This window comes from Manis pentadactyla, chromosome 16, assembly GCF_030020395.1.
Source record: "Manis pentadactyla isolate mManPen7 chromosome 16, mManPen7.hap1, whole genome shotgun sequence".
Lineage (NCBI taxonomy): Eukaryota > Metazoa > Chordata > Mammalia > Pholidota > Manidae > Manis > Manis pentadactyla.
Window position 1 is genome coordinate 12,237,550 of NC_080034.1, and position 564,750 is coordinate 12,802,299.

Here is a 564,750-nt window from a genome sequence, read left to right on the forward strand (position 1 = left end):
TTTGACAAAAATGTCTTATTAGTAAGTATATTTCCATATTAAAGATTTGAAATGTGTAGTTACAGTTACATAACATCTAAAAATTAACAGAAAAGAGCATGTAAAAGCTGTTTGCTGTTGAGTGGACTGAAAGGGTGGATTGTAAAATGTTCTAGGACATCTGTTTCCTAATTCAAATGTATATCGCAGGTTTGATAGTTTTTGGGGTGTTATTATTTTTCAACAACACAATAGCTGTTTCTGTGTGCACTAAATTTCCTTTCATCCATAAACCTTCCTTTGCAAATCTGTATAACTGAAAATATCTTCTGCTTCACTTTAGTTTTTATCATTCTTCAAGAAGTTAAAATATTTAACCTAATATCATTATTTTAAGTATTTTAATTCTGAAATAAATAATACAAAGAATATAACCCACAAATCATGTAAACAGCCACAGTGAATATAAATATGTATTATGTTAGCTTCTGATTTTTTTTGATAAATAGAACAAAAAAGTAGAAATTCTCTCTATTACTCCCATTCATTCATTTACATCCCTCCTTTTCCCAATGCATTGTAAATATGTCTAATTATAGGAAATATTTTGTATGATTTGTCTTTAAACTTACATACATTATAATTACATAATTCATACTGTCTTCAAAATTGATACAGAGGGATTTCTTTTTAACTACTAGGTTTTAACTCATTTTATTAATATATCTCCTTTTAAATGCCTATGTCTCATCAGATGGACTTTAGTGTTTTTTTCCATTTTTTTCTTCTTTACAAAGAGTGATCCAATAAACATTGCTATAGTCTTTCTACTGTATATTTACAATATTTATGTAGGTGATATATCTACAGCTATGAGTTTAATCATACATTAAAAACATTTCATTATTTTTTATTTATTTTTAATTAAGAAAACATTTTAAATTCTCTTAGGCATTCTCTAACACACCACACAGTGGCTACACCAATTACTGTTTTCCCCAACAGGGTATGAGAGTTTCCATTACTCTAAAACTTTTCAAGTACTTACTACTTGTTGTTTGCCTTTTTTTTAAATTATTGCTATCTTTAATGGTTATAAATTTGTCTCACAATAGGTTTATTCCCCCTCCATTGTTTTTGATTACTAGTAAGACTGGAAAACTTACTGGTAATTTTAGAGACTTATTCCTATTTAGTTACTATCACTTGACATTTGTCTATTTGATGTCCTGTTTTAGTGATTTGTTGGAGTTCTTCACACGTTGTGAATAAAAATTCAAACAACTATGTTAAAAGTCAGCTGTTTATGTTTTAACAAAGATTAAAAGGGAGTCTTCATTACACACTCTCCAAATCTCTAGCGACTGCTTTTCCTAATTTGATTCTGAGATCATGCAATGCAGAAATATTAGTTTTGCTTTCCTTCAGGGAGCTTTCATCAGAGATTTACCAGCATCTCCTGGATATGCAAGAATGAATTTGTTCTTCGTTTGCTTAATCTCTGTTCCACATCCTGTCTTTGCTCAGCTCTGTGGCAGTAGTAGGAGGGGTCTGAGTTAAGAGTTGCAAAAGAAAGTAGCTTAGAGGTTACCTGGGAAAAGACTCCCCTACTAGGCAGAAGTAATTGATTCTGTATCAGTGGTTTAATGACACTATTAGGCATGCACCCTATTAGTAACCCAGGTGTAATAGTCTAGAAATTTGCTACTTAACTTTTTCATGTACACTATGTGTGGGCTATATAAATTTGTTCTTTAATGATGTTTCCTGGATATTTTAAAACCTTTTATGAATGTGTGGATTTTATTGAAGCGGATACACTAATATTGCTAATAGAGAATTCTTCATGACCTATTTGTCTTGTTGGTATAGTCCTAAACTTAAAGGGAAAAAAATGAATAAAAAACTCTCAATTCATTTTAATTATTGAAATTTGAGTCACCTATACAAGTGTGTTAAGGAAAAAAAAAAACACTTCTGTGTGTTTCTCCTATACTACTTAAACAAAACACTTCACTAATGACCAGTCTGCTATTAAAAAAAACATTCAAAGTGAATAGAGCAGGGGGATTATGCTCCCCAACTTCAAGCTCTACCACAAAGCCACAGTGATCAAGACAATTTGGTACTGGCCCAAGAACAGACCCACAGACCAGTGGAACAGAATAGAGTCCAGATATTAACACAAGTATATATGGTTATTTTATATATGATAAAGGAGCCATGGACATACAATGGGGAAATGACAGCCTCTTCAACAGCTGGTGTTGGCAAAACTAGACAGCCACATGCAAAAGAATGAAACTGGATTATTGTGTAACTCCATGCACAAAAGTAAACTCAAAATGGTCAAAGACCTGAATGTAAGTCATGAAACCATTAAAAACTTAGAAAAAATTAGGCAAAAATCTCTTGGACATAAACTTGAGCAACTTCTTCATGAACATATCTCCTTGGGCAAGGGAAACAAAGGCAAAAATGAACAAGTGGGACTATATCAAACTAAAAATCTTCTGTACAGCAAAGGACACCATCAGTAGAACAAAAGGGCATCCTACAGTTTGGGAGAATATATTCATAAATGACATATCCAAAGAGGGGTTGACATCCAAAATGTATAAAGAGCTCATGTGCCTCACCAACCAAAAAGCAAATAATCCAATTAAAAAATGGGCAGAGGAGCTGAACAGACACTTCTTCAAAGAAGAAATTCAGATGGCCAACAGGCACATGAAAAGATGCTCCACATTGCTAATCATCAGATAAATGCAAATTAAAACCAGAATGAGATATCACCTCACACCAGTAAGGATGGCCAACATCCAAAAGACAAACAACAACAAATGTTGGCGAGGTTGTGGAGAAAGGGGAACCCTCCTACACTGCTGGTGGGAATGTAAATTAGTTCAGCCATTGTGGAAAGCAGTATGGAGATTCCTCAAAATGCTAAAAATAGAAATACCATTTGACCCAGGAATTCCACTTCTAGGAATTTACCCTAAGAATGCTGCAGCCCAGTTTGAAAAAGACCCATGCACCCCTATTTTTATTGCAGCACTATTTACCATAGCCAAGAAATGGAAGCAACCTAAGTGTCCATCAGTAGATGAATGGATAAAGAAGATGTGGTACATATACACAATGGAATATTATTCAGCCATAAGAAGGAAACAAATCCTACCATTTGCTACAACACGGATGGAACTAGAGGGTATTATGCTCAGTGAAATAAACGAGGCAGAGAAAGACAAGTACCAAATGATTTCACTCATCTGTGGAGTATAACAACAAAGCAAAACCTGAAGGAACAAAACAGTAGCAGATTCACAGAACCCAAGAATGGACTAACAGTTAATAAAGGGAAAGGGACTGGGGAGGATGGGTGGGAAGGGGGAGAAAAGGGGCATTACAATTAGCCCACATAATGTAGGGGGGGGGGCACACGGAGAAGATAGTTAACACAGAGAAGATAAGTAGTGACTTTATAGCATTTTACTATGCAGATAGACAGTGACTGTAATGGGGTATATGGTGGGGACATGATAATGGGGGGAATCTAGTAACCACAATGTTGCTCATGTGATTGTATATTAATGATACCATAAAAAATATTCAATGTACATTATGGGATTTACATCAAAATAAAGCTATTACCAAAAAAAAATATTCAATGCCCCTTCGTAAATATGGGTTGGCAGATAGATACAGGGGTCACTGTGATGGGATTTTACATGGTAGGGAGATTAGACTCAACTATGAAAACAGCATGGGAAAACAAAAGTGGAAATCTATAGCCAAGGGGCAGAGTGGGGTCAATGAATGGAAAATTGCTGAAAGGAAAGATCAGGAGTAACAGGAATTCTGGCTAAATTGATCTTACAGGATTCTTGCAGGAGCCAGACCTGAGGACGATAAGAGCCCTGATAAGATCTCAAGGGTGATCAGATATCAAATAGAATTCTTGCTGAAACTGGATTTTACAAGTAGGTGCACAGATATATCTAGGAGAAGGTGCTGGAGCCTGATTAAAGTTTGGTCAGGCAAAGAATCTTTGTCACTGGTAACCAAATGTGGTTTGTTTGTTTCTATACCAAGCCATTCTCTGGGATACTAGCTAGGTATCTCATAATTCAATTTTGACATTACCTACATGGAATCAGCCCTCACCAGTTAACTGCCCTATATTTTATCAATTTAATATTTAATCTCCTTCTCTTCTATTTTACAAGGAATTTTTTTTTGGCCATACAATATAATATTATAAATGTGGGAGCTATTTCACAAAAATCACTTTTATACACTGAAATAATAATAAGTATTATTTATTTCCTTCCTTGGATTCAATAATTTGCTAGAAGGACTTAAAGAACTCAGGAAAACACTTTTACCAGTTTATGATATAATAAAGGGTATAGATGAACAGTCAGAGGGAGAGATACCTATGGCGAGGTCTAGAAGGGTCCCGAGTGCAAGAACTTCTGTCATAATGGTGTTGGGGTACACCCCCCACCTGGTTTGTGGATCTGTTCACCCACCTGGAAGCTCCCAAACTCATTACTATTGGGACTTTTATGAAGGCTTCGTCGTACAGGTATGACTAATCACTAAGTCCATTTCCAGCCCTTCTCTTCTCTCTGAAAAATGACAGGATGGGTCTGAAAGTCCCCACCTTACAATCATGGCTTGGTCTTTCTGATGAGCAGTCCCCATCCAGAAGCCCACAAAGCCACCTTATTCAAGCAAAAGACATTTCTGTGACCAGGAATTGCCAAGGGATTCAGGAGCTTGGTGTTAGATGCCTTATCACTAAGGACATTAAAACGGTTTTAGGAGCTCTGTGTCAAGAACTGGGGTCAAAGACAAAATATGAGAACAAAAGATTACCCTAGCACCCCTAGGTTCATGGGTTTTTAGGAGCTCTGTGTCAGGAACTGAGGGCAGAAACATATGTTTCTGATATAAGAAAAAAATATATGTATATATTTCTTATTATTTCACAATGTATAAAAGTAAGGTTTGTGAAATTTCCCTGATATTTGTAATATTATATTCTTTGGCAATGAAAATTATTTGTAAAATGGAAGGGTAATAGATCAAATGTTAATTGACATAATTTTTCAGTTTTACCTGTTCTCTTATACATATGTAGTAGTTTGAAAATAGTATTATGAAGTGTTATTTTAGAATATAAAAAAGTTATTCACCTGCCTTTGAAAAGAAAATGTACTATGTTTTGATTGTGGAAACTATTATTTTGTTTCTTGCATGAAGGTTTTGTTCTGCTAGGGAAGTTATTTACAAAGAACGAGGTTTTCGTCCTCAGTGGTGTGCCAGCCTTTCACCTTTCCCGGAGCCTCATCATCACCATCTTCCTCCCTTGTCCCAGGTTTCCTCGGGCAGTCGTGCTCACACTGCATTACAACTTGAGAATCAGTCAACCAAAACGTGGCAATGTGGCCGCAGTGGCTTCAGACAAAAGAGAGGCGATTTTCTGCAATGTGTTTTGTGCTTTCACATGTTCCAGAGAGTTAAACATCCATAGCTAAAATATTGAAGGGAATTTGTCCTCCAACTTCAGCTTAACAATTTCAAATTAAGTTGTCATTTCACTATCCATAGAGTTGTAGTATGGATTAACGGGCAATCATTCCAGACCTTTCCAAATGACTTTCCTATCATGCTTTAGAACTTAACCTGCTGAATGAAAAGAGCATATACTATTTCTTCATTATTATAGAACAATCATATGTGTAAGCTTTTTAATAAAGAAGGAGGTGGAAGACAATGTCCCAGTCAGTATCATTTTGGCAACAAGTATATATTAAAAACTACATATATTCAAATTTGGTTTCAATTTCATCGCATGAAGTTAAAGCGTTAAAGTGTTTCCAACTCATTAATATAACAATTATTCATTTATTCCTGACTCTCAAAATTGACTACTGAATCTTAAAACAGGTATTTGTTCTGCTCTTTGTTGTATTTTTCACTTACTGCACCACTGACTGTTTTGAAGTTACTTTTTAGTAAGCATTATTTCTGTATGCTTAGCTCTAGATAATGATACATCTGTCTATTGTTTTCCTTCAAAATCATCTTATACGTACTGGAAAAGATAAGCAAATATGATATCATCCTGGAAATTCATCGTCTGCTTATTTAATAAGTTGCATAATTTAAACAATGAGTCTAAATATTTCCATGCTCTTTGCAACTGATCGTCAGTGACTTTTGCTTAAAAATTAAGAAAATAAATAATTTTAATATATAAGGAGATTTTGCTAAATATTGACTGGAATATCTTCCTATTTTATAGCTATATCACTGGATGCAAAATAAACAAACAGCAGCAGGAAAATCCTCAGATAAAATCAGATTACACTAACCTTGCAAAAAAATTATTTAGGGATTTACCTACATCTCATGATTGGTTCAAGTAATCAATTTGTTGGTCAATTTAAAAGTGCTACTAAGCAGGAAAATATGAAAATTAATATAAGAACTTTTGAGACTCAGATTTAAAATATATAACTTGACATTCCTTAGCTAACTGGCTGTGTGATGCTCTAGTCAACTTAGAATACAGTTTGCTTGGGAAAGATTCTATTATTATCTTTTTTAGAAAAAATATATAACCTTAATAAATGAAATCTATGACTTCAAGTTGCAATGTCTAAAAAAAATTAATACTTAACTTACAAAATAAATTGATGCAGAATTTCAAGTTTTTTCATTAAAAAATTTTTACAGTTATGATCATTCATTAGATTTTTTAGCAACTCACTTTTATCACATTCAAAACATTTTTATATTAAAAGCTCCATTTTTCCTTCTTATAATTCATTAGTTTGCATGATACAACTAAAAACCAACAAGTTCAACAGGCATAAACATGCCTGGGTATAAATACAACTGAATCTTGGTAATCTGACACATAGGTCTTGAGGCCATGTAAGTACATTAAAAAACCTGCAGGAGTCTCCTAGCTGTCACTGTGTGATTTCCTACAGGCATTGTTAGTATGTTTCACACAGGGAGTTTAACATGCATAAAGTTTTTGGGGCCGGATAAATGGAAGTTAATAATTTCTTGAGGGTGATACTCATTTTTTTTTTTTAAAAAAGGAATTACTAGTCTCAAGAATGGTCATTTTTTCCCACTTGTCAATTTTGGTATTAGCATTTCTCCTTGGAACAATTAAAAAATGTCAATAGTGACTGAATTTAGTGGTATTTGCCTCTATGTCAGTAGTCTTAGGAATACTGTTCAGAAATGTTGTACCTTATTCAAAAATTAAAAGTTTCTCTTTTGTTTTTCTCCCAGCAAATGGTATTAACTGGAACCCTTGATCCCTTAGTGAGCAGTTCCTAGAAGACACATTCAGCCCTACTAGAGACAAGCCGCCCTGGGAGATCATTTCCCTAGTCTTCAAGCCCAGAGGGGTCAGGGGGTTACATTTCAGACTGTGGCCTTTGATCCCCCATAAGCCTTTACTCTGTCGGGCTGTCATGAAGTGTCAGCAGTAGGTGAATTCTCTAAGGCTTGGGGTAATAGGTGGTACTGCAAAATATACCGTCACATAAAATTGGCAATAATTAAATACCATGTGAGTCAAGGGTATGATAGAGGAAATTATAAAGTTTTCCTCTGAAATTTAATCTTTGAAAATCAGTTTTCCCTGGTCTTGAATAGCCAGTGAGTAAAATGGTGTTTTACTGCCAATAATCCCCCACATTTTGTAGACTGTTGCCCCACCTCGTTCATGTGTATCCTCAACACAGCACCCTCAGAGTGACTCCAGGGTCGCCAAGGAGTTTCTTGCACTTAACTCATGAAGAATTCTGGAATGTCATCACGAAAATAATTCAGGCCTCGCGATGATATCCTCCCGGCTGCACCCCAGCCTTCTGCCAGGTACCTGTACCCCATTATGTGCCCTGGGCCATTTGGACAGCTGTCACCTCTCAAAAGAGTTAGGTCTGAGAGGATGCGAGGGGAAATTCCTCATTCCCACTCTTATATTCTCTCAGTTAAGTACCAAGCAGTGCAGTTTTGCTGCAGTGTGTTACAAAGAGGGTTTAGGGAAACACAGCTTTCAATTTTTACTTAGAACCTTCTGACTTCATAGGATTAAAACAGGAATCAACTCAGAGGCTGAACCTGGAGACAGTCCAAATGACATACCATATGTCATGCTGAGAATTGGCCCTTTTATGAATGGATTGTGCTTAAAAGCAAAATGCGTGTCACAGAGGCAAAAACTGGCACATCCCTTTCAAGCCATCAGACTATGGCTATTCCAATCATTTTAATAATAATGTCCTCAGTGTGAAAATAGATATATTACTCTCATTTATCCAGACGCCATTAAACATTCCCTTTATTTCTTATGACTTTTACATAAAACCACTTCAAAATAAAATGCTAAAAATGTAAAAATATACATCATCGCAGACCTAGTCCTGGACAGATGCTCATAAAGCAAGTTTTTTATTGTATTTGCTTTCATATTGATCTACATAGAAGGTAAAGATTTTAGAGTCAGTGTTCTAACGAAATGTATTTTATATGGGCTCACTTTGTATATGCCGCAGTTTGTGGGGACAAACCCTGAGAGGCAATGGGCAGGCTCTAGATTGTGTTAAATTTAGGCCAAGGGCCAACTTGAAAGGGTACTTGGGACTCACCCAGTGTTTCTGGTCAGCTCTAATGCATTGGTTCTGTAAATTTAACTATTCCATCTAAAACCCTCTAACATCAGGCTTCTTTCTCTGTCCCTTCAAACTGTGAAGTTCCCAGAAGTCTTCCCTGCTGGAAGTGTAGACGTCCTATTGCCCATTTATCCACCTCCTTAATAGGCTCACCCTTTATGCCTCCACGAATGGGTCCTGTATGTGTGGGCCTCGGAGGGCGAAGACTCTGCTAATCGTCACTTGCCTTTGTTAAGTTCGTTAGTGACCATGCTATCCCTATTTGAAAATTCCTCAGTGCTTTCTCTTGGAAGTTTGGGCAGGTAGTTAGAGTGAGAAGCTTTTCTCCTGTGATCCTAGGTCAAGATGCAACACTGTGTAGCTGGATGGATAGCAACACTTGGACCTCCATTTAGTCTTTCCCACATCGGTCCAGTGAAGGCTACTTAATTAGTGGATCTGTTTCTAATTCTAAAAATTCTGGTTTCTTTTCGCCCTTGGTTAACTTCATCTTCTGAGGAAAACACCTAATTTCCTTAAAAATTATATGAGCCTAACTTCCTGAATAAACTCAAGATTTTGAATACCGAATGAAAATCACATTAAAAATGATTGGTCTTAAAAAACAAATCCTACCATTTGCAACAACACGGATGGAACTAGAGGGTATTACGCTCAGTGAAATAAGCCAGGCGGAGAAAGATAAGTACCAAATGACTCTACTCATCCTCGGAGCATAAAAACAAAGCAAAAACTGAAGAAGCAAAACAGCAGCAGACTCACAGAACCCAAGAGTGGACTAACAGTTGCCAAAGGGAAAAGTACTGGGGAGGGTGGGTGGGAAGGGAGGGATAAGGGGAAAAAGGGGCATTACAATTAGCACAAATAACATGGGGGAGCACGGGGAAGGCAGTATAGCACAGAGAAGACAAGTAGTGACTCTACAGCATCTTATTACGCTGATGGACAGTGACTGTAAGGGAGTATGTGGTGGGGACTTGATAATGGGGGAAATCTAGTAACCACAGTGTTGCTTATGTGATTGTATATTAATGACATCAAAATGAAAAATAAAATAAATAAAAAAATAAAAATTATTGGTCTTGATTTTAGCCTACACAAAGACTGAAAGATGAATATCTGAAAGATAAATGTTAAAAAGATAATTGCTACATTTAAAGTCATGAGACATGCACTCTAACTCTGCTACTAATGAACTATTTGATTCTAGAAAATCACTTCTCTCTCTAGAACTCAGTGAATTCACCTACAATAGGTTTGGGTTGGATCAGTATTTTTCAAGTCAAACATGTTCTGAATTATATAACAGAGAGCCCAGGAGAGCAGTAGAAAAGACATGAAGAGAACAGGGAAGAACAATTTGCTTTGGCTGGTCCACAGACAATGAGTTGGACTGTATGGTCTGTGGAGCTCTAATACATGTAAATGTCAATTCTATGACAGTACTAACCCATTACTGGCTTATCATTCCTGATAACTGACATGAAGGTTTATTACTGATTATCTACTTTCTCTCATAATGACGTTTTTTTAGAGAAAAGAAAGCCCTTTGAAAAAGAGCTTTTGAAAGCATCAGTAATAGTTTGTAACTACATGATAGAATGAAGTTCACATTGGCTCCAAATTCATGACCTTGTTCTCCTGAACAATGTGCCCAGGATAAATGGGTTAACAGAAAGAGGGCAAAACTCCATTATTTGTATAACATTTCAGAGGTATTACTAAAAAGTATATTTGTCACTCATCATTTTGTTTCGATTGTTAAGTGCAACATAAATTGAACACATTTATTAAAACATAACTATACCATATCAACATTTTCACAAGATATCATGGAATACACATACCAGTGATTTGGGGAGGAGACTGAATCGTGAATCAAGCTGTCACGCAACATCTATGACAATTAGTGTCTCCAGTCTTCTACAATGCCCTCACAAACAAACGGATGTATTCTACATTACTACATATATGTCCGTAATTGTATTATAACATTATAATACTATAATGTTATATGTATAAATTTCTATTTCTCTCTCTTTTCTCTTGTGGCTAATGTTTATTAGGTTGGCCTACTAAAATCTAAGTATATTTAGCTACTTTGGTTCACAGGAGAACTCTTAACTGCATGGGTGCTGATTTATACTCTCCTTCATTCACAATTTGTTTTCCCTCTTTTCTATTTGTATTATAGAGTTGAAGAAGCAATATAACTGTAATTTTGCTCTCAAGAGGATATACCATATCCAATTGCAATTGAAATTCAAGTTGATTATTCCAATGCATATGCAGTTCATTCACAGTTGAATAGACATCCATGGAAACACATCCCTCAGGAACACTGGCATGACAGTACTACCAGGGTACTTCACTGACTGGGGCCTTTGCTAGTTGTCAGTGGTGGGGACTTTATTTCTTGAACAGATCACCGAGTTCCTCTGTCACACAAACTATACCAGTAAACATTGCATTCAAGATCCCTGGAGCATTACTCACAAAAGAAGGGAAACCTGGATAGGTCAGCATGAATCTACCTATGCTGCTCAAAAAGAGAATGCAATGTATACAGATTTTTATTCCTGGAAAGGGCTTGAGAGATCAACATTTTACAGATGAAAAAATGCAAATCCAGAGACACTGAGATGCCTTTGGTCAGACAGCTTATTAGTGGCCACACCAAGCCAAAAACCCTCGCCTTCTGATTCTTAGTCCGTAGCTTTTTCCACTTCACCTGCTTTACATTCATTGTTCTGACTGTGGGTCAAAAGTCCTACTGTGTGAAGTAAGTAGTACCTTACAATATACCGAGCATTTCTCTTTTTTTCTTTTATTTCTTATAAACATCATTAAAGAAAAAAAAGCTCTGATATTGTTTACAAACTAAATGACATGGAAAGATTGAGGACAGTCCTTTCTAATTATGTCCACTGTCCGCTGTAAATATGTTCTAGCGGCTGACTGAAGAACATGTAACTGCCTGGGACTGCAGTCAGATGTGTGCAGTGAGCCTCATGCAATAGTTTTGCAGGGTGTGCCTCTTTCTCCCTCCTCCTGTGTTCTCCTCTGTGCTAAATCTCACGGGCATCTGGAAATCAAGAATAACGTGGCATTTTTCCCTTTTGTGGCCTCCTCTCTTGTTGCTGTATCTCTTCACTCAACTTTCTCTCCACTTCATGAGCAAGCCCTGGAAGGGAATCGCAGGCTGGCGAACTTCCCAAAGGTCTTCCCCTTAACCGTGCTGCAAACATCTGGCATGTGCGCAGGTGGAGTCAAGAGTCCCTTCCCGACCTCTTGGCTCTGAGACAGTGTCATTCTCAGAAAGCACACACCGGCTCTGTGGCCTGCTATGCCCTTCGCCCGCCATTCTAAGGAGGAACATAAGGACCTTCATTCGAAGTCCCATTTGTGTTCTACTTTAATTTGCACAAAGTCATTTTTTGATGGAAAATTTGAAATAAATCAATTTGAAAATGCTTCTTCTCATAAAATAATTATCCCCGGCTGCCTAGGAGAAAGGTCTGTGGATTGAAAAATAAGTGAGAAGCTTGCAATAATTTTCTGAATCGGAGACACTGAGTCAGCATGAAGCTTGCCATTTGAGGTATTTTTCATGTTAGTGAGGCTCCATCTGACTCCTGAGCGGCTGGTAAGTCTGGGAACACCTCGGGGATGTGAACTTGTAAAATTTTGTTTCCTGTCAGTTATTGTCTTGTCTTCCTTCCCTGAATTTCTTTAAATGTTTTCCAGTGTTTCAGGAGGCAAATGTACACAGAGTGTGCATGAGATTAAAGGCCAGGGGTCCTCTATTTGAAAGACCATGTTCGGTGACGTTCTTCCCTCTGTTTCTTCAATGTGCTGGCTTCATCTCTTGCCCACGGTTTGCTCTCTCTCTTTTACCACTTCGTTCACTTACTTAATTCTAATATTTTTTTTCCTTAAAACTCACAAGGTTTTGATTAATGTAAACAAAGGTGGTAAAAACAGTACCAGCTTTGAAAAATGTACAGGCCCATTCTAGATTGTCTTTTAAGTAAACTTGTACCATAAGGTGGATTTAGTGACAATGATTAGAGAGGAAGAACACTTCTAATCCTAAAAATAAACTTAAAAATTTACGAAAAACTAATGTTCTAGTTGTTTGTAATATTGCAAATAGCTAGGAACAACAAATGCTGCAAAGATACAGAGAAAGGGGAACCCTCCTACACTGCTGGTGGGAATGTAAACTAGTACAACCATTGTAGAAAACAATATGGAGGTTCCTCAAAAAACTAAAAATAGAAATACATTTGACCCAGGAACTACAGTCCTAAGAATCTACCCAAAGAAAACAACTTTTCAGATTCAAAAAGATATAAGCACCCCTATGTTTATCGCAGCACTGTTTACAAGAGCCAAGATGTGGAAGCAACCTAAGTGCCCATCACAGATGAATGGATAAAGAAGAGGTGGTACATATACACAGTGGAATACTATTCAGCCATAAGAAAGAAAGAAATCCTACCATTTGCAACAACATGGATGGAGCTAGAGGGTATTATGCTCAGTGAAATAAGTCAGGCAGAGAAAGACAAGTACTAAATGATTTCCCTCATTTGTGGAGTATAACAGCAAAGCAAAACTGAAGGAACAAAATAGCAGCAGATTCACAGACTCCAAAAAGGGACTAACAGTTACCAAAGGGGAGGGGTGAGGAAGGGGGGTGGGGGGAGGGAGGGAGAAGGGGATTGTGGGGTATCATGATTGGTGCACATGGTGTGTGTGGGGTCATCAGAAAGACAGTGTAGCTCAGAGAAGACAAATAGGGACTCTTTGGCATCTTACTACATTGATGGAAAGTGACTGCAATGCGGCATGGGGGGGACTCAATAATAAGGGTGAATGTAATAACCACGTTTTTTTCTTGTGAAACCTTCATAAGAGTGTATATCAATGATACCTTAATAAAAAAAAGAAAAAAATATTGCAAATAGCATTTCTAGCTATATAAAACATGTTCTTCCATAGCCTCTTCAAAGGTGGCTAGGGACACTGAAACCCTGACCCTGTATTCGCAAATACATGATATACCAAACTAAAATGAAAAACAGAGTATGAATATCCATCTGATCATACACAGATGTCTAATTTGTTTGCTGGAATATGGAATGGTGCCGTCAATACAGTGTAAAATATCTGTAATAAAAAAAGAGGTGTGCATGCATAAGGACACAAAGTCAGAGAGAAGGATGTCCCAGGAGCTTATTCTTAGGAAGATAAAAGAATTCTATTTCTATTCATTCACTCCAGAATTTATTATAACCTTTCCACAGAGAAGAATTCAGCAGAGAAGCTATAGTTACAGTTACCTTATTTCCATCATAAATCCCCCTTTTTGAATGATTTATAATTTGGCTATTTTTATTTGCTTTTCCCTGCAACTTGGGCATGTAAGTACCTAAATTCTGTAACATTATTTCTCTAAATTTAATTTAAATCAGGTCACTCTTTCCTGTTTTCTTCTCATCAACAAGAGAGGCACAAAATATGTCACATGGTATATCACAAATACTACGTTTCTGAAATAGCGCAGCTGTCAACAGGAAGCAGATAATAATTATGTGAGCATCCTTTTAAAAATCTCTGCTGGATAAAATGAGTATGTGGAGTGTTCAGAGTAGTTCAGTCCTCTTTCAAAAACCAGCTTATTTAAGTCAATGAAACATATTTCCAAATAAAATCTGCAGCCCTGCAGTCATAATTATAATTTAAGACATCAAGAACTATAAAAATCACATGAAATAACAATTATATCTCTAAAAAACCTGAGTGAATTGCATCTTTCTCAAAGAGCCAAAACATTGCAATTATTTCTTTAAAAAACTACGGGTTGAATAGTATTGTTTATTTCATTTGGAAAATATTTATTTTTCTCTCTAGAAAATTATATTGTACATATAGAACCAAGCAGAGAACAGATATGATCACAATCTTACTTTAAGTAATAGTTACGTTTAACTTTCTACCACAGCTCAGTATTTCTGCACACACTCTTCAAGTGCCATAAATATATCCACTAAAGTCAGTTTTTGTATTAAAAAAAACTAGTTAAATGCTTCATTAGGTTTACTTTTAACTTTGAAAAGCATATATAGCATACTTTCATATATAAAAAATTGGTGTTGTAAAGTGTAGTGGAAGACAAGCGTTCTCTCTTACTTATCTAATCACCTCTATGAGTCTCTGTTGCCATCTTTACCTCTTCCATTTATATTTCTTTTTCAGTTTGTCTTACGTGTTCTTCTATTCTTAATTTAACAGATCTTACTGAGCAAACTCATGCCATCTGCTGATTTCACTTAACACCTGTGTTGATGACTCTTGAAATTATGACCTCTTGCATTCCATACACTTTATCTTGTGGCAGAATACACATACTTCCCTGAAGGTTCCGTAGCACGTGGAACTCGACTGGACCAGAATGAATCCTTTATCTTTGTTCTCCAAAGTCTCTCCTCCCATATCCCCACCTTGTCTCAGAGAAAATCATAATCCTGTATTCTATCCCTCAAGCCATTCACCTGAGTGCTTTTATTTCTGGGTACATGTTCAGTCATTGGAACTTGAAAGTTTTAACACATTTATAGAAAAAGAAAAGTTGATGTGATGCTCTAACACCTTGCATAAACCTCTACATACCTCAAACCTCAGTGTGTTATCTTGTAACTGAATCTTTAAGTTGTGTGTATTCTCATATTCCTGAAAATACTCTGGTGCTTCTAAAGTACTCAGCTCAAAGAACATGTTCAAAATATTTTTGAATGAAAGTATTTAATGTAAAATAACTTAGCAGGTTTAATTGTATATTTGAATCCTTGTCTTTGTTTCAACTATTGTTTGTTAATGTTTATTTTTGTGATTTATTAGAATTTGTTTTTTTACTATATTTCAGTGTTATTTATGTCTTATTGAATAACAGAAAGGAAGCCAGGTAAGTTATGACTTAACTCATTGCTATGAATTATTGTTAGTTTCCAACCAGAGCAAGAGTATTTTATTCCCCCTTTCCCTATTAGCTTATTCAAACTACAATTGGCCTAAACTGGGTTCATTCCTCTTCTAGTCTAAATCCATCCTTGAATATTTCAACTAAAAATTTATCTCCCCTTCATTGGAAGTATATTATTGTGAATATTTTTGTTTTAGTCAGTTAAAATATCTATTGCCTGTGTAAATGACTGCTTCATAAATAGATCATATGCTCATTGGAAATAGGATACAGGAAGGCTTAATTTGTTTATACACTTTGTAAACTTTTTCTGTGTATACTGAATTGATAGTATGTAGACAAAAGTGCAGGCATTTAATAAATCAGTTTAATTATTAAAATTTTAAATTTATGTGGTTACTATTATAAATATTTTTATAAAAATACCTTTTTATTTGTAGCTTTAAATACAACTATGTGGTGCCAAATTACTGAACTATGTTAACAATGTAGTCAAATTGAACATGTGTTTGGGGATTAAATTTAATCAATTAAACATTTAATTTTTCAAATGCTAATGCTGAAAACTTCAGTAAGTTAAAAAATATTAAGATATAAATGCTAGCATTGAGTTTATTTGTTGCTTTAGATATAATAACTTTATATTATTATATTGTATTTTACATCCAGAAAAATTTGCTTTTTTTGTCTGTTAGTAGCATATTGCTTCAATGACACTAGTATTTTTATTTTTTAAAGTTTTTTAGTTTTATTCAGGTATAACTGACATAAAATAAAGTGAAGTTCTGTAAAGTATACAATTTGATATGATTTCACACATTCATAGACCCATGAAATCATGAAAATCATTAAATGAAGATAACGAACATATTCATTATCCCCAAAAGTTTCATTGAGATGCTTAGTAATCTCTCCCTCTCTGCCCCATACCATTCCCAGATACAGAGACATGCTTTCTGTCATTATAGGTTAGATTACAATTTATAGAATTTTGTGTAAATGAAATTATATATATGTACTCTATATTGTTTGGCTTTTATTATTCAGTATAATTATTTTGAGATTTATCCATGTTGTTATGTATGCATATACATCAGTGTTTCAATCTGTTTCATAACTGAACAGTACACTATTGTGCAGTTTATACCAGGAGTAGTTTACCCAGTCATCTTTCAATGGACCGCTGGGCTATCCCCAATATCAAAAACACTTCTCTGTGTACTTGTTGCTTTAGCCTTTAGGTCTTTTGCATATCCATGTGTCTTTTAGAATCAGTTTGTCAATCTCTATAAAATTATATATTGGAATATTGAGAGAACTGAATATATAGATCTATTTTAGGAGAGTTGACATATAGCAGTATTGCATCTTCTGAATCATGAGCATGATACATCTCTATTTATTTAGGTCTTTCTCAGCCCTATTTTGTAGTTTGCTCTGTACAGATCTTTTATGTCTTTTGTAAGAGTTTTGTACAATGTTTCTTATTGTTTTTTGATACTCTATATGGTACTGTTTTCATAATCTCTTTTTCTACTCATTTCTTTATATTCATTTTGTATCTTCCACCTTTGTTCAATTCACTTACTAGTTCTGGTAGCTGTTTTGTAGGCCTGATGATTTTCTACCTAGAAGATATCTTCAAATAAAGATTGGTCCTGTCAATAATCTTTTTGAATCTGAATGACTTTTACTTCATTGTTGCCTTGCTTTATTATATCACTTTGCTAGTGTAATATCAAATATAAGTGGAGAGAGTGGGCATCCTTGTCTTTATATATTCAGTCTTCTACAATGAAGTATGTATTTGTTCTTATAGAAGTAAAAATGATATTAATTGTAGAATTTTTATCATGAAATTCACATCTATTCTTAATTAATTGAAAGTTTTTATCAGAGATAGATATTAGATTTTCTAAGACGTTTTGTCTTTATCTATAGAGACAATTATTAAAGTTATATATATTTTTTGTACTGTGATCAGTTACATTGACTTTTTAGATGTTAAACCAACCTTGAATTCTTGGGCTAAAGCCCCTTTGGTCAGGATGTATTATCTTTTTATCTTTGGATTCAACTACCTAATGTATTTAGAATTTTTATGTCTATGTTTAGGAGGGATATAGATCAGCAGTCTGATTTTCATGTATGGACTATTTCTTCTTTTGCTAACAGAGTAAAGTTAATCTCTTAAATGAATTGGTAAGTATTCCATCATCCTTTATATTAATGGAAAAGTCGGCATATAATTTGTAATACATTTCTGTAAACATTTAGTAGATTTCAACAGTAAACCCTTCAGGAGTTTCCTTTCTGGGAAAGCTTTTAAGACCAAATTAATTTTCTTTATCAAATATGTGATTATTCAGGTTATTTCTACCTGCTTGAGTGAACTTTGTCTTTGTGTATTTCAAGGTATGGTTTTATTCATCCTTAGTGTATCATTAAATGTCTTATTTCAAATTGTTCAAAATATTCCTGTTATTATTCTTTTATTTACCTGAAAAATCTACAACAATTTCACCTCTCTCATTCCTAAAATCAGAATGTGTTCAATTTTCCCTTTTCCTCTCTCTTCTCTCCTCTCTTCTCTCTCTCTTTCTCTCCTTCTCCCCTAGTCAGTCCCGCTACAGGGGCATCAATTTTATATACAAGAATCACTTTTGGCTTTCATTGAATTTTCTCAGTTACTTTTTTGTTTTCTGTTTCAAAATGTCTGTTCTGATCTTTATTAATAATTTTTTTTCTGCTTACTTTTATTTGCTCTTATTTTTCTAATTTCTTCAGGTTGAAGCTTAGGTTATTAATTTAGTACCTCTCTTATTTTCTAACAGAGGCACTAAGTGCCATAAATTTCTTAAGTACTGCCTTAGCAGTATCCCATGAAGCTCTCTTTTTAGGTCCATAAACATTTAGGATTACTGTATCTTCTAGTTGAATTGCTATTTTATCATTATGAAATGACTTTATTACAAGTATTATTCTTTAATATTCTTACCTCTATTTATGACAGTAGTACCTGATGTATACTTGGTTATTAACACAAGCATTCTAGCTTGTTTAGTGTTAACATAGTGTATCTTTCCTACTCTTTGTTTTTAGCCTCTTTGTGTCTTTATAATTAAGCCAGATGTAGGAAACATGTAGTTGATTTTGTGTTTTTAACCAATTTGACAGTATTTGCTTTTAATCAGTGTCTAAACTATTTCCATTTAATGTGATCATTGATAAAGTTAGGTTAGTTTTACCACTTTGCTGTTTTTAATTTGACCCCTCTGTGCTTTTAAGATGAGAAAGCTCATAGAAAAAAAAGAATATTATGCCTTCCATAAATCTATCATCCAGTGGAAACTACATTTACAGCTTTGGTGTATCATTTCATTTCTAGAAAATATGTATGGACAGGAGAGATTTATTTTAGTATATCATTAGTAACATTCTATTTTTTCACAAAATATTTCAAGTATTTCAAAGTATTACACAAAAATACTTTGAAAACATATTCAATGAAATCATAAGGTCACACTTTATATTATTACATCTGGCACAAAAAATAAGCATTAAAACTTTTTATTTTCTTGTATCATCAAATTATGTCCAAATTCTCCTTAGCATATGTAATGTTACAAACCAACATTCTGCCACCTAATTCATACCTCTCATACCTTCCTGTTTCTGTAGGATAAATCCTTAAATGCTAAGTTCCTAGTCAAATCTTTGAACTTTCTAAACTTTCCAGGGGTTTTATTTATTTAAAAAAAAAATCAGCCATTCTGAAAGATAAAAATAATGAAAATGACTGTAAGGCTTGGAGAAAGAAGTAGGAGAGCAGGTCTCTGCCTTGAATATAAAACAGAAATAAAAGTCTGAATTCTCCCTTCCTGACGCTTTTGTAGTAGAGACTAATGACCAGCCAGTCACCCCAGTCAACCTCAGAGTCAAGAGTCGAGATCAGCATTTTTGTTGTACTCCATGGTCATATCCAAACCTTGTTCTCTTATTTATTTTCAATTTTCCTGTTCCTTTACAATGTATGTTTCCTCACTTTCTTGAATCCATATTTTAAGTTATAACTTAGCCTGCATATACCACAAAATTCACTAAAGAAATTGGTCTCTGTTCCTGTCCTTCATCACTATTCAGCTCACTTGTAGGGTTTGAGTCCTTTTACTGTCATGGAGATGATCTATTTAAATCCTTTCCTCAGTTTATTTCCTCAACTCTTATGATCAACTCCTAATGGCCACATTTTGCACATTTAAAAAAATCTAGATTTAATGTAAATTTATCTCTACAAATGATTTCCACATCTCCACCTCCAAACACCTCTCTTGATAGTCTTCCTTCTAGATATACTTTTCAAAACACTGGAATCTCCTTTTTTAAAAAAATTTTCTCTGTGCCATCTGATTCTATTATGTTGTCTTCCCTTTCTAGTCATCCTACATTCTGCTCCATCTTCTGACATGATCCTGAGCTACAAAAGCATCTTGGAGCCACTTTTTCTTCTACTCTCCACCTCAGAAGCACAGCAAAACCCCTACCCTGAAACCATGCTAAACCCAACTATTTGTCTCCTACGCTCCTAAATGATGTCATAACGCAAACAAATGGATAGACTGATTCTGCCATAAAGGCATAGTCCCAAACATCAGCAGAACCTTTAAGGCCAACTAGCAACCCATTTACTTTTCCCTAATCAGCTACAATATGCTTCCCCAATGAGGATTATTCTAAATCTTAATGAATGTTCATAAGCACCATGCCCAACCTCCATTCTATCATTCATAGCAGACAACTGTGCTTATTACATGGGGAAAATTAGGACTGCTGATGTGTTTCCTTTAATGTTCCTCCTTCTGCCTACAGAAAAAACATCAATTCTGCAGGCCTGCTGCTAACCCTCTCCTGCTCAGTAGGCTTTTTCTCCTCTGCTTTATTGGTAATCTATGAGGAAATGGAAATCATATTTCTGAGGTTGATGTGAAATACCCTGCAGTTTAGTTGTTAGAATTGAAATATGGAAAATGAAATATAATGAATATACGGCTAAGAGTAATCCGACTCTCTGCCTTTGCCTAGAGTTGAATATACATTTTAAGATTTCATAAGCATTGCCAATCTCCTTTCTTTTAAATGACTGCAAAAGAGATGTAATTTCGGAGATGGAGTAAGGAGGTCAATAAATTTGGCTTGGCCAAATTCTGTAGAGCTCAAAATCTATAGAGACCCTGTAGAGCCACTCCAGAAGAGCCAGTGGCTCAGGCCCCAGTCCTCGGGGGCAACATTCAGTGGGAACAATGAACCATCCTCTTACGTGAGTTGAGTTTTGGATGCTTGCTTTTTTCTTCTCTCAAATCTTTTATTAATTATATTGAGAGTTTCTGAATAGAAATGATGAAAATTTAACTATGGTTCCAAATTTATATTATTTTCCCTCATTTTTTTGCATATTTCTGTGTAATGGTGAATGAGAGCAGGTAAACACATCTAGATACCCAAACTCCAAACTCAGAAGTCAGGAATTTGTCCTTTATTTTAGGTTATAGTAAATTTATTCTGAAAGAAAATGCAGTTTCAGATATATATTGATTTTTTCACACAAGTATGTAGGTAATTCTACTGATTCACCAGATATTTTACACAACATACATAATTTAAAAATAAAAGGACGTGACAGTCTCATGAACTAGCATTTCTTTGACTACAGTAAATATGGATATTTATCTAATTTGAATGTGGTTTTTATTTTAAAAAATTATTGAAATATAATTGATGTACAATAGTATAAAGGTTTCAGATGTACAACATACTGGTTTGGCAATTCTATACCATTATTAAATGCTCACATGTTAAATGTAGTTACAGTCTGTCACCATATAATGATATTACAATATTATTGGCTATATTTCCTTTGCTGTACTTCTATCCCTGTGACTAATTTATTTTATAATTTTAAGTTTGAACAGTTTTATCTCTTCACCTATTTCACCCATAACTTCCTGGACAAGGTAACCAGGAGTCTATTCTCTCTATGAGTCTATTTCTATTTTGTTTCTTTGTTCAGTTGTTTTATTTTTCAGATTCCACATAAAAGTAAGATGGTATGTATTTGTCTTTCTTGGTCTGACTTATTTTACTTAGCAAAATACTCTCTAGGTCTATCCATGTTGGCACAAGTGGCAAGATTTCTTTATTTTTGCCTGAGTAATATTCCATTGTGTATGGGTACCACATCTTCTTTATCTCTTCATTTACAAATGGACACTTAGGTTGCTCTCAGATCTTGACTATTACAAATAATGCTGCAATAAACGTAAGGGTGCATACATCTTTTCAAATTAGTGACTTTGACTTCTTTGGGTAAATTCCCAGAAGTGGAACTGCTGGATCATATAGCATTTCTGTTTTTAGTGTTCTGAGAAAATGCTTTTCATAGTGATGATGTAGGACAGGAACCTGGGATGAGTATCATAGTTAACTTTTCCTGCCTATGATGAAGAATGCTGAGATATAAACAGCATAGCAAGAACAGGAAGAATTCCATCTTCAAGTTAAGGTTCCATTTTAAAAACCAGGAAGATAGGAAGTAAGATTCCTAACATTCCTTAGCAAACAGACAGTAACTCAACCCACTTTGCGGTGAGTGGTCTTGATTTATCTGTTCCCTGAGGGAAATTGCTGTCCTGGAGAGGAACTGACCAATTTCTTGTGTTAATTTTGCAGAATTACCTGGAGGACTGATAATAGAAGGAACTTAATGTCTCTCACTGGAAAGGCATTTTGTGTCCACTTTACAAGTCTATATCTCTCGCCCTCTGAAAAATGCTGAAAAGTCAGAAACCCCAGAATTTTAGCACGACTCCTGAGGACCCTCGCACTTTTCCTCTCTTTAAGTGCATACCTTTAAATAAAGCTTTCTCACTGCTCAACTTACTGCGTTGTGTCTTTTTGCTATTTCATTCTATTTCCAAGTCCCCATTTTACCCCTGATAAGTAGGGAGGGGCTGTTGAGAGCTCAGGTTTGGGCCTGCAGGTTCTGTCGCCTGGCTTCCTTACCTACATTCTTCCCACCTGCTCAAGAATTCTTTCTCCTTTAGAGTCAAAACCCTCCTCATCCAGGCTGAGGTTTCACCTGCTGCGCAGGGAGAGACTCCCAGATGTAGTTGCCAGGCGACAGCGGCTACACCAATCTACATTCCTACCAACATCATGTGGCTTTATTTTTAATCTGGTTCATTAATAAAATGCATAACCACAAGTTTCTGTTCCTATTTTCAAAGTAAACTGAAACCAGCCATAACTCTTATTTGAGGAGCAAGTAGGGTAGCACCTTTCACAGAAATCTTGGGTCTATGTTGGGGTCTGAGCTTTATCATCAGCAAGCCATCACCTTGAGTAAGTCAAATGATCTCTAAAGCATTCAGGTTCTTTATGAATGAAATGAGGAAGCTGGCCTGGGTAGTCCCTGGGGTCCTATTCAGGCATACTTTTTATGATTATATTTCCTTAAATGTCTTCTGTGTAATAGCACCACCAATACACAAAGGACACTGCTATGAATAGAGCAAGAATATTTTTACTAGAATTATAACCCAGTGGTATAACCAGAAACACTGGAGAAATTTCAAGTACAGTTAATTTTTTTTGCTTTGTTTGGTGACAGTGGCTAAGATTCCCATTTTCTTTAGTCCTTGATGATGCTATAGTGACATAACCTTAGATAAATAATTTATTATGTTCTGCAATATCTAAAAGAACAATTTATTTTTAAGAACATAAAGGCTGTAAAGTACTACCCATCATACTTAATCATCAGTAGGGAACACTTAAAGTCACAACACTATATTTTAATTAAAAGAAGCCTGATGTAGAAATTAGATCTAATTTCTCAGTATATTAATAATTTCCCAATATTCAATTAATAATTAAAGTTCTCAGTTTGCAGAGTAAGTGCTATATCTAGAATATTTGCATAATTTAGTGAATAAATAATTTCTAAATGGCAACGTTATATTATGATGTGTGTGAGTAAAAGATCCATTCAAACTGCAAGATGGATATATGGATTTTATATAACAGAGTATGAAAAGGTTACAGGTATTGGTTCGGATTCTATATAGCAACCAGCTATCACTTATCAATGTTGGTATAGTACCAAAGAAGGATATACACAATTATATGGAAATATTAAATGTACCTCCCTTTTCCTTTTTATCTGGATAAGACTATATTTTCTTCATATTATTCAGCCAAATATCATATTGAAATAAACTGAAACATGTAGAATGCAGAAGCAGATATGTGAATCCAGCTATTTTTATTACTTATTACAGAGATTTACAAAAACTCATAACAATTCCATGAAAAATAAAAAATAAAAATCTACATTATTTATATAACATGAATTTATGAGTTATTCTGAAATGAATTGATATTTTTAATTATCTCAATTTTATTTTCTAATATAGTAAATATCAATATGTACCATAAAAAACTCACTGACATTCTGACTTTTTTTAGAATATAAAGAAATCTTGAAGCAAAGAATTTCAGAACCACTAACCTACAGTATAAAATAATATTTTGCATAATGGGAATTTAATATGCAGTGTACAGAACAAAGAACCTGACAAATACATAAGGGAACCATGTATATTAGCTCTAATTATGCAGCATATATGAAAGGTATGAATAAAAATGCACTAAAATATTAATATTTGCAAGAAGAACTGACACAAACAGGCAGCTCATGCAGTTGCTGTGTAACACATAATGGAATCATTTCTGACCCAGGAGTTTCATGTCTCTGATAGAAGAAATGTAACTGGCAGGCTAAGTTTTAGTTTGCAAATAGAATAAATTTTCCTATCTTTCATAGCTCTCGACCCTGGTTTCTGTCTTTTCATTTAACTACTTAGATATATTTAGAATAGCTTCTCTGAAGTCTTCATCTGCTAATTCCAACAATGCTGTCAAACTCTGAGTCTGTTTTTATTGACTTCTTTCCTACATTTATGGGATGCAATTTCCTAGTTCTTGTATTTAGTAGTTTGTTTTTTGTGTGGTGAATGTTGTTGACATTATATTGTTGAGAGTCATTTCTGTTTCCTTTCTTGCATGTATATTGAGGTATTTTTTTTTTTCCCCTAGTGAAAAACTAATTTACTGTGGATCACTTTGATCCTGTCACATCTTGATTATGTCCATACTCTTAAAACCGTGGCCTTGTGGAATCTCAGTTACATGGTGAGGAGATCAATTAGACTTCTCCAGTCCAATCTGTTAGAAGTCTAATGTCTCTTGGCCCCAAGCCACTTCTGGATTCTCTACTCAGCTCAGATGTTTGCATAGTCCTTTTTTTTTCTGCTAGTTTTAGTGGAGTCTAGCCTAAGTATGCATAACTTAACAGTCTGCCAAGAGATTCACGGGTATAATTATAATGATTCTTGGGCCCCTTTTATGTGCAGCATTCTCTTCACTTGTACCCAGCTCTACAAATTAGTCTTGTAAACTGCCCCAAACTCCCATTTCAATTTCCTATACTTACCCAAGACTGTTGCTCACTGGGTGGGCTCCACTTCTTGCCCTATGGTTTGGAACATACAAGCTTTTAATTTAGTTCTTATAGAAGGTTATGTCCAGTTACTACTCAGTTGCTGGAATGTATTCAGTGTTGTCCATTGTAAAATGGTGTAGTTTTTTTAATTAAATGAAAAGGGTTTCAGGGGTCTAGATTTTAGATTACTGTCACTGACATATTTTGGAACATCTATGTCAAAGGTAGTAAACTTCCCAAAGGTGGGTCAATTGGAATTAAATACGAGCTCTATTTTGGCTATGGTCTAACTGTACAAAAATGTATCTGTAGACATCATATTAAATAGATTTTAATTAAAAGAATTTTAACTGAGGTGTGAAAAATGATTTTATAGAAGCGTATCTGAATTGCTTCTTGGCCTTTTGGCTAAGATCAAGTGTAGAATCTGTTCTTATCAGTTTAACATTTGATATGTCCTTTATCCGAGAACAATATATTAAATGGATTTTTGCAGCAGGAAGTTGGAGTAGGAGCTTTCTCCATCCGCTTCACGCATTGGCCTGGTATTGCAGTACTTCCAGGAACGGTGCACCCTCCCTTCTTTTTGATATCGTTAATGTACAATTACTTGAACATTATGATTATTAGACTCCCCCTATTATCAAGTCTGCCCCACATACCCCATTACAGTCACTATCCATCAGCATAGTAAGATGCTATAGAATCATTACTTCTCATGAGTGCTAACCGTAATGCCCCTTTTCCCCCCTTATCCCTCCCTTCCCACCCATCCTCTCCAGTCCCTTTCCTTTTGGTAACTGTTAGTCCATTCTTTGGATCTGTGAGTCTGCTGCTGTTTTGTTCCTTCAGTTTTTGCTTTGTTTTTATGCTCCACAGATGAGTGAAATCATTTGCTACTTGTCTTTCTCTGCCGGCTTATTTCACTGAGCATAATACCCTCTAGCTCCATCCATGTTGTTGTAATGGTAGGATTTGTTTCCTTCTTATGGCTGAATAATATTCGTATATGTACCACCTCTTCTTTATCCATTCATCTACTGATGGACACTTAGGTTGCTTCCATTTCTTGGCTATTGTAAATAGTGCTGTGATAAAAATAGGGGTGCATATGTCTTTTTCAAACTGGGCTCCTGCATTCTTAGGGTAAATTCCTAGAAGTGGAAATCCTGGGTCAAATGGTATTTCTATTTTGAGTTTTTTGAGGAACCTCCATACTGCTTTTCACAGTGGTTGAACTAGTTTACATTCCCACCAGCAGTGAAGGAGGGTTCCCCTTTCTCCACATTCTTGCCAACATTTGTTGTTGTTTGTCTTTTTGAATGTTTACCATCCTAACTGGTGTGAGGTGATATCTCATTGTGGTTTTAATTTGCATTTCTCTGATGATTAGCAACATGGAGCTTCTTTTCATGTGCCTGTTGGCCATCTGAATTTCTCCTTTGGAGAAGTGTCTGTCCAGATTCTCCACCCATTTTTTAATTGGCTTATTTGCTTTTTGTTTGTTGAGATGTGTGAGCTCTTTATATAATTTGGATGTCAACCCCTTATTGGATCTGTCATTTATGAATATATTCTCCCATACTGTAGGGTACCTTTTTGTCCTACTGATGGTGTCCTTTGCTGTACAGAAACTTTTTAGTTTGATATACTCCCACTTGGTCATTTTTTCTTTTGTTTCCCTTGACCAGGGAGATACGTTCATGAAGAAGTCACTCATGTTTATGTCCATGAGATTATTGTCTATATTTTGTTCTAAGAGTTTTATGGTTTCATGACTTACATTCAGGTCTTTGATCCATTTTGAGTTTACATTTGTGTATGGGGTTAGACAATAATCCAGTTTCATTCTCTTACATGTAGCTGTTAGCACCATCTATTGAAGAGGATGTCATTTCCCCATTGTATATCCATGGCTCCTTTATTATATTTAATTGACCATATATGCTTCGGTTTATATCTGGGCTCTCTATTCTGGTCCACTTGTCTATGGGTCTGTTCTTGTGTCAGTACCAAATTCTCTTGATTACTATGGCTTTGTAGTAGAGCTTGAAATAAGGGAGTGTAATTCCCCCTGCTTTATTCTTCCTTCTCAGGATTGCTTTGGCTATTTGGGGTCTTTTGTTGTTCCATATGAATTTTAGAACTATTTTCTCTAGTTCATTGAAGAATGCTGTAGGTATTTTGATAGGGATTGCATTGAATCTGTAGATTGCTTTAGGTAGGATGGCCAGTTTGACAATATTAATTCTTCCTAGCTAAGCGCATCCACTTTTTAGTGTCCTCTTTAATTTCTCTTAAGAGTGTCCCGTAGTTTTCAGGGTATAGGTCTTTCACTTCTTTGGTTAGGTTTATTCCTAGGTATTTTATTCTTTTTGACACAATTGTGAATGGAATTGTTTTCCTGATTTCTCTTTCTGCTAGCTCTTGGTTAGTGTATAGGAATGCAACAGATTTCTGTGTATCATGTATGCCACAATTTTGTTGAATTCAGATATTTGATCTAGTAATTTTGGAGTGGATTCTTTAGTGTTCTTTATGTACAATATCATGTCATCTGCAAACAGGGAAAGTTTGGCTTCTTCTTTGCCAATCTGGATGCCTTTTATTTTTTGTGTTGTCAGATTGCCATTGCTAAGACCTCCAGCACTATGTTGAATAAAAGTGGGGAGATTGAGCATCCTTGTCTTGTTCTGATCTTAAAGGAAAATCTTTCAGCTTCTCACTGTTAAGTATAAAGTTGTCTGTGGGTTTGTCATATATGGCCTTTAATATGTTGAGGTACTTGCCCTCTATACCCATTCTGTTGAGAGTTTTTATCATGAACAGATGTTGAATTTTGTCAAATGCTTTTTCAGCATCTATGGAAATGATCATATTGTTTTTGTTCTTCTTTTTGTTGATGTAGTGGATGATGTTGATGGATTTTCAAATGTTGTACCATCCTTGTATCCCTGGGATGAATCCCACTTGATCATGATGGATGATGTTTTTGATGTATTTTTGAATTCAGTTTGGTAATATTTTTGTTGAGTATTTTTGCATCTATGTTCATCAGAGATATTGGTCTATAATTTCCTTATTTTGTGGTGTCTTTGCCTGGTTTTGGTATTAGAGTGATGTTGGCTTCATAGAATAAGTTTTGGAGTATTCCCTCATCTTCTACTTTTGGGAAAACTTTAAGGAGGATGAATATTTGGTCTTCACTAAATGTTTGATAATATTCAGCAGTGAAACCATCAGGTCCAGCAGTTTTGTTTTTAGGCAGTTTTTGATTACCAATTCAAGTTCTTTGCTGGTAATTGGTCTATTCAGATTTTCTGTTTCTTCCTGGGTCAGCCTTGGAAGGTTGTATTTTTCTTGAAAGTTGTCCATTTCTTCTAGGTTATCCAGTTTGTTACCCTATAATTTTTCATAGTATTCTCTCATAATTCTTTGTATTTCTGAGGTGTCCGTAGTGATTTTTCCTCTCATTTCTGATTCTGTTTATGTGTGCAGGCTCTCGTTTTTTCTTTATAAGTCTGGCTAGGGGTTTATCTATTTAATTTTTTTGAAGAACCAGCTTCTGCTTTCATTGATTCTTTCTATTATTTTATTCATCTCAATTTTATTTCTACTTTAATCTTTATTATGTCGCTCCTTCTACTGACTTTGGACCTCATTTGTTCTTCCTTTTCTAGTTTCATTAATTGTGGGTTAAGACTCTTCTTTTGGGATTATTCTTCTTTCCTAAGGTAGGCCTATATTGCAATATATTTCCCTCTTAGAATGGCCTTCGCTGCATCCCACAGATTTTTGCGTTGTTGAATTCTTGTTGTCATTTGTCTCCATACATTGCTTGATCTGTGTTTTTATTTAGTCATTGATCGATTGGGTATTGAGGAGCATGTTAAGCCTCTATGTGTTTGTGGGCTTTTTTGTTTTGTGTAATTTATTTCCTTTGTGATCTGAGAAGCTGATTTGTAGGATTTCAATAATTTTGAATTTACTGAGGTTCTTTTTGTCACCTAGTATGTGATCTATTCTTGAAAATGTTCCATGTACACTTGAGAAGAATGTGTATCCTGTTGCTTTTGGATGGAGTGTTATGCAGATGTCTGTTAAGTCCATCTGTTCTAGTATGTTTTTCAGTGCCTCTGTCTCTTTACTCATTTTCTGTCTGATACATCTGTCTTTTGGAGAGAGTGCTGTATTGAGGTCTCCTAAAATGAATGCATTGCATTCTATTTCCCCCTTCAATTCTGTTAGTATCTGTTTCACATATGTAGGTGATCCTGTGTTGGGTGCATAGATATTTATAATGCTTATATCCTCTTGTTGGACTGACCCTTTTATCATTATCTAATGTCCTTGTCTCTTGTAACTGTCTTTGTTTTGAAGTCTATTTTGTCTGGTGCAAGTAGTGCAACTCCTGCTTTTTTCTCACTGTTAGTTGCATAAAGTATCTTTTTCCATCCCTTTACTTTCAGTCTGTGTATGTATTTGGGTTTGAAGTGAGTCTCTTATGGCAGCACATAGATGGGTATTGTTTTTTTTTTATCCATTCAGTGACTCTGTCTTTTGATTGGTGCATTCAGACCATTTATATTTAGAGTGATTATCAATAGGGATATACTTATTGCCATTGTAGGCTTTAGATTCATGGTTACCAAAGGTTCAATGGTAATTCCCTTGCTATCTAGCAGTTTAATTTAACTCATTTCATATGCTATTACAAACACAACCTAAAGGTTCTTTTTCTTTTTACCCTCCTTTTTCTTTGTCCTCCATTCTTTGTATGTTATGAATCATATTCTGTACTCTTTGTCTATCCCTTGGGTAACATTTAGCCTTAGGAATACTTCCATCTATAGGAGTCCCTCCAAAATGCAATGTAGAGGTGGTTTGTGGGAGGTAAATTCTCTCAGCTTTTGCTTATCCAAAAACTGTTTCATCCTTCCTTCAAATTTAAATGATAACCTTGCTGAGTAGAGTATTCTTGGTTCAAGGCCCTTCTGCTTCATTGCATTAAATATATCATAGGTTTCTGCTGAGAAGTCTGATGATAGCATGATGGGTTTTCCTTTGTATGTGATCTTTTTTCTCTCTCTAGCTGCTTTTAAAAGTTTGTCTTTATCCTTGACCTTTGCCATTTTAGTTATTATATGTCCTGGTGTTGTCTTCCCTGGGTCCCTTGTGTTGGGAGATCTGTGGATATCCATGGCTTGAGAGACAATCTCCTTCCCCAGATTGGGGAAGTTTTCAGCAATTACCTCCACAATGACACTTTCTATCCCTTCTTCTCTCCTTCTTCTGGTGTCTTTATAAAGCAAATATTTTTCCACTTGGATTGGTCACACAGTTTTCTCAATATTCTTTCATTCTCAGAGATTCTTGTTGCTCTCTGTGCCTCAGCTTCTTTGTATTCCTCTTCTCTAATTTCTATTCCATTTACCATCTCTTCTACTACATCTAATCTGCCTTTAAATCCCTCCATGGTATGTTTCATTTCAGATAAGGAATTTCTTAATGATTGAATGTCCAACTTAAATTCATTCCTGAGTTCTTAAATATTTTTCTGCACCTCCATAAGCATGTTTATGATTTTTATTTTGAACTCTCTTTCAAGCAGATTAGTGAGCTCATTTTCATTTGGCCTTTTTTCTGGGGTTTGTAAGATTTTGGTCTGAACCATGTTCTTTTGATGTTTCATATTTCTGTGTGGTGCCCACTAGTGCCCAGAAGCTCTAGTCTTAGGAGCTGCTCAGCCCCTAGAGTGAGGTTGGGGGTCATAGAGGAGCAGAGTTGGTGCCTGAGAGGAGGTAATATCTGTTTCCTGATTCCTGTCTGTGGTGCCCGTCTCCAGTGTCAGAGCCAGTGGGCCGAGCACACAGGTGTAAGCCTCTGTGCTTGGCGTCTCTAGCTATTGTAGACAGGGCTTCCCTCTGGCTGTCCTGATGCCAGCACAGTGACTGCCGGTTTGCAATTGATGCTGGCAGGCTAGGGAGAAGGCACAGCAGGCTGCGTGTCACAGTGGGGGGCCTCAGAGCTGAGTAGGTAGCCAGGGGGATGGAGCACCTGAAGTTCCTCAAAGTTCCCAACCAGCTGAGCAGAGCACGCCCAGACAACCTTGTCCATATCTCCCTTCTCCCGTGCAGCAAGCTCCATGCAAACCCCATTCCTTCAGCAGCCTTCTCACTGTTAGGAAGCCTCTCAGACCACCTGGCTTTCCTCTGACACAGAGCGGTTGGATGTGGATCCCCTCCTCCACAAATGGCCAGAATCTCATTCTCTCAAGCACTCTGCCTGTCCGAGCTCCCCAACATCCAGAGCACCACACAATATAGGTTTCTGCTCACAAAGCAGATCTCCAGGGCTATGTGTTCAGCAGTCCCAGGCTTCCACCACCTCCCCTGCTCCATTTCTCTTCCTCCCATCAGTAAGCTGGGGTGGGGGAAGGGCCTGGGTCCTGCCGGATCAAGGCTTTCATATGTTATCCTGTTTTGTGAGGTCTGCTCTGTTCATGAGGTCTGTATACAGTCTGGTTCAGCCTTCTTTCTTTTTGCTGTTTTATGGTTAGTTGTATTAACTATATTTTTGTACTATTTGTGGTTTTGAGAGGAGTTCTCTGTCTCACCTCTCACACTGCCATCTTGAATCTGTGTCGGTGCATCCCTATCTTTCACTGTGGTAACAAAAGATCATGATTAGGAACATTTTTCTGTTCCTAGATAGAACTGATGTTTTTCAGATTCCAGTGTTATCTTCCATTTGGGACATGGGGCTTGAATTATTTAAATCACACACAATTTGTGATCAGAACATTCAGAGCAAGACTATAGATGGGACTCTTATGGATTGAAAAAGAAAGGAATGGTGAAGAGGTTGATTGATGTTTGATTCAAAACCTTTTAAATATGCTTTCTGATTTGTAAATTTACCAAGAATGTTTTGAGAATAAATTCCTGGAAGAAACAAGGAAGTTCTATGTAACAGAGGGAAGGAACTTAGTACAAAAACAAGAGCCTACTGATCTGAAGAAGGAAAAGAATCCTTAATTGACAGAGACTGCTTTGAAAGATACAAGGAAAACCCAAACCAGTTCAAGTATATTGCATTGAACTCTGGCCTTAACCTGAATATCTGATACTCTTTCCACTTTCAATGGGTACCTCATGGTCCTGCCCATTGAATAAATACTGGTGTCTGAGTAAAAGCAAATGTATTAAAATAAAAATGCAGAATTAAAATTTCCATCAATGTTATCACTTAAAGCATACACTTCTATGAGTGAAAATTTCTTTAAATGCCACTATCTACAATCAATTTAATTATCTAAAAGTACCTGGATTATTTCATACTCTTTGCTCTCTATCCTCTATTACAATATGTTTAATGTTTTCTACATGTAGAACAAATTACTTTCAGGAAGAGCAAGAATATATCCAAACATTTAAAGGAAAATGGCAAAATGATTTATATACCTGTATGGTTTAAGCCTTATTTACATATAATTACAGGTATCTATTTGTCTTTAAAAGAAAAAGTGCATGTGAACATTTCAAAGCTCATATTTTTATACTATTTCCATTTTCCCTTCTTTAAGAGCAATTTGAAATAATCATAAAATAGAATAAACTTATCATACTTATCAACATTGGGGCTACAATAATAATGTTAGATGAAGAATATGATATTTAGCTACTAAAAAGTGTGTTTAAATTAGCTAGTGCTCACAATTATTCCATTTTCATCACAGAAGGATACTAACCAACCAATCTCAACCATAGGGATGAGAAGATTCCATGAAAAACTAATGGGAAAAAAATGAAGGAAAAACTACTGAAACCCTTGGCTTTCTGTTAGACAACTCAAGATTCCTCCTGGTAAGAACAGGTTGCTATAGGCAGTTCTTATTCCTGCATAGATGGTATGGGAATTTGCAGTGTGAATGACTTAGATAAGGTCATGTGGATGGGGGATGATGCCAGGAATAGAAACAATTCTCTGAGGCCAACACTGTGGCTTAATCTACAAGAAATGAGCACACAATGTTGTTCCTCTCTGAAACTGTTTAGGCTCAATTAGGCAGAATGACATTGTAAATTATTTTAAATTAAGAGTTTGCTAAAGGAAACCTTTTCTCACTTTCCCCAAGGTATAAAGAACTATAAACATCGGGGTCCTGAAATATTGCTAACATATATACCATTTATTTAGAAGTGTAGCAGCTGATGTTGTGAAATAAAATGGTACAATCCATTGTGAGTAGGAAAAAAACAAGAATGTCATTTAAAAATATACAAAGAATTTCAGTGAAGTTGAAACACAAAGGGGAATATTTTAATATACATTTTAGTTGAATGTAATTTTTAAACAAATTAGATATTAAAATATATCAATTTTTTATTTACAGTATTAACAGAACCTAAAATGAAGAGAAGATACAGTGGAAATAAATCAGTTAAGTGGCTAGATATATGAATCTAGACAGTGGTTGAAAATTTCCATATATGCAGGGTGTACATGATATGCCAAAGTGTTCATTCCAGACTTAAGTATTGAAAATTTGTATTGTATAATTTGGGGTATGATATAAAAAATGTGATTATTAGGTTGTAAGGGAACTTCAAGGGCAATGAGAATTGAGGTAATTTAATGACAATGATGATGATAATTAATTTAATGACAATGATGATGATTATACCTACCACTATTGCATACTTCCTCTGTGGTAGGAATTATACTAAGTATTTTATTAGTATTTTAATAGTCACTAACTTAGTTATTAACATCACACACATTGTACAGTTGTGGAATCTTATGCCATGCAAATTTAAAAGTTTCTCCAAGATTACTCTGCAAGTGGTGAAACAAGGATGAGAATCCAGAAATCCTGCTTTTATGATCTCAGATTCCTGCTTGCATTGCCTGCTCTAGCACAGAGAACTGGAAAGCTGAGAGAGTAGATGTAACTGTCAGAAAGAAAACCATAGGCCCGAAATGGAGTCACTTATTTTAAGATCTGGCATCAGCAAACCAAGACTTACAACTTAACCCAACTGCAGTTTGAGTCCCCCGGCAATGAAGTCTTTAAAACTCCAGCCAACATGGAATTTCCTGGTCAGCACTATGAAATTTACTGGTAGGTCCCTTCAGTTCCTCTTAGGAGGGTGTCCTTGACTAAAACAATGCATATTTTGCTAATAATTTCCTTCTTTTGCGCCTTCTCTCTCTTTACAAACATTCTTTTTCCACAGCTCAACAAAACTACTTTCTATTTGCTAGACGGGATACTGCTCAATTCTGAATTGTTCAATAAAGCCAATTTGATCTGTAAAATTAAGATGATTGAGTTTCTGTTGTTTACCAATTACCAATCACATTATTTTAAAAAAAACCTTCAGGAAAAACATGTGCAATTTAATGGACAGGGGAGGGAACCTATGCAAAAAAATTGAGAATGAAATTTCACAGATGTACCTGATACAAAACTCAGAGGACATAATATACCACCATACCCATCACTGGGCAAAGGCAGAGACTGAGGTGGATCACAGACCTGCGGACGGCTGGATGCAGATGTGATCCTAGTGCTCGGCCTGCCGCCGGGAGAATAAAGGTGGGTATAAACCCTTTTACCCCAAGAAGGTTCCATTGTCATTTCTTGATCTCACTGAATCCATAGTGAACCAGCCCAGAGCTGAAACCCTCAGGTGAGACAATGACTACATAAAATGAGATGGTATTCAGATTCATCATGAATGCAGCTATATGTTTACAAACATATATGCAAAGAAATATCTGATTCTTCAAACCTCCATTCTTCTTTGGTATGTAGTGACATTTGACTTCCCAAAATATCTCCTGAAATATTTATGGTATACAATTTTTAGATCTGAAAGGCTAAAATAAACTGTCCATTAAAGTGCCTCAAAAACTGGATTGGCAACTGAGAAATTCATGTGCTAAATAACCTATTTTCCTGATGATCATATTAGCTAGATATCTGTCAAGTCTCTTTTGTTTTTACTCTTTAGACACATGTTTAATGTATTTCTTCTCTGAAACAAGGCCATTAGGAATGGTCAATTATGTGCCATACAGATTGATGCAAATCAAAACTGCAGAATGGATGTCACACTCCGCTGATTTAATCTAAGTGCATCTGTGGAAATAAAGCATTTTAATACATTTCAGCTGTTTCAGCTATAAATACCCTGGATATTTAATGGAATAGGGTGGAGGGGAAAGGCCCACTGTAAGGATAATGGAAGTTCCATGGCCAGGATTCTCACCTGACCCTGGTCTGCTTGCCCACTGTGCACATGCAATGTTCGCAGGTACATGCTTGCACATGTGTGGGCAATGAGCTATTATTGACTCTATGAAGAGCTCTACCCAGTGCTCTAGGGCTGTGAGGTGGTGGACAGGCCTGGAGGCAGAGACCAGATTGCTGCATGCAGGTGCACCCTGAGGTGGACAGGATTCTAGCATTTGACCTGCCACCATGAGAATAAAGCTGGTATAAACCCTTTTGCCCCCATTTCAGTTGTCATTTTTAGGTCTCACTGAAGCCAAAGAGAACTTGCCAGGGGCTGAAACTCTCAGGCAGGTGGACACTCACTATGAATGTCAGATGAAAGATATTTGTTATGTTAGGATATGAAAACACAGCTTTCAGGGGAATTAGAAGGCCACTGATATGATAAACAAGGGGCCCTACTGCATTCCCTTGATCTTTCCAGATCTTTTAGTAATAACTGAAAGTGAAAAAAAACTCATTGTTAATTAAGATCTGATGTAATTATTAAGGTAGGAGAAAAGAAGTTTCTGATTTTTAACTCAAAAGACTGTACTAAGTGGTCAGGCCAGATGCTATCGATGAAGCACACAGCTAACTAAATCAACATTTCTCTTTGTTAAAACACCTTTTCTTTTCTGAGCCCTTTTGGTAATGTTTGTCAAAAACCCCCTGATGTTAATCTTTTTAATAATACTTTTACAGATTTTACACTTGTAATTTATTTAGGTGAATCTGTTGGAGATGGAAGGGTTCTGAATTTGTATCAAGTTATTGTTTTGTTAATTAGCAGAAATTAAGTATCTTCATTAGTTTGTTTTTTTAGTCGTTTTTATGTCAAGTCATCTAATCTTTAAGTGAAGATCACGGACAGTAGTGATTAAGATTCAGATCACACTTCCTTCTTGGTTTATTTAAGGTCTTCAATTTCTGACATATTTACTAAAAATTCTTCTTTCTTTTAGTTCACTAATTACCAAGGACTGCTAAATTGGCAGAGCTTTACTATAAATTGAAAGACCGTATTCAGTGACAAATACAAATCAATAAGAAAAAACTAAGTTTTGCTGCCACAGGTGTTAAGTCAGCTCTCTGGGGTGTCCAGAAAATCCTCCTCATTCTGGGCCGTTGTAAAGATTACCCTTTTGGAAACAAGAGAGGGAAGGGAGGAAATTTCACTTCTGGTTGTGTAGTTTTCCACCCAAAAAGTGACCTGTGCATTCCTGTCATCTGTCTTTGCTTGATTATGTAGCTCTTAAGTTAGTGGTTTTTTCTAAGCCTCTTTGATCTGATGGTGTTGATTATATTCAAAATAGACTTGTGAAGTCTATGCATTAATTCACGTAAGGAGGGTTAGAAGACAGAAATAATTTCACTGTTTTAAAATAAAGTACAAGAAGAAAGAAAAACACGAAGTGATCTATATGTAACCTAAGCAAATAATGACAATTGCTTTAAAAGGAAGGGAATATAGGCAAGATTTTATATGTTACTGGTTATATTATTATTGTACAAATCTGAGTTCTTTGTGTGGAATGCTAAGCAATGAACAGATATCTAAAGTTGAAAAATCAGAAAGAAGTATAAATGTATAAGCTCGAATTGCAGACATAATGAGGAAAACAGATAAAAACAAATATTTAAAGGATATGGATAGAAACAATGTGTAAAGAGGGACAGATTTATTACAGCTTTTTCCTTGATCTGTGTTTATTCTTTCAGCAATACAGGACCATCTTAATTACTGTAGCTTTATAAAAAGTCTTGAAATCAATGACTGTCAGCCTTTTGACTTTCATTATTTTTCTTTGATATTTTATTGGTTATTCAGGGTCATTTGTCTTTCCATATAAACATTTTTTTTTTTATTTCTAGTATTACCATTTGAGTGTTTTTGTGATTTTTTCATCTCTGCTTATATTTTACCCATCTTTTCTTGCATGTTGTCTACTTTTTCCATTAGAGCCCTTAACATATTACTAACAGTTGTTTTAAATTCCCTATATGATATTCCCCAAATCTGTGTCATATCTGAGTCTTGTTCGAATGCTTGCTTTATCTCCCCAGGCTGTGCTTTTTCCTGCCGTTTGATATGCCTTGTAGTATTTTTGGTTGAAAGTTGTACATGGTTTAACAGATACTATGAACTGAGGTAAATAGGCCATTGGTTTGAGGCTTTATGTTAATTGGCCCAGAATGGGACTGTGGTTAATCACTTCTGCAGCTATAGGTGCCACACAGTTCAAATTCTTCTAGCATTCTTATTTTTGTCTCCACAATTTTCTTTGGCATTCCCTAAGAACTCCTCCTTAGATAGAGTCTGTTTTACTGTTTTTCAGCTGTAAATGACTGTTATTCTACAGTGCTCTACTGATCTGACATGGTGTTAGAGAAGGAAAGTGATCATTTTATGATTATATCTCAGTTTCTTCATAGACCTGTATCCCTGGGCTGTGTCCTTCACAAGCACCTTTTAGCTTTTGCCCCCTTAAGTGAGACAGGAAGGTTAGCAGGCCTGGAACCTTACAACTGCCTTTGACCTAGATAGGCTAAGCTTCGGTGTAGACTTTTCCCTGGAGAATGGTCCTCTGTTTCTGGGAAATTCTCTAGGTATATTTCACAATGTTTATTCTACGCCCCTCCTCCCCTGCAAGAGCTGCAGTGGGAATATGTTTCTCGGCCCTTCAACATAAGAACTTGTGGAGTCCTGGATATAAAACCTGTGAATGCTTGGAGGACCCCTAAGACTATAGCCTCCATGAATTTTATACTTTCTTGCTAGTCCATAGTCAGTCAATCTCCAGCAATATGTAAAAATCACCATTTAAATGTTCCCACCAGTTAATGGCTCCAGTGGTTCCTGGTTCAGGTTCACAGATGTTGACTGTGACTCTCTGTACCCACATGTCTTTCCAGATTTTGGACTGGTGGTTTGCCTGTGACCTCTGTTTTCTGGTGCATCCAAGTCAGTTATTCTCAATTTGTTCAGTTATTGTACGAATGGCAGTGATGAGTTCTAAGCTCCTTAGTGAGCTGGGACAGGGAGTCTAGATATAACTTCATCCTTTTGCATTACCTCATTTTTTATGCTATTACTTTGTAAGAATAAATTTGAAAGAAAATAAAGGTGTCTAATGGAGTAACAGGTGATGTGACAGAGAGAACGTCATATGAAAAACTACTGATCATTTCTTTCCTTGTTTCAATGTTTCTGCATGTTATGGGGACTACACATTACAGTTTTAATTCTTCTAGTGGCTATCTGTGTGAATTTCAGCAGGTTGTATAATCTACCCTGGTCTCGCTTCCTGATTTATAAAATGAGTCTGTTGGATTAGATAACTCTAAGATGCATCCTAGCTATAATTCTCTAGATTACTTAGTATATAAAAGTATCCTCACTTTCAAAGTAGATTTATTTCCTTATTCAGTCATTAATTCAGCAAGTATTCATTGAGTTTCACTCTGGGCCAAGATGAACATAACAGTCAAGGTGCCTGTTAGAATATATTCTACTATGGGAAGATAGCACATAAAAAAAAGTAAAAATTAAAAAAAAACATGAAAATGTCAGTTCCATCGTTACTAGAATAATAAAAATTAAGCATGAAGCCACTGGGCTTAATTAAAGTAAGGAAAAGGGACGGTAGTTGGTAGTTTGAGCAATCAAAAGCTATCCCAGTGGAGGTCACTGAAGCCTTCATGGCAAGAAAGGACCGTCCAATCAGAGTTAAGAACAGAGCATCCCCAGCAGAAAGATCAACAAGTGCAAAGACTCCATACTGGGAATAAGTTTAACATTTTGTAAAATAGTGAGAACAAAAAAATAAACACAACCCAAAACCTCATGTGGCTGAGCATGGCAGGAGATGTGTCAAGAGCAATAAGCAGAAGCCAGTTTACATGTCACCTATAGAACATAAATTTAGACTTATGTGGGGATCTACTGAAACAGAAAAGCAGCTAAGCTATCGCGATCTTGGCAGAGAAGAAAGTAAAGTGAAGTGGGGAGTAGGAACAGACACAGTGAAGTGCTGACATCTATTTTAGAATTAGAGGACCTGGTGGTTTTGAATGTGAGTAATGAGGAAACGAGAAGTGATAGGCGATTTCTGAGTTTTGTCTTGAGTAGTTAGGTGGATTGTGCTATTTAGTGAGACATAAAGACAGAAAGCCTAGTAAGTTCAAGAGGAAACAGACATCTGTTTGAGCTGTTAGGTTTGTGATTCCTTTAGACAGAAAAAAAGTGAGAGAGGTAAGGAAAATTGAGAAGACATCAGCAGCTCCTTTTCTAGGTGAGAATGCCTAGGATGAAAGCATCAATGAGTAACAAAGGGGAGAAGATTGTGATCAAAATGTGAGGATGCCTACTGGGAAAACATCAGAAAAAAGTAAACATGGGGAAAAATACATTTTGTAAGAGTTTCCTTATAGGGGAGTGAGATACAGGGCAGAAATAGTAATTATGAATGAGCGCAGCTTAGATATCTATGAAAGTAATAGAAATCAGAATGGACGGACCTAAAATAAAGTTTAAAACTGACATGAATATGGAAAGGACCTGTGTTTCTAAGCTGGAACAAACATGTTTAATTCGATGGGCATATAACCAATTCAAGAAAATAAAAACAAGCATAGATGTAATAAGAAACATTTACAAAAGGTGGACTCAAGCCATTGTTTTCAGGATGTCACAGCTTTCCACTACAGAGGATTTTTTGCCTCTTAAAATGAGTGAGGCCGCAGAGGCAGAAGCAGCTCAGGATTGTACAGAAAGACCATCTGGGCCACTTGTGGAGACTTCCGTCTGCCTGTGTGGGAAGGGCACCTGCACCAGGACCTTTGTGTTAACTTTTGTTACGTTTAAGTCAATGCTTTACATACCTACAAGTACCATTTGAAAGATAATATTGTTTCTTGCTCATTGCCATTCATTCAGATAAATTTGACTTTGTTCTTAATTAAAAATAAATAAGTTCGGATATACACTTAAAATAATTCACTGAAACACTGCAATTTATTTTTTTAACCAGCTGAGGGGCAAGGGAAGAGCTCTACTAAAGCCACAGGAACCACAGAGTTACTTACTGGGAAATTTTAATTCCAAATTTAGAACTTCTCATTTACCATGGTAAGATATTTGTGTGTGTGTGTGTGTGTGTGTGTGTGTGTGTGTGTTTGTGTGTGTGTGTGTGTGGCTTTTCATTACAGGAAAATTCAGAAAGATGAAAAATATGTTTCTTTCCTTCATAACCAATATATTTTTTGACAAACATATTTGTGTATGGAACAATAAAACAAAATAAAAAGATGTTTTCTTTGAAGAAAGGTGAATATTTAACATTAAAGCACTGGGACTTGAGGATATGAGTGGTTGAATATTGCTATATTGTTGGCAATGTACTTAATATATTTTCCGGGTAATTTTGTTTTTGGGGGTGGTGGTGGGGTGAACGGTAAAATAAATCAGTTAAAGGAAGGCACTGTGTCGATCTCTACTTTGGGAAATACTTTTTTTTAAAGACTGTGATTCCTTCATCTAGATTTAATATTAAGTTTCCAAAGGTGTATATAACCAAGGCCTCCAAGATGTGATCAAACCAAAGCTTTTGCTGAAGGAGATACCAATCTCCTAAAAGCAAAATTTGATGTGAGACAGATTTTTATCCCAGCCCTGTGAAGCCTAGAGGACAGGCTTCACTCAGACATATTCCACCCCACGGAACCAGCACTGTGTAATTTCCGCAGTTAGTAATGTAGGAAGTGATTCATCCTGCCAAACCTATTAAGTTATTTTCTAGAAATGGCTACATCAGCTTGGCAAGTGCAGCATATCCATGTGTTGGAACTGTTCAGTCCATGCAGCCTTTTATTTCCAAGGGGTATAGTGAGCCTGCCTTGTAAATTATGCTTTTCAATATTCTATATAGCAGTGATGCAGTCATTAACTTTTCTTTTTACATATGTTTACATTAGGACCCAAATCAGTATCATGTTAATATCTTTGTATTTATGAGTTGCAGCCCAGAGTAATTGAGATTGGTTAAGTTGAAGCTTATACAGAGTTCCCCACTTTTTTAGAGAATCATTCATCAGTATGGTGGTCAAAATACTTAACAGTGCTTCTTAATTCCTTATAGTTTCTGGATAACAAGGGGCCTTGAGCATCAGTGATACTCTAAAATATGGAAAAATTTCTTTTTCTGTGGAGTTTATAGATTTGTTTCTATAAATATATATTAGGTAAATATGTTTTGCCTAATGTAACAATAATAATCAAACATAACAATAACAGTTATTTATCTTATTAAAACTATATGTAAATTCTATAATACTAAATATGGTATAAACTTACTGCAAAAGGAGTTATTGAGGAAATGCCATTTAAAGTTACAGAAAGACTGACTAGGAAAACAAAACAGTGTAAGGTAAATCCAAAACAAAAGCATAGGAACAATTCAGGATATCTGTAGGTGTATTACAGTTTTGAACACATATATCACAGAGTCACTTGTAGTTCTCAAAGATATCTAGTAGGTAGTGTTAGGCATCTAAGTAAGTAATGTTTAACTAAATGTCAGAAGACCAGATTCTAGTCTTACCCTGCCATTAACTTATACTGCACTGAGAAGTTGTGCATATGTATCTACAAAATGAAAAATAAATACAAGTGTTCCAGCAGATGACCAAGGTCTACTTCTAATTTTGTAAATTTAAAAAATTTCTGCATCTTTAACTGTCAACAAAAAGTGAATTATTTCCAGGAAACTTTCATTCCCTGGGGGGGAAAATATTACAAATATGCAGTAGACATTGTATGCATATAGTGATTCTAAATAAGGGTAAGATTCTAGCTGCCCAGCAGCTTATAATCCATATTGGAAGCATCCTTACACAGATTATCATCCATTGTAAATGGGGGTGGTGTTCTTCATTCATTCATTCTCATTCACCAAATACATAGTGAGTGTCTATGATGTGTGCCAGGCTCTGTGACAGGGGTTGGAGATAACATGGTAAGAAAAAACAAAAACAAAAAACCATGATTTTTATTTTCATTGAGCACAAAGATTTGTGGATAAGAAATATATTAGCCAGATCATTACACAAATAAATACAAAAAGGTAAACTGAGGCAAGTATTCTGAGTCAAAGGAACACAATTATTTATGGAGGCATATTAACAACAACAAAAAGCAGACCACTGACACCTGGGGTGCTGAAAAGTTTTCTTGAAGGAAGTGACACTGACTATCAATAGAACGTGAGACAAAGGAAGAGCAATAAGGAAATTTGAAAGTTCATAAATAAAGGCCTTATGATGAGTGGGGACACAGCACATTGGAGAAACTGATAAAAGGACAGGGGAACTGAAGGCAGAGAATTTTTAAGAACAAACCAAAACAGAGTAAAGCTAGCCCAGTGTACTGCATTGGGAGGAAGTGACTGTAAATCAGTGGAAAAAGAAACAAGAGCACAGAAAGAACATTCCAAGAAGACAATAATTTTAAAAGATAAGAACTAGAAAAGAAGAACATTGTAATAATGTATAAAAGAACAATGTACCTAAAGCAGTGGTTCTAACCCAGGATTATTTTGATTCTCTGGGAACATTTTATCACAACTAGGGGGATGCTACTGGCATCTAATGGTTAAAGAGCAGAGATGCTGCTAAAATTTGATAATGCCAAGGCAATAATTCATGACAGAGAATTTTCTGGTAGAAAACATCAATACATCTGAGTTTGCACAAACATAATCTAGAATGTTGAGAGCTAAAGGAAGACAAATACGAACTGTGGCTGAAAAGTTAGGGAGTAACTATATCAGGTTAGAATTCATAAAAAGGCAGTAGGAAAACTATTGAAGTTTATGTACAAAAGTGACATGCTAGGAATTACATTTATAAAAGATTACTTTCACTAATATGAATGGATTATAGCAGGAGAAGATGGAGCCACAGAAATTATTACAGAGTGTTTCAGTAACCCAAGTGAACACCAATGATGAATTTACCAAAATTAGTAGCAGATGAAGTGGAGGAAAGTGAACAGATTGGAGAATGTTTATGAAGAGGCTCTGTGACTGATTGGATATATGGTTGAAAGATAGGAAATGACTTCCATGTTTCTGACTTGGAAAACTGGTGAAGACATCTCAAGAATGTGGGAGGCCTGTTCAAACCGTCAGAGGCCTCATTCTACCTGCTCAGGCTGTCTTCCAGAAAATCGAGATGGAGAGAAATAAAACAAAATTCTGTAGAAATGGATCCAGACTTAGGCCACAGTCAAGAATCCTGACATAAATGTTCTTCATGATTAAGCTATCACTTTATTTCAAGAGACAGACAACCACTAGTTTGCAGAAAAGAGATAATTCATTCAAATATCCAGAAATTTATTAAAGAATACATAAGTACCTTGTTTTTACTGCTGCCACCCACACAAAATATTAGATTGCTGTTCCCACCACTTCCCAAGTTTACATGTCTGTAGTCTAAATAATGAATAGGAGGAAAAGTTTAATATCTGTAAACCTCAAGCATAAAAATTCCCAAAGTACAATCTTATTGGCTTATTGTGAATGACTTATTTAATTCTTACTTTGTCAGCTATGGCTAGAATGGCTGGATCACGTGGAAGCATGTGTTTACCGCAGTTCACACTCATTGTTGTTGTTGCATATCGTATGAGGAAAGATTCTGGGTTGAGGAGATTGCACAAAATTTACCCAATTTTGCTTATCCATTACTTCCACAGTCAATGTTTTTTTGACATGTAGAGATAATTTGAACTTAACACATTCAAATTAAGTTATACCATCAAAAACACACTCTCCCTTCTCCAGTGTCACCTCCAGATAACGTATGTGGATTCAATGCCAAGAGGACAGTATATTCAGATCACACCTTCCCTAAATAATGCCCATTTCTTCCCTAGTTGATAGACGAGTGTGGCAACTCATAATTCTGTTAACTTTGTGTATCAGGCTCCTCTTTCATGCCATTTCAGATTATCATGGCCTTAACCAATCTCTTATTCCCACTAGTGCTAAAATAAGTATTGTTGAGAAAACCAACTAGCTACATGGGGATGTGATATGACAGTACATTCACTCACATACAACCTCAGAACTAGTAACCAGAAGACACTGAGCTGAATTTCTGCCATTTCCACTTTCCCAGGAGAAAGAACCTCTCTGGCTTGGGTCAGGGGTCTCATCCGTTATAGCCGAGTGTAGACTGGGTTCTATAGTATAAACAGGACTTTGGAGGTTTCCACATTGGAAGCAGTAAGTACGGAGACAGGGACAATATGCTTCTCAGAAAATAAGGAATATGTAGCTGAGAAGTCACCTGAGAATACGCCCTTAATACCCCAGAATGTCAGAAATGTTATAACATTTTATTCTGATAAGCATGAAAATATGTTTGTGAATCAAATATTGAAACATAGTCTGGTCCTAAATAAGTGAATACTGACTAGAAGATGTAAAGACTCTTAATTATTTTAAGAAAAATAAAATATAATTTCAGGACACTTAAACAATTATAAGATCCTACTTATTAAAAAAAAAATGTTTCCCTTACTGACAACTACAAATAAGTATTTTATCTGTTAACAATGATACCAGAATATAGGTAATAAAATATTTTTTAATCCAAAAAGAATTAAGTGCCATACTTCTCAGCTGTAAGAAATAAACTAATAATGGATGCCACCAATTTTTCAAGAGAAATGGATTTAGTGCAAAACAGGATAGTGTTTTTATTAGCTGGATCTCTGGCTCTCTATCTCTCATCACTTTTATTTGTATCATTTTATGTCCAAGCATAGGTCAATAATTCATAAATAGTGCTGACACCAGATATTTTTTTCAGTTTTCATAAAACTGACTGCTTTGCGCATGTTGATAACAAAATTTTATAATCATCTGCCGTAAGTTTGCTTTCATAACAAGTTGACAAAAGCTTTACTTTCCCTGTGAACACTAAATTTATCAAAATGTTTAACTGAACCAGTTGTTTTTAGATTACGCAAACTTTTGGACAATTTTTTTAAATGTAGACTTAACTGACTTCCTTCAGTCAGTCAAATTTATACTCTGGAAAGTCAGATTAAGCCTTGTATATTTTATATGAGCACAGGAAAAGCAAGCAATGTACCAAATTGTTTTCTAGCTTGGAAGAGTTAATTTTCACACTGCATTGCTTCATCCAGTATTTGTTTTAAACTAGTAATACTGAGTTTTCATTTTGTTCCTGTACACTTGTTACCATTTCTTAAGTGAATTTTGTTTTATGGTTACCTTTCAATTTTATGATCAAAAAAAAAAAAAAAAAGACAGGAAAATCAAACAAGGATGAGTTTCCTTCTCCACTGAATTCAAAGACTAAGCCCAAGAGAAAAGATCATTGCTGTCAAGGCAGAAGAAAGGATTTATACACATCTTTGTGTTTTACAAACTGGAATGAACGGCAAAGTTCTCTCTTTGATTTTAGTGAGATTATGATTCATAAACATGCATACTTAAGTAGGCCAGGTGTGCATCAATCATATTGCCAAAATTGGAAAATATACATGTGAGGCAGAAATAGTTAGAGCTTCTATGGAGTCCTATAGCATGCTTGCCAGGGCAGAGGGCCCAGCGAGCTGTTTCTCTGCCTCCTCCACTTACTGATCTTGGGATGGCCAGTTGCTTCAGTATTTTCGAGAAGCCAGGAACGTAAAAGTTCATGTAACATTTCTAGATCCTAAATGCTGGCAAGTCATTTCCTTCCCATTCTGTCCCTTCCCTCCCTTTCTCTTTCATTCTCTTTTTTTTTCCTCTCTTACTTTTCCCTTCCTCCTTTTCATTGTCTTCCCTGCTGTTCCTTTTCTTCCTTCCTTCCTCTCTCTCTCCCTCAGTCTTATTATTACATATTGTAGACCAAAGAGGTAGAAGGAATATCCTTTTCCTTATGTTCTGAATGTCTTAAGCATCATGATAAAATAGAACCAATGAGCACAGGTTTTGAGACTCATGTGGCTCTGAATCCCAGACAAACTTATGTGACCTTGGATCTGCCACTCACATGCTGAGACTTGTATTCTCTCTCTATTTGTGTACTTTGAAGATTCATGAGAAATTAAGTGATTGTGCTTAAAATGTCTAACACAGGGTTAGATTTGGCAGACAGATACGAGCCAGGAGCAGATGGAAACAGAAGCCACCCCAAGCAAACAGCCTGGAGGGCTCAGAACATCCTGCCCGCACGCCCACACTAGCCAGGCATGCGCGGATGAAGGTTCGGTGGCCGACTTGACCGCTACATGACCTTCTTTTCGGGAGCCCTTGGACCTCAAGGGCAAAACATCCAAAACGGACAAACGAATGACCTCAAAACTCCAACAGCGCATGCGCACCCGCCCACTTACTGCCAAGGAACAGCGGAGGCCGCCGTTAAACTGTCACCAGCTCTTGACAGAGTCTTGGAGAGTCCGGGGTGGCGCAGCCTAGAGAGTGGAAGTTACAGCCCTATAAAAATCCCGATTCTATAATCAAGCAGGGCACTCAGATCCTCCGGAGTTGCCCGCTTGGACCCCTTTCCAGGTGTACTTTCATTTTTCTTACTAGACTTTGATTTCACTCACTACTTGGTCTCTGGACTGAATTCTTTCCTTGGAAAAGATGAGAACTGAGGACAATCACGAAACCAGTAACATGAGCCCCTGGCCGCAGGCCAGCGCTGAATAAATGGTAGCTGGGGGTTAAGGATGAAGATGTGAGTGGTGGAGGTGGGGATGAAGGTGGTGATTGTTACATGACTTGCCTACAGTGTTTTTAAGATCTTTTGATAACAAATTCAAAGTTGAAAACTCATTGATAACTACATAGTTGCAAAGGGCTTTTACACATAAAGTAGCCAGCATCTCAGACTTGAAGAAACAAGGCAGAGAACGATGGGGGTGGGTTGAGTTTTCAAGATCAGGACATTAATTAACTGAAGAAAGAGTCTTAAAATACACTAAAATTTAGTCTGTTCACATTTGAAGAAGAAAGTCACTTAAAGCCAGGATTAGAGATCATGGTGGGGTCACGTTGATATTCTTGACATAAGATTAGAAAAATGAAAGAAAGCTGTGAACATTGTCTCCAGGAATCAGAAAGCCAGAATAAGGGAGTGGGGGGATAATTAATTCATTTTCATTAAATACGTGCTATGCAAAAATAGCTTAATAGATTTCCAGGGAAATCTAGCAGGGAGAAATACATGACACTTGATTTGAAGAACTTTCACCATAATATAGGAGAAAGGCTGGATCAAATTATTTGGCTTATATACAGAAGAAGATACTAGAACTGACTGCTCAAATAGCAAGGAATACCATGACCAGTAGAGCACAGCATTCAACCAATTGTTCTGCCAACCTTGCCCATAAAGAATTGTTAATTAGGGGAGCCTTAGGCTAAGGAAACTATGAGTAAGTTAGAAAAAAAAGACAATATATTTTCCCAAAGAAAGCAATTGTTTACAATATCTTTTTTTTGTATACACATATTAACTAGCATAGATATAGCTTATATCCTCAGATATATTGTCTCATTTATTCTTGAGTTCCAAAGCTTTTTCTCTTTGAGATTTTATTGAAAACCTTTCTGTCTTCAAACTTAAGTCTCTTCAAAGAAGAGTTAACTTTCTGTTTGGTTCCTATGTGTTTTTTTCACAGTTACATTACCAAACTCAGTTAATTGTGCATCTGTGCAATCAGTTATTTATGCCATCATAAATTTCCTCCATCTAAAAATTGCCTTCACCTCATCCTGAAAAATGATCGTTGTAGACTCCAAAGTAATCCATGCTTCAATTAAAGTAAAATTTAAGTTAATAAGCATATTATTGTTTACCTTCTAAGAAAATAGATTTTCCTCTTCCATTCTTTTTTGTTTTTTCCAGAAAATTTTCTAAAATATTAAATATATTCTGTATGATAGAGCTTGGACAGGAGAACTGCCTTTTGAATAAGCCCACAGACGATCTCAGACAGGCCTAGGTTTCATTTTGCCTGGGCGATTCTCTTCCTTTGTTCTGCTGGCCAGAACAGAGGGGGCCCTCTCAGGTTTAGCGATAAGCCTGCTTGGACTATTGAGTTCGCATCCCCTCTTTTTTTCTGTCATCTATCCTTTTTTTCTTTCACTGTATATTCTACGGATTTGAAGGCTTTTCTTCTGAGATTCACCCTGTTTATGAATTTGCTTTAAAAGTTTCTCATTGTTGTCTTGCTTCAGAATACCATGTGTAAGACGATGGCAGCAGCTCTTGCCTTCTCTGAATTCTTTGCTCTCTCTGTCCCTGTCTCAAAGACTAGTTGGCTAGTCTCCTACTTTTTTTTTTCTATAATCACAGTCTGGAAGTATGATCTTATTATAAGCCTTTCAAGCAAAGGTGTCTTCCCAGGTATTAGTCTAATAACTCTCCCAAGAGAGGTCAAAAATAGTTTAAAATCTTATTTAAAACTTTCTATTCAGCTATAACATTATGACTTTTTTATTGAAACATAAATATAAAATCGTACTAGAGAGCACTGATAGGCCCTGTTAACTTCAAGACTGCAGTGAACTATGTCTAACTATAAATCAAGCCTTCTGTTAATATGTGCCAGTGAGAAAGCACTGTTTGATTTTTGTTTCATAGACTTCTATATACCATCTTTAATGTTAAAATATTAAAAATTCCCAATCCCAGCCATCCAAACTTACTGCATGTTATATATACATTTTACAATCTTTCGTTAAACCACAGTGATACATGTATTAAAATATACAGAATCTAATTAGCTTTTTAAAGAATAAACATGATACAAATGGCTTCAACCAACCATAATCCACTTTATTTTCTTTTAACTCAATTTTAAATGCACTTATAGTTAAATCTATACAAATAGATATTGTCTTGCCAATGGGTTTCAGCCCCAGGCAAGTTCGCTATGGATTCAATATGACCAAAGAAATTGACAGCAAAATGTTCTTTGGGGTGAAAGGGTTTATTACCCGGCTTGTTCTCCCGGCGGTAGGTCAAGCACCCGCATCTCTGCCTCTGCCCAGAGCACTGGGCCGAGCTCTCTATATAGCACAATAATAGCTTATTGCCTAAAGCTGTGGAAGCGGTAGCCTAGCAACAGGCCAGTTACATCATCCAGTGGTTTGAGTTCAGTGAGGATCCTGGCCAGAGGAACCCCAACTTCCCCACACTCCACCCCTCCAGGATTCTTGCCTTACAATCTACATGCTTTCAATCTTCTGCAATTGTTCCTGTGAGAGAAAGCTGGAGCACTGTAACCAGATTCCACAATAGCAACAGAGGATAACAACAAGGAGCACTGTAACCAGTTCCACAATAGCAACAGAGGATAACAACAACTTACAGATAATAAAAATTCAGATACAACAAGATTTTGATACAGGTAACAAAAATTAGAGTAATCCTCAAGCCAGAGGAGGTTCCTAATAACAAAAACTATAAAAATCCTCAAGCCAGAGGAAGTTCCCAATCCACAAAGACCTTAGGGGTGATAAGACACATGTTTTAATGCCACCAACATAGGCAAATCTTGTCCATCAGGTAGGATGCATGTAAGAGAGTGGTCCTGTGATAAGACTGTAGCAGGAAGGGGGTCCCTTCCAGGTCTAGTATGCCATACTTTTACTCCTTTCCCCATGGGGGTTACTGAAGGGTCTATATATAGTGCCACTGGAGGTGCATGCAGTGGCCATAAGGATAAAACAATACTCCCCGGTAAGATGCCCCTACTTTCTGGCTGTTTAGGATATACTACTGTGACCTTTGGCGGCCACGCTGCTGTTATTCCAGGAATATACAGGAGGCCAGCTTCCAGGCCTTGTCCCCAAGGTGCCAGGAGAGCCAGCCATCATCAGTCCATGTGTTGAAAGGTCCAAGGCCATGTCCACTCAATCGAGTCTCCAGGGTTCAGTGCAGTTGGTGCTGGCAGCAAGATATTATTCTGGTGGCCGAACCTCGGCTTCAGTGTTTCTTCCTTGGTTTGTACTTGTAGTTGTATAGGGGAGGCAGCATATGTGTTAACATGTCTACGGGGCTCAAAGTTCCCTTTCAGGATCTCGTTCAAACGCCGTAGCACGGTCCATAAGCAGACTGAGCATCCCTGAAGACTGTTGGTATCTGACTTTAGCATGGATTTTAACAAGCCATTGTGCCTCTCTATCATGCCAGCTGTGGTAGGATTGTATGGCACATGAAACTTCCACTTGATTCCCAGCTGTCGCACCCATTCTTGCAGTGTATGTCCAGTAAAATGGGTGCCCTGATCACTCTCGATTACCTGTGGTCATCCATAGGCAGCAAAGAGACACTCGAGGCCTCTTTGGGTCGTCTGCTGGTCTGCACAATGGGTAGGAAAAGCAACCAGAAGTCCAGTAGCTGTGTCCGCACAAGTCATTGCATCCAGATATCCTTCTGACACAGGCACAGGCCCAACATAGTCTATCTGCCACCTGACAAGGGATATAGGCCCCTTAGCTATTGTCCCATATTGCTGCAGAACTCGGTGTAAGTCCCTTTTGGAGCACACGACACACTCCTTCTGAGCTCTACTAACTTCTTCAAAGGTCAAAGGCAAGCCCCACTGACAGGCTATAGCCCACATTGTCTTTTGCCCTACATGCAACAAACACTGATGTAGCCATTGGGCTTCCCTTCTAACCAATATATCTGGGCCAATTTATCTGATTCATCATTTCCTGGGGATGCCAGTGGCAAATGACCTGTCACATGGTATACTGTAATTATTTTAGTCTGGCCACAGGTCCATAAGTCTGGCCACAATTCTTGCCCCCAAAAGGGTCAATGAGCAACCAGCCAGTTGGCATGGTACCAGGTTGGTAGCCACAGGGTCAAGCCCCAATAGCCCAGCTGTCAGTGCAGACAACTATAGGGGAGGGTTCCTGGCTGACCACAAGCCACACAGCCCGCAACTCTGCCCATTGGCTGCTATTCCTCTCACCATCTTCCAACCATACAGTCTCAGTCTTAGGATGGAAAGCTAAGGCCCTCCATTTTGGGGGTTGCCCATGGCTGGAGCCATCTGTGTACCATGCATCTTCAGGTATAGGGGCTCTTCCCTCACCATAGGGACTCTCTGCTACTAATGGTTCAAAAGCAAGTTGTTTCTGCTTTTCACTAGTATATGTAACCGGCCCTAACAAGCATTGGAGTTCTTCACTCAAGGGGCTACTAGAGAGGGCACTACGCTTCTGTAGGTAAGCACCCCACTTGGCTAGTGTGGGTGTTTGTGCCACACCACTCCTTGTCTTTTACGTCCAGTCTTGTACCCACCCCAAGATGGGATGGGTGGTTATTACCTTTATCGGGGCCATTCCAGTGAGGGGTTCTGTAGCCAGCAAGGCGTGATACACAGCACCAGTTGTTTTTCTATCAAAGTGTATCGTACCTCTGCCCCTCTCCAGAGTTGTGACCAGAATCCAATGGATTGGTGAGTTCGTTCAAGCCACTGCCAGAGACCCCAGCCATAACCGTCTTCAGTCACACGAACATCCAGCTCATAAGACCTTGATGGGTCTATCACACTCAAGGCCTGCATGGCCTTGACTGCCTGTTTTGCTGTAGTAAAGGCAGATGCACATGTCTCATCCCAGTCCCACCTGATGCCCTTTCGTACCAACCGGTATAAGGGCTTCGGAATTTGTGCCAAGTGCAGGATAAACACACTCCAGTAGCCTAGAAGATCCAGAAACTCCTGTAGCAATTTTACAGTTGTGGGTGTAGGAAAGGCCTGGACTTTATCTGTAACTGTTTCTGGTATCACTTTGGTCTTACACCAGACGACCCCCAAGAATTTGACAGACAAACCAGGTCTCTGAACCTTGGTGCTGTTTACAGCCCATCCTTTCTCCTGTAGATGTTGCAGCAGTCTAGGTGCTGCACCTTCTAGATCTGAAAGAGAATCGGATGTGAGCATGACATCATCAATATAATGGTATAGTTGCACTGCTGGCGGTTTTTCCCATGTAGCCAAGTCCTGGGCTACAAGTCCATGACAGATGGTGGGGCTGTGGAGGTATCCCTGTGGGAGGACAGTGAAAGTCCATTGCTGCCCTTCCCACATGAAGACAAACTGTTCCTGACTTTCCTGCTCAATGTCAATGGAAAAGAAGGCATTAGCAACATCAGCCACATAATGGTATGTTCCTAGATCATGGCTGAGGGTATCCATCAAGCCTGCAATAGAGGGGACAGCAGCATGCATAGGGGGTATGACCTTATTCAGTTCTCTGTCATCCACAGTCATATGCCAGGAGCTATCTGGTCTTTTTACTGGCCACACTAAGGAATTAAAAGGACTATGGGTGGGCTTTATAATACCCACCTTTTCCAGCTCCTGGAGAGTTTCTACAATCTCTTTATGCCCTCCAGACAGTTTGTGTTGTTTGGTATTAGTCACCTGCCGAGGCACAGGCAAAGCTATGGGTGGGTACCTAGCATGTCCCCTCAGAACTGCCTTCACCACACGTACTCTCATTCTGAACTCACCTGCAGTTGTCTGCAACCATAGACCCTGCAGGATATCAATCCCCAAAATATACTCAGGAATGGGAGATACATACACAGCACACTCTTTTGGGGGTAGATGCACTATTCCCAAAGGAATTTGGGCTTTTTTCACTCTGCTAGGCTTCCCCCATTATCCATCTATGATAGTGGGGGTCATGGGGAACTGCTCAGGGTTACCATGAATCAGAGTTACCATGAATCAGGGTTACCATGAATTCAGCCCCTGTGTCCACCAGAGCCAGGACATGTTGTATGTTCACTGGGGACCAATGGATAGCTATTTCTACATGTGGCCTCCATTCCCTCCAGGCCCCTCAGGGCAGGTACCTCAACCTTCCCCTCAATCAAACCGTGTTCTGCAATCACCTTCCTGTGTGGGTTCAAGTGAGGTTGGCTCGCTCTCCAGCAGGAAGTCTTGCAAACACACAGGCTGGACTCATGGCTCTGTCTCTGACCTCTGCCTCTTTGGTCTTAATGACTGGAACTGCTGCTCAGGTTTCAGCTGTTGCTATTAGCTCTAGTAAGATCCTATTTGACTTCCCATCTAATTTACTTTCATCTGCTCCTGCCCATATTAAATCAACCCACATCTGGGTCCTTATAACCTTCATGGGGCCCTGTAAATTCTTCTTGTGAGTAGCAGATTTTATTTCTTTCTGGATTCTCATTGCTTCAGCCTCTCCTTAGTCCGCTACTGTATGTGTCACCTCGCTTATGGGATGCCCTAAGTGAGGGGAAAGAATGGCCACTAGAGACACAAAGAGGTTCCTGAACCTTGGTGCTGTTCACAGCCCATCCTTTCTCCTGTAAATGTTGAAGCAGTCTAGGTGCTGCACCTTCTAGATCTGAAAGAGAATCCATTTGAAGCACAATATTTCTCATCCCAGTAGTGAACATCTCTTCAAATGGGCCATAATTCTCTGGACTATAAATGATATTTCTTATGCCTAGCTCTTATAGCACCTGTTGGAGCTCAGCATATGTCTGCCATCTAACAGGAGAGGGAAGATCACCTGTATTGGGCCACACAGCAGGAGGTGCAGCCATAAGCCAATCGAGGAGGGGATGACTCCCTGGGGGTCTGATGTGCATTTTGTAATCGCTGCCTCCAGGCAGGCTGCACTGTCAGGGAAGAGAGCTTTCCCATCTCTGATGCCGACAGAACAATCCCATCCACCCCTAAGTCCCACAGACGCAGGAGCCAAGCTGATATTGACTCCAAGGGCTTCTGCCTAAACCGGGAGCCCAAATCCACCAGCTCAGCCTGAGTATAGGGGCGGACCATACAGTGCTCCACGACCTGGGGAGGGGGCTGCTCCTCTCCTTGGGGAACTTTCAGCTGATGGGTCTTTATTTTCTTTACAACCCCTGGGCATACTTTCAATACAGGAGGCACCAGTGCCTCTGGCACCACCCATTCATTCTTCCCCAGCTCCTCCATTTCTGGGGCTGATGGCACCTTTCTCTCCCCTCCCTCAAGTGCCTCCTCTGCTACAACCTTTACCTTTTCTACTGTGCCTTGTAGCAATGCCAGCTCAGTCTTCAGAAGGTCTCACCTTCACCTGAATGCTTCGCAGCTGACATTCTCATACCACCTCTGCCTGTGCTTCCCTCAGGAGTTTGTCTTTTTTCCTCGATGGCGTCTTCCTCCTTCAGAGCACCTGGCAGTGCTGCCATCTCGTCTCCAATGGCACCTTGCTGCCGGTGCTCTCCTGCTGCCTCCTCTCGCATCAATTCCATATTCTGTCCTAAGAGAATCCACAGAAGTCTGCATCTCGTTTTCTCATGCTGCCTCTTGCATCAATGCCACTTCCCTCCTCAGGGAATCTACTGAAGTTTGCAGCTCGCGTTCTTGTGCCGCCATTTCTTGGGTCTCCTCTGTAGACCTTTTTAAGACTGTGAGAATCAGCCAACCCACAGTCCCTGCTGCCTCACGGGCACTCTGCTTCTCAAAGGACCTACTTACTATACCAAGGGCCACCCCTACAGCCTCCGGTGTCACCTCCACTTGCCTCCAGTCCTGGGGTGGGGCCCAGTCCTTTAGGAGGCAAGCCGCGTCAGACCACATACCCACTGGGGGATGATCCACTGTCTCCCCATTTACAGGGGCAGCCCGCTGAAGCACCCCTCCCATAAGAGAAGCCTGTCTTTCCTTGGTCAACAATGAACCCTCCCGACTTTCGCCAATTGTCTTGCCAATGGGTTTCAGCCCCAGGCAAGTTTGCTATGGATTCAGTGTGACCAAAGAAATTGACAGCAAAACGTTCTTTAGGGTGAAAGGGTTTATTACCCGGCTTGTTCTCCTGGCAGTAGATTAAGCACTCTCATCTCCGCCTCCGCCCAGAGCACTGGACCGAGCTCTCTGTACAGCACAATAACAGCTTATTGCCTATGGGTGTGGAAGCGGTAGCCTAGCAACAGGCCAGTCACATCATCAGGTGGGTTAAGTTCAGTGAGGATCTTAGCCATAGGAATCCCAACTTCCCTACAGATATATACCTAGTTATCAAGATGAATATAAATTTCTAATTTCATATATCTGTAATATAGTCGCATTTCTGCAAGGTTAATATTTAATATATTTAGTCATGCATATTCTATGGATGTCTGTCAAATCTTTGTATCCAAATTTTTCTTCTCTTGGTCATCACCGATTTTTATAACACGTGCTTGTAACAAAAGTGCCGATCAGCTGTGACCACTTTTTCACGGAGGAGCGCCCTGGAGGGCAGAGGGCACACGAGGAACGTCCTGTTTCGTGAGGAAGATTACAACTGGATTTCTTAAACTTGTGGAATATGTCCTCCTTGAAATCTTTCAGAATATATTTTTAATTACTATTTTAATAAATACTCTAGTGTCCTAGAAATGGCAACCATGTATGATTTTATACTTGGTATATACAGTATCCCCGCTTTCTGAGAGTTTGGGCATGACACTTCATTTTCACAAAAGATCTACATTAGTGCCTGATCTTGCTAACCAAAAGAAATCCTAAGATGATTTTTGCCTTCACAAAAACACAGCAAACAGTGAAAACAGCTCTCAGTGTTTGTTTTGCATTGAGCTGCTACGGAGGCAGCACGCACCCCAAGCCTGGAGAGCTCCCCGCCAAGCCCAAGCCTGGAGAGCGCCCCACCAAGCCCCCTCCCCAGGAACTCTGCTCCGTATCTCAGCACCAAGCTGCCACCAGGACTTTGAACTGTGTCTGCGAGCATCATGGGCTTTATCTCAACTTATTTATTGTATCAGTTAGCAAAATGTGTCCAAAGGTACCAGCCAACAAAGGTTATTTTTGTCATCTGCTAATATTCATAAAGTTTTCCATATGAATTAATTGTAATTGCTCCTTCACTTTATGCCATTTTGGCTTATGAAAGATTTTACAGGAATGCTGTACTTTCAGATAGCAGGGGAAACCTGTGTATTGTTCACAGACACCATTTCATTGGGCCTCTTCAATATGTGGTTGGGCAGGAAACTTGAGGAGCATTTTGGGTATTTTTTAAGGTGATGCATTGAAAATCACTAAGGATCTGACATAAGAACATGAGCTAGTTTTAGAGCAGGACCTTGAAATAACTTTTGTGTAAGCATTGAGTGATCTTTCCATTTCTTAGGATCTTAAAAGACAAAAAAATTGTAAACAACAAAATAATTCATTTCTCAAATTGTCCCTGGTAAGAACTAAAATAATTTATATTTTTTCCCTCCAATTTCACTTCCCTTTTAATCTTGCTTCCTAAACGGCTGTTGGATCTGCACACTTCATCCCCCATTCCTCTCTTCTCGCTCCATCCTCTGGAATTAGATGATTGTGAGGTCCTCCTGCCCTGACCCTGGCAGTATTTCCCCCTTTCTTTAATCTGTTCTTCGTATTCCACAGAGTTATTTTTTTCACATGTTCATCACATGGATGTTCGTCATCACTGTTATGATAAAATCTGGCCACTCCCTAAATTTCTGAAAACAGACCTGCTATTCACTTTAAAAGAGATCAAATGTCAACTGCATATATATACATATACACACACACACACACACACACACACACACACACACACACATATACTGTCCCATCTAACAGTAGCCTTCCTATGACATGAAATGTTTTTTCCAGCAAGTTTTAATGGACAAGCCATAAACCTAAAGGTAATTCAAACCTTTTACTTTCTAAGACTAGGGAAAAAGAATTTAGAAAAGACAGACTACTATGGCTTTATATTAAACCTTAGATTTGTCAACACAGAATAATAACACCCCATAGTTATTGATTTTAATTACCTGTTATATCACTTAGATTTATAGAATACATTATGCCTACTGCATAATGCAAAATATAAATATATTAAAAATCTTTTAAATGGCACTTAGAAATACTTGACTATTTTGTTGCAGTACAAGTACAGTAACAATGACGCACTGATAAATTTTTACAGTAATTGAATTTACTGTGCTTAAAACAATAACTTCACTATTTTAAAAAATCTAGAACACACTACAGTGATCAATAAATTAGCTTCAACCACAAAAGAAACATAATAAATCTTTGTTGAATGATATAATATGTGATATTCTGCATTGTTTTCCTTTAGGGACTCAAGTCTAAGTGACACAGATGAATAATGAACTGTTCTGAAGAATCTTCTTCTAGAGGCCAAAATACTTACATAGCTATTAATTTGTGGATCGACAGAGTACAACAAAAAGGTGTATTTAGTTTCAAAAAATGAGACTACAACTATTCCTCATACCTTTTATGAAATGAAATAATGTGCAAATAGACACAAATGGATAATTACATAAAATTGACTTCTGAACAGAAGAATATTTTTTATTATGTCTATCTAAAATAAGCCTTGTTTGAGTTTGGCCTGTGGAATAAATGGGTCAGCAATCTTAAGATTGAGAGAAAGCCGTCTGGGTTGTCCCTCCTACCCCTTTTTCCTGGGAAACCCGTTGCATAAACTTTTGTAGTGAAAATATCATGCATCAACCAGATCTCAGTTCAGGAATGATACACTGCCTGCTGCAAGAGCAGCCCTCAAATTAGCCTCCTTCAAATACAGATGAAAACAAGAATCCTGCCCACTGTGGTATTTCCTCCCAGGGATGGCCCACATCCAGTGAGTGGTTCATAGGGCGTGAACACCCAACCCACCACCCAGCTTGAGAGAGGTCTGCAGGGCCATGGCAGCCGCAGAATCCCAGCAGGGACAGCCGGGGCTTCGTATGTCTGAGCTGCAGCCCAAATTCTCCCCATTGCCTGTATTGCTTTCTTCCTGTCCCTTCCAGAGGTGTTTACAAGAAGAGCAATACTAATAAACTGCCTGCATATTAATCCCCATCATATAGGCTGCTTCCCAGGAACCCATCCAAGAAAACTTATTTTTGTATATTGCATTATGCCATAGTCTTATTATGTATAATTCAAATATGGATTTTGAAGTGAGCTAGCCCTTCACAATATGAGCTCTGTAGGGCCCTGCAGTTATAGGTAGTTGCCCCAGAGATACTAAAAGTATTTTTCCTTTCAAAGACAACAAATTGCCAAAGGAACGACTTTCATTATTATTCTCCAATTCATTGTATATCTGCTATTAAGTACAGCTGACCCTTGCATAATACAGGATGCCAACTCCTCTGCAGTCAAAAATCCACAAACAACTGGATTGTATTTGGTTCTAGTTATGGGATTGTTATTAACTAAATATGCACCAAACTGCTTAATTTCTCTGGATTTCAATATTGTCTTCAATAAAATGAACATTTGATCCCAAACAGCGTAAGTCCCCTTTTAAGAAAGGTCTAGCAGAGGAATGATAATTCAGAGAAAAAAGAGGTAAGTACACAAAACATAGCCACATGTTCCAATAATAGTGTTTGCTTGAATGTCATAGAAAGAGGACTTGAGAGTGGTGGGGACAATGGAAGTTCCCCTGTGGACGCTGTAACTGATACCCGTCTCACAGCAACATCACTGGGAAGCGCAGAGCCTTGCCCAGTCTCTGGACCAATTTCTCCAGGCCACGGGTATCCAGGTTCCCCTTGGACATGAGGCTTCTCTGAAGGAAGGTAAATATTGCATTTGCGGGACCAGAGTCTGAGAAGTGGTTGCCCTTTCACCAATGCTCTCTTCCCTCCTGACTAGATGAAGAGAACGGCGAGGTGCTGGGAGAACGCGGAGCTTGCAGATGAAAAGGCCCGGGGCCCCTGCACCACGGTGTGCGTACAGGCAGGCTGCTGGCCGGAGGCACTGCCGTTACACTGTTATGTGTGTGTGACACAGATTTTCTTTTCTTCTTTTTTTAAATTGACAGGTAGTTGACCTACAATATTACATTGTTTTAAGGCAATATGGCATAGTGATTCCACGATTATGAAATGCTCACCAGGATAAGTATAGCTACCAACTGTCACCATACAAAGTTACTACAATGTTAGTGACTCAATTCTCTATTCTGTATTTTTTATCCCTGTGACTTATTTATTGTGTTTATTTTTGTTGTCCCTAAACCACTGTCATTTTATTCTGTGTTGGTGATTGCTCCAGTAACAACTATTACTCGAATAAAGTTTAAAATTAATTTATTTCAAATTTTCCCCCTTTAACTCCTACTCTCCTTTATATTATACCCAGAGACAATCAAATGTATAAAAGAAAAACTCAACAATAATTATCTGTAAATTGCCAAAATAATGCTTTTTTTTACTTTTTCATTTTATATTATTGATTTTATTTCTTTACAAACATGGCAAGCACTGGAGCCTTGTTGATTTGATTGTATCACTTTTAAAATGTATAGCTCCATATATAATTTTGTAACAGCCTTTAAATTATTTCATAAAAAATTTTCTATGTCAATGTGTGAGCAACTACAATATAATAAAGTATTTGCACATTTTTCTGTTCCATAGATTTGTCATAATTTTTTAAGTGAGTCTTCTGAAAATGAATTTTTAAGCCATTTTAATTTCCAGCTATTACATATATTATCTGAGACTAAGTTTCTTGAACAACTCTTAAACAATGTTTGGTCAAAGCTGATCAGCAGGTTGAATAGTAATTTAAATATGAAATAAGTTTCATAAAGTTGATTTTGCTTTGAAATCAGAACACTCAACTACATAAATACAACTGCCTTTAGATAAATTGTCTAACCTAAGTATCTCTTTTTCTAAGTGTGCTGTTGTGTTTTAACTACTCACAGGGTAGGCAAATAACATACAAAATTGTTCAACACTTAAACACAGTTGACATACACTGAGAGGCAAAACTGTAGCTAACTTACTCAAGGGACTTACATTATTAATTAATAGATGATTTTATAATGTACGGAATGCCATTAATGAAAAGAAGTTTAAGGCAACTTGTAATTGTGAAATATCTAAAATAAAAATCTAGATCAGAAAACAATTTGTAGGTCTAAATATTTAGAACCAAATTAATAATCTCCCAAGGAATAAAAGGTGCTAAAGGACTGAATTAAAATTTTTCTTATATTTCTATGTAGCCACAGTAAAAAGAAAAATAGCATAACTATAATTCTCATTTTCCTTCATAAAGAACATAAGCAAGATTATTTAGGAAGGAAATTCTCACTGTAAATTTTAGTGAAAATTTTTATTTATAATTTTGTTCCCATGTAGAAATCACTGAGGAACAATAGAAAATACCTGCTACTCTGATGTCATCTCAGTATATCTATCTCTTTGCAATGGCTGTGGATGACAGCCTTGAAGTATACTTAAAACATTTCAACCAAATACTTTTGAAATTCAAAGAGAGTCATTAATATTCAAAATTATATTTCAGGAAGCAATAAAAAATGCTTTCTGGGGAAGATATTTGAGGAAAGGGACTAAGGCATCGCTATATTCTTACTAAAATATTCTTCTGTCTATGGGAATGCACACCTTATGCAAAGAGCACTCCCATAGCTAATGAGTAATGGAATTAAGCTACCTCAGAAAGGATAAAGATAATTAGAAGATTATTGAGCCTGGTATTCCATTATTTTGATATATTCCAATATATCTGAAGTTGGCTACATGAATCTATGTGGACGTCTGAATGGAATAAATAAAAAGGGAATAGTAAATTTTATTCTTTTTAAATAATTTTGGACTTTAAATCAATGAGAAAATTTTAAAAGTACTATAGTATATTATACAATTAAAATTTATATCATCAGTAGCTTGTCACTTAATGAGTCAAGTTAATAATACTCTCTAAGGCTTACATTCACTGAAAAGCAAAAAAGAAGGTAAGATTATAAATATAAATTAAATATAAGCGGATATTTATATAAATACATGATAAAGGTATAAAACTTATGGTGATAAATTTTTAATCATTTAATTTAACATCAACAATGTAGAGACATTGTGAGAAGAAAGAATAAAATCAAGATTCTGAGATGCAAATGTAGAGTATAAATATACAGCCCCATGCAATGTGACTGTCCTTATCCCCTTCAAATATTTTTAGAGTGACTTCCTTCTGTGAGATACATATTACAAAGGCTGTGATGAATTAGCAAAGATATCACTAACAAATGTACCAAGATTATCAAGTAGTTGAGGAATAAAACCAAGTAGAACATGCTTAAGGAATCAGATTTTTATTCTAATAAATGACTGAGAGGAAATTAAACATAATATCTAATGATACAATGGATTTTTAGAACATGAGTAGAAAAGAGTTTTATATGCTAAACTCTCTGCCTTTAAAAATAAAAATAGTTGGTGCTATGTCTCAGGTTTTAGAAATCATTCATTACTTCTTTCAACAGTGAGTATCTAATATATCAAACACTGTGCTTATCTCTTGGAGAACAAAATTATTAGAGTTGGCCCCTGTCCCTAAATGGCTCTCGTTCTAATACAGAAGCAAGCCTACAAACTATAATCAAGGGTTTTAAGTAGTTGAAAAGATAAACATGGGGCTTCCATCAGTCACCCTCCTATCACTCCATCCATATGAGCCCCAATCCATTCTTCAGTGTGACATTTTTTTAAAGTTAATCATCCTGTGATATCCTAGCACCACATCCTCTAGTTATTAGTATCCAGTGACTTCTCAGTCAGCTAGAAGGAATCCAGTACTGCTTTCTCTTTCCTGACAGCCTCAAGGGATTTGCTTCTGGTGTAAATCTCCCTCCACATCTGACACTAATCTCTCCCTTGCCCCTTAGACACATTGTTTCTTTTGCCATTTCCAGATACATCAGATACACTTTAAGTCCTTTGGAATTGCTGTTCCCTCTGCCTGGATCTTCCATTCCTCAGATCTTCCCGTGGCCACCTCACACTAAAAATTTGGGGGTCAATTCCCATGGTGCTACACAGAAGGATTTCTACAGACCATCCTCTCCAAAGTAGTCCAGATTTTTAATGACTACTGTATTTTACTACTCTTTCTTTATATATATAACACTTATTGCTATAAATGTAAATTATATTTGTATGCATTTATTTACTTTTTCAGTTGACCTTCCCCATTAAAATCTAATGTCATGATAGCTCAGACCTGGTGTGTCTGGGCCACTGCCTTATCCCCAACTATTAGAACAATATCTGGCATATAAAGTGCTTAATTTTAAAAAATGTTGAATGTTACTGGGAAAGGGACTGGGGAGTATGGGTGGGAAGGGAGGGATAAGAGGGAAAAGAAGCATTATGATTAGCACACACAGTGTAGTTGGGGGGGGACATGGGAAAGGCAGTATACACAGAGAAGACAAGGAATGATTCTATAGCATCTTACTACACTGATGGACAGTGACTGTAATGGGGTATGTGGAGGGGACTTGATAATAGGGGGAGTCTAGTAACCACAATGTTCAATTGTACATGAATGATATCAAAATTAAAAAATGAATAAAAATAAAGCATTTGCATAGAATTTTATCAATAAAGAATAATCAGATGAAAGCAAAAAAAAATGTTGAATGTTAAGTGAATGATGAAGTCAAATAAAGAACCCATATTGGGCATAAGCTAAGTCATGAAGGATGAGTATAAATTAATCAAAACACAATCCTCCTTAGTTAATAATAATAATGTGTCAACATTATTTCATTAAATGTTACAAATGCATCGTACTCACATAAAATGTGATTAACGGGAGAAACTAGGTGGGGAGCATATGAGGGTTCTTTGTACTATTCTCAACATTTTTGTATATCCAGAACTACTCTAAAAAGTAAAGTCTATTTAAAACAAAGTTATATAAAGACATAAAAGCAGTGGTGGAACTACAGTGTCATGGCTAAATATCAACTGATGTTGAGGATGTCTCCAAACACTTCAATACAAAGCCTTGTTTTTTCACTAATGGAGGGAGACAAGGATGCCTTATGTTTAAGGTTGGGGTCCCCAGAAGTAAATCCTGAGATGACTATTGATATGATTGAGAGACAGTAGGAATTATTCCTTGAAGAGCTGGTGGGGAGGACAGAAGTGGAACTAAGAAGGAAGAACAGGCAAAGTCTCATGGTGGGTAACTGGCCACATCCCAGAGGGGAGACAGTGTGAGTCATCTTTCAGAATATCATTGGAAAAGCAAGATACTAGAGCATCGACACACCCCCAGTTACTGGTTACAACAGCTCAAGGTGAGATCAGGTACTCTCAATTTCCATAAATGCTCAACTAGGGTGAAGCAGGTAAGTTCTGGCAGCCTGAACACTACCTTGGGACAGGGACACAGATTGTAGGGAGTGCAAGCATTCTGGAAGGCAGAAAAGGCAAAAAGGGTCTAAGGAGGTATGGGTGGAACACCGACACTGATTTGGCTGCTACAGAGCCAAATCTTTGCACTACCTACTTAAATCCTATAGTTCACACAACCTAGGCTATTTCAGAAGAAAGACTCCTGGTTAGAGCAATCTGTGTAGGTCTAGTTGGCTGTGCTGTCTGCATTACCCTGGTGTCTAACTGTAGTACTACATTATTTTTTCCCTGATGTTAATAACTGTCAAACTTTAGAGTGCATCAGATGCTGTCCTTACCCATGAAGTTTCTGATTCAGTAGGTTTGGAGAGAGACCTAGAATGTATATTTATAAAAGTTCCCCAGTGACACCAATACTGCTCATCTGAGGAATCACCATTCCTTTGTTACTGGTTCCCAAAATATTTTGATGAGTATTTTTTTAACTATGAATGTGCTTATTTTGTGTAAAGAAGAATACTGGCTTTAGTAATTATGGAGTCTTATGATATTCCATCATATTTTTAAAAAGCTCACTTGATTTTAATGATTAGAATATATTTTATACTTTTGTAATACACCCTACTAATAGAAATTATTGTATAGCTTTTTTGTATATTTTTAAAAATAATTTGCCAGTACCTAAGAAATGCATGAGATTATAAATCTAAATGTGTACTGAAATAAATTCTATGTCCTACTGAAAAAAGCTACTGACCCTGGGTTATAACTGGTTAAATAGTACATTTACAACAAAATATAAAGCCGATCAGAGATCACCCCATAAAAAAATAGAAAGCTAAACCATTTAAATTTTTATTCCTCAGTGAAATTACAGCACCTCAATGAATATGAATTCTGGGTTGCTCTAGAAGGTAATAAATCTTCTATAAATTCTTAAATTAGGATTAGTGGATTAATGTAGCCTTTTATTTTCACTTGAAATACTGAGGAAAGTTCCATTTCAAGTCAAAAATAAATTAACTCAGTAAACTGTACTTTCTTACAAAAATATGTCCATAAATCAATATGCCTAAAAAATAATTTTCTACTTTTACAAATTCTAGGGTTGAGATATGAGACCCAGAGTTCCTAACAAAAAAATTACCCTGAAAAACACTAGTTCCTTTCAAATGAAAACTAGCTGTTGTAAAATTGTCCATACGTATTCATATAACAAAACTGTCAGAAGCTAAACCTTATATAGTGCCTTCTATCAACATAGATCTTTCACTGTGGTTCAGATTAAGTACTTGGACTCCTCATTTAAGAAGATGTTTTGAAGACATCTTCTGGTTCTTCTATTTATCTGCCTCTCTGACATCTGAATCTTTAGCCATAGTTCTAACAATGAGATATACTCTTAATCTTGGGTCTTTTTCTTTTTTAGAAGCAACTGAATATAGATATTTTTCCAATCCTTCAAAAATTTAATTAGTGCTAATTCAACATTAATAATACTAATTTCAATATATATACATTATTAGAATATGTTAGAACTGCTATGTGGTTGAATTTTAAACAATTTCCAGTTCACAATAGCAGTTTTAAGTGGTCCCTCTTAATCTGCCATATTATCAAACAGTCATTTATTGTTAGGGGGCACTAGCAGACATTCGATATTCCTCACAGGCAGAAAAAGATACAATTTGAGCACAGCACCATGAACTACAAAGAATATTAGAAAAATAAGATTAAGATCAGAAACTTAATCATCCTATAAAAATCCATTGTTTTAAATTTCCATTATTTACATTCCAATCCTCACACACTCTTTAGCATTTAAAAAAGATGAAGTTAAGGAAAAAATTAAAATCTCTGAAGAACCAGGCCTACTGCACTAGAAGTAATACAGGAACCCCAGGTACCTTAAGCACATCCCTTGTTAAGGGCCTCAGCGGTTTTCCTCAGGTGTACTGCTGGCCCTGGCCCTGGCCCAGGCCACGGCTGAAGGGCCAGGGTAGGTGGAGGTCAGCACAGCATCCTGGGGAAACTACAGCGCTTGCCCAGGTGCCTACAGCGGACAGAACCAGTTGGGCTAGCTTACTACGAGTGGGGCGGCTTGGTCAGGACCCAGTGCCCCCACAGAGAAGTTTCCAATCACAGAACACTCTGTCTCCCTGAAAGATGGGAATTACCCAGAACGTAAAAGTTTACAATGAGGATTCCTGCGTAGGGATTTACAGAGAAAGTCACTCCCCTTTCACACTAGCAGTCATACATTTGGTCACCTTAAGTTGAAATATTCCCTGATAATTTTTTTACCTTCAACACCTTAAACTTTTGATTTCATTTTCTCTAATAATAAACCAATAGGAATACGTCTTCTACAGCTTACACCCTCATTAATTCTAAATCTCTTCTTTATACTTACTCTAAATTTAAAACCTGGGTTGTTCCTCTATTTTAAGTATGTTCTTATAGGTCAGTCTTGCTGGCCCCAGCCCATCCTATCGCCCACTAACCAATTACAGGCTGCTCCGCACTAGCATTACTGACATGATGCCACTGGATCTAAATAGGACCATACAAAAATTAAGTTTGGAGATTGGGTTGGAGAGAAGGATATGGAGAAAGGAGGCCTTCCACGGGCCAAACACTGGCTCTGTAAATGTGGGATAAGAAGAAAACCAATGGATAAAAGGAAACAGTGTATATGAAGAAAATATCAGTGCTAAAAAGGAGGTGCTCACATTATATGGTCTTAATAGTATTTTTTGTTTACATTAATCTTATTGGAATTACATTAACATACAATCAATATATATGGAAAATTTTGAAGTTGCCTAGAAGACTTTCAAAGGTGAAGTAAAGCTTTGCCTCTTTTTCCCATGAATTATCATTGTTAAGTCTTTGTTGCCTTGAGAAATATGAGTATACAGTCTTCATTATTAAAAGAAAAATGTAAATGAGATTATAACACACATAATGTCAAGGAACATTTTTTTCATACCTAAGGCATATTTTCATATAAGTACATACAGATATGCCTTATCCTATTTAATGGCTATCATGCATTCCACTGTAGTGTGTTTCATAATCATTTATCTTTAACATTTATCACACACTCTTCAGCATTTAAAAAAGATGAAGTTAAGGAAAAAAATAAAAATCTCTGGAGAACCAGGTCTCCTGGTTCTTATAAATATTATAATTATTTAGCACTTGAATAAAATTCAAGTGTTTCTAGTTCATTCTCCCCTCAGTAATGTCAATTCTTCATTGAAGATACTTGTACTTGAGCATATTCATAGAATGAATTCCTAGAAGTTGATCTGCTTCTAGGGCCAACATTTATGGGCCTTGTAAAGTCATCTACACTAGTCCACCCCACTTCGGTGCTATCAGAGTCGGTTCCCTGACACTGAGGGCCTCAGATTAATTCTCAGTAACATTCTCTCAGGCCTTTCTGGGTAACAGGAATTTCCTTTCCTCTTACTGTCTTATTTCTGTCCTCTCACTTTCCGCTAAGTGATACATCCTCTCAGTGCCTCAGTCCCTGCTGGTGGACTGTGTTCTCACCACTAGAATGCACGTGATGTGAGCACAGGGACTCCTTCTGACTTGGTCACCATAGTGTATCGGGTCCAAGCAGCCAGGCAACAGATCCGTGTGAAATATACCGACTTCTCTCAGTATCATGGTAACATCACCCAGCAATGTGTTTCCCAGTATGAAGACAGGAAGAAGGAATAGCATGTGGAGGGTTATGGCTCTTGGTCCTTGGGCCTCCAACCCTTATTCACTAAATAATCTCATGTATTTACATGACTTTAAGGATGATTTATCCACAAATGACATTTTTCCAGCCAAATATAAACTCCAAAATCATAACAACACACTCTATAAAAGAACTCCTCCTGCACACTAAGTACCTCACAATAAATGTCCAAAAAGCAAACTCTCACTAATACCCCTTCTGTTCCTCTCACAAGCTTTGCCACATCAGTAAGTGACAACACCACTCTTGCTCAGGACAAAACCCTTGCTGATATCCTTGTCTCCTGACATAGAAACCACCAGCAACTCCTACTGCTATTCCTTTAAGAGTTTATTCTGGATTCTATGCCACCACTTCTTGCTGCCTCAATTACTACTATCCCTGAATAACCCTCTCTCATGTGGATTATTACAAAAGCCTCCTCACTTATCTCCCTGTTACTCCCTTATTTATGGGGCATATCACAGTCAAGGCATGTCCCTGGGTGAGGTTCCCCAAATCTGCAGGGCTGAGACAGAGCTGAGCAGAGAGAAAGCCAGGCCGTACCCACGGGGCCAGCAAAGCAGCATCCGCCTCGTCCACCTCTCTACATGGGGGGCTGGGAAGGTGGGGGGAAGAACTGCCATTGCCAGAGGCACAGGGCATTAGGGCTGGGCCAGGGCTCCTTGTCTTGGCCCTCGCCCTTCCCGGCAGGGCCGCACGTGCTGACGGGCCAGGACAGCCTGGGGCTGTGTGAAGGAGGCAACCCCTCATTCCAACTCCCACCTGCTCTGATTTTTTTTTTTCAGAAAAAAATATATAATGGTCTTGCACAGTTGTTAAATACCTACAGAACGCAGAAATACGTAGGAAGGGTTGAAAAAGATAGAGAATCGAGACTTCTGAGGCCTGTCTCTGCTGTATCAAGTCCTTAGAGAGTCACCATTGGGTCATCTCACCATCCTCCCCACTTTCCTTCATTCTACCGCAGACAAATGAACAGAATAAAAAAGTGAATGCTGCAGGCAAGCTGCTTGCTGACTTCTCTGTGGTCACGTCCAGGACAGAGCCAGGCCTGGGCCTCAGCGAGGTCTGACTCCTGGAGCCGGCTGCTTGCCCCCTCTGAGCTGCAGGTTCCTGCTCTGAGCAGCGACGGTGAAAACCTCCCCCAGTGATAGTTCTCAGCACAACATGGGGTCACGTGCACACCTTCTTGGTTTCTGGGAAACCTCAAAGGGTCCTAAGGCAGTGGGGCTTCAGTTGAAGAAGAGAGCCTGACCTTTCCCCTTGCTGACCACACAGTCTGGCCCTGTCTCCTCCCTTCAGCTCCTTCCCTTTCGTTGATGCTCCTGCTCTGACTGTGTCTCCTACACTGAAAGAGGCTATGTCTGGCCCAGAACCATCTTCATCTTGACCGTAGGGTCTAGGAAAGATGTGTGGACCTAGGGAAAGGCACTGAGCTGGGTGAGGAGTCTGCTGCCCCGGTACCTCTGACCTCGTGTTCTAAACTTGGGTCTGCAGATGCCCACAGGAGCGCCACAGGTGGGATCTGGAGACAGGCCAGGCCTGCATGGACCTGTGGCCCTGTTGCACAGTGGGTGTGCCCACCCCCGTCTTTGCTCATCTGGAAGGCGATACTCGTCCAGTGAAATTGCTGGAGTTGCCTTTTAGGGCAAAGTTTGTACCGACTGGTAGAAGTGACAGTTCTGTAGGAGGAACCCTGAACTGGACTTATTTTCCTCATCTGCAAAATACTGTATATCAATTATATCTCAATAAAGGAAAAATAAATATCTGCTGAATATTTAAGTGAAGGAACATTTGAGTTGATTCAGCTGAAAAATCATTACAAAATAGATTTAAAACTTAAAAATCATAATTGGGTTTATTTATTTGACATTTGTATATTTAGCATTCTAATTTATCTAGCAGATACACACTAGGAAATACACATTTTCCCAAATATTAAAAATATACAGGGTTATTTATATCATATTCCTTATGATGAATATAACTGAAGGGTTCAAGCTAGTAACTCTTAATAATTATTTGTAGAATAAATGGGCAAATTGACACATGAATGAGAAAATAAATGTGTACACTTTCTTTTCTTGCATTTACAAGAGTTGAATTTCTGATTCAAGTATTCATCCCATGTAGAGTTCCAAGTGACAGGCAGATTTTTTCAAAAGGTCACAATTAAATTCAAGAGCAATGCAAGAAAAAGTTATCCCTCATCAGTAGCTGTTTTACTTCATAATCATAGAATGCTTCCAAAAGAATGCTTTCCGGGACATTAGTGATTTTTAAGAACAATATTTGCATGTACAAATGAACCAAACAATGAATTGTTTTACTGAATTCTCTAGTTCTGGCTGTATGAGCCTGCAGGAAAGTTCTGTGGCCTCCCAAAGGCCGGATGTCGATCAGGATTTACACAGTGGGACAGGACACTAAGTGAAAGCATGCGGTACCTGCGAGAAGGCTTAGTACACTCTGGAGTTAAGTCGGAATCACAAAGCAATTAGCCAATAATGCTAAAAAGTTATGGCTAATTTAACTAATGTTTAATGGAGCCTAGTAAAACTGTCAGAGTTGATGAGCCCATGGAGATTTTGTGCAGGAACACACATTAAAGCAGGGGTCCTTATCTCCTTTTAGAGTTTAGTTAGTATCTGCAGTGATAGGCTCTTGTTGTAATGATATGCCAAAAATATGGTTTTTGTTTTTAATCTCTTTAAAATTTAAATGCAGATCCTAAATAACAAGAAGGCAGAGCTCTGCCATAGAGAATGTTGTATAGGTCATAATACCATGCTCAGGCAGTCCCTGAGAAAGCTTACTTTTCTATGACTATTAGGAGTTTTAATAGATATGAATAAGATCCTCATTAGAAAATATGCCAATAAGTATATTTGTGGTTTCTTGAATGACAGTTAAATGCAATTAAATAAACGAGTGGTTGAAATAGGATGTAAAGGAACAGAGATAGGTTTGCAGAACTAAGTCTTACAAAAAGGTTAAAAAAAATGGCAGTGTCTTCTAAACAATAGTTTTGAAGTTCCTGAGCTAAAGGGCAAAGCACTGTTCTTTATGAGCTTCATGTTTTATTCATTAAATGGTTTCAGTTTGTGTAAAAAGTCATATATGTTTTCAAAAGCTTATGTTCTAGAATAGATCTTTTATTCCAGGAAAACTCAGCTTCCTACTGTGAGAAATTCACTTGTTTCCAAAGTGCCGAATTTAAGTAATACATGAGAATGTGGACGTCTGTACCCAAGAGAGGAAAATATTCCACAAAGAACTGAGAAAATCCATCTTTAAAGAAATGCGCCAATTAGTTAAACTATTTCAGCAAAGTTTAGGATAATTCTAGTTCACTGTCAAAAGAAAGTTCCTTGCCTTCTTTTAAGAATTTCTTACTGTAAGTACCCAGAATAAGGCTTCTATGACAAATTAATTGCAGGTAAAAATATAGGTAGCAATTGTGATAACTGGTGCATTTGGAATAATGGAAGGATCAGTTTGGGTTCCATTTTCTACCACTAAACATATACTGCACCAAAATATTCAATTAAATCTAATTAATTAAATTTTCCATAAAAATGGAGACATTAATAATGATATGCAGAAATCAAATTATTAATGGCAAATCAAATTTTTCTGAAGTCATAAGAGAGGCCTCCAAAATCTGCATTAGCCAAAATAATTTTATAAATAATTCAAAATAGCAGTGAAATGTATCATCATTTCTCACATAAAAATTATGTATTTATGTATATTGAGCTTTGATTATTGAGTATGTGCAATCCACAAACCTTTATGTCAAGCATTGTGGAGAAATGAATGAAAATGTTTTTAATTTGCATTTTGGATGAATAAAAAAATTACATATGTATATTTTTTAACAAGTCAGACTGTAGTAAGAGTTTCAGTATAAAGTGAGATTCCTAGTTTAGAGTTCATGTTTTCTATCACATTATAGTTAAGGAGAGGTTGATTCAGACAAGGAGACCTATGGTCTGAATATGTGTCCTCTCAATATTCATACATTGAAATCTAATTCCGAAAGCAGATGGTATTAGTAGAAGGGACTTTGGGAGACGTTTAGGTCATGCAGCTGGGGTGCTCTACACGGGATTACTTCCTTTACAAAAGAAGCCATAGGGAGCTTGTTTACTCCTTCCACCCTGTGAGGACGCAGCAAGAAGTCTGTTGCTGGAAGAGGGCTCCCTGACCTGACTGTGCTGACACTCTGATCTCAGACTTCCAGCCTCAAGAACTGTGAGCAATACATTTCTGTGGTTTAGAAACTACACAGTCCATGGTACTTTACTGTAGCAGCCTGAATGGACTGAGATAAGAAGGAACTGGGAAGCCATTTAAGGTAGAGTTTGTGTAGAATTTTAGAAGGTGAATGTGATGGGAATGCTATATTAGGCCATTTTGATAGCAGCAACTACCTATTCACTTATTTAACAAGACAAATAGGAAATGCCTATTTCAGGCAGTACAGATGTGCACTAAAGATGTGAAAATAAGTGAATTAGAAAAAAGAATCTGCATGTAAAATGATGATGGTTTAGATAGAATAGCAGAAAAATTAAAAAATCAGCAATATGACATTTCACTTCAGCCATAAAAGTACAAATGATTTATTATTAATGGATAGCCAAGCATGAAGTTGTCAATTTAGATTTTCTGAGGACTAGCAGAAGTTATAAAAGATAAATTCAGACACATACCAGGCAAGGGAACTGAAATGTAAAGACAGTTTAGAAATAGCATGTTACATGGTAAGCACTGGAAGATGCCTAATATATTAATAGTGCAGAGATTATAAATCATATGGCTTTGAGGGAAAGATGGGAGGAGAAGGCAGGGCAAAGACTATCATACAGCTTCCTATAGACGAGCAGATGTGAGATGCACGTGGATATGAGTGAGCAGCTAATTGGAAAAGGCATATAATTCAGATAGTTTGGGGGAAATGCTCCAGTTGGTGGTAAAGTGCATATAATAGTTCCAGTACCTCCTTTATCGAGGTAATTTGATAGGCTGGGAACCCATAAGGCTGGGAACGGGGCTAGAGAGGAGGAGTCCTGAGTCTACTCAAATTGGGCTTTTTCTCTGGCCATATCTTAACATCCAGGCCTCAAATGCTGCCCTTGCACAGCAATGTTACAGACACTCTCATCCCTAAAGTTTTCCATACCTGAAACAAGGAATTATCTATAATCCCCTCCAGTTTACCCCAGTGTCCTCAGATATCAGTTACTGAGTCTTATCAATCCTGTTTCCTGGTTCTTTCTCTAAACTGCCCATTACTCAGTGGTGCCTCCCTTGTCTCTGGCAGCCTCACCTTTCCCTTGACTTGTTCCTCTGCATCAAATCTTAAGCCTTTAAATTTATTTTACAGCATATAGCCAGAGTAATCTTTCTAAAACACAAATTCCAATATAGTACACCCCCCTACACAAACTCTTGATGAATTTGTGCCAGACTTCATTAGAACACAGAACTCTTCAAGGTGTTTTGAAGGTGGAGACCCTCTTCTCAACAAATGAACAATAGTTATAAGCTATAATTTTTCATATAATAATTCAGTACATTTATGGAGCTGAGGCTCAGGGGTTGATGTATTATGATGGGTACATGACCTTCGTATCAAAAGTTACTTCTCCCGAGGCTTGCCATGGATACTAGAGATAATCAGAACTCTATATTGTCTTAAGGAGTCTCCAGTTCCATTATAACTCATCTCTCACTACTTTACTCTTCATTTGAATGAGCCTTACTCTAACTTGAGAGACTTTACATATAATTTTCCCAAATTCTGTGATTATTTTCCAACACTAGAACCATTCTATACACTATTAAGGCCTCTGTTTAAAAGTTCTTCCTGGGAAAACAGTGCTTCTCAGATCAGGAAAAAGATGGTGGCATGAGAAGTGAGGCAGAAACCTCCTCTCAAAAGCACATAAACATGAAAATACAGGAAATACAACTAATCCTGAAAGAGCAACCTGAAGACTGTTACAGATTGTTTACATCTGGGGAAAAGAGAAGACCTCACAGAAAAGGGTAAAGTAGCAAATCTGCAATCCAGTGGGACCCAAGCCCTCCCCTCACCCCAGCTCACTGGCGGGAGGAAGAGAAATGGAGCAGGAAGGGAGTAGAAGCCCAGGACTGATAAACACCCAGCCTTGGAGATCTGCTCTGGGAGCATGAACCCACATTACATGAAGCTTGTGGAGATTAGAGGGATTGGAAAACAGAGACAAGTGGAATACTCAGAGAGACTAAGATTCAAACTCCTTGAGGAGAACAGATACCCACGACTGGCCACGTTAGGACAAAAGAAAGGTGGGCACTTTGAAAGACTTCCCAACAGCAGGAGGGCTGCTAAAGGGGCAAGGATTACACAGAGCTTGCTGCTCAGGAGAAAGGACAGGTGGAAAAAGTTGTACTGGCACACTCAGCCCAGCAGGTTGCAAACTCTCAGGAGCTTCAGATACTCCATCCCACTGGCTGGAAATGCAGTGCCTAGATCCCCCACTGTGATACTCAGCCTGCTGCTCCTTCCTCCAAACAGGCACTGGTCCACACATCTGCAGCTCCTGCCATTGCATCAGGTCAGCTGGATGGCGGCATTGCCCATGGCAGGTACAGGGGCATAATGCAGAGTCTCCTCCCTGAGCACTTGGCCCAATGGAACTGGCAGTGGAGGCAGGCACCGCAGCAGGAAGCAGGAAAGAGCTCTTTCCTCCCAGCAGTTGCCTGGGACAGGTGCCTGTGACAACCACCGTCACTCAAAGGGCTGGGCAGCTCCAGAGAGTAGAGCTTCTGAGCACTAGAGGGTGCTGCCTACACAAAGTTATTATTCCATAGTAATTATTAGAAATATGAAATGTCAAAAGAATCTTGTACAAACAAGAATCCCTCAAACACCAGAAAGAGGACCAAGTGAAACTGAAATCACCAATTTTCTTGATAAAGATTTCAAAATATAAATCATAAATGTGCTCATGGAGCTACAGAAAAGTATTCAAGATCTCAGGGAAGACTTCAAAAAGAGATGGAAACATTGAAAAATACAGTATCTGAAATGAAACATACAATTGAGTCATTTAAAAGTTGATTAGATGAGGTAGAGGAGATGGTAAATGAAATAGAAAACAGAATAGGAATACAAAGAAGCTGAGGCACAGAGAGAAAAAAGGCTATCGATGAATGAAAGAATAATAAGAGAAAATATGATGAATCCAAATGGAACAATATTTGCATTATAGGGGTACCAGAGTAAGAAGATATAAAAAGGGATAGAAAATCTCTTTGAGGAAATAATTGCTGAAAATTTCCCCAATCTGGGGAAGGAAATAGTCTCTCAGTCCATGGAAGTCCACAGATTTCCCAACACCAGGGACCCAAGGAAAACAACACAAATATATGAAAGAAAATGGAAAAGATCAAGTACAAGGACAAGTATTAAAAGCAGCCAGAGAGATAAAAAAGATCACATACAGAGGAAATCCCATCAGGCTATAATCAGAATTCTCAGCAGAAACCTTACATGCCAGAAGGGAGTGGCATGATATATTTGTTGGAATAAAATAGAAGGGACTCCAACCATGAATACTCTACCTGGAAATATTATCATTTAAATTTGAAGCAGGGATTAAACAGTTTCCAGATAAGCAAAAGTTGAGGGAATTTACCTCCCAGAAACCATCTCTACAGTGTATTTTAAAGGAACTTCTCTAGATGGAAGTGCCCCTAAGGCTAAATAGCTGTTACCAGAGGAAATAAAACCACAGTAAAGGAAGTAGGTCAAGTAATAACTTAGCAAATGCAAAATGAAATCAACAACCCACTAAGTCAGTCAAGGAATACACAAAGAGTACAGAATATGACACCTAATATATAAAGAGTGGAGGAGGAAGAAATAGAAGAAAAAGAATCTAGATAGTATTTGAGACAGCGTAGTAAGCAAGTTAAGTTAGACTGTTAGATAGTAAAGAAGCTGACTTTGAACCTTGGTAACCATGAATCTAAAGCCTGCAATAGCAATTAGTGCATATCTACTGATAATCACCCTAAATGTAAATGGACTGAATGCACCAATCAAAAGACACAGAGTTACAGAATGGATGAAAAAACAAGATCCATCTATATGTTGCCTAAAAGAGACTCACTAAACCCAAAGACATACACAGACTAAAAGTGAAAGGATGGAAAAAGATATTTCATACAAATAATAGGGGGAAATAAGGAGGAGTTGCAGTACTTTGTATCAGGCAAAATAGACGTCAAAACAAAGAAAGTAACAAGAGACAAGAAGGGCATTACATGATGATAAAGGGGTCAGTCCAGAAAGAGGATATAACCATTATAAATAGCTAAGCCCCCAACATAGAAGCACCTATGTATGTGAAACAAATAGTAACAGAATTAAAGGTGGAAATAGAATGTAATGCATTCATTTTAAAAGACATCAACAAACCACTTAGTCCAAGAGACAGAACAACTAGACAGAAAATAAGTAAGGAGACAGAGGCACTGAACAACACATTAGAAAAGACGGACTTAACAGACATCTACAGAACACTCCACCCAAAAGCAGCAGGATACACATTCTTCTCAAGTGCACATGAAACATTTTCAAAATAGATCACATGCTAGGCCACAAAAAGAGTCTCAGTAAATTCAGAAGGATTAAAATTGTACCAGCTAGCTTCTTAGACACAAAGGTTTGAAACTATAAATAAATTATGCAAAGAAAACAAAAAAGCCCACACACATGCAGGCTTATCAACATGCTCCTAAATAACCAGTGGATCAATGACCAAATAAAAACAGAGATCAAGCAATATAGGGAGACGAATTAAAATAATAACTCAACACTGCAAAATCTGTGGGATGCAGCAAAGGCAGATGTAAGAGGAAAGTATATTACAATACAGGCTTACCTCAAAAAAGAAGAACAATCCCAAATGAACAATCTAAATTCACAATTAATGAAACTAGAAAAAGAACAAGTGAGGCCCAAAGTCAGTAGAAGGAGGGACCTAATAAAGATGAGAACAGAAATAAATAAAATTTAAAAGAAACAACAGTAGAAAGAATGAAACCAGGAGCTCCTGCTTTGAGAAAATAAACAAAATAGATAAACCACTAGTCAGACTTATCAAGAAAAAAAGAGAGTGTATACATATAAACAGAATCAGAAATGAGAAAAGAAAAATCACTACAGACATCACAGAAATAAAAAAACATTATTAGAGAATAATATGAAAAATTATATGCTAACAAGCTGGATAACCAGGATGAAATGGACAACTTTCTAGAAAAATACAGCCTTCCAAGACTGACCCAGGAAGAAACAGAAAATCTGAACAGACCAATTACCAGAAATGTAATTGAATTGGTAATAAAAAAAAAACCTACCTAAGAACAAAATTTCTGGACCAGATGGCTTTAGATATTACATAATGATTTCTGTTCTTGCAAAGGACCACAACATAGAAACAAAAATCGTATACATGCGGTATTAAAGTTTAATGGATGGGCGGAAGCAATTAGAAAAAATTGTCTAAAAAGTTTCTTTAGGGAAAGTCAACAATATAATAAAGATGGAGAATCAATTCTTTAGGTCCTCCTATATATTTTCATTATAGGATCCTGAGAGCTTGGCTACCTATGGCATAATGTTTCAAGGCACAGCCCAGAAGCCATGAAAAGGCAAAATTAACACAAGCACATCAAAAGCCTCTGTGTGCCGTATTTATGCCTACATTCTGTCAGAGAAAGCAAATCAGAAGCCCGACATTTAAGGATGCCAGAAAGTTTACTCTGAGTATTATAACAGGAAACTCAGCAAATTGATAAAGCAAAGGGAATGGATGTGTAATTACATTATAACTATGAATGGAGAGTTAGATACAATAAGCCAGTCTATCTCATGAATTCTGGAATTCCTGAACAACCTTTGAGATAGAAATAGGTTAATAAAAAAATAGGGCTGAAATCTGCAAAACAAAGAAGAGTTTCTCTGTCACCTTTGTTTTCCTCTTGATCTTGCATTCTGACAGTCTGCTTGTCAGTTGACAGACCATGTTTTGAACTTATTGAGCTTTCATGTGAAATCTGAAACATTTGCAAAATTCCTCCATTTTAAGCTACTACTAATTCCTCTATTTTAGGCTGCTAAATAGTTCAGGACTTCAATTATATTAACTAAAATTAGAGTTCACAGAACTTAATTTCATTAGCAGTTTTATCATTTAAAATATTATCAGAAGTTTTCTATATAGCATGTTCCTATGACTGAAATAAGTATGACACTATGCATAAATTACTATGAAATGATGTCAGAGGCAAAATTACAGTACGGTCTGGGTGCTCCATCAATAGAGTAGGAATAAATACTTCATAGACAATAAACTCAGACCAATCAAGATTTATATACTGAAGAAAAGCAGCTAATATGAAGGCTCATTAACTTTACATATATTATAAGCTGGGTGCCAATGCATTTTCTTTGTGGACTTGGAAAAAATCATTGATTATTAAAAGTGAACACTTTAAATAAGCTACTGGAAATAAAAATAATAATGATAATGATAATAAGTCTACATACACAATAATAAAGTATCTTAGGCATTAAAATGAAGCTAACAAAAAGGGAACACAAGCTTTTGATTCCTGCATTAGAAAACTGTATAAAGGATATTAACATTTTGGGATCAAATATTGACTACGAGTTAGAATGTGGTTTAATCATGCAGGCTCTAGTGTCAGTTGCCTGACATTAATTAATCTAACACTCAAGAGTAAGTATTCAACAAATATTATTTATTCTCATTTAATTACTAGATTTTATCCTCTAACCTTCTGAAGCAGGTTACACAAACTTTCCCTGGGAAGGGACACATAGCAAATATTTTCAGCATTGTGAAACATATTGTCCCTGTCACATCTACTCATCTCTGGCATTGTGGTGTGAAAGCAGGCATAGACAGTACTTAATTGAATGGGGGTGGCTGTGTTCAAATAAAGCTTAATTTATAAACATAGGAAGTGGGCCAGATCTGGCCTACAAGCCATAGTTCACTGATTCCTGGGGCAGAGGAAGTTGAATCCTAAAAAACTGTCAAAGTTCAGCCAGATCTTTCTGATTATGGAATACATTTTAATTTTACTGTAAAATACTTCTTTCAAATACCATCACTTATTCTAAAAGTTACTCATTATTTGATTGGCATTCCCCCTCCCACCCCAGCTGATCCTGTTTGGGTATAATTAGTGTCATGCTGACAATTTACAAAAAGAACAATTACTAAATATGTTGGTTTACTATAGATCACATGATCTGAACCAAATAAGAAAAAAGTTATATATAAAATATTACCAACAAAACAGACCAAAATACTAACATTGGTTGCCTTTTGATAAGAGGTCTATAGATGACTTTAATTTTCCTGTCTCTATTTTTTTTTCTGTATTTTCTGTGCATTCTGTTATGTGGACATATACTATAGTGTTAAAAAAAATTTTAGTTTTAAAGGCAGCCTGACTGAACAAAGGAAAAAACTGATGTTTCTGCTATGGCTAAAAAAAAAAGACGTTTTAAAAATATATTTCAAAGTACAGAACACATTTATTTTTTTTCACTTGTCATTTTCCTGCACAACAACTTACAGAGAAAATAAGAAACTTCTGGTTTTGTGTTTACCTTAGAAATAATTAGCATTGATACACATTTTAACCCCAATTTAGGATGGGGAGTGTAAAAGTGATTGAGAAACAAACCAGGACCCTTGGATACGGGCGACTTCGAGTCAGGCTGCTACGCTGCAGTTCAGGGAAGCTGGCCTCACTTCTCCAGGCTCGTCTGCTGCTCGGGTATTTGCTGGCCAAAGCCTCACTTTAAATGCAGTCACCATGCTAGAAATGAAGCATTTGCTCATGTGGGGCCCTCTCTCCACATATTTAATAATTTACCAAACATATTTGATACCAGATATCAGTATTACTGAAGCATATTACCTATAAAAGCATTACTGTTGTGTTTCAGCAGAAAGGTGAGCTGTCCTGTGGAGTCTGTGCTCATGGTGGAGAAAGACTCCTGGGAAGCAGAAAGATGCCCCCTCACAGACGTTATTTCTTCTTTTGCCTACAAGTTACACATGGTTATCTGACCAATTCCTTAGCCAATGGAATTTTAGCCTGATCTGTGTGTGCAACTCCTAAAGCTGACACATAAAAACTTCCTCACATACTTGCTCATACAAGCCTGGGATCAGAAAAGCTGAGGTGACATAGGAGAATGCACCTGGACCCCTAAAGTATCTCCAGAGTCTAAACTGTGAGCAGAGCCTTCCCTCTACCAACTGGGACATCCATGTAGGACTATTGGTCAGAAATATACTTTTGTATTACTGTCAAATTGCAATTTTGGGACCTTTTACTGAATTATGTATTAAAATAATTAATACATGATTTGCTACTTGGAAGTGGGGTCCATTTATAACAAAACATCCATATTTGGCACTTGATAGGCACTAAAATAAAAGATCTAACAGGATGGGGGACTCCATGAGTACTGTTATGCCGTACAGAATATATAGTGAAATAAAATGGAAGCTTATAATAATGTGAGAGACTGACTGCTTACTATGCATGTAGCTATAGGGGAAATGGTTGGAAGCCATATGTTAGTATGTATCAACTGCTTCCCATTAATTATAGAATGGGATGAGCTAAGGTAAAATGTTTGTTAGTAAAGTTGAAATAAAACAGAGACAGGCTAGAAATCTTGTTTGGAAAAATGAACCTCTAGAAAGCAACCATCAAGGAATGAGATGGGAAAGGTCTTGAACTGAAAAAAAAAATGCCCATCGAGACTTTTTAGTTGGACAAAATATTAAATGCTCTTTTCTTCCCAAACTCTCTTATTTCAGATGCTCACAAGGCAGCTGCTTCTCAGCTGAGTGAAAGAACTATGGGCCACAAGTAGGAAATAATCCTGTTAGAGGGCTCTGCTTGGGAAAGAAGGACAGGGAGGGTATAGAAATTTAGTCTCTTTTAAGATTTAAGAAGCCCAGAGTCAAAAAGTGTTTCTTATTTAACCACTCTTTATTTTATGTATACCTTTATTCTAATAACTGGAAAGAAAACAAAGGTGACATGGAGAAGGTGAGTTTATGATGTTTGGTTGTAAGAAAAATTAGGAAATCCTATTTCCCATTACTTAGGAGTAAACTTATCTGTTGAGAATGAAGATCAAAGTTTTTCTTAGAACCTTTGAAGAGAGTAGAAAATATGAACATTGCACTGGGTAGAAAAGAAGAGAGTTAAATAGAAATAAGTTCATGGCTTTATATTACTGCATGACTGGGAACAGTATGACCTACAGATCAGTGGAGATACCTTTATCTCAGTGTGTGTGTGTGTGTGTGTGTGTGTGTGTGTGTGTGTGTGTGTGTGTGTGTGTGTGTGTGTGTGTGTGTGTGTGTGTACGTGTACTGAGTAATACTCAGCAGCCCCTATGTAACACAGAAAAGGCAAACACTGATTGAATATTGGTGTTTTCTCAGGTCTGTGTGAGGGGACAACATGAGGCCTGGAAGAGGAGAGAAGGAGAGATTCCAAAACCAGCAAGAAAATGGTTCAAGTTAAATAAACTTAAATTAGTTAAGGATGGAAGGGAAGATAGTCAGGAGTTTCAAGTAAGCACCAATAAGAATAGCCAATCCTGTAAAAGGCAACTAGTGTATTTGATATAATAGAGAAATAAAAGGCAGAAAGATTATGACCAAAAACTAAGTTTGGATGATTTTAGATAGAGAACATCTCTGTCAGGTTACTCCAGGGCGCAAGCTGATGGATCTGAGAGTGGTTTTGACCATAGAGAAAGCTGATCCTTCCTCTGTGTCTAGGATCTGTGGGGCTTGGAAGGATGGGCACCATGAGAACTTCATTTTTCTCCATCCCAAGAATCCACTGATGAAGCAGCACAGAGTTAAGAGAATAAATTGGTTCTAACAGAAATAAATAAGAGGCATTATGTCAGATGAACGATTTCCACAAATTCATGAAATAGACATGTGAGAAATTGTTGACTGGTAGAAGAGAGCATGAGAAACGATCTTAGGTACGAGATGATGCTGCAGTGGAGGGGGGCCAGTCTTCCTGAGAACTCAGGTGGACTGTGCTTGCAGCAGAGTCTGGAGGTACGCAAAATGGAAACATAAAATGCAGCTGTTAAATAGGGGTTTAAAAATGGACCTGTCAGTTATGAAACAGTCACAAGTAGGACCAAAAACTATGTTCCGAAAATAATAAACCAGTCTGGCCCCTTCTCTAGCCACTCCCCTCCTCAACACTACATAGTCAGGCATTTGCATTTAACCCTGTAAAGAGCTGGAAGGCAATTCAAGAGAACTGCCAAGAGAAAACTGGGTTTTCTGGCAAAAAGTGGCCTCTCCAGTAATACCACATCCTAAGAGACTCAAAGGCCATCTCCCATCAACACACCCCAAATAGCCAAAGTCCTGGTCTACCCTATTAGCCAAAGATCTAATTTGTAAAAAAAGACATAAATGCACAACAAAGGATATCTGCAACAGATTAGCTCTAGTTATCAAAATAGTATCTCATTTAACATTACAAAAAGTAACATTTAAGAGAAAAACAAAGATTAGTTACCGACAATAAGAATATAATTAGATTAGAAAAGATAACGCCTCCAAAAAAAATCAGTAACATATGAACAAGAAAAAAAATTATTTCATCAGAGGGCAAGTAACAGTTCCCCAAAATTAAAAATACTAATGTAAAAAAATTAGACAAGTTTTAAATAAGTTATTTTGCAAAAGAAAACAAAAATATTTGTATAGATAATGCAGATGAAAATCTTCACCATAATTATGTGCTCTGTAAACTAACAATATAAATAGACATATTCCACAAATTATTAATAAAATAATTTTTCATGGATACATATAAGTAGAAATGTTACCTCTCTCATACCTTTTCTGAAATACATTAATGAAGTTAAGTTCAACTGAAGGGAGAAATGAATAAGAGAATATTGTAACATCACTCTGATACTGTTGTTCTAATTTATCAGTATAGTGAAGGTAGTCTTACTGTGGCACAGCTAGAGCAGGCCTGGAGAAAACCTGTACAGATTGTAGCAGAAGGTTGGAAGTCCCTTGGGACAATACAATCAGGAAGAAAACAATTATAAACACTAAAAAGAACAGTGGAAACACTAGTCAGTTTTGAGGATATGTTGAAAGCTTATAACTTGTTCGTAAAGGAAAAGAAAGTCAAATGAAAACCTCAAAAGAAACAGGAGTTGTAAAAGAATGCCACAGCCCAGACAGAAAGCAAATTATAATATTGCATGATTTTGAACAAGTGTTATAGTGTCTAATTATTCAGTTTAGGCTAAACTATTCTGCAGTACACACACACACACACACATTAGGCTAAACTATTCTGCAGTACACACACACACACACACACACACACACACACACACACACACACCCTTGACATCTCACATTGTCTTTACACCCTTGACATCTCACATTGTCTTTACAAGTAGAGGCTTATATGTCATCAGCCAGAGTCTGTCCTGGGCTTAGTGGTTCCAGATGCTGACTAAGAGATTCAGATTGCTTAACTATCATCATCATATCACCCGGGCGATGTGGAATGCAGATCACTATAACAGGAGAATGTTCGGAAGGTCATACGATAGTGGGCCTAGAAAAAACACTACCTGCTGTCACTGGTGCATCTGATCTCATATCCCTGATGGCAAAAGGTCTGGGAAGAAAAGGGAGCTGTTCATTGAGCAGCAAATGCTGCCACCACAGGGCTTAGAGAGTGAGAATCAATTTGAGCTCAACACCAGAAAATATCTTGTGCAAATGCTGTATGGAATCGGGTTTTGGAGCTACAGAGAAGAAAAGTATTCTGAAGCCCTACCCAGTATTATTATAGCCATAACAAGATATGAATTTTTATTGTTTATATTGCAGCTAAGAGAAAAAAATAGGAAAACAGCTTATTTATATAATTTTACAGCAAAATGTGATACAAATGTAATTTTATGATACAAAGGTAAATCATAGTTGTCAAGATGGAAGTTAGCAGGGGAGAGGTACAGTAAATCGAAGGAAAACCACTATCTACATCTTACGTATTAGGGAATCAAAAATACTGCCTATACTGGTGCGAGGAACAAAAGATATAGATCAAAGCTAACCAGTTAAGAAACTAATATAGAAATTATGAGTGATTGGAAGAATTATGTAGGTACAAAGATGACGTGTATGTTAAAGAATTAGCCTTTTTCACGGTGAAGTACAATAGATGTTTTCTAATTTGATTCAGAAAGACAAAAAATATTCGTTAAGAGGAAATCAAGAGAATTAAAAATGGAAACATTTATAAACTGCTGCTAGAGCAGGTAAAACTGAAGGGCGGAGACTCGGTTTGAAGACGGTACCTATTTATTATGAATATTTCTGAGGCACTTAGCTGATGCCTTATAGCATTTCTGTTATTGAGGATGGATTTCTAAGGTACCAAAGCTAAAGCAAGAGTGGAAGCGCCCATTTATTTTCAGGAGAACTGTTAGTGGTCCAGAGGGTCCACAGGGTCTGATTCTCAGCCCCTCTCCCACTTTCTGGTTATAAGAAAACCAAATGAAAAGTTCAAAGGAGGGTTTACAAGATTCACCAGCACTGTCAAGTCCCTGACAGAGGAATCCAGCATTAACTTTCCTGTCTCCATGGTAAAGGGGTAGTGAGGTTTCCCTCCATCTGAAGGCAAGTGAGAAGAGGCTTCAGGAGTTTAGCCCCGAAAGGCTGAGTTTGTCTGCTCCGTGGGACTGACTTCCTGCCCCGCCCCAGAGGCTGGCGGAGCTGCAGACCCACGCAGACTATCCTAAACTGCTACCCCAACCTGAGTAAGTGAAAAGGTTTGAAAATGTGCTCTAGGTCCCCTGGAACTAGGAAGTTACAAGAAGCAGCTACTTATAAATGACTCTAGGAAAAGCCTAAAGATGAGAAGACCAGATCCCCAGATTCCCCAGTGGATCTGGTGGAGATTCCAGGTTAAAAGAGGAGTCAGGGAAGGGACATACTTCTCCTCCAGAATTTCATCAGGTCTGCAGTAGCCTTAGTGGACACCAGAGAAGGAAGCTAGGCTGAGACACCTTGAGAGGACCCCGAGAAAGGGCTGCCGGATATGATCAGCCAGCTCCAGGAGAGGAGGTTTTTACAATCGGCCATCAGAGGAGGAACTGTGGGGAAGTCACCACCGAGGGTTTTGCCCAGTTCGGGGAATAGTGTGATCATTCATCTACCCCATCTGGCAAGTTGACCTGGAAGAGAAAGGGGCAGCATTCTGGTGTGTGTGCCTCGGAGACCCTGCTCTGCCCGGGCTATGGCATCACTTGTCAAATGAGACCTTGCTCTTTTCCTTTCGCCTCTTCTCATCACGTCCTTGGGGGAACTAGAAACAGCCTGGATGCTAGGGGGATGGGGCTGAAATAACCAGGACAGGCCCTGTGGCATTCCTTATCACAGCAAGTTAAGGTGCCTGGGTCAGTGCAGGGCGGAGAGATGAGTATGCGGATTTGATAGAAATGTGAAATAAAAGTTTGATTGAGATTGCAGTGGGTTTCTTAATACTTCAACAATACCTAGAATCCTTTGATGAGACTGAGCTTCTTTGTTATCCTTAACTGGTGTTGGCAAAGAGGGAAACTGATATAAACAGTGGGTAAGATAGGATGTCACACCCGTTTCATAGCAAGTAAGCTTCCTTAGGATTTCATCTTTCCCTTGAAGATGAAGCTTCTACAGTTATAACTTTGTAAATCTGAGAAGTTGCACTTTGAGTCTGTCAATTGTTTTGTTTCTTTTAATTGTTAATTTTGAGCCTTTGATTTCAAAGACGTTATGCGTTCTCTAGATGTTTTGAGGCATTCTTTGTATTTTAAATTTTTGATAGCATCCCAATTTGTTGTTCATTTCTTATTCTTATTATTACTTTAATTAGCCAGCTTCCCAGCTTTTTCACTTATCAGAATAGGAATAAGAGCACCATCCAAGTTGTGTGTGTGAATGCATGAGTGTGTTTGTGCCTAACTTGAAAATAATTCATATTTTGAAAGTTTTGGAGGATATTACATGCAGTCAGCAGCACTGTACTAATCATCACTTCCACATAAATCTTTCCTTGTAACAGCTGTATCTTTAACTGCCATGACATACTGGAGGAGGTATGTTTTTAGATCTCTTTTTATTCATCTGTTCAACAAACAGTGAACTTATTGGCCAGAACACAGAATACCAAACAAACCAAAGGGATACACTTACTGCCCATTAGATACATAAGATCATATCTAGGAGAGCTACAGATAGTAAGAAAGTACAACATACTAGAAATGAAAGCATATTTTTTAAAAACCTGTAAAGGAAAGACAGTGCATGTCCTAAAGAACAGGCATTAGCACTGAGACATTACGTAGGAATAAAAATCATGAGAAGAGAGGGGAAAGTATCACAGGTACTTCATGAATTTGTTCTCTGTGCAGATATCCTGAGATCAAAAGACAGATTTCATATTCAAGGAGCAGAAAGATTAGATTTCGTAATTCGTCACCAAAATTAAAATTTGTAAACATGTTTCTCAACATTTCTACTGTATGTGAACACTTTTGTGTTTCTAGTTGTAATAAACAATATTCACAGAGATTACTTCTGCTTCAGAAAGAGAATTTCCATGATTTTACATTGAGCTTGATCATTTCAGAAGAGAAAACCCCAAGAAATGAATATGTCATGTCATCAGAATACGTCTACGTCGGAAACTGTGTGGCTAGAGTTATCTTTGGCCCTGACAATGTAACAATGCTCATTTTTAACAACCACACTTTGATTCCTCAAAATAACCTAGATGAAAGTAGACAAAATGTGGCTGCTTTTTCTACTTCACCCATTTACTTTGTATTTGGTTTCATTTGTTGCCAAAAGAGAGAGATTGCAAATATGAATGGTTTATAACACTGTGATAATCCTTGCTAAGGAGCATTAATAAAAATGAGATCAAAACCAATAAATAGAAAGAGCAAAGAAAAAATAAAACATTAATGGTTATTAAATAAGATGCCTTAACTAAGCACAGTGAAGAGTATTTATATTTAAGAGTATTTAAATTAAGAAGTTCAGTATCAAGCACCATATTCTTGGCAGGTAATTATCAGTGATTCAATTGCTTGCTGTAAAAGAAGCCACCTCCACGATTTACTGTTGTTTACATTTATAAGACTTGATCAAGTAGGTATCAGTAAACATCTTCTGCATTCTGTATTGCACGTGAAATTTTGGTTGAACGCATTTATAAAAACCTTAATGTACTTCTTACTGACTTCATGTTTTCAAAGTCCAAAGGAGAATAAAGGGATATTCCACATGTTTGAAGGAAACAGATCTCTAGTCCTTTCAACCTTTTGGAAAGTTTAGGAAAGGAAGTCACATGCCTGAATTTCCCAGGTATTGACTCGTGCTGTACATTTTACCTTTTTAAAGGTGTTTCTTTAACTCTTGTCTGAATGAATTTTCAACAACTTATCCTATATTTGTGCTAATAAAAATCAAGGAGGACACATTATTGAGTAAAACAAGTTCATTTGTAAAACTTAGGTTTATTTTAATGCTTTTGGCCTTTAGTATTTTGTATATTTTCATCTGCAACTAGTAAGGAAAGTGTACATCATTACCTAAAAGTGAAAAGCAGAAAAAACAAGTATACCAAGCTAGAGTCATTTCAATCAAAGCTTATGAAAAATTCAGAAAGCAGAGCTGCCAAATATCATCTTTTAATTATAAAAATACATACAAGAGACATTTCCAAAATCTCCACTCTAGTTTGTATTGATTTACAATTTACAGTGGGGGAAAACTCCTCTAATAACATACAGATTCAGTGTAAAAAAAAAAAATAGTGTCTCCTGTTTTGCTTTTTATTCTGCTTTTGAAGATACTCTGTCCAATTGTATTAATAATGTTCACTGATGCTCCTGAGAACTAAAAATATCCACAGTCTTTACCATACTTTGCACACAAGGATATTTCTAACTGACCCTGTAAATAAATAACACATTCTATGGCAATGGGCTTGTTATTGGGAATTGAGATAAGATTAAGAAATTGAAAATTGCACACCCAAGTCTATCCTTGGAATGGATCGCACCTCCTGACTCGTCACATTCTGTTTTGTGTTTTAGCATCAGTCTGTGTGTTCCCTCAAAAGAGAAAATTCAAATCTTATGAAACATGCAGGAAAAAAATAGACAGGGGAGGATAGGAAAGGGAAAGCAAGAGGAGGATTCTCAGACACAGTGACCTGAAATCAGTGGAGTGATATCAAATATTGTTCAATGTTATTTGAGCAGAAAATAACTTGTGCAAGGTGACAAATATAAAGCAACTCAAAATAAAGTAAAAAAATTTGACTCTAGGCCTCTTGGTGCCAGAAACTTCTGCCTCCCTGCAAGCACAGTGTTAGCCCTGAATGTAATAAAAATGAAAAAAACACTATGATGGCTTAAATAATTAGAAATATTCAAGTTCTATACATTCATATATTTATTTTTCTGTATGCATATTTCACTAGTCAAAAAAGAAAATCATGTACAATATATAACTCTGTGCAATATTACATTTAGCAATATTATTTCTTAATAGTGTATCTACAAATCCTCTTAGTAATGGTAAATACACATTGATTCTATAAATGATTTTGTTTAACTTGACCAAGCAAACTTACCATTTCTCTTACTACCTAAATTCTTTATCTACTTGTCAGTGACTCATATTCGTCTACTTGTTTTGTGGTTGCAAAGCTGAAATTCTCAAAAATGATTGACCAGGTTCCAACATATTTAGCTAACTCCATCCTACACTTCAAAAATTTTGCCATTTTTAAAAGTTATCATATATATATACCTTTATCACACTCAATTTTAAATCTTCACTCATTGTCTACCCTACATTGCATTACTAGCAATCTCTATAACTTGAGATGTCAGTGAGGGTCAAAAATTCAAATAGAAGTAGAAGGAAAGATGAATTGCCTTCTTGTTATGATAAATGATACAATGAGACTGAACTTTCAAAAATATAAATGGTAAACAAATTATATAAGAATTCATTATCAAAGGAAAATTTTTAGCACATATATATATATATATAGAAATCAAAATTTTACATATCTCAATCATATTTCAAAATGTAGCTAAATAGGTTTAGGCTTTCACACAATAGGTGTAAATAGCTATTACATTTAAATATCAAACCAAAAGGATTTGTAATTTTTAGTGAATATGAAAGAAAAGACTAACTTGAGTAATTATCAAAGAAATGCAACTTCAATTGCATCATTGCAGGGGTATAAAATAAAAAAAATACTGCACAATTATTTCAATACTGTGGTATAAATGGTGCACTCCCAAGTTTTTAGAGGAATTGTTCAAATGGTACAGTAAGTTTGGCACGCAATTTTAAATTTGTATGTATATAATATTTTAATTTTCAACTACTTACAGACTTATAAGAAATTGCTATTTTCTATAACAATGTGGCAGTGTACTTTAAGGGCTAAGGAGTGCCTCTAAGGCTTGAGCCGGTACTACCTCTGTGTCAGTATTTACTAGAATAAGCAGGAAATCTGAATCAGTGAACATATTCATGGCAGTATGATTTATAACTAAAATTCGGAACACAAAAATATAAAATGTATTTTACATGAACTCAATAAACAGGTAGTTGAAAATTCTAAAGTTCCTAAAATTCTAAATTCTAAAGTTTACACAATAAGGAGAATTTTTATGATGCATTAAGTATAATCCTTAGACTAAGATGACGCTATTATTATTAGAACAGTTATGGAAATTTGGATCCATTCAAATAAGAATAGGAAAGGATGGTGCAATAATTGATTTGTTAGGTTCTTGCTTTCCTTTATTCTACAATGTTATAGAGCAAATATTAGAAATAAAATTTACTGATGCTTACATTTTACCAAGAGCTCTATTTATATTATTTTATTGATGCTCAACTCAGGATGCATATTAAAATAATAACATAGCTACTTTTTACTTCCTTTCCTAATAGTATGTATAACAAGGGTGCATTTTCAATTGATGGGGATTTAGATGAGATGAAATATCATCATCCATGGTCTGGTTATTATTTTCTGGTAAAAACTGAGCTTCAGAGAGATTTACTGTTTTGCTTAAGATCACATTGCCAGTTACACGGCTGAAATGATATGTGAATCCAGTTATATCTAATTTCAAAGGCTTCTTTTTTTTCCCTAAACAGGAAATTAGTAATAAATATATATGTACTAGATACCATAGACTTTCCTGTAGAGATCGGCCAGCCTGTAACTGTATATGTAACTTCTTATCTACATATCAAACAAGTTTATCTCAACACACATGCACATGCACACTACATACTGTTGTGCATATTCTTATAGGTATTTTAAAGGTATATCAGGAAAGAGTATGCTGCTAGCCATATACCTTTTCTAAATGGTGTGATAATATTTTATTCACTTCAAATCACACTTGCTCATATTTCCATATTTCCATGGATAAGTATTATGATGATATTTTTATAAATATCAGTTATGATACTTTTTGAAAGATTGTCCCTTCTTCACTGATAGAGTACCTCCTTGAATACTGACTTCTCTGTTTGTATTTGCTCCTAGATTAATGTTGGTTAACCTTTATTAAGGCACCAAATGAGGTTGAGAGTAGAATAATGATCATTCTGTCCACCTGGTTTTTGTTTGTTTGTTTTTGGAAGAGGGAGCAATGTTGACTCTTCCCCAAAAATGTCATGGCACAAAAATGCTGCTCAATAAATGAACACAAAATGAAATAATAAATTGATAATAAGCTCCCTAAAATTGGACTGCCTAGTTTTTAATTTCAATATGTTGTAACCTGAACCAAATATAAAATTAAACATAAAAAATTCCTGAAATTTATGTCTTTAATGAAGTCTCCTGAAGACAGGGATGAAGGAGATAACATAGCAGATCAAACAGCAAACTCTAAAAACAGTTATTCACTATTTTTCCCTAAGTTCTCACACAGCATGAGTATTGATACCTCTTCTCTTGGTTAAACTGTAGCACTTGCTGGATTTTTCCCTCAGCCTAGTTTAGTCTTTCTTATTCTCTACCCACTTTGTGTACTTGAAGAGTCCTATGCTTTTTAAAACGTAAATTAACTTAGCCTTTCTGCCTTCATAATTTTACTAGTTCAGATATCCAGTAGGCAAACAAAAAAGCAAGCATTCATAGAAAGATCTTAGTTTGTAAAACTATAAATAGGCTAGCATTTTTTCATTTTGTGCAAGTCACAGAATGAATCCAGAATGAATAATGAATAAATTTGGCTGATACCTTTTACTTTTATTTTCAGTTCCAACATCCATTTTTAGGGTATCTTAGGAACTCATGAAAAATCCTGGAATATTTTTCTTTCCTCTTGCAGAGTGTCCAGTGAAGAGGAATAGTTTGCTTTTTTTTTTTTTTGGAACTGACTTGGTTTTGGTAAAACTATACTTTAGAAACACAAAACAAAGCAATCTATGCCTTGAAAAAGTGCAGTGCCATCTTCATTTGAATGTTCTAAACTGAATTATGGGCTACTTTGGAGACATTGCGGCCTTGGTTCCAGATGGCCACAATAAAGCAAATACCACGATAGAGTCAAATGAGTGTTTTGGTTTCCCAGTGCACAGAAAAGTTATATTATACAGTAGGTCTGTTAGTGAACAATAGCATCATGCCCTTTAAAGGTACATACTTTAAAAATACTTTATTGCTATAAAATGCTCACCAGGCTCTGAGCCTTCAGCGAGATCTCTTCATGACCTTTTCCTGGTGGAGGTCCTTCCTCTATGTGGGTGGCCGCCGGCTGACTGGGGTGGTGGCTGCTGAACATTGGGGTGGCTGTGGCAATCTCTTAAAATAAGAAAATAGTAAAGTTTGCCACATAAATTCCTTTCACAAGTGATTTCTCTGCAGAGCGCAATGCTGTTCATAGCATTTTACCCACAGAACTTCTTTCGAAATTGAGTCAGTTCTCTCAAAACCTGCCACTGCTTTATCAAATAAGTTCACGCAATATTCTAAATCATTTGTTGTCATTTCCATAGTGTTGACAGCAGCTTCACCAGGAGCAGATTTCATCTCAAAAAAACTTTATTTGCTCATCCAAAGAAAGTACTCCTCATCTGTTAAAGTTTCACCGCAAGATGCAGCGATTCAGGGACATCTTCAGGCTCTGCTTCTAACTCTAGTTCTCTTACTGTTTCCACCACATCTGCGTTTACTTTCTCCACTGACACCTTGAACCTGTCAAACTCATCCATGACATTCAGAATCGACTTTTTCCAAACTTCTGTTAATGCTGATATTTTGACCTCTTCCCATGAATCACAAATGAATGTTCCGGATGGCACCTAGAATGGTGCATCCTTCCAATTTACTCTGCCCAGATTCAACAAAAGAATATCTATGGAAGCTATAGCCTCGCAAAATGTTATTTCTTAAATATTAAGACTTGAAAGTCACAATTACTTCTTCACCCGTGGGTTGCAGGCATGAAAACAACAGTAATATCGTTGTCCATCTCAATCACAGGTCCTGGGTGACCAGGCGCACTGTCAAAAAGTAGTCATATTTTGAAAGGAATCTTTTCTGCTGAGCAGTAGGTTTCAACAGCGAGCTTAAAATATTCAGTAAACAGTGTTGTAAACAGAGGTAGTGTCATTCGGGCTTTGCTGTTCCTTTTAGAGAGTCAACTTAGCATAATTCTTAAGGGTCCCAGGATTTTTGCAATGGGTCAGTGAGCACTGGCTTCAGCTTAAGTCAGATGCATTAACCCCTAACAAGAGAGGTAGCCTGTCCTTAGAAACTTTGAAGCCAGGCACTGAGCTCTCCTCTTTAGCTATGAAAGACCTAGACGGCATCTTCTTCCAACAGAAAGCTGTTTCAGCTACACTGAAAACCAGTTGAGTGTGGCCCCTTCATGAACTCTCTCAGCCGGGTCTTCTGAGTAACGTGCTGCAGCTTCTACATCAGCACCTGCTGCCTCACCTTGAACTTTTCTGCTGCAGAAATGGTTTCTTTCCTTAAACCTCAGGAACCAACCTCTGCTCGCAAGAGTTTGGTTTCCTTCAGCAGCCTCCTCCCCTCTCTCAGCCTTCACAGAATTGAAGAGAGGCAGGGCCTTGCTCTGGATTAGGTTTTGGCTAAGGGAACAGCATGGCTGGTTTGATCTTCTGTCCCAATCACTAAAGCTTTTTATTAGCAATAAGGTTGTTTTGCTTTCTTAGTTTGTGTTCACTGGGGTAAAGAGCGTGTAATTTCCTTCAATCACTTTTCCAGTGCATTCACCACTACCTAAGTATTTGGTGCAAAAGGCCCAGGTTTTGGCTTACCGTGGCTTTCTGCACGCCTTCCTCACTAAGCTGAAACATTCCTAGCTTTTGATTTAAAGTGAGGGCTATGGAACTCTTCTTTCACTTCAACACTTGGAGGCCACTGTAGGGTTATTAACTGGCCTAATTTCAACATTGTTCTTTCTTCAGGGAACAGGGAGGCCCCAAGGGAAGGAGAGAGATGGGAGAACAGCCAGGGGGTGGAACAGTCAGAACACAGCACTTATTAAGTCTGCTGTCTTCTGTGGGCGAGGTGGTACCCCCAAAATATTTAAAACACTAACATCAAAGATCACTGATCACAGATCACCGTAACAAATATAATAATAAAAAATCTGAAATGTGACACAGAGACACCAATTAGACTGGCTCATCTGGCAAATCCAGGATAATCTTCCCATCTTCATGTCTTCAACCTGAATCACACCTGCAGAGCCTTTCTGACTCTTAAATTAATACACTCTCAATTATCAAAGTTTAGGGCATGGACATATTAGAGGGGTCCATTATTCTGCTTACCGCAGTATTCGAACACTTCACTTATGAAATGACCTTTGCTATGAAACCCAAGAGAAAAGCTAGATTTCCTATCTATCAGAGAGGATATATGGTTTGGATATATTCTGGTTTGAATCTTAACAAAAATATAATCTTAGATGTGAAACCAAAAGATGGAAATGAGTAATAATTTTTTGTTTATTTCATTACATTTATGTTTTTCTCAGCATAGAGAAGCATTTACTGTCTTATATTGTTCCCATTTTTTTCTTTAAGTACATAGTTCAAAATGTTCTCCATTTCCTTGAATGAAACCATAAAATCAGGTAAGTGGAGGTCTTAAGAGAGGTAAAAAATATTGCACATATTTCCATGTTAAATGTATGTTTGTTAAAGAAAAGTAGTTAGAATTTCTTTAAAATTAATCCTTTTCATACATCTCAAATTACTTTTCAAATCTAGTCAGTGCAAAGCTGTTGATTTGTTATTTTAAATACAGGAAAATCTAGTTTTTTTTTTTCAACTTCTGGTGGGTTAGTCATAACAAGACTATTGCATTCATAATTAGCAATTATTTTTCACCATCTTTTGACCAACATAGTTGATCATCTTAAGGAGAGATGTGTATTCTTCTATCAAGGAAATTCTAACACATATAATTTCAAATTCAACAGTATTTATATGATAACTCTTAAAACAAATCTATTTCTCCCCTTCGTAAACAGAGACCATAATTTAATTTCAGAGTGAGGAAATATTGAAAAAACATGATTTTAATTTAAATTTTAAAGTAAATGACATACAAATATCTCATTTTCTTTAGTAGTCCAGAGTTCTGCAGTCTCAAAAATATTGTGTCAACCAATTCTTCACTCAAAATTTCACTGGAAGGCTAGTGATTTAAACAAACATTTTAAACAAATTTAAAACAATGTATTTGAAACCTGTAATATTTTTCCATGTATAATGTACCTTATTTGATTTTTCCTGAGGCAGGTACTAAATGCAGCATTGCACAGGCGATCACCCTGGGGCCCCCGAGGTAAGTAACCCTGTTCAAACCCTTGGCTCCAGAGACCCTGAACTTGCACCTATGCCTTTCCTGCCATGCAATTCCCTTCATTCTTCTAGGCAGCAGCCCTTACAAACTACTGGTCCGTAGCTCCTGCATCTGCACTGCACCCCTCGCAGCAGCCTTTTCTCATCCACTAGATGAAAGTCAGATATTTGCTTTCTATTTATAACATGCTATAGAATCTTTTTATAATGTTTCTCCTCATCTCCAATTTACTAGTTGGCTGTCTCTAGGTCCTGTAGCCATCATTAAAACACACTCTGTAATGGATCAGTTTTTTTCTTCTTCATCATAATAATTTTATCAAAATATTTTAAACAGTCATATTTAACTAAAACTGCCTGCCAGGTGACTTTGTAATATGCTATTGGCACTTGAATGAGAAGCTTGCAATATATGCATCAAGGTGACATCGTGACTTTTCCAATGACTTTATATTACAGTGTTAAAAAAGATCTGTGGATACATTTAAAATTATTCAAAAGCTATTAGGTTTTTAAATAATAATTAACTTAAATTATTTTGAATAAATTGCCAAGCATTAAGATTATTTTAAATTTTACATTAATGCAAAATGTAGAAAAAAATCAATGAGATGGATCAGAGTAATTTATTTCAATTAACAGTCACCCTGAAAGGATGTGGTTTATTGGGCAGGAATGCTCCTTCTTGAAATATCTTAAATTTATTCTTTGTGCAGGATTATTAAATCTCATTAATTTGACCTGATTAATATAGGAAGGAAAATAAACTCTTTTGACTACTTTCTCCCTCATTATTTTACTATATGCTATTGTCAATGTATTATTTTCCAAAGTTAAAAATACAGCGTGAGGTCACGGAGAAGACAGTGTAGCTCAGAGAAGACAAGTAGTGACTCTGTGGCATCTTACTACACTGATGGACAGTGACTGCAATGGCATATGGGGGGGACTCGATAATATGGGTGAATGCAATAACCATATTGTTTTTCTTGTGAAACCTTCATAAGAGTGTATTTCAATAATACCTTAATAAAAAACATGAAAAAATATATAACTCACATATGAATAAGAATGAACATGTGTCAGAATGGCACAACTACTTATATTGGCACTTTGGAATAAAAGATTACGTAATACAAAGGTTGAAAAATTATGCTACACAGGCCAAAGCCAGCCACTTAACAATTTGTTTACAAATAAAGTTTTATTGGAACACAGCCACATTCTTTGATTATGTACAATTTATGGCAGCCTTTATACTACAATGACAGAATAGTTGAGGCAGAGACATGTTCTGCGAACAGAAAATATTATCTGAACCTATGCAAGAAAAGCTTGCTGACCCTAACTTGGTACTTCAGGAAGTCATTTAAAAAAAGAGCACAAGAACATGGCATGCAAACAATTCTGTGTCCTGTGGGACCATAAAAGCATCGCCTTTGAGGTGATCTTGTCCACTGGACTGGAGTCTACAACTTAACATTTAACTTCATATCATCTAGGTTCTAATCAAATGGCAAATTGCAATAAACATTGTTTCATTATGTCATGAGGATATACTGTACTCTCTTTTGATTTCCAAGTTAGGGATAATTTTTCTTAATATCACCAAATAAAAAAATCAATCCAAATTCAATCTTCTGGTTTTTACTCTGTTATTTAATCATATCTCTGTCCTGATTTCATTATAATTGTTATGAGGGGAGTTGCTAAAGCACTAACAAAATGTATAAAATGTAATGTCTTAAAAATGCCCATAGAAATGATCCTCATTTATGATTTTATTTTTCCATCTCTTAGACTATGACATTACTTTTATATGTTTGACATTTATTTTATTCCACATAATATTATATAGTTACTTGCTATACTTGAGGCTCTTTTATTACATTATATTATAGTTTGCATCCTAACAGTTACTGATCTCTATTTATTAGATTAGGTAGATTGTTACTACAAACTGACAATTTTTATAGGTATTTAAATTTATTTTGTAAGTAATCACACAACAGGTGAAATAGTATGAGATTTTGTAAACAAGTAGCAAAGAGTCCTCTTGTCCTTACCTTAGAATATTTTTAAAGTAAGGGTTATATTTATTTAGAAATCTTTAATAGACTCCAAAGCTACTGTTCTCCTATATCAATTGTAAGAACATTTCATCATTTTCTTGCTGCCTCCTAAGCTGAAACCATTCTAACAGTGTCTTTTTATTATATCTCCTAAAGCAATAGAAATAATATTTGACTTGCTTTGTATTGCTGAAGGAAACACCACATTGGCAATCTACTGTTTTTGACTTGTTACTTAGCTTTTGCTATGACTTTTATTTACAGATTCAATCATCTATTGTTGCCAATAATATTATTCTGTTCATATATCTGGTCATTGTTTCTACAAGCCATGCTAACTTTGGTAACACATTTAGGTCAGAAGACATTTGTTTTGTCAAAAAGCTTTTTCCTGTATCTTCATCATCCTGTACCCAAATTCCAACCACCAGAAGATGATCCCAAACACCATAAAATAAATACAGGGTAAATATTTACTGAGAATTTAAAAAATCTGTATAAATACATAACATTGAGCTTCAAATTCTAGTGTGCATAATAATTCTGTGGGAAGGTTTTCATTATGCAAATAACAGGGATCGGTCCTTAGAGATTTTAAGATTAGAAGCCAGACATGTGCCCAGGAATCTACAAGTACTCAAGGAGGTTGTTTTGGAGGCTGTCAGATCCCAAATTGATAAAAATACCCTAAAGTGTGCATTTTTACTGCTACCTTCCTTCAGAACCTTAGAACACTGTGTCAGCTGTATTGGTCTCCTTATATTTAGAAGAGCGGCAAATAGCTCCAGTTTTAGTCAATGTAAAATACTGACTGTCATACACATCTTGAACTGATAAATCCTTGAAAATGAATCTTCATAGGAATTTAAATAATTGGCCCAAACTTAATTCCTAAAGAGGGGCCCCACACAGTGGAGTCATTTGTTCAGTCCTGTGGGTCAAAGTGGGGGAACCAGAAGAACTCTGCTCTCTCTCACCTGTGGTCCTGCTTAGCGTCAATGGGGGGTCAATGTCAATATTAGATTCTTTCTGAGATGGAAGGTCAGATCTGAGAAGGACCATATGTGTTCACTCTATATACATTAAATGAGAACCGGGAGCATAATCAAGACAATAAGCCAAGGACGTTTAAAGAAACAGAAGGGAGTGCATTAGAATAGGTGAATAGATTATATAAATTTCACTGATGTAGAAACTGCATCACACAGGAAGTTTACAGTGTCCCGTTTCATCAGTTTACATACAGGGCACATCTCTTCAGAGAAGAGAGTGATGGCTGAGCAGATGGGTCAAAACCCTTAAATAGAATATATCCAGAAAGCCTCGGCTGTCATATTTCTTCAGCGTGTATAAATGAAACAGAGAATTCTGCAATTCTATAAAAGTTTTTATTTAAAAAAACATATTTTGGAGGCACCAGGATGGGGAATAAAGCTATGTACATACAGTGGTTTAGAAAAGAGTCACATCAGACTTCCTAACAGAAAGTAAAACACTAGAGAGCCAGAACACAATGTAGTGACATCTACAAAGTACTAAAACAAGAAAAGAAAAAAGAAAAACTGTCAAATTAGAATTTGAAACCCAGAAGAGTATCTTTCAAAATGATGGCGATATGATTTTCCAAACAAACAAATGCTGAGAGAATTTTTTGCCAGAGACCTGAAGTACAAGAAATACTAAAGTAAATTCTACCAGCAGAAAACTATTGGCACCCAACAAAGCCTGGATCACACAAAGAAATGAAAAGCACTAAAAACTAAAAATGAGATAAACATTAGATTTGTCTTCTTTTAATTGCTCTAAAAGATATTTGAAAATCCAAAGAAAATATCACTTGGGGGTTTATAATTTATGTAAAAGTACAATTAATGACTGCTCTGAACTGAAAATTTGTTCTGTCACTCCCTAGCAGAGTAAATCATGGAGAAATTATTGAACATTCTCTGCTTCAAAATGGGATTGAAATAGTACCTTACATCATAGATTATTTTCAGAATAAAATGAACTAAATAATTATCTTAGATCATTCTATGATGCACAATAAGCTTAATAAAAAAAATTACTATTAATGTTATTATTTTATGACAGTGAATGAATGTTTTATAAATTAAAGTTTATTGAAGACCATGTTCTAAAAGCCTAATCCTTAAAGCACATAAATTTTCTAAGACAATTGTCCCACTATTGTCATTATTACGTGGGATTACATTTAAAAACAGATTCCAACTCCCCACCACTGCTTTTCTCTGAGAGAATAGGCCTAGGCTGGGGCCAGGAGTCTTAAAAACATGTTTAGTTAGTTATGATGCAGTCTGTTGCCCTTAAGAAAACACTGCACTTACTAGGTCAATACCCATGTCTATTCCCTATTATGTTTTCCCTAATTCCTACCATAATTCTCAGCACAGAACAAGCACTCAAAATCATTTATTAATTTAAAAAGATGCTCTAAATATCGCTGCAAATGGAGAGAGAGTGAGAAGGAGGGAGGGAGAGTGAGTGTAAAAGTGGGGGAGAGAGACAGGTTGAGAAAGACACCCTAAGACAGAGAGATACACGCACAAACAAGATTAAGTCCAAGTGGAAAAAAAGAATCAATATCACATCAGCGCACATTCGCCTACACACCATCACCACCAATAAAAAAACAAGTGTTGACATGAAAAATGAAATTGCTGGGTTCTAATATCACACGCTAGGGAGCATAGACTCAAGACCTAAGTCACCCTAAATTAGCTGGCATGACTTATCAAAAGAGTGCGCTGTACCTGTCAGGAACGGCTAAATTAAAATTCAGAATGTTTTATTGAAATGCTGTAGTATACATATTTCCTCTGTAATTTGACCAGAAGCTATTTTTGATTTAATAATAACAACATAGGGGAAATAGAGAAGATAAGGAAAAACTGCATACAAAAGCAGTTTGATTTTTTAGGAAGGCTGAGATTTAGCGAACAAGCACAATACTTAAATTATCATAATTATGACCAAAATCTAGATGATATAGGATTACCATATACCTAGAGCATTGAATCTCTCCCAGGCCATGTTAGTTCTTTCTCTTTTAAGATTCATGAGCACCCAGACCTTCCTTTCAAAGCATTCACTATAGAAATTCTGTAGTAGATGTTTTCTCTGACAAGCTGTTGGTGAAGTGTTTATAGAACACATATATATTTCATTCACAGCAGTATTTCCAGCTCCAACAGAGTCTTGGCACATAGTAAATCCTCAATAAGTATTCGCTAAATAGATAGATGAATAAATGAATGGTCTTTGGAGTTAGCATTTTCCGTTTTTAAAGTGAGGCCATAAGCCTGTCATGTGGTAGACGGATTTCAAGAAGTCACTTTTAGAATGATCCTAGAATTTTTTGGGTAATTTGGCTCCAGACTGGGCCTTCAAGGAGATGGTTATTAATATTCAGAATCTTAATTTGGATTTAAATAAGTTGTAGCCATTGGAGTCTTTTATAAGGCTTTGATGTGTCTATAAATAACCGAGGGAATGATCTTTGGCAGCATTGTTAAATGAGGATGAGAGGAATGAGACTAAGGAACACTCTGCCTGTGCCTCCCGCTCTGTGCACCGACTCAGCTCCTGGGGCGTGAGGCAGAGTGAAGCCCAGCTGTAGGGGTTCTTCACAGACTGGCTCACCCCTCTGTAGAAAGCAGGACCGATCTATTGAAAAACCTGATGAATGGCCAAAGGGCATCGGCGTAAAGAAAGGGGAGGAACTTTATTTCTATGTGAGAATGAAGCAGTAACCCCTAGTTGAAGGCAGTCTCAGCTGTTTTTTTAAGTTACTCATTTTCAGATTCATTTGTTAATTTGGAAAAACAAAAACTGAACTATAGGCATTCCTCATATTGTGCTTCATTTTATTGTACTGGAGATACTGGATTTTTTTTTTTTTTTAATTGTAGGTTTGTGGCAACCCTGCAAGGAACAAGTCTATCAGCATCATTTTCCAACAGCACTTGCTCACTTCACGTCTCTATGCCACATTCTGGTCATTCTTGCCAAACATCAATTGTTCATTATTATTGTATTTGTTAAGGTGATCTGTGATCAGTGATTATAACTCCTTGAAAGGTAATATGGTGGTTAGTATTTTTTGGCAATAAAGTATTCTTTAATTAAGCTACGTACATTGATTTTTACTTCATTACACATAATGCTACTGCACACTTAATAGGCTACAGTGTACTGTAGATGTGACTTTTGTATCCACAAAATTCATCTGACTTGCTTTATGGCAATACTGGTTTTATCGCCATAATCTGGGACTGAGCTCACAGTGTCTCTGGACTTTGCCTGCATTGAGCTCTTAGTGTGTGTAAGGAAGTGACTTAGATATAAAAACTAATTGAGTTGAATACTATTTATGGATTTTCTTGGGAAAATTTGTATTTTTTAAAGAGCGCAATCCAAGGTGAAGATCCCTGCCCTAAGGAAATTATACACGGGCTTGCGGAGCTGATGAGCAGAGGAGTTATTGGTGCATTTCAACCCACATGTTCCAAAACGAGCCTGCAGGATGCATCATTTCTGTTCCCTTTTCTCACATTGCAGGTCATTTTGGCGCTATCACTCAAGCCCCAATGTATAGATTCCTGAGGTGTTTCAGCTAGACTGAACCTTAGAGGCTACCTACTTCTCCCCTTGGTTACAGATTTCTCTGACATTGAATCAGCACAATGAAAATGCCTTTTATGCTGGAAATGCCTGTCCCACGCTCATTCAGCTCCATGTAGTAGGGATCTGACCATTAAGAGACACACACATTCTATCATCCCCCTTTGGCAAAAGAGAATTTCAGCTAGCTGACGTAAAAGATGTTGGAGAGAATGAAAATTTGAGGGAAGAAAATAATTTTGTATTAGCCATTCTAAATTATTTTTCCTCTCCACACTAAAAAGAAAGAGCAATAAACACTCCCTATATCTAATCATACAGGTCTCTGTGTTGCACATACTTTCTAAATTGAAATTCCTTTGCCATAGACAAAAAATTTGCTGGGACTTTTCCCTAAATCAGTCCAAGTTGTGTGGCATCAATTACTGATTGGCTTGAAATAGTTCATGCAAGTGAACTGATACTGTGCAGTTTTTACCTTTGACTGCTAGTGGGTAAAGATATTTTACTACTTTGAATTGCTATCTATGTTTATTTTAATTCATTTTAATTGAATTAAATTCTTAGAAATTTAACATCTTTTCCTTTAATAAAATAACGGAATATTTTAGATTTAAGAATAGCTTATTATTTTAACCATCATTCCACTATCTAGTCACCAGGAGGTGAATCATCTTATTATCCAGAGAATAACTTTGTGATCTCAGTCACTGTCGTATTTTCAGGGAATCACTCCATAAGTTCTGTGTATGTAAACTGTGGTGCATACCTCCTGAGATATGAGGGATTCTTCAAACTTTTTTTCTGTATATTTTCTTTCTTTTATTGTTGTACATCTCACGGACACCACAAATTCGTCGAGATGGGGATTTAAGGTTTATTCATATTTTTAACCCCAAGTGTGTGGCCTGGTATCTGACTTACAGCTAAAATTTAATATGTGCCGGTGAAAAAAATATATGATTCATACTGCATGCTGCAGACAGATAAATCTATTAATACCTCCTAACAAGTGTATCATTTATCCTTTCTCTGCTCCTGTTCTTTGACTCGCCACACAATGCCTATTCCCACTCCTCAAACATCCAATCTCCCTCCCCCTTGCTCTCTCTCAGCAGTTACAATGCTTCCCACTTCACAGAAGAGATAAAATTGACAAGGTTAAATCTTCCTTCACCCTCTGTATCTACAGAGATAACGTTTTTTTAAACACAATTAAAATGGCGTATTTGTTCCTGTTCAAGGTTACTCCCTCCCTACATGTTTTTTTCTTTTTTTAATATTGAGGTACAGTAGAACAGAAAACACTTGTAAATTTGAGGTACTTTAGACATTAAGCATTTCTGTTTTATACTCCTAACTTTTTTTGTGGAACCTCCCAGGTAGTCACACACCTTAAAACCACAGATTTAAGAAAGTATAGCATATGGAGGGATCCCCAGATATAAATACCAATCAGGATTTGAAATTTTGTGTGTTTAACAGAAGGTTGGTCATCGACTTATTTAAAGAAGTCTCAATATTACTGGACCTTTTTTTCCGTGGTCATCCCCACTATAAAGGAGGTAATGAATTGCAGGTCTGCTGAAAAACCGTCATTTACAATAATGCAAGCTATGTTTATTTAAAAAAATACAATTATTTGCTCTACAAATCCAAACTGGGAACTGAGGCTGACTCTAGCAATAAACCTGAAAGTGACGTACAGTGCAATGACTTCCTCAGTGCTGATTCAAACACAAATTAATGTAAATATATACAGCTGTAACTTTTTCTAGCAAACTTTAACCACCATTTGTTTATCCAAAACAAAAATCCTCCAAGCAATCTGGAAAAAAGTTCAATACAAATTGGACCTAAATAAGCTATTGAACAAAGACCAAGAATTTCAAATAGCCCTAAACCACACTCGAGAAGCACTGATCGCTTGTGCACGTCCAGTGTCCAATTTAAAATGAGGGATTGTTTTGGATCATGTAGATAGAGACTCAACCATGAAAATAGCAGTTTTGCTCAAGTGCCCTGAGAAAATGAAGAAATCCCTTGAAAAAATAAAAGATTAAGCCAGAGTGCTGGGTGCAAATTGTTAATAATTGTTATGGGACTTGATTGGCTCATAAATGCTTCATTTTATCATATTAACCACTTCCTTCTGAGAAAGGTGCATGTCCCATAAAATAGTTTCCCTTTGCTTCCTAGTGCTAGTGAAGAACTGAGATGGGAAAGCAGTACATGCTCAGAGAGAAAAATGAAGCTTATTGTCTGTACACTCTTGAGGAAGACGAAGCAGCTGAAGAAGAGAAGAGAAATTTAGCATATCACGAGCACACACTGGCCCTGGAATGGTGGGAGGGAGGCAAGAAGAAGCTTAAAACCTAGCATTTTGAGAATTTTTATGGAGAAATTTCAGAGCAACATTATCTAATATAGAGATCAATGTTATGAATATATCACCTTCTGTTACAATTGTGGAATAAAAAATAAAGACATTTCTGAATATACAGTGTCACTATTTCTGGGTTCTGCAGTTGGAGTCATAAGTGTGGGTCGTTTTCATATATAAGATATTGAAAGTGTCCTAGAGTGTCACTCACCTGCTGCTCCGTCGCTTACCTGCTGGGTAACTTTGAGCTAATTCCTTAACTGCTCTAATCACCAGATTCCTCAGCTCCATAAAGGGACCATAATAATTCTTATGCCTGAGAGTTGTTATTAAAAACTACTTACAGAAGTTTCTGATGTACAGAAAACACAAAATAAATGGTACACAATAGTATTGGTACTCAATGTTATCATCGAAGATATCATTAATTACAAGAACTAGAATTAGAATTATACATATGATATACACATGTTTATATACACACATACACATATAATTATACACATATAATATACACAATATTATAAATGTGAAAGTGTGAAAAATATGTACTTTCGATGAATATGAAAAGAATCACAAAATAAGTTGGAAATAAAAATATGGCTCTAGGTCAAACTGACTGGCCTAAAATTTCATGAAACTTGTAGGTATTAGTAAGCAAAAAATATATAACTCCTTTCACTGTACAGTTGAAATATTTTAATGTGCTTTTCTGTTTTATTTTATATATGTTTCCAAGCTGTTGGACCAAAGTTTGTAAAAATCAATACTGCTTGTAGTCAAAAACAATGTTCAGGTAGAAATTACTATTTATGCTACTTTGATAGAAAGAAGAAATGTTTTATATTTGTTTGAAATGGATAGAATCACGCACATTAAAAAACAAGTGTAATAGAAACAAAATAAATAATAGTTCTCATTAAAGACCCTAAATAGTTGCACACCTTAGTTATAGAGTGGACCTGTAAAAGATTAAGAAATGGAACATAATTAGCATGATCTGTTAGAATTTGTGACTGCTTATAAGATATTACAACTTACCAACACATTTTAACAAAATGAATGAAAGACATATAGTGTTGCCTAGAAATGATGACAGCACGATTATGCATGTAACTGACTTGTCTCACTTTGTCGTTTTGGGATACATATTTCAATGATAATGAATCTACAAGTCCCTGAGCCTAGATCAGCAAAGGAGCACCAGACACCTTTACTCATGCCTAAGAGCAGCCTTGATTATTTCTGCCTAACAGAAGAATCCATACACTCTGCCTCTAAGCCAAATCTTCTTGCCAAATACTGTATTCTCTGAAAAGCCAGTTGAAATGCTATCAGGCAGCAGTTTGATGAAAGGCTTTCTGCCATACCACCGGAATCCCTGCAGTGGCTGTGTCAGGGTGAGCTGCAGAAACCAGTAAATCCTGTGGCCCAGTATTTACTACAGTCACTGTTTCTGTACCTTTTCTCTTTTTATTAACAGAGGGAAGACATTGTTTTCTTCAGAGATATATTTAACTCATCTATGTTAGAGCAAAACAGTACATGGGGCTCCATGTGTGTCATGTTTTAGTAACTATCTCCTCAAGAGCATAAATTCATCTCCAGGTCACCCACAGTGCCAAGGGTATAGTTACCAGATATCTGAACGTCTACTGAATGCTTGACCTACAACCAGGCAGGCCTTACAACAACACAGAGCCTCGTGGTAACTCAGTTCATTACTGGGTAATTTCTGTCCTTCAAGTATGCTGAGCCCTTTGCCCTCTTCTTTAACTGATCTCACTGAAGCCAGCTCAGGTCACAATTCCTCTGGCCTTTAGTGTCCTGATCCTCTTCAAGGTGACAATCACAGGTCTGGTTATCTCTCATAGTCTTCAGAATCCTCCATGCTTGGGGGAAACAGAGAACCGTTGGCAAAGAACACCATGGTTGAGGTGACTGGTTTCGGGAAGTGAAATTGCTTTGTGGTACCACTGCCATGGAAGCATCCCCTCTACTTTGGGACCTGTGATTTTTTTGTGATCTGAAATAGCCTATAACATAAACTAAAATCTTTGTATGCAAAATATAAAAGAGGAAAAAACAACAGAACTCAACAAACACTCTGTTCCTTTATGGACTTTCTTTTTACGTGTTCCCTCAGCCTATAGACTGCACAGACGGCTCAGGTAAAGGAACACCTTACGGACAGACCCTCATTTTATCACCATCTGTATCCAAAAATCTTCCCTTATATCATCTGAAGACTAATGATACAAGCTAATATGCTTTCTGTCATGCTATGAATAACGATGCTTATGATCTAATGTCCAAGAAGACAGCAGTTAAGAGAAACTAAGTTTAGACTGAGAGGTATCATTGCATGTAGCCTCCATATGTGGATGTGAACCAGAAGAGCTAAGTGATTCCTCAAAGCATCATTTTTTAAAGAAGTTTGTTAAGGTTGAAATGCAGTTTTTGACAGATGTGATGCTATTTTGATGATTCTGTTTACATTTGGCTTTACCCATTTCTTTTCTCAAAAGATTGGTATTTGGTGTTCTCTGCAATGATCCCAGTTTCATCACACTGTTTTTACTTGTGGATGGCTGGTAATGTAAAACTCATATCATAGTCTGTGTTATACTTTTCTTTACTAAATCACACAACTTTTCAGGTTTTTGAAGAAAGTGCTGCAGCGCAAAGGAGCATTGCCACTCATGGTCTCCATGTGCACAGAGGTGACGCACGATCCTTCATCGTCATGTTAACCTGTTCTTTTTATCCTCCTTCCCTCCCTGCTGATGCACTTTAGCAATAACTATGATTTAAAGCACTGTGGGTCACATCCTCAAACTTCAAGCTATAAAATTATACATTTTGCCTTTAGGCAACAATCCCCTTTTTATGTTTCATTACATGGCTGCATCACCATTTTTTTCATGATTAGTAGTGACTAGCTATCCTGGCGTTATTTAGATGTGTGGAGTAAATGGAAATTTTCAATGAGAATTCCTGCCTGGCCTTGATACTGCCCATTGTATATACATATAAGAGCCTGTTCGCCCATCAGTGTGATATTTACTGGTGGAGAGGCTCCCCCGGCCCCACCATGACGGGAGTGCAGGTCTGCGGTAAGGGGTGGGGACGAAAGAGCCATCTCTCCTCCCCTCCATTCCTGGTGCATCACTGGTCAGGCACCTGCCAGTTTCCAGGGACCCGCCCATGGAGTGGCTCCTGGGGCAAGGGGTCGTGGGGAAGCCGAGCCCAACGCAGCCAGAGAGACAGAGCTTGGTCAGATGAGTAGAGCAAGAGGGAGGCGGGCACTCCAGGAGAGAGAGCTGAGCAGCCAGGTTCAGAGCAGGAGAGACTGAGCCATGAGAATTAGAGCCCTTTCATTTCCAGCCCCTCACCCTTGTTTTCTTTCAGTCTCATCAGATTTATAAGGAACTTTCCTGGGTGGGAAACCCCCTTCCTCCCAGAGCTACAAGATGGTAATTTTTTTTTCTTTTATTCCACTGCCTTCTTCCAGTTTCTCTCTCTTTTTTAAAATTTTTTTATTGTGTCTCCTACCCTTGGCTGCTGCTTCTGTACTTTTTACTTTCCACCTGAAAGGGTTAATCTTGTGTGGAATGAACCACAGTGCTCATTTTTTAATCTATAAGGGCTTTTCATACTTTACACCTTACATATGATATTTGGGTTTATAGGTTATTAGCTCCTTTTAATTGTTCAATTCTTTGTTGATTGGATCAGAAATTGTATTTTTAATTTTTAAAAATTTGTATTTTGTGTTTGATATTTGTATCTTAAATTTAGAAATTCGCACCACACTGGAAATCAACTTTCCTGAAAGACTAGTCTCTGAGTTACAGATACTTCACAAAAGAGCTTCAAGTACAACAAAAATATAGATGCATTTTCAACATGATATAATCCATATTCATTTTCTGATTTGAGTATTCTTTTTTCTTTGATTAAATTGAGACAGGTGGTAACTTTAATCACTATTCATTATCTTATATTCATCACATAGTTCTTTACTGAAATTCTTATAAAATGTCATGATTAGAACTATTTCTGTGTTTTTGTTCACACCTCAATGCATGATAGCCATTATTGCTCAAGGAAATATTTAATCTAAGAACAGTATTACTCAATGAATAGATGAATGAGTCACAATTTTGTTCATCATATTTCATTTGTGCATACTTAGAAGTAGGAAAATAGACATACGCAGAGCAAAAAAAGTTCTTTGACAGTGGAATATACAATTAAAACATGAAAATTCAGATAATCAAGGAATATCTAGAGAGAAAATTACTGTGTAATTTATTCTTTTAATCCAGAATTTGCATAATTATATAAAGTATGGACATTTGGGTACATCACTCACATAAATAAACCAAATAAAGAATTTAAAGTAATTAACAAAATCCTCATGTACATATTTCCAAATATGATATCAGGAAAATATAAAACAGGATAAATATTAGTTTTCCAAAAAGTATCTATTTTCCAAGTAACAAATACTAGGAATTAATGGTGAAAGTACCATTTAAATATATAAAATTTAGTAAGTGAGTGGAAGAAAGTGGATTATAATAATTATTTGTGAGGTGAGAGTAAGAAATGTGGCAGCTTCATTACGTGACAGTTGAGCAGCCTTCCTTCAACATGAAAATCTAGTTCATTTATCTTCTCCACTTTTGTCTGCAAAGCAAGTTACAATAATGTGACCTAAAGATGCAGACAAGAAAGCCCGAAGAAACACCTGAAGAAGAACTGAAGAAATGACCTCTCAAGTTTTAAAAACTCATTGATTCTAAATCTAGGTCCCATTCCCAGAAGAGGGTTTAGGAGAAAAATTCATTAGGAAAATAAACAAACATTTAATAGTAATCTGGTGAGTAGATTGGTAGTAGAGTAATCTGGTAGTAAATTGTTGAATATAATTTGTCCACTCAAACTATTGGAAGTTTTCATTTAATAAAAAAGGATTTTAGCTACAATATAATTTTCACCTTTTACCAGGAAATGAGTTTCATTGATCATTCTGAGTACAAAGGTCATTTCATTAAGTAGAACTTTAATAACACTTAATAAATAAGTCAAATGGGTTAAAAAATCAGATGCATTAAGTAACAACTGTGTCTACTGAATAAGAAATAACAGAAAGAGAAGGCTTTTCCAGAAAGGCATCCTACATGTTTGCTAATTAAAAGAGATCAAGGGAAAGGGATGTAATTTTCTTAAGCAAGAGCCTCTTGTAATGAATGGCAGACTCTATTATTTAGTCTGAGCACCAGAAATGGGAGCCGCACAGAAAACAAATGAAGCAACAAATTCATCATCTTACAGCAGCAAGGGGTATCTAAGGAGCAGGAGCTGCAGGACATGTCATATAAGACACATGCTTACATGAGCAGTGGAATGACAAGGTGAATAGTTGAATTGGACACATCTGAGTAATAAGCTCTAAATATCAAAGGACTTTTTGTTGTAATTAGTTATGCAAGTTCAACAGTTGGCCAAAGGAGTATTAAGAAGATAAATGGTAAACATGCCCATCTACCCTGAAGAACACAAACATCTAGCGTTCATGATGCTCTGACACCATATATATGTTGCCAACAGATGTGCTAATTAATAGAGAATTGAGGTTTGATTGGACTATTATTCTGTATATTTTAATATTTAATTTAAATTGATGGTTGAATGTCGCAATGTAAATGTAGCCCATGTGGTGAGCATAGCAGAAAATGTGGTTTCTCTAAGCTACAATAGTTGTGCATATTATGCAATCTCTAATAGAGAAACAAACAGGTTCTTTGCTTCTCAGGGAAAACTAAATGCCAGATAACATTTATCTTGCAAAGCCTCTTCTTGATGTGTGGCACAGAATTTAAGTTCCTCATTACTCTTTTATTAGGGTAATCCTGTTCCTTGCTATGGGGTAGACAACAGGATGCAGAAGTATAAAAGACATTATTTTTCTAGCACTAATAGACAAACACTTAATACATAATGCACTTAACATACTATGATTTGCACAAATTACTCCCTGGTTTTGCTCCCAGCAGACATATCTTGGCATTTCATGGAAATGAAGATTGGAACATCTGTGCTATTATTGAACAAATCTCTTCCTAGAAGTTGTTCAGTAGCAATACCATATGGAGGAAATGTTTTCACATTTCTTTCATTCATTAGACATTACATGAAAAGATCTGTACAATTACTGAGAAAGGAAGCAAGACGACATGAAACCACTTGTAACATTTATTTTTTAATGATGATATAAATATTATTTTCATCATTTACACATGCATTGTTTACAAATAACACTTATTGTTTATATTCATAAGAGACTTCAAAGTTTAAAATTGAAAACTTATAATATAATAATAATTGCTAATATTGATATTCCATCTACCATGGGCCAGGCACTGTTCCAAACACTTTACATATAGTAACTCATTTAATCAACACCTGGGGTAGGTACATTTCCTCAATTGTGAAGATGTGGAAACTGAGGCATGGAGAAGCTAAGACTAGCTGACAAATGGCAGCAATAGTCAGCAGAGACTATGCTCCTAACCACTATGCATTTGTTTCCAAAAGGGAATAATTAAGCAGTGGATGGAATTCATATTTTGAATGAAAATATATTGCCTTGTTATTAAGAGAATAGATATATGGATTTGTGTTCAAAATTATATCTTTCTAGAGTAAACATTAAAACCCAATACTTGGGTACAAGTTGTCTTCCAATCATTAGGTCAAATCCAGATTTATTTTAAAGTAAGTGTGTAAGCACATCTTTCCAAATATTTCCAGAATGTGTGAATATTTATTGATGAATTCTATCGAAAACCTCTTGTAATAACAAAAACAATAACTTCATAAAGGGGTTACACATAGTTTGTGCTTAATTTGGCTTATTTAAAATAATATAAAATTTCCCCATTTTTGATGAGTAGCTAGCTTCAGGTGTTAGAAACATCAAAATGAAGTTATAAATTATAATTCTGTGAACAATTTCTATTGTCTTCTCTTCGGTCTACAAATTATGTTTTTGTTCTATCATCCACAAATAAAAAGCGTACTTCAGGGTCAACTACTACACTTAATGTTTCATCTATAGAATTGTTTGGCCGTTATCTACATCTGTATAGAGTCACATGTGGAAAAGGAAGCATGGGCTATTACAGTCTCTCCCAAAAGCATTTCCACACTGAGCTTGTCTCAAGCAAGAAAAGATTTCTCTAAATGGTTTTAAAACCATATTTCTTACTATAGAATTATTTCAGAGGGGTCTGAACTTAAGATTAATAACAACAAAAGCATGCAGTTTTGGAAACCAGTTTTTCTCATTACTCAGTGGGCATAATCATTTTAAAAAAATGCCTTTTGCTAGGCTTTACTGTAGACCTCGGAAGTCATTAGATCAAAAGATCTGCAAATGTAACAAGCATGCCAGATGATTCTGATACAAGTGGTCCATGGAACACATTTTGTTAACACTTCTGTTAATTTGCTATTTTTCAGTATATTTAAATCCCATAGTTCTACTTTAATGATGCCCATATACATTCCAAGGCCACAGTAAATGCTAGATATTTCTTGATGCTTGCAATTAAGCTTACAACTGATTTTACCTCTCCCTCACACTTGATAGAATTTAGTGAAATATTATAGCATATGCTTAGGCTGACCAAGAAGCAATTGGTTAAGAGCTTTGCAGTTCTGCAAAAACTATGTGCCAAACAACAGTCAAATGTCTTGCGATGATCAAAACAGGGATTATAAATCCTTATGCCCCTTTACTATGAAAGAACCGATTTCTGATTTCCTTTCCTGGGCTGTATTCTGCTGGTCAGCTGCAGGATCATTGATAAAAATCCAGAACTTATGCCACTGCAAATACAAATGACCTCTCCTGGAGCAGTGTGATACTCTTATTGTGACAAATAGATATTTTAAGTAAACTGACCTCGCGAATGATACGTATTTGCGGTTATTATTGTTATAATTATTATTACTATTATTATTTTGGTTTTGATAGGACAAAGAAAGAAAAAAAATCGACCTTGTGTTTCTAAAGAAAAGAGAAAAAAATAAAATTCAGCTATCTACTCAGAGCCTAGAATAAATAAATCTCCATGTGAGGTTTCTGAAGAATTCACCAAGTTGCCCTCATATTGCCAATTTCTGAAAAATAAAGCATAGATTTGCTGGAAATTAACTGAAGCAATCTAAAAAAAATTAAAAGAAAGAAAAGCACACAGAATGGGTTTTCAGAACTCGCATTTTGCAAGTGATCTTTATTTAACTCACAATGGTTCCAGATAAAAGAATGATACAAAATGTGTAGAAGTTAGGAGAAAGAAAATTTCAGGCCCCATAGAAAACATGAAAATGTAGAATTAGAAATACTAAAATGTAGCCAAAGAAGTTTTTCCATTATTTTCATCCTTATCCTCATTAAAGGAAAGCCCACACAGCTCTAACTAAATTTCAAGAACTCTCAAGTATGTGTGTATGTATGTACCTATATGTCTGTCTATCCTTCCATCTATGTGCGTTTTTTTGAGTTAATGTCATGAAAAGAAGAGGTAAAGTTGCTCCTGCACATCACAGAATGTTGTCCTATTTTAGAAGGGAGATGGATTTCCATACATCCAATCCAACATCAAGATTCTTTGAGTTAATAACCCTTCTCCATTCATGAAAAAATATCATTTTAGGTCTACAGGAGTATCAGTTAAACAGAGTGGATCAGTTAATCACAATTATAAGCAGTAGAATTTTTATAATTTTCCAATTTTCTGCTCACCATCTAGCAATAATGAGATAGAAAGCTTTCTAAATATCGTAACAATTACTAAAGATATTTAGATAAATTCTGTCTTTGGCTTCAAGAGTGAATGAAAATCTATTGAGTCAGGGGACCCTACAGAAGGAGGACCATTTTAGTGTAAAACTAGGGCTCACTACTCTACCCCGACTCTCAGCAACATAGAAAAAACAATTCTAACTCACAAATATCAGATCAGAAAAAATATTTCTTTTCCCTCTCTTTCTTTCTTTCTCTTTCTCTCTTTCTCTCTGCCCAAACCCTTTGTCTTAATAAGATAACCTCTATTAAAAGCATTTTATGATATAAATATATTATACATTTTACCAGATAAAAATCTTTACAAATATCAGACAAAGAAACTTAAATGTACATGTAAACAAGATGCTTCCTGCCACCTGTCCAACCTCACCCTCATTTTCAGGATTTTTTAATAGACAACAGAGAAGTTCTCAGCTCTCTGAAGCTTTTTCACCCTGTAGCTGCAGATTGTCTTGGAATAAAGTTATCTGCTGCAAAACATGTAGCCTATAGCCAAGTGTTAACCTGGTTTTCTCAGCACACAGGTATCTGCCAATGAGATGAAATACTGAAGTTGAGTTATATCTGTCACAGAACTACTACAGACAATGTGTATTCCCTGAAGCATATTTTATCTATGCTCTAACCCCATAATCAAAACCTAGATTCACTTTGTTAGAGTCATATGTGAATATGTGTAGACACTGGGAAAAATGCCACATACTTTTCCAAACTGTAATATGTTAGAGTTTTCAGTGAACATAACAGATTAAAAATAGCAGTATATTTGTGAATTATTATTATTTTGCTATTTTGCTGAGAGTGGGGGGTAGAATAGTGAGTTCTAGTTTACATTAAAATGGCCCATGCTGTGTGAGGTCCCCTGTCTCAAACAGATTTTCATTCAGCCCTGAAACTAAGGATATAAATCGTCTACGTATCTCTAAAAATTGTTACATTTAGGATGCTGCAAACATAGAATCATGGACCATGTTCCACAAACATTTTCTTTCCAATGGTAAAAAGAAAAGTGCTCTTATTATTTTTAACACGATGTCAGTGAATATTTAATTATTGAAGTTACCTTTCCAAGATGAACTTTAAATTTGAAAGAGATGAACACGAAGTTACAAAAAAGCCACCAGTCCTGCTGTAGATCAAGCCTTATCTTTTCCCTGGATTGCGGAAACAAGACACTGACCTCAGACTTACATCCTTTTAATGTACCTTCCGTACAGCCTCCAAATTCACTTTGAGGCATTGCCGGCACGTTGATGATATTTCTATGGTCAGTAACTGTTACGTAATCGGTCTGGTGTACAAGGTAAAGAGCAGTTCTCAGAGAGCACACATCCTCCCTGCCTGCTTCTCCAACCTCACTTCTCAGGTCCCTCATGCCCTTCCATGCTAACGAGACCAATTATTTGCTGTTCTGTGAACACATTTCCTCTTACACTTGATTCTTTGTTCTTTATCTTCTTTCTTTGGCTCCCCACCCCAACAACAAAAAAAATCTCTTCATGTTTTACATTTATCTTACTTATAACTTCTAAGCTGCACTGGATTCTCAAGTGGGATGAATCACTCTCTCAGTTATCCCTCATTCTTGTACATATTTTTGCAGGACTGAAGCTTTATTACAAGGGGATCTCTGTCTGTCTTTCCTTACTAGTAAGGCCATCAGATGCCTAATGACAGCAAAATGTGATATTTATGTCTATGCCCTCAGCACTGAGCACACAGTGCAGAGAAAATCAATATTCATCAAAGGAAGGGGGGTGCAGTGGATAAGGAAAGAACTGTTGAGTTGTACTGGGAAAAGTTGATAACCTATTTAGAGAAGTGGAAGAATACATACCAACTACAGTCGATTGCCTCAGACACTATATAAAATATACATACTTTTTTAAGAGAAGATAAAGGCTCATTTTATCCATCCTTCTGTTCATAAAATGCTAAGATTTCAAAATAATCACTTTATTAGCTAGAACATTGGAAAGAAAACTGCAGGTTCAAGTTAGCATTGTTTTGTGTGCTTTGTATCAAATCTTGCAATCTTGAGAAAAACTTGAATTTCCAAAATCTTTGATTTTTTTCTCCTCCTATGTATCTTTAGTCCCTATCACAGAAATAGGTACCTTAGTGTAAGTAAATAACTGAACAAATGACTAAATACATTTAAGTTATCTCTGGGTTTTCAATTGAGTAATTAAAATAAAGCAAGGCTACTCCAGACTGAAGGGCGGCTCCAGTTCAGAGATTACACAGAACCATAGCGGTTGCTGTGATCACCAGTTTACAACAGTTTGTTGCTAGACTTTTTAACTTTTCAATAATCTTATCTTGAGTTGGTATTTTTTTTAGGACTTCTTTTTCAAAGGCAAGTTTTTTTATTTTATTAGTGATTGCTAACACAAGTAGGACAAATATTGGATTTTCACTTCCCTCTCTCCCCTCATAAACCACACTGAAATTCGGAGGTACTCATGAGTGCTTTGAAGAGAGAAAACATCAATAAAGGAGTTAAATGTGTTGCTTCCATCACCCCTCACTTTTTGCACTCAGATTATCTCCCACTCAATATTACCCCTTTCACCCTAATACATACTCTCCCTCTGTCTAACATAGTTTTACTCCCTAAACATGACCTATTCTAGTTCAGTTCCCAGTCTTCTTATTGCTGAACTTATTCTAGTGACTGTCACACTTGCCTCAGATCTGACTTTGACTCATTATAACCACTTTCTTTTCTTTCTGCACAGGATGGAGCCTCTTAGACCTACAACTCTTACCATTTTCCATGCCTTCAAATCACCTCCTGATAATGAACTCATTTGTGTTGAGCCAGGAATGCTGAGCAGCATTGAGGTAACATGACACTGACCTTTTATTCTTAGGCATGCCTTATGTTAAAATAGAGATAAATTCATGGAGCTCTTATAGAATAAACCAGCTGGCCTCTCAGACACTTATCAGGGGGAGGAAATTTTAGTTTGAGATATTCAAAGCAGACATAAAAATTCATAAACTCAATGGATCACAGTTAAATCGGCTTAGGGGAACTGACTCATTCATCAGACATTCAATAGATGAATGCACAAATCAGAAAACCTAATTATTAAGTTACAATGAGAAATATAACTGAAAGGTAAACTTGATAATTTGTGCCTCTGTTCACCTCACTGTCCTTATGAGAAAATTAAAAAAAAAAAGCATTCAGAACTTTTGATAATTGTACAATCAGAGCAAGTGAAGTTAACTGGAAAATCTTAATAACAAAATCGCCTGAAGTTGGCATAGTTTGATATATCCATATTTTTAATAAGGATACACACAAAAAAATTCTTTTTGACTTACTAAAGTCTCACCCTCTGATAGCAATTGAAATGCACTGATTAATATTCTAGATCAAACAAACAGCTCACATATTAACAAATTTTTCTCAAATCATTGCAATCACATTGATAAAACTTTACCATTTTACTTAAACAGTAAAACAGTTTATCTGTTTACAAAACACTTAATTTATGGAAGCAAGAGAAAGTATTTCTGTCAGGGATTTATATGTGTAAGCAACTAATATTAGGAAAAGAAAAAAATTGAAGGAAGTGTCTGTCTCTCTCTGCATACGCATTTAACTTTCACATTTAGAGCTGTTTAATCTCTGCCTATCAACTAAACCACACATCAACAGACAGAGGAATAACTGAAACTTGAGAACTTTGAGTCTTTTGAGTCTTTGGGAGCTGTGCTTGACATACATAATTATTTTTTTTGAGCAAATAAATTTATTATTACTTCATTTTATTCCAGATCATGTTTATATTTCTGTAATATGTTAGAGATAGTGTGTAAGAGGTATAGGATATGATTTTTTGTTCACAATTTTTAGAAAATATATCATCTTGTTCTGTCATTAATTGAAAGATCAGACAGCAAATCAAGTATTTAAAGAACTTGAAAATGTTGATCCTAACTTCTGACAAAGGAGTTCTCAACTTTCTCTGCATGTTTGAGTGGCTATGAGGCTCCGTGTCTAGCAGGTGTGACTAGACAGAGTGGGAGAAATAGATCAACCAAAAGACAATACAATGTAGAGCATCACTTCTCACTGAGGCTGAGTAAGCTCTGGGGAAGGATAACTCTTCTCCTGGGAGGCTTGGGGGAGACTTCACAGAGGAAGTAAGGACTCAGACTGAGTTTTGGTATGTAAGATGAAGCCCTAAGTCATGGGCATGGAGGACTTGAGTAGAGGAAAGAGAATAGGAGAGAGGAGATGAGAGACAGAGTGGAAAGGAGAGACAGTAGTAGATTTCACTATAAATAAATGGGACATGGGAATATACGATAAGTCAGTATCAATGCAGGGGTTATAAGAAGTATAGGGGTAAATTATGAGGGATCTTGTTGTCTTGTGAAATGCATCTCTGAAATTTCTTCCTGTTCTGCATCTATTACTTTTTTTTTTAAACAGCACCCATCTCAGTTTTGGAAGATTTCTCCTCCTCTGGTAACTAGGGCAGCTCACTGTAAAGTCCTACACCTGCCCAGGAAATTCATATGATAAACAGTTTCCTTCTCAGTTACTAAGTAAAATGCATTTTCTACTTCTTCACAGATGGCAAAATGCATAGATAGTATCTCAGAGTTAACTATGGTCATTATTTCCAGTACAGAAAACAGTCTGAAAGAATGGCATAAGAGAAGTCAATAATTTTTTTCCATCATCATGTTATCATAAAACATAACAATAAAGGCAAATAGTATTATTATTTGCACTATATTGAATTTCTGTTAGGTTTATGTAGTTGAATTGAATCCAGAAAAATACACCATGCAAAAGGTTCTTGACTTTATTTTGGAGGCATTAGCAAGCCTGATGAATCTGAAATGCAGATATCAACAAAGGCAGAGATACATTTTAGAGAGATTAATTTGCTGGCAGTATACAGTATGGATTTGAGAAGAATAATCTAGCGGCATGGAATCTATCTTGAAATTTAGAGTGGTAATAGAGCTTGACTTTGACAGAATAAATTAATATTCTTTTAAGAGGCAGTATTTTTTTAAATGGTGGATCTAGATTAAGAGGATGAGTTAAACCCACACAAAAGCCTTCAGTGACTCCTCATTACAATCCTAGCACTTCTATAAGTCGGCTTGCAAGGCCTTGCACAATATGATCCCTGCTTATTATCTCCACTAATTGGTAACTGCCTTCTTTGTTACACACTATGATTCATCCCCATTTGCCTGTTTGGTGGGAAGAAATGCGAACACTGGAAGTGAACCTAGCAAAGGAAAAATAGCAGATCCAGGCAATCATCTGGTCTTGGCTGATAAGAGTGGCAATGCAGTTCATCCAGTTAAAAAAAACTATCATGTAATATATATAACATGTGTATTACATATAACAAAGAAACTGTTAAGACACTGTGTTGTGTCTTCATCCCCACATACATTGGAGTGACTTCAGATATTATCAGAATAGGATTAGAGAGTAAATTTGTGAACCAGGCACCTAAACCCTTCTGAAGTGCAAGACGGCTTCACTCCCTCTAGCGTAGTTTACACTGGATCATCTTGTAACACAGCATTGTCCCCAAAGCCTTAATCTCATCAGTTCTGTGGCTTTACTGTACAGAACGCAAGCAATTTTATTTTCGGGTACAGTTTCTGTCCCTCAGACTGCCAGATGCCAGGCGAAGGATCTCACTCTCCTTAAGCAATACTTGAATAAAGTAAGCAAGGTTTTGTTTCTAGATTTCAAGCTAAAAAACTCTGTCTGCAAATGACAGAAGTTAAAAAACAGCCAGGCATTTCTTTACTTAAGGTAGTAAAATTGTGGAAAACAACACCTGAAAGGTAATTGGAGCAATTTCAAATTAAATTATTTAACAGTCCTCAATGTCCATTTTCACTCTTCAACCCCTTTTACAAGCTCTGTTGCTCCTTCCACAAAGCCTGCATGGTCACTAAATAGTAATTTTCCTTTTACTCATTATACTACAACCTATTTAATTAAAATAGCTTCTACAAGAAGTTTACAAGTAATTTCACTTGGTTTTGTAGTTACTTGACTTCGTAACCTTCTTTTCAAAAAAATAATTAAAGGAAGGAGACTTGTTTGGATATACTATTTTTTGATAACCAGGAATTGATAGAGATTATTTTTCCAGCAAATGGAAGGATCAGGAGAGAAGCAGATACATCTTCTCCCTTTTGTATAAGCTACAACGCCTCATGCCTCATCTATATATGGTAAGGGATTGGGATCATTCTCCTACTCGAGGTTAAAAAATCCATGGAAAGCTGGAAGAATTATGACTGTATTTATAGAGACAGATAACATATAACTAAAAAGAAAGTTAGTGAACTGAGGGTACGAAGAGTGTTGTATTTCTGAATCTTTAGTACTTGTGCAATGCATGCACCACACTGATTGCTCAATATAAATTTATTGAATAACTTTTGTATCAATGTTAGGTGACAATCTTATTATACATTATTTGTATTGTTCCAATGCTCCATGATGTGAATTAAATGTCTGTGCCATTTATTTCAGTGGAACTGTGCTTATTAACAATGATACCCAATTCAGTTTCCTCTTATACTGGTGCCTCAAAATTTGGTTTGCTCCCAGCTGTGCAGTTATTACATTAGAAGTTTAAAACCCAGAATCCAGTTATCTGTGAATTCAATTTCTACTATATAATATTGTAAAACAGCATAGAACAATAACATTTAAAAACTAGAAAACATCTTAAGGCACCAAGGAAATGAGCAGCAAACATTCTTAGTGAAAAAGTATAACAAATAGTAAATAATCTGTTTCAGTAATTTTCATATATAAAACAATATTATTTCTAAAGTTAAAAATAAAAGGGATTATGTAGGTGGTCCAAGAAAAGCTTAATTGGAACAACAAAAAAAGAGCTCTTAATGCTTCATATTGGATATTTCTAGATAACATGTTAACCTAAAACTGAAGTGTTCTGAGTGAATAAAATGTATAATTAAAATAGACAATTATGATTTTCACATTGAATCTTCCTTAATACAAATATTTACACTGTTTTATAAAATTATTCTAATTGATTTTGTAGGACACAAGAAAAAAATCAGACTGGCTGTACCAAATTCAGAGTTTTTATACTGTTCAAAACATGTGGCATGAAAGTTCACAGCTCTCAAATTATAGACTCTAAAACAAAAGATTAAATATCTGTAATCAGTCTTAATTATACTTCAGTACTGTATCTATGGCACCCAAACTGTGCCAAATTCCACCCAATATAATCAATTTCAGGAACTTATATTTATATAACTATCCCACATGATTCAGGCTTGGTTACATTTATTCATAGCCTATTCATATGATGCTAAAAAGAACTATAATATTAGATTAAAATGCCACATATGCTACAGCAGGTCACTTTCTTAGAAGGCAGTTCTCCTTTACATAGGAAGGGTCATCATAATTTTCTAGGCACCAGTGACATCAAAGGGAGGAATTAGTTTCATGGAATTTCACCAGTCATCAGAGCGAAGGAGGCCAGAGCTCCATGTGTAAAGCAATGTTCAGAAATCATGCAGACCACGAGGAAACCTGGGGTTAAGGATGTTTCATATTTGTGATGCCTAAATTAGGCTTAGACATACTGGTTTAGATCAGTGGTTTCCAAGTAATTTATACTTCAGATTCTTTTATACTCTTAAAAATGACTGAGGCCCCCAAAGAGCTTTTTTTCTTCTAACATAACTATATCTATGAATAGTTACCAAAATGGAAATTAAAACTGAGAAATTCTAGCATACTTATATGTGAATTCATTGAAAATAAAAGCAGTGAGTCCATTATATGTTTCTGATAGGGTATACGCTTTAGCCTATGGAAAACTCCACCCTATGCTTGCAAAAGAATAACGACATGAATGGAAACTAAGATGGAAATATTAACATAAAGGGAGTTTGGACCTCTGTACCCCTGTAAACACCTAAGGAGCCGCTGGGGCCTCCAGGCCACACTGTGAGAACCTGGGTAGCTGGTTCCCAGCCCTGACTCCCGTGTGAGCCAATGGGGAGCCTTGGAAAGACACAGATGCCAAAACAGCTCCTCGGAGAGCCTGATCTAATTACCCTTCAGGAAGCTGTAGATCCGTCTCCCACATGTTCTAATATGCTTGCTGCCAGGGTTAAGAACTACTGGTTTTGATAAACTGTGTAATGAGACATGTCTTTATCTTGATGTTTTCACATCTTTATAAATTTAGGCCATCCTCACTTTCTTCTTTGGGATTCTTTTTTTTTTTTTTTTTTTTTGGTGGGATGGTAGATATTAAAAACCCATACACTAATGCACTATATGCTATTTAATATAATATTAAGTATTACTACAAACACACTGATGAAATAAGGCCCCATGACACAATTCTTCACAGTGAATAAATAAGAAAAACATGTTAGACTTTTTTACAGGGATACAAATGGATGATTTACTAAACAGTCAAATGATATCTAAAGTTTTGTTTGGTATGCCCAGAAAAGAAATGTCAGACAAAGGTATGATTCTTTCTTGTGATTTAAATTGTAAGGCTGTTTTCATGTCAGGGAAATGACGTGTAGCTGATAAAGACAGTCGTGTACCAGCAGAATGACTCACAGCAGAGGGAAGGAAGGAATGATATTAAATCCGCAAGTCTTTGCTGTCCATCAGAGCCCGTATTTCCATAGCTCTATGCCAGTTTCAGCGAGACTGTCTTCTGAATAATCAGCTATCAACAAATTACAGTACACCATGATTTCTCATTTTCTAAACACATAATAACTATTTAAATTATTCACAAGGCTTTAAAATGGTATGGAAAAAAAACCTGGAGCATCAGTATTACTGATTTCTGAATCTTTATTTTCTATTATTTCTAAAACACAGCATTGCTGGCAACTGTTTTCAACGCTTCATTCAGACCCTTGCTCCTTTGTAAAAACAATTTCATTGCCTCAGAACTCTTATGTTTCTCAAGTCCTTTAGATCAGTCGATCTCAACGGGGGTTGATTCCTCCCCCCCCCCCGGGGATATTTGTTACAGATTGAGTCTAGTTTTTGTTGTCACAACTGGGGAAGGAGTTTGCTACGTATCTTGTAGATAGAGATAAGATGCTGCTGAACACGCCACAGTGCACAGAACGATCCCCCTTCAACAATCATCAACTGGGCCCAAATGTCAATAGTGCCAAGGGGGAGAAAACTAGATCAGATGATGTATTAACAATTCGCAGTCTTGCTAGCGGTTCATTACAGACATATAAACTGCTGAGTTGTTCCTTGAAAAAGACACATAAAATATAGTTCTATTCCTTTCTAAATGAATGGGATGAATAAAAATCATTTCTTATTAGCAAATACTCAGAGATTAACCAAAACAGCAGAAAGCCGGAAGGTGATCAACCTATCTAAAAATGATCGTCCAAAGATATCTTCGCTTATCACATGATATTAACACCTGAGTTCTATTTAACAATAGTTTTTTTTTCCTCTTTTTATAACTGAATATTTTTATGCTACAAAATCATCAATTATAGAATGCTAGCGATATTTGATTTACTTCATCAACTCTCAGGATGAGTTTGATGACAGCTGACTTCTACACAGGACGAAATAGCATCTTGTGACCTGATTGGACGGACACTGCCAGAAGAAAGAAAACTGTTTTCCCTGCAGTCCTTTCCTCAAAGCTGCCAATCCACTATTTTTTGCCAAGCATTTAAAGGACCAAGCCCCAGAATTGCCACAGAACAGGTCAAGTACTCCCGAGAGAGGAAGCATGATTCTATTATCATTTTCTGACTACCTACTCATCCAGAGATGTCCTGGGGTGGCGGAGAATAGAAGTCTTTGCTAAGTAAGAGCACAAGGACCCTAGCAAGCTGGGTCAGAAACTGTAGGAGTTGAGAGGCTTTGCATTCTCTTCTTAAACCTTCTGTTCCAGCTTACCTTTTTCTGTTTCAAAAGCTGGACTATTCTTCCTTTAAGAAAATGAATTATTGCTTCTATTCAAAGGAGTTTTAAAAAGTATATAAAGTATGACTATTTGTTTCAGGGAAAAAAAGTCATAAAAATGTAAACTGATTTGAAATGAATCTACTTAAATATGGCTCAAATAAAGCATAAAACTTTAGATACCTTCTTATACTATATGTGGGACCACTAATTCGTTGGCTGAAAGCATCAGTTAAAGTAGAGAATTATTAAAACTTGATAGATATTTAAGCCCTTCAAATGAATCAATCAAAGGAAGGGAATGTTAAAAATTGATACAGAGTTTAAATATTAAATTTTTGTGCAAAACATGCAAACATGATCATTCCCTAATCTTTCCTGCATGGCCAAATCTTTCTACTTGAATGTGACTGAAACATTAAAACTCATCCCCTGCCTATAGCATACCAAACATGTTATATACAATGGCTACTTTCATTTTTTAAGTGGAATGAGAACTTACAGACCATTAAGCATCTTAAGTGCACTATTTTTCTAGTTTTCCCCACTTATTTATTTCTAATCATTCACGATTGTCTAACCAATACTTCTATTAACCAATTATATGTACTTTTTTAGCTTTTCAAAACATTCAACTCAGTTTTTATAGCAAAACACCATTTCTCACACATATTTTAGGAGCTTATCTAATGATTCCTTCTACTTACAATAAGTAGAAAAGAATAAACGACCTTGGAGACCTGTTAATTGATTCTTGAGAAGTGGAAACCCAACTGATCATCACAAGATTAGTGTGTCTTAAGGAATAGTGTGTTACCTTGCAGATGAGATAAAATACAGGTTATGTCCCAATTCACAGAGCAGAGAATGCATTGAGTGTTGAAATATTATTTTGTGTACTGTTTATAAACAATTATAAAATGTACACTATTTTTCTTTTTCAAATATGTAAACAGTCTTACACATGATTCTCATGTCACGTCCAAAAGTTCATGACTTTATTTGCATTTGATATCGATATGTACTGTATGTTAGAAATTTACAACATTTGTAAATAAACTAGAGATCAGACTTTGACTGGATGGCTAGAGGTAGACAAATGATTGATGATTGGGTGAGGATTCTTCGGACCTGCAAAGTGGACTACATTTACATAGAAAATAAACTTAAGCTCCCTCCCTCTTACAGGAAGCAGACAGGGTGGGGACCAGACACATGCTTCAAGCTTACCAATCAGAAGAAATGCATGTTTCCATACCTTTACCTATCACTTTAGCTCTCATTCTCCTATCCAGGTTTCAAGAAAAGCTAGAGAATAATAGAGTGGGTAAAACATTGTCTGGAACTGTAATGTTTGAGATGAGAGAGAGAATTTTTCTCTTTCAAAGCTGGAATGGAGTTTCTCAAGAGACCCACACAGAGAGACTAGGAATGCTTGTTGGAAGGAACAACTGATTTGCTATCCTTTTAAATGGTCATTAAGAGGCAAGACCTGCTGGCTTGCACTGGTGCTGCTATTGAGTGAAGATAGAGTTGTTGAAGAACTTGAAAGCCTATCTGGAGTTGGGAACCTGCACATAGAGAGGGATCCTTGTTCCTTGAACAAGGAGCAGTTTCTTGACATTGAGAAGGCTTTTGAGAGTGGCTGACAGCAGAGGGAAAAGAAGGTGCTGTAATACGTGTGCCTGGGAAGGAGATTGGACAACACTTTGCCCCAAAGCCCTTAGAAAGTTCAGAAGATGACTTCACTATTTCCTTGTGCCTTCGGATAGGGGTCACGGTAATTAGATAATAAGACAGGAACACTATATATAACCATACGTTTTCCAAATGAGGAACTGCTCCTTCGAGAGTAAGTGTTGGGGTTATACATTAAAGCTGGGAATAAAGAAGCTCTCTGAAAGAATCCTTAGTAGGGACTAGGAAAGCAACTGAACACGATTTCCCTAAGGAACTGTGTACACTCTGTTTAGTGGGGTCACCATTTGTTAAGTGGCATTACCCATAAGTGAATCCAAGAAAGGGAAATCAGGATTTCAGTCCCTTCACAACCACAGGTGGCAAGGGACTTAAGACTTCTGTCCTCCTCTCCTCCTTTTCCAGGGAAGTCCCAGAACAGCTAGTGCCAGGGGAAGGCATGGGGACCCGGGATATGAGATTTCAACAAGACTCTACAGGACTAGATTTCTTATAATTAAAATAACTGAGAAGCTATGCGAACTGTTCAGCTTGTTGTGCAAAGATTGAAAAGGGTAAATAATTTAATAGATCATAGTCAAAAGTAACAATTGTTGGAAAACAAAATCATTTTATTTTCCCCACTGAGTTGAGACTGCTCAGTGATGCTAGGGTTAAGAAAAGAAGAGGAATTTTTCAGTGGGGACTATACATTTTAAGTTTATTAGTGAACATTTTTGTGTTATGGTGACTTTAATTTCCCCCTGTAATCTCAAAACTGTGCATACTTTCTTAATAAACACTTGGGCAATACGAACCTCACAGATATTCTGGGCTCCTGTACTCTTTCTCCTATTGAACCAAATTGGAGTTAACATAATTATTTACATTTCTATTATACTGTTAAATTAATTTAAAAATCAAAGAAAAGAGCAACTTTAAAACTCTTGATATTAGATGGATAAAAGATTGTACCCTTATGGGGTGAGTGGTATAGAACTGATTATTTCAAATTAAGAAATGTTCTTCACCTCCTACACTGCTGGTGGGAATATAAATTTGTTCAACCATTGTGGAAAGCAATATGGACATTCCTCAAAAAACTAAAAATAGAAATACCATTTGACCCAGGAATTACACTCCTAGAAATTTAACCAAAGAAAACAAGTTCCCTGATTCAAAAAGACATATGCACCCCTATGTTTATTGTAGCACTATTTACAATAGCCAAGACATGGAAGCAATCTAAGTGTCCATCGGTAGATGGATAAAGAAGATATGGGACATACACACAATGGAATATTATTCAGCCATAAGAAGAAAAACAAATCCTGCCAATTGCAACCACATGGATGGAGCTAGAGGGTATTATGCTCAGTGAAATAAACCGGGCAGAGAAAGGCAAGTATGGAATGATTTCACTCATCTGTGGAGTTTAACAACAAAGTAAAACTGAAGGAACAAAACAGCAGCAGACTCACAGAACCCAAGACTGGACTAACAGTTACCAAAGGGAAAAAGATTGAGGAGGGTGGATGGGAAGGGAAGGATAAGGGGATTAAGGGGCATTATGATTAGTGCACATAATGAGGGGGGGCACGGGGAAGGCAGTATAGCACAGAGAAGACAAGTAGTGACTCTATAGCATCTTACTACACTGATGGACAGTGACTGTAATGGGGTATGTTGTGGGGACTTGATAATGGGGGGAGTCTAGTAACCACGTTGTTCATGTGAAACCTGAGCATTAAACTGTATATCAATGATACCTTAATAAAAATAAAAAAGAAGAAAAATGTTCTTCAGTTAGTAAGTCTAAGGGTAGTCCCAAATGCAATCATTTGTGTTCTCTAAATCATTACATTGTTCTATAGGACACTTATTTACAACTTTTTTGCAAGTGACACTTAAACCAATAAAATGCATTTATAATTTTAAAAGTTCCCTGGGATGCACCTATCTTTCTATTGTAAGTGTGAATCTTTCTTTCATCAACCATCAAGTATTTATTGAAAATCCACTATGTGCCGGACACTGTCCCAAACAATGGTAATATTTTTGTTTTCATGGTGTTCATAAGTTTGGATAGTCATCAAAATAATGAATCAGTAGAATATAGTTAAATAAATGCTAAGGAAAAGCATGCATAGAGAAAAGCAGAGAGGAGGCACCCTGAAATCTAAGGTTTAGCCTTAGGAATTTAGGATTCAAGAAAGGAATGAGATTTTACTTGAATTTTGGAAAAGGATAAATCAGGCTGGAAAAGATTTTTTAGGAAGCATATACAAAGCTGATAGGAGAGAGACTTATATGTGTGAGATATGCTTATTTAGATGCTTGGGGACCTGTGGTGGGCATTGGGACCTGAGAAGAGGAAAGGACCAGCTCATAAGGGGTCTTGTCAGTTAACACCAAGTCTGTTGTGGTATGCAAAAGAAGACTCTATATAGATCTTTATAGAAATTTCCAGAGAAGCTTCCCACAGTTTTGTAAGCACAGCACAAGCAGACATTATTGGCCAAGAGGGCACCAACAGTCTCCTAAGCAATCAACAAAGACATTTTCAGCATGTGGAAATGTTTTACGCAGGAATTTCCCCACATCAAGCTTGAAAAATATATTCTTTATTCTAAAAAGATAGTTTATTTGCTATTCTTAAAACCTGTTTGTTTATTTTAATATAGAAATGGCTTACATTAAAAAATAAAACCCTCTCCTTGGACAGAGGTAAAGTTTATGGACTGTGTATATATTTATTTGACATGATAAACAAAATCTTTCTCAACCTGGGAGCCTAAAATGCATCTATAGGTCATTTCCCAGAATCATTGCCGATGAAGTTGTGACAGTTAGGAATGTTTTTACCACCCCATTTCATTACCATTTTTATAAAAATTCTAGAATGTGATATATAAGGAGCCCCTAAGAACATTTATAGAAATAGCAAGCAGTATTAACTCTCTTAAAAATAGGAAAAAAAATTAACAGACAATCCGAAGAATCAGTCAGTGTAATATCTTAAAGTATCTCAGCATCACTAGCAATTATTAAATGAAAATGAAAATCACAAATAACATTTCACACACATTATTTGGGTAAAAATTTCAAATCTATAAGAACTGCAGTGACAGGCACTCTATAACTTCTCATGGAAATGTAACTTAAACATATCATCCGTAGGGAAATCCCATCAGTTTCATGGTCCAACATAGACAAAATATATAACGCAACTCTTGGAAGATCTTAGAGTATCCAATTCATTATGGCATTTTACAGGACAAAATTTAACATGTATAAAGGTGAACACTTACCCATATCCTGGAGTTTAACTTCACTGCAAGGAAATCATCATCTTTGTCTTGTGAAATAAAATAGGAAAATAATCAATATGCTGCAATACAAAAATTTATTGAATTAAATAAATTTAGATTACATTTCTATATTTTCCAATATAATATGTACATATTCTAAATCACCACTATTATTAATTTATTCTCTAATTCTCCATTTACATTTTATAATGTAATGACTAACAATTTAGTGCTTTTTCCTTTTAAATTTCCCTTAATACAATAATGGAAATATTAAAAATGCAGAATCATGGTGTTGAAGTTGTCTTAAATGTTAATTATATTAACGAAGTAATCAATTTCACATTTAAAATATCATTACACTGTTAATTTTCCTGAGTAATTTCATTTTAATATTAAACTATAGACCTGTTTCAGATGTTACTACAGTTTGAACACTGTTACGCTTTGTGTAATTAGTTATGTAATATTTTATAGGAAACTGATTGCATTCTTGACATATATGATTTGAACTATTTCAATATCAATGCTCAAATCAGCTAATTTCTATTTTTAGACCAAGAATTTATATGAAAATATATAATTAGATCTTGACATTTTATTTTAATTAATTTGTATTTCTCTTTAATACTATCTAGACAATATAAGAAATACACTGACTTTCACATCATTAAAATAGTTCCTTTTATACAAAGTGTTTAAAAGATCAAAACAATTTAACAATTGATCAAGGTTTATATAATATGAAACTGAATGTATCACATGCATTTTATATCATTGTTCATTAATTCTAAATAAGCTCTGCTCAAATATATAATTCAATGCTGTATAGATTTTTACAATGAAATATGTATAGAGAAATCAAAGGTTCTTTTTGCACAGCCTGGGAATTAACACATATTTTATGGAAATCATGTTTTTGGAAAAAATGATTTGCTTTTCTTCCAATAAATGATTCAACTTCTAAACATAACTAAGTACAAAAAATGTACATTAATATAATTTCTAGTAAAAATTTAACTAAATACAAAAAAAATTAACTAAGTACAAAAAATGTACATTAATATAATTTCTAGTAAAAATTTCTAGTAAAAATAAAATTTCTAGTTTAATATTATATAAAGAATTAATCCATATATTTTGAAGCAGAAGTGAATGTGTTCTAAATCTAGTTTAAAATATGCTCATTGAGACACAGGTGCATCTGGCAGTGGACTGTTTGGGCTAACATACCTGGATCTTGAGCGACACTGTTCATTATACAGAAAATGTCAACCTCAGGAGAGTAATGGCTACATTGTTGCAGGGGTGAGAAAATTCTAAATAAAATATAGCAATTGGGGCCAAGCACAGACCCTCTATGGACATTTAAACTCATGTCAAAATGCAGTAAGATAATGTTAAAGGGCCCAATAGATCAAAACGATTGTGAAGCATTGTGACACAAGGTAGCCGGCACTGTTGGAGCACTCACACAAAAGGTGAAATAAAAATGTGTGCATGTATGTACAGAGGTATACACACATACACACACATGTAAAATGAAGTTTTGGCTTAACTAATCCACATCCACTCTGCTTGCGATGGTGGTGATTCCATTTTCCTGGTATGAGTAAGACTCCAGGCCTGGGGTGCCAACCATGGCTGCCAGTATTGGCTTGTGGTGGTGAGTGTCTCCTGCACCCTCAGAGGCCAAAAGGGGCCTTGAAGGCAGATATAAACTCAAGTAATTACAGCCAAATAGGAGGAAATACCACCTACCAGATGGTAGCTGAGAATTCTTGCTCATGTAAAAACATCTATGGACCCCTGAAAATAATTCGGAGGTATCAGCATTCCTACAATAGAGAATAGAGAGGAGAGTGTGAAAATCAGAGCTTTAATTGTGAATATACGAGCTGATGAGATGACTGCCATGTGTTTGGAGAAGGTGTATCGATATTAAGTATATTTAATTAATGAAGTCATAATTAGTAATGTAATTGGTTATATAATTACATATGTAATTGCACAATAACTACTATTCTTTTGCTTTATTAATTAATTTATTTTTCATCTTTTCTGTTTTAATATACAAACAGGGACAGGAAATGATATAATCCTTTGGAGTTGGAAATATGACCTTTGTAATAGTTAAATGTCTTGAAATGTTATACCCTTAGTTAGGTTTGGAGAGACAATTTTCCTCACTTACATGTGTAGACAATGAAATACATTCTGATCTGAACAGAAACCAGAGATGAGGGTAGACAAAATGAATCCTCTGACAATTTGTAGCTAAGGGACTATATTTAATATGGATTTGGTATTTAAATTCACAATACCCCTGTGACATAGGAACTAAAATTAAAAATTATCCTTAGAGAAGTAAATGACAATCCTGAGTATGGAGAGGAGAGAGAATTCATTGTAGGGGAAAACACACTTAAATCAAGCTGCACAGGATTCCCAAGAAAAACACTGGTGAAAATCAGATTTGATCCAACATTAAAAAATACACTAAGAAAATATTTATGACAAGCAATGTTTGAAGGGTAAACATATTGTAGGGTTTTAGATAACAAAACAGACTGATGGACTCTATGAAATAAATAGGAAAAAATGTTTTTTGCTTAAAAAAATTGAGACCTTAATAGAAACAAGGCATTATGAAAAAAACAGAAAAAATGGAAAGAAAAGTTACCAATTAACACAAAAATTACATAAATAGAAATTATGTCATTCTTGTTGAGGAGATAGATTCAATAACCTAATGATGTTAACTTTCCTTAGGTTGATTAATAAATACAATCTATTCCAGTAAAAATATTAAAGCATTTTTTTTCTAGACAGGTTGATTTTCATGTTCTATGGAAAAATATGTTAATAAAGATAAGAAGAAAACATTTATTAGTAATAAGAACTCTGAGTAATCATAAGCTGTATCTGATAAAGGAATATAGAATAAAGCCTCAATAAATAAGTAGTGTTGTATTGGTTTATGAATAGATAGACTAGTACAAAAGAAAAAGAAAGTTCGGAAATAGATCCAACTACCACTAGCAATAGAGCATTTTAATGGAGTCAGCATCTAGTGTGTGAAAAAGAGAGAAACATTTAACAAATATGTTGCAGAATAATACATAAGAAAGCATTTTGTAAGATATGAAGCTTTATAAAATTATTAATGAGTTCTGGCTTTACAAAAATAACCCTCTAAGTATAACTATTACAAATCAATTAAAATACAAATCATTCAACTTTTTTATTGCTGTGTTAATCATAACAGCAGGGAATCGAGCCAAATATTTTTTAACCAGATTTTTTTAATTTCTAGAAATAAACCTGATTTTGACACTGATTTGCTAAAACAGTGGAAACATCAACAATTTACAGTGTACACTAACTACAGAAGTTTCCAATCATCAACTGTGAAAAGCAGTCAGTTGTCCTAGATTTATGAGGTTAGTGTTTTAATAAGCAATTGTTCATTTTTGCACACAGTTTGAACAATAATAATTCAAGTGACTAAAATTCATATTGGCTTGGTGTTGCTTTTAATTGCATTTTAATGGTTCTGTTAATACATTATTTACAAAACCAGCTCTTGTACTAATAAATTTTACATAGATAATTTAGTATCTCTTTTTTCTGTTTTTCTTATATCAATCATTCCTATCTTTCTGGCATTATTTGTATTTTGTGTTATTGCTCCAATGTATTTTAATTCTTCTAGTCTCTCGAGTTTGTTTTCTATTTAACTTGTAAAAATCGAGCTTTGTTCATTGATACTGTGAGGACTATACCACAAAGAATATTTCTAAGAGAATATACTGTATTACCAATTTACTTGCAGATAGTGTCTGTTAAAGTGCAGGAGTTAGAAAAACAACCAGTTTGAATTCCTTCCTTTGGTAAAACATAAGAAGGGAATAAGAACAATGCCTAAGAAAACAGCCATAACTGTTAAAACAAGTGCTTCCACATATTCAATTAACTAGAATTTCACAAAGGTTTAGAAATCCAAAATTAGAGTTCGAACTTTCTCAGAAAATAAATACAAATATTGGTTTCTATAATCTAGTGGAAAAATCCTATGTTGGCATGTCATAACTGACAAACATCTGCAGTTTGGAGCATTCAGGGTTATGAACAAATGCCTTAAAAGCCACTTAAGGAAAGATACATTCAAATGTGTGTGCTGTTGGTTTTTAGCCCTAAGAGAAATGGCATTCATTGAGGTCAATCAGCCATTTAAAGCTTGGTTCAAGCTTCTAAGTTTATTTAATTTGTAATACATTTATAATTTTTCCGTGCCATGCTTTCCTCACAAGTCACGTTAGAGTAGCTGTACATTGAAGGAGTACTGGGTATTTAAATTCAAGAAAGATGTGAAATGATAATAATACAGTATAATTATCATTATGAGGGTCATTTTTAAACCATCTTGAGATTCAAACATTATTCAAAATGTATTTCAAAAATCAATCCCTTTAATTTCCTTTTTTGCATCAAAATGATACTAGAACCTAAGGAGAGAGAAATCAGTCTGTGAGACCGTTTTGAATCCAGTTTACTATATTAATGGCACTGATGTAAAGTTACACTTCAGGCTTGTGGTTTGAATTACTAAAATAATTAGGTTCAATATAAATGTGCTTCTTACATTTCCCACCTTCTCACATCCTTCAAGACCCAGCACCAACTCATTTCCACTCATCATTTTACCAGAACGTGGCTGCACATGGGGTCCTATTTCAGCTGCCAGAATTTTATCTGTACTTAGTAAGAGTCACCTAAGCAGGATGAAAAGTAAGTTGATTAACAAAAACTAGATATCTGAGATTATGCCTTTATAGGAAATATGGGGACTTTAGGAAAAGCAATCAAAACTGTAATTGCTTTTCCAAATTGTAGAAAGGGCTATTTTTTAATGAAGCCATATTTGTCAACATTAGCCTGCTGAATCATCTTCACTCACAGGTAATATTTTTTCAATACCTGCCCTAACTTGCTTGATTTTTAATATGCTTTACGATTACATTTTCTCATGTTTCAATTTCCATAGGCTCTGTAAATCATTTGTAAAACTGCCTAGTCTGTGTTTTAAAAAATACTGTTTCTGGTTCTGCCTTCTAGATACTTATTGAGAATGTGAAACATACATATGTATTAATTTTTCATGTGTGTGTGTATAAAGCAAATAGCACATGATTTCTCCCTCCCCTGAATAAATGCTAAGCACCTCCTATGCTATAGCTCCTGCTCTGGGTTCTGATTATTCGCCTTTGAACACAGCAAATCTATTGCCCTCACTCATGGATTTTATGTCTAGTGTGGGAAACAGACCTTAAACAAATAAACGTGTAACATAATGTCATGTAAAGGATGAGGAGAAAAAAAGCACAGTAGGGATGTCAAATTTAGCTATTAAAGACAGAGGACATCCAATTATTTGAATTTCAGATAAAGTCATGATTTTTTAGTTTGGGTAGGCCCCTTGACATACAAATCCATCATAATATAATTTAGACATCCTTATGCTACAAAATATTCATTATTTATCTAAACCTAAAATTAAATTAGGTGTCCCTCTTTTATCTGGCAATGTTAGTTCCAGAAGATGCTATTTAAAGAAAAGGGTCTCAGAAGACTTTCTGAGGAGAGGACATCTGAACAGAAACCTAAATGAAGTAGATATGTGCAAAAAAATCCTGAGAGAATAATCCAAGCAGAGGGAACAGTATGTGTGAAGCTCCTGAAATGAAAAGTCACTGCTGGGTTTGAGGAGAAACAAGAAAGCCAGCATAGGTGGCATGGAGGGAACCCGCAAGAGGATGGTATTAAGTGGGCCGGGCAACACTTGGGTCTTTATTCTAGATTTCATAGGAAGCTACTGAGCTGCTGAGAAACCAGGGAATGGTACTATTACTCTGGCTCTTATATGAAGAACAGACTGGAGGGTTACGAAAGTAGGGGTATGGAGAGGAATTCAAAGGCTGTTGTGATGATCTGAGATGAATGTGGTGCTAGAGGAAGAGGCAAGATATTGTACTGAGAATGCGTCTGTAGATCTTATAGGATGGGATGACTTGGGGTATGACAGAGAGAGAACTAAGGATGACCCTACATGTCGGAATGAGCAGTGTGGTTTGAAGATGGTTCTGGTTACTGAGATGAGGAGGAATCGTGAGAGGCACCTCTCTTTCTGAACTATCCCATAGTCAATACAACATGGTCTTCTGAAGAAGGTAGTACTAATTGACATGCTTCTCTCTATGAGAGTATTGAAAAATAACTGTGGGAGAGTAAAATCTGGTGTATTTGAATGAAAAGCTCATTATCTCCAGGTTCTGTGTGGTCTTCCCAAATCTAACAGTAATAAAGCAGTTGGCAGAAGTTACTAAGATTCATTTACATTTCTGCCTCCGTCTCTGAATTGTGAGTTTGGGGAGGAAAGTATCATAATTTTTCACCTTAGTGTCCCCATTACTAAGCAGAGTGCCCAGTACATTCCATTAGTTTGAACAAGAGTAAATTGCAATTTCTATCTGTCAAAAAAGTGAAAGACTATCAGGCATTTCCTGAGGTTAACCTAAAATGAACTCAATCTGTGTCTGCTCAATAAATTAATTGTGTGACTGGAAGTTTGAAAGCAGTCAAATGTTTACAGAAAACTTCAAATTCACATCACAGAAATCGCCTTGCAACTAAATCACCGCTTTGTTTTGTTTTCTGAATTTGTTGTAAAATATTATAATTAAATCTAATCAATACGTCTCATAACTGCCTGGTTTATGGGGTAATGGGCACTAGGGAATATTTGTTCAGAGCAACAGACACTGGAAAATATTTGGCTTATAAATCAAAAGAACAAAGTTTATCTCCAGCCTTTGATGGTGATTCCCTAGGAGAATCTTCCTTCTACAGAAAGTCACTATGTGTGGACCTAGCCTAATATAAATGGAAGAAAAGCTTGAGACCAAGCATATCAAGGTTTTATTTATGAAGTGACACTAATCAATTATTCTAAAGGTAGAGTTCTGTCCATATGCTGAGAGGGTTGCATCACATATTCTGGAGAAAACAGATAAATCCCGTGTTAAAGAATTCAGATTTAGACTCATATTTTGTCTCTGTGATGGTATTTCAAATCTTCTGTTTGTCCTTGTCTCTGAATCCTCTGACTTAACTTCCTTGGGCACTTACCTATAGCATGAGCTTTTTGAACGTTCTGGCCTCTAACAACAAGAGGACAGTTCTAGCTGTCCTTTACGCTGTCATGTGATGCCAGCTATGCTGTGCCCAAGAAGAGAGGTACAGAGGGCATGCCGATCTTCCCAACATAAAGCCAGGGTACACTGCAAAGCATCCACACACAGAAGCTGTAACCTCAAAATTCTGGATTTTCCTTCTACAGAGTTTTCAAGGTAATATCCGTGCACACTTATGCTTTCTTTTGCCCTGATATCTTCAGTCTTAAGGCCACTGGATATCAGACTCTGGAAATCCTTAGAGTGATTACATTCTTGTCCTCTTTGGCTAGTTACTACCTACCTCCCTCTTCTATATTTATAAACACTGAAACTAAAGAGAATCCACTGTGTATTATACTATTAAACATAGAGAGTTAATATAGTATGTTCTTTTTTTTAATTTTAACTTGAAATCTCTGTAGATTTAGATTCATTTGTAACAAATAATATAGAGGGTTCCCATTCACTCACTTTTTTCCAATGGTAACATTTTACAATGACCATTAGTGTAATTGGGATAATTACATTGATAATATCCTCAAATCTTATTTATATTTCACCAATTTTATATATACTCATGTGTATATGTTTATGAGTGTTTGGTCTATGCAGTTTTATGGTTTGTGCAAGTTCATTTTGTTACCACTACAGAGAAGATAAAGAATAGTTTTATCACCACAAGAATCCTTCCTATTGGCCTTTTATAACCACACCCATGCCTTCCCATCTCTGTGGTCTCACTTCTGGTAACCATTCATTTCTTCTCCATCTATATAATTTTGTCATTTTAGAAATGTTACAAAAATGAAAACATACAGTATGTAATGTTTAGGGACTTTTTCTTCACATAGGAAAATTCCCTTAAATTATACCCAAATTGTTGCCTGTATCATAGTCATCCTTCTTTATTGCTGGTTATAAATCTAATGCCATTTGTTTGCTATTAACCCACTGAAGGACATCTCGGTTGTTTCCAGTTTTTTACTATTATTAATAAAGCCATTAAGAATGGTGTATACAGATGTTTGTGTGGACAAGAGTTTTCATTGCTCTGGGATAGAATCCCAAAAGTGCAATTGCTGTATAGTATAATAATTGTGTATTTATTAACATAAGAAACTGCCAATGTCCTCTTTTCTGTTATTTTTTTTCCAGCTTTGAGATATAATTGACATATAACATTGTGTAAGTTTGATACACATATCCTCAAAATGATGTTATAATACAGTTAGTTAACACCTCCATCACTTCCCATAATTGCCATTTGATTTGTGATGAAAACAATTAAGATTTACTCTCTTAGCAACTTTCAAGTATATAATACAGTATCATTAACTATAGTCTCCATGCTGTACATTAGATCCCCAGAATTTATATATACTCTAATGAGAATTTGTACCCTTTGACCAACATCTCCCAATTTCTCTTCTCAACCAGTCCCTGGTACCCACCATTCTAGATTGTATTTCTACAAGTTCAACTTCTTTAGATTCCACATATAAGTGATAGCATACAGTATTTGTCGTTCTTGGTCTATTTCACTTAGCAAAATGCACCCAAGGTTCATCCATATTGTCAAAAATGGCAAGATTTCCTTCTTTTTTTAAAGCTGAATATTATTGTGTTGAATGTATGTATGTATATTTGTGTCTGTGTATGTATATTGCATCTTTATCCATTTGTCTATTGATGTGCACCTTAAATTATTTCCATAGTTTGGCTATTGGGAATATCACAGTAATGAACACAGGAGTGCATGTATCTCTTAGAGATCCTGACTTCCTTTTCTTTGGATATATACCCAGCAGTGGAATTGTTGGATCATACAGTAGTTCTCTCTCTGACTTTTCAAGGAGTTACCATACTGTTTTCCATAGTGGTTGTACCGATTTACATTTCCTTCAATAGCACACAAGGGTTCTCCCTTTCCTCCACATCATAAACACTACTTGTCTCTTGTCTTTTTGATAACAGCTGTCTTAACACATATGAAATGATATCTCATTGCAGTTTTGATTTGTATTTCCCTGTTAATTGGTGATGTCAAACACTTTTTTATCTAGCTGTTGGCCATTTAGATGTCCTTTTGGAAAAATGTATATTTAAGTCCTTTGCCCATTTTTCATTGGATTGTTTGATTTTTTTTCACTATTGAGCTTTATCAGTTATTTATATATTTTGGATATTTAACCCCCTTACAGACAGATGGTTTGTAAACACTTTCATTCTGTAGGTTGCTTTCTCATTTTGTTTATTGTTCCTTTTACTGTGCAGGAGCATTTCAGTTCAATGTAATCCCAGTTACTTGTTTTTACTTTTACTGCTTATGCTTTGGTGTCATATCCAAGGAATCATTTACAAGACTAAAATCAAGGACTTTTTTCCCTGATTTTTTATGAGAGTTTTACAGTTTCATGTCTTATGCTTAAGTCTTTAATCCATTTCAAGTCATTTTTGTGAGTGGTTTGAGATAGTGCCCAATTTAATTATTTTACATGTGGATATTTTTCCCAACATTTATTGAAGATACTATCCTATCTCCATTGTATGTCTCTGGCTCCTTTGTCAGGTATTGCTTGGCTATATATGCAAGAGGATACTTCTCTGCTCGTGCTACTCTTACATTTGTCTTTGCGCCTATTTTTATGCTACTAACTTAAAGCTACTAACAAACTGTTTTACTTGCTATTGACTTGCAGCATGATTTGAAATCAGGAAGTATGATACCTCCAGCTTTGTTCTACTTTCTCAGGATTGCTCTTGCTTTTCTAGGTATTTTGTGGTTCCATATGAATTTTAGCATTTTTATTTTTCATTCTACGAGAAATGTCTTTGGAATTTTGATAGGGATTGCATTCAATCTATAGATGGCTTTGGGTAGTATGGACATTTTAAAAATAATTTTCTTGCAATCCATAAACACATGATAAGTTTCCATTTATTTATGTTTTTCTTCAATTTCTTTCAATAAATGCTTATAGTTTTCAGTGTACAGATCTTTCACTTACTTGCTTAGATTATTCCTAAATATTTTATTGTTTTTGTTACTATTACGAATAGGATTATTTCTTTTTTGGATAGTACATTGTTTGTTTATAGAAATGCAATTGATTTCTACATGTTGATTTTATATACTGCAACCATACTTAATTTGTTGATTATTTCTAACAGTTTTTAGTGAAGTCACTATTTTCCATATATAAGATCATATCATCTGCAGAAACACTTTCAGTTCTTCATTTCTGATTTGAATGCTATTTCTTCTTTCTTTCCCTCCCTTCCTAAGTAAAATTTTTCATCTATTTTTATAGGTGTGTACTGGTACATCAGTATTTTTTTTCCTTTTTTTATTCTTTTTCCTGTGGTTAATGATGTTGAAAATATTTTCATATGCTCACTGACCATATGTATATACTCTTCAGTGAAAGGTCTGTTTATGACTTTTGCTTTTTTTTAATTGGATTGTTGTTCATGAATTCTTTATATATTCTATATATCAGCCCTTTGTATTATATGTGGTTTCCAAACATTTTCTTCCAATCTATAGTGTGTCTTTTCATCTTATTAAGGCTCATTACAGAAAAGAATTTTTAATTTTGATGTAGTCCAACTTGTCAACTTTTTCTTTAATGAATTGTGCTTTTGTTGTTAAGTCTAAGAACTCTGCCTACCCCAACCCCCTGAAGATTTTCTATGTATTTTTTCCAAAGGTTTTTTAATTTTACCTTTTACATTTAAATCTATAATTTATTTTTAGTTAAAAGTTATAAGATTTAGGTTGAAACTCAGTTTTATGCCTACAAATATTCAATTCCTGCAGCATAAACTGTTGTATTTTTCTATTGAATTGCTTTTTATGCACTTTTGTCAAAAGACAGTTGGTCATATTTTTGTTGGTCTGTATCTAGACTTTGTAGACCTTGTATTTCAACTGTATTTTAGACCTTGATGTTGGGTAGAGCAATTCATTCCACTTTATTCTTCTTTTTCAAGATAACTTTAGGTCTTTTGCTTTCTCTGCTTTTCTGTTAACATTTTACAATTCTCTATTCCTAAATTACTGAAAGCTTTTACCAAGAATGGATATTGGGTTTTATCAAATGCTTGTTCTATATCAATTAATATGGTCCTAAGGTTTTCCTTCTATAGTCTCTTGATATAGTGGATTACACTGCCTGATTGTTGAATATTGAGCAAACTTACATACATGGAATAAATCCCACTTGTGAATATTGTATAATTATTTTCATACATTACCAGATTCTATTTGCTAATTTAAAAAAATATGTCATTTTTTATTCAAGTTTTGTCCTTGTTCAAGAGCTTTGGAAAATATATGGTTGCCTTTTGTTTTGAATATTTTTCATTCGATAAAAATGAATTGGTATTCTGGGTTTTATACTTTAGAGTGTTTTTCTTTATTTTTAGTGTCCATTTTAGACTAATTCTTTAGTTTGTATTGCAGTAGTGTTATTATTTCTGGAAACATAAAACACTATGCTTTCCTCTATGTCTAAGGTGAGTAAAGACGTTTTTTCCCCACTGACTCTTGTTTGTCTCTTGACCACTGTATTTATTTCTTGCCTTTTAAGTTAAATCGTTTCTTTCACTCAAATTACTTTTGATAAAGTTCACTGGACATGTAAGATCATCCCATAAGTTAGAGGTAAAAATAAACAAAACCATGGATTAAAGCATATCAAGAGATAAATCTATTTGTCTTTAAATAATATTTTTCTCTTATTGGAAAATGTTTGCATCCATTATTAGGTGTCTGACTGTCAGTGCGATGGCCCAGAGAAAGTAAACGAATAGATGAGAAAGTATATGAGAAGAGACAGGAAGGAATATGGATATTAATAGGCCAGAAATACAATATCCTTTTCTCACAGTCTCACGTGGCCTACAGGCAGTCTGCTATAACTTAGGGGTCAGACAAAATGCACAGAGATTTTCGGTGTTGCTCTTAAAGTACCTCCATTTGCCTTAAGAAGTTCTGACATCAATTCTTCAGTGAAGACTAAATATGTGCCATGTGTGAACTTTAAAAACAAACTACTTTTCAACACTTCAAGTGTATTAGAACTGTCTGAGCAATTTCTTAAAGTTCACCCTTAGATAACTCAAAATGACTTAATGAAATTTTACTAACCTTTCCAAATATTGTACCTTGAAGCTAAGTATAAGAATGAGAAATTTTGGCTTGAAGGGTACTATTTCAAGAAGAGTGTAAATGCTTAAGAGTAAGGGCTATAAAAACATGTTTTTTCTTTTACAAACATAGCTACATATTTTCTTCCAGTAACATGACTATTGATTGACAAAATCCAAATTTGTATCATTGAAGAGTTTTATTATGTAAATACTTTGTTTTCCTATCGTGAAACTTTTTTGAATGGCTTATAAAATGATAGCTCCCAATACAAAATTGACCGTGGTTTAATGTAGTAACTGCCATTGCGTATGTAAGTTAGCTTTCATATAATAATTATTAAGAATATTATTATTTAATTAGGATATATAAGTAACACAAATCTGATGAAATGATTTCTCATATAACTATACCAATAACTAGAAATATAGTCATGTTATAAAATTTTAATACCTCAAAAAGATAATACAAATTTTAAAAATCTTATATTCACATTTACTTGGAAATATACATTACACAATCGAGTTATATTCAGCAAAGGCATAATCATTTCTCACTCACTAGTTGTTAAAAACTGGAGATACAAAAATGGAAAATGTTATTTTAGCATAGATATTTCCTTTTGTTCATTATTGTATTTTATCAAGAAATTTCCATAAGTTTGGACTTTATTTTTTAAGACTTTTTTTCTTCCAATGCACTTGAAAGAAAAAACTATGGAATATTTCATAAAGCATATTATTTGCTGGTCCCAGAAATGAAGAGAATCCAAAAAATATGATAACCAATAATAACAATTAGGGCATTCAGGCATACATTATTTTCATTTTCACTGAAATAACTGAGTATTTTTAAATTATGGTTATATCTTCAAAATCTGTTTAACTGGAAAACAGTTAAGTAAATGCCAGGCCTATCTGATTTAAAATGTCTAGCATTGATTAAACATTTCAATTCATAAATAATTCAAATTAGTCAAATATTTCATTTAATGAAAACCACGAATTTGGTGACACATTTAGACACATCTGTGTGATTTCCTAAAGTTCCTTCTCATATTATGTTCAGTGTGTAAATTTTGATTCATACAGAATTTAAGGCAAATGTTCTTTGCTGTCCAAGTCTCTATTTCCATCGCTTCTACCCTGACCCAGATCTACCTTTCAAACATCGGAAACATCAAAGCCGGCCTCCCGGCTTTTAAACTCTTATTCATGAGCCATCTGTAAACATCTTTCATGATATTCCCTTCATCAAAGATCATTATTTCTGAATGAAGCACCTATTATTATTTCTTACTCAGGGATGTAGAGGGGCCAGAGGACTTTTTCCTTTCCTTTCTTCCCATCTGGCGAGCTAGTTGTTAAACAGTTACCAGCACATCATTGCTTATAGCTCTTCATTATCTGACAGTGAAGATAACACTAACAGTGAAGATAATTTAGGGTCTAAGTGTGTGCCATAATTTATTCATCCCTTATGATTTAGGTAAATGAATGTTATGATCTATATCCTTGTTTTCATTACACTGCTTTGCTAACTTTTATCCCCAGTCCACGGTCACTTCTATCCCTGTATTCATCCTATATGCCGCCAGTTTGAAACATGAAATATTTAAATATACACAAATGTACACATCCTCTTTATTTATCTATAGCTTCCAAAATATGTGATAAGCCCTTTGAAAATAATGATTTATAATTCTGTCTTCTGGAGTCAAGTATATAAATTATTTTGGTAAGCATGTTAATATTGATAACTAACATTTTAAGCAAATCATGATAAATTTTAATATTTTATAGAATTTGAATAGAATACAAATGTAAAATATAGAATAAAAGAATAGAGATCCTGAAATATGTTTGTATACACAGCCTAGTGCATATACTAGAGAGAGCTGCAATTCAGTGACTGAAATAAGTTGGGTTTTAATCACTACTCTATCAGACACTAATATAAATGTTGAAGATAGAAGATATTCAGTTCTACTTTGTCTTTCGTAAAATTCAGTTTCTACTTTTATGATTTACCTAAATCATAAGGGATGAATAAATTATGGCACACACTTAGACCCTAAAGATGAGAAATATTACTACATATGCAATAGGATGATTGTAAAGAAAAAATAGAAAATACATCTAAAGTTCCTATGTGCCAAAATATTACCTGGTGCTTGGTGGCTGCAAAATCATTGTCTCCATTCCTCTAACAATTATCGGTACAGTATATCAATCTTTCAACTAACATAAAAGACGCAATTGGAAAAATATCAGTCTTTCGAAGCTTTATTAAAATACAAATTTCTACTAATATTTTCCATTCTATGACACTTATCTCTTTCACCATTCAGCTTTCGGTTATGTTAATAATAAGCCTGCCCATTTTCAGTCTCCATTTTCCCCATCTTGCAAAGGCATGAAAGGCTTCCAGTAAACCAACTCAAAAGAGGAGATAAGTAGAGACAACCTGTCATTATTGTGATCATAGAAATCTGGAAGTGATACTTAACAAAAACTGTGGCTGAGATATACCTATATATTTCTAAATACATGGACTTACAAGAAATCTTGTATAGAATGCATTGAATTCAACCTCATACTATGATCAGTTCTTCAAACTATTACTATATTACAGATTTAGTTTAACATTGTCATCAACTCTTAATTCAGAGAATTTTCACATCTAAAAATTTCAGTTATTTTTTACAACCTCTCTGTGGACAATACGATCATTCATCTCATAAGAGAAAAGACATTTCCCTTATCAGAGCTTCAGGGATGGAACTAGGTAAGAACTGAAATATCTGCTCTCTTTTTGCCTTAATGTGTATTTTAAGAATTCAGGTTCCAAGTGTATAACGGATCTCTATTTCTTTCCATATGGCCAATTTTGATTTGTATAAAGAGCCCATTCATATTCTACATAAACGTACTGACATCAATTGCTAATGGACATTTTCTGTATATCCTTGGCACAATGACAATTTAATTTTCACAGAGGCAAGCAAATACCCAGCTTGTCATATAAACATCCAGGCTTCTAATCAGCTGGTTCTTTGGAGTTGGGACATTATTGGAGAAACAACATTTTATCTTGCATACCAGATGCTGTCACCCACAGAAATATGACAGCATCATTTCTTAAACTCAAAAGACAGGTCAAGTTCCCAAAATATCATCCCGGCTCTGTATTACATTTAATAAATGTTTTCCTTTTAACTGTAGAGCCTTAAATGATTAATCAATCTCCAGGTGATTACACTGAAATGCTGACACCTGATATAGATGATAGGTCATCGTTAAGCAAGGGAAAAGGAGATTGCATTTAGAGTATTTCTACTTGGGATATAAATATTTATCTGAGCGGCATCCTCTAGCCCTAAGGGGGCGCTTGTCTCTGTTATTACCTTTTATAAATTCCGATAACTACACAACACAATGGGTTTAAATGATACAGTGAAATGATCAAGTCTTTTTGGAGGGAAACTAGTTTAAATAGGATATTCAAAAGCCTCAGAGTAAGATTTTAAACTTGAGTACCCTTTGAGTTCCCCGAGGCAAATCCAGGTCGTTCTGAAAGTTCAAGTGTCAGGCTGCCTCTAACTCCAGGGAAAAGGTTTTTATTGAGAAAGTTCTGTCAGCAGGTATAATTGTTCTAAGATGTCTTCATCTCAGAAAACTCTTTTGTAAATAAGGTATAAAAATCCCTTTTGTCCAAGAATTTCCTTTATATATTTACTCTACTCTCCTTCCTTTATTGAGATCACTGAACAAAATTAAAATAAATGAAGTAAACCCAGTAAAATTCATTAATTTTCCACAACAGGGCACAAATATTTGCAGCAACATTATGTCCCCAAATGTAACGGAAAAATTTATTTGGATGTAATATTTTGTAGGGAAGAAAAGCAGTTATTTTCCAACCAGAAAACTTGAAAAGTTTGAATAAGCTTTCATTTTCAAGATATAAGTTTAGAAAATGTTTGGATTATAAATTATATCTCTATCAAAAAAAACTAAGAGAGTTCAATGTACATATACATATTGGAGTTTTTAGAAATGCAAATGTGAATTCATTTGACAATGACTTGTCAAGTCTCTAGGGATTCCAAGTTTAATTTTCATTTGATAAATTGGTGCTTAAGAGATGAAACTTTTACAAAAAGAGAATAATACACAACTTTTGTGGGGATCTATATCCGGACAACTTTTTTTCCTATGTTGCAACATAGAACATAGAAAATATGCTTGAGGCATGTCTCAAGATGGCCATTAACTCATTTTGTCGTGTTTATTGTTCTCCTAAATATGCCAGTCACCACACTGTACCAAGTGCCAAAGCTATGTAGCTGTGAATAGATGTCTCTACCCAATTATAGCTTGTATTCTACAAGGAGAGGGATGGATAATTGAAAAATTATATATATATATATATATACACACACACACACACATATATATTATGTGATATAGTGATAAGTGTTACTGAGTAAGACAAGATCGGTTAACAGAACATGGAATGGTATGTCGGATTTCTAACATACAGGGTGATCAGGGAAGGTAATACTGATAGGATGGCATTTAATGAGGAGAATGAAATAAGGGAGGGAGTCTTGTGGATATCTGGAGAGAACACACACCAGACGGAGGAACCCTGACTGAGCCAGTACATGGGGAAATTTGGATGTTTAAGAAACAGCAAGGAAGCCAGCTGCAGCTTCAAAGAGGATGCAGAAGAGTGACTGAGGATGGGGCCAGAGAAATACCCATGGTCCAAGCAGTACCGTGCCTTATGCTCCACTGTAAGGCCATCTCTTCCATCAGTGGTGATGGAAGAGATACTGGGTGTCACTGGGTATCAATGATGTATAATTTATTTTAGGATCAAAACAACAGCAAGAGAAAGATGACTATAGGCAAAGATCCAGGCCCCATTTTGGGGAATGCTATAATCTTTGATATGACAACTGCCCCTTGTCTTGCTGAATGTGGAACGGGCAACAATAACACACAGGTCTGCAGACGGGGCGCGGGGAAGGGAGTGGCAGGGCGGGCCCTTAGTAGCAAGAATCACTGAGGGCCTGGGGGGCTGGCATGTAAAGGACAAGATAAGTCCTCACCAGGGAAGGAAGAAAAAGAGTCCCAGTGACTTACTGAACTGGGCTTAGAGACAAGCAGCATGTTTGAAGCGGTGCCTTAGGCTGTCTCTTTACAAGCATATAGACAACAAGGACTCATTAATTTCATCACCATTGTAAATATCACTCAATTTTACTTTTTTATTACTTGGGGCCTGAACTGAGAATCCATTAAATTACTAGTAGTAATTTTTTGTGGATAGGTCACCTTCATAGCAAAACGAATGCCAGCTACAGCTGGGTAGAAAGACAAGCTGTTCAAACTAGGAACAAAGCTAGAGGATCCCAAGTCCTAACAACACAGGGGAAAAACTACTAATGTAGATGCAACTGTGATGTCAAAAGGCGCAGTGCCCTTTGATGGTCAGTAGGCTCCTCATTACCCAGTCTATTTGCAGAGAATTCTCTTCCCAGTGTCTCTGATGCTATGCCTCCCCAGGTCCCTCTTTACCTTAAAATTGTGCCTTTCTGGTGTCCTTCTATTTAGTCATGATTTTTATCTCCATTCTATTTGAGCATGATTCCTGCTGCTAGACACTCCTGGCATAAACTGCCTATTCCTCCTATGAATGAGCCAGTCTTTTTCCAGAAAAGCTCATTAATTTTAGCAGTGAAGTTTTCAAATACGAATTAAGAATATTTATGCACTCAGTCCCTCTTCCACAACTAGGTCCAATTAATAGAAACCCAGTAAGCAGCATGGTTTCCAAAAGCATGCTGATAAGAGTTTACAAGTACAGAATGTTTGGGTTAATATTATGATAAATATCTTTTACATATGATTCATTCAAAATAATGCACAGTAGCTGTTCTAACATGTTCATAATGTCACCAAGTCCTAATAACTGTCTCTTTAAGTCCAAAATTATAACTACATCATTTTTAAAGAATATCACTATAATTTTTGAATTTAATAAGATAATCTCACAATACATTTTCTTCTTCACATTTCTTTCTTACCATTTACTAAAGTCAGAGCAGATATCTGACTAAAAATAAGCCTCAGCTGCTGAAACTTTTCCAGCATTGACTTCACTTAATTTGTTTATGTAAAAGCAGAGGAAGGACTGACAGCCTTTGAAGTGGGGAAAATGCATGCCTGAAAATAGTGCTACTGTATTAAATTGAACCATATGATTCAGCCACGTTTGAGCTACAAAAACTGTGATTTCATACAGTTCAACTAAAATAGAACAAGTATTGGCAGTATTAATCTCAAGCCATTCAGTCTGGAATCCTATTTAATATGAGAAAAGCCCTTAATTAATGACTGATGCCGGGATTTTCAGGTATATTTCATAGTCAGAATGATCTCTCAAAGGAATCTTACCTCCAAGACCAATATACACAAGAGGTAAATGAAATCTGCTGCGGTTCTCAAGAAGGAATAATCCTGTGGCTTTTCCCGCAGATTTCCTCTGCCTCCTACCTAGGCATGGCTGACACCATTGAGAAAAGACAGTGTAAAACCATTGCTCTAGTAAACGAAGCCCATTTGACATATAATAAGTCTGAGTTTCTGAGGGTCAACCTGACGAGACCACATTTGTAAGACATTTCAGTGGCAGATTAATGTGTAAAGTGCAAGTCTTATGATATGTGCACTAAATAGATGGATATGGTATAAACAGAGTTTAAATTCTTGATAGCATTTATCTCAGTGGCATTCAGCATTTTTAGGTTGTTTGTATACTTATATGTCAGGATGCCAAAATATTCTTGAAAGGCTGTGCAGTCAGCTATGATTTTCACAGTTGCATTCTCATGTTGCCATTCAGCAGAGGGCTTGGGTCCACTATTTGCTTATTTATTTATTTATTTTTACATCTGGCAGTGATCAGTTAATGGTTTTGGAAGATGTGCTATGATTGTACAGAATGTCATTCCCTAAAGAAGTCTGGCTAATCATTGCAGAAGTGTGTCACCAAGGTTGGGGGAAAGAATTGGCTTAGACCAGGAGGAATTACTGGCCCAGCCATTGGTATCTTGAGAACAGGTAGTTTAGAGGAAGGCCTCAACACATTTTTCAGTGAACTTTCTCAAGAATGAGCAGTTTAAAAGAGGGCATGGGTATCATCTAAACTCAATGTGTGCATTTCATCAATTAAATTGAAAGAGAAAATTGTACCATAGTTCTAAAGATGTTAAAATACAAATAAATGTACTTGGCTTCTAATCAAATGACTTATCCCCTGGACACTTAGCTATCCCTTTTTTGACTACATTAACCTTCTTGTATTACAGGAAAATAATAAAATTTTGTATGGCCTCTGTAGAGTTACCAACCCTGGAACCTGAAAGTCATTTGCATTATTTTCTCTTTTTCACTTCAAATCCCTCTCTTTCTTCAATTTGTAAAATCTAGGCTGGCTAAAGTAGTAAAATATATGTCCAAGTTACATTTTAAAATCCGTTTTCATTGCAATAAATCTGACTCTCATATTGGTTCTACACTGAGTTTAAATTTCCTTAAAGCTGTCACAGTGAATGTGAGAATTCTACACTATAGAATTCTCAGGATAATAAATACTCTATCCTGTATTCTGGTGTTAAACATCTATTTCTCTTTCTAGAATGTCAACTCCAAAAAAATAAACTGCTGTTTCCTAACAACATTCTTCCTTGCACGAGTAGATTATAAAATATTTGGTTACTGAATGAATATTTACTGGGAAATGTCCCACAGATACTTTACTATCTCCTACCCCAACAAGCCATCACGCTATTATTCAGGACACTTTTGAAGTGCTCAGGCTAGTTCAACCTTTGCTACTTCTGCTCAGCCCAGGAAAAATACAAAGGCTTCCCTGCTGCTGACCTGTCTCCGTACTCGGCCTTATGCTCCAGCCAGCCTCTAGCCTTTCAGATGAAAGGCAGGTATCCGTTGTTCCCCATACACTAGGACAGTGTTTCTGAAATTCTGTGTGGAGGAATAAACAGGGCATTTTCTTTGGTTTTTGTTTTCAATTATCACAGGTCACACTTATGTGAAATGCAATAAAAATAAAAATAGATTTCTAGAAAAAAATTAACCTGCAGAATAAGTATGCATATTAATAGAAATCTAATTATTATTTGATACAATAGGCATTCTCAAATTGTTAATGCTTATGATCAGTTTCTCTACTCATTCTTACTAAATATTTCAGGGATGGCACTTGGGATAGAAATCTTTGAGAGACAAACGTCCTCCCATGAACCCCTTAATTGCACACTTGCCCTGTGTCATATGCTAGGGCAGGCTTACACTCCTCTGCAGCGTAGAAATCATCAAACCTGGATGTGAGATGACTGTGTCTCCTTTTTGTCCCCATTTTCTCTGGGTGCTTCTGAACCCAGGCCTCCCACTGCATGACGGCATATCCTATTGAACTGAAAACTTTGCATTCGGGTAACTGTTCAGTTCCCTGTCTGATGTTCTGGTCTTTTCTGAGTAGGATGTGGTGATGGACTGAGTACTGAGCTATCCTTTAGAAAGTCTGGCGTACATTGTCTTAGCAGCTTTTTATAAAAGTGGCACTTCTCACCAATTTTCTCCAATTCTGAACTTCAATAATGACCAAAAATTACAATCACATTCACTATCCTGTTATACTAGCATAAAATTTAAACATTTAAAAGCCTTCTTATCTCTCCTATTAAAGTATCTTTGGTTACTCTAAAAATCTGGCTAAATACATTTTTGTTACAGAAGGAAATCATAAAAGATGACAGATATATATCTGAAGTCTTTACTTCAAATTTGAGACATGTATGTGTACAGTCATTGGCCACTCTACATATGGCCATGGTCATATCTTTGATCACGGATTCTTCCATAAAACACAGCACAGTTGGTTTAGAAATTTTAAAAATTTACTTTTTCTTTAAAGTAGAGTGATACTCTAGCAGTATGTGAAAACAGTATATCCAAATACTCCATATTTTATAAAATTGCTCATCTCCTCTCCAATTTTTATCATTTGCCATCTCCAGTCCAAATTCTGCAGCATTTCTAACTGGCTCAAAAATTTGGAATATTTCCTTAGCATTCAACCTAGCTTTCACAGAAAGAATTCTATTTTTTCATGTGTCTCTCACAGGTTTACCTAATAGTAATTTTTATTTAAAATATGAAAATTTTATTATAATAATCCCAAGATTTGGAGGCCAAATTTATTCTCAGATCAATACTCTGCTAGTATGAGGGGAACGATGCCAGCATCTACAGAAAGGTTTATTTGTCCAAAGACTTAGCATTCTATGTGTATTATCATCTTAATATTGGGCAATGAGAGTGAAGAACAGTTGTTAATCTGCTTAATCAGTTAAATGGAGACCAGAAATGAGCCTATCCAATTACAGTACACCATGGCTGTTAGTGCTATTTTTTTAAAAGGCAAAGGTGGCTCACTATTGGAAAAATGTGAATATATTCTACTGGTTAAATATTCACAAATATATTTATATAGTGCATCATATTTCCATATTTATGCCTAAGTACCCAAATTCCATTTGATAAAATTTATACCACTAAGAAATTTTTAACATTAGACTATGTATGATTTCATTGCATAGTACATAAGAAGCAATCTGTATGGAGAGTAAGTCCATGTCATGCTTTCGAGTGGATTATCTGGGAAACGGGCAATAAGAAGGAAGTCTTGGGGGGCAGAAGAGTTATTGTGGAGCTCTCTGAGTATCAAGCCTGAGAGGAGTGACAGCTGAAGGACTGAGGTGAGGGAGAGGTGCACTGGGGGACAGCTGCAAGAGGGCTCAGTTCATCCCCTAAGGGGCACTGAAGCTGGGACAGCCATACAGTGTAGCACGAATTAAGGCATGGGCACCATGCCTGTGTATCCCCACTTTGACCCACTACTGGATACAAATTAGTCCAGGGAAAGGGTGATCTTGAGTGAGGAGGCCTCCTTTAGCAGAGGAAAAACTCCCCGTAACTCGACTGTGACCTCACAGTAGCTGATTTTGGATATTCCCCTTTAATACTACACCAAAATTCAGCAAGTGGTAATTTCTTAAAGCTCAGTTGTAATATAGATTATGACACCTTATTAATGATTTTTTGTACTCTATTACAGTAAAATCTCTTGTTCTTCCTTACAACTTTAAAAAACCCCTTTATTCATGCATGATTTTATAAGGCCATCTTCTGATCACTCAGGAAATAGGATTCAGTGAGCTACTCAGCGAGATTTTCCAAGTGATGAGACATTCTTTATCAATATCAAAATTCACATTCATTATGATCACCATTGACTTATCAGAGAATTCTGAAGTGCTCAGAAGCTGTCAAGCTCATGGTTTCAGATACAAGTTTTCTGAAGTTCTAATTTGGTTTTGAAATCTTGAATGTTTATCATTGGTACTAAATAACGTCAAGGTGTTCTTTCAAGAAAACAGGTGCCACATGATAAAAGTGGGTAGTTCAAATGATTAAAAAGTAATTATAGTATCCTATATATAAACTAATTATGAGAAAAAATTGTAATATAAGCAACTACCAAACTTTTAATAGTCTTGTTACATAATTTTTAAAAATCTAGAAATATCAGGGGTTTATATGAGGTGTATGAAAATAAAGTGCCCTATAAACTTATATACTAGTCAAGCCCACTAGTAAATTAAAAAAATATAAATTCAACAATGCTATGAAATTTCTTTTCAATTGCCCAAATTTTGATATACATACTATATAAAGGAAAATGCACATGTTGGTGAGAATTGTATGAAAATGTGACTTACATTTTTTATGGGATTAAAATTGGTAAAACTCTTTCAAAGGCAAGTTCAAAATTTGTATCAAACTCTAAAATGATTTATTCAATTTGACACATTACTTGAAATAAAACTACACATTAAAAAGATGGCATTGTTATATATGTTCAACATTTACATGACAGAATATTATGTAGTCTTTAGAAATGTTACTTTTCAACAGGCAACTATTTTATTACATCTACCCATATGTATGGAAAATACAATGGTGTCAAATATCACCTCCTTAGTGACCCCCAATACGTATAATAGTCATCTATAACCAGTCTTGTCATGTCTTTTAAATTTGTTTTTTTGCTTTTTTTAGGTATATTTCTTCCTCAATGAAATTTATGTCTCATGAGAAAAGATGCTTATTGTTCACCCCTTTCTTCCTAGCAGATATACAGAAACTGGCACATGGTAGGCATTCATCAAATAACTGTCATATTAATGAGTAAATAAATATTAACATGATATAAATTTGGGAGCAGAAAGGTTTTACTGCTGCATAGTTTTCTGAGCATCTTATTTTGGCAAATTACTCTTCAGGACAATCTTTTATACTGTCATCACCAATTATATGCTTGATAAAGGATAATCTTTTGAAAAGATATCCAGTATCAGGGTTTTTTATTTACATCAGATTAAAAATTCCTTTATTACTCATTGTAAGGGATGTCGAATTCCGAATGCAGCTATTCCCTATCCAAAGCAAGCACTTTAAGTCTCTCTGTGGTCACTCAAGTTCTACCATGTTTTCGTTTTCGCTTTCATGTATTTTTGTTTTACTTTTTACAGGAGACAGTCCTATGCCACGGGGATAAGATTTTCTATGGCTCTGGCATGCCCTCCTGAGTAAGCTCTCTGCAATGTCAATTTATTATTGATTTCTAGGAGCGTGCTAGTGCATGTTGATGATTTAAAGCACTGTCCCTTTTTACTGTACTTTATTGTGTTTTTACTTTGCTTAGCTGCAAATCCAAATGGCACAGAGGCCTATTGTTAGTTCTCTGAAACACTATTATATAACAAATAAAATTTCAAACAAATTAACAAAGAATTCTTGTTTTAATTCTATGGTACAAAGGAAAAAAAATCAGCTTCATTTATTGCTTTGCCATTATAATTTCTTATTAATCATAAGATTATTTTGGAACTCTCATAAAGGGAATATTAAACTGTTAATTATGTCTTTGATGTCCAAGAATAGGAAGGAATATCTAAAGTTTATGTCATTGTGCCATCTGCCACTTGGCATTAAGATTTTATTATACTATTTAAAATAAATTGAAGTACAATTGATATACAATATTAAATTGGTTTCAGGTATACAACATAGTAATTTGACAATTGTAGACATTACTAAATGCTCACCATGATAAGTGTAGCTACCATTTGTCATCATACAAAGATGTCACAATATTATTGACTATATTCCCTGTTATTCTTTTATCCCCATGATTATTTTATAACTGGAAATTTGTACCTCTTCTTCTTTCCCTTCATTTACTTCACTGACCCCCACTCCCTTTCCCCATGACAATAGTCAGTTCTTTGTGTATGAGTCTATTTCTGCTTTGTCTGTGTTTTATATTGTTCTGGTGCCTTCTTTAAAACACTGTTTCATACTTTTTCCCCCCTTGCTTAGAAACTCCAATTGTTTTATATTAAGCTAAGTGTATTGTGGGGTGGGAGGATAGCAAAGTATTGTAAGTGGCCTTCCTCTTTCCTTGCAGAATTTCCATAGTTACAAGCAGAATCATTCTGGCTGTTTTTTAAAAAAAAGGCTCCTGAGCTCTGGGTCCAGTAGACGAGGAAGCTTACTGAAATTGTCAACAGTTCTAGGCAGTTGCCTCAGGGCAGGTTTTCTCGACTTCCATTAGATTAACCTTTTTTTCCAGATGATTCTTTTTGTGTGAGGACCTATATTTATATACATTATAGGATGTTAAGAAGCATTTCTCACTTTCATCCACTAGGCACAGTACCATCCCCCTACCCTCTGAATGAAAACCAAAACTGATATTGTCAGATATCAAATATCTAGCTATTGTCAAATGTCCCATGGGTAGCAAACCTTACCTCACTCCACTTGAGAAACCACAGATTTAGGTATTAAAAAAAAAAAAAAACACAACAAGAGTCAAAAAATTCATAGTCAGTAAAGGTCTTCACATTAAGGGCAAAATCAGTTAAAGGAGGTACTGTTACTGTTTTGTGGACAACCGCATTCCTCAAATGGAGGGCCCAGTTAGAGGGTCCAGGGTCCTGGTTTTTAAATTTAATGTGCATACAACTTCTCTGGGTGTTGGTTTAAAATTAAGATGCTTGGATTCCCACTTCCAAGAAATTCTAACTCCATAGTTTTTCAATGGAGTCTATCAAATAGGGTATTTGTTACTCAACCACAGCACATACAGAATCACAGGCAAAGTGAGTTAATGCATAGAAAGTAAAGGAGTTGTCAGATTCAAGATAAAAATTAGTGGGGTCCAAAAAAATGTAGGCTGGAATGGGAGGTACACAGAAAAAAATCCTGCCTTAGTGGGTAAGAAGGTCATTTTTTTTCCATCTGTATATAAAGAAGTCTCACCAAACACTTTTTGCCTCTTTCCGTCTGAATGAAGTTCCGTGAAGTGATTTAGAAATACAAATCATGCACAAACAATGATCAATTATCTTTGTGGGAAAAACGGTGGTCATTACCAGGAGTAGTAAAATATTCTCTTGACCGCACTGAAAGTAACAGATGGTGAACTGTCTTTTTTACAAAGCATTTAGTTACAAGTCCTATCTAGTCATTGACAGATCTTGATGCTGAAAAGATGTTACTGAGTATAGCATTTACCAAGCGGGGTATTTTTTCATGGGACAAGAAACCTGTGGAGGCTTTATATGGGTTTTGCCTGGCCGTTCTCAGCAAAGATCTTAACTGACTAGATCTGGAAGTACTCGGTGTTCCTTTTGAAACCTCTGCTGTCACGATCTCATGAGTTCTTTGCAAACAGTGATTACCAGACACAATCATTTCTGTCAGCTGAGTAAGGAGCTCTTCTTAAAAGAAACATTACCCAAGCTGTTTCCTTCCTGCTGCTGCTTCTACCAAATAGTTACACTGAAATTTCAACAGAGACAACGAAAGCTACAGTGAAGTGATTTTTTTTCCTTTTTAAGATATTGGATGAAGAGTATAGGAAGTTTTCCAATTCTTAACTTGTTTTTCAAATTCAAAATGTCTTTTAAAAAACAAACATCGTGAAGGCAAGGCTGTTTTTAATTTTAATCTGTTTTGTTCACTGCTGTAACCCCAGCAGGTAAAACAGTTCCTAAGGCCTAGAAGGCACTGAATAAATATTTGATAAATTGACAAATAAACAGAATCTCATTGTGTTGAATTTGAAATAAGAGTATTCAAGCTTTCTTTCAAGCATTTCTGAGCAGATGTGACTACAGAAAAATACATCCTGCCTCTATCGAAGGCCAGTTCCTCCGCCGCGTGCCTCCCTCCTCACCTTTCCAAGGCCATTGTGCCCCCTTCCCCTCATGCATCTCCATCATTTTCCCTCTCTAGTGGCCCATCCAGATGATGTACATATAGGCTGTTTTATATCCTTTTGGAAAAATAAATAAATAACAACAACAAAACTGAAAGGAAGAAAAAAACAGCACTTCTTTCTGGGCTTTATTTCATTCTCCAACTATACTCCCATTTGGCTTTCTCTTTACAGAAAGTGTCATCTGTCCTTCAGTTTTAATTCCTCTTCACCTGTTTTCTCTTGAACCCTCTCTAGTAAGGTGTTTGCTCTTGCAAATTCACTATTTTGTGCTCTGTTAAGGTCAGCAAACACCCCTATGTTGCTAAATCTAATATCCAATTTCCATTCCTCATCTTACTTGATCTAACAGAAGCATTTGACAAATTAGTTACCATGTTCTCCTTAAAATGCTTCACTTGGCCTCTAGAATTACTATACCTCCCACCACTGATTGTTTCCTCTCTATATCTTGTCTCGGTTCTCTCTCTCTCTACAACTTTTTAAATTTAGAATGCCCCATTCCTCACTACTTGGATGTCTCTTCTTTTTTATTTGTATTGACTATTTTAAAATCTCATCTCTTTTCCTTGCTTTCAACATCCCCTATGTACTGAAGTCACTCACATTTTTTATCGCAACAGCTTCCCTATGAATCCCAAGCTGCCTCCCTCAATGCTCACCATATACTCCACCAAACTTTAGTTAAACTTTCAGACTTACCATAGGGAAAATGGAAGTTCCCACAGCCAGGATGCTTACCTGACACTAATCTATTGCCCACTGCGCATATGCAATGATGTAGTAATTGGCCTACTGTGCAGGCACATGCTTCCACAGTGCAGACAATGAGCCATTATTGTCTGTGTTGCTATCTAAAGACCTCTGCCCAGTATTTTGCTTGGAGGCAGAGGTGGATTGTGGATTTCAAGCTTGCTACATGTGGCTACAGATCCACAGATGTGGACAGGATTCTAGCATTCTACCTGGCACCACAAAAAAAAAACTTGGTATAAGACCTTTTACCTGCAACATTCCATTGTCATTATTTGGTCTCACCCAATCCAGAGTGAACTTTTCTGGAGCTGAAACCCTCCAGCATGACACTTACAAAACTATCCTAATCCTCAGCTGGCACCGACCTACACAAAAGCATGTAGGAGAGCTACCAGAGCATGTCCTTGGCATGACAAGCCTCCCTCATCTACAGAAGTCTGAGTACCATTCCTTACGGCCATTCGCACAGCCGAGTGCAAGGGAACAGAATCCTTTCCAAGAGGGATATGCTTTCCACATGATTCACTGAAGCTCTGGGGGGAAGTGTGTCCCCAGCCCAGGGTGAATAAACCAGTGAAACCAGTGAGGCTGAAATAAGTCCAGGGAAAAGCTAGATGGGAGAAGCTCTTTACTGCTTGCAAGAAGCCTGGCTCTGTTCATCCCTCTGGCAGCCACTCTCACTCTCTGTTCCTCTCCTGCCCCCATGTTTCACCCCTCCCCTCCCCTCCCCATTCTGGGAGAAAATCCCCAGGCAGAGCCCCAGTGACTGACAGGCACCAGACCAATTGCACAACAGAGGGGAGGAGAGAACAGCTTCTGTCCACCCTTGTCTCCGCAGGCTGAGGGACGAAACACCTATTAATATGGAAATGGACTAAGGCCAGGCAAGGGATACTGGAAATATTACAATTTTACCCACATCCACTCACTTTTTGAAACCTCATGCACTACAGAAGCAATATTTTTTGTAATTATTCCACAGGCATAGCTTGCAGGGTCTCCATGAGTCATGCCAATTACCACACTCGCTGCATTCCGGGAAGTGCAGAGCCATGTCTTCCTTGAAAGTAGTTATAGTTCTCCCAGTCCAGATGTCGTTTACTCATCATGGTTATATTTGCCATAAGCCATATTGCTTTGTGTTAAAAATTCATTTACCAAACAAAGTTTAAGCTCGTTGAGTTTTCTGCAAGAAAAGACACACCTAGGATAAATGGGATGCTAAAGAAAGGGTTCTTATAGGCTTTTGAGCCCTAGAGTTAGTCACAGGATGCTCTTGGCAGGATTTGTCTGTCTTTGCACATTAGAATGTTGCCGGAACAGTCAGTGGTCTTGTCTTTAGAATCTATGAGTTTGCACAGAGTTATTGTTAGTTCAATTTGTTCATGGTCTTATCTTGAAACATATGGTTCTGAAGGAGTTGGTGTTAAAAGAGTTTGAGGATATGGAGTTTGTGAGGAACATTATGGTTTCAGTCTGGCATATTTTATCTGTTTTGTGTGCCATAGTGCAGTCTGTTTTGAAATAATTTAGTTTTGGTTTCAATTTTCAATTCCAACTACTGTCTTTCAGTTTATTAACACTTAAACATTAGTAACTCCACTAGCATATTATTTGCCTCAGGTTCCTAGGGGAACAAAATAGATTAAAAGAAAAACTCAAACTCTCTTCCCAAGTAGGGAAAGGTCCGTTAGCTCTTTTGCACAATATCTGCCTACTTTACAACTCTCCATGGAGGTAAACCACATACAATAGCTTAAATTTAACATGTCCAAATTTAACATCCCATCCTTCTTCACTAGAGAGCAAACAGACAAACCAAGCAAAATATAACCCAAACCCTGCTTCTCCTACAGTTTTCCACATTATATTCATAGAAAGTCCATGCTTTCAGTTTTACAAGTTAAAAAGTTAAAGCTCTCTTTCTCTCACAACTCACATTCAATTGAGTATCCTATTCAACCAGCTTTACTTTCTAAACAAATCTAGAATTCAGTTACTTTCATAATTTCTATTTTGCCTGGATGTTTGCAATATCATTCTAACTGATCTTCTGACCCAATCTGTCCCCTCCAGTCTATTGTGAATATAGCAGACAGAATGATTTTTTGAAGTATATTCAGATCATTGTTCTGTTCATCAGAAGCCACTATCTATGTCATTAACACTAAAAGCCAAAGTCCTTACAGATCTAGGAAAACTTACCTTCAGAACGTCTTTCAACTTATCTCTTACTTCTCTGCCTTCCCACAATTCCCTCCAACCACACTGACTTCCCCTTGCTTGCCTGGAATACACCAGGAATTCTCCTGCCTCAATGTGTTTATGTCTATTCTACTAACTGCCTGGGAAGCTTTTCTAGCTTTGCATACAGCCCACTACTTCGTCTCCTTCAAATCTTTGCTCAGTTTTCCCCATCCTATTCCCTAGTCTCTTCTAATATCCTCTCACTGCTTCTTTCTCTTCTTTAACACATGCATATTTTTTATTACTGCTGTTTATTCTGTTTTATTGCACAGATTGTATCTCTGTGAGGGCAGACATTTTTTTTCCTACTGTATGCATCTCATGTACACAAGACCTACAACACTGACTGGGACCCATTAATCCCTTAATAAATATTTGTTGAAACTAAAATTGGGTATGCAGGTATTTATGGTGTCAAGGAAAGATAATACTAGCCTAATCAGATTTTCAGCTTTAAATGTCAGGTTAGTGTAAAGCCTATTTATTATTATTATTTATTTTTGCTGATGTATTAGACAACATTTATCTGTGTTTTTATGTGTATGAGCATGCAGATAACATCAGTCATTGTAATCAGGTATTGCATAACATTAGAATCACAGTTTCCATCACTATCTTATGTAATTTTTCAGAGGTAAAAGATAAGATCTTGATACAAAGGAAGACTCTCTCTTATTAGATACCACAGATGTTCTGACTTTTTCTAGGTTTCCAGCACATGCAGACTCATGTTATGATAAAGTGTATAGTGCTTCTGTATGTGTTTGTTTTGTATATGTGTGTACCTGTAGATGCATGGATGAGCACAAATGTGTGACAAAATTGCTGATGGAGGCATTAGAAGGACAAAGGAAAAAGTAAAGAAACAGACCTACATGAGCAAATAAGTTCTCACTTTAGCAGTACAGAAACAGAGAATAGGGTTGCATACAGCTGTATGGAATAAAACAACGAGTTACTCTTTGATCTGACGTTTGATAGCTTCATAACACATTTAATGAGCCATCTCTTCAGCTGAACTTGGAAAGTGTCTGAGCATACTGACTATGCATTGTTGAAGGCAGAATTTGATCAAGAAGGGTCAGCAATGAAGTCTATATAGCCATGTGGTCTATAAAGGTAATTTTTCTGGGCAAGCAGAATTCTCTAGCTCCCAATCTAAAACTAGATTTCCTTCTTCTAACAGATTAATAGTAGTGTATCTATGGGCTTCCATAGAAACCATGACATATTTTAAGTATGGGCTCTATTATTCTCTGGATATAGATCTTAATGAGCAATTGCTGCTAGAGAACATGATGCATCTGACAATGCAGTGAAGACCTGGACATACTGTATATACTATATCATGGGGATTTTTCTTGTGATACATAAATCTGGCCTCAGGCCATGTCTGTACAATAGAATTATACCTCACTGAACAATCCCCTTGGTATGATTTGTTGGGACCTGTCTACACAATTCTTGAGCAGTGGATGTCTTAATGAGCCACAGCAAATTGGACCAGCCAGTTCATAGCTTCTGTCACATACTGTAGCTGCGACCTCAATTAAAGTTATAGATTGTTTCTAAGCATTGTTCATTGGTAGTGACTCAAAATATAGCATAGAATGCTCTCATTAATCCCTTGATCAGATTGAGAACATACATGTCAGACAGTTCTGCACTGAAGGTATTAACATACCTACAGGAATACTGCATAATTTGATTGACAGTAATTGCTGCCATATGCTTCCATTTATCTAATTAGTAATTGCTGCCACATAAGCTAGCAATTATACAAAATAGCACTGCTTTAGAGCCTCTATTCAAAACTGTCACTGAATCTTGGAGTACTAAGCTCTATACTCATTAGAATAGAGATCAGCTTTAGTTCTATGGAAAAAAATAGACTGAAGGTATAAATTTTCCATTCATGCTTTAAGAATACAAAGGGTTTCATTGGATAGAAGTAGGGGCAGATGAAGGTTGCTCCACAAAGGGGGATCTGGGGGAGCAAAGGTGATTCATTTACAAATGATAAAGTGACAGTGAGCCACATGTCCAGCCTAACATCTCAATAAGTCATTCAAACAGTGAAATTTTTATAGTCTGTAAATATAATGCTGATTATTTGAAGGCTTTCTCCTCTTTGTTCCTCCAGTGTCTTGGGGAAAATATAAAAAATACATAGCTGACATTTCAAGGCAATACCCAGTATAACATGTAAGACAAAACATGAAGATTGCCAGAAATCCTTGGGAATAGTTGCATAGATTCAATTTTCTTTTTTATTTGTTTTTTTGTTTGTTTTACTTTTTATGGCATCCACTTACATAATTCTAGTATATCATAGCTGTACACAATTCCATCATTTCACCATACCAATTAATATTTTATGCAACTTTCTGATTAATCTTCTAAAAAATAATTCTTGCAGTTTTCATTTTTAGAACAGTTATATCCTGATCAGTTTGGCAACTCTTGGCTAACATTGGAAAATCAGGGCCCTTATGGACCAAATATTCTGTAACTTGAAGCACGCCATTCTCCCACAAAAAAAAGTCACAAAAATGGCTTATTGTCTAGTGCATTATTTTCAATACTGAGTCCATTGTGAATTATTATAGTTTGGAACTGTGTATTTTTAACAAGCATTTGGTATTTTATTGGAAGCATTTGGAGAAAAATGCCTATTGGATCAAGCTCATTTACAATTCCATCTAAAGCTATATAATTCACTTACAATACACATTTTTCCAAATAATCTCCTTACATCACTATCAATAGGGTGAAACATTTATATGTACCCCTTATTCAAAATAACCACCAATCACCAAAGACCCCACTCATTTCTTCTCATGTATCAAATTACTACCCAGTGTCAAAAAACTATCTCAGGTATAATCTCTTGCTAGTAGTATTCCTCATCTAATTAATAAAATCAAACTAGACCTATGCAACTTTTAGACTTTTACACACAGTGGAGCATGACATTAGACAGTCTATATTGAATCAATAAATCCAGTGTCAGTTTTGATAGTTTAAAAAAAAATCAATGCATAAATTCCAGCTAAAGCTGAAGTTAATAATCCTCAATGTAGGATAGTGTTGAGTAATAATCATTGGCCCTGCAACAAGTGAGGCTCTTATGATTAGTAATGAATAGCAAATGACAATCTACATTCCTATACCAGGGTCAATCATGTCAACACACTGCAACCCCAAGAGGATGCAGCAGACTTAATAAGAACCTTGTAACACAAGCACAAGTGAATTAAATACAAAGCAGGTGAAAAGTTTTAAGAAACATGCTAGTTTTTCCATGGTGATGAAACATAATTTCAGGAAATCTGGAAGGGCAACAATAACATGAAACTTGAGGGTATTGTAAGAGATTGGATGGTGTCTCCTCAACCTTCAGTGTTGAAACCTTGACCTGCAATGTGATGATAAGTGAGGTTAAAGCATTTGGGAGTAATAAGATTTAGATGAGGTCATGAGGCTGGAATCCTTACACAAGAATTAGGACCCCTATAATGATAAAGTCTACTTTCTGTCTCAATCTCCTTTTCTCTCTTGATCTCCTTCTCTCTTTCAGTCATGTGAAGACACAGCAAGGAGTTAGCTGTCTGTAAACCAGGAAGAGAATCTTCAAAAGAATCTGGCCATGCCGGCACCTTGAGCTCTGATTTCCAGCCCCAGAACTTTGTCAAAATAAACTGCTGCTGTTTAAGTCACCCAGTCTGTGGTATTTTGTTATGGCAGCCCTAGCACACTAATTTAGCTACTGGGAAATGGTAAATCAGCCCTAGCACACTAATTTAGCTACTGGAAAATGGTAAATTTCCCATAGAAATATATGGCATGCTCTTCAATAAAATTATTAAACTGCAAAAACTGGATTATTATCTAACTCCATACACAAAAGTAAACTCAAAATGAATCAAAGACATGAATGTAACTCATAAAACCATAAAACTCCTAGCAGAAAACACAGGCAAAATCTCTTAAATATAAACATGAACAACTTTTTCCTGAACACACCTTCTCCAGAAAGGGGAAAAAAAAGCAAAAATAAACAAATGGGACTACATCAAAGTAAAAAGCTTCTCTATAGCAAAGGACACCATGAGTAGAACAAAAGGCATCCTACAGTATGGGAGAATATATTTGTAAATGACTTATCCAATAAGGGGTTAACATTCAAAATATATAAAGAGCTCATATGCCTCAACAACCAAAAAACAACCCAATTAAAAAATGGGTGGAGGATCTGAACAGACACTTTTCCAAAGAAGAAATTCAGATGGCCAACAGGCATATGAAAAGATACTCCACATTACTAATTATCAGGGAAATGCAAATTAAAAGCACAATGAGATATCACCTCACACTAGTTTGGGATGGCCAATATCCAAAAGACAAGAAGCAATAAATGCTGGCAAGGATATGGAGAAAGGGGAACCCTCCTACACTGCTGGTGGGAATGTAAATTAGTTCAACCATTGTGGAAAGCAATATGGAGGTTCCTCAAAATACTAAAAATAGAAATACCATCTGACCCAGTAATTCCACTCCTAGGAAATTACCCGAAGACAAGTTCCCTGATTCAAAAAGACATATGCACCCCTATGTTTATCTCAGCACTACTTACAATAGCCAAGATATGGAAGCAACCTAAGTGTCCACTGCTACATATACACAATGGAATAATATTCAACCATAAGAAGAAAACAAGTCCTACCATTTGCAACAACATGGATGGAGCTAGAGGGTATTATGCTCAGTGAAATAAGCCAAGCAGAGAAAGACAAGTACCAAATGATTTCACTCATTTGTGGAGTATAAGAACAAAGCAAAACTGAAGGAGCAAAACAGCAGCAGAATCACAGACTCCAAGAAGGGACAAGTGGTTACCAAAGGGAAGGAGATGTGCAGAGTGGGTTAGGAGGGAGGGAGAAGGGGATTGAGGGGCACTATAATCCGCGATCCCGATATAGGTGAGTCACAGGGAAGGCAGTGCAGTAGTGACTCCATAGCCTCTTATAACGCTGATGGACAGTGACTACAATGGGGCAGAGTGGGGAGACTTGGTAATATGGGTGAATGTTGAAATTACAGGGTTGTTCATGCGAAACCTTCATAAGATTGTATATCAATGATACCTTAATTTTAAAAAATAATCATTAAACTGAAAACAGATTAAATACAGCAACTGCAAGGAAAAATCCTCAGTTGACAGTAATGGGGAGAGGATGTCTCATTGGCCATTGAGACAGAGACACTTTTAAATAAAAGGAAAGGAACCACAGAAAATCACACCATAAAGGTACCACATCTTTCACAATAAACGAAAAAATAAATTGAAAATTAGTTTATGTACTGAGAGCAGCAACTAACTTTTGCTGACTTAACTTCATGGACGTACTGCAGAAAATTACTAGAATTACATATATTTGAATTTCCATTGTTTTGTTTTTATTTCAAGGTGTCAACCACATATTATCATAGCTGATTAAGTTGTAATGCATTCAAATTATAATTTAGATTTTGTTACTGAAGCATTAAAAAAACACACAAGTTACTATTCAATTTCTTTCCTCGCCATTAATAGATTAGTAGTTGAATTTTTTTAGCTCTACCTCTGAAAAAAAGAAAAAGATGCTTGTTAATGTGTACCTAAAAATAAATCCTCTAACATTGTAAGAACTGTTGTTTTAATTACTATAAAACTGTTTTCAAAGGTTAAATTGTCAACAGGGGTAAACATTCTACATAGTGACATCTAAATTAGTCTACTTTTTCTAAACACAAACAGCAGCTTATGCTGAGAAACATGTGAAAACTATCTGAAGATAAAGCACACATAATATACTAGGAACTAAAGGATCTATACCTGGATTATTACCACCTCTGATATTTTGTGCAGGAATTGAAAGAATCTAAAATATGCACAACCTTGCAGTCAGCATTATTCCTTGCAAAAGAAATAAGTTGTCTTTAGTTGGCAAAGTGGTACCAATAAGCTGCATAGCTATAAATCATGCATTCTGCTGTGAGAAACAAATACAGGGAGTTTGGAAATATATTCTCTATTTGGAGAAACACAAATTAAGTGCATAGGTTAAAAAGTTGATAATGTATCTGCTGTATTTAATAGGTTTCCTTTTCATGTCAAAAAGGCAAAGAAAGTATAATTCCTTTGGTCTTTTTTATGGAATATATTTCATTTGTAATATAGCTTTTCTCTTTATGCACCATGGCTCATGTGATGAAAGTGCATTGACTGGGTAAATTTTAAAAAGTATTATATTCATAAATCAGAAAAAAATTGAATGAGGACAAATTGTACTCATTGGAAAAGTTATTCATTATTAATTTCCAAAGTATGAAGCTCTAAAATAAATTTAAAAATAGGGGGAGTGTTGTAATCCGATAGGCTTCGCATTCTCAAACGTGCTGAAATGCGGTCTGAGTTTGCTGAATCTGAAAAGGAAGTTGGAATAAGTGGCACTGAGGAAAAATTCTTGAACCAGATTTTATAAAGGAAATAGTGGAGAGCAAATGATTACTATTATAGCAGGGGAGCTTTAATTGTGATGTGGGTGTTGTCTGTTTCCTTTCCTTTAATTTATTCTTTCTTTTTAAACTGGGGGAAAGTGTTAATACCACATAAACATGAGAAGTCTTTCTTTTAGACCAATGAAATGCAAGGCTAATTATCATCATTTTGCCTTCACTCTAAGTTATTAATTTACTTCTGTTCTAACACATTATTGTGATTATCAGTTTGAATAATTCGAGAGCCATGTGAATGAAGAAATTTGAGAAACATCACATTTCATTAATGGAGCTACCTATTCTCTTAATCAGTTATTTGATTAAATCTAATTCATGGCCGAAAAAAAAAATTAACCAAATTGATAAGGCTATATTAGTGGTATATCTTTTATTATAAATAGTAAAAAAATTTTCTTTGAAATTAATTTTGGGGTGTATGTGTATTTTAAGCAGAAATGGGAGGAAAGAGGAGACACTTGTGGAATCATATACTACTGGATGAAATTTTTAGCTGGATATAGTCCCTCTGATTTACTTTTGCCTTTGTTGCTTGTGCTTTGGGGTCATATCCAAAAAATCATTGCCAAGACCAATGTCAAGGAACTTTTTCCCTACATTTCTTTTAGGGGTTACAGTTTCAGGTCTTATGTTTAACCCTTTAATCTATTGAGGTAATTTTTTGTAAGTAGTGTGAGAGAGGGTCCAATTTTATTTTTCTGAACATGGCCATCCACTTTTCTCAACACCATTTATTGGCAACTATTCTTTCTACATTGAGTCTTTTTGGCTCCCATATCAAATCGTAGTTGACCATATATAAAGGGTTATTTCTGGACTCTCAGTTCTGTTCCAATGGTCTAAGTTCCTGTGTTTATGCTATTACTATACTGTGTTGATAACTGTAACTTTGTATAATAGTTTTAAATCAACATATATTCCTGCTAGCCTTTTGTTTTTTCAGAATTGCTTTGGCTATTTGAAGTCTTTTGTGGTTCTATAAATATTTTAGGATTCTCTTTTTACAGACTTGCAACTCATTTTTCTTTGTATCTCCCAGTATACAACAATGATATCACAAATATGTAATGCCTCTTTCATGCGCATTCTTGTATGTGGTATATAATGTCTATTATGGCAAAGTAAATAAACATCCACAATGTGCTTATGCCCTAGACCAGAAAAATAGGTCATGGGGATAAATTTGGGATTTCTTGGAGACAGAGACAATCACAAATTAGATTATGGCAAAATATTCATTAATATATGAATATAATTTTGACTATTATTTTGCCTGAGATAAGTCTGGTTTATGTCCATTTTCTCTTTCTATTTTTATAAATACCTTAGTTCATTCTCAAGAGTGTTCCATTTTGGACAGTAAAATTATATATTATCTTAGTTGTAAGTTAGGGTGCTAAATCAAAGACAAAATATAATTTATATACCAAAAAATATAAAAAATATATATATTTTTTTACGTTAAGGCCCAGGATCAAGTTCAGGAATAGACAATGAGAAAGGAAATGAAGAACAGTGATTCCTATTTGTTAATGGTTTTTCAAAACTTTTGAGCTTTAAAAAAAAAATCCTGAGTAAATTGAAGAGAGGCAAATTACTACAGTAAATAGCTCTTAGAAAGAGTATCTTCCATTCTCAGCAACTGGAATTGTGCACTTCACTGACCAGTGTATACTAGATGGCTTGGGCTGAGATAGAATTTTGGAAAAACAATAAATAAGATAAAATGGGCAGTTGGAGCAAGACAAGTAAAGTGTTCACTTACTAGATGAGGCAGTGTTTATTAGGGTCCTCAGGATGCTCAGACAGAGATGAGGCAGAGAATGGAAAGTATAGGTACTTAGTGCTATGCATATAATTACCATATTCAGGCAGTCTCCCTAATACTTAATATTTTGATAAACTCAATTATGGTATATTTTTTAATGGAAACCAAATGAAAACTCATACTTACTCCCTGAGCAGTATTCTTTAATTATTATCTCTAGAAATGAGGTTTATTTCTATCATGCAACAAAGATTGAATGCCTACAGAAAAGGTTGGCATAATGCCAGATACTAGGTATATAGCTGAATAAAGCAGGAATTTCTATCCTCTTAGAACTCCACATCTCATGGGGAAAATAGTCATTGGACCAATAAACAAAGCAAAAGATCTGAATACAGAATATGAAATTCCCCTTCATATTTTATTTCAGTTTTTAACCTTCACAGAATATGTCTTGAAATTGCCAGTTGAATTTAGGGATAAAAATAATTGAATGAGAATAATTTCTCATGCTGATGCTACGTATGTATGGACCAGATTTATTACATCATTCTTTATTATAACCTTGAGTTTACAGAAAGGAGAAAAATCATTTAGAAATATCCCAGCTGTATTAAAAATTCATGTAAGGAATTAAAATCAATGAAAGGTATTGGTAAAAAGAATGTAGTGAAACGATTTCCCAGGCTTCTACATAAAATAAAGATATAGATGAACCACTACAGCAAACATTTGCCATGCACTCCCAAGGCTGTATGATGTCCCAAAGAAGCTGGAGCCAATTTTAAGATATAATTTGATGAAAATAAGATATCCTTTGCCCAGAGTTAAAAAGAATATATATATATATATTTAGATTTAAACAATGACAAGGAGATGGTTGTTCAAGGAAGCAAAGCTGAAGAGGAAGATAATAAATTCTGATGCTAGTTACTGAGAAAGTTAATTTCACCTTTCTCTGAGTTCAATTTCCCCCCATTCCATTCAAACATCGATCTTACAACTTTCTAGTTTTACCAGCAAATTTCAGAACTTCTGCAGGCCAAAAACTCTGCATTTGATTCACTCAAGGCAATTCAAAGACAAACTCAGGCAGTTGGATCTCAAATCTCCCTTCCGTTACTTTTGGATGATGAAGTTTATTCAGAACTCCAAAAACAGAATACCATGAAATTAGATCCTGTACTCTGGAAACTGAACTTTTTATTGCCAGGTTAAAATTGGAAAGAGCTCTTGAGTACCAGATACAAAGTGAATCTCCATAGACAATAGCTCAGTTTGTATAGTCAATTTCTCCACTCCTACTGGTCCCTCCCTGTAAGTCGATTCACCTTCATTCCACCCCACAGGGACCTTGCTCTCTCCAGGAATCTAATAGTATTTACTATATGTAGGGTATTTAGAATATACTCTCAATCTTGCCTCTACCATTTTGTACTCACTGTTGTTTCATTTAAAACTGATTAATTTTTAAGTAGGGATGAATCTATTATTTATAGTTTGGGGACAATCTTACCTATTAAACAAGTATAGTAACTTTTGATCTAATTCTTGAAATATAAATAGCAGCTCATTTACTGTTACAAAGCTAATCAACTTCTTAAGTTTAACTGAAATCTCTTAAAAACTCTATTAACTTTCATTTCTCTGTTAATCTGGTTTATGAAATAAAATACTTGCATTCAGATCTGATTTAATATAAGCATGGAAGATTACTTGCCCTGAACACTGACTCCTCAAATTTGTAATCACAATTAAAGATATATTTATATTTTAATGATACCCATTAAGTATTTAAATACCTATTCTTATGAGTTGCCCAGTACTAACATCATGGTAACTTGTTAAGTGTGTTGATGCAAAGAAGTATCTTTTATCTTTTGATTTTCTCAAATGGGAAATTGACTAGAAAGTATATATGGACAGTTGTATAAACCTATTGGAGAGAAACAAGAATAAAGTCACAATTTCATCAACTAATGCAGAAATTTATAAACTCTGAATAATTATTTTTTCCTGAATTAAGGCAAGCAGAAAAAAAATGCTTTATAAATTGTAATAGTCTTAGTTAGCAACTAACTTGATAAACACTATTTATCCCAAAGGTCCATGCCTGATTAATTTATGGTGGTAATCTTGCAAGAAGGATTATATGCTTTCATAATGTTTCTTGTTTTAATTGAGGGGGGGTATGAGGTGTTTCCTTGGTTAGAAGAAATCATGAAGTATATTTTACCTTTAGTTTATTTTGTTACTTTGCAACAGTTCCTATTTCTATAAAAATTTTTTTCCATGTATAAATGATTTTGTTGTCAATAAGTTTGAAATGTAAAGCTTGACTTATTTTTAAACATCTTTGTCATAATTGTGAAGCGTATTTCAATGTAATTATGAGTATGTGTATTTAAAGCATATTTTATTTATTTTGGACTAACTCCAATTTCCAAATAGATAATAGAAATGCAATTAGATTTTTTTCCTCAGCACTTTTCCTAGAAGGAATGGCTTATGTTAAAATATAACAGCTAAACAAATTTGTGTGATTTTGTTCAAATCAGAGATCTGAACAGTCTGCCTTACATGGTTTGGCATGATCCTTTTAGGCATCATAGTATGGAAAGTTCTTGGTGCTATTTGATCAAGTTTTGATCTTCGAACTTGTTCAAACTGGTCTTTAATCTCTTCCATCCTTATGAGACAGGGACCGTGGGTATAGTCAGAGTAGGGTGAAGGCCTCCGGGAAAAGCAGGGCAGAATATTTACAGTCAGAGCAATGTAACAATGGGCAAAGAAGTCCCCATTGAAACTCTGTTAAGCATTATGCAAAGTCAAGGTCACACTAATTCTCTAGGGAAAGATACCTAAGAATATAGACATCTTCAGTGAGATCACTTAAAGGTCAAAAGGCCAGAAGCAACTTGGCCTGGAATGTTTGAGTGTTCTGCAAGGGTATGAGCATAACCCTTGACCCCGCTGTCAGCCCTGGCAATCAGACTGTGACCCAGCCCACCTTGAGGACAGGGCAGGTGATGCAAGTCCACACCCCTAAGTTTTTTCATGTTCTCGAAAAATCCTCAGCTGCCTATAAAACCCCCTAGACAACGCACCACTACGAGCTCTCTTGTCCCCTCCTGGAGTGAGCCAGGAGCTCTATTCTCTCACTTTATTTCTAAATAAAAGCCTGTACCTTACTCTCCTAGCTTGAGTGTTTGTGAAGCTCATTCTTCAGCTTTGTGAACAAGAACCCCGGCATCACTTATGTGGATAACTTGGAGAAAATTTAAGAGAACAGGGTGCCAGTCCCCCTAATATGGCTCACACAGGAAAGAGCAGAAATTGTATTTCACTGAAGCACAATACCCTGTCTATATTTGCAACCTCTTGAATATCAGTCTCTCCTAGACCACTTTTGCACAAGAATCTCCTTATCACAGTGGTGATGAAGTTGCAGCAACCTGTTCAGATAGCTTCCCTTACATCCAAAGTTCATTAGAACGGATCACAGTGTTTGGAAATGATGGGCTGTATTTTATGGAATAATCAATGTTGTTTAATTGATGCTTGGATGTGCTATATGTTTATGGGAAATAATATTAGACACATCTTAGTAAATATATGAAAGGGGGAAAGTATGGGTGACTCGGAAATGATTTATGACTACCAGTTTACAGACTCATTTTTTCCCCTTTTTTAATCAGCCCAGCAACCCACAATATCTAGATTAGTAACATTCCATTTTCTCTCACTTTTAGAGTGGATGATACCGTAAAACCAAACCATTACAAAATAAATTTGTAAGCAAGAGTAGTTCTTGAAGATTCTTTCTAATAAGAATGTTGAAATACTGACTCTTTCACACCTTTCTTATTCCACCCTTAAAAATCACAGTCTTGGGATTTTCATCTCAAAAGACACATTAGCAAAGCCAACTGCCAACGGGGTCAAGAAAGTGACCCTGTTTACATAAAAGTGAAATAACTGAGGGAGAAAGTTTCTGGATCTCATTTGTTGTTTGTTCACTCTGGTTTATAGACCATAATTACATGGTTACACTTTGATCCTGAATTCCAAACTTACGAGAGCCTCTTTATCAAACACAGCACTGCATTGATGCAGATATTAGCAAAGGATAGAAACTTTCATTTCTGAAAGCAGTAATGTATCCCATGTTACTGCAGTCAATTATATGTGTATCCATGTCTGGTATTGTGAAAAATGCATGGATCTTGCTGCTAATCAATCCGGCTCCACTTCTGGTTCTACCACATTTAAAACTGCCTCTGTTCAGATTTTCCTCCTCATTGCTGAGTTTCCCTATGGTGAAATTGGAATAATGTAATTTTCCTTAAGCATGTTTATGAAGATTAAATCATATAATGTATAGAAAATTCCAGGGCCCAAGGAGGCCCTTAGGAAATAACAATGTCTCCTCTTTTCACTTTATGAATGTATTTAATAATTAAAGTCACCCATTACTTTCTGGATGCTGTTAAGGGTTATATTTTTCAATTTGTTTGCTTAAAGAAAATAGTAAAATTATTTGTGTAAGATAGTAGAAAAGTTTCCTAAAGCACCTATAAGCAGTATTGGTATTCAGTAGCTGCTGAGAAGATGATAATGGACATAAGAAAGAGAGTGACACCACCAGTCAGGAGGTGAACGACTGCACGCACAGGACTAGTCTCTCCACCGTAGTAGCCATTGATTTCTCAAGTTAATGATAAGAAATCCAAGGGAATCCGTTTATTAAGGATTTTATTAACGATACTTCTGCGCCTGCATGAAAAGCCATTCCACTTGTGAAAGAGGTAATTGGTGGAAAATCAAACTGTTGTTATTTTCAGATAGATAACAGCATTATTAACAAAAAACAATAATTTGGCCATCTGGCAATTTTCCATGAAGGTTTCAAGCCACCAGTAATCATAGAAAAACTGAAATCGAGACAGGTAGGGTTTTTTTCAACCTCTGTTTTGGTTTCTTCTCTGTAGCCCTCTCTCATCCTGAGACGGCAAAGGGGAAGCACGCAAATCTCCGCCGAGAGTTGAAACGCAGTGAAGTATGCAATAGCGGCGTCCATCTGGCACGGCCTCACAGGAGCACATGTAGCAGGTTAGCTATAAAAATACTCAGGTGACAGGAGGCCAGATGTTTTGCATGGCTGTCATCTTTGAATTTCCTCTTATTTTATCACCTAACAGAACCTCAGTATAATGACCTTCATGTTCATGCATTTTCTACATTTTCTTCTGACCTCCACAAAATTAGAAAAATAAGCTTGTAAGGAAATACGACATAAAATATATACCTCTGGGCACATATATATACATAGTGAGAAAAGAATATAGCTTATATAGCACAGCCTTCTTTAGTCTTTCACACTTTTGTATGTATTTAGCTATTATCATTAAGAACTATGATCTTCCTTAGATGAGAATGTAAAAAGGTATTCAATAAAGTGAATACTCTTTTAGGGATCAGTCCACCCTTGTGACTTCACGTGAGTCTGGTCAACCTAGGAGTAATATGTGGAGTGAGTCTTGAATAGGGATGCTACTTCATTTTTGCACAGTCCTCTTTCCTTTTTCACTTTGAGATCTGTGATGAATATGGAGGCATTTTGGATCTCCGTAGCCAACTTTACAAGTCAGATCTCCTCAGCGCTCACTTCTCCTTCGTTAGCCTGCATGACGATGTATCCATTGCATAAAGGGGGTCACCTATAAAACTACCATCTGAATTGGTTTGACTAGAACAATATTAGCTCCTTCAACGAAAACAACAAACTAACCAACAGTGATCATAATTTATGGCTGTGTGTTTTCGTCATCAGGAATATATCTAGGACACGTCTATGGAGATTTCCCTCATTAATAGTGATGAAACATCTCTGGATAAATTGAGTCACTTGGTTTGATAAAAAATTCCACATGATATGTTTTGGGTTATATAAACTTTCTGAATGCCTTTCGGCTTTTCATTTCCTATACTGAAAATGGTGGCTGCAGAATTCACTGAAATGTTGAACTGAAAAATGGTCCAGCAGTCAAAGAAAATGATCCTGACAATTTCTCAAGCATCCATCCCTCTGATTATCAGATACTGCTTTTTAACTAGACAGCCAAGTCTATCAATCTAAGCAGAAAAAAATGGCTCCATGTCCTGCAGTCAATGGCTAGCTGTGGGCAGTGATTTTGCTCTCACAGAGAAATATCATCAAGGAGGAATTAGGTCGTTCTTTCCTTTAAAGTCATTATTTGAATTCCTTAGACATAGACCCACTGTCCTCCTGGCAAACGGCTGCTCCTCTCACATTTCTAATAAGTTGGCAAGCAGAGAAGAATAGCTTGAGGGACCTGGAGAGATCAGTATGTCTGCATATTGTGCTTCTCAATTTGATTGCTTACAACTGCCATGAAAAATTTGGAGAAAAATAGTCTCTTAATATCAAATACGAAGCTCTATTTTCATCATCAACAATATTTTATCAAGATAGTCTCTTGGTATCAAATATTAAGTTCTATTTTCATCATCAATATTTTATCAAGATAAATATATTCATTTCTACACAAATGTTTACAACCATTCATCAGTAGTTACATAAAAATACTACAATAGCCTTATGCTGTAAAACTATACATTATGCTTTCATTAGATTGTTAAGAGTTAATGCACAGAGAGAATTTAACTGGGGCAAATGTGCACTCTTCTAGAGAAATTTCATCCTTGGTCAAATGAGTATCCCCTTGGTTAAAATGATTTATATAACTTTTGGCATATACTAGGCTAACATATGTTTGATCATTGTGAACCTGGAGATTAAAAAATATATTATAACCAATGAAAATTGTTCAATAGAGGTTGGCTAATCATAAATACCTATTTAGTCTAGTACATTTAAAAGTCATCTTGAGAACAAAACTAATTCAATTAAAATGGAGTAAACCAGACTCCAGAAATCTGTGACAAAGAGCTACAATTAAAACCAAGAGAAGCAAAAGCTTAAAGCTTGATATTAGGGTATGAAATGGGTTAGTCTTAAGTTAAAAACTGTGAAAACGGCTGCATCTAGATTTGCCCTAAATCACATAGCTATTAGCAACAAATTTGAAAGAACAGCCTAGTCCAACTAATGCAGGTTCTCCTACCCTCTGCCACGGTATCCACCAGACAACAGTGTCCACCAGACAGCAGCATGTGCACTGCCATATACACCAGGCAACAAGTAGGGGAAAAGAAATAAAATTCAAAACAGACGCATCCCAAGTTTAAGGCGTGTAAAGGATCCTACGTGCTGATCACTTTGAATAAAGACAAAAAAAGCCTCAAGTAGGCAGCATGGAAAAGGTGGAAGAAAACTTGATAGGACAGTTATTAAAGTAACCTTTCAAATATATCAAAAATGTACGAAGACTGCCCTGTATCACTAACCAGTTATCAGGGAATAAAATGTACTACTGCATTATTCCAAATTATTTTAATCATTTAAGCTATAAGCTCCATATCCCTTTTCTCTAGATATACTCAATAAGGGTGCCAGTATTCACAATATCAACACAAACACCAACAAATACACTCTCATTTCCTACAAAATTTGTTTGTACTTTATGAAACTATGTTTTGGTCTGATTAATGTTAAATGAATAGATGAAATTTCTTATTTTATATACCAATTTTATATCCCATCTCTCTCCAGAAAGAATATATTTTCTTATATCAATAGATGCAATATACTGGCAAATATTTGTGGTTGTGTGTATGTATGTGTTGATTTCTTAAAATTTTTTATCTGGCATACATTAAAATTTCTTTCTTCCAGTTATGTATTGTTGCATTTTTTTGGACACAAATAATTTAAGATATTAATATGGCAAAATATAACTGAATTTGTAGCTTGTTATATGTTAAATATCATGCAGAAGAGTGTTATTTAGGAACATCATAATTACACTGAATGTTAACATATTGGGATTCTTAATTTGTTTCATTACCAGGTGAAGAAAGAAACTAAAAAAAACAATTTTTTGTTAGCGAAAATGGAGAGCAATCATACAAGAATAAAAATTATTGATGCTAAACAAAAACACACTTTTATGTAGGAAAATCAGTGAGGAATTTAAATTGTATTGAATGTTTCAATTGGTTCAAAATTACTCTAAAGCAAATGCTCCAAAATTAAATTTTGCATATGTAAAACCAGGTGTAATAATCCTAAAAACATATCTAAAATCATAGGCAATTAGTTTCTAGGACTAGCACCCTGGCAGGAAGACTTTTCAGAATGACAATATTATTAAATTCCAGTATTTCTTGAAGGAACTAGTTATTTGATTCACCTTTCGTATCCTTAGGAATTGAACTGGATAGTGAAAGAAGAGAGAAAGGAAAGAAAGGAGTAAGATGAGGACAGTTTTGAGTAGGTATTTTGAGAGAATGTTGACAGCTTTCTAAGTCTGGAGTCTGATTTAAGGAGACAACTTCGAGGATATAATTCAGGATAAGGGACAAAAACAAGGAGCAGACATAAGATTTCTAGCGTATTAAAATGACCATCCATTCATAGACGGTAATTCTTCATCCAAGAACAGTTTAGATTTCAAAAATCAACTTCTATTTTCATTATCAAAATATAGAAAATGCGGACACACTGAAAGAGGGAAAATTTACACAGATGGTAGAATAGGCAGGGTAAATAAAAGGGTCAGCAGAATACCTAAGATAATTGTCAACAATGATCTGGTGCCACATTTAAATTTCTGATCATATTGTTGTCTCAAAGGAGACATTATACATACATAGGATGAGGAGAAAATGTCTGTGGGATTAGCTAAGTTCACACATTAGTGAGTTATTAAAATTCATTTTTTTCAGACATGCGCCTCTTCCTTTGATTAAAATATATTCTGAGAGGTCTTTACAGTTTTAAGCTGGAAAAAAAATTAAGTTTCTTGATGTAAGCAACAACCCTAAAAGGTCTGGATAAATTCCCTATGAAGAGCTCTGAATTAGGAGTTTTCAGGCAGTTACAAGCAGATTTATCAGACATGGAACTGAATAATCGGGACAGTTCTGGAACTTGATACCTCTTCTGAATTCAGGCTGTGGGGAAAAGTACTTAATTGGTCTACAGTATTACATGACTAGTAAGAGTGGTAGCTGAAAAAAAAAGTGACTGCAATGCAAGAATATTTTATATGCATTAGAGAATGTGCTCTGCTCTGATACTGTGAAAGACCCTGCCGACACATCTTGGCCTATTAAGTATGTGGCATGAAAATATTTGTCAGCATTTGTCAACAATCAGCACAAAATTCACAGACATACACACAACGAAGGGCATCAAAAAATTGGTTTGCTGGTCTGCGGGTAAAATTGCAGTACTTCTGGAATCTCTCGCCTGGCTTTAATTCATCTCCACATCAACAGATGTTCCCAAGGGGTGGAGAGGAGTAGTTCATCTCCTTATCAGTGGGTAATTACCTGGGCGAGCAAGGGCTTATCTGGACCAGAGAGCATGGGGGGAATCTTCGCTGCTTATAAGCAATAAACTGGTTTTAAACTTTATTTCTCCCTTTGACTGATTTCAGTTTCAGCTAGGTATTTTGCCCTTCACTGGATTTACATGATCTATTTTTTTCAAATGTTTTAATTAGTAAATCTAAAGATGCTGATTGTGGTATAGAAGCTCATGGTCAGTATATTTTCTTACGGTGGAATCTTGAATTTAAACATTTATTTTTTTCTCCCAAAGGCTTGTATAGAGATACACACACCACACAATCACATCTGATATACTCATATACACAGAGACAGTCTCTCAAGTGCTTAAACAGGAATTCTATTGGATATATCTGACCAAAAAAGCTGGTTTGCCACTCTTAATTTTGAGCATGGAGCTCCATCTTCAAATGAGGAGGGACAGAAAATAAGAACAATTTCTTAAAAAAGCAAAAAAATAAAAATAAATAAAACCAGTGTTTATTTTGTTTCTGAAGATGCTAAATATAGTGCTGGATGACAAACATTATCTCACTGGTTCTCTCATGAAGAGACTGATAACTTAGGGGAACTTTATATATATATATATATATATATGTTCACTTTACACATCTGTTGATCCTTTTGTACAGCTAAGGCTACAACATTCTAGTAACTTCTTTGTCAATTTTTTTCAGAGCTTAAAAAATGCTGTGTCACTTTTTCCATGATTATGACAGCTAGACATCTCCTGTGTTCTATTACACAAACTTTTCTTAATACCGTATGTTTATAACTATAGTCTTAAGAGATGCCTTACAGAGAAATTCATGGCTGTGATTATATAATTTAGTTAAACACCATAATATATATCTTTCTTGGAGCCTCAAAAGGGATATTTACATTTTAAAGACCCTCAGGAAACCTTTCTTTTTAAAGCATTTATTTACTTACCATAAAGTTCTCTTACATGCTTACACTCCCTTTTCTTCCCCCCAATAACATTTTAAAGATTCTTCAAAATAACCCTGATGTAAACTCCACAATGCTGGTGGACAAGAGCACTGCCATATTCGTATCTAAGTAATCTTTTTCTAACATGTGGCATGATAGGTGCAGATATTTGAAAATAGCAATAATCCACAAAACAATGGAGAATGGGTCTATTCCTTAAGTTTTCATTTTAATAGAAAGCCTATGGGTACACACATCCATCACACAATAATAAAATGAAGATATAGTCTTTAGTTATTAAAAGCATAAAGTAGCTTTCCTTAGAAAGTGCCTTAAATCACCATCCATCCTTTCTAATCCTCGTTTATAATTGTGACATTCACCATTGCATTTCACACATTGCTGACTATGCTGCGTCTCTGACAGAAACTTCTGGTATAAAGTTTTGCCTGACACATACTGACATGTAATAACTACTATAATTGCAATACAGAGCAGTTCCATGAGACCCCCGAATTCCACTGTGTGGTAAATTTGCAATCACGTTCCCGCCACACCAAGTCCATGACAACCCTTGGTCTGCATTCTTTCTATTTTGATGATTACAGAATATTTGTGAAAGTAATATACTATTACAGTTGTGAAAATAATATACATGCATATGTATGTATACATGCACAGATGTCCTTTTGTGCTTTTTTCACTTAGAAAAATGCCATTGGGGTTCGTTCAAGCTGTGTGTATTAATAACTTATTACTTTTAGTTGTGGAGTGGTATTCCATCTTGTGGATGCATTATAGTTAAACCACCCACTAGGTTAAGATTAAGTATAGTTAGGTTGTTTCCAGTTTTTGATGATTATAACTAAATCCACTATAAATATTTGTATAAAGGTAGAAACAGTGGCCTTGTTTCCAGTTTTAGGAAGAAGGAATTCCAGTGTTCATCAGTATCCAGACAGGAACCCCTCTGAGTCCCGGATTGCTCCCCACCCCAACAATGCCTGAGGGCCCAGAGGCTGGCACACCCCAGCTCACACACACTAGGCCTCCAGCCAGCCAGAACATGAGGCCCAGTCAGTCCACCCTTCCCTATGTAAGGCCGGTCCACCAAGATTGGGGAGGTAGTCCCCTCTATTAATTCATAGAATCAAGCAAAGAAAGTCAAACAAAAGGCGGAGACAGAGGAATACACTTGAAACAAAGAACATGACAAAACTTCAGAAAAAGATGTAAATGAACCAGAATAAAGCAATCTACCAAGTAAAGAGTTCAAATTAATGATGATAAAGATAACCAGAGTTTAGAGAAGAGTATATGAACTCAGTTAGAACCTCTACAAAGAGATAGAAAATATAAAATAGAACCAATCACAGTTGAGAAACAGAACAGGTGAAATTAAAACACGTTAGAGGGAATCAAGAGCGGATCAGAGGGTGCAGAAGAAGGGTCAGTGATCTGGACGGAATGGTGGACACTCTGGCGGAACAGCGGAGAGTAAAACGAATAAAAGGGAATAAAGATAAAGGAGTTCTGGGACAATGTCAAGTGTCCAAACATTTGCATTATAAGAGTCCCAGAAGGAGAGGAAAGAAAAAAAGGAGTAGAAAATGTATTTGAAGAAATAATACTGAGAACTTCCCTAACCTAGGGAAGAAAACAGCCATCCAGGTCCAGGAAGCAGAGAAAGTCCCAAACAAGACAGAGCCAAGGAGGTCCACACCAAGACACATCATAATTAAAATGTCAAAGATCAGAAACAGTGAGAGAATCTTAGAAGCATAGAGAAAAAAGCAATGAGTGACAAGGGAAACCCCATAAGTCTATCAGCTGATTTTTCAAAAGAAACTCGACAGGTCAGAAAGGAGTGGCATGATATATTCACAGTGCTCAAAGAGAAAAATCTCCAACAAAGAATGCTTTACCCAGCAAGGCTGTCAATCAGAAAGGAATGGGAGATAAAGATCTTCACAGATAAGTATCAGTTAAAAAATTCACTACCACTACATTGGCCTTTCCAGAAATGTTAAAGGGTCTTCTTTAAGAGGAAACGATTCTAAATAGAAACATGAAAACAATGAAAACAAAAATTTCACTGATAAAAGCAAACATGCCAGAGGTACTAGGTCAGTCACTTAAAAGCTAGTATGAAGATCAAAAAGATAACAGTAGTATAATTGTTTACATATATAATTAGTTAAGGGAATTACTAAATTAAAAAGAAAAACATAAAATAAGGTATTGTATATGTAAAATATGGAGAAGAAAGAGTAAAAACTTTAGTGTTGTTAGAATATTGTGACCATCAATTTAATCATATTGCTCTCTCTATGTGTGTGATGTCATATAAGAACCCCATGGTAACCACAAGCCAAAATCTACAATGGATACACAAAAAACGAAGAGAAAGGAATCCAATTGTAACACTAAAAAAAGTCATAATGTGTGCAAGAAGAGCAAAGAAAAAGAAAGGATCAGAGAAAAACAACCAGGAAACATTTTTCAAAATGACAATAAGAACATCCTTATCAGTAATTACTTTAAATGTCAATGGACTAAATGCTCCAATCAAAAGACACAGGATGACTGAATAGATTTAGAAAAAAACCCATCTATTTCTTGCCTGAAGAGACTCATTTTAGATGTAAAGACACACACAGACTGAAACTAAAGATGGAAAAATATATTACATGTAAATAGGAATTTTAAAAAAGCCAAAGTAGCAATACTTATGTTAGACAAAATAGACTCTAAAACAAAGGTTGTAACAAGAAACAAAGAAGGACATTAAATAATGATTAAGGGCCCAATCAAGCAATAAGATATAACAATGGTAAATATTTATGCACCCAACAGAGGAGCAACCTAAATATATAAAGCAAATATTAACAGATGAAGGGAGACACTGACAATAAAAAAATAATAGTAGGGGACTTTAACACCCAACTTACATCAATGGGTAGATTATCCATACAGTAAATCAATAGGAAACATTGGATTTGAATGACATCTTAAATCAAATGGAATTAACAGATATATATGGAACATTGCATCCAGAAACATTGGAATACATATTCTTTTCAAGTGCATGTGGAACATTCTCCAGAATAGACAATGTTGAATCACAAAGCAAGTCTCAATATGTATTAAAAAGACTGAAATAATATCAAGCACTTTTCTAACCACAACAGTATGAAACTGGAAATCAATTACAAGAAAAAAAATGGAAAAAACACAAACACCTGGAGGTTAAACAGTATGCTACTGAACAATCAATGGATCATCAAAGAAATATAAGATGAAATCAAGGCATATTTGGAAAATAATACAAATAGAAATGCAACAGTTCAAAATCTTTGGGATGCAGGAACAGCAGTTTAAAGAAGGAAATTCAAAGCAATATAGGCCTACCTCAAGAAGCAAGAAACATCTCAAATAATCTAATCCCATACTTAAAGGAGCTAGGAAAAGAAAAACAAATAAAGCCTAAAGTTAGAAGAAAAAAGGAAATAACAAAGGGCAGACATAAATGAAATAGAAACTAAAAAAAATACAAGTGATCAATGAAACTGAGAGGTAGTTCTGTGAAAAATAAACAAAGTTGATAAATCTTTAGCTAGACTCATCAAGAGAAAAATAGAGGATTCAAATAAATAAAATCATAAATGAAAGAGAAGTTACAACTGGTACCAGAGAAATAAAATTATAAGAGTGTATTATGAAAAATTATGTTCCAACAAATTAGACAACTTAGAAAAAAATGGATAAATTCCTAGAAACATACAATCTTCCAAGACTAAATCAGGAAGAAATAGAAAATTTGAACAGACCAATTACTAGCAGTGAAATTGAACTGGTAGTTAAAAGAAACTACAACAAACAAAAGCTCAGGATCAGGTGGCTTCACGGGTGAATTCTACCAAAAATTTGAAGAAAAGTTAATAACTGTTCTACTAAAATGCTTCCAAACAACTGAAGAGGAAGGAAAGCTTCCAAATTCAGTCTGTGAGGGCAGCATCACTCTGGTACAAAAACCAGACAAGGATACTATAGAAAAAGAAAATTATAGACCAACTATCTCTGATGACCATACACACAGATCCCCAACAAAATATTAGGGAACTGAATTCAAACATGCATTATAAAGATCATTCACCATGACCAGTTGGATTTATCCCAGGGATGCAAGGATGGTTCAGGATCTATAAATTAATCAATGTGATACACCACATTAACAAAGGAGTAAATAAAAACCACATCATATCACAATAGATGTTGAAAAAGCTTTTGACAGAGTTCATAATCCACTTATGGTAAAAACTCTCAACAAAGTGGGTTTACAAGGCACATATCTCAAAATCATTAATTTAAAAAGTGTCCATCAATACATAAATAAAATTAGAAGTTGTAGTACATGATGCAGGGGAATTTTATTCAACCACAAGAAAAGAGAAATCTTGCCATTTGCAAGAACATGGATTAACCTAGAGCATCTTAGGCTAAATGAAATCAGTCAGAGAAAGAGGAATACCATATGATTTCATTTATATATGGAATCTGAGAAACAAAACAAATAAACAAACCAACAAACAAAATAGAAATAGACTCATAAACACAAAGAACAAGTGGTTAGTTACCATAGTTGGTGGGTACAGGTGCAATAGGTGGCTAGGATAAATACATACAAACTTCATATTATAAAATAAGTTAGTCACAAGGATGTAAGTATAGCAGGGAATATAGCACATAACATTGCAATATTTTTGTATGTTGACAGATGGTAACTACAATTATCATGGCGAACATTGCATAATTGATAAATCACTAAGCTGTTCATCTGAAAAAATTAGTATTGCATATAAACCATATTCCACTATAATGATAAAAATTAATTTTAAAAATCCATAGCTCATATTTTCCATGGATTTAGAGTTAGGATTTTATTATATCAAGTAAAATTTTGAAGCCTTGCAACTCTATGGATCCATTTTCTCACTACCACACATCAGCCAATTTTTATTTTATAGTTGCTGTACAGATATCTAGATACATAAATAATTCAAATGTTTCTTTATTTATGAATATATGAACCTACATATGAATGTGTAAATTTATTTTGCTGCCAATAGTCATGAATATTTTATAAAATTTAAGATAGATAATATTTCATATTTTCTAGGGATCTGCCACTTCTGGTAAAAACCTGGAGCAGGTTTCCCTCTGGCATTATTTTCTTTCAGCTGCCAGAAATTCCTATAACATTTCCTTTAAAGCAAGTCCACTGGAAACAAACTTCTCTGGTTTCCTATACTTAGCAATGCCTTTCATTTCACTTTAATTGAATATTTTTACTGGATACAAATTCACACTTACAGTATTTTTCATGCAATGATTTAAACATATTGTTCCAGTTTCTTCATCTTCTGGCTTCCATGGATTTTTATGAAATATCCAAAACCACTCACATTCTTATTCCTTATGTATTTAATGTGTTGCTGTGTTTTCTGGACACTTTCAAAACAGTTTAAATTTATATTTGCTTTTCATCCATTGAATTATCATGCATCTAGGCATGGTTTTCTTTGAATTTTAATTATACTTGGGTTTCACTGAGATTCTTAAATTTCTACATTTTTGCCACTCACTTCATAGGAAGTCTTTGGTGATTATTCTTTAAGTATTTCCTGTACAAATATCTGTCTTCTTTCCTCCTAAAACTTATTACACGTTAGATCTTTTTAAATTGTCCAAAAGATATGAGACTTTACTCATCTTTCTCAATATATATATTTTTTATAATACACAATTTTAATTCATCTATCTTCAAGTTACATAACCCTTTACTCTGTGACTTCAATTTTGCTATTAGGATCTTCTAAATTTTTTTTTCAAATATTTTGCTTTTTAGTTCTAAATTTTTCAAAATGATTATTTTTTGTATATTTTCTTTTCTGTTTGAGAATTTTTATCTTTTTTTTTTTTGCTTTTCTTTTTTTATGAAGGTATTATTGATATACACTCTTATGAAGGTTTCACATGAAAAAATAATGTGGTTACTACATTCACCCATACTATTGTGTCCCCCACATAACCAATTGCCGTCCCTGCCCATCAGTGTAGTAAGATGCCACAGAGTCACTATTTGCCTTCTCTGTGCTACACTGTGTGTGCCAATCATAATACCCATTAATCCCCTTCTCCCTCCCTCCCCACATGCCCTCCCACACTCCTCCCCTTTGGTAACTGCTAGTCCCTTCTTGGAGTCTGTGAGTCTGTTTCTGTTTTGTTCCTTTAGTTTTGCTTTATTGTTATACTCCACAAATGAGGGAAATGGTACTTACCTTTCTCTTCCTGGCTTATTTCACTGAGCATAGTATCTTTCAGCTCCATCCATGTTGCTGCAAATGGTAGAATTTGCTTCTTTTTTAATGGCTGAATAGTATTCCATTGTCTATCCACATCTTCTTTATCCATTCATCTACTGATGAACACTTAGGTTGCTTCCATATCTTGGCTATTGTAAATAATGCTGCAGTAAACATAGGGGTGCATATATCTTTTTGAATCTGAGAAATTATATTCTTTGGGTAAATTCCTAGGAGTAGGAGTCCCGGGTCAAACGGTGTATCTATTTTTAGTCTTTTTGAGGATCCTCCATATTGCTTTCCACAATGGTTGAACTAGGTTAGATTCCCACCAGCAGTGTACGAGGTTTCCCCTTTCTCCACATCTTCCCTTTTTGAGTGTTTTTTCCTTTACCGCACAGTCTAGTTCAGTATTTGTTTTATTGTTTTTGTCTGATAAATGGGTCATATAAATGTCAGCCTCTTAGACCAAAATATATGCTTCATCTTTTGTGGGTGTTGGTTTTAATCTCAGTTCAGTTTTCAAGGCCTTTGATGTGTTAAGTTTGTCCCACGCATGTGCTTTTCATGGTTTAACCTTATATTTGGCTTATGGCTTAAATTAAGTTTATATCTCAGAGCCTCGGGTATGCTGACCTGGGTATTTCCTGTACCTGCAGAGCTCAGGGGTGTGACCTACTCTTACGACGGTTCATACACAGAAGGAGGAGGTCCTTTTCCTCTGTTTTCCCTTCTCTACCATAACCCCCACATTCTCCTGCCTCCAAAGTTCCCTTTTGAGGTTCTTTTGGCTGACCATAGAGATGAGATTTCTGTGAGAGACAGCCATCCATCTCACTGCTGTGATGTGCAGACTTAGGACTGCTTTCCATGTAAAGCCATAAGATAAAGGAGAAAAACACAAAAAATAATGAAGCTCATCCCTCTGTGGTAATTTTTGTTAATCTACTTCCCTTTTTATGTGTCAAAGTACTTAAGTGATTGCTTTCTGTTTATTTGTTCAAAGTTAAAGACTTTAAAAAAGTGGTTGCTTTCTGTAATTAGTTGTAATCAGTTGGAGAGTTGTAGTGTTGAAAGCAGACTACAGTTATTAATTTTATGTAGCCAAAAAATCTCCTGATTTGTTTATCTATTTTGGGCTTCCAGGGACCCCTAGAAAGTCCTCTAAACATCCATAATATAGCTCACTATTTTTTTTTTTTTATTTTTTCTTTTGGTATCATTAATCTACAATTACAGAAAGAACATTACATTTACTAGGTTCCCCCCTTCACCAAGTCCCCCCCATATACCCCTTCACAGTCACTGTCCATCTGCGTAGTAAGATACTGTAAAATCACTACTTGTCTTCTCTGTATTGCACAGCCCTCCCCATGCCCCCCCACACACTATACATGTTAATCATAATACCCCCTTTTTTCTCCCCCCCACTTATCCCTCCCTTCCCACCCATCCTTCCCAGTCCCTTTCCCTTTGGTAACTATTAGTCCATTCTTGGGTTCTGTGATTCTGTTGCTGTTTGGTTCCTTCAGTTTTCCTTTATTCTTATACTCCACATAAGAGTGAAAGAATTTGACACTTGTCTTTCTCCGCCTGGCTTATTTCACTGAGCATAATACCCTCTAGCTCCATCCATGTTGTTGCGAATGGTAGGATCTGGTTTTTTCTTATGGCTGTATAATATTCCATTGTGTATATGTACCACATCTGCTTTATCCATTCATCTACTGATGGACATTTAGGTTGCTTCCATATCTTGGCTATTGTAAGTAGTGCAGCGATAAACATAGGGGTGCATCTGTCTTTTTCAAACTGGAGTGCTGCATTCTTAGGGTAAATTCCTAAAAGTGGAATTCCTGGGTCAAATGGTATTCCTATTTTGAGCATTCTGGGGAACCTTCATACTGAATTCCACAATGGTTGAAATAATTTACATTCCCACCTGCAGTGTAGGAGGGTTCCCCTTTCTCCACAACCTTGTCAACATTTGTTGTTGTTTGTCTTTTCAATGATGGCAGCCATCCTTACTGGTGTGAGGTGATATCTCACTGTGGTTTTAATTTGCATTTCTCTGATGATTAACGATGTGGAGTATCTTTTCATGTGCCTGTTGGCCATCTGGATTTCTTCTTTAGAGAACTGTCTATTCAGCTCCTCTGACCATTTTTTAATTGGATTATTTGCTTTTTGTTTGTTGAGGAGTGTGAGCTTTTTATATATTTTGGACATCAATCCTTTATCGTATCTGTCATTTATGAATATATTCTCCCATACTGTAGGGTACCTTTTTGTTCTATTGATGGTGTCCTTTGCTGTACAGAAGCTTTTTAGCTTGATATAGTCCCACTTGTTAATTTTTTGCCTTTATTTCCCTTGCGTGGGAAGATATGTTCATGAAGAAGTTACTCATGTTTATGTCCATGAAATTTTTGCCTAGGTTTTTTTCTAAGAGTTTTATGGTTTCATGACTTACATTCAAGTCTTTGATCCATTTGGAGTTTACTTTTGTGTATGGTGTTAGACAGTGATGCAGTTTCATTCTCTTACATTTAGCTGTCCAGTTTTGCCAGCACCATCTGTTGTAGAGATTGTCATTTCCCCATTGTATGTCCATGGCACCTTTATCATATATTAATTGGCCATATATGTTTGGGTTAATGTCTGGAGTCTCTATTATGTTCCATTGGTCTGTGGCTCTGTTCTTGAGCCAGTACCAAATTGTCTTGATTACTGTGGCTTTGTAGTAGAGCTTGAAGTAGGGGAGTGAGATTCCCCCCAACTTTATTCTTCCTTCTCAGGATTGCTTTGGCTATTAGGGGTCTTTGGTGTTTCCATATGAATTTTTGAACTATTTGTTCCAGTTCATCGAAGAATGTTCTTGGTAATTCGATAGGGATTGCATCGAATCTGTATATTGCTTTTGGCAGGATGGCCATTTTGACGATATTAATTCTTCCTAGCCAGGAGCATGGTATGAGTTTCCATTTGTTAGTGACCTCTTTAATTTCTCTTAAGAGTGCCTTGTAGTTTTCAGGATATAGATCTCTCACTTACTTGGTTAGGTTTATTCCTAGGTATTTTATTCTTTTTGATGCTATTGTGAATGGAATTGTTTTCCTGATTTCTCTTTCTATTAGTTCATTGTTAGTGTATAGGAAAGCCACAGATTTCTGTGTGTTAATTTTTTCTCCTGCAACTTTGCTGAATTCCAATATTAGTAATAGTAGTTTTGCAGTGGAGTCTTTAGGGTTTTTTTATGTAGAATATCATGTCATCTGCAAATAGTGACAGTTTGACTTCTTCTTTACCAATCTGGATTCCTTGTATTTCTTTGTTTTGTCTGATTGCCGTGGCTAGGACCTCCAGTACTACGTTGAGTAACAGTGGGGAGAGTGGGCATCCCTGTCTTGTTCCCGATCTCAGAGGAAAAGCTTTCAGCCTCTTGCTGTTCAGTATGATGTTAGCTGTGGGTTTATCATAGATGGCCTTTATTATGTTGAGGTACTTTCCCTCTATGCCCATTTTGTTGAGAGTTTTTATCATAAACGGATGTTGAATTTTGTCGAATCCTTTTTCAGTGTCTATGGAGATGATCATGTGGTTTTCATCCTTCTTTTTGTTGATGTGGTGGATGATGTTGATGGATTTTCGAATGTTGTACCATCCTTGCATCCCTGGGATGAATCCCACTTGTTCATGATCCTCTTGATGTATTTTTGAATTCGGTTTGCTAATATTTGTTGACTATTTTTTCATCTATGTTCATCAGGGATATTGGTCTGTAGTTTTCTTTTTTGGTGGGGGTCTTTGCCTGGTTTTGGTATTAGGGTGATGTTGGCTTCATAGAATGAGTTTGGGAGTATTCCTTCCTCTTCTATTTTTTGGAAAACTTTAAGGAGAATGGGTATTATGTCTTATCTGTATGTCTGATAAAATTCTGAGGTAAATCCATCTGGCCTGGGAATTTTGTTCTTTGGTACTTTTTTTATTACTGCTTCAATTTCGTTGCCGGTAATTGGTCTGTTTAGCTTTTCTCTTTCTTTCTGGTTCAGCCTTGGAAGGTTGTATTTTTCTAGGAAGTTGTCCTTTTCTCCTAGGTTTCCCAGCTTGTTAGCATATAGGTTTTCGTAGTATTCTCTAATAATTCTTTGTATTTCTGTGGGGTCCGTCGTGATGTTTCCTTTCTCGTTTCTGATTCTGTTGATGTGTGTTGACTCTCTTTTTCTCTTAATAAGTCTGGCTAGAGGCTTATCTATTTTGTTTATTTTCTCGACGAACCATCTCTTAGTTTCACTGATTTTTTCTATTTTTTTATTCTTCTCAATTTTATTTATTTCTTCTCTGATCTTTATTATGTCCCTCCTTCTGGTGACCTTAGGCCTCATTTGTTCTTCTTTTTCCAATTTCAATAATTGTGACATTAGACTATTCATTTGGGATTGTTCTTCCTTCTTTAAATGTGCCTGGATTGCTATATACTTTCCTCTTAAGACTGCTTTTGCTGCATCCCACAGAAGTTGGGGCTTTGTGTTTTTGTTCTGCTTTTTTTCCATATATTGCTAGAGCTCCATTTTAATTTGGTCATTGATCAATTGATAATTTAGGATCATGTTATTAAGCCTCCATGTGTTTGTGAGCCTTTTTGATTTCTTTATACAATTTATTTCTAGTTTTATACCTTTGTGGTCTTAAAAGTTGGTTGGTAGGATTTCAATCTTTTGGAATTTACTGAGGCTCTTTTTGTGGCCTAGTATGTGATCTATTCTGGAGAATGTTCCCTTTGCACTTGAGAAGAATGTATATCCTGTTGCTTTTGGATGTAGAGTTCTGTAGATGTCTATTAGGTCCATCTGTTCTAGTGTGTTGTTCAGTGCTTCCATGTCCTTACTTATTTTCTGTCTGGTGGATCTGTCCTTTGGGGTGAGTGGTGTGTTGAAGTCTCCTAGAATGAATGCATTGCATTCTATTAGCACCTTTAATTCTGTTAGTATTTGTTTCACATATATTGGTGCTCCTGTATTGGGTGGATATATGTGTATAATGGTTATATCCTCTTGTTGGACTGAGCCCTTTATCATTATGTAATGTCCTTCTTTATCTCTTGTTACTTTCTTTATTTTGAGGTCTATTCTGTCTAATACTAGTATTGCAACACCTGTTTTTTTCTCTCTGTTGTTTTCATGAAATATCTTTCTCCAACCCTTGATGTTTAATCTGTGCATGTCTTTGGGTTTGAGGTGAGTCTCTTGTGAGCAGCATGTAGATGGGTGTTGCTTTTTTATCCATTCTATTACTCTGTGTCTTTTGATTGGTGCATTCAGTCCATCTACATTTAGGGTGATTATTGAAAGATATGTACTTATTGCCATTGCAGGCTTTAGATTTGTGGTTACCAAAGGTTCAAGGTTAGCTTGTTTACTACCTTACTGTCTGACCTCACTCGTTTATTGAGCTGTTATAAACACAGTGTGATGGTTATTTCTTTTCTTTCTTTTTTCTCCTCCCCTCTTCTTCATATGTTGTATGTTTTGTTCTGTGCTCTTTTTAGGAGTGCTCCCGTCTAGAGCAGTCCATCTAATATACCCTGTAGAGGTGGTTTGTGGGAGGCAAATTCCCTCAACTTTTGCTTGTCTGGGAATTGTTTAATCCCTCCTTCATATTTATATGATAATCGTGCTGGATACAGTAGTCTTGGTTCGAGGCCCTTCTGTTTCATTGCATTAAGTATATCATGCCATTCTCTTCTGGCCTGTAGGGTTTCTGTTGAGAAGTCTGATGGTAGCCTGATGGGTTTTCCTTTGTAGGTGACCTTTTTTCTCTCTGGCTGCCTTTAATACTCTGTCTTTGTCCTTGATCTTTACCATTTTAATTATTTTGTGTCTTGGTGTTGTCCTCTTTGGGTCCTGTCTCTCGGGAGTTCTGTGTGCCTCTGTAGTCTGAGAAACTATTTCCTCTCTCAGTTTGGGGAAGTTCTCAGCAATTATTTCTTCAAAGACACTTTCTATCCCTTTTTCTCTCTCTTCTTCTTCTGGTACCCCTATAATGTGGATATTGTTCCTTTTGAATTGGTCACACAGTTCTCTTAATATTGTTTCATTCCTGGAGATCCTCTTATCTCTCTCTATGTCAGCTTCTATGCGTTACTGTTCTCTGGTTTCTACTCCATCAATGGCCTCTTGCATCCTATCCATTCTGCTTATAAATCCTTCCAGAGTTTGTTTCACTTCTGTAATCTCCCTCCAGACTTCATCCCTTAGCTCTTGCATATTTCTCTGCAGCTCTGTCAGCAAGTTTATGATTTTTAATTTGAATTCTTTTTCAGGGAGACTGGTTAGTTTTGCCTCTGCAGATCCTTTCTCAGGTGTTGTTTAAACTATCTTGGACTGGACTAATTTTTTTGCCTTTTCATGATGATAGCGGTGGCTGTAGGCAGGTTGCAGGTGTGTCAGCTGGGAGAAGAACGTCCTTTCCTGCTTGCTGCATGCCTTGCCCTTCTCTGCTGCCTGTGACAGTTACCCGCACTCCTGGAGCAGCTACCAGGTTAGTCCCCTAAGCTGCTGTGGGTCTGGTCTCCGTCAGAGCAGCAAGGCGCCCACAGGGAGTGACAGGCATGCCAGGTGTGCTCCTCTGTGCTAGCAGCAACCCTGCCGGGTTCTGTGTGTCAGCAGTGGCCTTTGGGTCTGGCCCGGGCAGCTGTTCATTGGGCTGGGATTCCATTCGGCTGCTGGGAGTGGGCCTGCTCCCTCTGGCTCCACTGCAGGTGTGCACGGGGCTCTTCCACGCAGGCCTCTACCAGGCTCCTCTGGCTTCACTGCCTCCGGTGAGCATGAACCGCGCCTGGGCTGTTCGGTCACACCACTGCAGGCTAGCACGAAGGCCTCTCCTGCGGTGCATAGATCTGCTCCCGGTCCCTTCTGGCGCTGCTGTCCCCAGCACGTGCTGCCACTCTCCTGCTACTGGGCCGGTGTGTCAGGGTCCGCGCCAGTTGGAGGAACACCTGGCGGGCTACTTAGTGCCAAGAGGGGCTTCAGAGCTGCACTGCCTCCCTGGGGTTTAGGGCGCCTAAGTTTCCCTGGTATTCCCAGCTGCTGGGACAACTTCGTCCAGCTAGTGGGTCCCTGTCTCTTTAAGACTGACAGAAAGCACTCGCTTTTCTTTTGTCTCAGGGGTGCCAGTTGTGGGGACCTGTCCACAGGTTTTGCTTTTTTGTTTCTCTAATATCCAGCACCCCGTGCACCTTGTGTCTGCGTTCCAAGGGCAGATTTCTAGAGCTAGTTGTCTAGCAATCCTGGGCTTTCACTCCCTCCCCATTCCAACTCCTTTCTTCCTGCTGGGTTTTGTGGTGGGGGAGCATTCGGGTCCCGCCTGGCTGTGGCTTCTATCTTACCACCTTCGTGTGAAGTTGCGTTCTCACAGATGTAGATGTATCCTTGCTGTTCTACTGCATCCACTGGTGTCTCTCTTAGGAATAGTTGTATTTATTGTATTTTCATAAATATGTATGTTTTGGGGAGGAGATTTCCTCTGAACTACTCACCCCGCCATCTTCCCATGATCCCCCTATAGCTCACTATTTAAAAAAATATATGTTCAATTATTTACTAGATTAAATGAATATACATGAAATATCCTTTAAGTAACAAAATTGTTTGTGTATTATATATTTTTTTCTGGGTATATGTTGTCTAGATATGAATTTGTATGGATATTTGAATATATAACCATTTTGAATTATTTATTGATATGTAAAACTATAGTACACTTTAGTTTTTTTCACCATAATATAAAATATGTGTGTATAGACAATGGTTATTTCACAGCATTTTAAATATGTCAGTTGTCCCAGTGTTTTCTTTTCTTAGATTTTTAATTGCAGATTCTGGAATGAGCCCCTGGTTTCTCCTATGTATGTTACATATATATATTAAAATATTTTTGGCATCTTCAGGTATCATAATTCTTTAAGTCCACATGGTAATTACATAATTACAAGCTGTCAGTATATGATTGCTGGTACTCGTAATATTTTGTAATTACGTAATTTGGCATGATTACAATTATAAAAAGAATACATGGTAATTGACTAAAATTATTTTTTAGTTTTTCAGAAACTGTGTTCTAAAATAAGACAAGGAACAAAATGTTTAATTCCATCTGCACAGGCAGTAGAAGAAAACTTATATGGATAATGCATTATTACTCAAAATGCAGGAAAATTCAAGTTTTGTCTTTGCATAATATTTGTCAGTTAACATTGTTATTTATACCTGAGCCTATGAGCAACCTATTGAAATCTGTAGAGTGTAGAGTATGATTACTCAAACTTTTGTTTAATGGAAGCAATACTATTAACTGCTTTGACTTTTTTCATTAATTTAAAGTTATTTTGGCATTTTAGAGACACAAATGATCCAAAAAGAAAAAAAAAATGATTAAGGAGACATTACCATTCATATCTGCATGCTTTTTATTCCTCTCATGAAATTCAAAGTCTAACAACAGTAACTGAGCTTTTCTATATAAATGCCACTAAACATTTGGCCTTATTTGTTTGATGAAAGCATGGTGTGCTTTTTAAAATAAGAGAAATTAACTTTTAAAATATGTTGCATGCAAAGTCAATTGCATGATTCTGGCATGCAGATTTATAGAGAGCAAGCATAGCAAATATTATTGGCTCCTCTAAAATATTACCTGCTTTTCTTTAAAAAAAATGTAGTTTATACATTTTATAGAATGTTTAGGTTTTAGTCAAATCATAGTTTATCATGATTATTGGTGTTTTATTTTCATTTAAAGTTTATTGAAGATAGTAGGACTAAACCTTTTCCCAAACCTCTCCCCATTATCCCCTTTATGGATTCCCTAAAAGAATACATAAACTGACATTTGTTGAAACCTTCCTCTATCAGATATGGTGTTGAGCACTCAGCATTCCTTACAAATGACAGTAACTTCTATCACCTCCCCATGACACTGTCTTTCTTTGACATCACTTAAAATACTCAAGATTATAGATGTACTTTTCATTGAAAAATTATAAAGAGATTTTATGCAGTATCAGGAGACATCTAGTAAATCTTTTTAAATTAATATCATGACTTTTTGGTGCTTAAAACTGATTCTTTAAATGTTGTCTACTTTCCATGAATATATCTTCTATGGTCTGAATGTTTTTATCTCCCCAGAATTCATATTGAAATCCTAATTCCCAGCCTGACAGAATCAAGTAGGGCCATTGGGAGGTGACTGAGTCATGAGGGTGGAGTCTTCATGAACAGGATTAGTGCTCCTAGAAAAGGGACTAAGAGTGTCCTTCCCCTTCCACCATGTGAGGGTACAAAGAGAAGTCTGCAGCCTGGAAGAGGGCCCTTACAGGTCACACTGGCACCCTCATCTCAAACCTCTAGCCCTCCGAATCGTGAGAAACTTCTGTTGATTATAAACTGTACAGTCTGTAGTATTTCATGGTAGCAGCCCAAATGGACTAAGACAATAATCCCTATTTCATTTAAATTTTAAAAAGTAGCTTAATATATATGCAGGATGACTATAATGAATGGAACTGGAGTGTTCCTTCTCTTTGTTTTTAATAAATACTAGGTACACATAACATGATTACAGAATTACCTGAGTACAGCACAAGGTTTTTATTTTAGAAATAATGTAGTTTTTTATTTTTTAAAGCATATGAAAGTCAGTAAAAAAAAAAGAGTTTTTTTTTTTAGCTCATAATAGGTCTAAGCCCAGACACATTTCCTGATGTGAACAATGGACTTATTTGCAAGGTCTGTAAGCAGGCAGGCATTTAACAGAGACACTGAAAAATTGGTCAGAGAAAGTCATAATCTTATAATCATTCACCTATTTTTTTTTTTAATACTTATTCCAGCCATGGAAAGCACCTTTTGAACAGCTCAACTCCTGGGTGCAAATGATCAAATGTAGTAGTTTCTAGGAAGTTAAAATTTATAATTAAATTGTGACACTGAAGATCAAACCTTCAGCCTATAATATATAACAAAAAAAGAAAAGATAATAGGACATTAAAGTGCTTTAAATTGAAAGGTGGTGAAGAACAGGACTTTTAATATAATAGATGCCTTTCTTTTTTAAATTTAATATTTGCAATGTTTAAAAAGCATGACCTTTTGATTTTCAAACATTTTTATATTATGGGGAGTATAGTTACTTTGAAAGCTTTCAGTGTTGACTTTAAAGGTGTCAATTAAGTTAATATTGATTGTATAATATTAACATGATTAGATAAGGGAATTGTGAATGTCATCTGTTTCCCTTAAAGTTTTATCATTCAACTGAAAATAGCAAAAGAAACATGACTTACAGTGATTCGACTTAAAACGTGTATTATAATTGGGTGTGCCAAATTACAACTCTGACCTGAACACATTTTGTTCTCAAATAATTTGCATATGAGCTTTCCAAAATGTTCCAGGACTCTGAATGAATTTTGGGAAGGGAAATGGTGAATCAAGACTGAAGATAGACACCTGTGCTTGGCTTTTCAAAGAGGATTTTCCTATGTTTAAACATAGGATTCAGAATTTTATTTCAGAAACAGAATGGATGTACATTTTTCCATTCCTATGTTAAGTACTACAAAAATGCTTGGACATTATATATTTTATATATATATATATATATATATATATAATATATCTCAAATCTGAGAGACAAAAGACCTCCTAGGAATATCAGGACCTGAGGAGCATCAGGGTGACAATGACACTATAAACTGGGCGGGAGAAATGTATGCAAAAGGCAGTGATGCTTTCACACCTCATTTGAATTGGAAAAATGATACTGACCATATACTGTGATAAAGAATGCACCTATAATACAACACCAATACCTAGAACAACCAATAAAAAAGCTACACAAATAAATACACTTAAAAATGCTATAGATAGATTAAAATGAAAATCTAGAAAATATTCAGGTAACCTACAGAGGATAGGAAAAATATAGAGATAGGAAAAATAATAGAGAATCAGAAAACACAGAAACAGAAAACAAAAAATAAATCAGCGCATTTCAGCCATAATATATTAATGATTATATATATATGCACATCTATACACATATATGTACATATATATACGCATATATATACATACACGCACATATAGTGTAAATATACTACTCAAAAGTCAGAGATTAGCACAGTGCCTTAAAAATATGACCCAACTCTATGTCTATAAGAAATTCACTTCAAATGTAATAATAAAGGCAGCTTGACAGTAAAAGGATGGACAAAGGTACATCAAGTAAACATCCATCTTTTAAAAGCAGAAGAGTCCATATTAATATCATATGAATCAGAATTCAGAATAAAGAATATTACCAGAGACAGAGAGGGATATGACATATGAGGAAATGACTCATCAAGAAAATCTGAATAGACAGTTTTCCAAAGAAAACACACAAATGGCCAACAGGCAGATGAAAAGGTGTTCACCATTCCTCATCATCGTGGAGATGCAAGCCAAATCACAATGAGATACTGCCTCACACTTGTTAGGGTGGCTGTTATCAAAATAGACAAAAATAGAAAGGGTTGGTGTGGGGATGAGGGAATCTTTGTATATTGTTGGTGGAAAAGCAAGTTGGTAGATCCCTTATGAAAAATAGTAGAGAGTATCCTCAAGAATTAAAAGTGCCAAAAATAAGTCAATGTTCATTTTAACATTCACAATAGCCAAGCTATGACTAAAACCTAGATTTACATCAACAGATGAATGAATAAAGAAAATGTGTCACATACACACACACACACACACACACACACACACACACACACACACACACACACACACATAATGGAGTATCAATCAGCCATTAATAAGAGAAGGATATCTTGATATTTGTGAGAACACAGATGAACCTGGAGGACAGCATGTTAAATAAAATAAGGCAAATAACAACATAATCTCATTTGTATGTGGAATAAAAAATTTGAATTCAGAGTCAGAGAGTAGAGTGAGGGTTAGCAGGAGCTACAGGGCAGAGAGATGTTCATCAAAGTGTGCAAACTTTGATTATAAGATAAATAAGTTCCAGGATGTAATGTATAACATGGTGGCTATAGCTAATAATACTATATTGTATATTGAAGATTTCCTGAAAGAGTAGATCTTTTTCATCAATCCAGGGAGAAAAATAAATGCAACAATATGAGGGGATGGGTGTGTTAATTGGCTTGATTGTGCTGATCATTTCACATTGTGTATATCAAATTATCACACTATATACTTTAAATTATACAATTTTTATTTGTAAATTCTACTTCAATGAAGCTAGGAGGAGATAAAATGACACACAAGAGAGGCAGAGCCAAGATGGCAGCCTGAGTAGAGCAGCGGAAATCTCCTCCCAAAACCACATATATCTATGAAAATATAACAAAGACAACTCTTCCTAGAATAAAGACCAGAGGACACAGGACAACATCCAGACCACATCCATACCTGCGAGAACCCAGCACCTCGCAAAGGGGGTAAGATACAAGCTCTGGCCGGCGGGACCCGAGCGCCCCTCCCCCCAGCGCCCGGCTGGAGAAGAGTAGGCAGAGCAGGAGGGAGATGGAGCCCAGGACTGCTGAACACCTAGCCCCAGCCATCCGGACCAAACCACAGACACAGTGCATGCACGGGGCCCTGGATACTAGGGAAACAGGGCAGCAAGAACGGTGACCAGGTACCAAAGGACTGGCGCCACAGGACATAAGAAAAGCGAGCGGCCATTTTTAGTTGTTGTTGTTTTGTTCGGGTGAATGCTTTTTGGAACTCTTAAAGGGACAGGGAACCCAATAAAAGGGAAACAGGGCAGCAAGAGTGGCGAGCGGGTATCGGAGGCTGGCGCCGGCAAACAAAAGAAAAGTGAGCAGCCAATTTTTGTTGTTGTTGTTGTTTTGTTTTGGCGAGCACTTTTTGGTAGTCTTAAAGGGATAGGGACCCCAATACTAGGGAAACAGGGCAGAAAGACTGGTGAGCAGATGTTTGAGACGAGAGCACAGAGAACAAAGAAAAATGAGTGGCCATTTTTTATTTATTTTTTTCACTTAAAAATTATTATTATTATTTTCTTTGTGGTCGTTGTTTTGTTTTGGCAGGGGCTTTTTGGAAGTCTTAAAGGGGCAGGGCGGGACACTTAATCCAGAGGTAGGGAATCTGGGAATCTCTGGGCACCCTAATCCCCTGGGCTGCAGGGAGCACAGAGGCCCCTTACAGAGATAAATAGCCTCCCAGCCGCTCCCGCTCCAACGCGACTCCACCACTTTGGAGCAGCTGCCCGAGCCAGGCCACGCCCACAGCAACAGCGGAGATTAACTCCATAGCAGCCGGGCAGGAAGCAGAAACCCTGTCTGCGCGCAGCTGCGCAGCACAAGCCACTAGAGGCCGCTGTTCTCCCAGGAGAGGAGGGCCACAAACCAACAAGAAGGGAAGTTCTTCCAGCCGTCACTCGTCCCAGCTCTGAAAACTATTCCTCTCACCATGAAAAGAAAAAATTACAGGAAAACCAAGATAACAGAGACTCCAGAGAAGGAGACAGACCTAACCAGTCTTCCTGACAAAGAATTCAAAATAAAAATCATAAACATGCTGACAGAGATGCAGAGAAATACACAAGAGAAATGGGATGAAGTCCGGAGGGAGACAACAGATGCCAGAAAGGAGATTACAGAAATGAAACAAACTCTGGAAGGGTTTATAAGAAGAATGGATAAGATGCAAGAGGCCATTGATGGAATTGAAACCAGAGAACAGGAACGCATAGAAGCTGACACAGAGAGAGAGACAAAAGGATCTACAGGAATGAAACAATATTAAAAGAACTGTGTGACCAATCCAAAAGGAACAATATCCATATTGTAGGAGTGCCAGAAGAAGAAGACAGAGGAAAAGGGATGGAAACTATCTTGGAAGAAATAATTGCTGAAAACTTCCCCAAACTGGGGGAGGAAATAATCGAACAGACCACAGAAATACACAGAACCCCCAACAGAAAGGATCCAAGGAGGATAACACCAAGACACATAATAATTAAAATGGCAAAGATCAAGGACAAGGAAAGAGTTATAAAGGCAGCTAGAGAGAAAAAGGTCACCTATAAAGGAAAACCCATCAGGCTAACATCAGACTTCTCAACAGAAACACTACAGGCCAGAAGAGAATGGCATGATATATTTAATGCAATGAAACAGAAGGGCCTTGAACCAAGGATACTGTATCCAGCACGACTATCATTTAAATATGATGGTGGGATTAAACAATTCCCAGACAAACAAAAGCTGAGGGAATTTGCTTCCCACAAACCACCTCTACAGGATATCTTACAGGGACTGCTCTAGATGGGAGCACTCCTAGAAAGAACACAGAACAAAACACCCAACATATGAAGAATGGAGGAGGAGGAATAAGAAGGGAGAGAAGAAAAGAATCTCCAGACAGTGTATATAACAGCTCAATAAGCGAGCTAAGTTAGGCAGTAAGATACTAAAGAGGCTAACCTTGAACCTTTGGTAACCACGAATTTAAAGCCTGCAATGGCAATAAGTACATATATTTCAATAGTTACCCTAAATGTTAATGGACTTAATGCACCAATCAAAAGACACAGAGTAATAGAATGAATAAAAAAGCAAGACCTATCTATATGCTGCTTACAAGAAACTCACCTCAAACCCAAAGACATGTATAGACTAAAAGTCAAGGAATGGAAAAACATATTTCAAGCAAACAACAGCAAGAAGAAAGCAGGGGTTGCAGTACTAATATCAGACAAAATAGACTTCAAAAAAAGAAACTAAGAAGAGATAAAGAAGGACACTACATAATGATAACGGACTCAGTCCAACAAGAGGATATAACCATTCTAAATATATATGCACCCAACACAGGAGCACAAGCATATGTGCAACAAATACTAACAGAACTAAAGGGGAAAATAGACTGCAATGCATTCATTCTAGGAGACTTCAACACACCACTCACCCCAAAGGATAGATCCACCGGGCAGGAAATAAGTAAGGACATGGAAGCACTAAACAACACAGTAGAGCAGATGGACCTAATAGACATCTACAAAACTCTACATCCAAAAGCAACAGGATACACATTCTTCTCAAGTGCACATGGAACATTCTCCAGAATAGACCACATACTAGGCCACAAAAAGAGCCTCAGTATATTCCAAAACACTGAAATCCTACCAATCAACTCTTCAGACCACAAAGGCATAAAACTAGAAATAAACTGTACAAAGAAAGCAAAGAGGCTCACAAACACATGGAGGCTTAACAACACGCTCCTAAATAATCAATGGATCAATGACCAAATCAAAATGGAGATCCAGCAATATATGGAAACAAATGACAACAACAACACTAAGCCCCAACTTCTGTGGGACACAGCAAAAGCAGTCTTAAGAGGAAAGTATAAAGCAATCCAAGCATATTTAAAAAAGGAAGAACAATTCCAAATGAATGGTCTAATATCACAATTATCGAAATTGGAAAAAGAAGAACGAATGAGGCCTAAGGTCACCAGAAGGAGGGACACAATAAAGATCAGAGAAGAAATAAATAAAATTGAGAAGAATAAAACAATAGCAAAAATCAATGAAACCAAGAGCTGGTTCTTCGAGAAAATAAACAAAATAGATAAGCCTCTAGCCAGACTTATTAAGAATAAAAGAGAGTCAACACAAATGAACAGTATCAGAAACGAGAAAGGAAAAATCACGAGGGACCCCACAGAAATACGAAGAATTATTAGAGAATACCATGAAAACCTATATGCTAACAAGCTGGGAAACCTAGGAGAAAAGGACAACTTTCTAGATAAATACAACCTTCCAAGATTGACCCAGAAGAAAACAGAAAATCTAAACAGACCAATTACCAGCAATGAAATTGAAGCGGTAATCAAAAAACTACCAAAGAACAAAACCCCCAGGCCAGAGGGAATTACCTCGGAATTTTATCAGACATACAGGGAAGACATAATACCAATTCTCCTTAGAGTTTTCCAAAAAATAGAGGAGGAGGGGATACTCCCAAACTCATTCTATGAAGCTAACATCACCCTAATACCAAAACCAGGCAAAGACCCCACCAAAAAAGAAAACTACAGACCAATATCCCTGATGAACGTAGATGCAAAAATACTCAACAAAATATTAGCAAACCGAATTCAAAAATACATCAAAAGGATCATACACCATGACCAAGTGGGATGCATCCCAGGGATGCAAGGATGGTACAACATTCGAAAGTCCATCAACATCATCCACCACAGCAACAAAAAGAAAGACAAAAACCACATGATCATCTCCATAGATGCTGAAAAAGTATTTGACAAAGTTCAACATCCATTCATGATAAAAACTCTCAGCAAAATGGGACTAGAGGGGAAGTACCTCAACATAATAAAGGCCATCTATGATAAACCCACAGCCAACATTATACTGAACAGCGAGAAGCTGAAAGCATTTCCTCTGAGATCAGGAACTAGACAGCGATGCCCACTCTCCCCACTGCTATTTGACATAGTACTGGAGGTCCTAGCCACGGCAATCAGACAAAATAAAGAAATACAAGGAATCAACATTGGTAAGGAAGAAGTTAAACTGTCACTATTTGCAGATTACATGATACTGTACATAAAAAACCCTAAAGACTCCACTCCAAAACTACTAGAACTGATATTGGAATACAGCAAAGTTGCAGGATACAAAATCAACACACATAAATCTGTGGCTTTCCTATACAATAACAATGAACCAACAGAAAGAGAAATCAGGAAAACAACTCCATTCACAATTGCATCAAAAAAAATAAAATACCTAGGAATAAACCTAACCAAAGAAGTGAAAGACTTATACTCTGAAAACTACAAGTCACTCTTAAGAGAAATTAAAGGGGACACTAACAAATGGAAACTCATCCCATGCTCGTGGCTAGGAAGAATTAATATTGTCAAAATGACCATCCTGCCCAAAGCAATATACAGATTTGATGCAATCCCTATCAAATTACCAGCAACATTCTTTAATGAACTGGAACAAATAATTCAAAAATTCATATGGAAATACCAAAGACCCTGAATAGCCAAAGCAATCCTGAGAAAGAAGAATAAAGTAGGGGGGAATCTCACTCCCCAATTTCAAGCTCTACTATAAAGCCATAGTAATCAAGACAGTCTGGTACTGGCACAAGAACAGAGCCACAGACCAGTGGAACAGACTAGAGACTCCAGACATTAACCCAAACATATATGGTCAATTAATATCTGATAAAGGAGCCATGGACATACAATGGGGAAATGACAGTCTCTTCAACAGATGGTGCTGGCAAAACTGGACAGCTACATGTAGGAGAATGAAACTGGACCATTGTCTAAACCCATATACAAAATTAAATTCAAAATGGATCAAAGACCTGAATGTAAGCCATGAAACCATTAAATTCGTGGGAAAAAACATAGGCAAAAACCTCCTAGAAATAAACATGAGTGACCTCTTCTTGAACATATCTCCCTGGGCAAGGAAAACAACAGAAAAAATGAACAAGGGGGACTTGGGACTATATTAAGCCGAAAAGCTTCTGTACAGCAAAAGACACCATCAATAGAACAAAAAGGAACCCTACAGTATGGGAGAATATATTCGAAAATGACACATCCGATAAAGGCTTGATGTCCAAAATATATGAAGAGCTCACATGCCTCAACAAACAAAAGTCAAATAATCCAATTAAAAAATGGGCAGAGGAACTGAACAGACAGTTCTCCAAAAATGAAATACAGATGGCCAACAGACACATGAAAAGATGCTCCACATCACTAGTTATCAGAGAAATGCAAATTAAAACTACAATGAGGTATCACCTCACACCAGTAAGGATGGCTGCCATCCAAGAGACAAACAACAACAAATGTTGGCGAGGCTGTGGAGAAAGGGGAACCCTCCTACACTGCTGGTGGGAATGTAAACTAGTTCATCCATTGTGGAAAGCAGTATGAAGGTTCATCAAAATGCTCAAAACAGACTTACCATTTGACCCAGGAATTGCACTCCTAGGAATTTACCCTAAGAACGCAGCAATTAAGTTTGAGAAAGACCAATGTACCCCTATGTTTATTGCAGCACTATTTACAATAGCCAAGAATTGGAAACAACCTAAATGTCCATCGGTAGATGAATGGATAAAGAAGATGTGGTACATATACACAATGGAATACTACTCAGCCATAAGAAGAGGGCCAATCCTACCATTTTCAGCAACATGGATGGAGCTGGAGGGTATTATGCTCAGTGAAATTAGCCAAGCAGAGAAAGAGAAATACGAAATGATTTCACTCATCTGTGGAGTATAAGAACAAAGGAAAAAGTAAAGGAACAAAACAGCAGTGGAATCACAGAATGGACTAACAGGTACCAAAGGGAAAGGGACTGGGGAGGATGGATGGGTTGGGATGGATAAGGGGTGGAGGAATAAGTGGGTATTAAGATCAGCATGCATAGGGGGGGTGGGAGAAAGGGGAGGGCTGTACAACACAGAGAAGACAAGTAGTGATTCTACAACATTAAGCTATGCTGATGGACAGTGACTCTCAAGGGGTTTATAGCGGGGATCTGGTATAGGTGAGAGCCTAGTAAATATAATATTTTTCATGTAAGTGTATATTAAAGATAAAAAAGAAAGAAAGAAAAGGGGGATTACTCCATGATAGGATAAAACTAAGTGTAAATCAATGATTAATGCATACTTTAAATATCTTTAGCTTTGATCACTTAAAGGGTATCAGATGATCGGCTATGGAGGTACACTTTTCTCATAATATTCCTTTCTCTTAAAAAAAAAAAACGAACACGCAGTTCCTGTGTGGTGACCTCCAATGAGTTCTACACAATGGTGTAAAGGGCAGATCGAAGTGTGGGCAAAGGGTCTGTTTGTGTTTATACAGAGGATCAAAGCCTAATTTGGCTACCCAGAAAATGAACTAAGATGCGATATGAAGAAGAACTTCCAACATCAGCACTCTCTGGAAGACTCATACCAGAAGATGATCATCAAAATACCTCAACAAAGATACAGGCGATGCTGCAGTTGTAGCTGCATTCATCCCACCGGTTCCTGGACTTGCCATTGGAATGAGGAAGGAGATATCTAAGCTGGCCTGTGCATACAGTAAAACAACAAATTTGACTGGATCTACACTGTTGGAACTCAACCAAGAATTAGGAGAAGTGCAAGTTGTAGCGCTCCAAAATCTTACAACTACAGACTATCTACTGTTAAAAGAACATATGAGATGTGAACAGTTCCCAGGAATGGGCTATTTTAATTTCTCTGATTTCTCTCAGACTGTTCAAGTACAGTTGGACAATATCCATCATATCATAAACAAATTTTCACAAATGCCTAGGGTGCCTAACTGGTTTTTTTGGCCTCACTGGAGATGGCTGGTAATTATAGATCTGCTTTGGTTATGTAACTGTATTCCTATTATGTTAATGTGTGTGTGCAATTTAATTAGTAGTTTAAAACCTATACATGCTTAAATCACTCTACAAGAAGGTATGTCAAAGAAATAATCAATCTTCCCATGTTTTCTTCCGCCTGCTACCTCTATAGCTTTTCTTCTTCCTTCCTAATTACAACCCTTAAATAGAATTTGTGCCTCATCGGATTTACTGAGTATCATAATTCCTCCAAGTGCTCAAGATACCTCAAGACAAATGCTGGGCATAGAAGCCACAGGGCATAAATCTGCAAAGAAGTAAAAAGCTAACCTTTTCAAAAAATATGGCTTTTCTCTCATTTACCGAGTTTACATTTCCCTGTATGGCTCTGGAAGATGACTGGTTAGCCAGAGACGGGTTAAGATTCCTCAAAGGAGGAACAACCTAAGACAGGCACAGTCGCAGGGGGGTCATCAGGTGAGAAATTGGGGATCAACAGAGGTGAGGCTTAGAACCTCTCCCCCCCTGTTTTGAGAGAAATCTTCTGCATCCGTGGATGTTTTATTGCCCTTGTATAGTTTGGATTAACACATAGTCTACAGGCACACACCTGATCATCTACATTTGCTCTCTTACAACACTAACCTAAGTTTTCTACCTTTATCTTACATCTACCTACCACTTCAGCATTTTATTAAAAATAAAAATAATAATTTTTAGGCTTTACAGTAAATGTATTTTTATTTTTAAAATACATTTTAAATACATTAAATACATTAAAAAAAATTTTTATTTTTAAAAATAAAAATTTAGGCTTTACAGTAAATGTGAACTCTATCTCAACTACTCAATTCTTCCTTTTTAGTGCAAAAGTAGCTGCATACCTCATGTACCTAAAAAAAAAAAATATATATATATATATATATGCTTAAATGAATGAGCATGGCTATGTTCTGCAAAAGAGAGGGGAGAAAAAAGGAAAGAAAGAAATCTGTGCATTGTCTAGTGAGTAGTAGGGTACCCCAGCTGGCACAAGAAAGGCTCCATTTATCCAAGCACAGGAGTAAAGTCTTGATAAATAAAATACATATCATGAAAAAAAAATATGATACACCAATCTTAATGTGTGTATACAAAAATAAAGGCCAGCAAAAACAAATTCAAAATTACAATTGAGAGAACTTAACCTCCCCTCTCCAAACAACTGATAGAACTTGTCAGAAAATTAGCAGGAATATAGAAGAGCTCAGTAACACCATCAACTAATAGGACTAATCAACATTCATAGGAAAATCTCCAAACCCTTGGTAACTAAATAGCAAAATTCTAAAAAACTATGAATTATACAGGGACCATCATACGACACTTCATATAAATATAAAATGTAACAAATGGTACCAAAACAACTGGACATCCACAGCAAGAAGGCAAAAAAACCCAAAAACTTCTTTCACATAAGTCTCAGATCTTTAACATAAATGCCTCATCCATTATCTCTGAGATCTACAGGAAGAATTAGAAAATTAGACATCTAAAGCATGATCCAACAGGAAAACCTGATAAATTGAACTTCACCGAAGTTAAAAAGTTTTGCTCTGTTAAAGACTCTTAAGAAAATAAAAAGACAAGGTAATGTACAGATTGGAAGAAAATATTTACAAACCATATATATGTGACTATAGAGAGTCTCTATATAAAGACTGTAAAGAATGCTATATAAAGACTAAAAGACTCTCAAAACTGAAGAGTAAAAATTAAATCCTCTTAGAAAATGGGAAGTGACATGAATAGACACTCCAATGAAAAGAAAATACAGATGGCAAATAAGCACATGAAAATATGTTAAATACCACCATCCATCAATAAAATGCAAATTCAAACCATGATAAAGATTTCAGTACACAGCAATATATGAATAGATGGCTAAAATTTTTTTAAAAAATAAAAAAAGACTGTAAAGGATATGAATAAACAGGATCACTAATGTATTACTGGTTGGAATTTAAAATAGTACAGTCATTCTGGAAAAGTATTTGGCAAGGTTTTTGGGTTTCATTTTGTTTAAATAAAATTACACATGCATTTACCACACAAACCTACAAATGCATTCTTGGGCACTAGTCACAGAGAAATGAACACATGTTCACATAAAAACCCATGTGTATACAGCTTTAATCATAATTGCCATAGACTGGAAACAATCCAAACGTTCTCCAGTAAGTGAATGGTTAAACAAATTGGAAAATCCATGCTATGGAATCATACTCAGCAATAAAATGAAAGGAATGATTGATATTCACAATTTGTATCAATGGCCAGGAAACAAAACAATATAGAGTGAAGAAAGCCACAAAATTGTAGAAATGTAGATCAAATTAGTGCTTGCTGGGTTTTAAGGAAGGGATGGGAGCACGAGGGAGGTGGATGTGGCTATAAAAAACGACATGAAGAGTTCTTGTGGTGATGGAGATGTTCTGTTTCATCACTGTAACAATGTACATGTGTTGGTTGTGGGATTGCACTCAAGTTTTGCAGAAAGGATGTTACCATTTGGTAAAACTGGAGTAAAGGGCTCAGGGCATCTCTACATTATTTCATGTAAGTGTATTTGCACATTAATGATCACAAACCAAAAGTGTGATTTTAAAAGGGTAATATATACAATGGAATATTATTCAGCCATGAGAAAAAAGAAATATTTCCATAAAAAAAAGGGAGAGGGGGACTAAGCAGTATACTTTTAAACTTGACTTTTATTCTAGGAAAGATTACAGGTTTAGTTATTTAAAAGTCTGGCTCTAATAATGTAGGAGGAAAAATATGATTTAAGACGCTTGTTTTATGTTGGCTGTCTCCCTGCAAAATGTAACCTTTATAAAGCAAGAAGTTTTGTCTGTTTTGTTCTTTCTGGTATGCCTAGAGATCATAACAATACCTGACATGTATTTTATATTTTGAATAAAAACAGGTATGCATGAATAATGGGAAATAAATAAATAAATGGACTAAAAACATTAATCGCCACTTCAGTCCTGAGGTTCTATATTTATTTTTCATGTGTCTTTTAGATTAAACATGATTGTCTCTTATTTATTGTACACAGATCAATAAAAAGGCAAAAATACATTAGTTGTCTGTGTTTCAAAACAAAAAATATTTAAGAAGACCTAAATATGGATATGTATATTGAGGAAGAGAGGGAAAGATCGAGCGAGTACAGGAGAGACAGAATGTGTGAAATAGAATAAAAGGAGAATTACTGGTAAAACACAGGTTAATCACCAGCATTTTTAAGTTAAAATTATATTAAAATATAAATAAAATAAAAATAAAAGTATTATTGAAATATTTATTCATTCTATTCCTCTGTGATCTTTTCATTCAACACTTTATTTGGATATATATTTCTCACTTATGTTTATTTAATACAATGCAATGTGTGTATGTATACTGTCAATGAGTATTTAATATATTTTTACTTGAACATAGCATTCTTGTCATTATATCCTTATACATATATAGATTTCATCTGGTATATAGATTTCACCTGGAATTTTTTGAAATGTTTCTATATTGTTTCGAATCTACATTCCTTCCACCATTCTTACTAACATGTTTAAGTATAATATTAAGAGATCTTTGATTCATATTGAATATGGTTCTTCAATCAATATTGATGTGAATACTTTATGCTTCTCAGATCAATAATCTTTTCTCTGTGATATTCTATTCACATCGGCCTCATTTTAGTTTTTTTTTTCCTTTTCTTTAGTCATGACCAAATTCTACTGTTGATGAGTTAATGGGTCTGAAATAATGAATTAATGATTCAGATTATGTCTTTATTACTAATTCAATCTTATACTATTGTTATATTTCTTAAATACTTATGTATTTTTCATGTGTTTATATAGAAAAATGCAAGTTCATATGAAAATACAAACTCAAATAATACTGAAGCATTTGAAATATACTCAAATTAAGTATTTGAAGATTTACCGTCCCAACCTTATTTCTCGACTCCCCAAGGATCTAACAAAGAAGGCATTTATTTTGAAGTTTCAGGAGTTAAGATGGTGTGACACTTATGGAAAGACAGACCAATCAACCAACAGAATAAACAGAAGAGAAGATCTCAAACATTTTGATCCCAGCATCTGTTTATTGTCTTAGGCAATTATTGAGGAGGTCAAAGAGTCTTTGCTTATATCTACATTTACTCTATTAAACTTAGAACAGAAAAGTATGTAAAATACGTTTTCAGTTAAAGATGACAATATTAGACCCATGATATATTATTATAGATAGCATTCTTATGAAAAATTGTTTTCCAAAAATAAAAGACTAAACATTTTTTCAAACCTATTTATGCCTAGACTAATAGAAGATGACTTAATCCTCCTAACTAATTTGCATTCAACTCATTGCTATGTATTATTTTGCTGGACATACATGAAGAAAATCTGGGCTCACAAAGATATGTAGTTGGAAAAGAGAAAGACTATTTTACAATTTTTCAGTGAGTTGTGAATAATTTCCTTTGTTACCACAGCAAAATATGGTCAGTGGTAGTTTCCTATGGTTAAATGACATCTCAAACCCCTGTTGGCATCTATTATATTACAATAGTGGATGAGTTCAGCTTCTGAAAGATGCCATCCCTGAAGTACATGACACATAACCCCCTCCTGATTAGGTGGTCAGTTTCATGTCTACCCAGATCAGTTTAGGAGTCCTAATTTCCATAATAAACATCAGGACTAAAAAGACAAGTGGTATTTTAGAAGGACGTTATTCAGAGACTGCAAAGTCCAGTTGAGGTATCAGTGTGATTTAAAGTTTCAGGAGTTAAGATGGTGTGACATCTCACCATCAATATAGTGCTCAGGAGAGGACTGAGACTGAGCTGTGCAGGAAGCAGCAGGTGATGGGGGGATACACAAATGAAAAGTGGGCAGAGTTTGCGAGAGGGAAGATAAAGTACATACAATGATATTTTATGGCTGAGAAAATTGAAGCTTACAAAGAGCACATAAATTGTTCCAAGTATCATAGGTAATAATTGATGAAGCTACCATTCAAAGTCACTGATAGACCTAAAATTTTATCTTCTAAAATTAGTTTCATCGTCTACCTGACTGTAATCATCTTATTTCTAAACATTGTTTTCTTTAAATTAATTAAATAAAATCCTTTTAAAAATGTGTATTACTCTAAAATTTACAAATCTAAGTCAAGTCTGCATTAATCACTTTCCACTGGAGCTATGAAATACAGCTACTAACTTCATCTCAAAGAAAACAAGGCAAAATAAAGACTGGAAGTATAAATTTATAATACTACAGCAGCCTCTCCCATCTGGCTTGCAACTATTTGTGAAAAGCAGCTAGACTGCTCTCATAACAACAGGTATGTAGTTTTCTGGTATGTAGCAGGTATATTCTGTAAAATAGAATGGTATGTGTTTAACAAGCTTCCTATTTCATAGCATAGAGAATCCTAAATTTAGAATTTTAATTAAGGGAAAAGATAGACTGGCCACCTTATGTTCCTCAAGTTAATTTTTTCCCACTACATAACAGGATGAGATTAAAAAATATATACAACGAGTCCTAGGGAATTGTTACATTCCCTGCCTTTGTTCAGTGAGTGACTAGAATTTGTATCTGCCCACTTCTTTAATTGTTTAGAAGGAAAATTCCATCAATACTTACAAACTTTTTACATATGCTTTCATATAACACAGCTGTAAATCTAATATGTTGATCTAATTTATCACATAATCGATGTACACATACAAGTAATTATTGAAAATCTTACCCCCTATATTTATTCTGTAAATAAGGAAGGTGAAGGTAGCAATTGATATAAAATTCTGCCCACATGGGGATAATATCCCATTTATTTTTCCTAGTAATTCGATAAAGTTGTAACGTAACTAACCATTTTAATTGTTCAAAGTATAAGATATTGTTTTACTACAAGAATACCACACTTTTGCTGCATAAATATATAAATAGTGGTAGATCAAGCATGATCCCTATTTATTATTCATGAGATGGTTAACTAGCTATTCAAAAATAGAGGCTATATATAAATGAATCTTTCCAGAATTGTTGGTTCGTTTTCACAGTACCTTTCAAATCTCAAGCAAAATGTTTCTAGTGGTCCACATTAACATGAAATCATTCAGAGAAAGGCATTTTGGGAAAAGGGGGTCCGATGTAACTAAACTGACAAAATACAAGTGTTTACATATCCTGTATTTTGTTTTACTCTATAAACCACAGTAGCTGCTCACTGGGGAAAACAACAAGAACTGAAAACGATGACATATCGCTTCTACGTGGTTTCTAAACCTCGCTGGGTCCCTGTCTCCTAGTTTACCTCCCTGGTCTCCCTTCTCCCTGTACAGACCCACAGAAGCTACTCTTTCTTTGTAAGCCGTCAAGTCCCACCTACACTTTCCCCCAGTCCCACCGCCCATCCAATAACTGACAACACTGACTGCTGCTTCCTGGAGGACAAATGGCGGTCAGAAACGAACTCAGCTTCCTCAGCACCTACAAAATGATCAGTGTCTGTACATGTCACTACATCACGTTGTTTAAGAAAATAACACCCTTTTTCTCCAGTTCAAAGTTATTTTCTTAAGTGTTTCTCTGTTTATAACTTCTCTTTGGAGTCCACAGTCTGCAGTCAAACACTATCAATCTTGAGTTGTATCAACAGGCAATAGTATAGTTGCCTGAATATAACTTGCGTTAAAGGAAGATATTAAAATTTTCTTTCACTGACTGTGAACTGATTTTAAAAAGACACTGTTGGTATTTAAGAATGTCATGATCTAGCTAAAATATCTCTAAAGACTCTTTGCTATTGACCAAGTTGAGGATAAATTACTCTGTCTGGTTTTAGGGCTCTACAATATTGCTGCAGCCTAGGTTTATGGACTTCAAGTATATATTTCACAACTGCCAGTCAAATATCAACTTCCTGTTTATCAGATATGGCCTTTTTTCTTGTCATAACTTTGGCCAATCCTACAGCTCCAATGCTCATTCTTACAGTCAACAAACATTTATCAAATGCAAACAAAATGGCACAAACGGCATGTAAAAGTAATAGAAGTCTTGCCACGGAGGAGATAACTATGCAGTGACAAAATATTCCTGAGTGCAGTTATTCACAGCAATAGTTGCCATCATGGAGACACACTTATTGTGGGATGAAAACAGGAGATAAACCCCAATTCTCCTGGAGGAAAAGGATGGATTGAGAACAGTTACTCAGACTAGTTAACACTTGAGCTGAATATTGAATAATTGTGGTTCAGCAAGAAAAGTGGCAACAGGCCCTGCATGTTTCTATCTATGGGAACACTTGTTTGCTTATAGTTTATATATCAAGTACTACCCACTTCAGACACTTTCTCTGTGCACCAGTCCAGTAAGCCCTCTCCCTATGCTGATCATTATTTTGTAGAATCTCTGACATATGTTAGCACTTGGCTTTGTCTCTCCTTTTTATGGGTTGACAATAATAGCATATCTCCTGTATCACTGCCTCAAAATATACTTAAGTACTGAGTTGTTTTGTGAGTTTTCCTACAAAGAAAGCATATAAAAAGTTATCCATTAAAACAGTAAAATCATTGCTTGTAGAAGGTGAAGTTGGGAAGGAGATAAACTGGAATCAGTCAATCAAATAATAGAAGAGACTTGCAATGACCAGGGATGAAGATAAGCCATTAACTGAGGGGTCTAATTAACTTTCTTCACTTGAGGTTCATTTGGACAAAAGAAACTTGAAATGATCTGCTAGATATATGATGAGAACAAGGAACATGCATAAAATAGTAGAAAATGTATTTTATTCAATCATTATTGACTGAATGGTGTGAACCAAATTTCTTATGTTGAAACTCTAATATCTAATGTGACTACTTTTGGAAAGAAGGCCTTTAGAGAGATAAAGTTTAAGCAAAGTCATAAGAGTGGGACCTTAATCTAATACGACTGGTGTCCTTATGAAAAGAAGAAACACCAGTGGCACAGGAGTACAAAGGGAAAACCATGTGAGGACACAGCAGCGGGGGAGTGGCCATCTGCAAACCAAGGAGAGGGCACCCAGGGGAAACCTACTGATCTTGGGTTCACAGCACCTTGATCTTCTTCATGAACTTCCACATCCCAGAACTGTGAGAAAATAAGTTTCTGTTGTTTCAGCCTAGTCTAATATACCAACTAACTTTAAAATAATGCCACCTCTTTCATGACCTCTCAGACTTTCTGATTCACAACAATACAACAGGAATAATACTTTTTGAACTTGGCTGGCTTTCTCTTTCACATTTTGCATATAATATATTCTTCTTCCTTGTCAGTCGAGACATTTATTTCTCTTAAGGTCCAGTGAGGAGGGTATATTGGTGATAGATGTCAAGTTGGGAGTGTGATTGATTAGTTCCGATATAACTGTAATGCTAAGAGAAATAAAGATTCAATGTTCATCTTTTGTTGGCTAAAAGAGAATTACAACGTAGAAAGAATAATCTCTCTGAAAGTAAGTCTTGTTGACAGAAATGGATTCTCTAAATCACTATAGTTTCAACTTAATCCTTCCTAAGCTAGGTCTTCCTAATGAGATACAGCATTTTATTAACAAAGAAAATATTAAGATATTACATAGAAGGAATAACCTTCCCATATGCAGTTTCGGGGAACACTGGAAAGACAGTGGGAGTCAGAAGTGAAGCAAGAAGCTAGGGGGACACACATGCCTACAGACCCAGAGAGGGTCCCAAGGAACAAGTGAGAAAAATGGAGAAAAACAGATGAACTTTTGCCCAGATTCTCATTTGATTATCTGATAGGCACCTTTATGGAAGGCTGCCCCTTCGCTCTTGATTTGGACCAGCTACATCCAGTACAATATGCTGTGTGTGTGTGTGTGTGTATGTGTGTGTGTGTGTGTGTAAGAGAAACAGAGAGAGAGAAAGGAAGAGGAGAGAGAGAGAGAGAGAGAGAGAGAGAGAGAGAGAGAGAGAGAGAGAGAGAGAGAGAGAGAAGGCAGGGAGGTAGTACTCAGAAGGAGAGGTGGTCAGAAAGAGCTTTGATTTCATTTCCCTTCATTTACTAAATGGCATAAAAGACGTTCAAATCTCCTGCATGCTCAGAGGCACCATGTCGAGAAGGGTTTAGTAGCACAGGTCGCCGTGGTGGCAGTTAAGTGATCCTGCAGCCAGTGCCTCTTGACCTGACCACTCAAGCCCAAAATCCAAATAAAAGTTATAGTATGCATGTCAGGGTCAGTGAAAGCTGAGGAAGATCCTACATGTCCTAGAGGGTAATCAGTGGATCATAGAAGAGCTGACAGAAAGACAAATTTCAGAACATTGCTTGTACAGAATTCAGAATCAGACCGCAGAAGAATCCATTTACACAATTCTGTGTCCGACACCAGAAAAAAGCCCATGGATAGAATCCAAGAAAATTATACAAGAGTTACCAACCCAATAACCAGAACACTAAGGGTTGTGGGTCCACTGAACAGTCCCTCCTATTGGACCATTACATCCTGAGTATGTTAAAAAAAATACTGAGTTATCCAAGAGCCTGCTTACATTACTCACAGGGAAGTTTGTAGAGAGAGATTAAATTTGTTTGTTTGCATTTCTCGAGTATCTGTGTGGGATAGAAACTCTATTAAAAGGTCACATCAGTTAATAGAAATAAGAAGTTACAGTTACTTCACTAAACTGGCTAGGCTATATTTGATTTTCTTAGTTTAGTATAATATATTTCTCAGTTATTAAGTGGAAAACTGTAAAAAGACTTCCCAGAAGAGGGAGTATGAACTATGTAGAGAAAACATTTAATAGCCTAGAGTTGTTTTATTATTGTGAATATCATTGCATTATTATACTTATTTGGTTTTGGAGCTGTATGTGAGAACTCTTGGAGAAGTATCTGTTAAGTATGTAAATCCTATACAAAAGTACTCAGTTCTAAATTAGAAAATTAAATTTTATGATGGAAAACGTAATTGAATGGTTTGTTAAAAAAACCTCAAAATTGAGGCGGAACCAAGATGGCGGCATGAGTAGAGCAGCAGAAATCTCCTCCCAAAACCACATATATCCATGAAAATACAACAAAGATAACTCTTCCTAGAATAGAGACCAGAGGACACAGGACAATATCCAGACCACATCCACACCTGCAAGAACCCAGTGCCTCGTAAAGGGGGTAAGAGACAAGCCCCGCCCCGCGGGAGCCGAGCGCCCCTCCCCCCAGCTCCCGGCGGGAGAAGAGCAGGCAGAGCGGGAGGGAGACGGAGCCCAGGACTGCCGAACACCCAGCCCCAGCCATCCGGGCCAGAGCGCAGACACAGTATTGCCCAGGGGCCCTGGATGCTAGGGAAACAGGGCAGCAAGAATGGTGAGAGGGTGCCTGAGGCCGGCGCCTGAGGACAAAGAAAAGCGAGCATTTTTTTGTTGTTTCTTTGTTTGTTTTTAATTATTTAATTTCTTTTTGTTGTTGTTGTTGTTGTTGTTTTGTTTTGGCAAATGCTATTTGGAACTCTTAAAGGGGCAGGGCAGGACACTTAGTCCAGAGGTAGGGAATCCGGGATCTCTGGGCACCCTAATCCCCTGGGCTGCAGGGAGCACGGAGGCCCCTTACGGAGATAAATAGCCTCCAGGCCGCTCCCCCTTCAAAGCGACTCCACCATTTTGGAGGAGCTGCCCGAGCCAGGCCACGCCCACAGCAACAGCGGAGATTAACTCCATAGCAGCCGGGCAGGAAGCAGAAGCCCTGTCTGCGCGCAGCTGCGCAGCACAAGCCACTAGAGGCCGCTGTTCTCCCAGGAGAGGAGGGCCACAAACCAACAAGAAGGGAAGTTCTTCCAGCCGTCACTCGTCCCAGCTCTTCAAACTATTCCTATCACCATGAAAAGGCAAAGCTACAGGCAGACAAAGATCACAGAGACAACACCAGAGAAGGACACAGACCTAACCAGACTTCCTGACAAAGAATTCAAAATAAAAATCATAAACATGCTGACAGAGATGCAGAGAAATACACAAGAGAAATGGGATGAAGTCCGGAGGGAGATCACAGATGCCAGAAAGGAGATCGCAGAAATGAAACAAACTCTGGGAGGGTTTATAAGCAGAACGGATAGGATGCAAGAGGCCATTGATGGAATTGAAACCAGAGAACAGGAACGCATAGAAGCTGACATAGAGAGAGAGACAAAAGGATCTCCAGGAATGAAACAATATTAAGAGAACTGTGTGACCAATCCAAAAGGAACAATATCCGTATTATAGGGGTTCCAGAAGAAGAAGAGAGAGGAAAAGAGATGGAAAGTATCTTAGAAGAAATAATTGCTGAAAATTTCCCCAGACTAGGGGAGGAAATAATCGAACAGACCACGGAAATACACAGAACCCCCAACAGAAAGGATCCAAGGAGGATAACACCAAGACACATAATAATTAAAATGGCAAAGATCAAGGACAAGGAAAGAGTTTTAAAGGCAGCTAGAGAGAAAAAGGTCACCTATAAAGGAAAACCCATCAGGCTAACATCAGACTTCTCGACAGAAACCCTACAGGCCAGAAGAGAATGGCATGATATATTTAATGCAATGAAACAGAAGGGCCTTGAACAAAGGATACTGAATCCAGCACGACTATCATTCAAACATGATGATGGGATTAAACAATTCCCAGACAAACAAAAGCTGAGGGAATTTGCTTCCCACAAACCACTTCTGCAGAACATCTTACAGGGACTGCTCTAGATGGGAGCACTCCTAGAAAGAGCACAGCACAAAACACCCAACATATGAAGAATCGAGGAGGAGGAATAAGAAGGGAGAGAAGAAAAGAATCTCCAGACAGTCTATATAACAGCTCAATAAGCGAGGTAAGTTAGGCAGTAAGATACTAAAGAGGCTAACCTTGAACCTTTGGTAACCACGAATTTAAAGCCTGCAATGGCAATAAGTACATATCTTTCAATAGTCACCCTAAATGTTAATGGGCTGAATGCACCAATCAAAAGACACAGAGTAATAGAATGGATAAAAAAGCAAGACCCATCTATATGCTGCTTACAAGAAACTCACCTCAAACCCAAAGACAAGCACAGACTAAAAGTCAAGGGATGGAAAAACATATATCAGGAAAACAACAGCGAGAAGAAAGCAGGGGTTGCAGTACTAATATTAGACAAAATGGACTTCAAAACAAAGAATGTAATAAGAGATAAAGAAGGACACTACAAAATGATAAAGAGGTAGAACACATGGACCTAATAGACATCTATAGAACTCTACATCCAAAACCAATAGGATATACATTCTTCTCAAGTGCACATGGAACATTCTACAGAATAGATCACATACGAGCCCACAAAAAGAGCCTCAGTAAATTCCAAAATATTGAAATTCTACCAACCAATTTTTCAGACCACAAAGGTATAAAACTAGAAATAAATTGTACAAAGAAAACAAAAAGGCTCACAAACACATGGAGGCTTAACAACATGCTCCTAAATAATCAATGGATCAACGAACAAATTATAATAGAGATCAAGGAATATAAGGAAATAAATGACAACAACAACACAAAGCCCCAACTTCTGTGGGACGCAGCGAAAGCAGTCTTAAGAGGAAAGTATATAGCGATCCAGGCACACTTCAAGAAGCAAGAACAATCCCAAATGAATAGTCTAACATCACAATTACAGAATCTGGAAAAAGAAGAAGAAATGAGGCCTAAAGTCAGCAGAAGGAGGGACATAATAAAGACCAGAGAAGAAATAAACAAAATTGAGAAGAATAAAACAAAAGAAAAAATCAATGAAACCAAGAGCTGGTTTTTTGAGAAAGTAAACAAAATAGATAAGCTTCTAGCCAAACTTATTACAAGAAAAAGAGAATCAACACAAATCAACAGAATCACAAATGAGAATGGAAGAATCACGACAGACTCCACAGAAATACAAAGAATTATTAGAGACTACTATGAAAACCTATATGCCAACAAGCTGGAAAACCTAGAAGAAATGGACAGCTTCCTAGAAAAACACAACCTTCCAAGACTGAACAAGGAAGAAACATAAAAGTTAAACAAACTGATTATGAGCAAAGAAATTGAAATGGTAATCAAAAACTACCCAAGAACAAAACCCCTGGGCCGGACGGATTTACCTCGGAATTTTATCAGACACACAGAGAAGACATAATACCCATTCTCCTTAAAGTTTTCTAAAAAATAGAAGACGAGGGAATACTCCCAAACTCATTCTATGAAGTCAACATCACCCTAATACCAAAAGCAGGTAAAGACCCAACCAAAAAAGAAAACTACAGACCAATATCCCTGATGAATGTAGAAGCAAAAATACTCAATAAAATATTAGCAAACCAAATTCAAAAGTATATCAAAAGGATCATACACCATGACCACGTGGGATTCATCCCAGGGATGCAAGGATGGTACAACATTCGAAAATCCATCAACATCATCCACCACATCAACAAAAAGAAAGACAAAAACCACATGATAATCTCCATAGATGCTGAAAAAGCATTTGACAATATTCAACATCCATTCATGATAAAACTCTCAGCAAAATGGGAATAGAGGGCAAGTGCCTGAACATAATAAAGGCCATCTATGATAAACCCACAGCCAACATTATACTGAACAGAGTGAAGCTGAAAGCTTTTCCTCTGAGATCGGGAACTAAACAGGGATGCCCACTCTCTCCACTGTTATTTAACATAGCACTGGAGGTCCTAGCCACGGCAATCAGACAAAACAAAGAAATACAAGGAATCCAGTTTGGTAAAGAAGAAGTTAAACTGTCACTATTTGCAGATGACATGATATTGTACATAAAAACCCTAAAGACTCCACTCCAAAACTACTAGAACTGATATTGGAATACAGCAAAGTTGCAGGATACAAAATTAACACACAGAAATCTGTGGCTTTCCTATACAATAACAATGAACCAACAGAAAGAGAAATCAGGAAAACAACTCCATTCACAATTGCATCAAAAAAAATAAAATACCTAGGAATAAACCTAACCAAAGAAGTGAAAGACTTATACTCTGAAAACTACAAGTCACTCTTAAGAGAAATTAAAGGGGACACTAACAGATGGAAACTCATCCCATGCTCGTGGCTAGGAAGAATTAATATCGTCAAAATGGCCATCCTGCCCAAAGCAATATACAGATTTGATGCAATCCCTATGAAACTACCAGCAACATTCTTCAATGAACTGGAACAAATAATTCAAAAATTCATATGGAAACACCAAAGATCCAGAATAGCCAAGGCAATCCTGAGAAAGAAGAATAAAGTAGGGGGGATCTCACTCCCAAACTTCAAGCTCTACTACAAAGCCATAGTAATCAGGACAATTTGGTACTGGCACAAGAAAAGAGCCACAGACCAGTGGAGCAGATTAGAGACTCCAGACATTAACCCAAACATATATGGTCAATTAATACTTGATAAAGGAGCCATGGACATACAATGGTGAAATGACAGTCTCTTCAACAGAAGGTGCTGGCAAAACTGGATAGCTACATGTAGGAGAATGAAACTGGACCATTGTCTAACCCCATATACAAAAGTAAATTCAAAATGGATCAAAGCCCTGAATGTAAGTCATGAAACCATAAAACTCTTAGAAAAAATCACAGGCAAAAACCTTTTAGACATAAACATGAGTGACCTCTTCTTGAACATATCTCCCTGGGCAAGGAAAACAACAGAAAAAATGAACAAGTGGGACTATATTAAGCTGAAAAGCTTCTGTACAGCAAAAGACACCATCTATAGAACAAAAAGGAACCCTACAGTATGGGAGAATATATTTGAAAATGATAGATCTGATAAAGGCTTGACATACAAAATATATAAACAGCTCACCCACCTCAACAAACAAAAAACACACAATCCAATTAAAAAATGGGCAGAGGTACTGAACAGACAGTTCTCCAAAAATGAAATACAGATGGCCAACAGACACATGAAAAGATGCTCCACATCACTAGTTATCAGAGAAATGCAAATTAAAACTACAATGAGGTATCACCTCACACCAGTAAGGATGGCTGCCATCCAAGAGACAAACAACAACAAATGTTGGCGAGGCTGTGGAGAAAGGGGAACCCTCCTACACTGCTGGTGGGAATGTAAGTTAGTTCAACCATTGTGGAAAGCAGTATGGAGGTACATCAAAATGCTCAAAAGAGACTTACCATTTGACCCAGGAATTGCACTCCTAGGAATTTACCCTAAGAATGTAGCACTCAAGTTTGAAAAAAGCAGATGCACCCCTATGTTTGTCACAGCACTATTTACAATAGCCAAGAATCGGAAGCAACCAAAGTGTCCATCAGTAGATGAATGGATAAAGAAGATGTGTTTCATATACACAATGGAATATTACTCAGCCATAAGAAGAAAACAAATCCTACCTTTTGCAACAACATGGATGGAGCAAGAGGGTATTATGCTCAATGAAATAAGCCAAGGAGAAAGAGAAATACCAAATGATTTCACTCATCTGTGGAGTATAAGAACAAAGGAAAAACTGAAGGAACAAAACAGCAGCAGAATCACAGAAACCAAGAATGGACTAACAGGTCCCAAAGGGAAAGGGACTGGGGAGGATGGGTGGGTAGGGAGGGATAGGGTGGGTGGGAAGAAGAAAGGGGTTATTAGGATTAGCATGCATAATGGGGGGGTGGGAGAAAGGGGAGGGCTGTACAGCACAGAGAAGACAAGTAGTGATTCTACAGCATTTTGCTATGCTGATGGACAGTGAGTGTAATGGGGATTATAGGGGGGACCTGGTATAGGGGAGAGCCTAGTAAACAGAATATTCTTCATGTAATTGTAGGTTAATGATAACAAAAAAAAAAAAAAATGGAAAGGGGGATTACTCCCTGATAGAATAAAATTAACTGTAAATCAACGATTAATGCATGCTTTAAATATCCTTAATTTTGATCATTTAAAGGGTGTCAGATGATTAGCTAAGGAAGTACATTTTTCTGATAATATTCCTTTCTATTAAAAAAAAAAAGCAGTTCCTTTGTGGTGACCTCCAATAAGTTCTTCCCAATGGTATAAAGGGCAGATCAAAGTGTGGGTAAAGGGTCTGTTTGTGTTTATACAGAGGATCAAAGCCTAATTTGGCTATGCAGAAAACAGACTGAGGTACGATATGAAGAAGAACTTCCAACATACTCTGGAAGAGTCATTCCAGAAGATGATCATCAAAAAACTTCAACAAATATCCTGGCGCTGTTGCAGTTGTAGCTGCATTCATCCCACCGGTTCCTGGACTTGCTATTGGAATGAAGAAGGAGATATCTAAGCTGACCTGTGTATACAGTAAAACAACAAATTTGACTGGATCTATACTGTTGGAACTCAACCAAGAATTAGGAGAAGTGCAAGTTGCAGTGCTCCAAAATCTTGAGACTACAGACTATCTACTGTTAAAAGAACATATGGGATGTGAACAGTTCCCAGGAATGTGTTGTTTTAGTTTGTCTGATTTTTCTCAAACTATTCAAATTCAGTTAGACAATATCCATCATATCATTGATAAGTTTTCACAAATGCTTAGGGTGCCTAAATGGTTTTCTTGGTTTCACTGGATATGGCTGGTAATTGTAGGTCTGCTTTGGTTATGTAACTGTATTCCTATTATGTTAATGTGTGTGTGCAATTTAATTAATAGTTTAAAACCTATACATGCTTAAGTTACTCTACAAGAAGATATGTCAAAGAAATAATCTTCCCATGTTTTCTTCCTTCTGCTACTTCTATAGCTTTTCTTCTTCCTTCCTAATTACAACCCTTAAATAGAATTCATGCCTCAGATCGAATTTACCGAGTATCATAATTCTTCCAAGGTAAAGATACCTCAAGACAAATGCTGGGCAGAAAAGCCACAGGGCATAAATCTGCAAAGAAGTAAAAAGCTAACCTTTTCAAACAATATTGCTTCTCTCTCACTTACCAACTTTACATTTCCCTATATGGCCCCGGAAGATGACTGGTTAGCCAGAGACGGGTAAGATTCTTCAAGGGAGGAACAACTTAAGACAGGCACAGTCACAGGGGGGTCATCAGGTGAGAAATTGGGGATCAACAGAGGTGAGGCTTAGAACCTCACCCCCCCCCTGTTTTGAGAGAAATCTTCTGCATCTGTGGATGTTTTGTTGACCTTGTCTAGCTTGGATTAATACTTAGTCTCTAGGCACACACCTGATCATCTACATTTGCTCTCTTACAGCACTAAGCTATGTTTTCTACCTTTATCTTGCATCTACCTACCACTTCAGCATGAAAAATAATAATAATAATAAGGGAGAAATGTGGGATTCACATATATATCAAGTATAAAATCAAACAAATATTCATATTTGACCTAATTGTTTATAGTTCATGATGTGTGATCAAAACCGAAAGTTTCTGTGATGACTGCCCTTGTACTGTTCACCATGTAAGAACTTATTCACTATGTAAAAATTTGTTCACCATGTAAGAACTTGTTCATTATGCTTCAGAAGATCGGAGACTGATGAGAATTAGGCTTGGGGTGGATTAATGATTGTGCATTGAGTCCCCTATACAGAGTTTTATTGTTGTTAACAACCATTTGATCAATAAATATGAGAGATGCCCTCTCAAAAAAAAATACCTCAAAATTGTATGTTTATTGCTAAGAGAATTTTTTTAGGTGAGTTTAAACTGGGCCCTAAGCAAACATAGATATAGCCTTAGTTTTCCAGAGCTAAAAAAAAGTGGGAAAATAATTCATTTTATCCAAATAAAACAAACAAAAAAACTGTTGGAACTTACGCTGAAGAGAAATTTCAACTCTTAAAAATAACTTCTGAATTATCTTCCAATTATGCATCAAATAAACACAAATTGATGTTTACTTGTTCATTTCTTATTATATGGCTATTTTTTAAAGATTCTTAATTCAAAAGAGGAAGCACATAATATATTATGAAGCATGTCACTTAAGTTGAGTACTCTCTGGGGAAAGTAGAGAACACGATTATTCCAACAAGTAATTAATCAGACAAAAAACAACTGCTATTTCATTTTAAATGCTACACGAGTCAATTCACATTTTATTACTAAATTGAGGGAGCTTTGAATTTCTTGAATTTGATGACAACCTTGTTTCTATCATTGATGAAGAAAAGCTTTTAATGCTGTGGTTAGGAAATGTTAACATACTATAAAAAGTCTTACAAAATCAATATAATCAACTGAAATTTCCAACTCAATTGGGTAATGTCGTTTATTATGAAAAGAAGATTTTGTGATTAAAATAGAATCTCCCATCACCACTATGGAATTTCTCTTTGCTACGACCCACAGACTCATCATCTAGCATGGTACTCTGCCCAGTTCTGAGTCCTATTGAATAAAAATCACATAATAAACTTGTTTTTGAAATTAATCTATAGAAAACAAAAATGAAAACCATATTCAGTGATTGTGTGTATTCTACATAATACAATATCAACTTGATTGTATATGTCATAATAACCTCTTATAAAAACTGAAGCATAACCAAAGATAATCTGCCCTCAAATTATTTGGAAGATAAGTTACCCAGACTGGAGCACGGTGCTCCACTCAGCATGTCAGGCTACTTCGTTTGCTGACTTCCACATGAAAATATCCAGAACCCCTGCCAAATATATCAATGTAAAAATCTATATTTGTATGTTTAGGAACAACAAGCATTATTTTAAAACATACTTCAAAATTTGTAAAGGAGACTCTTTTCCTTGCTTATTAGTACTAACTGTAAATGCATCAGATGTAAAGCACACCATGATCCCTATTTGTGATTATGCAGCCTCAGATAGAATGATTTTATTTATGTTGTATTTTCACAGAGCTGACATTAAACAAAGTGAGTTTATCTTTTGTGTGCAAATCTTAAGTTTAATCAGGAAATGCTCATCAGTCTTATCCTTAAAATATTAAGTGGCCCCGTAGGACTGTGACTTGTAAAAAAAGCCAGCAGCCACGAGGGGCACAGCTCAGTCGTGGCAGCAAGGAAATGAACGAAACAGCATATTTTCATACCGTGTGGTGCCTGATGAAATGCTAAAGGAATAATAAAGGTACTCTGTGCTCTCACATTTCCTTCCTTCACTGCCCTTCTTATATCAATGCTCCGTAATTTAACTATCATCTTCACCCTCGTCCCTATTTAAAAGTTTAGTGTTGCTAAATTTTAGTTTGGAGTTCATTGGGTTTCAGTAACCTAAAGTGGGGTTAACTTATAATTATAGCAGCTACCACAAGAGCTGAGTTAAAACATACCTTTTCTGATAAAGTCTATTATTTTTATATGTCTAGACTAAGGGTCTAGAGGTTGGTGTCTTTATTAAGAAGAGATATTTGTGGTATTACAAAGTCAAGTTTCAATAGATGTCAAATGCTCAATTTAACAGGACAGTTGGCAAGGTATCAAAATTTGTCTGGTCACCTTGAATAGACAAATTTTCCCAAACACATCCTAGAAAATCTGTAATACACAACACATATGGAAGGAACTTAATTTTTAGTTTTTTTTAAATTGTGAAAAAATAAATAGCAAAATTTGTACATTCAGAGCATTTGTTTCACTTCTTTTTCTGTCCAGATTCATAGGAATTAACAGGAAAACAGCTCAGATTAGCAACAGGATTCTTTCTTGCATGTAAAGCTTATGAGCACCATCCGAGATTCAGGACGAGCAGAGGCTCGCTTCTCTAGGGGCTCGCGTGCCCGCTGAAGTAGCTGTTCTCTTCTGGGCTCCAGCAGTGGCCTCAGGGCTGGCCCTGGACACGGCCTGAGGAGGCAGATCCACGTGCCAGCCATCGGAGCCTCTCCTGAGCTTGCTGCAAAACCTCTCTACGACTGCTAGGCTGTAAGCCCAGATGCTGCTCCACCCTACGGATCTAATTAGGCAACCTTTATATATATTTATATAGTCAATTCAACTATAATTCTAGCTAATTGGCTCTGGCTATCTAAAAGATACATGAAGCAAGGCTTCATTTCAGTGAGTTCTCCAACTCCATGAAATCTCTTCTTTACACAACTCATAGTTTTATGCTTTTGATGTGAGCATAGGGTAAAACTAAGGCCTCTGGGACATGAGTTAGAGGAGGTCCTTGTAAGGACTTAGATGAATAATGCAAATCACCTGTAATGAAGCAGCTACCCAGTATTTCCTGGCCTCACCGGCTCAAATGATGTTGAACTGCATTAATTGATTGATGGAAGGTTGTGAGTAGCAAAGTCAAATCATACATAAGAAGCAATAGCTGAATTAACTCTGACATAAGTCTACCAAGGACATGTCTACAAAAGCACGTAGGCAATGTTTTCTTCTTTGCAGGACAAAAAGGAATCGTGAACTAATATATAATGTATCCAGATACCGATGTATTGTACTATAATTCCAGGAGAGCCTATTGAGGAGCATGGTCACGCATTAAACTACATGATAAATAAGGATGGAGAACTTTGGTACAGAAATACAAGCCCTATTTATAAACCCTCCAATCATTATAAACATGAGGCTGCTATTTACCTTCAATCCTTCTATCTGTAATTTTTTCCAATGAAATTACATGGCAGATTTCATTTAGAAAATACATAGAGGGTATTGATATGATGGTTTCAGTTTTCTCTCGGTATTTAAGGTACTGCATACAGCGGCTTAAAAACATCATGTATCTAGCTCACAAATCTGCATTTCGGGCAGGGTTCACTGGGTGTCAACAGTAGCAGCTTGCCTGGGGCTGGAGGATCCCTTCCCAAGAGAGCCTGTGTACGTGCCCGGCAAGGGTGTGCTGGCTCTCAGCTGGGAGCTCAGTACGTGCTGTGGATCTGGAGGCCTTAGTTGTCCTCCTACCGTGAGGGCTGGGCCTTAAATGCTAGCGTCCCAAGAGGTAAAAGGTGTAAGCTCCTGCTCCACTAAGGTCTAGGTCTGAGACTAGCAGAGCCTCAGTTCTGCCATATTTAATGGATTCAAACAGTTCCATAACTTGATGAAAGAAAACATGACCTAGTCAGCATCCAGAGGGAGGCTTTCACCTACCTCATGATCAGTCTACCTCAAACACTAAATTGATGCTACAGCTCATCTGTTCTAGCTGACTTTTCTTATAGATATCTAAACCGAAGATCAGAGATTACAAGTGGTCTTATGGAAGTTTCACTATGATTAAGCATGGGAAAATACAAACATATCACATTTATTGACAATTTTCTACTGAACAGATGCCATGGAGTGATTTTGTATGAATTATCTTGGTGAATCCTCATAGCAATTCTGTAGGACATATATGCATTCAAAAATAAACAAAACTGAGGCAAAGAAAGATTAAATAACTTTTCCAAGGTCACACAGCTAATGAATGGAAAAGGCAGAAATGAAACCCAGACTTGCACGCTATCAACTATGATACTCTGCGGCATATGGACTGGTATTTTGAACAACTAATTTCAATTCCATTGCTAACCTTCTCTGTACCTCATTACCATTACCTAGTCCCCTAACATACCCAGAACATTTTAATAAGTTAACATAACCTTATCAGAAGATCCCAACTAGTTCAGTTCTGCTTTCTTTGTGACAATCCACCTTCTCTAAAGATATTTTTTAAATTGTGCTTGTAATTTTGATATGCTTTTACCAGCGTAATAAGAGTTACACTGAATACACTTTTCTCCAACTAAAATTTCCTCAATAAGGACACAGTTCCAACTTTTACACTCAGTCAGATAGTATTTATATACAGATGTTACAGACAAAGTGCAAGGCACTCACAACCCCTTAAAGTGAACTTCAGCTGCACTTTATTATGAGGAAACTGAGATAAGTATGTGACATTACTAAGAGGGGAGCTGAGGGCTTCTAATTCTAACTTCAGGTTATTTCCATTACTCTGCATTTTTACAAGGTGTCAACAGCTTGTAAGTATATACCAAAATGAATGCAAGTTTTGCCTTAAATCTTAGGAATATTATTTGAAATTAAATTATATATTGAAGTTAAATTAAATAATATATAAATGGATTATATTAATATTAATGTTATAGAGCATATCAATTATATATGAGTATATTTATATATAAAATATTTGTGGGTGAGACTCAGGGTATGGTCCATCCTAAGGTAAAAATTCTCTCCACCTGTGGACCTATGATACCATGAAACAGATGACCTGACTCTAAATCACAAAAGTGGAACAGGTCTAGAATAGGCATTTCCTTTCCAAAATGAAAAGTTTGAAAGGAAAAAGGGATAATGGATCTCAGACAACTCCAAAACCCAGCAGGAAAAATTTGCTAGATTTTAAGGTCTGAGGAAAATCCTCTGTGGCTTGATGGTATGTCCTCTGGGCCCAGCAGTGCAACAGCCTCACCCTCTCAGTCCAGGGAGTTACCATCAGCTCTGTCCTCTGTATCTGTGTATCTGCCTTCTAAATTCAATCTTCTTTTATTACATCCTATCTCTAGCCCTTTCTGTCCAAGCTGGCAATGTTTAAAATTCTCAAAAACCCTGTCAGTCCTTTGTGTAATTCATGGCAGCCCATGCCATTAGACAAGATGGTCCCCCAAAGATCTCTGAATAACTGCTTCTCTGTCCCTGGCTTCTGCTGAGATGATTGATTCTGTCCATGAGTCGCTCATCTATTATCTTTAACAAAAGATTTCCCTGCCACACCCTCAGTCCTGCTTCCAGACCACACTCTCTGTATTTTTGAAATCATCAGGTGCTGGTTTCTTCTTGCTGAAGAACTCATTCCTGTACGTGTTATTCCTCTTGCATTTTACTCTAAGCAGCAAAGAGAAATCAGGTTGCACCTTCTACATTTTGCCTGGAATTTTTCTCTGCCAACATTCTGTTCGTTATATGTGTATTCTCTAACACAGTAAAATATTCTCTACTGCTTCTCCCTATTCTTTTCAAGGTCTCACTAGAACTTCTTTCAACAACTATATATCTACCAAGTCTCTGAAAGTAATGTTTTATTTTTTTAACATTTGTTAGACTCTGATAATAACTGACATAACACAATGACTCATGGGCAGAGTAAAGGCAGAACTCTTTACTACTTACAGCTCTAGGTAGGAAGGATGCCACATAGAGGACTGCACCAGGAAAGAATGATAGCAAGCTGGAATTATAGGCTCCTTACCTATGGCCAATGGGGTGCATTTAGCTAAATTTCACAGGATTCTTGGGGATTCGGTATTTTTAATGATTCTGTGGGCCAGGGAACTAGGAGTTTCTCTAGATGTCTGGCATCAAGGCCTCTAGCAATTGAATTCTGTGTTTCAACCCAGGAGTGTTAGAGCCTGATAAGACAAACAGTTGAGGTGTGAATTTAGCAGATTAAAGAAGGGAATTGAGAATTTTTTAACCATAGAGTCAAGAAAGTATGTGTAAAATAGACAATCTATACTTTTTCTATCAAGGGACTTAAAATTCTTATAGCTTTTATCCATTACCCAATTCTAAAGCCACTTTGACATTTTTAGTTATCCGTTACAACAGTACCCCCACTTCCCTGTATCAAAATCTTTATTAGTTTCCAAGAAATGTTGTAACAAAGTACCGCAAACTAGGTAGCTTAAACAACAGAAAATTATTTTCTCATAGTTCTTGAGGCTAGAAGCCCAAATCAGGTTTCCTCCAGCGCCATGTTCTTTCTAAAGGAACAGAGGAAGAATCCATCCTGTGCTATCCTCTTAGCTACTGTTGTTTGCTGGCAATCCTTGGCGAATGGCTGTACTATTTCAATCTCTGTCTACATCTTCACCAGATATCCGTCATGGCTGTGTCTACGGCCTCTTATTTCAACAGCAGTCATTTCATTACAGCCCATTATAATGCTCTCATCTTAAGTTGATTGTATTCCCTATTTCCAAATAAAGTCACATCCTGATTTGGGGTAAGGGCATGAATTTGGAGGGGATATCATCCAATGCAATATGTATGTGTGCGTATATATATATATAGTTATTTCTCCATGGAAATATTTTGTCATGCAGATACTGTCAAGAATGTAATTAGACTGAAATGTCTTAAGGGTTTCATGTGTTTTTGAATAGCTTATGTCTACAAACATGTATTCTTCTTTCATTAAATCATACAGAAACTCTCACTTCAGCAGTTTTAAGGAAAATGTTCTTTTATGTAATTAAGAATCTATTATACCAAAGATAGAACCAAAAACCTCAGAGAATTTTAAAGATATTTTATAACTTAGAGGTTAAAAATTCAATCTGGAGAATCTAGGACCTGGTTTTAACTCCTGTGTCTTTTACTTACCAGCAATGTGCTCTTAGATAAGTTAACTCTATTATAGTTCCATCTTAGTTACATCATTGTTTGAAAGGAAAAAGGATATGTCGTCTGATAAATGTAGTCACCCAATACATTTTAGCTGCTATTTGTCAACCATTAAATATTTTTACTTAGTGTTTGGGAAGACATATTTATGATGATCCTTAATTCATTTGGCATTTTATTATTTTTTACATATGTGCCTATGTTAGATAATATTTATGTACCTCTTTACTGCACTTGAATCCTCAGTGATCATAACTTTAATATCATTACAAATTCTAAGAGAATATATATTGGTCCCTATAATGCACAAAGACATAAACTCAAGCTTTAGAATATATAAAGTTAACTCCTGGAGGGCTTACATTTCTGGATAGGATATAGCATATCATGACACTCCAATGCTCCCACTGCAACAACTAATGAAAAACAGATGAATTATAATAATCATACTCTAGAAAATATCAGATTAATGTGGTAGAAATAAGAATTATATGAGCTAAAATGTAATATAGAGAAAAATCCTTCCTAGGTGAGTTGATCTTTAGCCATTCTTCCCTGGGAAGATTTATGTATTCTGGATACCCAGAATTTGACTCTCCTGGAGGAAAAGAGAAACTAGCAGAGCTTCTGATGTTTTTCTAGGAAGTCATGAGGTATTAATGTTCAGAGGAGCACAAATAAGTGCACAGCTAATTATCACCACAGGGCACTTACTGAGTTCATGGCTTGGGAGGTTGGAGACCTGGGATACAATTTCTAAAAGTCAGAGTAAAATCTTCTGTAGACTCCTGTTTCTTGGGAGACAAAAATTATTCTATAAGAATGGTGCTTGGAACAAACACAGTATTGTTCACAAGAACCCAGTATTCAGGTGAGATATTTTTGCACTTGGGCAAACCACAGAAATGAGAAAAAACACATAGAAGAAGATAAAAAGGAAAAATAGATAATGTTATCACACCTCCCCTAATCCTGGGAAGCCCAGCACAGACACTGTTCCATGGAAGGAAAATGAAGTGTGTGACCTGCATCACTGCAGTCCCAACATCTGGTTGACCCAATGACTCAGGTGGCTGCCTGGTGCCCCCTGCAAACCAGGCCCGCAGCTCACCCTGGCAGCCACTGGCTCCATGGCCCCAGGCAGCACCCAAGGTGGCTTCACTGGCTGCAGGCTCCAGCCCACTCCATCATCAGCTGCCCTGGCCACAGCTCTTCTATGACACTAGGCTCCCAGTTAGTGTTTCTATACAATAACAACAAAGTATAAGAAAGAGAAATAAAGAAAACAATTCCATTTACAAAAGAATCAAAAAAAATAAACTATTTAGGAATAAATTTAACCAAAGAGGTGAAAGATCTGTGGTTTGAAAATTATAAGACATTGATGAAAGAAATTGACACAAAAGAATGAAAAGATCTCCTGTGCTCTCATGGATTAGGAGAACTCATGTGGTTACAATGTCCATACTACCCAAAGGGATCTACAGTTTCAGTGCAATCCCCATCAAAATTCTAATGGCATTTTTCACAGAAATAGAAAAAATCCTGCAATTCATATGAAACCACCAAGACCCCAAATAGCCAAGGCACCCTGAGAAAAAACAAAGTTGGGGGCATCACACTTCCTGATTTCAAACTTTATTACAAAACTGTAGTGACCAAACAGTATTGTTCTGGCATAAAATAAAGACACAGAGACCAAAGGAACAGAATGAATAGCCCAAGAAAAAACTCATGCAGATACAGTAAACAAGTACATGAAAAAGTAGCCAAGGATAGTTAGAGAGGAAAGGACAGTGTCTTTGATAAATGGTGTTTAGAAAATGGAATAATCATGTGCAGAATGAAATTGGACCCCTATCTTATACCACTCACTCAAAATGAATTAAATACTTAAATGTAAGACCCAGAACTATAAAACTACTAGAAGAAAACAGGATGGAAAAAGTTCCTTGACATAGACATTGGTAACCATTTTCTGCACAAGATAAGCAACAAATGTTTAAGCAACAAAAGTAAGAGCAAAACAAAACAAAAACTAAAAAAAAAAAAAAATGGGACTAAGTTAAACTCAAAGTTAGGCACAGTGAAAGAACCAATAAGCTGTAAAGGCAACTGATGGAACTGGACAACATATAAGGAACTCATATCACTCAATAGCAAAAAAGAAAAAGTCCAATTAAAAAATGGGCAAAGAACTTGAGTAGACATTTTCCAAAGAAGACACATAAATGGCCAACACATGCATGAAAAGATGCTCAATATCACTAATCATCTGGAAAATGCACATCAAAACCACAGTGAGATATCACCTCACTCCTGTTAGAATGGCTATTATCAAAAAGACAAGAGACAACAAGGGTCAGCAAAGATGTAGAGAATTTGGAACCTTGATGCGCTGTTGGTGGGAATGTAAACTGGTATGGCTACTGTGGAAAAAAATATGGAGTTTCCTCAAAAAATTAAAACTAGAACTACCATATGGTCCAGCAATTCCATTTCTGGATATATATTTGAAAGGAATGAAATTACTATCAGGAAGAGGTCTCTGTACCTTCTATGTTCATTGTAGCATTATTTAAAATAGCCAGGACATGAAAAATAAAATAAACAAACATCCATGGATGGATGGAAGGATAAAGAAATGTATATAAATAATGCAATATTGTTCAGCCATAAAAGAGAAAATCCTGCCTTTTGTTGATAGTTGTTGAGATAGATCTTAAATATTATAATGACAGACACACACACAAAAATCTATGTGAGAAGATGGAGATATTAACCAACCTTACTGTGGTAATCATTTCTCAATATATACAGGTATCAAAAGATGTTGTATACCTTAAACTTACATATATTATATTTAATAGTATCTCAATGAAGCTGGAAAATAGAAAATCACTGAGTTATACACTTAACTGTATGCATAATTGGTTCTATAATAAGGTAAATATAAGCCGCTTATTGCATGGCAGTTCTTACATATACAGTATTGTAGTAACCATAACCTTTTGTTTTAATTTACTAGAGCCCTTTCAGGAAGAATAGAGCTGTACCACATGTGAGCTCGCCTGTGGTGGGAAGATACGGCTACTTGAATGTGCTAACATTTCCCGGATAAATCTAATTGACCCTTGAAGAGTCTTGGTGCTCTTATTGTTTCTTATGAGCTATTTACTTATATATATTTTTAGTACTGTAAAATGTACCATTGCTTCATTTTTTCATTTTTTTATGCTTGGAAGGAAAGCATTAGTGCCAGAAACAAAGATTATTTGGTAAAGATTTGGTGTTATCAAGGTATGACTAGAAAGAAAATAAAAGAGCTATAAACGATGTTAAAGAGCTAAAAGATGTTAGGAAGTAAGATTTCTTCTTCCGGAGACATGAGGAGACAATTTTTATCGATCCTTAAAATACAAACTGAAGGACTTTTGGTATTAATTTCAGACTTGTGAATTAAAAGAGTGGCCAGCAAACTACAGATTGAGGACTAAATCCAGCAATACCCATTTATATAAGTAAAGATTTACTGGAATCCAGCCACACTCACGCCTTTATATTTTGTCCCTGGCTGTTTTTGTGCTCCAAAGAGCTGAGTAGTTACAACAAAGACTGTATAGCACACAAAGCCTAAAATACTTCTATCTGACCCTTTACATCAAGCATACTTTTTCTCTAATACAATTACTTGTAGTTTGCACTATTTTATGTTCAGTTTTAAAACATGTTTCTTCATATTGTAATGTAAAGTTATTTCTACATAAAATGGAAAATAGAGGAGAAGGTAGGTACATTTCTAAGGGACACCATTAAGATTTTTATTTGCTATGCTTTTGTGGGTCATCTTTCTTTACAAAAATTTTCTTTTTTATATATTTTTAAAGAACTCAGTGAGGGCAAATACTGTTTGATAAAAACAAAAGCAAATGTATAAAATGTGTCATATATAACATGCAATGGTACATAGAAGATTAAATTATTTTCATTTCAGATAAGACAAGTATGCTTAAATTGTGGACTTACTGCAGTTAAATGTAGACAATTGTTATTGAACTGTTACTAGGATTATCTTTGCCATGAACCTATCTACCCAGTACCCCTGCCCATATGTTAAGTATTATTCATAATCCAGAAGTCCAAGTCATGACCTTTATTTTGTTTGTGAAGAAAATGTTAGAAAGTGATATGTTTTTGTTTTTGCCATGATTCTTATTAGGCATTTCAAAATGAGATTAAGAGTATACTAGTAATAAAGAAATATGAAAATATATTTTGTTACAAGTAGCATCAGTGTTTTGGGTATAATAAATAGGCACTGACCTGAACCACTTTTTATACAGTAATAAACCATTATCTTGGCATGTACTATAGCATAAAGGAAGTGTGAGTGCATATTTAGCATCAATATTTCTTATTTCTCTTCTCTCGGTGCCAATCTATACACTGAATAATTCAGTTTGTTAGTCCGATCAACAATGGTTTAAAAAAACAGTGGCTCAAGCTGTGTGTGTACATGTGCATACAAATATCTTGCTTGAATGACTATCTGATGGATAAATTGGCTCTCTAGACTTATTCTTTATATTACTTTTCCAATACATCATCCTCTTTATAATACTAGAGAATGAGTGTTGAAAACATAAGCACATAATCAAATAGTGTTTTTTTCCCCAGAACTAAAAGGCTTTGTTTTTTGCAAGGCCATTTCTTACTAATAAACATCCATATTCTATCACAATAATACTCCTGAGAATTATTTTGAGACTAGAATAAAGCTTATATTGCTATAAAAAGTGAAAAGAAGAGATAACACCTTTAGAAGTCTTAAAATATATGCTGAAACTTCAGGGTGAACAAGATTAAATAGCTGTCCATTGAGTCTATCTTTAACCCTCCCTAGGAAATAGGAGGGTTCCCTTCTCCTATATTCATTGGTAAATGGGTATATGACTTGAGGAGACCAGATCTTCTTGTAGAAAAGTATCAATCCTCCAACTAAGGATTGATACAGATTATTCATATATTCTGGAGGATGTTTTTAATTTCAGTTCCTGCTTACCTAAGAAAAATATACTAGTGTTTTGCTAATGACCACTATGTTTAATTTTGTGAAGCTCTGTTAACAGGAAAGAAAAAGAGAAAGTCTCAGGATTCTACCTGGTCCAGGAATAAATGCCTCTCTGCTGATTATATTTATTTCTACATGAGATTTCACCATGATCCACAGAAGGCCAAAAATTCTAGAGGAATCTCAATTTATATGAAAATACTTTCAAATACATGTTGAAAGAAAAATATTGAATGAGATTATCCCAACTAGATTAGGTTACATGTCTATATTTTACATCATGTGTTTCATACTAAATTTTGCTCCTTATACTATTATACTGTTCATGGCTATCATCCTGGATTCATCATAAACTAGTTCCACTTGTTCATTTTTGCTTCTGTTTCCCTTGCCTGGGGAGATATGTTCATGAAGAAGTCACTCATGTTTATGTCCAAGAGATTTTTGCCTATGTTTTCTTCTAAGAGTTTTATGGTTTCATGACTTACATTCAGGTCTTTGATCAATTTTGAATTTACTTTTGTGTATGGGGTTAGACAGTGATTCAGTTTCATTCTATTACATGTAGCTGTCCAGTTTTGCCAGCACCATCTGTTGAAGAGACTGTCATTTCCCCATTGTATGTCCATGGCCCCTTTATCGAATATTAGTTGACCACATATGTTTGGGTTAATGCTTGGAGTCTCTATTCTGTTCCATTGGTCTGTGGCTCTGTTCTTGTGCCATTACCAAATTGTCTTGATTACTGTGGCTTTGTAGTGGAGCTTGAAGTTGGGGAGCGAGATTCCCCCCAACCTTATTCTTCCTTCTCAGGATTGCTTTGGCTATTCGGGGTCTTTGGTGTTTCCATATGAATTTTTGAACTATTTTTTCAAGTTCATTGAAGAATTGTTGATAATTCGATAAGGATAATGCAGAGTTTTATTTAATTTTGGCATCATTAATCTACAATTATGTGAGGAACATTATGTTTACTAGACTCCCCCCATCATCAAGTTCCCCCTACAAACCCCATTACAGTCACTGTCCATCAGCATAGTAAGATGCTGTAGAATCGCTACTTGTCTTCTCTGTGTTGCACAGCCCTCCCTGTGCCCCCCCCAATTATACCTGCTAATTGTAATGCCCCTTTCTTCCCCCTTATCCCTCCCTTCCCACCCATCCTCCCCAGTCCCTTTCCCTTTAGTAACTGTTACTCCATTCTTGGGTTCTGTGATTCTGCTGCTGTTTTGTGCCTTCAGTTTTTTCTTTGTTCTTATACTCCACATATGAGTGAAATCATTCGGTGCTTGTTTTTCTCCACCTGGCTTAAATAATGCAAACTTTTTGTCCACCAGACAGACAACATTTTGTAAGTTCTTTATTTGAGAATGAAGGGTCTATTCCGTGTATGTAATGTTGACTGAAAGGAAGAAAATGTCTAACAGTTATGGTGATGTAGTGAGCGTGATATAAGATATGGATTCCAGTTTAATATGCATGAGCTTATTACTCACATAACCTTTCACATTTTATGTCAAAGTAATTAAGAGGAAATAATTATATATTTATATAGGGCTGCTCCATCATACAAAGTAAAAATAGTGAATCTGAATCTCCCTCAGCCCTTAAAGCTGACCATCCCTACTTTCTTTGTAGAAGTGACAATTTATATGATTTAAAGAAAGCATCTATTCAAAAAATAGTACCAAATATTATGCCTCATTAGGTAAATACATTTCTATAAGAAATGTTTAAATGATTATTGTAATTTTTATCTTATTTATTTTCTTGTGAATAGTTTTAACTTTTACTATTGTTAACAATATTTTTAAATGTTTAAATCCTGGGCTATATATAATACATAAGTGGAGAGGTGGAGCCAAGATGGCGGCGTGAGTAGAGCAGCGGAAATCTCCTCCCAAAACCACATATATCTATGAAAATATAACAAAGACAACCCTTCCTAGAATAAAGACCAGAGGACACAGGACAATATCCAGACCACATCCGCACCTGAGAGAACCCAGCGCCTCGCGAAGGGGGTAAGATACAAGCCCCGGCCCCGCGGGAGCCGAGCGCCCCTCCCCCCAGCTCCTGGCGGGAGAAGAGCAGGCAGAGCGGGAGGGAGACGGAGCCCAGGACTGCCGAACACCCAGCCCCCGCCATCCTGGCCAGAGCGCAGACACAGTGCGTGCGTGGGGCCCTGGATACTAGGGAAACAGGGCAGCAATAACAGTGAGCGGGCACCAGAGGCCTGGCGCCGGAGGACATAAGAAAAGCGAGCGGCCATTTTTTTTTTTTTGCTGTTTTGTTTTGGCAAGCGCTTTTTGGAAGTCCTAAAGGGATAGGGAACCCAATACTAGGGAAACAGGGCAGCAAGACCAGCGAGTGAATATCGGAGGCTGGTGCCGGAGAACAAAAAAAAAGTGAGCGGCCAATTTTTTTTGTTTGTTTGTTTGTTTTTTTGCTGTTTTGTTTTGGCGAGCGCTTTTTGGAAGTCTTAAAGGGATAGGGACCCCAATACTAGGGAAACAGGGCAGCAAGACCAGTGAGCAGATGCCTGAGGCCAGCACCGGAAAATAAAGAAAAACGAGCGGCCATTTTTTTTTTTTATTTCTTTATTTTTTTAATTAAAAATTTTTTTGTCTGTGTGGTCATTGTTTTGTTTTGGCGGGTGCTTTTTGGAAGTCTTAAAGGGGCAGGGAGGGACACTTAATCCAGAGGTAGGGAATCCAGGGATCTCTGGGCACCCTAATCCCCTGGGCTGCAAGGGGCAGGGAGGCCCCTTACGGAGATAAAAAGCCTCCTGGCTGCTCGCCCTCCAACGCGACTCCACCATTTTGGAGTAGCTGCCCGAGCCAGGCCACGCCCACAGCAACAGCGGAGATTAACTCCATAGCAGCCGGGCAGGAAGCAGAAACCCTGTCTGCGCGCAGCTGCGCAAGCACAAGCCACTAGAGGTCGCTGTTCTCCCAGGAGAGGAGGGCCACAAACCAACAAGAAGGGAAGTTCTTCCAGCCGTCACTCGTCCCAGCTCTGCAAACTATTCCTATCACCATGGAAAGGCAAAGCTACAGGCAAAGATATCACAGAGACAACACCAGAGAAGGAGACAGACCTAATCAGTCTTCCTGACAAAGAATTCAAAATAAAAATCATAAACATGCTGACAGAGATGCAGAGAAATACGCAAGAGATATGGGATGAAGTCCGGAGGGAGATCACAGATGCCAGAAAGAAGATCGCAGAAATGAAACAAACTCTGGAAAGGTTTATAAGCAGAATGGATAGGATGAAAGAGGCCATTGAAGGACTAGAAACCAGAGAACAGGAACGCATAGAAGCTGACATAGAGAGAGATAAAAGGATCTCCAGGAATGAAACAATGTTAAGAGAACTGTGTGACCAAACCAAAAGGAACAATATCTGTATTATAGGGGTACCAGAAGAAGAAGAGAGAGGAAAAGAGATGGAAAGTATCTTAGAAGAAATAATTGCTGAAAACTTCCCCAAACTGGGGGAGGAAATAATCGAACAGACCATGGAAATACACAGAACCCCCAACAGAAAGGACCAAGGAGGACAACACCAAGACACATAATAAATAAAATGGCAAAGATCAAGGACAAGGAAAGAGTTATAAAGGCAGCTAGAGAGAAAAAGGTCACCTATAAAGGATAACCCATCAGGCTAACATCAGACTTCTCAACAGAAACCCAACAGGCCAGAAGAGAATGGCATGATATACTTAATGCAATGAAACAGAAGGGCCTCGAACCAAGACTACTGTATCTAGCATGACTATCATTTAAATATGATGGTGGGAATAAACAATTCCCAGACAAACAAAAGCTGAGGGAATTTGCTTCCCACAAACCACCTCTACAGGACATCTTACAGGGACTGCTCTATATGGGAGCACTCCTAGAAAGGACACAGAACAAAACCACCAACATATGAAGAATGGAGGAGGAGGAATAAGAAGGGAGAGAAGAAAAGAATCTCCAGACAGTGTATATAACAGCTCAATAAGTGAGCTAAGTTAGGCAGTAAGATACTAAAGAGGCTAACCTTGAACCTTTGGTAACCACGAATTTAAAGCCTGCAATGGCAATAAGTACATACCTTTCAACAGTCACCCTAAATGTTAATGGGCTGAATGCACCAATCAAAAGACACAGAGTAATAGAATGGATAAAAAAGCAAGATCCATCTATATGCTGCTTACAAGAAACTCACCTCAAACCCAAAGATATGTACAGACTAAAAGTCAAGGGATGGAAAAACATATTTAAAGCAAACAACAGTGAGAAGAAAGCAGGGGTTGCAGTACTAATATCAGACAAAATAGACTTCAAAACAAAGAAAGTAACAAGAGATAAAGAAGGACACTACATAATGATAAAGGGCTCAGTCCATCAAGAGGATATAACCATTCTAAATATATATGCACCCAACACAGGAGCACCAGCATATGTGAAACAAATACTAACAGAACTAAAGGGGGATATAGACTGCAATGCATTCATTCTAGGACACTTCAACACACCACTTATCCCAAAGGATAGATCCACAGGGCAGAAAATAAGTAAGGACACGGAAGCACTGAAAAACACAGTAGAGCAGATGGACCTAATAGACATCTATAGAACTCTACATCCAAAAGCAGCAGGATATACATTCTTCTCAAGTGCACATGGAACATTCTCCAGAATAGACCACATACTAGGCCACAAAAAGAGCCTCAGAAAATTCCAAAAGATTGAAATCCTACCAACCAACTTTTCAGACCACAAAGGCATAAAACTAGAAATAAACTGTACAAAGAAAGCAAAGAGGCTCACAAACACATGGAGGCTTAACAACACGCTCCTAAACAATCAATGGATCAATGACCAAATCAAAATGGAGATCCAGCAATATATGGAAACAAATGACAACAACAACACTAAGCCCCAACTTCTGTGGGACACAGCAAAAGCAGTCTTAAGAGGAAAGTATATAGCAATCCAAGCATATTTAAAAAAGGAAGAGCAATCGCAAATGAATGGTCTAATGTCACAATTATCGAAATTGGAAAAAGAAGAACAGATGAGGCCTAAGGTCAGCAGAAGGAGGGACATAATAAAGATCAGAGAAGAAATAAAAAAAATTGAGAAGAATAAAACAATAGCAAAAATCAATGAAACCAAGAGCTGGTTCTTCGAGAAAATAAACAAAATAGATAAGCCTCTAGCCAGACTTATTAAGAGGAAAAGAGAGTCAACACAAATCAACAGTATCAGAAACGAGAAAGGAAAAATCACGATGGACCCCGCAGAAATACAAAGAATTATTAGAGACTACTATGAAAACCTATATGCTAACAAGCTGGGAAACCTAGGAGAAATGGACAACTTCCTAGAAAAATACAACCTTCCAAGACTGACCCAGAAAGAAACAAAAAATCTAAACAGACCAATTACCAGCAACGAAATTGAAGCGGTAATAAAAAAAACTACCAAAGAACAAAACCCCTGGGCCAGATGGATTTACCTCAGAATTTTATCAGACATACAGGGAAGACATAATACCCATTCTCCTCAAAGTTTTCCCAGAAATAGAAGAGGAGGGGATACTCCCGAACTCATTCTATGAAGCTAACATCACCCTAATACCAAAACCAGGCAAAGACACCACCAAAAAAGAAAACTACAGACCAATATCCCTGAAGAATGCAGATGCAAAAATACTTAACAAAATATTAGGAAACCGAATTCAATAATACATCAAAAGGATCATACACCATGACCAAGTGGGATTCATCCCAGGGATGCAAGGATGGTACAACATTCGAAAGTCCATCAACATCATCCACCACATCAACAAAAAGAAAGACAAAAACCACATGATCATCTCCATAGATGCTGAAAAAGCTTTTGACAAAGTTCAACATCCATTCATGATAAAAACTCTCAGCAAAATGGGACTAGAGGGCAAGTACCTCAACATAATAAAGGCCATCTATGATAAACCCACAGCCAACATTATATTGAACAGCGAGAAGCTGAAAGCATTTCCTCTGAGATCGGGAACTAGACAGGAATGCCCACTCTCTCCACTGTAATTTAACATAGTACTGGAGGTCCTAGCCATGACAATCATACAAAACAAAGAAATACAAGGAATCCAGATTGGTAAAGAAGAAGTTAAACTTCTTCTTTTTACTATTTGCAGATGACATGATACTGTACATAAAAAACCCTAAAGACTCCACCCCAAAACTACTAGGACTGATGTCGGAATATAGCAAAGTTGCAGGATACAAAATCAACACACAGAAATCTGTAGCTTTCCTATACACTAACAATGAACCAACAGAAAGAGAAATCAGGAAAACAACTCCATTCACAATTGCATTAAAAAAAATAAAATACCTAGGAATAAACCTAACCAAAGAAGTGAAAGACTTATACTCTGAAAACTACAAGTCACTCTTAAGAGAAATTAAAAGGGACATTAACAGATGGAAACTCATCCCATGCTCGTGGCTAGGAAGAATTAATATCGTCAAAATGGCCATCCTGCCCAAAGCAATATACAGATTTGATGCAATCCCTATGAAACTACCAGCAATATTCTTCAATGAACTGGAACAAATAATTCAAAAATTCATATGGAAACACCAAAGACCCTGAATAGCCAAAGGAATCCTGAGAAAGAATAAAGTAGGGGGGTCTCACTCCCCAACTTCAAGCTCTACTATAAAGCCATAGTAATCAAGACAATTAGGTACTGGCACAAGAGCAGAGCCATAGAACAATGGAACAGACTAGAGAATCCACACATTAACCCAGACATATATGGTCATTTAATATTTGATAAAGGAGCCATGGACATACAATGGTGAAATGACAGTCTCTTCAACAGATGGTGCTGGCAAAACTGGACAGCTACATGTAGGAGAATGAAACTGGACCACTGTCTAACCCCATATACAAAAGTAAACTCAAAATGGATTAAAGACCTGAATGTAAGTCGTGAAACCATTAATCTCTCGGAAGAAAACATAGGCGAAAACCTCTTAGACATTAACATGAGTGACCTCTTCTTGAACATATCTCCCCGGGCAAGGACAACAACAACAAAAATGAATAAGTGGGACTGTATTAAGCTGAAAAGCTTCTGTACAGCAAAAGACACCATCAATAGAACAAAAAGGAACCCTACAGTATGGGAGAATATATTTGAAAATGACATATCCGATAAAGGCTTGACGTCCAGAATATATAAAGAGCTCACATGCCTCAACAAACAAAAAACAAATAACCCAATTAAAAAATAGGCAGAGGAACTGAACAGACAGTTCTCCATTAAGGAAATACAGATGGCCATCAGACACATGAAAAGATGCTCCACATCACTAATTATCAGGGAAATGCAAATTAAAACTACAATGAGGTATCACCTCACACCAGTAAGGATGGCTGCCATCCAAAAGACAAACAACAACAAATGTTGGTGAGGCTGTGGAGAAAGGGGAACCCTCCTACACTGCTGGTGGGAATGTAAACTTGTTCAACCATTGTGGAAAGCAGTATGGAGGTACATCAAAATGCTCAAAACAGACTTACCATTTGACCCAGGAATTGCACTCCTAGGAATTTACCCTAAGAATGCAGCAATCAAGTATGTGAAAGATCAGTGCACCCCTATGTTTATCACAGCACTATTTACAATAGCTAAGAATTGGAAGCAACCTAAATGTCCATCGATAGACGAATGGATAAAGAAGATGTGGTACATATACACAAAGAAATACTACTCAGCCTTAAGAAAAGGGCAAATCCAACCATTTGCAGCAACATGGATGGAGCTGGAGGGTATTACCCTCAGTGAAGCAAGCCAAGCAGAGAAAGAGAAATACCAAATGATTTCACTTATCTGTGGAATATAAGAACAAAGGAAAAACTGAAGGAACAAAACAGCAGCAGAATCACAGAACTCAAGAATGGACTAACAGGTACCAAAGGGAAAGGGACTGGGGAGGATGGATGGGTAGGTAGGGATAAGGTGGGGAGAAGTAGGGGGGTATTAAGATTAGCATGCATGGGGGGGTAGGAGAAAAGGGGGGGCTGTACAACACAGAAGGCAAGTAGGGATTCTAAAACATTTTGCTATGCTGATGGACAGTGACTGTGAAGGGGTTTATAGGGGTGACCTGGTATAGGGGAGAGCCTAGTAAACATAATATTCATCATGTAAGTGTAGATTAGTGATACCAAAAAAAAAAAAAAAAAAAAAGGCAGTTCCTGTGTGGTTACCTCCAATGAGTTCTACACAAGGGTATAAAGGGCATATAAAGTGTAGGCAAAGGGTCTGTTTGTGTTTACACAGAGGATCAAAGCCTAATTGGGCTACCCCAAAAATGAACTAAGATATGATATGAAAAAGAACTTCCAACATCAGAACTCTCTGGAAGACTCATGCCAGAAGATGAGCATCAAAAAACCCCAACATAGATCCACACACTGCTACAGCTGTAGATGCACTCATCCCACCAGCTCCTGGACTTGCCATGGGAATGATGAAGGAGATATCTAAGCTGGCCTGTGCATACAGTAAAACAACAAATTTGACTGGATCTATACTGTTGGAACTCAACCAAGAATTAGGAGAAGTGCAAATTGTAGCGCTCCAAAATCTTACAACTACAGACTATTTACTGTTAAAAGAACATAAGGGATGTGAACATTCCCCAGGAATGGGTTGTTTTAATTTGTCTGATTTCTCTCAGACTGTTCAAGTTCAGTTGGACAATATCCACCATATCATAGATAAGTTTTCACAAATGCCTAAGGAGCCTAACTGGTCTTCTTGGTTTCACTGGAGATGGCTGGTAATTACAGGTATGCTTTGGTTATGTAACTATACTCCTATTATGTTAATGTGTGTGCGCAATTTAAGTAGTAGCTTAAAACCTATACATGCTGAAGTTACTCTACAAGAAGATATATCAAAGAAATAATCAATCTTCCCATGTTTTCTGCCGCCTGCTACTTCTATAGCTTTTCTTCTTCCTTCCTAATTACAACCCTTAAATGGAATTCGTGCCTCATATCAAATTTACTGAGTATCATAATTCTTCCAAGTGGTAAAGATACCTCAAGACAAATGCTGGGCATAGAAGCCACAGGGCATAAATATGCAAAGAAATAAAAAGCTAACCATTTCAAACAATAAGGCTTCTCTATCAATTACCAACTTTACATTTCCCTGTATGACCCCGGAAGATGACTGTTTAGCCAGAGACGGGTAAGATTCCTCAAGGGAGGAACAACCTAAGACAGGCACAGTCGCAGGGGGGTCATCAGGTGAGAAATTGGGGCTCAACAGAGGTGAGGCTTAGAACCTCACCCCCCCGTTCTGAGAGAAATCTTCTGCATACGTGAATATTTTATTGCCCTTGTCTAGCTTGGATTAACACATAGTCTACAGGCACACACCTGATCATCTACATTTGCTCTCTTACAACACTAAACTATGTTTTCTACCTTTATCTTGTATCTACCTACCACTTCAGCATTTTATTAAAAATAATAATAATAAAGAGAGAAATGTGGGATCCACATATAAATCAAGTATAAAAATCAAATGAGTATTCATATTTGAAGTGACTGTTTATAGTTCATAATGCATGAGCAAAACCGAAAGTTTCTGTGATGACTGCCCTTGTACTGTTCACTATGTAACTTATTCACTATGTAAGAATTTGTTCTACATGTAAGAACTTGTTCGTTATGCCTCAGAAGATTGGAGACTGACGAAAATTAGGCTTGGGGTGGATTAATGATTGTGCATTGAGCATTGACCCCCCCTATACAGAATTTTATTGTTGTTAACAACCATTTGATCAATAAATATGAGAGATGCCCTCACAAACAAAAAAAAAAACAACAGAAAAAAAAAGTACACACTTCCAATGGTAAAATAAGTAAGTAACCAGGATGTAATGTATAGCATAAGGAATATAGTCAAAATATTGTAACAACTTGGTATGGTGATAGCTGGTACCTAGAATTATCATGTATATAAATGTTGAATCACTATATTGTACACCTGAAACTAATGTAATACTGTGTGTCAACTACCCTTTAATAAAAAATAATTATCTACAAAAAAATAAATAATTAAAAAATAAAAAATAAAACCTGTAGTCTGCCCCTAAAAAAAAAAAAAGATACAACATAATGGCAATTAGAAGAGACCTTTTGGTACAAATAAAATGAAATAAATTTATTATCAATTTCAAAAAAAAAAAAAAAAGACATAAGTGAAATGTCTAACTCACTAATTATGACATTATGGAAATCTTTCATATAAAGTCAGTGTACACAATTATTAACCTAGTATCAAAAAATTATTATTTTGTTTGAGTTATTAATTCTGGAGCTGTTGTGTCAGCTGTGTGTTGATATTTGTTTTTCTCCAAAGTATAGTATACAGAAGCTAACAAGTCATATCATAATCTGAATAATTTAGTACACAAACAAAATAAAGCAGACTTAGGGACTGTGTACAAAACTTTCAAGGCAGAAGTTTCACAGGAATTGTTTTCTACAAAAATTTCAAAGTAGAAGCTCCACAGGAACTTTTTTATACAAGAGAATTTTTTAGGGTGTTCTAAGAAGCCTGAGAGAATATTCTCTAAGATTTACTTCAATATTGTGTGTTATTTTGGGACAATCTTAAAGGATATAAACATAAATATAGATAGCAATTTTTTTAGCATGTTACAGTCACAGGACTTCAGTGCTAGTATTTGCTTTTGTAATTTACAATAAAACTGGCATAAACAAGCTGGTAAGAAATGAGTTCAGGTGGCTGTAATATGCAAATGGTAACAGCTGTGCCAAGTGAAGCAAACGGAACTCAAAGGACATTGCTCGAAAAATGTCTTCCAATTTGTTCAAATACAAATGGCCTTGAAAATGGCATATAAAAGAACATGCAAAAAGGCATCAGTACTAAACATCAAATTAAGCAACAATTTAGTCAAAGTACATATAAATACTTTATGATATAACAACATAATAACAGCTAATATTCACTGAGTAATGCCAACATGACAGGTGCCAGGAATTGTTTAAAATTCTTAAAATAGGTTTACTCAAAAGAATCAAAGATACAGAAAGGCCAGGCAACTTGTTTAGGGTCACACAGCTGAAGAGTGGAATCACAATTTGAAGCTGAGCAATGTTTTGCAGTGTTTTAATCTTAAGCACTATGCTATGTAAGCACATATATATGCAAATATATATTTACCCAATATATGTAGCAATTATTACCATGGTTGCTGATACTGAAAGATAATTTACATGAAGTTTATATCAACTGTAGAAGCAGTTGAAATTAAGAATTTTTCTCACTTTCAAAAACAAAAACTGTATGTTTTGTTTCAGAGTAAAATGGATAACAAATGGGGGCAGAAATATCATATGCATACCTTTTGCCAAAAATGTCCATTCATCAAATGGTATTGAGTAACCAGCAACTATTTAATTTTTGTTATTGAAAAAACTGTAAATAGTGATAGCCAAATTTCAAAGGTAATGTTTTCTTTGAACTTAAAGGCAATATAGGATACTGATTTACTTTTTTTTTTTTTTGACTAGGTAGGTAAACATCAATTTTCCTTTTACATTATGATTTATTTCAAAAACTGGTTAAAAATATAAACACTTCACTATTGCTTTTAACATTCAAAACAAGAACATCAGTAAATCTGTGTGAGCATATGCATAAATGTATCTGTTCTGAGTATACTTAAAGCATTTCTACATTAATAATAAATAATACTTGATTTAAAATATGTTATGACATACATTCTGGTCTTTTTTCTAGACTTCTTAATATCAAACGAACATTATGATATTAATTTAAAAGTACACATAATTCTTCTGATTTATATTGGTGAGACAGATTCTTTTACAATCACAAAATAAATTATTAAATGTTTTATAAAAGACATATCCTCTCAGAAGATTATTTGCAATAGCAAATTCTGAGGCATTCTCAATTTAAAAGAGCATTCTATTGACAGATGAATACTAATTGAATAGCTGGTCTTTTTTCTAGACTTCTTAATATCAAACGAACATTATGATATTAATTTAAAAGTACACATAATTCTTCTGATTTATATTGGTGAGACAGATTCTTTTACAATCACAAAATAAATTATTAAATGTTTTATAAAAGACATATCCTCTCAGAAGATTATTTGCAATAGCAAATTCTGAGGCATTCTCAATTTAAAAGAGCATTCTATTGACAGATGAATACTAATTGAATAGAATTCACAGTATAACTAAAAAAGAAAGTGTAATAAAATCTCTGTATGTTAACAAAAAACTAAACAAGACATTTTTATCAAAACTATTTTGTAGAAAATAGCAAATGCCACATTGGCATTAACTAAAAGAAAAAAGCATTTGAAAAAAATTATTTTTAGAAATCACAGTACAGTCAGATAATGCTATTTTATTTAAAATAAACTTGGTCTAAATTCTTAAGATTGGCAATAGATAGCCATAGAAACATAGACCACAAATGTGTTGTAAAAAATGAGTCATCAATATTTAGTATTAAGTTTTTGGATACATGAAGTTTTTTCTTTTCAGAAATGTACACATTCCAGAAGTCAGAACCGCTCTATACACAGGGTGATACAACTTTAACAAAAGGTGCTAAAGTCATTTTTCTTAAGCGAATTATTTTCTACAGTGACTCAAAGTATTTAAAACAAACACACTAGGCACTTGATAGGAGTTGTCATAGCTACTGTCTTCATTATTCATTTCAGGTAGTGTAAGAGGTCAAGTTTCTTTAAATGCTGATTATGTAAAAATATTTGATATTTAAAGACAATAAAGAGATCAAATGCTGGTTCATTCCTGTCTGAAGGATACTCTGAGAGGTAACAGCTTTATTTTATTTAGCTGCCTTTTATTGCTTAACTTTTATAGTATGTTTAAATCATTTATAGGCATGTATATACCCTATTTAGTAACAGTCTGAGGAAAAGGGAGATGGAACGTGATTTTTGAAAGGTATTTCTGAACAAATGATTCATGTCAGCCAATTGAAATATCTGATCCAATCTCTCTTGAAGCTATTGTTTCTTTAAAAGGGTAATTTGCTGTTAAAATGGAGAACTGATGCTTGCTACTGCAGTTAAAATCGTCTGCCCCTCAAGGCTCTTAGGGAAAATAGCCGAAGTATAGAGAGTTTTAACTGGTTCTTGTTGTTTCCAGTGGAGTTTTAACATTTACGTGCTTTTATTGATCTGAGGCTTATTAAATAACTCTACTAACTTTGGATTGTACAGTCTAGTGATTTATGCTTGTAATCTTTAAACAGTGTGAGAGTCCTTGGAGAATGTATTAATAATATTCTTCATAATTTGCTTTGTTTCAAACTTCCATGTAGTGTAACTTCAAAAGATAATGAATAATTTAAAATCTATAGCTTTATGCTGAAATGCATGATTAAGGAAGGATATTTCTTTAACTCACACATATTACAGAAAATGATGTAAATCAATTCATTTTTTGTGGCACATACTGCCATCTGGGCATCCTGCGTATACTCTTGCTTTTTCCCTTGATGACTCTGATTTTGGGGGAGGAGCAATGTGCCATCTGCCTAACCTCCTTGCATCCGGGTAGCTATTTGCTGTTATATAATTAGAAATCTGTTGGAGTTCTGCTTAAGCTTGTTTTCCTGACAAAACGAATTGACATGATTCTTCCTCATCCTTTCTTCTTCCCAACTTAAAGGTACACCTAGTGCCTAGACCTGAAGTAGCTTTCAGGCTACCAGAAGGCAAAAAGCATGAGGAAAAGAGTAATAGGGATGTTGGCCTCAATCATTTCTGCTTTCCTGGGATAGCACTTCTCAATAAGGTCATAGCATGTAAGTTTTGCCTCAGCATCTTTTTTTTTTCAGCTTTACTGAGGTATAATTGACAAATAAAATATTTAGATATTTAAGGTGTACACTGTGATTTAATATACATAGACCTTGTGAAAAGATTCCTATCCATTATTAACATATCCATCACTTCACATAGTCATATTTTTTTGTGTGTGAGAACATTTAAGTTCTACTTTCTTAGTATATTCAGCTATACAGCAGTGTTATCAACTACGGTAACCATGTAATACCAAAGATCCTCAGACCTTTTTCATCTCACAGCAGAGAGTTTCTACACTTAGACCATCATCTCCCTATTTCCCCAGCCTCCAGCTGCCAGCAACCACTTGTCTACTGTCTGAGTTTGACTTTATTTTAGATTCCACATATAAGTGATACCATGCAGTATTTGTCTTTCTCTGTATTCTTATTTCACTAAGAAATATACCCTAAAGCCTGTCCATGCTGTAGTAAATGGCAAGATTTCCTTATTTCTCATGACTGAATAAATTCGATTATATATATATATATATATATGCATCATTTGACATACATTTAGGCTGTTTCCATATGTTGCCTATTATAAATAATGCTGCAATGAACATGGGGGAACATAGATATCTCTTTGATATTCTGTTTTCATTTTCTTTGAATATATAACCAGAAGTGAGATAGTCAAATCATATTTCTATTTTTGAGTTTTTAGGAATCTCCATACAGTTTTCCAAGGGCTGCACCAATTTACATTCACATCAGGAGTACACAAGGGTTACCTTCCATCCACAACCTTGCCAACAATTGTTTTTTGTCTTTTTGATGATGGCCATCTTAAAAGGTATGAAGTAATGTCTCAATGTGGTTTTGATTTGCATTTCCCTAATGATTAGTGACTTTGAGTAACATTTTATATACTTGTTGGCCATTTGCATGTGTTCTTTGGAAAGATGTCTTTCATATCCTCTGCCTGTTTTTTTTTTAACTAGATTGTTGGTTTTTAGCTATTAAATTGTATGGGTTACTTATATTAGAAATATGATTTGCAAAAATTTACCCCACTCATTACATTGACAAAATTTTCATTTTGATGATGGTTTCTTTTGCTTTGCATAGCTTTTTAGTTTGATGTAGTACCACCTGTGTATTTTTGCTTTGGTTGCCTTTGATATCAACTTCAAGAAATCATTGCCAAGACTGATGTCAAAGAGCCTACCCACTGTGTTTTCTCTCAGAATGTTTATAATTTGAAGTCAAACATTCAAGCCTTTAATCCATTTTGAGTTAATTTTTGTGAGTGGTGTACACTGTGGCCAGTTTCATTCTTTTCATGCAGATATCCAGTTTTTCCCAACAGCATTTATTGAAGAGACTATCCTTTTCTCATTATATAGTCTTAGCTCCTCTGTCAAAAACTAATGGATCATACATACATGGATTTACTTCTGGACTTTCAATTGGTCTATGTGTCTGTTTTTATGCCAACACCATAGTGTTTTGATTCCTGTAGCTTTACAGCATAGTTTAACAACAGGAAGTGTGATGCCTCAGCTTTTTTCTTCTTTCACAAGATTTCTTTGGTGCTTTGGGGTCTTTTGAAATTCTACAGAATTTTAAAATTCTGTTTTCTACTTCTGCCATTGGAATTTTGATAGGGATTATGTTGAATCTGTAGATAGCTTTGGATACTACATACATTTTAACAATGTAAATTTTTCTAATTCATGTACCTATCTCTCATTTATGTGTGTCTTCAATTTATTTTATTAATGTCATACTGTCCAGTATTGAGATTTGTTAAATTAAATCTCTTTGGTTTAATTTATTCCTAAGTAGTTTATTCTTTTGATGTTATTGTAAAAAGAATAGTTTTCTTAATTTCTCTGATAGTTTGTTTTTAGTATATAAACACACAAGGAACTCTTGTGAAAACAAGAAATGGGGGGAAATTTCTCAACTTGATAAAGAGTTTTTTTCAAAAACCTACAACTATCATCATATTTAATGGTGATAAACTCAAAAATTTCCCCCTGAAGATCTGGTAGAAGGCAAGGATGGTCCCTCTTAACTTGACCTTTGGATTTGATGCAATCCCAATAAAAATTTCAGCAAGTTATTTACTGGACATTGATAAACTGATTCTAAAGTTTATATGGAGAGGCAAAAAACCCAGAATAGTCCAATACAATATTGAAGGAGAAGTACAAAGTTAGAGGATTGATGCTACTGAACTTCAAGATCTATGATAATCAAGACAGTGTAGTATTGATGGAAGAATAGACAAATAGACCAATGGAATAGAATAGAAAGCCCATAAATAGATCCCCATAAATATAGTCAACTGATTTTGACAAAGGAGAAAACACAATACAGTGGAGCAAAGAACGTTTCTTAAATAGTGCTGGAGCAACACCAGCCATGTGCAAAAAAAAAAAAAAAGACTCCAAACACAGATCTTAAAGTTTTCCCAAATATTAACCCCAAATGGATCATAGATCTAAATGTAAAATGCAAAATTGTAGAAGTCCTAGAAGATAACAGGAAAAATCCGAGATGACCTTTGGTATAGTCTGACCTTTTTATATATAACACCAAAGATGTAATTCATGAATAACTGATAAATTGGACTTTATAAACTTCCTCTGTGCAAAAGACACTAAGTGAAAAAGACAAACCACACTAGGAGAAAATATTTATGAAGGACACATATGGCAGAGGAATATCACCCATAATATATAAACAACTCTTAAAACTCAACAATAAGAAAACAGTCTAATTAAAAATCGGGCCAAAGACCTGAACAGACACTTCACCAAAGAAGATAACACAAGTATCAAATAAGCATGTGAAAACATGCTTCACATACATCATCAAGGAAATGCAAATTAGAACCACAATGAGAAACCACTACACATCTATTTGAATAGCCAGAATCCAGAACACTGACACCAAATACTGGTCAGGACATGGAACAATGGGAACCCTCAGTCATCTCTGGTGAGAATTTAAAGTGGTGTAGCCACTTTGAAAATTTCTTATAAAACTAAACATACTCTTACAATATGATCCAACAGTAGTGGGCCTTTGCATTTGCCCAAAGGAGCTGAAAATATTTACACAAAAAATTACACATAGATATTCACAGCAGCTTTATTCTTAATTGCCAAAACTTGGCAGAAACCAAGATGACCTTTAGGTGGTAAATATATAAATAAACGGTGGTACATCCGGTCAGTGGAGTATTATTCAGCATGAAAAGAATCTACTATCAAACCATGAAAAGACATGGACGGGGGAATCATAAATACATATTACTAAGCGATAGAAGCGAATCCAAGAAGGCTATGTACTGTATTATTCCAATGTTATAGTTTTCTTGAATATAAAACTATGGAGACAATAAAAACTATCAGTGATCCCCAGGGGTGGGTTGGGACGGTTAGATGAATAGGCAGAGCACAGAGACTTTTAAGGCTGTGAAAAATGCCCTGTATAATATTATAATGATGGATATATGTCAATACACATTTATGCAAACACACAGAATGTACACCACCAAGCGAGAACCCTAAGGTAATCTATGGACTTGGGGTGACATATCAATGTAGGTTCAGTCTTGATTAAAAAATTTATTTATGACCATAAACTAACAGAGGGGAAATGGAATAATCATAATAAACCAACCCTGAATTCTTAGAGAGGAAACTACTTGGTTTTGTTTTCATATCCCTAAATGTAGAGATGTAAGTGTAGAGGTGGGAGGAGGGCATGTATGTGTGTTTGTGTGTATATACATGCATATGATTCCAGACTTAGGATCCAAATGATAAAAGTTTCATAAAAATGAAATCAGTAGCATTCCATCATTTTCTATGATGCCTAGTTTGTGTGGTAGTAATCAAAAGGTAATCAGGAATAAGAAACCAAATTTCCTTAAATAGGTATCAAGCCGTGGGTAAATAATTCAAGGAAGGTTAAGCCTTGTCACATCTTGTAGGAGGTTTTGAATAGAAATCTTTTCACAGAGCACAGTTAATTTAATTTGAATTTAAAATCTTGACTCTTTATTGACCCCCTTATTCTAAAACAGATGAACTAGAGACTTAATGGATTTTTTTAAGTTAATTAGAATCTAGTTTAAGTTACACACCCACTCCCAGAACGAGACCTTTTACAGGTGTAACAGATGAATTACTATTAAATATTTTATAACAAAGAGGAATTTCTTACATATTATGAATATGTATAAAAGGTCAAGTTTCTTGGTCTTACTCCATTTGTCTAGCTAGGAGATGTAAATCACTTAAATCAATCAGTTAAGAATGATAATGTTTTTCGCCAAACATCTTTAGAATATAAGGCAATACACTGGAGAATGCTATCTACCAAAATAGCCAAGGAATCTTTGAAAATATCAAACCTAAGTATCACCTGATACACACATTTGCTACAATAGTCCCTGAGAAGTCTTAGTATTTTTATATTAAGATATTGAGGCAGCAAATTCTAGTTTGGAGCTGTGCTAAATTGTTAAGTATTAGCATTATTGTACAGTGCTAACATGGTTTTGTTGATACTATTCTTTTTCTGATTCAAATAGAACATTTTTTTCTTCTTCCACATGACAGCCCATCACATATCAGCTAATACTGAGTATTTACTAAGTGTCAGGCATAATTCTGAGGGCTTAATCTGAATCTATTCAAGTGTTTCTACCTCAAAAGGTAGGCACTGCTTTTATGAGAGAAAGGATGCACAGAGGGTCTAAGTTGCCCATTGTTTTAATCACCAATAAGTTCTGGAGTCACACTCATATCATGTGGTTGTGCTCTGAGCTTTTAAGTATTTTACTCTATTGCACTTCTTTCTAATAGGAATTTATTATCCACACTTCTTGTCTAAAGGAAATCATATAGGTTTTTTTTTTTCCAGTTTTACCACTTATTAGTTTTAGGCAAGAATATTTGACTTAATTATTAATGTTCATAAACTAAACTTGGAATTTCTCCAAGTATTCTTTTGTTTACCAGTTTTACTGAGCTATAATTGACATACATCACTGCATAGATTTAAGATGCATGGCAGAATGGTTTGACTTACATATTTTGTGGAATGATTACTGCAGTAAGTTTAGTTAACATTCATCATCTCATATAGAGACAATAAAAAGAAAAATAAATAAATACTTCAAAAAAAACACAACTTCCTTAATAAAATACGTTGTTTTATTCTGAGCTTAAGCAACCTATATCACCAATTTAGCATCTATCTCCATGCTATCTCTTAAAACTCATATGCCCCCTGCTGAGTAATACTCATTCTAAAAAATACTCTTGAACAAAATTTGTAGAATATGCTAAGATGTCATAGGAGGCTATTTGCATAATAACAAATACATTGAATCCCACTCAAAGCACTACTTTCTGGTATATTTCCATTGTGAGTTCCTTTTCTCTCCTTTCTCAAAACACTCAACTTCCCTCATTAAACTTATGTATAGACAGACAGGAAAATACCACCCACCTTCCACCCATCAACTGAATGTCCTCATGGGCTTTGATGATAGAGTATGTAGCCATTATTTGTTTCAATATGGCACAGTTAAAGGATGTCTTTTTTACAGTATTATTGAGATATAATTCAAATGTCATGCAATTCACCCATATAAAGTATGCAAGTCAGTGATTTTTAGTATATAAAGATGTGTGCAATCATCACCTTAGCCAATTTTTCATTACTTAAAAAAAAAATGACCATTAGCTCTCATTCCCCTACCTTCCCATGCAGCTCCACAGCCCTAAGGAATCAGTAGTCTACTGTGTATATAGATTTCCATATTCTGGACATTTCATATATATACTATGTAATCTTATGTAACTAGTTTCTTTTCACTAAGCATAATGTTTTCAAGTTCATCCAGTCATCAAGATAGGAATTACAGAATGCCAGTTGCAGTTTGACACAGAATACCAGTTCTCTCCATAAACAAATCCAAATCTTGTTCATATAAACAAGAAAAAATAAATTAAAATTTGGATGGAGACAAAAAATATACTATAGCCCTATAAGGTTTACAGCATAACAGGTGATTGGTATGTACAAAGGAAAGGAGGAAGAAAGTTTTTTGCTCTAGAAGAAAAATAGATAAAACATGTTTGCTTCTGGAGGACAAAGAATAGTTCCTAGGACTGAAAAAATCATCTTTGAGAAATGGGCCTAACTCTGACCATGCAAATTTGCTAAATGATTGAATGGATAAATGAGTTTTTCTAAAGACATAAGACTTCATTTTTTATTATGTAGAATCGTTAATTTTGCCAATCCACTCAAACAGTGAATGGGATTTATTGGTTTATGTAACTAGAAAGTCCAAAGTCAGTGCATGTTTCCAGTTTTGTTTGACTCAGAGTTTCAATCATATAATGAAGAACATGGCTCCTTTTCAAGTCCTTGAAAGATTTCCTAGTGTCAGCTTAAGTTTAAGTCTACCTTCTATTTTCTCGGTGGTAACTTGACTCAAGTAGTCCCATGCATCAGAGAAACACATCAAGTGAAGAAGAGAGGGAGGCAGAACAGGAGATGGAGATGGAGAGAGAGAGAGAGAGAGAGAATTTTTCTCTCCAGATTCCTCCAGTAAATGTATTTTTCTTTCTTATTTAAATGAGTTAAATAAAAGTCTCCTTCAGAACTATTTTTTCCCCTCCTCCACTGTATTTACCTCTGTTTTATGATCGACTTAGAGATGTATTTTTGACTTATAGCTGAAGTAAGATTTGAGATTTTGCTAATCTGGGAACTTAATATTTTCTCTATATTTTAATACCAACTAGCCAAGAGGCTGAGATAAAAGTTCTTGTATTATCAGAATGTCCAAGAATCCTTTCTAGAAATTTTAAATTAGATTTACTACATCTGTGTATAAAAGAGCAAGGGATTATCAAGACTGAAATACAAAATAAAATAAAGAATAAAGTATTGAGAAAAATAAGTGTTGACAAATGTTAAAATAATCAGCGGCAGTGTCTATTTATTCAATGTAATTTGAAATAGTTAATTTGCACTCAAACAAACTATATGATACAATACTGGCATATAGTCTCTCTTGAAGTGATTTTCATATCCAGAGATATGATATTTGCAAGGCCAAATACATAATTTTGGTCAAAGGAAAAAATAGTGCCAAGTTTTCCAAATTCTTACTAAAAGAAATGGCATAGGCAAGTTGTATGGTCTCGGTTAAGTTACGAAGCTCTCCCTAAGGTGTATCCCTCATCTAAAAAAAAACCACGATTTTTATCTTTACTGACTTGTTAAGCGAATTGAAATCTGTGATATATATGAAGGCTTTTAAAGGATCAGTTCTTAGTATTCTGCTTTTTCCACTGTACATGGTAGAAGCAATTTAAGATCATGTGCTTTAAAATGATATAAGTTCAAAGTTAGCTTTACACTAGATGTGACAAATAATTTTAGAATGAAAAATACGGATAGAAGCATTGTTTATGTCGCTATGTATTTGAATTTCCTTAGAGGGAAAACCTTTTGCCTAAAAAGCTTGATTCTACATAACATTCACAAAGTCAAAAGACTTATTACTGAATTGTTTAGGTATTAATTAATGAAGAATCACCTGGGTACCCAGATTCCAACATTAGACAACATTAATATCAAGATAAATTAAAGATTTAAAATGGACTGTCATTAAAATTTTAATTTTGACAGACTTTTATGTGTAAAAACTTGATTTAATGAGGTTTTATACTGTAGCCATAAAAAGTGAACTTGCCAATGATTGAAATACAAATCACTATCTATCCTGAGTATATTGCAAACTATTACTATAAGTACCAGTCTCTAAGAACTTTCAAGCTTCTAAGTAATTAACCCAAAATAAAGCATATCTCATTTTGACTACTGATCTTACTTGAGTTGAATATAAAGGATAAATTATTAGAGAAGAGTTGAATGTATTATTTTTGTTTTCTGATGATAATTTAAATGGACTAAGATATAAGTGCATGTGGCAGAAGTAAAGTGCCCTTTAAAGCAGATCTATCAGTAACTTTTATTCATCCTCATCCATCATAAAGCCAACTGTTTTCATGGCAGCACGGTCGGCATTGACTCAAAGGAATTAGTCTCTCTGTTGGGATACTATGTTGACAACATTCTCCTGTTGCTTGCCCATTTGCTTTGTTTGGCAAATCTCCAGATTGATTAATTTTTTTTAATACAAGCAATAAGATTGAACTGTTATGATTTGTCATAAATTGATCTAAGGATAAATTAATACAAGCCTGAAATGAATGACAGAATAAGCAGTTCAATGTAAAACCCATAAAGATTATTACTACATGAGTAATAAAGACCACTTTCATATTATGGCATCTGGTGTATCTAAACACTGTTCTTTTCAGTATTTCTTTCCACATACAATCAAAGTAACTAAAAGACATGTGACTACTGAATTGGGTAATGCATAAGAAATACCAAACACTTCTTTTCCTGAAATGAGTCCAAAATTTCAAATAATAATATTTTGCATTTATAGAGGATGACTTCCACGAAAGCTTTAAAGATGGGAAATTCAGTCATCCATTTGTCAATGCAATAAGGCTTGCAATGTGCTTGTAGCCTTAAGTACAAGATACTGCAGGGGAATTTCTACATCACAGCACACTAACATAAATGTGTTTGGAGCAAATGCATTTTGTAACATCAAATTACATGTCATAAGAGTGCTTTAAGTTACACACAATTTTTACAAACCTTATCTTTGTTAATTATACACAAAATGACAAACCTATGATATTAAGCCAGTAAAAGGTTGTAATTTTGTTAGAGCAAATATATTAAGTAGTCCTATTTAAAAAACAATCTAATATTTTTAAAATAATGAAAACTTCACTGTTGGATCTTTTGAAGTGTATTTTTCTTCCTCTTAACAGAAAGTTAGATTAATAAACTCACATATCTTTGTATATGACAGTAATTTGTTTTTCTATTTTTCTTTGGTTGGTTTTCATTACATGTAGATGAGTTTCAAAATATTTATATTTTAAAACTTACCATTGCCTGATTCATAGGAAAATGCAAGAGAATGCTTTGGAAAGTGCAGAATAAGCTATAATCTATGGAAAATCCCATGTGTCAAAGATTTACCTCTTCTCCTTTAGAGGGATATGTTAGAGTATTGAGATAAAGTGTATATCAAAAATTAAAGTATGTTTCAAAAAATCCTACATGGTCTCTACTTTTCATAAATATTATATAAAATAGATATTGAATATTTGGGGGTAGAAAATCCCATGTGTCAAAGATTTACCTCTTCTCCTTTAGAGGAATATGTTAGAGTATTGAGATAAAGTATATATTAAAAATTAAAGTATGTTTCAAAAAATCCTACATGGTCTCTACTTTTCATAAATATTATATAAAATAGATATTGAATATTTTCAGAAATAAATTTATTTCTACAGTCACACACGTGATGATTCCTTGATATTAAAAGGCACTGTACAGCGTCTATCACTGATTGACTGATTCAGTGTTTGTGAAAGGTAGATTCAGTAGTTTGACAAGCAAAATAAGAAAGTCTCTTAACACTGAAACTAATAGTAGGGATAATGATATTAGGCAACTAACATTTATAAGATCTTAAAATATACTAGGCATTTTAAAAATCATTTGAAGAGACTTGATATGTTCTGTAACAGCTTAAATAAGTAACACCTGGTAAATTACCATTCCAGGCCTTTAAGGGTCAAAAAAAACCAAAAATGAAATAGAGACAATAAATGCAGCAAAGAGGAAGGAAGTAGTAAAAATGCAGAATTAGATAATGAAATTAAAGTTAGATATCTATCTTAGATGCTTATGTACATTATAAACTCACCTACTAAAAGAAACACATTAAATTTAAATGGTTTAATAACTAATTGAAAAGGCAGAGATTTTCAGACCTAAATTAGTATAGAGATACATTCATAATATGGTCAATGTTAATTATTCCAAAAATTAATCTATAGATTTGACAAAAAGTCAATCAAAATCTCAGCAGCTCTTTTTTGGTAAAAATTAACAACTGATTTTAAAATTCATATGAGAATGAAAAGACCTAGAATATCTAAAACAATTTTGAAAAAGAACAAACTTGAAGGATGTACCTTACTTTATATTAATCAATAGACTGCTGTTGGCATCAACATAGACAAATTGATGGAACAATTAATAGAGAGTACCAAAGTACACCCATGCATTATATAAGCAGTTGTGTATAAGGGCACAACAAACAGGAAATTCAGTGGATAAAAATAATATTTGCAACATTATTTCAATGGTGCTAGAGTAGACATTTCTATGTTAGAAAAAAAAAACAACAACCAATATGTCATCGCATAATAAAAATGATCTGAAAATGAATCAGGGACCTAAGTGTAAGGCCTAAAACCAGAAAAATTTTATAAGAACACATAGGAGAAAAAAATCATTGTGACTTTGGAGAAGATTTAGGTACAACTCCAAAAGCACAATCCATAAAAGGGAAAACTAAAAAAGAAAAAATTAAGTAGATAATCAAAATTAAGATCTCTTCAAAAGACATTGTTAAGAAAATGAAAATGCAGATTACAGAATGGGAGATTTATAATGTATCTAGAAAAGGACTCCTATCCAGAACACATAATGAACTCTAAAAACTCAGTAGTAACAACAACAAAACATGAAAATCATGGGCAGAATATTGGAGCAGACACTTCTCTACAAGTACACAGATGGTGATAAAGCGCATGAAAGAGGATCAGTATTATGAGCCGTTAGGTAAATGTAAATTAAAACCACAATGCATTCAGACTATGTTATCTATTAATCTTTAAAATTAAAAAGACAGACCACTGACAAGAATGGGGAGCAACTGTAACTCTGCATATTCCTCATGAGAATGTGAAGTAGTACCACCTCTTGGGCAATTATCAGTTTCTTAAAATGTTAAATATACACCTATCATATGACTCGGCTAATCTGCCTTCGGTCAGCTTTCACCCAGTCCTGGGGCAGCTGCTCACGGGTAATGGACTCGGTGTACATGATCCGTGCTTATTCAGCTCCTCAGTCTGTCTTCATTCTCTTTCATAATCTCTTCTGCCCTTCCCTCTCCATGGTTTGTCTGAGTCTTTCTCCCTGTCGCTACTCCCTCACTTCTCCCCTTCCCATCTCTCTCTCTCATTTACCTGACTGGACAGGTTCTAGGATACAGATGTAAGTTAGGAACTAGCGCTAAGGTTTTAGTGGCATGCAAGGTGCGTGTTGGTCACGTGCTCTCCCTCCTTAAGAATCCCGGAAGCTGAGGGATGATGACTGAATTGCCCAAGTTATCTCGGCAGGTAAGCGGTAAGATTAGGAATAAGATTTGTGTCATTTTTCATGCTTATAATTATAAATTTCACTGATCATGAGTATGCATATTAGAATTATTTGGTGATAGGGACACAGATGAGCAATTTTTACACAATTGGTTTTATATGTTACAGAATATGAAACTATTTTTCATCTTACCATGTTAAAGAAAAACTTTTTTTACTTTTCTAATCATTTGTAAAAATGCCCATACCTGTGTTGTGCTTGAAGTAATAAAATACTTGAAGCATTTAAAAGCAAAATAGCTTGTTTCCTTAGTACACATTACAAATAATTCACGTATGTCTGAAAATTTATTTCAACTATGATTATGGCCTGCTCTCAAAAATGCTAATATATAAGAGTAGCTCTGTAAATAATTCTGAATGACCTTATTTCTCTAATTTTGTATTTACCTTTTGAATAAATCTGACAAATGTCTATTTGACTATGAGAAACCAATACTTAGAAAACTCAATGCCAAAAAGAATAATGGATTCCAACTATTTACCTTTGAAGCATTTGGTATTATCTAGATTTCCCATCTTAACCTTGGCCTAAAATTTTCCTGTTGCCTTCTCCATGTTGTATTAATAACTCAAATTTGGATAATGAAGTCACCCTCTCCCAAGCTTTCTTCAAACTGAAAAGAACAAATACACTTAAGATTTGCCTAAAAATGAAGACATGCCATAGAGACATGGCATTTCAAAAGTACTGTAGAATGATTATTTCATAATTGTTTTCACAGTTATTACTGAAAACCACAAATACCGACTGGAATACTGAGCTTCATAGCAGATGAATGCTATCTTAAAAATGTTGGCATTTGTAACACACAAATTTTATGTACTTTACCCATTTTACAATATGCAATAGTATAACTATCCCAAGATGTTGATTTCTTCCAGGAACAGTAATTACGGGAACAGTATTTTTGGCAACATGTAGTTTAGTAAAATAATTCTCGGCAGTCCACTTGCTCATCCTAATACACTTATGTAGGAAATTCTCCACATAACTGTACAAGATTAAAAAGTTGTACCAAAAAGGCAAAAAGCACTTTAAAAATAAGTATATAATATGTGAAACAATTTTACAATGAAGAGACAGAAATTGAATTCTAAAATATACCCATGTTAATCTAAATTATACAAAACAGGATATTGTTCTGAGCAACTTGTTAACATACTTCAGTACAAAGAGCTGAGTGTTTCACCATATGCTCATCTCCACATTAGTACCAATTATGGCAATTTCATTTGTTTTTAAATTTACAAAGACTATCCAAACCTCACAATTATTTTAAATGATAAGAAAAAAGAAAAAATAATTAAATACTCCATGTGTGCAAGGGTGAGTGTGTGTGTGTGTGTGTGTGTTCATGTAATTTCTGAATATTTCTTACTGGCTATATTTTCATAAACCTATAAAATGAGAATTACATATAAGGGCAATTACCATCATAATATTTACTTACAAATCAGAGTTCCTCCTTCCCACATTATGAAATTAAAAATAGCCATATAAACAAGAGAATTCAAGTTCAAATGAAACAAAAATTAAACAAATCTATTTATACATTCCAGTGTCAGCCAAACTTTCATAACCACGTTTGCTTTGGAAAATAAATAAAATTGTTTAGATTATTTATACATATGAGAGTCCTAAAGTAAAAGTTTAGGTTTCTGAAATAACATTTGAATCTGCCTGTGAATTTGCCTACTACTTAAATGCCAGTGCCTCAACCACTGTGATAACTTTTATCTTTAAGCAAAACTTTTTCTGATGATAAATATTAATAAAAAGCAATTTAACATATCTACAAGAAAAAGGCAACATTCTCAAAAGAGAAATAATGAGTTAGAAATTAGCAGAAAAGGAAACCCCAAAGACCTATAAAGATGGGGAGACAGACGTTCTCAGACTCAATTAATTTAAAAATGCAAATGGAAACAATAAAATAACACTCAACACCTTTTCCCCATGCAAACAGTCAAACAACTGATAATGCCAAATTTTTGTGGGGATACAGAGATATAAAAAGGTTCATGCACTGTGGGTGACGGTGCTTCCTGACATGACGTTCTGGAGAGCAATCTGGCAGTAATTTCACTCTGGGTACACATTATTAAAAAGAAATCTCCAGGTGTCCACAAGGAGACCAGGACAGAGAAAGGCTGTGGAGCAGTATTTGTAGTAATTATTAGCTGGAGATGATCACAGGGAGACTGTATAAGTACACTAGTGTGTGTGTGTGTGTGTGTGTGTGTGTGTGTGTGTGTGTGTGTGTGTGTAACATACTGTAAAATAAGCAGCTGAAAGAAATACTGAAGTTATACCACACATATGAATAATAGAAAACAGAGTACCTAGTGGAAAAAAAAAAACAAAAACAAAAAGAATAGGGGTCTATAAATAAAGTCTCTTATATAAATGAAGATATCCTACACAGGAAGTATCTATGTAACTGTGGCAAGAACACATGCAAAAAATATTATACATATTAAATTCTTTTTTAAGAGCGAGAGAGAAGAATGTTAGTATAAAGTTTAGATAAAAAGGAATAAATAAAACTGAGACAGGGAAAAGACAGAGGCAGCCCCTGTCTTGTTAGAGCAGGGTAAGGGGCTTCGGGAGAGAACAAGAGCAGGAAGCATCCTGAGGGCCTCAGGAATATACAGGAACAGGATGCCTGCTGCAGGAATGCCCTTGTGCTTTAAGCTACCAGTAAGGGTCCCACGAGCATGCCACATTTGGAAATATAGACAACTTTCAATAAGATTGGTCAAAACAAGGAACAGCATTCCAGCAGGAACCAATAGAAATTAGACAACTCAGCTAAGTGTGAGACATATACCCCTAGACATAGCCCAGAGGGTGGCACTCTCGTCCTCTGCTAGCGTGAGCCTGGAGTTCTGTACTATCACTTTCTCTAAATAAAAAGCATTTTTTTCTTCCTTGCCTACCTTGAGCGTTTGCAAAGTTCATTTTTCAACTCCATGAACAAGAACCCCAGTATCAAAACAGGATGAAACTAGAAAGAGGCCCTTCCTGAACCAAAGAGAATAATGAACTGAGCTGTTTGATTATTTCAGTTCTCTGCCCTTTGCTGGTGGTGGAGAGTGTGAGTAAATGAATGAATGAGTGTGACTGAATGACACTTTGCATAATTGATTAATTACATGAATATTTATAGTCAGAAAGCACAGCTTCTCTCAAGTAGGATTAATAAAAGGAAACTCACTTATAAATATTGTAGTACAACTGTAGACCACTAAGGAAAAACTAGGAAGCTTATGTTACCTGAAGTTAAGGGATATGGGCCACTCCAGGAAACTGAAAATTTGGCTGACCAAGAAATGTTCAGAACGTTTTTCATAATTATTATTCTTAATGTGCCTTATTCACAAAGTTTATACTATGATCATCAATATTATCTAAGTATTTAAAAGACTGACAGATATTTTTATGTGTGAAACCATAGTCCATGTTTACTATTTTTTCCAAAATTGGTTTAAATAAAGCATGAAAATCTATCCCTGCTTTTATAACATTGCATTCAGTAGAGGACAGGTTTCCTTTAGATTGTAAGGTTTAGCAAACCATTTCTGTAAAGGGACAGATAATGACTACTTTTGGCTTTGTGGGTCACACAGAAACTGTTGCTGCTACTCAACAGCTGTCATAAAATGAAAACAATCATGGAAAATGTGTAAATGAATGGCCAAAGTTGGATTTGCCCTTCAAGGGGTCATGTTGGCCTGAGGCCACAGTTTACCAATCTCTGCTTTAGAGTAAAACTTCACACTAATCATGACTTCAAAAGCTGACTAATAATTTAAAAAATGAATTCAATCTGCTTTATTAATAAGTAGAATTTTAAAGATGACCATTTAGCTCCTTTGGAGTGGTAAAATGTAAAACAACTAGAAGGCTTATCAACAGATGTGTATCTCCCATCCCTACTTGATCTTACAAATATCTCAAATAAATATGGGAACTTTCCAAAAGATTATAATCAGCTTTCAAATATGTGAACAGAAAAAGACAGACATAACTACAAATAATTATTAAATTAAAAAATCCAGTTGTGAGACTCATTGATTGGGAATGACTGTGTGTTTCCACTTGCCTGTGAATTTGTCTGATAATCTGGAAATTAGTCGAACTAAAAAAGGAAAAGTAGAAAGGAAGGAAGAAAAGTAGAGAAGGGGAGGAAGGAAAATTATAATGAAGCTATTTTGTAAACGTTTGATTTAGGAGGTTTCCGAATTTCCATGTTTCTTGACTTAACTTTTGATCCATCATTCTCATTCTTCTTCATGCTGAAGTGCATGACTCTTACCTAAGCACTGCCCTAACTCAAAACTTCTCTGAAGTACATATATACCTATTTTATATATGTATATATATGCTTCCTTATACGGATAGAGTGACAGCTATAGTTTTATGTATATATAATATAAAACATATATGTATATAAACTATATTAAGAATATATAATATATAAAACAAATAAAAAGATTAAATGTATGTGAAAAGCCTAAAGGATAAAATTCTACATTATTGAATAACTATAAGAAGCTTAAATAAATGGACTGTTGTAATGTGCTTATCAATTAGGAAGAATAAATGTCCAGAGGATGTCAGCTGGCTCCATATTAAGTTTTAGATTTGACTCTGTTTAATGAAAGTCTCCAAAGAGTTTTTCACAGAACTTCACATTTTGATTCTGAAGTCTATAAAGAAGAATAAGGGATCAAGATATTAGGATACTCTTAAAGAAGAGCAAAGTAGAGGGACTGCTCTATCAGATATCAAGACTTACAGTAAAGCTATGATAAATAATGAATATAGGATCAGGAGGGGATAGGCAAATGTTAAAAAAGGATAAGTAAATTCTCTACAAAAGAGAATGAAATGTTCTGTAGAAGATACAGATGTCTATATCAGAAGTAACATTTCATGAAAATCACTGAGGTACAGTAAATAGACAGCTGATACAGATGTAGAAATTGGTCAGCCATATGGATAGCACACAACTAACACTTAACCCATTGCTATACATAAAAAAGTGTTATGAGATTAGAAACTGGCTAAAAAAGTGTGATGTGAAAAGCAAAACTTTAAATATTTTAGGAACAAATATAGGGGGATGCATTTATGCCAACTGGGAAGGGATATATTTCTTAAATAAAACAAAAGGGTATAACTTTGGTTTCTGTTTCCACATTTAAAAATCTTGGAAGTTACTACTCTTCCCTAACAATAAATGAAGAGCTAAAAAAGCTAAAAGTAGATCCATAAGAGAAGTGAGGTCACAAAGTAAACTGCTGCCTCCAAAATTAAAGACACAAGCAGATGGATACAGAAAATCACAATATACCAGAGCAGAAACCTCTGCTGCAACCAGTACAAGAACAGGAAAACCTGCACTATAATTGATGAATTACCAGAGGCAAGGGGTGGACTAGTCTTAGAGTTAACAAATCTAGGGGGACTCAATTATAGGGGAGTCCCATACTTTTGTAGGTTGTACCTCCAGGAGCATGATCAGTTTCTCATAGTAAATAGGAAAGAAAAATCTCCAAATGCATGTAGCAAAGGAGGGGGAATGGAGCCATTCTGAAATACATCAAAGCACTCTGCTCCTAATAAGGCCTGTTCTCAAGAGCAACTAACCACATCCTAACCTGCTTAATATTTATCAGAACCTAAATGGCCTAGGAAAGGAATACACCACTCCAGCCAAATGTTAGCCTTCTAAAGGGGAGAAAGGAAATACCCAGCTTTAGCCCACTCTAGCCATCCTGTCCCACCCAAGTGGAGGATGGGAGAGAACTGAAAAATAGTTGTGAAGTTCACAGTGCAGATGCACAGGCTAAGAGACTGAGACCTAACCTTAGGGCTATAGAATACTCCCCCTCCCTGCACACTTCACTACCACATTACTGTAAGCCTATCGCTAGCATTTCTTTTTATGCAGTACATCATATTCAGCTATAAAGAAAACATTACAAGGCATACTAAAAGGCAAAAAACATAGTATGAAGAGACAGAAATTATCAGAAACAAGCATGGTAGGGATGTTGGAATTATCAAATCAAGATTTAAAACAACTATAATATGATAGAGGCTCTAATTTAAAAAGTAGACAGCATGTATTTACAGATGGACAGTATAAGCAGAGACATAGAAATTCTAAGAAATAATTGAAAGAAATAGTAGAGATCAAAAAGGCTTAACAGAAATGAGGAAAGCTTTTAAAGGATGTATTAGTAGACTGGATAAACCTGAGGAAAGAATTCCTGAGCTTGAGGGCACCTCGATGGAACCTTTCAAAACTGAAAAGTACAGAGAAGACTGAAAAAAAAAACCAGAATATCCAAGAACTTTGGACAACTACAAAAAAGTGTAATATATATATATCACAGGAATATCAGAAACTGAATAAAGACAAAAAGGAACCAAAGAAATATTTGAAACAATAATTACTGGGAATTTCTTCAAATTAATGTTATACAGCAAACTCAGATCCTAGCAAACTTTGAGAAAACCATATAAGATAAATACCCCAAAAACTACATATAAACATTTAATTTACAACTGCAGAAAATCAATATAAAGAAAAATCCTGAAAGAAACCAGAAAAAAAAAAATTTGTCTTAAGAGAAGCAAAGATAAAAATTACATCTGACCTCAACTCAGAAGCCATATTAACAAGAAGAGAATAGAGTGAAATATTTAAAGTAGTGGGAAAAAAGTGAAAACAAAAATAAAAATGCCAAGCTAGAATTCTGCACTGTGTAAAATTGTTCATTTTAGATAACATAACAAAAACTGAGGCAATTTAAAAGTAAATTAGTGAGGGGAACTGCATTACATTGACACTAACCAAAAGAAAGTAGGAGTAGTTATATTAATTTGAGGCAGAGTAGCCCTTAAAGGAAGGAAAGTTAGCAGGGATAAAGGAGGCTAATATATGACAAAATGACCAACTCTCCAAGTAGACATAAGATCCACAGTGGACATGTGCCTAACAACAGAGTAACGCATTTTGAGGCAAAAATTAATAGAAGTGCAAAGAGAATAGATAAATCCACCATCACAGTCAGGGACGTAAGTACGTCTCTATGGGGAACGGACAGACCCAGCAGACATAACATCAGCAAGGACATAGTTCACTCAACATCACCAAGCAGCTGGACAGAATCATCATCTACAGACTATTCCATCCAAAAATAGCAGAATATACATTCTTTTCAAATTTACTGAAGCATTCACCAAAATAAGGCACACTATGGGACATAAAAAAAACTTAATAGATTTTTAAAAATAGAAATTATACAGTGTCTTTCTCAGATCACAGTGGTATTAAACTAGAAATCATTAGCAGAAAGAACTAGCAAACCTGAAAATATGTGGAAATCAACAACACATTCCTAAATAACACATGCATCAAATAATAAAATAATTTTTTAAATATTTAAAATAAATGAAAATAAAAACATAACATCAAAACTCGGGGGCTAGGGTAAAAACAGAAATTGATAGCATTGAATGTAGACATTAGAAAAGAAGAAAGATGTAAAGTCAATCATCTTGGCTTCAATCTTAGGAAACTAGAGAAAAAAAATTAAGTCCAGAGTAAACAGAAGAAAAGTAATTATAAGAATTAGAGAAACTATCAATGAAATTGAAAACAGAAAATCTATATAAAAAAATCAATGAAACCAAAAGCTGGCTCTTTGAAAAGATAATAAAATCATCAAGCCTCTGGCCCTGCTAAGAAAAAGAGAGAAGACAAAAAATACTATTATCAAAAAAAAAAAAAATGGGGATATAACAACACATTCAATACAAATTAAAATGATAAAATAATGATAAGAACTATCCTATATCCCAAACTTTGATAACCTAGGGCAGATGGGCCAATTCCTCAAAAGATACAATTTGTGAAACTCACACAAGAAATAGACTATCTAATTTATAGTCTAATCTAATAATATAGGTCTTTATTTATTAAGGAAAATACATAACGTTCAAAACAGAAAACATCAGGCAAAGACTGGATCATAAGTGAATTATACCAAACATTTATGGAATAAATGATACCAATTCTCCACATTTTCCTTCAGAAGATAGAAGAGGAATTACTTGCTAACTCTTTATGAAGCCAGTGTCACCCTAATACCAAAACCAAAGACTTTACAAGACAAGAAAACTACACATCAATGAATACAGATGCAAAATCCTCATGAGAATAGCAAATTGAACGCAACAATACAACAGTATATAAAAAAAATTGTGCATCATGACCAAATGGATTTATCCCAGGTATACAAGCCTTGGACAACACATAAAAATCAATCAATGTAATCCATCATATCAACACGCCAAAGAAAAAGTTTCATGACCAAATCAATAGATGAAGAAAAGCTTTTGAAAAAATCTAAACTATTCATGATAAAAACTCTGAGGAAACTAAAAATAGAGGGGAAGATTCTCAACTTGATAAAGAATATCTACAAAGAAACTTACAGCTAATATCATAATTATGAGAAATTAAAAGCTTTTGCAGAAAGCACAGAACAAGACAAGGATGTCCCCTCATGACTATTCAACATCATTCTGAAATCCTTGCTAATGTCATTGTGATTAGACAAAAATAAATAAAAAGCATCGAGTTTGGGAAGGGAGAAAAACTTGCTTTGTTCACAGATGGCATGATCATCTATGTAGGAAATGCAAAAGAACTGACAAAGAAACTCCTAAAATGAATAAGCATCTATAGCAAGGTTGGAGAATACAAGGTTAATATACAAATGTCAAATATTTTCTTATATATCATCAATGAAAAAATGGAATTTGAAATTAAAAACACAATATCATTTGTATTAACACCCCTAAAAAATACTTAGGTGTAAATCTAACAAAATATGTACAAAATCCATATGAGAACTACAAAACCCTTGGAAGAAATCAAAACTTACTAAAAGGAGAGAAATTCCATGTTCACAGATAAGAAGATTCAATACTGTTAAGATGTCAGTTCATTCACTTGATATATAGACTCAGGGCAATCTCAATAAAAATCCCAGCAAGATATTTTGTAAATATCAACAAACTGATTCTAAAATTTATATGGAGAGGCAAAGGACCCAGCATAGACAATACAATATCTAAGAACAATCACATTGGAGGGCTGATACTATCTGATTTTAAAACTTACTACAAATCTACAGTATTAAGACTGATGAGAGAACAGACACATTACAAAACAGAATGTAAAGACAAGAAATAGATTCACATAAATACTGTCAACTGATCTTTGACAAAGGAGCAAAGAAAGGCAATGAAGAAAAGTAGTTCCTCTTCAATAAATGGCACTGGAACAACTAGATATACCTCCAGATATACTCTGTAAAACATGAACCTAGACACAGACATTATACTCATCACAAAGATTAACTCAAAATGGATCACAAACACGAATGTAAAATGTGAAATCTAAAACTCTAGAAGTTAACCATAGGAGAAAATCTAGATGACTTTGGGTTTCTCAAAACCTTGTTGCCTACAACACCAAAGACATGATTGATGAAAGGAACAACTGATAAGTTGAATTTCATTAAAATTAAAAAATGTCTGCTCTGCAAAACACATTGTCAAGAGGAAAAAGAAAAGTCATAGACCGGGAGACAATATTTGTACAGCACACATCTGACAAAGAACTGTTTTGCAAAATATACAAAAAAACTCTTAAAACTATAAGAAAACAAGCAACCTGATTTAAAAATGAGCCAAAGATTTTAGCAGATACCTCACCAAAGAAGATATACAGATGTCAAGCGTATGAAAAGATTTTCCACATCGTATGTCATCAGCAAATGACCAAAATCCAGATCACTGACAACACGAGATGCTCATGAGGCTGGGGAGCCACAGGGATTCTCAATCATTGCTCGTGGGAATATAAAAATGGTAGAGCCTCTTTGGAAGAGAGGTTGGCAGTTTCTTCAAAAAGTAAATATACTCTTACCACATGATCCAGTAATCACTCTCCTTGGTATTTGCCAAAGGTACTTGACAACTTATGTGGATGTCTATAGCAGCTTTATTCACAATTGCCCAAATTTGGAAGCAACCATGGTCCTTTCAGTAGGTAATTGGATAAATAAACTGTGGTACATATATATAGACAGGAGAATAGTTTTTGGTGGTAAAAACCATGAAAAGACATGGAAGAAAATTCAAATGCCTATATTCCAGAAACCAATCTGAAAAGTTATATATTGTATGATTCCAACTATATGACATTCTGGATAAGGCAAAACATGGAGACAGTAAAAAGCTCAGTGATTGCTGGGTGGGAGGGAGAAATGACTAGGGCAACTATGAGAATTATTACAGCAGTGAAAATCCTTGAAGTGATACAATAATGATGGATATATGTCACTATACACTTATCCAAACCTATAGGATATACAACAGCAAGAGTGATCCCTAGTGCAAATTGTGAGTTTTGGGTAATAATGGTAATTTTAACAAATGTGCCACTCTGGTGGGGATGTTGATAATGGAGGAATCTATTCTTCGATGGGGGCAGGGATATGTGGACTATCTGTGCACGTTCCTCTCAATTTTATTGTGAACCTAAAATTGCTGTAAAAAGCAGTATCTTAAAAAATACACAAGAATGCAAGTGTGAATGCATAATTTATATCTTTGATTACATTAAAATTAAGATAATTTCTTCAGCTACATAGTAATTAGTCTATTATATAGATTAAGCACATAAAGTTCTCCCAAATATATAAATAGGCAAAAATGAACAGACCAAATATTCACTGAATAATAAAAACAAATGCTAATAAATATTTTTAAAATACTCAAACTTATAATCGTCAGAGAAACTTAAAAGCACATCCACTGAATTTGCAAAAAGAAATAATTTCTGGCAGCACAGTCAGGAAAGATAAGGAATAATAGGAACTCTTAAACACTGCAGGCTGAGAATGAACGTTGTTATAATCACTCCAGGAGCTATTTGGCTTAGCATGTAAACATAATGGCTTCTATTCGTAACCTTTGAGGATGTTCAAGGGTTATACCTTCAAAAGAACACTCATGAAACATAGTCCATGTCGGAAAAAATACTAGAAATAATCCAAATTCCATTGGTAAAGACAATGATTTACTTTAAATAATGGAATACTACCTAGCTTTCAAAATAAATATATATTAGCTGCATCTATCAATCTGGATGAATCTCAGAATATAAAATAAATAAGTAAAAAGAATAGAGTATCCTTTCTATAACTGAATTTATGCAAAATACTATTTTTAGCTGTATTAACATATAAATAACACATACACATGAATAATAAGCATGACAGTATGACTGCTAATGTTGTTTATGAATTGTTTTTAATATTCGATAGATTTCTAGTCTTTTAAATTAAAAAATAAAATCACGTTTTATTTCCGTCAGTTCCTCTGCTTAATATCCACAGCACAAACCTTCTAACTCCGCTTCAGAAAATGTAAGTAGCCCCTATTTCTTTTTGCCAAGCTCTTCTCTTTCATATTCTTTGGCAATATATCTGCTCCCAGCATGTCAGCCTTCAACTTTATGAAAGTATCTTTCAAGTCTAGATCTCCAGTCTAAACCACTCCCTCACTAATTCTGCATTTTCAGTTTCCTGTTGGGTACTACCAGCTGGGTGTCTTCTGGCCACTTGAAGAGGGGTATTTTAGTGCATCAAGTTTATTGAGCCGTACTACAATTAGCATACAATGATATGTAAGTCTTTGCTATGTGCCCTGATTTCCCCTATAGCTGTAGTGATTTATGAACCTCCTTTGTGATATGTGTATGATGTTATATGAAGCATATATTATAAATATATAATCTCATGTATTTGTCATTGTATTTGCAAAGACTTTACCAAAATCCAAGAAGGACGTGACCCTTAAAGGGTAAAATTCTAATATTAAATGTGATAAAATAGGATCCTGTTCCAAATGGTCTGAAATCATTTTCAAGTTTGTTAAATATGCTTGCTTCTTCAAAAAAATACACAGAGTAAACTGTTCCTTTAAATCATGGTATCCTGACTTGAATATCACTGACCAAGAAGCTAGATATATTTGCATCTTCTGGTTTCCACTTTGTCCCTTTTGATCTTTCGTCTTTCAGAGTTAACCCCCAACCAAATAAAAATAAAAACAAAAGCAAATGCTTCATTTAATCTGGCTTCTCCACACACTAACTGCCCACCACTTCTCATCCTGTACTTTTCTCCCTCACTTAGTTTCTATCCCCTTTGAAAATATTTCATCTTTAACCCATTGAATTCTCATTTCAACTATGTGCTTATTGTCTTTTAAATCTTTAATAAGCTCTGAATTAAAAATTAAAGTGTTTATTCTTAATGTGCCTCTTAGTCAATCTGTCCAATGTAATGCCAATAACTATTTTTCTCAAAACTCTTATTATTTTTTTTTACTTTTTTTATTCCTGTTTATTCTTATCTTCTGTCAATAGTAGTACTCAGTGTATTTTCTGATTCTCTTATTCTGCCAGCTTCTAAAATACTGTGAAGGACTTAAAGTTTTAAGAGGATTTAAAATTTTCCTTTCCTGGGAACCAACATAACTATGAAAGCTGCAGCCCTCACTCCTTCCCTAGGAGGCTGCTATCTATATGCAGTAGAGGGACTTGGAATCCAGGTCTCTGGGCATTGTGTGAGTGACAGTTGGTGAACTCTACTGCATCTCTGAATGTCTATAATTTTCTCCGGCACTTGACTTACTATGACTCCGCAGAGAAAGAGTGAAGGTTCTGGTTTGTTCTGCAACAGAAGTGAAACAGACCTGGGCATATAATTGAGATTTTGCAACAAAAGTCTAAAACCAGTGATACTGGTTTAGGAGTCATGCAGCAGGCAGAAAACAGATAAGCTTCCATGAGGGGACGTTTTGAAGAAAAATGAGAAAAGTTATCGGGAACTGGGATGAGAGTGACCTTTATGATGCGATAGCAGAAAGTTTGACAATACCGTCATTGATGATAATGTAGAAAGTAGAAAATGTTCCGAATAAACTCAGTGGTCTGGCTATGGAGAGTTCCTGGTTTCTGCCCACTGTCCATGATAAAATCTGGAGGGAGATAATTTCAAGAGCAAACTTTCCAGTGCCAGTTAGAATTTTAAAGAAATATATAGGGTTAGGGCAGTCTTCCCAGCTAGGGGAATATTTTCAAAGTAACAAATGGCCTCAGGACAAATATCAAATAAATCCAAAGTACTACCAGTAAAACATAGCTTCTGGGAATCCAGAGTAGGCCTGGAAGGCCCTTTGTTAAGACCTCAGAAGTATTTAGAGAAGATCTCAAAAGCATTTTCAATTCAACAAAAAGGCCACTTAGAACCTAAGAGCAAGTCCCATTGACCCTCTTGGCTACACAACAGGCTTCTAAACTCTTAAAAGCATTGCCCCCTCTGCTTCCGTACAGGGGTCTGAGGTAAAGAAGGCTCACCTTCAAGATATTTCTTGGTGTGGGATCTGTCTAATGGAGTAGAATATAAACTGACAATAAATGCAGAAAATTTTTAAAGGAATAGTATCAGCTTTAATGGAAAGGCATGGAGAGAAGAGTGAAAAGTCTTTGATGCTCTAAATGTTTGCACTCAGAAAACAAAAAATTATCTAACCCAAATCAGGAGCTACTTTTGATGGAAATATAAGTATGAATCAGTGAGAAAAAAGAACAAAGAAGGCAGAATTTAGAGCCAAGGAGAATCTTTGCAGGTACTCAGTGGGTCCTAATCAAGAAATTTGCACCTCATGTGAGGCTGCATTTCAGCATTGCCAAGGAAAAGTCCCTGAATGTCTGCCTCACTGTCCCCACCTTTTTGGGTGGGGAAAGGGTGTGTCTTATAATTACACTCTCCAGACAGGAGTCATATGTTGAATGCATGCTGGGTAGATAATTTGCCTTTGTTGTTCATAAGAATAAGAGAAATGATATATATCCAAGTAACTGAACCTGAGATGTCATCCTGAGATGACAAAAGAAGTGAGAAGAAAATAGATTTTAAAGGCAATGTGGATAAAAATACTTGCAGTAGAATTCATTTAGCATTTCAAGACCAGTAAACCAGGACAGTAACAAATAAGGATCAGCATGGGAAAAGTAAATGATATTTTTCTAGTACACACTAAATGTTGATGCTTTAAATAACTTGTCATTAATCAAGATAACAACTGTGTGAGATAGATGTTAAGTTTTCCCATTATAAATAAGGTAATGGAGGTTTATATTAATGGCAAAGCCAGGTTTCTAGTCCAAATCTATTTGACTATAAAGTTTGGACTGTTCCACTTCACCAAAATATTAACATGCAGGCAGCAACTTGACTAAGACATCATGAGTCTACGGGAATTCTGTGTAGGTAAGAAAACCGAACAATGTAGAAAAAATTTTCTCCTATCAACATGGAGAGATAGCCTAAGGGACAAGAAACTTAAGGATGACACACCTGGAACCTTCTGCATTTGCAGAAACATGGCTCCCAAAGGACCTCAAAGACAGAGGGCAGAAACAATAATTCAAAATTGTATACAGGCAGAGCCTCTGATTTTATTTGTGAGGTAGAGAAGTTGGACAGTTTCCAGTTGTTGACTGTTTATCCATCACAACTTAACTCAGTATTATTAACGCCATACCTTAGAGGTTATATTATCAGGTTATATTTCACCAGATATCAGTTCTTGGGTCCATCATTCATTATTTTTCTTTCAATTATAAAATGGTGATTATATTTTCTTACAATTAGAAAATATGAAGTGCTTTCAAAAGGATATGTGTAGTGTTATGTTTGAAATGGTATATATTTGGCAAGTGGTAAATGTATGTGGTTTGAAGCACAATGACAATCATATTAATAGGCGTGAGTTCATCCTTCCAACTTAATAAGGAAATTAATCATTATCTTCACTGATAAACAGATGTTATTTTGAAACAGAAAAATATACTTCAAAGTGAACACAGAAAATTAAATGAAAATTCCTCCAACATATGATGAACCTCAAGGTTTTACAAATACCATTGAAATTAGATGAAGTTTAAAATGACTACTATATGCACCCCCAGACACAGACCGTATTAAGAGATGATTTATCAGAATGTTTCTCAGTTTCCTATAGTGCTTACTTTATCAAAGCACTAAGCCCAGTTGTCTTATCTTTACTACTGTTGCAGATTTACTGGGAAGCCTCTGAGGAAAGACTGGGGTGCAGGAGGTTTGTTCGTGAGCACCCTAGCAGCAACCCTGGTTTGAGGTCTGTGGGTGACCTTGGGCTGAGAGAGAGGTCAGGCTGCTCAAGAGTTAAAATATCCTGCCAGAATCATTCCAAATGGGATGCAATTGAAAAGATGAAATTTTGAGGCTTTTATCTCATCTGTCTGTGAATGTGAGCTGCGCCAGGAAGATGATCCTAAGCAAGGCATCTCTGGGCATTGGAGGCAATCCCTGAGGGCCAAATGAAGTTGGCCAACTGCAAATTTGGCAGTTACGGAAATGTGTTCCTCCTTAAAGGATGTGCTGCAAGATAGATCTCCGTGGAGGAAAAGCTTTTTTTGCCAATGCTGTGGATGAGGAACTAAGAAGAATGATTTGGAGAATGGGACATGACACCTAGCGATTGAATCTGGGATAAAAATGTTCTTCTGAAGATTCTTGCTCTCCGACTGAAGAGCACAGTAACCTGTTCATGACACAGGTCCAAAAAATTATTTGTAATATTGCAAAGCAGGTTTTTGACCTGCTAGACACATCAATTGTCTTAATTTCTGAGTTTTGAATAAAAAAATATGTCTGTCATTTTCTTTCTCTTTTCTGGGGTTTCTAGATAGCCCAATTAGTTTTGTTAAAGTAGACAATAACTCTCTGTGATTCAGGGACTATTAAAAAGTCTTAAAGGAGATTTTATTATGACAGGGCTATACACATTGAAACAGTCACAGAAATGTCAGCTACTTCAGCTCTTATGCAAGAGCCTTAAATTTAAAGCAGACAGAACAAGAGGGCCTTTGAAGCTGGTTTAAGGCTATCCAAGCTGCCAATGGATACAGCCTTCTAGTGCTGATGACAGGTAATAATTAACTCAGATTGTAATTATATAATCACCCGTACTAATCAAAGCCCTTGTTACATGGGTTCTGAAATGATATATAGGGGGATTTGAAAAAATGTAATATTCTGCACAGTTTGAGCTCAACATTCATTCCAGTGCAAATAATATTTTAAAAAATATACCGCTCATAGTTGTTAAATGATTTTTAAGTGAATAAAAATCCTTAATCAATAATCAGTATTGTAATGGTGACTGACTTTATGAAATTATTTTACTTTATATGATGCCAGCTGATGCTAATGAAAAATTAATCTTATTTCAAGTTTACATGAATTTTTCATGTAAACTTGAAATAAGATAACATTACCTTTTGTTTTCAATGAAGTTTCATAGGATATGCTTGTTAATAATATAATTCTCGGAGAATGCAAAAGCAATGTAAGGACTGATATTGGTAATATGGTGCTACAAGGACAGAATCTCTACAGACATGGCTATGTGGACTGTTACGGAGATGCAGATGCGGCAATCATTAGTGATTGTTACCAGATAGATTCTCCTCCATCCACGGTAGTTGGCAGTACTTCCTGACTAGTTCTGACCAATGAGATTTCTCCTTTCCAGCGAAAGGATTTAGTGGCCAATGTGAGGCTCTCCAAGACAAGGCCTCCGTATTCTGATGGTGACAGAGGTGTTGAAGACGGTGGCTGCCCCATCAGCCTGCGTCCCTCTATGGCTGCGCTGAGCACCTTCTTGTCTGCCTGTGACAAGCGTGTGGATTGATCTGGGAATAATAGATGGGTCTCTGCTGTATCAAGCCCGGGAGAGCTGGAGGTTATTACCAGGTTTTACTTAGTCTGTTCTGGCTCAAACTCATGGAAAGGCCTTGGAAGATAGGTGAAGATGAAAAGTTGAGGGGAGTTGACTTGCTAGCACAAACAGGAATAGAAAATACTCGTTATGTTACTCAAAAATGAAAATAACCTTCCATGAGGGGGATTTTGGAGTTTAGGCCATAGACTGCAAGTGAAGACGTAACTGTGAAGAATGTGACACATGTTTAAATGAGGTGCCCTGATACTCGCTATCTCTGTGGCTATTTATTTACATTTTCTCAAGTTCACTGCTTGGAATCAACCCCATAAACAGTCAAAGAAGGACTGGGAAGAGGCCCTCTCTCCTCAGGTGCACAGCACAGATTGATCAACCATTTGATGACAGACTCTAGAGGGTTGGGCCACTAAGGTGGGGGGATTACAACTAGGTCTACATGGAAAAAGAAGTCACCTGGGAAACATTTATAGAACAAAGTCATTCAAAAGGCTGGTTTAATTTTCTGGGAAAAAACAAACAGTAAAGCCATTCTTTTTCTTACATATCATAAACTAAGCTACCAAAAATATGACAAAATTGTTACTGAGGCATCTGCACATACATTTGAACTTCTTCAGTTATATTTATTTTGCATTACAGGAGACTCTATAAGTAGAGTCAATTACCTGGTCTCGATCTTAAGAAGTTATGGAAATTGTCAGATTTATTCAAGATTTACATCTGTTCACATGTCAGTATGGCATGAGAGGGAGCAATTACTGTCTTCAAGAGCAGCATTCATTTCCTCTGCACCCTCCCAATATACACCCTCTAACACAAACCAATGGACATTTTCTTCTACGGTCATTTGCTCAGTGTGGATGCCTGAATCTCAATTCCTGCTTGAACACATTCCATGGAAGTTTACAGCTGGGTTCCATGTAAATTTGGAACTTGGATTCCATGTAAATTTGCAAGTAGGTTTCCACAGTCAAATTGGATTTGGCAGGAAGAGGTGAGATTCTGAGCCTGACAAACTTTGAGTGTCCCTAATCCTCTACCTAACTTTATAAACCTGGAATGTGGGTCTTCAAAAAATGGGCCCATTAGAAATTGTGTGATCATATTTATCAAGGTATTTGCACAAGTTTATATGAAAGCCAAAACTGCATCATCTATAAAAATATGACTGTGAGAAATGTGGCACAGACATACTGTAAGTGCTCACATGTCACACATCGTATGGGAAATTATAACTGAAATTCATTTCATTTCTGAAATTTTTCTAAGTTTTGTTTTTAAAGTACTATCACATTACTTTTTTTTAATAGTGTGATTTCAGTGGGAATTTTCAAACACACAGAATAGAGAGGAAGGTGTACTGAAGTCTCAGGCATACTTCAGCAAGCATCATTAGTAATGAGTTTACTAATCTTGTGTCATCCATCTCACACATTTTCTTACTCTTACTGTCTCTCCATCTTACCCTATTTTTTGCCTACTTTTTGGCTAGAGTATGTTGAAGCAAATGCAACCCTTAACCAAGGAGCTTCATTTTATTAACTATAAGCACTATGCAGTTAGTGCAACGGCAATAGTCATACTTCCTTAATATTAGCTATTATTTCCAAATTTTCTGATTGCCCTAAAAATGTATTTTTAGAATCACTTAAGAATCAGTATTCCACCAATATCTGTGCATAAGATTAGGTTGATGTGTTTCTTAATCTCTTTGATCTATAAGCATGATCCCACTGCCCCTTTTATTTATATGATGAATAAATAAGCCAATCATTTATCCTCTTCCCACCCTATGGTTTGATTTGATTGCATCCTTGTATTATTTTAAGTATTCCTTTGCTTAATGCATTACCTGTGTACTGGTTGTCAGATTCAGAGGCTTAGATTCAACTCAGAGTCAATTTAAGTGTTATTTTGTACTTCTTAAAGCTTTGTTTCTAGAGGCATGTAATGTTTGCTTGCCTTACCCTTAATAGATTGATCAATGGCTTTCTGATACTATTGGTTCAATTCATCTATTATAAAATTCCACATCAATTTCCCACCAAATTCCCAAAGTGATCTTTATAGGTAGTAATGTTTGTTTCCTAGATTCATTATTTATTTAGGGAATGGAGAATAGTGACATTTGATTTCACCATTTTTCTACATCTCAGACATAATTATTTGGAAGATTACCTTATCAGCACTTTTGAACCTTAAATATATATATTATTTATAATAAGTCTAGGATAAATAATTGGTACTCCCACCTTCTAAAATCAACTTGCAGAGCAATTATTAGTTGCCCTAGCAACATCCAACGGTATGGCCGATAATTTTTTAATTATTTTGCAATCGTGCTCTTAGCAGTGATCTCCACCCCCTCCCTCACCGATTAGAAAACTCTAATACAGTTATTCTTATACCCCTCTATTTTTCCCCTGACTCCAACATCCTTCAGTTTTCCACTGAATTTAAGGGGAAACATGTTCCATATACTTGAGAGAATTTTGGGTGGTCGGAAGCACTGAATAATTCAGGAATATTTATAATAAGTGCTTCTGATTAACCAGGAAGCACTCAGAATGACTAGTATACAGAGTTCTTTCTCTTGGAGGTCATAACCCAAATTAACAGAGAGAACACCTTTATCCAAAACACAGACATTAGGAAAATTTATTAGTAGCTAAAAATCTGCAGAGATGGTGAATGCTACTGGAAACAGTTGCCATAGTTGATGCTAAAGGAAGGAACAATAATATGAATGTGGGCTGACGGCTTTTAATATACAAAAACCTATCATCTGGCAAAGGCTTGAAGGGCATGTATAATTTGCAGTGACTGATGTAGGATGAAATCTAAGATCAACATAAATGTTTTTTCTTAAATATATCTTGCCTCCTGAAATAAACTGAACATTGAAAATTCAAACCAGCTTATTCTACCAGTTTTAAATATGTATATTTCTTGTGATTCAATATTTGTAAGGTTTGTTCATAGAGCTTAAATTGAATATATTAGTATCTTAATTTAGAAAATTGCAATAGGTAACATTTGAAGTAACTAAAGTTGTTAACTAGGTTATGATTCCTAGCATCCTTCTCTCAAGACCATTCAAAATTACTTCACTTTCCCTATGTTTTGAGATGGGATTTGTTATATCACTGTATAACAAAAACGCCAAGCCATTGATGTATTTTGCTCAGCATTGTCTTTCCCTTGTCACCTTTTTAGGTTTGTTTTTCAGTGCAGTATTGGTCTCTTTCCTCCATCCACAGTGGTCAGCACTTTGTACACTCGTCTGGACTCCAGGAAAAACATTCAGCCACATTTCTGGCTTCCTCGGGGAACAAGTACAATGAGAAAGAAGACACTGTTATCACCTGAAAGCTCCTCAAAAGTATAAGCATTTCAGTTGGTATTTTTGCTGCACTTCATATTTTGGGATTGAGAGTTGTTCTGGCAAAAATAGGGAGATGCCAAAGGTATACTAGATGATTTGAAAAGAAAAAAACAAATCTATCCTGATTGTATATTTATACAATTTCAATGGCTCAAACAAAATAAAGGGAGAATGTTTAAAAGTAAGCGAAGTTCCAAAAATCTATCATCAGGATACACACAAATAAAGAGAAATCTGCTGATTTGATATTACACCAGCTTATTCTACCAGTTTTAAATACGTATATTTCTTGTGATTCAATATCTCTATGAAAGTAAAACTGTCAATTCTAAATTTTATTTTGAAAGAAATAATCTAATCATTCTATTCTTACCTTGAGAAAAAACCCTAAATGCTTTTTTGACACTAAGATTTCCTTTTCCTATTCATATTAGCTTTGATGTGTGGGAATCCTGACGTGTCTTCCACCAAAAGTTTCATCATCAAATTGTAAGACTTTATTATTTGGTAAATCTGTGTTAATATCGCTCTGAAAAACTTGAGCAGGAGAAGTACAATAGAAGTACAACATAAGACATCACCTTTCTTCACATACACACAGATGGGTGGCATGCTTAGTGATTAAATCTCTTTAAAAATATTTATTACTGTATTTTTCTGTTAATTAGGATAAAATAATGTATCCATGACATTTCCTTTTTTCCTTAACTTGTAATGCACGGAGCAGAATGTGGGTTCATGGGAAATGCAGCAATTCACACATTTAACTTCTGACTCTAGATTTCATGGGCAGCCAACTGATTTGACTCACTACCAAATTCACCAGTGATGAGGATATTTCCACTCTTCCAGTCATTCTAAAGCATCTTGATTAACAAATATGCCTTGGAAGATGGGATTTAGTAATAATTATAAAAGTTAATTTAGCACATATTTCTGTATTAAATCAATGTCCTGTTCTGCCATCACAGAGAATTGATTTTTACATTTTTGAAGAACTATAAAAGATGATAGCATTTTCTGTAGCTTTAGCTAGTAAATACAACACTATTTTCAGGGTACACGAATATAGAGACTCCAGTGCATAGATGCGCGCACACACACACACACACACACACACACACACACACACACACACACACACACAGTTACAGAACTAGCTGTTGCTCTCTTTTTATATCTGCACACTAAGTTAACCTATGTGGTTTTTTGGTTCCCAGAACTCTATACCTATCACATTGTATATGGACCCTTGATTTTTTTGTTCATACCAAAATGTTTTTTTCTCATCTTTGAAGAATTTTGAAATCAACTCTTATGAGGTGCCTTTAATGTAGTAATCACAGTACCAAAAAAAGCTAATATTATGATCACTATTTTTTCTATAATTGAAAATGACAAATGACCATACCCAAGGGTTGACCATGTAATCTTTAATCAATCTACTCCACTGGGAAAGAATGACAAACAATAGACTTCATTTTATTACCAAGTCCATTTAGTAACATATCTTGAAATTAATACTGAATAATATCTTTATAATGTTAAATGCTAAGATTTATTATTTCCTCATTTATGTGGGTAATTTAATGTATTGCATTATATATTATGTATGCATAAGTTAATCAGCAATGTTAATTTCTCTAGATATGTACCCACTAATCAAAGTTAAATCAATAATTTTTATTATCTTAATTTTCCAATAAAAAGATTCAGAAGGAAATTCTTAAACTTAGTTGGTGGTTACTAGAAATTACAGTAAATAGAATAGTTTGTTCTTAGTGTTCCTTTGCTAAATCTTCGAAGGGAAATAAATCCCTGACTATAGGATTGTTTAACAGCAATTACATAATCCAACTACAAAGTGCTGATTTGGGACATAACTTGAAATCTTTAAACCATTAGTAGAATACATCTGTGAGCACAGGTTGTCTGAGAATTCATCTCTGCAAATCCCCAAGTCCTTCAGGAATTAGTGAAACAAAGACTCAGCAGTTGATTCAAACACTGCCAGGTACAATTCAAAATCAAACTCACAACTCTGCAAATGCCTCCAAAATGTACCAATTTAACACTTATAATGACTAAAGAAAACTAACCAGCAGGCAGTAAACATATTGACGGCAGTGTTGATCCCTCCCCAAGCAACTCTAATTCGCTTCATTTAGCAAAGGAATGCTTCCTCATTTTGAAGTTCTTAAACCTTATTATGTTGAAATCTAAATTTTATTACACTATTCTATTATTCACAAAGTTGTCTATTAGATATTTCTGTTTTATGCAATTCTCTTTTATGCAATTCAAAGACAATACAAATCAGCTTTAGTAAAATATAAATACGAAAAATTTATTTTTAAACATTTTTGCATAAGTTTCACCAGTTCACCCAGAAATGAAATACTAGCTAGATTACTAGAGTAACATAATTAACTTTAAAAATTCTTACATAAAATGACATCTCCCAATCAATGAAATACCTATGAAGTAAATGTTTGAATTCAGCTATTTCCTATAAATGTGTTATATTCAAATATATAAAGATCATTAAGTAGTTAATGTGAACAAGCTAATAGCAAATAGTTATATTTATTAGTGTATATTGTTTTATCACAAGTAATCATACATACTATTTTTATCAAAATAATTTCACCAGAGACTAAATAATGTATTATTTACAAAACATATATATGATAAATATGCCATGAGCAATAAACTCATATTGAAAATAGTGCAATAAAAAGATTTGCTCCAAATTTTTCTAATGAATTAAAATTAAATATGATAAAATGCAAATATTTTGAGGTAATAGTGGATGACTTTTGACATGTGCACTAGCCTTACAACTATCACCCCAAATAGGATAGATTCGCTATCACTCCAAAAACTTGACTTGTGTTTCATTCCAGTCAAACTCTCTCCAATCCCCATCAACATGCAACCAGCAATATGTTTTCAGTCATGATAGATATCTCTTGCCTGTTTCCAAATTTTATATAAGTGAAATCATACAGTAAGTACTTTGAGTCTGCCTTCTTTTTCCCTCAGAATAATAACTGAAATTTCAAATGTGTTGAATGTATCAGCAGACATTTTCATTACAGACTATTTCATTGTACAGATATTAAACTTATTTATCTACTATTTTGTTGATGGACAACTGGATAGTTTCTATTCTGGAGTAATTATGAGTAAAGCTACTGTAAACATGCATTTGACATCTGTTGCTAGACATAAATTTTCATTTTTCTTGGTAAATATGTAATAGTGCAATTGCTGGAACAAAGATTAAGTGCATATTCCACTTTAAAAGGAAGGGCCAAATTGTATTCTAAAGATGTACAATTTTACAGTCCCACAACAATTAATATTAATTCCAGTTGCTCTGTGTCCTGGCCAACAATGTGCATTGCCACACTGATCATGGTCTTCCTAGTGAGTGTGAAATTGTATCTGTTTGGATTTTTAATTTGGTATTATTAGATGACTAATGATTTTGAGCAGCTTTTCAATACTTTTTGTATATCTTCCTTAGTGAAGTCTATCTGCTAATCTTGTGCCTATACTTTATAAAATTCCTCTCATTTTATTATTGACATTGTATTATTCATATAACGTATATGCAAGATTTGTCAAACATGTATCCTAAATATTCTCCCACTCATTTACTTGTTTTTCATTTTATTAATATACATTTTATTTGGTTATGAAAATATGGTAAGGAAGCATAAAATCTAAATACAATAAAATACACAGGTATTTTTGGCTCAGTTCAATGACATGAGAATTTTATATAACCAACGCACAAAACCATTTAGTGCTACTATTATTCAAAACTCTGTAATTGTGCCTTTTTCTAGTCCATTCTTTTGTCTGCGAAGACAACTACTTTTTCATTTCTGCAACAACTGATTAGCTCATATTGTACCAGAATTTTATATAAACAAATTATATAGTAAATTGTTTTGGGTCTGTCCTTGTTCACTCAATGTAATGTTAATGAAATTGCAATGGAACACTTTATAATTTTTGGCATGATGGTCACAATATGTCTACAACAAACTTAAACTGAAGAGCTAAAAACTGATAAGTGACATTGATTTTGGTCTATGAGAAATAATATTGAGCTTCTATCTTTAAAAAAAAAGTATATTTTGAGTATAAAAAACAAGCAACCCCAGTGGAACAAGCAGCTTACTAAGCAGGAATTGCAAAAAAAAAAAAATGGACATTTTTCTCAAGAATAAGGAGAATACAGTATAATAATACCTTCAAAGGACTATGAAAGTAAACAATGATCACAACATACCTTGGTACTTAACTATCATGTAGCTATGAGGGCAATTTTAATACTCTTTTTAGACAAGTAAAAATCACTAGTATTTATCCCGAAAAAGTAGAGCTTCAGGAAAAAAGAAACATTTCAGAAAAAATGCTGACAGAAATAAGTAATAAATATATGGTTTAATCAACCAAAATACTGATTGCTTAAATTTCTAATAACTAATTTGAATTTTAAAAACAAGTTGCTTTGAATATCAGTTGACTTAGATCACATTTAGTATAAAACTCATACAAAAATGAGCAGATTTCAAGCATTGTAAGATTTTCTACTGTTGGGGAATAGGAGAGAGATTTCTTAGTACTGAACACTTTTTGAAGTTAGTCTTTTTTAATGAAGGTTTAAAAGTATTTACTAAAAAATTAAAAAGAGTAATTTTTAAACTAACAAGAAGAAAAGTGAAAAACACATGATCCAAAATGAGACACCAAAGTAAAACAAATAAATGAAGCATAAAAAAAGCAAGACAAATAGAAAGCACAAATCATAATGTAGAATAAGTTCAATGTAGAATAAATTCAAATAAGTCAGAGGTTATAAGCAAGGCATACGGACTATTTTTGCTAGTTAAACGGTAGAGACTGAGATTAAGTGGGAAATCTGCATGCATAATTCATTCAAACCGTGCCAGGGCGTGGAAAAATTAATAGTAAGTGTATGGTAAAATATACTAAGCAAATACTAATGAAAAAAACACTCATGAAGCTAAGACAGAATGCCTACTTTCTACATAACTAGTATATAAAACACTTGGTTATAAGAAAAACAAAAACAAAACCAATCACAAGAAGCTTACCTACACAGCAGGTATGCAGAACCAAAATAATGTAAAAAAAAATAAATAATACCAACATTAGTTATAATAATACATATCAATAATTAACCCCAAATTAAAATGTAAAGGAGGTTAGTGTCAAAATAATTAATAATTACATACCAACTATTTGCTGCACCCTAAAAGCATTGTTAAAATAAATTGGCAAAGGATGTTTGAAAACATAGGATATGGAAAGATGTAAAAAGAAAATGGGTAAAATTAAAGGTTGGAATATTAATTTAAGGCAAGGTATAAATAAGACAAAAAGCATTCAATGGGACAGAGAATTTCATATTATATTGATACAAGATACTACCTACAATGAAAATATCAGTCATAAAATTTTATGAGCCAAATAACAGAGCTTTAAAGTATATTAAGCAGAAAGTATTAGAAATTCAGAGATATATATAAAATACACAAGTGCCTGAAGATGTTAACAAACCATTATCTGCACATGAAACATAACATAGTGAGAAAATAAAGCCATATAAGGATTCTTACTAAATAAGTGTTCTACTGTGTTGTATGGAGAAAACTAAACAAGTGGGACATCAATATTTTTTCTTTTCTGTTTCCAAAGTAGTTACATACATTTACTTTCAAAGCATAGCTTTGATGACAGGTGGGATGGGATTTTGAAAATCACAAGAAGTGCTCCTAGGTATTAAGAAGAATAATTGTTCATTGTGGATAAAGCACTGGAGATGCCATTAATCTAAATCTAAACGTGTCAGTATGATATGCTAACAGCTGGATTAGGGAAAGAAGATTCGATGTAATTTTATCAAGGCTATGTGTCTCCAAAGTTACAAATCTTTTCACTTTTGTAAAATACAAAGTTAGATGACAAAGTTCTTAAAATCATCATCACTATGAGTTGGTAGATGTGAATGTGTTTTTCTTTTCCCACAAGCTCTTAAAATGGAACAGTGCCATGATAGGAAGGTTGGCTTTATCATCTCTTAATGAGACACTAAATGATATACTATGAAAAGCTACAAGTTATAGCTGGTTATGCACACTAATGTTTGTTTTTTATATATTGGGGCACATACTAATGTACAAACAGATAAGCTTTCAAGAAGACTGTGTGTTACCATAGCTTTGCAGTTTTTCTGACATGGTATTTTTGCCCTTTTTAATATGCAGGAATAAATTCTGCTATATCTAACAAAACAAAACAAAATCACAATAGTTTAAAATAAACATTTCAGTCTATCCATACATGAAAGACAGGAAGATCAGGATGGAAGAGGGCTCGAAAGTCATTAGAGATTCTGGGTCTATTTGCTTATTCTATTGTCCTTTGTGAAGGATAATCCAAGAAAGCTTTTGACCTCAGCCTTACTATGACCTCTTTTTTCATAAAGCTTTCTGTTTCTGGGGAAAAAAAAAACAGAGTAACTTTTCTTTCTACTAGTTGCTTGCCTAAAGGCTGAGCCCCAGAAAGAAATACAGCAAAACACATCTTACCTCTCTTAAATTCCTGTGCCCCAGATGTAGCCTAGAATGATTTGATCTTCTTAACAGAAGAGGTCATGTGGCTCCTGAACAATTTAGCATTTTGGAAATGGACACGTGATCAACACTGCTTAAAGGATTTGCACAGTGTAGGTCCCAAAGTCCTTGCTCAACCAGAAGAAGGGATTCCAAAAACCATCTGAGACTGAGTTATTCACCAGTTTGCTGACCTAATTCACAGAAGCATTGAAAGAATAGTGTATGTACATTAAATTGGACTGAATTGTGTCCTTTCAAAAATTGCATGTTGAAGCTCTAACCACGAATGTGAACTATGTTTGGATATGGGGCTTGAATGGAAGAAATTCAGATTAAATGAGGTTATTAGTGTGGGCCCTGATCCTATAGGATTGATGCCTGTGTAAAAGCAAGAAATACCCAGAGCTTGAGCTCCATCATGTGCCCAAAGGAAAAGCCATGTGAGAATACAGTGGGAATGTGGCTGTCTGCAAACCAGGAAAAGAGCCCTTACCAGAAACCAGATTTGCTAGAAAACTTATCAGGGAATTCTACCTTCTGAACTGTGAGAAAATGTATCTTGTTTAAGCCACCTAGTCATTAGTATTTTGTTTTAGCAGTCTGAGCAGACTAATACACAATTGTGTGTGTATATGTGAGTGTGTATAAAATGTATATGACAAAACTATTCTGTGGTATTTATTAGAAATATTCAAGAGTTGTCTAGGAAAGTAATTATTGTATTGATATGCCAAGAACTTTTAATGTGAAGGATGTTCTTTCTAAGAATTTTTTTTTAAATTTCATCTACTATTAGATTGATAGAATAGTTGCAAAAATAGCATAGGCAAGCATCTTACTATGCTGATGGACAGTGACTGTAATGGGGTATGTGGTGGGGACTTGATAATAGGGGGAGTCTAGTAACTATAATGTTGCTCATGTAATTGTACATTAACAATACAAAAATAAAATAGCATACAGTTTCCATAACCCTTCACTTAACTTCCACCAGTTGCTTGTGATTTACAAAACTAAGCTCAGTTATCACAACCAAAGATCTGTGAAAATTTAGCATGAACAATGCATATGAGTAAATGGTAACTCGGTTCTATTTTATATTAATAACAGTTGTATATTAATAAATGCTTCATTATAAAATATTTGTGCTTGATGACTGATTTATTTCTGTTTATTCAGAGGAGTCTTGCATATAATCCTGCTTTTGACACTGTAGACACTTCAATCAACAGATTCTGAGATCAGAAACTAAGAATTATGACGTCTTAATAAGATTAAGCAGCGGGAGGAAAATGAAAACTCCTCAAATATAATGTTTTTAACAATTAGCAACTCAGGGAAGGTCATAACCATAAAAAAGCATAATAATGTATTTTTAGATGCATGTGTATTAGATGCATGTGAGTAAGGCTCGGTTCAAACTATTATAAAATCTCAGCTGTCTCTGCCTCACATTTCTCAGCATTGTCAGAAGGTCCTATAGTCACCCACAATGGTCTTAGTTTTATAGTTTATTTTAGTTGTCAAGTAATAGCACCAAGAGCTTCTGTAAAACTGTAACCTCTAGATAATATCAATTTCATAAGAGAACAAAATCAATCTACTGTAACTTCCATAGTTTCCTAACTTCTTAGTTAAACTTATTTATGAAGAAAACCAATATTACAGGAATGATAGCTAACAGTGGAGCCCAACAATGTTCAGGAGAGAACACAATTTGAAATCCACTTGTTCATGTGGCAAAATTATTGTAGTTACATATTTTATGCAAATTCAAATAATGAAAAGAACCAATCTGAAAAAACTGAGTAAAGGCATAAACTTACTGGCTAATGTTTCATTATCCACATGTTGTCTATAATATTTAAATGAAGTCATGGCTCTATAAATGCAATTATATAGACAATTAAATATCATTGTTAAAATAGAAAAAATAATTTTTAATGGAGCTTAGAATTTTCTATTTTAGTTTTAGGTTTATTTATATGGGAAAAGGATTGTGGAATATTAGTATGAGGTGCTTAAGATATTTTATTACTACTCAATAATGAATTTTCTTATTAATAATTTAAAGAATTACTTAAATTAACTTAAATTCCTTCTTCAAATGTTATTCCTAGATTAATTCTCTGTATTTACATGCCATAGTCATTATTTGGTAGTCAAAAAATTGTCCTTTCTTTGTCAGCAGAAGTTAAATATGCCATTTTGCAGCTTTTAAAGGACTGTAGGTAATAACCTTACTTGATATACTCACAGCTTTAAACAGGTGAAACAAATCATTAAAGAAAGTATGTGAGTAAAGATGTAATATTTAGAATGAAAACTTCCAGTCCACAGAACCGTTATATCACTTTGTGGAAATGACATTTCCTTTTGAAGTGATAAAATAATAAACATGTGTTTTCACATAGAGTTTGTCTACAAATGTAAAACAGAATACATAGTGAATCAAACAGAATATTAAATGACCTGTTAATTGAGGCAAATATTTACAGCTCTTTGATTAAATTATGTAGAAAAAAAAAAGGTGACTTGCTTAAAGGCTGACACTCTGATCTATATTTTAAGGCCTCTTAAAAGTGAGAAAAATGTATAATGAAATTATGTCAGCTTTAGCTCTAGGATGAAAGCTAAAGAATCTTCTTTATTCTGTTCTATTAAACATTCATGAATCTGCATTTTTCATATATACTTACAGGATTCTAGCTATTTTGCAATTGTCATGGATAATGCTGAGTAAAAGTACATTTACCACATTTCATAGGAAACATATTGCATAGTGAGAAGAAAAAACAACTAAGCCAGACAACATACATTTAAACCAAAAATCCATCTGAACTGTTCAAGTGGTCATAATCAATGTGAATCATTAAAGCTATACTGAGTCTTCCAATTTCAGCTGTAAATATGGTGAAATCACTGACTAACATTGCTTTCCTTCAGCACGTATTTTTAGTCACTTCCAAAGTCACAGTCTAGGGCAATTATTGAAATTACTAAATCCATAAAGCATTTGAAATAAAGTTTTTGAAGGTAGTCTAATGAAACATGTAGTTTACAATCAATACGAAACAGCAGGAGCAAAGTTATATAGTGATTCTCAATCATATATTGAAATGCAAATTGTAGGGCTTGCTGTGTTATGCCTCCCATTAATCTGTACATTTCAAAACTGTAAAAATGATAGGAATTTTTTCCTGAAAAAAAGAGCAACCTCAACACCCAAAAAGCAAATAACCCAATTAAAAAATGGGCAGAGGATCTGAACAGACAATTCTCCAAAGAAGAAATTCAGATGGCCAACAGGCACATGAAAAGATGCTCCACACCACTAATTATCAGGGAAATGAAAATAAAAACCACAATGAGATATCACCTCACACCAGTTAGGATGGCCAGTATAGAAAAGACTAAGAACAACAAATGCTGGTGACGATGCGGAGAAAGGGGAACCCTCCTACACTGCTGGTGGGAACGTAAACTAGCTCAACCATTGTGGAAAGCAATATAGAGGTTCCTCAAAAAACTAAAAATGGAAATACCATTTGACCTGGGAATTCCACTCCTAGGAATTTACCCTAAGAATACAAGTTCTCAGATTCAAAAAGACATATGCACCCCTATGTTTACTGCAGCACTATTTACAATAGCCAAGATATGGAAGCAACCTAAGTGTCCATCAGTAGATGAATGGATAAAGAAGAGGTGCTACATATACACAATGGAATACTATTCAGCCATAAGAAAGAAACAAATCCTACTGATGCTGGGGTTCTTGTTCGTGGAGCCGAAGAATGAAATCTGCAAACGTTCAAGGTAGGAGAGCAAGGCAGATGCTTTTATTTGGAGATAAAGTGAGAGGACAGAGCTCCTGGCTCAGGCCAGGAGGGGACAAAAGACCACCCAGGTGGTGTGCTGTCTAGGGGTTTTATAGGCAATTGAGAGACAAAGATCTAGGAATGTATACCTGCTAAGTAGTCCCAAAATGTTTATCTGAGATACTTAAGGGGAGAAATTTGAAAGAGCTTCTTAAAAATACAGGTACTGAATTGTATAGGTAACTGAGAAGAATTGGCTAATGTTGAAGACTGAACTGGAATTTGATAACTTTATTCTGACACTAATTATTGAAGTTATAAGATATTTTCAGTTTTATTTAGTAACTCAGGGTAGGTATGGCAAAGACAGGAAGATGGAATGAACTAGAATTAGGTCTTTGCCAAACTTTTAAACAGGCAACAGTGAGCCAAGGGAATTTGCAATTTCAGCAAGGGAAAAAGTTTTGGTGATTTATTTTGAAGTTCATATTAAATATACAAAGAAAGTTAGATAGTAGATAGTACAAGTCACTGATTTGACAGCAAGTTGAATATAAGGAGTTGGAATCTGAAAATTTTAAAGTGAACCAGCTATGGTCAGTGACTTGCTGGAGTAGACTGTGTACGACTTCTCCGAACTTGTATTTAGTGGGAGCATTTACCCACGTAAGTTTTCAAGAGGTGTGAGTCAGTGTTTGCTTTTTGTTTTCTGAGAATGGGTTATTTTACAATTATGATATACTCTTGACTATAAGTTCTAAGTTATGGGTATGGGAACTGGATGGCTGGCTGATAAGAGTAGAGGTAAAGAAGTAAAGATGCTGAGTTATTAGTTCACACACATCACAACTTGAAATTCTTGATCATGATGGCAGGTCTTTAGGTAAAAGAGTGAGGTTTCAACATTTTCAATAAGTTAGTAGAATCCATCTAGTGGTAAATAAAGTACTGAAATTGGATAGGGAGTGATATTAGATAGATAAGAATAAATACATCACAAATAAGAGAGATTTACATAATGTAAAAGAGATTAATGATTATAGAGTAGTATTTTCAAGTGAGGATGACTAAATTTAACATCCTACTATGGTATGTGGGTTGTGGGTGATTCAGTAGTCCTGAGAAGCCACAGATTAAATGATGTCTCAAAGGTAAAGAGGTTTCATTTGGTACAATACAAGAACTGATGTTCACTAATAAGGTCAACTATGTATATGCACATTCATCTAGCTTTCCAGAGTTCAGAGGTGAGTCAGTCCATATGTTCATTTTCCTAAGGTAAAATGGGAGGATGTGGGGCCAAAGAGAAGGCAAGTCTTGTGGTAATGAGAATATAGAAGGCCATGGATGGTCAAGGGAATCTTACATTTTAAGGAGTAAACAAGATCTCAATGCTATGAAGCATATATGTTGTCAAGTTTTTCAGAGGAGTTAATCCCAAAGCCTCATAGTAGATGTAGATCTCAGTATCTCCAACACCTTATGTAATTGTGCTTCCGAGGCAAAGTACAAGGAACCAAATGTTTGGCTCATGAACATTATGCATGCCTTGAAAAGAAAAAACAGCTGTCTCTCATAATTGCAAGAGATGCTGAAGTTTAGAAGTCGCTACCCATGGCCTTAATTGAATCTATTCCCAAGGAAGTTGTGAATTTTGTTACTTAAAAGAAGCTGTGATAAAATGAGTCATTTACAGTCTCTTATAATTTTCTCTAAGGAATGTGAACAAACTCCACTGGAAAAGTAAGGTAAGCAATTCAAAGAGATCTATCTCAAGAGTAAAAAAGTTTCCTAGAGTAACAAATCCAAAAAAAGTTATTTAAACAATTATTTTCAAATAAATATATATGTATACACATATATATATACTTTTTCTAATGATAAGCCTTGAATATTATTTTTATAGCAATTAAAGAATTATGCAATGTTGTCATTGGTCAAATCTATGATATGTATAGTGAAAATTTCTTTATTCTATGATTTTGCAGGTAGTCTTAGAAATACTGAAGAATTTCCACAGGAAAAGACTAGAGATGTGATCTACTTATCCCAAATTTCACTTTGAAAATCAAATTACTTGTGATTTACATACCTAAAACTTATAGAAGTATTTTTTTTGTCATGAAACTAAATAGATTCCAATCAGGTAGTCTTGCTGATGGATAGAAACTTAAGAGATCATGTAGTGCTTCCTTCTAATTGTTAGAAAAAAGAGACCAAGGTAGATTACACACACATGTCCCCAAAGAACAACCGTAAGTCCAAACTCAATTCTCCTGAAAAGAAATTTAGTGTTCTTTTTAATATTATGTTGCTTATTGTAAAAGGAAAATGTATATGTTCTAGCTAATATTTAACCATTATCTGCTAGGTTGATGTTCCACACCTAACTGAACTAAAATAAAACAGAGGTAAAGAAGTGGGTATCTGAGAATTAACACAAAGCTACCTAACTTTTGTTGATCTTGCTGAGTGATGAGAGTTGATGAGGCTCTTCTCCAGTGAGATTTTGACTGGTAATATTAGGGTAAGTGTTGAAAGTAAATAGTAAGAAAATCGCAGTTGAGGGCAATTGCAGAAAAAATAAATAGAAGGAAGGATAAATTATAGCAGTGATCTAGTACACATACAGGAAATCAGTATAATCTAATAATTAGTAATAATAAAAACATTCCAAGAGTCTTAGGAAATAAGAGTCCTAGCAACTACTCAAAGACAAGGACAGATTATACTCTTGGGTTGTTGGCACTGAAGTGGTAATAGGGAATTTCTTCCCAAATAGCAACCAATCCAATTGTGTCTTCAAAATGGAAAACGTAGAACCAGAAATTTTATCAGGAAAAAAAATGACAGGGTCATATCTATTTTACATAAATAAGTAGGCCACATTGGTTTGAAGTTTCTGGCTCAGAAATTTCATTGCCAAGGTAAACAAGAAGATGGCAGTAGGGGACAAGGACTTGGGGTTGAGGAACTCTTACAAAACCATTCATTTCAATCTAAGCTATTTCGGTCAGACTAACATCACATAGGATACCAGCGCAAGACCTCAGGTATGGAATACACAGCCATCCAGGCCACAGCATGAAAACATGGGCTATTTCTGGTAAAACCTCAAGCATCTGTCAACCCAAAGTGAAACTAGCATTCTGAATCTGTCTCACGTCAAAACAGACCTTGAATGAAATGAAACTGGCGGGTAAAGATAACTGTGAAATGAGGAAAACCATGAAAATGTATATTAATTAATATTTAGTGGTGCTTAATACTTTTAAAGGCATTTATTTGTGATTTAAATATACAGAAACTTGTTTATAATAGTCTTGTCAAATTAATGTTATTTTTTATTGAGGTATAATTTTGTGGTATACAGAAGAGTGGCCACTCAAAGTGTCTACATGATAATCCCAGAGCCTGTGAATATGTTACCTTACAAGACAAGGGAGAACTAAGGTTGCAGATGGAATTAAGTCCGCTTAGCAACTGGCTTTAACATAGAGAGATTATCCAGTTGGAATATAATTACAAGGACCTTAAACGCAAAAGAGGCAGAAGACTCAGTGTCAGAAAGATGAGATGTGAGAAAGGCCATCGCTGTCTGTGAAGATGCAAGAGGGCCAAGAGACAAGAAGAGTAGGCGACCTCTAGAGGGTGGAAAGGGCTAGAAAAAGGCATGTTCACTTAGAGCTTTCTGAAAGGACACAGCCTCGCTGGCATCTTGATTTCAACCTGGTGAGGCCTATTTGAAATTCTGACCCTCAAAACAAAAGATAAGACACTTGTGTTATTTTAAGAATCAACTTTGTGGTGATTTGTTACAGTAGCAGTAAGAAAGTGATACAACTTGATACAGTGAAAAGTCTACTTCTAATTACTGAGTGAGTCATGCCTCCACGATTGTGGATTTGTCTAATCCTCCCTTTTGCTCTGTAAGGGTTTTCTTCTGTCTTTTGAAACTCAATTATAGGTATATTAAATGAGGCTTATTACTGCTTCCTGGTGAATTGCCTCTTTTATCACTATGGAATATCACTTTATATGTCATCATACTCCTTGGCCTGAGGTCTATTTTTCTGACATTGGCAGAGCCACACCAGCTTCCTTAAGCTATTTGTGTGATATGCCTAGTTTTTCATCCTTTTACTTTCAACCTATGTTTCTGTGAACAGCATAAATTCAGGTCTTGCTTTCTTATTCAGTCTAACAATCTGGGTCTTTTCATTTCAGAGTTTATTCCTTTTATATTTAATATAATTACTGATATGTTTTTAAGCTTACTTCTTATTTATTTTCTATTACCCAAGATGTCTTATGCAGCTTTATTGCTATTTTCCTATTTATTCATCTAATAAAACATTTGTATTTTTCTATTTTATTTATTTCCTCTATTGGCTAGTAAGTCTCATCTCTTTCCGCACAGGCGTCCCTAACTCAGTAAAGCATAAGTAGCATTAATACTATGCCATTGTATTCCTTTCACACTGACACTTCCCAATTCTTACTTCCCACATCTGACTTCATACATGAAAATTCTCACTTTCCACTTATTTCTTCATATTTCACAATTCCACCTTCCCTTTTCCCACCCTCAACTTGCCCTTTCCTATTTCCTACAAATGTAATAAACACAGTTTAACTCAGCCACCCTAATTGTTATTAACAGATCTTTTCTATATACACATCAGAGAGATTTTTTCATCCCAGCTATTTTATAATTTCTGAATTTCTACTTAATAGTTTCCTTTTTTCTGCTGAAATTATTTATATCTTTACTTATGAAGATGATATCTCTTTGCTTTCAAATATATTTATAATAGCTGTTTTAAAGACTTAGGGTGTTAAATTCAATTTCCTGAATCTCTGAGATCAATTTATATTGCCTGCTTTCTCTTCTTGACTTTGGATAACATTTTAGTGTTTGTTTGCATGTGTAGCAACTTTTTTAAATTAAATGCTAATGTGCTGGTGATGCATTTTAAAGATTCGTCATTTTATTACCTTACAGTGAAAATTGTTGTTTGTTCTAGTAGGTAGTTCAGTTATTGCCTAGTCACCTTGAACTCATGTAGACTTGGTTTAATGCTTAATTAGGGCAGATATGTAGGAAGTTCAATGTATTTCCTAAGGTCATCTAGCTTGGTGGGTCTCAACTTACAAACACTGCTGTCTCACTAATCTTATTGAAGCTTGGTTTTAAGCTTAAGACTGTATCTAGAGTCATCCTATCTTTAGAGTAGTCATCATTCAAAGTATGGTATTTCTGGTATCTTATGTGAACGACCTGGGCATTAAAACTTTTTCTCTACTCTGGCTGGGCCACAGTGAAATGATTTCTAGAAATGCTAGTTTTGTTTTTCAGTTCACAACCTCACAGCAGCTGCTGTTTTATAAATAATATATTGCCTTGCCTGTGAATTTACAAAAGCCTAACTTTCAACCACAAACTCGGTGGGAACCCTACACAGGCTTCTTGTGTTTCTTCTACTTTCCAAATGCCCTAATTCCCAGATTTCAAATTGCTTCAGCAGCCTCAAATTCTCACCTCAGTTTCTTTAGCTTAAAGGAATGACAACACTCTGCTTTGGGAAACTGTTCACAGGCTAAGTGACTGTAGGGTTCATCTGGAGTGTTTACCTTCTATCAGGGATTGTCATTTTATGATGCCTGTTCAAGGACTAAAAACTTTGCCACATTTCTGCTCTTTTTTAATAGCTGCTGCAGGTAGGAAGGCTATTGTAATAATTATTCTCTCATGTCTAAAAGAAAATGTCCTTTCTTCCTTTTGGTCCACCTTTGTTCAATTCATTATTAAGAATTGAATCTTAAATCTTAGGCAATTTTTGTGGATTTTGTCTCTTCATTCCTGTTATTTCTGTCAATTTTTTTTTCATGGTTTTAAAGTTCTATTAAGTCCATTTACTTTTAGGATTGTTGAAAGTCTTTTTGAAAATTTGGCACTTTTATAACTGAAGTGTCTCTCTTTATCTCCACTGATACCATTTGTCTTTAAGTATGTTTTTTCTGCTAGGACTATGGCCACATTGTCTTTCTTATAACTAGTGTTTCATTACATATTTTTCCTATACTTTTACTTTTAACTTATCAGTATCTTTACATTTAAAATACAACCATTGAAGATCATGAATTTAGAGCTTATGTATTTTAATCTATTCTGGCAATCTCTCCCTCTGAATTTTGAGTACTTAGTGAATTTACATTTAAAGCAATTGCATGATTAGATTTATATGAAGCACTGATATTTGTTACTTTTGTTGTTTCTTTTTTTCTCCTCTGCTACCACTTGTGGATTACTTAATTTTTTATTATTATTATATTTTATCTCTTCCATTGTCAAATATTTATATGGCTTTATTTCACTTTTTTAGTGGCCGCTTTTCAAGTTAATAATCAGGAAGTAAGAAGGAAAAGAGGAATTGTTTAGAAGACAGAAAAAGAAGATATATAAAAAAAGAAGAAAAGATAGTTTTTTACCTAGATCACATTTATTTAAAAATTTCATCTAAATTTTTTCAGAAATATTTATACCCTAATACATACCCCAAACTGTGTTATTTTTCATAATTAATGACTGTAATTAAAATAATTATTCAGTACCACTGAGGGATTGAGCATAAAAGGAAGCCATCAAGTTTGTGTTTGAATCATAGAGTTTACAATTAAATAGTCATGTAATCTTGGACAAGTTTCTTAACTTCATTTAGTACAGGCATCCTTATCTATAAAATGAGTATTATGGTATACACTTCCTTGTCTTCATTCCTCCTGTAGTGCTCATTTTGGAATAAAGTTTTTTAAATCAATTAATTTTAGTATTCATTTTTATCTTTTTATTTCTTGTAACTATATCTATTTATCCCCCACAGTGGCTTCTCTAGGAATTACTATATATTAATTATCACAGTCTAATTTGAATTATGCCAGTTTATCTTTCATGTCTCATTTTGTTTATCATGAGAAACTTAAAACAGTACACTTGTTAACATCCATCCTTTCTTCTGTCACTATGATACATTTTCACATTATAAACCTGAAAAGACATTTTTATTTTCTTTTCACTAAATAAACCAATTTGTTTTAAGAAAATAAAAATAGATAACACTTACTGACATATATTATTTTTTGCCACTTTGCTGATATTCCTGTAGAGCTGAATTTTTATCTAGAGTCATTTCCTTTCAGTCTGAAAAATTTCCTTTAGTATACATTATGCAGGTCTGCTGACAGCTTATTGTTTTTCTCATATTTAATAATATTTGCAAATAATTTAGCAAATATAAGTGAAAATATGTTTATAGTACAAACATGTTTCTTGCCTTTATTAATGTTTACAAATAGACTGCAAAATTGGACAGGATAGGGCATTTCTAATTTGTTCAGGAGTTTGGCCAATCTGATATATTGAACACATACATATTTATGAAACCAGTCATTTCATTGGGGCTATAGGAATTCGCATTCTACAGATTATTCCTAGTTATCTGTTATGTGTGACAATATGAAAATGGACACAAGTTGTTCCTATTGATTTACTGTCCAATAAATAATTACTGTTCATTACTTATTGATTATATATTTCCATAATTATTTCCCTTGTCTCCTCTTTGTGGTTTCAGTGTCAGCTGTAGAACCCAAACAATTTACACGTAAAAATTAAAAGTCTGTTGTACAGACAATATGTATTGTCAAATAAAGTATCTCCTGGCTTGCCTATTTGCATGTGACAAAAAGATGTACTATTCTGATTACCAGCATGGACTCTACTGAACATATTGAGCAAATCTCATTAAACAGGCAGTGGGGGCTGTTTGGATTCATTATAGGTTTTAGATTGTCTCATTCTAGAAACTTAATTCCAAGAGCCAAGACAGGCATCTTAGAGGAAAAATACTCAGGGTCTAGAGTTCCAGATGAGAAAGAGACCAGGGGCTCACCAGACGATCACCCATAATTTTTCACTCATATTGGTGTTCTTAATTGCTACTGGTAGAACTTACCACTGCCACATGTTTTACTGAGAGGAAAAAAAAAAGATAATTAAATAAATTAAAAAAAAAGAGATGATTACTTAAATGTCATCCCCTTAAGGACAGAGGCTGCATCTTTCTCTTATGCAAACTAGGCTATTAACAAGGAAGCCTCAAGAACAGTCACTAAGCTAGTTTCCCCCTAATATATTCCCAGAAGGAAGACATTTAAAAAAAAAAAAAGCCTCACTTGGGTGTGAATAGCCTTTCATCAAAAGCACGGAGTGATTCTGTGTGTTCTGTCTATAAGGTCCACCAGGCATCAAGTCCTAAAGTAAGAGAAATACAACCTTCCCAACAAGGGGTTCAGTTATACTCCCCTCAGTTTTCCTTCAGCATAACTAGCATACATGAAGATAATTTGGAAATCTTAAAATACCCTATGGGTGACGTTAGAAGTAAAGACTTCCTTTACCTGGATTTCTGTGGGCACTGGCAATGTGGACATCCTCATTCCAGTTTTCGGCATGTCACTGGGATTAAAAGGCGCATGTCTCACTCCAAACCCCTCACTTAACAAGCTGTGTGGCCTTTCATGTTTCTGAATCATAATTTTCTTAGGTATAAAACCAGAGTAATATGATGCCTCTAATTCTATGGCTGTAAGGGGGAAAAAATGGTATAAGCTATTTATATGAACCTGGCAAAGGTCTGGTATATTTTAGATTTGATAAATCCCTTTCCCCTATCCTTTCATTGTTTGATGGAGGTGTTCTCATTAATTTCATAAATATTGCTCTTCATAGCTAATACTTAGCTATAGTAATCTTATCAACAAATAGATTTTTTTGGTCCTAGAATAAACAACAGATTGCTTAGGAACTTGGGAATGGAGGCCATTAATGTAGGAACTAATTGAAAATTAAGTTTGAAATAGAGTCCATTTAATTAAATGTAGTCTTTATCCTGATTTGTCAAGAAAAGGTTAACAGTATCATGTACTAAACTGCACTGTGATGTGTTAACCTGGTTTAATAGTAATTCCTTCAAAAATTCCTATCCCTTGCAATGTCCTAGGCACTTGTTACAAAGGTTATGATTGTGAACCAAATAAAAACAGACCTGTACTTTGGTTGTTAAGAGTCTAGTAGCAAATCTAAGTGGCTACAAAAATTTATAGTGTTCTAAAATACTGCTTTTCACTTAAAGGTCTATTTTTCTCTGCAGTCTGTACATTGCACTGAGATGGTAAGTGCAAAGTATTAAAAAATTGCATGGAAGGTAACAAATTGTCAACTACGTTTCTTCTTTCCCTTTCATTTCATTGGAAACTCTGACTCATTTTACCAGCTAGCAAGTGGTAATTGGCTTTAAAATTTTAATTTTTTTGAGAATATTACCTTGTGAGAGCTTTTTGATACCTTTGTGCCCAGAAGGCATTTTAACTTGTTCATGACCTAGATTTTCAAAATCTTTCTTTTGAAGTTTTCAAAATAGTTAAACCACAACTCTATTTTGTAGTACAATATTCTATCAGAAAAGCATACTCATAAGTGCTCTTACAAGTGAGCAACCACAATAACAAGAGATTATACTAAGTGTTGTCCATATTAGTGGCCTGAATTTTTATTATATTTTTAATTCATTTTAAGGCTAAATAAAAAGTTTGTTGCTTTAGAAATTAAGGAAATTAGTTTCCACTCTTTGATGTTTATATTTCTCCAATACAGTACATTATTTTTGCTGATAATCTGCCCCCAAAATTATACATAATATACAGCTTTTGTGTATATTATAATGGTAGTAAGTGTATTTTCTATTTAAAGATATATTATTTAATAGGCCTTCATTGTGATTTTAGACCAAACCCAATGGGAAAAGAATGAAAATTGTATCCAGGATTGCTGATTTTCATATAGGGCATAAGGAATTGGATGAAATAATAATGTCAGACTGTAGCTAATACAGTTATAGGCTAAAAGAATGCAAGTCGATGAAAGAAAGTTTAGGTCTCCTATACCTGTATTTTATTGATCTTTGCAAACTGGTTTCCAGGGAAAAAGTTGCACATGGGGGAAAAAAGATGAGTATCTTCTGCTATCTTACAGCCAATGAGAGAACTGTATCCATTAGACATTTACATAAGTGAATATTTGTTTATTATTTCCAATTATGGAGAAGAAGTTTCAATCAGGACATCACTAAGAATGTTTCAGAAAACCTAAATGGTTGTACCTTTAAGTATTTACACTGAATGAAATAAAAGGAAGCTAATAGAATGAACAGGTAGAATACACTAATGGAAAACACAAAAAAGAGAGGGAAGGAAGGAAGCCCATACTTGCAATAGGTAAATGGTTGAAATAGTTTTTTCCAAATTTCTATTCTGAAAGGATTGCTACACTGTCTTCACAGCAGCTCAAACACTGCACTTCATTCCCACATTATTTTTACCATCGTAACCAAAGACATGTGCAGCTTTACAGGCACATGAGCAACAAGGCAGGAAACACACCACCCTTTCCAGGAATGTGTACTGGCAACGGGGAAGCATGATGTTTTCACTTCTCTGGCTCTTGGGCATTAAAATGTATCTTCAAATGATTTAGATTCCTTTTGAAACATCACATAGAATGTAATTCCAATGACAAATGGATTTCGGTGCATCTCTTATATTTACTATCTCAGCTAAGATTTAGAGAGATTTGCTGTGTCCCTACTGAGAGAACAGGCGAGGTCTCCAGTTAGCCTAGTGAAGCCCCTGAGTGTATCGTGTGGATCTCCACATCACCCTGGGCAGACTTCAGAGTAGGCGGGCAGCCAGGGAAAGGCGGAGAGGGACTTTGGCTTATGCTGACATTCGGCTAGATGGTCGCTTTTATTCTACAAATTCCACATAGTCTGTTCTAGTGGGATGTGGAGTGAGAATATAGGTAACAGACTGGCCAAACCTGCTAGTGTAAAGATGGAGGAGAAATTGACCCAAAATTGACCCCAAGATCCATTAACACAGTAAAAATCACACCCCTCCATCATTAGCACAGTAAAAATCACACCTTCCCATGTCAAGATAGTTCCCAGGAGAACCAAATACAGTCAAAAACTGCCCCACCCGCCATGAGGGCGGAGCAGGCCCAAACTCCAGGATGCTCTGCCTTTCCCCTTTGAAGCCTCATCTCGCTTAGTGAATATTCATCTCACAGAGTATAAGAAAGGCTCCCTATTGTTTCCTGCATGACCCCCTCTGGGTCTGTCTGCACCCCAACTCTCACAGCAGTACTCTCCTTTCTTTCAACTCTAAATCTCCAGATAAACTCTTAGTGCTCAATGGCTTTTCTGTACCCATTCTTGAATTCTTTCTCACAACAAGACCAAGGACCCATTTAGAGTAACAAAACCAATGGAAGATTTATTTCCAAGGTCCAAGGTGTTTAGTATAGTCAATTAAGAAATAATCATCATGAGGAGATGGATAATAGTCCCTCCAAAAAAATACCTGGGATTCTAATGGACACATAGGCTACAAAAGAATGTTCAAGAAAAACTCCTTGAGATTTAATGGATGTGTAGATGTAGGGGAGGCAAAACTTTACCTCTATCTATTTAAGGTTTTCAGCTAGACTCTAACAGAAAAGACAGATCAACAGGAGGAAAAGCAGTTTCTGAATGTGCATAGCTCACATCCCCCAGGAGAAATCTCAACAAAACAGGAATGCAAGTGGCAGTTTATCAATGCAGCTTACACAGCATCTTCAACTAAGAACAGTAAGTTTGTAGAGAAATGACAGGACAAAAGAAGGCAGTTCTAGGCAAACTGAGTGGCGAACCGTGGGACAGTAAACGGACGGATGGAAACTAGTGGAGTAAGGTTAGTCTGCACACCAGCCAGTACCATCTCTTCCCTGATAAGAGTCTGTCTCCAATACAAGAAGGTATCTCGCCTTTAGGCAGCCTTATCCTGGGGAGCTTGTTCTGTGTTTGCTGTTCTTAATTACTTCAGTTTAAAACAATTTTTATGTCAAAGAGATATTTTGGGGTGACATATTCTAGCTTCCTTCCTAGGCTACCAAACGATGTTTAAGGAAAGTGTAGATAAATCAGCTAAGTTACATGTAAAAACCTTTATGACAGACACCCATGCATAACCCATTATTTTCACTTAAAATCTTCTTAAGAATTAAAATATCAAAGTCACTCCTTAGGAAATTGTATTTGTGAAGGACTGTGTGTCTCACATATAAATTCCTTGAAAAAAAGTTTAAAATAATAACAACATTTACTTTCACTCTTTCTGAAGTATAACTGCATTGGCATTATATTTTTAACTTTAGGACTATAGCTCATTTATAAAATGTTCATTTTTATAAAGAAAAAAGATGACATACCTTAGTCACACAAGCAGTTAACAAGAGGCAGACATGATGCTTCAGCTTTGATGTGGAGCCTGCAAGAGATGGAGGGAGACACTGAGGACCAAAGACAAGAACAAGGGTGAGGCCTGAATCCTGGGGATACACATTTACTAGTGCTTTCAATTATTTAAATCTAATTATATCATTTATTTTCATACACAGATAGAACACTTCTATAACTATTTTTAGAACATTTTCTTACAATCTGAATTGAGTTTTTGCATGTTAATATTGATAAAAAGGTAAAGATTACTATAATGCAAACTAGGCTATTTCTATTTATAGCTTTATATTAATTGAAGATTCAAAAATTACTTCTGACTTTGTATATATCTGTAATTTTAAATGTAATATGTTATGTCTTATATGGTAGATTTTTGAATTTCATTCCTTTTAAAATAGCAATAGAGTAAGATCTTTAACATAGACTATATAATGAAACATTTTGGTTGAAATTTATTTTTTTTTAATTCAAGAATGGGAAAGTCAGTTTAGATATTTTTTTCCCCACATAAAAAGTCACATCTGTGGCTTCTTATTGACAGTAGGAGTTCCCAAACATGATTTATAATCTGAATCTAAACATTGCTTTGGATGTTATGATACCTATTATTGCTGGTGGTGGGAGTGGGCTGAATTCATTTTCCTAAGTTCTTGTCCCACCACAACAAAGAACTAAAGGGCAGAGACACAGTAGTGAAGCAGAGTAAAAGTTTTATTTGAATGCACTCCTAGAGAGGAGCGGGCCTGAGTCAAGGAAGATAAAAGCAGGTTTACTTGAATAAAGCAGAGAGGAAGGAAAAATGGAGGAAAGAGCAGCTCATTAAACTGCTGCTCAGCCTGAGGGCATAATCCCTTGCCAACTCCTAAAGCCAGTGTCACCTGGCATCCAGTGTCTGCTTGGATCTGCACGGCATGGGAAGTAAGTCCCCACCACCCCAGGAGTTGGGGGAGCTGCAGAGCACCGGGTGGAGTGAGATTATGTTCTGAGAACTTCCCAAAGGCAAGGAAAAGATATTTTCAGGCAGGCTGCTGAGGAGCATGATCACACAGCTGCAGTCCTGGCCGGGTCACCCAGGCGACAGGAACTCTCAAACCCAAATAAGAGCTCTTGGCAGCCCCTCCCTGCTTATCTGAAGTAGGACAGAGAGAGTGACACACTCAAAGGAAGGTGAATGTGGGCAACTCAGAGAGGAGAGACGCTTAAGGGTACAGGGTCTGGGGTTTTATAGGGCTTTTCTGGGTAAGGGTCAGCATAGGGCAAGATGTATACAGGTGATTTATAAATTTTGGAGTTTTAAGAATAGGGTTATTTAGGTGACTGTGTTGGTTTGGGACTTCAGCATTCTCTGTCCACACAGGTTTATTTACACTTCCGAGGTCTGTCTCCTGCCCTGGTTACTAAGTTACTTGATTAGGGGCAGGAGGGAAAGGGAAAAAACAGCATATAGGTCAAGTTAAAGAATAAACTGGGCCTTTTAGCAGGTTAAAATAAATCTAAAGATGGCATGATCTAATTGATACAATGAAGACAGAGGCTGCACTCAGATACTTTTATCTGGGGAATAGGTGGACATTCTAAGTTACTCCAGGCTTTGGAACTTCAACTAATTAACTCACTAACTCCGTGAGTCCTTTCTGGCTCTCTGGTTTTATCTGATTAACACTTTGAGTCCTATTGGTGGACTTTCCTGGCCTGTTCTCCCTCCACCTGCTCATGTCTACTTTTCTGCCTAACATCATCAGTTACAGAAATTGTTTAAGATTTAATGGCATTAAAGTCATCCTATGATTTTGAGTTTTTCTGAAAGAAGTTAGAATACAATTATATATAAATGAGTTTATATCTAAATCTGTGCAAAATATTTCTAACCATAAACATTAAATAAAATTTTGCTATGGAATGAAGCATTGCTACCTCTAAAATGATACATTTCACATGATTTAAACTGCTGCAAAACACTTATATTTATTAAGACTGAGTCATATGCTATTCTATGTATCATTTCACAATGCCTTAACAAAAGAGTGTCAATAGGAAAGAGTAAGAAAATATCTCTGCTATTGACCACAGACAAATTTTAATTAAAAAGAAAAAAATCTATGTTCAGACAAACCTTGAGAAATAGCTTTTAACACAATGATAGCTTTGATAAGTAAACAAATTTCCATCTTTGGTGGATACAGCCTTAAGACAACATTTTCATTGAGAGAAAAAAAAAGGAATAAGCAAATTAGCAAAAAATAGAAATCCACCAAGAGTTGTTTATAAAGCAAATTCACTTAGAGAAAATATACCATTTCCACATTATTTTAGCATCGTTTCTTGTGTATTATAACCTGAATGTTATAATTCTATACAAACCTGTATTTAGAGTGAATTAGCCTTTAAGTGAGTTAATGACTTGCCCTGAGCTATTACTCATGGAGGGCCATTAAATTAATGTTGTTACAAAGGAAAAAAAAAATCACAAGGCTACTATATAGAGAAACATTTTTTTTGGCTCAGATTCAAACAGAAAACACATTTTTCCTGGATGAAGAAATTAAGGTTTCCCACTTTCTCCTTAGATTGCATGAGCATACACATGAGTACACATGTGCGTACACACACACACACACACACATGCACACACAAAGCCTGACTAAAAGAAATGCTAACTGAACCAAAAAGAATGCATTCTAGTTTTTAAAAAGTCACACAATAACAGGTCTGTGTCTGGGTTGAATCTCAGTGATGGGGTGATGTGTGAAGAGGGATACTTTACCCTGGGAATCCCCAAAAGCATATGTCGTGCACCACCAATGGGCTCAACAACCACTGTGATACAGTAGGACAAAGCTTTGCAGTACCACCCAGCTAACATTTTGCAGAGTATTTGAGGGAAATATAATCTTTCAAAACAATCAACTGAAAGACATAAGGTATTTAAGGACTGTCCTTTGAACTAGTACAATTACAAAAGCAAGAATTATTTGAAAAGTAAGAACTCTAAAGCCAAAAGCAGATCTACACAGGATACCTGAGATAAAAGCAATATGGACCCACAAACGATATTGGACTAGGATGAATCCATTATCTAGTTGTGGTCCAGAATTACGGAATAAGAGAAGAGTGTCAGTCTCTTTAGAAACTAGGGTCATATTACATTTGAAATAAATCTAAAACAATTTGATATTCCAAACCAAAAAATGTGACACAAAGGGCAAGGAGAGACCAAAGAGGCAGACCACTCCAGAGCAGCAGGTGGGAGGCCAACGCAATGAACTTATATATGAGGCCTGTTTGGGCAGCTACAAGACAGTTCTTCACACCCACCTATTAGAATCTTAAAAGTGTAGATAGCGACCTTCACTAGGTTTAGTCCCATATTCAGTCCAGATGGTCTCCACAACAACTCACTCTCTCAAGGCTGTGTCCTTGAACCAGCTCCTAGTGTGGGTGGTGGGTGGAACATCCATTCCAAAAAATCTCTGGTTACCTGGATCTGGCTCATGGGTCAACCCATGAAAATCCCCTCAATCACCTCTTGCAAAAGAGAAGAGCCTAAATCCCCTGGTCTGTCCTGAACGTATTTGTGGCTTGGGGTGATAATACAAATAAGAGGTCCACATACCATATACTAAAACTCCAAAATTATAAACCTAGCAATAAAGCCAAGCAATTTAGTCTTCAAGCTTGACAAATACATCTTCATAATTTCCTGGAAGGTAAGATACAAATGCAGCATGCACGTCCTCCTGAGTTCTGAATAAGAATGTGGTGGGGACCAGCCAGCTCCTGACCCCTGACGGATCCCCCTTTCTCTACCCGTGGCAGGTCCAACATCATAACCATAAGGGGGCATTTGCACATGTGTATGGACTAAACAGTTTGTCCAAGCTCTGTCCATAGCGTCTCATGGGAAATACCTCAGCCACCTCTCTCCTTCCACCCTGGCTTAGAGTTGAACAAACTGGCAGCATCGCCTACCCTCTAGGGCACCTACTGCAAGAGAGGCTCATGAAGGCCCTCGTACCATTTAGACAGAGGTTTCAGAGAGCAATCTGGAAGGGATCCAGGTGGCTGCATTGCCAGAAGCTTACGGATTCATCTTCCTGTGGAGAAGATCACGTACAGAAGAGGCTACATTTTCTCAAATCATTTGGTCTTAATTTTCTTAAATTTTTCCCTAAAATGACCAAAAATTGACATTTAAAAACTTGTCAAACATATACCATTTTGCAAATATATTATTGTACTTTTTCCACATTTGAGGAAATCCATAGTTGGCAACCATTTCCCCTAGTGATTAAAGTGAAACTACTTAATAGTTAAAGATAAACTATTAGTGAAACAACTACTGTAAAGCAGAAAAAATTACACTTCATGAGAAATGCTGATGTGTATGCAATGATAACAGATTTTCACATTAATCAAGCTACTAAGAATTAGGACACCATTTGTATAAGGGGAAGTATCTAGACTCAAAGGAAAATGGTTATCAATACCATAAATGTTTGATTATTGATAACTCTGTTTGCCACTATTGGCAAACTGACCCCAGGGCAGATCAGAAAGCACACCAGCTAAGGATCTGCACCATGTCTCTATTCCAAAATGTGTCTTCTGCTTTTGAGTGCATTAATACTAGTATATCGTGAATACACAGAGATTAGTGATTCTTTGAACACCAACTACAGAGGAGGCACTATAGACAGGTTTCTCCTAACATTTGCTAAATGAAGAAGTCGTTTTAGAGGTTGAAAAAATGAACAAACAGACTATAAGGACAGTATCTGTCATTATCTCAGTATTGTTGTGAAGATGGTACTTGGCACTAAATAAGCCTTCTCTTCATGTGAGCAATAAAGATGATGCGGTAACAACAATGATGGGCAGGAAGAAGAGCCAGTGCTAAATGTTGTGGGGTATGAAGAAACTGGAGATGATATGAACTTAATGAATTAAAATGTCAGTAAAATAGAAAATGAAAAGATGAGTAAAAACCAATTTGAAACCTACTAAATTGCAACAGCATTATTTACATATGTGAGTAGATTTATTATCCTGTAAATCCATTGCTAATAAATTGGATAAAAAAGAAGAACTGAGATCAATATTTAAAGAGAAACTGCCAAATGAAAACCACTGGAGAGAGTCAAAGTAACTTTTGGAACAGGGCTTAACCTGGTGTCACTTTATGTAGACTGTTTCTTTTTTTTTGAAATGTATTATTCTAAAGTTTAGAATTCAATCAAAGCAGAGAAAGAGAATCATTTATTCATTCTTTTTATTAAAAATGTATTATATGTCAGTCATTGTAGGTATCAAAAGACCTGTGTTCTAACAAAGAATAAGAGTAATACAGAATACATCAGGAGACTTTATGTATTTTTGTGTTTAGCTTTACTGAAGAAGTAATACTTAAAGTATGCCCCAAAAGAAGAATAAGATTTAGCTAGGAAACCAAGTGGAAAGAAAAGTGTTCTAGTAAGTGGACAGTGTGTTCAAAGGCCAGAGGCAGGAATGATATAAAAACTTGTGAGGAACTGCAAAATAGCCTTTTATGGTTGGAGAGAGTGACTGACATGGGCCTAAAGAAACTTAAAATGACTATACTTTGGAAGGCCTTGCAGACCATGAAAGTTGATTATTTTATTCTATGAAGGATGGAAATGGTTGAAAGATTTTAAATAGGTAAGTGAAATAAAGTTTGACATAATACATATCAATGTTTATCAACATATCATTTAGTTGAATATATCTTTATGAGGTCAAGAAAGTCCTATGTATTTGTCTCTGAAAGGAACAGAATGAATAGTGAAATAGATGTTATTTAAGGAAGAACAGAAATAAATTAGTTACTATAAATAATTATGCCCCAGGAAAATAGATTATAGGTCCCTCCATATTAAAAATTTCCATCCCCTCAAAATGAGATTTATGTACGGCTGCCAAGAATTATAAAAAACATATTTTTCTTATTGATCATATCAACTTTATTGATTTTCTCCCTTAAAAGTTTCCTCTGAACTTTGTTTCAGAGTATATATTTCATGTATCTGCAGTATTGGAAAAGATTTAAGAGCCTTACTTTATGTTGCTTGTATTACAAAAATCTATGTGCTATGCATATATCTCTATATGTACACAGCTATAGACATATTTAATACATATTAAAATAATCTAATGTAAATGCTGTTTCTACTATAACTGCAATTCCAACAGATATTTCTCTGAGTATTGAATAGAACTGGGCTATGTTTGGGACATTAACCACTGATATTGTTGCTTTGGGACATCAGCTTGAGGTGGTTTTATATTTAAATCATTAAACATCCCTGCTGTCATTCCATTCTCACCAAACAGCATTGGTTGCGATGTGATGGCCCATGTCCTGTGACTACAGGCAGAAAAGCAGATTTATAATGGACACATGAGTGTTCAGGCCTGTGTTGTTTTCAGTAGTTACTCCAAGACTGTGCATCTGGTGAGACAGGGAAAAGGGAGGGGCAGCCCCTGTTAGAACAGGAAAAGGGGCCTCCGGAGAGAACAAGAGCAGGAGGCGGAAGAGGGGGCGGAAGATGGCGGCGTGAACAGAGCAGCGGAAATCTCCTCCCAAAACCACATATAGCTATGAAAATATAACAAAGACAACCCTTCCTAGAATAAAGACCAGAGGACACAGGACAATATCCAGACCACATCCGCACCTGAGAGAACCCAGCGCCTCGCGAAGGGGGTAAGATACAAGCCCCGGCCCCGCAGGAGCCGAGCGCCCCTCCCCCCAGCTCCCGGCGGGAGAAGAGCAGGCAGAGCGGGAGGGAGACGGAGCCCAGAACTGCCGAACACCCAGCCCCAGCCATCCGGGCCAGAGTGCAGGGCGCTCAATACTAGAAAAACAGGGAAGCAAGAACAGTGAGCAGGCACTGGAGGCTGGGCGACAGAGGACATAAGAAAAGTGCACAACCTTTTTTTTTTTTTTTTCTGTTTTGTTCTGGTGAGCGCTTTTTGGAAGTCTTAAAGGGTAGGGCCCCCAATACTAGGGAAAAAGGGCAGTAAGACCGGTGAGCAGATGCCTGAGGCTGGTGTCAGAGAATAAAGAAAAACGAACGACCACTTTTCAATTTTTTTTTAATTAAAAAAATTTTTTTCATTTTAATATAATTTTTTTTCTTTCTTTTTTTGTGGTGGTTGTTTTGTTTTGGCGGGTGCTTTTTGGAAGTCTTAAAAGGGGTAGGGCGGGTCACTTAATCCAGAGGTAGGGAATCCGGGATCTCTGGGCACCCTAACCCCTGGGCTGCAGGGAGCAGGGAGGCCCCTTACAGAGATAAATAGCCTCCCAGCAGCTCCTGCTCCAACGCGACTCCACCATTTTGGAGCAGCTGCCCGAGCCAGGCCACGCCCACAGCAACAGCGGAGATTAACTCCATAGCAGCCGGGCAGGAAGCAGAAGCCCTGTCTGCGCGCAGCTGCCCAGCACAAGCCACTAGAGGTCGCTGTTCCCCCAGGAGAGGAGGGCCACAAACCAACAAGAAGGGAAGTTCTTCCAGCCGTCACTCGTCCCAGTTCTGCAGACTATTCCTATCACCATGAAAAGGCAAAGCTACAGGCAGACAAAGATCACAGAGACAACACCAGAGAAGGACACAGACCTAACCAGTTTTCCTGACAAAGAATTCAAAATAAGAATCATAAACATGCTGACAGACATGCAGAGAAATACACAAGAGAAATGGGATGAAGTTCGGAGGGAGATCACAGATGCCAGAAAGGAGATCACAGAAATGAAACAAACTCTGGAAGGGTTTATAAGCAGAAGGGATAGGATGCAAGAGGCCATTGATGGAATTGAAACCAGAGAACAGGAATGCATAGAATCTGACATAGAGAGAGACAAAAGGATCTCCAGGAATGAAACAATGTTTAGAGAACTGTGTGACCAATCCAAAAGGAAAAATATCCGTATTATAGGGGTTCCAGAAGAAGAAGAGAGAGGAAAAGAGATGGAAAGTATCTTAGAAGAAATAATCGCTGAAAACTTCCCCAAACTGGGGGAGGAAATAATCGAACAGACCATGGAAATACACAGAACCCCCAACAGAAAGGATCCAAGGAGGATAACACCAAGACACATAATAATTAAAATGGCAAAGATCAAGGGCAAAGAAAGAGTTTTAAAGGCAGCTAGAGAGAAAAAGGTCACCTATAAAAGAAAACCCATCAGGCTAACATCAGACTTCTCGACAGAAACCCTACAGGCCAGAAGAGAATGGCATGATATATTTAATACAATGAAACAGAAGGGCCTTGAACCAAGGATACTGTATCCAGCACGACTATCATTCAAATATGACAGTGGGATTAAACAATTCCCAAACAAAAGCTGAGGGAATTTGCTTCCCACAAACCACCTCTGCAGAACATATTACAGGGACTGCTCTAGATGGGACCACTCCTAGAAAGAGCACAGCACAAAACACCCAACATATGAAGAATCGAGGAGGAGGAATAAGAAGGGAGAGAATAAAAGAATCTCCAGACAGTGTATATAACAGCTCAATAAGTGAGCTAAGTTAGGCAGTAAGATACTAAAGAGGCTAACCTTGAACCTTTGGTAAACACGAATTTAAAGCCTGCAATGGCAGTAAGTACATATCCTTCAATAGTCACCCTAAATGTTAATGGGCTGAATGCACCAATCAAAAGACATAGAGTAATAGAATGGATAAAAAACAAGACCCATCTATATGCTGCTTACAAGAAACTCACCTCAAACCCAAAGACATGTACAGACTAAAAGTCAAAGGATAGAAAAACATATTTCAAGCAAACAACAGCGAGAAGAAAGCAGGGGTGGCAGTACTAATATCGGACAAAATAGACTTCAAAAGAAAGAAAGTAACAAGAGATAAAGAAGGACACTACATAATGATAAAGGGCTCAGTCCAACAAGAGGATATAACCATTCTAAATATATATGCAGCCAACACAGGAGCACCAGCATATGTGAAACAAATACTAACAAAAATAAAGGGGGAAATAGACTGGAATGCATTCATTCTAGGAGACTTCAACACACCACTCACCCTAAAGGATAGATCCACTGGGCAGAAAATAAGTAAGGACACGGAAGCACTGAACACCACAGAAGAGCAGATGGACCTAACAGACATATATAGAACTCTACATCCAAAAGCAACAGGATATACATTCTTCTCAAGTGCACATGAAATATTCTCCAGAATAGACCACATACTAGGCCACAAAAAGAGCCTCAGAAAATTCCAAAAGATTGAAATCCTACCAACCAACTTTTCAGACCACAAAGGCATAAAACTAGAAATAAACTGTACAAAGAAAGCAAAGAGTCTCACAAACATATGGAGGATTAACAACACGCTCCTAAATAATCAATGGATCAATGACCAAATCAAAATGGAGATCCAGCAATATATGGAAACAAATGACAACAACACTAAGACCCAACTACTGTGGGACGAAGCAAAAGCAGTCTTAAGAGGAAAGTATATAGCAATCCAAGCATATTTAAAAAAGGAAGAGCAATCCCAAATGAATTGTCTAATGGCACAATTATCGAAATTGGAAAAAGAAGAACAGATGAGGCCTAAGGTCAGCAGAAGGAGGGACATAATAAAGATCAGAGAAGAAATAAATAAAATTGAGAAGAATAAAACAATAGCAAAAATCAATGAAACCGAGAGCTGGTTCTTCGAGAAAATAAACAAAATAGATAAGCCTCTAGCCAGACTTATTAAGAAGAAAAGAGAGTCAACACAAATCAACAGTATCAGAAATGAGAAAGGAAAAATCACAACGGACCCCACAGAAATACGAAGAATTATTAGAGAATACTATGAAAACCTATATGCTAACAAGCTGGGAAACCTAGGAGAAATGGACAACTTCCTAGAAAAATACAACCTTCCAAGATTGACCCAGAAAGAAACAGAAAATCTAAACAGACCAATTACCAGCAATGAAATTGGAAGCGGTAATCAAAAAACTACCAAAGAACAAAACCCCTGGGCCAGATGGTTTACCTCAGAATTTCATCAGACATACAGGGAAGACATAATACCCATTCTCCTTAGAGTTTGCCAAAAAACAGAGGAGGAGGGGATACTCCCAAACTCATTCTATGAAGCTAACATCACCCTAATACCAAAACCAGGCAAAGACACCACCAAAAAAGAAAACTACAGACCAATATCCCTGATGAACGTAGATGCAAAAATACTCAACAAAATATTAGCAAACCGAATTCAAAAATACATCAAAAGGATCATACACCATGACCAAGTGGGATTCATCCCAGGGATGCAAGGATGGTACAACATTCGAAAGTCCATCAACATCATCCACCACATCAACAAAAAGAAACACAAAAACCACATGATCGTCTCCATAGATGCTGAAAAAGCATTTGACAAAGTTCACCATCCATTCATGATAAAAACTCTCAGCAAAATGGGAATAGAGGGCAAGTACCTCACATAATAAAGGCCATCTATGATAAACCCACAGCCAACATTATATTGAACAGCGAGAAGCTGAAAGCATTTCCTCTGAGATAGGGAACTAGACAGGGATGCCCACTCTCCCCACTGTTATTTAACATAGTACTGGAGGTCCTAGCCACAGCAATCAGACAAAACAAAGAAATACAAGGAATCCAGATTGGTAAAGAAGAAGTTAAACTGCCACTATTTGCAGATGACATGATACTGTACATAAAAAACCCTAAAGACTCCACCCCAAAACTACTAGAACTGATATCGCAATACAGCAAAGTTGCAGGATACAAAATCAACACACAGAAATCTGTGGCTTTCCTATACACTAACAATGAACCAACAGAAAGAGAAATCAGGAAAACAACTCCATTCACAATTCCATTAAAAAAAATAAAATACCTAGGAATAAACCTAACCAAGGAAGTGAAAGACTTATACTCTGAAAACTACAAGTCACTCTTAAGAGAAATTAAAGGGGACACTAACAGATGGAAACTCATCCCATGCTCGTGGCTAGGAAGAATTAATATCGTCAAAATGGCCATCCTGCCCAAAGCAATATACAGATTTGATGCAATCCCTATGAAACTACCAGCAACATTCTTCAATGAACTGGAACAAATAATTCAAAAATTCATATGGAACCACCAAAGATCCCGAATAGCCAAAGCAATCCTGAGAAAGAAGAATAAAGTAGGGGGGATCTCACTCCCCAACTTCAAGCTCTACTATAAAGCCATAGTAATCAAGACAATTTGGTACTGGCACAAGAGCAGAGCCACAGACCAATGGAAGAGACTAGAGAATCCAGACATTAATCCAGACATATATGGTCAATTAATATTTGATAAAGGAGCCATTGACATACAATGGCGAAATGACAGTCTCTTCAACAGGTGGTGCTGGCAAAACTGGACAGCTACATGTAGGAGAATGAAACTGGACCATTCTCTAACCCCATATACAAAAGTAAACTCAAAATGGATCAAAGACCTGAATGTAAGTCATGAAACCATTAAACTTTTGGAAGAAAACATAGGCAAAAACCTCTTAGACATAAACATGAGTGACCTCTTCTTGAACATATCTCCCCGGGCAAGGAAAACAACAGCAAAAATGAACAAGTAGGACTATATTAAGCTGAAAAGCTTCTGTACAGCAAAAGACACCATCAATAGAACAAAAAGGAACCCTACAGTATGGGAGAATATATTTGAAAATGACACATCCAATAAAGGCTTGACGTCCAGATTATATAAAGAGCTCACACACCTCAACAAACAAAAAACAAATAACCCAATTAATAAATGGGCAGAGAAACTGAACAGACAGTTCTCCAAAAAAGAAATACAGATGGCCAACAGACACATGAAAAGATGCTCCATATCGCTAATTATCAGAGAAATGCAAATTAAAACTACAATGAGGTATCACCTCACACCAGTAAGGATGGCTGCCATCCAAAAGACAGAGAACAACAAAGGTTGGCGAGGCTGTGGAGAAAGGGGAACCCTCCTACACTGCTGGTGGGAATGTAAGTTAGTTCAACCATTGTGGAAAGCAGTATGGAGGTACATCAAAATGCTCAAAACAGACTTACCATTTGACCCAGGAATTCCACTCCTAGGAATTTACCCTAAGAATGCAGCAATCAAGTTTGAGAAAGACAGATGCACCCCTATGTTTATTGCAGCGCTATTTACAATAGCCAAGAATTGGAAGCAACCTAAATGTCCATCGACAGATGAATGGATAAAGAAGGTGTGGTACATATACACAATGGAATACTACTCAGCCATAAGAAAAGGGCAAATCCAACCATTTGCAGCAACATGGATGGAGCTGGAGGGTATTATGCTCAGTGAAACAAGCCAAGCGGCGAAAGAGAAATACCAAATGATTTCACTTATCTGTGGAATGTAAGAACAAAGGAAAAACTGAAGGAACAAAAAAGCAGCAGAATTAGAGAACTCAAGAATGGACTAACTGGTACCAAAGGGAAAGGGACTGGGGAGGATGGGTGGGTGGGGAGGGATGGGGGGGTAGAGGTGAGGGGGTATTAAGATTAGCATGCATGGGGGGTAGGAGAAAAGGGAGGGCTGTACAACACAGAGAAGGCAAGTAGTGATTCTACAACATTTTGCTATGCTGATGGACAGTGACTGTAAAGAGGTTTATAGGGGGGACCTGGTATAGGGGAGAGCCTAGTAAACATAATATTCTTCATGTAAGTGTAGATTAGTGATACCAAAAAAAAAAAAAAAAAAAAAAAAGGGCAGTTCCCGTGTGGTAACCTCTAGAGAGTTCTACACAAGAGTACAAAGGGCACATAAAAGTGTAGGCAAAGTGTCTGTTTGTGTTTATACAGAGGATCAAAGCCTAATTGGGCTACTCTGAAAATGAACTAAGATACGATATGAAAAAGAACTTCCAACATCAGCACTCTCTGGAAGACTCATGCCAGAAGATGAGCATCAAAAAACCCCAACAAAGATCCACGCACTGCTACAGCTGTAGATGCACTCATCCCACCAGTTCCTGGACTTACCATGGCAATGAGGAAGGAGATATCTAAGCTGGCCTGTGCATACAGTAAAACAACAAATTTGACTGGAACTATACTGTTGGAACTCAATCAAGAATTAGGAGAAGTGCAAATTGTAGCGCTTCAAAATCTTGCAACTACAGACTATTTACTGTTAAAAGAACATAAGGGATGTGAACAGTCCCCAGGAATGGGTTGTTTTAATTTTTCTGATTTCTCTCAGACTGTTCAAGTTCAGTTGGACAATATCCACCATATCAAAGATAAGTTTTCACAAATGCCTAAGGTGCCTAACTGGTTTTCTTGGTTTCACTGGAGATGGCTGGTAATTACAGGTATGCTTTGGTTAGGTAACTATACTCCTATTATGTTAATGTGTGTGCACAATTTAAGTAGTAGCTTAAAACCTATACATGCTGAAGTTACTCTACAAGAAGATATGTCAAAGAAATAATCTTCCCATGTTTTCTGCCGCCTGCTACTTCTATAGCTTTTCTTCTTCCTTCCTAATTACAACCCTTAAATAGAATTCATGCCTCATATCAAATTTACCGAGTATCATAATTCTTCCAAGTGGTAAAGATACCTCAAGACAAATGCTGGGCATAGAAGCTACAGGGCATAAATATGCAAAGAAATAAAAAGCTAACTATTTCAAACAATAAGGCTTCTCTCTCACTTACCAACATTACATTTCCCTGTATGGCCCCGGAAGATGACTGGTTAGCCAGAGACGGGTAAGATTCCTCAAGGGAGGAACAACCTAAGACAGGCACAGTCGCAGGGGGGTCATCAGGTGAGAAATTGGGGATCAACAGAGGTGAGGCTTAGAACGTCATCCCCCCGTTCTGAGAGAAATCTTCTGCATCTGTGGATGTTTTATTGCCCTTGTATAGCTTGGATTAACACATAGTCTACAGGCACACACCTGATCATCTACATTTGCTCTCTTACAACACTAAACTATGTTTTCTACCTTTATCTTGTATCTACCTACCACTTCAGCATTTTATTAAAAATATTAATAATAAAGAGAGAAATGTGGTATCCACATATCAAGTATAAAAATCAAATGAGTATTCATATTTGAAGTGTTTATAGTTCATAATGCATGAGCAAAACCGAAGGTTTCTGTGATGGCTGCCCTTGTACTGTTCACCATGTAAGAACTTATTCACTATGTGAGAATTTGTTCTCCATGTAAGAACTTGTTTGTTATGCCTCAGAAGATTGGAGACTTACAAAAATTAGGCTTGGTGTGGATTAATGATTGTGCACTGAGCATTGACTCCCCTATACAGAATTTTATTGTTGTTAACAACCATTTGATCAATAAATATGAGAGATGCCCTCACAAAAAAAAAAGTATACACTTTCAATGGTAAAATAATAAGTAACCGGGATGTAATGAATATAGTCAAGATATTGTAACAGCTTGGTATGGTGATAGCTGGATCCTAGAATTGTCATGTATATAAATGTTGAATCACTATGTTGTACACCTGAAACTAATGTAATGTAATACTGTGTATCAACTACCCTTCAATAAAAAAATAATTATCTAAAAAAAAGAGCAGGAGGCTTCCTGAGGGCCCGAGGAATATACAGGAACAGGATGCCTGCGAGGGAACACCTTGGTTGTTTTTGTTTTGTTTTGTTTTTGCTAGCAGTAAGGGTCCCATGAGCATGCCAAATTTGGAAATGTAGGCAACTTTCAATAAGATTGGACAAAATAAGGAACAGCATTCCAGGGGGCACCAATAGAAATTAGACAACTCAGCTAAGCCTGAGATGCATACATACCCCTAGACGCAGCCCAGACATGGGCACTCTTACCCCCTTCCCAAATGCGCTGGGACTTCTGTACTATCACTTTTTCTTAATAAAAAGCCTTTTTCTCCCTGCTTGCCTACCTTGAGCGTTTGCAAAGTTCACTCTTCGACTCCGTGAACAAGAACTCCGGCATCACTAGTAAGCTACGAAGGAGGGGCTCTCATACAGATCTCTACATGTCTCTGGCGTCCATCAACTCAGAATCATACAGAACTGAGTGGAGTGCCAGCTACGAGCTCTATGACCTTGGACAGGTCACTTACACTTGCCACTAAGTGGAAAAGGCAAACAAACCTCACAGTGTTGTGGCAACAAATTAGTTGGGTATGCTTACGGCTCTGCCTGGTATAACATACATTTAATAAACTTTATTCACTTTTGAATGCTGTATAATTGTGCTTACTTTAGTGATTTTTTTATTTTCTATTCACTCCCGGGCCCTAATAAGGACAAACAGCTGGGCATGGACAAAAGCCCTGGGTCATGGAGCCTCTCTCTGTGGTGAAGCTTCATCATCTAGAGAACACTTTTTTCCCAAGTTAGATTCACAAACATGTAAAGGAGGAAGAAGTATATGTGGTAAAAGGTCCTATCTGTTGAAAAGATTCTAAATACTTAATGGGTCTTTTATCATTAAATTATTGAGTATAATGTAGAGATATAACATATCCATAATTATGGTGAGCAAATAATTCAGGATAGCCTTAATTGCATATTTTTTTCAAATTCACAAGTGGTGATTCACTAAAGCCACAGTTAGTGATTGTACTTCAAGAATTTCATGTACAAAAGTGCATGTTAGAAAAAATATGAATTTATATGTAGTTAACCTTGTTTTGAGAAACTATAAAAATACTGTCCACATAGATATACTCTCAAAAAATGTTAAATCAATCTAAAGCAGTGTTATTGAACTGATTTAGGAAGATGTCATGTTAGATAGATACCTTGTGAGGGCGAAATGTAAATGTCCATCAGGTACTTCTTTAGCTTAACTTCCCAAAACCTTCTCAAGGCAAGAAAATCCTAGAAGTCATCAGTGTGGAAAAGGGTGGGGAACATGTGAAATCTGGAAAATATTCCCTAAGACATGCATAAAAGCATTTTTCCAGTCTGGCAATCTACTGATCTTAGTAATCTATTTATCAAAGAGTAAGCATTTGCTCATTTACTATATATAACACGTTAACTTAAAGTATGTGAACTGGAAACAGAATTCTATTGTTCTTCTGTATTATAGGTAATATGCTTGGTAGCAGGTTAGAAAGGATATTCTGAAGTTCTGAGAATGGTCTTCCAACCAATTCCACTCTGGCTACCTTGTTGTACAGATGACATAACACAACAGAAAGCTTAAGCTCTCCCAAAGACATAAAACTAATCTATGAAAATTCATATTTTTAGTGTTATTTTCCAATTTTTGTATTCAAGTGTGACCCTAAATTTTAATCAACTTAATGACTTTACTATCTCCCTTCATATATATGCAAATATATATAAACAGTGAGAAAGAAAATGAATCATTCAAGGATTTCTCTCATGCTCAAAGAAAATATTGGTATTTTGAATTGTTTAAAAAAAGGAATTCAGTGAGAAATATGCTAATTTTGTTGTATTAAATCTTGCTTTCTTCTATAACAAGTTGTTTTATTTGGAAGCAAGTTTATTTCTTAAGCTTCACAAGTTTTAATCTTTTTTTCTAGTAAGATCATGGTTAATGATAGCTTTCATTAATTAGGTGCATTTTAGGCAGCCACAAAAATTGATGCTTTCAACTTGTTAGATCAGGCAGTCTGGAAGTCAAATAAAAGGATTTTTTAGTCTGGCTTTTGACACTTTTTCTTCTTTCTTCATTTGCCAATGCTATTTAAAAGAACATTTTTAGTAATATATTTACATGATTGCTCATAAAAATGTAATTATATTCTTTGTCTTCTAGCTCTACATTTCCCTGTCCCATTAGAGTAAATCATGGGCCTTATGCTTTCTTCTTCTTCTAAAACCACCATATTGCCATAAGCCAAATATAAGTGGGAAATTTATCTGACAAATGCATGGTGAAATTTCTGCCCACCAAATGGTTTTCAAATCACAGAATAAAAAGGAGCCTTGGGAGATGAATCTACAGATTTTTGAAACAGCTCTTTAAAAATTGCCAGAATAATCTTCTGCATGGCCCAGAGCAAGATGTAAATTAAGAAGCAATACACTATGAGTGTAATGGAGCATATACTTATAAATTCATGGTTCCATTCATCTCATGTAAACAGCTCACACATTGCTCCTCCCAGGAATAACGACACAATACTAAAGAGTTTGAAATTATAAATATTGAGACAAAATTTTCTGTGCATGACTCTAGGAATAAATTTAGAGAGATTAAGGAGTATGAGTCTTAATTGTTATACTGCTTTCTAATTGTATACTTTGTAGGTTGAATGTCAAAAGAATTGAAAGAGCTTTGGGCAAAATCAGCAGGAGAGATGTGCCTGTTGTCAGTTGAAAATAGATGTTTGCTAGAGGGTTGGCATGGCAGCGGCGTGTGGCACGGCCAGGCAGGCCTTCAGCATCCCGGAAAGAACATGCAGCTTTTAGTGTTCAAAGTGCTAGAAGCTGGATTCATTAAATAGGTAACAACTGACCTCTTCAGGAAAGGAAACTGCTAGCAGGAGACCGACTAAACAGAAGGTATCTTATGTAAGAGGATTCTTTACATTTCCCCAAATATGCTATCAAATGTAAGCTTTAAAAAGCCATCAAAATGAGGTTGGTGGTGGTGTATGTTCATACGTATGTGGCATAATTTGGAATAAAGTGAGGGAAAAAGAAGTCAACATTGAGCAGAAGCCTTAACCTAGAAAATAGACTATGGTTTCACAGATTAATTTTCAAAATTGTAAGGGATGCCCATGATTTAAATTTAGGAGAGTAGTCGTAAATATTTTGAAAGAGCAAACATTATAGAAATAAAATTTTCTATGTTATTTCAAGAAATTATCACAAGAAAATATTTCATAAGAATAGCCCATTTAAAAGATCAAAAACAGACATTTTTTTGTGATAGCCAAAACTCAAACATTTGAGATTGAAAAGACCTGGGATAGACGCTAGAAAACTAAAGATGGCAGGGTGTGTGTGTGTGAATATATATGTGTATATATTAATGGAATAAATCTAGTTTTGGTTAATATATACATGCATATATTAATGTAATAAATCTAGTTTTGGAAAGATGCAGGCTGATAAGCCTAAGAGTAATCATAAGAAAGGGAAAACTCCAGATTGGCACATTAAACTACTGTTTTGGATAATCTTAGAAAAGGAATAAAGATGGGATGGCATAATATTTAAGGTCTTGGCTTCAAGACACATCAAAAGCTCAGAAGTAGACATGAAAAAGAGAAAAGGGGAGAAACTGGAGATAAAACAACAAATGTGACTGTTGACTTGCATGATGCCAATATATTAGAAAACAGCAGCCAGTCTCATGTTTTAAAAATTGAAGTTTTTTGCTAATTCCCTTAGTGTCAACATGGCAGTTTGGTGGTGGGTGCCTCACAATTCCAAGTTTTCTGCACAGTTTACAAGAGGACTACTGTTAGAAACGGAATTTTTAGGAAATGAGGCTCAGCTCTGGGCCAAGTTGTCTGGCAATATCATAGCCTAAGGGCAGAATCACAGCCAAACAGGTTCAGGAAAGAGTCATATTGCCAGAGAGGAAATGAAATACTCTGAGAAAACTTGGTCAGATATCAGCAATGGATTTTAAACTTTGAAATAACTTAAAAATTTTATACCTCACTGGGTTCAATTTGCTAATGTTTTCTAGTATTTTTGCTCATGAGAGACACTGCTTTGTTGTTTCCCTTTCTTACAGTGTCTTTATCTAGTTTTGGTGTTAACACAAAAATGGCCTCATAGAATGAATTAAGAAGTATTCCCACTACTTCTATTTTTTTGAAAGATTGGGGAGAATTGCTATAAATTGACTACTTAAATATTTGATAGAATACATGAGTGAAACCACATTGAGCCTGGTGTTCTTTTGGGGGGAAGGTTATTAATTTGTGATTCAATATCTTTAGTAGACATAGCATTATTCAACTTACATATTTCTCTTTTTGTACATTTTGGTAGTATATGTCCTTCAAGGAATTGGTTCATTACATCAAAGATACTAAATTTATAGGAATAGAGTTGTTCTTTCCTTTATTACCATTTTAATGACTGTAAGTTCTATATTAATGACCCTTCTTTCATTTCTGGTAATAGGCACCTCCTCTTTTTTCTTGGTTAGTCTGACAAGAGGTTAATCAATTTTGTTGCATTTTCAAAGAATCAGCTCTTGGCATCATTGATATTCTTCACTGTTTTCCCATTTTACTAATTTTTACCATAATTTTTGTTTTATGTTTTCTGGACACTTACAATTCTTTTTTCTGTTTCCTTAGAAGCTTCAATTGTTGATTTTAGGTTGGAAAAGTAGACGTAAACAGGAATGTCTCTGCATATAAATTTTACTCAAAGCAATACTTTCTATTCCAACAATTCTGATACACTGTATTTTAATATTCAGCTAGTCCAAACATTTAAAAATTGATTTGAAACTTATTCTTATAGTCATATGTTATTTAGAAGTGTGATGTGTAATCACCAAATATGTGGGGGTATTTTCTAGCTATCTCTGTAATTTCGGCCATTAAATGTATATACTAGAAATCTTCAACAACATACTAACAAATCAAATACAACATAGAGAACAAATTATAGCTCATGACAGCTAGAATTTGCTAGAGGTCTGAAAGTGTGGTCCCACATCAAAATTCAATCAGTGTAACCTACCACATTAACAGGCACACAGAGAAACTGGATCATCAATCACTGGTTAGAAAGCAAAAGGGTATAACTTTGGAAGACAATTTAGCAATTTCATTCAAAATTATAATACATTTCTGTAATCACATGCATAGGTATTTATACAGATGATCTGACACTGCCAAAATCCAGAAATAGCCAATATGCTCAACTGGTGAATTGATAAACTATAGTACATCAATACAAATATTACTCTTCACTAATAAAGTAAATGAGCTATCAAGCCATAAAAAGACACAGATGGATCTTAAATGCATATTTCTAAGTAACAGAATCCACTTTGAAAAGACTATATACTGTATAATTCCCATTATGTAACACTCTGGAAATGCAAAACTATAGGACAGTAAATACAGCAGTGGTTTCCAGAGGTTCAAGGTTGGAGAGAAGAAATTTGAGTAGGTGAAGTATGTGGAGTCTTTCTAGGACAGTGAAACTATTCTGTGTGATACTGTAAAGATGGACACATGCCACTATACATTTGTCTAAACACACAGAACTTTAGAGCATAAAGAGTGAACTCAACACATGCAAATCTTAGAAAACCATTTAGAGGGTCCAGGGATTCTAGGATAGAATATAGAATGCAACAGAACAATCTGTTACAAATGCATGAAACAATTTGAATGTTATGGGGGAAGAAGTTGCTGACCCCAGTCATTTTGGAAATCAGTGGAATCTATAGGAGTAAAGGATAAAATCTATAGGACTAAGAGAAATTGTACATCATCACTACACTGTAGTTGATAAAGCTGTTTTCTCTGCATATATGGGTTAAAAAGTCTTACCACAATACATTATTATACTGAACTGAACAATTAATTAAATGGATGGCAAATGGGAGACAAGTGAGAGAAGGTTACAGATAAGCAAGGGTAGGAATTTAGAAATGATCCATTTGCTAAGGGATTAGAGATGGAGAGAGAGATGGGTATGAACTCAGGTTTAGCTTAATACAGATACAGGTGGTTACATACAGAATTATCTGTATATAAACACAAGTCAGTTACAAATATTTCTCTGTTCTTTCAGCTAAGAAGGCCAAGTTGCAATGACACCCAGCAGTAACAAATGCACCTAAAGCCTCTATATTGACTTCAGATGCAGTTCTTCAAAGTAACCAGACGTTCTTGGAGAAGTGGCTGATTCAAGGACTGGGGCAGAGAATGTACAAATTGACCTACATCATCTTGTGGTGCAAGAAAGTAAAAAGGTGCTCAAGTAAAAACAGCGATCCACATGATGGGAGTGCCCTTGAGTGACACAGGGGTAAACTTAGAGAGCTTCCAACAGCCAAAACTGGAACAATTTGGAAAACTAAGTGAATACAGTATTATTGGATTATAACTCAATGTTTTAAATCAATAACCTCAAATTTATACTGACATAAATAAATTACTAAACAAATAAGTGGGGGAGAAAAGATAGCTGTGCCTTGTAAATGAAATTAAAATAATTGCTAAGGGCAATTATGAAATATTTGGATGATCCTTCTCAAACAGTAAAATTAATCAAAAATAGGGAAAGACTGAGAAATTGTCATAAACAGAAGAGTCTGAGACATGATGACTACATGTAATGAGGTGTGTCCTGGATGGGACCTGGGAAGGGCAAAGGGTAGTAGGCAAGAGCTGTGGGAATCTGGACAGACGGTGGATTTTAGTCAATAAATAAACAAATAAATAATAATCTAGTGTCAGTAGTGGTTCATTAATTGTAACAAATGAACCATTTTAATGTAAGATCAATAATAGGGCAACTGGCTATAGTTTAAACAGGAACTCTGCAAAATCCTCACAATTTATCTGCAAAAATAAAACTTAAAAATAACCTTTTTAAAACAAATGTAAAAAACTATAATGATCTAGGTACCTTTTAAACAATATATTATATATGGTATACACTTTACAGTGATTGCCAATCATCTTTCCTTTTGGAAAAAACAAAGTTTGTCACTGAAATGCTTCTGCATTGCAGCAGAAACCATCAACAAAATGAAATGGCAACCTACAGACTGAGAAAAAAATAGCTACAGACTATATATCTTGTTAGGAATTTGTATTCAAAGTATATAAAGAACTCATACAACTCAATAGCAAAGAAATAGAACAAAAAATACTTTAAAAATGGGTAGAGTAACTAAACATTTTCCAAAGATGATATTCAAATGGTGAATACACACTTGAGAAAGTGCTCAATACAGCTAATCAGGAAAATGCAAATCAAAATCACACAGAGCTATTTACACCTGTTAGAGTGGCTGTCATCCAAAAGACAGGAGGTAAGTGTTGGTGAGAACACGGAGAAAAGGGAACACTTGTGCACTGTTGGTGAGAACATAGATTGGCACATTCATTATAGAATACAGCATGGGGGTTCTTCAAAAGATTTAATAGAGCTACCACATGATCCAGTAATTCCACTTCTGGGTGTAGATCCAAAGGAAATGAAAATTGGATTTCAAAGAGAGATTTGCATTCCATGTTCACTGTAGCATTACTGACAATAGCCAAGATATGGAAACAATTTAAGAGTCTGTCAGTGGATGATTGGAGAAAGAAGATGTGATATATGTATGTGTGTGTGTGTGTATCCATGCAAGATGGAATATTATTCAACCATAAGAAAAAAGGAAGTCCTGCCATCTGCAGCAATATGGATGGAACATGAAGGCATTATACTAAGTGAGGTATGTCAGAGAAAGACAACAATGCTGTATGATATCATTTATAAATGGAATCTAAAAAAGCCAAGTGCATAGACAGAGAGACTAAAATAGCAGTTACTAGGTGCTGGGGTATGGGGGGGGGAAAGGGAGAGGTTGGTCAAAGAGTATAAACTTCTAGCTATAAGAATAATAAATTCTGGGGAACTTATGTACTGCATAGTGATCATAGTTAATACTACTACTTATATACTTGAAAATTCTTGTGATTAGATCTTAAATGTTATCACAAGGAGAAATGGCAATTATGTGAGGTGATGTGGCTGTTAGGTGTTAATGTTACAGTGGTAATCATTTTTTTTATTAATTGTAAGTTTACAAATATATTTTATATTTCAGTTATATCTCAATAAAACTGGAAATAAGCAAAAAAAGCAATTACTAACCACTTTCTTTTAAAAAAGTGCTTGTCACTGAAATTTGGGGTTTGGGTTACCCTTTATTTCCTCAGAACATATTTCCTGCTTTCTTAAAGTTATTACTACATATATGAGATTGTCAAACTAGTTTTAGAGAAACTTGAACTATATTTAGTATTATACTATATGCATATATTGCTCTATAATTGTATATTTATTACTATGTTGTATGCCCTTTAAGATATGGTGGCGCTTAATATTTTCACAATTTTTTTGTCTTTGGACATTGAAATTCATTCATTTCATTTTTACCATGACTGCAACTGCACTGAACAGCCTTGGAAACAAATGTATGGATATCTTTTTAGTATGCAGAGATAAATTACTTAAAGGAGATTAGCTGAGACCAAAGAATTCAACATATTTAAGGGACTTTTTGTGAGCATTTACAATAATTTATATTTATACTTATAAGTGTCTCCACATATGTATATGTATATGTATTCACTGTGAACTTAAATTGTAGGCATGTGTATAGTTTTACATATATGTGCATGTATTTATATACACACATCTATATTTGTATACATGTGTAACATGAATACAATTAAATTCACATTAGTAGCATTACAATGCCCATTTTTTTCATACTTCTACAATCCTGGTTATTAATTTATTATTAATAAATGATGGTACTATAAATAGCATTTCTGTTTTGCTTTGGGGCCATTTACAATATTGAACATTTCCAAATTTATCTTAATTTGTAATATCTACTCATGGTTGATGCCATTTTTCTCTTCTGAGATGCTTTCCATTCACTTGTAAAAATTCATTTTTATAGAGTAGGAAAATTTTTGCACCTATGTTTTGAAAATAACTCAATTCTAATAATTATATTCTAAAATTCTGTTCCATATTTAAGATCAGGATTTGACAGAAACAAAGAAAATGCAACTTTGGCCAACAGTTTTAGTTTTTCTTTTGGTTTAAAAGAGATCACTCAAATTATTAACTTAGAAAATAAACACTCAACAGAAAACAAACAATAGGTCTAAGAAACAATTGTTCTTAAAAACTAACAATTGGAGTAAACTCTAAGAATACAAATACTTTTACTAACTGTAACAAAACTGAAGATGCAAAGGTAGAAACAAAAATAAAAGTGTTTTGATGGGTTTGCAATAGTCAGTTCAACTAATGCATTATGAAATCAATACAGTGAAGAATTGATATATAGAAGCCTTTAAAGGTCACTTTGATAGAATGTTTAACAAGATAATTTGCCAAATCCCAATAAGGAAAATGGAATGCATTTAAAAACTGTTCAATGCAGAGTAACTGAGAAGTTAACACACCCTGCAGAGTAAGTTAATAATCACCTGATATTGAGAGAAAACACTGGTAATGACTGGAGAAAAAGCTTGTAAATAAAAGCATATAATGTTGACTTAACAGACAGAAAACATTTTATGAATCCCATTTTTGAGTCTTTGGATTTTTTTTGCAACAACTTTTTTTTAGCGTAAAAGTATCATGTGCGACATGTTTTATTTTATTAAATCATGGTTGTCTCATGCTAGATTGAATTAATCATTTTGAACTTTCATATACATCGGGCTTTAAGACATATATTTTCACATACATTTTCTCTGTCTTCTATAGCAGAATGAGATGTTACCATACTCTCCCCAACATATCTATCAAAACCATTTTAAGCCTATTAACTGAAACAGAAATTAAAAAACAAGAAGAAACAAGAAAGACACCACCACCACCACGCAAAAACAAAAGGAGTGACTTTTTAATGGCTAACTCCAACCTTATTCTGTGATAGTAAGGCACAAGAGATACTGCAGTTTCACAGGAGGCTTCGAGTAGCTCATGATTCATATTCTACTTACCACTCTGAATTTTCATGCAGGAGACCCAAGGCCCCCTCCACCTCCTCCTCAGGCAATTCAGAAGGAAATCCTGCCTCACTGCCCTCCCCTGTCTATACCAATGGGAAACAAAGGACAAACGGCCCCAACTGGGAGAGGAGAGCCTCCCAGGTGTGTGGACTCTAGTGATCACTAGTGGGTCGTGGTGCAGATACGAAAACACCTGAGGTAAAGCGTGTTCCAGGACGGAGGACTCACTTCAGCCGCCTCCCATGTGAAGACGGCTTTGAAAGATGGGGCGAGATCCGGACATACAGTCGTGGAGCACACATTCTTCTGGAATTGCCTATCTTTACTTAGATGACTAATAGTAATGATACTCAATGGACACCTAAAGCACTTCACCTACGGAGATGAGAGATTATACTAAGTCAGGACTCTGAAACGTAAATATGAGCAGGCAGATTGGCCAAGGAAGGTAAAATGTGAAGAACAAAAACAGCGGCCACGCGTTTCTGGGTTGTGCTCCCCTCATTATTTCCCAGCTTTGACACAAAGACAGACTAAATCCAGGAAGTGCACGGTAGAGGCCAGCAAAGCCTCAGAGGAGCCCATCTTTCTAGCCATTGTGTGAGACGCGCCTCGTGTGAGTGTTTATGTGTTTGGGGGTGAAGGTGGGATGTGTAACCCTACTTTCTCTCCTTTTTCTTTCCTGGCCATACCAAGGCAGACCTCAGTCATGGACCCTCACTAATGCTGTGCAGCAGGACTAGAAGACTGAAAGCTCTCAGAGTAAACTTGTCCCTCTGCATAGAGGAAGTAGGAAAAGGATTCTTGTCGTCAAAAATAAATACAAAATGGAAACCAGACTTGAGAATTCCCTATGCTAACAAAACCATTTAAGCCACATAAGCAAAATCTAGCTTACTTTATCAACATACACAAAACAACTTATATCTTGTAAATGCCTTTGATAATAATAAAGGAAACAAGTTATCTTCTTAAAAACAATAGGATGGAACCCCATTTAACCAACCCCTTGCTATCTGGAAAGCCCCAGGGTAATAACCAGTTACTGAAAAGGGTAAGAGTCCTTATTTTCACTTTATGAGTGTCTTGCCCATGGGTATCAGCCCTGAGCAAGTTCACTATGGACTCAGTGAGACAAGGAATGACAATGGAACATTCTTGTGGTAAAAGGGTTCATCACCTGGCTTCATTCCCACGGTGGCAGGCCAGCCACAAGAATCCCATTCACTCAGTCTGCCTGCAGCAAGCGGGTCTCTGACTCTGGGTCTCTCTGCCCCCACAGCGCCTCAGTCGCTGTCCTCCATGCCCCCTACTCCAGTCTCTGCTCTCCTGCAGCCGCACAGCCCAGAGCACATGACGGAGCTCTTTATACAGACTCAATAACAAAGCATTGCCCACACGTGTGTAGTGAGCAAGCGGACCAGGGCCAGGTGAGAATCCTGACCACAGGAACCTGCACTTTCTCCACAATGAGCCATCCTGTAACTTCATGCCTCTGAAGTTATCATTCCTTGATTTTGAGAATTCCTACTTCAACAACTGTTCTTGTATGCACAACAAACTCCTACTAGATATTATTTATTGACCTGGTTGTTTTACTTCTCCCAAACATCTCAGAGACAATGGAATGGATTCTCTGGTATGCAGAAGCTTGTAAAAGACAAAATGAATCCCAAAAATAGCTCTAAAAATGTTCTTACACCATTCAAATAAAAAAACCTTTTGTAAAAAATTTTAGCCATCTGAGCAAGTAACCATGGCTTGATCTATCTGCCAAAACACAATTTGGATGGAGTGAGCTATTCTTTTGAGTTTTGTTTTACTGTATTTAGACATGGCTAAAATTTTTAAATGAAAGCTGTAAGTGTGTCTGTCTGTATATTCATGCACACCCATGTATGGGTCTTGCCAGTGGGTTTCAGCTCCGGGCAAGTTCACTATGGATTCAGTGAGACCAAGGAATGACAATGGAACACTCTTGGGGTGAAAGGGTCTATTACCTGGCTTGTTCTCCCGCGATGGGTCGAGCACTAGAATTATGTCTGAATCCAACAGCCTGCAGGTGTGTAATCCTCCTCCATCTCCCTCTGCCCAGAGCACTGGGCAGAGCTCTTTATACAGTGACTCAGTCAATAATAGCTTATTGCCCATGGGTGTGGAAGCAGGAGCCTAGCAGCAGGCCAGTTCCATCATCAGGTAGTTGAGGTTCAGATGAAGATCCTGGCCACAGGAACCTTCACTTTATCCACAGTATGCATGCTATGTATAGGTGATACTTTTTAAAGAGCTTTAATTGGTTTAAAAAAAATAAGCACTTATATAAATTAAGCATTTCTAAAACTCTCAGAAATATAGAAACTAACCCAAATGTTTCTCAAGTTCACATGATCTGGGGTAATCTTTCATGAATAAAGACTAGTTTAAGTGTTTTATTTTAATAATAATAGGTATGTCTTCAGAATTATCAGTATGGATGCAAAACAAACATACAGCTCTTTCTATCTGGATTTAACTACTAGTCAAATAAACTCCTACCTTCATGTTATAGAATGTGTCAACAAGAAAAATAACTGAAGGATGATGGTTAGTTGTTTGATGTTTTATCTAAGCATAACTTAAAAACATGTAACATAAATAAATAAAATTAAAGTTTATACTAAGTTAAACTAAATAATGCATCATCATTGAATGCTAGGTCATTTCTAAATATCATAATAAACAGATATTGACTAGCAAACATAAGTTTTAATTTATCTGCTTTTGGATTCCTAATATTTACAGAGAGACAAAGGATATTTGGGTTTATTAATAAATACATATTTTTCCATGTTGAAAAATTATACTGTGAAAACATGTCTAAATGATGTTTTTATAACTGTATATTTATAAATTTGCTAGTAAACTACAGGATATTAATATATAATATTTCAAAATTACTGGCTTTCAGGTTTTCACTGGAAAGTAAAGGTTCCTAAAAGAGTACTTACAGTTAAAATTTAAAATCAATATCTAAAAATAAAACTACTAGAAACAATAATTGTAAACAGAAACAACTTTGCATACAAAGTGTCTTGCCAATGGGTTTCATCCCTGGACAAGTTCACTATAGGTTCAGTGAGATGGAAAAAATGACAGTGGAACGCTCTTGGAGTGAAAGGGCTTACACCAGCTTTAGTCCCACAGTGGCAGGTCAGTCACGAGAATCCCGTCCATTGAGAGCGAGTCTGCCTGCAGCAAGCCGGTCTCTGCCTCTGGGCTTTTCTGGCCCCACACTCATCTAAGTCTCTCTCTCCTGGGCACTGCCACCACTCCAGCCTCTGCCCTCCTGCAGCTGTGCAGCCCAGAGCACCGGGCAGAGCTCTTTATATAGAGTCAATAGCAACATATTGCCCACACATGTGTAGTGAGCTAGCCAACCAGGGCTAGGTGAGAATCTGGGCCATAGGAGCCTTACTTTCTCTGCAAAAGTATGGGAATAAAATGGGATGTTCTATATGAACAGTATGCAAGGAAAATAGGTGTGTTTATGTTAATGAAAAAAAATAATTTTGTCCTAGAATAAAATGTTTATTTCAGAATAGAAAAGGAAACACAATAAGACAAAATTTTTTATGGAAAAGAAATTTTATGTTGGAGGTCAAAATGACTGTTTTTAAATGAGCTCAATGATGTACTGATACAATACTAACGTTTACTTTTCTCTGTTAAAATCACAAACTATCTTAGGTGATTTGCCTACTTTCAGTAAAAGTTATAAAAGGTTTTACTTTGCCTATAATGAAATCTGCCTAGGAAACAAAGATTGTGTGTCTAATGAAAATATTTCTGTGCTTTATGTTGTCTTTATCAGGTCTTTGATGATTTAGAAAAATTGAGTCTTTTAAGTATCAAGAGAGCTCAGGGTATTTTTTGTTGTTCTGTTTTTTATAGCTACATAAATTTCTATCTGTGTATTTACTTTTAAAATATTTTTAATTGTCATTTGGTTGAGCATATAACCAAGTATTGGCTCAAAGTAACCTGTAGTCCTATTTGATCAAGTGTTTTCAATCTTTTCACATTTCTAACAAACTTTTCCAAATCAAATTCTGAATAAAGGTTATTTGAACTTCACCTAACTTTGGGATTGTCCAGAGAACTCCTGGAAGATCTTGCTCTATCTCCTTATAAGGAAGAGAAATATCAATTTATTTAGGCTTATTTGAGATGTTAAATTGCATGGGAATCATTATCAGATAAAAAGTAACATCTAACCTTCTTAGATTATATTTATACAGGAACATATTATTCATAAGTGTTCAAAAAAGTATATGAATTATATGAATTCCTAAAATTCTGACATGTGCTGGTATCATATCAGTCATGATTCCAAATACTCTTTTACAAAACTGTATGTCACAAAAATAACCATTTTCTTCTCAATTCCCTCTTTTTGTGTGCACATGTGAATTCTCACCAGATCTTTAACAATGGCTATTTTTAAATCTTTTGCCATTCGGACAGTTACTGTTTTACTCTTAATTCTTCTCTGAAAGCATTGAAAATCAACCACAAGCAGAAATGCTTCATCATAAAAGAGATTCATGGAAAAGACCCTGACAAGTACTCTAGATTTTAGGTTTCTGATTACCTTAAGGTCATAGGGTAGAAATTTCTAGAACTGTAATGGAATAGTTATTGATTCATAAAGTTGCTAACCCAAGATGAAACAACTAAGAATTGATTACATACAGGCTTGTAGAAACATGAGCATTCTTAGCTGTCTTAGAACTTAAATAGAAAAATCTGCCAACTATCCTTCACACTTTGTGGAAGGGACTTGTCCTCAAGCAGCAACCTGGAAATGTCTGAGAAAGGAAGCATGGAGAGAAATACAATATTTTTTTATTGAACTGTGACCTCCACCATTTTAAAGCAGTAAAGGTTTGGTGTTCCTGCTTTTTATCATAAGTCTAGTAAAGGGAACTAGAACAGAATCAGAGCGCTTGAAATTTGTCCCTAGAAGTAGAACTGTGTCTCCACCTTTCAGATCTTAAATCAGAGAGTTGCATGCCTAGATGATGAGGGTTTGAACCATCTGGACGGCTGGATTCACCACCCAGCACTTTCGGATTTTATTAAGGCAACCAGTATGTTTCTGTTTCCTATGAACCTGATATGAGTCAGAGAATCAGCATGCAACAATTTAGGAATTTTTTCTAAGAGCAAAGGTGAATAGGTCTCACCAGAGAGCAGCTAGAGATATTACTAGATACACAGGAGTGAATATATTAGAAAGCAATGAGCCAGGGAAAAATAATAGGGAATTGAAGGTGAGAGTTTCCCAAAGTGTACTTGGTTTCTGCAGAACACAAGACAATGTTCACGCAAGAGCGTGAGGCTTATACAGTCCCCAAGGTATAGATGCCTGCCTGCACTGCCTGCTAACTGGGCCCTTTACAGCCTACCTACCTCTCCACTGTCCCTGTGCTCTAACTCTGGAAAGCTCAGAATCAGACTGGGTGGAGGACAAGTGGGCAGGCAAGAAATTCAAGGAGAGGAAACCCGACAGCCCTTTCCTGAATGTGGGCTTCATCGTTTGCTCACACGTAAGCTAAGGGTGGGGGGGTTCAGGGATGGTGGAAAAGATGCCGTGGCATGGAACCAAAGATTTTACTAGTATGTTGGACTAGACGTTTTAATTCCTGAGTACCGAAGTCTGAATCATTTTATAGTTATCAAAAATGTATGAAACCAGACAACATTCTCTGCCTAGTACAAGGGAGGATTACAATGAACTCAGCTGAATTTTAAAACAAAACCCATTTTAGGATTACAACCCATTAGTTACCCTTGTTTAGTGAAATACCATCACACACACATGCACATACTGCCATACAAAGACAGGAAGATACAGTGTTTGATTTCATTAATGTGGGACTACATTGTCTATTACATTGTCTGTTTGACTCACTAAATGTTACACTGTTTATTAGTAGCAAAGCCTATTGATGGAGAATGTTTTTGGTCCCTTTGCTATTGTTTTATATCTAGGCTTTTTTTCCCACTGAAGACTTTTTATCTGGATTCCAATTACGCCTGTGAGTGTGAGCAATATTTTCCCTTGGAGGAAAAAGTAGAAAAAACAGTGGCAAATGGTGACTTTGGTACTGGTGATGGCCAAGGTCATATCAGTCTCAGAACCGGGCATAATAGGAAGCCAAATTTGCTGTAAACCAGGTACTCTCTGGTCTATAGCAACTAGCAGCAAATTTAAGGGGAGTTAATTATTCAATAATATCAGCAGAGGCTACTTTGAAATCAGGTTTAATGGGGGTGATTAACGATCCTTACCATTCCAAAGCTGTAGGACTAAGTATGTAGATCCGGGGAAGATCACACAAACGTTTCAGCCACTTCATCAATTTCCTTGCCTTTGTCTTGATCTGTGCTGTGACTACACCTTCTAATGAGTTCTAAATGTCACAGGCCTGTCTCCATCCTCCAAGGCAATCGTCACAGTGCAGAAAGCATCTCAAAAGGGCTTGTGGAACCTGCCTCATACCCCAGTCTTAGCTTATATGCCCCAGTGATACCGAACCTCAACATTTTATCCAAGGCTCTGATACTGTGCCAAATTCTTGCCAGACAGATCTTTTAAACAACCATTTACTTTGAGTGTTATGTTCCAAGTATTGTGTGACTTGCTGGAAATAGGAAAGCAAATGTGGGGAAGGACTAATCCTCAATTATGTTGAAGTCTAACCTCAAATGTTAAACCTTGGCTGTGCAAGTGGATAAACTCTTTTGTTACAGTAGCTGTTTACTAATGCAAGGATCAGAAACCTAGCAAGTAATCAAGGAGTTGGAAATTTCAGAAGTCGTGCAAACTTCAGGGTATATTTGTTGATTCAATTGTTTTTGATACCTTCAAGAATCCAAACGTTTTCTTCCTCCCCCAGTTTTTTGAATTATGGAAATCTCAGTCAACTTTTATTGTAGTCACAGGCAGAAAAGTCCTTTTACCAAAACTGGCCTTTATTTACTCTCATTTTTTAGATAGCCATCTTTAGATGAAACTAGCCTGATTCACTTACAAACTTGACAAGGGCCACAAGAAATTGTGAGTTCATGCCAATATTGTATAATATTCCTACCATTTGCAGAAATATTGCAGTCTTGGTTGGCTCTTGGCCTGGAAACAATGTAAAACATGAAGCCACCCAACCAATTTTACAGTCAGGTTCTGCCAGGAATTGTGAGATCCTCATTGCCTAGTTTTACTTCTTCCCTACAAGTAACTGCATATTTTAGAATTTGTTGCTAGTAGAGTCCAGAGAACAGCACTTTATTTAGAATCCATTGAAATGTAATTTGCTTCAATAAACAAAAACCCCAACTTAAAGATCTTAAGCAATAGGGACTGAATCACATGATAGGGAGTTAAGGTATAGGGTGAACTTTAGGGTCATTTAATTCAGTGGTTCAATTATGTCTTCAGGGACCTATGTTCCTAGCATCTCCTCGCATTTCTATGTACACTTAGCTTTAGTTTAAGTTTGATTCTCTTTAGGTCGTGAAATATTTGCTAGCAGGAACTGGTACAATATACTTCCTTATATTCAGCTAGAATGCAAAACTTATTTAACTTTCCCAAAGCAAACCTATCTTCTTGGGACAAAATGAGTGATGGGAAATTAAAAATGATAACTAAGCTTACTGTTAAGATGTTAAACCCACAATAATTGTGTATTATGGTATAATGAGAAAAAACATTTTTAAAGGGTATATAAGCATTTATGTAATTAATTACTGTTTGGATTTCAGTAACATATACCTTTCCTTCTTAATTTATAAAATCATTTGAGATGTAGATGTGTGACTCAGAATTACAGTGCTATAGATCTAGGTTTTTGCTGCTACTGTTGTATCAGAAAGTGTCCTGGAGGCAGTGTCTCTGTACTACTCACACCCTGGTTCCCCCAATTCAGATGTTGGGACAATTTGCATAAGAGAGAGTTTGTGTCTGAAGGAGATTCACCTGCAAGCAAGAATATGTGCCCTATAGCTCTGGGGCCCTCAATAGTGTGTAGCATTAGGAATTTGCCTACTGACTTGCCCCTCATAAGCAGAATCCAGCACATGACTGGTGTGCTTACTTTATGGAGGATGGAAGTACTAGATGAGTGTGCCAGCAACAAGGCAGGATAGGAAGAAATTAGAGAGAAAATGTTTGTGGAGATCCTTTCCCAGTCTTGCTATCTGTAGAATTCATCTTTGGGAAGAGCGAAGAATGAGGCTGAGAGGACAAAAACCATAATTTCCAATATTCTCAAGTATGTCCGAAGAGACGGATATTCTAATTTATAGACAGACAAAAATAAGAGATAGACTATTGCTTTCTACATTGTTTTTCCAGATTCTACTCACTTTTGTCTTCCTCCTCTCCAGAATTCCAAGATGCTGAAGTTCATATGTCCCCTAAGTGGTGGAAGGTGTTTGGACAGTGACTATAGCTACGATAGAGCTTTTGGAATGCTTTTGCTTCTTGGAGTGGAGATCCTTAACCCTCAGTGGGTTGCCCTTCTCTTTACTTGCTTTTCTGTGGCACAAATTCCCACAAGGCAATTACAAAAAATATAAAATGTAAAGATAAATATATAGTCTGGTCATTATTGCTCATATTCTGACCCAGGAGACCTTTGATAGCCAGATTCAAGAATGAAACATTAAAGGATTTCTGTATTTGTTGACTAATACCTAAGTCAACTATCTGTGAATTAAGGCGTTATCCTATGGGGATGGGTAGTTAATATTGATGAGGATTGGAATTCTCATATAACATTTACCTTTATAATCAAAACTAAACATAAATATAAACTGGACACTCAATAAAATAACTTGTTGAATTAAGTAGCAGCTTTTAAAAATCCATATCCAGAGGATATGAAAGCTGTATAGATGGTTTTTTTGCATCTATTGAGATGAAATGCTTTTTATCCTTCATTTTGTTAATGTTGTATATCACAGTGATTTACAAATATTGAACCATCCTTGCATCCCTAGAATAAATCCCACTTGATTGTGGTATATGATCCTTTAAATGTGTTGTTGAATTCAGTTTGCTAATATTTTGTTGAGGGTTTTTGCATCTATGTTCATCAGGTTCTCACACTATACACACAAATAAACTTAAAGTGGATTAAAGACCTAAATGTAAAACCTGAAACCCTAAAACTAAAAGAACACATAGGCAATAACCTCTTGGACATTAACCTTAGCAATACATTTCTGGATCTGTCTCCTTAGGCAATGCAAACAAAAGCAAATTTAAATAATTGGGACTATATCAAACTAAAAAGATTTTTCACAGTGAAGGAAACCATCAACAAAAGGAAACGGTGACCTACTAGATGAGAAAATATATTTGCAAATAATATATCTGATAAGGAGTTAATATACAAAATATATTTTAAAACTCATATAACTCCACACCAAAAAAACATGCAATCCAATTAAAAAATGGGTAGAGGATCTGAACAGACATGTTTCTAAAAAAGGTGTACAGGTGGCCAGGAGACACATAAAGAGATGATCAACATTACTAACCACCAGGGAAATGCAAATCAAAACCACAATGAGATATCACTTCACACAAGTCAGAATGGATAGTTTCAAAAGGACAGAAATAATTGTTGACAAGGATGTGGAAAAAAGGGAACCCTCATGCACTGTTGGTAGGAAGGTAAATTGGTGCAGCCAGTATGGTAAACAGTATGGAGGGTCCTCTAAAAATTAAAAATATAAATACCATACAACTCGGTAATTCTACTTCTGGATATTTACCCAAAGAAAAAGAAAACACTAATTTAAAAAGATACATGCATCCCTATGTTCATTACAGCATTATTTACAATAGCCAAGATACAGAAACAACCTGTGTCCATTTATAAATGGATGGATAAAACATGTGGTATATATAGACACAATGGAATATTACTCAGCCATAAAAAAGTGAGATCTTGCCATTTGCAACAACATGGATGGACGTAGAAGGTATTATGCTAAGTGAAATAAGTCAGACAGAGAAAGAAAATGTCATATGATTTGATTTATTCAAGGAATTAAAAAGTAAAACAAATGAACAAATAAAAACAAAAATATACTCATAAATAAAGAGAAGAAACAGGTAGTTAACAGATGGGAGGAGGATTGAGGTGATAGGAGAAATAGGTGGAGGGAATTAAGAGGTAAAAATTTCTACTTATAACATAAATAAGCCATAGAATGAAAAGTACATCATTGGGAAATCAGTCAATAATACCATAATAACTTTATATTGTAACAGACTGTAACTACAGTTATAGCAGTAAACACTTCATAATGTATATAATTGTCAAATCACTATGTTGTACACCTGCAACCAATATAATACTGTATGTCAATTGTAGTTCAGATTTTTTTACAAAGCTATAGAGCAAAATCATCCTTGAGATGTCTTTTCTTTAATTTTTAAAATAACAGTTACTGAGATATAGCTAACATATCATAAATGTTGCCCTCTAAAGTGCTTTTCAGATGTTCACAAAATTGTGAACCACTGCCACTAGTTTTAGTATATTTTTATCAACTCCCCCCCTCCAAAAAAAAACAATATGCATCAGCAGTCATTCCTCATTCCCACCTCCCCTAATCCTTGGAAATCACCAATTTACTTTCTGTCTCTATGGATGTGCCTAATCTGGATAATTCATTTAAATGCAGTCATAAAATACATGGACTTTGGTGACTAGCTTCCTTCAATTTACATGTTTTTTCCATATTGTTGTATGTATTGGTACTATATTCCATTTCATTGCCAAATAATATTCCTTGTATGGATATACAGATCTTATTCATTCATCAGTTGATAGAAATTGGGGTTGTGTCCACTTTTTTTTGCTATTAATAATGATTGCTTTGGTCAATCACATACAAATGTTTGTATGGACATATGTTTTAAATTACCTTTGGTATATACCTGGGAGTGGAATTGCTGAGTTGTTTGGTAAATTTATGTTTTACATTTTGAGGGACTGTCAGTATGTTTTCCAAAGTGGCTGCATCATTTACAATCCTATTAGCAATGTACAGGGTTCAAATTTCTCCACATCTTCATTAGCACTTGTTTTTGTCTGTCTTTTTTAATTTAGCTATTTCACTGGGGCTGAGGAAGCATCTCATTGTACTTTGATATGCATTTCCCTGCTGACTAATGATGTTGAACATCTTTTCAGTTGCTTATTCACCATTTCTATACATTCTTAGGAGAAACATGTATTCAATATTTTGCCTACTTTTTAAAGGGATTATTTGTTTTTTATCATTATTTTAAGGTACTTCATATATATATTCTGGAACCATTCCCTTATCAGACACATTATTTGCAAATATTTTCTCTCATTCTGTGAGCTATCATTTCACTTTTTTGATGGTATCCTTCAAGGCAAAACAGTTTTTAAATTGTGCAGTTAACTTTAATTTTTGTCACATGTGCTTTTGATGTCATATTTAAGAAAACCTTGTTTAATCCAAGTTCACAAGTTTACTCCTGTTTTCTTCTAAAATTTTAGTTTTATCTCTCAAATTTACATCTATAGTCCACCTTGAGTTAATTTTTGTATATGATTTGAGATACTGTTTTAACTTCATTCTTTTGCAGGTTGATATCCCATTATCTCACTCTGTTTTGGTTTTTATTTTTAAATGGCTTCTTCCTCTATTTATTTTGGCACCTTAGAGTCAAATATCACATTAGCCATGAGAGTATAGACTTATTCCTGAACTCTCAAATTTATTCCACTATTTTTATATCATTTTGACAGCACCACACTGTCATGATTATTGTAGCTTCAGAGTAAGTTTTGAAGAAATATGAGTCTTTCAACTTTTTCTCCTGCTAACATTGTTTTGACTATTCTGAGTCCCTTGCATTTCTATTTCTTGCTTGTCAGTTTCTGCAAAAAGCCATTTGGAATCTCAAAGGGATTACATTGAATCTTGGATCACTTTGGGAAATATTACTATCTTAACAATATTTAGTTTTCTAGTCTCTCAAAATCGGATACATTTATTTCTTCTTTAATTTGCGTCAGTGCTTTTTCATTGATCTCAGTGTACAAGTCTTTCCCTTTGTTAAATGTATTCCTCAGCTTTGTGCTCTTTTCTGATGCTATTTCAAGAAGAATTATTTTCTTAAATTCATTTTTGGATTGCTCTTTGCTCATGTATAGAAATACAATTAAATTTGTGTATTGATCTTATATACTACAACCCTGCTGAACAGAAGCTTTTTTGTGGATTCCTTATAAATGTCCAAAGTTTTTTGTGGATGCCTTAGAAATTGCTACATGTAAGATCAAATCATCTGCCAATAAAGAGAATTTACTTCTTCCTTTACAGTCAACATGCCTTTCTTTTTCTTAGTAGTTTCTCTGACTAGAACCTCAAGAACAACATGAAATCAAAGTGATAAAGCAGACATGACAGGACTCTTCCTGATCTTGGGATAAAGTGTTCAGTTTTGACTAATAAGTATGATGTTAATGGCGTCTTCTTCATAGATATCCTTTATCAGGTTGAGGAAGTTTCATAGTTTTTTTGAGTTTTTGTTTTGTTTAGTTTTTATTCTTGAAAGGTAGTTTTTTTTTGTCAAATACATTTCTAAATCTTCTAAGATGTTCATGTGATTTTGTTCTTTCCTCCACTGATACAGTGAAATTCGTCAATTGATGTATGTGGAACCCATCTTGTAAGGTAAGTCTACATCACTGAGATGCTCAATCCTTTTCATTTTTGGCTGGTGCACTTTACTAGAATTTTGTTCATGATTTTTGCATCTCTATTCAAAGATATATTATTCTCTAATTTTCTTCAGATATATTTGAATTTTGTATCAGAATAATACAGGCTTCATAGAATGTGTTGGGAAGTTTTCTCTCCTCTTCTATTTTTGGGAGTTTCTGAAGGATTGGTGTTGTATTTTGTTTAAAACACAGGGTAGAATTCACCAGTAAAGTTACCTGGGACTTGGTTTTATTTCAGGCAAGTTTTTGATTATTAAGTCACTATCTCATTACTGGTGTAGTCAGATTTTCTATTTCTTCTTGCGTTAATATTGGTAATTTTTGCCTTTAAAGGAATTTATCCATTGCAGCTACATGATTCATTGCATACAAATGTTCTTAGTATTTTCTCATGACCCTTGTATTCCCTATGGTTGAAAGTAATTAACTCTATTTTATTAATGATTTCAGTGATTTGAGTGTGTTCTTTCCTTATTTATTTATTTATTTTGCTAAGGTAATTTGACATTTTATTTGTTTTCAATAAACTAATTTGGGTTTTAATGTCTTTTTAATAAGTTCAGCATCTAGGTCTCTCAAGGACAGTTTATACTGCCTTTTTTCTCTGTATATGGACCATGCTTTCTTTTCTGTCTTTTGCATAACTGAATGTTTTTTACTGAAAAATAGACATTTTAAGAAATATAATTTAGTGACTCTTGAAGTCATGTTCTCTCACTGCTTCCCCAAGATTTGTTATCGCTGCTATTTGTTATTGTCATTGCTGCTGTTTGTTTATTTAGCAACTTTCCTACATTCCGTAAAGTTTGTATTCCTTCTCACATGTGGCTATTGAAGTTTCTGCTCAGTTGGCTTAATTGTCAGCTAATGACTGGACAGTTTTTCTAAAAATTCCTTAAACTGCCTTCTAGTTTTTTCTGAGGGGCTCTATGTGTGTCCTGGAGCCTATCTTCAAGCTGTATTATGTAGCTTTGCTCTTTATTGTTCACTTCCTGCTGGAGCATAGCCTTGGCGCCTTGTGCAGAGATGAAAAATGAGGGCCTTCTCAGGCCATGCCTGGGGGTGCACACAACTGCGTAAGCATAAGGCCCTCCAGAGTCCCGGAACTGCACCTCAGACTTTCAGAGGCCCAGACGGACATATTTTTGTCCAGCTTTAAGGTTTCCAGCAGGTCTCTTGTTTGTCTTGTTATTGCCTCCTCGGTCACCTGTGATGTTGGGACATCACTGATCATTATTTTCAAGACATACCCAGGGAAAAGACAATTCACACTGAGTAACATCTCAGATCAGTTAAGCCCAATAAGGGGGATTTCCAAAGAAACTTTGGAACAGTCAAATAGTGACAATTTTGGGGGATTGGGCCTTTTGATGGAACTCCAAACCTACTGTGCCTATTCCGAGTGTGCTTGGCTATTGGCTTTTACAGTTTCTGTGATAGTGAGGCTGTTTTATTTAAGCAGTATATTTTGAGACTACTCTGATATTGGGGATGGAAAGAAAGGAATAGGACAACTGAGAATGCTGTAATACTTGCTTTTCTTTTTGCATCTGTTTTTCCTTAATAAAAGCTTCTCAGGTTACTGCAAGCCTTTGACTGATTTCCAAAGTATTGAAAGTTGATTTTGACAGTTTTTGACAAGTATTATCATTTTCTCTTAAAAAAGAGTAGAATCTTGAAAGTCTTTACAATGCCATTCTGGAAGTGCTTCCTAGTGACTTCCTTTTATAAAAAATAGAATGTGTTTTATTGAATATAGTTTATATACAATATTATATAGGCTTCAGATGAACAACTTGGTGATTTATCAATTCTATACATTATAAAATGCTCACCATGGTAAGTATAGTTACCATCTGTCACCAAAGATTTTACAATATGAGCTATATTCCCTGTGCTATACTTACATCCCTGTGACTAAATTATTTCATAATTTGAAGTTTGTACCTCTTCATCCCCTTCACTTATTTAGCCTGCCGTCTTCCCCCAACTATGATAACCAAAAGACTGTTTACTCTGTTTATGTTTTTTTTGTTTTGTTTTCAGTTTCCACATATGAGTGAAATTGTATAGTATTCGTCTTTCTCTGACTCATTTCACTTAGCATAATACCCTGTAGGTTCATCCGCGTTGTCTCAAATGGCAAGATGTCTTTCTTTTTTATGGCTGAGTGATATTCCATTGTAGGTATGCACCACATCCCCTTTATCTAGTTATCTGTTGATGGACACTTTGGTTGCCTCCATATCTTGGCTACCCAGAGAAAACAAAATCATTAAATTGAAAAGATATATACACCCCAATGTTTATTGCAGCATTATGTACATTATCCCAGTGATTAAAATACAATACCATAAAGGTAAGAATAATTTTTTTTAACTGATTTTCCTCAGTTAATAATGACTGCTATTAACTGCTACTACATGAGCACTTGATAAGTATTTGTTTAATGATGCAATACATTGTTTTTGTTGTTAATAAATTGAAAGTCAATATATTTTTGATCTGAATAAAAATGGATTGAGTATACACACCGTATTGAGAAGAGTGTTTCCATCATTTTTAGGCTGTGACTCTGCCAGTAATATGCTATCGCTTGCACCGCACTACTTCATTTAATCTTCACAACAACCATTTGCAGTTTCACTGGAGTCAGAGTTATCCAGTAACCTTCTCAAGACCTTACAGGTAAGAAAGTGGCTGAGTGGGGACTGTATTGTAAACAGAAAACAATCTATACCGAATACTTAAACATAACATAATATCGCCACTTCCTCCAACTCCTTGGATTTAAGAAGTTTAAAATGTCATAGAAAATATCAGGTAATAGATTTATTAAAAAAAGATACAGATATATTCCAGATAATGTTTTCATTTTTTTCTCTGATGTAAATCCTATCAACTTTGAATTTGGGAATGGTAGTTTACTACAACTATGCCATAGTTCAGAATAAACTAACGTCATTAGTCACCACTGAGAGGAATTTCATAACATATAGGATATTTACCTGAAAGAAAAGCAAAGTTGTCTCCTGGGTAGCAGGCATCCTTTCCTCCTCCTGCTCTGCCTACATCTGGGCTCTGAGGCCCGTATTTCTCCCTTTACCCCAGCTACCACTGTCAACACACTCCTTTGTCCTATCTTTCTCTCAGTTTTATGATTTATGCCCCTTATACCTTATGATATAATATGGCAAAATATGATATAATCTTTCATTAATTCAAATTTTATGTCTGCTCATTATTTTTAAGAGTTCACAGACTTCCCATTGCCTGAATGACAAATTCCTAACTACCTATCCCATCACAGGAGACTCCAGTACACACTCCTAATCAGCATTAATTGTTTCTTCTTTTTTGCTACTTTTATCAAATGTAGATTTACTGTTATTTGAAGCCATATGTCACAGAAGTTGAAAGTAAAGGCTTTGAATTCTCACGTTTTACCTTCAAATCTCCTTGTTCGCCCTTTTTAGGTGTGTTAACTGTTGCCTAGAAATGTCACTTTAATGAGCGTCATTTTGCTCACCTGTAAGAGGGTACAGATCATTCATTTTGACAAGGTTACTAATAAGATTAATAATATAATAATAATAATAATGTAATGCATATGCTTAGCAGAGTATGAGCTACAAAATTTCCAGTATTTGGTAACTCCCATAATTGGCAAACAACTACTATTGGTCTCTTAGACATTTTCTCTGGGAGTGCCAGCTCTACTCTTCTTGTTCTGTCTTGGAGGGGAAGTCGACTGTGGCCCTTTTCTCAGTCTCACAAAGGCAGGTCCAGTGTGAGAAACTCCAGTTTATTTTCCCAAGGCCAGTGCCCTGAAGTGTTCCAGGTTGCACATCTTCCCCAAACCAAGCAAAGGTAAGCTGGCTGCTTACATCTGTGTGCTTTCTGAAGGAGCTCACAGGTGCCATTTAAGGAGGGTTACACTCAGGCAGCCAGGCAGACCACAGGGTATCTGCCCCAGTGAGTATGGGCAGAGTGCTGGAGGTGTTTATCAACTGGCTGTGGGGGTCCTTGGGTAAGGCAGTCCTGCGCATTTTGCAAAGAGGGTCTTGGTGGAGTCTGAGTTAGTCAGTCAGTCAGTCAGATCTGCGACTGTTGAGATCCATGCACTGTTTGTATAAGCCTTCACCCCTTTTCTCTGCTTCTGGCTGTCTGTATTCAGCTACGCTGATCGTGTTAGTGTTCCGGGCGGGGTGAGACAGAAGTGGACCTTTCAGGTAACATCCTACAAGGTGGGTAATCACTTAATTCTTATGTCTCCTATAGGAGAAATAGCTGACCAAGAAGTAAAGTGACACAATTTTTTACTTTCTTTAGTGTGTCTATTCTCAAATTTTTTGCTCCACTGAGATTCAGGAACCTCTGAGCTTCCATAAAGGTGTTCTTGTCCATAGGTGGCTATTAAAATTGGTGTTGTGTGGTGGGTATGAGGGCTGGAACTTCCTACTCTCCCCTTTTGGTGATGTCACACCTTGGTGATGTCTTTTCCTCACTAAGTGAGGTATTATTTCATCTCTATCTTTTTAACCTAGCATATCTTTACTGTGGATTTACCTGTGTTTCTTGTGGATAGATCTTGTCTTCCTAGAGCTCACTGAAATTCTAAACAATTTGAAGGCTGATGTTTAGCCTGCTCCTTCACTGTGTCCTACAAAGTCTAGCACTTATTAGTCATTCAGTAAATTTTAAATAATGAAAAAAGACCAACACATTTATGTATACACATAATTACTTCTGCTTTTTCTCTGCAACAACTATTTCCAGGTATCTGCTCTGCCCTGGTGTTTGTGGAATTTCCTCAGAGTTTTGCTTCAGTGTTTTCAGGTGCTGATTTTTCTGTATTGAGAAACCTGAAACGATTATACAAAGTGTAAATAAAACCATACCATCTAAACTCAAACCACTACTGTGATGGTTAATTTTATGTGTCCCCCTGACTGGGCTGAGGGATCTCAGATGGTTGGTCAAACACTGGTTCTGAGTGTGTCTATGTTTTGTGAAGTGTTTCCAGAAGAGATCAGTATTTGAATTGGTGGACTGGGTGGGTAAAGATCACCCTCACCAATACCAGTGGGCATCATCCGATCGGTTGAGGGTCTGAATAGAACAAAAAGGCCGAACAAGGAAGCGTGTGCTCTCTGCTTGAGCTGGGATGTCCATCTTCTGCACCCAGATGTAACATTCTTCATTCTTAGACCTTCGAACTCAGACTGGGACTTACACCACCAGTTCTGATTCTCCAGCCTTCGGGTTTGGACTGGTACGACACTACTGGCTTTCCTGGCCTTCCAGTTTGCAAATGACAAGACTGTGGGACTTTCTACCTCTATAATCACACAAACCAATCCCTCATAATGCATGTCTATAGCTGTGTATTTCTCTGTATGCATATTTCTCTGTGTATCACTTGATCTCTGTGTATCTATGTATCTCTCTCTAGATATCTATCTCACTGGTTCTGTTTCTCTGGAGAAACAGGATTAATACAACTTCTAATTTCCATTTTGTCCACAATTAGAGTGTAGCTTGTATGGGTGTGTACTATAGATATTACAGAAATTTTGTGGGAAATCAGGCAGGATCAAGAGATACATAAGAACACAAAAGGATACTGAGCCCCATGTCCCCATTAGGCTGATGATCCTCATCTTTCCCTTTTCTACACGTGCTTTGCTCCTACCCTGTTTTTTCTCATCCTCAAATGCACCTTCACCCATTAACCTAGTTCTTCATTCCAACTGGTAACACCAAATTAATAATATTATTTTAAAATACTTCTAATGTGAATACAGAATCTCATGGTGCTGAACTAAATGCCTACAAGTGATTTAGTTCACAAACTAATGCTACAAAAAATTAAAATGGAGGGAAAAGACTTAGTTGTAACTATAGAATTGCTATCTCAAGTGCATTATATTTATCAAAAATAATATAGCATGCTAATAAACTTCCAGGTTATAAAATATTGAGTGTTCTTAGAACTCAAAGGAATTTAGTGCATTTAAAATTATAAAAAAATTCTATTATAGTACTCCAGTTTCCAAAGACAAATTCTCTTTTTAAATTGGGACATTGGTTGGTTTCAAACAAGAAAACACACATTAATGCATCTAAGACAAACAGTTTAAATTTAGTATATATGACATTGGACTATGAGGTATAAATAACACCCAGAATATATGTGTGCTTTCATAAGATATACATACCTAATGCATTTGCTATGAATACTGTAATATAAATAGAAACATTTTCAAAAAGTAGATTAGAAAAGAATGTGACAGCATAATCTTGTTTTTGTGCAAAACCCCACTTTTTAATGTTGAGAATTTATTATCAGAGCTTTGAGACATAAGGAAAATTAGGGAAAAAAAAGCCTAAAGTACAATAATAATTACAATGTCTCATTGTAAAACTGACATCTATTTGAAAATAATCTTTTATTGACAGTTATGTGACATTTAGAATATTTAGTATTTTATATTAGCTTAATTTGTCTTTTTCTTATAAACTTGTATAGACTTTGAAGTTTAAGTATCTATTGAGGTATTTGCATATGCTTAGGCATCAATACCACTGCTTATATTATTATCCATAAAAAGATGAGTCATCTACCAGATTACAAAAAGCACTGAGAGTTTGAAAATGGACTCATAATTAGCTAGAAAATGAGAAAAATAGTTGTTACTAGATGGTGGGTGTTTTTAAGACAAATTCAAATTATATAAAATACTTCACTGTGCTAATTATGAAGATGTAATTTACCTCCCATAAGATTAAATGTAAATAGATTAAAGAAGTCTTAACATTAAACTATGTTTTAATGCAAAGGGGTACGACATCTCTATGCACTCTATGAGTTGAAAAATATCTCCTTGAAGGACATTTCCAAGCCCCCTTTACAATATTCCTTTCGTAAACTGAGGGAGACGTAATACTGGACAGACACGAGACTTATTCCACTATCTCACAACTTAAGTCCTTAATAGTTTAATTTTAAAAACTAACTTGAGAGGTAAGCATAGCAGTAATGAAAATCTAATGATGGAAAGTGTTAAAGAAATTAATGAAGAACTTCATAAATTTTAGAATAGCTTTATGGAAATCAGGAAAAATGGTATTTCTCTGTAAATTTTAGGTTATTAACTATACAGGCAATGTGAAAGTAAACTTGAACTACTTATCCTAGGACGAAGGAGATACAGAGATTTAAGTAGTCAAATTTGATATTCAGGAGTTCAACATACATTTTAAAAATAAATGCCATTTTGACTTCCAAATTGCATAATTTCCTTTTATAATTTCATTTTTCTCTGTTGACATACCTGTTAAAATGCATATCTTAAAGTGAAAGCAACAAAAACAATGAAGTGGGAGGTTTGCCTTTAAAAATAAAATTGGAACACATTTGTGTGAAACTCTGTGTCCCAAAATATGCACTATATGGGAGAAATGTGAATTTGGCGAGAACCAAAACAACACTTTCTAACTGCTAATCATGTAAAAGCATCTGGTAGGAGAGGAGGTGACCTATAAAATCATTAGGATTGAAAAACTTCTACAGAACACCTGGTATATGCAAAGAGAAGAATGAGGACATTGTATATATAGGGAAAACCTCTCACAAAAAGAAGTAATTGATTTTCATTTGCCATTTAATCTTGTTCTTTTTGTATAATGGACAAAGCAATCTTTGGTGATTTGATTTTATTTGATGTTTGCTTCTACATTATGACATTTTAGAGAGCAGAGTAATTAATTTAATGTGTCTTGTGTATATATTACTAGATTTGTTCTTATATCTCTTGGTAAGGTTGTGTGCTATACAGACTTATTAACATGGAAATCAGGTCTTCAAAGTAGCCTATTTGATTTAGATGCAGAAGAATCTATAGGCAATTCCGACATGAAAATATTTATTTCACGCCGCACTCTCCCTCAGGTATGAGAAACTCATTTCTCACAATTCCCTCAGTGTTCTCAAGGGCAGGTGAAGTCTTCAAGAGATAGGTAGTTACAATGTAAGACACTCAACAACCTCAGTCACAAGAGTTAGCCAAGAAGAGTGAGAAACAGAAACAAAACACAAAATTTCGACTAGCAGAAAGTAATTAAAAAGAAAATCAAGTTAATTCAAATGCTTTCAAAATGTGTCAATATTTACCCATCATCCCTCTGTCCCTAACTTCCTTTCTAAGTGCAGTATTTTAATTGTAACCATTTTGCTGTGACCATTCTATTAGAAACGTATTTTCTAAATATAAAAATATAAAAAATCTTTATTCTATGGGAATTTTTATTATCCCCATTTGAATGTAAAAGAAAACCTGATATGAGCATTTCTTCTTTTCTGATTAGGAAATGTGTTCAGAACGCTATCCTGTAACAGGAGAACTATCCTGACCAATATATTACCAGTGCTTCTGAAGCATATATATGTATAAAATATATATTCTTGGTAAACCTAACGATTTTCCATCATAATTAGTCTAATAGTGCAAGCTATTTTCTAGGTACATGGATAAAGCAATATAATACAAAATCTCTAATACTGCTGTTTAGTTTCCCTAATCTCAGTGATCAGTGAGAGTAATTTCCTTCAGTTTTCATCAATGAAAGTAAGTGAACAGGAGAAATATCTTCAGAATAATTTTAGACTTGCATATATCTGAGCCCAGTATGGAATCCTTTTTTGATGTTCCTATGGGTATATCTTGTCCCTGAGAACTGGATGTTTGATCAAACTCTTGCCCCTCAGCTCTCATTCTCACCCATATAACCATGTAAATTTTCCTTATCATCTTCCACAGACCCTTCATAGTTTTCAGGGTAAAGTTGAACAATATGCCTTCTGATCATGCCTTGGTTGAGCTCTGTACACACACACGCATTCCCTCAGTGCAGTCTTCTCCAAACCATCACAGTCAACCTAAGGCAAACACTAAGTTACTCTTTGACTAGTTTTTCCTTTATAATACTATGGTTTGTAAATGCTTATCTGAAAACTCTATGGAAGCTAGGGCCTCGTTTATGTGGCTCACCAATATATCTCCAGTCTTTTGCAGAATATAGAGGAAAGTAACTTGACTGGTTTGGTATGAATTCATCTTTCAAAATGAGGTCATGTTTCTCATACTTATATTTTTAACATTGTGATAGTCCCAGGATGGATTATGTCTTCTTACTTAGTTATAATCCATTCTGTGCATAAATTTAAAATTATCAAATTCAGTCCTTTAACGGTCAGGATTGATCCTTTCCTTCATAATTCCACACCCTGTTTACTACACAGACTCCTGCAACAAAGTCTAATTATTTTACCTGTGTGCTTTCGCGTGGAAGTGCAGTCAGCTACCATCCTGAGATTAGTTGGGGGCTAGAATTGTCCAGATTTGGCTTAACTGACTCCTGTTGCTCTTTGCTCCCCCAGGCTTTGATGACTGCTCACCTGCTTTGCCTGCCTGAGCTCTGAGGTTTCATTTCAGTACAGTAAATCAATTTTCCTGTTTTACCGTTTGCAATCTGTAGGTGCTTTGGTGATTCATTGTCTGCTCAGGTATTTGGTCTTCTCACTTGCTTAGCCTAGAACACAGGTCCTGTTTGACTTGAGTTCTAATATCATAGCAGTGTTGACTTGCCGAGTCTAATTTTGCCTCAATCTCTGGTATTTTGGTTTCTCTAAAATGTATTATGTCCCTGGTTCCTAATAACATAGCTTAGGTTTTCTGATAAAAAGGAAGTTGTGATTCTCTTAAATATATTACTTTTAATATATGGTAACTCAATTCATTTTCAGATGGCAATACATGAATAATAAAAAATAATAAGATATAGTTGACCATTAGTGAAGCATTGAATAGACAATCAAATAAAACCCACTGCTGTGAAGTCTGCCTCCTATATAGGGTTGCTGGACATAGCAAACAAAAATACAGATTACACCCAGTTACATATCTCCCCAATAATTTATTTGTATATTTATTCATACCAGAATGATTTATCTGAAATTAATATTTAACTGGGAACTCTACACTTTACATGGCAACTTTACCATGATGCATTGTCTAATTTTTAAAAAAATGGATAAATTCATTTTTATAATAATTAAATGAGAATTCACAAGAATCAGAAGCTTTAGATATGGGTTCCTAAAAATAAGTCTTATTTAGCATCATTATTAAGTATTAAATGTTATTGCCAGCAAAGTATGCATTTTACATAGTTATTTAAAAAATTGTAAGGATTTTTTGCCTTCAGTGTAACTAAACTGTTGTGTTCTAAATGAGCTCTTGAAGCAATTACGTACTTTCTTTGTTTTTGGCTGATTTTTACTATCATAACTTTGTTCTTGCCCATTTCATTATTATCTCTGCCATTTTAAGCAATTTTAATTTTTGTCATAGGTGTTTTCTATTTCTTAATTAATTTCACTTAGTGGATTTTTCTTAATTCATTTTGAATTTTCATCTGCTTGCTTCTTGTTATCTATTCTTCCTGAAGAGACTCCATAAATCAACTATACATATGAGTTAGATTAATGGTTTATTGACTGATGGCCATAAGGAATATTTTAAAGATTTCTCCATAATGTATGAACTTAATTCACTGATGGCATAGGACAGGTAAAAATTTCAATGTAAAAATCCCCTGACAGGTACATTAGAGTCATTTAGTTTCTTAAATCAAATTATTAACACATATAAATAGCAGAGCTCTATCTGTTTTCAAAGGGGAAGGGATGGCTTAAGAAAGTGCCTTTATATTTAAATTACCATGTGGGAAAGTATGTACTGGATACATTTCCAAAAAATCAAAATGTAATAAAAACCTATTTCTGTGAAATTGAAAAAACAGGCATATTTGTTCCTAAACAATCCAGTTTTCAAGAATCTACACATTTAAGGTAAACCTGGATAAATATGCAGCAGTAAGTCATTGATGTATCAAAATGTAATTATAACAATGATATCTTCACAGTAATTATTTTGTGAGAGTTTAGTTAGTCTGGACCAGGAATTCCTATGAGACTAGCAATACACTGCCTGCCTGCTATTCAGAATATATTTATGTCTTATTTCCTTAGAACTTTTTTTAAATTGGGAAACAGGTAAAAAGTATATTAAAACAAAATGTGTTTAATTTAAACATGCTTTTTTATAAATGTGTTTTTTGAATGACAAATAATGTTTCAGGCAACAGTGTTTTACCATGATCACTCGGTGTCTTTTGCTGAAATACCAACTCTCAACGTTCCTTTGAAGGGAAATGGAATACTTTGTTGAAGAGATCAGTCTACTAACACAGTTAGACCTTGACTACATCCTCTATTGCTAAATGCTAACAGTCATCTTGGACAAATTACTCTCAGGCTTCATTTCCTAACATAAATTTTAATTAACAGTGCCTGCATACAAGGCTGTTTTAGGGACTAATTTAGATAATATGAGACATACTTAGTGCTTTGCTTATAGCAGTTGTGGGTAAAATTTCAATATTTCCAGAATCTTTCACCCGGCCTTAGGGTATCTCCATATCAGTAGGTATTTCCAAAGGGTGGAGAGAAGCAGATATGATATCCCCATATCAATAGGTAATTACACTGGAGAGTGAGGGCATATCTGAACCTGAGAGGTTGGGTGGGGTCCCTTCTTCTGCACCTGGGTGGCAAGAGACACGGGTGGGCGAGCAGAAGTGAATGACTGCTTGTTGGCCATGAATGGGCTTCTCCCACTTTATTTCTCCCTTCAACTGATTTCAAATCAAAGGTATTTTGCCCTGGGCTGGGAGAATATCCCCCCACACACACCTCAGAATTACAGTAATTATTCAATAACTGGTGTTAATTACAATTGTTTATTTAGCTTATCACAAGCCAAATTATTCCCGGTCTTATTTTGTCTCTCTTGCCAGTAGTTTTTTCTTTAGTTCAAGTGGATATTGTCCCTCAGAAGCCTTCCTCAGTATTTATCCCCACCTCAGCATAAGCAGTCCATTTTGACTTCCTACACCTTAGTTTGTCTCTCTTTCATGCTTCTAATCAGCTAACCAAACCAACCATTCTATTACCAGGGGATTTCTTTAATCCAACACTCATTTTTCTGTGTCACATTGCAGAGGCAGGAAAGAAAAAACGATCAGCTATGAAGCATGTGTCTGACAAGTGTAACAAACCCAGGGTGATTACATTCTCAGTGTCCATCCCTTTAGCTGAGGGTGTGTGTGAAAAGTTTACTAAATTTCTATCCCATACAAAGAGCTGCCTGGATTAACTGACACACATTGTGCAGAAACCTTTAAATAGTAACAAGATTTTATTTTGTTTTTTTAAATTACTAAGTTAAGAAATGGTCTTTGACTAAGTCAAGAGGATTGATTGGTGTTAGGCTGAGATCCCTTCTATAATCATATAACAGGAATTCAATTGAGTTGTTACCACTATTTTTAAGTTTTTTCTTAACTTTGACTCATACAAAACATCTCAATTAATTACATCTTCATAATTTATCTAAAAAAAATCACACATGGATATGATTGAATATTAGACATACAGAAAAACATATATACAACACTGCCTGTGTTTATAAAATTGCATACAGAAAAGTTTAAGATCTGAATGGAGGTGCATTAAAATATTGACCATTTTAGCTGGTCATTTGATTACTCTTCTTGATAAGTATCATGTGTTGGTAGTTTCTAAATGTTCTAAAACATATGACCTGAAAATCAGAAATAAATAGCATGATCAAAAGAGAAGAAAGAAAATATAATGCAAAGAAGGAAAAGCAAATAGAATCAAGTATGAAAAGATCATTTTTATGAAGGATTTTAAAAGGTATTAAATGGTTTGAAAAGAGGAATTGACAGGAAAAAAATAGTGGGTATGATGATTATTCAATATTAAGGTTATAATAAATGTAACCTACCCTATTAGATTTTTGCTTATATTTTTTACTCTTTTACACACCCTGCAACTCTTTCCCATGATTTTGCTCTTAAAAACCCTGCCTGTAACCCTATGGGGAATTCAGAACCCGAAGCATTAGCTACTTGTTCTCCTTGATTGGTGCCCAGCAATAGACGCCCACTTTTCTCTCGCTATGTCCAAATATCAGTGTTTGGTTTTGTTCAACATCAGATGAGCAGACTTGGTGTGTTTGGTGCTCTAACAAAAGCATTGTCTGCTCACAGGTTGTCTTGCTGGCCTCGGGTGCTGACATCTGCAATTAGTCATCCACTCTTCATTATTTAGCTTAGGCACAATCTTTGAATGCAATGATCAGCTTTCTTTCCTGGCTGTAGGTCCTAGGCCTGCCATAGCCACTCAGCTCCCTAGCCAGGGGTCCACTCCTAATGTTGGCTGAGGTTAACAAGTCCCCCCATGGCTGGCTGTGTGGCAGACTGGGTGGCACTCCACCCTGAGAGTGAGAACACTTGCTAGTATTTCTCCCCCCGCCTCTCTCTCAATAAGCAGCATTGTCCCCTTGATCAAGCTTCAGCTTCCCCACTTTGACGCAGAGCAGTGTATGCCCAGGATCTTAGGCCGTGCGCCATTGCGTCGCCTTCTTCCTAGCTACACCCGCATCTCGATCTGAAACTCAGAAGAGTAATGAGAACCCACCTAAACATCCGAGTCCCATGATATCTCTTTCTTCCTATTGTAAATTTCCTGGGGGAAGGGAAACTTCCTTCCCCTTCCAATCTGAATACTTTGATGACATACAGCTCCACAGCCCAGTCCTCCAAACACAAGTGGGAAGATAGCAAAGCTTCAACACAGTTTCTCAAGAAAATAGGCTTGTGATTTTTGCGGTAAAATTTTGAATATCACCAGCTGAATATTTTTCTACAGCTTTACTTTGGTGATGTCTAGTTCTAATCTCTCTCCAGGCAGAATGATACATTGGTTGAAACAAGGAAAAACTTGTGTATTCAAAAAGGCAATAGGAAAGTGCACATTAACTTTTGGATTATTATCCATTATATGTGTTACGACAGACATACTAGAAGAACCTGTTCAATTGCCATATGCTATCCCACAAAGGTGTTATACTACAATTTGTTTAAAAATTGCCATAATTTTCCAAGTTTAATTTATTTTCAGGGTTTTTTTAATCCTGGTTTAAAACAACTTTTACTAAATCATGTGTTGTCCCTTTCCAGAAGTGAATATGTTAATACCATTGTTAGAGAAAGATTAATTTTAATGGTGATATCATTAATATTCTTAGTTCTTAGTATTGGGGTTTCTGTATTTGAAAAAATATGACCATTCAGGTCAATGACATGACCTATGAGAAAAATGCTAGAAAACAGATGATTATCACTGTGTCTTTTAATTCGCCTGTTTTTTTTTTCCCTAAAACAACTGTCTTTACCTTTATAACTCTTTGTCTTTCTGTATAAGAGAAGTTATCTGTAGTATCTGTCTTATCTTACATACCATGACTATATTTAATTCATATAGTAATTTAGCATAATCTCTTATTTTTACAAAAATTATATGTGGATTTTCCAAATAAAAGCAAATAGTATACTACTGAACATGAATAAACTTGTCAGGACTTTCTGGGTATTTTTGATGAAAATTCACTCTGAAAACACATTCTTTACTGGGATTTCTCATATCTGCTAACTATTTTAAGGTCTTTAGTTTCTAATGTAAAAATCTTAATTAGTACCATCATTTTACCTTAAGTATACGCTATTTAAAAAAAAATATTTGGGGAATTGGTCTCCATGGTAACCAGAATTCAAGTGGAATTATAACCTACTGAAGTGGGATCCATTTGATCAATCCCATGAAAGAGATTTAGGAAAATACTATCTAAAAAGCAGTAAATAGATCAGGTTCTTCAAGTAAATCCTTGGAAAAAATATACCACTTCTTTGTGTTCACTGTGTGAACACTTAACTGTTTCAGCCAAATTCTAATATAATGTATATTTTAAACTACAGGAATAGGACTTAGGAGTTCTTTATTGGGAGGAAAGTGCATAAAAACAATATATTGACCACTCAGAGCAAATACATTATATCGTTACCCCAGTTTCTTCTGAGGTTCCAAACTTTAGCAGCTACTCACAAAAAGACTATTCACAGGATCAGGAAATTAGTGCAATTTTAATAGTTAAACAAGGACAATCCACTCAAATGTATAGCATACTAAATGTTTAGGGAACAAAACTTAGATAAAAAACCTAAGTGACACTTTCTCTACTCTCCTGAATATAGATGGTTGATCACCCCAAATAGTCCCATATTTGATTACCTTTGATTCAGGTTTGATGAATAATAAGCCTGCAAGAAGAGAAGAGACGCCTTACCAGACTCTGCCCTACTAGGAAGGGGAGCAGGGGAGATCTGATCATGTGTCCTGAAGGGTCCTGTGTCCTGGGTGTCCCATGTGCTTAAAAATTGGAATACAATGTTTTTTCTTAAAAAAAAATAAAAGTGAATGTGGAATAAGGAGAGAGAAAGAAGTGTGGGAAGAGCACTGAAATCCCTCTACTGTGGCTCCTTCATTCTTTACGTTTATTCATACACTTACAAATACAAATTAAGGAGCACCCTAAGATTCAGACTCTTTTTAGTGAAAACTAAACTGATTCATCACATCAGTAGATATTAGTTCTCTATTATGAAGCAGCTTCTTCAAACAGCATATTTTTTATTTTAGAGATTTTATTGTATGTAATACTGAATGAAACAGTGATTTGAGAAAATTGCCATTCATTAGCTCATATTTTTCCACATGGAAAGAGGGTACATCTAGTTTATTAATTGTTAAATTAAAAATAGCAATGGTACTACTATTAGAAGGACATTCTGCAAATTAGTTAATGTTCATGGGAAGGTTTTATAAACTCTAAAAGGCTTAGAAATTTTACTTGACATTATTACTCTTGGCAGTGTGATAAATCTTTCTATTTGTTTTGAGCAAATACAAAAGGAATCCAATACGTCATATTTTTATTTTATAAACAAATATGGAAGTTATGCATTTCAATCACAATACTCAGTAAAACCTTAGTAGTCCATACTCTGATGCTCTCTTCCACTGAAGTGGGGGATAACTTGCCCCCCCCCCCACAGGATCCCATCTGCAGAAGAGATAGTGTCACCGTCTGCCTGTTACAGAGGCTGAAGGATCAGAGGGAGTGGGGCTGACACTGAGGGAACATGTTACTACAAACCCATCTCCCATCTGTGTCTTGAAGGTACCCATGATTTCAGTGTGTTTGCACAGCTTCCTAAGGTACTATTTTTCAAAAATCTGTTTAATCATCTCATCTACCCAAAGCTACCCTGCAACCAGCCTCCCTCCTCTCGCTGCCCCCTCTCCTCCTGCCAGTGCGTGACAACTCGGTTCCAGACTGTCAGAGAACTATTTTCCTTATCTGAGAGGAAAAGCTACCCTCATATCAATACTTTGCCAATGTAATACTTTCATATCTCCCATTTCCTCCTTCACTTTTACCTTGTTCACTAATTCTATGCTTTCCCAAGAGAAAAGGCATCTGGAATACAAGAAGTAGAATGGCTTGGCTGTACTTCCCATTTCTTCCCACCACATACTTTTCATTCAGCAATAGGGCATATAACCTTCTAGTAAAAGCAAGTAAGGGAAAGGGAAATACACTGGAAGAAACAATATATGTTATTAAATCAAATTATCATTCAGACAGGCCGTTTAAATATGGAAGTGCTTTGAACAAATTTGCTTTGTGTTTGTATTAATCAGAATAGGGTAGGTGATGGCAGGGTAGCAAATACTCCCAAGGGTTTGTGGCTTCAAACAATAATCATCTTTGTTTTGCTTTGTTGTTCTTATTTATTTTATAGCAGATCATCTAGGGAGACTTTTCTGTATCACTGCTGGCCTCACTCTGGGAAATGGGCTCATGGAGCAGCTGCTCTCTGGAAAGTGCTGGTTGTTATAACAAACAGAAAAGAAATGGGGTTGGATTGTCAGTTACATACATATACTGTCCTAGAAATAAATACCATTCAGAGGTCTTTAGCCACTGCAAGTCAATCAACTGGTTTCATCCAAATCAAAGAATTTGCCTAGAAGGAAAATACATATTGCAAATAGCCCAAAAGAACACCACAGTTCTGTCCATTAGTGTCAAATGTATTTTCATGTTTGACCTTGTTAAAAAACATAATCACTTAAAGGGAGTATTTAAAAATGAAGAAAGTGAACGATGTTGGCATCATCTAATTCTCCAAAAATTTTAGGTCAGTGAAATAGGCAATTTAGTAAATCAACTAGCTTGAAAATCGAGAGCTGCTCTTCTTCTCGACAACACTCAATAAATTTTTCCAAGACATTCACTGTTTATTTGGAAACCACTGTGTAATTTGGCTTGTGTAACACCATGATAAAAACGCTGACTTTGCCATCAAAGAATTTAAAATTTAATGAGGTAGAAAACGTACATAAATAACTTTTACCCTACAATTCCAATGAAGCCACTCTTGCGAGAGTCACAAAAAACTACCTGATGTCTTATCCAATCGTCAACTTCTAGTTCTTTGATAGACCACTCTGCACCTTGTAACACAGCATGATTATTCTTTCTTTAAGAACCTCCCTCCACTCTGCCACTCATCCCCTCTCTTCCAATACCTTCTCTTTATTGGGGATGCACCAGGTAATTATTCAAATGCACTTATTCTCCTCATCCCTTGACTTCTATATCCAACTGTCTTATTTATATCAATCCTTCTGCACCTAAAAGAAAGCTCAAAAGTATCATACACAATATTTTATTCTGGGTTTCCCCTCTCCAAATACATCTTTGTCTTGCATTGCCCATCACATTAAGAAACACCACCATTCAATACCTAAGATATTATATATAATAGATATATAATAACTTTCTTAGAATCATCTTTGCTCTATAGTTGTCACACACTCCAAACTCCTTATCCAAGACTTCAGCAAACTCTATCAGCCATACATTCAAATGAATCTACTTCTCATTGTCTTCATAGCTAAAAATGATAATAAAAATAATAGCCCAGTATACTATAATTTCTTATGTCAATTTGTTCAATAGTTTGTTTGACTTCTATTTTGAAATTTTGTACCAACTTCACAATGGATTTCTTCACAGTAAGGAAAAAATAAAGAGGGGTGACTGTACACACCAAGCCTAGGGTCAATCATTTAACTTTATATTAGCACTTTTTTGAATACCTGCTATATGACAGGAAGTGGACTAGGAATGCAGTTCACACATATATACCTTTAAATACTATAGGCTCAATGATTTTTAATGTCAGAATATTTTTTCTGCTCTTGTGTTTAAAAATGTATTTTTATTCTGAGAGATTCTCATAGTTATTCTAATTTTGTATAATACCTGTTATAAAACTTTGCCAAAACTCTTTCAAAAAACCTGGCTTCAAGCTTATTTCCGATTTGAACCTCTCACCAACTTCACAAGAGAAAAATAAGAACTATGATGATGTATGAAAAAACCCAACAGAAAATCTTTCCAAATGCAGGTTCAAACATTTGTTTTGATTTAAGTCAATATTTGTTTTTTAACATCTTGTGATAGAATTGATTTCACAATATAATTGATATTTATTTTTAATAGATAAAAAAAATAATTTCATTTTTGGATATGGTTTCCTCAGAACCCCCTAAAATCTGGTAGTTTTTATTTGTAATGTATTATATGAATGGAAATAACATCACCCTTGAGATAAAGAAAAATGATAGTTTATATCATTTAAATGAGTTATTTTCCAACACATTGGTAAATTTGAACCAAAAAGATATCCTCACACTTTCCAAAATAAGATTGAAAGCATAATGAAAAGTTCCATACTTTGTGAATTCTCTTTCTTTATATATGGGTCTTTTTTGAATTCCCATGCATCAAGAAACTCTTGGTATGCTGGGGGACTGTTCAGCTCAAGGAATTCTCTATCAAAATTAAATTGTTGAAACCCTTCAAAGCTTTACCTATGCTTCACCCCCAGTGACCAGTCCCAGTACTGAGGCTATGTTGAAGTCCCTCATTAGAATTGTGCATTTTCCAGTTGATTTCTTTGGAGATAAATGTGCTCTCCAGCTCTGGGCTTTATGAGGATTTCCGTGGGACTCAGTGGCTGACAGAGCTCCCTTGGTGCACAGCTCATCTGTTTGAGTTCTGGAGAGTTCACATGTTGTCATGGCAGCTCTATACATTTGCATTTCTTCAGAATTTTAAGGAAAAGTCTAAAACTTGTTTCCAGTATTGATGATTCAGTGACACCTTTCCTTTACTATTTTTTTTTCCTATATTCATTGTAACAATCTCAAAAGATTAGTCCATGCAGAATATGGTAATTTTTTTATCACTTTTTAGCACTTAATGAAATTTCAGTTCATAAACAATGAGGGGAAGAATAGAGACAGTCAGCAAAATAAACATATTTATTATATAATTAAATAAATTATATGTATATTACTTGCCAGGTTCCTGAAATGAAGCAAGAAATTGTAAGATCTTTTGTGTCTAAAGTCTCACACTGACATATCAAAGAGAATTTTCTTCTGATACTTCTTGAAACACATTGTCCTGCCTGGTTAAAGTGCATCTTTGTTAACTGAAGGATCACTGAATATTTCAGAAGTGAGAAATAAATTTTAATACTTCGTCAATACTCCGTAGTTCAAAATGGAAGAATTTTGTAATGATTTTTCACAAAACTTTCTACCCAGACTAACAATAAGCTTCATATTTGGTATTTCTACTTCAGATGCTTTAGATAATTTCAGCAGTGCTTTTAGTTTATTTTTAAATTCTAAGGAAAAGCTGACAAATATTGTGGAGAAATATGACCTCTCTTGACCAAATATAACCTTTCTGAAAAGGAAATGGCTTATTCTTTCAATGTGATTTAAAATTCTTTGTGCTACTTCTACTAGTACCAAGAATAATACTAGATAGACTAAACTCTTAAGCTTTCCAGTTGCAAAAAAATCTCAGCCAAGTACAACATTCTGCTCACAGCTTAAATGTGTCTTAAGGGAGGAGGTACAGTGTAGTTTGCTTCCATTTCTAAAACACGCAATTCTAATATGCTTCTGGAGGATAAAAAAGATCTCCCAGTGGAACATGACATGATTCTCTTCACTCTCTTTTATGCTTCCAATCTATTGCTCCATAGATTTTTCAGAATAGAAGTATTTTGAAATTTATTATTTCAGTCACCTATAATTTGAATAAACTAGGAGCATGCTAAGAAACATCAGAGCATGAATAAATATAAAATAGTCTCCACAAGCAAGAAATAAGCATAAAAATAGTGACTGTAATATTGTGGGAAAATAGCAACAAGTAAGATTTTCCTTTTTCTGTAAGAGAAAAATCAATGTCAAAATATTATTATTGGAACATTACAATAGATTTTCTTTAAGTGGAAGATACACCTCTAACAGTCACAGCTCACTAATTAAAAATGAATAAGGAGTGGTATTACAGAGCCTTATGGTGACTTCTCATTTCAGATACAACATGGAAAGAGTTGTGATGTAGTCACTTTCTTTGTTATGATAAGAAAAACCTCAACCGAAAATCCATTAATTTTCTTGGACTTATCAGAAGATTGAGATTGGAGGGACAACTGCTACTTTAACATTTGAAAGGACAGATGAATCCAGAGTCAAAGATAGGACCTGCTTAATTAGAGCAGAAAGTGCTGGAGCCATAAGCTGAGAAATTAGAGTTCAATAGTAAAGAAGAAATAAAGACTTTCTCAGGTTCTGGAAGGAATATAAAAGTAAGTTCTTTAGGGAGAAGAAAAATGACACAGGTAAGACATTTAAGACCTGCATAAAAAAGGAAGAGCATGACAAAGGGACAAATGAAGGGAAAATAAAATAATTAATTTTTCTTATTCTTGAGCTAAAAGATAACTGTTTAATAATGGTAACAAATGTATTGGATGGTTATAGCAGACAATAAATGAAATGAATGACGGTAATATCTTAACTGGCTGGAAGGAGGAGTTAGAATACTCTTACGAAGTCACTATAGTACATATAAAGCAGCATAGTGTTATTTGAATCAGACTTAATTATAAATGGATATTAGAAAATATAAAAATATTCAAAAGTATTTGAAAAATATTCAAAAGTATTCCTAATGCTAGGAAAGAAGATAAAATGGAATCATTAAAAACTCAGCTAAAAAGAAGTCGGAAAATGAAGGTACAAAAAGGAAAAAAAAATTTATCAATTAGAAAAATGGCTAAAAACATGGCAGTTAGTAATCAACTGTATCAAAAATCACTTTTTCTGTGCATCATCTAAGTGTACCAGCTAAAAAAGACTGTCAGAGTAGATTGAAAAAAAATAGACAAATATTGTTTACAACAAACAAATTTTAAATATAAAGTAAAGTTACAAATAGGCAAAAAGTAAAGTGATGGAGGAAGGTATTCTATGCTGGTAATAATCAAAGGAAAGCTGGACAAGGCATTAATTTCTGGGAGAGCACCTTCCTAACAAGGACATTCATATGGGGTAAAGATGAGCATTATACAATGATAAAGCGGCCAATCCCCACAAACACACAACAACTCTAAATTTGTATGTACCCAAAAACAGGGTAAAAATGCATGAGTTAAAAGCCGATATAATTAAAAATAATAGACATATTCACTACTATATTTGGATACTTCAAAATTCCTCTGTCAGTAATTGATTAATGAAGTATGCAGAAAATTAGTAGGATGGACATGATTTAAACAGCTATTAATCAACTTGATCTAACTTACGTGTAAGGAATACTCCATTCGCCAATAGGTGAATAAACACTCTTCTCAAGCTCATGTGGAATATTCACCAATTTAGACCATATTTGGGGCCTTGAAATATATCATAGCTACTTTTTTTTTTTTTTTTAATAATTATTTTTTTATTGAAGGGTAGTTGATGCACAGTATTACATTACATTAGTTTCAAGTGTACAACACAGTGGTAGAACATTTATATACATAATTCTAGGTTCCAGCTATCACCCTTCCAAGCTGTTACATTATCTTGACTATATTCCTTATGCTATACATTACATCCCGGTTACTTATTTATTTTACCATTGGAAGTCTGTCCTTTTTTTTTTTTTTTTTTTTTTTGTGAGGGCATCTCTCATATTTATTGATCAAATGATTGTTAACGACAATAAAATTCTGTATAGGGGAGTCAATGCTCAATGCACAATCATTAATCCACCCCAAGCCTAATTTTCGTCAGTCTCCAATCTTCTGAGGCATAACAAACAAGTTCTTACATGGAGAACAAATTCTTACATAATGAATAAGTTACATAGTGAACAGTACAAGGGCAGTCATCACAGAAACTTTCAGTTTTGCTCATGCATTAATATCATAGCTACTTTTAAAAAATAGAAATAATACAAAGTTTGCTCTGAGACTACAGCAGAATTAAACAGAAATCAAGAACAGAAAGATTACTGAAAATTTTCCATATCTGAAATTTAAAATATCATTCTAAGTAACTCATGGATCAAAAACGTTTCAGAAAAATATTTTCTTAAATGTTTTAAACTCAAGGAAAATTAAAGTATAACATTTCAAATATTTGGGAGATAAATGAAAGTGGTGGACAGGAAAATTTATAGCATTAATTGTACGTATGAGAAAAGAAGAAAGCTCTAAAACAAATAAGGTTCCAACTAAGGCAATTTAAGCATAAATCAAGCAAAAGAAAATATATAACATAAGTTAGAGCAGAAAGAAATGAATTTAGAAACAGAAAAACAACAGAAAGTATCAGCAAAATACAAATGTAATTTTTTCAAAAGTTAGATAAAATTGATAAACCTCCAGCCAGGCTAACTATAAAAAAAGAGGTAAGATACAAATAACCAACAGCACATATGTAGGAAAGTTACTAGTACTGATTACATGGAGTTTGTCAGGATAATAAAGGAACACTATAAAACTCTGTCAACCATTTTGATGACATATATGAAATGACCTTATTCTTATAAGATGAAACTATCCAAGCACACAAGGAGAAATGGACAATCTAAAAGGCCAATATCCACTAACAAAATTGAATCAAAAATATCTTTTTAGGCCTAGATGTGTTCAGTGTGAATTCTACCAAACATAAAACAAAGCAACAATGCTAATACTCCAAAATATTTTCAATATAGAGAAGCAGAGGGAACATTTCATAACATTCTATTCTATGATGCCAACATTATCATAATATCAAATCCAGATAAAGACATTTCAACAAAAGAAAAACTACTGACATGAGAAAGGATGTAAAATCCTCAACAAAATATTAGCAAATCAAATCCAACAATGTATAAAAAGAAGCATAAATAATCATAATATAAGTTGGTCACAGTCACAGGAATAGTAGTACAGCATGGAGAATACAGTTAATGATTCTGTAACATCTGTCTATGTTGACAGATAGTTAACCACACCAGTGGGGGAGAGGAGTTAATAATATGGGTAACTGTTGAACCACTGTGTTGTATATTTGAAATCAATATAAGATTGTATATCAATGATACCTCGATTAAAAAGAAGTAAATACATAAATAAAAGTATATACCACAACCCAGTAGGATTCATTCTAGGCATGCAAACTGAGTTCAAAATTTGAAAATAAATGTAATATACCACACAAACAAGCTAATGAAGAAAGATCATGTAATCATATAAATTGATTGAAAAAGCATTTTTTAAAAATCCAGTACCATCATGACTAGAAATTTTAAGCAAAGATTACTTTAATTTGAAGCCAATGCTCTTGACCACTCCAAAAATCCTAGGGACTTTAAAAATTACATCAGATCCACTCTGCCTGTGAACTGTAGATGGAAAAACAGGGCCTGGTTAGCAGCACATATGTTTACAACATATGGTTTACCAAATACTCTAAGGCCATTGTGGAGACCTATTGCTCAGAAAAAAAGTTCCTTTAAAATATTACTGCCCATTGATAACGTATCTGGTCACCCAAGAGTTGGATGAATATGAGATGAGTGCCATTTTCATGCCTGCTAACACAACATCCACTCTGCAGCCTATGGATCGAGGAACAATTTTGACTTTCAAGTCTTATTGTGAAAGAAATACACTTTGTAAGGTAATAGCTCCCCTGGCTAGTGATCCTCTGATGGATCTGGGAAAAGTTAATTGAAAACTGTATGGGAAGGATTCACTCTTCTAAATGCCATGAAAAGCATTCATGATTCATGGGAAGAGGCCAAAATATAAACATTCACAGGAATTTGGGATAAGTTGACTCCAGCCCCTAAGGATGAATTTAAGGAGTCCCAAACTTCAGTGGAGGAAGTAACCACAGAGGCAGTGAAAATAGCAAGAGAACTAGAATTAGAAGTAGAGTCTAAAGATGTGATTGCATTGTTGCAATCTCATGATAAAACTACCAAATGAGGATTGTTTCTTATGCAAGGATAAATAAAATGATTTCTCAAGATGGAATCTACTCCTGATGAAGAGGCTGTGAAGACTGTTAAAATAACAACAAAGAATTTAGAATATTACATAAACTTAGTTGTTAAAGCAACAACAGGGTTCAAGAGAATTAACTCCAATTTTGAAGGAAGTTCTACTGTGGGTAAAATGTTATCAAACAGCATAAAACAGCATGCTATAGAAAAAATGTTTGTGGAAGGAAAAGTCAATCAATGCAAAGAGCTTTATTAGTGTTTTGTTTTAATAAATTGTTACATCCACCCCAAGGTTCAGCAACCACCACCCTGAAGAGTCAGGAGCCCCAACATGGAGGCCAGACTGTCCAACAGGAAGAATATTTTGTCTCACTCAGAGCTCCTATGATGGCTAGCAGCTTTTAGCAATAGAGTATTTTTTAATTAAGGTAAAAAGGAGTACACTTTGTGTTTTTAGACATAATGTTATTGTATACTTAAGAGACTAAACTATGACACAAACATGCATTGGGAAACTAAAAATTTCACTTGACTTTCTTTATTGTGATATTCTCTTTATTGCAGTGCTTTGGAACTGATCCCACAGTATCTCCAAGGTCTGCTGGCACAACACCAAAAGCACATGAACCATAAAAGAAAAAATGGTAATCTGGAATTTATTAAATTTTAAAACTTCTGCTGTATGGAAGGCACTACTAAGAGTGTCAAAAGACAAGCCATAAACTTGGAGGAATTATTTGGAAAACATATATGACAAAGATTTTTGACCAAACCATCCTAAAACTTTTAAAACTCAACAGTACGATCAACCAAAATAAAAAATGCTCATAAGAGGAACTATCTCACTAAAGAGGATGAACAGATGGCAGATGAACATCAGAAAAGCAGCACATTTTCATGTTTATGGACTGCAAATTAAATGAAATACCGTTACATACCTATTAAACAGTTAAAAATGCAAAAAGTAACAAAACCAAATGCTGGGAAGGATGCAAGTTGTACAATCCCTTGATTCATTGCTTGTAGAAATGCCAAATAGCACAATGACTTTTGAGTATAGTGTGACAGTGTCTTAAAAGGTTAAAAATGTCTTAAAATATGATATAGTAATCATGCTTTCAGGTATTTTCACACCTGATTAGAAACTTATATCCTACCACAAACCTACAACTGTTCATAGCATCTTTTTTCATAATGACCAAAAACTGGAATCAACCAAATGTCCTTCACTAGGTGAACCAAAAACAAATAGTTGTACATCTATACAATGAAATATTCAGTGAGAGAAATAAATGAGCTATCAAGCCACAATTACATTGAAGAACCTTAAATACATACTGCTAAGTGAAAGAAGTCTAAAAATACGGCTTGTTCTGTGATTAAATTGGACATTCTAGAAAGGCAGAACTATGTAGACAGAAAAACGATAAACAGTTTCCAGGGTTTTATGTGGATGGCAGAAAGTAGGAAAGATGAAGTACAGGGAATTATCTTTAGGGCAGTAAAACTATTCTGTACAATAGTGTATTGGTGGATACATGAAGCTACCCTTTATAATAATCCATATAATTCTACAGCACAAACAGTGAAACTTAATGTATGAATGTAACAAATAAAACCATTTTTCAATAAAAAAATATCATCTAAGAGGGCAGTAGATCCCTGAATAGTGTGATCACTATAACAAAAGCATCTAATTGCATTACAGATGTTTGAAACAAACTTACTGAAGAGGGTAAGCCAAAGGAAAGGTGTTGACATAACTAATTTTGGCAGTCAGTAGATTATGTAAATCCATGGCTTAAAGATACTGCATACCAGCACTGTACTCTTGTTGATAAAATTGTTTTCCATAGGGTACTAATTAGCAATTCTGTTACTCCTCTCTTTTATACTGGAATAGAACAATTGGGTAAATGGATGGCACATGTGGGAGTCCCCATTGATAAGGGAGGGGCTCTAATTCTAGGATACCAATATGATAATGGATTAGGATTAGGAATACAAATATAATTATTGTTTAGCTTAAAATAGACACAGGTGGCTACTCATAGAAATTTATATGCTGATATATGTATATGCATAGATTAGTATACACATATTTATTTCATTACTCTGCCATTTGAGAGGGCCTAGAAATGACAACACCCCAAGAAGGAATAAGCACACCCCACACTCAGATCTTAGTTTTTTTCTAAAACCATTTTTCAATAAAAAGGAATGAAACTCCTTAGAGAAATGGCTGATTCTAGTATTGGGGAAGGGCAGTACAAGATGAGGCTGAACTGTTCTGCAGAGCCAGGAAGTAATAAAATATTTAAAAAAAACAAAACACACACACCCATACATATATATTCCCACAATGTTTGGGATATGTCAAAGGGACACAGGAACTAACTGAAATGACCAAAACTGAAATAATCTAAGCAATGATATAAATATAGCAATACTAGATTATAACCCAAAGTGTAAGGCAAATATTCATGAGTCCATACAGATATAAATAAAATAACAAATGAGTAAGTAGGGAAGAGATTAGTCTCTCATGCAGGAGACTGCCAAGTAGATATACTTCCCTCAAGGAGTTGGAGCACGACTCCCCACACCTTACGTATGGTCTGATCCTAGTGACTTCCTCCCAAAGAATACAATATGGAAATAGAAAGAAATGAAGGGGAACCATTCAGTAGACCAATCTTACAAAACTAACTCAGCCAGGTTATAAAGGTTAACACTTTAAGTGATAAATCAGGTGATAGTATGTACCATTCTGATGATGCAGTAAGAATGGAGCTACCTCTGTGGTCTTCCAACCAAGAACGTATGACACCAGTCTGAGCGTGAGAAATACAACAGATAAATTGCAATTAAAATTCGTGACCACTACTATTCAAAACTGGTCACCAAAAACAAAGTCTGAAAAGCAAAGAGAGCAGAGGAAACAAAACAAATGTAACAGGGTATCATAAATGAGGTCTTAGAACTGAAAAATGACATGAAGGAAAAACTAAGGAAATTTGAATAAACTAGGAACTTTAGTTAAAAATACTTTATCAATATTGGAATATTATGGAAAATTGTGATCAATTATGACAATGTTAGTAGGGGAAACTGGGTTTGGGGTATATGGGAACTCTATACTATCTTGACAATTTATCACTAAACTGTTTTAAAATCATAGAGTATATTTTAAAAAAACTTTCTTTTTGATCTTAACTTTCAAACTATTTGTACAAGAATCAACAATAATGCTAGAAATAATATAAAAGCCTACTCAATTCAATCTAAAGTATGCTTTATTATACTAATGGATTATTTATAGAACAAAACAGTCAAGATGTATTAAGATGCAGTGAGTTAAATTTCTCCAGTTTTACTGCAGAGAAACTATGAATACAGAAAAAGGGGGAAATAAGGTTATTTTTGTTTATTTCAGCACCTCATCATTTTGAAAAAGAAAATGTCAAGACCAAAATGACATACCTTAGTTCTGCCACTAAGTTGATTTGTAACTAGTATTTATAGTGAATTTTGAGAACAGGACAAACTTTCAGACTATCTTTTTTATAATGGGATTTTTATTATGTTTGTGGTTGAAGGTTGGAGCTGGTCTCATACTGATGGCCTGAAAAAAATGACTCCTTCCGCTCATATGCAGTTTCGATAACTTAGAAGTGAGATGGCAATTTAGTCATTACTTACATGCCTAAATTTACTAAGATGGTACTATCCATCATAAACAGATAAATCCTCTTTTTTGTACTTATATTCAGATAGGGAAATCACATTATTGGAGAAATGTTTTCAAATATAACCAAAAATAATGGAATGAAGTCTAGTTTTCCATTTAGGCTCATGTAAACCCTATTTATCCAGAAAAAAAAAATGTCTTTGTTTTTGTATCTTTCCCCAGTAATATTTAAGGAAAAAGTGAAAGATTTGCTGTCCTCGCAAATTCTTAAGCATCCCCTTAAGTAATGGCATAAACTAAGTATTTTGGAGTCCAATTAACTCCTTTATATGGGAAATTGTAGTGAAAAAGAAAAGTCATTTGATCGAAAATCAATAATACTGATTTTCAAGACTAAATCCATCCCGAAGGCAACTGTGTCACATATTTTCTTGATGTAAAAGACTGAGTAGATTGGACAATGTGAATTGAAATATCAATAACATTAAATGTAAAGTAAGAGGAAACTGCCACATGTAACAAATGTCCTGGATATTAACAGATTAAACATAAATTATCAATGACCTTGAAAAAAAGAACACACTGGACTTGAGAATGAAATGCTGCAAAGTGATTAGGTTTTCTATGATGTTCTTCCCAACTTAGTGATTTTATGCATTTTCTAAAATAAAAATATCTAAGCAGTTCTATAAGTGAAAGCTGATTTTATTTTCTTGAGAAAGAGATTAATCATCTAATTGAATTGTAATACTTAAAAGAATAGAAAAGAATATGAATAAAAGCTTGCACATTGACAATTCATAACAACAGAAATCTAACTCTCTATTTTCTCCCCCATAAGTTCATTTCTGGCCCAAGATGTTAATAACAGAGTTTGGAATACATATTGTGTGTACATTTTTGTGAAACAACCTCATAGAGCTTAGAAGGTTAGTAACAGATAAAATCACATGGTATGAAAAATTTTGGAGATTGTCCATTTTTATATTACAAATCATTGATTATACTGGGTGCATAGCAAACTAGTTTGTATTACCAGAATATTTCTACTGGAGATTTTCAGATATGGGAGTAAAAGTATTTACCTAATCTAAATGGCTGGAAATCAAAAACTGTTGTTAAAGACTGCAGTGCAATAACTGATACAATATTTTTGCCGTATCTTTTCCTTTGTAAAATGTATTCATCAAACTATGAGTGATTCACAATTTGATCAGTAGCTATGTTCACAATTATGGCATCAGCCATGTTTTAGTAAGCAAATAATTAAATTACCATTAAGAGGACTTGATAAAAATAGATTAGTAGAATGATTGATTGACTGATTGGCTTAGGAGTAGAAAGCAAAACAAGAGGAGAACTAGGAGAATATAGTGTTCCAGAACACAAGTGAATACAGTATTTTCAGGTAGAAAGAATGCTTGTTCTGGATAATCAGCCAAGAAAGATAAAGTAACATGACACTTTAGATTTGATCATTGGACTTTGGAAGTCATATCTCTGGAACCACACAGAGGCAAAATCTTGGTTGGCATACATTTCAGAGAAAGTTGCATTAAGTCACAGGAAACAGAAGTGTATTCTACCAACCGAGGAGTGTTGCTGGAAACTAAGGATAGGAGATAAGAGTAGCAAAGGTAGCATTGGGGTCTGTGAGTTTAATAAGATGAGAATCATATGCCATGTGTATATGTTCATAAGAATGACCTAGAAGAGAAGGAAAATTTGATGATCTGGATAGGAGATGGTAGAATGGCTGGAATGATAGCCTTTAAGAGGTTTAACAAAGGATGAGATTTAGGGTAGTTTGATTAAACAGGAGAGGGTGAAACTGTGATTAGAGAGGCTGGTGGATGTTAGAGATGGTGGTGGTAATTTGTGGAAGATCTCTCCTGGTTGCTTCAGTTCATTAGGTAGATTGTAAGAATGCATTTGGAGTGCATATTGGAGTGGATATATTGGGCATTTGTGGAGGGAGGGAAAAGCACTTGAAATCATACCTTAGAAGAGTTGGAAAATGATGGACTAGGGAAATAAAGTATGATTGCCAGGCAGCATTAACTTTTGTGGTTACCACTTAATTTAACTACTTTATGTGACCTTTAAAAAGGTTTTGATAGTATTTACTGAGGTACATATTCTCAGTTTTTCATGAGCAAATTACAGCTGACTCAGAACAGTGGCAGAAAAAAAGTAATTTAGTTTTTCTGCAACATGTATTTTAAGAGATTTTCAATAATATTGTATGTTTTATTTTGAGAAAGTAACCATGTCTAAATTGCATCCTAAGTCATTGGTGTGGATTCTAGATACTTTATTAGACAAGGAAGATTTCATTGGAATTTTGTAGTTATGTCTGCATGTAACCAATCTAGAAAATTCAAGCAGTAGAACTTATTTATATAGTAGAGCTGGTTTATTTATATAGTAGAGCTTTTTAGAATGTCTTCATTAACTTTATAGATAATTTGAGAATGTTTTACTATAGATTTTTTTCTGACAAACCCAATAGGGAGTGCATACAAATGGGTTCTTATAAAAGGAAAGCCATAAAGTTTATATACATCCTACCTGTTGCACATATTAATTACGTCACGCTAAAAATAGCATGTTGCATTTACATTCTCCTTAATATATACTTGAAGACTTTTACATTTTGTAATGACAGTGCTGACTATAAATAGGAGGTATATTCTTTTCCCAATTATTTTATGTTTTAAATAGTACATTTTATTAGGCTCCTGGGAGAAGATTAATTTGAATATTTCTCTTATAGCATGTATGTGTACTGAAATATTTGAGTGGTTTATTTTCCTCTCTTTTATGTTACCTATTTACATTTTGGCCATTTTGTGGTGTTCAATTGCTTTTGGTAATAAGCATTCACAGCAGTATTTTTTGATAATGGAAAGTCAAGTGAAATTATAGGCATCCACGAATTAGAACAGGGAAAATTGGTAGCCCTCCTATTGAGATGAGTTATTAAAGTTATTTTTTTTAATATTTCAAGATGTAAATTGTTCTTTTCTGAATAATGGATTCATAAAATTTTATACTGAGAATATGTAAACAGTTTACCTATTTATCCTTATTTAGCAATGACATACCTATTTTGAAAACTTATTTTTAGAAGAATAAATGCATGTTTTAACATCACATCTTATAAATGTTAATTCCTGCTTTTGCTATAAATCAAAGTGGAGTGACGTAGCCAAATGAAGTGTAATAAGTAGCACAGACATACAGGAGGGGAAGTTGTAAACACGAGCAGCTTGCTCAGCGGACTTCCTTGGCTCATACACTTCTGTTCGACAACCATCCACAGAGATAACTGCACAAGCAGAGTCGGAACACAGCAGCAACTGCTAGGAAACATCGATGAGCAGACCGTAGGACAATGCGACTGGCTCACTGTCTCTGATGTGGTGTCTGAGTTGTATTGCCTGTTTAACCAAGCATCACTGACACACCATTACAAGCAATCTTCTGCTTTTTCCAGAGTTTTCTTGGCCATATGATTTTGGTTAGAATTTGATGATGAGAGTGTTCTCAAAATATTTGGATGGTGAAAAAAAGAAAGACAAGGGGCTATTCTCTGGAGAGAGCTGCAGGCAGGTATGGGAACAAATGTGCGGTTTACTATAGCTCCGGAATGAGTCTTTTGGAGCCACTGGCTTCATTTCAATTCTTGAAATGAATAGGGAAGAGAAAGGTGGAGAAACTGCCACCAGTGTTTTTCATTTGCAGACACAAAATGCACTTGGCATGAAACTCAAAAACCCCTATAGATTCACCATAAAATTCTTGGCTCACATAGCACCTGAAGGTCTCTCTGAGCCAGAATCGCATACATGAACAACAAAAAAAAGAAATGTATAATGGCAGTCTGACTCACCTGGTTGGTCCTTCTACCTCTGGGGTGCTGGGAGTTACAAGCTCCAGAAGGGTATCTAGCATTTTCTTCACTCGGCATGTGAGGCAGCAGACTCATTGCTCTGTCTTGATCAGTAACAATTACATCCTTGCAAACACCGAGAGGCAGACACTCCCCAGGTAATGTGGCCGAAATGAAAGGGGGCTGTCAGCAGCTCTTTGTCTTCTTACATTTGATGTTCATAAAAATAATGTCCCTTGGAGCAGCTGTCTCCAACAGTGGACATGCTTTAAGGGGAGTGAAAAAAGACATATTAAAACTTCTATTGAATCAAATCTTACACTTTCTAAATTGTAATTTTTGTCTATGTTTTATAAGATGTCTAACATCTTAATTCTAATATTATGCAACATAGAATACAATATAAATATGTATATATTTTAAGTGTAAACCAATAAATGTTTGCTGCTATTTGTCACAATCAATAGTATTTGGGGTACCAATAATTCAAAACCTGTTAACACAGTGTAGCCCTGTCCAAACTGATTAATACAAAATGAAAATTAATAATTAAAATCATGGGAAATTGTGGGTAAAATTGCAATATTTCCAGACTCCCTCACCTGGCCTTAGTGCATCGCCATATCAATATGGAGAGAGGTAGTCCATCTCCATATCAGTAGGTGATTACAAGGGTCGGGGCTCAAGGGCATATCTGGACCAGAGAGGTTTGGTGGGGTCCCTTTTTACAGCAGTGTCAAGAGAGACACAGGTGAGCAGAGGTGGATGATTGCTTGTAAGCAATAAACAGTGTTCTCCCACTTTATTTCTCCCTTTGACTGATTTCCGCCTCAAGGGTAATTTGCCCCAGGCTAGGAACTTATTTTCCCTGTGGAGTTACAAAAAATAATGAAAAATTATGAATGAAAGAGTTTCTGATTTTCAAACCAGGAAGAAGTTTTAAAGCATAACTGTTATGGAATGAATTGTATTCCCCCCAGAACTCATATGCTGAAGTCCTTCCCCCCCCCAATGTGACTGTATTTAGAGACAAAGCCTCTGAGATGATTAAGATGAAGGTCATAAGGGTGGGGCACTCATCTGATAGAGCTAGTGTCTTATAAGAAGACACACCAGAGCTCTCACTTGCAGAAAAGACCACACTTTTTGCACACACCATAAAAGCACTGTCTGCAAGTGGAGGAGAGAGGTCTCAGCAGAAACCATCTCTGATGACCTTGCACTTCTAGACTTCCGAACTCTGAGAAAATAAATTTCTGTTGTTTAAGGCATTCAGCTGGTAGTATTTTGCTATAATAGCCTACACAGACTAATAGAGATTTTGGTACCAAAAGTGGGGTGCTGTTGTAGCAAATACATAAAAAATGTAAGTTTCTTTGGAATTGGGGATGGATGACAGAGGCTGATAGAGTTTCGAGGTGCATGCTAGAAAAGGCTGAGGCTGCATAGGGAACTGCTGGTAGAAATATGGATGTTAAAGGCAATTCTGGTGAAGGCTTAGGAAGAAAGGAGAGCTGTAGGGAAAGCTATCATTTTAGAGAATACATATATCATTATGAACAGAATGTTAGTAGAAATATGAATAATAAAGTTGATTCTGGTGAAATCTCAGGTGGAAATGAGGAACACGCTATTGGAAACTGGAGGAAAGGCAATCCTGGTAATAAAGTGGGAGGTAACTTGACTGAATTTTGTTCCAGAATTCTGGGGAAAGAAGAACGTGATGGAAGTGGATACTTGGATACTTAGCAGAGAATGCTAAGCAAAGTCTTAAAGATGTAGCCTGGGTTCCCATTACTACTTACAAGAAAATGTGAGAAAGTTGCATTAAAGAAGGAATTCTTAAGGAAAAAGGAACCAGAGCTGAAATATTGGGAAAATTCTCATCCTATACATATTGCAAAAAAATGATAAGGCATGTCCTGGGGAGACAATGGTGTGGCTGGGCAATCCTTCCAAATAGGGATTACCCATCATGGTAACCAGGCATCTCGGTAGAAGCCATAAACAGAAATTCTACAGAAGATACAGCATGCATATTTCTTCAAGAAAAGAGGGAATGACTCCAAAGATAACTCAGATCTTCAAAGCTGCCACTTTCACTAAAGACATAGAAAAGCATTAGTAAATTTGTCTACTGTCATTCAGTTAATAAATTTCAGAGCTGTGATTTTAATTCAGGTAATATTAATCTAAAGGAGCTAAAATTGTGAGACTATCTTGACTTGTAGCTATGTATGAAAGCAGCATTTTTCCCCTCTATATTAATAATTCTTCTACAGAAAATAAAACTGGGAACAAAGCACACAGACATACCCAGTTTCCAAAGTGGAAACTGAAGTTATCAGGAATAACTACTATGATTCAGCAAGCCAAATTGACAAAAACCATATTATCCCAATTACATAAGAGCTATGTCAAATGAAAAGAGGAAATGGAATAATTGATCTGTAGAATAAGTTGGAATTGTTTTTAAAAAAGTGGAACAGAGACAATAAGCTAGGTTGTGAAAGAGTGAATGCAGGTCAGCACTAGGACAAGAGAACTGGAAATCAAAGAGCAGGGGCAGATGGGAAAGAGTTTACAGAAGGAAAATTTGTGGGATTTAGGAATTAATTGGTTGTGGAGAAGAGGGACTGGTAAACAATTACTCTGAGGTTTCAAATCTAGTTGACTTAACGAACTGTGGTGTTATCTCTCTATAAAAAGTGCTTAGCCGTGTTTCTCTGAGACTCAGCTGGTTACGGTTTTAAGTATATTTCCCCAGATTCAGTAAAGCTGGGTTTTTACCTCAGTCGATCCAATCAATGAACATATAGCAATCAGTGATGACATGGAAACAAGATAAATCTGAACCTTGGGAAAATAGATCTGAACATTTTATGTATGTATAACTGTGTGTGTGTGTGTGTGTGTGTGTGTGTGTGTGTATCATTCTACATATGTGTAGCTGTGTGTGTGTGTATGTATGAGAAAGAAAGAAAGAGGGAGAACACTAATTAGTACACACTCAGCCATTAATCGGTACTAAGCACTAAACGGCTTTATATACATGAACTCACTCAAACCTCAAACAAAAAATTATAATGTACTATTATCTTAATTTTTACAGATGAGGAAACTGAGGCTTGGAGAGGTCAAGAGTTTTTTCCTAGGGTCAGAGAACTAGTATGTGGAGGTAAAAAGACACATTATAAATCAGTTTGATCCAATAATTCCTCAAAACATTCTTCATGATCAAAACCCAGAATGGCTGGGAAGAATGGCTGTGCAGAACACAGAATCTGGGGTTCTCTGGCAACAAGGCTGCGGCGGAGGTCAGCAGCAAAGGGAAGCCCACCTGCGGGAGAAGCCCTGCCACTCACATGGACTGAGGTCACAGGATGAGAAGTGCCGATGTGGGGAGAAGAGCATGTATAATCCATGGTCCATGGCCGATCCGATTTACCACTCCATAGAAGCCTGGATGTGGGACTGACTGCATTGGGAGGGATTAGGGAAGTTGACCGCTAAAAGGACTGAGTTCCCTGGACTAAAGGATAATGCTAGGTTATGAAGCCTGCGTGCTAAAATGATTCTAAGAAATCTGTCTCACTTTCAAATCCCCCTCAGAATCCACTCATAAGACTTCGTCTATATTCAAGAATATATGAGAAAGGTACAAACTTTCAGTGTTAAAAAAAGTCATGGAAATGTAATGTATAGCACGGTGACTATAGGTAATAATACTGTATTACATATTTGAAAGTTACAGGCTACTGTGAATTTGAAAGCTGCCAAGAGAGTAGATCTTAAAACTCATCACGAGAAAAAAAATTGTAACTATGATGATGAATGTTAACTCGACTTATTGTGGAGATCATTTTGCAGTATATACAAATACAGAATCATTATGTTGTATTCCTGAAATGAATACAATGTTATATGTCAATTAGACCTCAATTAAAAACAAAAAAAGAATATATGAGAGAAATGCAGGCTCAGACAGAATAAGCACTCCAGACACAATGAGGAACTGGATAGAATGGCCACTCTGCACAGACAGACGCTCTTGAAATACCGACCACTACAAACGTTTTGAGAGCCAGAACAAATAGACTGTTGTGAATATTATTTTACTGCCCAACATTCATTATCCTCCTCCTCAAGATATCTGCCTCCACATTCTTTCAGGCAACCTATGGGACTCAAGGAAAACTGATCCCATCTAAACTCCAGGGCTTGACCCTGATAAAGTATTCCTAATCAGAGAAATTCCATCTACTTTGCTGGTGACAGGATAAGGAGTGGACCCATAGCCCAATAGGTGGAATGAGATATAATATTTTCTGGAAAATTTTGGAAAAGTTTCTAATACTTTGTTTTTCCTCAGGAGTAATTCATTCCCACATTCTGTAAATGAGGAAGTCTTGGCCCCAGTTGTTGCTGGCAGCCATTTTATGATCATGAAGCAATCAGCCCTAGAAAGAAAGTAATATTCAGGATGGTAGTTTGGCAGGAAGTACAGAGACTTCTAGAATATTTTTCAATAGCTACATCTACTGATCCTGATTCTGTTCTAACTTTGGATAAACATTTATATGAATTAATTCTTCTCCTTAATATTTAAGCCAGTATGAGGCAAAGTTTCTGTTTCTTGCAGACAAATGTATTTGACTGATTTTCTGGTAATCTGATTAAATTGAGCAGTCCAGACAAGCATATGATCAAGTCATAATTACCTGTCTGGTTTTACAGACTATACAATACCTTGATCCCTCTAGAAATAATGATACTCAGGATGCATTAACTATTGTATCTGGATACACAATGCAAACACACTGATTTATTTTTAGGCACACTGAATAACCCTGATAGTCACACAGGTCCAGTACCCAAAAGATCCTTGTCACCTGCCCAGTCCATGTCTCAGGAAAGGAGAAAGTGATTACCTACCTAGGCTCTTTTGTGCTTCTGCCTTTAGGTAGTGAGTAAGCTGGGGACCTGGCTCAGCTGAGACAGCTGGACCCTCTTTCTCCAAGTGGTCATTCATCCTAAGCCTTTTTATGTTGCTATGGCTGCATATAACATAGAAGCTGCAAGATCTCTTAAAGCCTAGTTCTCCAGATCTCATGACATCATTTCTCCTTCATTTTATTTGTCAAGCAAATCACAGGCCAGTCCAAATTCAAGGCAAGTATCAATAAATCTAGATTTTATTTTTTCATTGAAAATTAAACTATAAATTACATAGCAATGGTTCTGATGGTGAATACTTCAATAAAAGGAGTTCTTCACTTGAGTTATCACCCAGAGTTATCATCTGCCTGATAGACACATTTAGAGGAGCTATTTCAAAGAAAAAAATGTATGTATAGTACTTTGAATAGGTTTTTATAATGATTTTTATATTGTTTTCCAGAAGTCTGTTGATTTACATATGGAAAAGAGGGACAAGCAGATGAGGCTAACCCTTAGTTTCTACCCAACCTCCCACTTCCTTCTCCAGCCATAGCAGCCCAACTTTATCTGTTTTAAATATCGAATAACTGGGAAATATTTTATTTTGAAAAATTCTATGCTAAAAATCATTTTCATGAAATTTGTGTATGTTATATTATATATATATAGTTAGTCATATTTTAGCAATTTGGGATTTGAATCTTAAAAAAAAGCAAATCTGTTACTCAACTCTCTCATATTTAAATTTAGTTGGTATTTTCAGGATGACATTTTATATAAAGGTATGAGTCTGCCTAAATCTACACAGAAAAATTTAGGACTATGAAGTTTTATATAACAAAGCCAGATTATATGGCCTTTGCATAACTAGTACCAGTGTCACAATTTGATTTCGTTCTTCAGTTTGAGAAAAGAGTAATAATATTCTCAATGAAGTAAGGAAGTTTTAAATTTATTTGCTATTTTAAAATGCTGATAGTTTCTCTATAAGTTAAATCTAAAATTATTTTGATCACCATGTTACATGATAAGAAGCTATTCTTTTGAATTATTTAGCATGTCTTTCTGCGGCCTCTATATGTTCTCCCAGGAAGGTCAAAACAAAGTAAAATTTGTTTTATTAAAAGCGGAATTAATATGTTAGAAAAACAGGGATTTTAGTTTTAACCTCAGCTAACAAAGCAAAATAAAAGTATACATATTTAGAAATTTCATATAGGACAAGAATAAAGGGATTATAGGCCTTCATTCAATTCTTCCTTCTTAACAGTTGGACTTGGGATAAATCACTTCTCTGATTCATAAAGGAAATTTCCACTGATAGTAGGAAAAAAAACCCAAAACACTGCCTTTCATTATGACCCATCATATCATGCCCTGTACATTTTCAAGACAGATGAGGTAAAATTTCTACTTTTTCTTCTTATTGCAATAAGTCAACTTTAAGATTGCCTATATTCTTAGACAAAGGGTTAGTAATTTCAGTGCTGAAACCTTTAATCATTCATTGTGCCTGTAACGAAAAGATAGACCTTATTTCAAAAACAGCAATCTTGTCACTTGAATTGAAGAAAGAAATTCACAATGTTAATAGATCACTGTGACAGTTCTCATGGCCAGAAATAGGGCAGAAGTGAAAAGATAAAACACTGTTTCTGTTTATCTTTCTTAATAGTATGGACAGGCAGAGGGAGACAGAATCTGAACATGTACATATTTCACTCTGGATAAGAGCAAGTAGAAAAAAAAAAAAGTGTTCAATTTTATCCAGTGGTTTAAACTTTATGTTGACAGATAATGATTTTTTTTTCAGCTCTAAAGAAGATTTAGTCACCCATCTAGGCATTTTATCATTTACTTATTCTTTCAATAAGTATTTATTGAACGCTTGTATTATTTCAAATACTGTGCTAGTCAATGTTCTAAGAATGAAAAAAGATGATACTAGCTATCAAAATAAAGTACCAAAATGATATGAACAAATGAAAAAGTAAAGATAAAACTCAGGAATGAGTTTTAGCTGAAACAAATCTGTCTAAATATGTGGTGATCATTTCTGACAGAGTCCATATATTCTGCAAACCTAACAAATTTCTACATGTTCTTCTGAATTAAAGTTTGACTACTGATTATCTTTTAGAAGGGAAATTATATTTAAAAAATTCATTAAGGCATACTCAAACCAATATAGCATTTATTAAAGACTCTTTTAAGTATAACGAAACATTTCATAATTAGTAGTTGATGCCCTGATGTTTTACAAGATATAAAATATATGGTGTTATATTTTTAGAAACTTTAGTTGGGCCTTAGTGAATACCCTTATACCATTAAATGTTGAAGGTATTTTAAATTCTAGAAAACTGTATGCAATCACAATTTGTTTTGTCACTTATAAGATCTGCTATACTTAGCATATTAAAGCAATCCTTATTGTGAACTTTACATAAAATATACCCAATGTTATTAAAATATACATTAATCTTTCATACTATAATCCAGCATGAAAGGATATGGATAGCAGAATTATATCAAATTCCATTTTAAAAAGTTGTTTTTAAAACTTTTCCCTTTGAAATGCAAAGATGTGCCTCTTCAGGAATGATGTTTTCTCTGAGGAAACTATAATAATAAAGTTTACGCTAATTAATTTGCCCGAGTTCTTGAAGGAAAACAATAAAAGAAAAATCCAGCAAAAGTTTTATTGAGCATTACTATAAGGTTTTGCATCATGCTAAGAAGGGAAGTGGGTTTCATTATTTACCCTGTTGTAGATGAAAAACTGAGTGTTTGAGGATTAAGATTCTAAACTCGTACTGCATCTTAACTTCAAAGACATGCTTTTTGACCGTAAAGTATGCGCAGTTCTCAATGTCCTACTGCCACACTACCATTGTATAAATGCTCATGTGGAGCCTTCAACAGATTTACACAGAATACACTGACATAAATGGCAGAAGGAGGATTAAAGCTCAGGTCCTCCACTTGCAAACTCCACGCACTTTCACTATAACTTACTGCTGTCGTTAAAAGTAAAAATTTTGAAAATATCCCACCAAGTAAACATAAGGAAAGTAGATAATTTTCCTAAAAGTACCATCTTGAAGTAAGACATATCTTTCTACATATTATAATCAATCTCAGATTCTACCTGTATTATCTTATCAAGCTGGCAAACAAGATATTTACATAAGAAACCCTTGAACTTGAAGAACTAAATCTGTTCACTAAATTAGTCTCTAAATACCCCCTCTAGCTGTTAAGAGAAGGTTCACATGTAACTCAGGACAATAGAACCACTAAGCAGATTCTCAAAGAATCTATTTCAGGCTGAGCTATTCATGTAGCACCTACTCTTCATCACATCTTGGATACTTGAGACGGTGGGCAGAGAGAGAAGGGAAGATGGCAGGAAATTGTTCCCGGTATGAAACATCACAAAGATTAAACCACCAACCTTTTCTCACCAGGATCTTAGGACTTGTGAATAGCACCTTATTTTTCAGTAACAAGATTCATGCAATACTCTCCAAGATTTTCTGAGAGCTTTTAGTAGAAATACTTCTTCATATCTTATATGTGGAAATAACGTATGATTAATTTGAAGTAAAAAAAAAATCAGTTGTATTAAATGATTACTGTAAAAACAAAATTGAATATATATTCACAATCATTTGCTCATTAAAATTATTTAGAAATATTTAATGAAAGCAGTGGTTCCAATGATGTAATCAGTAATTTCCTGCTGCATATCTCTCATCTGATTTTTCTCTAAAAACAATCACTCTCCATAATATTTCAAGTGGTTTTATAAATTCTCTGCAATAGAGTCACTTATGCCTATATTTGCCAGGAGCTCCAGGAGTAGGTGTGAACATCTTTCCATTTCAATAAAATTCAGTTTTCAGATATACATAATTTTTATGCATACTTTCCTTTTTCAACTAGTTCATGCTTATAAATCTATTTTTCTAGGTAGATACAAGTACACAATTCTTAATGCATATGCCCAATTGTTTTTATTGTGTATTGATATCTTATTTTTAATTTAACTATTTATATCAGTTTTGAGTTTTAGTGTACAACTGTGAAACACTGATTCTAGATTTTTAGTACAAATATAACCATAAACAATAAAAAACACAATGCAGAATATGATAATTATACAATATTAATATTAATTTGTGAACATGTCATTTTAATAGATGGAAACTAAATTCAAGAAGTCACAGATATCCCTGACAGAATTTCATTCACAAAAATAAAAATACAATAGGAAAACAAATTGCAAAGATACATAGCCTCACTGATAAAAATTAACTGTATATTAAATAGAAAACAAAATACTTGTCAATACATCACATTGGAATGTGTATATATACATATACATACTTATCACAAATTGGCACTCACACTATAGGTTTTACTGTTGATGGTACAAGCATTTTGAAGGGCTGTTTGGCTATGGTATCAAAAGCCAAGAATCTGTGCTTGCCTTTTCAATGAGAAATGCCCTTCTAGGAATTTAAGTCAAATAAAGGAACAAAGATTTAGATATAATAATCCCGATGGCATATACAATGGGATAAAACGATGTCCAAATTAGGTATTTTAAATATAACTTGTCACACAATCAATAGATATTACCAGACAAATCAGTAAACGTTAAAAAGGAATAAGCATATTAAAATTGTTAACAATCACAGTTACAAAAATGTACAAGAATTATTATAGACAGAAATAGAGATACAGAGGACCAGAATTTACAGTTAAACATATATATTTCTGCATTTCTGTCTCTGCATCACCATTTAACTGAACAGATTCTGCTAAATAAATATGTATCAAAATGTTTGCAACAGTCATCTCAATGGAATATCTTTGATATGATGTGTAAAGGTATGTGGTGTTTTCTACCATGCTTTGCTTCACTAGTAAATTTCCAAGTAAAATAAATGTTAGGAACCTAGTTTATTTTGTCTTTGCTAAAATGTATCTTTAATTTCTTCATGTTAATATTTTTATTCAATGGACATAAGGAGATTCACACATTCTCATTCCAAATATATTTAAAAGAGAAGCATTTACTTAACTCTTAATGGGAATAAAAGACAAAATACGTAAAAGCAACAAAAGAAATTAGTAATTTCAGAGGAAGTATGAAATAGGAAATGACGTACATTATCAGGAAGGTTTTTTAATTGTTATACAATTGGATTCAAGTCTGGAGGACACTTTAAAAATTATTTGTAATTAAAGTTTATCTGATGAGTAACTATGCTTACCTATATACATACATATGCACACATTTATAGTTACAGTACTAACATAATTGATTTCTGGCTCATTTAGTTTAGTATTAGAGTATGTTTCCTTAGGAGGATGCATTTTATATCTAAAAATATTTTGCCAGTTTTAAAAGATTTTTTACATCACTCATATCACATTCTGGGATGCTAAAAATAGGCAGGTGGATGTCATGCTCTTGATGTTACATATGAGGAAATACTGGCTTAGAGAGGTTGAATAATATGCTGCTGAAAAGATATACAGTTTATAGGTTACAGACATGAGACTCAAAACTAGGACTTTTGTGTGAATCCAGTGTTTTTCATTGTTTTCAATACACCAGATTCTGTCCCTTACATATAAAAGCTATTTAATAAATATTTTTTTCATTTGCCTGAATTTGTTAGGCACCCAGCCTTTAGTTCCACACAGAAACTCTTCTTTCCACAGCATTTCAGAAGCACATATGAAAGCAATAGAAGTAAAAGCTGAATACATGCTAATCTAAAGACATAAACTGGAAATAGGATTTTAAAAAGATGCATTATCTTCTTGCCTCATTTAACCACATCTATTAAAAATAATGTGGAAAAACTTGATTACTGCTCTTAATTCTCTACAATTCTTAACTCACTTCTTTAAATAGATATAATACATATCACTGGATGTGTGCATTAGCATTTATAAAGTTTTCAAAGTCAATGTTTAAAATGTTAGCTATATGATTGACTTAGTTGAAAGGATCTCTACTTTAATTTCAAGGAAGAATTATTCTAATAGCTGCGGGATGGTATCTCTTTAATTGTGTTGTTCAAATATACTTTATATCATTATCCAAGAAAGTCTGAATATGAATATTCACAATAGTGAACATTTTAGCTTTATCAGCATTAAGGCACTGGGGTCACTCTTTTTGAGAAGAATAACACCCTTACACTGAAGAGCTTTTCCTTGTAAGATTTTCAAGATCCTACCTTCGCACAAAAGCCCTAAAGTATGAGAATAGATGTAAGATTACCAAATCACACTTTCCTTAAAAAGTGGTACGATTATTGTTCACAGACTTAGAGTATAAATTAATCTCCATTTTACTGGAGTTTAATCTTTTACTGGGTGAGCACATTTGTGGTGTCTGGAGTACTTATTGAAACTGACTCACGGATTTTTAAAATTCCTGTTTCCAGGTGGGTTGTTTCCATACCATAAATTAGAGCCCTCATATTTGCTGACATATCCAATACTTCTTTGTAGTGTTTAAAAAACACCTTTCTTACAACTAATTGTTGGTTTAAATGACAGAGTAATTTTTAACAACAAAAAAAGACAAGGCAAGTCCATCCAAATATTATGTCAATTAGATTTAATAAGTACCTATTATGATTCTAAACTAGTACTCAGTTTATTCTATGGCTAATTGCAAAGCTCAGCCACCACAGCCTTGATGTTTATAACAAATCTCTCTTTTAAAACAACCAATATTGCCTTCTTTAGAATGCCCCATTTGTTTGTAAATAGCAGAGTTTGAATCCATAGATGGCAAGGTCTACTGTATAGTAATTGTAAGAGATGGGCTTAGAGTCTAAAGAATCATAGGTGAAAATCCTGAGTTAAGCATTTAGTAGCTATGTAAATATTGGGCAAAACATTCAGTGAATGTGTTTCCCCATCTGGAAAAAATGGGCATAATAATTACTCCTGACTTTTAGAATAATTATGAAAAAGACATTTTATATATTGTACAATTTATGTAGAATGTTACCAAACCACAAAATAGGAACTCAGTTGGTAGATATAATGAACGATGTCTCTTTAAGTCCACTTTTTAAATGGCAGTGGTTTCATTTTATATTGGAACCTAGGAGTTATAGCCATTATTTTTCCCAAATATTATCTCAAGAATTTCCTACCAACTACTTGCATTGTCCTACAAACTATGTTATCATTTGACCTATTTTTTCAAAAGCCAATCCAATGTGGAAACACAAGTTATTAACACTGTGGAAGAGAAGGGGTGGGTATGCTGTTTTAATGATTAGACTGAATCCAAATGAAAGTCCCAAAATAAAGCCTTCACACAGTAACATAGTTTCTACTTTAATTTTCTTACTTATTTAAACTATACCTTATTTTTCTGTATTTTATGCATCTTTTTAAGACAATTTAAGCCTTTGTTGAAATGTTATTAATCAATCAATCAATGTCACTATTTTTGACTAAAACCTTATAATGTTTATCAGCAATAATTTAAACCGGCAGAAGATGTTTTTGTTAGTAATCGTTTAAAAATAACTCTGATAAATTTCCCCTAATATTTAAAGGCATTCTGTGGTAGGCAGAATTCTAATACGGCCCTCCAGATTCCTGTTCCTTGTGTACACACCTTATAAAATCCTCTTATTTGAGTGTGAGCCAAATCTGTGAATATGATGAGATGGGCACTGTAGGATGGGCACTGCATTAGTTCAAGTTACATGCAAAAGTGTTGGGTTCAACTTCCATAATTACGTTATAGCAGACAAGCAGACTAGAGAAAGACTCTCGCAGACCTGAAGAAGTCTGCTGCCATGTGAGGAGGGCCTGCGAAGAGGACCACCTGGCAAGAAGCTAAGGACAAGCTGAGCATTGTCCCCGGCCAACAGCTAGCGAGAACATGGAGGCTTCAGTGAGACCCCCGCAAGGAAGGGAACTCTGCCAACGGTGTGAAAGTGAAAGAGGACCTGAGCCTTAGATAAAATTGCAGCCCCAAACATTATATAGATGTCAGGCTGGTGAGACCCTGAAATAGCGCCCAGCTAACTCATGCCTGGCTCTAATCCATAGAAATTATGATATGATGAAATGGTATTAGCTAAGCCACAAAATGTGTGGTAATTTGCAGCAACAGAAAATATTAGGTAAATAATCTTTACCTAATAGCAAGCTTGCTACCTAGTAACAAATAACATTAGGTAGATCATAATGTAGAAAGTGTTGCCACCTAAGTATAAAAAATATCTTTCGGGTTAAGTCTGGAAATGTTGGGCTAAAGGGGGCGTGGAGTCCTTGGAACTAACTTGAGGAAACTTTTCCATGAGATGAAAAAACAGACTAAGATCTTGACCTAACAAAAAAAGACATTAATCTTAAGAGGGGAGGGGAAATTCTGAGTATATCTTATCTACCAGGTGAATTTTTCTTTCAACTTATTTCTCTTTACACTTAAAGTTGAGCCTTATACAAAAAACAGGAAATACTCTAATAAGTGGCCATAGAAACAAGCAAAATTAAAAACATAAATGAATGTACTAAAAATCATTGTGGCTTATCTAAATTCTGAAACTTTGAGATAAGTTTTAATATATTGGAATTTTCCTTAATTTAATAAAAAGACAGGAGTGTCAAGGCTAGGTCCCCCAACCACGTCATCTCCATAAAGTGGTTGATTTATTACCATGGACTTCGGGACATACATTATAGGTACTTTATAATTTTGCATAAAGAGACCAAGGCAGTGGCAAACATCCGAAGTTTTTATTATTATTATTATGCCATGTAAGCAATTGGAAAAATAATTCTGAATAGCTAAAAGCAACACTCTTTGACTATAAGAATTCTCAAGACTGATAAATAAAGCTTCTGGATATTTTTTTCACTTATACTGTAAAGTGTAAATAGTATCATCCTGATGATATTATAATTAGGACATAATTTGGAGAGCTAACAGAAATGTCACAGGCTTATATGGCTGGTGGAAATTACTAAAGGTCATCTGGCCTATATTCTCCTTCCTTTAAAAAGAAAACTTGTAACTAAATCTTCCCAGATTCCTCTTCTCTTATTTCTAAAAACACTCAATGTTCTATGGCCTCACTACATATATATGTATGTGCAGGTTCCCCCTCTGGGAGTCACATCTTCTTCATATCTACTCTAAATCACCCCCCCACACACACACACACACTTCTACTTAAATTTATTAAGACCTCCATGAACCAGAGCTAGATCAAGCATATGTTTATATTATAGAATAATGATGTGTTCTGATTCATAGTGAAATCACATATAGACAGAATGAAGACTAGCTAGATGTTCACCAGTCATGATTTCTCTTGCTGTAATTACAATTCTCAGCCTCTTTTGCCCTTGGATAGGGACTATACAATAAGAGCTTGGCTAATGAAATGTATGCAGAAGTGATAAAAGTCACTTCCAGGCTTGACCAAAACAAACAAACAAACAAACAAACAACCACCTGGGCTGTCTTCCATTTCTCTTTCTCCTGCATTTGGCCTGGAAACAAAATATTTCAGAATGGTGGAGCAGCACTATGGAAGGAATCCAGGGCCCCAGGGCCCTGACTGGAGGCACATTCTGTGGAAGGAGCCCAATCTTTGTTGACCTTTGATGTGAACAAGGAAACAACTTCATGGAAGGCCAGTGAGATTTGAGGTTTAAATAGATTTACCCTATCCTAATAGTGTAGATTTTCATTAAGAAGAAAACAAATCCTACCATTTGCAACAACATGGATGGAGCTAGAGGGTATTATGCTCAGTGAAATAAGCCAGGCAGAGAAAGACAAGTACCAAATGATTTCACTCATCTGTGGAGTATAAGAACAAAGCAAAAACTGAAGGAATAAAACAGCAGCAGAATCACAGAACCCAAGAATGGACTGACAGTTACCAAAGGGAAAGGGACTGGGGAGAATGGGAGGGTAGGGAGGGATAAGGGTGGGGGAGAAGAAAGGGGGCCTTACGATTAGCATGTATAATGTGGGTGGAGGCACAGGGAGGGCTGTGCAACACAGAGAAGACAAGTAGTGATTCTACAGCATCTTACTATGCAGATGGACAGTGACTGTAATGGGGTGTCTGTGGGGGACTTGGTGAAGGGGGGACCCTAGTAAACATAATGTTCATGTAATTGTAGATTAATGATAACAAAATTTAAAAAAAATAATGGTTTATGCATTTGAGAGTTCATTATGAAATAGTTATTTCCAAATTTTGACATCTGTAAAACTAATTAACTGATTGAATCATTTCTTCTTTCACTCAGTCAACCAAATATTAATCAATTTAGCCATCATTTACCAAACATATTTTTGTCGACTCTCCTATACAAAGTTTTGTGCTTGGCAAAACTCATCTTCTCATTTTCAGTGTAGCTGAGAATTATTTAAACTTGTCCAATGGATTGCTCTTCTTTTCTCCATTTGCCCCAGTCACAAAAATTACCATATTTTAAGCAATATTATTTTAACAATTGAACACAGGAGTGGGGATTAAGGAACATGAAAATCTCCCCCAAAAATTGAAAAACGGTTTTGGTTACTCAGCATCCTTGTTCTCTGCAATGGAATCATCTGCCAAAGAATGCCTCAGTGAGTGTCTTGATTAAAGTTCCTCTTATCCCTATGCAATGTTGTTGCCTAAGTAACTCAGTGAACTCCGGAAATCAAAACCTATCTATTAAGTTTGTTGTTTAATGAATGGGCTACCAAAGTAGTAAAAATATTATCCTAAGATGGATAGTTATTATATTTAATATATTAATATTCAATATCAAAATAATACAAAATCAAAAATAATGTATGCTTAGAGCAAAAAGTCAGACAATGCAAAGATATATAAAGAAAAGGTCATCAAACCCTCTAACCTCTTCTCCAACTGACAGGATAAAAAATGTAAACTCTCCCTTCTATATCATTCCCATGCTTATGCACACAGCTTCAAAGCCAGTTAACATGTGGATATTTGTGTCCTGCCACTGCTCACCACAGCAGACGCCCTGATACCCCACAGTCCCCACAGTCCATGGGCAACCAGCATTCACAGGAAGCTGATGATTCACAGGAATACTTAGTCCATCTCACCGACAGCTTCTCTTCTCAACTACTTGGGTCTTTCCTCTTTGGGGCCTGAGGTCTTGTGCGAGCACCACGGAAGTAACCAGGACATGTTGGAAATCAGTGGCTGGGTCTGGGGGTTAGGATTCACACACAGTGGGGGACAAGGATAAATGCCTCTCCCTCTTTGTGGTCCAGTGGGACCTTCTGAGGCACACGTCAGACACTTTCAGAGGCTCTCCAACAGGACGTGGCCCAGCTGTCCTTATCTGTAGCAGAATCACTGACACACCACACCATTTATCGACTTTTTTCCCTTCTCAGTATCTCTTTCTCTACATCTTCACTTGTATTTCCAATGACTGCCTTCCAAATAATCTACCTGCTCTCAATTATTTGCCTTTGAGTTTCTTCTGAAGGAAACACAAACTTAGACTCCCATTAATTGTAATCATATCATATACATTATTCTGAGACTAGCTTTTTCTTATATTACCAAGGTATTATAGCTCTAGTTTTGTACATATATATTTGTACATGTATATATGTATATATATATATAGTTTTTTTTTTCCTCTCGTCATCCTCTGTGGTATAGAATACTGTTAGCTTCATTCTTTAGTTGAGAGGTACAGAACTTCAGGGATCCATATAACCATTCTTTGCTAAACTTTCTTCCAACATTTCAAGAGCCCTCATCTTTACCTCTTGTATTCTCTCCAGTAATTAAAACAGCATTTCTGCCTTACCTAGGATCAGCGCGCCCACAGGGCATGCCCCAGTTCCGGAGTTTGTGTATCTTACAGGATTTATGATTCAGTTGTGTTTTTTTGCCTTTGAGAATTTTCCTTTCTCATACCAGATAAGCATAAGTTTAAAAAAATCATCTAACATTTTATAGACCTTATAACTGATAGGTTTTTAAGATATCAGAACCTCCTTGTTGTAAAATATGGAAGTGCCAAGTATGAACTTCCTTGACTTATGAACTACCGTGATTTATAGGGACATAACCCTAAAACATAGTAAGTATAAAATGTGTTTAAGACACATAACCTACTGAACATTATAGCTTAGCCTAAGCTAACCTAAATGTGCTCAGAACACTTAACCGTGTTACAATTTGGCTAATCATCTAACACAAAGCTTATTTTTAATAAATGATATCATTTATCAACAAGGTGTTGAATAGCTCATGTAATTTATTTAATACTGCACCGAATGTGAAAAACAGAATGGTTGTACCAGTACAGAATGATTGTGAGAATATCAACTGTTGGCCCTCACAACTGCATGCCTGACAGATCACCACTTCAGCCCAGCATCACAAGAGAGTATGGTACTGCGTATCAGCCCAAGAAAAGATCAAAATTCAAAATGTGAAGTACATTTTCTCCTGAATGTGTATCACTTTTGCAACATCACAAAGTCAAAAAATTACAAGTTGAACCATCGTAGGTTGGGGACTGTCTGCATTATTAAATATGGAATTTTCATTTGGGACCTTGAGAGGGTTCTTTGGTTCTCAGAAGAGGAGTGCCAATCGATCTTAATCTTAGAGTCAACAGAAGGGAATACACTTAATATAGGTGGTACAAGATGGCATGGGAACCTGGCTGATAGTGTAATAATCAGAGCTGATGGGCTTTTGGCTGTCTCTTTTCAAAGAGTTCAATCCTCATTGATAGGTATGTAGATTGGGTTAAAATGTCTAAGGTTCAGTCCCGAGAAAGGAGGGTTTAATGGGTTGAACACTGTCCTCCCAAAATTCACATGTATCTAGAACCTCAGAAGGTGGCCTTGTTTTGAAATACGGTCTTTGCAATATGATTAAGGCAAAGGTTAAATTACAGGGATGAAAAGTACAGGATAGGGAATGTAGTCACTAATACTGCAGTATCTTTGTATGACAGCAGATGGCAACTGCATTTACTATGGTGGTGAGCATTTCCGAATGTATGTAAATGTCAAATCACTATGTTGTACACCTAGAACCAATATAATATTGTGTATCAGCTATGCTTCAATTTAAAAAAAATGTGTGATTATACTAGATTACAGTGGGCCCTAAACCCAATGCGCGTGTTTTTGTAAGAGGAAGAAGAAAAGGACTCTCAAAGGCACAGGAACCAAGGCCATCTGAAGACATAGGCAGAGATTTCTATTCTTCCACAAACTAAGGAAAGCCTGGAGCCACTAGAAGCTGAAGAGACAAGGAAGGATTCTCCTGAGCATTTAAGGGAGCGTGGCCCCACCAACACCTTGATTTTGGCCCTGGCATCCAGAACTGCACTGCGAGAAAGACGTTTCTCTTGTTTTCATCTACCGCACTTGTGATTTGTTATGGCAGCCCTGGGAAACAAATACACCAGGAGCCTGGTATATTAGGAGGAGCCTAATACCCTAGACAGGAAAGCAAGGAGAGAAAAAGTAACTGGTGTCAACTAAGAAGCCCTAAAGTGCATCAGGGCGGAAGTACCGACTTAGCAGTCAGGCTTCCTTAATGGCTTCCTGACCTCCCCAATTGCTAGCTGTGCGATCTTACTTCTCTGAGTCTCATTTTCCTAATCCCTACATTGAGGAAAATAAATGTCCCTATGTCATAGGCTGTGATGAAGATTAATTAAAATAACAGAATTAAAGTAGTTGACACAAGAATGCCTGGTACATTTAAAGCATTATTTTACAGCCACTGTTAATACCAGGAATGCTACAACTCCTCCTCCTTGTCCTCCTCCTCCTCAGTCCTTCTGTTCATTGAGTGCTTACTATGGGATTCACATTGTACTGGTCCTGAGGATAGAAAAGTAGGCAAAAGAGAAAGCAGTTAACTACCCTCTCTGATCTGAAATTTATTTTTCTTGCTGGGACAGTAACATAATAGATAATAAATAAAATAATTCAATCTCTGAATGGTGAAGGAAAATGTGCAGTGTTTCTTCCCTCTTGCTTGTTCCCCTGCACTTTGCTCAAACCTTAGCAATTGGTCCCTTTTTAGAGAAACTTTCCTCACTTTGTCTTCATTGGAGTGTGCCATTCATGTACTGTTGAGCCCCTGACTCCCCTGTGTATGTACCTAACGAAAGAACTTCCTGAACAGAAAGAATAATAACAAAGGCTGAAAGGTGGTTACCAAAGAAGACTGAATGAGAGGGGGAGCAATAAGCAGTAAAGTAAGAGAGCCAAAAGGTCTCATTTCATGGAAGACTTTGGGTCAAGGTAAGTAAAAAAAAAAAAAAAAAAAAAGGCTTTTCTTCTGCATGGGAAAGGAAAGCCATGCAAGACTTTGAGCACATGAGGGCTGTGGTATGACTAACAGGATTATCATGGCTTCCCATTTACAGAATGAATTAAATGGGGGCCAGATTGGAAATAGTAAAACCAGTTTGGGAGGTTACTGAAATAATCCAGGAGAGATACGACAGTAATTGAATCAGGATGTTAGCAGGAGAACTAGTTTAAAAAGTAAACAAATCTGTGCTATATTTTGAGGGCAGAGGCAACAGGTCATTTCTGAGTCACTGAGTAAGTAGTAGGTGAAAGGTGTCAGAAACGAATAAGGGTATTTAACCTGAGGAAGTGAAACAATGTAAGTTATTTTTTCCTGAGATGTAATTTTGGCTGAGGAGAAAGAAGGAGCTTATTTTTCAAACAAGAGTTTGGGATGCCTATTAGACATCCAAGCTGTTGTGATGAGAAAGCAGTTGGCCAGGTGAGTTTGGAGACGTCTAAGCCTAAGTATACATTTGAAACTTTATTGGTGAAGTGATAGCATGAAAACCCACGACACTGACTGAAACTAACAAGGGAGAAAGTGAAGAATGAAGAGAAGCTATTCAAGGATTGGCTCTGGGCAAACCATCTTCTTAGAAAGTCACAGTCCTCTTATTCAGAATGTGTGTGCATCCTTTAGACATGCCTGAGCCGTCTACACATATCAGTATTCTCCACTGCATTTCATGTACTCAGATATTCAGGAAAATGCTCTTTTCCTCCATTTTTTGTGAGCTTATTTTCAGATCGTTTCTATAATGAGATGGCATTACCCTGATATTTATTTCACACTCAGCATGTTAAACTATGGTTAACTTCAAAGGCACTTCATACCAAAAGGAAACTATCTGCTTTGCTTTCATTGGTTTTCTACGTAAACAGGTTTATACAAGTTTATGATTTATTCAGCATCTCAATAGGTTACTTGCAAAGACAATCCACAGATATTTCCTGTTTTGAGATTTATTGTTGAAGCCATTGCAAACCTCTGTTTATTTGAATATTTTAAAATTAAGGCTTTTGCTCATTTTGAGCAGTCTCCAGGTTATGTTGTGCCCAATGTGTTTTGGTGTATAACCTTTCCTTGTAACGAATTCATTTTGTTATGAGGTTCTTATTTTTCTCAAAAGATTCTATTCTTTCATACTTTCATTGATGTTCTTTTGTGTTCAGAGTTGTTTTTGCAATACTGTTCTTGAAACTTGTTTTTAAGTTCAATCTAAAATGCAGCTGATAACATATAAAACACTGTGGAATGCTGGTAAAAAAAATACAGCAATATTAGAAACCCTAAAATCTAGTCCCAGCTACTTGTTTGCAATTTTAAAATGTGTTGTTAGAGTTATACACCTAAAATCTCTGAGCCTCAGTTTCCTCATTTAAGAAAATGGAATGCAATGGTATCAACAAGTTTGTCTCTGTTGCTCTTCTGGTTTTGTTTCTGTTTATACTTTTAGTAAAAGTGAAAAATCTAGTTACATACTCCCAATCCAAGTGCAAAAGAGACTGAGGATTGTAATGACATCAAGAGGAGACATGACTGGTGAACACCCAGCTAGTCTTCATTATAGCAACTGGAATTCCCCTACCACCTTCCCCACACCAAAAATATGAAGTGATTCACTACAGATAGAATTCATCTATATGCAATTTAAATATGAATCCTAACATAGCATTATTCTATAATATAAACATATGCTTGATCTAGTGCTGGTTCATATCAAGGTCTTAATAAATTTAAGTAGATGTGTGGTGATTTAGAGTAAATATGAAGAAGACATGTCTCTCAGAGGAGGAACCTGCATATATATCCATAGTAAGGCATAACCTATCAGGGTGTTTTTAGAAATAAAAATCATTTGGGAAGATTTAGGTATAAGTTTTCCTAAAGGAAGGAAAATATGGGCCAGATGACCTTTAGTAATTTCCATCAGCCATATAAGTCTGTGACATTTCTGTTAGCTCTCTAAATTATATCCTATAAGGATGATACTATGTACACTTTAAAGTGTACATGAAAAAATGTCCAGAAGCTTTTTTATCATTCCTGAGAATTTACTATAATCAAAGAGTGCTACTTTTAGCTATTCAAAATGATTTTTCCAATTGTTTACATAGCATCATCATCATAATAAAAACTGTAGAGGGTTGACTCTGCTTTGGTCTCTTTATATAAAATTGTAAACTACCTATAACATATGTTCAAAAGTCGGTGGTGATAAATGTGACACTGGAGAGGAAGTGGTTGGGGAAAATTAGCCTTGATACTCCCTTCTTTTTATTAAAATAAGGAAAATTCCAATGTATCAAAACTTATCTCAAAGCTTCAAAATTTAGATATACCATAATGATTTTGAGGGTGTGCATTTATTTGTGTTTTTAATTTTGCTTGTTTCTATGGCCACATACTATAGTGATTCCTGTTTTCTGCATAAGACTCAACTTTACGTGTAAAGACAATAAGAAAAATAACAGTAAGTTGGTTCAGGTAAGTAAAACATAAGAGATGACATCACAGTGATTCGAAGCTATATGTAGTGAAAAAATCATAAACAATAGGTTAAATAAAGATAATTTGGCCTAAATACTATAAATTCAAAATACAGAGAAAAAGTATGAAATCTGAGTATGTATTTAACTCTCTCTGCATTCCAGATACAATAGGTTTTCATTTCTCCTGTACAACAACATTCATTGTAGATACCACATGCTCTACAATTAAGTAATGAACTTAATTGCTCAGGATCTCATAGCTTGGACTGGATATACAAGAAATGGGTAAGAATGTCTGCTTTCTCTTGCTCTAAAGTCCACTCTACTTTGTCATGATAATGTGTTAGTTTTAACCTGCTATAAACTGCTGACTTTGTCAGGTATTTACATTAGCTTTCTTATCTCTAGCACTTAGAATTTATAAAATGTTTTCAAATTCGTATTTGGCCCTTGTAACAATGAGGAAATGTTGAGAATGTAATCAAAGAATAAATAACTTAACCAAAGTCACATATCTGACTAATTTATTAAAATAAAATGTATTATGTCCAGGTTCTGTTTAGCAGCACTTTTGGAGGGCACTAATTATTTCAGGTAAGTTTCATGCATACGGATCACGCTAAATTAAGCTATTCCCCTAAAGCCAGAGAGAGTTAATATACCTTTTTGTCGGCTAAAACCAACTGTCTGTAACTACTACTTAATTGCTTAAATGTACTTTAAAACCAATGTATTACTGCAACTGACCTTAAAGATTTGCCTTCCTAATTCTTTTACAAAGACTCTTATTTTAAAATTCCAGATTCTAATTAAGCAATAGAATTTAAAAGGGAAGGTTTGTGGAGAAGCAGGAAAAGGGGAGGGGCTATATCCCTTTTGCTTAATCTCTTTGGCAGATAATTTTCTTTGTGTTACTCTGAAACCCAGAAATTATATACATTTAATTGCTTGTCCCAAAATAACTTGGGTGCCTTCAACATCTTAAACCATGAAATCAATTCAGACCTTTACTCTTATTTATTCCTTCCCTGATATCATTATCTTTTCCTTTTCCAACTGGCTGAGGCCTTGTCTGACTGGCTCCTAGCAGAGTATCCATAAGTAACAAGAACTCAGACACTATGTGTTACATGAAGGCATGAATAACCAACAGACAGATTCAAGAAACGATCATCCTGTTTTAATTCCCATACCAGCTAGCTTTTATTAAGAGCATTTACATATAATATATGCAATCTTTCATGCATATACATATACATATGATATTTCTTAATATTCTAACATTGCAATGTAGGTGTTATCATTCCAGCCTTTTCAAAAAACACTGACGCTGAGCTGAATCAGAGGGGTTGCTCAGTGTCATACAGCCAGCAAACAGCAAAGGCTATAGTAGACTTGTGTTCTCTGATGTTCACATTTGCAAAGTAATAGGTGAAGATATCATGGTATAATAAAATTAGTGAATAATGCTATGGTCTTTTGTTAGTCTGTTATAATGAACATATCATATAAAGGGTTAATAGAATCTTATAATGAAATTAAGTATGCAGCACAAGTAGGCCTCACCATCATCATCTTTATGTCATCCTAGATTCTGTGTCGTGCTATGAAGCATAATATAGACTTGAAGTACATAGACAAATGATTGCTGAATAAAGACTCAAAAGACTCCATATGCATAATTTTAATAGAAATTTTCTATTTAAATAAGATTAGAAATATTTTAGAGCTGATGATTCATGTTATAGAATAGTATTTATTAATAAAACATAGGTTAATAGGAATCCTTTCAGAAAATATGGTAAATAAATTTATACTTTCAATGATTGCTTTCTTAACTATACCAAGGATTCAGTAGCATGAATTATATACATTACTATTTGTGTTGAGAAGTTTTTTAGGAACATACTAAGAAAACTACAGTTAACAAAAGAATAGCTATATTGTTTGTCAATTATTCAAAAGTAATGAGCACAGTAGAAAACTGATGGAGGAGGCATTTCATTTTTCTGTGCATGACATATAAAAATGGCTTTCAACTTAGTTTTAAATAAATAACACTTTATTTAGAGTATGTTCCTGTCTTAAAGGCATGCAATTATAAAATGCATGAGCTTGAGAGAACTCTGTAATATTTTTATTTGGGAATATAAATGAAGAAAGAAATATATCCTGTCAGATACATAACAAATGTCACCCAGAGCCCACAAAATTTTTTTTAAGCAATCCAGTTTTCTTAACTGATCCCTATTCTCCAAATCTTTGATTAGCTAATTAACCCAAGAGGAGATCTTTTGAGAAATACTGGAAAAAATACAGTACGTGTATTTCTACTATGAACACAGTGCTTATTTCCATAGAATTCAAAATATATTACAGATTTTTACTTTCATATAACCCATTTGCAAAGGTTTCTGGGCAATAGGGTACCCCATTGCAATAAGTATTTTTTACATGACTCTTTCAACTAGTAGTTTCAGTCACTTAAATAAGATTCTGAATTACAAAATTAACATGGGTTTGAAAAATATTGCATAATTGCACTGTAAATCAATGGATCACTGAATAGAATTTAAAATATGGCAGATTATGAATATATTTCACATTTAAACACATGTTAATTTTAATATGACCAATGTATTTGGTAAGGATTTTAACTGCTGTAATTTTTAGTATCAAAAGGGATAATTAGCTTTATCTAACAAATCAAAATGGAAACTAGTCAAATTGAGACTGAAGAGATCACAGGGTTTATTGTGGATATATTGATCAGGTCTAAATGCATGTGATTAAAATACATTTTCTGTATTTTCTTATAATGATTTCAGTAGGAATCTGAAGTGGACCTGACAGTTCATTGGAGTATTGTATGGAATGGTGGCCTGTTATTCAGTAAACAGAATATAAAGACCTGTCAAGAAGAGTTTGTCAAGAACAGTTCCTGATAACAATATATTGACCTTTGGAACTAAACAAGCCTTTTTCTGTAGTGATGTTTTCAAGGTAATTCTCTAGGTCCTATGAACATTCTTTCAAACAATAATACCACAAAAACATAACAACAATAACACAATCACATTTCCCAACTTTTTCATAAACATGCACTAGATGAAGAGATCTAATAGATGCATCTCCTCTGTTAATACACGTATTTCTTTAAAGAAATCATGCTTTCGATAGTAAAGGAGGAAGTAGGTTGCTGCCTTTTTAAAATTAGAAGCAAAAATAAATAACAAAAAGATAGGTACTAAGTATCTAAATTCATAAGCACTATGAATTTGAGACAGGGAAATACATTTTAAGTTATAAGACATACAAATACATATAACCATGGAAAAGGGTTGACATCAGCTCAGTGAGAATAAGATTATAGCAAAGAACAGAGAAATCAGCTTTAGGTGTCAATTAGCTGCAAAATTCTTATGTGGAAGTTTTCTTCTATCATAGATCTATCTTTTGGAGATTTGAGAAATCTTTTAATGATTTCCCATCTGCCTACATTAGTAAACAATTAAGAAGAGATTTTTCTGCACAGTAAAAAATGTTGCTAATTTTCTTAATTCAACATGTAGAAAATTTGACACAAGTGCACTAGGCCAATGATTACATGAGTGGGTAGCAGGAATCAACTAGCCAAAAAGGACCAGTGACTTGTTTTGGGGTTTGGATCAAACGAGAAAGTGATTTCCAGATGAAAAGCATAATGAAAAATAAAAGGAAAGTTGTTGTGGATTGAACTGTTTCCCCTCAAAATTTGCATGTTGAAAATTTACCCTCCAGGACCTCAGCATGTGACCCTTATTTGGAGAAACATCATGAAGTTAAAATCAGGTCATTAGGGTGGTCCTCATCCAACGTGATCCATGTCTTTGTAAAAAAGGGAAATTTAGAGACAAGACATGTCAAGGGAAGGTGAAGGCAGAGATGAGAGTGATGCTCACTTAAGCCAAGGAATGCCAGGAGTTGCCCGAAGCTAGAGGAGAGGCAGGAACCAGATGCTTCCTCACAGCTCCTGGTAGAAACCAAAATTGCTAACGCTGTGACCTTGGACCTCTATGCTCGAGAACTGTGAGATAATGCAATTCTGTTGTTTAAGGCACACTTTTGTGGTTCTTTGTTCCATCAATCCTGGCAAACTAATACGGAAGCTGTATGCAGTACAGTGAGACAGACACAGACTTAGATGTAACTGGTGAGTAAGCCTTCATAATAAACCTGCTTTTTAAATCTCCATCTGAAAATGAATTTATCTGATGTGGTTTTATAAAGGTAAGATTATTTTTTTTTTTATCATTTTTCCTCAGATGGTGTGTTAAATTTAAATTATTCTATTTTTACTTTTCTTTAAATCTCTTTGTATTAGCTTGTTTTAGAGAGAGAGGCAAGCCTTTTTAGCCTTCTCTATGTGTAACAGGAAAGTGAATATTCTTTATATGACTGCTGCCACATTTTGTGGTCAATTTTAGTTTTTGAGTTTCAGTCTATTTACTAAAATTGGCACATTCAGAATCTGCATTTTTTTCTTTATTGTGTCAGAAAATACACATGCAGAAAAGTGCAAAAAGTGTGAAAGTGCAGTTTAACACGTAATTATAAAGTGAACAGCCACATGACAACCCAAGTTATGAAAGAGAAAACTGCCAGGACCCAGAATTCTCTGTTGTGTCCTAACCTAATCATAGCTTCCACAACTACCCCTAGAATCAGAATCAGCCATTATCCCATTTTGTCATAATAACTTCTTCACTTTGCTGTATGGTTGTATTTCAGTGTGCATTCCTAAGAAATATCTTTGTGTTGTTTGCTTTTGATTTTTATATAAATATGTATATTATTTCATGTCTTCTTTAACTCTATTTTTGTTTATGGCTGTAGTCCATTAATCCTTTATACTGCATATTGATAATTATTTATTTATTTTACTTCTAGGGATATCTGGGGTTACCACCACTTTGGGGCTATTGAGAGTAATGATGCTATAACCACTGTTTATACATCTGCTGGTGCATATATGCATAAGATTTTCCAGGGAATATACCTATGCATGGCATTTCTGGGTCATACAATATTATTTTCTATCATTACCTCTAGAAACACTGGAAACACACTTGCTTTCTTTCACGAGGTATCTCAGACTCATCCTGATTTTCTGGACCAGGGAATATAAAGCAGTTACCAAGGATCCTTTTTAGGTTATAAGTGTATAAGAAAACAAAACTGGATAATAAAAGCTATACATTACCTTGTTCCAAATGATGACTAGAGACAAGCAGGGTGATAAGAAGATGAGATGTTTATAATTATCATTGGGACAGAGAAATTATATTTTCTAAATATAAAAATCAGAAGTTTATATTTACATTTCTAGTATATCTCCAATTTACTAAGTCTCTTTTGCCTTGCTCTAATAGCAGTGTTTCTGGTTCAATATCTAATGGCATGAATTGTAGACCTTGACTCCCTGGGGTCAAATCCATGCTTCACTATGGGAATATACTAAATATTTCTGTATAGATTTCTTAACATATTTTTAAATGTCTTCATTACAGAATAGTAAAACAAATAGTCCTGTAAATCTTCTCATAGATATCAAGTGCAAATAAATTTCAATTTCACTAATAACATTTTAATTGACAAATAATAATTCAAGTAAGGAGGAATGCTATTGAATTCAGTAATTATTGATAATTCTTGGGCTCTCTTGGGACAAAATCCTAAAAGGCAAGATTCTAAAATGAATAACAATCAATCCAGGGCATAATCAAAGGGAAGTGGGGAGAGAATTTATTTTTGTACTTAATTCATTTCTGAACTCTAAATCACGTAGGCTTCAATTATTAAGTACTATATGGGTTACTGTTTTGAGATGAAGGATTTACCTCTTAATGTGAAATCTGTAGTTCATCATGAAGTGAGGGAGATAATGTCCTTATCTTAGTTTTCCCCAGAGAAGTTGGTTCTCTTTTTGGCACATACTAAAGAGGGATTTGCAAAAAAGAGTATTTCCTGTATGAAAACATGGCAGAATATCAATTTTGAAGTAGTGCAGTTTCTCATAAAGCACTAAATGTTCTACATTAATCATTTTGCTGGAAATTCAAATATTTATGTAGAATGTCTTAAGTTTATTAATTCCCACTTTAAAACTAGAAATGTTTTCTTCAAATAAAAATTGCTTAAATGTATTTGAAGTAACCTTCAACAACCATAAATTATTCAAAAATCGAAAAACATAATCACATACACAAGTTTGAAAAATAAAATACTAAATCTAATATAAGAAACTTCAAAATCCTCTCGAGGTAGTAACACTTAAAATATGGAAAGCTCAAAGCAAAATGTGTTCTTAATTTTAACTAAAACTTTTGCATCCTTTAAACTATTAAAACTTATGACTATATTATAGGAAGTAAATTTTTGCATATCTAATACGCTGTCCTTTATGAAATACTTTATTAATCATATTTTATCAAATGAGATAAAAGAGAACTATTTTATTAATTTTAGAATTTCTAGATATCTTCAAATTACTTATTTCATTCTTTTTTTACCCATGTATTCATTATGTTCTCTTAGTTTTACCATCTTCCTGACAAACCAGGGATGAAGGGAAGTCACCACTCCCTTCTGGGACTAGGATTCTGTGCCTAAGCTTGTAGTTGTTCGTACAATGTTTTTGTTAACTTCTTTGCCCACTAGTACCTGGAAAACTTAAATCAGAGGAGTCAGAATGGATACAGTAAGAAAGGAAGGTAATCTGGCTAAAGATTTGATAAGGGTTACTTAGGTTAGCCAGCAACAAAAGGCTCTCCAATTAGTTCACAGATACCAATAGACATGTTACCACAAATAAAATATATCTTAATGAGCATTATCCGGGCTCATAGAAATAACTGTCTCATAGACTGCACCTTAGAATTCATATGGGATGTTTTGATAGAGATGTCCCATTCAACTAGAAAGAGGAAAATGATCAACGTTTGTTTATAGGATGTCAGTGCAAAACATACTGGGTAACATTATGTTTAGCATCTTCTGGTCTATTAGAATTTGCGTAACAAGGCAAGGACTATGTAGTCTTGCCTCCCATGAAAATAGTGTAGATATCTGTATTGGTGGAAAGGAGGTGGGAATGCAAATACTTAGGTCTATGAAAGAGCCCTCAGTTATGTTTCAGTAGAAGCACAGATTGTCTTTTGAAAAGTATTCAAGCTGAAGGGGTTTGTTTTAAAGTCTAGATTAAAAAGCAATAGGATCCTCAAGAATTCCCTTAAATATGATACAGATATAGGAATTGGGGAGAAACCTGAAGCTTCCAAAGGAAGCAATCAGATTAGGGTTTGTGAGATTGTACTATGAGCTGAGTGAAGGAATGTCATAGTTTCTGGAGTCCTTGTAGAATGGAAGAATTATTAATGGGGGAACAGCTTATATGAGGGGAGGGAAGACATAGTATAATGTAAGGCTCCTTATTTAAAGCTCCTTTTCATGGGAAGACAGAAACACATCTGGAGGGACAGAAGGGAAAGAGGAGGGAAGTGTTATGGGTAAGAACATCTTAGATTTATGGGAAAAAGAGAAGTAACATTGGAGGAACACAGGTATTATGTTAAGTGACTGAATAGCTTCACATAAGGTATATTGAGGTTTGTTGAGGAGCAAGAAATTTCCTCTACCCCTTGAGGTCCTTCTAGCTGGTTTAAGAATCAAATTTACATGTGAAAGACTAACAGGAGAAAAAAACAAAGTTTAATTATGCACGTAGGGGGAATCCATAGACATAGTTTCAAAAGAGAGTCAGGGAAAATGAGGTATGTCTGTCATCCTGAACCCAGGAGAAGGGGACAAGTGTCTGAGACTTTAAAGGAAAAGGGAAGCAATTCACAGGACTATGAAAAAGTAAATGTTTGGTAAACAAATATTTGCTCGGCCACATAAAAACAATGGGACATAGAGGAATTTTAACATATTTAGCTACATTCCTCGCTGTCTACCACATCTAGTTTATATTATAATATAGTTATCTATGGTTCCTCCATTTAAATTCCTTTTTATGCAGTTGTGGGTAGGAGGGACCTGGTCAAAGTGTCTTTAGAGTCTTGGGCCTCAATTGTTTTCATTGCACATGTCACAATGGCCTGTTTTGAGGTAGCCTGCCCTTGATCTCTGCAGGTTATCAAAGGGTCTGCTTGATATTCACTTGGGAGAACCACTGTTTGCTTTTTTTCATATCAAATAAAGAAAGTAGGCTATATTTAGAGGGGATTCTAGGCCTCTGAGATTCAAGGGCTTTTCAGAGATGGAAAACTTGGGGAGGTTACAAGAGCCCAAGTGCAAGCCTAAACTATCCTTAGTAAAGTTTTTTGCCATTTTCTAGGTATGGAACAACATTAGTGCCATAGTAGTGAAATATATAGTCTGCTGGAAGGTGGAAGGAACGTCTCCAGTAACTGGGAGCGACTTAAGACAGAGCAAGACTAAATAGAGAAAGGGGCCAGATATGAAAAAAGCAGTTCCATGCACTATTTCCATCTGGATCTCTCATGCAATCCTCACTCCTCACTGAAGAGAGCTAAAAGATGGGCTCTGAGCCACCTGTGTACAAGGCATAGGGAAAATAGAAAGACCTCAGAGAAGAGCTGGGTATTCCAGCTTGAGTCAGCGAGTAAATGCTTACTTGACAGAGCTGTGAACACTTCCATCCCAGAATTCCTCTCTCAGAAAAGAGCCAGGAAGAGTCAGGGACTAAATCCCCTCAAAGAAGCCAAGAATCATTCCAGTAGAAAGATTCTCAGTCAACGTGGAAAAGTCCACACAAACAGACAGGAATGAGAAAGAGTCCTGATCAGACAGAAAATACAAACCAGGAAGAGCCCCATTTAATAGAATTAAAGCAAGACCATATCATGCCACTATAGACAAATGTCCAGGGCACGGGATTCAGAGGGTCACGCATCACAGTGGATCTTAGGTTCCCCATGAGGAAGGACACAAAGGGTCCGTGAGGCTGGCATGGCGACGTGGGCGAGGACAGCGGGATCTGAGGGCAGCCAGCACCCTGCCAGAGGCACCAGGAACGGTCAAACACAAATACACGTGCACTTGGCCAGGGAGAGGGTGGGTTCAGAAGAGATGAGCGCAATAGGAAAAAGTCTCCAATCTCAGAAACCCACCAGCAGCTCAAAATCAAACAGAACAGGGTTATTTTTGTTTGTTGGTTGGTTGGGTTCTTAACAGGGCAAAGGAAAGGCAAGCAGATAGAATCTTCCCAGGGGAAGCTGGACAAGCAAAAAGAAATGATCACCAGGGTGTGACAGGGAAAGGGTCTCAACAGTGCTGAGCTGATCCCCAGAAGAAGCTCATAAAGGGGACATATTCTGTGTTTTTAGAGCTTACTCAGGCTTGGGAGAACACAGGTCCAGGGAACCACAGGAAGGACAGATGCCTGACTAAAGTTAGTCAAGACGAAATGGAAGGTAAGAAAGGGGCAACTATGAACATTTCTTCAGCCTCTACTTCTTTCTTTTTGTAAACTCTCCGGCTCAATCAAAGGAGCCACCCCACCCACAATTTGCATAATTTCCATGGTGACCACAGTGATTAAGAGTCCTGACGGGTTCATCTCCCTCTAACTTGCCGCATTCTGGTCCTCCGGCACAGCACACCGAGGATGATGAACGTTTGCTTTGCAACCGTCCCATTTACTGTAAGCAAGGAGGTAACGTCATCAAATATGGGGCAGTCTCATCTCAAAATCCCATCTGCCGGGTCTGTTTCTAGGAGCACTGCCTGGTGCCGGTGACATCCTCCGTCAGGGCACTGCCAGGATGCAGGGAACACACAGAAAGAATCTGTGACTCTAAGAGAGGGCTATTTCTAGAGGTGTGGGAAAACGATGGGGTGAAATACAACAGTATGTATGGTGACATGCCAGGTCTGGAGACATTTCAAAACTGTTACCAGCCCTAGACATGAAGGTCCAAGGAGAGTGAACACATAGAGTTAAGAACATGTAGGTCATCAACTAAAGGTTAACAAGGATTGTCAGAGAGGGTCCATTCGTTCACTTAATATTTTTTGCATTACAAAGTATATATTGCAAATATCAGTGCATTTCACTAAACAGCATGCTTAGCTGTTCAACACTAAACAATATAATTAACTGGAGTTAAAAAAAATTTTAGGTATAATTTACATTCATTGAAATACATTAACCTTAAGTATGTCATTCAACCGATTTTTACAAATGTTTATTTACACTGTGTAACCCAAAGCCTAATCCAGACAAAATAACATCATCCTCCCAGAATTACTTTAAAAGGAATATTATTTCACATACAAAAAAAATTAAGAATGGAAATATTGATTGAAAAACTAAAAATAAAGGCAAATTTTGAAAAAAATTATAGCTCAAGCATCTTTAAACAAAAATTGCAAAAATTTTTTAAAGTTCTATATATACGTATAGACACGTATAAAATACCTTCTTTGGACACATGAGCATGGAAACGGAAAATAAATAAACAACTTAATTAAAGGACCTCAGTTTTTTAGCCTTTCTAGGACTTGATTATTTGCATTTAATGACAGTAAAAGGCTAAGATCTGAAAAGTAATATGAAATATAATCGCAGTTATTTAAAACAAATTTATGACTGCCCTTGGGTGTTGAAGCAGAGTATATCTTATTTTTGTTTTTTCTCCTTTCCTCACTTCTGTAAATTAGTAACTTTTCCAAATAAGGGGACTGGGCAGTGTTGGTTTTAGACTTAATAGCCTCATAAATTGTTAATATTCAAATAAACACACTTTGGATAACAAATAATAGGATGTTAGAATGAAAAGGAACACTACCAAGCTTTTTAAAAAAATTGTAATTGGAGACCAAAGATCTAGGTTGTTCCTTTTTACTCCAAAATAAAAAACAGCAGCCCACTGTAGTCTTCTTCAATGAGGTTGATGTTGAAGAAATACTATGTGAATATCCTCTTTTTATCTTTGTTCTACTCTTTTGATGGGAAAATTCATTGCACTCGATGTAGATTAGATGGTAGAGAAGGTACAACTTTTCGTGAAATAAGTATAATTTCCAGAGATACCAAGATGTGCTCTATCAGTGTTTGCATCAGTTTGTTAGGTTTGCCACAACAAAGTACCATGAGCTTGGTGGCTTACACAACAGAAATTCATTTCTCACAGTTCTGGAGATGAGAAGGCCAAGATCAAAGTGGAAGGAGAGTTGGTTTCTTTTGAGGTCTCTACCTTGACTTACAAATGTCCATCCTCACCCTGTTTCTACCCATGGTCCTCCCTCCATTAACACTCTGTGAATAAATTTCCTCTTTTTAAAAGGACAAGGATCACCCTTAATGACCCACCTTAATGACCTCATTTTAACTTAATTCTTCTTTACAGATCCTATCTCCAAGAACATTCATGTTCTGAAGCATAACATATGAAGGTTAAGAACACAATACAGCCCCAAACTGTACTCATTGCGATTTAATTCCTAGAACCATTCACATACCAATGATAAATTAGGAAATACTTAATGATTAATTAGTAGTTAATATTTCTGTAGCTACACATTTGCTAATGTGGCTCACATGTCTTCTGAGACCACTTCCCTATTCTTTCCAAAGCAGGCACAGGCACACACACACACACACACACACACAAATAAATAAATAAATAAATAAATAAATATTTCCTTTCATTATCAACTTATTCTTTCTCAGTGTTTTGAGGTATTTTCATGTCATGTGATGAAATAGTATTGTTTCAGCTCAACAAAACATGATCATGAGGTTATATTTAAAATGATACCAGGTAATTGATTAGCAGTGCTAAGTAGAGAATATAGACTCTAATTTGGATAATTCGTATCACAAAAACTTGCTTTCATTTCCATATTCATGAAGTTGAAGGGAGAAAAAACACTATTTCTGTTATCTAGATAACTGTTTAATTATTAATTGCAGTTTGCAGAAGCAACTTAAGAATTAAGCATCACTAATGTGGAAAAAGCAAAATATCTATGTTTTGATATATTATATAGGAAACAAACATACATATCCTCTCTTTACTTTAAGTTGTGGGGAAAAAATAGACTATATTTCAGTTCTCCAGAGAATAAACCTGTATGTTCTCAAAGGCATATGGCTAGAGTAATTTTTATGCTGAATTTGGAAGCAATACAAATCTCTAAAAACATTGGACCAAGAAAATTGGATATGGCCTAACAAGCAGAGAGGACCTAAAGGGATTATTTATAGCATTTTTTAATATGTGAACTATTCCAGCATTTGACAATGATCAAATATATTTGAAATGTATTTTGTCTATTTAAAAGAGTAAACAACTACTTGGGTAAATCTTCTCTCAAAGGTTTTATCTGCACAAAGATAAACATCCACACAGATTTCTAAAGAAAATCTCCAACTTTTTTGGAATATATTTATAGTTTCACATAGCAGTGTTTATGTATGATTTTATCAAGCTTTGGAAGGTAACAATGTTATGTAAGTTAAATTTTCTTCTTTACTCTATACTCCAAAACTGTGTTTCATACGAGATTTCATGAAATAATCATTTCTTCTTCAATGCCACTGAGAATTTTTCTCAATTAATTATAAACCAAGAAGCTATAGTCCATGCACAACTTTAGCTGTTATAGCTAATCACCTTATACAGGATTTAAGTGTTGATTGTTTGGAATGAAAGAACAAATAATCCTATCTTTTATTTTGTGTGTGTCTGTGTGAGAATTACAATTTATTGCAATACACAACTATAGTTCTGAAAAAAGTGGATATTTCATTTAAGTTGAATATTCACTATGTTATCTTCTATCAAGTCTTTAGTATAAAAACCATACAATCATTAAAACTTTAAATGTTCCACTTCTAATACAACATTTTAATTAAAGGAGAATATTTCAATATAACTTTGTTTAAAAATAATGGCAATTTCTTATGATACTTTGTCTTTTAGGATACCTTTGAATTAGTGTGATATGTATATTGTACTGAAATACATTACATGAGGAAAGCCTTTGAGTTGTAAAACATTAATTAGAATGTTAAAGAAAATACATGAGGTGAATTTAATATCAGTAAGGATTATCAAGTTTTATTTTCACCACTTCATTTTTATTATTGAGAGTTGGAGTGGACAAGCTATGGCAATGATTCAAAAGATCAGTTTCACAAAATGTTGATATTTAACTTACCTATCAATATATTTGTTCTGTGTCTTGTACAGAGATGTTCCAACAGTATGGAAAATTTTATCAACAGTTTAGGGAAAAAATATAATTGAAAAAATGTATCTTTAAATTGACCTGGAATCCACATACAAACACAAGGTTCAAAATATGGCTGTTTCCATGACACCATTCCCAAGACATGACCTCTGGGGCAAAGGAGATGAAACTCTTTCCTACTGTCAATTCTTAAGAAACATTGTTTTCTCTTCAAAGTGGCCAACAATGTTCTTTAAACTACATTCCTTTAGATAGGATGAGGTGGGCAAGGACAGTAAAAGGGAGCAACAGAATAATTACTCTTGGACATTGAAGTTACCTGGAAATGTCTCTAATACTAACGTGCATTTTGAGGACAGCTTTGACATTTGGTGGACTTCTGTGTAAACTGGAAATTCCACAGGCAGATTACAGAAGAAATGTCTATTATGTGGATGTAACTTTTCTGAAATACTCTTAAACCTATATAGCAAGGTAACAGGGAAGAAAATCATACAAGCCACACACAAAACCAGGGTGCTAAGGCAGTCAACAAATTGAGCAAACCCCTGTTTATTAAGAACCAGCCAACAATTAGTCTTACGTAGACAGTATTTATCTCTAGATTGCTCTTTGCTTTTGGTGTCAAAATGACATAAAACTAACTACTTAGTGATAAGTTTCTCCATTTGAACTTAAGGGAGTCCCTGAGTTTTCATTTATATAATTTTGTCCTTTTTTTAGTCTAATGTTGGAATTATATATGAGACTAACAGATAAACCAGTCTGAGTTCCAAGAGCTTGAATGTTTTTCCAACATACATGATACCTTAGTGGTTGGATGCTTTGTTAATCAGTGTTATAAATTAGACAGAGTAATAATGATATTCAGTTTTGAGGTAGTGAAGAACAATCTAACCAAATATTAAGTTGTGTTTACCAAATGTTGGGCATTGAACATGTTTTATGCTATAATTCTTTGAAATGTACTTATAACCCACTTCCTTGCTTTGATGGGCTCTATAACATGTATCATCTTCTAATATATGACTTACATTTATTTTGTATATTATTGCTTACCAGCTAGGATTTCAACTTCTTGAGGTAAAATGTTTTTGTCTCTCTTGTTACTGCTATCTTGCCAGGATTTAGAATAGTATCTGGCAGAAGATAGGCACTTACTCTGTAAGTACCAAATGAAGGAGAGAGTGGATGTGAAGATGAAGAAAAAAAAAAACTAAAAATCATTTCACCTATTACATCAGTAGTGTGTAAGAGTATGAATAAAGACTAGTTTTGCAGGGGAGGGGGGGGGATGAAGGTCAGAAATGATTTCTGACTTGGGGACTGTCCAAGCTGCATGAGGGTGAATCTGACAGTCCCTGATGCCCCCTGAACTTGCTCTTGGTGTGTGACTAGTTAAACATCTAATGTACTAAAGAATCTTGTCACCTGCCAACTAATCCCAATGCCTGTGGATTGTGCTCTGAGTTTTTAAAGGACTGTGGTCATCTTCTGTGAAAGCATTTGATGACATGGCCCAGTAATAGGTACTCTCAAGTTACCCCAGGTAGATTTGGATTTTAGTGTGGTCCATGAAGTGTCATTCTTATTCACTGCAGACCCCGCTCTGTGTGGCAAGTTCTAGCAAGACCATGTATGCATCCTTTGCTTCTAGATATCAAGCAGGTTTGTGCCTTAGGTAGTTCTCAACATCTGAAGTCAAGGAGCTAATTTAATGAAAGGTAAATAGGATTGTCACTTTCTACTGGAGAAACTAATACTTTCTGGATGTTTAATGATTTTATTTTCCTAAGCTGTGTCTTCCAAGTATATTTTCACAGAAAACCTAGCCCATCATCAGTAAAATTTGCATATATCTAATGGTAGCTTTGATAAGCTGTTATCTCTGCTTCCCTAGTATATTTTACATGGCAGGTTAATTCCCTTGGGAAACAGGTTCAGGGAGAGCAGTAGAGGATCTTGGGTTCCCTTGGGAATGGAGGGTTCAGACGGACATTTAGAAAGCCTCAGCTTCAACTGTGTGTGCCTAGTCCAACTGATAATGCACCAGGATCACAAAGGGAACGGGCAAGTGTTTGATTTCGGGAAGATTTCAGTCAAACCGAATGAGTAGAAACTGAGTCCCATTCTTGATGAAGTCAGTGATTTTGGTGGATAAAAAAAGAAGGCCAAGATACATGTATATCTCATGAACTGTCAGGAATCTTCCCCAATCTTCCTCAAGGCCACCAGTCTACAACTCAACTAAAAAAAATATTTATGTATATATATGTATGTATGTGTATACACACACAGACACACACACACATATAATGTAAATAATATCCATAAAAATATATATCCAACAATATGTCTCCAAGCATATGTAATATAAATATTTATATATTTGTGTGTTAATATATATAAAATATACCCACCTGAACTATTTTGCTAGGTTTATTATCAGTACCTCCTTAGCTCAGAAATGTGTCTAGATTTCTGCCTCTTGTCTAAATCGGTGTATTTGATTTGCACCGCGTTCTTTTCATTTGGCTTGATTTTCCCCGCTGCTGTCCTCTGCATCAGCAGCCTGAACGGAGGCGTACGGATTCCAAGGGACATACTGGCAAACAGAGTTCCAAGAAAATACGTTTCTAGCCCCTTCGCTTTCGTTTGTAGCCTCTCGTCAGCTCGGACTGCCTCGGAATTCTCCAGTTGTCAAGGCATTGCACGGTTCGTCCCGGTCCCTTTCACAATCCCGCTTCTCATTCTCCATGGACGCGAGCAGGCCTCCACCCACCCTCAGTCTCACTCCTGGGCATTGCCCTGGATTGTTGTTAAAACCTCAGGGTGCTAAACAAAGGCAGGTTTCGAAAAGGAAATGTCCTGTCGGCGAACCCGCATTCATTAAGGCATCTGTACTGACTCTAGGGCTTCTGTCTTTTCCTGTTTTATACATTTTTGTGTGCAGGGCAAAATATGACATTAGAAACTAGCTATTTTTACTTGGTTCTAGATATTTGGATTTCAGATACAGCGAAAGGTAGTGTAGCAAGAGCGAAGACTAACCTTCCTCTCCTACGCACCCACTATTCTTGAAGAATATAACACCTTCAAGGAGAGTCCCACGGTAGCCCTGCCTTCAACACTGCACATAAATCCTGAAGAGGGTGACAGTCTCTCTGCCTTGTCTGTGTTAGAACAGGAATATCTGAAATTTGCTTTAAAAAAAAAAAGCTGAAAATAACACTTCTCTAGTAATAAATGCACCTTTATTCATTCTTCATGTTTACCATTCTATATAATAAGTCAGAACTTTGTGTAGGTTTTCATTTGCCCATGTCTTTTCCTGAGTTTCATTTGCATAGTTCCTGATTTAAAGGTGGATGAAATGAATACTTTCCCATACACTTTCAGTAGCACAACACCACAGGTGCAAACACACGTACACACTCTCTATGTATATACCTATAGGTAAAAGACTACTTCTTTGTATAAGGTCACCAAAGCTTGAGATATAAATGAATAAAAACATCAAAATATACTTTAGACACCTTTTTACATTGTGCTTATATTACAGAATAACCTTATTCCTTCTTCTTTGAGTTCTCAAACAACACTAATCTAGGTGTTTCTGTAAAGATACTTTGTCAATGTGGTGAATATCTACAATGAGTCGATTTTAAGGCAAGGGCATTATCTGAAACAGTCTGGCAGGCCTGACCCCATGGGCTGCAAGGCCTTCGGAGCCAGCTGGGCAGTCCCTGAGGGTGATGGCGTCCTCCGGTGCTGGAGGGCAGTTCATGCTGCAAAACTCCCAGCCTGCCCTTCCTGACGGTCTGCCCTACGGATTTCAGACTTCTTTAGCCAGCCTCACACTCACATAAGCCCACAAAATCTCTGCATCAGTTTCCTAGGAATGCCTCAACAAATTATTACAAGAGTGTAGCTTACAACAACAGAAATTTATTCCCTCACAGTTCTGAAGGACAGAAAAAAAAACAACAGTATCAAGATGTCAGCAGAGTCACTCTCCCTGCAGAGGCTCTGGGAGAACCTGTGCCTTTTCTCCAAGTTCCTGATGACTACGGACATTCCTTGGCTTGTGGCCATATCACTCCAACATCTGCCTGCATCGTCCCATCGCCTCCTGCTCCTCTCTGTCCTCTTCTCTGTGGATTGGCCTCCAAATGGCCTCTCCCTCTGTCTTACAAGAATGTTCTTGACTGAGTGCAGGGCCCATAAGGATGACCCAGGATAAGCACTCCCTCTGAACATCCTTAACAAAGTCACACGTTCTTCCATGGGAGTTAATATTCACTCTTTTATCAGGTGAAATAGTCCTCAAAGTTTCTGGGAATCTTTTAGGGGGCCATACTTTGGCCTACCAGAGTCTACCCTCTTGTTCCCCAAAATTCATATTTATCCCCTACACAAAATATATCAATGTACCCCAATCCCAACATACCCAAAAGTGTCAAATCATTATAGCATCAATTCAGACCTCAAATTTTCTCTAAGCATCAGTTTAAAAGCCCCATCTCGTCTAAATCATCTAAATTGGGTATGAGTCAGTCTCTGCATATTAGTCCACCTTGAAGCAAAATTCCTTTCTTTCCTTGGACCCATAAAATGCAAATGAATTGGCCTAGTGTAACAGTTACTGATGTTTCTGGTCTCAAAGACAAAATGGAAGGTAGAGAGGCATTATCAGTCCCAACCAATTTCAAATTCCAGTAGGGCGAAACCCATCAGGTTTCAAGGCCTGAGAATAATCGTCTGTGGGTAGAGGTTCTGCCCTCACTCCTGTGGCCTGTTCCCCTTCTCTGGGCTTGCAGCTCCTTCCTTCGGGTCCATGTGGTGTGCTTGGAATCATTCTGACTTCTTGAATGTAGCACACATTTGCATGTGAGTAGTTTCATCATCATGTTCCCTGCCTGGAGAATATTAGGAGTATAGCAAACTTTTTACTTAACAATTCCTTCTTCAATTTAACTCTTTCTTCTTGTATTTTACTTTAAGTGGGAATAATAAACCAGACTTTACCAACATTGCCTGGAAATCTCCTCAGTTATATATCCAAGTTCATCACTTACATGGTCTGCTTTCCACACAACTACAGGACACGATTCCACCAAGTTTTCTGCCTGAATATGCCAAGAATTGCCTTTCATCCAGTTTCCAACATGTTCTTCATTTCCTCCTAAGCTCCCACCAAAAGAGCCTTTCTGTTCGTATTTTACCAAAACATATGTATTCTCCAAGATGATAAAATGTTTATCTACTATAATCTTCACTTTTTTCTGAGCCCTAAACTATTATCAAATTTCAAAGCCACCTCCACATTTTTAAGTATTTGTTAGAAAGCAGCAACCCATTTCTCGTACCAAAATCTGCATTAGATTTCCCAGAGACACCATAACAATTTACTGCAAATGAATGTCTTAGCATAATAGAAATTTTGTCTACCATCTTTCGAAAAGATAAAAGTACAAAATCAAGTGTCGGCAGCACTACACTCCCTGCAGAAGCTCTAAGGGATGCCGTTCTTTACCTCTCCCGGCTTCTGGTGACCACAGATGTTCCTTGGCTTGTGCCTGCATAACCCCAATCCTGTTTCCCCAGACACTTTATCACCTCCTCTTCGATTTGCCTTCTCTTATGTATCTGCTTCAAAACTCCCCGTGCCTCCCTCCTACAAGAATACCCGTGAATGTACTCAGGGCCCGCCCAGATAATCCAGGATCACCGACTCCTCTAAATACCTTTTACTTTATCAGATCATTTGCAGATACAAGGTAATATTCACTTTAAAGAATGGGCTTTCAATTAAATGGACTAATTCATCAAAAAGTAACATTTTCCTGATTGTTCTGTTTCCAAAGGAACAGTTCTTATTTTTACCAATTTTCTTGAGCCATCCCTTCATGCATGGAAACAATCAGTTTCTCAAAGGAAAAAAAAAAAAAAAAAGTTTGGCAGAGACTTTCTAAGGTGTCCCAAATCCTATTTCTATTTGGAAGAGAAAAAAATGAAGGAAGAGTTTTGAGGCACTACTTGTTCATTTCTTTTTTTTTTTTTCCCAGTATTGGCCCTTATCATCCCACAGCTGTCACTTCTAGGTCACTTAATTCTTGTGTTCATTTTAGAAAACTTTTTATTTATTGGTAGGGGGTGAGGCAATATTACTTATTCACAGCAAGGAGTGAACATACTTTGATGGTTTTTATTGAAAGGGTATTTGCCCTTTCTCTTCTTTGGAATATTTTGCAACACGTTTGAATATCAGTCAATTTTAACAGAATAATACAATAAAATTTCCATTGAGTATTGTAAAATAATTAAGTGGAATGGTGAGAGTGAGTCAAGAATTAAAATGCCCTACAAATTATACACCCAAAACGAATTTGAAGTGTTTTATTTACAAGTCACAAATACAAATCTGCTGTAAAATTATTGTTACTGTATGCAAACATGACTTTTCACAGGCAATTGCCCATATACAGGGAAATAAATGCTACAAAACCAAGGATATCTGATCTTTGTAATATTTCTTACCTCTGTTTCTATGAGCCTTACTAAGTAATCTAGGATCTTTCTATTGTCTGAATGATTTAAGTAATTTAGTTAACACAATCTCTTTTTCCCAGACTTATAGCAGCAATTTCATTTGATTAGACATTGTCTAAAGTGGCCCAAGACAATACAAAATGCCTAAAAGATAAATATCATTTTTATGTCAAATGTAAAACATGTGGTATAAAATTCTAAAATAGCTTTATATGTTTTCAGTGATCTTCAAAGTATGATTTGAATCAAGACCTTACATTTGTATTCTTGATAATAACCTGAAATCATACTCTTTTCTGACACAGCAGGTTTTTGATAGCTCTGTAAAAACAGAACATCATTACTTCAGGCAAGGTGACAAGGATAATCACTTTCTATAATTCACATTTAATACCTGAATGCCAGTGAGGAATCATTATGTCCTTGGTCCAAAATATATAACCATACTACATCATCTGCTTTCCAGAAAATATTTGTGGGAATTACTAGAGTGACTCTAGTTCAAAGAGACTGCATTAGATTTCTGTCAGCTTTTGAAAATATTGTAATTCAAAGCATTTCTTGAACTGCTAACATGCAATTCAGAGTTTATATCTTCCTTACAGTAGTAACTCTCTTCCAAAGTCTAGAAGTCTGATGAAATCTTTTTATCTACACCTTTTCTCAAATAAAGTGGCATCTCATGAAAAAGAAGTCGGGAGCCTTTAGAATAAAAAATACAGTTATTTTTTGCTTAAAAACTAGATTTGAAAATGTGTGTTTTGGGAAGTTGAACGCGCTGTAGTCTTAGGAATGATGTCTGAATGTTCCAGCAGAACATATGTATATGTGGAATTTAAAGATTTCTATCATTCTTCTTATGTAATTTTTGCTCTAAATCTTATTAACAGTGACTCATTTTTAAAATACAGATTTTTTTGGCCAGTATGGTAAATGTGACACTGCATAAGCATATTACCCATACTCTAAATACCTCAATAAGTAAATGGATGAAAATGTAAATATGTATAATTAATCCAAAGGAAAATGGAGCTGTTGCTCTCAGCACTCATTTATTTTCTGAATGATAGTTTTTTTGTGTTTTTTTTTTACTTATTAGAAGCTTATTTTGCAAGTTAATTAAAACAGTTTGCATAATAAAGCAAACATTTTGTAAAGCCATAAAATACAGGCAATCTCCAATTTCAAATCCAATTTTTTTCTTTTGCAAATGAAAGATAAATTATATGTGAAATTGTAAAGTATATCTAGATACTTTCTATCTACCTGCTATAAAACTTATGCTTATAGTCCATACATTCACGTAGCACACTGCAGAGACTTGCATAGTCACTGTTCTAAATGTCTGGTATTTACAATGGTGAACGACTCTTCCAGGTCTTACATGCTTGAGCATGACAAACATGCTCAAGATAATCGGGGCATGATAACTGTCCAGTTGATAATAAGAGGGACAGGATGGAGGTTTGCTATTTAAGATGAGTTGGTCTTTTCAGCAGCAGACACCTGCATGACTAGGTAGAGGAAGAGCATAAAAGTGATGACCGTGGCTTGAGCGTGCACTTGGGGTGGTCTGGAGGAAAGTGACAGTGAGAGAGGGAGAAGGTTGGGAGCCAAAGTCAGGAAATGAGATTAGAGGGGTAGAGCGGACTTAGTTCATAAGGATCTTTATGACAAAGTGGAGAATTTACATCTTAGTGTAAATGGGATTGTTTAAAGAGAGCGCTACCGAAGGTGTTTAAGCAGAGAAATTGTATGATCTCATACACATTTTAAAATATCACTCTGGGAACAAACTACAAAGAAACATAAAAAGAAGCCTGGGGACCTTGTAACAATTATGCCAAATGAAATAAGTTAGAGAAAGATAAATACCATATGAACTCCCTTATTTGGAGAATAAATAAATACATACATACATACCAAGCTCATAGATACAGAGAATGGATTGGTGGCTGCTGGAGGGCAGGGTTGGAGAATGGGAGAAATGAGTAAACTGTTTTGTTTTTGCGTTTCTTTTTAAAAAATTGAAATTAGAAAACAAAAAGTAGTAGGACATGTAGGCAGGGTACTATTTTAGATGGTGCAAAATGACCTTGGATGATGGTGGCTTGACATAGGGTGGTGACTACAGAAACAGAAGGGGACAGAGAGAATATGTATTTTGGTGTTAAAATCAACAGACCCTTCTGATGGCTTGACTATGGGGGATGGAGAAAGAAGTCACTAAGGGTGAGTCTCAGGTGTTCAGCTTGAGTAACCCAGTTGGTTGCAGTGAGTGGGTGCCCAGGGTAAGAGAAGAGTTTCATTTAAATTAAATTTGGGAAACTAATCCAATATCCAAATCCTCATGATATTACTACAAACTATATAATCAGATAAACATCACTGTATGGTTTTAACTAAGAAAGAATAATCTATGTTATCTAGTTATATTACTAACTAGATTGCTTTTTTTGAATCTTATTTAAAAGATGTTTAAATTTCTTATCAAGAGGTTCTATCTCAGTCCCTATTTAGAGGACAATTATAGAAAATACCACAAAGACCTGTTTCTATAACTGCATCACACATAAAACTGTCTTACAATATGGCTCCTATAGACAGTGCTACACTGAAATGCAAGCTATTTCTTTTGGTAATTCTTACAAAATCTATTCAGAGGAGAGTATTTTAAAATAACTCTGTAGCCATTCTCTGTTATTACCCTGCAATCAGCTAAGAATACAATGTAGTGGTTTATTATATTTTATGATTTTGAACCCCTTTGGTTAAGGGTTTAAATGCCTCTTAGAAGATCACTGTGTACATGGCCAAACACTTCAGCATGAAAGTTACGATCTTTGTGTTTTGTGACCCAGAATCTTATCGCCTCATGATTAAAAATATTGCCCTAAATTGTTGTTTTCAATCTGAGTTAGTATTTGTGAGAGTTTCTTGAAGTTCTAAGAGGAAAATCATTATCATTAAAAAAACAAAAGAAAGAAAGAAGGAAAGGATATGTAGTAATAAATCAAACTTAGTAGTAGATTGATCACCACCACGTGAACATATTCAGGGAAAGCATAAATTAATTCATAGCATTTATGAAATAGAAAATAAATAAGAGGTTGTGTTACTTCAAAATAGGTTACTATAAATGTAAATTACATTATAAAGCTATCAATAACTCTATGAGATTTTATATTTTTACTTTATATTTTTTAAGACAAACCCAATATCTCATTTTTAAAAGACTCTTAAACATACAGGTGCAGTCTGTATTACCATATTTGATGTAAAATGCAAATTTACTATTTAAATAACTTTATTCCTATTTGACTGAAATTTTAATTATGACAAGATGATTTCTTCACATGCGTTTAGAGAAAATTAAAACAAATAAGCTAGCACGAAACCTTTTTCAGCTCAGAAGTACTCATATATGGTTTTTTATACTAAAATAAAGCTTTTTATAGCAGCTTTATTTTTTTCTGATTACCAGTAACACAGACTGAAAAATTCTGTCTGTTAAAATTAACAAGTAAAATAAAATCAATCAAGAAACCCTTTTAACAGATAATACCACTGTTGTATAATCATATATATACAACTTTGCTTATACATATAGTTGTTTTTTATTGCTACAAAATCAAATTATAAAATATTTACTCTTTTGCAGTATGTTTTTTATTCAATATTAATGTGGATATCTTTGTGGGTTAATAAATACCTGCATCACATTTTGATAAGTCACAAAGGATTTATGTTATGTGTCATAATTTATTAGTGTTTTATACATATACTTTACCATTTACTATTTCTGTTTTAAGACAAGAACAAGTTACAGTAGAAATTGCTTTAAAATTTATGCCAATTTTGGGAGGAAAGAAATCTTTTTATAACTATTCTTTATTGAGTACTTTCCTTGTGCTAAATTTCTTCTGAGACAAACTCCTATAAATTATGTTTGCATTATTAATCCCATTTTAAAGATGAGAAAACTGACATGCAGACAGTTTAAGTAAGTCTCAGTCACCCAGCTAGAATTCAAATGCAAGGACTCTGACCTAGAAGTTCTGAACTACTATATTACTACAAAGTGTTTAGGTGATGTGTGGACTATCTATTAATCCATGGATGAGTCTCATGCATAATGGTGAGCTACTTTTCCAGTATCATAATTAATACATTCTTATACCCTTATACCCTAAAGAGCAGTATACTAGTAGAAATAATTTTCTCTATTCAAACACAGCTATTCTTATTTGTTAGTCAAGTGGTAAGTTCTTGAAACTAGCCAGTTTTCACAAGCCTTTTGTGTGAGACAGTTAAATCGCCATGCCCTCCAAAGAGGAATGAATTGAGGGCACTGGAGTTTGTCTTTAAGACAGGTCCCTGACCCAACCCCAGGCATTTGTGTGCAAGCCCTATGGAGAAAGAGGTAGTTATTAAAATTAACTGAACACTTTGTTTGCACTGAAGCATTGTATTCTTCAGGGTACAGACGGCATGGCTTTGAGGTCCAAGCAACAGAGTAGAATCCAAGTGGGGGCACAGAGCACCATCTTTTTTTTTAACAATGCTACATTACTCTCTGTCTTCAGGATCTCAGAACTATAGAGCTATTTTGATTGATTAAGGATCCCAACGCATGGCTGAAAGTGTTGGATGTGGGAGAGGGTGCCCCTTGGTAGAAGAATGGTCTTGTTCAAAACCTATGTCCTGAATCCCCAAGGACTTTAGAAAATGGTTAAGAGAACAATCTCAGGAGTTAGAAGACTTGAGTGATGAATATTAACATGAGTCAAGAATAAAACTTTAGTAAATGTGAATTTTCAAGACCTGAGGTACATTGGAATAATTAGCAGACCTGAGGTACATTGGAATAATTAGCAGAGTATCCCTAGACAACTCCATTAGTGGAGGTGATTTCTGATGGAAATAATTGGGCCACACAAAATGTTCCATTGTCTTAAAAAATTGCAGCAAACTTTTTCTCAAAAAAAAAATGTCCTAAGATGGCGGAGTGAGAGGAGAGACAGAAGCTTCCTCCTAAAACTGGATACAATTCGAAAATTTAATTGGTGCAACTAATATTGAGAGAGCAACAGGAAAGAGGACGGCGTCAGACTGCACACACCTGGAGCAAAGAGCAGACCTCAGCAAATGGGGTAACGCACCAGAGCTGTAGCTCCGCAGGACCCGAGCCCCTCCTCCACCCCAGCTCACCAGTGGGAGGAAGATAAATGGAGCAGGGAGGGAGTGGAAGGCCTGGGACTGTTGAATACCTGGCTCCAGAGATCTGCGCTGGGAGCACAAACCTACATTACATGGTGATTTCATGAGACTCGCATGACTACTGGGTTGGAAAGTTAATACAGGCAGAGTTTCTGGGGAGACTGGGATTCCACCCGCTTGTGGAAAGCAGGGATCTATATCTGGCTGCTCTGGGACAAAAACTTATACCTGTGTGACTGGCCCACTGGCTCAGGCAGTGGAGACACGCACAGCAGCCGGGAGGCGGGGAACAGCTCTTTCCTCCCCAGTACCGCTCCCCTGCGACCCCGGACATTGCTTCAGGGGCTCAGCAGCTCCAGAATAGAGCTTCTGGACACTAGAGGGCGACATATACAAACATGAAACGCCAAAGGAACCTCGTCCAGAGTAAAATTGTTAATACAACTCCCGAGAATGATTTAAATGATGTGAACCTCGTGACTCTTCCTGAAAGGGAGTTCAAAATAAAAATAATCAACATCCTAATGGAGTTACAGAAAGACATCCAAGAACTCAGGAATGAATTCAGGTCGGAGATCCAATCATTAAAGAACACGATGGAGGGTATAAAAAGCAGGTTGGATACAGTGCAGGAGACAATAAATGAAATAGAAACTAGAGAAGAGGAATACAAAGAAGCTGAGGCACAGAGAGAAAAAAGTTTCTCTAAAAATGAAAGAATATTGAGAGAACTGTGTGACCAATCCAAGTGGAACAATATTCGCATTATAGATACCGGAAGAAGAAGAGAGAGAAAGGGATAGAAAGTGTCTTTGAGGAGGTAGTTGCTGAAAATTTCCCCAATCTGGGGAAGGAGATAGTCTCTCAGGCCATGGAGATCCACAGATCCCCCTACACAAGGGACCCAAGGAAGACAACACCAAGACACAGAGTAATTAAAATGGCAAAGATCAAGGATAAGGACAGACTGTTAAAAGCAGCCAGAGGCAGAAATAAGATGACATACAAAGGAAAGCCCATCAGACTAACATCAGACTTCTCAGCAGAAATCTTACAGGCCAGAAGGGAGTGGCATGATGTACTTAATGCCATGAAGCGGAAGGGCCTGGAACCAAGGTTACTTTACCAGTGAGATTATCATTTAAATTTGAAGGAGGGATTAAACAATTTCCAGATAAGCAAAAGCTGAGAGAGTTTACCTCCCACAGACGATCTCTGCAGTCTATTGTGGAGGGACTGCTGTAGATGTAAGTGTTCCTAGGGTTGATAGCTGTCACCAGAGGTAGTAAAATCATGGTAGGGAGGGTGGAGCAGCTGATTGCGAGGCAAATGCAAAATTAAATTGACTATGCCCAAAGTCAATCAAGGGATAGACAAAAAGTACAGAATTTGATACCTAATATATAAAGAATGAAGAAGGAAGAAAAAGGAGGAGAAATAGAAAAGAACATTTAGATTGTGTCTGTAACAGCATACTAAGTGAGTTAAGTTAGACTCTTAGATAGTATTAAAGTAACCTGGAACCTTTGGTAACCACGAATCTAAAGCTTGAAATGGCAATAAGTACATACCTATCGATAATCACCCTAAATGTAAATGGACTGAATGCACCAATCAAAAGACATAGAGTCACTGAATGGATAAAAAAAACAAGACCCACCTATATGCTGCTTACAAGAGACTCACCTCAAACCCAATGACATGCACAGACTTAAAGTCAAGGGATGGAAAAAGATATTTCATGCAAACAATAGGGAGAAAAAAGCAGGTGTTGCAGTACTAGTATCAGACAAAATAGACTTCGAAACAAAGAAAGCAGCAAGAGATAAAGAAGGACATTACATAATGATAAAGGGCTAAGTCCAACAAGAGGATATAACCATTATAAATATATATATGCACCCAACACAGGAGCACCAGCATATGTGAAACAAATACTAACAGAACTAAAGGAGGAAATAGACTGTAATAGATTCATTTTAGGAGACTTCAACACACCATTTACTCCAAAGGACAGATCCACCAGACAGAAAATAAGTAAGGACAGTGAGGCACTGAACAACACACTAGAACAGATGGACCTAATAGACATCTATAGAACTCTACACCCAAAAGCAACAAGATACACATTCTTCTCAAGTGCACATGGAAAATTCTCCAGAATAGACCACACACTAGGCCACAAAAAGACCCTCAGTAAATTCAAAAAGATTGAAATCCTACCAACCAACTTTTCAGACCACAAAGGTATAAAACTAGAAATAAATTGTACCAAGAAAGTAAAAAGGCTCACAAACACACGGAGTCTTAACAACACGCTTCTAAATAGTCAATGGATCAATGACCAAATTAAAATGGAGATCCAGCAATATATGGAAATAAATGACAACAAAAACACAAAGCCCCAACATCTGTGGGACGCAGTAAAAGCAGTCTTAAGAGGAAAGTATATAGCAATCCAGGCATATTTAAAGAAGGAAGAACAAACCCAAATGAACAGTCTAACATCACAGTTATCAAAATTGGAAAAAGAAGAACGAATGAGGCCTAAAGTCAGCAGAAGGAGGGACATAATAAAGATCAGAGAAGAAATAAACAAAATTGAGAAGAATAAAACAATAGAAAAAATCAATGAAACCAAGAGCTGGTCCTTTGAGAAAATAAATAAAATAGATAAGCCTCTAGCCAGACTTATTAAGAGAAAAAGAGAATCAACAGACATCAACAGAATCAGAAATGAGAAAGGAAACATCATGATGGACCCAACAGAAATACGAAGAATTATTAGAGACTACTATGAAAACCTATATGCTAAGAAGCTGGAAAACCTAGAAGAAATGGTCAACTTCCTAGAAAAATACAACCTTCCAAGACTGAACAAGGAAGAAACACAAAATCTAAACAAACCAATTACTGTGAAAGAAATTGAAGCGGTAATCAAAAAACTACCCAAGAAAAAAAACCCTGGGCCAGATGGATTTACCTCAGAATTTTCTCAGATATACAGAGAAGATATAATACCCATTCTCCTTAAAGTTTCCCAAAAAACAGAAGAGGAGGGAATACTCCCAAACTCATTCTATGAAGCCAATATCACCCTAATACCAAAACCAGGCAAAGACCCCACAAAAAAAGAAAATTACAGACCAATATCCCTGATGAACATAGATGCAAAAATACTCAACAAAATATTAGCAAACAGAATTCAAAAATATATCAAAAGGATCATATACCACAACCAAGTGGGATTCATCCCAGGGATGCAAGGATGGTACAACATTCGAAAATCCATCAACATCATCCACCACATCAACAAAAAGAAAGACAAAAACAACATGATCATCTCCATAGATGCTGAAAAGCATTTGATAAAATTCAACATCCATTCATGATAAAAACTCTCAGCAAAATGGGTATAGAGGGCAAGTATCTCAACATAATAAAGGCCATATACAATAAACCCACAGCCAACATCATACTTAACAGCGAGAAGCTGAAAGCTTTTCCTCTGAGATCGGGAACAAGACAGGGATGCCCACTCTCTCCACTGTTATTTAACATAGTACTGGAGGTCCTAGCCACAGCAAACAGACAAAACAAAGAAATAAAAGGAATCCAGACTGGTAAAGAAGAAGTTAAACTGTCACTATTTGCAGATGATATGTTATTGTACATAAAAAACCCTAAAGACTCCACTCCAAAACTACTAGAACTGATATCGGAATACAGTAAAGTTGCAGGATACAAAATTAACACAGAGAAATCTGTGACTTTCCTATACACTAACAATGAACCAATAGAAAGAGAAATCAGGAAAACAATTCCATTCACAATTGCATCAAAAGGAATAAAATACCTAGGAATAAACCTAACCAAAGAAGTGAAAGACCTATACCCTGAAAACTATAAGACATTCTTAAGAGAAGTTAAAGAGGACACTAACAAATGGAAACTCATCCCATGCTCTTGGCTAGGAAGAATTAATATCTTCAAAATGGCCATCCTGCCCAAAGCAATATACAGATTTGAGGAAATCCCTATCAAATTACCAGCAACATTCTTCAACGAACTGGAACAAATAGTTCAAAAATTCATATGGAAACACCAAAGACCCCGAACAGCCAAAGCAATCCTGAGAAAGAAGAATAAAGTAGGGGGGATCTCACTCCCCAACTTCAAGCTCTACTACAAAGCCATAGTAATCAAGACAATTTGGTACTGGCACAAGAACAGAGCCACAGACAAGAGGAACAGATTAGAGACTCCAGACATTAACCCAAACATATATGGTCAATTAATATTTGATAAAGGAGTCATGGACATACAATGGCAAAATGACAGTATCTTCAACAGATGGTGCTGGCAGAACTGGACAGTACATGTAAGAGAATGAAACTGGATCACTGTCTAACCCCATACACAAAAGTAAATTCAAAATGGATCAAAGACCTGAATGTAAGTCATGAAACCATAAAACTCTTAGAAAAAAACATAGGCAAAAATCTCTTGGATGTGAACATTAGCGACTTCTTCATGAATATATCTCCCCGGGCAAGGAAAACAAAAGCAAAAATGAACCAGATGAGACTATATCAAGCTGAAAAGCTTCTGTACAGCTAAGGACACCATCAATAGAACAAAAAGGTACCCTACAGTATGGGAGAATATTTTCGTAAATGACAGATCCGATAAAGGCTTGACATCCAAAATATATAAAGAGCTCACACACCTCAACAAACAAAATGCAAATAATCCAATTAAAAAATGGGCAGATGAGCTGAACAGACAGTTCTCCAAAGAAGAAATTCAGATGGCCAACAGACACATGAAAAGATGCTCCACATTGCTAGTTATCAGAGAATTGCAAATTAAAACCCCAATGAGATATCACCTCACACCAGTAAGGATGGCCACCATCCAAAAGACAAACAACAACAAATGTTGGCAAGGCTGTGGAGAAAGGGGAACCCTCCTACTCTGCTGGTGGGAATGTAAATTAGTTCAACCATTGTGGAAAGCAATATGGAGGTTCCTCAAAATGCTCAAAATAGACTTACCATTTGACCCAGGGATTCCACTTCTAGGAATTTGCCTTAAGGATGCAGCACTCCAGTTAGAAAAAGACAGATGCACCCTTATGTTTATTGTAGCACTATTTACAATAGCCAAGAAATGGAAGCAACCTAAGTGTCCATCAGTAGATGAATGAATGAAGAAGATGTGGTACATATACACAATGGAATATTACTCAGCCATAAGAGGAAAACAAATCCTACCATTTGCAACAACATGGATGGATCTAGAGGGTATTATGCTCAGTGAAATAAGCCAAGCAGAGAAAGACAAGTACCAAATGATTTCACTCATCTGTGGAGTATAAGAACAGAAGGAAAACTGAGGAACAAAACAACAGCAGAATCACAGAACCCAAGACTGGACTAACAGTTACCAAAGGGAAAGAGACTGGGGAGAATGGGAGGGTAGGGAGGGATAAGGGTGGGGAAAAAGAAAGGGGGTATTATGGTTAGCATGCATCATGTGGGGGGTGGGGGAAAGGGGAGGGCTTTGCAACACAGAGAAGACAACTAGTGATTCTATAACATCTTACTATGCTGATGGACAGTGACTGTAATGGGGTTTGTGGGGGGGACTTGGGGTAGGGGAGAGCCTAGTAAAAATAACGTTCTTCAAAAAAGTAAAAATAAATAAATAAAATAAGTTTTAAAAAATTTCCTACCTGCTTGCAGGCATAATTTGATCTATTTTATGTCAAGAGAATAAGTTTCCAGTCTTGTTTGAACCATTACCTACATGATCTTGCACTAAAATACTCACATGGCATTTCTTAATAGAAAAATGCATAAAAGAAGTTAAATGTTGCTATAGGAGTTCCCCCTTATCAGCAGGGAATGTTCCAAGACCTTTACTGGATGTTTGAAATTGTTTTTTTCCCAATTTTTCATAACTGTGATAAAGTTTAGTTCATAAATTAGACGCAGTAAGAGGTTAACAATACTAGTAAAAATAGAACAACTTATAACAGTATAATGAAATAAAAGTTAGGTGAATATGGTCTCTCTCCAAAGATCTTACTGTACTCCACTCATCCTTCCTGTGATGATGTGAGTTGTCAAAATGCCCGTGGGATGAGCTGAAGGGAGGTGAGAGACCTGGGCACTGTGATACAGTGTCAGGGGAAGGATTGTCTGCTTCCAGACTGTGGCTGACAGCAAGAAACTGAAACCATGGAATGTGAAACAACAGAGAAGGGAGGTCTCCTGCAGAGATTATTATCAAGTGAATAGTAAGTCATGAGGTTGGAAGAAGCTCTCATAGAAAACCTGACGAAAGTTAAAACTGACTTTGACATCATATTAAAACTACTACTTTTCTTATAACTAATCTGCATGTGATTAATGACACCCACCTAGATCACCTATTGTGAAGATTAAAAAATGCATGGAAATCACAAAAAGTTTGTAAAGCACTTAAAACATGTAAGATGCTCTTGTAAGTACCTTAAAATGTATTAATTTATCTACCCCTCATTAAAAATATGTAAGATATGAATAATAATAATTATAACTAGCATAGTAATAATGACAATAGCAGACACATAGAGCATTTATGTAAGGGCCAGGCATTGCTATAGGGAATTCACTACATTTTTATAAAAAAGAGAACATGAGGCATACAGGAATGAAGTGGTTTTTCTGGATGGCTCCTGCTGTTCATAGAAGAACGAGGCTACTCACCGGGGCAGTGAGGCTCCCACTGCCCATTTAATCGGTATTCCACAGCACATTTAGGGGAAGTGGTCCACAAATGTTGATTTTCATTGTTGCTGTTATCATTACTACTATGTGCTGGACACTCATAGTATTGCTAATTTGCTCATGCACAGAAAGAAGTCCTGATAGATTATCTATTCCTCAACTTCACAGCACAAGGGAGTGACAGCCAATACAGCCTTACTTCATTTTACTGAACTTTGTTTTATTGCACTTCACAGATACGTTGTGTTTTTCACAAATTGAAGGTTTGTGTCAATCCTCTGTTGAACAAGTATATTGGTGCCATTTTTCCAACAATATTTTCTCATTGTGTCTTTGTGACACATTTTGGTAATTCCTTCAGTATTTCCACTTTTTCACTATTATTATTTATTATGTTGATATGTGATCAGTGATCTTGAATGTTGCTATTGTAATTGTTTTGGGGTGCCATATACCATGCCCACATAAGACAGAAAACTTAATTGATAAATGCATGTATTCTGACGGCTCCACCAACGGGCCATGTCCCATCTCATTCCCTCTCTCTCTTTCCTCACACCTCCCTATTCCATGAGACACAACAATATTGAAATTAAGCCAATTAATAACCCTACAGTGGCCTCTAAATGTTGAAGTGAAAAGAGGAGTCACATGTTTCTCACTTTAAATCAAAATCTAGAAATTATTCAGCTTAGTGAGGAAGGCATGTCAAAAGGCAAGATAACGCAAAAGCTAGACCTCTTGTGCCGAATACTAGGCAGTTCTGAATGCAAAGGAAAAGTTCTTGAAGGAAATTAAAAGTACTACTCCAGTAAACACACAATGACAAGAAGGTGCAACAGCCTTGTTGCTGATATAGAGAAAGTTTTAGTGATCAGGATAGAAGATCAAACCAGCCACACCTTCAGGCCAAAGCCTGATCCAGAGCAAGACCCAGACTCTCTTTAATTCTATGAAAGCTGAGAGAGGTGAGAAAGCTGCAGGAGAAAAACAAACTCTAGCTAGAAGAGGTTATTTCATGAGATTTGAGGAAAGAAGCTGTCTCCATAACAGAGAAGTTCTAGGTGAAGCAGCAAGTACTGATGAAGAAATTGATGCACATTATAAAGAAGATCTAGCTAAGCTCATTAATGAAGGTGGCTACACTAAAGAGCAGATTTTCAGTGTAAACAAAACAGTCTGCTATTGGAAGAAGATGCCACGTAGAACTTTCATAGCTAGAGAGGAAAAGTCAATGCTTGGTTCCAAAGCTTCAAAGGACAGGTTGACTTTCTTGAAAGGGGCTAATGCAGCTGGACACTAATTTGAAGCCAATGCTCATTGACCATTCTAAAAATCCTAGGCCCCTTAAGAATTACGTGACATCTACTCTGACTATGACTTATAGATGGGACAACAAAGCTTGGATGACAGCATATATGTTTACAACATGGTTTACTGAATATTTTAAGCCCATTATTGAGACTTACTGCTCAGAAAAAAGATTCCTTTCAAAATATGACTGCACATTAACAATGCACCTGTTCATCCAAAAGCGATGATAGACATGTACAATGAGATCAATATTATTTTCTTGCCTATTAACACATAATCCATTTTGCAGCTCATGGATCAAGGAGTAATTTTGACATTCAAATCTTGTTATTTAAGAAATACATTTTGTAAAGCTATAGCTGCCACAGATTCCTCTTATAGATCTGCACAAAGTAAACTGAACTCCTTCTGGAAAGGATTCCCCATTCTAGATGGTATTATGGATATTCGTGAATTATGGGAAGAAGTCAAAATATCAACACTCACAGGATTTCGAAGGAAGTTGATTCCAGCCCTCATAGATGACTTGGAATAGTTCATACTATAGTGGAGGAAGTAATTGTAGGTGTGATAGAAACAGCTAGAGAAGTAGAATTAGATGTGGAGCCTTAAGATGTGACTAAATTGTTGCAATCTTGTGATAAAACTTTACCAGATAAGGAGTGGCTTCTTAAAGATGAGCAAAGAAAGTGATTTATTGAGACGGAAGCTACTCCTGGTGAAGATACTGATACAGTGAACAATATTGAACTGATAACAAGGATTTAGAATATTACATAATTAGTTGATAAGGCAGTGGTGGGGTTTGAGAGGATTGACTCCAATTTTGAAAGAAGTTCTACTCTGAGTAAAATATTAACAAACAGCATCACATGCTATAGGGAATCATTCATGAAAGGAAGAGTTAATCAGTGAGGCAAACTCTCTTAGATTATTTTCAGAAACTGCCACAGTTACCCAACCTTCAGCAAGCCCTATCCTGATCAGTCAGCAGTCATCAAAATCAAGGCGAGACCCTCTGACAGCAAGAAGATCACAACTTGGTGAAGGCTCAGATGATAGTTAGCATTTTTTAGCAACAAAGTATTTTTAATTAAGTTATGTGCATTGAGAAGAGAGAGGAAAAGAGATGGAAAGTATCTTAGAAGAAATAATTGCTGAAAACTTCCCCACACTGGGGGAGGAAATAATCGAACAGACCACGGAAATACACAGAACCCCCAACAGAAAGGATCCAAGAAGGGCAACACCAAGACACATAATAATTAAAATGGAAAAGATCAAGGACAAGGAAAGAGTTTTAAAGGCAGCTAGAGAGAAAAAGGTCACCTATAAAGGGAAACCCATCAGGCTAACATCAGATTTCTCAACAGAAACCCTACAGGCCAGAAGAGAATGGCATGATATATTTAATACAATGAAACAGAAGGGCCTTGAACCAAGGATACTGTATCCAGCACGACTATCATTCAAATATGACGGTGGGATTAAACAATTCCCAGACAAACAAAAGCTGAGGGAATTTGCTTTCCACAAACCACCTCTACAGAACATCTTACAGGGACTGCTCTAGATGGGAGCACTCCTAGAAAGAGCACAGCACAAAACACCCAACATATGAAGAATCGAGGAGGAGGAACAAGAAGGGAGAGAAGAAAAGAATCTCCAGACAGTCTATATAACAGCTCAATAAGTGAGCTAAGTTAGGCAGTAAGATACTAAAGAGGCTAACCTTGAACCTTTGGTAACCACGAATTTAAAGCCTGCAATGGCAATAAGTACATATCTTTCAATAGTCACCCTAAATGTTAATGGGTTGAATGCACCAATCAAAAGACACAGAGTAACAGAATGGATAAAAAAGCAAGACCCATCTATATGCTGCTTACAAGAAACTCACCTCAAACCCAAAGACATGTACAGACTAAAAGTCAAGGGATGGAAAAACATATTTCAAGCAAACAACAGTGAGAAGAAAGCAGGGGTTGCAGTACTAATATCAGACAAAATAGACTTCAAAACAAAGAAAGTAACAAGAGATAAAGAAGGACACTACATAATGATAAAGGGCTCAGTCAAACAAGAGGATATAACCATTCTAAATATATATGCACCCAACACAGGAGCACCAGCATATGTGAAACAAATACTAACAGAACTAAAGGGGGATATAGACTGCAATGCATTCATTCTAGGACACTTCAACACACCACTCACCCCAAAGGATAGATCCACAGGGCAGAAAATAAGTAAGGACACGGAAGCACTGAACAACACAGTAGAGCAGATGGACCTAATAGACATCTATAGAACTCTACATCCAAAAGCAGCGGGATATACATTCTTCTCAAGTGCACATGGAACATTCTCCAGAATAGACCACATACTAGGCCACAAAAAGAGCCTCAGAAAATTCCAAAAGATTGAAATCCTACCAACCAACTTTTCAGACCACAAAGGCATAAAACTAGAAATAAACTGTACAAAGAAAGCAAAGAGGCTCACAAACACATGGAGGCTTAACAACACGCTCCTAAATAATCAATGGATCAATGACCAAATCAAAATGGAGATCCAGCAATATATGGAAACAAATGACAACAACAACACTAAGCCCCAACTTCTGTGGGACACAGCAAAAGCAGTCTTAAGAGGAAAGTATATAGCAATCCAAGCATATTTACAAAAGGAAGAGCAATCCCAAATGAATGGTCTAATGTCACAATTATCGAAATTGGAAAAAGAAGAACAGATGAGGCCTAAGGTCAGCAGAAGGAGGGACATAATAAAGATCAGAGAAGAAATAAATAAAATTGAGAAGAATAAAACAATAGCAAAAATCAATGAAACCAAGAGCTGGTTCTTCGAGAAAATAAACAAAATAGATAAGCCTCTAGCCAGACTTATTAAGAAGAAAAGAGAGTCAACACAAATCAACAGTATCAGAAACGAGAAAGGAAAAATCACGACGGACCCCATGGAAATGCCAAGAATTATTGGAGAATACTATGAAAACCTATATGCTAACAAGCTGGGAAACCTAGGAGAAATGGACAACTTCCTAGAAAAATATAACCTTCCAATACTGACCCAGGAAGAAACAGAAAATCTAAACAGACCAATTACCAGCAATGAAATTGAAGCGGTAATCAAAAAACTACCAAAGAACAAAACCCCCGGGCCAGATGGATTTACCTCGGAATTTTATCAGACATACAGGGAAGACATAATACCCATTCTCCTTAAAGTTTTCCAAAAAATAGAGGAGGAGGGGATACTCCCAAACTCATTCTATGAAGCTAACATCACCCTAATACCAAAACCAGGCAAAGACCCCACCAAAAAAGAAAACTACAGACCAATATCCCTGATGAACGTAGATGCAAAAATACTCAACAAAATATTAGCAAACCGAATTCAAAAATACATCAAAAGGATCGTACACCAGGACCAAGTGGGATTCATCCCAGGGATGCAAGGGGTGGTACAACATTCGAAAGTCCATCAACATCATCCACCACATCAACAAAAAGAAAGACAAAAACCACATGATCATCTCCATAGATGCTGAAAAAGCATTTGACAAAGTTCAACATCCATTCATGTTAAAAACTCTCAGCAAAATGGGAATAGAGGGCAAGTACCTCAACATAATAAAGGCCATCTATGATAAACCCACAGCCAATATTATATTGAACAGCGAGAAGCTGAAAGCATTTCCTCTGAGATCGGGAACTAGACAGGGATGCCCACTCTCTCCACTGTTATTTAACATAGTACTGGAGGTCCTAGCCACGGCACTCAGACAAAATAAAGAAATACAAGGAATCCAGATTGGTAAAGAAGAAGTTAAACTGTCACTATTTGCAGATGACATGATACTGTACATAAAAAACCCTAAAAACTCCACCCCAAAACTACTAGAACTGATATCGGAATACAGCAAAGTTGCAGGACACAAAATCAACACACAGAAATCTGTGGCTTTCCTATATACTAACAATGAACCAACAGAAAGAGAAATCAGGAAAACAACTCCATTCACAATTGCATCAAAAAAAAAAAAATACCTAGGAATAAACCTAACCAAAGAAGTGAAAGACTTATACTCTGAAAACTACAAGTCACTCTTAAGAGAAATTAAAGGGGACACTAACAGATGGAAACTCATCCCATGCTCATGGCTAGGAAGAATTAATATCGTCAAAATGGCCATCCTGCCCAAAGCAATATACAGATTTGATGCAATCCCTATGAAACTACCAGCAACATTCTTCAATGAACTGGAACAAATAATTCAAAAACTCATATGGAAACACCAAAGACCCCGAATAGCCAAAGCAATCCTGAGAAAGAAGAATAAAGTAGAGGGGATCTCACTCCCCAACTTCAAGCTCTACTATAAAGCCATAGTAATCAAGACAATCTGGTACTGGCACAAGAGCAGAGCCACAGACCAATGGAACAGACTAGAGAATCCAGACATTAACCCAGACATATATGGTCAATTAATATTTGACAAAGGAGCCATGGACATACAATGGCGAAATAACAGTCTCTTCAACAGTTGGTGCTGGCAAAACTGGACAGCTACATGTCGGAGAATGAAACTGGACCATTGTCTAACCCCATATACAAAAGTAAACTCAAAATGGATCAAAGACCTGAATGTAAGCCATGAAACCATTAAACTCTTGGAAGAAAACATAGGCAAAAACCTCTTAGACATAAACATGAGTGACCTCTTCTTGATCTCCCCGGGCAAGAAAAACAACAACAAAAATGAACAAGTGGGACTATATTAAGCTGAAAAGCTTCTGTACAGCAAAAGACACCATCAACAGAACAAGAAGGATCCCTACAGTATGGGAGAATATATTTGAAAATGACACATCCGATAAAGGCTTGACGTCCAGAATATATAAGGAGCTCATACGCCTCAACAAACAAAAAACAAATAACCCAATTAAAAAATGGGCAGAGGAACTGAACAGACAGTTCTACCAAAGAAATACAGATGGCCAACAGACACATGAAAAGATGCTCCACATTGCTAATTATCAGAGAAATGCAAATTAAAACTACAATGAGGTATCACCTCACAGCAGTAAGGATGGCTGCCATCCAAAAGACAAACAACAACAAATGTTGGCGAGGCTGTGGAGAAAGGGGAACCCTCCTACACTGCTGGTGGGAATGTAAGTTAGTTCAACCATTGTGGAAAGCAGTATGGAGGTACATCAAAATGCTCAAAACAGACTTACCATTTGACCCAGGAATTCCACTCCTAGGAATTTACCCTTAGAACGCAGCAATCAAGTTTGAGAAAGACAGATGCACCCCTATGTTTATTGCAGCACTATTTACAATAGCCAAGAATTGGAAGCAACCTAAATGTCCATCAATAGATGAATGGATAAAGAAGATGTGGTACATATACACAATGGAATACTACTCAGCTATAAGAAAAGGGCAAATCCAATCATTTGCAGCAACATGGATGGAGCTGGAGGGTATTATGCTCAGTGAAACAAGCCAAGCGGAGAAAGAGAAATACCAAATGATTTCACTTATCTGTGGAATATAAGAACAAAGGAAAAACTGAAGGAACAAAACAGCAGCAGAATCACAGAACTCAAGAATGGACTAACAGGTACCAAAGGGAAAGGGACTGGGGAGGATGGGTGGGTAGGGAGGGATAAGGGGGGGAGAAGTAAGGGGGTATTAAGATTAACATGCATGGGGGGGTAGGAGAAAAGGGAGGGCTGTACAACACAGAGAAGGCAAGTAGTGATTCTACAACATTTTGCTATGCTGATGGACAGTGACTGTAAAGGGGTTTATAGGGGAGACCTGGTATAGGGGAGAGCCTAGTAAACATAATATTCCTCATGTAAGTGTAGATTAGTGATACCAAAAACAAAGCAAAAAAAAAAAAAGGGCAGTTCCTGTGTGGTAACCTCCAACAAGTTCTACACAAGGGTATAAAGGGCATATAAAAGTGTAGGCAAAGGGTCTGTTTGTCCTTATACAGAGGATCAAAGCCTAATTTGGCTACCCCGAAAATGAACTAAGATACGATATGAAAAAGAACTTCCAACATCTGCACTCTCTGGAAGACTCATGCCAGAAGATGATCATCAAAAAACCCCAACAAAGATCCACGCACTGCTACAGCTGTAGATGCACTCATCCCACCAGTTCCTGGACTTGCCATGGGAATGAGGAAGGAGATATCTAAGCTGGCCTGTGCATACAGTAAAACAACAAATTTGACTGGATCTATACTGTTGGAACTCAACCAAGAATTTGAAGAAGTGCAAATTGTAGCGCTCCAAAGTCTTACAACTACAGACTATTTACTGTTAAAAGAACATATGGCGTGTGAACAGTCCCCAGGAATGGGTTGTTTTAATTTGTCTGATTTCTCTCAGACTGTTCAAGTTCAGTTGGACAATATCCACCATATCATAGATAAGTTTTCACAAATGCCTAAGGTGCCTAACTGGTTTTCTTGGTTTCACTGGAGATGGCTGGTAATTACAGGTATGCTTTGGTTATGTAACTATACTCCTATTATGTTAATGTGTGTGCGCAATTTAAGTAGTAGCTTAAAACCTATACATGCTGAAGTACTCTACAAGAAGATATGTCAAAGAAATAATCAATCTTCCCATGTTTTCTGCCGCCTGCTACTTCTATAGCTTTTCTTCTTCCTTCTTAATTACAACCCTTAAATAGAATTCGTGCCTCATATCAAATTTACCGAGTATCATAATTCTTCCAAGTGTTAAAGATACCTCAAGACAAATGCTGGGCATAGAAGCCACAGGGCATAAATATGCAAAGAATTAAAAAGCTAACCTTTTCAAACAATAAGGCTCCCCTCTCACTTACCAACTTCACATTTCCCTGTATGGCCCCGGAAGATGACTGGTTAGCCAGAGACGGGTAAGATTCCTCAAGGGAGGAACAACCTAAGACAGGCACAGTCGCAGGGGGGCCATCAGATGAGAAATTGGGGATCAACAGAGGTGAGGCTTAGAACCTCACCCTCCCTGTTCTGAGAGAAATCTTCTGCATACGTGGATGTTTTATTGCCCTTGTCTAGCTTGGATTAACACATAGTCTACAGGCACACACCTGATCATATACATTTGCTCTCTTACAACACTAAACTATGTTTTCTACCTTTATCTTGTATCTACCTACCACTTCAGCATTTTATTAAAAATCATAATAATAAAGAGAGAAATGTGGTATCCACATATAAATCAAGTATAAAAACCAAATGAGTATTCATATTTGAACCGACTGTTTAGAGTTCATAATGCATGAGCAAAACCGAAAGTTTCTGTGATGACTGCCCTTGTACTGTTCACTATGTAACTTATTCATTATGTAAGAATTTGTTCTCCATGTAAGAACTTGTTTGTTATGCCTCAGAAGATTGGAGACTGATGAAAATTAGGCTTGGGGTGGATTAATGATTGTGCATTGAGCATTGACTCCCCTATACAGAATTTTATTGTCGTTAACAACCATTTGATCAATAAATATGAGAGATGCCCTCACAAAAAAAAAAAAAAAAAAAAGGACAGACTTCCAATGGTAAAATAAATAAGTAACCGGGATGTAATGTATAGCATAAGGAATATAGTCAAGATATTGTAACAGCTTGGTAGGGTGATAGCTGGAACCTAGAATTATGTATATAAATGTTCTACCACTGTGTTGTACACTTGAAACTAATGTAATGTAATACTGTGCATCAACTACCCTTCAATAAAAAATAATTATTAAAAAAAATAAATAAATAAATAGACCACAGTATAATATAAACACAACTTAAATATGCACTGGGAAACCAAAAAATTCATCTGACTCACTTCACTGTGATAATTGTTTTATTGTGGTGGTCTCGAACTAAATCCACACTATCTCCAAGGTATGCTCATATTTGTTAACTCTTTGCCCAGCACAAAAGTCCATGCACTTCCCTTTATGTGGGGCTGTCTTCCCAAGTAAAGAAAACACCTTTATAACATGAGTCCACCAAAGAAAGTGAGGATGGTGGGAAATGGGGAGAGACTGAAATCATGCAGCATCTAATTCTTCTTATTCCTTGCTTCTACTAATCGAAGTACTAATTTGTTTTATGTGCTTGATGTATTTATGCATTGTTGTTTTTCATAAAACTTCATTTGGAAAACTAGAAGTTTCTCCAAAAGAAAAAAGGATTGGCTGCTTTTCCCATTAAGGAGAAAATACGTTACTTCCTACCACATTCATGTAATTTATTTTATTATCTTACCTAAGTTTCCAATTAGTTTCCTCATCAAAACATAATGCCTGCCCAAGTTTAACCTAGACCTTCACATTTAGCTCTAATTTCCATTCTCAAGTTAAAATTTGTCCAGATCCAATTAGTAGGACTCTACTAACTGATTCAGTTAATCATCCTGCCCTTCTGGGCTCATCGTATCAGTTATAATTACTCTGGCCAGTGCTTTAGATAAAACCAAATAGCAGAGAAATGATCGATGATAGATAGATAGATAGACACAGATAGAGAAGTAGCTCAACCCATATATATCACATTTACCAATTTTATAAATTCACTATATAATAATATCATATAAAGCACCAAGATAACTTTACAGTAACACTGATAGGTCAATAAACACATGCTCCCTCATCCAAGAGTCCAAGAATCCAAGAATATATATATATATATATATATATATATATATATATATATATATATATATATATATATATATACAATTTAAAAATATTAGCCAGAGCTAAGCCTAATTGAATAGCTTCAATTTTTCTGTTAACCACTGTTGCCAAGAAATACTTATTTCTCAGAAAATTTTCCTATTGAAGACAATTGATAATAGATTTACACACACACTCAAGCACTTCATTTCTGGTAAATCTCCTCAAAGGAAAGTACAGAATGTGACTTCATCAAGTATGCCAATATTTCTATTTGTAAAACTTAGGTGGTAACCTGGAATCTTTCCACTCATCTTCAACAGAGAACTGAGATGTTCATTAATTTCCAAAGACTGAGCCTCTTCACAGAGAATTCCACTGGCCTATTTGAATAGACAGTTGTCTGACCAGATATAGTTGGCTAAGTAATGAGAAGAAACATTTTTCTAGATTGAAAGACACCTTATCTACCTGGCTTGTGCAACATGTGGTTAACACAGTTTTATGTTTATTTACTCTTATTATGCTCCCTCTACTTTGCCTAAAGCCTTTCAGGGCCAATATATAAAGCTGTGTTAAGATAATCACCCAAGTACATAAAGTTATATCCCCTTAATCAAATACTAGTGTTCTACCTCCTTTACAAGGCGTCAGAATGAGAATTACTGGGGATATGTTTGGAATTAGAAGACTCCTTGAAAATGATTTATGTAAATGGATTCAGTATTAAGTTTCAGGTGTTTCTATGTTTGGATCACTTCTCAGAATATTCTGAATAACTTACAATGTAATATTCTGAGTCATAGAGTTGGCACTGTTCCATTAGCTAGAGTTAGAGTCCCTGGCAAACTGCTTCCTTCCTTTCCTATAACCCATCTATTAAATTAAAAAGCATTATCCTTCAAAGACCTTTCTATAACTATATGTGCACATTTATTATGCAGAACACCTTCTTAAAAGCCCTTGATATTGTCAATAAGAAACTCTCAGGACTACTAGATAAATGCTATTTGAAATATTTATCAACCCAGTTCTGTCTGCGTATTCCTCTCGAGACCCCTATGTGAGAGCTGTATGAATCTAAGTCCTTTATTGGTATTATCCTTGTTAAATCACTTGTAGTTGACAGGTCTCAGTCTTTGAGTCACTTGGCCTTAGGATCCCATGTGAAGAATAGTCACAATAATCATTGTGACAGAACCATAGCTTTCTGATGTGACATAACCAACAGCTCTAGGCTGTGTCTTTATCACTCTCAAACTACAATGTACTAGTCATATAACCATAATTTCTTTACTTTGAAAATAGAACTGTTTTCCCCATGGCTAACATCCCAAATTTTTCAGGCTAATATTTATATGGCTAACTGGCACAGGAGCAGGCCATTAAATAAATTATATTGACAAAAGAATATTGAGTTGTACTTTAGCATATTCTACTTCATAATAACTAAAATCTTTAGGTTATGGTTCATAATTCTGTGTAAATTATTAAATTTCCCAGAGTTGGAAGTATATGATTGTATTCAATATAAAACTTAAAGTGGGAACACACTGCCAAACACTGCCTTTCAAGTTTGCTTATTATGTTATTAGAGATTAGAGGCTTGTCATAATGCTACTGTGTTTACACACTGGTATCTCCATTTGGTGCTAATCTATTCTGATTTATGTTTTCTGTAACTATAAACAGTTCCTCATAGCTAGAAAGTTCTTCATATTAAAAGAAAAATAACTAGCACCACATGTACTCTTAAGTGTGAAATTATATAAATGTAATTTATTATTTATATTGATAGTACATATTTCTCTTTACCTATGCATGCTTTCCCTCTTATCTTACTCCATATTATATAATAAAAACAAAACAGAATTGAAAAATCAAAAAGCCTTTCAGAGACCAGCCCAGACTGCAGTATCTTCTATGAAAATCTAAAAATCCTTAAAATTAGTGTGCTTTGCTGTTATATACTTGTGGGAAAAATTATTTCAAGGCAAGTAAGCATTTCCTAAAATAGGTATTAAAATAGTATCTTCTGTAACCATACATGGTACATTTCTTTTATCCACTTCTGAGGCTTTTGGAGAAATTGGTCAGTATAAATGGTCCCTCAGTTCAGTGCCTTTCTTAGGCTGATTCCAAAAGTACACACATCAGATGTTGCCATGTTCCTAGTTTTTTCCCCTTTTCTTCATGGAACTTTGCTCTGGCTTAATACAAAGACAGGCCTTGATTAAATGTTCAGTTTGGCATTTCTAGAGGGGTCCTGGATTCATTTAGGATGGTTGCTTCAATTTATACCTTTGTTCCCCCATCAAAAATTTTGTTGAACTCATTATTCCTACAACAAAAGTATCACATAGCAGGCTGTAAAGCAGACGGTTCTTTCTGTCTTTACTCTGTACAGACTTCACGAAGGCCTCCAGGCGCCTGACCTGATGAGGAGTCAGGACAGCATTCAGAAGTCTTCCCTATTGATTTATTATAAAAATCATGGTAGAAATTTGCTACTTCAGATATTACTTTCATAGATTTAAAATTATTTAACTGATGAGGAACCATAAAAACCATAGCCACGGCATTTTAATTGAAGTGATATAGGTCATACATTAAGTTAATAACATCAATTATTTCATTTTTAACTTCCACCCTAGCTTTTTTTGACCAAATCCATTGTAAAAACATTGTTTTCTTCAATGAGTCAATCACTGTCAAACATAAGTGCTGCAACATATATTACAGAAAATATACACATACATTCTGACACATGTTTACTCATTTGGTATTAATCATTACGGTGGTTATTTAAAAATGGAACATATCTCAGGGTATGTCCATTGCTTATCTGTATTTTTAAGTTTTGCCCCATTTTAAGATAAATAAGGTTTGAAGTGATCCTTTTTTTAAATGATCTTCTGGCCATAATAAAACTTTTGTCCCCACACTGTTCAATCTTACAAGTCTTCATCTTTACAAGCATAAAATCAAATCCTTTATCTTTTCAAATTTTCATGGCTACTCCTTTTCTTGCTGTTCGTTATATAATTTTATTAAGACAACAAACACATTTACCATCATATATATAAGTAGGGAATTGATCTTGAGAAATACTACCAATACATCAAATTTGGAGTCTTCTAGTAGCCACCAATTACTTTTTTGTTAAACTGGGTAAAACAGTTTGGAGATACTTGATATTTGTCTTTTAGAAACTAACAGTTCAAAGATGGAGTGTTTAATAATTAAGAGGCATCATATTTAGTCATAAGTGGTTTATGAAATTCTTGGCCAGAGTTGATGATATTTATTTTGGATTTCTGTCTGGCTTAAGTTCTTTTAAGACCCAAATCTTAAAGCAAATACATATTATTTGGATTGTTTTGGATGATTTTATAGAAATACATGGGACTCATGTAATGTGTGTATATATGCATATGCATCAATATGCAAATATATACACACAAGCTGCAGTGTGTTGAAGATACGTGTTATAATGAGGGAAAATGCCCAAGCAAGCATAATTTAAAGTAACAACCTATGTTAGAAAAATTGGTTTATAAATGACAAAGGCACATTATAATTGACCATAAGAAACTCCTTACTCTAAGGCATTGGCTGAACCTTAACTAAAAATAAATGGCTGTGGTAAAAGCACATAGTTCAGTCTTCATATCATTGTTGCCAATTAAGGAGTATAAATGTTAGGATGAATTTCTAAAATTAACATTTTTCAGTTGGACAATCTAATGTTCAATGAGTCATATTTAACTTGTACTTTTCTGAGAGTGCAAGGTTATGCCATTTAATTTTAACTTATTTTTCCTTTTTAGCAAGTTGCTCGTTGATTAAAATTTAGAAAGACAGTTCAAATTCAAGGAAAAATAGACTAATAGCTTATTTTTATTTTTCTTCAATAAATGCACTGAATCCTACCTCTACAAAGTGAGTCAAAGATAGCAAATACATAAGCTATGTGCCAAGAACACTTAGTCTAAAATGAGTATCTGAGAAGCAAGTATCTAAAATTGTCAGGCAGTTTTATTTGACTTGTCATCACCTGCTTATGGAGGGACTGGACTTTGTAAGGAGCAGGGGCATTTTGTACATGGTAACAGACATAAATATAGTATATCATTATGAATATAGATATAGGTAGTTCAGAAGATTTTTTCATGAGAAGTCTGATGAATTACAATCAAGTGCTTCTGTTTTCTCAATGAAAAACTGATCTTCAATGAAAGCAAGGAAAAGAAAGATCTAGAGATTTTAGAAGATCTGAAAGTTCTAGGCAGTTTGTGTGTGCAGTTGAATTTTGTGGATCTTAAATGGAAAATTGTTGGTTTAGTTTTATTAATGTCTCTAGCAGCTCCAGATTGTGTAATTCAGGTGGTGCAAAACTAATAGTGGAGATCAACTGGAAAGTAAGTTTATTAAAGCTCATATAACAGAAGGAGAGAGAAAACAAGTTGTTGAGAGTACTTGCTAGAAAATGATTAGTAATGATAGATATTTCATTCTATCCTGCAAAAGGACAGAACTGGAAATTGGAGAATGGATGAGAAATTAAAAAAACAAAAAGTTTGTTTGGTCAAGTTCCTTACTTCCAGGTTTAGCTCAAATGATTGGCACACAGTGAGTAAATTAATGATTTTGTGTGAATCGCACCTGATTGTTGAAGCCTCCCCCAACCTGCCCTTGCTGCCACCCAGCTGCCATTGTCAATCTGGGAAAACTCCTTGGCCAAAGCTAATGTTACTGAGCATGGGAGAATATCAATTTGACTAAGTCTTACTAGTGCCTCTAAAGAGAACAGTCAGGCACGGTTCTTACAGAATCTTAGAGGCTGCGTGTATCTATCGTTCCACAGAGGTTTAATAAGTTTGACAGGAGATATGGACAGGAATTGGTCTATATTGTAAACAAGCAATTTGTTAGAAGAATCAGTGCTCTTATGTCTGAAAGGCATGAGTCTTTGTGAAGGTACAGCACTGTTGTCTTATCTTGGAACATGTGAATCTGAACATGAAAAGCTAGTGTTAAAATAGTTGGAGCTTAGTTTGTTTTACATATACATCATTATTTGGCAAAAAATAAATCAATCCCTCTCATAACTTATCACATAATTTTTCAAACTTGCTTGCTCTTACATTTCTTATGCATAACCATCACTTGCATTCTATATTGGTGCCAAAAAAGTTGCAGATCTTGTTTTATTGGGAAGATTGTATATGTGCTCAGGACCAATTACAGAAATCAGAAATGATTAAACAAAGAATAGAAGTTGTTTTCTAGAAGTCGTCATAATTGTGTAGTGACCTAGATAGTAGACCAAACTTTATCTTAAGTAATACACAGTTACAGAATTTCACAGATAGTGAAAATAATTACATTGCCTACAAACTTCATATTTTAAATGGCTTATACTAATTTTAATCAACAAAGTCATACAACTAAATGTGACATCATTTTAGAGGACTTGTGCAAAAATAGCTCTGTGTTTCAATATCACAGCTATGAGAAAGTTTATTAGACAATTTCAAAACATTTATGTAGATCATTGAGGTGACATGACAACTGAAATTTGAAAGCAAATTTTACTACAAATTTGAAAGCCAGTTTTACTAAAGCCATTAACAATGACTCAATGGGCATAAACAATCTAGATATTTAGATATGACCTATGTATTAATCCTGACAAGACAGAATTTAATTCATAATGTTTTTAAAAAATTAAACAATAATTGAAAAACTGACATGGGGTTAAAAAATGCTAATCATATACTTCCAGTAGAGGTCCTGCTTTTCTGAGATTGCTAAGAATCATTTATGTCATCATCTAACCTTATATGCAGCTATTTTTAAAAAAATAAACATTGATATATTTTGCTTTTGAAATATAGCACTAGATCTCTTAAAAAAAAAATCACAAACCTAATGACAGAACTTTTTTTTGTGGCTCAGTGAAGACTTGTGAGCAAAGACATCATTCCCTAAAGAGACCAAAAATGAAGAGAAAAGAGCAGAAAAGAAAGGAAAGCAAGAAAAGAGGGATATGGAGGGGGAGAAAATTTCCCCTTCTAGCATCTTATCTTTATACAGATGAGTAAACCTCAATGGTCCTAGAAGTAATTTTAATAAGTGTTTAGGAAATACTAGAAAATATTCATGTAACATCATATTTTATCCTGACATAAATAACATATTATAGATGATTTTATAAATATTTCCTCAAACTATTAAAAATTCTTTAAAAGCAAAGGACAGACTAGTTTATGTAATTACACTTAAAAGCCTGGAAAGCACACCAAAAATTAAGCAAACAATTGAAATTTCAGTTTGGATTGCCTTAGTTGTAATTTATGTAACAATGACATAGGTGCTTTTATTAATAGCATTCAATATCTATGTAGTTACTAGTTTTCAATTGTGTGGTCTTTTTTTCAACTTCTCTTTTGTGTGATTTTTCAAGCTAAACCACATGAATATAGACCCTGAGTTTTTTTTGCTCCTATCTGTATTCTTAGTACTGAGGGGAATACCTAGAATATAATACAGGCTCAAAAAACAACCGTTGAAGGAATGAATAAATAAAATGAAACCATCAATCAATCAAGAAGATTTGCAAAGTTATGGGCTGGACATGGTATCAATTTACAAGCGCTGCCTCCTTTAACTGCCTTATTTCCTACTAAACTGTGATATGCATTCTGTATTGTGACCACACCATTTTATTGACATCACTTACATCCATCTCCTGGATGACTTATGCCTCAGTGCTTACCTTACATTTAACAACCTGAGCAAATCATTTTTAAACCCTTCTCTGCCCAATGACAAAATTAATTTTAATTTTAAAAAAAGTGATATTTATGAAGAATTATTATTCTCTTGCTGTTTTGTTTTAAAACAATTAGAAACCGAAAAAATTAATTTCAATGTATTGATTTTGTCCAAATTCAGCAAAGTATATCTTGTGCGGACTGAATCTACATTGTGAATGAACATATGTAAGTACAGCTATGTGTTGGAAGCCAACTGTTTACTGAGAATTACCGAATTAAATTCTATGTAAAAGGAAAACATCAGTGAAAGTATAAGTAGTAAAATATGCTAATTAGAAGTTAACATATATATTTAAAAACTTCAAAAGTAACTGCAGCAACTGTTTGGAATTAGACCAACAAAATATTTTTTCAGGGAGTATTTTTATAACTGACCTCATTTAGAACTGCCCACACATGGTGCTCATTAAAATGAAGACAACTTTTAATTGATTTATCGTTTTTAAAGTCTCTACAGAAAATGAACCCCTTGTATGCAGGACTGCTTCCTTCTTTGTGTACCTAATGACTCCCTATCTGTTAAGACATACTGTAAAAACTATTCCCTTATGAAGTCTTTTTTCACCATTGCTGGGAAAAAACCTAAGTTCTGTTTTCTCACTGCTTCTATGGCATAAATGTTTGTATGGTGAATTTTTCATTTTACTTTTGTGCTGTGTAATATGGTAGATGTTAGGTAGACATTTCGAGAAAAGATTATCACAAGAATTAGGTATGTTATTTTTCAGGGAACTATATTCTAACCAATTGAAATAACCAGCTACTGACATAAGAACATTCATCCTATGATAATAAAATCTCAAAGATTCTTAAAGAAACAAATATGATTTAATCATTTTATAACTGTGGTAAAATATATAATGCTGTAGCTCACATGGTCTGTTTAAATTTTTCTGTTATGAATTATTTCAACCACAAATCTTACTGGAAGACATAAATGTGCAAAGAAAGGAGATCTAAAAATATCCTCTCATTCATTAATATCAGGTTCTTAAGAAAGTATAAAACAAGACAAGTAGGAATTTACTAACAAAAATAAAGTATACTATGCTTCATTGACCTCATGGGAAGCAATGGTGCTTTTCCAATCTTCTACTTTCAAGATTCTAAGAAATCATGTCCAATTTAATTGTGGGAAAGAGATAAAAGCCATTAAGGTGGGAAGTTGCATGGAAAGGAAGGTTCATTAAAAAAAAAAATCCAGATTAATGTGAAAATAATTCACCAATTCAATTACCTGAGAAAATGAAGATGGGAGTTTTCTAGTGTTATTGATGGCAATAATGGGAAGGAGAAGGGGAAAAAGAGCTTAATTGAGTGTATGTGAGGACAGAGAAACAGCTTAAGTGAAAGCAAAGGTCAAGCCATATCTTTCCTAGAAACATATATTTTTTAAAGTATGTATTGAAAGAAAAATTCAACCCCAGAGGGTAAATTACCATCTCTCAAGAAAAAGAAGCTATTAATACAAGGTTGTGCAACTCCCTACAATAATCCATAAAACACTGCATTTTGTTTGCGATTTGTGAGTTAATAAACTGTAACAAGCTTCTCTTTAGGACATTTTATTGTCATTTATCAAGTTATTATTTTACTCAGGGGACTAACCATCTACAGGTGACATCCACCCTGGGATACAGGTTTCCTCCTGAAGCTGAATTAACCGCAGCAAGAAGAGCAAACAAAAAATTTCACAAGCATTTCTGTTTAATGGGAGACAAATATTTATAGTTCATATTTACAAAAGCCCACTTCATGAGAATTAATTAAACAGATTTTAACATTATAACCCATTTATTTTAGAAGTAGTGTGCATTTAATGGGAAAAATCTTCAAATGTACTGTTTTTAAAAAACATTAAGAAGAAAATTATCCTTAATCCAAGCATAGAGACAAATCTTTGCAAACATTTTAATGCCTATTCTTTTGGTTTCTCTTCCAAGGAAATACATATATATATATATATAAAATAAGTATATACATATATCATATATCAAATATATATATTTATTTATTTGTACATTTATTTATTTATACATATATAGATAAAATGCTATATATACCTAATATATATAAATATATATAATTTGCATATATCTAATATATATAATTATATACATATACATATATAAATACTTGAAAATGCTATCATGTGCTGCACACTATTTTATAATATATACTATAGTATGTTCATATAGTACCATGTGTGTACATTTTTATAGCATGTTTTTCATTTACATATGCCATATATTCCATGTTACAGTTAAACATGCTATTAATTTAGTATCTCCATATAAGACTCCACTATTAAATCATAATTTATTAAAGCAGCCTTCAATTTGGATTCATTTAGTTTTTAAAAATCATATATGTGTATATACTATAAAATGATATATATATATTGAAAACATATATTTCAGTGCATAAGTTAAAGTATTTCCTTATTATTAATTGCTGGAAGTGGAATGACTGAATTAAAATATATCAATATGTTGATTATAAGTAAAATTATAAATATTCTCTACTTAATAGTGGGTATCACACCTTTTGAAATTATCTGCCACCTATAAACCAGGTGTTTCCTATAGAAGTTTCTACATACATGGAAATGTTCTAGATCTCTGCCCAATACGTGACTACATGGCTTTTGAATACTTGAAATGTGTGGTTAGTACGACAGAGAAACTGGGTTTTAAATTTTATTTACTATTAATTTAAATTTAAGTAGCTGCATGTGGATAATAGTGACTTTATTGGACAGCACAGATATAGATTGAATAGGAATTTGTTTTGTGGTTGGCATTTTTTGAATACTGTGAAGGTTGATTTTATACAATTAATGAATTAACAAATGTATTTTTGTGTGTGAATTGCTTGCTTATGACTTTAATCCAGTCTTCTACTGGAGTGTTTCAGATGAAATTTTAAGGAAGAAGAAAAAGAAGAAGAGATAGAGAAGGAGGCAGGGGGGAAGGAAGATACATGAATTGCATAGCATAGCAATATGGATACAATCAAGAGATAGAATGACACAAGTTGATGGGGAAAGTGTAAAATAAAGAATTATTAACTATAATAAAAGACCAACTATGAGATATAAGGCAACTCTATGTCATACCCTAGGGCTTGAAGGAGAGTACCCAAGGAAGGAGAAACCTGTCTCGTTAGGAAGATTTGGTGGACCTGTAGGGTAGCAGAGAAGCTTGATGATTGTTCAGGCTGGAGTTTGGGGCTGCAGGAGAGCAGGAGGGCCACGCTCTTGAATATAGGACAGGCAGCAGGTCATCAGCAACCAGTAACATGTATGCAGTGCAGTGAGATTCCAGGTGCCCGTAGGACAGGAAGCATTCAGAGCACATAGGATGGTGGGGTCTTGCCAAGGGAGCCCAGGCAGACCAGTACATGCAGGCCATGCAAGGCTCCACTGTTCTTTTCTGGAGACCACTGAATAGATATCACCAATTATTCAAGGTTGCAGATGGACTGCATTATGCACCCTTTGAACATCTTTGCTCTGATTGTAAAATTCCCATGCTTATGAATCCCTGTTCCCCAAAGAGGAAGCCACAGAGAACTGAGAATCTTTTCTAGGTGCTGCTGAAGCTAATTTACAGCCATGGAAATTAGGTGACTTCAATCACAATTACATGCTCAAGTCTTAAATTCAGAAGGATGCAACTTCTGAAGGACACTCTTTATGAATTTGATTTTGCTGGTGTTTATGGCAATGGATGGCCAAATTTGAGGATATTAACAGTAATAAAGTTGAATTTCAGGCACAGAGGAGGCATTTTTGTTAACAGAAACAGTGAATCCAAGTCCTGACAACAGGAATATTGCAGCATTTTAAGATTATTGGGCCAATTGTATAGAATTACCTTTAGAGACATTTTTTTGGGGGGATGGGGAAGCTTAGTCTTGACCCTGGTTCTGCAGCTTTAAACATATCCATGCCCTTCCCAGTTCAATATCCTCTCTATATATAGCCTAGCTGAGGATGGTGGGTATAAAATCTTACATAGTAATAATAGATAGGACTCTTGCTAACTCATGGCATGAAATTGGGGAATGGTTAACTTTTTTGTGAGGTCAAGAAAGTAGTGCCCAATTGTTCAGGAAAGTAAAGGACTGTTTATCTAAAACAGTGAATAGTATGAGGTACAGTTAAGGATTCAGAGGTAAGTTGACTGATTCTGGTTGCACTGGACTGTGAAAGAAAAAAACATAGCAAAAATAAACCAAGAACAAGAAAAAATCTCAAGACTAATTTTTCAGAGAAAGACAAAGAAAGACAAAAACTCTACAAAGATGTCTAAAGAATATCATGTGCACTGTGATAGCCAAGATGAGCAAATGATAAAAATTGGATTTTATTGGTTCTAGCTCTTAAAAAATACAAGGTCTTGAATGAGTCAATTTCTTTGCAAAGTATTGCCAGTTTCATCCCCTCCCTACTCCATACCTGAAAGTCTCCAGATAAAAAACTAGAGTAAGATTCCAGCACATCCTAAAATTTTCTACCATGTGAACTAGAAGAAATGGCTAATTTACAATAATGAAAACTAGAAAGAATTGTGGAAATGTTTTTGAGGATGTTATGCAAAGAAAATAGAAATGTATTTTGATGGGCTGAATTTCTCATTAAGTGCACTTATCAGAAATTCTGGATTGCCAATGCAAGTTTTGCTGTGGCTGTTTTTCAGTGATACGCCTTAAGAGCCTAAAAGTGCTCACACTTCATCTGCACTCAGTAGATAGCTCTGAATGAGTACTAGTTTTGGCAGATATGAACTAAATAGAGCTAGTGACACTGTGAATTAGGTGCAATGGGCACATTGCTGTCACACTCTCAGTAAAGTTAGATGCATGTGAAAGTCACATGAAATGTTATTTAAAAATGACTGTTACCCAGCCTCCATATCCAAAATTCCATTTAAATTGCATCGTGAGGCACCAACATTGCCATTTCCAAATAGCTTCTCAGGTGATAAAGGATTGGGAATTCTAAGAATAATAAAGAAAGCAATTGTGTGGCTCTAATTTTGTATCATATGTATCAGCCTATCCACCCCAAACTACATCCTTCAAGAGCTCCCAGAATATATTCGTTTCAAGATGTTGAAAATCATTAATAAGAGAAGTGTGAATATCATAGAAAGTGCCAGTATCTATTATATATAAGCCAAAGAGACCCAGAGCAGCTGTTGCTGCAGTAGAAATTACTTCTCTTTTTCAATGTAAATGATGGAAGCAAAAGGTAAGGTGAGCATAGCTACCTTCATAAGAACCAAAATCAGAGGAGCAATCAGAATGGTGTGACCTGGAGGAATCCTTAATGGTGGCTAATTTATCTCAGGTTACTCAGACCAAAAGAGATGACCAGCCTGCTGAATTCATATTGGATTTGTAAAATTGAAAAATGTTTAGGTCTGGTGAATAGCAGTTGAATTGAGTCACTATAAATCTAGGGGGAAAATATGTTCCCAGCCTGGGGCAGATAAACCTTTGAAGCCAAAATCAGTCAAAAGGAAAAATAATTAGTGGGAGAAACCCATTTATTACTTATGAGCAGTCATCTACTCCTGCTCACCCATGTCTCTCATGACCTGACTGCCGAGACCCCTCCAGACCTCCTCAGTCCAATCGGTGCTTGCTCTCAACCCCCCTTGTAATCTCCTATTGATATGGAGACAGACTACTGCTCTCCACCCCTTAGAAACACTTATTGATATGGAGTTGCACTAAGGCCAGGTGATTCTGGAAATATTGCAATTTTACCCATAGTCATGATAAGAGAGAAAATCCCATTCATAAACAGAGAACCCCTTGAATAAAGAGGAGGCTTGGGAACATTTGATAATGTCACAACTAGGGAACAAACTTCTGCTGTTTACTTCTTGTCTGGAACATGGGCCTTATGCTTTGGTGTGCAATGTATTGCATGGTGGTTTTACCACCATGAAAAACCAAGCCATGTGAAAGGCCATGCCATCCAAAGATGATGTGGGCTTCATAGCATTGTTAACTAATGCATAGCTACACTATAGTTGTTAAAAGCACAGATTCTAGCAAGGGGATGCCTGAGGCCAAACCCAAGCCCAGTACTTACTAGTTGTGTGACTTTAAGCAACTGTGGGTAAAACTGCAATATTTCCAGAATCTCTCACCTGGCCTTAGTGCATCTCCATATCAATAGGTGTTTCCAAGGGGTGGAGAGAAGTAGTCCATCCCCATATCAATAGTTGATTATAAGGATTGGGGGAGTGAGGGCGTGTCTGGACCAGAGAGGTTTGGTGGGGTTCCTTTCTGTAGCTGTAGCCAGGTCAGGAGAGATGGGCGAGCAGAAGTGGATGACTGCTTACAAGCAATAAATGGGTTTCTCCTACTTTAGTTCTCCCTTTGACATACTTCGGCTTCAAAGGTTTATTTGCCCCAGGCTGGGAACTTACTTTCACCCCTTAGTTATAGCAAGATAACCAACATTCTCTTTACTGTGTAACATCATCAATAAAATGGAAATAATGATAGCATGTAATTGCTTGGTGCTGAGGATTACTATGAAATGAACTTTCAGTAATGTCTGGTACACAGCAAGTGTTTTGTGAATGATTGGTTTTTCCCATGATAATAACCTTGGACTTTAAAACTGTGAATTTTTATTGCATGAGATACATGATCAATTCTTTGTGTAAGCCACTGAAAAAGATTTTCAATTATTAGCAGTTAAAATTCAATTCTGAATAACACAAAAACCTAGTTTTTCGAAACCAGACCTTTGAAATCTGTAAAAGTATGTGCAAATCAAAAAAAACATTTATGAAAGAGATCAACTTGAAATTATACTTGAAGGAATTATGTAATTCCTTAAATTTCAAAGAGAATTGTAGGTTAAAATCCATTTAATATTCAAGATTTAGTTCTGAGATATAAAAGAAGAGTACATTTCAGGAAATTTGAAAATGACATGGAGACACTTTAAACAGATGCTTAAAGTGAAGCATCTTAGATCTTTAATAAAAACATATAGTGGATATATTATTTGTTCAAAATGGAAATGAGCCAGTTTTCTTTAGAATAGTCAATGCAAAAATAATAAAGACTCACATAAAAGATTAAAAGATCTATATAACAATAAAAAAAAAATAATAATGATGGAGCTATTTAGTGTTAAGTAAGAAAAACTTCCTAGAAAAAAAATTTGATTTATAAGTGCATCCTCCCTGAGGTGATCAATAAGACAAACTTCTTAACCCCATAAACCTGATTGTAAAGAAAGAACCACTGAATGACTTACAGTGATGTTGGAAAGAGTGCACTTTTCCCGACAATGTGCTTTTTAGTGTCTGAGGAATAAATTTAATTAAATGGAAACAGTAATGTAGAAGAGGTTGCTTGAGAAGCATTGAGTATAGCTTCGGGATAGATATATACCACTTTCCCCATCTCTATCAATATCTGTATCTTATAACTAGCACTACTGGCAATCTGATGATACATTTGAATAATTAAATATATTTAACTCACTTTTAGATTTTTTTACATCAATGGAATGAATTCAGAAAATGGTCATTTTATGCCTCTTATTTTTGATATCATAATATTTATGTATTCAGCATGGTAATATGATATGGTATTTGTCCTTTTATTTTACAATTGGAGTTCTTAAAGTTGTTAAATAATGTTTTCCCATCAGATGTGTCTCAATATGTAGCAGAAGTAATTTTCAGCATAGCACTGTTTGAAATAGTGTTTTGACCAGCTGATTAGTCAAATTTTATAAAATAATATATAAGCTATAATGATAGCTATGTCAGGATTATTATAAAATTACAGCCATGCTCAGATTTTCCCCAGGGATTTCATTTCTGATTTTTCTAATAAGGAAACTTAAAAAACAAATGTGTCATGTAGGTAGGTTTCCCATGAATTCATCTGCTATATGTAGATTGGTGATCTGCTTGTTCAGGGTTCCTAAATATTACTCAAGTGGGCCATATCAGACATGGAACTTGGTTAATTTCTGCCGTATGCATGGTGGGAGATAAATAAGACATTATAGGGTTGCTGTGCAGATCTGTCTGAATTTAAACTATTATTTGAACTAAATCATGATTTGAATACTGGACTCAGTTCTAATTCTCTCATTTTTCTAAACTAAAGCTCCAAATAGAATCTGCTTTCTCTGCATCCTGTTCTTTTGCTGAATGATTACAATATAGGCAAATTGCCAAAGAAAGAGAAAAAGTATAAAAATCTATTGGTTATGCCATAATATACACATTATTTTTGAGAGTAGAAATATTATTCTTCAAAAACTTAGGATCTTAAGTAGAGACAATATTATTTCAAGGTAAGGACTAAGTGCCACAAGGGAAAACCTGCCACATTTTAGATACCTTATAATTTATCAGCATCTTAAAAAAATGAACTGTGCTCCTTTGCTAAAATTACCTGCAAGAAATAACTTCACACTTGCATTATCAATCAAAATGATCATTCTCAGTAGTTTATGTAGTGTAACATACTGCATTTTCTTTCTAAAAAAATAAGATGCACAACATAATTCTAATAATCATTTATAATTATTTCAATATTTCCTTAATTTTAGACAACCATAGTGATGTAGAGAATAATAACCAAAGCTTCTCTTAAGAAATAGGCTTAATTTTTTTTTTTTCTGAAACAGAGAGAATAGGAAGCATTTTTACTGCATGTTGAATTTATCTAGGAACAAATTAGGACCTTAGTCACAGGAACGTCCCAGAAAGAACACAGAGAAGACATATATGTGACATCCATGTTGCTATTCTGTTACAGGTTTTCTAAGACTAGGCATAATTATGGCAAATGTTGACAGCTGGACATGGCCAACTTACTGTTTATTTTTAAATCAGTGGAGTTTTGAATACAAGGAAATTGAAGAGCAAAAACTGCTTCAACAGCAACTGTTCAATGTGAACAATTAAGTCTAGATAGATGTGTAGAATAGAATGGTCTATAAAAATGCTGTTAATGGTAAATAGTCCCAGCTTAACTTCAGGCTCTTCGTTACAGGCAGATCATCACCTAAGTGAGAATAGTATCCGCCAGAGGCTTGAGGTAGAAAAGTACACCCAATGGGATACCTGCTGCATAAGTAACAGGAGACCTATCCATCACCACATATCCAGTTAAGACATTTTCATGTCTTAAAACAAGAAACAAAACAACCTTGATACAGCTAGCACAAGATTTCCAAAAACAAGAAAAATTCAGTGTTTTAAAAGAGGAAGATGAAATGATCTTTGAGCATCTGATGCTGTGTTTGTTTCAGAAGAGAAGGAAATTAATCAAGTATTCAAAGTAGAAGAGTAAAAAATCTAGATTGGCAATTAGTTGCTACAGAGAAATGGTGTCAACATTTTATTGAACTTTATTTTGATACAAAACCTAATACATAATTTGATGAACTTTTTTTCCTGGGGGTGGAAGGGAGGACATGCCTAATTCAGAATTAATCAAGTATTTAAGAACCAGTGCACAAATTCCTCAGAAGAAGGTCTGACCTCTTTCCTTTTGGGACATGTGCCCATCCATTATCCTACCAAGCCCCACTCACATGACGCATCTTAGGTCAAGGATACCTGGACATCTTCACCAAGAGTGCACTCTGTTGGGGGTTATTCACAAAAGCTCATGTTTGGGGTTGGGAAGGGAAGAATTTCATGCCAAAAATGTACAAAACTGGTAACCCAGATGAAGGAAACACTTGCTTCACTTCCATCAATCTATCTCTTGTCTGGTCCACAATCCAGGATAGAGGCCACACTTGATACCTCCCCTCTGTGGCCCTGTTCAATTAAGTATGTTTTTAAAGAGATTTTTAATGTACTAACCAAAGTCGGAAGGAAAAATCTAATATCCAACTTTTGTGTTAGTCATCCCTGTGTGTACTTCTTGCCACTGGCATATCAGTAAAAAGAAAGAATAACAGCAATAGCAATAATAATAATGGGTTTTTTTATTGCCCTCATTTTCATGTTTGGAATCTGTGAAACACTGAAATAGTAACTCCAACTCTTCATCTTCCACCCAAAATACTCATATTTTTTCATAAATGTAGAATGTACTTTCTTACCATTTGACTTTATATTCATCCATGAGATTTACTTTGACCTGAGGAACGTAGACAGAAATTAAGATTGCACAGTTCTGAGCCCATGACTTAGAAAACATTGCATATTTCCAGTCGTGCTCTTATGCCCTTCCACTGTCACAATAAGAATATACCCAGCTAGCCCAATGAACAAATTAAGATGAAAGACTCTTGGTGTAGATTTGCACATCAGATAAATTTGGAGCAAAGATCAGCTGAACCCAGCCAAGCGCAGTTTACATCTCCTAACAGCCATTGGTCTGCAGACCTGAGAGCAAGGTGACCTGAGACCTTTAGTCAGTACATTTGGGGATATTTGAAATACAGCAATAGCCAGCTTTCTTTCTCTCTTCTCTCCTCATTCACTCACTCTATCTTTTCATTGAAGGACAGAGTTCAGAATAATTTTGCATGGTGCCAATTCTCCTGGCACTTATGATCCTTTGGATTCTGAAAATCAAGTTCCACCAGCAGAGGGAAAAAAAGTAGAATTTTATCGTGAAAAGAAAAATACCTTTTCAACAGAGGGAGTGATGACTTTAATGGATGTCTTAGCAATCTTATTACCTAATGTTGAGAATTTCTACAGGAACTGCTCAAACCTATGTGACAAAGAGGAGAAATTTAAGGTATATTAGAAGAAAACAAAGTTTGCTTGTATCTTGAGAATATTATCAAATTTTGAACATTTCTATCTCATCAATTTTTCAAACATTTGCACTATGGAAAGAAAAAAAACCTTGGATTTCATAAAGCTCAAATTGGCTTCAATATTTTACTTGGCACCTTTATGAGACAGTCAAGAAGCTCCAGATGACACTGTTCTTTCTATTCTTATTTTATTGATAAAGAAAAGTAAGCACAAAAATGTTAAACCATTTTCTGCAAACAAAAGAAGCAGTCAGGAATTATGCTGCCTTCAAAATTTCAGATTCAATTCAATGTCCACTATGTACAATTTCTGGTGAAGTTGAATAGGAATATTTTCTGCCTATAGACCATTCAAAACATTTTATAGGCCTTTATAAATCCTTTACTTCCCTATGAGATTGGAAAATCAAAATGTCTTACAGATAGCACAGCTACTCACAGTGATTTGTATTACATTTACAAAATGCTTACACATCAAAATCATCCCCATGAATTTCTATTAACCTTTAGCATTTGCAAAACAACAGCATTTCTAGCTAAAAAGGTTTCAGAATTGTGTAAGTCAACATTCATATTCAACTCCCTATATGCAGATTTTTTGCTTTTTTCTTATGAGACTGTTGTACCTTTTTAAAAGCTAAGCTATTATACCTTTCTTTAGAGCCTTATTAAGTTCTGACTTTAGAATCAAGTCAACATTTTTGAATAACCAATGTCTTTAAATGTCAATAAAAGTTTTAAATTCTCTACCAATATAAAATAGTCATATTCAACTTCTCAAGGGAAAGGGAGGGAGGTAACTTAAAAAAATAAGAAAAAATTAAGTACTTCAAATAAAATCTGTGCAACACACAATTCTTAATCATAAGAGTTCCATTGTCAATTTCTAGTAGCTACTTCACTTAAAAATATTTAAAAAGTGTTAAATTCTGGTCTTACAAAGCCTCTTCCTCATTATAATAGCTTAAATTTACTACTGTTTATTAAAATTTAGCAAAATGTTAAATATAACAAGTATTGAGGATAGTTATGATTAATGTGCAAAAAGGACATAGGGATATTTACATGTTATTAGAGTTTTTACTCCCGTGACATTTTTCTTTGAATGTTGATAATCTTACAACGTATCTAATTAGAAGAGGTCAGAGTGAGGGGCAATGTTTAGAAGGGAAAATCTGACAGTGGAAATCAAATGTTCTGCAGCAGAGAATGAGCAAAGAGGCAAACTTAGGTCTCACAGAAGTTGCTGTATAACTAAAAGACAGTAGAGGATGAATTTACATTGCTACAAATTATGAGTAAGCAAGTGGTTTTATACTGCAGGCAAATAACCTGGTTATAGAGGCGGATTAATCCAGGAGTATACCTTTGCTTGCTGGGCTACCTGGAAAGCAAGAGAGTTGAAAGTTGTGTCACGAGAGCTGAAGTAATGAATTGCGGGGTCTTTCAAAAAATAACAGTCGTATGGAGCTAACAGAGTTATGGAAAAGAATATGGAAATAATTCAAGACCACCATGAAGTGAAGAAACAGTGTAAGAAGAGAGCAAGAGAGACAGAGTAGAAGGCTTCCCTTGAAAGATGGGAGTTAATATTTTGTGTAGTTCATAGGAGAGATGTTTGTGGAGCTAAGTGAAGGCTATTAAAGTGGAAGGAGAAAATAGTATCAACATTCACATTAATGATGAAAAACCACACATTGGGCCTTTTTCTTTTAGAGAGAATATTGATCTTTTGCCATCCTGCTCACAATTTACTGCCACAGAGTGCAGGATACAAATTAAAGAATTCATAGTATATTGAACATTTTTCATAGATTTTCCTTATTAGGTGAAATGTATACTCTAAAAATGTGATGAAAAGCTTTCTTTTTAAAATAGAGGTGTTTTGTGACCTGAATAATTGTATCACTCCAACTTGCTTTTTTTCCTTTCCATTCCTGTTCTTCTTTTTCCTGTCTTTCTCTTACAAATATTGTTCATAGTTCTCTATCACCACTTTTCCATACATGGAGCTGGATTGTTGGCATCCTGGGATCTTTTGAGGATAAGTAATTGCTAAAGTGGAATTCACACAGTGAGCATACTTCCCCTTATAAAGTGATAACTAAGCTAAGAAACTTAATAATTATTTATGAACATAATATTGTGTGCTTTGAATGGGAGATAGAATGTTTAAGGAGTAGAAGAAATTGGCTATAGATATTAGAAAAAGAGACAGGGTGTGTAACAGAACAACTACACAAAACACAACGAGCCATTAGTTACAACTCTACATAAAACATTATATTGATGCATTAAGAAATTGCTATTCAGCACCTTTTCAAAATCAAGCAATGACTGCCCTCATTACTGAGGATCTAAGAGTAGGTCTTTGATCTTTTACTCAATACAATCTAATCTAGTATGAGAAATTCATAAATTATCTTACTACTAAATATTAAAGTGTTAAAGGTTACTTGGCACTTTAGTATCTTGTGCAGTTATTATGATGACACATAAGAAAAACCTTTAACCATGCTTTTGGTGATAGAAATTTCAACATAGAGAAATACTTGTTTACGTGATCACTGAAAGAGTAAGGAACCTCTTTCCAGGTTTCTGTCTTTCCAGGGAAGACAGAAAGAAACAATCTGGAATAAATGAATAGCAAACCCCTGGTATACCTTACAGCAAGCTAATATTAGATATTGAATGAAGGTGAATAAAATACATTATCAGGATAATATGTACTATGTCTATTAGATTTGTGTTAGGTTATAATTCCATGGAATCTTTGTTAGAAATTTTATATCAAATTAATTAATTGAATTTAATTGTTTTATATTACATGACACTTAAACTATACTAATTATATTTTATTGGTTTACACTGACATTTATACTATACTAATTGATATTATATTTATTTTATACATTAAATTTTATAACATAAATTTATATACTTTTATATCACTATCATTTATATTAGATTTATATTTGTTATGTATTATGTGTTTTAGAGAAAATTATATAAAATGTACATAATATATTTTTATAGGTATGGTTTATATTTTCTAATTACAATGCATTCTAAATTATGTCTTATATTAGTATACATACTAATATGTATACTAGTATATATCACTGAACACTTAATAAAATGTAAAATTAAAATGTAGAAAAGATTTCATAAAAGTAAAATTTATAACTTTACATAATTTTATATATATGAATCAAATATAAAGTATTAGATCAATTCTACATCAAAGACACAATTTATGAAAGAAATAATGGATAACCTAGATTTCATTACAAGTAAGAATTTCTGCTCTGGGAAACACAATGTTAGGAGATTATGAGAAGAAAAGTCCAATCTGGGAGAAAATTTTGCAAAATACTCATCTGATGAAGGGCTGTTTCCTAAAATATACAAAGAACTTTTAAGACTCAACAGTAAGAAAAAAACATCCCCATTAAAAAATGGACCAGGGACCCGAACAGACATCTCACCAAAGCTATACAGGTGGAAAATAAGCATATGGAAAAACACATCAGATCCATTGCCATCAGGGAAATGCAGGTTAAAACAACAATGAGCTATCATAACTACACCCCCTGTTAGAATGGCCCAATTCTGGAATGAGGATAACAACAAATACTGTCGAGAATGTGGAGCAACAGAAACTCTCATACATTTTTCCTAGTAGAATTCTTTGAAGGAAACTTAAATGTTTATTGCTAAGTAAAAGAAGCCAATCTGAAAAGGTTACATATTGTATGAATCAAACCATATGACATTCTGGAAAAGACAAACCCATGGAGGTAGTGCAAGGATCAGGGTTTGCCAGAGGTCAGAGGGGAGGAAAGGGTGTACAAGCAGAGCAGAGAGGATTTTATGACAGGGAAACCACTCTATATGATCCTATAATGGTGTATACATGCCAATATACATGTATCAAAACCCATCAAATGTACACCGAGAGTGAGCCCCAAGGCAAACTGTGGATTTTGAGTGATGACGTATCAATATAACTTTAATGGTTATAACAAATGTACACCCTGATGAAGGATTCTGATATTGATGGAGGTGCACATGTGGAAGCAAGAGATACAGAGGAAATTTCTGTATTGTACCCCCCAAATTTGTCTAGTAATTTAAAGTTACTCTAAAAGATAAATTCAATAAAAAAATATAGAGTTTAACATTATATCAGATTTCTCCTCTTGTATTAAAATATGTCTTAATATTACATCATAAAAACTTAATCCGGTGTAGGTATAAATTGAAATTTGTGCACTTTCACTTCAAATATGCATTGTATTTTATCTATTCCATTGACATAACCTACTAGCAGGGCAAAGATATTTTTCCACATGCTATGGAACTAAGTATATGTTATGAAATTAGAGGCTTTGTAATTGAAACTAAGGATTTATTTCTTTTAAAATCAACTGATAACTAAATATGAACCTTATAAGATCACATTCTAATTTCTCTTTTTAATGCAATTCCTAAATGCTGTATTATTCCTGAAATTGATAAAACATATAAAAAGTAAACAGTGGGAACAGACCCATAGATCAATGGAAAAGACTAGAGAGCCCAGATATAAACCCACACATCAATGTTTAATTAATATATGTAAAAGGAGCCATGAATATACAATGGGGAAATGACAGCCTCTTCAACAGCTGGTGTTGGCAAAACTGGACAGCTACATATAAGAAAATGAAACTGGATTATCGTCTAACTCCATACACAAAAGAAAACTTGAAATGGATCAAAGACCTGAATGGAGTCATGAAACCATAAAACTCTTAGAAGAAAACATAGGCAAAAATCTCTTGAATATAAACGTGAGCAACTTTTCCTGAACACATCTCCTCAGACAAGGGAAACAAAATAAAAAATGAACAAGTGGGACTACATCAAACTAATTTAAGCTTCTGTATAATGAAAGACATCATCAGAAGAACAAAAAGACATCCTATAGAATGAGAATATATTAGTAAATGACTCATCTGATAAGGGGTTAACATCCAAAATATATGAAGAACTCATAAACTTTAACACCCAAAAAACAGCCTGATCAAAAAATGGGTGGAGGACCTGAACAGACACTTCTCCAAAGAAGAAATTCAGATGGCCAACAGGCACATGAAAAGATCTTCCACATCACTAATCATCAGGGAAATTCAAATTAAAACCACAATGAGATACCACCTCACACCAGTTAGAATGGCCGCTATCCAAAAGACAAGAAATAACAAGTGCTGACAAGGGTGCTGAGAAACAGGAATCCTCCTAGACTGCAAATTGGTGTAACTGCTCTGGAAAACAGTATGGAGGTTCCTAAAAAAAATAAAAATAAAAATACCATTTGACCCAGTAATTCCATTCCTAGAAATTTAATGGAAGAAAACAAAATCCCTGATTTGAAAAGATATATGCACCCATATGTTTATCGATGCACTGTTTACAATAGCCAAGATATGGAAGCAATAGATGAATGGATAAAGATTATGCGGTACACATATGCAATGGAATATTAATCAGCCATAAAATGAAAAGAAATCCTGCCATTTACAACAACGTGGATGGATCTAGAGGGTATTATGCTCAGTGAAATAAGCCAGGTGAAGAAAGACAAATATCATATGATTTCATTTATTTGTGGAATATAAAAACAAAGCAAAAGAGAAGGAACAATACAGCATTAGACTCTTAGACACTGAGAAGTTGACTAATGGTTACCAAGAGTAGGAGAGGAGTGGATGGGGGTCAGGGGAAGGAAGAGGGGGACTGTTGAACCACTGTGATGTACATTTAATAAAATTTTTAAAATTCACAAAAAATAAAAAAACTGAACTGTGGATACATTATTAAGCTTTTCTGGATCTATATAACAGGTTTAGATTGAATTTGAATTCTCAGGTTTTGTTGGTACCATACTGTAAAATAGAATTTGAACATATATAGTCATATATAAAAACAATTATTGATTAGAATGGTCCATGTTGTAGGTGAAATAAACATTTCAACATTTATTCATCAGTCATTTAAATGTGGAACAATTTTCAGTGATGTAAAAGAAAAAAATCTGGATTTGTTTTAACAAAAATAAAGTTATTTGCAATAATAAGTTATCTCTTCAATACTACATCTCCTATTCCTATTTATATCTTCCATGATCATGATAGAAAATTATGTATTCCTATGCTGTTATATATATTTCCTATAAATTGCCATAAATAAGGGATGGATTATGTTAGATTACAAATGAAAGATCAAACAGATAAAACTGGCGGTCCTCAAGTTTTACTAATTCCAGTTCTGTTATAATGCTATCTGGTTGTCTATTAATAAAAAATAGACAGAACAGAATGAGTATACTTTAATAGATAATTCCTAATATTTCTTTACTCTCACATCAGTTTTTTAGAAATTTTAATTTATTTCCTTAGATAGTTTGCTAATGGATTACTTTTTTAATTGTATAGTTGATATACAATCTTATATTAGTTTCAAGTATATAACACAGTGGTTCGCTAGTTACCCACATTATGGTAATTAGTGGTTCCTCACCCCCAACTACTGAAGTTACTGTCATCAGTCACCATAGGAAGATGTCACAGAATCACTGGCTATATTCTCCATGCTATACTACCTTCCCAATGACCAGCTTAAATTATTGAAGATTTTTGGGCCCTTTTATCCCCCTCATTCTCCATTGACCCCAACCCCTCCCCCATGATAACATATCTCAGCATCTCTGAAACATATCAATTTAAATTCAGCTTTTGAACACCAACTGTCTTCTAGGCATTTTGAAAAGCACTGGGACGTAAAATAAACTAAAAAAGTTGAACCTAGATTATGCTACTGAACTTAGTAATATTCCTTATGTTTTGTATCTATGTAAAATTTATTTTGAGGGTATTTAAAACAAAAAATTACTTACTCTTCCTCTTTGAGTTGTATTTATTATTTTCTAACAAAAATCAGTTATTTTTCCTCTTTGAATTGTGTTTATTATTTTCCAGTTTTCTGCAAATGAAATAAGCCAAAATGTCAGAGAAGCAGGTGCTGTAAACAGGGTATTACATATAGCTTTCATTGATTTGCTTTCTCTGACAGAACTTCTAATTACTTTCACAAGACACTGATTGAAAATGCAATTTTTCCCCTCAGCATCAGATGTGCTCTTGCTGTTTTCATATTTTTATAAGGATAACAGATGATCGTGTTCTAAACTTCCACACAACCATCCGCCTAAGGACATTTAAAGAAGAAACAATTTTCATTTGTGTCAATTACCAATGTCAATCATTTTGGAATAAATTAGACATTCCGTTCTTAGCAAAAAGAGTAAGTTACTGCTGATTTTTTAAGCTACAATACATGGAATTTTTGTAACAGTGTCAAGATGGGTATAATTTTACTGAAGCAAAGAACCATTAATATAAATAAAGGCTAGGGTATGTAGCCAGCAGCTATTTTCATGCCATTTTAGAGTGCATTATTATTGATGGTAATAAAAATATCACAAAGAATATTAAAATTCTTAACTGTTTTTTTAATTCTAGTACCTTATTGGTGTAATTGTTCTTTCAACACTATTGTAGTCTTTGTAGTATACAAGAGTAATAAATTGTCCCTCCTACCCTCAAAGGAACTCCATAGACAAACTGTTTATATAAGAATTTACTAAATAACTCAGTGGTATTATAAAAAAAAGCACCTATTCTCAGTCTGTCCTCTGAGATGAGATACTTCATGAACTTGACTTAGATGAAGTCTCTCCTCATAGGTGTCTTTTTTTCTTTGATATATAACATCATTTCTAGTCTGTATCCCCACCCCCAATGTAACAGCTTTTCAATTATTTAGAGACTGGTTTTAAACAATTTTATGAAGTTATTTTTTCCCAATACTTTATAATAATTTTAAGAATATGATCTATTAGTTTTACATCAGTCAATATGATGGCCAGTGTTTTTTGTATAATATGAAAAGTTTTTAAGTGCAGAATAGATCCTCATTTGATTGATATTCACATGTAGCCATGGCATGAATATTAATGCCATAAAAATACCAGAGTACATTAGTTGCCAAGCATAAAATTACAAGACATAGTTTCCATGTAAATGTGATAAAAAGAGATATTAGATATTTTGCAATTAATGAGCAAACTATAATCTAAGTTAAAATATAAAAGTATAGTGTGCCTCTAAGGAGTTTACAAAAGTTTGTCAATGAGAATATCTCACATTTTCCTAAGGCATCTGCACATGATCTTTTTGATATTCCAGTTTAGAATATACTATATGTACTTTTTAGAATATAACACATTACTTTGGTTATTGTAAGTTATGGAAAATAAGGGAAACAGCAATAACACACTAAAAGAATAAAACTAATGAAACAAACTGATCATGTACTATGAAATTTATTTAGTAGCCCAGTGGGTCAAATTTTAAGTGAAAAAGATTCACAGATTGGTTAATATTATCCAACTATAGTTTCTTTACAAAATACTCAAAGTACAACAAATAAACAATCATATGCACAAAAATAAATGGAAATGATGATGAACAATTATGTATCCATAAAAAAGCAAAAAAAAAATCCAAGACATTATCAGCATGGAAAGGAGAAATAAAGATACAAAAACAAAACAGAAATATAACTTTTATTTTATATTGCTAAATACAATAGAAAATGAGAATAAAACAGTAATAAGAGTTTTTGCAGTTAATGAGCTAACTATAATCTAAGTTAAAATATAAAACTACAATATGCCTCTAAGGAGTTTACAAAAGATTCTCAATGAGAGTATCTCACATTTTCCTAAGGTATCTGCACATGATCTTTTTGATATTCCTGTTATAATATCGTTTTTGGAGGGTATATGCTGTACCCTCCAAAAAACAAATCAACAAACAAAAAATATATAGACAGCTATTTTAGATAAGAAGCAAATACTGTCTCATATCAGGTCACAAAATTAAAAAATATTGTTTTCCTACAAATCTCCAATAGCTAGTTAAAAACTATGAAATCAACCACAATTGCAAAGATGTACCTATAAATAAAGTTAACAAAAAATGTATAGAACCTATAAACAAAATGCAAAACATTTGCTAGGTAACTCTCTTATAACTTAACCACACACCTAATTTTAATACCATCTGAGAGAATAATGATCTAGGAAAAAATAAGTGTGAAAAAAATAGAGCTCAACCTCTTTACCAACAAAACACTAACATATATTCCAGTGGATTAACATTTTTAAATATATAAGAAAGCCAGAATCACACTTGAAAATGCTAATATTAATCTTTCCCTGGAGTGAGAAAAGGGTTTCTAAGAAAACAAGCAAAGATAAATAGCCATACAGCAAAAAAATTAGAAGTATGCATGAAAAATATTTTTTAATGTATCTTTAACAAAACATACAAACACAATTTCGTCTACAAGAATTAAAACATTCTGTGAAAGTAATGTTTTTTTCTGCTTAAGCTCAGGATCAAGTTTTTAGACAGGTAATTTTCTTTGCTATCTCTTGAAGGAATGAATTTATTTCTAGCTTACCCTTAAGAACTGTAATTATTTATGGTTCAGTATTATTTGAGGGTATTCTTTGGAACTTCCACTAGGACAAGTCCTGAGCTTTGTCTATGAATAGTTTCCCATAGGTTTTGGAAAACAAGGCCAAATCGCCAGAAATGGAGATGTCTGTAGAATGTTTCTATCAGAATACCTACTCTCTCTTAGTTTTTGTCATCTAATTTTTATATTACTGCAAGCTCATTTATACATTTAAACAAGTTTTAAGCAGAGTTATTGAACAGCATACTTATTTTGCTCTATTTTGAAAGACTCCATATGTGTTCCTCTAAAAACAAACTAGTAAAAATCATCAATAAGTACAAAAAGCAAAATAAATTTAGAAAAAACTGCAACATATGTAAAAATCCAAAAAATAAATTTATTAATATTTAAGAGGTCTTTCACGTTTCTAAATTTTTCATTCATTTAATATGAAGACCAGCATATGAAATCATGGCTTTTCATGAGTCATGATCATTTGCTCATGTTGCCAAGGCACCTGCATCTGGGGAGGTCTCTCCCTGCACACCAGGTTAAACCTCAGCCTGGACAGGGGAGGGTTCTTGACACTGAATGAGAGAATTCTCAAGCAGGTCTGACAGATATAGGTAAGGAAGGAACTCGTTAAAATGAGAGTAGTAATGAATGGCAGCCTCCTTGCAGGCAGCTGAGTGCAGGAAAATGCAGAGGGAAGGAGGGAGAGAACTCCTCCTCGGCATAGGGGTGATCCTCTTGCCAACTTCTAAAGCCAGGGTCACCTGGCTCCCCATGTTCACTTGAATCTGCAGGGCATGGGGACTAGCCCCTACCACCCAAGGATTCGTGGGAGCCATGAAGCATGGGATGGAGTGAGATTATGTTCTGAGAACTTCCCAAAGAAAGGAGACTTTCAGGCAGGCTACAAAGGAGCAGATAACACAGCTGCAGATCTTTCCAGGCACCCAGACAATGGAAACTTGCAGGCCCAAGTCAGAGTTCTCAGCAGCTCCTCCCTACTTATCTAGGGTAAAACAGACAGAGTGAAGACTTGGAAATAGAATGAAATGGCAGAGACAAAGATGCTTACCACTGGAAGAGCACAGAGAGAAGACACGGTTAAGTTGAACAGTGAGAATATTTTATTTAAGTCAAAAAGTACACACTCAAAGAAAGAGGAGTGCAAGGCAACCTCAGAGAGAGGCACGCTTAAAGGCTTAGGATTCGGTCTTTTTAGTCTTTCAAGAATGGGATGAAGGGCAGGGGTTGGAGTTATTGGGCGTAGGCTTGACTTGTAGTCTTGCAATGTCTCTGTCTAGTGAGAGACAGTATGTTACTACCCCCAGTCAGCCTCTAGATAATTCTGTAAGATAAACTTAACACAAGGAATTTATCAATCTGGTTCCTCTCCAAGATAGTAGTTTCCCTCAAGCAGTGGGAAAATTTCAGTTAAGACTGCTTGCCCTGCCTTAAGATTGGGTGGGTTACTGTCTGATTATCAAAGAATATGTTTGGAATCTTACCTCTTAACTTCCTGGTTTTTAAAATGGAATCTTAGCCTTAAGATGTTCACTACTTCACTAATATCATAATAGGATATTGAAGTTGATATAAAGCTTTAGGATTTAGAAAATTACATTACTCATTTCTTTTTCTGTCTGGAGAGTAGTGAGGTATGTTGCCAATGGGTTACAGCCCTGGAAAAGTTCATTACGGATTAAATGAGACCAAAGAAATGTCAAGGGAATGTTCTTGAGGTGAAAGGGTTTATACCCAACCTTATTCCCATGGTGGCAGATCAATCACTAGAATCCCATCCACTCAGAGTGAGTCTGCAGGCAGCAAGCTGGTCTCTGCCTCTGGGCCTCTCTGCCCAGGTAGCCGTCTCTATCTCTGTCCTCAGCGCTGCCACCACTCCAGCCTCTGCCCTCCTGCAGCCTTGCATCACACCACCATGTCACCCAGAGCACTGGAGCTCTTTATATAGATTCAATAATGATATTGCCCACACGTGTGTAGTGAGCAAGCTGCCCAGGACCAGGTGAGGATCCTGGCCATAGGAACCTTCACTTTATCCACAAGGTGATAAATATGGATTCACTTCTTACAAGCTATTATACATATGTAATATATTCCTAATTTTTATTTAATTATTTTATATGATTTTCAGTGTTTCTAAAATATTCCTCTACTATAGACTGATTTGCCTTTCCATGGTATTTAAATTTATTAATGCTGCATCAGGTTGTTAGTTCATGTTCATTCCAACCTGGAAATGTAAACTTGACTATTTCTTAAGTTTTAATGCAATTTTCATCAATATATAGGCCACTGCTATGCAGCTGGTTTTTATGTAGATCTCCAGCATTATTATGAGATTGTACTTTGTTTTGCATGACAGTGAGTAAAAGACTGCATAACTCCCATTTGCTTTAAGAACGCAGGCTAGCTGACACAGCTGTTATGATAATGGGAATTTGATGCTGAATGAGAAAGGAGCTATCCAGGGAAAGAATTTCCATAACTATTGCATCTAATATCAGATGTAAGAAGTAATTTTCTTATATAAACTGCATCCAAAATATTCTGCGAGTTCAGGGGCAAGAATAATATGGCAATATATTTTTTAATCTTTATACTCACCATTAGCTTCTACAATTCTTTTGTTCACCTCATACATTTTTTTGACATGTTTTAGTGCTAGAAAATTGGAGCAATTCATAGACATGCAAATTCATACTTTTCTAATCCCATGTGATAAAAATCATTTACATCTAAACATACACACACATATACATTATAGATAGCTCACAAGTTCATCTAAGTATAGAATTAAATTTCTATAGACCTAATTAATAAACATTTATGGAAGAATGTTTTAAGACACTTGAAAGAATAGATGGCAATCTCCTTGTAAGTTTTTTTTTGAAAGGGTTTAACTGTACTACAGAGACATTATTTCTGCAGTTATCAGTTTTAGGGAACAATTTAGAAGAATATAAATCAGGTATTGAATTGATTATTATAGAGTGAGTTTATAAGCTCCTTGGAATTTGGGACTATGTAGATATTTTTTTCTCTTTTTAATTAGGTATGCAACAAAAATTATTTAAGATTAACATAAATAAGAAAGTAAGGCTACATATTAAAATATGTAGCAATAAAATATGTGGAAAAGTATCACAGAAACTTTTGTTATTTTTGTTGTTGATTTTAGTAGTAAAAATACATTTTTATATTTATTCAATATATGAGATTTTATTGAGCGTTCCCTTTCTGGCTAGTACTCTGTATAAAGAATTCTGTCATTATTTTCAGGATGACCTCTCCACACATGAAAAACAAAAAACAAAAATAACTATAGAAGTTAGGAAAAACAAGCAAAATTTTGAAAACATCAAATAGCCTTCAAAAGTATTTAGAACTTACAGAGCAAAGATCTTGGAAATAAACAAAGTGCATTCATCCAAGCCAAACTTCTCTGCAGTTTTGCTGCGGAGTATTTGCTGATTCACACTTAGGGGTATAGAGACCTAAGAGAAAAAAATATATGCAGAATATTTTCTGCAGTTCCACTGGACATAGGAGGGGAAAAAGAAAATGGAGCATGAGTCTTTAAAGGTACAAACATTTCCGGAGACAGTAATTCCAGATAGAAAAAGGCCACTAAGAAGTGAACCCAACATTCTTACAGTTAATTTCTCTTTGAGGAATATGACAAATAATGTGCTCTACATAAGTGGACCACTCTCTGAGAAAGTAAGCAGAATATATTTGCTAACCAGATATGACACTGAATATAGCTGTCAGTATTCATACAGTACAGAGAAGACAATTTGAACTCAAATCTTCCAAATAGTAAGGACACCAGTAAACACTTCAGACTTTCAATCGAATCTGAGGTAAATGAAGATGCATTATAAGTAAAGGAAACATTCTTAATAGCCCCAAGGTAATCTTCCCTTTCTTTTTCAGCTACCTGCCAAATAAATGAAATCTTTTTTGAAGGAAAATGACTTCATCCAAGGCATATACATTTTATCATACACAAAATATTACATTTAATAAAAAGTAAATTACTAGATTAACCAGAACATTGAACCAAGTGGTTACAATCATAAAAAAGAAAATAGAAAAAGACATATATAAGTAATCCAGAAAAGTACAAAATCAAAAATTAGAAGCAGAATGAACACAGTGAAATAAATATTAATGAACTGGAAAATATAAGAATTATCCAGACTGAAGCAAAGAGAAAATGAATAAAAATCTGATAATAAATTGATAAATAGACATATATGAAATGGTGCAAAATTTGAATAGTCTTGTAATTGGAGTTCCAAAATGACAGGAGAACAGGGATGGCACATTAATGTTTAATGCATTGTCAGCAAATAAATTTTCCAAAACTGATGAAAAAAATAAAAACAAGCATGGAAAACATGAAGAAAACCATACGTCATAGTAAATCTGTACAAAAACATATATATTCATCTCAAAGACTCAACAGTAAGTCTGAGAACTGATCTCTGAACAGACAAAAGCAATCACAGAGCACCTTCAAAGCCTAGAAGAAAATTACAGCTAATATAGAACTCTATATCCAATAAAAATAACTTCTGGAAAAAAGGCTAAAATATTATTTTTTCACACAAAAAAATGAGAATTTAATATAACCATATATGCATTATAAAAAATTATAGAAGAAGCTATTTAGGTAGAATGACAATTAGTCTAGATGAAAGCATGGAAATTCAGAAAGAAAAGAGTGTGCTTGTAAACTGAAATAATTCACTTTATCAAGCAATAATGATAAAGTAGTAAGGTGACTAGTGTATGTATATATTTGAAAAACATGACAATAGCTTCACAGAGGGTGAGAGAGAAAAGGAGATAGAGTGGATAAAAAAGAACTTTGTTGCATTCCCTAGGAAGTGGCAAAATAATAAAGCAAGGAAGTATAGTTTTACTGAGTATACATATAAAATTTCATGAGTAACCACCAAATGAATAATAAAAACATGTATACTATGAGCTAGTGAAAGGAAAAGTAAATTAAGAAAAATATAAATTTTTAAAAATATGGAGAAAAAAGGAGTTCAAGATAAGCAAACAAATAAAATGGCAAAATTAACCCCAAATGTATCAGAAATTGCATTCCATGTATATAAAATAATACTCAATTATAATTAAGACTATCAGAATTGATATTTAAAAACTATGTGCTGCTTTCAAGAAACACTAAAATTATGGTCAAGGCATTTCCAAGAAAAAGGATGGAAAATGTTATTCCAGTCAAATTCTATTCAAAAGTTCTAACTAAAAATTCTAACCAAAAAGTTGTTGATAGCATATAAAGTCTATATTTAAAACATGAAATCCTACTACAGATAAGGAAGGGAACTTCATAACTCTACAAAGCCAATTAAACAGGAAAATATAACTATTCTAAAATTTTAATTACCTAATAACATAGCCTACATATTTCTGGAATTAATATGCTGAGGAAACTAACATAAGATATATAAAAATCTACAACCATATTTAGAGATTTTTAAAGTAATTTAAAAGTACCATTTTTAGCTAAAAGTTACCTTTCATAGTAATTGTTAGAATACACACACACACACACACACACACACACACACACACACACACACAACACAAACTCAAATGCAAATCAGAGTGTAGACATTTTTAATGGTACAATTAAAATTTAACCAAATTTCAATCTAAATAGCAACATACTCATTTCGAGTAAATAAGAAACTTTCACCAAAACAGGCAGAAATCAGGCTGATAAATTTTCCCAGATGCAAACATGGAACATACCTTATGGGAAGGAAGGACAAATGATTCACATAGTGACCACAGAACACAGAGGATGGACAAACTCCAGGGTGTTAAACTGGGTATTAATAAGAACTATTTTTAAATTCCTTGAGCTATAAAAAATATGAATATGAATTTCAAAATTGCAGTGGAGAAATGACTACTATGTGCTCTCATCCTTCTCTTTATTGAATGTGAGTGACTCCTGTTACCTGGTCTCTTTCTCACCCTTGTGCTTTTGGTGGGTGGTGGTCTTATTTCTCATGACTTGAGCTGCTTCATCTACATATGGAAGTGTTTTAGATGACAACACACTAGACCCTAAGCATGATGTCATTTAGTCTTGTGTCATCCAAAAGATGAGACTTTTGGAAAGGATGGTGAGAATAGCATGGGGAAAGGTAAACAACTGTGTCCATGGTGTAAAATCATTGCCACTATATTTTGCAGCATCCCCTATGAAGAGGAGTCTATTTTTCTACCACTTGAATCTGATCCAGCCCTATGATTTGCTGTGTGCAAAAAATCCCAAATATTATAAAAATAATGTTAGACGGAAGATAACAGAAGCCAGAGAATAATAAAATTATGTTTAAATACTGACAGGAAAATTTAAAAACTCAGCAACCAGACTATTCCTTAAAAAATATCATTCAGTAATGAATAATACAAATGAATTATAAATTAAAATAAATGAATTTGTCACCAGCAGATTCACACTGCCAAAATGCCTTTAAAATTTTCCTTAAGTTAAAGGAATAATAGTACATGTAAACTTTATTTAGGAAGGAATGAAGAACATTACAAATTATAAATTTATGGTTGAGTATAAAAGATAAATTTTTATGAAATTTTTCAATTTCTTTAAGAAACAATTGTTATACAAAGTACAAAATAACACTATCTCATGGAAGTTATAACTCAGAGTGAAATGAGAACATTGCATAAAGAATCAGAATTTTAACTGGGAATATACTGTTGCACTGTTCTTATGTTATACACCAAGTTTTATTAATTTACAGGTTTTCTGTGATAATTCGAGAATATATATTATAATCCAATCACAGCAATTAGAAACTTAAATATAGATTTATATATATTTAAAATATATATATTTTAAATAAAAATATTATTAAATATAAAATGAATTTTAAAAAGTAAAAATAAATAATAAGAAAGTATAGTTTATTTTAAAAGGCAGAAAAGAGACAGACAAAAAAAGAAGGGATAATTATAAAACAAATATTGAGGGAGAGAATTAAACCCACTATTATCAGTAATTATATTAAATGTGAATTGATTAAATTCTCAAAAAAAGAAAGGCAAAGATTGTCAGTTTGGATAAAAAAGCAATGAAGGCATAAACACCTGTTATTTTAAATAAATACACTTTAAGATCATAGACTAAAAGTAAAAAGATAGGAAAATATTTTAAGAAGACACTAGTACAAAGAAACATGAACTGATATATTCAAATCAAAAAAGGAGACAATAAGAGCCATCCCCTAAAAAAACAGAATATTAGGGACCTTTTATAATAAAAAAAGATTAAATTCACCAAAATGTAAAAATCCTAAATGTGCACAAACCATATAACAGAGCTTCAAATTTGACAGCACTAAGAAATCCATAATCATATTTAGAAATGTTAATATTCCTTTCTCTATAAGTGATAGAGGAATTAGAAACTTGGTAAAGATTAGAAGATTTTAACACAATTTTCAATCCATTTAACTTAATGGATGTTTATACAGCACTTCAATTATCAGCAGTAGAATAAAATATTCTTTATAATAAAAAATGGTAAAAAATACAGATATTTCATAGAAGAAAATAATAGGACAACTATGATCATATGAAAAGATACAAAATAGCTTTACTCATTATGAGAATGCAAATTGAAAACTACCACAGACCCACTAGAATTATTAATATTAAAAATATTATAAGCAAGTATTAGTGAGGTTGTGGTAGCAATTAGAACACTGACACCTTACTGTTAGGTGTATAAAATGGTATCATTGTTTTGGAAAATTGTTTGGCAGTTCCTTATATAATTAAATATACAAGTATACTATGATCCAACAATTCTACTCTTAAGTATTTACCAAGATAACAAACAAAACAACAACAACAAAAAAAGCACTCATGTCCACAAAATACCAGTTCGAAAATGTTCACAGTGACTTTATTCACAATAGCACCAACCTGGAAACAACCCAGATGTCTGTGAATTTGACCCTAGGTATGCAGCTAAAAAATACTGGTAAATCACAGCAGCCCTATGCAAACAGCAAATATCCATCAAAAGGAGAATGGGTAAACAAACTTTTACATTCATACAAATGAACAACTCAGCAACAAAAAGAAACAAAATACTAAGACATTAGAAACTTCAAGCTTTAATCTCACAGACACTGACTTGAGAGCAAGAAAAAAGTTGCATGTTCATTTTGGTTTTGGTTCCACTTCTATTAACAGACAACAGAAAACTAGGATGTTAATTCAGAAATGGTTCCCTGGTAGTGGGGGAGGTTGGAGGAGGCGGTATGCTGACTGGAAGGGGCATAAGGAGAGTTTCTGGGTAATGGAGATGTGAGTACCTTGTGTATAGTAGTAGAAACCACTCGTTGAAGTAGACACTTCAGATTTTGAAGACTTACGTAACTTCTGCCTCAAATGGTAATTTAAGAAAAAAACAATATCCCTCCATCTCCTTTTCATTCTTCACATACAAGATTATAGTCTATTAAAATACATTATGTGTATGGACACTAAGAAATGCTGAAATGATACTCTATTGCATTACCTATATCAGACAAAGAAAAATAAATGCAGTCTGCATGGAAATAATAGATTCCAATCTTCATCTTCTTTCAGGAATGATTTCTAAAAAGCTATAATATAATAGATATATTGTCAATTAGACTTTCTAGCAAAAAAGCAATTAGGGAACCCACATCCATGCCCCCAGGCAATAAATAAGATAACGGAAGTTCACATTATTAAGGTCAAATTGGTCTACCTGCATGAATATTTCTTTAATAGGACAGCTAGCAATAATTTGCTTTTACACAGAAGTGATTTACAAAGCTCATAAATATAGTCCATTAAACTCAATTGAATACTCTCCCAACTCAACTTCTTTTAGCAGGATCACAAAAATTCCCACCTATACTCCAATGAGAATTTGCAAATTTTACCATTTCCCAGGGATTGGGGTTAGTTAGCATAAATGTTCATTCAAAAATACACTGAGGGGAATACTTTTGTTGTGGGGATAAAGTAATGAATTCACAGGTAAAGTCCAAAACTCAGATAAAGTTAAAAAAATTTACACATAGGCATTTATATCATATATTCAGATGATTTCTTCTCAACTATTTGGAAACAGGATCAGCTAGAAAAGAGGATGGAACTAGCAAAGGAATCCATGTGGTAATTTGGTGAAACTTACTCAAGCTTGATACAGACTTAGAGGAACTTTTCTCTCATAACTAGGAACCAGAAATTTTCATTCACAGAAATGTATCAGGCTAAGTGAATCACAGTGGAAAATTACTGCAGAAACTGAAATTACCTCATCAAACATTTTAAGCATGTTTCATTTTCATATTCAAGGAAAACAAACATTTAAATCATCATTGGGCCTCTTCTGTAATAAAGCTAGTATGTAATATAAATGTGTTCATGTTTTCAATTCTTATACAGGAAACTATGGATTGCACAGTATTGCTGGATTAGTACATGTTACATTTGGGAATCATTATGTGTATTTTAATAAAAAAATAAAATGGGATATCAGAAAGTTGGAAAGCCAAAAAAAGGACAAAGATGATCAATCTGCAATCCTACAATCTTTACTCAACACTTTATGTGTTTATGTGTTCTCTTTCTAGTTCACTTCTAGTTGTTTTCAGTGAATACTGTTTATGCAAATTTAGCAAAACATGGGCATACACATTTCTACTTAGCTTTTATAATGATATTTTCTAATGACTAAGATAGGCTCCTTTTTGAAATACAGTAATTTAATTGGTAGTCATTAGCCTTTGTTGACTTACTATTGGGATCTTAACTGGCATATTGATGAGAAATGGTTCTTAAGGATGTTTCTGATAGTGGAAATGTGTATCTTGACTTATATGATTTTTTTGCAATGTTTAAAATATTTGATATAAGTGCATTGTAAATATATTTGTTATTTGTCTTTTAAAACTATGGCAAATATTTTAAAAATGTAATGATATTAATACTTTTGTTTGACACTTTTTGCTTTAAAGCCAAGTGATACTGTATTTTTGGTACTGTATTTTCCTCTCCTAAATGAATCATGGAACTTGATATATTACAGTTACAGGGAAAATTCTTTACATGTCTAAATTCATCCTTTCAGTCCCTTTACTCCTGCTGTTTATTGGCTTATATACAGACATATGTTTGTTACAGACATCTCATAATATCAGCCTCTATTTTCTTCTAAGTATATCTTTAACTTTTTATTTCTTTAACTGTAGTCTATCTAGATTTAGCTTGTTGTATATGAAGGAGAATGGTTCTGAAGTAACCTTTTCTTAACTGTCTAATAGTGATATAGTAATTCTATATTCTTAATAATTATTTCTCAATTTATAAAGAGTGACTTTTGTTAAGACATATATTAATTTTGAAATCAAGTGTAGAGATAATTTTTGGCTTATTATATTAAATTTATTATTTTCAATTTTAACCTAATCATCATATATTTTGTGTGTCATAAATTATTTCAGTATTTCCTTTTGTTCTCCATCATAACTTTTTTATAAAAATTAATTAATTTGAAAGTTGATACTTGCAGATGAACTTCTTACTTCCAGAGAAATAAATTCTACTCAATAAAATAATAATGAATTGCAGTTTTGATTGGATCATGAATGTGTATCATTCTGGATGTTTCTGAATGAAAATACTATAAGGTCTCAACTGAACTAGCATAAATATTAAGAAAATATATTCCATAAAAAAGAAACCTTGATTCCAGAGTATATGAGAGGTGATAAAACAGCTGCTTAACATTATTGTTACTCCAGATTCCTTTTTTTAATTAAAATGTAGTTGATAAGTGTATTGGTTTCAGGTGTACAACAGTTCAACAATCATATACATTACTAAGTGTTCACCAAGATAAGTGTATTTTACCATTTGCCGACATACAAAGATACTAGAATTTTATTGACTGTATTCCCTATGCTGTATCTTCATCCCCATGAATTTATTTTATAATTGAAAGCTTTTACCTCATTATCCCCTTCACCTACTTTGCTCAACACCCACCACCCTCTCTCTATGGCAACTACCAGTCTGTTTTCTGTGTTTATGAGTCTATTTTTGTTTTGTTGGTTTGTTTGTTTGTTTGGTTGGGTGGGTGGGTGGTTGGTTCATTGGTTGTTTTTTAGATTCCACATATAAGTGAAATCACACGGTATTTTTCTTTCTCTGCCTGGATTATTTCAATTTAGCATAATATCTCTAGTTCCATCTATGTTGTCACCAGTGGTAAGAACTCTCATTCTTTCTTGTGGCTGAGTAACATTCTACTGGAAATATGCATATCTTTATCCATTCACCTAATGATGGACACTTAGGTTTCCTCCATATCTTGTCTGAATAATACTGTGATTAACTTTAGAATGCATTTATCTTTTCTGTTTGGGTAAATTCCCAGAAGTAGAATTACTGGGTTGTATATTTTTTTCTACTTATAGTATTTTTTTTTAGATAATTATTTTTTATTGAAGGGTAGTTGACACACAGTATTACATTACATTAGTTTCAGGTGTACAACACAGTGATTCAACATTTATATACATGATAATTCTAGGTACCAGCTATCACCATACCAAGTTGTTACAATATTTTGACTATATTCCTTATGCTATACATTACATCCCGGTTACTTATTTATTTTACAATTGGAAGTGTGTACTTTTTTTTGGTTGTTGTTGTTAGGGCATCTCTCATATTTATTGATCAAATGGTTGTTAACAACAATAAAATTCTGTATAGGGGAGTCAATGCTCAATGCACAATCATTAATCCACCCCAAGCCTAATTTTCGTCAGTCTCCAATCTTCTGAAGCATAACGAACAAGTTCTTACATGGAGAACAAATTCTTACATAGTGAGTAAGTTACATGGTGAACAGTACCAGGGCAGTCATCACAGAAACTTTTGGTTTTGCTCATGCATTATGAACTATAAACAGTCAGTTCAAATATGAATACACATTTGATTTTTATACTTGATTTATATGTGGATACCACATTTCTCTCTTTATTATTTTTAATAAAATGCTGAAGTGGTAGGTAGATACAACATAAAGGTAGAAAACATAGTTTAGTGTTGTAAGAGAGCAAATGTAGATGATCAGGTGTGTGCCTGTAGACTATGTGTTAATCCAAGCTAGACAAGGGCAATAAAACATCCACATATGCAGAAGATTTCTCTCAGAACAGGGAGGGTGAGGTTCTAAGCCTCACCTCTGTTGATCCCCAATTTCTCACCTGATGACTCCCCTGCGACTGTGCCTGTCTTAGGTTGTTCCTCCCTTGAGGAATCTTACCTGTCTCTGGCTAACCAGTCATCTTCCGGGGCCATACAGGGAAATGTTAAGTTGGTAAGTGAGAGAGAAGCCTTATTGTTTGAAATGGTTAGCTTTTTATTTCTTTGCATATTTATGCCCTGCGGCTTCTATGCCCAGCATTTGTCTTGAGGTATCTTTACAACTTGGAGGAGTTATGATACTCGGTAAATTTGATATGAGGCACGAATTCTATTTAAGAATTCGTTGTAATTAGGAAGGAAGAAGAAAAGCTATAGAAGTAGCAGGCGGGAGAAAACATGGGAAGATTGATTATTTCTTTGACATATCTTCTTGTAGAGTAACTTCAGCATGTATAGATTTTAAGCTACTACTTAAATTGCGCACACACATTAACATAATAGGAGTATAGTTACATAACCAAAGCATACCTGTAATTACCAGCCATCTCCAGTGAAACCAAGAAAACCAGTTAGGCACCGTAGGCATTTGTGAAAACTTATCAATGATATGATGGTTATTATCTAACTGAATTTGAATAGTTTGAGAAAAATCAGACAAATTAAAACAACCCATTCCTGGGCACTGTTCACATCCCATATGTTCTTTTAACAGTAAATAGTCTGTAGTTGTAAGATTTTGGAGCGCTACAATTTGCACTTCTCCTAATTCTTGGTTGAGTTCCAACAGTATAGATCCAGTCAACTTTGTTGTTTTACTGTATGCACAGGCCAGCTTAGATATCTCCTTCATCATTCCCATGGCAAGTCCAGGAGCTGGTGGGATGAGTGCATCTACTGCTGTAGCAGTGCGTGGATCTTTGTTGGGGTTTTTTGATGATCATCTTCTGGCATGAGTCTTCCCGAGAGTGCTGATGTTGGAAGTTCTCTTTCATATCGTATCTTAGTTCATTTTCGGGGTAGCCAAATTAGGCTTTGATCCTCTGTATAAACACAAACAGACCCTTTGCCTACACTTTTATATGTCCTTTATATCATTGTGTAGAACTCATTAGAGGTCACCACATAGGAACAGCATTTTTTTTTTATCATTAATCTACACTTACATGACGAATACTTTCTTTACTAGGCTCTCCCCTATACCAGGTCCCCCCTATATACTCCTTTACAGTCACTGTCCATCAGCGTAGCAACCTGTTGTAGAATCACTACTTGTCTTCTCTGTGTTGTACAGCCCTCCCCTTTCTCCCACCCCGCTATGGATGCTAATCTTAATACCCCCCTACTTCTCCCCCCCTTATCCCTCCCTACCCACCCATCCTCCCCAGTCCCTTTCCCTTTGGTACCTGTTAGTCTATTCTTGAGTTCTGTGATTCTGCTGCTGTTTTGTTCCTTCAGTTTTTCCTTTGTTCTTATATTCCACAGATGAGTGAAATCATTTGGTATTTCTCTTTCTCTGCTTGGCTTGTTTCACTGAGCAAAATACCCTCCAGCTCCATCCATGTTGCTGCAAATGGTTGGATTTGCCCTTTTCTTATGGCTGAGTAGTATTCCATTGTGTATATGTACCACTTCTTCTTTATCCATTCATCTATCGATGGACATTTAGGTTGCTTCCAATTCTTGGCTATTGTAAATAGTGCTGCGATAAACATAGGGGTGCACTGATCTTTCTCATACTTGATTGCTGCATTCTTAGGGTAAATTCCTAGGAGTGCAATTCCTGGGTCAAATGGTAAGTCTGTTTTGAGCATTTTGATGTACCTCCATACTGCTTTCCACAATGGTTGAACAAGTTTACTTTCCCACCAGCAGTGTAGGAGGGTTCCCCTTTCTCCACAGCCTCGCCAACATTTGTTGTTGTTTGTCTTTTGGATGGCAGCCATCCTTACTGGTGTGAGGTGATACCTCATTGTAGTTTTAATTTGCATTTCTCTGATAATTAGCGATGTGGAGCATCTTTTCATGTGTCTGTTGGCCATCTGTATTTCTTTTTTGGAGAACCGTCTGTTCAGTTCCTTTGCCCATTTTTTAATTGGGTTATTTGTTTTTTGTTTGTTGAGGCGTGTGAGCTCTTTATATTTTCTGGACGTCAAGCCTTTATCGGATGTGTCATTTTCAAAGATATTCTCCCATACTGTAGGGTTCCTTTTTGTTCTATTGATGGTGTCTTTTGCTGTACAGAAGCTTTTCAGCTTAATATAGTCCCACTTGTTCATTTTTGCTGTTGTTTTCCTTGCCCGGGGAGATATGTTCAAGAAGAGGTCACTCATGTTTATGTCTAAGAGGTTTGTGCCTATGTTTTCTTCCAAGAGTTTAATGGTTTCATGACTTACATTCAGGTCTTTGATCCATTTTGAGTTTACTTTTGTATATGGGGTTAGACGATGGTCCAGTTTCATTCTCCTACATGTAGCTGTCCAGTTTTGCCAGCACCATCTGTTGAAGAGACTGTCATTTCGCCATTGTATGTCCATGGCTCCTTTATCAAATATTAATTGACCATATATGTCTGAGTTAATGTCTGGATTGTCTAGTCTGTTCCATTGGTCTGTGGCTCTGTTCTTGTGCCAGTACCAAATTGTCTTGATTACTATGGCTTTATAATAGAGCTTGAAGTTGGGGAGTGAGATCCCCCCTACTTTATTCTTCTTTCTCAGGACTGCTTTGGCTATTCGGGGTCTTTGGTGGTTCCATATGAATTTTTGAATTATTTGTTCCAGTTCATTGAAGAATGTTGCTGGTAGTTTCATAGGGATTGCATCAAATCTGTATATTGCTTTGGGCAGGATGGCCATTTTGACGATATTAATTCTTCCTAGCCATGAGCATGGGATGCGTTTCCATCTGTTAGTGTCCCCTTTAATTTCTTTTAAGAGTGACTTGTAGTTTTCAGAATATAAGTCTTTTACTTCTTTGGTTAGGTTTATTCCTAGGTATTTTATTTTTTTTGATGCAATTGTGAATGGAGTTGTTTTCCTGATTTCTCTTTCTGTTGGTTCATTGTTGGTATATAGGAAAGCCACAGATTTCTGTGTGTTGATTTTGTATCCTGCAACTTTGCTGTATTCCGATATCAGTTCTAGTAGTTCTGGGGTGGAGTCTTTAGGGTTTTTTATGTACAGTATCATGTCATCTGCAAATAGTGACAGTTTGACTTCTTCTTTGCCAATCTGGATTCCTTGTATTTTTTTGTTTTGTCTGATTGCCGTGGCTAGGACCTCTAGTACAATGTTAAATAACAGTGGAGAGAGTGGGCATCCCTGTCTAGTTCCCGATCTCAGCGGAAATGCTTTCAGCTTCTCGCTATTCAATATAATGTTGGCTGTGGGTTTTTTATAGATGGCCTTTATTATGTTGAGGTACTTGCCCTCTATTCCCATTTTGCTGAGAGTTTTTATCATGAATGGATGTTGAACTTTGTCAAATGCTTTTTCAGCATCTATGGAGATGATCATGTGGTTTTTGTCTTTCTTTTTGTTGATGTGGTGGATGATATTGATGGACTTTCGAATGTTGTGCCATCCTTGCATCCCTGGGATGAATCCCACTTGGTCATGGTGTACGATGGTTTTGATGTATTTTTGAATTCGGTTTGCTAAAATTTTGTTGAGTATTTTTGCGTCTACGTTCATCAGGGATATTGGTCTGTAGTTTTCTTTTTTGGTGGTGTCTTTGCCTGGTTTTGGTATTAGGGTGATATTAGCTTCATAGAATGAGTTTGGGAGTATCCCCTCCTCTTCTATTTCTTGGAAAACTTTAAGGAGAATGGGTATTATGTCTTCCCTGTATGTCTGATAAAATTCCGAGGTAAATCCATCTGGCCCGGGGGTTTTGTTCTTTGGTAGTTTTTTGATTACCGCTTCAATTTCGTTGCTGGTAATTGGTCTGTTTAGATTTTCTGTTTCTTTTTGGGTCAGTCTTGGAAGGTTTTATTTTTCTAGGAAGTTGTCCATTTCTCCTAGGTTTCCCAGCTTGGTAGCATATAGGTTTTCATAGTAGTCTCTAATAATTCTTTGTATTTCTGCGGGATCTGTTGTGATTTTTCCTTTCTCATTTCTGATACTGTTGATTTGTGTTGACTCTCTTTTCCTCTTAATAAGTCTGGCTAGAGGCTTATCTATTTTGTTTATTTTCTCGAAGAACCAGCTCTTGGTTTCATTGATTTTTGCTATTGTTTTATTCTTCTCAACTTTATTTATTTCTTCTCTGATCTTTATTATGTCCCTCCTTCTGCTGACCTTAGGCCTCATTTGTTCTTCTTTTTCCAATTTTGATAGTTGTGACATTAGACCGTTCATTTGGGATTGCTCTTCCTTTTATAAATATGCTTGGATTGCTATATACTTTCCTCTTAAGACTGCTTTTGCTGCGTCCCACAGAAGTTGGGGCTTATTGTTGTTGTTGTCATTTGTTTCCATATATTGCTGGATCTCCATTTTGATTTGGTCATTGATCCATTGATTATTTAGGAGCGTGTTGTTTAGCCTCCATGTGTTTGTGAGCCTTTTTGCTTTCTTTGAACAGTTTATTTCTAGTTTAATGCCTTTGTGGTCTGAAAAGTTGGTTGGTAGGATTTCAATCTTTTGGAATTTACTGAGGCTCTTTTTGTGTCCTAGTATGTGGTCTATTCTGGAGAATGTTCCATGTGCACTTGAGAAGAACGTGTATCCTGTTGCTTTTGGATGTAGAGTTCTGTAGATGTCTATTAGGTCCATCTGTTCTAGTGTGTTGTTCAGTGCCTCTGTGTCCTTACTTATTTTCTGTCTGGTGGATCTGTCCTTTGGAGTGAGTGGTGTGTTGAAGTCTCCTAGAATGAATGCATTGCATTCTATTTCCTCCTTTAGTTCTGTTAATATTTGTTTCAGGTATGTTGGTGCTCCTGTATTGGGTGCATATATATTTATAATGGTTATATCCTCTTGATGGACTGAGCCCTTTATCATTATGTAATGTCCTTCTTTGTCTTTTGTTACTTTCTTTATTTTGAAGTCTCTTTTGTCTGATACCAGAATTGCAACACCTGCTTTCTTCTCTCTGTTGTTTGCTTGAAATATCTTTTTCCATCCCTTGACTTTAAGTCTGTGTGCGTCTTTGGGTTTGAGGTGAGTCTCTTGTAAGCAGCATATGGATGGATCTTGCTTTTTTATCCATTCTATTACTCTGTGTCTTTTGATTGGTGCATTCAGTCCATTTACATTTAGGGTGATTATTGAAAGGTATGAATTTATTGCCATTGCAGGCTTTAAGTTTGTGGTTACCAAAGGTTTAGGGTTAGCTTCTTTACTGTCTTACTGTCTAACTTAACTCGCTTGTTGAGCTATTATAAACACAATCTGATGATTCTTTATTTCTCTCCCTTCTTATTCCTCCTCCTCCCTTCTTCATATGTTGGGTGTTTTGTTGTGTGCTCTTTTTAGGAGTGCTCCCATCTAGAGCAGTCCCTGTAGGATGCCCTGTAGAGGTGGTTTGTGGGAGGCAAATTCCCTCAACTTTTGCTTGTCTGGGAATTGTTTAATCCCTCCTTCATATTTAAATGATATTCGTGCTGGATACAGTAGTCTTGGTTCGAGGCCCTTCTGTTTCATTGCATTAAGTATATCATGCCATTCTCTTCTGGCCCGTAGGGTTTCTGTTGAGAAGTCTGATGATAGCCTGATGGGTTTTCCTTTGTAGGTAACCTTTTTTTTCTCTCTGGCTGCCTGTAATACTTTGTCCTTGTCTTTGATCTTTGCCATTTTAATTATTATGTGTCTTGGTTTTGCCCTCCTTGGATCCCTTGTCATGGGAGTTCTGTGTACCTCTGTGGTCTGAGAGGCCATTTCTTCCCCTAGTTTGGGGAAATTTTCAGCAATTATTTCTTCAAAGACATTTTCTATCCCCTTTTCTCTCTCTACTTCTTCTGGAATGCCTATGATTCTTATATTATTCCTTTTATATTGATCACTCAGCTCTCTTAAAATTCTTTCATTCCTGGAGATCCTTTTATCTCTCTCTGCATCAGCTTCTCTGCGTTCCTGTTCTCTGTTTTCTAGTCCATTAATGGTCTCTTGCATCTCGTCCATTCTGTTTTGAAGTCCTTCCAGAGCTTGTTTTATTTCTGAATTCTCCTTCCTTAGTTCTTGCATATTTCTCTGCAAGTCCATCAGCATGGTTATGACTTTTGTTTTGAATTCTATTTCAGGTAGACTGGCTAAATCTATCTCCCCAGATTCCTTCTCAGGGGAAGATGTAGCAGATGCTGAAGCTGTCTGGGTTAGTCTTGTCTGGATCATATTTTTTTGCCTTTTCATGTTGACAGGTGCTATTGACTGTCAGCTGGGAGGGCCAAAATTTTCACTTACTACTGGCCTTTCTTTACTGGGGCAACTGCGACCCCTAGTGGCTTGTGTTGGGTAATTGCGTGTAGAGTGGGTCTTTGTGTCTTGCCTGGCCGGGAGGGAGAAATTTCCCTTTCTGTGGGCGGAATTTGTCTCAGGCTGCTTCTCTGCTTTCCCAGCGCCCGGTGGGGTGATGGATGGGGGGGCTGCTTGACTGTTTGCCTCCGTGAGGGGTCTCAGAGCTGTTGCCCAGGGGGTTAGTGCACCCGGTTTTCCCTGTAATTTCCAGCTGCTGTACTGTGACCTGGGTTGTTTCCGTCAAACTGTTAAGTCCCTGTCCCTTTAAGACTTTCAAAAAGCCCCCGCTTTTCTTTGTCACAGGGGCATCAGCTTCAGCACCCGCTCAGAGGTCTTACTCCCTGTTCCCCCAGTATCCAGGGCCCCCTGGGCATGTACTGTGTCTGCGCTCTGGCCCAGATGGCTGGGGCTGGGTGTTCGGCAGTCCTGGGCTCCGTCTCCCTCCCGCTCTGCCTATTCTTCTCCCGCCGGGAGCTGGGGGGAGGGGCGCTCGGGTCCCGCAGGGCCGGGGCTTGTATCTTACCCCTTTCACCAGTCGCTGGGTTCTCGCTGGTGTAGCTGCAGTCTGGCCACTGTCCTGCATCTTCTGGTCTCTCTTTTAGGGCTAGTTGTGTTTGTTGTATTTTCAAAAGTATATATGTTTTTGGGAGGAGATTCCCACTGTCCTACTCACGCCGCCATGTTGGCTCCGCCTCCAACTTATAGTATTTTGAGAAACCTCCAAACTTCTCTCCATAGTAGCTATACCAATTTATATTCCCAACAACAGTGTTTCCTTATCTTTGCCAACACTACTTGCCTTTTTGACACTAGTCATTCTAACTAGTGTGAGGTGACACTGCATTGTGGTTTTGATTTGCATTTCCCTATGATTAGTGATGTTGAGCATCTCTTTATGAGTCTTTTGGCTATTTGCATATCTTCTTTGGAAAACTATTCAAGTTTTCTGCTCATTTTTTAATCAGCTTATTTATTTCTTTAGTGTTGAGTTGTATGAGTTTTTTTTGTATTATATATATATATATATGTGTGTGTGTGTGTGTGTGTGTGTGTGTATTGGGTATTACCCCTTATCAGATATATCTTTGCAAATATAGTCCTCCATTCAATAGGTTGCCTTTTTGCTTTGTTGATGGTTTCCTTTGCTGTGCAGAAGCTTTTCAGTTTGAGTTAGTCCTACTTGTTTATTTTTGCTTTTGTTTCCCTTGCCTGGGAAGACATACCCAGAAAAAATTACTAATGCTGTTATTCAAAGCTTACTTCCTATGTTTTTTTCTAGGATTTTATGGTTTTAGTTATTATACTTAGGTCTTTAATCCACTTTGTTTATTTTCTGTAGAGTGAAGACATTGATCCAGTTTCATCCTTTGTATGTAGCTGCTCAGTTTTCCCAAAAAGATTTATTGAAGTCTGTCCTTTCTACATTATATATCCTTGTCTTCTCTGTCATAGATTAATTTACCATACAAATATAGGATTCTGGACTCTTCTGTTCCATTGATCTAAGTATCTATGCTTATGCCAGTACAATACTGTTTTGATTACTATATCTTTGTACCATAATTTGAAATCAGGGAGCATGATACTAGCTTTGTTAGTCTCTATTGAGATTGCTTTGACTATTTAGGGTCTTTGTGGTTCCATGCAAATTTTAGCATTATTTGCTCTAGCTCTGTCAAAAATATCATTGGTATTTTGATAGGGAATACATTAAATATAAAGATTTCTTTTGGTAGTATTCCCACTTTAACATTCATTTCCCTACCCATGAGCATGGGTTTCTTTCCATTTACTTCTGTAGTCTTTAATTTCTTTCATCAATGTCTCACAGTCTTCAGAGTACAGGTCCTTTACTGCCATGGTTAGATTTACTCCTAGGTATTTTATTCTTTTTATGTAATTATAAATGGAGTTGTTTTCTTAATTTCTCTATCTGCTTGCACACAGTATGCATATATAAATGAAACAGATTTCTGCATATTGATTTTGTATTTTACAACCTTACTAAATTCATTTATTAATTCTAATATTTTTTTTGGTGGAGTCTTTAGGGCTTTCCATATATAGTATCATGTTATTCATAGTGCAATAGTGCAAATTGTCAAATGGTGACAATTTTACTTCTTCCCCACCAATTTGGATGCCCTTTATTTATTTTTCTTATTTGATTGCTGTGGTTAGCACTTCCAGAGCTACGTTGAATAAAAGTGGTGAGATTGGGCATCCTTGTCTTGTTTCTGATGTTAGAGAAAAAGCTTTCAGCTTTCCACTATTGAGTATGATGCCATCTGTGTGCTTGTCATATGACCTTTATTATGAGGTGTGTTCCCTCTGTATCCACTTGGTTGAGGGTTTTTTTTTATCATGAATGGATGTTGAATTTTGTCAAAATCTTTTTCAGCATCTGCTGAAGTGATCATATGATTTATATCTATTTTATACTACACCCATGCAAAGATTTATATTTTATACTACCACATGAAAAGCAAGGCAAAAGGGAAAACCATAGACTGGGAAACACTATTTGCAACACATATATCTAACAATGTCATTATATCAAAGATACATTTAAAAAAACAAACACTTTTACAAATCCACCAATAAATGGCAAACACTCCAATAAAAAAAAGTGGGGAAATAACCTGAACAGCAAATTGAGAAAGAAGATTGCTAAATGGGGAATAAGCACATGGTAATATCATGAAAAACTTTAGTTATTTGGGAAATGTAATCTTATGTGAAAATCAGCTACTGATACACATACACCAAAATGACTAAAATTAAAAAACAACAATAGCAAGAATAATGAGGATAAACAAGGATGTGGACCAACTTAAACTATCAAATATTTTTTGTAGGAAGAAAAACTGTGCATCCAACTTACAAGTCTCTTAGGTGTTTCAAATAAATTTAAATATCTATGAACTAGCAATTCCTCTTCTAGATATTTACTCAAGACAAACAAAAACAAATGTCTACAAAAATACACATAAAAGCATGTTCATAGCAGCTTTACTCCTAATATCCCAAAACTACAATAAGCCTATATGTACATCCACTGAATATTTCTGAAAAAAATGTGGTATATTTATACAATTGAATACTAAGTAGGAACCAAATGAAACAAACTACTGATAATCACAACAAGAATGAATTTCTTAACTTATATTGAAGGAATTAAGGCAAAAATAAAAGAGTGTATGCTACATGATTCTGTATGGAAATCAGGAAAATCAATGTAATTCATCATATTGACAGATTAAAATGTAAAGAAAAACCATATGACCACTTCAGTAGCGGTAACACAGACACACACACACACACACACACACACACACACACACACACACACACACACAACAAAAAAGCATTAAAAAAAAGCATGTATTCATGACAAAAAAATGTTGGCAATCAAGATATGGAAGGAAACTTCCTGAATCTCATAAAGGACATCTAAAATATCATACAATTAACATCTTCTGAATCATGAAATATTGAATTTTTCCTCAAATATTAGCAACAGAGCAACAGTTTCTGATCCCATTTCTATTTAAAATTTTAATGGTGGTCCTTTGTAAAAACATAATAAAATGAAATAAAAGGCCTATTCACTTGGGAAAAAATAGGTAAAACTATAGTTATTAGTATGTGTACAAACACTTTTAAACATTTACACAAGAAATTTTCAATTAAGTGAGTGAATCAAACAGCTTGTAAGATACGAGGCCAATATAAAAAAATAATTGCATTTGTATACACTAGTATCAGACATTTAGGAAATGAAATAAAAATACAATTTATAATACCATTAAAAACAGAAATTCTTGGAATATATTTATCAAAAAGTATGCTAGACTGCTAAATGAAAACCATAAAATATTGCTGAGAGTAATTTAAAAGACTTAACAATAGTATTTTTATCATTTGAAAGACTCAGTATTGTTAACATGTCAAGTTTTCCCAGGTTGATCTAGATTCAACAAAATGCTAATCAAAATACTAAAAGGGTGCATTGTGCCAGTTGATAATTTGATTTTAAACTCTACATATAAATGTGAAATAACAAAGAGAATTTTGAAAAAGATAAAAGTTGGAAGACTTGAACTGCCTGATTTTAAGGACTAGTTTAAAACTATAAAAACCAAACAGTATATCATACAGATCTGCTAAAGTCACAGGGCTATTTATTAAAACAGTCCTCATTATAATATAGTATTATACTGAAATACAATTTAGTAAATAATTTTCCACTTTGATTGTGAATATGGTTTTTCTCTAAGGGTGGAGCTATCTGACTGTTGGGCTTTACCCATTGGAAGAATACAATGTGTTTAGGTCAAATTGTTTAGGAAAAATTCCAGCTCTGAGTGTACAAATGCCTTTTAATAGGGACTGGTGAGACACAGCAAAACTAATTGATCACAAGTGAATATTTTGCCCCTAAAATCTACAGTTCTTCTTAGAATATGAGCTTAGAAGATACTGTATGTAACAGCTAACTATGCAAGGAAGCTGAGCACATAAAGTACCGTTCTGTTTCAGATGGCATCAATGTATCTGATCTTCAAAATGTTGAATAACATTGTAAGATAAGAGTTCTTTTTCTTTGCACTTTTTTTGTGGTATCACATTCCATAGAGCAGTAGGCAGGAACACAGATTGTGGAGCCAGACTACTGATGTACAATGTCTGGATCTAGTTTCTCTTGCTGTATAACAAATTCCTTTAAAAATTTATAAGCTTAAAATACTTTTTTTATGATGCTCGTGGGTTCAGTGGGTCAATAATTTGCACAGGAAACAGAATGCAAAAATCAGTGACAGAGGCTAGAAGCATCTGAAAGCTCATTTACTCATTTGTCTAGCATCTAGTGGGCATATGCAGACTAGAACTAATGCAAATCTGCAAATCTAAATGCTGCATGTGGCCTTTTCTTACAGCTTGTTGTTTAAAGCCTGGGGGCTTCAGGGTGGTAAGACTATTCACAAGGCTGCCAGAGCTCCAGGTGTGAGTTTTAGTCAAATAAGGTATCACTGTCTATGACCTAGACTCAGTAGTCATACAAAGTAACTTTCATCACATTCTGTTGTTACAAATAAGTCACTACCCTTCCTGTCCTTGGAAGAAGTGTTAAATAATTTTAAATCATTCTTGTAAAAGTCAGTACATCCCTCAGAGCTCAGATTTTAAGCAAATTACTTAACTTTCTGACCTCGGTTTCTTAACTGTAAAAGAGGAATAATAATAATACCTAATAGATTTTCTGTATTAAATGAGTTAATACAAGTAAACTATTTGGACAGCATCTGGCATATTATAAGGATTCAGCAAGAGTTTAACAATTATTTCTGTTATCATTGTTATTTTAACAGAGCAAGTAAAGGCAGCAGGACAAAAATCTCAGGTCCTTAAATTTCCTCAATTTTGTTAATTAATGATAAAATCTATTAGTATGCTAATATAATAAGGCAAGAAAAGTAAATGTAAATAAAAGGTATACATATAGGGAAAGAAGACATAAAAATGTCATTGTTTGCAGGTGACAAGATTGTCTATGTACAAAATCAAAACCAATTGACAAAAAAAAACCCTCCTGAAATAACTGATTATACCAAGGTTGCAGGATGCAAGGTTACTATTCAAAAGTTAATCACTTTCCTATATGCCAACAATGAACAAGTAGAATTTGAAATTAAAAACACAATACCATTTATATTAGCACCTATTAAAAATGAAATGCTTAGGTATTCAACTAACAAAATATGTGTAGGATCTATGTGAGAAAAACTATAAAACTCTGAATAATGACATTAAAGAACTAAATAAATGGAGAGATCTCATGGTTATCAATAGGAAGACTCAATATTGTCAAGATGTCTGTTCTTACCAACTTCATCTGTAGATGAAATGCAATTCTAATCAATATTTGTGTAAGTTTTTTCATGTATTTCAATAAAAGGATTCTACAGTTTGCATGGAGAGCCCAAAGACCCAAAATAGCTAAACTGTTGATAAAAAACATTATATTGAGAAAAAACAAACTTGGAGGACTGATGCTACTCAAATTTAAGTCTTACTATAAAGCTACAAAAATCAAGACAGTGGTATTGGTAAAGGAATAAATTAATGGAACAGAAAAGAGAGCCCAGAAATGGGCTCCAATAAATATAATAAATTATGGTTGACAAAGGAGCAAAGGCAATGGAATGGCATAAACACAGTCTTTTCAACAAATCATGCTGGAACATCTGCACATTCACAAGCACAAAAGTGAATATAGACAAACTCCCACCTTCCACAATAATTAACTCAAATGGATCACAGATCTGAATGTAAAACACAGAACTATAAAACTCTGAGAAGATAACTTAAGTGAAAACCTAGATGATCTTATGTCAATGACTTTTTTAGTTACAACACCAAAGGCATGATGCAAGAAGGAAATAACTGATACATTGGACTTCATTAAAATTAAAAACTTCGACTATGGAAAGATAGTATCAATATAATCATAAGACAAGCCACAGACTGGGAGAACATGTTTGCAAAAGAAAAGACTCATCTGATAGACAACTGTTTTCCAAAATATACATGGACTCTTAAATAATAAACAATGAGCAAGCAAACAACCCAATTAAAAAAATGGGTCAAAGATCTAAGTAGATGCCTCATGAAAGAAGATATATAGATGGCAAATAAGCATATAAAAAAGGTGTTCCACAACCTATGTCACCAGGGAAATATAAATTAAAATAACAATGAGATACCACTACAGATCTATTAGAATGGCCAAAATCCAGAACCCTGACAATATCAAATGCTGTTGAGGATTTGGAGTAATAAGAACTCTGATTAATTGCTCATTGGATTACAAAACGGCACAACTATTTTGGAATAGTTCATTGGTCGTTACACAATCATATTATTACTACATGATCTAGAGTTTGTGCTCCTTGGCATCTATTCAAAGGAGTGGAAAACATGTCTACACAAAAACCTACCCACTGATGTTTATAGCAGCTTTATTCATATTGCCAAAACTTGGAAGCAACCAAGATGTCCTTCAGTAGGTGAATTGATATATAAATGGTCAAACCAGTAATGGAATATTATTCAGTACTAAAAAGAAATGAACTATTAAGCCATGAAAAGACATGGAGAAAACTTAACTGCCTTTACTAAAGAAAATCAATCTGAAATGGTGACATACTGTTTGATTCCAACTAAATGACACCTGGAAAAGGTAAAACTATGGAGATAGTAAGACTATCAGTGTTTGCCTGTGATTGGGGTTGGAGGGAGGGATGAATAAGTAGAGCACAGTAGCATTTTATGGCAGTTAAAATACTCTGTATACTATAATGATGGATATATGGCATTATGCATTTGTCCACACTTACAGAATGTAAAACACACATTTTTAAAAGAGTGAACTATAATATAACCTATAGATTTTTGGTGATTATGATGTGTTAATATAGGTTTATCAGTTGTAAGAAAATGTATCATTCATGTAACAGTTATTGATAAAGGGGGAGACTATGCATATGTGTGGGCAGGGTACTGTGAGAAATCTCGTACATTCCTCTAAACTATGCCATGGAAAAAGTCTGCTCCAAAAAGAAAATAAAGTCTTAAAAACAAAACAAAACAATGATGGTCTTATGTTATAGAGATACAGGAGTGTATGGAAGATCCTAATTCTCAATGTTGGATCAACTTGTGCAATAAAATAAAGTGGTATTGTAACTGTAAGCATAAAATAAATGCTTCAAGTTCATACTTATACAAACAAATGACTGAATAAATAAATAAAGGGGTATAGATATATCTTTCATGCAGTAAACTTACAAATAATTGATGTAAGTATTCTACCATTGAGAGGGTGGAACATAATTTTTCACTCCATAAAGGTGGGCTGTATATAGTGATTTTTTTCCAAAGAGTACAGTATGGAAAGAAAGAAAAAAACAGTAACTTTATAGTCAAGAAACTTGACAAACTTTATTTCAAGTAGGTGATCAAAGGCTATATCAACAGTGGAAAGTCATATTATAGTGTGCACCCTTGGTATGCTCTAATGAGAATGGCACTTTACCTATGTGTCTTCCAAAAAAACCAGATTACTCCAGGGTAACATCAGACAAGTCACAACTGATGGAATTTCTATAAAATAGTTCTACAGGAGTCCTCAAAACTCTTAAGGTCTTCAAAAGCAGGGAAAGTCTGAGAAACAGCCATAGCCAAGAGACGCTTAAGGAGATAAAACTGCTAAACATAATGTGGTATCCTGGATGGGATTCTGATAAAGAAAAATGACATTAGGGGATAACTAAGGAAATCTCACATGTGGACTTTAGTTAATAGTATTGTATCAAGATTGGTTCATTTATTGTGTACCATTATAATGTGAGATATTCATGACAGGGGAAACTGATGTGTAGTATAATTCTGTAAAACTGGAATTGTTCAAAAATAAAAGTGATTTTTTTAATCTAAATGTTACATTTCCTCTGTTTAGATTGATTTTCATAAATATTTCTATATGCATTATACATAGAGGCTTAGTGAAATGAGGGCATACAAAAAGGAATAACTATGCTGGGAAGAAAATTTTACAAGGAAGGTACCATTTTAATTGGGAATTGAAGGACAACATCAATGCTAATAAATCCTAAGAGGCTTTATTGTTATGTCAATATAAAATACTATCTCATGGTTCTGTTTTAAATAATTAAGGTACAAGTTTCCTGTATACATGAACTTATAAATTGTATTTGAAATTACTAAGAATTTTGTACTTCAGCTAGTACTTAATAAAAATAAAAGTACTACAGAAATTTCAGCATAAACATTTTATTGCTTTTGTAGTTTTACAATATAACAAAGAAGATAATGACTTATAGCAATGTATCCTGATAAACATACTTTAAAACTTTAATAAAATTACATTTTCTCAGATCCTTCATCTCTAAGAATACTAAAGATAATGACTTACTGGAACCTTTTCATCTTTAAAAATATGGGATTACATGAAAAATGTTGACTGCTGAATAGCAGGATAGATATACTCCAAAATATCAGGCAAGATTTAGGCCTGATTAAAATACAGGTTTAGATTAAAATATAGATTGAAGCCTGATTCAAATATAGAAGAGATATGTCTTTTAGCAACATTATAATACAAAGACCTTATGACATTTCTGCATGGAAATTTGTACACTGAGCAAGATTGGACATTGAGTAGGATTGGATAGTGACAAACTGGCCAAAAACCAGATTATGTTGATTTAAATATGATTAATTGGGCGTGAGGTAAATTCAGGCATGAGGGTGTGTGCAGAGGCTGTGTATTTTCAAGTTGGTCTAACTGGCACCCCAGCATGAAATAATGCAAGCAAAATTTACTTACTTTCACACTTGATGTATAAAGATTGAGGTTTTTGGTTTCTCACCATTACTTAGGATGTGACTTCCTCCAACAGAACTCAACCAAAGGTCTTTCAATGGTTTAAATAATGGTCCAAACATTCTTTGACACTTTTTCCTTTAAGATACGAAGCTCTATTTCCCTCCTCCTGAGTACTGGTTAGGCTTGGTGGCACATGCACAGAGAATAGAATGTGGTGGGAATGATGGGCTCTCCCTTCTGAAATGAGATTTTCAAGCTGTGACTTCCACCCTGGCAGTGCTCTGAATCCCCTCTTGGATCACCAGGTTCCACGGTAAGCGGACACTCGGGCAATCCACAGAGGGGCTTACATGGCAGACAGGGAAGGCTGCCAACAACCCTGTGACTGAGTTGGAATTAAATCTCTGAGCCCTACCAGCCACCAGGTGAGTAACTGTAACAGATCTTCCAGCTGTAATCAAGCTGTGAGATGAACTCAACCCTGACCAACAGCATGACGGCGGCCTTAGTTGAGATTCTGAGCCAAAACGCTGGGAACTAAGCCACTCCCAGATTTCTGAATCATATAATTTGTGCAATAACGTTTGTTGTTTTAAGTCATTAGGTTGGAGCTAATTTGTTATGCAGCAATACGTACAATACATAACTAGTACAGATCTTACAGATTTTACCTATCAAATAAAAAGCATAAAACAACTACAATTGAAAAGGACCTTGTAGGATGCCTGGTTCTGGGCATTTCGGGCTAAGGCCCACTGGGCCCCTGGTTCACCTGGTTCACCTGGTTCAATGGAGAGGCAATAGTCTTTCCTGAGGAGTTGAAATGGGGTGCAGATTAGGTTAAAAATTTCCTTTCCCTTGTCACCTTCAAGCAGAGCAGCTCTACTGCTGTTTTATATAACGTAATTTATATATTTTAAACCGTGTGTGAAAAGTCAGAGTTAAAAACCTTATTCTATTCATTTTAAAGATGAGGACAGTGTACTCTAGAAAGTTTAAGTGGTTGGCCTATAGTTACAGCTTAACTGTACTGGAGCTAAATTGGATCCCAGATGCAGGTCCCTTGTACTTCCCAGATTCGCTTTTCCAACGTAAGACTGAAATTGCCACCTTCTGTTAAATGACATATTGACCAAGTTGTGCTCTACCATTTGCCAACTTTTAACAGCAAGCACTTGAGATTTTATTGAGGAAATTAGTTTAATCACTTATGGCACACTGTGATAAGAAGAACAAGGATTGAGTTTGAACTCCATGAGTAACAAATTATGTGCCCTTGAACATGTTTGTCAATCTTTCCAAATACATTTTGTTACTTACAAAATGTAGGGAATAATACATTATACATTTCTTGGAATGGTACCTGGTACTTAATAAATTGCATTACAGTAATAATTTTTAAAGAAGGTATATTTTAGTATTTTAAAAAGACAATGACTATTATTTTGATAACCTTATATATTGTTATCAAAACTAAGACTTTTCTTTCAACTGTGTAGGATTCAAAGAAAGGTCACATCACTTTTTACTGTTTATTCACTCAACAAGTATTTCTGGAAAATATGTTAACAGCCAGATTCTATTCAAGGAACTGAGACTAGCAATGAACACATAAGACTGGATAGCTTTATCTTTCCTTTTACAGTCTTGAAATTGTGTCTTTCTTTTCCTCTGGACAATCTTCACTATTGTTCCTATGAGGTAACATACTTTAGAGACAGAAGAAATACCTAAAGGGTCTAAAAACCATCACTGCTGTCATTTTATTGTTGTTCTTGCCGTGTGCTATTTCTGCTGAAAACAAAGTTTTCTTAAGTCCCTGCTCTACCATTCACTTTGATGATAGGCAAGATAATGGGACTAATGTATTTTCTCACAGGTTAAGAGGTAACCAAGGTCATTTTCCTTAGAGAAACACTTAAGCTTAGTGATAATTTGTTATCACTGGATAATATTTTAAATAATGTCATATTTCATTACTTAGCTCCTCATATTTCCTATAACATGCTCAATAATGCCAGGATAGCCAGAGGTGAAGGCATACTAACAGCCACATGTTGAGACTGGATTAACTTTCCTTTAAAAATAATTGACTTAGACATTATACCTGAGTCACCAGGAAAATCATTCCTTACTCTCTTGGTGAGTTTCTGCATTCCTTCCTGTGTCCTTCTCTGAGAGCACATGCAATTTGAGGCTATTTCAATGTGTCAGTCATGGTCAGTACTAGTTAATACTGCTGCAAATACTATCATTTCAAACTTTAGTGACTTAAAACATCCGTTTGGTTAGCTTCTGATTCTTTGGGTCTGAAATTTAGGCAGGACTCAGTTCAATTGTTCTTCTGCTCTCAGCTGTGCTCCCTCATATGTCTGCAGTCAGCAGCATTATCAGCAGTTTTCTGATCGTTGAGGTACTTTGGCTAATGTCTGGGGGTGATGAATGTTACTGAGCTATGCATCTCTAATCAACCAGGATGTAAGTCTAAGCTTTTATGTGTGCCATCGATGCAGATTTCCAAAAGGCGGGATGTGAACAGTCAAGGTTTCTGAGGCTTTGGTTTGCAAATGGCTCAATGTCACTTCTACGTAATTCTGTTGGTTGAAGTAAAACAGAAGAGCCAGCCCACATTACTACCTTTTGATGCAAGGAGCTACAAAGTCACACTGAAAAGGGATATATATATGGAGAGAGGAAAAGTGCACTCATTTTTATGAATAATCTATAACACTCCTCAGTGTGCCACAATTAATAATATTTTCATATGCGAATACACTTATCCACCCTGAGACCCCTTTTAAAGTCTTATGCAAGTTTGGCGTCATTCTCAAAGTCCATGATCTTGGTATAATCCTGCTGAGGAGAAACTGCTAATATGCAGTTCCTCTTAAACCACAGATCTTTGAACTCAAAACACAAGTAATTTTAACTCCACATTTTCAACATGTAATGGTGGGAAAGAGAGAGAGAGCGAGCATAACCACAATAAATACTCCCATTCAAAAAAGGGAAGAATGGGAGGTACACAGCAATTACTGCTCCATAACAATTCTGAATACCTAATAGATATACCAGGTCTCTAAATTCCCGGGACAGTAAATAATCCCAATCATGGCCTGGTTCTGACCTTCTGGAATTAGATTCTCAGTCCTGTCTTCTCAACTGCTGTGAGATGCCTCCCAGTCCTTTGTTCTCACATTATTTTCTGGGTATGAATTTTTCTATGCTTGTCACTGACTTTTGGTTCTGCCCTCTGGGCTCTTGGGTTTTCCCTTTGATATTTACATCCCATTGCATAATGAAAAGATCCATATTAGCAGCTGAATACATTTCTCTGCCTATTTCTTTATGATATTTGAACAGTTTAATTTCCTTTCCTCTAAAACGGTGGTGCTTTCACTGGAACAACCCCCTTAAAACATCGTTTGATACCTTTTTAGATTAAATGTTCCCAAAGCTGTGCTCACAATTACTTTTGTGTCATGTATCTCTGTATAGCTACTTTTGGCATATCAGAGCAGCAGAATCAAACTGAAAAGGATTCAGGGTAGGGAATTATTATAGCCATTATTGCAAACAATGAACCACATGGTCCGTGTTAACCTCAAAAAGAAGTGTTCAGTGACCTCCATCCCTTTTCCCTTAGGATATTGTTTTGCCCTCTGCCAAATTCTATCACTCCCTCTGGAGAAAACAGCTTTGCAAATTTTAAATGAAAATTTCTCTCATTAGAAAAAACAAAACAAAGATGATATTAGAACATGAGAATTAAAGTAAATAAATCCATAGTACTTGATCAGAAACCAGAGATGGTATTTAAAGCAAGAGAGTATAAACACAAATGATGTAATTGTGTATACCACACAGTATGCTTATAATATTTAATGTCAGCATTATAAATATAAAGGAATATATTCATATGAAAATTTTCTTATTTTTTGAAACTTAAACAGAAAACATGTGAAAGTTATCAAAGGGAAATCCTGAAATTTATAATTATGGCATGAATGTTTTGATGTTTGAGCTTCAAGATGTCATACCAAGAGAGGCACTGAATTTAGAAAAGAGAAATATGATTATAGGCAGATAGCTATATCTTTTCTATACAATAGAGAATCTATTTTTTAAAGAAAGTTTATCTCATCTGATAATTGGGCAGTGACTTCTTACATCTTTAGTCATCTCTGGGAGAAATTTAAAAAAAGAAAGAAAAATGTTTAACCAGTGTATACCTGATAAACTTTTCTAGTTACCTAACACACATTTATGATCATTTAGCATATCAAGGAAATCATTAGAAAATTTTGTTTTTTTAACATGGTAAGTCATACAAAAATGCATACTCATGTGTATTAGATCATGATCAAATATGCATAACATTGAAGCCAGTTAAGAGAATCATGAAGTATTCTATATATTTTAGACTTTAAGATAAAGAAAGTAATCATATATTTGCTTACCTAATAGCTTTGCTGAAGTTATTGGTTATAACTGACAATCATTAAATGGAGGCATTCTTTCATTTCCTAAGCATACTGAAATTTTATGTCCTATTTACATTTTTCTCATCAGGAACAAGCGCAGTTAAGATTTTGATAGAGTGATTCATGTAATTAAAGCAAACCATATACCATATAAGACTAAAATTGAGCATATCAAGTTAAATTAGAAATAAAATATTTACTGATTGTTTTCCAAGGTAAATTAAGATTTTATACTAAACATTCTTATTCTTGCAGTTGTAGCACTCTGTGTGCTTATTTAAATATAATGATCAGGAGTAATTGGGGGCACTTATATACAATATATGAAATGATTATAGCTTGATAAGCTTGGCAGTTTATTCAGTCAGCAGTTGCTATTAAATAAAGTGAGCTCAAACTTTTACTTCAGTGTTTGACAAAGCCTTCCACAGCTGTTTTTCAGTCAAATGTGAAATTTCATTACTATAAATCTTTGGTTCAATGACTTTTCATTTTATTTAAGCCACTATTTTATGTCAAAGAAATTTCACACCAATGGGGGGACATTCTGACTTTGTATGGCAGTTATTGCTTTGAAAGAATGCTTAAATTTTGACATTTTGGTTCTGTTTATTGGAAATAAAAATAATACTCTCAGAAGAAATTCAACTTTAAGAGTGGATTTTTGACAATTTTAGTAGTATAAAATTTACATATAACATATTAAAAATATTTAGTTTTTACTAAGCTAATGTGTCAAAATAGACACAAGTCTCTATTGTGAAAATAATATTTTTGCTTTTTATGTCAGTTTCATGTTATTAAAGATGAATGAACTAGAGTGCTAACAGCATCTGCAACTCTGGTAATTTTAGCTCCTCTTCTTGCTCTTTCTCCTTCATTTAGTTCACAGAAACTTTGGGGAAAAAACTGACTCAAATTTTTTACTAAAATCACATCATTTCAGGGTAGAGGATTGGCATGTTTCAGGGACCTCAGTTCAGGTTCTGACTCTCCCACTGACCTCACACAAAATATTTAAGCTCATTCATGAGCGTTCCTTCTCATTTGCCAATGATGTGTTGAATTAGCATACTTATAAAGACAGCTAATGATTCACCTAGAATCATTCCAATGTGTTCATATCAATACTGTCATATGTTCATAACATTGCCTGGGCAGAAGTGAAACCACACTCGGGTGTATTGCAAAAGAACCTGTGGCTGACGCGCAGACACCTGTTAGTGTGGACCGACTCAGGTCATTTTCTCTGCGGTAGATTGTGGAGGGTCTTTTGTCACTTCAGATTTCTCATAATGTTCCTCATGCTGTTAAAGTAACAGAAAATCTTAATTTCCAATCTATTAAAAATATGGTCTTTTTTCTCTTCCATGGAAAGAGCAAATAAGCTACTCAGTACTGTTTTCTGATTGTCCCCTTGTCTGCTTTATGTTTTTAATTGAGCTTATCTTTTCATTTGTGAGTGCTTTTAGCTTGGTTAGTGTGTTTGGTGATGGTTTTCACCTTGAAAAATAATTGAGTTTTTTATTGTCTGCAGAAACAGTTGTTTGCAGGCTACTTATCACAGGTAAGCAAAAAACATGGTGCTGGGAAAAAAACCTGAAAATATGTTTAATTTCTTTAAAAATCTCTTAACTTGAAAATCTAACACAGTTGTTAGTGGTGTTTTTCTTTACATATGTGCAGAAGTGAACACAGAAAAAGCTATGTTCAGATTTTTTAAGCACTTTGAATATGTTCACAGGTAATCTATAGCAACATGTATTGAATCAGAGTGCTCATCATGTATAGTAAAAATGGCTAATTTCAGTCTGATTACCATAATAGGTCAAAAAATAAATAATGCAGTCCACATTTACAATGGATCCTATTAAATAAAAAGTGATTCCAAATGAAATCATAATCTTATGTTATTTTAGATTCAGGGTGTTATGTTGGCCTAAATTCTTCAGATAGTTGTAATGTAGTAGTTTTTTTAACTTATGGGTCAAGTGAAGTAGAGTGTGAACACTTACTCAACAAACTCGGTTTCGAAAATTTAATACCCAAAAACCTATGACCATGAATGATCTTGACTAGGTTCACAGTTCAATTTTTGTCAGGCTTATTAAGAAACAACCATAAAATACTTTGTTAGTAACATGCTAAAACTTTCATTTTTTAGAACTTTATGTAAAAATATGATTGAACTTTACATTTATTAGCAAATCCAGGCATAAAATCCAATCCATAAAGCAACAGTAAGCAATGAAATATCTCATTTTTTTCAATTCTTGCAAGACAATGACAAACTTACAAGTATATATATACTTTACCATTTACACTTAATTTTCATGTAATCTAAAATATTTAAGTGTGGTTTTCTTAGAGTTTTGATTTTAATGTTATGAAAAATTATTCTTTTCTTCTCCAGTACTTATCAAGTCATAAGAAGAATATATTTACTATACCTTGAGATATAGCTATAAGTTGAGACAGGTTGCTTCCCAGATAAATTTTTTTTTAATGTTACCTTCAAGTTCATACTCTCCTGAATGATAGATTATGTGCTGATAGGAAGAGATTAAATTGATATCACGTCAACATGTCATGCTTCATCTTACATTTGCTGGAGAAGTCAGACCTACTGGTCCTTGGAAAATAAGTGAGACATTTACTGGGAAACATTTATATTGGCCCAACATATCAATTCAGTTATAAAACATGAGCTTTGTGGTCATTATATAGCATACAAAAAGATTAGTAACTTCTCTCAGACTGCTTTCCATTATTTTGACTGACACACGGAATGTAGTAATTCACTATGTTTACACTTTTGTCAGGTAAGATCCATATCAATATTCCTATTTTATAATTTAACTAAAACAATACAAGTAATTTTGTGCCTATGTAAAACATGAGCTATACATGCTCCTTAAATTTGGAAAAGTCATCCAGGCACTTCTCTGTCTTTTAGTAAAAATCCCTTAAATCTGAACGTAGTAGTATAGGAAGGCTCCCTTCACATATTCAAATCCAGCTGTTTCAGTCTGTTGTCTCTGAGCTGGCCGAATTTGAAGGATGCAACTAGCAAAGCAGACTTTGCTTCTCACCATTGCTTTAACCCAAGAGAACCCCATCTTATATTGCAGAGATGCTCACAGATACGGTTTGGGTGGAAAAGGGAACTTGACTGCTTAAAAACAAGTTGGAGAAATAACTCATTAAATTGTGCAGCCTTGCTTCCAGGTTAGAAAATGAGAATCTAACATGAAAAATGAGGTGCCCAATATTGCAAGTTGAGAAAAATCAAATTTCCTAGACTCCTGATATTACATCAGCTGTCTTATAAATTCTAGAGATCATCAAGTACATTTGGCTTTTAAAAAAATCAAAGTCTCCATAAAGAAATAATATTGTATACTTAAATTAGATTTATTTTCTCCAAAAATTGTAACTTGGTTTGCTACAAGAAAACCAGAAAAAAAGTCTTTCATAGAGTTTGGCTTCTATATTATCAAACCATTAGAGATTACCTTTTCTTATTAGGTGAATAGTTAATTACTATGTATTTATTAATAACCTATAGGTGCCAAGTAACTCCTACGTTATAGAATAGAATGATGAATAGAATAGTAATATTTGTGCACCTCTGAAGGTAGAGACAGGTCAAAAACATAATAGAGACCCAAAACGTAGTGTAGGAGAAAAATAGAATTTTAAAGGTTATATAGAGTAAGCCAACATTTTAGATTTGGACAGGGACCTAAGGGATGAGAAAGAGCTGATTGTATGTTCTTGAGGAAGCACCTTCTTTCCAGAGGAAAATGCAAGTGATGAAGCAGATATGAGCTTGGAGGGTTTGATAAGCAGTGTAGTCAGAGCCCATGCACAGAAGATAGGGCTGAGGAAGTAGGCAAGCATCCTATTATGCAGGCCGTGGTGACTTTAAAATGTATTCAAAATTCAATGAAAAGCAATCAGATGATTTCCTGTGAAATGTTTGATATGACTGTTTCAGACATTAGAAATGTAATTATAACTGTAAGGTATTTCTGCAACTATTAAGTGAGAGTTTATGATGGTTTGAAATAGAGGTTTAGATAAATGTGAACATAACTGAAATGTTTTTAGGTTGCACCTATGAGAACTGTTGATGGATTTTGTAACAGTTATGGCACTTTAAATATATTCATTACATGTATTAATCTCTACTTCATCTTACTACTTAGGATATACTGTTAAAGTTAACTAACAGTTATGGCACTTTAAATATATTCATTACATGTATTAATCTCTACCTCATCTTACTACTTAGGATATACTGTTAAAGTTAACACAAGCTTACAGTCCAATGCTGGAAAATATCTGAAAAGTGATACTGGGCTAAATTCACCTTGCTTATCTCTCACCATCAGTTTCATTTGATTAAATTATTTCAGTTTATGGATCACTTGTTTCAAAAATCAGGCCACTGAATACTTTTGAAAGTCTGACAAACTTCATTAAATTGGAGAAATGAGAAAGTTTACATCAAGCCAACCCAAACATATTCAACTTTAATTACAGCAACAAATTTATTTGACCACTGAGCTGATTTTTGGAGACCAAATCACATAGTCTAGTACTTTCTCCATCTCTAAACCTTGTTGAAATTTTTCTTTCTTTAACTTTCTTATTCTCTAACCCATTGTTCAAAATGCAATTACCCAGGGAACTACTAAGTTTTCTAATTTTGTTGTGCATATCAGTTAACTACCTTCCAATTTCTCCTTCTGAATTCAGTGCCCTGCTCACTTCATATAATCAGAACTTAGATGAGCAAAATGGCCATCCAGCCCATGCCCAGCATGAAGAAAAAGCAGACACCCTGATATTAATCTTAACATTAGACTTTTAACCCCTAGAATACAGCAGTAAAATATAAAAGCCTCAGAAATGGAAGTCTAAGATCCAAAATTAACTTTGAAAATATTGGTTTGCTTTATCTCTTTAAATTTAATATCTAAAATTAAGTAGTAAAGTATAAAATGTCTAGAAACACAAAGTCTGTGTGTGGGCGAGGGGGAAAGGGGTTGTCATTTATTCCAAAGACACACTTGTATAGGCTATTGGAGAGTATAAAATGGACTGTTCTGCCATTTCAAGTAAAGGATACATTCATTGCACAAAAACTAATTGGCTTTAGTAGGATTTCCCACCTCAGGATGTTTCACAATCCAAAATCCAAGAAAGTTTGGCCAGGGGCCCTGAGTTCCTTCCATGGGTCCATTGATGCACTTTAAATATTCATTCAAAAAAAGTTTTTGAAAGATCTTTGCCTTCCATTACAGTGCATGAGTTCCCTGCATTGTACTGTAATGGACAATATCTAGCTGCACATCAATAATTTGTTAGCACAATGTTAAACTTATTATTGCTAATACATTTCAAGTGCCAGCTGAAAAGAATATGAAGCTTCTTTATATAACGTAAAATATCCTTCTGGAGTAAATCAGAGAAATGTAGTGCCTTACTGGTCTGCTGTTAGACGGTCCTTACCAAACTGCTTTGGCAAGTTGTCCGACCTATTGCAGGAGGCAGCACCTCTCATCTCCTTCCTGCCTTCCTTCCCTTTGAGTATCTAGACCTAAGGATGGAGCTAATGAAGATCATAATAGTAGCAATCATCAATATAGGCAAGAGAAAAGTCTATTTCTCTAATTCATGGTTTCTCAGTGGAGGTGATATTGTCCCCAAAAGGGTAAAAACTGGTTCTGGGAGAGGAGAAACAAAGAAATCTTAGTGTTTTATGTATAGATCACAGCTATACATGTATTACATACAGACATACACAGTGTATCTATGTGAGTAACATTTTCATTAGGAGAAAAATAAGACAAAAAATAGGAAAATGTGTAATTCTTTCCTTAAGATTAGGGGTAATCATGAAGACAAAAAGGGTGAGAGACATTGTTCTGACAGCTACTTAACGCTGACCTGAACATTCCTAACAACTAAACTCCAGAGGAGTATAGGAAACCATTAACGTAAGAATTCACTTGTTGTCACCAGTTAGTATGGTCCTAATTATTAAACTGTTCCCTCAGCCCAGATATTGCAGGGCAAACAATTTGTATTATAACAAGAAAAAACCTTACTAATCCCATTAGTTTTACTAGGTGGGTTATTTTGAGGGAATTACTTTACTGTATTACATATATCTTCCTGTTGAGGGTCTTTGAATGAAACATTGCCTTGGACTTAATCCTGGGAATTATTCTCTTGAGCATCTGTTTTGTTGTCTTAGGAACTGTATGAAATTAATAACTGACTTTATTGCCCTCTTTATAGTAACAGCAAATACAATGAAAAATGTGCACCCAAGCATGGAAAGTTTAAAAGGCTTGACAATATGTATTTGTATTAACCTAATTTTGGTAGGTATATCTTGCTTTCTTGAATGATTTTTATCTTGCTATTGTTAACATATTTTTATTTTGTCTTATAAGAATTTTTTTCATAGTTTAAGCTGTCTGCTATCACTTTTGTAATACAGAAGAGGTAAATGTAAATGTAGATTTTACTATTTTTTTTAAATTTCAGAGTTTCCAAATTTACCATGGAATCTTCCAGAATTAAAATTCCAAGTAAGTAAACTTAGAATTAAATTTGTCTTTTAATAATCTTGTTCTTACTCAAATGTTAACGTAATCCTTTATAACTGTTGAGAATGCACTATGAGTGTTGTGTATATGTGTGATGAATGTGTGTTTGTGTACACACCCAAATAATTTTTAAGAGAAAGAAACCTGAAGGAATGAATTGGTATATTCCTCACTGCTTTTTTGCTGAAGAACACAGATCAATTGACAAAAATGTTAAGAAGTTGTCCCCATATAATATGAACTCAAGATCTTACAGATTGTGATTTCAGCTGTATTAGGAGAATTCCCTGAAGGACTGATGCACTATGACTGAGAGTGAAGATAGACTTTATAAGAGACAGACTTCTATGTAAAGAGATTTATAAGATTTTAAGGTTAAGTGACCTATATGTGAAATAACATCTTGGATTAAACCTGTGGACTCCAGCTCATGAGTATTCATGTTTATAAAATAAAGTGTCTATCTTTGGACCAATAAATGTCATTTAAATAATTCTCCTTGTCACTAGACCCTAACTCCTTAAGTACATTACCTTGAGAAGTAAAGTGGCTGTGAGTGGTATGCAAAATGAGGCAGAAGTTGTGTAGAAGATGGAAGTATTAAAGGAAAAATTAAGTATCTTCAGTGTCCCTATCATCAGATTAGATTAAAATTTAGCAAAGATGCCAAGGGTAGTTCTATAGGGGCTAAGCTTGCCCCATCCACAAACTTATAATTGGCTCTATGTCTCTGTGAACTGTAAATCCAGTTGATTCTCTTAGGATTTTATTTAGTTTGATTTGATTCGTTTTCTTATTTAAAAAAAAACGTTCTTCTAAAGCTATTTTAAATTCTCTTTTGAATTCTCTGTTTAACAGAGGAAAATTCTCAAAGGAAGTGAAAATTTCCCAGAAGCAGAAGTTGCTAAGTTATGTAGCTATTTTTAGGTTATAAGGGATCTAATTCATCAACAACAAAAGTGTTATTTTTGTAGCAGTGATTCAAGGGCTCAAACTTAAGACACAAGATCCTTGCAATTCATGCAGGATTCTAAAGAACCATGCCTACTACTTTTAATTCATATTAGGTGCCTAATCACATAACTCTTAAAAACCCTCTATTAAAGCAGAAAGTAAGAGCCATATTTAAGGAAAAGATGCACTATAGTTTAGTTCAAATTGCATAATATGTATGATGTATGTGAGGTTTTTTTTTTTCCTACTCTAAACATCAGAGTAACATTTCAACTGTAGTTCTGAAAGTAAGGGTGGTAATCATGGTGGTGTTACTTTTGGAAGATGTTTATTGCATACTGTCATTTCAAGTGAGTCATCTTACTATTGTGATTCTCCCTAAGAAGGTAGAATAAGGAAAACTTGCATTTCTTTTTACCACTTAGTAATTGATAACTTTTACTTTCATTTTTCTAGTAAAATGCCATGTCTCCTTAAACTTTGAAAATATCATTCTGAAAATTCTCCAATGTTTTAATGTTTGAAGAAAAACTTAGTTTTATTCAAATAATAGAGTTTTTATGTCATGCAAAGATATAGAATGCTTTGATAGTACCTGTTCTTCCTATTTTATATCTGAAATAAACTCTACTTTGCTATAAAGACACCTAAAATGTTACTTGGGTAGTAATTTTTCCCTAAATATCAGAGCCATGAAAAGAGTAGTTATTTTGCATTTACAAGTTATAGTATATTAAAAAATAATTATACTATCAGATGTCTGAGGATGATTTCTTTAGAGGAAGAAATTTTTAGGTATTACTATTTGAGAAACTTGTAAGTAGTAATGTAAGAGAAATATAATCTCACATAAATTGAAAGGGAATGATGCTATGGTTCTACAGGTTTTCATATACATACAATTTTTCTCTACAAATTTTCATATGGAGGTACTTACATATGCATATAGACATATAGATCCTTAGATAATTAGCATATGCATGTTATATATTGTAAATATTCTCAACATGGTTCAATTTTATGTAGAAAAACAGTGTATCACAAAATAAGTGTGAAGGTTCAAGACAGCCTAAGATCTAATCCTTTATCCATCCCTAAAGCTATTTCTACCTGTATCTTATTATACCACTGTTGTAAATATTAAATAACAGTGTCTTTGACAGTGTCTGCTCATTAACTGCCAGTTTTTCTTCCCTTTTTCTGTTAAGATTCATTTACTCAAGAAACATCGATTGGAATTCTAGTCTGTAATATTCACTCTAATACAACTGATAGAGAGCATTTTCCTATAGTCCTGAAAAAAATAGAGTTCGTTAAAAATGTTAAATTATTTGTTACTTATTAATTGAAAATTTGATTTAGATGAGACAGATACATAATTTTATACATTAGTGAGCCAAATTCACAACACAATTGCTGTATGCACTACCTGGCAGTAATTTGCAGGTGAACAGAAGTTATTCATATTGATAACAATTTTAAAGGCATTCTGTTAGTTTGGGTACCTTCAGAAGACTCTAAAGGATTCAGTTCAAGCAGTTTATGGGTGGTGGCAGAGTAGGTGAGGAATCACCAAGAAAGAGAAGGCAAGGCAGCAATAATTGGTGGCTATGTAGCAGAATATGGAGAATAATCCCAAGAAGAAACCAAGAATGACACAAGCACAAGCCCCAAAATTAGTAAAAAAGGAGCTAGAGATCTGATGTATTTATATCCATTCCCTGGGTGGTCAGGGGGAACAGGGAACATTAACTCCAAGTACATCTAGAATCCTTAGGACACAGCAATAGAAAAGGCGTAAATGCTGACTCTCAGAAATCAGACTAACATACATGGAAGTGTTTAGATGTTATGGCTTCAACACTGTGTCTACTATAATTTTTTTTTAATCACCTAAGTTTTTTAAAATATAAAAGTAATAACTAACCAAGTTAATTTTAATTTAATATTATGTGCTTTAAAACTGAGTTGGATGAAAAGTTTGATTACTCAAAAACCTTTAAGAATGTATACAGTGTATTAAAATAAAAAAATAACAATTTTCTTATTCAAAAAAAAATTCTTCTCTTATAAGAACTAGAAAATATAGATACGGAGAACCAGAAACTGACATGTTTTGGACACAATGCTATGAAATGATAATCACTGTTTACTTTTTTAATACACCAGTTATTTTCTAATGCATACCTATGTTGCTAATTATAGTAAATAGGTTTTTATCCTTATACTTATTTAGTATCTATCCCATACTAATAAAAAATATTTATCACAGAAGAAAGTAAAGCTCCAAAATTTTCAGTGCTTATTATCTATTTAACCTGTGCTAAGAGCCATGAGCATAAAGTTAATACCAGATAAGTGACAGAATCGAATTAAAATATTTGCAAAGAATAAACTATAAGAGAAATGGGAATAAATTTAGTGCTCTGACCGAGACTTCAAAAAAGTAATGTGTTAAGGCAGAAGAGATGTAATCGGTGATGAGAATCTGATAGACAATAAAGGAAAATGCATTCTGGAGCAAGTGGATTTATTAGTCATGGAAGCTATTGGATTACAGAGCATTTTTTAAATTTTTGGGGTTCTTACCAATTAGATAAAAATACTTGCATACTGAATGTATATGAGAACACTGAAGGGAGACTAAACAGTTTCTCTTGATAGCCTAAAAGTAGAATGCTAATACTTCACTTTATTTATCTTTAAGGTCAGGCTGACACGCACTACACGACTCTATACTAATGTTTGGATATATATCTAATGCACTTTTTAAATTATGCTTAATTTTATCAAATCTAACCCTACAAGAAATGTAGGTTATATATGGGTTCTAAACATGACCTTGACTCTATGTTATGTGGTTCATATGAATTACATGTTCAGTTTTTATTTCTACATAGCTTAACTCTTAGATATCTACCAGATTTATATAATTAAAATGTACTTGGTTATTCAAGCAGAGTAATTAGATTCTTAGTATAACTATCATGGTATGGGCCAGAGATAGTATATCTGGTGTATATTTTAATGCTTACAAACACACCGACTTAGCGACGTATAGCAACAAATATTTATTATTTCTTTCAAAGCTGGTACAATGGTTCTTTTGTTGTGGGCCAACCTATCAAATGTCTGTTCTGCTGGTGGTCAGCTGAGACTAAATGTTCTAAGAGGGCCTCACATTTCTGGCAATCTGGCAGGCTGTTTTATGTAGGGGATTCAAAATTGGGCCAGTTTGTCTTTGTCCCATGTAAATTTTTCACCAGTAAGCTAATCCATGCTTCTCCACTTGGTAGCATCCAAGTTCCAAAAAGCATTCAGAGAGAAAGTCTTAATGCACAAAGACTTTTGAGTCTCAGCTTCTGTCAGAATTGTTAAAGCCAGCCCATCATCAACATGAGAGGCTACAAATAAAGAGTATGATAATGATGAGAAGGGAATAAAATACTGTAAAATACCATAAACATACTTCAATAAAGTGCCTATTTTCAGAACTTACACTTTAGTAGAAGAGAAAGGAATAAGAACATATTTTAAAGTTATGTGAGAGTACGGAATTGACCAAGACAGAATCATCATTCTCCTTAGCCTGACCAAACTTTAGAAAGACTGCTTCCTGACAATAGGCTCCTGACCTCCCTTTTCTTAGAGCATTAGCTTCAGAAAACATGCAGTTGTAAATTCTGTCTCTGCTCTTTCCAGATATCAATTTTCTCTCGGCCTCTTGTCAGTTTTACAACACAGGAATGTCTTTCTCAAGGACCTGGGATCCATCCCTTTGAAGTGTAATCATGAAAAAGTATAGTGCACTTATCTTCCAGTTTCTGTTAGAGGATAGGAGCCTGAATTCCATGAGCACCAATTAGCAAACACAGATGGTCTAATGATATTAGACAATTTTACCTTTAACTTTCTGCAGTACTTTTTGATTGCTTACCCTCCAACCACTAAAAACTCTCCCATCTCCTGTTAAAGTGGAAATCTCCCTCCTTCATTTTGATAGTCTTGAATAGTCTTCCTTGTTTGCTTAACTTTTTCAGTGCAATTATTTTTGACAATACCAAGAAGGGAACTGTTTTGTTTGTTTGTTTGTTTAATCTGTCACAAACAGATGAGTAGACCAGGAATCAGGAGATATTTCTGGTGTAAGCATTACCTGAGTTTATTGTTCATACTTTAGACTAGTTTGGAAATAAAATATGATCTTTTTTTTAAGAGAATATATGGATAATGAGTTTCTTACTTTTCTTGAAAAAGAAGCAATGATCTGGAGTTTAAAGAAAATATTTCCTGATTCTATCCCAACTGCTCTGTTCAAACATTGTGAATTATTCTGCATTTTTAGAATGATCTTGACACTAGTAATGGTACACCTTCACCAAGGGACATGCAGTTATTTTCCTCAATATTTCTTATAAATGCTACTATGAATTTTGATATGAGAAGAGGTAAGAACAATGCTTCAACCATTCTAGCAGAGCAGACTTGTAAGTGGAACAACTTTTCTTGAAACTAAGAACCCTATCTTTAATATGAAATTGAGTCTCTTTTCCTGATATTAATTTTGATTTTGACAAATAATCCATATTCAAGTTGCTAAGAAGTTGTTGTGATCTGAATGTTTGCATCCTCCCCAAATTCATATGCTGAAATAATGCCAAGATGACGGTATTAGGAAGTGGGGGTTTGGGTGGGGGCTGACAGCATAATGATAAAGCACTCATGAGTGAGATTAGTGCTTTTATAGGACAGAAACTACAGAGCTCTCTAGGTGCCACCATGTGAGGACCCAGTGAAAGGGCACCATCTAGAAAGTGGTCCTCACCAAGCACTGAATCGAATGGTGCCATGATTTTGCACTTTGCAACATCCAGAACTATGGAGAAATCAATTTCTCTCCTTTCTAAGTTACCCAGTCGATGGCATTTTGTTAGAGCTGCCTGAATGGACTAAGACTGAAATTTTAAAAGTGTATATATTAATAGGCTTAAAGTCAGACACAAGTGTTGTGTTTTACCTATAGCCTTTTTAAGCATATACTGAATTGCTGATTTCTGCTTGATACACCAATATAATTCCTTAGTTTTGTCAGATTCCTCTATTCTTGAGTTAAACCATACTTTTCCATGGTCTATTGTGATATAATATTTTTGGAGTTATTCCCAAGCGTCCAAGTGTTAAGCCTAAAATAATTTTATAGTTGTAAAGTACGTAATTGATTTATAAAATTTTTATATATATTCTTAAAATTTTTGAGTTTTGGTGTTAGACCAACATCATAAAATACATGGAGGAATTTTCTATCACTCTCTGTGGTGGGGAATAATTTTCAACAATTAATGGTTATTTTAGAATTTCAGAGTATCAAAAATGCATCTAAATATAGATACAGCAATTTAAGCTTTCTAAATTTTTTTTCCTAATTTCTCTCATAATTACTGCCCCACATACCCTTGAAAAGATAGTCCAGAAAATAGGGAATCAAGTAAAGACTCTGATTGCAAGACTACAGAATCATAAAAGACTCATGCATAATTGTGTTCTAAAAGGGATCACAATCCTAAAGTGAGAAGAGTTAAAATTCAAATGTCCAAGTATTGAGTATACAGATAACATATTTATCCCCATAAATATAATCAACTCATATTCAGCAAAGAAGCAAAGGCAATACAATGGATTAAAGATGATCTTTTCACTAAATGGTGCTAGAACAACTGACATCAACATTAAAAAAAGGGGGAGTGAGGCTTTAGACACAGACCTTACACCCTTCACAAATTTTAACTCAAATGAACCATAGAAATTTAGATGTACAATCCAAAACTATAAAACTCCTAGAATACAACACAGGAAAAACCTAGATAACCTTGGGTATAGTGATGACTTTTTAGATACAATATCAAAAACACAACCCATGGAAAAAATAACTAATAAGCTTGAGTTCATCAAAATTAAAAGCCTCTGCTCTATGAAAGAAAATGTCAAGAGAATGAGAAGACAAGCCACAGACTGGGATAAAATATCTGATAGAAGACTATTATTCAAAATATATTAAAAAGCATTAAAAACTCAACAATAAGATAACAAACAACCCAGTTAAAACTGGGCCAAAATCTTAACAGACATCTCACCAAATAAGATATATAGGTGGCAAATAAACATATGAATACATGTTCCACATTCTGTGTCCTCAGGCAAATTAAAACAACACAGGAGACACCACTACACACCTATTAGAATGGCCCACAACACCGAATACCGGTAACGACGTGGAACAACAGAACTCAGACACTGCTGGTGGGAATGCAAAATGGCACAGCCATGGTGGAAGACAGTTTGGCAGTTTCTTATAAAATTAAAGATACTGTTACCATTTGATCCAACAACAGAGCTCCTTAATTTACCCAAGGTGCCTGAAAACTATATATAAAAACGTGCACATGGATGTTTATAGCAGTTTTATTCATGACTGTCAAAAGTTGAAAGCAATTTCAGTAGGTGAATATATAAACAGTGCTATACCTAGACAATGGAATATTATTCAGCATTAAAAAGATACAAGCTATCAAGGCATAAAAAGACATAAATGATCGTTAAATGTATATTACTAAGTGAAATGAGCTAATTTGAAAGGGCCATCTACTGTACAATTTGATCTATATGACATCTGGAAAAGGAAAAACTGTAGACAATAGAAAGAGCAGAGGTTGCCAGAAGTGAGGGGGGGTTAGGACAGGATAGATCAGAGGAGGAAAGAGGAATAGGCAGAGAACAGAGGAATTTCAGGGCAGTGAAAAATATTTTGTATGATACTATAATGATGGGCACATGTCATACATTTGTCTAAGCCCATAGGTATAACTTTAATGTACAAACTATGGATTTTCGGTGATTATGATGTTCCTAATGTAGGTTCATGGTAAAAAGCACGATTCTGGCAAGTGATGTTTATAAGGAGAGGTTATTGCACATTTGGAGACAGCAGGTGTATGGAAATGTTTGTGTTTTCCTCTCAATTTTTTTGCGAACCTAAAATTGATCTAAAATAAAAAGTCATTAAAAAAACTTTTATACTTCTAAAAATCATAATTCATAAGGGAAATATAAACTTTATGGTACTTCCACATTTAATTACCCATTAACCATCTTCATAGAAAGTGAGATAGAAGTAACACAAAAATAATGAGGGACTAAACATACCACTCTCTGACCTAGAAAGGTCAATTAAACAAAGAAAAAATAAGGATATTGAAGATTAAATTCAATAACCTATTGTCATACATATCAAATTTTAAAACTGTAGTAATGGGCAATATACCTACCTGAATGCACATAGGAAAATGACCACATATAGATTTAGGACACACACACACACATTTCACAAAGCAGAAATAGTACAAACTTATCCTGTATTAGACAATAATACTAGAAATTGTTAATAAAAACAAGCAAGCAAACTAACCACAAAAGCTTTTCTACCTGGAAATTTAAAAGTTTTTTATTTTAAAAAGTATTGGTTGTCAGAAAAAAATCAAAGAAAGTCATTAGTACATCAGTTTTCAAATCCCTTAGGGAGTGTTATATTGTATATAGTATTCCCTTACAATTTTGATTTTCTGATATACAAATTTAACAGATTTTCCCTAGTTCCTATTTTAAAATTCTATGTTTTCTTTATGATACTGTTGGAAATGATGGCAAGAAACAAATCTCTTTTTAAAAGAATGAGTTCCTTAAGTTTCTCAATTTTAGTCTCTGTTTTCTAAACTTATTAACTTATGATTTAGCTCTATTACTTTGTTCTTCCAGGTTTCTATTAAAGAGAAAATTTAGACAGCAATTACAAAATATTTTGGAGTGCAATTATCAAAGGAAATTTAGGCAATACATTTTTCCATTATTAAACAACTACATGTTATTTAACCAGGTCTGTGGTCCTGCTGCTTGTTATTTCCCTGAACCTCACCTGGAAATAGATACTCAGCAGCTGCCGGAGCCCCCACAATGGCTCTTTGACCTACATACATTTTATGCGGAAAAGGCCAAGTAGAAGTCCCTGTAATTACCTCTCAGTCCCTAGCCAAGATTTTAAATTAGAAATAGTAGTATGTCCTTGCTTGAATTACATAAATTAACACTTTCCTCAATGATAAAGGACACAGGAGAGATGATACCATCATTTCCACAATTAATCCATATGTGTCGTCCTGCACAAATCCAAGAGATCATAGTGGATCAGCTGCATCCTTTAACTTTGTGCCTATACACTACCTTCAGTGAAATCTCAAGTCTCCTGGCACCTTATATGGAGCTACTGAAAATGTGTTATTTTCAATCTCTATCATTAAAGGAGTTCAAAGTTCTCTGACATAATATAATCCCAGGGTTTTTTGATCATGTTATCATTCCTTAGATTTTCACATTAGTCTTATATTATCGATTTATTACTTACTCTTCAAGGCTAAGGATAGCGGAGAGAGTACTATACTGAATGACCTTAGAAGTGCGTTTCTGCAGCACTGAAGATAAACCTTCAGAGCCAAAACTCTGAAGAAAAGCCTTTTCAATAAGCAACCCTGACAACCTGGTTACAATGAGTTTTTCCTGTCGGAAGACTAGCAGTCCCATAGACCAGTAACATCATTGGGGAATGTATTTGATCCTGACTATTTTCAGGAAATAGGGTTTCTGGCACAGAATGGAGGTAAAGAGTAGTACATGTCTTGGACTCAGAGGATTCACTGTGACATCTCATGCTTCATGTAAGGATACAATCAGAGATCAGCAACATGTACCACAGAAGAGGACCATCACTGGAATAGACTCTCCTACCACCCTGATCATAGACTTCGAGCTTCCAAAGCTGTGAGAAATAAATTACTCTTATTTTTATGCCACCCAATGTATGCTATTTTATTATAGCAGTCCAAACTAAGACCAGATTAATACCCAAAATACACAAGGAACTCCTACAACCCAATAGCAGAAAACAAATAATAAAATTACCCAATTAAAAGATGGGCAAAGAGCTTGAATTGATATTTTTCTAAAAAAAACATACAAATGGCAAAGAGGTGTATGAAGAGATGCTCATCACTAATCATTAAGGAAATGCAGATCAAAACCACAATGAAATATTACCTCACACCTGTTAGGATGGCTATCATAAAAAAATGATTAAAAAAGAACAAACTTTGGCAAGGAAGTGGATAAATTAGATCTCTTGCACAGGTTTTTGGAAATGTAAACATGTTAAGTGTAGTGGAAAACAGTATAGAAGAATCTTGTCCTTTTGCAAGATAGACATGGCATACATATGATGCCATTTGCTAGATTTTGTGCCTGGGTTCGTATTGATAATTCTAAACCGATATCATACTTTAACTTGATTTTTTCAGACATACTTAAATATCTGGATTTTGATTCATGTACCTTATGGTCTTTAAGTAGTTTTTTTTTAAAAGATTCATATTACTTTTGATATTATAGAACTTTATTATTTTAATCAACTTGCAAAATTAATTTACCCAAATAGAATCACACTGACCAAAACTTTAATGTATCCTATACAAACTAAGCTAAGAAATCTACATCTTCCAAGCTTTAGTATAATTCCTTGGAAATTTATTCATCCCTTTAGTCTTTTCTTAATGTAGTAAAAAAAATTGCTCTTTTGTTACTTAATACAGTAAAAAAAAACCACTATTAGCTATATGCAGTAAACAGTATGTGATATAGATACTATATATATTATAATAAAGTACATATGTAAAATGTAGATAACATAATGTATATTAGATAAGTATTAATGTATTAATATGTTATATAATGACTGAATTACTATATACTATTATATATTGTACAGTAGTTATACTATGATACATATTACAATATTACATATAACACTCTACATTATAATTTCTATTGTGTACTGTACTATATCATATATATTATAATATACAGCACTGTCCTCACTAGTCCTCTGTATTTATAAATTATTTTTACATTTACCATTTCATTTGCTACTCACAATTTTATTAGTACAACCGAAAAGCAATCACAGTTACATCTCCCATGAAGCATCCAGTCAACAATTGATTTATACAACCTTGAATTTAAATTAGTTTTTCTCATGCTAAAACCAAGAGAGAATTGAGATGGAGTGTGGACTAGATGAGAAAACTAAACTTCTCAGGAAGGTGTGAGGGTGAAGGCAGTTATCCCCACACTTCCTGCACACGCATTCTATCAATTCCGTTACTCCAAAGACAGAACAGGGATTCGTGACCATTACGATGGTTCAGGGCAGACAGCATTTTAATGATGGGAGACTAAAGCTCAGCAATGTTAAATAATTCTCTCAAGATTCAAACAATTAGGCAACTGAAAACTAGACCTTCTTAAGGCTTTTCTATGAACAATGAAGTTAGATAAGATGTGTGATCAACACTGCTACCAAGTACACCGTGGCAAGGAACAGGGAAGTCAGAGGAGATGAGAAGATGCTGATGGCACTGACAGATAGAAACACTCCTAAACAAGCACAGTAAATTTAATTTTGAGATCTTACATACCTTCAGAACTCTGAGTAGTATTAAGAGACCAACATCCTCCTTTATTGGCAGCATAAGGTAATAGAAAGTAATTTGATATTGGATTAAGAAAAACAGTTTCAATCCAGTTTTCCAGGAATTAGCAAATTCTCCAGTTTTTATGAGTATTGTTTTTTTTCTCTACTTTGTGAAAAATAATACCCACCTGAAGGTGGATGGGAAAATTTCATGACTCACTGTACACAAAGTGCCTGTCTCACTGCTGCTTTCAAAGAAATACACAAGGTTTTTGATGGTGATTGTGATAATGAAGATAATGATAAAACTGAGGATGACAACGGTGACGGCAAAAATCAATACAAAATAGACAACAGAATTCCAAAGGGTAGAAGACTGATCTAAGTTCAGGGGATTGGTTGCGCTTTTAGAATTAAACTCCAACCTCTATTTCAGATTTTACATATTGTTAAACTTACTACATTATTACAATGACCCTCTGTTACTGATTCAATCTTATTGATTATATTTGGAAAAAAAACCTTTTAGTTATCTTAAATTGACCATGGTTTATAAACCTGACGCTAACTAGGCATTTTAAATATCCAGTGGTTTTATGTCTCAAGCAGTGATAGTGGGCCTGTGGGATAGTGAATGAGGCTTTGTCAAGGAAAAAATTACATCCTCAGATGTGGTAGAGACAGAGTCCATGTCATTATACACAAGATGATCAGATAACTTATGCCTCTCTATTCAAGTATTCTTTTCTTCGCCATTTGCCTGTTTACATACTAGAGACAGAGCCTTAGAATTAAATATCTCAGATATTTATAGGTTGCAGGATATTCTATAGGAAATAAATAACCACTTTTAAATGTAATGTATGTATTTTTCTCTCTCTGTTTTAAAGACCAGAAGATAACAGCATATATCATGGGAAAAACTGCCAAAGTAGGCATCTAGGAATGGAGTTCATGCCTTCAACCACATAGTTAAGAAATGCTGGCACCTTGATATCTCTGAAGACATAATTAACAGGCACAAATACTGTTATTTGGATCCTGCTTTACTAACAGTTCTCAAACAAATCTATAATACTTTATGTCACTATCCATAACAATCATGACAGCTACCAACAAAAGTTGCTAAACCTCTCAATAAACAGTAAACCCTGCCCAAATGCTCACACACAGTATCACATTTGCCTCAAAAGCTCATATGGTTATTGTCACAGAGAACATTATGAATTTAAAGTCACAGCTTTCATTATGAATTTAAAATCATCTAAAAATAGACAGAAATCCAATCTAGCTAAGAACAACATGTTCTCCTCTATATCCCCAAGCAACCAACTGGTATCAAGAAATATTAATCATAACAGAAAATTTCCATTTTTTTCCACAACCAAATGAAATGAAGAGTTGAAGTCATTGTCCCCATAATTCATGGGTTGTCTGATTATTGATCAAATATATTGTTTTAGTGATTAAATGATTCTAAATATACTAGGCATTCCTTCACAAAACAATTGCTTTAAATTTTCTTCACGTTGGTTTTTATGTCAGACTGGAAAACTAGATATGTCCACCAAAAAATACCTTTCTGTTAATTATTTATAATTTTATTATCATGTAACTATCTGTAAAACTTAAACTTTCTTTTACCTATAAGCTCTGAGGCTTATTTTACCTTGAAGTTGACCAATTCCAAAATAAAGTTTATTTTATACAAGTTATGGATATTAATTTTCCTTTTAGAAAGGACTATATAAGGATCACTTTTGGGGGAAGGGAGAGCACAGATGAGAAAAAAAGAAAAATCCTCACTCCTACTCTTTAATGTAGAGAAACAAAAGATGGATTTCTGTACTGGTTGTGGTCTAACAGAATTTTCTAAGAAACTACCCCTTGGACAACAGCGTGCAAACATGCTCAGCCATTTTTATTGGGTCTGCCTCTATCCTGTTTGGGAAGACACATATCCTCTGCCTTGTGAAAAAAAGATACTGGTCAATGTACCAGAATCTAAACTTTCAGAAGCTTCATTGGGGACTGAATATTAAATTGCACTATTTCAAAAAGTTTCCTTTTCATCTTTTTACTCACCTTATTATTTAAGTACTTTTCAGATAAATTACTTTAATTTTAATGTTGGTTGTATAGAGTATTACAGTATAGGATGCTACTCTTAACCAACAGATTTAGAGCTGGGGGAGTACTAAAGATATTTAGTGAACACCCTCATTTTAAAATGAGAACATACAGGCCCTAGAAGATTAAGTGAGGCTTTTTGATTACCGTATTAGAGTCAATAAGTACAATATTTGCCTATTCTTTTCAATCCCTTTATTTTTCCAGCAGCACAAAAAATAAATGTATATTTTGAAACTAAAGCAACACTTTTCCCTTTTTCACTGGAAATAGTGTATTGATGATTTTAGAGAAATGGAAAAGTGATTAATACAGTTTTAAATATAAGAAATTACTAGGTTATGATGGAAATAAGTAAAAGTTGAGAAATATTTTATGATGGTACCAGGAAAATAATGTGCTTTGCCTATTTTAAAATGTCCAATGTTTTGCACTATGATATATAGAATTGTTTCTCATTAAAGGTTTGCTATTTAAAAAAAATAAAATCCCTAAGTATTTAAGAAGGTCATTTATATGAATACAGGATGGTTATGGACTGAATGCTTATGTCTTCCCAAAATTTATGTGTTGAAACCCTCACTTCCAGTGTGGTTGTATTTGGTGTGTGGAAGTAATTAAGATGAAATGACATCATAAGGGCAGGACCCTAGTCCAATAGGATTAGTGTCCTTACAAGAAAAAACACTAGACCACTCTCTCCCTCCTTTTCTCTCTCCTATTCTCCCTATCACCCTCTGCCACCTGTGTACCCAGGAAAGCTCATGTGAGAACACAGCCAGAAGGTGGCGGTCTTAAGAGACAGCAAGCTCTCATCAGGAACTGAACTGGCCAAAAACTTCATTATAGACTTCGAGCCTCCAGAGCTGTAACAAAATTAATTTCTAGTTGTTTAAGCCACTCAGTCTGCAGTATTTTCACATCGAAGCTCAAGCAGACTAGTATAAGGACTTTTAAGGTTTTGTTAAAATGTAAGTTTATATACATTGCTTCTGTGCAAAAAGTTATACAAGAAATATACATCTTAGGATTATTAAAATGTATTTTATAAGTTTACAAAAACAGAGTTCATGAAATGGGAAAATTAGGTGAGTTTGTAATTAGCATATCAATTCAAATGAATAGAGCATATCAATTCAAAAATTATAAATTAAAATACATTGGGTAAAAAATCCAAGAATTTTTAGAGTCCTTACAGTAGACTTAACTAGTAATAATCAATATATGTAATAAGTTATAGAAAAATAAATGTTTTAAATAGGAAATTCTAAAAAATATAAAGAAAAGAAGATAGCTAACTGATTGACAGCCCATTTTTCTCCCCTGTGTGTAAATGTAGGTATTTGCCAGTCACCTGATATTATTAGGTATGGTTAGATGATTGATTTCTAGTCAGAGAAATGTGGGCAGAAAAAATGAATCCCTCTTCAAGCTTGGCCCAGAGACATTCCCAAATACATTTCTCTATTTTTTCACTTCTGTCTGACTTGATGTGGATTACCCTTCCCAGAGTAATATTTGGAGACAGGTGTTGTATAGTAACAAAACTGTTTGTTTTTAGATAATCCATACCCTAGATCAAGTAAACACTGAAATAATTTTTCTACAAATTATGCAGCATTAGTTAGAAAAGATGAAATTTGCTAATGTTATCTTGAGGTTACTAATTAAAATACATTTCTGTAAAACGATATTTAATTTGACCATTATAGGAAATTAATCTGCATTTTTATGAAAATGAAACATGGAAAAATGTTACTTAAATTACATTGTTACTACTGATTTGATAATATTTCTTAGAAATTATTGACAACTCTTCCCCTACTGCAAGTTAAATTAAAACTATAATTACAGGTCACAGGTTTCTTATGCAAACTGAATTTAAAAAGCTAAAACTGAAGCTATGCAATTTTTAATTTTAACTTGTGTTTTATGTGTACTGACTTTCCTCACAGAGGCTCCATTAGAGACCAGACCTTGCCTATGCCTTTCTTTCATTCTGCATATTAATATTTTCAGTTCGTTTGTTTCTGGAAATGTATAAACCATTCTTTTTCTGGTTGTTGAATGCCAGCTGGTACTGTCAGCTACCATTGTTACCCAGCTGTCTGCCTGATATCCCACTGCTTCGGGCTAGCTGATGGAGTGCCCTTGAAGCATTTTATTTGACCTCCTTATCCCATTTCCTCAATTAGTTTATCATAGGTACTTAGAATATTTGGTTGTCAAAACATCCCACATTTTCGTTGCATGAGTTACTATGCAACTTAGATGGATCTGACTTCTAAAAAGATTTGGGTTACATATTAGTCCTCTAGTGTCCAAAGCTTTTGGTTACTTACCCCTATCAATAAGTTAATTTTCTATCACAACCAAATAGATGTTTGTTTAATTCTATAATGTATACACACATGTATATATAAACATAATATGCACTGAACAACATGCCTAAAAATTATCTAAGAATAGAAAAAATAATAAATGTATTTTCTAAGTATTTTATTTGCAACTCAAGATTTTTGTCTTTCCTCATACTAGCACATATTTGTAACTGGAATAATAATTATAGTGAGAACAAATTTTATTTAGTCAGTTTAAATACATTGTTTTAATAAATGCCATGGTTGAAAAGGATATATAGGCCATGTGAAAGAGATGCCATTAGCTTTAAATATCAGATAGACATTTATAATCATTCTATCAATAATAGAAAAGTTATATTATAATTTAGTTGGCAAATATCCTCCATTTATAAGCCAACCAGTATAGTTTTACAAAAAGGAGGTAGAAACTTCTGTCTTCAATTTTATTTTTCATATGTGGAATATATCTCTACAAAATCCTACAATAAGGAACTAGCACCTCTTTTTAACACCTTTCACTTTAACCTGAGCTTCCTTTGAATAATTCTGACTTTTACATTCATTATTGTCCACTTTACCTCAAAGAGAAACACTGAGAGTGATTTTTTAAAGTATATAAGTGGAGTGTAAACTCAACAAGTATTTGTTAAAGAATAAATAAAATCAATACAATTATTTTTCTATTATGTCAAACTATTTTTTCATTCATTCATCCATTTGAGTCATTAAACAGTCTTTTTTACTGTCTACTTGACTCAATGTATTTTGTATGTCCTTTATCAAAGTATACAGGTAGTATACTCAGTAATAATTCTAATCAAGGAAACAATTTGTGATATATACTTTCTAGGTGGCCCAGAATCATATTTGAATTGTTAGGCATACTTTTTTCCAAAATGGAATGTAAATATAAAATGTTATTAAAGTATTAATTTGAAAATGTATAACATTTTCTCTGTGTATATGGGGCATAATACATGTGATTTTACTAGACAATTGCAGATAACCTTGCCTAAGAATTTTTCAAAAGGAACTGTAGTAATTCTAAACTTATTCTTACCTTATTTACTTTCTTTATATTCGCCATATTCTTTCTTCCATGTTTCGTCCAGCCTGCAATAGAATGGATATATTGGATTGCTTTTTCACTCATCCCTAATGAAGACAAATTTTAGTCTGTGCAACCCTTACTTCCAATTAACTATTATAGGGATCTATCCAAATATTAAATGTATTCTCATTCTCTTACTGATTTTGTAGATATGCCTGATATAAGTTCCATTCTATCCAGAATGACTTTTATTCTTCTGTGTTTTGTCCATACTACTCAAGGATTCCATCTTTCTGCCTCTGACCTGTGTTATTCTGTTGTGGAGAAATGGTTCTATATTTCTTTCTGCCATTTTGTTAGAGAGAAAAGTAGCCATCTGTTCAGAAGTCACTGAATTTGCTCTGCTGTCTGTGTTAGAAAATGTCACTCCTTTTGCCCCTTTAGCTGTAACAACCAGAGCTTCTTGTACATTTTTAGTTCAGTGACAAGATTTAAGACACATAGAGCTGCATACTAAATGCCACTGATGATTATAAGGGAAGTTGAATTTTCCCTAAATCTGACTCTAAACAACTTATGATTTAGTGAAGTCAGAAAATAATAAAAACTGTGAAACATAGTAAATACCGTTTGCAGTGAAAATGGCCCTATATGATAAATGTGCATGTATTTCTCTCCATTCTCCCTTAGAAAGAAGAGGACCTAAAACATTCCTTTGTCAGAAATCTCTTGGGGTTCTGTGAAGTTAATGCTAGGTGGTTGATGAATATATGAGTATCAAACATTGATTTATTTTCATTTTAGGTATCTATGGTGTTTTGTTTTGCTTTTAGGTACATGCCAATACTGTTAAATGTGAGGTATTAGATCATATAAATGTTAGTCAATTCATGGAAGTTTGCCTTTCCAGTAAGTGCTCTTTTAATCAAATCACATAAAGGTTAACTTTGTATATGTTTCATGGGTTTCCAATTTCAAATGCAGTAAGAAAAATGCTATGTCTTAAGTAGAGCCTGAATAACACTAAGCTTTCTCCCAGAGGTCTCAAAGGAGAAAAGACAAAGCCTGTCCTTTAAAAAGATGGAATGTTGTCACTATGTCTGTTGTTTTTCCCCAGGTGCCTAAGGGATAAAGAGAATGAGACTGAAGATTAGAGAAATCAGTAAGAAGAAGAGAAATCAGCATTCTTTCTTGCTTCATTTAAGGGAATAAAACAATCAAAGTGTTTTCATCTTCTAAAACCTTTAAACCAAGTCAGCTTGTCTTGATAACATGGTAAGTTCAAGACTTTGAGAAAAAAGAAGTAGAAAAGCTTTTTACTACTACAGTGAATACTGATGACCTGATGAGAGAGGAAAATAAATGGATAAATGCCCACACAAAGGAAAAACAGAAGGCAGGACCGATACCATATACATTTACCTTTAAACTAACATTGAGACTTTAGAACATTTACTGGATATTGAATACTATTAAGAAATTGTTATTTTTTGTAATTAGTAATGGCATTATGGTTAAGTTGCCAAAAAATGAGTCATTTTCAGATATATACTAAAATGTTTGCAAATGGAATAAAATGGTATCTAGGGTTTGCTCCAAGATAACAGAGAGGAAAGGAGATAGTATATAAATGTAAAAGATTGGTCTGAGTTGATAACGTTGAAACTGGGTGATAAGTACAAGGGGGTTAATTAAATTTTGCTGTCTGGTTTGTCTTTGAGTTTTAGATAATAAATAGTTGATAGATACATGTCAGGACAGGCAAAAGTAACATGTCTATTTTATTAAATTAGAGCCATCACTGTGGCCAACATCACTGACATCTGATGCATCTGACTCTGGACTCCTATCTCATGAATCTCTCAACACAGGATTCTAATGGCTTCTATGAATTCATTCCAGTTACTATGTAAAAGAAAGTACAATGTCATCCCTGTTCAATGAACTTCTTGTCTTAGTGAGGCAGGTGTTAGTCAGAGGCAGGCAGATAAAAGTTCAAGGTACCAGCAAGACTCAGGCAGAAGGGACCTAGAGTCAAGGCTTCACAGGGAACAGGAAGCCTCACCCTGGTCATCTGGGAAAACCCAGCCTGGGAAACAAAGGGGTTTCCCAATTTCATCCCGGCCCTAGCGACAGCTCCCAACCACTTGGGTAGACTTATTCCATCTTAGTGCTTATAAACCCTAGACACTGCAGCCCTGGCAGCATCTTATCTTGGAGCCCCTCCTCATTAGCCGAAGTCTTTTTCTTTCCTTTTCACTCCTCATTAAAAACTTTGCTGGTTGCTCCATACTTTTATTTGCTGGCTTCATTCTTCATCAACTCTGAGACATGATCCTGGGAAAAATAGCATCTCAACCAGTAACGTTACATCAAAAGAATGCAAACAGTAATAATATAATTGGGCTTTCAGTTATGAATTTGGAACACAGTTATTAGAAAGTAGAATTCTAATAAGGAAACTTGTATTTCAAATAACAAATATGTTGTGCCATAATTAGAGGCCAACCTCTATTACGTCAAGTACTAGCTAATTTTTATCATGGATTTCTCCAACTAAAATGTAAACTTAGAAGACACTCTTTGACTCCAATTCAAGAGACAAGGCACATTTATAACAAGAAGAGTAATTCTTTGTTGAACATTTTTTACAAATGAATCAACATATTTCTAAAAGAAAAACAAAGTATTTTAAGTACAAATTCATTTATAGTATATTAGTTCAGAATTTATTACTATAGAATAGCTCAAATAATATATTTTATATTATGACATGTGGGAATCATTTTTAGGATGGATTTATTCAGATTTAAGGTCAAATAGTAATAAATTGATGGATCCCAGTTATTTGTTTGCTATTTTATATCCTTTTATTTGTATGAATATGTGATGTAAAAGGTATGAATGAACCTTATCAGGTGACCAATTATTATTTCAGGTGACTATTATACCTATCCTACGAATAGTCATTTATAATTATTATGGAAAACAAACTTTATTAACAGGAATGTGTTACCTTGCTTTATTATAAATTTCCCAGTACACTTCTTAGAGCCCTAACAACTTCTTAGTCTTTACCAATGCTGAATGCAACATCTGATGTGGTAGGAACCCAATAGATAGTTTTGAAATTAATAATTAATGAATGAATAAAAATTAGGTACATTAACTTTTTTTGTTTTCTGACTTATAAAAGAAAGACTGTGAAATTTCCCTTAGATGCTTTATCAAATAACTTTTTTTTTCATTTTTTTTTTATTTTGTTGTCATTAATCTACAATTACATGAAGAATATTATGTTTACTAGGGTCACCCCTTCACCAAATCCCCCCCACAAACCCCATTACAGTCACTGTCCATCAGCGTAGTAAGATGCTGTAGAATCACTACTTGTCTTCTCTGTGTTGCACAGCCCTCCCCGTGCCCCCCTGACATTATACATGCTAATCGAATGTCCCCTTTCTTTTTCCCTGCCCTTATCCCTCTCTTCCCTCCCTTTCTCCCCAGTCCCTATCCCTTTGGTAACTGTTAGTCCATTCTGAGGTTCTATGATTCTGCTACTGTTTTGTTCCTTCAGTCTTTCTTTGTTCCTATAGTCTTTGGGTTTGAGATGAGTCTTTTGTAAGCAGCATAGAGATGGGTCTCGCTTTTTTATCCATTCTATTATTCTGTGTCTTTTGATTGGTGCATTCTGTCCATTTACATTTAGGGTGATTATTGAAAGATATGGACTTATTGCCATTGCAGGCTTTAAATTCGTGGTTGCCAAAGGTTCAAGGTTAGCTTCTGTAGTATCTTACTATCTAACTTAACTCACTTATTGAGCTATTTTAAACACTGTCTGGTCATCCTTTATTTTTCTCTCTTCTTATTCCTCCTCCTCTGTTCTTTATATGTTGGTTGTTTTATTCTGTGCTCTTTTGTGCTTCCTTTAACTACTTTTGTGGGTAGTTGATTTTATTTTTTGCCTTTAGTTAGTATTTCGTTGGCCTGCTTTCTTTGCTGTGATTTTATTTTCTCTGGTGACATCTGTTTAGTCTTAGAAGTGCTCCCATCTAAAGCAGTCCCTCTAAAATACTCTGTAGAGGTGGTTTGTGGGAGGCAAAGTCCCTCAGCTTTTGCTTGTCTGAGAATTGTTAATTCCTCCCTCATATTTAAATGATAGTCATGCTGGATACAGTATTCTTGGTTCAAGGCCTTTCTGTTTCATTGCATTAAATATATCATGCCATTCTCTTCTGGCCTCTAAGGTTTCTGTTGAGAAGTCTGATGATAGCCTGATGGGTTTTCCTCTGTAGGTGACCTTTTTCCTCTCTCTAGCTGCCTTTAAAACTCTGTCCTTGTCCTTGATCTTAGCCATTTTAATTATTATGTGTCTTGGTGTTGTCCTCCTTGGGTTCTTTCTGTTGGGAGTTCTGTACACTTCCATGGTCTGATCAATTATTTCCTCCCCCAGTTTGGGGAAGTTCTCAGCAATTATTTCTTCAAAGACACTTTCTATCCCTTTTTCTCTTTTCTTTTTCTGGAACCCCTATAATGCAGATATTGTTCCTTTTGGATTGGTCACACAGTTCTCTTAATATTGTTTCATTCCTGGAGATCCTTTTGTCTCTCTCTATGTCAGCTTCTATGCGTTCCTGTTCTCTGGTTTCTATTCCATCAATGGCCTCTTGCATCTTATCCATTCTGTTTATAAATCCTTCCGGAGATTATTTCATTTCTGTAATCTCCCTCTGGACGTCTGCAATCTCCCTCTGGAATTCATCCTTTAGCTCTTGCATATTTCTCTGCAGCTCCATCAGCATGGTTATGAGCCTTATTTTTAATTGTTTTTCAGGAAGACTGGTTAGGTCTATCTCCTTCTTAGGGTTTGCCTCTGTGATCTTGGTCTGTATCAATTTCTTCTGCCTTTTCATGGCGATAGATATATTTGTGGGGAGCTGGTACGTGTGTCGGGAAGAGAAAGTCCCTTCTTGCCAGTTTGTGGCCCTCCTCTCCTGGGAGAACAGCGGCCTCAAGCGGCTTGTGCTGGGCAGCTGCCTGCAGACGGGGCTTCTGATCTTGCCCAGCCGCTATGGAGTTTATTTAGCTCTGCAGTTGCTGTGGGCGTGGCCCACCTCAGGCTGCTCCTCCAATATGGCAGAGCCGTGTCTGAGGGGGAACAGGCAGGAGGCTGTTTATCGCAGTACGGAGCCTCCAAGCTGCGCTGTGGGGGTTCGGGTGCCCAGCATTCCCCAGGATTCCCAGCTGCTAGACTAAGTGTCCCTGGATGGTTCTGTCCAGCTGTGGGGTCCTTGTCCCTTTAAGATTTTCAAAAATCACTCGCTTTTCTTTGTCACAGGGGTGCTGGCTTTGGGACCCATTCACAGGTCTTACTGTCCTGCTTCCCTAGTATCCAGCACCCCACGCATGCACTGTGTGTCTGCGCTCTGGTGCGGGTGACTGGAGCTGGGTGTTCAGCAGTCCTGGGCTCCCTCTCCCTCCCGCTCCGACTCCTCTCCTCCCGCCCAGAGCTGGGGGGAGGGGCGCTCGGGTCCCACCGGGCCAGGGCTTGTATCTTACCCCTTTTACCAGGCGCTGGGTTCTCGCAGGTGTGGATGTGGTCTGGCTGTTGTCCTGTGTCTTCTGGTCTCTCTTTTAGGAATAGTTGTATTTGTTGTATTTTCAAAAATATATATGGTTTTGGGAGGAGATTTCCGCTGCTCTTCTCACACTGCCATCGGTTCTCTCAAATAACTTTTAAGATCATGATCTAAATTGGACAAGAGGGTGAGGAAGAGATGAATGGATTGAGTAGACCAATTAGTACACTGAAGTGTAGGAGTAACTCTGGCAGCAATAATGGGGCAGGACAGAGCCCACAATCAATGTGGAATAAATAATGATGACTGCAAAACTGTAATAAATATAACAAGTATGTTGGAAGACAAGTACTGCTGCAATCTGATTCAAGTAAATGTTTTTGGCTATCACAAGATTTACTTCTGAAAATGCAAATCAATTAATATAATGAAGATTAAATTTGATTTGCATAAATGTAAATCTTTCATGACAAATGAATTGTTCTGGTTAACTTGTATTCTCACCAGTGATTTTCCTAAGTTTTAATTAATAATAATTAGAAATAATTTAAAAATTCTATTTAAATACCACCAATAAAATAGAGTAATGCTAAAATTGTACATGAAAGGTTAAATTCCAGAAATTAGCTTCTTTTGAAAATCTGTAGTGAAAAACTAAGCAGATACGTTGTTTTTAAATATGTAATGTAAATTTGTATTTAACATATATTTGTATATGCATATATGTGTATGAGTATATATTTTTTGTATATATATGATGCTAGGTTGAAATTGTTTTCTCAAGCATTCTTTTAACTTACACAAACAGAAATTCCATACTATTCTAATTCCATGGCATTTCAAATTAAATTAGTACTCACAGGAAAACAAAAGCCAAAGATAAAGGGCTAGAATAGAAGCATTACTAATATATATTTTGTCAAAATGTGACATATTTACAAAGCAATTAGGGATAGCTTGTATGTCTGGTGCTTGATAATAAGTATTTGGAACTATAATTGGTGACATTTCAGTATTTTGCCCAGGTACCTATCAGCAGCTATAAAATCAACTCAATAAGCTATAATGTAAACAGGGATGAAAAACAGAATTAAAGATAAGCAATATTTAAGTGGGTCACAGTAAAATAAATAACTTTATAAAGGATGCATTTTCACTGGCACAGATTGCTAAATCCCACAAGTTTTAAACATTATTTATAAAGAGAATTATATGAAATATATGAATAAGTTTACCTCTTAGAAGTTTGCTCAGCTATAAAATGAACATCAGATTTCAATTTCCTCCCGTCATCCAGTGAAAAATGAGGTTTATTATGGAAAGTGTTGTAAACCTTAGCTTACCATTTTAAAATGTTTTTATTTGGCTTCCTCAAAATATAGTTTCCATACTTCAAAGTACTCATTTTAAAAATGATAATACATTAATATAACTAGATCCATTCCTGAGTTCAATAAATATTTACTTAATCCACAATTTCCCACCACTGTGTTAGTTTCTGATAATAAAATTATATTAGTTTCAAAGAACATTTCAACTATTATAAGCCCATTTAAACATAAAATATATAAATATTCTTTATTAGCATGAATAATAAGGATAATATGATGTCAATTTTATCTTAAGTCTGACTACTTTCAAAACAAAAAAATTGTATACCAATAATAAGTTTAGAAATACGTGCATATCAGTAAACTGGTTTTCATATCAATACCTGCAGATACTGAGGGCTACAAAATCATTTGCATTTTAATATTTTGTAATAGAAATAGAAAATATTCAGAATTTTTATACTTTATTTTCAAAGAAAAAAGGTATTTCATGCTGAACTTACTAAGTAAATTTTATATTAAAAATTGTGACTTTTCATATATTAATAAACAGCTTTGAATAATATTTCCTTCAGTTTTTGAAGATACATTTATAAAATTTGTTTTGTCCATTATATTTTTATAATAACCTTGTATATATAAATGGTTTATAGTATATTTGCAGAACACTGTTCTATATACAGAGAATTTTAACATTAATTTTCTCATTTGGTACTTAAAATAGTCCTAAGACTTGGGCTGTACTGGGATGCTTTCCCACTCTCAACCAGCAGAGATAACTTGGCCAAGGTCATTCAGAAATTAAGAGTCAGTCTGTTCAAATATCTACTAGGTGGTGGGACCCAAACTAAAGCTCTCTAATTTCTAGTGGATAGTTATTTTCCTTAAAGCAATCAGCCACACAAACATAATGCTTGCCTTGTGTGTATACCATTGCACTAGAACAAAATACAATCTCCATATATCTGACAAGATTCAACAAAATAGTTCTGATTTTTATTTTAGAATGCCATGTAATAGTTTTCAGATTTTTGTTCTTGTTCTGCCAAGAATTAAACATTTAAATTTTTTGTTGAAAAAGGCACAGTTTTAGTGGCTATTTCCCCAGTATCTGATTAACTTGATATATATATATATATATATATATATATATATATATATATATTTGAAGCAAAATTAGGCACCATTAGACATGCTTGTGCTCTATGTATTTCTACAACATTGCTAGGGAGGTTTGGAAGTTGGAACTGAGAAATTCATTAATAAAATATTTATTACTTTCCAAACTGATTTTGGGTGACAATGCACCAAAAAGTACTATAAAGTCACAGTTCTCAAGAACTTCAAAATATTTTGATCATGTGGATTATATCCAGTAACACAGTAAATTTTTAATAACAAGCTCTCAGAACTCTCAGGAGTGGGCTGGGGGGATGGTGTGAGCAAACCCTGATTTGTAGCATTTGCTGATTTCTGTGATGTTAATACTTCCACCATACAGTTTCAAGCTACCAGTGCAATGCCAAGAAACACACAATTGGAAGGAGAAACACACAATCACAGCTCTCACAAGCCTGTGCAGAGCAATTCCAGGATACCACTGGTCATTTAGATGGATATATGCCGTAACAGAAATCGAAAATAATTTTTTAAAAATATTTATAAATTAATTCAAGTTAAGATGATAATAATCAATCCACTACCTGTTCATATAATACTCTTTGTGGAAAACAACTATATATTTCAACAAATTAGAAATGTTAAAGAGAGAAAGGAATTGTTTTACATTTCTTTAAATTTCTTTAATGTGTGACTTAATAGAAGAAAGCTGGATTCTCATATCTGATAAAGCATATAATGCCACAAAACATATTATGTAGCCAGTGAAAGACAGAGGCAAAAAAGACAAATAACGTCGTCGCATTATTCACGAAAACAGTTTGATCTTGAAGACCAACAGAAAAGGTTTGGAGGGCTCACTGGGATCTCTGACTAACACTTTGAACAATGCTGTAATAGAGCTTGGTTGAAATTAAGCAAACAAGCAAAAAGGCCTATGTGGAAACCATCTAAATACAGTCACCTAAATAAAGACACCAGGAGGACACCATGAGTATTATTTTTCCTCTCTAGCAAATAGAGAGAAGGAACCATGAGACCTGATTCTAAAGGAGTACATATTTTCCTCAACTTATGATAAAGTTTACATCTCAATAAACCCATGGTAAGTTGAAAATATCTTAACTAAAAAAGGGACTTAATACCCAACCTACTGAATTCAGACTAGCCTACCTTATATGTGGTTAGAACAATTGTGAAAAAAAAAAAAAAAGACATACTTTCTGATTTAAGATAATCAGTTTCAGTGATTATATTAAATAAGACAGTCTGATATTTGTATAAAGATTAGATTTAAACTCACTGGACCAAAACAGCTCTGGAACAGACCCATACCTTTATGATCAATTGCTGCCGTGGACTACAGAATAATATGCCTGACACGGATTTTTTTTTTAAACTTGATCTTGATTAGCAACCTACAACACAAAAACTCACATTATGATGGCTGAAGTAATTCATACTGAGAACAGCCTATAAAAAATCATTCACGTCTTCCCTACTTCTTTCGGAACCCTCTATTTTGAAATACTGAATCTCCATGTAATGCGTCTGAAGGCCTGCAATGGCAGGCTGACATGGGCCGCTGTATGCAGGGGCTTCGGCAGATAACTACCCCTGAACTCAGCTGAAAGCCCTTATGCATGGCAAGGGTGAGAGCCACCTTGGGTGTCCAAACTTGGGCCTTTATCAAAAACAGCATCTTAGTTTAATTACCTGAGAAACTCTAGGTGAGAACGTGCAGTCAAACTCTCCCTAAGTCCCTTCCCCACAAAATGGTGAAATAAATGACATGGTTGCTTTAAACTTTTAAGCTTTAGGGTTACTTGTTATGTAAAAAAAGATAACTGAAATATAGCCTGTATTTAATAACTTACTGTAGAATTATCCTGTGATTTAATCATTCTTTTTTCCAGTTTACTTTTCTTCCTTTTAAAGTGAGGACTTCTAAGCACTATCAAATAACTTTCTATCATCTGTCTTAACTACCAACTTTTTTTCTCTCCAAGTAATTTATAGATGTGTATATACGTATATAATGCTAATAACATATTTATGCATATATTCATATACAATACATGTATTCATTCAACTATCTGGTTGCTAAGGGATAACACTGGGAAATTCTTGGAAGCTCTTTTGCTCAATTTAGAAGGTTCACAGGATACCACTTCAGATTTTTCAAAAATATTTTAAAAGGACCTCAAGTTATTCTCTTGATTTGCTCTTTATCTTATGATTCCTTACTTTAAAAATATTTTGCTTTCAAAAGAATGAAGATGTGAAAAAGTTTTACTCTCCAAGCTGGCAAACCCTGGTTCCTCTAGCCTGTAAAGTCACCTTGAAAAGTATATTCTTCAGTTCATCTCTCTCTTCCCACACTTTATCAAGAGAAGGCATGTAGCAGTGCAAAAGAACATTTCAAGTTCTGGTGTGTTTCATATTTATTTACAATTGGAAAAATCAAATCAAAAGCAAATTCCCATTCAAGGGGTAGAGAATCAGAATTCACCTTCAAATGGAAAGAAAGTCAAAGTTATTTTGTGCAGAGACATAGATACAGGGAGGCAGAAACAAACGGGCATTCATTACCGAAATAATCTAACACAGATGAAATAATTGGATCATGTTAAATTGGGTCCTCTTTGGATTTTATGCACATGAAAAATGACATGTTTGTTGAGAAGCTCATATAAGTAAATGTAGTGGGCCTCTTTTGCAGGGTTTGAATGGACCACACACTTCTTCGCAAAAGAACTTTGTTTATGCATTATATCCACCTAATTACACATGAATAGGTAAGTGTAAATACAACTAGAACCCACTACATTCTCTTGTTCAACAATGTGTGAGACACCTGCAGGAGTAATTCCTAAGTTAGATAGAGGCCAGGTAGATGAATGAAGGTTAACAAATTCCATCTGCCTTTTTTCCTTCACTTATTCTTTACTAATCAATATTTTCTATTCCTTTGAAGTACTCCAGTGTCTTTTCCATAAATTTGTCCCCAATATAGGTATGAATGTTTGCATGATTAAAGTCGTTTACAATATCATTCTGAAGCTTACTATTAAGAATCTCATTTAAGGAAGTGACTTGAGCTAGGTTCAGAGGTAGATATATGTGATTCCGAGTTTGTGCTATTCCCACTGAATCACGTTGCTTCATCACATGGTAATCAGATAAAGCATTATTGAATTTGCTCTCCTCTCCCCTGGATTTCTCCTAGGCTTTACTCCTGAGAAGGGAAGATGAAAACAGAATTACAGAAGACTGTGTGGCAGAGAAATTGATAGTAATATGTGATAAGGAAATGATGGATCAGAAATTATGATCTTGCTCTTACATGCTTTTTACTATCTAAACTTTAAAAAAAAAATTGCTTTCTTGCAGTTTCTATTGCCATACAACTTTGTCCCTCTCTGCACAGAGATTCTGCATCTCTCCATCACATTTATTAAAGTGTGTTTTATTACCTGCAGGTGTCTCACACATTGTTGAACAAGAGAATGTAGTCTTATTATTCTTATGTTTTAAAGTTACACATTCTTTTTTTTTCTCTTTTTTTTGATTGCTACATTCTGTGAAAGTGTAAGCAGAAAATGTACTGGGGAAGCTTGTTAATAGACAGTTAAATTCAACGATCATATTATCTGGAAAGTTTACTGATAATTTTTAAGGATATGTGATCGAGAATCTATTTCCAAAGGTACAAAAAATATTGACATAGTTAGAAAATGTGGAGGAGCTAAGCCTGAATGGGCAGTGCTATCATTACTGCTTTACTAGGCCATGAGTATTTCAAGTAAAATAAAACATCTTTCCCAACCTACTGATCAAATGTGCAAAAGCCTTTATGTAGTTCTTCATACAAAATAGGTACTTACTTAATATTTTATTTCATTAAGAGGAAAGTGAGGTTCTACACATAGTAATTAGCTCTATTAATGAAAAAGCTTATTATGTTCATGACACTATCCTTGTTTTTCTAATCTTTAGGGTCCTTGTAATACAGATCATTCTCTCCAGCATGAAGATACTGTTGAATGAATATTCCTGCCATAGGATAATATAAACCAGTTTTAGACTCATTTCTGCAGCCTTAACAGAAATTCCAACATTCAGTTTGTATCCCTCACCAAGAATCATCTTTTAATAATCTCATCTAGGATTTGTTCCAGTTACTATAATCAATTATGCCTAAAAACCACAATAACTTCAAAAGCCAGTAATACTCTTCTTTCTTCTGTAGTCACTATATCAATGCTTCTATAGAAAACACTGACTGAACACATACTCTGTGCTAGAGCAGTGCATCTACAATATCTAGGGTGAAGATTATTGTCCAAAATGGGGTGTTGTGCCAAATACACGTTATTACCATGTTCTTCAAGACCAAAGTCACCAACAGTCTCAGAAGATGTTCCCTAAGTATTGGGAAAGTATCACATTCCATCTAATAAGTTTTCTCTACTTCTTACAAACTAAAATGAAACGTTTTCTTTTCATAAGCTGGATTCTTTAAGTTATGTAGAAATTCATTTCTATTATAAATAAGGTATATACCACAAATAATGTATTTAAATAGCATAACTTCATACATAAAGGACATATAGTTCCTCAATAAAGAAAAATCTAGAAGAAATGATGGATAAAATATTTGTACTTAAAAAATTATAAATCAAGACTCCAGAGAGCCTAGATAATATTAAAGTCTATTATTTAATATTTGCAAAACCAAGCTTTAATATTTTGGTATAATCACATATACTTTTGTGAATAGTATCGAAATTTATAAGTTATTTCTCTGTATACTTCCAGCAATTCCCTGTGAGGAAAGAATGAGTTCACTGTTAAACAACTTCATTCACTCAAACTAATGAACTTCCAAGTCTCAGGATGACTGGCACACTGTCGTGTGGCTTATTTAAAAATAATTGTAATAGTACTCAGTAGATTTAGAAATAATTAGAATGACTGCATGTTACAATATAATGAGTTATTAGACGTGCCTAGAGGATTAGGGATTTATATTGAAAGGCTTTGATTAGTTTTCCTGGAATTGAGAAAAAATCTCCATGTGTAAAAGTTTATTATGCTCTTAAAATAGTAACAAGTTTACGAAGCAAAATGTGTGGTATATAACATGTTATGCATCTTCAATAAAATCACTTGAGATTGTGAAAAATTAAAGATCTTTCTCTACTAAATTACAAAGAAAAACTTCCTCAGGTTGCTCAGTATATGAAATAATATCTGAAAAAGTATTTGAGTCAATTCAGTATTTAATGGCTATTTTGCTTTTGATATAGTTCGTTCATTCATCTGAACCAAATAAAACTGATTGATATTGAGTACTCCATAAAATGGGATAAGCCTAATATGAGTTCTCTCTAAATATGTAGAAACATATTTCAGATATTTACAGTTATATATAAATTCATTATATAAACATTAAGTGCCTCCATAACCATGGTATAACAAATGGAAAAATTAATATTGACACAATACTATCAACTATAATAACCTTGATGTCAATCACTTACCAATTTAATAAAATAGGAAATCCTTCTATCTAGAATAGTTACTTGTTGGTTTCCATTGCAATTCTATTTTTAACTTGCCATCTTGTCTAATATATCAAATCAACATGATCCCGAGAGAATATGGATTACTAAATGAACGTATGTTGGAAAAGGGCTGGTAATCATTCAAAATTAGAGAGAATGTTCACTGAAATTCAGAATGGCATCCCTGTCAGCATTCTCTCCTCCCGCAGCTCCTAGAATTCTGCAGTGTCTGTGCCCAGTACCACCGTGGACAAAGGAGAACTGAAAGTGAACCAAGGATTATTCTCCTTTCCCTTAATTCTATAAAATGTCATTTATAACAATTAAAAAGATAAGATTTAAAACATATCAGAAGCATTTGAAGATGACAGCATTTTAAAGTAATCTATCAAGTACTTAACTTCTTTTGTAGGCATGATAGTCTTTGTAGTTACTAACTTTGGGCAGAAAAGCTCACAGAGGTTGCCATTTTATTAATTTCATTCTATTTATTTCATTCATTCAAGCACAGTGAGAATTTGAAATGAAGGTGTGCATTGTTTATATACTTTTTCTGGCCTACAGTAGTTCACTTGAACTAATGCCAGAAATTACAGATGATGAACATGCATATTGTACCTTGCTTCTGATAAGTTTTCTCTCAAAATGCCTTTCTAAACCTAGAAATACTTGAGACTTGGAGGTTTTATGTTACACTTTTTGTCTTGGATTTTTTAGTCTCGCTGTCATTCTACATGAAGAATAATCACCTATTCTGAATCCAGTGCTCACAGAGAAACTTCTGTTCCCCTGAATTGGAGAGACCAGGCCTGTAAGTGCTTAAAGTTTATCAATTTAATAAAAACTAAGTCAAAGCAAAAAATGTGTTTGGTAAGATTGCCTGACTTTAGAGGGATCTGTTCTCACATAAACATATATAGATAAACTGCCCTTTCTTGGCTATAATTCATCCAAAATAATGACTATTATATTTTTATAATTTTTTGCAATAAGTTTACATGAATAGTCCAGCAATAACTCTATCAAATACATATAAAATTCAAAAATTAAATACAAGAGCTTCAAATGAAAGATCAACAAAATTTAAGAAACTGTCATTGGAAATGTAACCATGGACCATAATTCCTTGATGTAAACATGACTAGTAGTAATTTATGTGGCTTAAAAACATTTGCATATATTATGACAAGAAAGTAAAATGGAAAAAATGAAAACCCCACTCTCCACCTCATTTTAAATATAAGGCTTTTATGACAAAATGGTAAATATATATTTCTAAAATAATTTTAAATCAGTTGGCTTTTCAAAATATCATTCACCCATATACTCCTAGAACTCTAATAAAACCTTGGGCTCCCTCCCCAAGAAAAAACAACTTCTTACCCATATATACATGTGTCCAAAAACATGTGTACTATTTAAGTGATTAGTCTTTCCAAATCCACCCACGGATTCATATATTTACTTTCCTTCTACATATGCCATCTTATTGTAAACGAATAAAGACAACAAAATATATAGAGAGAAAGTAAGATTCAAAAGTAGGGTAAAAAATGAAGGTTTTGACACTGGTATTTGGAGTATCTTAGCCACAGAAAATACAAGTGTGCTGAGGTTTTGAGACCAATAAAATCTTCTCTTTAATAAAGTTTATACTAAATATTATACCCTAGAGAGAAAAAATATAGAATGAAAAAACAACTTATTTCACACCATTTTAGGAAGAATGTCACAATCCTTAGATACTTTACTGAGACAATGATGTAAAGTCAAACTAAAGTCTTAAAATCATACGGGAGTCACTGATGAAAAGGAAAGGATAAAGCTGACCAAAATACTCACTAAAATCTAAAAGAAGGTAATAAACACACAGTCAGTGAAAGGCAAGACAGGAGACTGAATGTTACTCAATTATCCTCTGAACTGAGTTATTGTCAGTGTTACTTCTCCTGTATCTTTTGATGATTTCAGTTTGTGTAACAAGAAAACTGTAGGTCACCGCTTATGTTTGACATCTCACATTAAAAAACAAAGCATAACATAACAAAATACACAATAAATAACACAAGAAGACTTCATTTGTTATAAAGAAAAACTTGAATTTTATCAATCCCATAGTAAATCATAGTTTTCAAAAATATAAGGGAATGCTAATTAATATAGAAACAAAACTAAGTAATGCTAAACTAAAAATGAAATCACAGGATCCAGAGAAATAAGAAAAAAAAAATAGAAATAAAAAATATCACCAGCAGTAAACTAGCAAAAAAATAGTATGTTAAGAAATTCCTCATAAGTAAGAGTTCAAGTTAAGATGCTTCCAATACTCATTTTGTTTTGATTCTTCTCAGAATTATAGTGGTGTATAAAAATAATTATGAAAATAATTTTGTTTTCTCAGAGAAGTATACAAACAAAACCCTTAGCTCTACAATTTAAACAATTCTAGCTGTGCATTACTTATTTTCATCTTCCTTCAGATTTACAAGTATACCTTTTGCACAGAATTTTTTTTTTTGGATTGCTTAGACCACCTACTGATCTGTCCAGGCCTATCCCCAGCTACTCTGTTCAAACTTAAACTGACTTTTAAACAAAGTAATAACTATTTGAATAACCTCTTTAATATTTACTTCCGTTTTATTCCCTCATCTTACAATGTAGTAAATTTTAGTTTTTATATTCTTTCTCCACAAACAGAACCAGTCAGATGCTGTACAGAGGCCACCAGAGGTAAATCCTGATGGAGAAACAGCACTCCCCAATTTTGTTCAAGTCCATCCAATAAGCAGAAAATTGCTAAGTTGTGTTTCACTGAAACAGAATTCACCAATGACCAATTTATTCAAAGAAAATTTGCCCAAAGAAAATTTCCTGAATGAATGATTCTCAAATGAACATTCACTGAATTATTAAAATTTTTTTCTCAAGTTTTTTACTTCACCATAGCTGCAGCTGCTCTGTAACAGCTCTTCAGCTGGGTTTGTGAGCCCAGCTGGGGTAATTCTCAGATCTGCATGTTTTGCATATGAGGATGCTTCAAACTGATTTGTGAATAGGGGGCTGCTATCTGGTTTTCCCTCATCTTTTACTTTTTATCACTCTTCTTCCATCTTTACTGAGATAGAATTGATACATAACATTGTGTAAATTTAAGGCATATAATGTGATGATTTAATACATAAATACACTATAATATGTTTCCTAAGTAGGGTCAGGTAATGCATCCTTCATGTCACGTGACTACCATAGTGTTGTTATGGTGAGAACATGTAAAATCCATTCTCATAGGAACTTTAAAGTATACAACACAGTATTGTTAATTATAGTTACCATGCTGTACAATAGATCCCTGAACTCATTCCTTATCTAACTGGAAGTTTGCACCCTTTGACCAGTATCTCCTCACTTCCCCCAGCCTAACTTCTGACACCCACTACTCTACTCTGTGCTTGTATGAGTTTGGCTTATGGATCCACATACAACTGATATCATACTGTATTTGTTTTTCTATATATGACTTGTTTCACCTGGTATAATTTCCTCAAGGTCCATCCATGTTGCCAAAAATGGCAGGATTTCCATCCATTTTATGGTTGAATAATATTCATATATATATTACGCTACATGTATTATATTCAGTATATATTCAATATATATTACATATGTAATACTATATATATATATATATATATACAATAAAACACATTATACCATTATATATATATATATATATTACATACACATATAATTTTTCTTTATCCATTTAACCACCAATGGACATTTAGATTGTCTCCTTATCTTGGCTATTGTCAATAATGCTGTAATAGCCATGGGAGTTTATATATATCTCTTCAGATACTGATTTCATTTTTTTTTAAATATATATCCAGAAGCAGGATTGCTGGATCATATGGTAATTCTATTTTTAATTTTTCAAGGAACTTCTATACTGTTTTCCTTAATGGTTGTACCAATTTGCATTCCTACCAACAGTGCATGAGATATTCATGGTAGTTTTGATCTGTATTTCCTGATGATTAAAAATGTTGAACACCTTTCAATGTATTTGTTACCCATTTGTACATCTCCTTTGGAAAATGTCTAACTGCTTTACCCATTTTTTAATCAGATTTTTTTTAACTATTGAGTTGGATGAGTTCTTTATACATTTTTGAAATTAACATCTTTTCAGATATATGGCTTGTAAATATTTTATCTCATTCCATACATTGTCTTTCAGTTTGTTGATTGCTTCCTTTGCTACACAGCAGCTTCTACCTTCATGTAGTCCCACTCATTGATTTTTGCTTCTCTTGCTTGTGCTTTTGGTGTCATATCCAAAAAACTTTGGACAAGACCAATCAATGGCAAGGATATTTTTTTTTTAACTATGTTTTCCTCTAGGAGTTCTATAACTTCAGGTCTTAAGTCCTTAATTGATTGTGAGTGGTGTGATATTGTGATTTAGGATAAATATGTATTTTGGTCTTCATCTGCAGTTCTTGGCTCACAGTTCCCTAAATCCTTGGAATTTCCCAAGCAGTTAAGAGAGTTGGAACGCTTTTTGTTATAATATTTTGTCTGTACTCAGTTCTGAAATCACTTCAGAACCATAAAGATGAAATGGATGTCTTGTTATTTGTAACACAAATATACAGCACAATGAATTTATATTAATGAGATGACTTTTGGAAGTTCCCTAGATAGGTAGGGGTTAGTGGCCAGGACAAAATAATGCATAGAGGATTTCAAATTCTACCCCAATTTCCACAGAAGTGAGAGGGGCTGGGGTTTGAATGATCATCAATGGACAATGATTTAATCAATTGTGGCTATGTAATGAAGCCTCCCTAAAAACCCAAAAGGATGGAATTTGGAGAGTTTCTAGGTTGGTGAATCGGCATGCTCTAATGCCAGACCCCAAACTCCATGGATACAGAAGAACCTCTGTATGAAACCTCATTCTATGGATCTCTTCATCTCACCATTGATTCACACCCTTTAATATCCTTCATAATAAACCTGTACTAGTGAGTAAACTCTTCCTGAGTTTTGTGAGACATAATTATTATTTACTCTACATAACCAATAGTAATTTATGTGCCTTTGAATATTTGTGCATATTATGACAAGAAAGAAAAAAGGCAAAAATGAAAACCCACTTTCCCCTTGGACACATTTTTTTTTGTGTCCAAGAAACAGAACATAGAATAAGCTTTGGTGTACCCATAGAACTGTGCCATATTTTGAATGGGAGGAAGATATACTTTTTGCCTTCAAAATTATAATGTGCTTAATGAGAAAGGAGTAAAAAAATAGACAATTATAATACAAAATAATAAGTTCTGTAATAGCTGTACTCACTGAAAATATGTTAACCCACCCCAGTGTGGGCTTAGGGATATCTTCTCAAAAGAGGAGGCATTTAAGATGGGACCATACACCTTCCATTGTTCTAGTGTCTCATGGCTAGGAATACCTGACCTTGCCATCCACTATTTTCATCCTCTAATAGAGAAGGAGACATACATATTATTACATAGCCCAGATTAAAAGTAGTTTTCATTTGTAAAATATAGATATTTAGAAACACATGGAAATCACAGAAAAATGTATTTTCAAATTGGCTGGCATAGTTTTGATCTGGAACAGCTCATTTGTCAGTATTTATTCCTAAGATACATATTCTCCAAGTCTGAAGAACAAGTTCCTTTTAGAATTCATGTCAATATTTATTCATAACAAACTTAAATTTACAATTAAACCTAGCATTCATAAAACCAGACCATGTATCTATATGGATAGTGTTTGGGGCCCAACTGTACCTGCTCAGTAAGGGGTAAAAAGGATTATCTCTGGATGTGGAACTTCTAACTCCAGAAACAGTTAATTTATTGAGGTCTGAGCAATGACCACACTGACATTCAAGTCCTGCCATTTATCTAGGGACCTAGTGACACGGAACTTCTCTCTTTTCCTTCTTTGAGTGATTTTTACGTGAAGGATCTGAGGATAAACTGCAATGAGAAATATGAGAATAAGTTTCTATAATTTAGAAAGTTAAATGTAAGTCAAAAATTGATCTGAGGCTAGAACCAATCTAAATATTAAACCATCGCCACTGATTTCTTTCATGACCTCATTTAAAATGTGTTAAAATCCTTTGAAATGAAAAAGCTATTTTTATAGACTAATTCAGAAAACAGCAGTTTTCTGTTAGTTTAAAGGAGAAAAAATGTATACACTTTTATTAAAAAATTATGTTTAGAGGAATTTTAAAATAATCTTCTTTTAGTCTGTCTATCCTAGTTTCCATGGTGCCTACTGGGGCAAAGTGACATGCCAATTCAAAACTGATTTCTAAAGGGCTAAATAAAGAAATGTTCCAAATGAACAATGAGAATTGGTTAGTAAACGATAATTGCTAATGACATTGAACAAACAGGTTAATTGACATTGGGAATTTGAGACATTTTGTGTGTCATTTTCTGATAAAGGTGATAATATTCCTCATTTTTTCCTAAACAGTATTCACTACCCTGCCATATGGGAGGTAATTTTCCTAGTCTAAATCTCTCTTTCTGTGCACTGGGCTCATTTTCATATCAGATAACTCTAAATGAAGAGAGAGGTCCGTGCCAGACAGCAATGAAAGGAAGATCTACTGCTCCTGTAGGAATGAGGAAAAAATAAATAAAAAGAGTAGGCACATTCTTTGCTTCTGGATTTGTTCCTAGTGTTAAGCATAGGCTGCTTTTTTGAATACCAAAACACCCAAACTGATGACAACAATCTCGAAAGTTACTAATAATTTGAGCTTTCCCTCTCCTTCACACTGATCCTCTTCCAGTCTTCCTAATAGCAGCCCACTTCCTCTACACGACTGCTCATGCCACAAAACAGTCACTGCCACAGCCACCTACCTCTATTTCTTTTAACACCCTGTCAGTTCAGCACTAGATCCTGATTTTATCTCCCAATATAATTCAAATTAGTTCTCTTCACCTCTTGCACTATAATATAGCTCTTAGATTACTGCCTTAATGCATCTTAAGCAGAGCTGTGCTTCTCTTCTAACCACTTGGAAGGGTAGTTTAATGCGTATCTGACAATATCAATGGCTCCCAAAGACCCTGCAGGGATTTCTTACACATTTAAGAAAACATAGATAATCCAAAACCTGATTTACAAGGTCCTGCATGATTTGCTTTCAATCTGCACTCCTAAACTTACCCCTTTCATTATTGAATGCTTCCCCTTTTTTTGCCTAATTCTTATGACACCAAAGGTAATTTCCTCAATGAGATCATCACTAACCCTCCCCCTTTTATTATAATTTTCCCTTACAATTTGTCTTTAATGTTGCTCTAATATTTAAAAATTATGAATTTATTTTTTTTATTAAATATCTTTTTTGCTCTACTAGGTTAAAGCACTGTGGGCAGGAACAATATTTGGTTAAGTGAGCACCTATTTGCAACACATTCAAGAAACAAGAAAAATGTTTATTAGATAAATGAGCAACAGTGTTCAACTGTTTTGTTTTTGTACTTTACAACTGCAGTCAAGATAAAGAAAGCTCTCAGTCCAACCTATGACTTTATGCCTGATTTTCCATTTAAGTTCAGTCTCTATTACTTTAAGAAACAGACGATCAAGAGTATTTCACTCAATCAAAAATATCCTACACTTGTTTCATCATAAATTATTTAAAAAAATTTTTTGAATAGGTAATACAAATATTTTATTTGGCACAATGAACAGTCTCCTGCTCATTCCAGGTTCACAGTCACTCCCTTCTCTCAGGAGACAGCTCCTTGGTTTCTGATCGTTGTATTGCAGATATTCCTATACATTCACATGCAACTATATTTATAGTACCTCCCTCATCTTCTTTTCTCAAATGTTAGCACATATATCTTAATTCCACACCTTAATAATGTGTATAGGTGGTTCTAGAGTATATGTGTATAATTACTTTTAACTTATTTTGGAAAATTTCAAACATACACATAGTAGAGAAAGTATAATGTATTTCCAAGTAATCATTTCCCAATTCAACACTTATTCATATTGTCCCATTTATTTTTGTTTGTTTATCTACCCCCACAACTTGTTCTTGTTGTTGTACTAGTTTGCTGGGGCATTTTAAGCAAACCCAGGCATCACAACATTTTATCCATCTTTATGCTTATAAATATTTTGCTTTGTGTCTATAAAAAAAGGGGGCATTTTAAGTAACTTTTTATTTTTATACAATGTGAGCTTACAGAGAAGTTTCAAGAATAGAACAAAGTCTCATTTTTTTACATTAAAGAAAACTAATGATAATTGCTTAGAGTAAATGAACACTTGCTATTTTTTAGGCAGGATACTAAATGTTTTCCACTTATTATACTAGTTAGCAATTAATATAAATAATTCAGGAACCTGAATGCGAAAAATTGGAGTTATACTACTGACTCGTTGGTTGTGAGACTGAATTTCTCTACATCATGATTTCCTCATATTTAAGATGAGAATATTGCCCTTTTATCAGCTGCTCAAACTCATGTTATTCTTTCTTGAATAGGCAGCTTTAGGCAGGAAATACAAGGGTCACTCATTGAGATTAGCAAAAAAATCCTGTAAAGCAATGTAATGACTGGTGCAAGTCATACATCCCTGTTTCTAAATTTAGATTATATTACCTACGTTGACCACCTCACTGGAGTGCCATGAAGTCCAAATCAAGTACTTCAGGGGAATTTCTTTTGTAATTTCAAATATTCATCATATTCATGTTTTAAATTATTTAAGTTTATGCCTGTCCCTGTGCATGCTGATCACAAATTCACTTTTAAGCCTAAAATGCCAACATTTTATAGAAGTGAATTATTTTTTTATAGTTTTCCAAAGTTTGCACATTGGATGTATATTACTCTTACAATGAAAAGAATAAATTATTTTGCATGTGCTACTTCAAAAATAATGAAAGAAAGTAATAAGAATAAATTGTCAATCTTCAAGAAGAAGAATGAGGAAAAAGCTAATCCTCTCACTTATTTTTAGTTCTGTAAGAAGGATGCTATGAAATCACACACTACTGATACTTAACCAGTTTGAAGATTCTGTCCTCAGTTTCTAAACTGAGAGCAGAAACCTATTTAAATAAATCAAAAGGATGGAAGGAAAAGAAAAGACTTATTGCAGCTGGTGGAATACCGTGTGCAAAGTACCGAAGGCAAGTGAGAGCACCAGAATTAGCTGGACCAAAAGTGAGGAACTTGGGAAAGTAAGATGGCAGCTTTTGCTGCCAATTGCATCCTCTGAGGTATGAAAGATTATTTCCCAACAGCTCCATTTAGTACTTTATTCTGCAATTTTAAAACATGTCTTCTTATTGTATTATCAATGCTTTGAAAAATAATTATAGTAGCTGCCCCCGACCCTGGGGAAAATATTTAGAAAGATAAAGCAAGGGAAGATAAAAGAGTTCCCATTTTTAGGTAAGGGTTCAAGACAGGTGAAGGTAGCTATAGTTAAGAAAAGAAACTGAAGATGATGAAGATTGGCTCTGAAATACGATTTGATGTAAAACAAAGGGGCAAAGAAGATTGGGAAATTTTTAAAGTGAGCTGAATTTGTGGCTTCTGTTTATGAGCCTGCATATGTGCATGTACTTGTGTACTTGTGTTAAGAAGGTAGAATACACTATATCTAAAGATACAAAAGTTAAACTTCACCTAATAAAATAAATTAAAATATTAATTAAACATGAATCTTAAAGTACGTTTTTAGCAGAAGCTCAAACATATTTCATTCCATGTGACTTTTCAAACTAGTGAAATGAGTTTTTACAAATATATTAAAAATATTTAAGTGACTGATTTGGAGAAAGATGTGGAACTTCAGACACTAATTTAACCTTGGAATAAGAACAGTTAGATAAAAGTAGTGTTTTCTGGTGCAGTGACTGAGCTTGTACAGTGATCTAACTCGATTGAACAAATTCATCTCTTACAGCTGGCAGAACTGAAACTGCTTGAAGTCATTTGGGCTGACAGTATTGAGATAGAAAAATCCTTGAATTTCTATTGCAGAAAATGTGCTACACATAGAGTAGCTTTGAAAGCAGTTCAATGAAAAGAAGTTGCTCAGTCAAATTCAGGCAGAGTCCATTCTCAAAATTACTGTAGAAAATTAGGGCTGTGATCTGTAGAATCAGTCTATGTCTGAACTGATTTGAACCAGTTAGAACTGCTCTAGAGAAGAGTCCCGATCTGCTGAATTGAAAGACAGAAATGGTAGATGGCAGCCAGGGATCTCTGTGTGCACTGGCAACTTTATACTTAGGAGAGGCTTCAAATTGATAGCCATGGTATGTCTCAAGTGTATGTGAAGTTACCATTTTTTAACCGCTGTTATGAGTTTTTAGTTTGTGTATTTTTCTATGGACTAATTAAGGCTTTGCTCTCTCAGCAATACTAACAAGGATAACACTTTGAACCAAATCAGTAGTAGGATTACTGAGATAATAGAGGCTTAGTGGAGGAAGTCCCTGTAAGGTAAAAAGGATTATCTGTTGACATCCTACTACACAATCTAAAAGGACTTCTAATTCCATTTTGATATGCTACACTCAGTGGTTTATATGTGAAAATACCATGTATGTTACTACACAACATTAATCATCATTATTATTATACTGAGATATCTCATACAAAACCAGTACCCAATTACAATTTAAATTCTGGTAATTTTTAATTGATTATTTCCAGTCCATTCAGATCATGTTTTGTAACCCCAACCCCAAATATCATATATGTTCAACTACCTACTGGGTATCACATAGGTAGTTCAATTGAACATATTCAATTCTGAACAAACTCAATTTATGAAATTACTCTCTAAGTCTGACCTTCCTCCTGTACTCTGTACCCGTTGATTCAGTTGCAGAGGGCAGAGTGATCCCAGTGAGTTTTCACTTTCACTTATCACCAACATCAAAAACAATTGATTGCTCTACCTCTGCCTTAGCTTTCATATTCATCTACTTGCCTCTTCCCACAATGTCACTATTTCATTTCAGTACCTCTTCCTTTCTCCTCCGGATTATCATTAATAGTTTTCTTCTTGTCCCTTCCTCCACACATCTCTTTCAAACCTTTTCCCAAATTAGAGAGTGTTTTTCATACAATACCAAATTGTGATTCTGTCCTAATGTAATTCTTTTTGCCTTACTTTGGATTCTCCCTGAACCTGAAATCAGAATTTACATGCAAGTAGCTTATTTGGGAGGTTATCCCAAGAAACCAGTGTGGAAGAATGAGGAATAAAAGAAAGGGAGGTAACAAATTTGTTTGTGTTGCACACAGTTGTAGCTTAATCATCCTGGGAAACTCTGAAAGATAATATAGAAAAGGCCTTGGAGTTTCTCCTCAGTTATATATTACTGTGTAACAAATCATAAAAAACATAAAGGCTAAAAAGTATCCTTATTTTCTCTTACAATTCCTCCAGTTGACTAGGCTCAGCTGGGTGATCCTTCTGTTTATGCCCTTTCTACTGCATCCTATTGGTTAAAAACAACTACAAAACCAGCTTAGATTTGGTGATTGGCCCTCATAAGGCTGCACACACTGAAAAATCTGGTCACTGGGTTGGTGAGTGGGGTACTAATGTAACACCACCATAGTGGGTCCTTATGTTCCCCATCTATCAAGATTTGATGGTTGCTTCTGAGGACATTGACCTCAGGCACTTTCTGCTTTGCCACTGAATAGGATGACTTTACTCTGTGATCAAAAAAAAAAGAAAATAAAATGCCCCCAGGCAAAGAGTCACAGTTCTTACAATACACATCCTTTAGTATGTAGAAGAAAATGCTGAGTGGATATAGGAAGCCTCCTGATGGCATCTACAATAAAACTAAATGAAAAAAGAAATTCTTGGAATTCCTTACAAAACTATTCATAATATTTTTCCCTTTCCAGGTTTATCTCAATGTGATGATGAAATGAATCACTGACCACTCTCTTTTACATGAACTGCTTCTATTCACTGTCATTTCATCATTTATTTAGAATACCGTCTTATTTTTTTTCTGCTTTATTGGGGTACAATTGACAAATAAAATTAGAAGTATCTAACACATACATCATGATATAATATATGTATACACTGCGAAAGGATTCCTCTCATCTAGTTAACATGTACACCACCCCATGACCCGACACATTTATCATTTTTGTTTTCTGTTTTGTTTGCTGGTTTGTCTTTTTTTGGTGAAAACACTGAAGTTCTGCTCGCTTTAAAATTTCAATTATACTATATAGTGTTATTACTTTCATGTTCATTAAAGTTATAAATGTGTTACAACAAATTCGACCTAGCTTGTAATGGAAAGCAGTCGTCTCCTGCCTCACTCCCCCACACTCGGATTTCTATTCACAACAATGATATTCAGGTTTGAGTACTTAAAAAAAATATTTCATTACATATCTAATTTAATTATACTGTCAATGCAAATTTTAAGTTTTAGATATTCACTAACTTATTTTAAAAGATGAGGTATTTGCCATCCCCTCCCCTGACCTACCCCTTCTTCTTCTATCTAATTTTTGGGTAGAAACATTATTTAGCCTTGCCATATATTGTGGTTACATTTCCCTTTTCTATGAATTATATTTCTTTCCCCCAGAAATAAACACGTTTTAATTGTTCACATGTATTTTTCAATATCTTTTGGTTTATTCTCCCCCAGTTGACTGCAAGCCCTTGGAAAACAGATATAGTGTCTTCCACACCATTATATTCTCAAGTCCTGGCACAATTTCTAGCATAACTTTGACACTTACTGATTATTTATTAATTACTGAAGGATTATCCTATGATGTAAACATGGACTCACAAATCTTAATATGTTCTTCAGCCTGTTTATGAGGACCAGAGCTGTTCTCATCTGAAACATCTTGAAATGCAACCAGACCCTTTTTTCTTTCATGCTATTCCTTAATGAGTCGTCGCCATTTTAACTATTCAAATGTCAACAAACAAGCATTAGCCAGTCACTGCTTGTTCAGTATTATACAGTTTAAGTACAAAAGCAACTGCCCTCTCACAGTTCAATTTTAGTAAGGGTAATGGGGCAAGTACATATATGGGGCAATGCCACTCATTTATGCTTCTAGTGTTTCATTGATGAAAACCGAAGACACATTCTGCTCCCAGCATTGTCCTAAGTGCTGGGGATACAGTGGTTAATAAATAAAAATAACATATACAATGCCTACACTCATGCACCTTATCTTGTAGCAGAGTGAAGCAGAAAATAAATAAATCCATAATTCAAATGATAACTCTTATGGAAAAATGTATGACAGGTCAAGGTGCAAAACATGGAAGGGTGATGACTTATTTTATGTAGGCTGATTTGTGAAGGTTTCACTGATGGGAGACATTGAGCAGGAGCTGAAAGAAGAAAGGAAATGAACTATGCGAATTTGAGAGGGAAGAACAATCTAGGTGTTGAGAAAGCACATGCAAAGGTGAGCTGGGAATGCATTTGGCTTGTTTTAGGAAAAATTAGAAGGCATCTGGCTAGAAAACAGGGGCAGAGGATGACTGAAGGATGAGATTAGAAATGCAATGGGCTTGACTATATTGGTGCCTACAAGACAAGTTAAAAATTTGATCTTTTCACTGACTTAAATGAGAAGACTGTACATTTCCAAGTAGAGTTGCAATGAGATCAGGTTTGTGCTTTGAAAAGATAATTCTTTCCTTAATGGTGCAAGCCTGGAAGAGGGTAATGGCATAGCTACAGGAAAGGCACAAAAGCTTGCTCAGCCCCAAGGAGAAAGAGCCTCAAGTCACTAAGGGAAAACAGCAAATGCTATCACTCCCAGGACACAGACAAAATTAGACATAAAAATCAGCTAGTTAATGCAAGTTCACCTTCTTTAAATCCTGTGATTATGCCTCCCATTGCACTTATTTGTCTACAATTCCAGAGTCTTACACTCGAATCCATGAGACAAAGTTTACTGATTCTCAAGATACAGGACACATTTGAAATTTTAAGAATGGTGGCACAATGTGTACAATACAATTGCCTACCTTGCACATATGTGCTATCTGCAGATTTCTACATTCTGGTTACAGGCTTTTTAGAAAGGTAATTATGTAAACAGTAGTTACCCTAGTTTCTTAAAACTGTCATAGTCCATTAAGTATACAAAACATGTTTGGAAAATAAGTTTCCTTGGTTGAAAACTGTTATTTAGTTATTTTTCTCTTCCTGGATAAAAGACCAAGTTCTTCATAGTCTCCCTATATATTCTTACCCAAATTTTAAAACTTTTATTTTTGAAATGCTTCTCTTTAATCCATGTTATTAAATTGGTTGTAGAGTCCAAAACTTAATTCCAGAGATGTTTTAGTAGCATTTATAAATGTGAGAGAAAGATCTAGTCAGTATTTAGACTTGCAGACTTGAAAGAGAGCAAGTGTGTGCGTGTGTGTGTGTGCATTAAACTTTATTCTATAACTAACATAATTTGTTATGTTTTATAAGCACTCGCTTTTTCTCACCCTTACAGTGAACTTGGAGAGTGAGGATACCTGACAGTAGTAAGAACCAAATATTATTTTTCTTGTTCTTCTGATGTTTTTGAGAGAATCGGTATTCTTTTAATTTCTTGTTTCCTTATATTCATCAGGACACCTATTGCTACAAATAGGCACGTACAAAGTGAGTGGTTAATTCTCTTTCACTTAATATGTGTAATTTGTGTAATTAACTGTGGTTTAAAACACATAATAATCATCTCATCATTTTCTCAGTGCTATTGTCTCTGTGTGCACTCACTGATCTTAACAAGCCACGAGAATCGCAGCATTATGCCCTCAGTACAGATCGACATTACCCTTCCCATTATAGGTCTATTATCTTTGCAACATAAATAAATTGGCTCCCGCACAGAAAGGGCCTCTGCAGAATACTAATTCTACATAGAAATACCTGATTTAAACAGTGACACAGAGCAATACTCATGTGTTTACTTTGAGCTCAGGAATGGGTAAGACTGCAGTTTCTAAATGAATTCCCTATTTTATGACTTACCCACTGAAGCCAACTCTGTATCCAGGCTAATTTGCTCATCTGATTTTAGCTTGGTTCAAATCAAGTGAATGGTGTGTTTGATTTCCATATGAGCTACTTAGCTGTGCCTGGAGTAAGCCTTCAACCCCTGTAAGTTGTATTATAACTACATCCAATAATCTTATAAATAATGAGCTAGGGAATGAAATAAATAGATCACAGGAAATGAGATAAAATAGGAGAATTATAACTAAAACTTACTGCATTACTTCTATGTGCCAAGCTCTATTCTAACTTACTTATGGAAAAAAAGCTCACGTATTCCTTACAGGAGCCACTGTAGGCAGATAATATTGGTATCTCTCTTTCATCTATCAAGAAATGGAGGAACAGGGAAGTTAAATAAACTGTCTCAGGCCATAGGTCTAGGAAGTTGTATGGTTGGGATTTTAACCCAGTTGGGTAAGAGAGTACAATAAATGTCGCTGGCATATCCCCTACGAATGATGCCCATGAACTTTCTATATGAAGACCAGGCTATAACTGAACTGGAAAAACCTGTCTCTACTCAACTCCAATTTGACATTTTAAGTATTAATATCTTAATTAAAGTGTGTTAAAAAAAAACTAAAAGAAAAATATTTCTCAATGTTTCCATTTGGAAAATATAGAAGATACTATTTATTGAAATTAATGACCAATTTTAACTTCATGTGTTGAAAGAGAGCTGACTATAATCTGGAATTTCTAGCTGTAAAGGCTTTGGGTCACCTAAAGCATAATAAAGGCTTGCATTGCACAGTTACTAAGATTTTCCTAAAATGTCTAATGTTAAGATGTATGACACAGACTATGGATCATGGAAGTTTTAATGAACACTAGTAACAATTCACATAATAATCCAACTGGACATTTTAGTGGTAAGAAATGTCCATTGATACTTCACAGAAAATGGTGGAACATTACAAGGCTATGAAAAGAGTCTAACACATACTCACACATAGATGTAAATATGTATCCATGTACATGTTAGGGCTAATTCATTTGAAACTGTAAGGCAAATCATTTCAGCTAGTTTAGTAAAGGAGGAGATTGTATTGCTTCACACCTTAACATAAGGGAAAGTCACATATGAATCTGGGTTTTTGTCTCTGTATGTCTTGCAAAGTGAAGTACTGACAACACTTTGGACAATCTTTACAAGGATATTTATATGGTAAACAGCCTTGGGAGACAGCAATGTGTCCCTCCAGAACAAAGGTTAGACATGCCTCCTACTGTCATAAAATATTTGGTTTCTCTAATTTCAGGGTTCCTTTCCTATAATGCACCATATCCTATAATATCACCATATGGGAACTGGAGCTTTGAGAAAGGGTACAAAAATGATGATACTCTGGCTACTGTTATTGCTGTAATAAACTGCCCTTTATCTCTGACCCAGTAGTGCTATATTTTCTACCTGTGTTCATAAAACTGTGGGAGGCTAATTCAGTAGTTTACAAATAGGGTAACATCCCAGAGTTATCACAGTTGACATTAAATATCAAGGGAGAATAGTTTACTTCACTCATGTTTGAATATCTAAAAAGTTCCTTACTCTTCCCTTTCTTCAATTTTTTTTGCTCATATTTCACCCTGTCAATATAGCAAACACCCCCTTTAAATCTGGCACTTTCTACTCCCCTTCAAAATTCCTATTCCTTTTTTCATAAAACTACTTACTTCCTCTTTCTCTGTATGTATGTTTGTGTGTGTGTATAATTACATTTTATTTTAAATTATTTAAAGTTAAATTTAAGTATAATTAATAACTATGTGCATGTATTACTGCAGCTCACAAAGAGTAGCAAACAGAATTCAGTTACTGGACATTTCTCTACTAAGTTGCCTAGAAATACATCCTTTAAAAAAACAATGTGTAATAATGACATAAATAAATCTGTAGAGCTCTACCAAAGGAAATAAAAGAGGAAGTGAAGAAATGGTGAGAAAAATAACATATTCCTGGATGAAAAGATTTAATGTTATAAGGGCATCTATTATTCCCATAGCAACTTATAAATTCACCACAGTACAGATTTTAAAGAAATTGTCAAGCTGACTCTAAAATTAAAGCTGGAAGATAAATTTTTAAGAATACCCCCAAAAGAAAATAATGAAAAAGAAGAATGGTGGAGGAATAGCCATACCAGGTGTAAATATTTATATAAAATGTATAAACATACATATCAAGTTAAACAACACAGTAATTAAAATAATTGGTATCAATTGAAAGCAAGGAAAAGAGATAAACAGAAGAGGGAAAAACAAAACAGACCTAATCATGCATAATATTTAATATGCAACAAATTTGACATTTCAAATACATAGGACAGATTATTTAACAAATAATGTTAGGACAATTGTCAATCTACTTTGGAAAAAATAAAATTTGAGTTCTACCTTACATATAAATAAATATAATTATAGTTGCTCTAAAGAACTGGAAATAAAATATTATTTAAAGAATATAAAGGAAGGGGGGCAAAAGTTAAGCTTGTGTAGTCACTGATTTGAACCCCCTGGGGAAAAAAGAAAAAACACAACACTTGTTAATACACGACCAGGAATCCGTTTTTATGACTCGCCCCTCTCGGTGCCTCGACCCAACCAGTTTCACATTCTAGAATCTGTGTCATGCAATATTGCTCAGACTTTTGCTCACTGGAAAAAAAAGGGGAGGGGGTTCCAGGGACTGAAGCACAACTAGAGCTCTCTTTCTCTTTCTAATGTCTCCTTATCCTTTTGTGTCAATATAATTTTGTCCCACTGTGTGTTCCTTACTCTTTATGCCAGCAGGCAATAAAAATGTGCAGATCAGTTTAACCATACACTGCGGTGATCCTAAATAATGAAGAATTAATTTTCCATGTTTTAATATATAAAATAAGTAGGAAATGCTCAGAATTGCCCAGTTCAGTTCCTCTGGCCTACCTTAATTTATTATTAAGACCTGGTATATGGGATATGTACATATCATTTAGCTGTAGCCCAAATAATGCTACATTAAAAAAAAAAAAACATGAAATTTCAACAAATGCTGACCTTTTATTTAGGTCACCAGCTCACGCGGTCTGGTCAGGTCTGCCCTGCACCTCCTCTGTCAACCTCCCAGCCCCGGCATGCAGGGGCACAGGGCGGCGTGAGGAACACGCAAGGTTTCTTTGGGCCTAGGTCTACACCTCATACGTACTCTCTTCTGTCTCTTTTAATTGATCAAAGCAATTCACACAGCCAAGCCCAAAGTTAAGGGACGGGGAAGAAAAAGCACTGAGTGTCTTCAAGACCCCTCCTTCAAAGGGATGATCGATCACGTGCCAGAGAGTACAGTTCAGGGAGAAGGAAAACTCTAGCCAGTAATGACACTGACTGCAGAGGACAATAAATGTCTTCGCTGAGATTCATGCTCCCCTGTGGTCTTGGGAGTAGAGTCTGTTATCCCACGACAGAGAGAAGGGGAGCTGGTAGTGTTTATACTAAAAGAACCACATACCAGGCCATATAGGTAGATATAAAAGACTCAGTTTTACAGACAGGCTTAACAACATTCACCCTGAATCTTTAAAGACAGACACTTGCTCTGTGTACATGTACAGAGGCCCACAGCTGCCTGTTCTCAAATTACCTCTTCTTGCTTGTAAACATCGGAATGTACTCTGGGGTATGAGAAATGAGTGAACAGCAAACACATAACTTGCTGCAGTCAGAGAGAATATTCAAAATATTACCCAGAAAGTGCCACAGGGTTTGTATATCTATCCATCTAACTGAAACTGGAAGTTGCTTTTCACACTGAAAAAAGAGCGGTATAAACTCTTCTGCTCTGGGCTTACAAGAGAAGACAGATGCACAGAAGGAAAAATAGAAGGAAAGATGTCTTATCACAAAAATGGGGAAAAAATGGGGAAAAAAGGTGTCATTCCTCAACCATTATTAGTTTTAACCTATTTTAGTGGATAGAAGTTCTATCTAACAACACAGCAGAATGAATTTTAATCAACTGTGACCTTATTACTTCTACACAGGCCAAACAGCAGTCAGTCAATAAAAGTATTTTCTCAGTAAAATGCTTAAAACAATGTAGAGAGAATACTTTCAAAATATTAAAAAGGCCTAACCCTATGACAAGAGGAAATACATGTTGTTTCCTGCTATGTCCCTAGATATTAGTATTGGTCATAATACACAGTAAGTGAATATGTGTAAAATATTTGATTGTGATGAAAGAGAGTTGTTAAATCAATTTATTGACTATTCAGTCATCTAATGATAAAAGGAATTTGCCCAGAAAAAAACGATGAAGGCAAGTTAGAAAGTTATATTCTGATTATATCTGTCTGTATGTGTACATTTGTACATGTTTATGTGTCTGCATAAAGATCCTCACTTCTTTACTTCTCAATATTCCTTCTGTGGCTGTTACATAAAGTAGACCTATGTCAGTAATAGTCATGACCTGAAAACATTAGCGTTGACTCAAAATTACTCAATTCTCACAGGAAGTAATTTACACATTAGGAAAACTGACTAAATTAGGAGACCATTTCAAGGATTAATGTAAAACTGTCCCTGATCACACAGATGGATGAGGCCAATCTACCTACACTCATTTAGTTACACCAGTCCTTATTGTCTTCAATACATTGAATGAAGAGGAAAGAGTTAATGTAGCTCATAAAAGGCACTATACATTCTGCCTTAAGATATTAAGGATATTTTAAATTACATCAGGGAAAAATAGTAAAACATAAATAGAAATAAATTAGAGTATTATTTAATTAACTGGGAAGTTCAATGTGCTCCAGAGACAATTTATTAGTATAAATAGAGCATCTTATCCTTGCAGTGCATTGTAATGAATATAAATCAAGGAATTTTTTTTTCCCCCTCAAAGAAAAAAACATTTACCAATTCCTTATAAACTGCACCTAAGGGCCTCATTAGATTAACACGTTACGAGAATGCTTCATTCTCTTGGCAGACTTTATGTGATGGGGCATCTCTGCCACATTTGCCATCATTGATCACTTGCACCATTTTAAGGCATTCCTCCTTTGTCTTGCTTGAGATTTTTGCTCTTCTGTTTCTCCTCGTCACTTTCTAACCTTTGCTTCTCAGTCTTCCTTAAGGCTTCTTCTAACAATCACCAATTAAGTGTTGAGGATTCCCAGAATTTTCTCCTCACCATAATTCTCTCCAAGCATGACATATTCCGAAAGTATTTATCATCATTTCTCCTAAAACTACTCTTCTTTCGGTAATTGGCCTCTCATTTGAGGCAGGTTATACAATCTGCTATTCAGCTGTATTACTTGGCTTTACCTCTAACTCATCCCTCCCTCCTTCTTGCCACATCCCTTTAATACAAACCCTGCCCTCTGCCTCCACAGTATGTTTCAGTTCTATGCTCTCCATCCCAATCCTACTACGGACTTAGTGATCACTGTCATTTATATCTATTTTGTCTCCTAACCAACATGATTCTGCTCCCTACACAGCCAATGGACTGAGAATCGCATTTCAAATTCACTTTTTAGAGTTGTTTCAAAAAAAGATCTGGAATGAGATGGAGTAAAAATTATGAAGTTAATTAATTGACAATGTTAAACTTGTACTGTTCCCCACACCCCAATAACTGCATATTCTTAGACTAGACTCTCAGGATATGAGAAGTACCAAGTTCCGGATGGTAGATGATGTTCAAAAAAAGTTTTACCACATTTGTTGAGAATAACAATCAATAAAACAGGATATTCATAATACAGTAAAATAATATAAGATGATTTGCTATGATCAATTCTTCTTATGCAATTGATCCTTTTTAATCCTCTTATAACATATATATGTTCTATCATGCCATTCAAATAAAAATTATTTTTTCTTCTAATGTCATGTTTAAACAAGACATTGTTCAAAATATTGCAATCTTGCCCCACTCTACGGTTTAAGCCATATCCTCTACTACTCCCCCATAAAATATCTGATTTAATCAAGTTTTTTGGAACCCTCCACAAAGTATGTTTCATACTTTTGATTTTCCACTTCTGATCTTTTAACTGCTTTTACATGTCATATTGACACCATTCACTTTCAGCCTTCAAACCCTATAGATCTTTCAAGGTATAATTCAAGTCCTACTATTTTCTGTGAGGGCTTCCCAGAGCTATTTAGGGCCTAAGCTATCTATTTTCACTGAACATAGAGAATTATTACTTGAAATTTTCATTTTTGACTAATTAAATACTGGCTTAATCAACTTACTGGTATTATAGTTGAATTTGAATATAATTTTCTACTATATCATTATACTTTGTTTCTAACAGCAGATACTGTATTTCCTAATTATTTATAACTTATTCATTGCCTTCCATGATCTACAAGGCTTTGAATTGGACTTTGCAAATAAAGATTTAACTCAATCATCACATTACTAAAGCTCTTATCTATCCATGCTTTATTTATATTCCAATAACACAAAAGACCAGTTTTTAAATATTTGTAGATTATTTTCAAAAAGATACATTTAAATAGAAATTATGGGGGAAAAGTTGTGTAGCATCACCACATAGCACTTATTTATGAAAAAAAGTAACTTTGTATAGAAATAAAGCATGCTGGAAAAAAAAAAAAGAAATAAAGCTGCTGAAATTCAAATGATTTCGCACAATCATTCTGAATTTCCATTTCATTTTATCTTAATGAATACTTTAAAATATTTGTAACATCTTACTAAAGTTATTTACCTACCACCACTCTTGAAACAGTATAGTGTACTTTTTGAGACACTGAACTAAAATGCACCAATTTGCTGTATTAAAAAACACTTTAAAACTTTTATGCTAGAGGCAAGATTAACTTATCTGCATATGACAATACAAGTGAAATAGAAAAAATGGAGTACTGTACCAAAAATCCATCTTACAACTGTGACAAAATATCAGCTGAAATGGCCTCCTCATAATTTAATGAAGTACTAAGATGCTCAGCAGAATATAAAGACTTGGATATAATTTTAATTTTCTGAGATTAGAAATCCACAGGAATTTCTTTCTTCATTTTTAATAGCCTTGGATGGTTGGGAAATTGCAAGATGAAAACAGTAGGCAAACAGCAATAGAATATTCTTTTCTATTTTTATGGTTATAATGAGTTGTAACGTAGGTTTGTTGAGGTTATTAAATATCTCCATACTCTCCTGCACACTTTCATCTGGAATACAATAAACTGCTTGCGATTGAGCTACATATCTTTTGAAATTATCAGGATACAAGGCAGCCCTTATAATCAGGCTACCCTGTCAGGAAATCTGTGCTGACTATTGCCTAAGAAAATTTAGGAACCTGGCTGAACAGGAGATATTTAATGAAACTTTCCATGACACATGATTTTTGTTTTTGCTAAAGGAACACAAGGAGACCCAGATGTAACACTGTGATACTATAATACATAATTTTTTAGTAGTTCAAATAATTTTTCTAGATTATCTTCAGAATTATCAGGCATTTCCCTTTCAAAACTATAAACATAATAAACCAAAAGAGTACCATTTTTCTTAGATTGGTGAGTCACTGAAAATTTTGAACTTAAGTTTTGACCATGTATAGACTCATTTAAAATCATGGAAAATTTTTTGAAATAACTCTTTTACGAAAAGTATTTAAGTATATTTCCAAAGAGTAATTCAGGCATTCTGACAGAAGATGTCATATATTAATGGGAAATCTTCATAAGAGAACATCAAAACTGATGTAGGCAAGGAAAAAACTGCCTTCTACCTTCTGGACTCTGTGGTTGGCCTAAGAATTAAACATGATACAATAACGGCAGAAAGCATGTGCATTTAAATTAATAAACTTTACATACACATGGGAGTAACCACAGGAAAATGAAGACGGAAAGGAGTGGCTGAAGTACTTATATGCTATCTTGAGCAGTGACTGGTAATTGTGGGAAAGTAACTAAAATGTACAAGGGAGACCAAAAGAAGACGAGTTACTTTGTTACAGATTCCTCTTGCCCTCAACTACCCATATCTAGTGATAAAAATATTTCTTCCCTCCTGGTATAGGGAGGGCATCTTTCTCATGGGAATTTCCCTTCCTGCATTCAGGAAGAAAAGGGGAGGTCGCAGTGCCCTTCTGATACCTGCTGTTTTTCTAGTGTCTCCAGCTCAAAATAATTAATATGCCAAATGGGTGGCCACTCCTTCACTAGGTAGAGACTAAAAACAGAAGTGAGTTTTTCTAAAGACTTTCTCAAGATGAGATTGGCCACTTAGGACTACCTCCACATAAACTGAAAGACTTTTAAAATCATTTCCATAATTGGAAAGGAAAAGTCTTTCAAACAGAAAAACAATAAATAAATAAAGTTACATATTTTCGGGATGCATTGGTGGTTTATATGTAAGCAGTTTTTCTGTTTGTTTTATTTTTTAGCAGAGTTGTCTAAAATTGGTAGACAGTTGTGGAAAAATTTCACTACAGGAAGCTGTTTATTCTGTTCCTTCTTTCCTAAGTTCTTTTTTACAAACCCAACCCATAATTAACTCTTAGGCAGACCTATAAAGAAGACATTTCCCTAGAAAACGTCTCTATATATCTTCCACCAGAAACATAGCTGAATGTCAATTTTATCTTTCAACAAGAACTAAAATGTATCTGGCTTCAATATAAGATCAGAGCACTTACTAGTGATCTAAGAGTTAGCCAAGAAAATAGCATGGCTGCTACATGAAAATATAAATGAGGAATTAATCAGCACACATTTGTAGCACTGAAAGAGTGATACTTCAAATAGCATATCCGCTCTCATGAACCTGGACTTCTCTTTTATTCATCTGATCTTTCAATTTTGGTATATATAGTTTTTCTAAAACAAATTCCAAAATTTGAGACTTTCATTAACCCATTATAGAAATTTTCAGGTTTAAAGTGTACTATTGGCTAAAGAAATAGACAATGTATCTAATCTGTGAGAATCTGAAGGAAATTTTAATAGTTACTTTCTTTTTAAATTGTATTTCACAATTGCTTCTGTCACAGTTTCTTTTGCAACTTTTGATACAGTTAAGAATTTCAACCACAGGTCTGCTAAAAAGAAAAAGGGGGAAAAGGAAAAGAAATCAAGAGAAGCATATTCAGTGCTTTTCAATTTTCAAGTTGTTCTTGGTGAAATTATACCAGTTAGAGAGATACATATATGAATTAAAACATGAAGAAAGCTGTGTTTTGGTTGAGAGGTCCAATGAGACTGGTAAGTCTTTAGAAGAACTTGAATAGTTGGCAAGAACAGTCCTTATAAAACCAAATGTTTCCATAATCTGGTCAAGGATGAACCACTGCCAATTTGGGTGCAATAAAACTCCCAATGTTAGAAATACGTAAGCAAATAAACTGGTTCTCAGCCACACACATAAATTAATTCGGCAATTCCTGATCTAAACAAAGCAAAGACAGATATATGAAACTCTATATATAATGTTTTGAAAAGTTAACCAAAGGAAAGTTTATCTTATAAGATACAAACATAAGACTTTCTGACTTTATCAGGTGCTTGTAACCATCTTAAAGGACAGACTTCTAGGATCTATGCTCACTCTGTCTTACAATTTTCCTCTTACACAAAACAAAAGGTGACAAGAATAGACAGAAAAAAAAGAAAAAAAAAACTACTGTGTTGTTACTGAAAGTCACATTTTCATCAAAGATAAGAATTTCTAATTTCTGAGCACATATTAAGTTATTTGTAAAAGAGGGATATCATTCTCAGGAGGTAAACCCAGCATTTTGGATCCAGGCAAAAGGTTAGTAATATTGTTCTCTAGAAGAGAAGAGAGCAAATATTTTCAATTGTGGGACCATACTGACTCAGTCCCAACTATTCAGCTCTGTTGTAGCAGAGAAGATGCCATAGACATAAGTGGACAGTTAAAGTCTGCAGGCCATAGCTTGACAATTCTTGATCTAGTAAAATAGAAATCAGAACTCAGATCAAATGGGGGGCATGACTTACTATCCCGGTCAGAGAGAAACTTGGACAGGATGAGGCCTCAGGGGAAGGCACAGTTTGTGGATAGATGATCTTAAGCCATGCCAGCAATACAAAAGTGGGATGCTCTTCAGCTGATCCTCAGAATCAACAATTATAGTCTCCCCCGCCACCAGCAAAATCTACCAACTAAGTCAACCTCAATTTATTAAATTTGCTGCAACAGATAACACTAACTTGACACAGCCTTAGTAGTGTATCAAACAGAGGAAGTTAGTAAAGGGTATTTATAGCATTCAAAGTGTCAGTTCAACATGTTTAAATTGGTTCTCTTGAGGTGGGGAGCTTTTTAGAATTAAACAGATTTTTACACAATAGTATAGGGCTGGCAGACAAGTGAGGTAAAAATTTTGACGTAAGTTTTTATGGAACTGTTGTCATGATAAGTAAGCTGTTTCTCCAGGTGTGAAAAATGTTGTCTGACAGCTGTTTGCTCAGATGAGCAAACTGTTTTCTGAGATATTTTTATTGCAACAATTTCCTGAAGCAAATAGTGCAGTTATTTATTGGTTTACAGTCTTAACTTCCTAGGTGAGGATTTCTTGGAATAAATATTTAATTTATATTGACATGCCTGCTCCTATTTCTAAGGTAGGAGGAGACAGGAGCACTTTTCAGAAGAGAAAGGTGCACACAATAAAGCAAAATGCAATAAAATGAGGTATGCCTGTGTTTTTTCAGACCCCTAACAATTATAGCTACTAATTTTAAGATACTTTCATCTGACAGACAAAAGAAAAGTAAAAAGTAAATACAGTGGAGAGTGTAATATGCCTAAAGAGAAGTACTTTCCTCAAATGTCATACTCTTTCTGTGGGACGCCTCCTCTGATGGCTTACCACACAGAAGTATAATAAAGCCCTTCCTCCCAAGCCAAGACAACTCTCCCATGTCATCCTAATTCTAGAAACTCCTGTGGGCTCTGCTGAAGCCTCCATTGGGACCACAGGGCTCATTTTCTCCATATGTCCAATCTACCTTTCCTTCTCTTCTGAAGAAGTTGATTCTAAGATCACTCCAAAAATACAGTTCATAGTTAGCTATGGATTATGTTCTGCTTCTTGTGGAATCCAATTTGTATGTTGGGGACAAGAATGGTCCAAAAAGCAAATTTAAGATGAAATTTTGGAGTAGAAACACTTTCTGTCTTTACTACAATGAGAAACCTGTCATTGGAGGTATATGAAGCATAGGTAATATCTGAAAAATGTAGTAGTGTAATTTATAAAACTTACACTGGTGGTAAATCCATATGGTATATTGTGGATGGAAAACATTCACTGTCACAAAGCACAAAGTGTTTAAATAAGAGGTATCATAGAAGAGAAAGAGTAGCTATAAAGACAGTGAAGTTGGGTGACTATTGCTCTGCTTGAATTGTATCATTAATATAATCTAAAAAAGAATAAAAACCTGAAAATAATTACTTACCAATTAAAAGTTAAGTGTGCTTTTACTCCTGGATGTAAATAACTATAAGGAACATCACTCTCACTTTATTATAAAAAAGAGTCAAATTAACTTGAAATTCACCTTTTTTCCCCAAACTTATTGCATAGCTGAGGTTGCAGAACAACAAAATGGCCAAAATATGAGGATAGATGATTTCTTTTAGAAATTGTAGATGTGAGCACTTATTGGGATAGAAGCAAGTGGATATCAGTGAGAAGAGTTTTAATAGAATAGTTGAGAATTGGTAATGAATGTAGCCTTCATATACTTACACTTAGTATAAATCTGCGACCTAGGACTACAGAAAGTGAGGAAGTCCACACCCTCTTGAAGGCTATTTTTCCACAAAATTTATCAAAAAGATCAGAAACAGCCCTAAGGAGGGCAAATTGAGATACAAACCTGGGATGGGAAAATAGTAGCTGTGCATTAAGTGAAAAAAGTTTCATCCAGATCATTTCCCCTAACTCCACTGTGAGGCAAAGCCTTAATCTAGGGGTTTAAGGATACAAAGCACTGCTGCTCTTGAGGGAAATGGAAACCCATTGCATCTGGGGAAAAGAGAAAGGTGGAAACAAAATTTCTAGAGGAAGGGCAAGAATACATATCTGACAGCAACTACAGTCCTTGGAGGGTGAGGAAAAACAAGGAAACATTCTTGAGACCTAGGAACAAAGTGCATACCTAAGAGGGAGCTTTAATTAGAACCACAGGGAGCTAATCCCACAACTATCCTCCTCACTGCCAAACTAACAAATTTTGAGTAATGAGCAATAGCATATTACTTGTGTAAGAAGGACAGAAAAGGAACAGGAAAATGCAAACAACTTTCCAGGAGGCAAAACACAAAGGAAAAACCTAAATTTCATACTTCAGCAGAATTACTCTGAAAAATCAATCTGCATCCCAAAGCACATGATCTAACTACAGGAATTTGAAAGCAGTGTTTCATTGATGGTAGCCATAGCAACAGAGAGAGAGAGAGAGAGAGAGAGAGAGGAACAAAAATTCAACCTTACTTTTATTCTATCAACTTAATAGCCTCCACTAAAGGCTCAGTGGAAGGAAAGCAGTAAGCAGTGCCCATTTCCAGGCATAAAACTATTTACCCCAGTCTTTATTGTCCTACACAAGATATATGGCTTTTAATAACAACAATGGGATATAATAGAAGGCAAGAAAAAAGGTCACTCAAAAGATACAAAGCAATCATCAGAACCACATACAGGCATGACAGGGACATTAAACTATCTGGAAGAATTAAAATAGCTATAATTAATATGTTAATGATGTTAATACAGCATCATTAGGTATAAGATAAGATGAGAAATTTCAAAAAGGAGATGAAAACTAAAAGATAAATCAAATGGAAATGATACAAACATTTTTTAAAGACAGGAAAAATGTCTTTGATGGGCACTTCAATAGATTCAACATATCCAAGGAAAGAATTAATGCACTTGAAGATCAGTCATTAAAAGTACCCATACTAAAACATAATGAGGAAAAACTATAAAAAGATCATCAAGAGCTGTCACTCAACATCAAACATTGTAATATATGTATAATTGAATCCCAGAAAGAGAATATTTCAAAATGGATGAGAATTTTCCAAAATTAATGACACAGAGCAAGCCACAGATCCAAGAATCTTGAGAAAATAAAGCACAATAAATGCCTCTCCAGTAACTTAGACATATCATACTTAAATAAGCAAAAGATAAAGAAATAATCTTGAGAGAAGCCAGAATAGCAACATTATACATCTGGGGAAAAATAAGAAATACAGAAGAATTTCAGTCTGAAACTATGTAAGTTGGAGGACAATGGAATATTATTTAAAAATTGGTAAAGAAAGAAAAAAAAACCTGCCAAGCTACAACCCAAATTTTTATCACAATAAAGACACAAATAAGCTAAAAATAAAGGATGGAAGAAGATATACATGCAGGAAGAAATCAAAAGAGCTGAAATGACTAAATTAATTCTATCAAAATGGGTTTTAAAATATTACTACAAAGAAAGATACTTCATTACAAAAAGTGTTTATTATTCTGAAGATAAAAAACTGTCAGTATATATACACATAAAAACAAAGCTCAAAAATATAGGAAGCAAATACTGAGACAATTGAAAGGAGAAATTGGCAAATCAAGAGTAATATCTGAAGACTTCAATACCTTACTGTCAACGATATATAAATTTACTATACCAAAAATCAGCCAAGGCATAGAAGACATAAACAATAACAATAAATTGAAGAGTGAAGCAATTCCAGATTGAGAAGGGCACTGTCACCAATGTGTCTGAAATCTCAGAGACAAGGTGTAAATCATGACATAAAATTAACCACCAGAAAGTAAAGGAAATTAAGAACTTCTTTCCCATCAATGACACACTTGTGAGTGCTGTCAAAAGACATTTTCTGCTTTAAGCCCTATTTACAGATTGTTATGCTGATGAAACCTGACTCATCCCACACTGATTCCTTCCAGTGTCAGCCGCACTCAATGACTGATTCGCAGGGGGGTAAACAATCTGATTATCGCTTCCCAACGTGGGGCACTTCTGATGGGCCATCACAGCTCCAGGGCATCCAAAGCTCATTTTCACTGTAGAACATTACACCATCTCCTCATATCACTGGGCACCATTCTTTTCCTTTTCCTTTTCTGGCTCTTAGAAATGGTAACATGCATTCTCTGGCTTTCATAATTTTTGAAGTCTCAGCTGTTTGGTTTACCTGACTGAAAGTGTTTGACAATTTTATGCACATAAGCTTTTAGCATAACCTGTAACTTGAGCAACAACTGAGATTTTTAGGTATTTCATTCTTTTCTTCCTCACTGACACTGCTTCATATTATTTTATCAGTAGGTCCTTAACACATTTTTCCATTCATTTGAAGCTACTGTCACACCTGAAGGCTACTGAAATTGTATGTTATGTATTTTTTGTGACCTTTTAGAAACTACTTTCCTGCTATTTTGTTCAAGTCTGACAATTCTTCACATTACTTTCCTTGTCTATCATGGACACTAAAATGAAGCAACCTCTTCCTTTTAGGTTCCTTCTACATTATAGATTTCATTTTTCATTTCTGGTCACATTGAAAGCAAAATAGCAATACTTATCATCACTTACACTTTCAAAACCATGAAAACACTCTACTGTTCTCTCTGCCAGCGAATTGTACCTATTCATCATAAATATGTGATATCTTCACAATATTTAAAAAGCCATATTCTAAATCATTTAATAATTTATTTTTTTATTCTTAGTGTGGTCAATTTGCCAAAATTTGTAATTATTGCTGTAACTAATTTTATATAATGAAATGGAACATATACTGAGATCTTATATAATGAAATAGCTAGAAAATTTCCTTCTCTGACATTGTCTCCATTTTCTTATATTCATTAATAATTCACAATCATGAAATATACTTATCATATATTTTAGAATTTTTGCCGGTCCATTTTTATCTTTTAAATTTATATATGACTGTTTTGTTAAAAGCCAACCTATCTTTTATAAAACATTAAAGGATTAACTAGGAAAGAGAGTAAATATATAAAGAAAGTGATCAACATTTTATTCTTTTTGTTTATTTATAATTTATACATCAATATTTTTAAGTGTTTACTATGTGCCGGGTATTATTATCAGTGCTGAGGATGCAAAAGCCATCAAGAGAAAAAATAAATAAAACCAGAGAGAAATCTCTGCTTCCACAGGATTTATAATCTAGTGAGATGAGTCAGATCACAAACACAACACATCAGTGAATTATTTAACAGTTAGACTGGCAAAATTTCTGTAAAAGGCCAAATAGTAAATATGTTAGCCTTTGTTGGTCATAACCTCTACTCATAACTACACAAACCTATCATTGTGAGGGCAAAGCAACACAGATAATACATAAAGCAATAGGCATGGTTGTGTGCCAGTAAATCTTATTTACAAGAAAGTGCTGTGGAGAAAAAATTTAGTAGGATAAAAGTGATAAGGAGCATATAATTTTAATTTTAAATAAAGTGGTCAAATAATTCATTATATTCACTGGTAACCATACCCATGAAATATATTTAACATCATTAAAAATAAGCAAACTAAATATGCTTTAAGATTTTTACCAGTTCTTTTTAGTAGGAAGTAGTTTGAAATAATATGATACAACTAATGTAAGTATATTTTTATTCCCATCTCTGCATGAAAGAAGGATTTTAAGTCAATATTTTAGACTTGGTTTTCATATTCAAATATATTTTTACTTTAAATTCTTATGTAAAATAGCCACATATCTCTCATCCTGCTTGTTACAATATGTATGTCAAGTACTATATCAAATGAAGAGATATGCAATTATTTTGAAAAGAAAATGGCTTATTAGCAATTTTTATAAACTTATCAGAAATAGCATCCCAAACTGGATGAGACATTCATTTTATAAATCAATTTCATTGTTTAAATGACCAATATGAGGCTAGTTAAGAGGATATAGTACTTGAAAATTTAATTCTAGAGATTCGAAGACACCTATGCTGGCATATTCATGGTAAGAAAATGATTTGGCAAAACGAAGTACTAATCTTAATATTGTAAAAATTTTAGTGTGCTTTAAGCAAAGAAATTCTATACCTTGACTTACATTCTGAAAGCAAATTTGGTAAGAAAATGAGAAAAATAATAGCTATTGTTAGCATCACATTGCCAATATTTAAACATTGAAGCAATCAAATTTAGTAATGATGCTACTTTATGAGACTTGTTTTTATACAAAGTGCATTTCATTTAAATGTGTGATATATAAAAACATGCAATTATGTATTATTTAAAATGTCAGCAGAATATTTTCACAATTTAATATTATCTTGGTTCCTCCCCACACCATTTTTGTGTCATGAGTTATTTGGGGAAGATAAAGAGTATCTATAGCACTTTATACATTTTCCACTTAAAAGCATACAGATAACTTTTAGTAATATTTTCCATCTTTGTTTTCTGTCATATCCTCTCCTGCCACAATGCTGCCTAGTATATATATATATATTTTTTTCATAATCCATAAGCACTGATTTATTTTGAATACAGTATTTTTTTAATTTTTTAATTTTGGTATCATTAATCTACAATTACATGAAGAACATTATGTTTACCAGGCTCCCCCCTTCACAAAGTCCCCCCCACATACCCCTTCACAGTCACTGTCCATCAGCATAGTAAGATGCTGTAAAATCACTACTTGTCTTCTCTGTGTTGCACAGCCCTCCTCGTAACCCCCACACACACTATACATGCTAATCATAATGCCCCCTTTCTTCTTCCCCACCCTTGTCACTCCCTTCCCACCCATCCTCCCCAGTCCCTTTCCCTTTGGCAACTATTTACAATAGCTAAGATATAGAAGCAATATAAATGTCCATCAGTAGATGAATGGATAAAGAAGATGTGGTACATATACACAATGGAATATTATTCAGCCATAAGAAAAAAACGGATCCTACCATTTGCAACAACATGGATGGAGCTAGAGGGTATTATGCTCAGTGAAATAAGCCTGGCGGAGAAAGACAAGTACCAAATGATTTCACTCATATGTGGAGTATAAGAACAAAGGAAAACTGAAGGAACAAAATAGCAGCAGAATCACAGAACCCACGAATGGACTAATAGTATATATTTTTTAAATGCCCAATTCCATTATTGCCACAAATACCAAGAAAAAAATACAGCATTCATATTGGAGCTGCCATTAGACATTTTTAATTCAGATATTATTTTTGAAGAAAGTAAAGAATATGATTTTGACTAAGCAGCTACCAGGTGGCAAAGCTGAATATCTGATTTTTAGAGCTTAAAATGCTTTTTAAAAATTTAAAAAAGAATGACTAACAAAATTATTTTTTACATAAGATAAATAGCTTGTATTGTTAATGGTTATGAATATAAACTCCTTAGCCACCTTTCTGAACTACAATGTGGATTCCAACACTTAAAGCCACATGGCCTTTTATAAATTCTTTAGACTTTTTGTACCTTGGTTTCATCATCTTTAAAATATCTGTCATATAAATTTATTAGGTGGATTAAATTACTTAATACTGGTAAAGAGTTTGGAACAAAGTATATGCTATTAACTGCTATATATATATATATATATATTTCAGTTTATAAAGGCGTTCTCATTAGAAATACTTAAAAATGTCTGTGATTTTTCCAGTCACTATAAATATAAATTTAAATATAAATAAGAGACAATTGTATATTCACAATTTTTCCTATTGTTGTATGTCTGATATAACTAACCTGAAACTGATGGATCTAATGATCTGACTTTTTAACAAGAAATATATTCAAGAGTAGATGAATAAACAGACATTTCAAATCTTCCACATTTCAGAGAAATATCACTATCTTAGTGTTTCATGCAAAACTATTATACACACATTATTCCATACTATTTTATAACAGTACCATGTGGTAGAAATTGAAGATACTGTTAATCATACTTCACTGATGACTAACAACTCTACAAGGTTTGTAGGAAGTTAGTAGTAGGTATAAAGTTCCCTGTTGTTACCATTATAGATCCCTAACTATTTCATTAATATGTACTTCTTAACATTTATGCTAATTACTAACTTACAATATATTTCATGGAAATCAGGAGAGAAGGGAGGGCTGGATGAACATAGTTTCATTATTAGAGAAAAATAGGGGTTAACTTACCTCAATATTTTAAATCAAGAGAGAAATTTAAATGCAGAACAGGTGAAATAAATAGAGGAACAAATGAAATATGATCTCAAGGCAGAATTGTCAGATTCTACCTGATCCAGTGGTTTTCAAGATGGGAGGTGAGGGAAGAAGTGGTGGGAGAAGGAGCAGAGGATTAATATCACCTCAGGATGCATGTTTTGATCCTCACAATGAATGAGGGTAGAAAACTGTTTTAATGGGTGGAATCCAGCGCTGTTAAACTTTCGGCAGAGTACAGGGCAAATCCTAACTGCAAATTATTGTCCCACCCAAAGTTCCAATAATACTTCCTAACTGATAAGGTTTTTGTCTAACAAATTTTAAGGCATGTAAATATTTCATGGATTAGTTTTATAGATGGTATTTTACTATACATGCTTAATTATTGTGTTTTCAAAATCTTTATGGCTCTTCATTATTCATGAATAGTTTTCACAAGCCAGTAGGAAACATTTGATTCGGGATTTAATTTCCGCTTAGTTTTTGGCAACTCAACTCATAACCCTTTTTTCCTAATAACCACTTGTAGTTGAAACAAATCAATTTACAAACTAGAAAAGGTTCCCTTGGAAAAATTATAGGATTATTTCTATAAAATCATTATCAGAACTGTTTTTTTGAGTCACCTCTCTCAGAATGATGTATCAATGTATTAGACTCTAAGAAATAGAAACCAGGAAATAATGCTTAAATAAGATAGGGAATCATAGTTCTCTCAGACAATGAAATCTACAGTAGGGCTTTTCAGGTCAACCT

At 35.3% G+C, this 564,750-nt stretch overlaps 1 long non-coding RNA gene and 1 other non-coding gene across 2 annotated transcripts; one reads left to right on the forward strand and one right to left on the reverse strand.

The window, feature by feature from the left end:
• The first annotated feature begins 25,625 nt into the window (after positions 1-25,625).
• On the forward strand, positions 25,626-25,816 carry LOC118927801 (U2 spliceosomal RNA). The gene has a single exon (XR_005030978.2). It is a non-coding gene; the product is annotated as a U2 spliceosomal RNA (small nuclear RNA).
• Positions 25,817-129,352: 103,536 nt separating this feature from the next.
• Positions 129,353-370,024, reverse strand: LOC118927656 (uncharacterized). The gene is made up of 3 exons (XR_005030909.2): positions 369,769-370,024; positions 300,085-300,165; positions 129,353-129,419 (listed from the first exon to the last, which is right to left on the reverse strand). It is a non-coding gene; the product is annotated as an uncharacterized LOC118927656 (long non-coding RNA).
• Between the last annotated feature and the right edge of the window lie 194,726 nt (positions 370,025-564,750).